The sequence below is a fragment of the Schistocerca serialis genome, chromosome 6 (assembly GCF_023864345.2).
Source record: "Schistocerca serialis cubense isolate TAMUIC-IGC-003099 chromosome 6, iqSchSeri2.2, whole genome shotgun sequence".
Lineage (NCBI taxonomy): Eukaryota > Metazoa > Arthropoda > Insecta > Orthoptera > Acrididae > Schistocerca > Schistocerca serialis.
The window spans coordinates 115,616,393-116,193,108 of NC_064643.1; the positions used below are offsets into that span (position 1 = coordinate 115,616,393).

The 576,716-nt window shown below is 43.2% G+C and overlaps 2 protein-coding genes and 1 non-coding gene across 3 annotated transcripts; all 3 read right to left on the bottom strand.

The window, feature by feature from the left end:
- Window positions 1-11,298: 11,298 nt before the first annotated feature.
- LOC126484673 (putative phosphatidate phosphatase) lies at window positions 11,299-369,664 on the bottom strand. The gene is made up of 7 exons (XM_050108266.1): window positions 369,540-369,664; window positions 308,270-308,401; window positions 194,811-194,962; window positions 140,970-141,295; window positions 118,637-118,694; window positions 75,105-75,281; window positions 11,299-11,479 (listed from the first exon to the last, which is right to left on the bottom strand). Exons 2-7 carry the CDS (start codon window positions 308,382-308,384, stop codon window positions 11,360-11,362), a joined length of 948 nt encoding a protein of 315 aa, XP_049964223.1. The 5' UTR covers window positions 308,385-308,401; window positions 369,540-369,664; the 3' UTR covers window positions 11,299-11,359.
- On the bottom strand, window positions 46,007-46,081 carry Trnas-cga (transfer RNA serine (anticodon CGA)). Its single transcript has one exon. It is a non-coding gene; the product is annotated as a tRNA-Ser (tRNA).
- A 145,629-nt stretch (window positions 369,665-515,293) lies between the features above and the next one.
- LOC126484674 (DNA-dependent metalloprotease dvc-1-like) lies at window positions 515,294-571,470 on the bottom strand. The gene is made up of 3 exons (XM_050108268.1): window positions 571,268-571,470; window positions 528,272-528,380; window positions 515,294-515,722 (listed from the first exon to the last, which is right to left on the bottom strand). The coding sequence occupies exons 1-3, from the start codon at window positions 571,468-571,470 to the stop codon at window positions 515,294-515,296; spliced, it is 741 nt and encodes a 246-aa protein (XP_049964225.1).
- Window positions 571,471-576,716: the final 5,246 nt, after the last annotated feature.

Below are 576,716 nucleotides of genomic sequence, written 5' to 3' on the forward strand. Positions count from 1 at the left end.
GAAAAATCCAAATGTAAAGAAAATGCACAAATTAAGAGTGCGGAAGTTTTATTTCTTTTACATATAGCTTAGAGCACATGGCTGTTTGTTTTGGTACGTATTCTAGTATTTAATTCTGTTCAAGTCAGTAAAAAGGGCTCAGCTGTTCAGACAATAATATGAAATCCAATTTGAAAATTAAGTAGCTGCAAAGTAAAAATTGCTTGCCTTTCTCTAAATTTATTTGATGACGTTATGTTGAGGCCTCTGAAAGTCATTGTTCACGTAACGAAGTTCAATACTAACATACATTTTAAATGGATCTTTTCAAATCATTACTCGACTGCCTTTTTCAAAATTTAATGACAAACTTAACGTAAAAGTGACTTCTCAGTTTTCTTTATCATTATATACTCACTTAAAATTAGTGTCAAGGCACGTGACAATCTTCAGTTGCCACGTCAGTGTTTAATAATAAATGTTTTTCTTTCCCATCATCTTGTACAGGATTTTGGATATAAATAGCCCTAGTGGGCTGGCGACCGTAATTATTTCCTTTTAGTTCATTAGTGTAACTCTTTTCTGTCCAGTGTTGTTCGTGAGTGAATGCACAAAATAACTTTCATTTTTCCAAATTTTAGCCCCATTCGATTTAATTACTTTTTTATTTTTAGTAGACTTTTCTGTCAGAAAGATCGGTTGTACACTTTCCCCCTATTTATCGGTATTACTTCTTCGGGAAAGATGGCCTTATCCATTTAGAAAAATTCCATTACGTATACACGCGATCCACGGTCATATTTTATATCGCAATCAGGATAGGTCGATTAGTACGGGGGTGGTTACAAACTGCTCGTGTCACAAGGCTACAATAGTACTACATTGGTTTGAGTATCATCATAGCTAACTCACGTTGATGTCTTGGCCACCAAATTCGCCTAATCTAAGCCCTGTCACTCCTGGGACGCTACCAGGTGTCAGCTCTGCACTCACAGAGTACCGGCCGGAATTTACAAGAACTTCTTGACCTGTGCCTAGTCGTCTGATGCCATATACCTATCAAGGACTTGTCGAATCCATGCCAGGAAGAATCGTTGCTGTGTTGCATTCCAAAAGGTGGATGTATACTAAGCAGGTATTCATAATGCTTTAGCTTGTTAGTGTATCCAGACACACTTACGAAATGCCGAGCTGACCACTAGATGTCACGAGAGGCGGCACCGCCGGTATAAAAGGAGGCTGGGAGTGTCGCGCTGTCAGTAGAGAAGTAGTGACAGCAGAAGGGGCCATCAGGAGAGCTCACTGGCTTCGAACCTGGACCACTGGGTGTCACCTGAGTGACAAATCCATCAGGGACGTTTCAACCCATTTAAAGCGCCCCAAGCTGACTGTTGGTGAGGTTACTGTGAAGTAGAGACGCGAAGGAGGAGCCACAGATAAAAAATGACCAGGCAGATCTCCTGAACTGATGAATAGTGATCATAGAGTACTGCAAAGGGTGGCTGCAAAGAATGGCATGAAATCACCAGAAGGAGCCACTCGTGGATTACAATGTGCTACCGGCAGTCTGGCTATTACAACGACTGTGCATAAGAAGTTAAAAAGAATAGGGTTCAATGGTGGAGAGCTCCTCATCAGCCACACATTTCGATAGTCAGTTCCTTGAATTGGGGTGCTGTAAAGAGCGACGTTACTCGACGTCGATTGACTGGAAATGGGTGGTTTGGAGTGCTGGATCACACTATATGCTGTACGAATTCGATAGAAGGGTTTGCGTTTGGAGAAAGCCTGGAGGATGTTACCTACCATCATGTGTTGTGTCAACAGTAGAGTACAGAGGAGATGATGTTATGCTGCAGGGGTGTTTTCCGTGGTTGGGGTGTGGTCCCTTTATTGCGATGAAGCAAACACTGACTGCGGAAGGGTGTGAACACGTTTTACTGTATTGTGTGTTGTGTACAGTAGAAGAGGAGTTTGGAGAGGACGCCTGTATTAGCCTGACAATGCACTCTGCCACAGAACAACATATGCGAGACAATAGCTTGTGAACACTATCATTTCTGAAGTGGAGTGCCTGCGCAAAGTCTCGACCTGAACGTAACAGAACACATTTGGAATGAGTTAGAACACCGACTTATCTCCAGAATCCAGAAACCGCTATCTTTTCTGGTAAATGGAAATGATCGTATGGCGTCAGTGGGCAGGAGTTCCCTGGCAGGAAGTTCGGCCTCCAAGTGCAAGTCCTATTGAGTGCGACGCCACATTGGGCGACTTGTGCATCGACAATGGGGATGAAATGATGATGAGGACAGCACAACACCCAGTCCCTGAGGGGAGAAAATCTCCCACCCCAGCCGGGAATCGAACCTTGGCCCCCGTGCATGGCATTCCAACGCGCTGACCATTTAGCTAATGGGGCAGACATATCTCTTCTGGTTTCGGGTTTTGAGAAAGGATGGGCCTGTCGTTCTCCACAGACAATCAGACACTCATTGAAAATGTCTCCAGCAGGGTTGGTGTTAAAGGCGAGGGGTGGGCACATTCCACATTTGTGTTCACTAATAGGAGTACTGATATTTTTGATCAGATAGTGCACAGACACGGTGTAATAAATACACTCAAAGTAAAAAAAATGACGCATCACGAAGGAATTATTCGAATGGAATAGAAATCGGCATATATGAATAGATGCACAGACAAACAAATGACTACAATTTCAGAAAAATTGGATGATTTATTCAAGGGAAAGAGTTTCACGGACTGCGGAAGTCAGTAACGCGTTGGTCCCCCTTTGGCCCTTATACAAGCAGTTGCTAGGCTTGCCGTTGATTGATACAATTCTTGGATGTCCTCCTGAGGGATATCGTGCCAAACCCTGTACAGCTGGCGCGTTAGATCGCAAAAATCCCGGGATTGTTGAAGGGCCTTGCCCATAATGCTCCAAACGTTCAACAATTGGGTAGGGATCAGGCGACCTTGCTAGCCACAGTATGGTTTGGCAAGTACGAAGCCAAGCAGTGGAAACGCTATTCGTGTGCGTGCGGGCATTATCTTGCTGAAATGTAACTCCAAGATGGTTTGCCATGAAGGACACCAAAATGTGGCATAGATTATCTTGGACGTACTGCAGTGCTGTAAGAGTGTCGCAGATGTCAACCAAAGGAGTCCCGCTATGGAAAAGAATGGCACCCTAGACCATCACTCCCGGTTGTCAGACTACGTATAGTTTGGTATCCAAGGCGTCCGAGACATGTCTGAGGCGTCTCCAGACACGTCTTTGGTGGCGATCAGGTCTCGGTTCGAAGACAATTGTACTCCATTCAATGAGACTCCAGAGCAACGACATGTCTGGAGACACTTCAGACAGAGGTGGGATACCAACCTGACTGTTGCCCGGCCATACAGCCCGACAACCATGAGTGATGACCCTGGTGCCATTTCTTTTCATAGCAGGACCCTTTTGATTGTCATCCGCGATACCATTACAACGTAGCGGTACGTCGAAGGTTCAATTTGTTGTCCATCATGGCAAGCCATCCTGGGGTTACATTTCAGCAAGATAATGCCTGGCCGCACACGACGAGCGTTTGCTACTGCTTGTCTTCGCACTTACCAAACCATACCTTGGCTAGCAAGGTCGTTGGAACTCTAACCAGTTGTTAACGTTTGGACCATTATGAGCAAGACTCTCCAATCATCTCGGGATTTTTACGATGTAACACGCCAACTGGACAGATTTTCGCATCGTATCCCCCAGGAGGACATACAATAATTCTATAAATCTACGCTAAGCCGAGTAACTGCTTGCATAAGGGTCAGAGATGGACCAAAGCGTTATTGACTTGCTCAATTTGTGAACCTCTTTCTCTTGAATAAAACCGCGTGGTGTAGCCGCGCGGTCTGAGGCGTCTTGTCACCGTTCGCGCGGCTCCCCCCGTCGGAGGTTCGAGTTCTCCCTCAGGCATGGGTGTGTGTATTGTCCTTAGCGTAAGTTAGCGTTAGTTAGATTAAGTAGGGACCGATGAGCTCAGCAATTTGGTCACATAGTCCTTGCCACATATTTCCAAATTTTCTTGGATAAAAAATCTAATTTTATCCAACTACAATCATTTGTTTGTTTCTACATGTACATCCCACCTACCGATTTCCGTCTCGCTCGCATAATTATTTCGTGGTGCATCGTTGCTTTTTTTTTTGTTAGAGTCTACCTAAAAAGGTCAATGCGATTGCAGAGGGTTTCGTGACAAGCAATTTGAATACAAAGACCTGCATCAGAAAAATGTCGTCAAATGCCGCTACACAGCGTCGAAGTTGCAGGGAAAAACACCTGCTGCTAGGCAAGATCTTCGGTAGCAAACCTGACGTCTCAGCCGTCGCTGGGTTTGTTGTTGTGACTGGCGTGGACGAGTAAGGCGCCATATGCCACCCTAAGAACTGCGGACTTTGCGAAGAGTACGGCTTGCTGTCCGTCACGTTTTCTGCCAATGGGGTGGCCTAGCTGCAGGCGTTTTCCATGGATCTACGATGGTCTGTAGCCTCGCTGGATCACGTTTCTCAGACATGTGTTCACATCCACAATTTATTCGTCAAGACACCATATACAACGCTTCGAAGTTTGAAGATATTTTTGCTACAATGGCTTTAAAAAATACTGTCATGATTATAGTTCGAGAAATGTGTTTTGAAAATTACATATTTCTGGACGTTGTGTAGATTGTAAACGAGGTCGAATATTCGACTAGATCAGGTTTTCACAAACTGTGTTCTGCAGAACAGTGATGTTCTGTGGGAAGCGCTTCTAATAACATGACGTTCTTTTACGACACTTTTTCTTATTTTTTAAAATTTTTATTATGATTTGTGTCTTATTAATCACGATTTAAAATTAATCACTGAATAAAACAAATTTTCTCGTTTTTTTAAAAAAAATTATTAATTCATTAACCTTGAAAATAAAAAAGCTGTTCTTTTGAGGTACCAAAATTCTCAGTGTGTTCCGGCAAGCCGGCCGTTGGTGGCCGAGCGGTTCTAGGCGCTTCAGTCCCGAACCGCGCTGCTGCTACGGTCGCAGGTTCGAATCCTGCCTCGGGCATGGATGTGTGTGATGTCCTTAGGTTAGTTAGGTTTAAGTAGTTCTAAGTTCTAGGGGACTGATGACCTGAGATGTTAAGTCCCATAGTGCTCAGAGCCATTTGAACCATTTTTTTGTTCCGTCAGAAAACTAATTTGAAACTGTTACTTTAAATGAATGAAGCAAATCTAAAACACTGAAACTGACCTGTAAAGTAGACTCTAACACTCTGTAGTGTTCATCTTGTTTCAGCTTTTGTTCTACAACTACAGCTGTGCATTGTAGAATTTATAATTATATTTCTTCATATTGAGCTGTGTAGCCACCAAATCGACAACGAGGCAGTGTAGTGTTTGTAAATAACTAATGTAATTAACAACCCCGAGCTGGATAGGTTAATAAAGCTATCAGCACATAAATGCCTTGCCCAAATTCATATAACCATGAACACTAAAATCTTACAAACAAGGCCTGGTGTAGTGCTTGGAATACAGGCATAAGGTCAAGGGACCAAAGAGAATGAAATAAAGTTTTCTTGTGATTAAAAAAAAAGTTGGTTACTGAATCTGCTGAAACTAGTTAACGTACTGCGTTGCTATGGTTGGAATGATGGCTATTGTTAAATAAAAAATTCAAAAACTGTGAATGTATTTGTTGAACATGCGTGGAACTGACATAACACATTCATTCGAGGAAATTTGCTGTTTGGCTTGATACAGCCTACTAAAAATCTCCACTGACTCTCAACCGAATAATTTCTACGCTTTTGTTCTTTCTCGAATTATCTGTGTACATGTTTGTATGGAACGTTTGTCATGTACACAACCATCGGTCTACTATATGTCATCCCCATGTGGACGAATTTTTTAACATTTCCATTAAAAAAAGGAACACTTTTGTGCAGTGAGAAACTGGATGTTAAATATCTATATGTTTTTTTCTCTAAAGGTTTTTGCGTTAGCCAGGTAGTTTGTTGTGTAAATTTTGGTTATTTGATCCTATAGACTCGTAGCAACTTAATGGGTAGTTGAAGCGTTTAATATCAGAGACATTATGTCTTTATTACGACGGCTCTGCACATATAACATGAACATAAAATTATTCAGTAAGTACTGTTGGAGATTAGGCACTCGTAATAGCGAAACAATCAGCACATACCCCAAAACTATCTCTGAGGAACTTTTAGAAGAGTCTGCATCCACTCTGTATGATCTTAAAAATAATTATAAATATGAAACAAATCCAAATGAATTGTTTCTTAGGAATTTACAGTTTCTTACCTTGGCCTTCACATCATTTTTATGACATTCAAATTTTCAGGTACATAGGGTATACAGCGGCATAGGAACAGATTTATAAGTTCAGGAAAAAAGGGAACCACTTTTTTTATTTATAACTCATCTTAATTTTGCTCACTGACACTATCAAACAATCTGCATGTACATCATAATGCTTTCAGCCCAAAACTACAGCCCTGTGACAGAGAGTTACATTCATGTACTTATAAATTATCTAATATGTTTTAGCAGTTAAGAAAGAAACTCAACCCTCTTATATCATTATTACATAACAATAATTGTAAATTGACAGTGCATGGCTCCTTGCAATATAATTTACGAAAAAGAGATGAAATGAAGTCTCGTATCACATTACAAACGCACAAACAGCTAGTAACTGAAACTTTCACAAGTCAGCCGATTGAAACTGAAATGATAACAGCACACAGAAAAGGTAATATTTATTAACTGAGCAAGAGATATACATTGTTATGTACTATGGGACGCATCACTTCTCCAACTGCTGTAACTAGAGTCACTTATGCAACATTACAAAGGTGTCTTTTCCAGACGACTTTTCTATAATCAGATTTTTCACTGGAAAACTACGTTTCTGTGAGACTCTTGCTAGTCATTGCTATGTTGACACACGCTCTTTGGACTTGAAGGACAATGCATGTTTCATGACAGAATGACGTTCCTCTGTTCATTTTATGGTTCTGTGTCTGCCGGCTTCCAGATAATAACAACACGTACAAGGACTTTTACTAATAATGTTATATTTACATCGATTACAACAAAAAATTATTTATCTGATGCCGAACACGGAATAATATCTATACTTAAGCAAGAAAATCTAACCTATTTCCCGTTTCCTGTCTTTAGTGACACTGAGATCTAAGTCAGTCAACAATTCCGCAGAAATGTCTTCAGCTTTTAATTCTGGACTGTGAATGGATTGCGTGTTGTACATTGCTGCTAGTTATCACGAATTTGTGACACTACTCAGTAAGATTATCGCTGAAGGCTCTTGTGTATTTGTTTATATTTAATTTATGACGTACATCAATTGTAAAACTATTTTTTGCTCCAAAGTACGGTAAAAACACAATCAGAGTAGAGACTTCTTCGAACGAGATGCTAAGAACACTTACAAATTACGTTAAAATAGGTTGAGTACTTCGTCTGTTGAAGTTTAAGACAGAGAATTGATACAATTATATTGTTTCTCGTTACCTATTCAGTAATTAAATAAAAGTTAGTCATTCTGGATGCTGAAACTGACGAATTTTCTGGATACTCTAGCAGTATTAAAATTTGCAATTTTAGTGTTGGTTGGTTACATTCGTGAGAGACCGAGTTACATGTTTCATTTTTTTCTTACTTTTAATCGTAATGATAAATAACAGATTTGCAAAACCTGTTCTATTGTTCTGTGTTTAAGGATTTTTTGGAAGCAGTGTTTCCTAAAAAAAAAAAAAAAAAAATACTGAAAAATGTGTGACGTAGTATACATACTTTAATGTATTATTCTATGATAAGCACAGGCAAAATGTATTTGGACATTAAGACTGGAAATAACTGCTGTTACCGGTTAGTGGAAGACCAACATATCACGTTGCTATTTACAGACCGTAAGCTGACGCATTTTTACTTTCGAGGCAAAATATATCACGACTAAAGAAACAGATATGGTTGAAGATTGTTCTAAATTCCTAATACGTCATACGTAAATGTAAGTAGTGATGCTTATTGACAAAGAATTTTCAAGTTTGCTGTGACGAGGCTGTTAGCTTCCGGGAAGGCATGAAAACTATGCAGATTTTGCAGCAACTGTTAAGCAGTTTTTTCTTGAGGTATAAACGATTTCTTCTAGCGCGAATAAGAAATGGTACAGAAAGAGGCTGAAAATAGTTTCGTGTGGCTCAATGGTCTATTTCAACTCTTTAAGACTGAAACTTTGGAAACTAGCAGTTTCTGGAAGGACAAGGTAGAAATGGAAGACTCTAGTGTGGAAATTTATTCATTAAGAGCAAAGAAGATTTTTATTCTATGCTTGTACGTTCATACTTTTCTGGGACTGTCTCTTATACGACTTACTGTTTTGCACATGGGAGTGCAAGTTGGTGGTCAGAATTAGATGAATCTACACAGTTCATTCACGTCATCATAAATTGCATCCTGACTTACCTCGGGATAACTGTAGAGCGCAACCTTCTTATTCACTGCTTTCGTGAAAGGTTTTAAAATTCTTTATATTGCCACGTAGCAATAATCCTATACATGTATGATAGCTTAAAATTAGCAGACGGACATGAAAGGAAGGGAAGATGACAGAAAGGACCAGTGCTTTATTTAATTCTACAGAACGAAAAGGGAAAAAAATGTTAGTTAATTACAGCATCGTTTTACCGTTACATCGAAAGACTGCAATTATTTTAAAGTTTCCTCCATACGCCTAATAATTATGGAGATGGAATTGGTAACAGAAAAAACTCTCAATTCCTCTTACTCTACAAATATTGTGGAACTTGCTTCTGTATTCCAAGGCGGGTGCAAAAATAAATACTCCAATAAATCAAAATGCTTCATGAGTTTTATAGTATCAGAATTGTAAAATAATAGACCAGTTTCTGAAATTATCGACGTTAGTTTAATATTTCGTTAATTATTCATTTTATTATACCCAGTCTGTATTTTTCAGTAGTAATTTAAGAAAGAACTGTAGATAGATAGACTTCGTTAGTGTAAAAACATTTCAAAGAAAGATAACGCTGATATTCTTCTTCTTTGGCGCGCAGAATACAGATGGTACCCTAAGTACACTTAAAAGTCTTTATATGATACCTTTTCTGGTTTTACATTTACGTCAGTCTTTTTACTAATATTTGTCAACTTCCGCAATAAATGCCCCACCACTACCAATACATAAACACACGAATAAGGGACTGGAGTTCCCGCTACACTAACCTGCCCACTAGGAACGTCGTCATTTATGTGAGTTTGAGAAAGTTTTTGTGTACGTGGCATCTGAAGAGGCTTCATTAGCGGCGGTAATGAGAAAAATTGTTACTCAGTAAGACATTGGTGCTAGTGACAAAATATTTCAGTATACAGTTTGCGACAGAACTACATTTATAAAGTACATAATCCATATTGCTGTAGCGCAATGGCAATGATAGCCGAAGTGTTCATACTTTAGAACAGTCTACTTTAGATAAGAAAGTATGGGTAGAAAATACATCGTTACTTCTCTCTTGAATGTTACTTTCACCTTATAGAAATGAAAGAGAGGAGGGCTAGAAGAGATCACCTCCAACGACCGGGCTCCAGCAAACATTAGATCACCGTAATGCAACTGGGGACATAATATTGTGCGAGATGGGTCGAAGGAGTTGTACCTTTCGGTCGGTTACCAAGATCTGTAAATCGGTGACTACTTTACGTGGAGCCATGAAAAACAAATTCTTCTGTTCCTGACCTGTTAAGACAGTGCAAAATGGTTCAAATGTCTCTAAGCACTATGGGACTTAACATCTGAGGTCACCAGTCCCCTAGACTTAGAAGTACTTAAACCTAACTAACATAAGGATATCACACATATCCATGCCCGAAGCAGGATTCGAACCTGCGACCGTAGCACCAGCGCGGTTCCGGACTGAAGCGCCTAGAACCGCTCGGCCACAGCGGCCGGCCGTGCAAAATCTCGTAGCTTTCATTTCAATAGATTTAGAAATAGGTATGAACAGGGAATGTTATGTTAAGGCTAACTCTTTGGTTTCAAAAGAGTCTCATCAGCTAGAATGGTGACGGTCGATGGGTGGGGGTTGGGGGGGGGGGGGGGACAAGGGGGGTGGAGGAAGGGGCGGAGAGCAAGCTATCAGTTTCCCTCTCTCACTTTCTTATCTAAGAAAGATGGTTATCATGCTCTATATCATCCGTCGAAAAATGTACAAGTAGTTTCCGCCGCACCCTGAATACATTGATATTTCAGCAAGTGCATAATACAACTCGAACCAGTGAAATGTGTGCCAGGAACAAAGGAGGTTCATTTCCTAACACAGGTTTTGAACGCGGTAAGTAGTCAGTTACGTTGAGCACTGCAATTGTTCATACTCAACCAAAATGGGCACGAGGTAAACAGTTTGAAAAGTCCATTTGTCTGTGTACCTTTTTCTCCACACACTACAGTCTTCAATATTCTGAGGCTGTCTGCGTTCCTTCTCTGTAAAGGATACGCATACTGACGACGAAATTTTACATTTACCAAGTGCTACAAACACATGCCAATTTGTGTGTAAATGTGTATTGCAATCTGTGCCTCGGGAAACTGAATATTATGAACACAGGGCAGTTTCACGTTGTCGTATATCTAATGGAAGTAGATGGTTTGTGGAGGTACCCAACAGAATGTGGCTCCTGCTGAGTTATTTTGAGCGTTCGACATATTCCTTTGGTTATGGTGAACATATGATCACAAAGTCAAATGGTATGTTTCGAAATCAGTCGTAGCCTAAGAAGCGCGTAAAGAAAGGAGTTGTTGGAGCGAATATTCTGCTTATTCGAGCCTTTTCATCTGTGAACCCAGCAAATGAGCTTTACCTGGGCGACGAAGCTCACTCATTGTTAGCAGTATTATGACGCAGCTCGTCCAGCACACACTTTCCTTGACTGCTCTGTACCCGCAGAGCGTCCTACCTTTACCGTCGCACTATTTTTGTGCCAACAGAAACCAGCATCGTCACTGCTCAGAGAAAGGATTCGTCAGACGCACTGTACTATTGTTCAGCCCGAACTTTTAGGCACTACATTGGGACGCAGCCACACGTGAGGTTGGGAGTTTCTTAAGAACATGGAAAGTCCGACGGCTGGGAAGAGGGGTACCAGCTGACGGCAATTCATCGGCTCCTCCACGGCTCCCTGCAGCAGTCGGTCATGTGTCTGGAGACGCCTGTGAGGCAGCAGGCCGGGGGCCGCTGGCGCCGCCCCCGCCGCCCCCGCCGCCCCCGCCGGCAGGCTGCGGGCTGTGACGTCACGCGGGCGGCACGCTGCCGTCGACGCTGCCGTACACGTTGCCCTCCGACAACGCCTCCGCCGCCCCCGCAGCCGGGCCTCCGGAAGCGCGCCGCCGCTGCGGCTGCACGAACACCATCTGCACAGAACACACGTTTTCCAGTTACCATCGAGGTGCCAGATGTGCGCGCTGCAGAACTGCCTGCCAGCACGAAAGTCTATAAGTAACAATTTTTGTAACACAGTACAACGTGTCCACGACATCTCAAACACAGGAAGTAATTCTGCGAAGAAAATGATGTGAAAAATAGATAAGTCTATGGACTTTTGTGACTGAACACACTTCGAAATGGCTACGTGTCGTGAAAAGGCTTATATGATCGTGCAGAAACGTCTTGTGAAGCTCCACATGTACACTGATGAGCCAAAACATTATGAGGAACTGCTTAATAGCACGTTTGTCCGTCTTTGGAGCGAAACACACCAGCTCCCTGACTCGTGTACTGCGGGTCGGAGAAAAGCTGGCGGCGGCTCCCTTATGCTCTGGGGAACGTTCAGGTGGGCATCCACGGGTCCAGCGGAGCGCGTCCAAAGCACCATGACGGCCAACGTGTGGTTGCATACCTCGTACACCCCTTTACGACGATCATGTTTTCCGACAGCAGTGACGTTTTTCAACAAGGCAACATGCCGCAGGCCAGGAGTGTGATGGAGTGGTTCGAGGAACACAGTGGCGAGCTTCAGCCTGTGTTTTGGCCCATCAATTCGATAGATCTGAACGCACTCAAACACATCTGCGTTGTGACTGAACGTGGTGTGAGAGATCATCACCCCCCTCCCCGGAATTTAAGGGAATTAGGTGTCGGGAAATGCGTGGAGGTAGTGCATTGAAGTTAGAGCTCACCATTGAACATATGTAGGTTGCCAATTTTTGCTGGTTTCCTTACAACTAAGGAGGAAATTTAAAAGCAGTGCATTAATTACTGACTGCCGACGTAATCTGAAGAAAGAGTAGTAATAACACTCTGGTTATTGGCAACTCGTTGTTTCGCATATATATGAGGTAGTTTGTGATGTTTGCAGTGACATACGCGGCGCGATTAAAGGATTTTATGTAACTTACGTATTAGGAAGATAATGTCAATAAAATATAATTAATGAAATGTGAAATTGACATACGACCTGTCACATAGGTTACTTGATAAAATCTGCTGTACAGTTTGAGGTCAGATAGCATGATTATGGGTAAACCATTTGTATTTGTCATCAAGAATCTCTAACATATCACTGACACATAAGCCTTGTAATTACAGGCAGCACGAACGTATGCAACGAGACTGATCAGGTCTTTCGCATATTTTTAATTGTAATCAGCATAATAGGTACATATTCGCACTTAATTTCACAAACATTTATTGTGCTTATCCTTTTTAATAAAGGCTTGTTCTTATGTACATCGTTTCTGCTTGGTTCAAGCCTCTGAAACGAAATTTATAGCCGTTCTTACATGATGAAGAAGGTATCAGATTTCATCAGACCACGCAGCGCTCTGCCAGCGTGCCAACATCCAGTGTGGATAGTCATGTGCCCATTTCAGTCGTAGTTGCCGATATCGTGCTGTTAGCTTTAGTACGCGCACGGATCTTCGGCTGCAGAGGCCCGTGTTAGCAGTGTTCGGTGCACTGTCTGTTGAGACACATTTATACCTGAGCAACATTAAAGTCTCATGTTAGATCCGCCACTGTTCGTCTCCTGTCCTGTTTTACCGCTCTGCACAGCCTACGGCGTCCGACATCTGTTGTAAGGGGTAGCTACCCAATCCCACAACGCCTGGACATGATTTCACCTTGGTTTTGCCACGTGTTATAGACACTCACCACAATACTCATCGAATACCCGAAAAGTTGTGCAGTTGCCGAAATGCTCGTGCTGAGCCTCCGGGCCATCGCACTCTGCATTCTGTCAGACTCAGATGAATCGCGCGCCTTCCCCGTTCCACACACGGACAGCACGCTCACTGATACTACAGGCACTGTGCGTGTGTCTGACTCGCAGTCATTCCTCGTCAGGTGACGCTGCTATCACCTGGCCGGGTTACATCGATAGCAGGTCGGTGGTGATAATGTTCTGTCTGATCAGTGTATATGTGGGACCACTGTGCAAACTCGACACTCCGCCGGGAGATGATGAGAGTGGCACTCGCCGAAACATCGCGAAATTTCAATGCATGCACCTGGATGGATGCCAGAGAAGATTTCATCAGCAGTACAAGCCGAGAAAGCCTACACTCAAGTTATTTATTTTATGTTCCATGGACCATAGCTGAGATGTCTAGCTATGATGAGGTCAGTTTTACAATCATAAATTAACTTCCTCTGTGAAAATGTGCAACATGCCGATCATTTATATGATTGCTTAAGCTATTCTTATATGGTGATTTTTATTGTGTTCAGTTGTGATCAGTCTCCTCCCTTTCCCATCCATCTCTCTCTCTCTCTCTCTCTCTCTCTCTCTCTCACACACACACACACACACACACACACACACACACACACGTACGATATTTTTATAAGTTCCGAAACACTTCTAGGGAGTAGGAGGTCAAGCGAAATGATTTCAGTTTGTTTTTGAAGTTAATTTTATAGTTTCCTTCTGGATGGGCCCCACAACTTCCATTAATTTCAGGATCATCGTGTTTCCACAGGGCTATAAGTTTACAGGTATGCTTTATTGAACACTAGTTGGTTTTGGGGGAAGCCAAGGCAAAATGGCTGTAGGAAAAATGTGAAGAAATCGTGGCAACATTGAGAGTCCAACGTTTCACTGTTGAACGCAGAGAAGAGAGTAGATACACTGAAGCCGTCTTCCGAACAAGAACTTGTTTGATTAGGTCATAGAAGCGCGAATGGAACTGTTTGTGGAAGACATAGAGGATCCGACATTAGAGTTTGAAACAGCTTTGGAATACTTCACTAGCGATCAAATAAGGCACTAGGTATAGATAACATTCCTTTGGAGTTTCTAAAATCATTGGCGGAAAAGATAACCAAACGATTAGTCAGGTTGTTTTGTAGAATCAATGAGAGAAGAGACATACCATCAGACTTTCAGAAAAATACCATCTCGAAGACAGTAAGCGGGGATAAGTGCGACAAGTGTAGCACAATCAGCTTAACAGCTCATTTATCCGAGTTGCTTACAAGAGTAATGTGTAGAAGAATGGAAGAGAAAATTGAGGATCTGTTAAACGACGTCAAGTTTAGCTGTCAGAAAGGTAGAGGCATCAAAGAGACAGTTTTAACGTTGTGCTTGATAAAGGAAGCAGGACTTAACACAAAAGGAGACACGTTTATAGGATTTGATGACCTAGAAAGAGCCTTCGACAATGTAAAATCATGCAAGCTGTTCGAAATTTGAGAAAGATACGAGAAAGCTGTAGGGAACGATGGATGATACATAACACGTACAAAAACAATAAGACTGGAAAACCAAGAACGAAGTGTCCGGTTTAAAACGAGTGTAAGAAGAGGATGCAGCCTTTCGTCCCTACAATTCGATCTATACATCGAAGAATCAATAACGGAAATAAAAGAAAGGTTCAAGAGTAGGATTAAAATTCAGTCTGAAGGGTATCAATTGTAAGATTTGCTGAAGACGTTGCTATCGACAGTGAAATTGAAGTATAAATATACGACGTGTTGAATGGAGTGAGCAACCTGATGAGTCCAAAATAGACTGAAGAAGGACGAAAGTTATGAGGTTCCGCAGAAATGGGAACAACAAGAAACTAAACATCAAAATTAGTGATTACGAAGTAGATGACTTGAAGGAATTCTGTTACGTTGGAAACAAAATAACACGTGACAGACGACGTAACGAGGACACACATTGAGGTGACAAAAGTCACGGGATAGCGATATGCACATACATAGACGGCAGTAGTAGTGCGCACACACGGTATAAAAGAGCAGTGCATTGGCGGAGCTGTCATTAGTACTCAGCTGATTCATGTGAAAAGGTGTTCGCCACAATATTACCTTACGACGGGAATTAACAGACTTTGAACGCGGAAATGTAGTTGGAGCTTGACGCACGGGACGTTCCATTTCGGAAAACGTTAGGGCGTTCGATATTCCGAGATCCACAGTCTCAAGAGAGTGTCAAGAATACAAAATTTCAGGCATTACCTCTCACGACGGACAACGCAGTGGCCGATAGCCTTCACTTAACGATCGAGAACAGTGCGTCTGCGTAGGGTTGTCAGTGCTAACAGGGAACCAACGCTGCGTAAAATAACGGCAGAAATCAATGTGGGGCGTACGACGAACTTATCTGTTAGGTCAGTGCGGCGAAATCTGGCGTCAATGGGCTACGGCAGCAAACGACCGAGGCGAGTGCCTGTGCTAACAGCACACCGCCTGCAGCACCTCTCCTGGGTTCGTGACCATATCGGTTGGATACTAGACGACTGGAAAACCGTGGTCTGGTCAGCTGAGTCCCGATTTCAACTGGCAAGGGCTGATGGTAGGATTCGAATGAGGCGCAGACCCCATGAAGCCGTGGATCCAGCTTGTCAACAAGGCACCGCGCGAGGTGGTGGTGGCTCTCCAGAAGCAGTCTGCGGTATCCGGAGCGTAAATCACACAGTTTCTTTACGAAAGCAGACGGATGAAGTAACTGCTTTAAATCTGTTAGCGACTGTCGTAGAAAAGCGGAGGAAACGAACATTATGGATTCGTCAGTGTCTTGAACAGGGAATAAAATGCTTTATAATGATCTGACATACGTACTAGTAGAAGCTATTCGCTAACTCAGTTGAATCTTCATCCAATTTTCGATCTCATGTTGAATACAGGCAAAGTACAGTGTCTAATGTCTTTGGACAAAAAATTAAACATGCATCTAACGGTGAACACAAAATAAGTAAAATAAAGTACCTCCAGTGGTCACAGGTCCCTTTCACTGTCGTAACACATCACATGTATACTGTCATATTTTGTAATATGACGTCGGAAACTATTGGGTGCATGGGTCGTATAGCAGAAAGGAAACATTATCACAAAGTACAAAGAATATACATCCTAATAACTTTATTGCACAATAAATTTTAAAGCATTTGGAGGTGTTGTTTGAGGCATCGAATACATTTGTTGGAATAAATACTTCAGGTGGTATATAAATCCGATTTCGAGAAGTCCGCACTCGTTTATACAATCAGGTGAAGTGTTACAAACTTTAAGTACAATAATCATATTGGCTACAGTGGTAAACTTCTACACAAATAACAATTTTGGTTAGGATTCATAAATAGATATGAAAGGCTCGAGGCAGAGGGGGAGGAAGTGAAAGAGAATGTCAGAGGGAGAGAGAGAGTACATGATCAACAGAGCTACACAACTACCACTCTCTGAAGACAAATGTGATCAAGCAACTGAAATGGTTATAACAGCTCCATAGTAGACACCCTAAAACACTCAATAATGGAAAAGCAATCACAATACAAAAAAACAAGAAGAAAATAACATCTTCCATACAATTCCCTTTCTAGGTAAGATTTCATATCAGATTACGAATGTCTTCAAACGAAAAGGCACAAGCATATCCTTTACTACAGACTACAAGATTGGACTGTGACTGCTTCTACATAGGCCAGACGGGCAGATCATTTGAGATTAAATTCAAAGAACACATGGCAGCACTAAAAACTAAAAATACCACACATAAGCTATAGCAACCCACCTGCATGAAACAAAACATCATACAAATATCAGCATCCTACATATCCAACCAATAGGCAGAAAACCAGACATTCTTGAAACACTCCAAATATACAAACACCAAGCAAAACAACCTGAATACATCTCAAATGACAAAAATGGCAATATTTACAATAGTATCATCTTTGTTTTCAGCAACTGCTTACATCATTAAAACTGCAAAGCGCGCTCGCACACCCACACACACAAACACACACACACACACACACACACACACACACACACACACACACACCATAATATTTACCACAAATAATTATGTTACCATGGCAGCTGCCAACTGTACGAGAGATTGATCTCATTTACAGATATATCATCACACCTACAGCTTGTACCCCTTGTCAGCTTGAAACTATATGTACATCAACTGCTTGCACAAATTGCACATACATCTGCATATTTTTAAGCATTAACCAATGTACTACCCCAGCCTTTAGAGAGTTATTACATGTAACAGATATAATCTTAAGACCCCTTGCTCTCATACAATCACTCTTTCCACCCTCTCTCTCTCCCCCTCTGCCTCCAGCCTTTCATATCTATCTATGAATTCCAACCAAAATTATTATTTGTGTATAATTTTACCACTGTAGCCAATATGATTATTGTATTTTAAAGTTTGTAACACTTCACCTGATTGTATAAACGAGAATGACGTTTAAGCTATCTTGTCAAATTTGGATTTATATACCACCTGAAGTATTTATTCCAACAAATGTATTCGACGCCTCAAAACAACACCTTTAAAATTTATTCTTTAATGCCGGCCGGTGTGGCCATGCGGTTCTAGGCGCTTCAATCCGGAGCTGCGCGACCACCACGGTCGCAGGTTCGAATCTTGCCTCGGGCATGGGTGCGTGTGTGATGTCATTAGGTTAGTTAGGTTTAAGTAGTTCTAAGTTCTAGGGGACTGATGACCTCAGATGTTAAGTCCCATAGAGCTCAGAGCCATTTTTATTCTTTAATAATGTTGTTAGGACGTGTATTCTTTGTACATTGTGATAATGCTTCTGCTATACGATCCATGCACCCAGTAGTTTCCGACGCCATATTTGTTTACAAAATATGACAGTATGTATATGATGTGTTACGACAGTGAAAGGAACCTGTGAGCACTGAAGGTACTGTATTTTACTTATTTTATGTTTACCGTTAGATACACATTTAATTTTTTGTCCAAAGAAACCCAAAACCAAGCTCTGAAATAGTGTTTAGTTTCGCCACTAGACAGTGCCACAAGTTCCTCAAAAAATAAAAAAAAGTCGTACGCAAGACACACAAATGTAAATGTCATGCTAACAAATGTAAATCCACCTGATGATGGAGATTTAAACCTTTGAAACGCGTCATGGAGATAAATATACAGAGCCTGGTAACAGTAAACTCGTTGTTTCATTAAATTTCAATAACAGTCACGGTAAAGCCTAACCTAAAATGTTCACATTTTTTGCAATAAATGACATCGACCACAGCAGGTCATACTTCTATTAAATTAATAAGCGATACCCAGAGTCTTTTAGAATACGAAACGTGGAAAAAATTAGAAGAAAATAGACGCGAACCAGCTACTTTTCTCTTACACAGCTCACTACAGTATCAACTGAGCTACTGCTTCAACAAGGTAGCCAGTATCGGTATAAGGTATACAGTGCACTGTCTAAAGACTGTATCTGCAGCTGTCATTATTTGATATTTAACTATGACCCACTGTATCAATGCGACTCCCTTTTGATGGACCAACATTGAGCCGTAGCACTTAAACGGTATACTTTCATAGCGCACACTGTACAACGCGAAAAAAAGAAAAATAAACAAAAAAAATCAAATACGGGAAGCCATTATCGACCGATGTGTGGTTTCGTGTCATTTTATTATTTCAAATCTTAGCTAAAATGACACGTTTTCGAGAAATCTTCAATTTGCTGATGATTTTAAACAGGTTATGTTTATACCACGTAATCTGTGATACAGAAACCCGCTGAAGATGTAGTTCAACAATATGGCGGCTCCTCAGTTCTTTGTGAGGTAAAAACGATGTCGCAACTCGCTGGCCTCGTTACTCTAGCATGTTATATTCTTCTTTAGACGCTCTGCAGTGTAGTGGAACGTGAAATTGCAGACTGTGAGGTCATTAACTCCTCCTTCACCTGCGTTTTTGCGTCCTGTGAGAGGACGGCTTTACTAGTGCATTGTTATCGTTCGCCCTTGGTTACTGTACGTATGATACACTGAGGTGACAAAAATCATCAGATACCTCCTAATACCGTGTCGGATCCCCTTTGTCCGGAGTAGTGGAGCAACTCTACATGCTGGAAGTCTCCTACAGAAATACTGAGCCATCCTGGCTGTATAGGCGTCTATAAATGCGATTGTGATACCCGTGCATGATTTTGTGCACAAATAGACCTCTCGATGTCCCATAAATGTTCGATGAGTTTCATGTAGCGCCATCTGGGTGGCCAAATCATTCCACCTTTGTCCAGAATGTTCTTTAAACCAACCGCGAACAATTGTGGCCCAGTGTCCGCAGCTCGTGGTCTTGCGCTCACGGGGTCCCGAGTTCGATTCCCGCCAGTGTCAGGGATTTTCCCTGCCTCAAGATGACTGACTGTTTGTGTGTTGTCCTCATGATCATCATTCATCCCCATTACGGTCGGAGGAAGGCAATGGCAAACCACCCCTGCTAGGACCTTGCCTAGTACGGCGGTGCGGGTCTCCCGCATCGTTCCCTACGCTCCTTGTAGTATGGGACCTCATCATCATCAACAACATGCTGCATATTCATCCATAAAAATTCCATCGTTGTTTGGGAATATGAAGCCCATGAATGGCTACAAAAGGTCTCAGTTGGTACAGTTGGATCCAGTCAATGCCATGTAAACAGAACCGTGTCACTGTGGATCTATGTCCGGCTGGCACAGTGTCTTTTTCAAAACTTGAGTCCACGGCTTCGTGGGATCTGCAGCACACTCGAGCTGTTACCAACTGAAATCGGGACTCATCTCACCAGGACACGGTTTTCCATTAGTCTAGGGTCGAATCGATACGGTCACCAGCCCAGGAAAGGTGCTGCAGGCGATATTGTGCTGCTAGCACGTCGGTCGTCTGCTGCCATAAGCCGTTAACGCCAAATTTCGACACACTGTCCTAATGGATACGTCCGTCGTACGTCCTACATTGATATCTGTGGTTATTTCACGCAGTGTTGCTTGTCTGTTGACACCGGCAACACTACGCTAACGCCGCTGTTCTCGGTCGTTCAGCGGAGATCGTCGGCCACTGCGTTGTCTGTGGTTGGAGGCAATGCCTGAAATCGGTGTTCTCGGCGCGCTCTGTAATATTTCTGGCTTAGTCAGCCATCATATTAGGCTCCAAGACGCTGTTCCCAGAGCAGTGGAGATGCAAGAAGTATATAGATGACGAAATGTGGTGTGAGGTACCTGTGACAGACGTTAGATTCGGCACCATTACCGCGAGAAAGACCGCTTGCATAATGCTACTGCTCTGTGATTGGCTGCTGTGTTCGGAGCAAGGGCGCCAAAACGTTAAGTGTAGTTATTAGTTAAACTACTCATTGGAATTACTTCACTCCTTAATATAAATATCTCTCAACAGCTGACTATCAATCAGTAATTTTAGAATTATTAAAAACAATTTAAATCAAAAACAAAAGACTGACGAAAATGCAGACGACGCACCTCGGAAGCGTTCGGGTCACGTCTTTTCTGGTATGGCGCTCGAAGTGGTTCGGGCTGTTCGTTACTCTGGATTAGGCAGTCGAGAAAAACAGACATGTTGAAAAGTCCCCCTAGAAAAATTATTGAATTACTGTGCTGATAAACCCCTTACGTTATTTGAACGTACTCAGACATTTCGCTCTTTACTTATTCTGATCAACACTAAACTGACACACAATATTTTTAGCGCAACGCAATCTGACTTTCAATAATCCCTGCAATAGAATGGCCCTGACTAACATTAACCTATACCTTTCACAAATCACTTACCTCACAAAAATCTTCGTTACTCGAACTACTGCAACGCAGCAAGCGCTACTACTACCAGCTAAATAAAACATTCAAACTACTAAAGGCACTAACTAGTGATAGGCATAATTAGCAAATGAAAGATTTTGATGGAGAACAAACAATGTATTTACCTTAATAGTGTTCAAAGGTCATAATATATATAGCAGTTCATGACATCCAGTCTTACAAATTTACTGTCTGTGTCCAGATCATCCGCTCTCAAAACTCCGCCATCTCTCTCCCCACATCCATCACTGCTGGCAGCTCACCTCCAACTGCGCAACGCTACGCGCTGTTAACATCCAACTGCCCAACACTACAATGGCGAACAACAATGCAAACCAGGCACAGACTGCACACAGCACAGCCAGTGATTTTCATACCGAGCGCTACGTAACGTTGCCAATATAAAAACCTAAACAGCCTACTTACAATGTTGTCTGTCGTAGGATGTGTTTTCAATTTTTATCCAAGTTTCTGTTCGTCACTCTGGATTAGGCAGTCGAGATGTACAGTCATGTTGTCTGTGGCAGGATGTGTTTGCCAGTATTCAGTATTAAAAGATTCACTCCAGTAGTCATGAGACACAGACATGTGCCACAAATAGTGTAAAGATACATTTTCGTAAACATTGTGTTTGATCATGTACTGTGCTGTATCGGAAGGTGTTGTGTTAAGATCATGTAGTCTTCTCGTATGGCTATATTAAAATACGCGAGTGGCATCCCAAAGAAGTGATACATTATTTCAGAACAGAACCTCGCTAAAAGTAAGTTTCAGCCTCAAGATAACAAGAACCTACGACCTGCGTGCTGTTTTCTGCGCTGGGGACATCAACTTGAAGACAGCAGGTTAGTGAACTATAACAGAATCTTCGTATTCCACACAGTGCAGTGGAAACAACTAGGCGTCTCACGTGTACTGCATGCACAGAACAAATGTGCTCAGTGACACGTCACCTGCAGTAATGCACAGGAGGTAAAGGAGGATGACAGTTATTAACACCAACAGTCAATTCATTCTTCCTTCCTTGCTGTAGCTATTGACACTGTGGATCTCCGAATATTAAATTCCCTAGCGATTTCCGAAGTGAATGTCCCATGCGTCTAGCTCCAAATGCTATTCCGTGTACAAAGTTTGTTAATTCGCGCCGTGTGGCCACAGTCACGTCGTAAACTTTTTCATATGAATCATCTGAGTCAAATGACAACTCCGGTAATGAACTGCCGTATTATAACTTGTGAACACGATACTACCGCCATCTGTACATATGAATATCGGTATCCTGTGCCTCTCGTCACGTCAGTGTAAAGAGAGTAAGTATGTATGGCAGAAACAATTTGCGTAATGGTCTACATGCCCTGCTGTAGTAGCTGGAACTGACTGCGAGAAAAAAAAAGCGGAACGGTACATTTTGATAGCGCAGCAGAGCATATTCTTTGTTGGAGTTGGTTTTAGCGCAAAAGCTGCACATCGTGGTTTACAAAATACGCAGAAGAGCCAAAGAAACTGGTACACCTGCCTAATATTGTGTAGGGCTCGCGCGAATACGCACAAGTACCGCAACACGACATGGTATGGACTCGATTATTGTCTGAAGTAGTGCTGGAGGGGTTTGACACCATGAATTCTGCAGGGCTGTCCATAAATCAGTAAGAGTTGAGGGGTGGAGACCTCTTTTGAAGAACACGTTGCATGGCATCCCGCGTATGCTCAATAATATTCTGGTCTGGAGAGTTTGGTCGGCAGCGGAAGTGTATAAACTAAGAAGAGTGTTCCTGGAGCCACTCTGTAGCAATTCTGGACGTGTGGGGTGTCGCATTGTCCTGCTGGAATTGCTCAAGTCCGTCGGAATGCACAATGGGCGTGAATGGATGCAGGTGATCAGACAGGATGCTTACATACGTGTTACCTGTTAGAGTCGTATCTAGACATTTCAGGAGTGCCATAAGACTCCAACTGCACACGCCCCACACCATTACAGAGTCTGCACCAGCTTGAGCAGTCCCCTGCTGACATGCAGGGACCATGGTTGTTCAAATGGCTCTGAGCGCTATGGCACTTAACTTCTAAGGTCATCAGTCCGCTAGAACTTAGAACTACTTAAACCTAACTAACCTAAGGACATCACACACACCAATTTCCGAGGCAGGATTCGAACCTGCGACCGTAGCGGTCCCGCGGTTCCAGACTGTAGCGCCTAGAACCGCTCGGCCACTCCGTCCGGCAGGGTCCATGGAGTCATGAGGTTGCCTCCATAACCGTACACGTCCATCCGCTCGACACAACTTGAAACGAGGCTCGTCCGAGGAGGCAACATGTTTCCATTCATCAACAGTCCAGTGTCGTTGTAGACGGGTCCAGGAGAAGCGTAAAGCTTTGTGTCGTGTCGTCAAGGGTACACGCGTGGGTCGTCGGCTCCGAAAGCCCATATCGATGATGTTTCGGTGAATGGTTGGCACGCTGACACTTGTTGATGGTCCAGCACTATCTGCAGCAATTTGCCGAAGTGTCGCCCTTCTGTCACATGGAACGATTCTCTTCAGTCGTCGTTGGTCCCGTTCTTGTAGGATATTTTCTCGGCCGCAGCGATGTCGCGGATTTGATGTTTTACCGGATTCCTGATATTCACGGTACACTGTGAAATGGTCGTACGTTAAAATCCCCACTTAATCGCTACCTCGGAGACGCTGTTCAAATGGTTCAAATGGCTCTGAGCTCTATGGGACTCAATTTCTGAGGTCATCAATCCCCTAGAACTTAGAACTACTTAAACCTAACTAACCTAAGGACATGTCACACATTCATGCCCGAGGCAGGATTCGAACCTGCGACCGTAGAGGCCTCGCGGTTCCAGACTGTAGCGCCTAGAACCGCACGTCCACTCCGGCCGGCGAGATGCTGTGTCCCGTCGCTCTTGCGCCGACTATAACACCACATTCAAACTCACTTAAATCTTGATAACCTGACATTGTAGCAGTAGTAACCGATCTAACAATTGCGCCAGACACTTGCTTTATATAGGCGCTGCCAACCGCAGTGCCGTATTCTACCTCTTTACATATCTCTGTATTTGAATACGTATACCTATACCAGTTTCTTTAGCGCTTCAGTGAATGTAGTCTATGTCCGCTTGATACTTGATGAGTGTATCGCGTAAAAATTTGATGTAAAGGGGTAAAGTACTTTTCGAGGTTTCTGGTAACAACATTAAACAACAACTTGTCTTTACATAGCAGTATATATTACCATCGTTTCCCATTGCGCGGATCCCCCCGTCGGAGATTCGAGTCCTCCCTCGGGCGGGGGTGTGTGTGTTGTCCTTAGCGTATGTTACTTTAAGTTAGATTAAGTAGTGTGTAAGCCTAGGGACCGATGACCTCAGCAGTTTGGTCCCAAAGCAACTTACCAGGAATTTCCAATTTTTCTTTCACTTAGCTTCCTCGTAGTTTTCTTGGAGCTTCAATAATTTTGCGTCATTGTACCTTGTCGAATGGTTTTTCCAACTCGACGAATCCTGCGAAAGTGTCCTGAATTGTGTTTCGTCTTACTTAGGTTGTCCGTCTCAAGTGGTCACTGATGTTGTAACAGTGGATCGTGTTCTGGTCAGTGCGGTGTTGTTGGGTTGAGTGCTCGCGAGACAGCAGGGCCAACGCGCAGCGGCGCATCGCTCCGCAGCGGCGGCGGGCGGTGTTGGCCAAGGCCGCAGGCTGCGCTGGAGTGGAGGGAAGAGTCCGTGGCGTCCCACGACCCTGCCGCATTCCAGCCGAGGCTGCCGCGGCGGGCGAGACAGCAGCCAGCAGGCGCCGGGCAGCAGCGGCGAGAACTCACTGTCCGAAACTGTGCTGCTTCAGCAAAAGAACAAGCCGTAAGGCACTGGTGACTGGGAGACCCTGAAGAACAGTTCAGCCGGCTAACAGGAAAGGTTATCTGTGTTTACGCTGAGTGGCACCCAGGGCCAGTTTAAAAGGCCGAAGCCACGATACAAGCGGCAGCTTGTGGCGCTAAGCTGACAGGGGCACGAGAGCCGCCGTCCAAGTGCAAAATTAGTTTACAGAATCCGAAATAATTAGCAGTGACGACTGACAGGTGAAAGTATACCATAGTATTCGTAGAAGGAACAGCGTCACGGGAAACATGCGTCGGCAAACGAACTGCTTGCGAAGACATTTCTAATGTGTTGTTACCAGCCGCCGCTGATTTCACTACGATATATTGTCACATTATAAATTTGCTTGATTTATTTGAAAAGTAAACTTTCCGATAAGTGCCCATCTAAGTGCACTCAAATCTTACCCAAGCCCTACTTCTGTTGTTCTTGTGGTCTTCAGTCCAGAGACTGGTTTGATGCAGCTCTCCATGCTACTCTATCCTGTGAAAACTTCATCTCCCCGTACCTACTACAACCTACATCATTCTGAGTCTGTTTAGTGTATCAATCTCTTGGTCTCCCTCTACGATTTTTACCCTCCTCGCTGATCCCTTGATGCGTCAGAATATGTCCAACCAACCGATCCCGTCTTCTAGTCAAGTTGTGCCACAAATTTCTCTACTCCCCAATTATATTCAATACCTCCTCATTAGTTATGTGATCTACCCATCTAATCTTCAGCATTCTTCTGTAGCACCACATTTCGAAAGCTTCTATTCTCTTCTTGTCCAAACTATTTATCGTCCATGTTTCACTCCCATACATGGCTACACTCCATACAAACACTTTCAGATACGACTTCCTGACGCTTAAATCTATACTCGATGTTAGCAAATTTCTCTTCTTCAGAAACGTTTTCCCTGTCATTGGCAGTCTATATTTTATATCCTGCCTACTTCGACCATCATCAGTTGTTTTGCTCCGAAAACAGCAAAACTCCTTTACTGCTTTAAGTGTGTCATTTCCTAATCTATTTCCCTCGTCATCACCCGACTTAATTCGACTACATTCCATTATTCTCGTTTTGCTTTTATTGATGATCATCGTATATCCTCCTTTCAAGACACTGTCCATTCCGTTCAACTGTTCTTCCTGGTCCTTTGCTGTCTGTGACAGAATTACAATGTCATCGGCGAACCACAAAGTTTTTATTTCTTCTCCATGGATTTTAATTCCTACTCCGAATTTTTCTTTTCTTTCCTTTACAGCTTGCTCAATATACAGATTGGGATAGGCTACAACCCTGTCTCACTTCCTTTCCAACCAGTGCTTCCCTTTCGTGCCCCTCGACTCTTATAACTGCCATCTGGTTTCTGTACAAATTGTAAATAGGCTTTCGCTCCCTGTATTTTACCCCTGCCACCTTCAGAATTTGGAAGAGAGTATTCCAGTCAACATTGTCAAAAGCTTTCTCTAGGTCTACAAATGCTAGAAACGTATGTTCGCCTTCCCTTAATCTATTTTCGGAGATAAGTCGTAGGGTCAGTATTTCCTCACGTGTTCCAATATTTCTACGGAATCCAAACTGATCTACCCCGAGTTCGGCTTCTACCAGTTTTTCCATTCGTCTGTAAAGAATTCGTGTTATTATTTTGCAGCCGTGGCTTATTAAACTGATAGTTCGGTAATTTTCACATCTGTCAACACCACCTTTCTTTGGGATTGGAATTATTATATTCTTCTTAAAGTCTGAGGGTATTTCGCCTGTCTCATACATCTTGCTCACCAGATGGTAGACTTTTGTCAGGGCTGGCTCTCCCAAGGCTATCAGAAGTTCTAATGGAATGTTGTCTCCTCCCGGGGCCTTGTTTCGACTGGCCTACTTCTATATGACTGTAATTCACCAAATAGCACGTTGTAAATTAATGTACACCCGAACTGTTAAAGGAGGTGTTAACAGGTGCCGTCCTCACATTTGGAGGCAATATGCAAACGCCCATCGCGATCCCAAACAGCGTTCAGGTTTCTCAGCTCAGTCGCGATTCCGTAAAAAGTGATACACGTGACGTACAGTATACTGGACAAGCCTTCACATTTGGAGACTGCGCAGTTATCTTATTGAACCGGCGCGCAGGATTTTCTCCCGCCTGTTCTATGTAAAGCTCTCATAGATGTCGTCCCTCAAAGCGGCTCTTGTTGTGCACTGGATTCTTCACATGATGCGACCTGTGGTTTTAATTGGCGGTGCGGGTAGCTAATTTATGTAAAATTACTCCCACGAAGCTATTACGATGCACTTATTTCTAAACACCCTGAAATAGTAACAGTTTATTATTATGAAACGATTCCTCTCGCAAATTTAATAAAATACGATAGCATGGGAAAGCCGACTCTCACATAAGAAAAGTCCCATTGCCGACTATCACACATGAACAGGCTCCAGGCATATCCTATCGCCGATTGGCAAGACTGTCACGCAGCCGAAATTTCAGCTTTCATCTTAAAGCTTCGCCGTCTTCCGCGCAGCTTTGTCAAGTTGAAAATTAATGGAAAATCCAGTATGGAATAATGACAATATCATGGAAAGGATAGTTGCAGCACACGATTTATCGGCGAAGCTGACTCACAGAGAGGCACAACAAGAAGAGTGTCAGGCAAATAAGCTTTCGGCCAAAAAGGCCTTCATCGGAATTAGACAACACACACACACACACACACACACACACACACACACACAGATTCCCCCATCCCCCCCCCCCCCCCCCCACACACACACACGAAAGCGCAACTCACACATACATGGACACAGTCTCTGGTTGTCCAGGCATACTTGCAGATTAATGATTACAGCTATTACAAGTCGTATGTTTTTACTCTGGTAGTACCTCCAAGTACATGTGACAAGGGCAAGCCACTAATGCTAATTTTCCCCTGGGCAGCAAGTCAAGTGTTGAAGTGTGTATATAAACGGTTATATATATATATATATATATATATATATATATATATATATATATATATATAGGGTGGTCCATTGATAGTGACCGGGCCACATATCTCACGAAATAAGAATCAAACGAAAAAACTACAAAGAACGAAACTTGTCTAGCTTGAAGGGGGAAACCAGATCGCGCTATGGTTGGCCCGCTAGATGGCATTGCCATAGGTCAAACGGATAAAATAGGAAACTCCATTTTTCGTTACATATTCGTGTAGTACGTAAAGAAATATGAATGTTTTAGTTGACAACTTTTTTCGGTTTGTGATAGATGGCGCTGCAATAGTCACAAACGTATAAGTACGTGGTATCTCGTAACATACCGCCAGTACGGCCGGTATTTGCTTCGTGATACATTGCCCGTGTTAAAATGGACCTTTTACCAATTGCGGAAAAGGTCGATATCGTGTTGATGTATGGCTATTGTGATCAAAATGCCCAACGGGAGTGTGCTTGTATGCTGCTCGGTATCATGGACGACATCATCCAAGTGTCCGGAGCGTTCGCCGGGTAGTTACGTTATTTGAGGAAGCAGGAAGTGTTCAGCCACATGTGAAACGTCAACCACGACCTGCAACAAATGATGATGCCCAAGTAGGTGTTTTAGCTGCTGTCGCGGCTAATCCTCAAGTCAGTAGCAGACAAATTGTGCGAGAATCGGGAATCTCAAAAACGTCGGTGTTGAGAATGCTACATCAACATCGATTGCACCCGTACCATATTTCTATGCGCCAGGAATTGCATGGCGACGACTCTGAACGTCGTGTACAGTTCTGCCACTGGCCACAAGAGACATTACGGGACGATGACAGATTTTTTACACCCTTTCTATTTAGTGACGAAGCGTCATTCACCAACAGCGGTATCGTAAACCGGCATAATATGCACTATTGGGCAACGGAAAATCCACGATAGCTGCAACAAGTGGAACATTAGCGACCTTGGCGGGTTAATGTATGGCGCGGCATTATGGGAGGAAGGATGATTGGCCCCCATTTTATCGATGGCAATCTAAATGGTGCAATGTATGCTGATTTCTTACGTAATGTTCTACCAATGTTACTACAAGATGTATCACTGCATGGTAGAAGAGTGATATACTTCCAACATGATGGATCACCGACACATATCTCGCGTGAGGTTGAAGCGGTATTGAATAGCATATTTCATGACAGGTGGATTGGTCGTCGAAGCACTATACCATGGCCCGCACGTTCACGGGGTCTGATGTCCCCGGATTTCTTTCTGTGGGGAAAGTTTCAGGATATTTGCTATGGTGATCCACCGACAACGCCTGACAACATGCGTCAGAGCATTGTCAATGCATGTGCGAACATTACGGAAGGCGAACCACTCGCTGTTGAGAGGAATGTCGTTACACGTATTGCCAAATGCATTGAGGTTGATGGACATCATTTTGAGCATTTATTGCATTAATGTGGTATTTACAAGTTATCACGCTGTAACAGCATGCGTTCTCAGAAATGATAAGTTCACAAAGGTACATGTATCACATTGGAACAACCGAAATAAAATGTTGAAACGCACCTACGTTCTGTATTTTAATTTAAAAAACCTACCTGTTAGCAACTGTTCGTCTTAAACTGTGAGCCATATGTTTGTGAGTATTACAGCGCCATCTATCACAAAGCGAAAAAGTGGTCCAACTAAAACATTCATATTTCTTTACGTACTACACGAATATGTAATAAAAAATGGGGGTTCCTATTTTTAAAAAACGCAGTTGATATCCGTTTGACGTACGGCAGCGCCATTTAACGGGCCAACCATAGAACCATCTGGTTTCCCCCTTCAAGCTAGACAAGTTTCGTTCTTTGTAGTTTTTTCGTTTGATGCTTATTTCATGAGATATTTTGAGATATTTGGCCCGGTCTCGATCAATGGACACCCTATATATATATCTGTGTGACACACACGCACACACACACACACATACACACACACACACACACACACACACACACACACACACACACACACACGTGTATACGTGGGTTATTGGGATAGTAACGAACGATCGATCGCGAAATGGAAACCACAGTGAAAATCCAATGAAGTTTTGCACAGGTGTGCTGGGCAGTGTCTCTAGTATGGCCGCCGATCGCGTTTGTGACTATTACAGTTCTGAGCACGCAGGCAGCACATAAAGATACCTAGAACTATAGTGTCTCCCGCCAAGTACGAGGGCCTGGTGAGAAATTTCGCCTGAAGCTATGCAGCCAACATTACATAACTGTCGTGCGTTTTCTTCTTCAAGACAATTCTCAGCCGCATTCTACTGGGGCAATGAATGTTCTCTTGCATCATTTTCAATTGGAAATGTTTGATTACCCACAATACAGCCCATAATTGTGTCCCTCTGAGTATCATCTCAGCTCACATGAACCGCTGGCTATGAAGACAACAAAAAATGGTTCAAATGGCTCTGAGCACTATGGGACTTAACTTCTGAGGCCATCAATCCCCTAGAACTTAGAACTACTTAAACCTAACTAACGTAAGGACAACACACACATCCATCCCCGAGGCAGGATTCGAACCTGCGACCGTAGCGGTCGCGCGGTTCCACACTGTAGCGCCTAGAACCGCTCGGTCGCCACGGCCGGATGAAGACAACATTTTGGCACAGACAGTGAGCTGTAGGCCAGTGTAGAGAATTTGCGGAAAGCACTGGCGGCTGCCTTCTATAGCGAGGGTATTAGAATGTTGGTACAACACTACGACAAACGTCTAAGTCCGATCGCCGACTATGATGATAAGTAGCTGGAAGTTGTAGCTAACTGTTGGAAATTAAACAGTTTTGATTTTAACTGTGGTTTCCATTTCGCGACCTATTGCTCCTTACTTTCCGAATAGCCCTCGTATATATATGTGTGTCACGCAACAATTATAGAAGCACTGTGCCATTTGTAGATGAGCCTTGTCCTATTGAAAAATGGCAGCACGATACTTCTATATGAAAGATAACACGTGAGCACACCGGATGTCTGTGACGTACCATTTTATCGTGACAGTTCCCTTACCATGATACCAGGAGTAACATGCAGCCTTTACGAATTGGAACTTTCTCAATGTCACCGCTATAATCACCGTCGATGGTCGTCTGGTGTAGTGCAGATCTGTGATTCTTTGCGAACACAACGTGACTTCATTATTAGTACTCCGTGCCTCCTGGTTACAGCACTGCATCAAACGTGACCGTTCATGACGTGATGTTAACAGCACCATATGCGTGACGACGGTAATTCCCGGATCTGGCAGCTGCTAAGCTCCGGCTAATGGTACTGGATGACACACAACACTGCAGGCAGTCCATTACGTGTTCTCGGATGTGCAGATGTGAAGGCGTTGCGATATACTTGGTGCACAATACGGCGACCCTTTCTTGTGGTGGTCAGACGATGTTGGCTGGAACCTTGGGGACGAGTGTGATTGCCCTCGCGGTCCCATGCAGTCGAACATCAGGCCACCGTCACATCCGAATGCTCCACAACTCTGGATATTGCACGATTCGACCAGCAGTCCAAATGAAGACCCAGAATGAAATCCCTTTCACACTCTGTCACGTGCTCATAACGCTGTCTCACACGACTACACGGCATCTTTGCGTCCTTCACAGTGTTCACTCAACAACCGACGCTGTTCACGACCCTCTCCCCAACCATGCCTGCTAACAGCACTAAATAGCAGCGCTAATGATTCACTTACCCGCTGATGATGTGTACATGCGCGAAGTTACATTGATATTCGACCATGTCTTCAGGCTGCTTCACATTTTTTTTGTCAGGCTGAGATGGAGGGAAGTGGAATGGAAATCCCGTGCGTTGTGGCCGTGCGGTTTGAGGCGCCATGTCAAGGATTGCGCGGCCGCTCCTGCCGGAGGTTCGAGACCTCCCTCGTGCATGGGTGTGTGTGTTGTTCTTAGCGTAAGTTAGTTTAAGCAGTGTGCAAGTCTGGGGACCGATGACCTCAGCAGTTTGGTCCCTTAGGAATTCACACACATTTGAACATTTTTGGGATGGAAATAAGTTATGATTTTTTCCACTCTGACGTCACTTTAATCACAGTGTCATCTCTTGCAGTGTATGGGTATGTTTCCAGTACCAAACAGCTAAAAAAATGCAGCAAATTAAACAGTACCAATTGTGATGCAAAGTCATTACAGACCATGGCTTCGAGTGAGCGTTGACTAAATCAGTGGGGAAGTTTAAAATTTTTACCAGACTGGGATTCGAACTCATGTCTCCTGCTTTCTAGGCAGACACGCTGACCACCGTTATCATGTGGCCACAGTGATCAGCACAGCTCCACAGACTGACCTAGCAGCCTCCCGCCAGACCCAAATCCTCAACTTATTCACACGCTACTAAGATAGCTCCTCTTGCCCATTATCCTCACTACTCCGCTGCATCTCGCCGATTTCCGTATGAGTTCGAGTCTGGTGTGATGAATTGAGACATGAAGGAATTACAGACATTAGCTGCGAGTCGGCATAGCTTAAATCAATGAGGAAAGCTGCAATTTTGGGCCGGCCTGGGATTCGAACCTGGGTCTCCTTCTCATTAGGTAGTTGTTTGACTAATGATCTCCTCAATGCGGATGCGTACCAGACTCGAACTCTTACAGGAATCGGCGAACAGCGCAAGTCATGAGGATAACGGGCAAGGGCCACTACAGTAGTAGTGTGCAGAATTTGGCTCAGGCGGAAGGCGCGCTAAGCTATTCCATAGATCTGTGGTGACCACTGTGTGTGGGTGTCGCACTGGTCAGCGCAACTGCCTTGTAAGCAGGAGACCAGGGTTCGAGTCCAGGTTTGGCACAAATTTGCAACTTTCCCCAGTCTCAGTCAATGCTTGTAATTTCTTTGTGTTTACATCCATACTGAATGGTGTCTGTTCTTTCGAACATGTTGAAAAGACCTTACACTACATATATACGAGGGCTGTTCGGAAAGTAACGAACGATAGGTCGCGAAATGGAAACCATAATAAAAATCAAAACTGTTTTATTTGCATCGATTAGCTACACCTTCCAGCTACTTCTCTATACAGTCGCCATTCAGACTTAGACATCTGTCGTAGCGTTGCACTAACTTTTCAGTTCTCTCGTTGTAGAAGACAGCCGCAAGTGCTTTTCGACAATTTTTTACTCTGGACTGCAGCTCGTGTCAAAATATTGTCTTCAAAGCCAGCGGTTGATTTGAGCAGAGATGAACCTCAGAGGTAGTCCATTACGGGATGTATTGTGGGTGATCAAACACTTGCCATCGAAAACGCTGCAGGAGCATCTTCATTGCCCCTGCAGAGTGCGGCCGAGAATTGTCTTGTAGAACGAACCGCATGGCAGTTATGTGGATTGCATAGCTTCGGGCGAAATCTTTCGCCAGGCCCTCATCATTGGGGGAGATGCTAATTTCTAGCCATCTTTACGTTATCACTGTGAGCTCAGAACTGAAAAGAGCGACATGATGTCATCGATGGGCATACCAGGCATAGTGCCCAACGCATCTGTGCAAAGCTTCATCAGATTTTCACTGTATTTTCCATCTCGCGACCGATCGTTCCTTACTTTGCGAATAACCCTCATATAAAACAAATTGTTATGGAATAGCACCGACACATTTCCAAACAGGCAAATAATGAAAGTAAGTTTTTCTCCAAGCAGCATCCCCGAAGAATTCCAATGCTACCAAAACACTGATGTAACTAGTGAACTCCTCAGTAGAGATGGCCAAACTCGTTCATCCTTGGGAACTAGTCCACTGCTGATCGTTCTTTTTTGGGAACCGTTCATTTTTACTCGTTCACCGTTCATTTGTGCTTGATATATGGTTCTTATGAAAAACTGAAAACTAGTAGTGTAGGTGACTGAAGGATGGAGGGCACCAAAAGGGGGCATTTGCCCCCTGGAGTATAGAGTTTTTATTCATTAAAGAATTCTTACAGACTTTTAGAAGTAATTTCTGTGATTCTGCAGAACCTCTCGTTTAGCCAACAGTAGCGTTGTGTGACTGATCGCAGGGAAATAATATTGGCTGGCGCATGGAAAACCGGCCCCGAGTACAGACTGCTCGCCAATTACGGACGATGTGTTGCTCGTAACGACCGGATACAACAAACAGACAAACATGTAATAATTAGGCAGTGAAGAAATAACAAGCTAATGCAAGCAACATTGGTATAACAATCGATGACTATGTGTAGAGAGCTGGAGAAGAGAACATGAAAATCTCACTCGACGCGCATGGGCTATAGTACATGTAGTCTTGTAAATCTGTTGGTGGCTGTTTCCCAACTTAATAGACCACAAGTGTCTTGTATAAAATTCTTCGTTTCGACATCCACTACATAGCTATGCTACGTTGTAAACAATAATCGTTTACGCCCTATATATACTTCACATTGTCTCTGAGTTCGTAGGCGACGTAGACTTTATGGAAGCATAAAATAAAATGTGGTTTTCTCATCATACTTGCGTCACATGCTTAGTAAAAATTAGGTTTTTATGTTGCATTACTAAAGTTAATGCAGCAATAATAATAATAATAATTAAGTTCGCAGTAATAAAGTTTTTTTCAAATGGAGAGGCGCCGCTTTTCCTACTGAGCCAAAATGATCCACAACCCACTTTCTTACTTTTCTTTCTTTTTTTTTTTTTTCAAAGAAACCAAACTAGCAGGTAAAGCAAATTGGAAACAACCAAACATAAAAAAAATTAGAGCCTTCCTAAATGTAATGTTTTGTATATGAAAGATACACGAAAATGGTTTTATATGAGTTTTCTTACACTAAAAATTAAGCAAATTATTGAAAGTTAGTTGCTAAATCAAGTCGATGAAACCAAAAAACATATGAATAACAAAAAAAACTTGCCTTGTTATAAGTATGTCTTCTGCTGTTCATCGATATAATGAAGTGAGCTGATATGCCCTTTTGTTACCTGAAAAGACGTACCTATTACATACAACGTAATTTTTATGTAATGTACGTAACTATAAAATACTTTTTGATTACCGGTCGTGGACGCTGAATAGCCAGACCCAAGTGCAAGAACAGTTTGGAACACATGTAAAATGGGCGAGCGCAGTGAACGAAACGAACAACTGGATACTGAACTAAGTAGGATCAGTCGGCAGTGGAACTGAGACAGGTGGTCATGCGAAGAACGACGAGGTGGCCGAAACTGAGACGAGCACGCGACCGAGGCTGGAACGAAAGCTACCGAAGTGACCGCCGCGACCGAAGTGAACTATGAACCGATCGTTCGTCGTTCCCGGGAACTATAAGTAGACCGCCGCGACCGAAGTGAACTGTAAACCGATCGTTCCTCGTTTCCGGGAGCTATAAGTAGACCGCCACGACCGAAGTGAACTATGAACCGATCGTTCCTTGGAATTCGTTCCTCGGTCCTGTCGTTCATCTTGGTGAACCGTTCCTTTGCACCCGTTCGTTCGCGAACTACCCATCTCTACTCCTCAGAATCACATGGTTACGTCAGTCCATTACTTGACATTTGGGCGTGTTCAGGGTCAGTAACCAGTCCTTGCCTCACCGTCCAAACTGACGGGATTGTCCTGCGTTTAGCAGACCCGCTACGAGTGGGCCTTAAACCGCAAGCGCGGAATAAGGAAGCGGCTTGCGGCAATCAATCGGTGTGTTTACCCGGCAGTTCAACGGGTGTGGTGGGCGCCGGGGAATGGCGCCCTTGAGCGGACGGCAAACATCCCACACGCGCTGGTGAGCGGTCGGCGGTAGGTCTCTCAGCTCGGCAGGTGGGCGGCCGCTGGGGCGTCCGGCGGTGCCGTTAGCCAAAGACCGCAGCAGGCAGCAGGGGACAGCGGGCGAAGACGTGTGCCACTCGACCGCTCGAGGCTTTCCACGGCTCTAGCTTAATGGTCCAGCGCCGTTTCACAACCACAGAACTGGTTCCGTCTCATTCCACACAGGTGAAACCGAGAGGGTACGGCACGTCGCAGTTGACTTTCGCATTCACTGGACTGTTTCTGAATACCGCGAAGTCACCAACGGTCTCCAACGCCGCAACTACAACTGGACTCCATGTCTGTTCAGGGATCCACAGGGAGTCTCAAACTGTTCCCTGATCTTTTGTAAGGTACACACCTCCTGTGGGGCAATCTGTGTCGCTGGAAATAAGAAAGCACTTCGTACGACGAAATTTCAGTATAGAAATTTTTATTTCTCCAAGACAGCCAGCTTCAAGTCTTGGTTCAAATGGCTCTGAGCACTATGGGAATTAACTTCTGAGCTCATCTGTCCCCTAGAATTTAGAACTGCTTAAACCTAACTAACCTAAGGACATCACACAGATCCATGCCTGAGGCAGAATTCGAACCTGCGACCGCAGCGGTCGCGCGGCTCCAGACTGTAGCGCCTAGACCCGCTCGGCCACCCCGGCCGGCGTTTCAAGTCTTATGCTGCAAACATCTGATCTTATGGAACTTGCTGTGAAAGTGCCACGTTACATTGCATGAAGTCAGTACACCAAAGGCACTCCACACACATATACATATCTTGTTAAAGAACCTAGAGTTGATAAAATGCACCTCCCAAGTTTGCCTAAAGCGTCGTGCGGCAAGCTTGGGACACCATGTCCAACGTCGATAAGCATGGACGGTACGCAGTAAGACCGCTGATATTTTTAAAAATACTGGGAATCTGATACATCGATACTTTCAAAAATATTATTACCGTTTCTCGATATATCGAGACATGCGTCGATATATCGCCGAAAAATATATCGAGTTTCTGCCATATAAAAATATTGGCCGCATATTGTATACATACTTCCTGTTTTAGAACTGTATTGGTTCATTGTTAAGTATTGCCGGCCGCTGTGGCTGAGTGGTTCCAGGCGCTTCAGTCCGGAACCGCGAGACTGCTACGGTCGCAGATTCGAATCCTGCCTCTGGCTTGGATATGTGTGATGTCCTTAGTTAGGTTTAAGTAGTTCTAAGTTCTAGGGTATTGATGACCTCAGATGTTAAGACCCATAGTGCTCAGAGCCATTTGAACTATTTTTTTTTTTTATATTCTGTACATCAACAAGCTAGCAGACTTCATATTATAACCCTTCGAGCAAGAACTGAAAGGAAAGCAAGGCGCTTTGACTCTTGGTGATAACCACATGGTTAACACGTTAAAAGCATCTACCTTCGGTTCTTCGCAGAACAACATTATAATAAATAAAAAGTACCACTTTGCTTTTGTTCTACTGTAGAACAAATGCAAACTGGTGCTTTTCAATTTGTTAACAATGAGAACTGCATGTAGGTGACACAATAAAAGGTGTCCAATGGACCGGTCGCTAGGTTTCGTCACATATCGGATTTGTCCGGAACACTTCATGTCGACTTCCCTATTTCGTCATTTCTGCCAACGCCAGTGACCTAGCAGCCGTAGTGTCAAAACTGTGTGGTGCAGTTAAACGTTGCAGTTTATGTTGGCAGCGCCGAGCGCCGATAATGTCAGAATTCCCCCTCAGCACGTCTTGGCTCACCGGAAAGACGAATCTTGTCATTTAGATTTCTGTTCATCATTTTCAGCAACTGTTTTGGAAGAACGCTAATGTCAAGCCATAGCACACTAATAGCGATAAAAGTTTTTTTCCTTTTTTTTTTTTAATGCAGATGGTGTGCTATTGCTTCACTTCGGAAATCATCTTGTTACTCCATTCGCACTGCCCTCTTCCTCGAACTGTACCCCCTCCCCCCCCCCCCCTCCCCATGCCATTTGACTACTTCTTTGTGCCAACTACAATTGCTTAAAGACTAGACATGACGAAAGCTAAAAAACTAGTAAAACTCCTTCACACAGTGAAAGTAAAATTATGCTCTACTACAATTTCAAAAGAATTTCAAACAGTTACCGAAACTGCGAAAAAAGTATAATGTAAAATAAAGTGTCGGCGCTCAATATTTCCTTTACCGATATCGATATATCGATGTACCAGTGAAGAAAATGTCGCCGGTTCATGCAGAGAACTTTCGGAATGTATGTCGACATATCAATATTTTATCAAAAGCCGTTGTATGAGTATGTTATCAACTGTATACATTTTACCAACTCTATGTCCTTTATCAAGATGTAGACATGTGTGGCGTGCGTTTGTTGTACTGACTTCGCGTAATGTAGTAAGACAGTCTTTCAACAAGTTCCATAAGATCCGATGTTGGCAGCATAAGATTGTTGAAACCGGTCATATTGGAACAGTCGCATCATATGAAGTGTTCCCTGATCGTGACCGTTGTTCTTGGCATCATTGTCAGTTTAGACATCATCTCCTCTCCATAAGGATGCCCACTTCTTCCGTAGTCGCGCCTCACGTCTTCTCTACTCTTACAAGAAAACATCAGCATCACCTTATATTTTTAAGTAGAAAAAAGCACACACAAGATATCAGTTCCAGAAATGGATCCCGTGTAGGATACGGTGGCCGCTGTGCAACGACTAATTTTCGTCCAAATCGCTGGCCGAGTTCATTCGTATGTTCAGAACGGGAGGCCGGTACTTTCTGCCACCTTTCGGCCGCTCGGCGACACACTGCGATGTCAGAATCGAGGTGCACGCCCTGCGGTCTTTCTCAAACGATTTTAAAGAAAGTATTCGGCAAAAAATTTCAGTTTTGCTTTACTTGTAGCTTTATATGTCAGGTTCATTATGATATGTCCATCATTTCGTTAATGGTCATAATTTATTTATGTGGAATTTGTAAGAGACTGAGCGAAATTTGAAAAAGTTTGCAATGAAAAATAGAGGTCGCTATGATTTTGCGTTTGGTGCATTTTACATAGAATATTGCTGAGTATGAAATTTAGCTAACGTATTGAATTTTTCTGTGGACTTGGGTAAAGGTCTCTGTCTATCACCTATCTCGAGAATACTGATCTGATGTAGCACACTCATTTGCGATCGCACCGCGCCAACGATAAAGACAGAGTGAAATATCCACAACATTCCTCATATTCCACAAACGGTCTGAGATATCACAATGAGATTTTGGCAAATGGTAGCATTCAGAGAGGAGAGTATTTTGCCATACGGTTATTATGCAAAACTTCATTACTTACAGTGTTATTCCACTGACTAGAGACTTTTTTGATGAAAGAATGTACTTTGTAAGTGCCATCGATAGATGGTGAAACGAAAAATTCTATTGATTTTGGAACAACGTAAGGTAAGACACTACCCGTTTATTTTGTACCGAGGATGAGCTTTCTCATAAGATATTGACCTTACTTTTCCTCAGTTCCTCACTTAATAAATTTAATAAACCACCATTTCTGAATTATCTCCCAACTGTGTCTGCACAACATGTTAGTGAGGTGAGTCTGTGCCATCTCCGCCGCGTTTTGGGAAAAAAAAAAAAAAATTTACATAATAACAATAGAAATATGCAGGTTTTACTCAAAATTCGCCACTCATGACACCTCTCTGAAAGTTACAAATGGTTAACAAGCCAGTCGATAATAAACCACAGCAATTTCGGCGGAATTCTTTTTAGATACTAACCAAAACAGAGGTCACAGATCTTTTTGAATGGTCACCATTGGCCACGATGTCCTGTGCAGACTCTATGCAGTTACGACGTTTTGAATGAACACCTTTTAAACATTCACTGTGTCCCACTGCATCCGCCCAATCCGCGAATTCGAAGTAACGAACAGTGGAATCAATAAGAAGTTCATGTTCGTAATATCAGTGAAGCAACCAGCGATTGTGCTTTGTCCAGTGTGACAGAGTGCGCGGTTTCTTGCCTGTAACTGGTGCCAGATATGTCTTTGCTTTGAACACTTTCATGCTGCGATTCACAAATGGATTGTTCAAATGGCTCTAAGCACTATGGGACTTAACATCTGAGGTCATCAGTACCCTAGACTTAGAACTACTTAAACCTAACTAACCCAAGGACATCACACACAGCCATGCCCGAGGCAGGATTCGAACCTGCGACCGTACCAGCAGCGCGGTTCCGGACTAAAGCGCCTAGAACCGCTCGGTCACAGCGGCCGCCCAAATGGAGTGTAAACTAATGAAATGAATGACGTATCGTTAAAGAAATAGCATAGCACTGTTTAATTATTAACATTGCTGTTGTGCGTTATTCTCTTTTCACTGGAAAAGTGAAGCTGTTAAAGTGGAATACAGTTGCAGGAGTTTCGCGTTCCTTGACGTGATTGGCATGATTAAATTGTAAATCGAAAATCATTAACTCCGTTTCATAAGAAATCTTCAGGTATTTTGTTTGAACGAGGTTGGCGTATTTTGTACTCTTTCTGCGTAAAATAAAATGTTTTCGAACAAGATTTCAAAACAATTTCTATAGACGCGTTAAATGTATTCACAATTGTGGGGAAAGCGGCTTTCAAGTACAATGTTTCGCCTGTACGGGAATACACAAAATGGATGTACGAGTACACGCGGTCGACACGTGGTTCATGACATGTGTGGAAGTTTGGGTCTGGCCGTGAGTCGGGGACGAATAACCAAATGGTCGGGTCTGAGGTTTTCTCCGATCGACGGCTGGGTGTTGTGTTGTTCTTAAGCTCGTATTGTCGTAACGGACATTCCAGTGTTGAGATGGCTGAATGCGCACGGCCCGAAAGCCAATAACTTGGAAAAAAAGAACCGTGAACAGGAGGGCTCTGTCTGCCACCTTGCGGTCAGAAGCATCTTGTCACGGTTCGCGTGGCTTTCCCCGTCGGAGGTTCGCGTCCTCCCTCGGGCATGAGTGTGTGTGTTGTCCTTAGCGTAAAAAGTTCAAGTTAGATTAAATAGTGTGTAAGCCTAGCGACCGATGACCTCAGCAGTTTTGTCCCACAGGAATTTAACACAAATTTCCAAAATTTGCTGAGAGCTTTTGGAACCCAACGAGCACAGAATTTGTGATACCATAACAGTGTTGCTCGTGGCCATGTGCATAATACTCCAAGAAAGCCGCAGAATTACGTCCGACAGTTGCGATATTGTGAAATGCTAGTTTTCATGTAGTTTGGCTCTGAGCACTATGGGACTTAACTGCTGAACTCATCAGTCCCCTAGAACTTAGAACTAATTAAACCTAACTAACCTAAGGACATCACACACATCCATGCCCGAGGCAGGATTCGAACCTGCGACCGTAGCGGTCGCGCGGCTCCAAGCTGTAGCGCCTAAAACCGCTCGGCCACTCCGGCCGGCTTTCATGTAGTTTGTTATCATTTTTCTGTACCAGGCAGACAGGGGGAGACTAAAAACAGAGTTTACTTTCCGAATAGTTCTCATATTACTAGTCACCTAATTAGGTGTAAATTACAAAATAGTCGCAGCCAGCAGTTTCTTTAGTTTACTTCAATTTTACAGCCACCATATTTCAGACAACATTTACATATTGAGTAGCGAGGAGAGTTAACGATTATTAAAGAAGTCTCGGAAGCACACTTCGACAGGAATGAGGCAGGAAATATCACTGTCTAGTTTAATGTAAATTACGGAATTCGTCGGCCATCTCATTAGGCGATGAAGAATACTGCAAACACGGAAAACAGATATCATCTACTCAATAAGAATTTATTCTGCTTATTGGATGACTGAGACGGATTTAACAGCTCTTGCGAACACTGAATAATCTCACACAGATTCAGCAACTTTTTATAGTTCCGTTTCTGGAGGATAACAGGCGTGCTTATCGTAGTTCGGATGCGCTCGAAATTGATCAGTCTTCACAGGGGAACCGGTGTATGGGCTTCGCTGTATCGTTGTTTTTGGGCTAAATTTATTTCTCGAAAATGTATTTTTTCCGTCAGTTTTGTGGGTTTGACGTGGCCTACCATGATTTCTTTATTTCTTTCCCTATGCCAATTCCTTCACTTCAATTTTGTGCAGTGCATATTCTAAACTCGGTCTTCTCCTGGATGTTAATTATAAAATCTTACCGATGTTCCCATTAAACGGGCTGATCCCAATATCTGAAGAACTAATTGGTGACTAGCAATACGGTTCTCGTAGTAGTGGATCCAAATTAGGTTATTTATTCAGTCTTAAAACAAATAACTAAGATATCAAAAAAGCCTATCATAGCATATTCGGACAGACACTCCGAAATATAATAAGGGAGTTTGAAATACCCTCAAAGCTAATCAGATTAATTAAAATGTGCGTAGCCAACCGCAGGAGAGACGCGCGGAATGGCCGGAGGTTCGAGTCCTCCCTCGGGCATGGGTGTATGTGTTGTTCTTAGCATAAGTGACTTTAAGCAGTGTGTAAGTCTAGGGACCGCTGACCTCAGCAGTTTCGTCCCTTAGGAATTCTCACACATTTGAACATTTTGAACTGCAGGAGAAACTAAAAATTGTCAGGTGTGCACTGGACTGAGAGACGTCATTTCACCTATTTTATTTTAAGTCGTCTTAGACAAGATCGACGCAGAATTTACTAAAAATAATCCACAAGGGACCAAATGCAGGAGGTGAACATTACTAGACTTACTACGCAGATGATGTAGCATTAATAAGTAGTTCTAAAACAGAATTAATGAGAATGATGCAAAATTATTACAAAATCGTTGAGAAAACAGGATTACGTGTCAATGACGAAAAGGCCGAATATCTGGTTCTAAGTGAGGATATCCAAAGTGATGCCGCTTTGGCTTTCAAGGCAGTTAGTCGCTTCAAGGTACTTTTTAGTAACAACAGCAGAACAGGTATAAAAAATAGATGTCCGCCCGAAAACAGCGAACAAAACACTTTTTGCCGCGCGGGATTAGCCGAGCGGTCTCAGGCGCTGCGGCTGATTCCGGCGGAGGTTCGAGTCCTCCCTCGGGCATGGGAGTGTTTGTTTGTCCTTAGGATAATTTAGGTTAAGTAGTGTGTAAGCTTAGGGACTGATGACCTTAGCAGTTAAGTCCTATAAGATTTCACACACCTTTTTGAACAAAACACTTTTTAGTCCGATAAAAATCTTAAAGGGAAGATCACTTAGTACTAACTTCAAAATCGACTGTTATACCGACGTTAAGCATCAATATTTGGCAAGAAAGATGAAGAAAAACTATTAACATTAGAAGGACTAATACAAAGTAAAATTTTTGAACGGTTATATGATGAAAATAACACGGAATGGAGGATAAGAAAAAATGAAGTATAAAGAAAGCTGTCAAACACCGGAACACCGACGAAGTGCTAAAGGAGAGAAGGTTTTAGGCTGGCCATACGGCAAGAAAGACGGCGAATACGTAAGGTGGGCATGTCATTTTGATTTATATAGGTTAATCAATGTGCATGTCAGAGAGAGAGAGAGAGAGAGAGAGAGAGAGAGAGAGAGAGAGAGAGCGCAAGTTAGGTTACTGTTAAACAATCTTTGGTCTTATTGTGGTACAGTCTCTGCGCAGTCTCATACATTCTTAGTTGAAGCGTGGTAGGTGGAGGTATTCAGTACCGCTGTGTTGACTTGTGATTGTACCTGTTGGGTGAAGATAGATTTACTGTAAAGGACACCAAGAATGAATGTGATATATGTACTGAAAGGCGAAAAGAATCTAAATTTTGAATAATGTTGTTTTTTATGGGAAGAAGTTTGAGGTAAGGCTGCAGCACTGCGCAGCTAGTATGTCGGAATGATTATTGTGAACTAGTTAACTTTATTCACTTACTCAGAGCTGAGAGAAAGACCACACCTCTTCCCTGAGTCATGCGTTAACATATAAACTTTAGTTTTCATAGAAATTCTCTATTAACAAGATACCATTTTTAAATCATTGTTCACTTTGTTAAACGTAGTATTGTTCAGACCAATGTTATGTGTGAAGATTGTGGTGTCATCGCCAGACACCACACTTGCTAGGTGGTAGCCTTTAAATCGGCCGCGGTCCGTTAGTATACGTCGGACCCGCGTGTCGCCACTGTCAGTGATTGCAGACCGAGCGCCGCCACACGGCAGGTCTAGAGAGACTTCCTAGCACTCGCCCAGTTGTACAGCCGACTTTGCTAGCGATGGTTCACTGACAAATTACGCTCTCATTTGCCGAGACGATAGTTAGCATAGCCTTCAGCTACGTCATTTGCTACGACCTAGCATGGCGCCATTACCATTTACTACTGATGCTGTAAAACATGTACCTTCAAGAGCGATGTTCACCAATTATGGATTAAAGTTAAGTATTCCAGCAGCTACGTACGTTTTTTGCTAGTCTAATTTCCTTGACCTTTTCCAGACCTCACGCCAGCCTGCGTGAGCTAAAACGCGTGCCTTTCGGCTTCCTCTCATAGTGGGTTGGCGCTCTTGCCAACCCACAACAAAGATCACGCGAAGTTTTACTTTGTCTCTTTGAATATATACTTCATTCTAAAATCGTTGTCTTGCAGTATCTCTTCATAGTAATAGTTGCTCTCCCAATCCTGCTGCTTAAAGAAGGTTTATTATTACCGATCACCACGTTGCACCACACGGTATACAACATTTTGAACACTGTCTGAAGTTTTTTTCGAAAAATATAAACCTAACTTAGCGGCTGCCTGCCTACTTTTGGTGTTGCGTTTTCGAGAAATCTGTAAAAATGTTATTGAGATGGGAGGTAAGTGGAAATTTTGATTAGGGCCAGATAATTACTGTACTTCAGTTGTGTATTTAATATAAAGACAAGTTGTATTCAGGCCAGTTACAGAGTTCAGTTCAAATTAGATTCTGTTTAGTCAAAGGCTAGAATACGAGTTGAAGTTGGATAACAGTTCTTGGATACACAGTTTTGATAATAATTAGACTTTTTATAAAGTGGGAGGTAAATTTGGGGTAAGTTTCATACAGAAAAGCCTAGTGGAGAACTTACAAACAGACTTTCTAGAACAGCATTCAGCAGGAGAGTAAGGGAACGAGAGGACGAGGAAGAGAGAATATCCAAGAGGACGTAGCTAGGATAAACATCTTCTCTAAATGGACACAGAGTGCAGTCGACAGAAATAAATGGAACAGGCTCTCAGAACATGCAATCCCTTTGAATATTAATGCGTATCCTTTTCCACATGTAAAAGTAGAAAGATTCCTTTTAGTTCCACAGATGTTTGTCCCTGATGTCTTAACACATATCCTGTGATACTGTCCCATCTCCTAGTCAGTGTTTCCCACATATTCCTTTCCTCGCCCATGCTGCGGCGGATTTCCTCATTTTCTATCAGTATAATTAATATACAGCATTCTTCTGTAACATCTCACATCAAACCGTACGATACTCTTTCATTTTCCAACAATACGAGACTCATTTCCATACAATGCTGTCTTACATACGTGCGCTCTCAGAAACTTCTTTCTCGTGCTTTGGCTAGGATTGGTCTCTTCGCCTGTGTTAGTCTACTACTTACAACCTCCTTGTTTCCTTGTTTTGCTTCCAAGATGATAGAACGGTTCACTGAGTCTGCTAAGTGGCCCTGCAAGCTTATCGCTAATGTTGTTTCAGCTGCTCCTCAATACTTTCGCTGTTCTTTGGCTTGCTCTCAAGCCGTATTCCATGCTCATTTGACTGTACATTACATTCAACGTATTCTGTAATTCTGCTTCGCAGTCGCAGAGGATAGCACTGTCATCGAAGAAACTGATAATTTACATCCTTCCTCCATGAGATTTGACCCCACTTGCGAATTTTCTCTAAGTAAAATGTAAACTTTCACTACCGGAAATGTCATACTTCTTGGAATATTCCAGGCTATTTCGCCGTGATAGAATGAGTTCCTTAGAGTAACCTACTGTTTCGTCGCCATCGGCGGAGGACATCTTCAAGAGGCGTTCAAAGCATCTCTGAGTGAGAGATTCACAGGCTACTCAGTAGTGACCCAGAACGCGAATCGGACATTCAGATAAGCTACTATCACCCTTGAGGGTGTCCACCGCACACGGGGACGAGATGTAGAGTTTCACCAAGGAATTCGTTTGATCACGGCATAACAACCAGGAATATTTTAGTGAAACTTCCTGGCAGATTAAAACTGTGTCCCCGACCGAGACTCGAACTCGGGACCTTTGCCTTTCGCGGGCAAGTGCTCTACCATCTGAGCTATCGGAGCACGACTCACGCCCGGTCCTCACAGCTTTACTTCTGCCAGTATCTCGTCTCCTACCTTCCAAACTTTACAGAAGCTCTCCTGCGAACCTTGCAGAACTAGCACTCCTGAAAGTGCGGGCACACAGTTTTAATCTGCCAGGAAGTTTCATATCAGCGCACACTCCGCTGCAGAGTGAAAATCTCATTCTGGAATATTTTAGTAATTGCGAATATTTCTTTCATTTTCTTGTTAATATTGAAGTACTTTGGGCATGAGTATGAAAGATGTTCCGTAGTGGATGTTAGGTTAACATTCAGATACGGTGATTCACTAATTAAATTCTATTCTGACGGTGGAACTAATTAGAAACTAAACTGAGGGCTTAATTTCCCGTCTACAAGAAAGTCGTTAGAGACGGCGCACGACATCGCATGTCACAGCGACGGAGAAGGAGTCATACAGGACATTCCCCTTAATCGATTTAGCGAAACCCATATTAATCAAAATCTGGGTATCCGGGCCAAGATTCGAACCTCGCTCCTCCCGCTTCCAGCGCCTTAACCATTGCTCCGCGTCGCTCGGTGTCAGGCTTAGCTATCTCACCAAAAGATCACGGAAATGTCTGCCCCGGTCCTCTGAGAAATTTATCCCCATACTCTCGCTGCAAACCCGTTCCGGAACTAGGTTAGAAAAAGTCGCAGCCGTGGCGATGATTTAGTGGTGTTTGCGCACGCGGTCAATATTTTTCGTGAATTCTGGGCGCGGCGCCGTTTCGGAAAATAGTCGCCGGCGGTGCCGGTGGCAGCGGAGGCAGGCGGCTTTTTGCGCAAAAGCTGTCCGTCCACAACGAGCCTTAATGGGCTGTTAGTCACGCTAATGGGCCCGTAACACGGCTGCACGGCTACAGTTCCGTGATACACGACGAGGCCGGCTCACGCTGGCGCCACGGCGCTGCAGCCATAGCCGAGCGTATTCCCACGGCGGTGGCGCCTTCCCAGCACAACGCTCTAACGTGGAATCTACAGTCGGGGTTATAAGAGTGGGAAATCGAGAGGGTCGCGTTCGAGTTGAGAAGGGTGTGAGTTAGGTTCCAACTTATCACTTTTTCTTCTTTTTGAGTCATAAAATCAATCTTCTGACTAGTATGATGCAACCGGCCACGAATTCCTTTGCTGTGTCAACCTCTTCATCTCAGAGAGTAGCACTTGCAACCTACGCCCTCAATTATTTGCTGCATGTATTCCAGTCTCTGTCTTTCTCTACAGTTTTTACCCTCTGCAGCCCCCTCTAGTACCATGGAAGTCATTCCCTGACGTCTTAAAACACGTCCTATCATCCTGTCCCTTCTTCTTGCCAATGTTTTCCACATATTCCTTTCCTCTCCGATTCTTGTGCAGAACCTCTTCATTTCTTACCTTATCAGTCTACCTAATTTTCATCCGTAGCGCCACATCTCAGATGGTTGGATTCTCTTTTGTTCCGGTTTTCCCATAGTCCATGTTTCACTACCAACGTACATTCTCAGAAATTTATTTCTCTAATTAAGTACTATGTTTGCTGCCATCAGACTTCTCTTGGCCAGGAATGCCCTTTTTGCCAGTGCTATTTTTTTATGTCCTCCCGGCTCCGTCTGTCATTGGTTATATTGCTGCCTAGACAGCAGAATTCCTTAGACTCATCTACTTTGTGAACATCAATCCAGATGTCAAGTTTCTCGCGGTTCTCATTTCTTTTGTTACCCACAGTTTCCTTGCAGTTACCGGGTGATCAAAAAGTCAGTATAAATTTGAAAACTGAATAAATCACGGAATAATATTGACAGAGAGGTACAAATTGACACACATGCTTGGAATCACATGGGGTTTTATTAGAACCAAAAAAATACAAAAGTTCAAAAATGTCCAACAGATGGCGCTTCATCTGATCAGAATAGCAATAATTAGCATAACAACGTAAGACAAAGCAAAGATGATGTTCTTTACAGGAAATGCTCAATATGTCCACCATCATTCCTCAACAATAGCTGTAGTCGAGGAATAATGTAGTGAACAGCCCTGTAAAGGATGCCCGGAGTTTTGGTGAGGCATTGGCTTCGGATGTTGTCTTTCAGCATCCCTAGAGATGTCGGTCGATCACGATACACTCGCGACTTCAGGTAACCTCAAAGCCAATAATCCCACGGACTGAGGTCTGGGGACGTGGGAGGCCAAGCATGACGAAAGTGGCGGCTGAGCACACGATCATCACCAAACGACGAGCGCAAGAGATCTTTCACGCGTCTAGCAATATGGGGTGGAGCGCCATCCTGCATGAACATCGTACGATCCAGCAGGTGTTTATCAGCCAGGCTGGGGATGATGTGATTCTGTAACATATCGTCGTACCTCCCATCACCTGTCACGGTAGCAGTTACTGACGTTTTGCTGTCCAGCGCCATCTGTCGGACATTTTGTGAACTTTGTTTTTCTTTTGTTCTAATAAAACCCCATGTCATTCCAAGCATGTGTGTCAAGCTTTACCTCTCTATCTACATTATTCTGTGGTTTATTAAGTTTTCAAATTTATACTGACTTTTTGATCTCCCGGTACTTTCTTTGCACCTAACTTCTTTACCAACTTCTGTGACTGCGTATCTCTTCATTCCTTAGTATTTTCGTATGCCACTTCTTTGCTCACTGATTCTTCCTGGCTAGTCTCTGAAACTTCAGCCTACTCTTCATCACTGCTAGATTGTGATCTGAGCCTATATCTGCTGCTGGATACGCCTTACATTTCAGTATCCGAGCCGGCCGGAGTGGCCGAGCGGTTCTAGGCGCTACAGTCTGGAACCGCGTGACCGCTCCGCTCGCAGGTTCGAATCCTCCCTCGGGCATGGATGAGTGTGATGTCCTTAGGTTAGTTAGGTTTAAGTAGTTCTAAGTTCTAGGGGACTGATGACCTCAGAAGTTAAGTCTCATAGTGCTTACAGCCATTCGAACTATTTTTCAGTATCCGATTTCGGATTCTCTGCCTGATCATGATGTAATCTAACTGAAATCTTCCCGTATCACCCGATCTTTTGAAAGTATACCTGCTCCGCTTGTGATTCTTGAACAGAGTATTCGCTGTTACTTGCTGAAATTTATTGCAGAACTCAATTAGTCTTTCTCCTCTGTCGTTCCTAGTACCAAACCCATATTCACCCGTAACCCTTTCTTCTTTTTCTTGTCCTAAAACTGCATTCCAGTCCACCGTGACTTAGATTTTCGTTTCCCTCTACGTAGTGAAATACCTGTTCAATATCGACATACGCTTTTTCTGACTCTTCATCTTCAGCTTGCAATATTGGCATGTATACCTGAACTATTGTTGTCGGTGTTGGTTTGCTGTTGATTCTGACAACCGTGTCACTGAACTGTTCACAGTAACACACGTCTTCCCCACCTTCCTACTCATAACGAATCCTACTTCCGCTATACTATTTTATACTGCTGTTGATATTACCCTATACTCATCTGACTAGAAGTGGTTGTGTTCTTACCATTTCATTTCGCTGACATCCACTATATCTTTATTGAACCGTTTCATTTCCCTTTCGAGATTTTATAGCTTCGCGATCACGCTCAAACTTCTAACATTCCATCCCCCACACCCAGACTCGCAGAACATCCTTTTGTCCGTTATTCAGCCTTCTCTCGGAGGTCCGAATGGGGGACTATTCCGGAATATTTTGCTAATGAAAAGACTATCATGACAGTTTTTCAATTACAGACAACATGTCCTATAGCTACACATTATGTGTCTTTAATGCAGTGGTTTCTTTTACCTTCTGCATCCTTATTCCGTTGATCATTGCTGATTCTTCCTCCTTTAGAGGCAGTTTACCAACCCATGGGCAAGAGAGTGCCTCTCCCCGCCCCCCTCTTTGACAAGGCTGTTGGCAGAATGAGGGTTACTTCCTATGCCGGAAGTCCTTGGCCGCCATTGCTGCTGATTTTTATTCAAAATTTAAGCGGTAGCGGGGTTCGAATCCTGGACTGAGGACGTTTTGGTTACTAATAAAAGACACTGCCCCCTTTTTTGCGTTGATCTCACTTTGTTCGTTATTGTTCGTTGTATTGGTTCGGAGCGTACGTCTCATGACACCCGTTCAAGTTCATCATCGATCCATTCAGTCAGTTGTTTATTACATATGGCAGCTAGTCCTCTGACCGAATTGTTTGTGTGTTTCATAATGAACTCACAATATTTACGTCTTTAATAGCGCAGATTGCGAACGAGTATCTATAACAGTGGCAAAAGAGTAATAGTGCACCACAAAAATAAAGGTAAACATGATGAACAGTGTCAAGAAAAAGTTCAGAATATAAAAATGTGCTTATGTTTCGGAAATGAAGTGGTAATGCGACGTACAGACCAGATGAGAGGAAACGCAGATACCATCAAACTGCCCTACTGAAGATGCCTTAGAGTGAAAAAAGGGGAAACGCGTCTGGGAGACATAAATTACAGTGCAGCAAGAATTTTTTTTTTTTTTTTTTTTTTTTAACGTAGCTAATGTTTCTGTGCTTGCTGCAGAGGATGGCCACGCAAACAAACTTGATATTCGGCTTTTCTTTCGCACTGTTCCTGTTCTGAATTATGTTCACTTTCAGTTTCATTGTCACTATCTAATCCAACATCACTTCCTAAACTGTCCTCAAATCATTTTAAATCAGTATGCGCAAAGTCAACAGACAAAGACCTGGCTCTGAATCCATAACGCAAAATCGCAGGTGCGGTCCCAGAGACGGCTTGCATGAAGGAAGCAGCAATACGTAGTATAGGTTCACGTCACATTCAACTGAATACTGACAAAGGAAACTACGGCAGCCTCGGGAAAGAACAACTGGACAACGCTGTAATCCCCTAACACTCCTCTGTGCACTGGAAATGGAGTAACAAAAACCGCACTTGGGTCGTTAAGGGTGACACATCCCTCACACAACACGAAGAAAAGATGTCATTGCGAAAAAGAAAAGCCGTTCCAATTAAAAATGCTATACGACCGTTTCTAGCTTTTTTCTTTCTATCCCAGTTTATGCTCTGTCTTAATACAACGTTAGCGGGGCCATTTGTATAAGCTTAAATTTTGAAATGTGTGTGAAATCTTATGGGACTTAAGTGCTAAGGTCATCAGTCCCTAAGCTTACACACTACTTAACCTAAATTATCCTAATGACAAAGACACACACCCATGCCCGAGGGAGGACTCGAACCTCCGCCGGGACCAGTCGCACAGTCCATGACTGTAGCGCCCTAGACCGCTCGGCCAATTCCGCGCGGCGTATAAGCTTAAGACAATTTTCTTCTGCACTTTGTTGAATATATGGGTTGTTTCCAAAATTTACTCAGAAATGAGTAACGAATGGTAATCATTCTAATCGCATTTTTCTCCTATCTTGTAATTCTTCTCGTCCACCTAAGCGTAACGTGTTTATTTCACTAATATCAGGAACAATTGTTGTATAAGCTGTAGCAATTGCAGCTTTCCACTTGGAAACGACCTAACAACAGTGCTGTGATATTTGTTATTGTGAATCTGGAGTTATTAGTTTTTTGCACATATTTACGGCCTAGATAACACTTTTGACCTATGTGGCTAACCACTTTTGGTATATAGGTGCCTTAGAAATCGGTGGCGTATTTTCACAACCGTGCCTATTGGTGAACTCATGTACAGACTAGTTTATTCAACCTTGGAGCTGTGAATTAGTCGGCTGTTTACACATCATGTATTTAGCTTGCGTAACACTGTAAGGGTATAAATTTAAACACATAAATGACGCAGGCCACACCAGACCCAATACTTTGCACTCATCATGTTTATTATATGAAAATCCCAGCCACAAAGATGCGGAGGATTGAGACCGTGTGACTTTAAGAGGCCGACGTACATACCCTGCTCGGTCTGTCCATCTTGGACCATATTGGCACTTTAGATGCCGTCTTACTTCAGCAGCAAGGGGTCAGTGCTTCATATTGCATATAGCACGTTCTCCAACTTAGAGGTGCTGCAGAAATTGGAGCCCGTTTCGATGGGCACTTAATGGAGAAGTTTACATTTGAAATACAGGATGGTTATAATTAAAGTGCAGCTTCTCACAGAGGTCCAGGCTATAATATGAAATTACAATGAAATCCAGACCATTAGCTATTTACAGGCGTTGATAAATAACGGGTGCAGTTGAAAATATGTGCCCCGACCGGGACTCGAACCCGGTTGGTTCAAATGGTTCAAATGGCTCTGAGCACTATGGGACTTAACATCTCTGGTCATCAGTCCCCTAGAACTTAGAACTACTTAAACCTAACTAACCTAAGGACATCACACACATCCATGCCCGAGGCAGGATTCGAACCTGCGACCGTAGCAGTCGCGCGGTTCCGGACTGAGCGCCTGAACCGCTAGACCACCGCGGCCGGCTCGAACCCGGGATCTCCTGCTTACATGGCAGACGCCATCTTAATATTGACTGTAATATCGTATGGCAGTGAAATAAAGTGTTAATGTGGAACCGATGTACGCTGTAAAAGAAATTAATTCCAATTTTCTATAGGTGGTGACGCTGTGAATGCAAGAAAGACGTATAGAAATGTTTCCATATGTAACGCATTAGCAACGGGACGTGGACAGAAAAGCTGAAACAAGTGAGAAAGGCATATTGTTCATTTTATTATTAACCGCCGCTAGCACAATGTGTTCAATATGAGCACTGAAGACGTCGACGAGATGTTGTACAGAGCCAGATTTGCAGCTGGTGGCCAAAATTGTAACTAATTTTTTTCCATTGTAAATCGGTTCTGTATTAACTCATTTAAGTATCTAGCAAGTTTCGCTGCCATACGATAATTACAGCCTAACAGGACCTTTGTGAGCAGCTGCACTATAACAAAAACCACTCAGTACGTTTGTACCAACTACGACAATAATAACTATTGATGTCAGTGACTGCCCATAACCACACATTCGCAACTGTGTTCCAGACAGCTCTTTTGCGGACTCATGTTTACCAGGACGTTTTTGCTTCTATTACTAACTAATTTCACCGGTGTCCTTTTTTGTTATTAATGATGATGCACCCTGTGTATTCCTAACCTTTCCTCATTTTAAAAGAAAAACCGTTCTTTTAACCTTAAATTTAGTTACGTAGTAACATTTTTAGGGGTACAAAAAGTGTTTTTGACAACGTTGACTCGAATTTACTTTTTCAAATTCTCGGAGTACGGGGGTTAAATACAAGGAGCAAAAAATATATCCACAACTTGCACGAAAAGCAGACGGCAGTTCTAAGAGTCGAAGTGCATTAAACAGAAGCAGTATTTTATAACAGAGGGAGGCGAGGTTGTAGCTTATCCCCGATGTTATTCGGTCTGTGCACTGAAATAGCGGTGAAGGAAACCTAGGAGAAAGATAGAAACGAAATTAAAGTTTTCGGAGGAGGAATAAATACTTTGAGCTTTGTCAGTGATATCGCAATTCTGTCAGAGTCCGCAAGGACTTCGAAGAGCAGCCGAACGGAATTGGATTAGGAAGTGAAACAGTAACAGTAGTCGATGTGTTTCGCTATTTGGGCAGCAAAATAACTAATGATCGACGAAGTGGAGAGGATATAAAATGCAGACTGCGAATAGCAAGAAAAACATTTCTGAAAAGAGGAATTTGTTAACATCGAAAATAAATTAAAGTGGCAGGAAGTCTTTTCTGAAGTGATTTGTCTGGAGTTTAGCCTTGTATTGCAGAGGATAGTGGACAGTAATTATTTCAGTCAAGAAAGGAAGGGAACCTTTTGAAATGTGGTGCTACAGAAGAAAGTCGAAAATCAGATGCGTACATAGAGTAACTAACTTAATCGAATTTGAGAAAGAAGAAATTTAACTAGACTAAAATAGGGGATCGGTCTGTAGGCCACATTCTGAGGTGTCAAGGAATCGCTGATTTGTTAATGGACGTAAGTGTGGAAGCTGTGGAAGGTTACTTACTTTACGTGTCCGGGTGTAGTCCTGAGCCATCGGGTGACAATCCTGGCAGTCTCATTTAAAGCGCCGTCCACTTTTTTGGAGTGGCAAGATGGGTTTCATGTTGTACGGCTATAAAACAGAGTCCCATTTCTGATTATCGAAGAACTTCATGCTGCGCTACCCATGTTGATGCAGTTAGTTTATGTGGAATATTGTTTCTTGCACATGTTTTTCTTCTAAGCTCAGTGCAACGTTTTTTGAATGACAGTGTACCGTCAGAGGTGACTTCCAAATATTTTGAGTTGGTGAAGTGATTTAGTCTGTCCCCTTTCCATTCTATTTCCAACGGTCTTGTCGCTTCTCTTTTACGTAGTTGGAAAGTGCATACTAGAGTTTTTCCTGAATTAGGTGGCAGATGATTTCCTTCATAGAAGTTTCCTACTGCTTCCAAAGCATCTGTCACTTTTCTTGCAGTAGCACGGGATAGCAGCCTGGGCAATGCGGCGGGCACTGGTTACTTTGCGCTGTAGAAACACCAAATGTAGCCTCGAGTTGAAAGTGAGGCCCTGGGATCAGACCTGTGTCTCTCTGGAATAGGCAGCTCACCAGGTCTATGCCATACACACATACGTCCAACGCTCGCATATATACAGAACCTACTCTCATCACTGAAGACAACAGAGGGCCATTTCGCTCTTCTCTTAACTCTTTCACGGCGTCAGAATAGCCATGCTTGGCGGTGTCGTGGTGTCGGTGGTAGCCTGCTCAGAGGCACACGTGATCTTAATCCTTCTGCAAGCCAACGGTACCATATGGTACCAAATGGCACAGCAGGTGTAACTGTAAGGTGACATGGTCTCCTGACCTTCATTTCTTACATATTCTGTCCTCACTATCGTATTCTGCACATAAAGACGCTTCATTCGAACCCAAACTCGATAAGGTAGAGTCAATTTTGTATGAGTTCATGTAAGCGATATGCAAATCTAATAAGTAAATCACAAGTGCGCACCGAGGTTGAAAAAGTCGAGGCTGGCGTACACAACATGACGGCCACAGGAATTTTCGTTCTAAAGAGGCAACCAGCCTGCTGGGAGGCCTGTCCATTCAGACGGGTGAATCAACACACACCTACTTCGGCCGGAGCAACCGTCCAGAGAGAGGACAGCTTTTGCCAGAGCAAGCAAATTCCGTTACATTGTGTGGGAGTGCCCAGAAGATGCATTTTTTGACGGACCGACTGCGTAGTTATGGAGTTCTCACAGGAGGATAGCATACGCCTGACAGAGATGCTACATCTTTCCGCACTGGTCGACTTAAACGAAATGTCATTCTCCCGTTTAAAAGAGCAACGCTGATTGGCGGAATATTTCTGACGCAAAAAGCCAGAGAAGTGAGAGAGACAACGAATGATATACCCTTGTAATTTTTCCAGAAAAAGGGGCCATTCCGTTGTCGCTCTTGGAGCGGGAACACATAATGAGAGTGAGTGTGTTCGTACATGTATGCAAAGAGCGAGGAACAAAATCTCTCCTCAGTACTTCACTGGGAGAGCACCTCTGTCGTTAGCGAATCGGAATGATACTCTATATTGAGTCGTTCGTGATTAAGTGTTGTTCACTGTGTTGGCCACCATACTTATTGTGCGGTGCGAACACGGACAGAGTACTAGTTAAATGCCTGCGAGCGAGTATTGAGTGGCATCACGGTGGACTGGTTATCTGACCGGTGTACCACGCCAATAATTGGACTAGGGGCAGTAGGAGTACTTGACTTCATCAAGGCGTAAGGAGAGTTTGATTGGCGAAGGTCAATCCAGATGGAAAGAGATGGTTGTGTTATTTGTCAGCAGCGAGTGACGCAGGCAACAGTTGTCGCAGCTCACGGTATTGTGCGCTACAGCGTATTTGAGCCCCATCTTTCCTCCCTAACACTACACTCCATAGCATTTCTCATGCGACAGCCTTGACCGTACCTAGAAAAGTTATTCAAGTTGTGTAGGTGCACCTCTCAGCCATTCTGCCGAGTAAATAACATTCTTAAAGAAAAGGGGGAAAAGAACCTTTCCATCCTGTGTAAAATAATAGCACTCCTATCCATAAGAGGCAATCTACTGTTCCGAAAAGAAACCGGAAATTTATTATTTTATAAGAAAAAGTTTCACTTGATTTCTCAGATCTTTTTGCAATATATAATATTTTTCTTTTCTTACACTAACTAGCAATACTCCAGTACCCAAATATTCCACTAGTTACGTAAGAATACAGAAATTTCTCAGATCTTTTTGCAATGAATAATATTTTTCGTTTGCTTAATGTTTTTCTTACGCTAACTAGCAATACTCCAGTACCCACGTATTCCTCTAGTTACGTAAGAATATAGAATATTTTTGTGTCTTTTCCTTACAGCGGACGACTCCAGAAGATATTTGTTGCTGAATGTTTTTCAAGCAGTTCTTGTTAGTACATTAGGAGCGTCTGTCTGACTTCTGTAGTAGTGTGAGGTGCAAATTGTTTCTTGCAGGAGGCAAAGGGTACTTGTTGGATCAATCCATTGCGCAACTTGACAAAATAAAACCCACACACTAACATAACATGTGTCCGGATTTCGTCCCTTGATGGGACGCTAGCGCTAAGCGTCAATCACGTGTGTCTGCTACGCGGACGTCCAGAATCTGGTCTACAGGTGTCTGTTCAACCGACAACTGCTGAAGCAGCAACACACCACGAGTGCATTGTGCCCCCTTTATGCTGCAGTCCATCGATACGTCGATCAAGGATACCGCAGGCCCACAATGCGATTCCAATCAGATAGTTCAAGCTGTTCCGCAAGGGAACGTATTTGTCGGTGGGACGCGTTTGCACCTTTGAATATTGAAAACAGTGTTCACCTCTAAAAGTCAGCACAGTTACTGCATGCAGAGTCAAACAAAGGGCCCACAGACAGCCCTCATGAGCGTCGTGTGATCGCCGATGACCGTGACACATGAATCACAAACACTGCGTTCTGTCAGTATATTATAGCATGGTGCACAGAACACAGTTCTTGAGGAATCTGCATGTTTATCCGGCAGTGTATTTCGTTGATGGGTACTGGTCTCAAAAGGTTCAGGGAGAACTGCGTCAGGAGATCCGTGAGGCGACAGCCGCAGTGAGTGAGAAGCGAGACGCCTCCAGAGTGTGTAACGACAACACGTTCGCCCCTGTGAGCTGTTGGGCGGGCAGGTCGCGTGTGGCCCGGTCGGCGAGCGTCCAACCGGCTCAGCGCGGCGCAGCGCAGCGCGCAACACTTTGCGCCGCCGCGTCGTGTCGTGCAGTGTCCGGGAGCCGCGGGCCGGATGTCCGTAATTGGCCCGCTCCGGGTCGCTCGGGTGGCGAATTCCTTCGTCTGGCCGTTGCCAGTCTGCGTCCTCCTAGCTAACGCTATACGCTCCAGAGGATTTTCAGCAAATTGTACACGGTCGGTCGTGATCTTACAGATCTGCGCGGATGAAAGAAATGTTACACGCGTGCGCACTGCTCCCGCAAGTCCGTTATTCGCGTTCACGAGTCTTTTATCCACTTCCTGCGCATTTAAAATTCTGAAAACCATTCTGAATACGTGCGGCACGCCGGAACTTTGAAGGTAGGCCTGAATTTTCGACTGCAGGATGGTTTCATTGACTATTAATAGGAAGTTTAAAGGTTTCCCGACGTACTGATTGTTCCATAAAAACACGGGAGAACTGCCGGTTGTCAGTAGCGTCCTGTCACGATATTTCGGCGCAGAGTCTTCTGGCCATCTTCAGGTGAGTGCCACTGTAGTAGTACTCGCGAGTACGCCCTTGAGCTCTATTATTTAAAGCCATACCGAGGCGACATTGCGCATGCGAAGTTTCTCTATAACATGATTCCAAGCAGAGTTTAGCTGATAACCACTATCTCGACTGATGAGAGTCTCGTTGTTAGACAATCTTATTTCCACAGATTCATTGATAATCGAGCTCCAAAAGTTTGATGTATGGGCCAAAATTTTTGTGTCGTTGTAATTCATGGAGTGGTCTGTGGAAATACAATGTTCGGCGATTGCGGACTTGGTGGGTTGGAGAAGGCGAGTATGCCGTTGGTGTTCCACAATACGTTCCTCCACAGTTCGTGTTGTTTGCCCTATATATGATTTACCGCGTTCACTCAGAATCTTGTAAACACCTGGTTTAAACAGGCCCAGGTCGTCTTTAACGGATCCCACCAGTGATCAAATTTTGGAAGGAGGGCGAAAGATGACTCTCACCTGATACTTTCTCAATATTCTGCCTATCTGTGAAGAAATATTCCCAATAAATAGTAGATAAGCAGTCGACCTGAAGGCCTCTTCCTCTTCCTTGTTCCGTCGTTTGTAGGTCTACATCACTCTGTTCACTTGCTTACTTGAAAAGCCATTCTTCAGAAATACTTTTTGCAGGTGTTCCAGTTCCGCTTGAAGACTGTCGCCGTCAGAGATGGTATGGGCACGGTGGATTAACGTTTTGAGAACACCCATTGTTTGTGCTAGATGGTGGCAACTAGTAGCTTGCGGATACAGGTCTGTATGAGTGGGCTTTCTGTACACCGAGTGATCAAGCGTGCCGTCACTCTTACGTCGCACCAAAGACGTCTAAAAATGGCAAGCAACTACCTTTCTCTATCTCCATGGTAAACTTTATGTTTTCATGTATGCAGTTCATGTGACGTAAAAACCATAAGGGCACACTATAAAAGTGTCGTCAACTTATCGCCAAAATACTGTCGGTTTAAAAGTCGTAGAGTCGAGTGGTCTCTCCTCAAAATCTTCCATAAAAAGATTGGCCAGCAGGGGGGACAAAGGACTCCCCATGGCGACACCGTCAGATTGTTCGTAAAATTCGTTGTTAAATATTAAATATGAAGAAGAGAGAGTATACAGAAACAACGCTGTAATGTCTGCACCAAACATATTGCCAATGAGGTGTAGCGAGTCCACAAGAGGCACCTTTGTGAAAAGAGAAACCACATCAAGACTGACCAATAAATCGTTACTTTGTAGCTGTTGTGACTCAAGTCGGCTGATAAAATCACTAAAATTCTTTATGTGATGTGCACACTTGCCTATCACTGGTTTGAGAAAAGATGCCAAGAATTTTGCTAGGTCGTACGTGGCTGCTGCAATGTTATTCACAATTGGACGTAACGGCACATTTTCCTTGTGATCTTAGGCAGTCCATGTAGCCTAGGTTGACCAGAGGTGCACCAATGAAGAGTAACATCTCGCCCATGGAAAGGATAGCCCGCCGTAACTTACGAGCAAATGTGGATACAGTAGTCTTAAAATCTGACAAAGGGGACGCTACTGTCCTCATACCAAGGGATGACTATATTAGTAAGATCAATGTTTTATTAAGTGACTCAACGTATCGCAAAATCGATAAGGATCCCACGAGCCGAGTGATGCGAAAAACAGCAGAACTTTTATCAAATAGTTGTCTACCGAAGGAGGTCATCAAGAGACTGAAACCAAACAGTTCAGCTCCACCTAGGCTATATGGGCTGCCTGCAATGTCACATCAGTGTGGCTTTAAATAGCAGAGCTCAGCGCGTACTCACCAGTACTATTACAGTGGTACTCACTTGGTAATGACCAGAAGACTCTGCGCCGAAATATGGTGGCAGGACGTTACTGACATCCGGCAGTTCTCCCGTGTTTTTATGGACTATTAATAGGAATATTCCAGTAAGGACTCAAGAATTAAAATGACTACAGTTGCACTTCCTGTACAAGGACTGCGACTTTTAAGATGATAGAGTTCACACTGACCTGTGCAGATGCAAGTATGCAAATGGACTTCAACACTTCCCCTGTCCTGCCCGCTTCTCCGATACGGAGCACAGAATCCAGCAGTTGGAAACCGTGTACAGTATCGACAGAATCAAGTGTACGCTGCACGACGAATGTTCCAGTATTGTTTGGGAAACAATTCACAACTTGCACGCACTTACAACGTGAACCGCAGGTACTCAAGCGAATACAGGTTTTTACTGTTTAAGTTCATATGCTTCATTTACTTCGGTAGCTAACTTTACGTAACTGTTAGCTTAATCTGCAGTGTCCGCCACGGGTAGCTGAGTGGTGCTGGCACGGTAGCTCAGCGTGTTCGGACAGAGGGCTGCGTGCTCTCTGTAATAAAAAAAAAACTGAGTCAAGGAATCAACGATCACCTTGAACGAATGTCTTGTGACGTCCGCCCAGACCAAACGCAACGAACTACATCGAACAAAAACAAAAAAAAAAAATAGAAATAAGTGGTCAGCGCGACAGAATGTCCGTCATAAGCGCCCCGGTTCGATTCCCGTCTGGGTCGGAGGTTTTCTCCGCTCAGGGACTGGGTGTTGTGTTGTCCTAATCATCGTCATTCATCCCCATCGACGCGCAATTCGCCAAAGTGGCGTCAAATCGAAAGACTTGCACCCGGCGAACGGTCTACCCGACGGGAGGCCCTGGTCACACGACATTTACATCTGCAGTTAGAGCTCCACAAGTAATAATTATTTTATATCACGTGTATTAAGTACTGTCGAGTGCCCTACCCCTCATAAACCTTCCGCTAGCTGTTGCTTTCGTTATCCTTTGTCATTTTACATGGTTGTTTGTCCAATACGCCTGAAGACGAGGGTAATGGTAGTACAAAAGGACGTGATAGATACAGTGACTGTAAAGGGAATGAACTATCGTAAGAAGGTCGTAGTTTCGTTAGTAAATGCTTTAAGAAGTTATTGTTGATTGTTGACCTTGCTACAAGCTTTACAACACATTCATGCAGCATATTTTGCTAAAAGAGATTGCACTGGATTGGAGTCTCGATTGCACTGAACGACAGATATTGAGCTATAATTGATATTAACTCATATTCTTAGAATATTATTCAAGTTATGCTATTCAAAACGAAACTACTTTACCTACTCATCTTTTGACAAAGCTCAATTAAATTGTTACATGCAGGGATAGGCACTTTTTTCTGGAAGCGTAAGCAAGTCGAACTAATCGATTTATGCAAGTGACACACGCTCTTGTCTTTTAGGCTCAATGTACCTCACGAGAACGGGTACACAGGACTACCAACGTATACAGGGTGAATCATCGAAAACTTACACAGTAAATACTGCAGAAATGGAAAGTGCTACTGATGTGCGGTTTTCACAGAATGGATTGTTAGACAGGAGCTCATATTGTTACCCAATAAACTGACTGTAATAATACTCAAAAAGTGTAGTTTTGTGCAACAAGTACACTTTTTTTAAACAGAAAAATGCCTATTCACTTCAACAGACTAAAATTAGAATTAATTACTTTTGAATACATTATGGGAGACGCAGTGGTCAACGTCTTACAAATATTTACTATTAAAAACAGTCTTGATCACGATTTATTTATCAAGGTGACCGGTTTCGACCACTACTGTGGTCATCTTCAGACCATTGAGTAAGAACCTCTTTCTGATGATAAATAAATCGTGACCAAGACTGTTTTTAATAGTAAATAAAATTAGAATGTCAGTGGTGTTTGTTGCAGGAGTATAGAGTGAGTCGTTTACGAGATATCGTATTCTGTAAAGCTTCTATACCGACATTTGTTAGTGTCATTCAACCATCGTAATTGCTAGGTGCGATGTTGCTATGTTCGCTTACAGTGCGCTTCTGTGTTCCTAGAATGCACTGCGAGTTGTTAGTCAGTGTGATAGTCCAAGTACTGGGTCGTCAGTGGGCGATGTGATTTACTAACGCAGAAATGGCGACATGCTCATAGTATGTGGAAAGTGTAGGAAGAATACAGCTCTTTCTTGTTCAGTGTACGCGGCAAGATATTTCAATGGAAAATTATTTATCAACATCTTCAACCAGTTACGTAAAAGTGGTAGTGCATCACCTACACAACTTAGCAGAAGGAAACAAGTGACAACAGAAGAGGGGAAAATTAATGTTCTTGCTGCTGTTGCAGGTGACCCGCACATTAGATCCCGCGCAATCGCACGAGGAAGTGGCATCAGGCAGGCAACTGTCCTACGCATTCCACACCCCTCCCCATGAAGAGCTGCACGGAACCATTACGAGAATCTTGTTAACTTCTGCACAAGCGCATTTCGACAGGATACTCCAGATGTATTATGTATCCTGCTTAGTGGTGAGCCTACATTTACCAATCATGGCCAGGTAAACCGCCGAACCATGCACTATTGGTCTGTTGACAATCTCCGTTGGCTTTGTCAGCTGGTACGTCAGCGTCCATGGTGTATAAACGCTGGTGTGGGATAGTGGACCATCAGCTCATAGGCTCGTTTTCCACGGACAGAACACCGAACGCGCACAACTACCGCAGCCTCCTAACAGACCATCTTCCACGTATGCTAGATGACGTTCCTGTGCAGACTAGGAGGACTCTGTGGTACCGACACGATGGCTGTCCATCCCACAGTGCACGAAGTACTCCAGTATGTCTTTACGAATTGTTTCCAAACCGCTGGATTGGACACAGAGGACCTGTACCTTGGCTGGCCCGTTCCCCAGTTTTGACGCCTGTGAACTTTTTTCTGCGTGGAAAGCTGGAAGAGGCTGTCTACAAGGACATACCAACTACATACGATGATGTGCAACGAGGTATGACTGCAGCCTGCTCGGACATCTGCACTGAAATGCTAGCACGTATGCAGTAGTCATTCCATACCACTCTGGAAGTGTGTATTGCCGCTGTCGGTGGTCATTTTGAACAGACGTGTGATGGTTAAGTGTCTCGATACAGGTCAGAACCCACATAACTAGTGAATGTACTCGTGTTATGCTTTAGTGTTTGCTACCCCAGGCATTGCACGAGTGTCGATGTGGGAACTTTTCAAGATATGCTATTTCGTAAACGACCCGGACTACAATCCTGCAAGAAACACCACTGATATTCTAACTTACTCTACTTTTAGTTTGTTAACGTCAATAGGCATTGTTCCATTTAAAAAAGTGTTTGCACAAAAAATACACTACCTAGGTATAATTATAATCTGTTTATCGGCTAAGAATACGAGCCTCTGCCCACCAGTCCAATCTGCGAAACCGCACGTCAATAGCACTTTCCATTTCCATAATATCTGCGGAGCAACTTTTAGGTGGTTCACCCAGTGTATCAGCGTAACAAATCGGGATAAGAAATCTAATGGTTAGGACCGAATCGGGCATGATTTGCTTGCAAGACAGAATATATGCGAACAGCAAAACATCGCAGGGGATATCAAATTGGTGCTCTGACTCTCATAGAATATCTGTTAGTCATGAATACATTTTATTTGCGAAGCCTTTCTTTCAGTTTAATGGTAGTCGCCACTTACAGGCGACAATAGCTCTATTGCAGTTACAATAGGCGAGCGAAAGCTGCTAGCTCTTTCCTCGCGCCAACTATTTGGCACATTGCTATCAGATTGGCTACAGCAAGGACTGCAAACGTATCCCATCGCAGAGAATTGCAATTCTAATCCCTGGCAACCGTGAAGGAAATCAACACGCAAGTTAATTTCTACTTGTGTTAAAGACTTACATATGCCATGTTTCTTTTAATGAGACCACTACTGGTACCATAAGACGTCGAATATTTACTTGATGATCTGAAAGAACGTGTTGGGCATAGGAAAATGAATCGGTCATGGAATCTTAGAACACATGTCAATGAATAAATTCCCAGTTCAAAAGTGTACTGAAGCAGGATTGCTGTCTTTGAGAAGTTTTAATTATATCGCTAAAGCTACTGTGTCAATTAATGTAATATTTAGTGGCAAAGAATGACGGAGCGTACAACGAAAAGGTCTCTTCTATTAATGGGAAAGAGATAAAAAAAAAGCAGAAGAAAATGCGGTGCCTACTTAAAAGCAGGGATAGAGTTTAATTTATGAGACATTAAATCCTTCTCTACATCACAGTGCGAAATCTTTCCCGTACCGTCTCCTGAAAAGAACGTTTCGATGCTATGGAAAATATCAATGAAACGGTAAAAGAGGATTTGAATATGTCGCTATATGAATCAGTTTCATGTGGTTATGCTTTGTATGAATAATCAGCTACTCTGATAAATGACACCAGTTGAAAAGAATTTTTAAATTTTTCCACAGGAGTGTCAAGTAATTAAACCGGTATGTGGTAACTTAGACGCTACGAGTAACCATTCCTCCGCTACGTATCGCATTTCTTTTAGGACTGAGAAGCTCATATTAAATGAAGAACTGTAGATAGAAGTTTCTATAAATGTCCACAAAAGAAATATGGAATGTAATTAATTCGAACACTGATCTCTTATAAAGTCAATACTGGAGACCAAACTGTAATTTTAAGTGTGCAGCATAAATAGAAACAAAAAAAGTCAGACTGAGCCCTCAGTTCTTCTCCTCGCTCTCACTACTACCTTTCCTTTTTCTTTACATTGTCCCATATTTGTAGTTGATTACAAATTACACTTTATAGAAATGGATCGCACGCCCCGCCCCTCTCATTTTGATTACGCTGGTTAAAATTAGAATATGTTTCTAAGCACTCATTTCAAATAAATGTACAGGCACTATAAATTTTTTACTAAATATTTTGGTCTTTTTGACTTTCTTTGTTTCTGTTTCTGTTGTACACTTAATATTACGATCTATTTTACAGGTGTGAGCCGGCCGTTGTGGCCGAGCGGTTCTAGGCGCTTCAGTCTGGAATCGCGCGACCGCTACGGTCGCAGGTTCGAATCCTGCCTCGGGCATGGATGTGTGTGATTTTCTTAGGTTAGTTAGGTTTAAGTAGATCTAAGTTCTAGGGGACTGATGACCTCAGATGTTAAGTCCCATAGTGCTCAGAGCCATTTGAACAATTTTTTTTGAACAGGTGTAAGTTTTTTACTTTCAACTAAAGATTACACTGTACTGCTTTGTTTATTAGGTTAAAGCTTCACTTGTTAGTATATGTTGCACTGTCTGTGTCTTTAACATAGTATTATCTTGCCTATTTTCGTCTGGTAGTTTGTTATTGACTTTCGGTCTGAATAAGACTTCTGGTGACAACTGCTCTGTACAATTATTATATTGCGTACAGTTGTGTTGAATACGGACGGCGTGCAACAGAAGCTTGTAATAGTTTACTTCGCTGTATAACATTCCTGTCAATGATGTCTGTAAGTGCGATGTTTAAAATTTTACACTACGTTGTCAAACTGCGCAGTCGTTAACGTTCTGTACTTCGTCGTTTAGGATAAGCTTGAAAATAGTTTATGACTGATATTAGTGGCACTGTGCAAAATAAAAGAGAGTGGAAAGTTTTACCATGAATTACAACGATTATCTAGCAGTTGATTTTCGTCACTTATATGAATACGTTTTCTCTATCTCCGAATATGGCAGTCAGATACGTTGGTCCTTCGACTGTTGCCATATGCCCGTTGCTATCTGCAATATGTCATACGTCAAGTTATTCAACATACTCTTCCTTGACAGATTCATGTTACTGAAAAACATTACAGTGTCAGATTCTCCAAATTCAGCTTGTCGCTATTCCTCGTTGTCTTGGACAGACCACTAATAGTTCGGCAAATATCTGTCCTTATAGATCGCAAATCGCAGGACGCCACTATGACGCAAATGTTGTAATATAACACATTACTGGGCAATAAAAACGGTCATGTTTAATAGCATATCGTATTGCGGGTCTCTTAGCCGCCGAATAGGATGACTTCCCTTATCCGCACACGAAGTGTGAGTGAGTTGTTGTAAGTGTACCTGTCCAGTGCGAGTGAATGAGATTATTGTGTGTATATTCTCACGTCTGTGATGATGACGACGACGACGATGATGATGATGATGTTAAGAGAGCAGAAATATGATGAAACCCATCGTCGGCACATAGCCTAATTCTCTCGAGTCGCACCAAACGGGCAGCCTTAGCTGCGTAAGACAGCGCAGAGGTACGGAATGTGTCCAGGCCATCGGCACGAAGTCCGGCAATCAGGAACCGTGCGCCACCATCTCTCCTCACCTTGCTAGCAAAATACAAAGTGTTTCTAAAAAATTCATCCGATTTCACATGATTGTATATTCTGCTTAAATGAGGACAGAAACATGGGATGGATCTTAACTTACGCATGTGATATGAGTTACGGGCGGTATGATTTTAAAGGGTATATCTTTTACATCCATATGCATACAAACTATCGCATGGGATCAAAGCTTTCATTTACCATACAGAAATGTTCAATGCGTTCTCCACCGAATGTGCAGTAAGCATCCAGATACCATAAACGACGCCAGAGAGACCCATGAGGAATGGCTAGGATGCAGATGGCATGATTTGTGTGGTCTAAGTGCAGATCTTCTAGCGTTCTGGCTAAAAGGAAGAGCAGAACAAAATGACGTCCCAAACATTATGACGGGCTGCCCAGCCTGAAAATGAACGCCGCCTTATTGGAGTTGCAGGCACGTGACGCGATGTTGAGTGACGCTGCTTTGTCGCCGGTGCTCCTGCACATTTCAGTCGGGAGGCAAATGGATGGTCGTGCACGACCAGTTGCTTGGCACGCCAGATCTCAAGATTGTAACCTCTCGACTTCTAACTTTGCGGCTGTCTGAAGGAGCTCGTGAGTGGTGTTTCAGCTGGGAACGTAGCTCAACTATCGCAGCGAACTGAAAACAGCTGTGCAGCTGTGCAGAATGAGATGAATGGAGCCTGCAGTATTCCGAGAGCAGTAAGACGTCGCCCACGTCGCCGCCGTCGTCTACGTGGGCATCACTTTGAACATCCTGGGATAACGTACAGTACGTCGTTGAGTTGAATTTCGGGTCCCTCCACTCTGAAATAAATTAATTTCAGAAAGAAACTTTATTTAACGTTTTGCTCTTATTTTGATACGTACATTACACCTACGAAGTGTGTACAGTTACTTTTGAATCACCTGTACGTGTAGACTGAAGAGATAAATGAAAATTGCTATCGAGGCCAGGATTCGAAATCAGGTCTCCTGCCCACTAGGCAGATAAGCTAACCACTACGCCACCATAGCACACTGGTTTTGCACAGCCGCATGAACAACCCTCGCTCGTGTCCCTCCTCAATCTCAATTTCCATTCACGAATCAGACCACTTGTATTCCCCGTAAACTCGAACAAGACTGCAGAGGCTCTCCAACTGTATTGGAATAGCACCTCAGCATCGAACTAAATGGATGATTTGAAGGGCCTCTGCAATGCTGTTCGAATTTAAGGGGAACACCGAGTGGCCTGAAGCGTCAACGGGAATTTGGATTGAGGAGGAGGGTGTGCAGTTGTGCAAAGCCACTATGCCAGGGTGGCGGAGTGCTTAGCGCCTAGTGAGCAGCAGACCTGGGTTCGAATCCCAGCCTTGGTACAAATTTTCTTTCGTCTCTTCAGTCTGCATGTATACATCATGCATGTTCGAGGCTTGAGAAGGTCTCTGGAACCACGTAGTTTCATTTGAATATGTAATGCCTCGATAAGCCAACCACTCTGCGACATGCTAAGAACTTTAACCTGTGAGCCTGCAATGGTGTCCTCCAGACGATTCACTAAAAGTTAAACGCTTTGACCCACTCGTCTCTTCTATACACATGTACAGGGTGACTCAACTGCCCCTACCGATCGGTTTTATGCAACCTGCAATGCCTTCAAATACCACGTGTACGATTTTCATATTCTCTTGCTTGCTACACACAAACAATTAGTACTAGAGAAAAAATGAAGTGGTCATGTTTGTAGGAAATTTAATGTTCTTAAATTTTTTACTGGCCTATGTTTTTTTGTGGAGGCCACGGTTGTCGAGTTATTTCAGAAAAAGGTATGATAGTGTTCACCAAACGCATTTTTCTTGAATAACTCGAGGACCGTGGCCCCCAGGGAAAACGTATCCCAGTATAAAATTTAAGTACATTAAATTTCCTACGAAAGGTTCCTCTTCACTTTTTCTGTAGGACTAACAGTCTGCAGGTAGCGAGCAAGAGAATAAAAAAACCGTGTGTGTGGTATATGAAGGTGTTCGGGTTGCATAAAACTGATTTGTAGGGGCAGCTCAATCACCCTACATAAGGAGCAGTCAAATGAAACCGACGCAGATGGAAAAAAAGTAAGCAAACTATTTATTATTTCAAAACTAACTGCTATGAGTATTAATAAATTTGCGCCACTGTTACACAAGACGGTCACTGCCTTCATGGAAAAAATGTTTGCGGCTGCCTACAGAACCATGACTGTATCTTCTTCCGAAACAAATCGACGGCCACAAATGTTTCCATCAGGGCTCCAATCAGGGCTCCAATGTTTTCCACGGAGCTGGCGTGATTGTTGTTTTCACTACGCTGCATAGCTTTCGCTGGGAAGGCGTTACACATGCTCCATACAGTCTCGTTCTCTTCACATGCGATTTCCAGATACTCGGAGCCCTGAAGAAAGACATTCGTGACCGACGATTTGCTTCGGACGAAGTGGTGCACGCGTGGTTACAACCGCAAACATTTTTCCATGAAGGCACTGACCATCTTGTATCACACTGGGATATATGTATTAACAATTATGACCTCTGCTTTAGAAATAAAGCCAGTTTACGTAATTTTTCCACCTGTCTCGTTTTCAAAATTGTTAAGGCTTTCGTGGCCACTTATTAACAAACTGCCTATTTGCTTCTGTCTCGGGTTCTTCGGCCGCGTCTGATGATTTTTGAGCCGTGCTCACTCTCAACCAAGCGTTTTCGTGAACTTGGCTGTCTATCTGTGTTTGGTTTCCCGCCCTTGTTGCGGTTATGCTGTGGTTCTTCTTCCTTCTACGTGTGGCAACAGCGATGTGTAACGATATTTGCGCTATGTACCATCTTCGGTTTTGTGCATATAGTTTCCGGCTAGGGGGTCTGTGGGCAGTCGGTCGGTTTCTGCGGGTTAGGGAAGATATCTCCGCGTGGTGCAGACGGCTGGATCCGCTGGCGGTCCCTGCACAGTGTCGGCCGTGTGTGGAGCTCTCCGATCGCTACGAGCTTCGTGGTTCACCGACCCAGGACGTCAAAGCTGAGTGGTGTTTTAAGTACCCAAGCCACGTCCATTAATGTTGTGTGTTTCGTTTGGGTGGTTTGCTGTTGGGGAGGTTTTCCTGTGAGCAACACCGAGTGCTTGTATTCCTGAAATTTAGCCACCATGTGGTGGAATTAACTATATTGGTTGACTGCAATTCAAGTGCACCAGCGGAATTTTCTGCCTTGTGGCCGTTAGTGTTCCGGTTACCTGCCCTGGCCACTAACGTAATTTCTGGCAGTGTCCTTTCCTCACCTGTTGTTGCTGTCCAACACGGTGTGTAGTTTCGACAGCTTAATACATATACATATTTGATTATGGATAATTACGCCCATAACATTTTGTGTTTGAATTCTCATGAACGGATTGGTGGTAAGCAAGTCGTTTGTCGGTCTGTCCATGGCTGTCCCTTGGTTGGGTTCCGACGGATCAAGTGTAGTTGGGCTCACTACCTGTCTCACCTAAATGAACGAGGGCAGACCGACCCGCTGGAGGCTTCTGAGTGCCGTTGTCTTTATTGTCTTTCTCACCAGTGTTTAATTGTCTGTTTATAATGTATCATAGCCAGTGATTTAAAAAATTCTTGGTCTTACTGTGTTTTATGTAAATTAAACGCCTTCAGCCGCGTATAAGTAAGTTCGAATTCTGAGAAGTGGATATTTGCTGAAAGGTTATTGTCGTTGTGTTGTCTTTTCTTTTAGTGCGGTTTCAGCCACTTAAAACTTGAGGCTTATGGTTATAGCTTTTTTTTTTTTTAATTTTGGAAAATTAATTGTGGGCCTTCAGCCGCTTGGAACCTTATTCTTAAAATTACCTTTCAAGCTTAAATATTGCGGTCTTCTGCTCTTAAAGGTTTATGGTATTTCTGAATTTTGGAAAATCAATTGTGGGCCCTCAGTCACTTAATGAAAGGTTATGGTAATTTATTTTAAAATGTTGAAAATTTTATTGTGGTGCTTCAGCCATTTGTATTGCATCTTGTTTATTTTTGTCTATCCACTTTTGCCTTGACGCTTTCAGCCTAGCTGTGAGATATATATATATATATATATATATATATATATATATATATATATATATATATATATATATATATATATATATACGCTCAAATTATTTCACGGCTGAAGGCATCCAAGCAAGGAATCTTAAAAGCAACAAAGTAAATTTCAAGTAAACGAATACACGCAGTTGTTTCGAGGCCTTCAGACGTGAAATAATTTGAGTTTGAAACTCTTAATTGTAAAGGTTCGGCTATGTGCCGCTTTGGTTTAAAGGTGTTATTAAATCACAATAGATTGCAATTTTAAGGTGAGGCTGACCCCAACCTTATTTGGCCGTTTCCTGTTCTGCCCAGCGGGTTTAGCGGGCGCCTCGATTTTTATGGCGTTTCGCCAGCACGAGTGGCTGGCATTGTCAAAGCTCCAGTTCGCCACCAGCAGTGGAGGATGACGCTTAGACAACGCCAGCCACTCGTGCTGCCGAAACGTCAGAAAAAATCATCAGACGCACATCGGCCGAAGAACCCGAGACAGAAGCCAATAGGCAGTTTGCCTCGTTTTCATTTGTCTGCCCCTTATGCACGGTCTAGTCATATTGATGTGATCACCACCTGTGGTAGACGACGGTGCAATAACCTCTCACAGAGGACAGGTGGCAGCAATAAGAGTGGAGGGTATATAAAGCTTGTCAAGGGGACGCGGTAAACTGTGCATTCGCTGCAGCAATGCGGAAAAGGAGCGATCTGCCTAACGTCCAGAATGGCATTGTGATTGGCTTTCGGGCCAAGGGTGGAAGAATTTCCGAAACGGCTAAGTTTGTAAACTATTCGCGTGCCGCCGCGGTTGAAAACGGCGCTACGCAAAACCGCAGCTGCGATGCATCATGGGCTGTAGACGACAGGGGTGGACGACGCCTGCCGAAATGTGTTCTGGGGAAGAGACGTGCACCTGTTGAGCAACTGGACGCCCAGATGCACCAACAGAGTCTCCTCAACGACGGTTCAGCGAAAGCTGCTGCGTATAGACCGCCGCAGCAGGTGCCTGGTTCATCCACACATGCAGACATGAAGGCTGGAATTTCCACGCCATTACTGCAACTGGACGTCCAGTGAGTGGGGACAGGTGGTATTTTCGGATGAATGACGTTTTATGCATCGGAGAGATGGTTATTGGCGCTTGCGTCGTGAAACGTCTGAAAGCAAAAACTGCAACAATCGTCGGAGGGGCCCAGGCCAGAGGGCATTCCCTGGGTGATCTCGGCATTCTGGAAGGGACAATGATTGAACACTAGTATGCATGTATGCCCGGGGACCACGTGCACCGCAACATGCAGTTTCTCTTTCCTCGGCACGACGGCACGTACCGCAGAACAACGCAACGTGTCGCCCAGCTCGCAATGTACGTGCGTTGTTGCAAGAGCACCATGATGAGTTTGCCCATTCGCCTGGCCACCAAACTCCACGGATTAAAATACAGTGGACAATCTATGTGACCACCTCGATCGGCCTATTCGCGCTACGGATCCTCAACTGAGAAACCTAGCGCAGCTAGACACGGCTCTGGAGTCGGCATGAATCCACATCCCTGTTGCTGTCTTCCAGAAGCTCACAGACTCTGATCGTGTATGTCTCGCAGCGGTCCACCCTGCAAAAGTTGGTTATTCAGGCTTTTGGCAGGTGGTCACATCAATGTGGCCGGCCGCTGTGACCGATCGGTCCTAGGTGCTTCAGTCAGGAACCGAACTGCTGCTACGGTCGCAGGTTCGAATCCTGCCTCGGGGATGGATATGTGTAATGTCCTTAGGTTAGTTAGGTTTAAGTCTAGGGGACTGATGACCTCAGATGATAAGTCCCATAGTGCTTAGAGCCATTTGAACCATTTTGAACATCAATGTGACTGGAGAGTGTATCTTCCACCCGTATTATAAATTAAAGTCAACCGCACCATTTAGTATTACCTATGTGAGCTACCATTGGTATTTCCATATGGTTTTCACTAACAGATAGGCTGATTCACGAGGAATATATAGTTAACTACTGCTATACGAGACGAATCGCCCGGCCGTGGATACTCCCCATCCCAACCCTCTCACTGTTAGTGGTAAGACTGCCAGCGGATAGTCCATCAAAAGCTGAACGTAGATCAAGCATGAAAACAGGAAGAAGATATGATGAACCCTGACAAACAGAAGCAAAATATAAACAGTGAACGACCAAATCCCAAAGTATGTAACACTGAACATGTGTGTAAGCTATGGCGTCGTGGTTATGTTGTCACGGCGTAGGGCTATGAAGGTGGAGATCCGTGTTCAAATCTCCCTCGTGCCGTATATATGTGTGTTATAAAATGTCCGTCCGGTCATTGACGTGCCTGTTCGCTGTATTCAAATTTGTGCCTGTGCGTCCCTTCGCAACAGCGAGGTGTAAGGAAGGGACCTCAAGACGTGCGCACCTCCTATTCGTTCTGCACAAGTACCACATGTTACCAGTCTTGCGTTCCGTTTTGGAAGTTTTGACTCTTGAGTTCCTTTGTTGTAATATAGTTCACACCCGTTTATTAGCTATTTTCGTTTCTGTGAGAGCTCTATGCGGCGTCTCGCATGCTCTCACTGTTCATCATATTTACTTCAGCGTAATATATTATTACCACGTGAGTCATATTCTAAAAGCAATGTATAGCATGACAGTTGCCAAGACTACAGAAGAAGAAAACACACTTCAAATGACCGTATGAAAAGTTTATAGTTTTTTTGAAGAAAAAAGAAAAGAAGGGACACGAGGGAGATTTGAACACGCAACTCCCACGCCACGGTCTGTCACCATGACCACACAACTACGACCCCATTATCCTTCTGATTTTTGTGTTGTTTATCATTTGCTTGGACCGTTCACTGATTAGATTTTGCTTCTTTTTTTCACGGTTCAGCACACCTCCTTTCTGTTTTAATGCTTGATGTGTGTTCAGTTTTTGACGAGCTGTCCACTGGACTACATCTGAGAGGGTAGGGATGGGGAGTTTCCCTTGTTAGTGCTATCCGTGCTCCGCAGGTTCCTAGTTCTTTTAACGAATTTGAAAGCAATATTTTATCTGCAGATTCTAAAAATAACCAAAAAATTTTGGTCGTCCGTAAAATCTATGAACGCTACAAATAATTCAATACCTTCTCTTGCTGACAGTACGGGTAAGGTAACTGATAATGATAAACACAAGGCCGAAATTCTAAACCTAGCTTTCAAAAACTAGTTTACGGTAGAGGACTGCAGCGCCATTCCCCCTTTCAATTATCAAACAAACGAAAGGATGGTTGACATAGTGTTTAGTGTATCCGGGACTGTAAAACAGTTAAGATCCTTAGACACCAAGAAGGCACCTGGCCCAGACGGTATCCCCGTAACATTTATGTTGACTACGCTACAAATATAGCACCGTTCTTATCCATCATCTATCAGAGATCATTGGAACAGCGGGAAGTTCCACGGGACTGGAAGAAGGCGCAGGTCATAGCAATCCATAAAAAGGGTAGAAAATCGGATGCACATAAATACCGGCCAAATTCACTGACATCGATTTGTTGTAGAATCATGGAACATATTTTGTGTTCAGACATAATGACCTTTCCAGACTCTGAGAAGCTCATCTGCAGAAACCAGCAAGGTTTTAGGAAACAGCGGTCATGCGAGACACAGCTGGCCCTCTTTGTGCATGATATACAACAGACTCTAGATACCGGCTCCCAGGTTGATGCCATATTTCTCGACTTTCGAAAGGCGTTCGACTCAGTTCCGCACTGTCGCTTGCTACAAAAAGTGAGCGCCTACGGTCTATCCGATGACATATGCGGTTGGATAGAAAGTTTTGTAACAGACAGGGAGCAGTATGTCGTCCTGAACGGGGTGACTTCAGCAGAAACAAGCGTAACTTCAGGTGTGCCCCAGGGCAACGTAATAGGTCCTCTGCTTTTTACGATTTACATAAACGATTTGGTTGATGGTATTGACAGCGGCCTGAGACTGTCTTCCGATGATGCTGTAGTCTACAGGAAAGTAGTATCACACGAAAGTTGTGAACAAATCAATGAGGATTTGCAGAAAATAAATGTGTGGTGTAATTATTGGCAATTATCTCTCAATATTAGTAAGTGTAACCTACTGCGTATAACAAGGCGAAAATCCCCATTAATGTATGAGTACAAAATAAATGCCCAGTCTTTGAAAGCGGTAGCGTCCATCAAGTATCTGGGTGTGACTATTCGAAATGATCTCAAATGGAAAGATCAGATTACACAAGTAACGGGTAAGACGAACTCTATGTTGCGGTTTATTGGTAGAATCCTGAAGCGATGCAGTCCTTCAACAAAGGAAATAACTTACATTACGTTAGTTCGTCCAGTCTTAGAGTATTGTTCGTCTGTGTGGGACCCTTTCCAGTTGGGGCTGATTCAAGAGATTGAGAAGGTCCAAAGAAGAGCGGCAAGATTCGTGACTGGTACATTTAGCCATCGCGAGAGCGTTATAAATCTGATAGAAAGGTTGAAGTGGGACACACGCCGAGCCAAACAGAAGGGGTGGCTCACTAAATTCGGAAATGCGATCTTCACCGAGGATGTAGAGCATATATTATTACCGCCAGCTTTCAAATCGCGCAATGGTTACCATTCAAGGATAAGGGAAATAAGAGCTCGTACTGAGGCGTTCAGACAGTCTTTTTTCCCTCGCGCGATCCGCGAGTGGAACAGAGGGGAGGGGGGGGGGGAGACTTTGGCGCGAATTGTACCCTCCGCCACACACTGCTTGGTGGCTAGCGCAGTATATATGTAGATGCAGATGTACCCAGCTAAAACGAGGGTAGGGTATCCACTTACATATGCTTCTGAGATCCCGTCAAGTTAGAAAATGCACTTAGTTCAAATCTGACGCAGAAAACACAATGCTCCGAACTTTAACTGAGGCACCGAGTGTTCGTGTAGTACAGTAGCGAGCTGGAAGCAGCAGTGAATATGAAGTGCTTACCGTGAGGATGGCGGTGGCGGTGCCTATGGAGGATCCGGCGAGGACGTCGCTCCAGTGGTGCATGTAGTCGGAGACCCTGGAGAGGGCGCAGCACCAGGCCGCCAGGAAGAGCACGAACTGCAGCAGGTGGCGCGGCAGCGTCGCCGCCCAGGGGCCGCCCGTGCGCCCGATGTAGATCTGCGGACACACCGGCGTCTGCGTCACTGAATGCCTAAACTCTCACCCAGTCCCAGCTGCAGGTCGTCTGTCTGACGGCTTCCAGGGGCGACAAACTTCATATAATGACTGGAAGAATTTAAAAACTTAAAATGTTATCATACTCTACTCATTAAGGCCTATAACCTTATGTCGGACGTTTAACACAATAAGACCAATATTTAAGTTACGTATTATGTGTATATCTTGAAGTAGCTTTAGAAAGCATCGCTCCTGCGAAACGCAACTCGCCCTTTTCTTCACATGATATCTTGCGAACCGTGGATGAAGTGCATCAGACGGATGTCATATTCCTTGACTTCCAGAAAGCGTTTGATTCGGTGCGCCACTGCAGACTCCTAACTAAGGTACAAGCATACGGGATTGGTTCCCAAATATGTGAGTGGCTCGAAGACTTGTTAAGTAATAGAACCCAGTACGTTGTCCTCGATGGTGAGTGTTCATCGGAGGTGAGGGTATCATCTGGAGTGCCCCAGGGAAGTGTGGTAGGTCCGCTGTTGCTTTCTATCTACATAAATGATCTTTTGGATAGGGTGGATAGCAATGTGCGGCTGTTTGCTGATGATGCTGTGGTGTACGGGAAGGTGTTGTCGTTGAGTGACTGTAGGAGGATACAAGATGACTTGGACAGGATTTGTGATTGATGTAAAGAATGGCAGCTAACTCTAAATATAGATAAATGTAAATTAATGCAGATGGATAGGAAAAAGAATCCCGTAATGTTTGAATACTCCATTAGTAGTGTAGCGCTTGGCCCAGTCACGTTGATTAAATATTTGGGCGTAACATTGCAGAGCGATATGAAGTGGGCCAAGCATGTAATGGCAGTTTGTGGGGAAGGCGGATAGTCGTCTTCGGTTCATTGGTAGAATTCTGGGAAGATGTGGTTCATCTGTAAAGGGGACCTCTTATAAAACACTTATATAACCTATTCTTGAGTACTGCTTGAGCGTTTGGGATCCCTATCAGGTTGGATTGAGGGAGGACATAGGAGCAATTCAGAGGCGGGTTGCTAGATTTGTTACTGGTAGGTTTCATCATCACGCGAGTGTTGCGGAAATGCTTCAGGAACTCGGGTGGGAGTCTCTGAACGGACAGGAGGCGTTCTTTTCGTGAGCCGCTACTGAGGAAATATAGAGAACCAGCATTTGAGGCTGACTGCCGTACAATTTTACTGCCGCCAATTTACATTTCGCGGAAAGACCACAAAAATAAGATAAGAGAGATTAGGGCTCGTACAGAGGCATCTAGGCAGTCATTTTTCCCTCGTTCTGTTTGGGAGTGGAACAGGGAGAGAAGATGCTAGTGTTGGTAAGAGGTACCCTCCGCCACGCACCGTATAGCGGAGTATGTATGTAGATGTAGACGTAGCATAGTTCATGGAGCGCAAATTATTCAGACTATATTCACGCAGTATTTGAGAATGCAAAGAGCACTTAGACATTTGCAACAAACTTTACACATTATTCCACATCCCTTGTAATTTTTTCCTCTCTGACAGCCCCACTCCCTTCCCAACAACGAAAAAAAATTATCGCTTATTCATTTCCGCTAAGTGTGTAGTAAAACCTGAATGGCAGGCATAACATTTTAATTGGTTACTTCTTTACTACTGACTCTATTCGCATTACGTTTTGCAGACAGTATACTAATATACCACTTAATGTCCCTTTAAAATTATATCATTGTACGACGCATACCTTGAAGCGCCAAAGGAACTGGTGGAGGCATGCGTATTCAAATACAGAGATATTTAAACAATGCTGGAGAAGGAAAGTTGCTAATCTTCTTTGTTGTGCGTATCTCAGACGTAGCAACTCCTCTATGTGGTGAGTAGCAGCTTTCCTTGTCTAATATTGTTACTTTCCATCCTCAGTTTTTCATTGTTTGAGATATTTAAAAAGACAGATTACGGCGCTGCGCTCGAAAACGTCCATATAAGACAACAAGGGTCTGGCGCAGTTGTTAGATCGGTTACTGCTGCTACAATGGCAGGCTATCAAGATTTAAGTGAATTTGAACGTGGTGTTTACAGTCGGCGCACGAGTGGTGGGACACAGCATCTCCGAGGCATCGATGAAGTGGGGGTTTTCCCGTACGACCATTTTACGAGAGTACCGCTAATATCAGGAATCCGGTAAAACGTCAAATCTCCGACATCGCTGCGGTTGGAAAAAGGTCCTGCAAGAACGGGACCAACGACGAATGAAGAGAATCGTTCAACGTGACAGAAGTGCAACCCTTCTTCAAATTGCTGCAGATTTCAATGCTCGTCCATCAACAACTGTCCGCGTGCTAACCACTCAACGAAACGTCATCGATATGGGCTTTCGGAGCCGAAGCCCCACTCATGTACCCTTGATGACTGCACGACACAAAGGTTTACGCCTCGCCTGGGCCCGTCAACAACGACATTGGACTGTTGAAGACTGCAAACATGTTGCCTGATCGGACGAGTCTCGTTTCAAATTGCATCGAGCGGATGGTCGTGTACAGGCATGGAAAAAACCTCATGAGTCCATGGACGCTCCAAATCAGCAGGGGACTGTTCAGGCTGGTGGAGGCTCTGTCATGGTGTGGGGCGTGTGCAGTTGCATTGATATGGGACCCCTGTTACATCTAGATACGCGTCCTTCCTGTCTGGTCACCTGCATCTATTCATGTCCATTGTGCATTCCGACGGACATGGGCAATTCCAGCAGGAGAATGCGACACCCTACACGTCCAGAATTGCTACGAGTGGCTCCAGGAGTTTCTGAGTTTAAACACTTCCGCTCGCAGCCAAACTCCCCACACATGAACATTATTGAGCATATCTGGGATGCCTTGCAACTTACTCCTCAGGAGAGATTTCCATCCCCTCGTACTCTTACGGATTTATGCACAACCCTGCAGAATTAAAGGGGTCAATTCCATCCAGCACTACTTCGTACATTAGTCGAGTCCATGCCACGTCATCTTGCGCGGTACCTCTGCTTGCTCGCGGGGGGGTCCTACACAGTATTAGGCAGGTGTACAGTTTCTCTGTCTGTTACTGTAGTTCAGGTGATACGACGTCATAAAAATTGAGATATGTGGAAAACTAGGGTTTTGCGTCTTCAGCCATAAAGTTTTTATGTGATTAACATCAACTCTTTAACATACTGACTCTTTCGCAAAGCAATCAGACGATGTTTGAAGCCGTTTTATCAACGGGAGCTAGATTCTTTGCAAACAGTGTTTTGTTGCGGTGTTGAGTATTCAATCAAAACTTTCTTTCCTTGTATTACAACTTTTCGTATCTTCTCCTGTGTTGTGTTCTTGGTAGAGACTAATGCTTTCTGTGAGGATGTTGTCAGTTTCAATATTATTTGGTTGGCGGTTTTCCATAAAACATAACAAATAGCTGTCCAAGCATGTTTGGGTAAATGGGAAACAAAGGAATACTTTATTTTTCGCGGAAACGGAGTTTTAAAACTCAAATTTAATTCTTAGGTACGTGCAAAACTGCGTGAACAGGGGCTTCGGATCCCAGTAGGAAGGCCAGCGGCCGAATGTGTCATGAAATGAGCGAAATACTTGTAGTCCAAACAAACATATAAACGATACGTATTACAGAAATGTATTTATGTAGGTTCCACATGTCCTCCTAAACCACTTGATAGATTTTAACGAAACTTCTCTTTCATATCATGTACTATGTCTAAAGAAGCACTGTGTGAGAGAGAACCACGTACCTTCAATGTGGAGGTGGTGGGGGTGTGAACGGTATGATATAGAAATGTAACTAGGGAATATCTGGAACAATTTCAACACAATTTTCTACACACGTGACCCACAACTTTTATTACAAAAATACTGTGTGGGTGATATGCTTCCACGTACTACCCCTTCGTGTAGGTGTGGGTGACGTGTAAAAATATCTGGTAACGAGCTATAATAGTGTAGGGATTTGGATAGGCGCTTTGGTGACAGCCATGATGACGTTTCGGCTCCACGTGTGTGTGTGTGTGTGTGTGTGTGTGTGTCTGTGTGTGTGTGAGAGAGAGAGAGAGAGAGAGAGAGAGAGAGAGAGAGAGAGAGAGAGAGGGAGAGAGAGAGGGAGAGGGAGAGAGAGAGAGAGAGAGAGAGAGAGAGTGGAGTGCAAATACAGTGACATAAAAGGTGATCTTTGTAACGCCAAAAGTAATTTCTGCCAGACTGGGCACACGCATCGCTTGCAATCTGGAAAAACTTACTGTAACTCTAAGACCTTCCCCCTGCCCCCCCTATCATAATCGATACGATATGCCATTGAACTTCTAAAGACTATTAGTCAAATGTATATGTAAAAGGGCAAAGAAATATCTCTCTACTTCATAAGCCATTAAAAGGCATTTAATAGAAAGCAGGCCGGCCGCGGTGGTCTCGCGGTTCTAGGCGCGCAGTCCGGAACCGTGCGACTGCTACGGTCGCAGGTTCGAATCCTGCCTCGGGCATGGATGTGTGTGATGTCCTTAGGTTAGTTAGGTTTAAGTAGTTCTAAGTTCTAGGGGACTGATGACCACAGCAGTTGAGTCCCATAGTGCTCAGAGCCAATAGAAAGCAGTGGGATAAGGTCATGGGCATCTAGAAGGGAAAGGGAGTGACGTGTACGGAGACAAGACCAAATGTGAATCTGCACTTGACCCAGAAGGGTTACACATAGGAAATGAGACCTCGAAAGACAGCAAGATCAGAAGAGTGGTCAGATAGGTATGTTGTCTCTCTCCCGTTTTTTAACATTTGTTTGGAGAAAATAGTGAAAAGTTTTTCCGATGGGAAAAGAGGCGTCGGGATAGGTGAACGGAAAACACAATGCATAAGACTCGTAGAAGACGTGGTGATTCCTGCAGAAAATGAAGAGACACTGATTCAGATGCTAAATGACCTGAACGAAGCATGTGTAGCACATGGTACGAAAGTGAAAAAAAAGAAAAAAAGAAAAAGAAAACGATAGGCATCGTTATAGGCTTAAAGAAGAGAAGAGCGAACTACAATTTAGGGATAGAAACCGTATAACAGGTGAGAGCTTTCAAGTACTAGGAAAGATTGATTAGGGAAGAAGTGCTGCGTGAACAGGACGTCAAAAGTCAGAATGGCTCTGGCGAAAGTGGTGTTTCAAAAACAGAAAAGAGTCTCAGCTAATGGTTTGAACACAGAATTAAGAAAGCGACTAGTGAAATGTCTAATATGGGGCGTGGCTCGATACGCAGCAGGGACGCCGACACTGAGAAAACGGGGCGAGAGGAGAATTGAAGCTTGTGAGATGTGGATACGACGCAGGACAGACATCAGCAAGGCTGATAAAGTCAGGAATAAGGAGATACTGAGATGAATTGGAGAACATCGGAGGACGTTGCTGGCAGTGATGAGTGGGAAGTTAAACTGCAGAGGACATAATCTGACACCTGATTCCCTCCTAGTAGAGGGAACTGCAGGTTTTATTCAAGAGAAGAGTGTAACGTGCAGGAAAAGATACCAGGTGGTCTCCCTACAGCACATTATTTTTTGTACTGTTTGTTGTGATAACGTGTAGGAAAACGTGACGTCAGCGCCTCAGTATGCTGCCTATATACATTATTTTGGAGTTAGAATTGGTGTTATTTAGTATTAGCCTTGGTATTATTTAGTACTTCATTACGAAAAAGAAAGGAAGTACAGCCCTTAAACTTAATAGAGAGACCTGCAACAACAGTTCCGAGCGGTAAATGTCGCAGCCTTTGCAGGAGCCGCTGCTGATCAAGAAGGACTACTAGCTCATAACTTCAGAATTGTTAACCACTTTTAAATACCTTCGACCCAGAGGGCTGTCGACCAACTACCGCGAGTTGGCAACAACTGCCTAAAATGTTTAAACATTCCTTCCTTTCTGTCACTCAGTCTTAAGAGCACGGTCTATGGCACTGCAGTGGACTGTGCGGCTGGTCCCGGCGGAGATCCGAGTCCTCCTTCGGGCATGGGTGTGTGTGTTTGTCCTTAGGATAATTTAGGTTAAGTAGCGTGTAAGCTTAGGGACTAATGATCTTAGCAGTTAAGTCCCGTAAGATTTCACACAATTTTTTTTTCGTTAGAGCAGAATGCAAACACTCTAATTACTCATCTCCTTCTCCGGTTAACAGCACTCTTCCCGAAAGTGCTGTTTCCCTTGTAGGTTTCTTTCGCTAGTTTAGTTCCAACACGTGCTGGAATGCAGACAGTCATAGCGTCGAAGCTAGCGTAGCTCGTTCCAACCAAAACCCATCTTAGGCAGGCTATTGAAAGACCTGTTAGTTAGCACCAGACTGGACACAGCTAAAATCTTGCGTCCCATCGGGCAAGAGGATGACTCTACTGAGTGTTCGGGAATAAAATGTTGCAGTACGCTGCAATACCCCTAGCAGCAACCGCATAAGCGCTGAGGATCGCAGCAGAAGCAATGCAAGTTGTGAATTTCTGGGGAATGACTATGCGAAAGTGCCGCATTATAGCCTGTCTTGTCTAAATACAGCGATAATGACGTCAGTACTGTTCGTAGTTTGACACTTGTGAATAATAAAATGTTTGTCAAGACAAACAATAAACCTCCGTGAGAGCAGACATCTTTCTAAAGACGCTGAATAGTATTCCGAAGCACTTGGGGTTCAAATCCCCGTACGTCAGAATAGTCTTCAGTTGTCTTTGCACTCTCAGTATGCCACTAAATATAGCTTTCACATAAGAATAAGAACTTCTCTAGAAATATAAATTTGTCCGTATCCAAATTATTATGTCAGTAGACCGCGAGGGGGATAACGAAGAACGAAGAATGAAGAGGAAATTGGAAATTTTGTGGTAAGGACTATGGGAGCAAACTGCTGAGATAATCGGTCCCTAGGCTTACGCACTACTTAATCTAACTTAAACTAACTTACGCAAAGGACAACACACACACCCATGCCCCAGGGAGGACTCGAACCTCCGACGGGGGGAGCCACACTAACCGTGACAAGACGCCTTAGACCCCACGGCTACCCCTCACGTCAGTGAAGAGGAAAGCAGGGGACAGCCTAGCATAGAAGGCTATAAAGTCCAAACCTTCCGCAAGGCAAATAACCACATGATGATGACGCAACAAATCACATAACTGCATAGAGCATAGTTGCCTAGAAATAAGCCTTTGTAATCAGGGAAAGAGTTTACGCACACCGTGCACCGTCACTCCCCTCACACCTTTTTCCAAAGCTGTTTCACAGAGGAAGACCGCACTGCAGTTCCTTCTCTAAATCCTCACACAAACGAAAAAATGGCTGACATCGAAATAAGTGTCCAAGGAATAGAAAAGCAACTGAAATCACTCAACAGAGGAAAGTCTACTGGACCTGACGGGATACCAATTCGATTCTACACGGAGTACGCCAAAGAACTTGCCCCCCTTCTAACAGCCGTGAACCGCAAGTCTCTAGAGGAACGGAAGGTTTCAAATGACTGGAAAAGAGCACAGGTAGTCCTAGTTTTCATGAATGGTCGTCGAGGAGATGCTCAAAACTATAGGCCTATATCTCTGACATCCATCTGTTGTAGAATTTTAGAACATGTTTCTTGCTCGCGTATCACGTCATTTGTGGAAACCCAGAATCTAATCTGTAGGAATCAACATGAATACCGGAAACAGCGATCTTGTGAGACCCAACTCGCTTTATTTGTTCATGAGGCCCAGAAAATATTAGATACAGGTTCCCAGGTGGATGCCATTTTCCTTGACTTCCGGAAGGCTTTCGATACAGTTCCGCACTGTCACCTGATAAACAAAGTAAGAGCCTACGGAATATCAGATCAGCTGTGTGGCTGGATTGAAGAGTTTTCAATGGAGAGACGTCTACAGACATTAAAGTAACTTCTGGTGTGCCACAGGTGAGTGTTATGTGACCATTGCTTTTCACAATTTATATATATATATATATGACCTAGTATATAGTGTCGGAAGTTCCATGCGGCTTTTAGCGGATGATGCTGTAGTATACAGAGAAGTTGCAGCATTAGAAAACTGCAGCGAAATGCAGGAATATCTGCAGCGGATAGGCACTTAGCGCAGGGAGTGGCAACTGACCCTTAACATAGACAAATGTAATGTGTTGCGAATACATAGAAAGAAGGATCCTTTATTGTACGATTATATGGTGGCGGAACAAATACTGGTAGCAATTACTTCTGTAAAATATCTGGGAGTATGCGTACGGAACGATTTGAAGTGGAATGATCGTATAAAATTAATTGTTGGTAAGGCGGGTGCCAGGTTGAGATTCATGTGGAGAGTGCTTAGAAAATGTAGTCCATCAACAAAGGAGGTGGCTTACAAAACACTCGTTCGACTTATACTTGAGTATTGCTCATCAGTGTGGGATCCGTACCACGTCGGGTTGACGGAGGAGATAGAGAAAATCCAAAGAAGAGCGGCGCGTTTCGTCACAGGGTTATTTGGTAAGCGTGATAGCGTTACAGGGATGTTTAGCAAACTCCAGCCGCAGACTCTGCAAGAGAGGCGCTCTGCATCGCGGTGTAGCTTGCTGTCCAGGTTTCGAGAGGGTGCGTTTCTGGATGAGGTATCGAATATATTGCTTCCCCCTACTTATACGTCCCGAGGAGATCACGAATGTAAAATTAAAGGGATTCGAGCGCGCACGGAGGCTTTCCGGCAGTCGTTCTTCCCGCGAACAATACGCGACTGGAACAGGAAATGGATCTAATGACAGTGGCACGTAAAGTGCCCTCCGCCACACACCGTTGGGTGGCTTGCGGAGTATAAATATAGATGTAGATGTTATTAAATTCGTCCCACTCACTCTGCTGGACTGGTTTGACGTAAGTCCCGGCACAGCTATTAGACCAGTGCGTCCACGGTGTTCCTGAAGGCTGGTGCCGGTGTCACGCCCACGCCCGAACAGCGGCCGTGCTTCAGATTCCCGCCACCAACGACACGCTACACGCTACAAGCTGGAGACGTGCCTGGCCCAATCGGAGCGTCCGTGCGTCTCGCCGGAATACAGATAGGCTGGCCGTGGCACGGCAAGTAGGCGGCCATTAGCATGCCGCAGCGGTGCCGCCGTCCAATCTGTTTCCGTGTGGCGGCCGTCGGCCCCACAGCTGGCTGGCACCTCATAACAATTCCGTGCTGCGCCCAGTTCGGCTACGGGACCGCTACCAACTTTCTCCGCCACATCTTGCTGTTGTCGAGAAATCTTATGGTCGTTCGCTTCGACTGTCGGATACACCTGTGCGACAGTTCGCTAACCTATTTGCGTGCGTGCGTCGTGGCCCACTCGCTGACGCTAAGAAAACACTGGTTACGACTAAAACTCAGTTGTTCACAGACCTCCAGTGTAGGCTGTAATTATCGTATGGCTGCAAAACTTGGTAGATATTCTAATGCATTAAGGCGCAACTTCCATAAGCTTGTTTTTGAGAGAAAAGTGCTTCGGAAGATCTTCGGTCCAGTTCTCTATGCAGATACAGGGGAATGGAGGATCAGATACAACCAAGAGCTTGAGGAACTATACCAGCAGCCCAACATAGCAGGAACTGTTAAAGCCAAACGAATGCAGTGGTCCGGCCGCGTAGCCCTGGTGGAGGATCACAGATGGCCTCGGAAGCTCCTGGATTTCACACCTACAGGAAAGAGACCGCCATGGAGACCCAAGAAGCGCTGGAGTGATGGGCTCCATGAAGATTTAAACCAAGTGTCAATATATGTGAACGGACGGCGGATAGCAGCAATGGACAGAATACAGTGGAGGAGGAAACTTGTAGATGCGTGCGGTCCACCGGGCCTCATCACGTAGTAGTAGTAGTAGTAGTAGTAGTAGTATTAAGGCGCAACCGATTTATTCTGAAGAAAAATGAGTTACATTTATGGCCACCAGGCGCAAATCTGGCGCTGTGCATGCAAGAAAGAAGTACAGAAATGTTTCCATAGGTAATGGATTAACAACGGGACGTGGGCGGAAAAGGTCACACAAGTGAGAAACTGCACAATGTTGATTTTGTTATTAACCACTAGTTACACAATTTGTTCATGCACACCACAGACGTTGACGAGATACTGCGTTCGTAAAACAATGTGATCAGCAGTTGCTCACAGTACTTCCGCTTGGTTCTGAGCAGCATATTACTGTATAGTGGCCTTCAGATCAAGAAGAGACCAAACGTGTCCCTGGTGAAGACGTTCTTTTAACATCTCCAGAGCCAAAAAGCACAAGGATTCAGATCAGGTGATTCTGCAGACCATGCGTCTGGAGGACCTCTGGGTGTGCCACGTTCGTGGAAGGTTGCATTAAACAAATCTTTCACTGGGCGAGAGGCATGAGGTGTTGCCCCATCTTGCATGAAAACAGCGTCTTCGACACGGCTGTGGTCTTCCAAAGCAAGTATCACATGTTGTACAGTGAGGTCTCGATAACGTGGAAACATCCGGTACGACTGACAGGCCCTCTGGGTGTATTCTCTTAAAGAAGAAAGGACCGAGAATAAAGGTGCTTGTGAATCCACACCACACAGCCACATACGGCGAGTGCAAAGGCTCTTCGTGCATAACTTGCTGTTTAACAGTACACCAAATTCGGCAGTTCTGTGTATTCACTGCCCCCTGTGGTGTAAAATGTGCCTCGTCACTCCATAGAACATCGCCCAGCCACATGTCATCAACTTCGATCCTTGACAGAAACTGAAGAGCAAATTCAGAACTTTGATGCGGCACATGAGGCTCCAGCTGCTGCTCCATCAGATCTTGTACGGATACTAGCGTAAAACAGACGGCGAAACTTGCGTACTCTTGACCATGAGATGGAAAGTTCTCGTGACAGGCCGGCCATGGTGGTCGAGCGGTTCTAGGCGCTTCAGTCCGGAACCGCGCGACTGCTACGGTCGGCCGGCCGGTGTGGCCGTGCGGTTAAAGGCGCTTCAGTCTGGAACCGCGTGACCGCTACGGTCGCAAGTTCGAATCCTGCCTCGGGCATGGATGTGTGTGTTGTCCTTAGGTTAGTTAGGTTTAATTAGTTCTAAGTTCTAGGCGACTGATGACCTCAGAAGTTAAGTCGCATAGTTCTCAGAGCCATTTGAACCATTTTTTTGCTACGGTCGCAGGTTCGAATCCTGCCTCGGGCATGGATGTGTGTGATGTCCTTAGGTTCGTTAGGTTTAAGTAGTTCTAAGTTCTAGGGGACTGATGACCTCAGATGTTAAGTCCCATAGCGCTCAGAGCCATTTGAACCAACCCGAAGGCGCAACCACAACGCAGAGATACCTGTTGAGAGGCCAGACAAACGTGTGGTTCCTGAAGATGGGCAGCAGCCTTTTCAGTAGTTACAGAGGCAACAGTCTGGACGATTGTCTGGATCTGGCTTTGTAACATTAACCAAAACGGCCTTGCTGTGCTGGTACTGCGAACGGCTGAAAGCAAGGGGAAACTACAGCCGTAATTTTTCCCGAGGGCAAGCAGCTTTACTGTATGGTTAAATGATGATGGCGTCCTCTTGGGTAAAATAATCCGGAGGTAAAATAGCCCCCCATTCGAATCTCCGGGAGTGAACTACTCAGGAGGACGTTGTTATCAGGAGAGAGAAAACTGGCGTTCTACAGATCGGAGCGTCGAATGTCAGATCCCTTAAACGAGCAGGTTGGTTAGAAAATTTAAAATGGATAGGTTAAAGTTAGGTATTGTGGGAATTAGTAGGAAAACGAAGAGAAGGAAAAGTAGTACGTGAATAAGGACTGGGATAAGGAATGAAATAGGAAGCCGCCTGGTAGAATTTTGCACAAAGCATAACTTAATTATAGCTATCACTTGATTTAAGAATCATGAAAGAATGTCATATACGTGGAAGAGGAGTGGAGACAATTGAAGGTTTCAGATGGATTATATAATGGTAAGACAGAGATTTAGGAACCAGGTTTTAAAGTGTAAGACACTTCCAGGGGCAGATGTTAACTCCGACCACAGTCCATTGGTTATGAACTATAGATTAAAACTGAAGAAAATGCAAAAAGGCGGGAATTTACGAAGATGGAACCTGGATAAAGTGAAAGAACCAGACGATGTAGAAAGTTCCAGAGAGAGCATTAGGGAACGATTGACAAGAACAGGGAAATGAAATACAGTAGAAGAAGAATGGGTACCTTTGAGAGATGAAAGAGTGAAGGCAGCAGAGGATCAAGTAGCAAAAAAGAAGAGGACTAGTATAAATCCTTGGGTAACAGAAGAGATATTGAATTTAACTGATGAAAGGAGAAAATATAAAAATGCAGTAAATGAAGCAGGCAAAAAGGAACACAAATGTCTCAAAAATGAGATCGACAGGAAGTGCAAAACGACTAAGCAGGGACGGCTAGAGGATAAATATAAGGATGTAGAGGCATATATCACTAGGTGTAAGATGGATACTGCCTACAGGAAAATAAATAAGACCTTTGGAGAAAAGAGAGCCGCTTGTATGAATATCAAGAGCTCAGATGGAAAACCAGTACTAAGCAAAGAAGGGAAAGCTGAAAGGTGGCAGGAGTGTATGGAGGGTCTATACAAGGACAATGTACTTGAGGCTAATATTGTGGAAATGGAAGAGGATGTAGATGAAGATGAAATGGGAGATATGATACTTGGTTCAAATGGCACTGAGCACTATGGGACTTAACTGCTGTGGTCATCAGTCCCCTAGAACTTAGAACTACCTAAACCTAACTAACCTAAGGACATCACGCACATCCATGCCCGAGGCAGGATTCCAACCAGCGACCGTAGCGGTCGCGCGGTTCCAGACTGTAGCGCCTAGAACCGCTCGGCCACTCCGGCCGGCAGATATGATACTGCGTGAAGATTTTGACAGAGGACTGAAAGACCTAAGTCGAAACAAGACCCCGGGAGTGGACAACATTCCATTAGTACTACTGATTGCCTCGGGACAGCCAGACATGACAAAACTCTATCATCTGGTGAGCAAGATGTATGAGACAGGCGAAATACCTCCAGACCTCAAGAAGAATATAATAATCCCAATCCCAAAGAAAGCAAGTGTTGACATATGTGAAAATTACCGAACTATCAGTTTAGTAAGTCACAGCGTAAGATCTGTGCCCTTCAGGTGCAGTTGAAAAACGCACAGGAGGAGCTAGATAGGATGAGGAGGGAGAAGGGGGTTGGGGAATGGGAGCTGGCTGTTGGCAAGAGATCTGCTAGGAGAAGGAGATTTTCAGATAGTTTTACTATTGGTGTTTGTAATAGATATGACCAACTGTCAGAGTCTAGTGGAGAGGAATCTCTAGTAGCTGTAGATGTAGGAAGTATGCAGCAGACCTCAGCAGTTACGGTGGCTAGGACAGTTGCAAAGTCTAAGAGAAAGAAGAAGGTTCTGCTGTTAGGTAGTTCTCATGGTAGAGGTGTAGGCCAGCAGTTGCAGGAAGTTTTGGGGAGTGAGTACCAGGTCACCAGCATTGTGAAGCGTAATGCAGGATTGGCTCAGGTGACTTTTAACATAGGGGGGTTATGTAGGGATTTTACTAAAGAGGATCAGGTAGTGATTGTGGGTGGGGCTGGTAATAGTACTGATAGGGATGGGGAGTATGACATAGATGGTGACCTGGAAAAGATAGCCACTCAGACTGGCAACACGAATGTGCATTTCGTGGAACTGTTTCAGCGTCACGATCGGCCTCATCTTAATACAGCCGTCAGGCGTAATAACATGAGACTTGGGGGTGCGCTGGTGACAGAAGGCATGAGTCACATTTCAGTGGTGTCGGTGGAGTCTATCAGTAGGACGGGTTTCACTAGACATGGCCTGCACCTCAACAGGTATGGGAAGGGGAGGTTGGCAAAACTTATAGGTGACAGCATAGGTGGGGGTGGTGGGATCACTCATGGGAAAATTCCGGTAGTTGTGGGTGTTAGAGCTGTACCTTTTTTAGATTGAAGTCAGCTGATAGGTATTCCTGCTTAAGGGAAGTCTCTCTAACAAAGAAACCACTTTCTACAAAGCTTGGGTATCCGATTAATGAGGGAATTAGTATATTTCATCAAAATATACAAGGTATTAGAGATAAAGTTAGTGAACTGCTTATAGATGTTGACTCTGAAATTATTGGTATATCTGAACACTTCTTAAATAGGGAGATAATTCAGAGGCTTCCTTTACCAGGATACAGGTTGGCTGGCAGCTTTTCTAGGAGCTCTTTGCGGTGTGGGGGAGTAGCCATGTATGTGAAAAACGGTATCCCATTTGAGTCAATTGATGTTTCAAAGTACTGCACTGAAAAGGTGTTTGAATGTTGTGCAGGTGTGGTTAAATTTAGTGGAGCTAAACTTCTTACTGTTGTTATTTATAGATCCCCAGACTCCGATTTCACAACATTTTTGCTAAAGCTAGAGGAGGTTCTTGGTTCACTTTATAGGAAATACAAAAAGTTAGTTATATGTGGTGACTTCAATGTTAATTGTATAAGTAATTGTGCAAGGAAAAGGATGCTGGTAGACCTCCTTAATTCATATAATCTTATGCAAACCGTATTCTTTCCAACGAGAGTGCAAGGGAACAGTAGAACAACCATAGACAATATTTTTGTTCACTCGTCATTATTAGAAGGGCATTCTGTTAGCAAAAAGGTGAATGGCCTTTCAGATCATGATGCACAAATTTTAAGTCTAAAAGTTTTTTGTGCTGCAACACATGTTAAATATAGTTACCAACGTTTTAGGAAAGCTGATCCAGTTGCTGTACAGACTTTTGTAAACCTTATCAAGGAACAAGAGTGGCAAGATGTTTATAGTGCTGATACAGTAGATGATAAATATAATGCTTTCCTCAAGACTTTTCTCGTGCTCTTTGAAAGTTGCTTTCCGTTAGAACGTTCAAAACAGGGTACTAGCACAAACAGGCAGCCTGGGTGGCTGACTAAAGGGATAAGAATATCTTGTAGAACAAAGTGGCAATTATATCAAAACGTTAGAAACAGTCAAAATCTAAATGCAGCAGCCCATTACAAACAGTATTGTAAGGTGCTTAAAAAAGTTATTAGGAAGGCAAAAAGTATGTGGTATGCAGATAGAATAGCTAAGTCTCAGGATAAAATTAAAACCATATGGTCAGTCGTAAAGGAAGTGGCTGGTCTGCAGAGACAGGTCGAGAATATAGAATCAGTGCGTAGTGGGGATGTCCGTGTTACTGATAAGTCGCATATATGTACAGTACTTAATAATCACTTTCTGAATATAGCAGGTGAACTAAATAGAAACCTAGTCCCAACAGGGAATCATATAGCGCTCTTAGAAAAAAGTGTTCCGAGACTGTTACCTGAAATGCTCCTCCATGATACTGACAAGAGGGAGATTGAGTTAATAATTAAATCACTAAAGACCAAGAACTCTCATGGATATGACGGGGTATCTAGCAGAATACTGAAGTATTGTTCCACGTATGTTAGCTCAGTACTTAGCCATATCTGTAACTTTTCCTTTAGGAGTGGTCGGTTTCCTGACCGATTAAAGTACTCGGTAGTGAAGCCACTTTATAAAAAGGGAGACAGGGATAATGTTGACAATTATAGACCTATTTCTATGCCATCGGTGTTTGCTAAAGTTATTGAGAGGGTTGTATATACAAGGTTACTGCAGCATTTAAATTCGCATAATTTTCTGTCAAATGTACAGTTTGGTTTTAGAAATGGCTTAACAACTGAAAATGCTATAGTCTCTTTTCTCTGTGAGGTTTTGGACGGATTAAATAAAAGGTTGCGAACGTTAGGTGTTTTCTTTGATTTAACGAAGGCTTTTGACTGTGTTGACCACAAAATATTACTGCAGAAGTTGGAACATTATGGAGTAAGGGGAGTAGCTTACAATTGGTTCGCCTCCTACTTTAAGAACAGAAAGCAGAAGGTAATCCTCCGCAATATTGAGAGTGGTAATGATGTTCAGTCCCAATGGGGCACTGTTAAATGGGGCGTTCCCCAAGGGTCGGTGCTGGGGCCACTGCTGTTCCTTATTTATGTAAATGATATGCCTTCTGGTATTACAGGTGATTCAAAAATATTTCTGTTTGCTGATGACACCACCTTGGTAGTGAAGGATCTTGTGTGTAATATTGAAACATTATCAAATAATGTAGTTCATGATATAAGTTCGTGGCTTGTGGAAAATAATTTGATGCTAAATCACAGTAAGTCTCAGTTTTTACAGTTTCTAACCCACAATTCAACAAGAACTGACATTTTAATCAGACAGGATGGGCATGTTATAAGCGAGACGGAACAGTTCAAGTTCCTAGGCGTACAGATATATAGTAAGCTGTTGTGGAAAGCCCATGTTCAGGATCTTGTTCAGAAACTAAATGCCGCTTTATTTACCATTAGAACAGTATCTGAAATAAGTGACATTTCAACACGAAAAGTAGTATACTTCGCATATTTTCATACGCTTATGTCATATGGTATTATTTTTTGGGGTAATTCTTCTGATTCAAAAAGGGTATTTTTGGCTCAAAAACGGGCTGTTCGAGCTATGTATGGTGTTAAGTTCGAAAACCTCTTGTCGACCCCTATTCAATAGTCTGGGAATTTTGACATTGCCCTCACAGTATGTATTTTCTTTAATGTCGTTTGTTGTTAGCAATATTAGCTTATTCCCAAGAGTTAGCAGCTTTCACTTAGTTAATACTAGGCAGAAATCAAATCTGCATGTGGAATGCACTTCCTTGACTCTTGTGCAGAAAGGAGTGCAGTATTCTGCTGCATCCATTTTCAATAAGCTACCACAAGAACTCAAAAATCTTAGCAGTAACCCAAACACTTTTAAGTCTAAACTGAAGAGTTTCCTCATGGCTCACTCCTTCTATTCTGTCGAGGAGCTCCTGGAAGAGATACAAAATTAAGCAAATTCCAGTGTACATTTTTGATTTTCTTTATTTAAACTAACGACTTGTCGCCTGAATATGTTTCTTATATTTCATTTTATCTGTTTCTACAATCGTGTTTTAATTTCATGTATTGACTCGTTCCATGGGCATGGAGACTTCTCCTAAATGTGGTCCCACGGAACAATAAATAAATAAATAAATAAATAAATTCTTTGCAGACGAATGGAAAAACTGGTACAGGCCCACCTCGGGGAAGATCAGTTTGGATTCTGTAAAAATGTTGGAACACGTGAGGCAATACTGACCCTACGACTTACCTTAGAAGATAGATTGACGAAAGACAAACCTACCTTTCTGGCATTTGTAGATTTAGAGAAAGCTTATGACAATGTTGACTGGAATACTCTCTTTCAAATTCCGAAGGTGGCAGGGGTAAAATACAGGGAGCGAATGGCTATTTACAATTTGTACAGAAACCAGATGGCAGTTATAAGAGTCGAGGGACATGAAAGGGAAGCAATGGTTGGGAAGGGAGTGAGACAGGGTTGTAGCCTATACCCGAAGTTATTCAATCTGTATATTGAGCAAGCAGTAAAAGAAACAAAAGAAAAATTTGGAGTACGAATTAAAATCCGTGGAGAAGAAATAAAAACTCTGAGGTTTGCCGATGACATTATAATTCTGTCAGACACAGCAAAGGACTTGGAAGAGCAGTTGAACGGAATGGACAGTGTCTTGAAAGGAGGATGTAAGATGAACATCAACAAAAGCAAAATGAGGATAATGGAATTTTGTCGAATTAAATCAGGAGATGCTGAGTTAGTTAGGTTAGGAAATGAGACACTTAAAGTAGAAATGAGTTTTGCACTTTGGGAACCAAAATAACTGATGATGGTCGACGTAGAGAGGATATGAAATGTAGACTGGCAATGGCAAGAAAAGCGTTTCTGAAGAAGAGAAGTTTGTTAACATCGGGTATAGATTTAAGTGTTAGGAAGTCTTTTCTGAAAGTAGTTGTATGGAGTGTAGCCATGTGTGGAAGTGAAACGTGGACGATAAATAGTTTAGACAAGAAGAGAATAGAAGCTTTCGAAATATGGTGTTACAGAAGAATGCTGAAGATTAGATGGGTAGATCCCGTAAGTAATGAGGAGGTATTGAATAGAATTGGGAAGAAGAGGAATTTGTGGCACAACTTGACTAGAAGAAGGGGTCGATTAGTAGGACATGTTCTGAGGCATCAAGGGATCACCAATTTAGTATTGGAGGGTACCGTAGAGGATAAAAATCGTAGAGGGAGACCAAGAGACGCATACACCAAGCAGATTCAAAAGTAGTTGCTTGGAGATGAAGAAGATTGCACAGGATAGAGTAGCATGGAAAGCTGCATCAAACCAGTCTCTGGACTGAAGACCGCAACAACAACATCACTTCTGGATAACGCATTAGCGTATGCACCAAATTTCGCTGCCATATGATAGCTATAGCCCACACTGGACTTCTGTTTAGTAGCTGCACTTTAATTGTAGCCAGCCGGTATCTTCCCTCAGTTTTTTAGGCCCTGGAGCCACATGTAGTTAATTGGAAAGTACATAAGATCGAAACATGCAGGAAAGTGTCAGGGTTTGTTCTACCGTCCTGGCGGACAAGTGGTTACAAAATCGAGACACAACTACAAATAACTTAGCAGTTTGAGCATAGATATCAGTGTGACGCATAACTCATGGACTAGATGCACTCTCTGGGTGGCTAGGAGACTGTGTCAGAAAGCCATTGTATTCTCGTCTGAGGCAAGTTGCTCAACGACTATTCCCAATGATCTTGGATATCCTGGATGCTAACACTGGGACAGAGTTGACATCTGAAATGGTCCCACATATGTTCTATCGAGGACAGATCTGGGGATCTTGCTGGCCACAGGAGTACCTCAACATCATGCAGACGGTTCGTACGGACGTGTGGATTGTCCGACTGAAAAATGGCTCCACGAAACTCTCATCTGAGAGGTAACACAGGACACAGAGTGTCCATGAGGTACCGAAATTCTATCCCTCAATCACTACCAGAACTGACCTGAAGCTATGCCCTATGATATAATTAAATTTTCCTCTAGACATTTGAGTCTCATCTTTGTCTACAATAATGATGGAAGCTGAAGAAATGAATTAACATTTGTGCCATGGCCGGGACCTGAACCCAGATATCCTTGCTTACTTTTTCTAATTTTTTTAATTCTTTGTTCATCTCATTTTGTTCTATATTGTTTTTTGTATTTGTTCGGGGTGACCGTCCCATGACACCAGTTCAGATTCTTCGTTGATCCGTTCAGTAGCTAACCCTCTGACCGAACACGCTGACTCACCATGCCGGCTTGCTTAATAGGCAGTTATGCTAGCCGTTGCACCACCGTAACAATATAGCTAACAGAGGTGCAGGAACTACCCTAGTCCAACGCCCTTCCTAACACAAACTTCAAAATATGGTGAATATGTGAACTGAAGCTTGTGTTAAGGTAGTCTGTGCAGCTCAAAAATAGTTCAAATGGCTCTGAGCACTATGGGGCTTAACATCTGAGGTCATCAGTCTCCTAGACTTAGAACTACTTAAACCTAACTAACTTAAGGACATCACACACATCCATGCCCGAGACAGGATTCTAACCTGCGACCGTAGCATCAGCGCGGTTCCGGACTGAAGCGCCTAGAACCGCTCGGCCAAAGAGGCCGGCGTCTGTGCAGCTATGTTTGCTGTAATGCTATGGTGGTGTAATGGGTAACAGACCTGTCTAGTAAGTAAGGAGTCCCAGGTTGAGGTCCTGGCTATGGCACAAATTTTAATTCGTTTCTTCAGCGTCCATCACCATACCCTATGGCTCCCCACACCATTACGCCAGTAGTGGTGTCCCTGTGCCTCTCCAAAATATCAGATGAGTGGGACCTCTCCACTGGTCACGGCCGTACTCGCCGACTATGATCATCCGGCATACTGCAGAACCAAGATTCTTTGACATCAGTTATCAGGAGTCTATGGTTCCCTTCAAAGGGGCCAAATGCAGCCGTTTGTGTTATGGATGCAGCCGCTTGCGTTACGGTGTCAAATGCAGCCTACACATGGGTTTGTATCTCTTTAGCCCAGCTGCTGCAATGGTGTGGGATCATACAGAATATTGCGGGCTGTCAGTTACTTGTTCTTAGTTGCCAGTCACATCTGTGAATGGATACGATGTTACTGATGCACAGTTGGGCCATCCTCCATTCTGGTGGCGAGACGTGGTCGACCAGAACCTTCACGAGGAGAATGCCAGCCCTCACGTCCACAGTCGGTCCACTATCGTGCTGCTATAACGGCCGAATGCCCCACACATCTGGATATTGCAGAATTCGACCATCTGCCCAAGTGAATATTCACATGATGTCACTTTCGAACTGTCAGGTGCCGATAACGCTGTATCATACGATTAAGCAGCGGGTCTGTAATCTGTACAGTGATCATTCGACATCCGCCGCTCTTCACGCCCTTTGTGCAGGGTGATTCCGTGATGACATCTACATCTACATCTACATCCATACTCCGCAAGCCACCTGACGGTGTGTGGCGGAGGGTACCTTGAATATCTCTATCGGTTCTCCCCTCTGTTCCAGTCTCGTATTGTTCGTGGAAAGAAGGATTGTCGGTATGCTTCTGTGTGGGCTCTAATCTCTCTGATTTTTTCCTCATGGTCTCTTCGCGAGATATACGTAGGAGGGAGCAATATACTGCTTGACTCCTCGGTGAACGTATGTTCTCGAAATTTCAACAAAAGCCCGTACCGAGCTACTGAGCGTCTCTCCTGCAGAGTCTTCCACTGCAGTTTATCTATCATCTCCGTAACGCTTTCACGATTACTAAATGATCCTGTAACGAAGCGTGCTGCTCTCCGTTGGATCTTCTCTACCTCTTCTATCAACCCTATCTGGTACGGATCCCACACTGCTGAGCAGTATTCAAGCAATGGGCGAAAAAGTGTACTGTAACTTAGTTCCTTTGTTTTCGGATTGCATTTCCTTAGGATTCTTCCAATGAATCTCAGTCTGGCATCTGCTTTACCAACGATCAACTTTATATGATCATTCCATTTTAAATCACTCCTAATGCGTAATCCCAGATAATTTATGGAATTAACTGCTTCCAGTTGCTGACCTGCTATTTTGTAGCTAAATGATAAGGGATCAATCTTTCTATGTTGCAAAGTGTGCCGGCCGCGGTGGCCGAGCGGTTCTAGGCGCGTCAGTCCGGAACCGCGCAACTGCTACGGTCGCAGGTTCGAATCCTGCCTTGGGCATGGATGTGTGTGATGTCCTTAGGTTAGTTAGGTTTAAGTAGTTCTAAGTTCTAGGGGACTGATGACCTAAGATGTTAAGTCCCATAGTGCTCAGAGCCATTTGAACCATTTTTTTTTTTTTTTTTTTTTTTGCAATGTGTCAGGGATAATGGAGGAGGGTAAACAAATCAAAAAATGTCTAGTAAAATTTCTTGCACTTCAAGCGCTTTGCTTTCCACATTTTACGACGAGATAGATTGCAACAAAATAAGAAAACTGTCTAGTACACGTGAGCTATAAAACAGATACCATAAGAGCTATAAGTACTCGGCCAGTAGAAGAGATTTGCTTCGCAGTAGCAAAGATGAAAAACTGTTCATAGCTCTTAAAGTATGCACATTAGATCCCATGTTATGGAACTTTTGTTCTTGTTTTGGTCCGTACCAGCACCTCTCAAAATATGGAAAGGGAGAGGCTTGCAGTGGAATAGATTTGTTTCACATAATGGAAGATGAAGCGCTCATAGCACTTTAGGTATGCATTTTAGAGCCCCTGTTTACTAGATTCCTTTGATACATTTACCTTTCTCCATCGTCCCTGAAATTTGAAACATAGTCACGGAATCACCCTATATGTACCACCAGGTCTCGCACCAGCGCTAAAAAGAAAAAAAGAACAACAGCAAAGCACTATGGCGGGCGCTCTACACTGAAGAGCCAAAGAGACTGATATACCTGCTTAATATCGCGTAGACCCCCGCGAGCACGCAGAAGTTCCGCAAGATGACGTGGCATGGACTCGTTTATAATGTCTGAAGGACTGCTGGACGGAATTGACACCATGAATCCTGCAGCGCTGTCCATAAATACCTAAGAATACGAGGGGGTGGAGATCTCATCTGAGCAACACGTTGCAAGGCATCCCAGATATGCTCAGTAAGGTTCATGTCTGGTGAGTTTGTAAGCTAGCGGAAGTGTTTTAATTCAGAAGTGTCCTGCCCAAGTCCGTCGGAATGCACAATCAACATGAATGGGTGCAGGTGATCAGGCAGGATACTTACTTACGTTTCACCTGTCAGAGTCCCATCTAGAAGTATCAGGGATCCCATATCACTCCAACGGCACATGTCCCACATCATTACAGAGCCTCCACCTGCTTGAACAGTCCTCTGCTGATATGCAGGGTCCATGAATTCATGAGGATGTCTCCATACGCGTACACGTCCATCCGCTCGATACATTTTGGAACGAGACTAGTCCGACCAGGCAGCATGTTTGCAGTCATCAACAGTCCAATGTCGGTGTTGACTGGCCCAGGCGAGGCGTAAAGCTGTGCGTCGTGCAGTCATCAAGGTTATAAGAGTGGGCCTTCGGCTCCGAAATCCCATATCGATGATGTTTTGTTGAATGGTTCGCACGCTGAGGCTTGTTGATGCCCGCATTGACATCTGCAGCAGTTTGCGGAAGGGTACACTTCTGTCACGCTGAACTATTATCTTCAGTCGTCGTTGGTCCCGTTCCGGCAGGTGTTTTTTTTTCCGGCCGCAGCGATGTCGGAGACTTGATGTTTTACCGGATTCCTGATATTCACGGGACCCTCGTGAAATGGTGTACGGAAAAATTCCTACTTCTTCACTACCTTGGAGGTGCTGTGTCCCATCCCTCGTGCGCCGACTATAACACCACGTTCAAACTCACTTAAGGGGGGTAGGACGTCAAACGGACCGACTTGGAGCAGGAGAGGCAACACAGGACATTTTAATTTTCAGTGTCTATACTTTTACAAATAAATTCATAAAACTTTGTCAGCATCACCAGGAAGGATTCAGAATTCACACTCATTGCAGTGGAAGTTCGAAAACATATCAAAATAATTTTTTTTAATCTGCGAAATTTTATCACATTTTCACTTACTAATGGCTGCATTTGTTGCTATAGGTACACTTTTCTTCATAAGTTAGAGAGATTCTTCGATGAATTTTGCACAGCATACATACAATACCTACAGGTGTATGAAACTCTAGAATTTATTTAATTTATGAAAAAAACGAATGAACTGTTATATTTTAAACTTCATGTTTAGAAGAAACACAAATTTTATAGTTAATTACCTCAATTTTTACCACAGTTGTTAATAGATTTCGAAAATTCTAGAGTATCATACACCTTTAAGTATGGTTTGTATGGTGTGCAAAATTCATCGAAGAATCTCTCATACTTATGAAAAGTGTACCTATAGCATCAAATACTGCCATTAGTAAGTGAAAAAAATGACGAAATTTCACATGTAAAAAAATCATTTCGTTATGTTTTTGATCTTCCACTACTATGAGTGTGAATTCTGAGTCCTTCCTGGTCATGCTGACAAGGTTTTATGAATTTATATGCAAAAGTGTAGACAGATCAAGTTAAAATGTCCTGTGGTGCCTCTCCTGCTCCAAGTCGGCCCGTTTGACGTCCTACCCCCCCTCCCCCCCTTAAACATTGATAACCTGCCCCTAAGGGGGTGAAGCGGGGGGTGCCGGTTTTCAGATTGAATTCTCCCTCAGTGTACGTAGCCGTTGTGTGATATCTGTAAAAGAGCATTTTTGGTGCAATCTTTTGTTTGATTTACAAATGCCTAAAACAAAATTATTTTTCAAGTAATACAGTGGTTCAAATGGTAAACGTCTTTTCCATTCTGCACTTTAAGGTTTTTTTTTATCTTGTGTACCCAGACGCATTTCGTCATAGCTACAGGGCATGTTCAGTGGTTGTCCTGAAATATTACACGATGTTTTCGTTTGCACATATAGGTTATATAACCCATATATAGCTAGATTAAAAAACTTGAAGTGTAGCACGGAAAATATTATAACCTACACGTGCAAACGAAAACATCGTGTAATATTTCAGTACAACCACTGAACATGCCCTGTAGCTATGACGAAACGCGTCTGGGTACACAAGATAAAAAAAAACCTTGAAGTGCAGAATGGAAAAGACGTTTACCATATATATATTTATTTTTAAGACAAACAGCTTTCTCGCATGTGACAAACTAGTTGAAAGTTTGCAGCTTTCGACTACCCCATAAACGAACTGTTTTAGAGATATAACCAATCCAAAACTGTAATGTTTGTGATTCTAGACCACTCATGATGTTTTAACCCAATAAAATGAGAGGTATGAAAAATTAGGAACGTTAATAGCTCCTAGACAGATTTAAGATGTTGTGGTCTTCAGTCCGACGATGCAGCTCTGAACGGTATTCTATTCTATGCAAAGCTTCTTCATCCCCGAATAGCTACTGCAGCTACATCCACTTCAAACTGCTTACAGTACTCGTCACTTGATCTCCCTCTGCAATTAAAACAGCTTCATTACTTATTCAGGAAGGACACAGTGGTCAGATAAATATTACAGAATCATAGCAGTAAACTGACCACAGAACGGATCTTAAAAAAGGCCTGAACCGGTTGTGGAAAATTTTGAACAAATGTATTTATGACCTACTTGTGACTGGTTACTGTTTTAAAGGTATGTATTATTCTCATAACTGTACTACAGCACGTTTTCTCAACTCGGCAGATAACATACATGCTTATTTTTTTCTTCTCAGCAGTTAACATCCGTAGGCGCTAATAGTAATGGGGCTCTTGATGCTGACATGCAAAGTTGAGGAACGACGCAATGACTAAGCTTCCTCGCCGGCGTATACTGCTGTCGCAAGTGCTGGCAGCAGTCTGACGCTCTCTCTTGTCTACAGGTTCTCTGAGCCTGTAGTCTTAACCGTCGCCTGCCTAGCGGCGCCGCTCCGCGGAAGCTTGCGAACTACTACGAGAAAGCTTCGCCGGCGTCTTGCAGATGGCGCAGCTGTAGAAGTAAGCGCAACTGTTTTACGATAGAGACCAACATGTTGATGAAATTGTTATCAAAGAGCGAGGAAGTAAAGCCGTATCGTCCTAATCTTCACGGGGAAACGTTGTTTTACAAGGATTATTCTGTTCTAGGAAATCCCGAATTACTCGTTGCGTGGAATCTTAAAGACTTTCTCTAAAGTTCTGAGCTCTATCAGCAGCATTCCAAGAAATGCTATCGTCAGAGCGACGTTAAGCCCTGAAACTGTTTTCCTTCTCTCGATGGACCTGACAAATCTATAAGATATTGCAATGCCTGCGTTATTCTAAATCGCTAGCATGCATGTCGAAACGAACTTTGCATCTTAATTCAGAATAACACAGGCACTGCAATTCATCAGCCGACACCGGGCGATCGACTTTCAAGTAAAATGTCTTACCTGTACGGGAATATACACAACTGATGCACGACTACAGGTTGCAGACGCATGGTAGACGAGGTATAGACGTGATATGCAAGTTTGGGTCCGGCCATGACTCATGCACGGAGAGCCAAATGGTAAGGCGACCGCTCAGGATGAGCGGGAAATCCAGGTTCAGGTGCCGGTCCGGCACAAATTTTCAGTTGTCGTTGCATTCTACAGCTGTTGGAACAGTCGTAACTTCGCGCAGTGATGTGCCTGAGGGAAATTCGGTTGGAATCGTATCGCTTGTGTTAAATGTGTAACTGCCGGAAGTTCTAATGTTGCATGTCTGTTAGTTATTTTTCAGTGCTGTATTGAGCAGAACGTTGTGTCGCACTGTTTGCGAATTTCGAGATGGCAATTTAGAGGGGCAACGCGTCTGCATTGAATTTTGTATGAAACTCAGGAAAACCTTTACAGAGACACACCAAATGACGTAGGAAGTCAACAGTAATGAGTACTTATGCTGTAATCGGTGTTAGGCCGGTATTACACTACAAAATTTCTTTGTCCAATATCTTTGTCAAATATCTTTGTCAAAGAAATCTGATGGTGTAATAGGGAACTTTGTCAAATGTCGTCAAATATTTGATCAAATCTAGGGCCTCGCTGTAGATTTGATCAAAGAAGTCGCTTGTCTTCTGTTCACTGCAATGTGACATGTTACCACGTGGAGCGCTAGCATCGCTGCAGCGTTCTGTCATCTGTAGTGTTTTTATAAACATTGCCAGTAAATACAATTGGTGTGCACCGACAACTACAAAATTAATAGAGATATGTGAAGCTGATGCGGCGCTTTACAACGTGAGACAACCTCAATACCAAAATAGATTAAGAAGATTCAGGAGCTGACCTAACCTAACCTAACCTAACTCTCTCCTATAGCAAGGAATCGGAGTGTTACAGTGAGCCTGTCTTCTGCAGATATAGCAGTTTTAAAGTGAGTATTGTGCATTGTGATATGAGGATACATTTCACTGAGCATATACAGAAATGTAAGCTCATCCATTCCTAAGTAATTGATGTACGATTTGACGTCCCCCACTATAAGCTCACGCAACAAGTTTTGTTGAATGCTTTTATCGTGTCGTCATAAAACCCACGGCTTCACCCAGGTATGTTTCATTTTTTTTCCCCCACCTCTCTTGCACATGTGCACAGAGTGCAATTGTGGTACATGCAACTGCTCCAGTTAATAAAAAGTTGTTGTTGTTAGCCATCTTGAACTTTGACGAAAAATATGATGACAGTGTAATACTCCTCTTTAGCGCCAGGTCAAAGATCTTTGTCAAATATATTTGACGAATATTTGATCACATCTTTGATCATATCTTTGACAAAGAAATTTGATAGTGTAATATCGGCCTTAGGAATGTTTTGCATTGTTTAAAAATGGCGGACAGAAGTTAAAAATGGCCGGACAGATGATAAAGATGGCCCTCGTTCAGGACGCCATTCGATGCGTACCGACGACGCTCACGTCAGGAACGTCAACGTGCACGCCAATCGAAGACTGACTGTCCGAGAGATTGCAGAAGAAAGTAACATTTCAGTGGGATCATGTCATGAAATCCAGCATCTTGGAATGCATCGTTTTGCCACCAAGTTCGTACGATGGCTCATGAGCCAGAAAGCCCTTCGCCCATGCAATCTGTGAAGAGCTTTTGGGTAGCGCAAGTGAGAACGAGATGTTCCTTAAAAGAATCATTACTGGTGATTGGACGTGGGCAAACGGTTATGATGTTGAGACCAAGGTTCAGTCTTCACAACGGGTCGGGAAAGGTTCTCCAACACCACAAAATGCTCATCAGGTCAGGTCAAATGTCAAAGCCATACTGGTAGTTTTCTTTGACTTTGAAGCATCAGTTCTTCATGAATTCGTGCCACAGGGACAATCTGTTAACCGATGATTCTAATCGGGACGTGTTGCGACGCCTGCGAGAAACTGTGTGAAGGAAACTGCCTCAAATGTGGCGATACAATACATGGCTCTTGCATCACGGTAACGCACGCGCACGTTCATCTCTGTTGGTGCGCGACTATCGCACAAAACACGAAATCTCTGTATTGCCTCATACTCCGTACTCTCCAGACCTGACCTCTGCTATTTTTTTTTTTTATTTCCGAAGTTGAAAACCCCGTTGTAGGAACGAAGATGTGCTACGACAGACGAGATAACTAAAATTCGCAGACGACGCTTCGCGCTATATAGCAAGAGGCGTACCAAGACTGCTTCCGGAAGTGGAAACGGTGTTGGGAGTGGGGTATCAGTTGTGGAGGAGAGTATTTCGAAGGAGACCATGCGCAAAAAGGAGAAGGTAAATGTAGAAAAATATTGTGGACAAAGTTCTGGAAATTTTTGAATAGGCCTCGTACATATTTTATGGATCAGAAAAACCTACCAGATACCTGTATTTTAGTTCCGAATAACCAGTATTTCTCAGTATTTGTTTGGTCGCTTATAACAGGTTTTTATCATTTTTTTACTAATACAATGTGTACAATTTTGCTTCCTCCGTTTGCCGATAGGTGGCGACAACGGTAAGTAGCGGTCGAAAGAAACAGATCAGGCAGTTAGCTTGGACCTCGGTCAACATAACCTCATTCAAAATTAGTCGATTTGTGTCTGCATCATAAAGCTGTTCTTGATTGTAAATGTCAGTTTACGAGCCTAATTCTCGCCATTTGTGGGAGGTGTTACTGTTTTGTTTCAGTATGAAGACATCAGCGGCTGAGTCTCATCGAATGCTCTCAAGTACATACGGTAAGGACTTTATTAGTGAAAGAATGTGTCGTGAGTGGTTCCAATGCATCAAGAATGGTGATTTTGCTGCCAGTGTGGCCGAGCGGTTCTAGGCGCTACAGTCTGTAACCGCGCGACCGCTACGGTCGCAGGTTCGAATCCTGCCTCGGGCATGGATGTGTGTGCTGTCCTTAGGTTAGTTAGGTTTAAGTAGTTCTAAGTTCTACGGGACAGATGACCTCAGATGTTAAGTCCCATAGTGCTCAGAACCATTTGAGTCAGTGGTGATTTTAACGTCGTAGACCGGCATAGAGGTGGAACAGAGAATGTTTTCGAAGATGCAGAATTGGAGACATAGCTGAGTGAAGACTTGCATCAAACTCAAGAAGAATTGGCATGATTAGTGGGAGTGACACAGCAAGCCATTTCAAAACATGCAAGGCTATGAGCATGATTCAGAAAGAAGGAACTTGCGTCCCATGTGAGCTGAAACCGAGAGACGTTGAACGGCGTTTGTGTGTTTGTGAACAGCTGTTTCAGAGGTAAAAACGGAAGGGATTTCTGCATCGCATTGTTACCGGGGACGAAAATTGGGTCCATTACGATAACCCTAAACGCATAAAATCATGGGGATAACCCGGCCATGCTTCCACATCGACGGCCAAACCGAATATTCACGGCTCCAAGATCATGCTCTGCATTTGGTGGGACCGGCTCGGCGTCGTGTACTATGAGGTGTTAAAACCAAGTGAAACAATCACAGGTGCTCGTTATCGAACGCAATTAATGCGTCTGAGCAGAGCATTAAAAGACAAAGGCCGGAATGCAGCGAGAGGCGCGATAAAATGATTTTCCAGCACGACAACGCTCGACCCCGCGCTGGAAAAGAGGTCAAAAGGTACTTGGAAACGTTAGAATGGGATGTCCTACTCCACCCGCCTTATTCTCCTGACATTGCTCCCTCTGACTATCGCCTGATTAGATCAATGACACATGGCCTGGCTGACCAACACTTCCGATCTCACGAAGTAGTCACAAATTGGATCGATTCGTGGATGCCTTCAAAAGATGAACAATTTTTCCGACGCGGGATTCGTACACTGCCTGACAGATGAGAGAAAGTAGTGGCCAGCGATTGAGAATACTTTGAATGATACATGTGTAACCAATTTGTTTCATTAAAGTCTCAAATGTTGGGTAAAAAACGGCGGAAGCAAAGTCGTACACCTTGTATCTGTCTAAAACTATTGGCATATAAATTTGCCATAGCAGCAGTGCTACAATTTTTGATTTCTCAATGAAATTTTTTTAAAAACGAGTAAAATTTCCCTTGCTTTGAAATAATGAGTTTTTACAGAAACTGGAGAAAGCAATCAGCACAATTTTAATAACAACGCTACAGTTAGAAACTATCACCAAACACATGACAAATGGAATCGGTAGAGCATTGCAGCGACAATAATGTACGTGTGTGTTGCCGTGTGGCGGGGCGTATTACACGATGTGCGTTCACGTGCAGTGTGCAACGTCTATCTAACAAAGGGAAGGCCTCAGACACGGCCAACCGATTCGGCTCACATTTGCAGGTCGCTTGTGTGCAACCTAAAACGAAGGAATCTAAGATATTTTGGGTCAACACCCCCGCAATTTTGAGAAAATCATCCCTTATGGTTATGATGAGCAATCGACTCAAAATTGGAGGGATCGATGGATAATTGTAAATAGAGCATTTGTCATCATCAGGTATGGGGTCCGCAAACGCAAACTTTTCCAGAAATCGAGGGAAGAAACTTTTACTTTTACAACTGTCGCTTGTGTACCTTCATGGTTAACGCTTTCCGGTGAGAGCGCCGGCGCGGTAGCTTAGCGTGCTCGGTCAGAGGGTTAGCTTCCCTCTGCAATAAAAAAAAACTGAGTGAATGGATCAATGAAGAACTTAAACGGACGTCATAAGACGTCCGCCCGAACAAAGAGAACACACTCTAACGAACAAAATGAGATCAACTAAAAAAAAAAAAAGAAAAGAAAAAAAGAGCGCAACGGCGAAGGTAACTGGCTGGGAATCGGAGGGTTAATAAGGTAAGTAAATCAATAAGGAATGATAATAATAAGGTAGGCAAACTAATTTCCCAAACGCCGTGAGTTAGTAAAGTATTAAACTGTTAAGCCTTGTAAACAGCTCCGAATAAGAGTGCTGCGCCGGCCGAAGTGGCCGTGCGGTTAAAGGCGCTGCAGTCTGGAACCGCAAGACCGCTACGGTCGCAGGTTCGAATCCTGCCTCGGGCATGGATGTTTGTGATGTCCTTAGGTTAGTTAGGTTTAACTAGTTCTAAGTTCTAGGGGACTAATGACCTCAGCAGTTGAGTCCCATAGTCCTCAGAGCCATTTGAACCATTTTTTTTAAAGAGTGCTGCGAATTCCTCACGAGGGATCACAGATAGCCAACTGCACGACGCTTGTTTACAACGAGGCACGGGACGGAATGCACGCGGGGAGAGTTATGTTGTCACAGTTGCCTCTTTGTCATATCATAGTTGTGAACCTGGAAGAGTGAAGGTGTCCAGCTCGATCCTTGTAGAAGTCAATCGGAAAGAGTTGTTTTCCGTCATTAGGCTGCCGCGAACCTCGTGGATACATGTAATGATTTTTCCATCGTTAATGTGCCGAATGAAATACGTTTTGTGAGTGAATACAGTGTTCTTCCGTAAGTAACATATAACGAGTACTGTATGTAGTTTGTAGTAATTAGCTCGTCTGTTTATGCCGTAGTAATTAGTTATTGTTTGTTGTGTCATATCTTTCAGGTGCATAATCTGAATAATGGAGGATGTACACCCTTCGAATAGCGCTGTAATATATATTTGGGAGCCTGTCACAGCATTACCGACACTGTGTTTTGGTTTGTAAAAGTGTTGCACGACAGATGCATTATCAATGCACTACCGGAAGCAGGCAGTTCTGTTTCTCGGCGTTCCAGATTGATAGGAGCGGCTATCGTCGAGCGATTTTTGGAGCTGACGAACGAAATGACTTTTGTTGATACTGAGTACTATATCATGAAGACGAAGCAGAAGGTGATTCATTGGAAGATATCCCGACTAGTGACTCGCAAAATGGTCATAACACTTTGGAAATCTCCACGTCACTGGGAATATGTGCTTCATCTGTTCCCGATGAGTATTACGAACCGGTTACTAAACGGTTGAACTACGGCGCTATATCCCTTGAAGTAAAAGTAAAGGCGGTAGCGCTAGCCAGGAATCATCCAAATTGGAACTTACAAACACTACAAAAGAGTGGAGAAACAACAGCCCTGGAAAGGGAGAAGGACTTGAAATTGTGGTAAAGTTATATTGTTAAAGGAGGGCCAAGATACGACAAATACCAGGCGATAAATACGTGGACATACGACAGATTTGTCGAATCTCGTCGTCGTAACGAGAATGTAACAACGAGAATACTTGAGGAGTGGGCTGCAGGTGCAGCGCTTCAATATACGGCCAACAAGGATTTTACGTTTGCTGCATCATTATCTTGGGCAAGAAATTTCAAATCGGAGTATAAAATCCGTCAACGGCACGTCACTAAATACGTCTTTCATAAGGAGGTGCAAAATATAGTATATATACAGAAAGTGGCCGCTCTTTTCAGCACGCAAACGGCGTCACTTATGACCGGTTTACGTGATCAACACCGATCAAACAGGATGCGAGTATCGGGCTAACATTCGACGCACGTTATCGCCTAAGAGAGAAAAACGAACCCTTGTCGCAGTTGGTAGTAAAAAGAAACTAATACATTCGTACACGGCGCAATATGCCATCACAGCCTCTGGAAAAGTGTTGCTTAAGGCTTTCCTGTGTTTACAAGAAACGAATGTTACATTTGGTCCTCGGGTTATTGAAGAGGTCAATCGTTTAACCGACTCGTTGAAAAATGTTTACATTACGTGCTCCAAATCCGGGAAACTGACGAATGTGATTTACAGAACATTTCTTGAGAATGTTTTAAAACAATACGTTTCTGATACCAAGTTTTGTCTAATATTGGATTCCTGGAGAGTACAAATTAATACTAGAATATATGACACAATGTTTATAGATGGCGAGGGTCAGCCGACGTGCACAGTAAAAGTAATACCGCCAAACTGCACACCTTTATGCCAACTGTGTGATGTTTATTTCTATCGCCAGGTTAAAAACTTTATTTCCAGGCTTCAGAATAGCAGTGTGTTTCTGGAAACCCAGCGGGAATTGCACAACCGCAAGGATTCAATAACTATTCACAGCATAATTCATAACCAACTTTCAGCACCGATTTTTCAGGCAATGATATCGTATGCGTGATACGCATCAAAATTAATTACCAAAAAAGACGTATTTTTAAATGTAAACCAAGTTTGTTTTCCGCCGACAGTGTAGCTGTCGAAAGATTGCATTCATTAGATATTCTTTGTCCCGTGAGTATATTTGTTTCGAATGTTTATATGACAAGTACCATCCATCTAGTTGTTCGAAGAAAAGTGAGGAAGACCCATTGTAAAGTGACCTGAAGTATCATTTTGGTTGTTTACTATCCCAAGAGGTTTGAGAAATTTATTTGCCTACCTTATTATTATCATTCCTTATTGATTTACTTACAATATTAACCCTCCTATCCCGATCAATTGAGATATGGAAAAATGCAAACGAAAAGAAAAACATCCGCGAGGTTTCTTTGAGATTCGAACCCTTGTTCTCCGATTCCCAGCCAGTTACCTTGGCCGTTGCGCCATAGCCCCTGTCGGTGGAAAGCGTTAACCATGAAGGTACACAAGCGACATTTGTAAAAGTTTCTTTCCTCGATTTCTGGAAAAGTTTGCGTTTGCGGACCCCATACCTGATGATGAGAAATGCTCTATTCACAATTATCCATCGATCCCTCTAATTTTGAGCCGATTGCTCGTCATAACCTTTAGGGGTGATTTTCTCAAAATTGCGGGGGTGTTGACCCAAAATATCTTACATTCCTTCGTTTTAGGTTGTACACAAGCGACCTGCCAAATCTGAGCCGAATCGGTTGGCCGTGTCTGAGGCCTTCCCCCTGTAAGCCGCGTCTATGTGGTAATTTCTCGCTGTCGCCCTCGGACATCGATTGTGTTGCTGAATGGCACCTTGCCTAATTTGGAAGTATTTTACAAAATGCGGTACCAGTGAGGTACACTACTCCATTTACTTTAAAAGATTAAACACGAGAGGAGGCACAACAAACTTACGACATCATATAAAGAGAAGAAACATACACAGCATTCCTTACAAGGGAAACACCCCATCGCACCCTCGTCAGATTTAGTGATAAAATAGACCAGTGGATAACCGGTCAACAGCTGAACAGGGATCAGGCATGAAAAGAAGGTGTACTGAACTGTGAAAAGAAAGCAAAATAAACAGTAAACCGTCCAAGCTCGAGATGTGTCAACATTATTGATACAGGAAAAAAGCATTTTCCTGTATATTTTCTCGTTTTATTTCACGCCTCTTTGGATATTTTGGGCTTGGTCATATGAAGACGTAATTTCAGATCACTAGACTAAAAACAAGGCATATTAATAATATCAAAAGATATATTTTTTTACGTAATAATACGTGTGGGGTTGCATACCAAAGTAATCTTCCTCAAAAATATTGAGTGAGGATCTCATTCAAAATGGTCGAAAATCCGATTTTTATTGCAATTTTTAACGGTATATGTGTTTAGAATGTTGGAATGAAATTTTTTTTTTAATCCGTGCCTTACAAAAGTTTCTAAAGCCCATTGTCGGGGGCAGTGTCACAGCAGCCGTGGGGCGCTCTGAGACGGAGATGGCCGGCTCATGTAGTAAACATGTCGCACCGTGACGCACGTTCACAAAATGATTTCTATTGCAATACACATGCAAACGTATTCACCCAAAAAGCTGACGAACACCGTGTGCAGCCTGCCGAACGCAGCATGTCCAGCTCAGCCAGATCGGCTTTTCTCGCCAAGAAGAACGAGGGAACTGCTCTCCAGAAACAATTCGTGTTAGAGGAACGGCTGATGTACGGTCCTGGAATTGCAGACTAAACTAAGTAACGAAATTCCTGTTTTTGGTCAACTTTTGGTCAAAACTGGTCAAAATATAATTTTTCATCCGTCATATTAGATTAGCCAATTTGAATTTTGAAAATCGGACTTCAGATTTGTGTTGAGCGACATCAGTAATATGTAATAACGTGTAGTTTTTATGCAAATTGAACAAATAATACATATGAAAGTTTTCCCTAACGTTTAAACACGAAATGATTTCTCGAAACTGCGTGCAACACAAACTAAAAGCTGTTCAACCTGTTAACTTATAACTTTGACTTCCGAAAAGTAAACACTTTTCTTGGGAGCTTGTACCTATAACATGTGCAATTTGTTAATATTACCTATTTTTCGTAAAGCTATAAAGAGTGACGCAATCCCCAAAATAACAGAACTTTAAGCTCGAGTTATCACCGGTCGTTAAATTCAAGGTTATTTCATTGAGATTAGGTATAACGTCCCCTAAATTTAATGTAGTATCAACTGATGTTACCCATTTTTGATTTCAGATAACTCCTGAGGGGCTACATTGCTCACATCTGCGAACTTCAAACTCTCTGGCCCTTGATCAAACTATGATACCGGGGCCAATTTTTTTTTTTTTTGCACTGAAAATCTAAAATGAAGTTCAAACCATGATCAATCATAATCCCCAAACAGATTCATTGTATATCTTTTCATCTTTTCGTTGACAAAAAATTTCCAAACTTTGCCTATTTTTTGCTTATATGAATGACAATCTGACCTTAAGATAACATAAGTTTTGCGTATTTCCTGTAAAATTTAGCTCTTTGGCCAACCAGTGTTACCAAATTTACCGACTGAGTTGTAACAAAAGTGGTAATTTTAGAATCTTGTCCCCTATTGAATAAATTTATGTGGACGCCTTGAGTTTTAGAGTGCCAGGCCTGAGAGGGTAACGGGGGGTTTATTTCCTCCCCCAACGTCCCACCACGCCGGTCGATCTGAGCTCCAGTTTGTTAACTTTCGCGACCGACTGCCGTGTTATAGTCTCTGCACTGTACTATTTCTCGTTTCTGTTGCTATCTTCAGTCTGAAGTCGGTGTCATGCAGCTTTCCTCGCCAGTCTATCCACTGAAATACTCTTCGTCTCTGCGTAGCTACTACAACAGTCATCCTCTGAAATCGGTTACTGCACTCAGTCACTGGTCTGTGTCTATCATTTTTACTCTCCACAATTCGGTCCATTCCGAAACTGTCGATTCCTCTATGGCTCAGCATGTGCCCTTGTAATCCCACAGTTACTATTACAGCTCCCTGATCTTAGAGCTGTTCTGTGACTTGTTTATGAAACGATTTTGCTTCATGAAGAATGCTAGTGGCTCAATACTGTGTTGAACTCTGTCTCTTCTGTTGTAACCGTCTCAACGAATGGATGTAATAAATGGTTGTGTCTTACGATGTTGATTTGGTTGAGCTGAATTGCAATAATATGTGCACTGAAGAGCCAAAGAAACTGGTACACCTGTCTAATATCGTGTAAGCCCCCTACGAGCACGCGAAGTGCCGCATTACGATGTGGCATGAACTCGACTGATGTCTGAAGTAGTGCTGGAGGGAATTGACGCCATGAAACCTGCAGGGCTGTCCATAAATCCGTAACAGTATGAGGGGGTGGAGATCTCTTCTGAACAACAAATTGCAAGGCATCCAAGATATGCTGAATAATGTTTATGTCGGGGTAGTTTTGTGGCCAGCGGAAGTTTTTAAACTCAGAAGAGTGTTCCTGGGGCCACTCTGATGCAATTGTGGACGTGTGGGGTGTCCCATTGTCGTGCTGGTATCCCCAAAGTCCATCGGAGTGCACAATGGACGTGAATGGACGCAGGTGATCAAACAGGATGTTTACGTATGTGTCACCTGTCAGAGTGGTCTAGACGTATCAGGGGTCAAATACCACTCCAGCTGCCCACAGAGCCTCCATGAGCTTGAACAGACCTCTGCTGACATACAGCATCCATCGATTCATGAGATTGACTCCATACCCGTACACGTCCATCCGTTCGATACAATTTGAAACGAGACTCGTCTGACCAGGTAACATGTTTCCACTCATCAACAGTCCAATATCCGTGCTGACGGGCACTGGGGAGGAGTAAAGCTTTGTGTCGTGCAGTCATCAAGGGTACACGACTGGGCCATCGGATCCGAAAGCCCATATCGATGATGTTTCATTGAATGATTCGCACGCTGACACTTGTTGATGGCCCAGCATTGCAATCTGCAGCAATTTGCGGAGGGATTGTACTTCTGTCTCGTTGAACGATTCTCTTCAGTCGTCGTTGGTCGCGTTCTTGCTTGATCTCTATCCAGCCGCATCCGGAAAAATAGTTGGAGATTTGATGTTTTAGCGGATTCCTAAGATTCATGGTACACTCGTGAAGTGGTCTTACGGGAAAATCCCCATTTCCTCGGTACCTCGGAGATGCTGTGTCCCACCTCTCGTGCGCCGACTGTAACACCACGTTGAAACTCACTTAAATCTTGATAAACCTCCGGCGCCAGACGATTGTTGTCTTTTATAGGCGTTGCCGACCGCAGCGTCGTATTCTGCCTGTATTTAAATACGCATGCCTATACCAGTTTCTTTGGCGCTTCAGTATATATTTATTGATTGGTATTATTTAATTTACTCCTTGTCCTCATGTAATAATTTTTCACGATTTGCAGCAAATATTCGTTGTTGTACGAAGGCGAATGCCTTGTCAATAAGCTGCCGATACGGTTGCACTATCGGTCGGAGGATGGAATTCACGATTCGTACAGCCGTTACGGCGCCTTCCATGACCACCAGCGGCGTACGTCGGCCCCACATAATGCCACCCCAAAACAGCAGGGAACATCCACCTAGCTGCACTCGCTGGACGGTGTGTCTGTGGCGTTCAGTCTGGCCGGGTTGTCTCCAAACACGTCTCCGACGATTGTCTGGTTGAAGGCATATGCGACACTCGTCAGCGAAGAGAACGTGATGCCAGTCCTGAGCAGTCCACTCGGCATTCTGTTGAGCTTATCTGTACCACTCTGCATGGTGTCGTGGTTGCAAAGATGGACCTCGCCATGGACGTCGGGAGTGAAGTTGCGGATGATGCAGCCTATTGCGCACAGTTTGAGTCGTAATACGACGTCCTGCGGCTGCATGAAAAGCATTATTCAACATCGTGGCGTTGCTGTCAGGGATCCTCCGAGCCATAATCCGTAGGTAGCGGTCATCCACTGCAGTAGTAGCCCTTGAGCGGTCTGAGCGAGGCATGTCATCAACGGTTCCTGTCTCTCTGTATCTCTTCCATGTTGGAACAACATCGCTTTGGTTCACTCCGAGACGCCTGGACACTTCCCTTGTTGAGAGCCCTTTCTGGTACAAAGTAACAATGCGGACGCGATCGGACCGCGGTATTGACCGTCTATGCATGGTTGAACTACAGACAACACAAGCCGTGTACCTCTTTCCTGGTGGAATGAGTGGAATTTATCGGATGTCGGACCTCCTCCGTCTAATAGGCTCATGCGTGGTTGTTTACATCTTTGGGCAGGTTTAGTGACATCTCTGAGCAGTCAAAGGGACTGTGTCTGTGATACAATATCCACAGTCGATGTCTATATTCAGGAGTTCTGAGAACCGGAGTGAAGCAAAACTTTTTTAATGTGTGTGTTAACAGCTTACTATACGCCAAGAGCATTTATATGCTATTAACTAACTCCTTACAACAATCAAGTTAAGACATACAGCTATTGTGACTTCAGTTACATTCAGTATCTATTCATTAGTTATTCAGTTTGCATATTTAATTTGCAGAAATCTTCGGTAGTGCCACAAAGCTTCCATACAGTGTGTAAACTTTTAGATGGCAGACCTCTCCCTAGTCCTGAATCGGTAGAAGTCGGCGAACGTCGGGAGGCTTCGGTAGGCACGCAGTTTCGACTGCTGCCAACATTACGTAGCTGACTGTGTTGTACAAGGTAGCCATTGTCGTCTGCTTCGTTATTGTTTTGCGCTGTACTGTTCTGCGTGTTTTTATTGTGCAGTTGTGCTGAACATTATCAAAATGAGTGAAGAGGCAGTTGCTGGCCCATCTCGGGAGTCGCCAAGAACCCCTACCGGCAGGCCTACGGTTAGAAGGAAACCAGTATCACTTAGCGTTCCTCGCAAAATTATATTGCGTGTGATTGAATGCTGCGAAAGGGAAACGGAGCAGAAAAAATTGCTTCACCGTATTTACAAATACGCTTTTTAACACGTTTGCGAAACGTGTTGCGAATAGTGTTAGTAGTGAAGAAATAATAGAACAAAACGTCATGTCTGACACGGCACTTTTTCACGCATCTCGATGTTTAGCACGTCATATCTCCTGAATCATATGTCGTAAAGAGACATAAATTTGCCGGCGCGTTTACTGATTATGTGGATACTGTATGCGAAATATGTTGCGATTAGAGTTAATAGTAACGAAATAATACATTAAAACGTCATGCCTACTGATGCAGATTTACGGTATGTACTGAGAAAATGTAGTAAGCGACAACCTTTTTGCCTTTCATTATTTTATGGGGGGTGTCATCCAGAAAAATTTTCGTGAAGGTTTGAAATTGTATGTAACGTTTGTTGCTAGTCGCTAAGTGCTCTCATTCTCAAATAGTGGATGCATAAATCTGAGTATTTTCCCACGGTGGCATCTCATTGTTTATGGCGTCCTTTGTGGGCGTACGGAGAACAAATCACCAAAATGTCATCGCAATCGGATGAATGATTTGGGAACGCACAGAGGGCAGACATACATACATTCATTTTGATATATACAGAGATTAACAGATACGATATACTATATGACCTGATTAAGTATATTTAAATTTTATAATTAGTAGTTTAACATTGCGGGGAATAAAATAAAATGAAAAAAAAATTGCGAGCAGTGGGAATCGAACCCGGGTCCACTTCAAGACAAGCCTGAACCTAATAAATTGCGCTACGCAGTGACCTAGCTGTAAAAAAAAAAAACATTGTTCATTACTCTTTCCCGGCGTTCGGAGAACAACTCACCAAAGTTTCATTGCAATCGGATGAATGGTTTGTGAGCGCATAGTAGACAAACATACATACATTCATTTATATATGTATAGATTTTAATGTACATGACGATTTCAGTTTCGTTTACGAACAACATTTAAAGCGAGTTTTACTCCAAGCCTTTCGTCTGCCTTCGTGTAAGCATGACGCGTAATTTGTAGTGCCAACACTGCAACTGGTAGGCGTGCCTTGTCCTCCCCCCCCCCCCAACCCCCAACGGCTCCTCACCCCTCGCCAGCCAATGCTTGCTTCCTCCTCTCCCCGCACTCCCCTCACAACTCAGCCATTTAAAAGCTTACACACTGTCACACTGTACTCGACTTGTGTGTACTGTTAATTGACCCTGCTTCACTTTCGTATGAGGGTACACTCGATATAAAAAGTTGAGAAAAGATGGCTCAAAAATGGTTCAAATGGCTCTGAGCACTATGGGACTTAACATCTGAGGTCATCAGTCCCCTAGAGCTTAGAACTACTTAAAACTAACTAACCTAAGGACATCACACATATCCATGCCCCAGGCAGGATTCGAACCTGCGACCGTAGCGGTCACGCGGTTCCAGACTGAAGCGCCTAGAACCGCACGGCCACCAAGGCCGGCGCAGTTGAGAAAAGACTTTGTATTTTTGTCGTTACCTGTCTACATCCTGTGTCCTCTCTACTTCGGCCATCATCAGTTATTTTTCTGCCCAAGTAGCAAACGCCATTTAGTACTTTTGGTGTCTCGTTTCCTAATCTAATTCCCTCAGCATTGCCTGATATAATTCGGCTACTTTCGAATACCCTCGTTTTACTTCTGGTGACTTTCACATTGTAATCTCTTTTCCAGACACTATCGCCGGCCGGAGTGGCCGATCGTTTCTAGGTGCTTCAGCCTGGAACCGCGCGACCGCAGGTTCGAATCCTGCCCCGGGCATGGATGTGTGTGATGTGCTTAGGTTAGTTAGGTTTAAGTAGTAAGTTCTAGGGGACTGATGACCTCAGAAGTTGTCCCTTAGTGCTCAGAGCCATTTGAATCATTTTGAACAACATCGGGGATAGACTACATCCCTGTCTCACTCCTATCTTGACTACTGGCTCTTTTTCATGTCATTCTATCAGGGACATACATCATAGTATTCACCATTGTATACGTCACTGATTGCGGTTGCTCCGTCGTAACCTTGACCGAACACTTGCTCACATTCGTTTTACATACTGGCTGGTGATATTTAACCTTCCGCCATTTGTGAATACCCCCATGGAAAATGACTGATCTTAGGTCAATGAAAATATGTAGAAACATTTTTAAGAACATGTGAAAGAGAAATAACTAATAAACCACTGAAAGAAACACATTTTAATTTACTCGTGGCAGGTTAATATCTGTTAACTGCGTACCATGTTTACGTTCCAGGTTACAAAGGTTGCTCAGCGTGACGACCATGTACATCCACGATAGCCTGGAACCGCACTAGAAATTGCTCTACTGCTGCCTGAAATATCTGTCGGAATATAGGCTACCTACCTCGCTATGCTCATCCTGAACCTCCAACGTGTGTTAGTGTCCTGTTGAAAGACCCCTTCCTTCAGGTAACCCCACAGCCAGAAATCAGAAGGGCTGAAATCTACTGCTCTTGGTGGGCACACAGTTTGATACGATCGGCAATTCGAACTTTCGAATTACGTCCTTCAGCCCGGTGCGGAAAGAGTTGGATTCCTTCAATGCGCCTATACTCAGGAAGAGTAGCAGCACTATTGGCGTTATTGTAAGAAAACAGCTTTACGCGTAAAGCCCTGCTCACCAGATCCATGTTGACTGTCTGCAGCTGTAATGCACACTGGTGCTTGTGTTTCATCCTTACGTCGCCGTGTCAGTAATGACTTCTAGCGACAAGTCATGACACTAATATCACTAACAACATAAATCCTGTAGCGCACAGTCTGAAAATAGTTTCTGTAAAGTTGGGTACACATGCAGTACACAGCTCTCCGTCTACACTGACTGAAGCAGCGAAAGTTAAATTACTGCCACCCTACGTTCAGTTAACTGATGTTCATACCCTAATGCTGACGACGCCTGTAACTGCTTATGAATGCCTGTGTTCGTTATAGCTATGATGTTCGACTCTTTGATCACATTTCACCATCATATGCACAGCTATACTGGCTGCGTGTAGACAGATTTGCATATCCTCCGTCTTCTTTACCGTCTGATCAATGAACACTGTCCCTCATATCTCTCGTCGACCTTAACGCATTTGCCTGAGCAACATGGCAGAAACACCCTTTCTCATCGGAGCAAAATCCCTTCTGACCGATTCAACCGTCCAGCCACCTTCTAGATGTACTTCTCAGTAGCAGAAATCCAACTCAGGAACAACCTCCCGCCTTACATTAGAGAACTGAATAAAATCTTCAGCTTCTGAAGACTGTTAATGACATATCTTCTAAATCAACAATAAGATTACCATTATCCCTGTACGCATTCGTTACCTTTGTACATCCCTCTTTCCATCCTGATCTCCCTCATTTCCCAGTATTCGTAGCCGATGCAGTCTACTTAAGTTTCCTTTCACTAGAACTCGCAATATCAGAAAACATCTATTTTGTAGACCTAAAAGTACTTCTTATATCTGCCACTATCATTATTCTTATTTATGTCACTAGTATTATTATTAATATTACTATTATTACTATTATCACTGTTAGTGGCTGCAGCTGCAGTAGTACAAGTAATGGCAGTATAAACTTTGTGAGTTCATGGACAGTATAATTTACCAACGCTGCCACTTCAAGGATTCAAATCAATTTAAAACTACATATTTGTCATATTGAAATTGTTATTTCTTAGGTAACTATGATGCAAACCCTGGTCCCATGTAAGAGATGGCATAATGGCCGTAATCTGTTCAGGCTACATATATAAATACATAACGCAGACTGATTTTTGACCTGCATAAACAGAGGCAAATGATTCGTGCATCTTTACGACAGAATAATTTGCAAAACAATCTTTCATTGTTTTAACATACCGAAAGACTTCACTTGACCGACTGATTTTACTAATATCTCCACTTTTCCTTCTCATTTATATTTTATCTCTTTCGTTTCTGTTTGTACTTTCCTGTGGTTCCTCGCCCTCGGAGGAAACAGCCCGGTGGTCCGGACCTAATTACGCCTGTACTATCATCGCTGGATAGTTTCCTTAATTGTGCGGTGATAGATTTCCAGATATCGTCTTCTTGGAGTAAACAAGATATCGCTACGTGACGCAGACCTCAACAATACAGTGGTCTCTGGAGCGGCAAATGCCGTTGCTTAGCATCAGTCTGACGCGAGGAAATTAACGAGCATCATGAATGTATCCAGCCCCAGTCAGCGAGATCTCATGAAAACCGTGAAATGCAGTGAGAGTACGGAGCAAGGACAGCAGTAAGTAGGTAAGTCATCAACATGCATCTGAGTTCCACCAATCCGTGGTACCTAAAGCACAGGCGTTAAATTGATCGCACCTTCCTGAGGATGTTAAGTATAAATTCTCACAGCCATGTATATTTAATGAATACATCGATATTCGGTACTAAAAGTTCTATTCAGGGTAATCTGATTTTGCGAACCAGTCATTCACACTGTTTATCAAGTTTTGCTTGAGGCAGTGTGTGTTGTGGAGCATAAATTTTATACAGCATGTAATTACAGCAAAATCAGAATACTACAGATTATACGTCCTCTTACGAAGATTCCATGCCAGGTGGTGTCTGTATTTTCCCGTTTAGCCATTGGTCGACAAATCGGGTGTGTCACCATGGTGTCTTTGAAACACGTGTTTTTCATGCACATATCGTACTGCAGACAGTATTGTTTGACACCAAAATTGGAAGTCGGCAGACATAAGTCTTCTGCCTTCCTCCGATTGAGAATTAGAAAGCACAACACTCAAGAGAAGGCTGGAGAATACTGGTTACTTACAATTGTAAAAACTGCGGCGTAGAACGACAGGGAAGAATGGCCAGACGGGAAGGAAAGCCTGCAAATAAAGAAGCACACTTATTACATATTGTTAAGTCAGAATGAAATACCATTCTACAATTAGATATCTGAAGTAATATGCAGCCTATAGCGTCAAAAGCGTACAGATGGTATAGAATTCTTAACTGAATGCTTTGAGACGAGGAACAGAAGGTGGGAAATTAATGCTTTTTTAATTGATACAAACGATTGGCACCTCATCGCAACAGCAACAGCAACGAAATTAGCAACTGTTCAGCGTCACGACTGCTATTACCAGTGCATTCATTACAACGAGTATAAAATTTTACTGAACTCTCTTAAATATTGCTGTAGTGTGCCTTGCAAAGAGGAGGCAGTTAGGACTCTACCGACCAGCCCTTCAATTTCCAGTGGGTTTCAAATACGATCGACTTCACATAGCTTAGAAAAAGAAGTAATAATAATAATAATAATAATAATAATAATTTTCGCCGACAGATCACACGCGACTGTGTATTGTTTTCATTGTACAATCTCCTAGGGCTTTATTCCGTTCCATTCGCGTGTGGAGAGAGGGAGGAGAGATTACTTAAACGCCTCATTGCGCTTCGCGATTACTATGTATTTAGAGGTATGTAGGGGGTTGGTACGTTTCTCAACTCCTCACTCTACACTGGTTCTTGAAACAGTGCAGTACCCTTCCTCGGCGTAGTTTGCGCCTATCTTTAAGCGTCTGCCTATTCAATTTCTTCAGCATCTCCGTGATACTCTCTCATGGGTCGAACAAACATGTGACTATTTGTGTTGTTATTCTCTGTATAGCTTCAGTATCTCCTTTTAGTCCTACGTGATATGGGTCCCACGCACTTGAGGAATGTTATAGGATGAGTTGCACAACAATTTTGTAAGAAATCTCCTTTCTCAACTAACTGCATTTCCCTGCTATTCTATCAGTTTCAGTTAAAAACTCGTCTTTACAGTATACGGCAATGCTCACGAGAAACGATTTTAGTTAAAGTTTCAGATTTGCTCTGCTACGTGCCAGAAGTCTATCAACTGCTTATCTAAAACTGAACCGATGCGAACATTTCATTTCATATCCCGACAAACTGGTACACCAAAGTATTTGTTTGGACTCACTGATATTGTAGTCTAGGACCCTACGCATTTTCATTTTGTGAAGTGCTTTTTTTAACACCTCAAGTAAGTTTCCACTCTCCGCGCCAATCTGAAACCTTATCAAGATCTGACTGAATGTTTTTGCAACTTTATTCAGGCAGTACTTTATTACAGGTGGCTCCATACTATTAATATTATATCCAAGGTCATTAATATACAACATGAACAGCATGGGTCCCAACACACTCCTCTTGGGCACGCATTATATCTACATCTGTCGATGACTCTGCATCCGACACAACATCCCGTTTCCTCCCTACCAAGAAATTCTAGATACCGTCATAAATTTCGGTTGACACCGCACACAATCTTAGTTTGGATAATGAGCATAGGTATGGTGCTGAGCTAAATCCTTTTCAGAAGAAAAATAGCAGTTTATAAACCTGTGATTTACCTGGCTTGTTCGATCTTAGCGTCTGATGTATTCATTTATCACCTTTAAGTGTTAAGATATCTATGATCAGCAAATTCGACGACTGGGAATAATTGAAACCGAAGGAACGAAATGTCGTAGATTATATTGTTATTTTTGTTGCTGTTGTTGGGCATAGAAGGTATTGGTAGACCAAGAGTCTGTCAGAGGACAGAAAGTGTTGGGTAATGACGTCTCACCAAACTCAGACTGATGGTTAAAAAAGTACATAACACACCCTAAACCACCCATACGATTAACTATTTACTGACTCGGTTATCTTTTCTCAACATCAATATAAGAACCGAAAGTGAAGTCATCATTTGTGTCTTTCAGCTGTTGCTGATGCGAGTTTGTACCTACGGAGTAGGAAACATTCGTACAGCTTCGTTCTTTTTTTAAAAAAATGACAAAAACTAGTTCTCATAAACCGCGAAAAGTGTCTGTGTATACCGTAACCATGATCAGATTAGCCTTTGCATTATTTACCCCTTCCAAGGAGTAGATACTTTGTGTTTTCAACACCTTGCTCCACTGTTATAGAAGGGAACATGGCTGGGAGTCATAAATACGAGCAGTTTCAACTGTACGCCGAAACCAGATGCTGATTTTTTATGCGTGCGGGCTGGGGTGGCCGAGCGGTTCTAGGAGCTTCAGTCTGGAACCGCACCACCGCTACGGTCGCAGGTTCGAATCCTGCCTCGGGCATGGATGTGTGTGATGTCCTTAGGTTAGTTAGGGTAAAGTAGTTCTAAGTTCTAGGGGACTGATGACCTCAGAAGTTACGTCCCATGTGCTCAGAGCCATTTGAACCAATTTTATGCGTAAATACTGCCCTTCAGGCGAGAACCTTCGATGGTTGATCTTCAGGAACAAAAACGGGCTGAACGATGACAATTCTGAAGGAAGTGCAGGGAGAACAGAGACGGGAATTATACGTAATTTCATACAGAGTTCCAGTGGGAAAGGGTGAACGGATACGGGAAGCAAAGCAGAGTGCGTGACGGCCAACAACGATGCAGGGACAGAGAGAGAGAGAGAGAGAGAGAGAGAGAGAGAGAGAGCGCTTTGGTGGGGTGTATATCCAGGCATAGCAGAGGATTAGAAAAGTCAGAGCTTTGGAGAATGTTGGGGGAACGCATTCCGTATGTTTGACCGCTTATTAGTTTCATTCTGTTGTGGGATTTCTGTTGTGCGATTTGTAAGTGCGGTTCCAAGTCAGTTTATGATATTTGAATCAGTCAGAGGTACTTCAGTGTGTTATTAATTGCAGAGAATAAAAAAAAGACATGTATAAACATTTAAGTATGTACAGTGTCCATAACTAAGTACCAGTGTGAAAGCGCTGTAGAAAGAAAACCGCTGCTGAAATAGACATCAAATTTGAACAGCATATTATTGACACAGGGGAAAGTGTCATGAAAGAAAAAAACTTTAACGAAAATCCTACCAATAGATGGCACTGTAAGCGTCTTAACGTAAATGGGGTCAGCTACAAATGACAGGTGAATCGTAATACGATGGCTAAAGTTTGAGTTGCACATTACACAATACGTACTGTTCAGTGTGCATGGCTGCACAAGTTCAGCGTGAACTGTCAGTTAAGTCTATTGACCACGGCAAGGTCGTACCACATCGGATGGGGAAAACCGGTTTTTAATTTTCCTGAGGCGAAAACCAGCGTAAATTCCAAATTACATAGGTTTCTAATTGTCGTTAGATCGCGCGAGACATGTTTATTATGTTGTCCACCGTCTTTTGCCACAAGCCGAAATCGAGAAAGAGCATGTTCCACAACAGATCGGAGTATCTCGGGGTTCACGTTCAGAATGCGTTGTGCAGTGCGTGTCTACAATTCAGCTACGTTCGTAATTCTAGCACTGAACACATCGTCTTTCAGATAACTCCACGGCCAGAAGTCGCACGGATTAATATCAGGTGATCTGGACGGACAGGGTGTAGGGAAATGCCGACGACTGATAATTTCAGCATTTCCGAATCGTCTCTGTATCAGCCGCTTCACCGGCTTTGGAATGTGCGGAGAAGCGGCATCTTGCATAGAAATGGCCCTATCACACATCCACACTGTTGAACGGTTGGAATGACGTTGGTGCGCAAAAGACGCTCATAGCGTTTGCCATTGACGGCATAGGTAACAGGACCCGCAGGACTCATCTCCTAGAAAATATACACCCCTACGATGAACATGCCGTTAACCCGTGCCACATTGTTACCTTTGCACGATGAAGCGCTACTGGTAGACGTGCGTGCGTATTTTCCGTAGCCCATATTCTGAATTTCTGCATACTGTCATATCGTTGGAGATGTAAATGGGCTTCGCCAGTCCACAGAATGTTCCATGGTCATTCGTTGTCCAATTCCACCCGAGCAAGAAATTCCAGGGGGAACCTTTGTCTTGCTGGTGGGTCAACAGGAAGCAACTCCTGAACATGGGTGATTTTGTATGGATAGCAACGCAGGATGTTTCGTAGGATTTCATGCACCATGCTCGCATGCATGACCACCGTTCGAGCAGCTGCCCTATCACGGCATGTTTGCACACCACTGCTCGGCCGCTCCTGCAATGTTGTGGCTACACCTTCGACAGACGTCGCATCTACTGCTTTCTTCCCTCTGCACCATTGCACTTCAAGAGAACCTGTCTTTTCGAATTTTGTAAACACTTTCTCCAGAGCCTTAGCAGACATTTCGTACCCTTCAGTGCCCCGAACTTCTGCTGGGATACTGGCACACAGTCACCGTTCTTGAAAAAGAGCTTTACCAGCAGCGCGCGATTCTTCATGCAGACATTCACGTTGGGCGTCTCGGACGCAAACTGAGGAACAGCCGTGTGGCGCGTGTCCGTTGGTGCGCATGTTCTGACGCTTACAGCGCCATCTATCGGCACAAGCCTGTTCTCCCATGACGTTTTCCCTGCATTAATAGTGTACTGTTCAAATTTGACGTCATTCTGTGCAGCGGTTCCCTTGCTACAGCGTTTTGAGACTGGAATATTAGCTATGGACATGTAATATCACATTTTATTTAGGAAATAACTGTATCAGGTACTCTGCTGTGTGTAGGAACCAAAGATGGTACTCCCTGCACGAGAAAAGCGAACACTATCATTACATTATCTCTGGTTTTTATTATATCTGTTATTCAATGTAATATTAATGGCTCTGGTTTTGTTCTTTCTCTGATAAAGACGAAAGGGAACTTATAACAGAGAATAGTGAAAGTTGTATTCAAGGAATGAATAAACGAGTGCTCATATCTGATAAGGAATTAAGTGAGACTCGAACATAAATATTACTCTTTCTAGTCATCCTAATTACCAAATAAAGTTTAATCTGCACAGCTGCAAAATACTAACGCGAATTCTTTACAGAGGAATGGAAAAACTGGTAGAAGCCGACCTCAGGGAAGATCAGCTTGGATTCCGTAGAAATGTTGGAACACGTGAGGCAATACTGACCCTACGACTTATCTTAGAAAAAATATTAAGGAAAGGCAAACCTACGTTTCTAGCATTTGTGGAGAAAGCTTTTAACATTGTTGACTGGAATACTCTCTTTCAAATTCTAAAGGTGGCAGGGATAAAATGCAGGGAGCGAAAGGCTATTTACAATTTGTACAGAAACCAGGTGGCAGTTATAAGAGTCGAGGGACACGAAAGGGAAGCAGTGGTTGGAAAGGGATTGAGACAGGGTTGTAGCCTCTCCCCGATGTTATTCAATCTGTATATTGAGCAAGCAGTGAAGGAAACAAAAGAAAAATCCGGAGTAGGTATTAAAATCCATGGAGAAAAAATAAAAACTTCAAGGTTCGCCGGTGACATTGTAATTCTGTCAGAGACAGCAAAGGACTTGGAAGAGCAGTTGAACGGAATGTACAGTGTCTTGAAAGGAGGGTAGAAGATGAACATCAACAAAAGAAAAACGAGGATAATGGAATGTAGTCGAATTAAGTCGGGTGATGCTGAGGGAATTAGATTAGGAAATGAGACACTTAAAGTAGTAAATGAGTTTTGCTATTTGGGGAGCAAAATAACTGATGATGGTCGAAGTAGAGAGGATGTAAAATGTAGACTGCCAATGGCAAGGAAAGCGTTTCTGAAGAAGAAAAATATGTTAATATCGAGTGTAGATTTAAATTTCAGGAAGTCGCTTCTGAAAGTATTTGTATGGAGTGTAGCCATGTATGGAAGTGAAACATGGACGATAAATACTTTGGGCCAGAAGAAAATAGAATATTTTGAAATGTGGTGCTACAGAAGAATTCTGAAGATTAGATGGGTAGATCACATAACCAATGAGGAGGTATTGAATAGAATTGGGGAGAAGAGGAGTTTGTGGCACAACTTGACTAGAAGAAGGGATCGGTTGGTAGGACATGTTCTAAGGCATCAAGGGATCACCAATTCAGTATTGGAGGGCAGCGTGGAGGGTAAAAATCGTAGAGGGAGCCCAAGAGATGAATACACTAAGCAGATTCAGAAGGATGTAGGCTGCGGTACGTACTGGGAGATGAAGCAACTTGCACAGGATGGAGTAGCATGGAGAGCTGCATCAAACCAGTCTGGAACCGCGAGACCGCTACGGCCGCAGGTTCGAATCCTGCCTCGGACATGGATGTGTGTGATGTCCTTAGGTTAGTTAGGTTTAACTAGTCCTAAGTTATAGGGGACTAATGACCTCAGAAGTTGAGTCCCATGGTGCTCAGAGCCATTTTTTGCATCAAACCAGTCTCAGGACTGAAGACCACCACCACAACAACAACAACAACATTTAGGGAATAACTGTATCAGGTACTGTGCTGTGTGTAGTGTAGTGGGACGAAATTAAACGTCACCCATCCACCAAGTCAGCCCAGTTTGCAGGTGACTATAAGTTTAATTTAGTTTTTGTTTATGTGTTTTCTTATTATTTGTAATAAATGTGAATTATCTAAAAGTTTTGTATTTTTTTTTATGTGTTTCATGTATGGAGAGATCGGCGCAACGAACGGGGACAGCATCTTCGTTGCCGCGACCAGAGAGGAAATTGCTGGCCGCTATACGTCGCGGGTCGACAGCCAAGGAGCAACAGAAGATCCTGGAACCGAGTTGTTGCGTCGTGTTTCTCTAAAAATTAAAAATGAAGTTTTATACTCTTTTTGTACAACAATGACCTCATAATGAGCTTAGTCTTATTGAAATGTTAGTCACTGTCTGTCAACGCTCAAGTTCACATCTGTATGTGTAGGAAGCTAATAAAATAGTGTATGCTACTAAAGTTTAAACACGTGTCTTGAAGATTTATTTATGAAGAGTTATGTGAACAGATTAATAATATATTTGACAAGATTATTGATTCAGACAGCGTTGGCCGAAACTTTGAATCTAAAAAGTTTATTTAATGTGTGATTCTGATATCGATTAGATCAAGATAATGTGTGTCGATATAATTTTCTGAGGAGAAACAAACGAACTTTAAATTCGAAAAAAGTTACAAAAAACCAGTTGGCCCAAGTGATGTAATTCTCTGCACACGACTCAACTGATGTTTTACAGTTTCGTTCAAGAACCATTCTATGACAATTTAAAAAGAATATAAATAATTTTGAAGTGAGTGTAACTGACGTAGGTGACGAAGTCTGCACATGGTCATATATCAAACGAAACCTAACGAGTCGTTACACCGCACCGTGGCGACCTTAGAAACAGGACTTGTGTGCAACTAAGGCACACAGGTACGAAACAAAACATCAAGAGTCCTTCGGAAGTCAACGCGAGTTTTCGTGGAGCCTTCACCAGCCAGCGGCGACTTCGTGGGTGTGGGCATCTGACGGAGCCGCAGCCAAGCAGTACGGTCACGCAGTTGTTCCACGAGAAGGCGCATCTGTTGGGCAGCAGCTGAACGCTGCAAACCCCGACAACCTTTTTTCTCCCTAAACTAATAGGCCCAGTACGTCAGCTGCGGGGCGTTCCTCCGGCTGGTATTAGAGGTGTTGCTGAGGGCTTCGCCTGTCTACGGCGGTGCCGGGCGTGGTTGCAGCTAGCGACGTTTCCGGTGTTCGACTCAGCGTCCTGCCGGTTGCGGAAGCGGGGTCGCAGCATCTCAGCGGCTGCATCGACGGCTGTTACATCTGCAGCCCCATAGCAGCACACTGATCATCGAGAACTACAAATTACAATATTAGTGTCCGGTGAGTTTGTTTCAAGTTGGAAGTGGAGTGTTGTACATAGGGAGTGTGCTTTTACAGGATTGTTGATTGCAAGTCTGCGTGTGTAAATAGTTAATATCTTACAATAATGTCGGGAAGTGAAATGTCAGACGAAGAGCAATCTATGTCCGATAGGAGCATGAGATCCCTTTTTAGGGCGATAGCTAAATTAAAACAATCTAACGGGGATTTCCTAGCTGAATTAAAACAGTATAACGAAGAATTTACTGCTGAATTAAAACAATCTAATGAAGAATTTATGGCTAGATTAAAACAGTCTAACGAGGAATATACTGCTAGATTGAAAGAGGAACTAAAACAGGAATTAAAACAGTCTAACGAGGAATCTACTGCTAGACTTAAAGGGGAGCTAACAGAATCGACAGACAGGTTACAGGAACATCTTAATGAAACCAGTCGAGAATTAAGTGGTAAAATAGAGTCTTCTAAAGTTGAAATGCAGGAAAAATTAGTAGGACTTAGTAATAAGATTGCTGATAATTGTAAAAGGTTAGAAGAATATATCCAGGAATCGCGCGAGGAAAAAGCTCGCATGCGAAACGATATCACTGACTTATCCGAGAGACTAGATAGTGTCAATATCTTAGTTGTAAAGGAAATACAGAAAAATAACAACATGTTACGAGATGAACCTTCTATGCAAACGGAGACGGTTCGTAGAGAATTATTGGAATCTATTAAAGAGGTCTCTACCAAACCTGGAGAGATTTCTTCAATAGATAATGTAGAATTAGAGACATTAACTCATCAAGTAGAAAAGGACCAAAGCCAAAATGTTATACCACCCAGTTTTCGATCAGGACTTTGGTATGTGTACGGATGCCTCTGATTATGGTGTGTCTTGTGTAATATTCCAAGGTGATCTGACCAATGAAGAGGGATTATATCGGCCTATTGGATTCGCTAGTCGAACTTTAAATAAACATGAAAGAAATTATTTTGTATCCGAGAAGGAAGCTCTCGCAGTGGTATGGAGTTTTCAACGATTTAGAGGATTATTAATGGGAAGAAAAACAATTGTATATACTGATCATCAGGCTTTAATCTTTTTGAACAATTGCCGGTTACTTCACCGTCGGCTATTACGTTGGGTATTATACTTGCAAGAATTTCAGTACGAGATTAGGTATATAAAAGGATCTCAGAATGTAGTTTCAGATGCTTTGTCAAGGCTTCCCGTAGGAATGGAGAATATTAATATTGCAGAAGAACCAGGAACAAATTATCATGTTTATTTCCTTTTGACTAAGGAGAGCGAACGTAAGGTTAAACGGATAGTAACTGCTGTTAGATGCAATCAAAGAAATGACGATCAATATAGGGACCTTATACAAAACCTTAATAATGGGAACGAAACAGTTAACACCCGGGGTGTGTGGTTATATTTTAACGACTTGTTGTATTGGAAAGCACAGAGGGAACACCAGAGATGGAAAATCTGCATTCCGAAAACTGTTGTGGACGAGTTAATTACTTATATTCATGAAGGTTACGGGCATTTTGGAATTCATAAATGTATTAAACATCTAATGAAGTATTATTATTTCAAAAATATGTCACGTATTGTGAGAAGTATTATTAGGGCTTGTGAAACCTGTCAAAAGGTTAAAGTTAATAACAAATCCAAGCGTTATAAATTATATGCTGTAATTCCTCGAGGTTTGTGGGATCTACTATCATTAGATTTTTTCGGCCCTCTGCCTCGGAGTTCAGGAGGATTAACATATGTGTTTGTTGTAATGGAATGTTGGTCCAAACATGTGAAGCTATATACTTTGAAACGAGCGAATACAGCAAGCGTTATACGCTGCCTCACCCGAAATTACTTTGTTAACTGGGGCATTCCTAAACGACTTATGTCTGACAACGGTAGTGCCTTTATTAGTCAAAGATTTCAAGATATGATAAGACAATATGGAATCAAACATATCTTAATTTCGAAATATCACCCTCAAAGTAATTTAGTAGAAAGAGTCATGAAAGAATTAGGACGATTATGTAGAACTTATTGTGCACATAAACATACTCGGTGGGCCAAACTAATGCCTGAATTCGAAAAGATATTAAATGAATTGCCTCACCTAACGACGGGATTATCACCTATAGAAATTTTAGGCAAACGAATTATAGGTGAGCCGTTACTAGCTGCTTTACCTTGGCCACCAGTAAATGAGATACAACAAGATATTCCAGACGAAAAAGTTTGCGAACAGATTGTAAAAAATGCCGAACGGAGAATTAAAAGTTATAATCAACAGGCTGTAGAACCCTCATTTCAGGTAGGAGATCTTGTGCTAGTACGATCTCATCCTAAAAGTTCTAAGATCGATAAGGAATGTAGAAAATTCTTCTTTATCTTTGAAGGTCCATATGTTGTACATAAGATTGTACATCCCAAAGCATTACTTCTTATGGAACCTTCATCAGGTGTAATTAAAGGATTATATAGTGTTGATCAAATGAAACCCTTCATTCCTAAATAAGTTAATATTTAGTATATGTTATACACGGAAGAGCGTTCATAGTTTATTCATGTGAAGTTTTTCGTGATAGTTACGTGTTATTTTAAATAAATGACAGAAAGCTTAAACATGTGTTCTACAATAATCTACTGGTACTTCAAAAAGAGAAAGATAACCAAAAGGGGGATTTATATGGAGGAAATTTTGCTCTTAGGTCTAAAGGAATTTTGCTTATTTTAAATTTACTCGGATAGTAGGAGCCAAAGGGGATGGTTAATAGTTTTAGGGACCATGGGCGTCCAGAGCTATATGGCTCACGAGAACATAGCAGAGTGCCTTTAATAGAGGTTTGTAATAGTGTTAATATAGAACACACCAAACGGGGCTCTCTCGCTTGTTTCTCCTAAATAAATGGCCATTACCCAACAAGGTGTCCGAAGGTAAAGAAAGCCGTGCCGAGATTCTAAAGAGAGTTTTGCTTGATTTCTTCTTGACCTCAGGCATAAATAAGGCATTAGGGAAGAGAATGATGTAAAGTAAATAGTACTATTAGTTATTGTGAGAAACTTATTAGTAATATACATTCTTGAAAAGAATAACTCTAGTAAATAAATGAAATTGGAACTAATCTATCACAATTTGAATGCTCTGTCCTAATGTACAACGTTAAAGAACGTACTAGATTGGTATTTATTAGCAACTATTAACTGAAGAGGAGCAATCTCCCTATATTCGGTTACGAATTACCATAATAGCACAATTAAGACTAAATGACAAATAGTCACAACAATATCGTATTAAAAGGATTAAATCTATCTAATAGCAAGGACTCTAGGTTACGTAAAATGTGAGGAAAATGTATTAACAGTTAAATATTGTATATTGAACAGTTTTAATTTCGGTTAAAACCTGACAAACTGAGCTTGTGGGTGGGGTATGTAGTGGGACGAAATTAAACGTCACCCATCCACCAAGTCAGCCCAGTTTGCAGGTGACTATAAGTTTAATTTAGTTTTTGTTTATGTGTTTTCTTATTATTTGTAATAAATGTGAATTATCTAAAAGTTTTGTATTTTTTTTATGTGTTTCATGTATGGAGAGATCGGCGCAACGAACGGGGACAGCATCTTCGTTGCCGCGACCAGAGAGGAAATTGCTGGCCGCTATACGTCGCGGGTCGACAGCCAAGGAGCAACAGAAGATCCTGGAACCGAGTTGTTGCGTCGTGTTTCTAAAAAAATTAAAAATGAAGTTTTATACTCTTTTTGTACAACAATGACCTCATAATGAGCTTAGTCTTATTGAAATGTTAGTCACTGTCTGTCAACGCTCAAGTTCACATCTGTATGTGTAGGAAGCTAATAAAATAGTGTATGCTACTAAAGTTTAAACACGTGTCTTGAAGATTTATTTATGAAGAGTTATGTGAACAGATTAATAATATATTTGACAAGATTATTGATTCAGACAGCGTTGGCCGAAACTTTGAATCTAAAAAGTTTATTTAATGTGTGATTCTGATATCGATTAGATCAAGATAATGTGTGTCGATATAATTTTCTGAGGAGAAACAAACGAACTTTAAATTCGAAAAAAGTTACAAAAAACCAGTTGGCCCAAGTGATGTAATTCTCTGCACACGACTCAACTGATGTTTTACAGTTTCGTTCAAGAACCATTCTATGACAATTTAAAAAGAATATAAATAATTTTGAAGTGAGTGTAACTGACGTAGGTGACGAAGTCTGCACATGGTCATATATCAAACGAAACCTAACGAGTCGTTACACCGCAGTAGGAACCAAAGATGTTACTTCTTGCATAAGAAAAGCGAACACTATCATTACATAATCTCTGATTTTTATTATCTCTGTTATTCAACGTAATATTAGTGACTCTGATTTTGTTCTTTCTCTGATAAAGACGAAAGTGAACTTATAACAGAGAATAGTGAAAGTTGTGTTCAAGGAATAAATAAACGGGTGCTCATCCCTGATAGGTAATTAAGTGAGACTCGAACATAAATATTACTCTTTCTAGTCGTGCTAATTACTAAAGAAAGTGTCATCTGCACTATGGACGCGGAGCTGAAGAGACCCTGGGGAGATTGGCGCACGAACCTGAAAATAAACACTGCTATTTTCAATCTACTCAAGAGCACGCAACAACAAAATGCCACAACTTTTTACCTACATTTTACCACACGACAAAACACACACAAGGCGACTTTAGTTTCAATGTACATTTCAATACACCACTTGGAAACAAAGAATATGTGCTAAACTTGCCCATAAAACCGTAAAATACAGTAAAAATTATAAAAAGTATGTTTTGTTTGTAACGTCATGAGTTGTCTGAATCAGAGCTTGGAAGGGCAAAATCTATAATTCCTTTTAGTAATATGGGAAAAGATTTATCAGGAAATAGCATAAACTATTCCGCAGGGATTGAAGATAAAAATGTAAACCTTGGACACAACAAATAGGAAATCGAAAGTGATTTAAGGAAGTAATCTGACACATGTATTGTGTGATCACAAGAATTACAGGTCTTGCAGCGCTGAAGAGTATCCTTATGCCATTGTCTTCCTGATTTGTGGTTTCGACGCTATCGACTGCGCGTCGTGTATTCCGTTTGAAGTCCGTAAACTGTCTGCTTGCACGATATGTCCGCCAAGTTTGTTTGGCTACAAGAAACTGACTATATTCTGTTGTTGTGGAATTGTTTTTGTATCTTACTTTATTTTTACCTCTATCGGTCGTTACCATTTTTTGTAACTGGGCAACACTAAATTCTTTCAGACTTACGTTCTACTTATTAAGTATTCAGATTAGTACGTGTACCACAGACGTGTAACAGCAACCAGCACGGGGTCGACAAAGTAAAACTGGCCTCGATAATGTTTATAAGACTAGCGTGGATCTGAACCTTGGTAATGAACAGAAGGACTACCCACAACAGAAAACACTGAAACCGTGATATCAGTGCACTAGTCGCTTGCTGTCACATTTATGCACATGCGTGTTTCCCAAGTTTTGCGTCCTGAGAACTTCGCTATGTCATTACAGCTGAGTGAGCGAGAGCAGCAGATTATGTTTATTGACCAGTTTAAAGTAACTCAAAACGCTGCTCTCTGTGAAATGTGGATGGGAAAAATCGACTGATTAAACCGGTGGCTGTATTTCAGTTATGAATAAGCGGTATTTCTCGGTATTTGCTTGGTCTCGTTTATAATAGGCATTTTTCTTTTTTACTGATAACCGATGTATCAATTTGCCATAGCAGTGGGACTCAATTTTTGTTTAAAAAAAAAAAACAGTTTGGTTGGGTGTTCTGTTACTTTTGAAAGGTTGATATCGTCTTTGAATGATATTGTTTCTGACGAAAGGAGTCAACTTATAGACCAACACATTATCGATCGACTATTTATGAACACATTTGGCAATAAATATTCACCATTGGGTTATTTCAAATAGCTCAAATAGCTCTGAGCACTATGGGACTTAAATTCTGAGGTCATCAGTCCCCTAGAACTTAGAACTACTTAAACCTAACTAACCTAAGGACATCACACGCATCCATGCACGAGGCAGCATTCGAACCTGCGACCGTAGCAGTCGCGCGGTTCCTGACGGTAGCGCCTAGAACCGCTCGGCCACCCCGGCCACCCCGGCACTCTCTAATGAAGAAGGAACTTGTTATTTATGACTTTAAACAAGATTCGCAATTAACTCAATCTAGTATGTTAAAGTGCATGATAAATGTCTTGACAAACGTTGGCAAAGCTAAAATAACATTTTGGCAAGCCTACTCAAGGGATCTGTGGTCTGATACTAATGAATACGCGTCCTTATAAAACAATCAAATTCATAACGCCGTAATGTAGCTGCTGAAAGGTTATTATTAAAAGGCAGATAGTGCTATAGAAGGATATGGGTTTGCATTTATGGCCGGACTTGAAAGCATGTTGAAAGTAAAACTGCCAGAAAATCTTCAGATGAAGCTTACAATTACTGAACTCGGCAAAACATGACTTGATTGACCATACAGTTCAACTCGCTGTCACGGCTGGATTTCACCACGTTAATCTGCAGGTGGAGGCTGAGGTGGCTGCAAAACGAGTCATTGGTTTCGTACTAACAACGTACGCCTGCAGCTAAGTTCATATCAGCCGGAAAAATTTCTAAGTCCGCAGCTCATCAAGTCTGCTTGAAGAGGTGCCTGGCTGCAGAAACGCTCGGCTGATGAGGGAGGCTGACGATATCTGCCGGAGAAGAACTCTCGCGGAGAGGGAGCCTGGCAGAAAAGGAATTTTGTGCCCTCTGCTTCCTAAATGAAGATTTGTGTCTCTGCGGTATTCATTCATCACATTATTTTGATTGGCTGAAGTATAGACATTCCTAGTGCTGACCAGTGAAAATAATTATTAAAAAATGCTGGCCTTTTAGTCTGAGTCTCATTTCAGGCTGTTAACCTGTAGCAAGCCACCTGACACTTGGCGCTGAAAAACTGTCTCCTTCTCTCTCTCTCTCTCTCTCTCTCTCTCTCTGTCTCTCTGTCTGCGGCCAATATGGGTGGAGTTCTGTAGCACAAACGTGTTTCTCTCTCGAACTTCTAAATTATTCATATTATCCAGTCCAGCAGTTTTCACATCGTCTTAAATATTTTCGTTTTGCAGATCCTGAGCTCAACGGTGTCCCACGTCTATAGCGGTCTGTGCATTTCAGGGAATGCCTGCTTTCTACTGTCCTGTTCCTGGCTAAAAATGGCACAACCCTCCTTCCACATACAGGTCGTTAAAAGCAGACACTGGTGATCGGCGCTACAGGGTTCTTGGTGTCCAGTGCCCACAGCGGTCCCTTCAGTGTTCTGATGAGTACGACCACTCTGGGAGGTTTCCCATCATTTACCTTTATGTGAATTGCTGCTGCGGGTTGCCTCTCTTCCTTGTTCTATGGCCAACCTACTCTCGCTCATTCACTGCCCACTGAAATATGCTTTCACATGGAGATCTCTTATTTAGGCGAATCATCAAATTCGGCATAAAAATGTAATATGCATCGGTTGAGTACTGGAAATTTCTTTTATCAGTGGAGGATAGTTATTCTGATCTGATTTGTCTCTTTAATTCTGGTTTTGTATCAATTACGGGGCAGATTGCGAAAAACGGTTGTGTGACACTACCCTTTATAAGGCAACACTTTTCAATAAAAATTTCGTCTAAACTATAATGGAAATATCCAGAAAATAGGATTTTGGTTTAAGTTTCAAATTTGCTTTGCTACGACGTTCCTTTGCTAATGATCAAAAGTTTTTTGTAGCTGAGTGTCGAAAACATTAGGAGGCACTGACAGTTTTAGTTATGAGTACTGAACTTAATTCGTTTCTAATGTTGTCTCCACATTGTGGCGACGTATTTGCAATGAATTTTATTAGCGAGTGGACATACTGTGAGTGTGAGATTACTGTGCCTAGCTCCTTCAAAAGGTGGTTATGATTGTGGATGAAACCATTTCCTATTCTCACTATTTAGTTTTGCACGACCAGTACAATGTTTCTAAGTGATGAATACCGTCTAATGCACTTAGTTCATAAATTCTGATGAAATATATTTCACAGCCTTGGGATACAATTTAAGTTCGAAATATATTTGCACACTAATACATCAACGCAGATACACTGATCGGAATGGGAAGTGGTGTACCATCGAGTTGCAGTCCGACATTTAACAAATTTCATGGAGGTGATCATCACAAAGCCGGTATTAAACGATTAAACTTATATAGAGACGCGATTTATTGCTTCAATGAATGTTCATTTCTTTACATAACTTTTATTAGCAAAAATCGCATATAGATAATTTGATAATTATTTCCACTATTACCAGTGATCTTCAGATCAAAGTACACTCTGCAATGTCCAAGGTAAGAGGACACTTTATCAATTGGCTGTTATCAACGAAATGAAATGTCAGATTTGAATTCATATTTGTAACATAAAAAATGCCTATACTTACGATTTACTCATGTTAGAAGTAGGAGCTCAAAGCTGACATTCCCTTGCGTTGTTTATAGCCAGTTGACGAAGTGTTCTCTTACCTTAGACAGTGCTGTGTATATTTTCATCTGAAGATGACGGGTAATGGTAGGAACTAGTTATCAGATTTCCAATATGTGATCTTGGCTAACAGAGTAAAAAGGACACCAACATTCATTGATTAAACTTTCATTCCATTTGTTCCATTTGTAACTGATGTCAATCATCAGCAACTGGAGATTGACCCCCACGGGCATGAATACAGTATTGTTTGCTTTGTGGCATGATAGCAAACAGCCTCCCAATGGCATCTTGAGGAATTTCTTGCCATTTCTGAAACATATGATGTGCCAATTCATGGAGACTGCTGACTGGAGCCTGATATTTACCGTCGCATCCCAGGTACGCTCTGTAGGTGGGAAATTAGGGGATCAGGCTAGCCAGTCAAGGATCTGTATACTTCTCAAAATGTTTATGGTGTGACCTTCAATTTGGGCTATTGCATTATACTGCTGGAATATTCCATTTGGAAACCTAGCCGTGGAGGCTGTGGCGAGAGGGTTAACCATTCTTGTCTTATGGTGGCGAGAATTAAGCCTCCTTTCTGCAATTGACAAATGATTTTTGTTGCCATGTACCTCCCGTCACAGTGATACTATGAGTTTGGGAGGTATAGGTCTCGAGAATTACTGTAAAAACACGTTGTCAACGATCTGATAGCCACAAACAGAAGAAAGACTCGTCTCTGACCGCCACACAATGAGACGAAATATCTCAATAGACTCTGGCACTGCACCATGCTTGTCTCTGCTGTTTGTGGTGTGGTATCAGCGCTAAATGATGTAAGGAGTAATCTGTTCCAGAGGGTTCGTGATGGAACTCGGCTGGATTTCAGCTGTTGTCATCTGTCTATTCGTCAGAGCCAGTCGAAGAATCCTACGACGTTTTCGTGGTGTAGTCTTTATGGAAGGACCTATGCCTACTAATCTTGCTAAGCTGTTGGTCAGGATTGATATCGTCACGACTCGCTCTTTAGTCATGGTAGAACAAGCAACTGTCTGCATGGTCTGTCGATATGGCGCTCCCGTGTCTCTCACATGAATGATTCGAGCTTTCTGAGAGTGTGAACGATGGTCATAAGCTGCATGTGCAGTCTCCATCTTAAAGCTCCAGTAATTCTGTAAAGCCGAAGTATCGTGATTACAGCTGTCCTAATTTGTGTTCCTGTTCTACGACAATGCCCAACCTCATACCGGAGGCAGTCACACATGCTACTTCTTTCTGCATCATACACTCCTGGAAATGGAAAAAAGAACACATTGACACCGGTGTGTCAGACCCACCATACTTGCTCCGGACACTGCGAGAGGGCTGTACAAGCAATGATCACACGCACGGCACAGCGGACACACCAGGAACCGCGGTGTTGGCCGTCGAATGGCGCTAGCTGCGCAGCATTTGTGCACCGCCACCGTCAGTGTCAACCAGTTTGCCGTGGCATACGGAGCTCCATCGCAGTCTTTAACACTGGTAGCATGCCGCGACAGCGTGGACGTGAACCGTATGTGCAGTTGACGGACTTTGAGCGAGGGCGTATAGTGGGCATGCGGGAGGCCGGGTGGACGTACCGCCGAATTGCTCAACACGTGGGGCGTGAGGTCTCCACAGTACATCGATGTTGTCGCCAGTGGTCGGCGGAAGGTGCACGTGCCCGTCGACCTGGGACCGGACCGCAGCGACGCACGGATGCACGCCAAGACCGTAGGATCCTACGCAGTGCCGTAGGGGACCGCACCGCCACTTCCCAGCAAATTAGGGACACTGTTGCTCCTGGAGTATCGGCGAGGACCATTCGCAACCGTCTCCATGAAGCTGGGCTACGGTCCCGCACACCGTTAGGCCGTCTTCCGCTCACGCCCCAACATCGTGCAGCCCGCCTCCAGTGGTGTCGCGACAGGCGTGAATGGAGGGACGAATGGAGACGTGTCGTCTTCAGCGATGAGAGTCGCTTCTGCCTTGGTGCCAATGATGGTCGTATGCGTGTTTGGCGCCGTGCAGGTGAGCGCCACAATCAGGACTGCATACGACAGAGGCACACAGGGCCAACACCCGGCATCATGGTGTGGGGAGCGATCTCCTACACTGGCCGTACACCACTGGTGATCGTCGAGGGGACACTGAATAGTGCACGGTACATCCAAACCGTCATCGAACCCATCGTTCTACCATTCCTAGACCGGCAAGGGAACTTGCTGTTCCAACAGGACAATGCACGTCCGCATGTATCCCGTGCCACCCAACGTGCTCTAGAAGGTGTAAGTCAACTACCCTGGCCAGCAAGATCTCCGGATCTGTCCCCCATTGAGCATGTTTGGGACTGGATGAAGCGTCGTCTCACGCGGTCTGCACGTCCAGCACGAACGCTGGTCCAACTGAGGCGCCAGGTGGAAATGGCATGGCAAGCCGTTCCACAGGACTACATCCAGCATCTCTACGATCGTCTCCATGGGAGAATAGCAGCATGCATTGCTGCGAAAGGTGGATATACACTGTACTAGTGCCGACATTGTGCATGCTCTGTTGCCTGTGTCTATGTGCCTGTGGTTCTGTCAGTGTGATCATGTGATGTATCTGACCCCAGGAATGTGTCAATAAAGTTTCCCCTTCCTGGGACAATGAATTCACGGTGTTCTTATTTCAATTTCCAGGAGTGTATTTTGCCTGGTACCCCCCGCCCCCCTCGCTTATAATCTCCGGGATCGAAAGGCATTCTTCAGTTTTTCATAAACAAACGTAAAAGGTCTGGAAATATACAGGACGGTCAGGAACAGTCTGAAAAGCTTGTAACGGTATTTCAGGGTAGGGTGTGCTGAAGAATAATTGTTAAGAAAACAGTTCGATACTTTGCGCCGTTTCAGAGTTAATTGCACTGAGATTAGCCAGTCAGACCGTTGAGCCAGCCAATTCAAGTGGCCTGCCGGAAACAATTAGTGTCAGTTGCTCTCATAGCGTAGAGTTGATAGCGCATGAGACTGCTCAGGTATTGTCTCGGGTTCGAGCCTCTTTTTGTATCCCCATTATGTCCCGCTGTCTTGTTCGGTTTTAGGAAAGCAAACGAAGCACAGGTTTGGCGGCGCCATTTCTGGCGGGTCGCTTGAAGTTGCATACACAACGGCCTGATTGGCTGACTACTATGCTAATATACTACGAAAAAGCACAAAGTATCGAAATTTTTTCTATCAATTATTTCTAAGCACCTATCCTGCAATATCCTTACAAGCTTTACAAACTGTTTCTTATCGTCCTGTAGATGGGTTCACGAGATTTGCTCTTTAAGGTAGCGCCCCTGGCTACATTTCTAAGACTAGAGGAAGAGGCCATGTCGGATCTGTTTGAAATTAATGAAATTCAACGTGAATTGAATCAGTAACTCATGATCTGTGACAAACGATGAACACAGGAGAGATGCATTGGAGCCACTAAGAAAGCATGGAACCTTTTGCGATCTTGAGTGGTACAGATGGCAACACAGCACCATAACCATAGAAATGTTTAGGAATCGCAGAGATGTATGAGGGGCGTTCAAAAGGAGATCTGTGTATGATGCACTGGTGACAGTGGTCCCTCTAGGCATGTAATGCTCCAAAATGACGCCATTTTTGTCCCAAAAGAGAGTCAGCATAACCTTACCTGCTGATGGCTCTGTTCGAAGCTTCTTTGGTTTTGGCGATGAGGAACGGCGCCATTCCTTGCTCGCTCGTTTCGTTTCCGGTTGGTGGAAGTGAACCCAGTAACGATCCTTGCAAGGAAGCCATCACCTCATTCAAAGCGCCGAAGAAGTTGTGCACAAGCATCAACACGTCGTTCTCTCATTTCAGGAATCAGCTGCCTTGGCACCCATCTTGCAGACACTTTGTGAAACTGGAGCACATCATGCACAATGTGGTGTGCTGACCCATGACTAATCTGTGAACGTGCTGCAGTGTCATTCAGTGTCACTCGGCAGCTTCCATTCACCATAGATTCAACTGCTGCAATGTTCTGTGGAGTCAAAACTCGTTGTGCCTGACCTGGACGAGGAGCGTCTTCCACTGAAGTCACACCGTTTGCGAACTTCCTACATACGTGACAAACATGCATCACTGTACTGAACCTTCATTCGTCGATGAATTACAATAGGTTTCATACCTTCACTACGCAAAAACCGAATAACACAACGATGTTCTTCCTTGGTGCAAGTTGCAAGTGGGGCGGCCATCTTTATACTGATACTGCGACGGTATGTGTGCATCTGAACTATGCTACCACCTACAAGCCACTCTGCACGCTGTTTGTAGCACGCTTACCAACTTATAGGATTGTTGTTGTTTTGGTCTTCAGTTCAGAGACTGGTTTGATGCAGCTCTCCATGCTACTCTACACTGTGCAGGCATCTTCACCTCCCAGTATCTACTGCAACCTACATCCTTCTGAATCTGTTTAGTGTATTCATCTCTTGGTCTCCCTCTACGATTTTTACCCTCCGCGCTTCCCTCGAATACTAAACTGGTGATCCTTTGATGCCCCAGAATATGCCCTACCAACCGATCCCTTCTTCTAGTGAAGTTGTGCCACAAACTCCTCTTCTCTCCAATTCTGTTCAATACCTGCTCATTAGTTATGTTATCTACCCATCTAATCTTCAGCATTCTTCTGTAGCACCACATTTCGAAAGCTTCTATTCTCTTCTTGTCTAAACCACTAATCGTCCACGTTTCACTTCCATACATGGCTTCACTCCATACAAATACTTTCAGATACGACTTCCTGGCACTTAAATCGATACTCCATGTTAACAAATTTCTCTTCTTCAGAAACGCTTTCCTTGCCATTGCCAGTCTACATTTTATATCCTCTCTACTTCGACCATCTTATTTTGCTCCGCAAATAGCAAAACTCCTTTACTGCTTTAAGTGTCTCATTTCCTAATCTAATTCCGGCAGCATCACCCGATTTAATTCGACTACATTCCATTATCCTCGTTTTGCTTTTGTTGATGTTCATGCTATACCCTCCTTTCAAGACACTGTCCATTCCGTTGAACTGCTCTTCCAAGTCCTTTGCTGTCTCTGACAGAATTACAATGTCATCAGCAAACCTCAAAGTTTTTATTTCTTCTCCATGGATTTTAATGCCTACTCCGAACTTTTCTTTGTTTCCTGTACTGCTTGCTCAATATACAGATTGAATAACATTGGGGATAGGCTACAACCCTGTCTCACTCCCTTCCCAATCACTGCTTCCCTTTCATACCCCTCGACTCTTATAACTGCCATCTGGTTTCTGTACAAACTGTAAATAGCCTTTCGGTTCCTGTATTTTACTCCTGCTATCTTCAGAATTTGAAAGAGAGTATTCCAGTCAACATTGTCAAAAGCTTTCTCTAAATCTACAAATGCTAGAAACGTAAGTTTGCCTTTCCTTAATCTCTCTTCTAATATAAGTCGTAGGGTCAAAATTTATTTTTAACACCCCTTATATTTGCCGCTGGAGTGTCACCTTGATATAAAGAGGTCCACATGTTTGAAGTGTCATGGCAGTTCTTTTACCGGCCGGAATATAAATACGCCTGTCTGCAAGAGAGCTGAGGGACATCACCGAGTGCCCGTATCCCATGGGGCAGCGTCACAACAGTCTGAGAACAAAGATTCCAATTCACTGGCCGATGACTCGGCCAACTTCGCCTACAGCCCCCCCCCCCCTCCAGTCTGCTGACTCCCCCCCTCCCCCCCCCCCTCCACACTCCACCACTGTGCGGGCCACCGACACACCTGACTGACTCCACGGTGGACCCTACTGGCACACAGTCTCTAGCATATACGAGCTGTGCGCTGGTGGAGCCGACGCACGCGGACCCTGGACCCGACTACAATAGAATCGTGTACCACAAAGGGTGTCGGGACGGGCCAGCCCGGCAGGGGTGGCCGGTCGCCTGTGAATGGGTAGCCTTACGTACCTGGCCTCCTCTATGACGTCCGGGTCGGTCCCGAGACAGGTGTAGTCGGTGATGTAGGTGTAGGGCGGCTGCAGCGCAGAGCAGTTGACGTCGGGCTGGCAGGCGGTGAAGAAATGTGGCCGCAGGCGGCCGACCACCAGCTTGGCCGAGTCGACGAGCAGCTGCTGCGCGCCGGCGCCCCACAGGAAGGCCAGCGCGGCCGCAGAGGCGCGCGACACCCAGCGGGGGACCGCCGCGCGCCGCGAGCACAATGATAACGACACGCCCCCGCCGCCGCCGCCACTGCGGGGCCGCGCGCCCCACACCACGCGCTCCGTGACCACCACCTGCGGAAGCACGGGGCTCGTCAGCCTCACTCCTCAGTCACGTGGCACTACCTCACCGGGTCGTCGCTCTACAATGCGACAAAGTCGTGGGATACCGCCTAATATCGTGTCGGGCCTCCCTTTTGCTTTTATTTTTTTTATTTTATTTACACAAGTAGGACCCAATTGAGGAGCAAATCTCCAAGGTCATGGAATGTGTCAGTACAGGAAATTACAACGTAAAAGTAATAACAGATAAAAATAAAATGTCTATGAACCCGAAGAAAGTTGAGAGGTAGCATGCCTTTACGACACACACAGTGACTTGCCCCCTCTCATATTTATATCTTACTCTGAGTAATACGATTTGGGGAAGTATGGCCGAGTATTGTCATTACAAGGCTAGTATTGAGAACTCAGAAGATATGAATATTTTCCTCTGTAATTGCATGTGGTGCAACGTTGCTATTGCTTCACACGCGGACTTCCCACGCAGCATCTCTCGTCACCCGGGTGCTCTGGTGACAGGCGGGTTCTACTGATCTTGAAAGGGTTATGCCGATGGGTGTGAGGGAGTCGAGTGGATGCTGTCCAGACGCTGACATTGTCATAAGAGCGGGCGCGACACTTCCACAACAGGCCTGAAGGAGCGGCTGGGGCTAGAGATTCCGTTAATTGGAAGAAACTTAGTGAAAAAACTTTCTGACGGGCTACCGGCGAGGCGTGGGAATGACTTGTGTTCCCAGGCAGTCTTGGCGGGCAAATCCCAGCGTTTTCTACAATATCATAACTGTGATTGCGTTGCTCTGGGGATAGCTCCGTGACGTAGCAAAATTGGGGCAGAAATTGGCGCCAAGTATCTCCATTGGCGAAATAGTAGTGCTTCGGCAATAGAGTGGAATTTCCCGCCGGTTTTCGCGTTGCTGATTTGCTCGTTTAACCACGGCCACTGTCGTGGGGGCGGGAATGTTCTGTGTTCGGCTCGTACGGGTACTCATGAGAGGGTCGGAGTAGGTTACAAGACTGAGCTCTCGCTGCTCTGGACAGCCTGCCTTCCGTTGGCTGTCTAATATACTTTCATTTAATTGTAACTGTTTGACAAAGTTGCTGAAGTTTCGACTTCAACGCAACTTTCCGAGTACAGTTGGCAATTGAGCGTTCTGCGTACAAGCGGCCTATGTTGTCCGTCTTGAGCAGTTTTGACTAAAGTTGACTGTATCGGAGTTACTGTGTGACTTCGCTTGTTAAAATCAAACACTGTACCATCAGTGACTGTGTGGCGAGCCTTCTTCGTCTCCCTCACAGGCGCACTTGTGTTGCTAGAAAGTCTTTAGTCTGGAACAACCAGACCAGGATAATTTGTTTCGGGCTATACTCGCGATATTATCATCACCACGACGCGACATCGAAGCAACCAGCCATCGCAGCCGGTACGCCAGATCGTTTCCTTCCTGTTAAGAAGACAGCTTGGCAAAGTATGTCTGCAGCACCAGCAGTTTAGGGAATTTAGTTATCTGACAACCAGAGCTCAGCAGAGCGCGCCTGTTCCCGTCTTTTCTAACGTGGTTCTGTCTTGGGTGTTCATTGTCTGAGTTATCACTACTGTAGCAGCAATTAATGTTGGGTTGGCTGGGTGTTTCTCTTAAGATTGAGTTGCAAGGAATTGGCTCCACATACCACTTGGTAATAAATGTCACAATCTAGTTTATGGACAACTTCACCTTAACAGCATTTATTTGAGTATCCAATTTGATGTATTGTAAATGTTTCATGTGTTCTGTTTATTATTTTGAGTTTAGTCATAATAAATCAAATTGTTATTTTGGACAGAACTTTCATTCTGTTGATCAGTAGAGTAACCCTTTCATTTCCCACTACGTCAATGAAACTTTCCTTTATCAAATTACTTTCTATCAAATTAAATTATTGCAGGTGCCAAACTCTTTTCTACTCCACTTGGCCGAAGTGGCCGTGCGGTTAAAGGCGCTGCAGTCTGGAACCGTAAGACCGCTACGGTCGCAGGTTCGAATCCTGCCTCGGGCATGGATGTTTGTCATGTCCTTAGGTTAGTTAGGTTTAACTTGTTCTAAGTTCTAGGGGACTAATGACCTCAGCAGTTGAGTCCCATAGTGCTCAGAGCCATTTTTGAACTCCACTTGCAGGGTCGATTACAGTCAGGTCGCGTTTCTTCTTAATCCATGTGCAACAGCAACAGTCGGAGTTAGAAAAGGAGGGGGGGGGGGGGCGGAGAGCATCATTTCCATATGAAGATTCTAGAAGAATTTAGTGTAAAATACACTGCTAGCCCCAGCACCTCGCAAAGTCAAGCCATAAGTTTATAGTTCAAATGGCTCTGAGCACTATCGGACTTAACATATGAGGTCATCAGTCCCCTAGAACTTAGAACTACTTAAACCTAACTAACCTAAGGACATCACACACATCCATGCACGAGGCAGGATTCGAACCTGCGACCGCTGCAGTTGCGCGGTTCCGGACTGAAGCGCCTAGATCCGCTCGGCCACCGCAGTCGGTCATAAGTTTAAGTAAACGCAATCAAAATACAACATGAATCAGCTTAATTTTTCAAGGAACTCCTCTTTCGATATGAAAGCGTGTGTATTACTGATAAGATCTTTTTATTCTAGTGGTAGATTATTGAAAATGGATGCAGCAGTACAAGTATACTGCACACCTTTCTGCACAAGAGTTATAGAAGTCCGATCCAAATGCAGGTTTGATTTCTGCCGATTATTAACTGAGTGGAAGCTGCTTATTCTTGGGAATAAGCTAATACTGTTAACAAAAAACGACAGTAAGGAATATATATATTGAGAGGCCAATGTCAAATTACCCAGACTCGTGAACAGGGGTCGACAAGAGGTTCGTGAAATTACACTACTTATTCCCCGAATGGCCCGTTTCTCGGCAAAAAAAAAAAAAAAAAAAAAAAAAAAAAAATCCTTTTAGAATGGGAAAGCTACCCCAAAATATAATACCATACGTCATAAGCGAATGAAAATAAGCAACGTAGACTAATTTTCGTGTCGAACCATCACTCACTTCTGATACCGTTCGAGTAGTAAAAATGGCAGCATTAAGTCTTTCCTGAACGTGGGCTTTCCACGACAGTTTACTATCGACCTGAGCCGGTTGGAGTGCTCTAGCGGTTCTAGGTGCTTCAGTCTGGAACCGCGCCACCGCTACGGTCGCAGGTTCGAATCCTACCTCGGGCATGTATGCGTGTTATGTCCTCAGGTTATCTAGGTTTACGTAGTTCTAAGTTCTAGGGGACTGATGACCTCAGATGTTAAGTCCCATAGTGCTCAGAGCCATTTGAACCACTATCGATCTGAACACCTTGAAATCTGAACTGTTCAGTTTCACTAATTATGTGCCCATTCTGTGAAATTAAAAGTCAGATATTGTTGAATTGTGAGTTAGAAACTGTAAAAACTGAGTCTTGTTGTGATTTAGCGGTAGTTTATTTTCTACTTACGTCATAAACTGCACTATTTGAAAACGAGCCGATGTTGCACACAACAACCTTTACTACCAAGCTAGTGTCATCAGCAAACAAATATTTTTGAGTTACCTGTAATACTAGAGGGCATATCATTTACATTAATAAGGAGCAGGAGCGGCACCAACACTGATCCGTGGGGCACCCCCCCCCCCCCACCACTTGACAGTACCCCACTCAGACGTACGATTGACTGCAGAACAATTCTGCAGCCGTCAATGTACATTTTGCGTAAGAGCCGTGAAGACAAGAGAATTTAGGGCTCCAATGGAGACATAAAGGGTGGTCAGAAAAAATCTGAAAAGCTTGTAAGGGCGCTGCTGCGGACGTAGTACTGACAAATAATTGTTTATAAAAAGATTCGATACGTTGCGCCGTTCCTGAATTATTTAGCATTGAAGTTAGCCACTCAGGTCGTTGTGCGCATCTGAAAAAGTGATGACTCATGTTTTACCGGATTTATGTATATGCAAGTGCTTCAATTTGCGCGCACAACGACCAGATTGCCTATCTTCAGTGCTAAATAACACGGAAACAGTGCAACGTATCGATTTTTTTTATTAAAAGTTATTTGTCAGCACAATCTCCCCCACAGCACCCATTCAAGCTTTTCAGACTGTTTCTGGCCACCCTGCATAAAGAGTTGTTTTCCACTCACTCAGTTTGTGAATGGACCAGGAAAGGGACTGACCGGTAGTGGTATGTTTCACCATGAGCAGTGTGGTAGATTGTGGACAGTGTTAAGTAGATGTACAAAGGGCGTTATAAAGGTTATGCACAGCCGTCCGTAATTCTTTTACTTTTTTGCCGGAGGAGAATGAAATTTTTTGGAACATTTAGCTATAAGTTGGTACATAAAAGCATTTTATTTGCAGGTGAGCCATAATGGACCGTGAAGTAGATGTCAGGTTGCGACAAAGGTCGGTGATGGAGTTCCTCTTCAAGACCGGCGATGATTCTGCCACATCGATTCACAGGAGGTTACTCTCTGTTTATGGGGAAGACACAGTGGATCGCAGCAGTACCCAGCGGTTGTTGCAGAGGTTTAAAGAAGGTGATGTCTCTCTACTGGACAATCCACTTTGCGGTAGACCATCGACGGCAGTGAGTGATGTGAATAAGGAGAGGATTGATCAAATCATCCAAAATGAGAGATGTGTGACGACACGACAGCTTGCTGAAATGACTCGTTTGTCATTGAGTAGTGTGGTATCAATGGTACAGTCACTAGGGTAGAGAAAAATCTGTGCACGTTGGTTGCCTAGATTATTGACGAGAGAAATGAAAGCGATGAGGAAGAATGTGTGCGAGGGTCTCATGAAGATCTTTACTGAAGACTGGAAACAGTGTTTTGACGGTGTTATTACCCAGGATGAAACATGGTAGTTTTTGTCCCAACCTGAGAGCAAAACCCAATCCATGGAGTGGCACCACCCGGGTTCCGTTCGGAAGAAGAAACCAAGACTTTCGCGAACAGCAGGCCTAAAGGTCATGGCCTCCTTCTTCTGTGATCAGTGTGGTGTCATTTTCATTGACTTTTTGGAACCTGGCTGCCCAATTAACCGGGACCGTTACTGTTTGTCATTGGACAAGCTGCGACGTGCCATCAAGACCCACAGACCACAGCTTCAGGTTCAGCTCATCAAACTATACCATGACAATGTCTAACTTCATGCAGCCTTTATGACGCAGGAGAAAATCAGGAAAATGGATTGAAAAATTGTTCCTCATCCTCCCTACAGTCCGCACTTGGCTCCATCTGATTTTTACCTCTTTGGTCGTCTGAAGACCCACCTGCGCGGTAAAGCATTTTATAGTGAGGAAAACCTTATTTCCTGCGTCAAGCGATGGTGTAGAAGACAATCACCAGAATTTTACCAAAGTGCATTTACACCTACATCTACATTTATACTCCGCAAGCCACCCAACGGTGAGTGGCGGAGAGCACTCTACGTGCCACTGTCATTACCTCCCTTTCCTGTTCCACTCGCCTGTGGTTCGCGGGAAGAACGACTGCCGGAAAGCCTCCGTGCACTCTCGAATCTCTCTAATTTTACATTCGTGATCTCCTCGGGAGGTATAAGTAGGAGGAAGCAATATATTCGATACCTCATGCAGAAACGCACCCTCTCGAAACCTGGACAGCGAGCTACACCGCGATGCAGAGCGCCTCTCTTGCAGAGTCTGCCACTTGAGTTTGCTAAATATCTCCGTAACGCTATCACGCTTACCAAATAACCCTGTGACGAAACACGCCGATCTTCTTTCGATCTTCTCTATCTCCTCTGTCAACCCGACCTGGTACGGATCCCACACTGATGAGCAATACTCAAGTATAGGTCGAACGAGTGCTTTGTAAGCCACCTGCTTTGTTGATGGACTACATTTTCTAAGGACTCTCCCAATGAATCTCAACCTGGCACCCGCTTTATCAACAATTAATTTTATATGATCATTCCACTTCAAATCGTTCCGTACCCAGACTCGCAGATATTTTACAGAAGTAACTGCTACCAGTGTTTGTTCCGCTATCATATAATCATACAGTAAGGGATCCTTCTTTCTATGTATTCGCAATACATTACATATGTCTATGTTAAGGGTCAGTTGCCTCTCCCTGCACCAAGTGCCTATCCGCTGCAGATCTTCCTGCATTTCGCTGCAATTTTCTAATGCTGCAACTTCTCTGTATACTACAGCATCATCCGCGAAAAGCCGCATGGAACTTCCGACACTATCTACTAGGTCATTTTTATATATTGTGAAAAGCATTGACAGAACGATGGGCCAGATGCATCAGAGCTGATGGAGGCTACATTGAGTAGGCTCAATGTATAGCTAAATGTTCCAAGTATGTTCACAAAAAATTTCATTCTCCTCCTGCAAAAAATAAAAAGAACTAGAGATGACTGTGCAAAAATTTTTGAACGCTCTTTCTAGATTGTGAGTTCTTGTTCGTCAGAGCGGCACCCTTACCGAGCAAGGTTAATGGAAGAGATGCAGAAGATCCAAAGACGAGCAGCGTGCTTTGTTTCAGGTACGAGTTCGTGACGAAGATCCTCATCCAAGTTCACTGGCAGAGCTACGAGAAAGCTGGGGAGATTCACTGTCGAATTGAGATGACATGCGAACCGAAAAGAGACAAGCGACATAGTGTTGCCTCAGTCGCATACTTCACGAAATGATCATCAGGGTAGTAAATTAAAGCTCTGGGTTATGGGCGTAGACGGACCACCGTGTCATCCCCCGTGTTGGATGCGGTATGGAGGAACATGTGCTCAGCACACCGCTCCGCCTGTCGTCATCGGGTTTCTTGACCCTGGAACCGCTGCTCATCAGTCGAGTGGCTCCTCAGCGGGCCTCGTGAGACCGAGTGAACCCCATACCAGTCCTTCGACCAAGGAAAAATCCCTCGCGATATGGGGAATCGAACCTGTCTGTGTGCTGCGAAGGTTGGCGATCATCACAGTAGTCAGAGAAATTCGAGATCCGTTAGTGAACTGAAGAAGAAACGGGGTTAAATGATAATGATGTCCATCATAACTCTGCCACACAGCGCGAGATGGCTTATAAAGTACAATAATTAGATGGAGTTTTAGTGGCCAGAAATGTGATTGGTATTTCATTTTCATTCATTTTATTTATTCGAGGAAAGAGATGTTAATGAAGAACCTGATGTTATTCATCGTCGTCGTCGTAGTCTTACGCACAGAGATTAGGCATATGGCTCACCATCTTCACAGTCTCTGTACGTCGTTCCGTGGCCGACCTGTGTCTCTCCTTTTCGGGTTGTGGTTCAGGATTTTCTTTGGTAGTCTCTAACCACTCATACTATTCACATGTTGTCTCCACCTCTCTCTGTATTCAGTTATTTCCTCGTTAGTAGCATGCATGCTGAATTCATTTCGAACGTCCTGTGGGCTTCAAATGTCGCTGGAGACGGAGCGCTGGCTCAGCAGAAGAGGGAAGGGAATGGTTGTGACTTTTGCGTTCTTGAAGAAATCACCACGCATTCGCCTCAGTTGATTTCGAAAACTGCGGAAACTGGATGTCCGAATGAGATTCGAATACGAATTAAACGCCTTAACCATTGAGACACTGCTCTTGGTAACCTTTAAAAGCTGTCATTGCACGCAAGCAACGAAAATCATACGGAAGGAGAAGAATCGAAAAATCAAATTGTACAACAATGTCTTGAGAAATATTACCGTAACGGGAAATGAAGGGTGATCAGAGAATATGTATTACGTTTCACTACGGCGTGATCCCATTATTACTGTTACCTCGCAGGTATTGTAGTAATGCTTCGTAGAACAGTATTATTTTATTCTTTTGAGAACTTTTCAAAGTTCATTTCACAAGAAGTGTATACGTTACACATCCGTTATCTTTGAGATGGCTCATTGAAAGTTTTCGGAGCAGACTTGTAGCCGTCGTAAAGGCGAATGGTCGACGCACCCCATATTAATGTCCAGTAACAGGCGTCCACATACTTTTCAAATAGTTCCAATGGCTCTAAGCACTATGGGACTTAATATCTGTGGTCATCAGTCCCCTAGATTTAGAACTACTTAAACCTAACTAACCTAAGGACATCGCACACATCCATGCCCGAGGCAGGATTCGAACCTGCGACCATAGCCACATACGTTTGATCATTTGATGTATGCGGGAGTGCTGGTCTGAAGTTTGGAAACTAGGAGCATGGTACTGGGGGAGACGAAGAGAGACGAGGAGGTGAGGGGAAGGGGGGGGGTGAGAAGATTCGAGCCTGGATAGCTCATTCGGTGAGGGAGCTACCCGCGATAGGGAAGTTTCTGGGTTTGTGTCCCGGTGCGGTGCCGTTTTAATCTGCCAGAGGGTTCCAAAATAGTCCAAATTCAGCTGTAGATCGAATTATAGACCTGAAACGTGTGTGAAGTCTTCAATATCTACAGCAACGGGAGACAGTGCATTAAAACCATCGCTAGTACTTCACAAGAATTATATGGTGAAAACATTAGTATTGTGTGAAACATTTTTGCACATTGCCATCAGTACACCACCAGAATCTCATACAGCACTCGGCACTGACAACAAAGATTGCGGATTTAATTCTTGAGCTGAGACTGATAAGAGTCAGTTGTAGTCAACAGTCCACTGGTAGAGACTGTTCGTGGCCCCTTGTGGTATAGTGTGCAGCTAACAAGTGTCGCCGGTATTCAGTCGGCGGCTTATCGTATTGAGGAGGAGGAGGAGGGGGGGGAGGGGGGGGTGGGAAAGGAACGAGATTCACTGTTTACGGAAAACGGGTTAGGCAATTCAGGCGACACGGTTGATTGGCATAACTCTGATAAAATATCGCGCCAGAGTTGTGGTCCCCGAGGGCGTCTGCCTCTGTCAACGGAACGTGCTCAGAGCCTCCTGCCTTTATCGAACATGTGTATCATTATCGTTTGGTAGAATAGCGTGTAATTTGTGGGCAAGATGAACTGTTACGAATCAGTATGTCTCTGTGTAAAAGTACTTTGCAGGTTATTGTCCTACAAACTAATGGTGTTGCGGTATTTTTAGTGTTGGTGATATACTCGTCATCTCTTACTTAACTTCTATCCCGTATAGCGGGCGGTTCGCTTTCGCAGGATTTGACAAATTTTGATTTCACTGTTTAACATCGTGACCAGACGGCCATCCTGACACGACAGTCGTGGAGGTAACCTAAGGAAGGGAAGTCGTGTACACCATCTGTCTGTGAAAACTTTGTTTTTCATCGTTTGTGATGTGTTATACCCTCTGAGGAGAAATCCGAAGGCCAGCCCAGGATTTGGCTAAACAAGCATGGCAAACTGCCTATAACCACAGGCTGGTCAGTGTACCGGCAATATACGAGTGGATTTTACATTCTTCGTACACGGCATTTTCGTTATACTATATTGACATTATATTTGAATTACATTTAGGTGTAATTCAGAGAAACGAAACTAGACGATTTAACAGTCTAGCTTAATTCGCTAAACATTCCAGAAAATTCACGTCTAACGTAATTAGGCATGTTTCACTGGATAGGCTGGATTGATTAAAGTATATGCTTCTCTGGGAAGTTCTGGTGCAGGTTAACAGTAGTTATTTGATTCTAAATTTTCAAATGCTTTCGACAGAAGCACTAATTGTGCATTTCGTTGCGCCACTAAGTACATACAGCAAAATGTTCAACAATTATGATATCATGAAAGTATGACTAACCCTTGAATTATCAATTGGTGAACCACCGTTTGTAAGAGGGTACGTTGATAATACAAGAAGAGGAGAAAAAGTACTCAGATTAAAAAGGCCATGAGGCAGGGATGCAGTGTTTCTTCCTTGTTGTTCAACCTGTAAGATGAAGAAGCATTGTTGAGAATGCAAGAAAGGTTAGGGAGCGAGATAGAGATCCAGGGTGAAAGTATATCAAGAATAAGATTAGGCGATTACAGTGCTACCTTTACTGAAACTGAAGTGAGAAATAATTACGGGATCTGTTCAATAGAGCGAACAGTCTAAAGACCAAAAATGTGAACTTAGAGTAAAACAAACAAACACGGAGACAATGAGGAACAGCAGAAATTATATTAATAATGAACGTATCAAAGTACCTTTTTCAAATTTCACCATGGCTTCCTTCTCTGCTCGCTCAGTGTACAGACTGAATAATATCTGTCTCAGTTCCTTCTCAACTGTTCCTACTCTCTCGCGTACACTGCTGAAAAAGTTCGTAACTTATTGCAATTTCTTCAGCTTTAGTCTGCATTTTCATATGTAATGAATTATGATCAGAGTCCACTTTTGCACCTGGAAATGTTCTATAGTTTAAAATCTGCCTTCTGAATCTTTACTTTGCCGTTTTATATCCTGTCTGAAACTTTTCAGTGTCCCCAGATCTTTTCCACATCTGCAACCTTCTTTCATGACACCTTAAGCCAAGTGTTTGCAATGATTATTGTACTCTGTGTAAAATTCTTCCAGGTGGCTTCTCCTTTCACTCATTCCCCAAGTGCATACCCTTGTGTTATATTTACTTATTTTACTTTTGCTACAATTGAATATCATTCCATAATCGCAGTTAAACTTTTGTGACCATTAATGTACTGAATAAGTTATTTTATCTTGTGATATGTTTTTTTAGTCACTGCATGATCTGCAAAGCCAGAGACATTTACACTTACGTTACTGTGCTGACTCGTAGCTTTGTGATTATCTTCGCTATTAAATCATGTGATGCAGAGCGAATTAGATTAGCAAACCATATACTAAAGCAGTAAACGAGTTTTGCTGTTTGGAGCAAAATAACTGATGACTGCCGAAGTAGAGAGGACATATAATGTAGACTGTCAACTGTAAGAGATGCGTTTCTGAACAAGGCAAATTTCTTAATATCTAATACAGATTTAGGTGCCAGGAAGTCTTTTCTGAAAGTATTTGTAAGGAGTGTAGCCAGGTACGTAAGTGATGCATGGAAGAAAAACAGTTTAGACAAGTACAGGACAGAAGCTTTTCAAATGTGGTACTACAGAAGAATGCTGAATATTAGGTGAATAGATCACGTAACTAATGAGGAGATGCTAAATAGAATTGGGGAGAAATGAAATTTGTGGCACAACCTGACTAGAAGAGGGGATCGGTCGGCAGAACACATTAGGGATCACCAATTTAGTACTGGAGGGACGTCTGGGGGTAAAAATCGTACAGGAAGACCAAGAGATGAAGACAGAAAGCGGGTTCCGAAGGATGTAGCTTGCAATAGTTATTTGGAGATGAAGAGATGTTGCATAGGATACAGTAGGTCGGAGAGCTGCACCAATACAGTCTTCGGATTGAAGACCACAACAAGAACAACAACAACAACATTATAATCATTTCGTTGCACTGTTCATGATGTACTTTTACAAGAGCTCCTCGTCTAGGCCTTGAAAGCTTAAGGCATGTTGACCAGCCGCCGCGTCATCCTCTGCCTTGCGGCGTAATGCAGATGAGACATGGAGAGGCATGTGACCAGCACACCACTCTCCCTGCCATTTATCCGACTTTCGAAACCGTGGAGCCGCTACTTCTCATTGAAGCAGCTCTTCAGTTGGCATCAAAAGGCTGAGTAAACCACGTGACAGTCCTCTCACCAAGAAAAAATCCCTGTTAGTACCGGGAACTGAACTAGGGCCCTCTGTATGGCAGCCTTCCACGCTGGCGACTCAGAGATATGGACGTTGTTCATAGCAGTTCACTAAAATTCCTATTTTCTTGTTCACTGTGAGTCTTATTCCTATATAGCCCCTATACGATTATGACATACTCCGTCATGGTGGTAGAACAATGCACCACCACAAAACTATTATCACGGGCGTACTGGTGCCACAAACATCAGTGCGTTGTAGTTAAGTCTGAGCATTTTTAGAAATGGAGAGCTCGTAAGAGGGTGTCAACATTATTTTGTTCAATCCTTGTATTTGTTGTGTAAATCTCGCACACGAGATATTGTTTCTGTTTATTCAATTTTTTGTAAATTGCATTCCGTTTTGAGGTCAACTCCGCGAGAAACAGACTGAATAGGATACGATTAACCCTTGGTAGTCCTCTCGCTGGTAACAGCGCCTTGCCTCACACTGTTTACACCTTAACGCGTGTGTCTTATCACCCACATTTCCTTGACATCAAGGTTCAGGTAGCGCCAGTGTTTCTGGGTGGCGCACGAGTGAATGGCATGTCACACCGGCCGTGAGTAATGCCTTCCGCTGCAACGTAAACATATTTTGTATGCAGTTAACTTATACCAGCTGTACACGTGGACTGCTCCCCGCCCTGTGTTAATCCGGCATTATCTGCCTAAAGCCAAGTAACGTGTGTGAGTCTCTGTGGACTCGGCTTATCTGCGACGTCGCAAAACAAACGTGGCGGTACCATCGCATTCCTCTCTTGTAACAACACCCAGCGCGCAGCACCCAAACAACGGTTGTAAAGTCATCTGTCTCTCTTTCACGACTTGATATCTCTCTCCGAAATTTTAAGTTAGTGTGACAAAGAAAAGAGTCGATGGCGTCTAACCAACACTAACTACTTCATATTCCTATAACTGGTGATTCAGTAGAAACGTACGAGGAAACATACAAGCGTATGACTCAATTAAGAATCAACACTAAATCTTACATAACTGAACCGCCCGCGTTAGCACGCCTCTTCCGGGATCGGGCAGACGTGCTGTTGGTGGATCGAATCCGTCAGGTTGATTATTGACGAAGGGTGCCAGGCAGTCTGGATGTGGTTTTTAGACGGTTTTCCACATCCGAGTAGGACAATAAAGGGCTGGTACCCACGTCTCTCGTCAGTCCCACGAGTCTCAAACATTTCCAAAACATTCTCGCTAATTCACATGGGATCACACTAGACGCAGACAGGTGGAGCAAACAAACTCAGTTCCGAGGGTGGGAGAAGGGTGACTTTCGGGGGGAGGGGTTGGGGGGAGGGGGTGTCACGAAGGATCACCCCCCATCGTTAGCATTGCCAAATCCAGATTAACATGCCGACGCTGTAAAGATATGTGATAATGCCAGGGATGCGTTTCACAGTAGCGAAGATTCACAAGTGCTAATAGCTCTTGAGTTTTTTTGAGTCATCAGTCTTCTGAATGATTTGATGCGGCCCGCCAGGAATTCTTCTCCTGTGTCAGCCTCTTCAGCACTTGCAACTTGTCCTCAATTATTTGCTGGATATGTTCCAATATTCCAATCTCTGTCTTCCTCTACTGTTTTTGCCCTCTACCATGGAAGTTTTTCCTGATGTCTTAACAGATGTCCTATCATCCCGTTCCTTCTTCTTGTCAATCTTTTCCATATATTCCTTACCTCTCCGATACTGAGCAGAACCTCCTCATTCCTTTCCTTATTATTCCACCTAATTTTCAACATTCGTCTGTAGCACCACATCTCAAATGCTTCGATTCTCTTCTGCTCCGGTTGTCCCACAGTCCATGTCACACTACCTTACAAAGCTGTGCTCCAAACGCACATTCTCACAAATTTCTTCCGCAAATTAAGGCCTATGTTTGATACTAGTACACTTCCCTTGCCCTTTTTGCCAGTGATAGTCTGCTTATGATGTCCTCCTTACTCTCGCCGTCAGTGATTATTTTGCTGCCTGGGCAGCAGAACACCTCAACTTCATCTGCTTCGTGAGCATCAGTCCTGATGTTGAGCTTCTCGCTGTTCTTATTTTGCTACTTTCGTCTGTCTGCGATTTACTCTCAGTCCATATTCTGTACTTATTAGACTTCTCCTTTAGTTTCACTCAGGACAGCAATATCATCACCAAATCGTGTCATTGTTATCCTTTCGCCTTGAACTTTTATTCTACGAGTGAAACTTTCTCTTATTTCCATCGTTGCGTCTTCGATGAACAGATGGAACAGTGGAGGCGAAAGATTGCTTCCCTGTCTTACACCCATTTTACTCCAAACACTTCATTCTTCGTCGTCCACTCTTATTATTCTCTCTTGGCTCTTGTACATGTTGTATATTACCCGTCTCTCCCTACAGCTTACCCCTACTTTTCTCAGAATTTCTAACATCTTGCACCATTTTACATCGTCGAACGCTTTTTCCAGGTCCACAGATCCTATGAACGTGTCTTGATTTGTCTTTAGTCGTGCTTCCATTATCGACCGCAATGTCATAATCGCCCCTCTGTTGCCTTTACCTTTCGTAAGCCAAAATGACCGTCATCTAACACTCTCAATTTTCTTTTCCATTCTTCTGAATATAATTCTTGTCAGCAATTTAGATGCAAGAGCTGTTAAACTGACCGTGCGATAACTCTCGCACTTGCCAGTTCTTGCTGTCTTCGGAATTGAATGGACGATATTTTTGCGAAAGTTAGACGATACGTCGCCAGATTCATACATTCTACAAACCAATGCGAATAGTCGTTTTGTTGCTATTTCCCCCAATGATTTGAGAAATTCTGGTAGAATGTTATCTATCCCTTTTGCCTTATTTAATCTTAAGTCGTCCAAAGCTCTCTTAAATTCTGATACTAATACTGGATTCCATGTCACTTCTAAATCGACTCCTGTTTCTTCTTCTTTCACATCAGACAAATCCTCCCCCTCACAGAGGCCTTCAATGTACTCTTTCCTCTTATCCGCTCTCTCCTCAGAATGTAACAGTAGAATTCCCGTTGTACCCATGCTTTTAATTTTACCGAAGGCTGTTTTGACTTTCCTATATGCTGTGGATCAATATTAATCTGCAGAAGGTAGACATGATACGTGATGCAGATGATACTGCTATAGTCACGGAAACAAAAGAAGATCTAGAGGAAGTCCCCAGAACAGTGGAAAAAATTCTATGCAAGCAGTATGGAATGAGAATAAACAAGAAAAAGACTAAAGTGATGGTATGCAGTACAGGTGCTCCTGAACCTCTGAGAATGAGAATTGGAAGAGAGGAGCTGGAAGTGATAGAGGAATTTACTTCCCTGGGAAGCAAAATCACAAAGGATGGTAGAAGCCGGAAAGAAACTGCGAGCAGAATACAAAAGGCCAAAAGTGCATTTAGTCGGAGAAGGAACTTACTCACCAGCAACAACATGTCTGAAAATAAGGAAACGTATCATGAAAGGTTTCGTTTGGAGTGTGGCCCTATACGGCTGTGAAATTTGGACAACTGGAAGAAAAGAGAGAAGACGGCTAGAGGCCCTGGAGATGTGGTGCTATAGAAAGATGACGAAGATCAGTTGGAGAGACAAAGTAGCAAATGAAGAGGTGCTTAGAAAAGTATGAGAAACCAGATCTCTGTGGAGGCACATACAAACGCGAAGAGACAAACTTGTAGGGCGCATCCTACGACACAACAACATGATTGGAACAATAGCAGGAGGAGCTAGTGAGGGAAGGAATCGGCGGGGGCGACCAAGGATATCATACATGCAACAGATCATGAATAACGTTGGATGTAACACATAACTATAAATGAAGAGGAAGGCAGACAGAAGGGAGAAACGGCGCTCTGCTGCGAACCAACCTCAGGGTTGAACACTAAAAGAAGAAGAGTCCGTCCTTCCGACAGTCATTGCTTTTTCGATTTCTTCACATTTTGCATGCAGCCATTCCGTCTTAGCTTCCCTGCACTTCCTGTTTATCTCATTCTTCAGAGACTTGTATTTCTGTATTGTTGAATTTCCCTGAACATTTTTGTACTTTCTTCTTCCATCGATCAACTGGAGTATTTCTTATGTTATACATGGTTTCTTAGCAGTTACCTTCTTTGTACCTAAGTTTTTCTTTCCAACTTCTGTGATGGCCCATTTTAGAGATGTCCATTCCTTTTCAACTGTACAGCCTACTGAGCTATTCCGTATTGCTGTATCTATGACAACTTCAAGCGTATTACCTCATAATTCTGTACTCCACTTCTTTGCGTATTGATTCTTCCTGACTAATCTCTTAAACTTCAACCTATTCTTTATTACTACTACATTTTGGTCTGAGTCTATGTCTGCTCCTGGGTACGCCTTACTATGCAGAATCTGATTTCGAGATCTCTGTCTGACTATGATGTAATCTCACGGAAATCTCGCCGTATCACCCGGCCTGTTCCAAGTAAACCACCTCCTCTTGTGATTTTTGAACAGAGTATTCGCTATTACTAGCCGAAATTTATTACAGAACTCAAATAGTCTTTCCCATCTCTCATTCCTTGTCCCAAGAACATCTTCTCCTGTAACCATTTCTTCTGCTCCTTCCCCTACAAATGCATTCAAGTCCCCCATGACTATTGGATTTTCAGTTCCCTTTACGTACTGTATTACGGTTTCAATATCATTATATACTTTCTCTACCTCTTCATCTTCAACTTGCGACGTCGGCATGTATGCCTGAACTGTCGTTGTCGGTGTTGGTATGCTGTCGATTCCGGTAAGAGCGACCCTATCACTGAACTGTTCACAGAAACACACTCTCTGCCCTATCTTCGTATTGAAACTTCTTAATAAAATATTTGCTTAAACTGCTGAATGAAATTCAATGGAAGTGTCACTTTGCTAGTCTCCAATCTTACGACACTGACCTACTGAATTTTCCCTGGCAAACAGAACTCACACTTTTCGTATTCATTAATTACTCTCAATATACAACGGTAACGCGATCTGACAGCTACCAAAAGAATGGCCCTGACTAAAAAGAAATCCTAACAATAACCTATACATTTCATTAAGCACTTACCTCACAAAAATCTTCATTACGCGAACTACTGCAATACAGCGAGCGTCAATACTGCCAGCTAAATAAAAGATTCTAACTGCTAAAGCCACTAACTACTAATAGGCACGTGGTTAACAAATGAAAGATTTTGTTGCAAACCAAATAATGTATTTATTTTTACCTCAATAATGTGAAATCCAGTTCAAACACGGATATAAATCGTCATTGACATCTAGTACAAAGATATATAATCATGAATAATATTCAGTTTCCAAGTCGAACATGAACAGATCGCTAGCCTACGCTAACACTTAAGACCTTTGCCCTCCATCAATACTAACTTCTCACATTTAACATCCATCACTGCTGGCTCTTCACCTCCAACTGCCCAACAGTACTTCCATCACTGTTGGCGACTAACTTCTAACTGCCCAACACTACTGGCGATTAGCTTCCAACAACGAGTCCAGCCAGCCACAGAGTCTCTTACAAAGAAAGCGCACTCAGGGATCCAATGCAAAGCGCTACACAGCGCTGACAACACAGAAGCAGCCCACTTACAATATTCATAACAAATCCTACTCCCGTTATATCATTTTCTACTGCCGTTGATATTACCTGTACTCATCTGACAAGACATCCTTATCTTCTTTCCATTTCACTATTACGTCTAGACTGAGTCTTTCTATTTAACTTTTAAGATTTTCCAGCTTCCCTACCACGTTCAAGATTGTGACGTTCCATGCCCCGACTCTTAAAACGTTATCACTTCATTGGCTATTCAATATTTTTCTTGAGGTAAGCACTTCTAAAGTTCTTACTAGACTTTTTCTTCTTGTTTCGAACCATGCTACCGCCTCTCAAAACATGGTAAGCAAAGATCTTGCAGTAGAAGAGATTTGATACTCGGCAACGAAGATGAAGAAGTGCTCATACTTCTTAAGGTATGCACTTCAGAGCCCATGTTTACTAGACTTTCGTTTCTTCGAATGAGCATTCCCCATGTGACTGAATATTGCCCATTCCTCCTTGCATACCCTACATACTTGTGCAGCGTTACATTTCGCACGATTCGGTGATGATTCTATTATATTACAGATGTTATTTCTTGGCAAAATCCACTTATTTTCACCGGGGGCGACTTCAGTGTTAACTTACCTGCCTCCGCAACGGAGAGGCTACACTGTAAGTTAGCTAACCTAATAACCTAACAGCCACTTAAGCTTTATGCATACCAAACCATTCCAGCAACAGAGGTTAGAGTCCACTGGAGTACATTCTCAGGAAAAATTAGCGCACTTGACGACATATCATACCAGAAGACGGATGGACTGCATCACTAGCTCTCCACAAAATAACACCGAAGGAAATGCAACCACGATACGAGCTTTTCCCATACGTTTTTGTTATGAAGCGAGTCGGCAGCCGTTATGTTCCTAGGAGTCCACGTTGCTAATGATGGCCAAAAGATCTGTCGCCGTAGAAACCTGTACAGGAAAGCAAAAGATTAGTTGACACAAGTCCACTTCAAATAAGTATATTGTACTCAGCTGCAATGTATACAAGTTGCGGCAGCCGTGGTTAGCTATGAGCAGAGGGCCGATATGGGCGAGCGCCTGTGTACACCGAATGTTTGCCGGTAGCTATCAAGAACTCGGTGTAACGTTCGGCACTAAACAGCGACACGGAAGTAATCTCGACTAGAAGACTGGTGCTCAGGTGCCCGCGCATATAACACCGTCTTGGATTCTTCATTGGCGGCCTGGAGGTTTCTCGCTGGTGGCGAAGTTTAAAGCTCGGCTCGATGTGCCCGCAGGAACCTTCGAGGCACCGGCTCCGACAATCTCGATAAGCTACAATACTACAGTTTTACGTTATTTCCATATTTACAAAAGTCTTATCGTGTTTTATGAAATACACTACTGGCCATTAAAATTGCTACACCAAGAAGAAATGCAGATGATAAACGGGTATTCATTGGACAAATACTTTATACCAGAACTGACATGTGATTACATTTTCACGCAATTTGGGTGCATAGATCCTGAGAAATCAGTACCAGCCGGCCGCGGTGGTCTCGCGGTTCTAGGCGCGCAGTCCGGAACCGTGAGACTGCTACGGTCGCAGGTTCGAATCCTGCCTCGGGCATGGATGTGTGTGATGTCCTTAGGTTCGTTAGGTTTAAGTAGTTCTAAGTTCTAGGGGACAGATAACCACAGCAGTTGAGTCCCATAGTGCTCAGAGCCATTTGAGCCAAATCAGTACCTAGAACAACCACCTCTGGCCGTAATAACGGCCTTGATACGCCTGGGCATTGAGTCAGAGCTTGGATGGCGTGTACAGGTACAGCTGCCCATGCAGTTTCAACACGATACCACAGTTCAAGAGTAGAGACTGGCGTATTGTGACGAGCAACTTGCTCGGCCATCATTGACCAGATGTTTTCGATTGGTTAGAGATCTGGAGAATGTGCTCGCCAGGGCAGCAGTCGAACATTTTCTGTATCCAGAAAGGCCCGTACATGACCTGCAACATGCGGTCGTGCATTATCCTGCTGAAATGTGGGGTTTCGCAGGGATCGAATGAAGGGTAGAGCCACGGGTCGTAACATATCTGAAACGTAACGTCCACTGTTCAAAGTGCCGTCAATGCGAACAAGAGGTGACCGAGACGTGTAACCAATGGCACCCCATACCATCACGCCGGGTGATACGCCAGTATGGCGATGACGAATACACCCTCCCAATGTGCGTTCACCGCGATGTCGCCAAACACGGATACGACCATCATGATGCTGTAAACAGAACCTGGATTCATCCGAAAAAATGACGTTTTGCCATTCGTGCACCCAGGATCGTCGTTGAGTACACCATCGCAGGCGCTCCTGTCTGTGATGCAGCGTCAAGTGTATCCGCAGCCATGGTCTCAGAGCTGATAGTCCATGCTGCTACAAACGTCGTCGAACTGTTCGTGCAGATGGATGTTGTCATGCAAACGTCCCCATCTGTTGACTCAGGGATCGAGACGTGGCTGCACGATCCGTTACAGCCATGCGGGCAAGATGCCTGTCATGCTAGCGATACGAGGCCGTTGGGATCCACCATGGCGTTCCGTATTACCCTCCTGAACCCACCGATTACATATTCTGCTAACAGTCATTGGATCTCGACCAACGCGAGCAGCAATGTCGCGATACGATAAACCGCAATCGCCATATGCTACAATCCGACCTTTATCAGAGTCGGAAACGTGATGGTACGCATTTCTCCTCCTTACACGAGGCATCACAATGTTTCACCAGGCAACGCCGGTCAACTGCTGTTTGCGTATGAGAAATCGGTTGGAAACTTTCCTCATGTCAGCACTTTGTAGGTGTTGCCACCGGCGCGAGCCACGTGTGAATGTTCTGAAAAGCTAATCATTTGCATATCACAGTACCTTCGTCCTGTCGGTTAAATTTCGCGTGTGTAGCCCGTTATCTTAGTGGTGTAGCATTTTCAATGGCCAGTAGTGTACTTGTGTTGCTAGACTATTCAGTGTAATGTATTATCCTTCTTCCTCGCTACATCTGCTCTGTTCAATGATCAGCCAGAACATTATGACCACCACCGACCTACTGTCGATATAAATCAGTACAGGCGACAGCAGCTTCTCCTGGCGGCGAATGGCTGCTAATCACACACGCATGGTACATGTAATATAAATGGGAGTGCAGTCCGCGTGTAGAATGGAAAGGTGCGCGACATATGACCGAGGGCAGATCGTGACGGCCCAGTCGCTCGGCACTAGCGTTTCGGAAACTGCACGACTTGTCGGGTACTCGAGAGGTGCCGCATCAGAGTTTATTGCTGGGCAGAGCAGCCGAAGGTGCCAATGTTAACACCACGACATCGTCAACTACTTCTGAAATGGGCACGTGACCACTGGCACTGGAAGTTGGCGCAATGGCAGACGTTACATGGTCTGACGAATCGCGATACCTTCACCATACCTTTGGGAGGGCGCGAATCCTTCGTCTTCCAGGGGAACTGCTCCTTAACCTCTGTACTGGTGGCGGCTTCATTGTGCTCTGGGCAACGCTCACGTGAGCATCGATGAGCCCAGGGGAGCTCGTAGAAGGCACCGTGACGGCCAAGAAGTATCATACACTGGTTGCGGACCACGTACACCCCTTCATGACGATCACGTTTCCCGACGTCAGTGGTGTTTTTCAACAAGATAATGCGCCATGTCACAAGGCCAGCAGTGTGTGGGGTGGTTCGAGGAACACAGTGGCGAGTGCCAGTTCATGTGATGGCCCCAAAATTCGCCAGATCTGAAGGCGATCAGACACATCTGGGATCCGATTGAACATGGCGTCAAAGCTCATCGCCCCTCTCCCCCAAATTTACGGAAATTAGGTTGCCTGGTTCCCTCCAGCTACCTTACAAGGCCTCATTGCTTCCATGTCACGACGCGTTGCCGCTGGTATCCGTGCCAAAGGTTGAAATACCGGCTATTAGGTAGTGGTCATAAGATACTGACTGATAGGTGTATCTACGTTAACACTACAGTGTGTGGCGGAGAGGACCTCTGGCACCAATATCTGTTCTTTCCTTTCCTGTTCTATTCACGAATGGTGCATGGGGACAATCATTGTCGGTAGAGGTTCGTGTGACATCTAATTCCTCTGATTTTCTCATCGTAGTCTTTTCGCGAGACATATGAGGGAGGAAGCAATAGCTTGCTCCACTATTAGCAGGACGTACACTCTAGAAATTTGTATAGTAAACTTCTCCGTGATGCACAACGCCTCTTTTGCAGTTTGTTGGGGACCTCCGTAGTGCCCTGAGTAAATGATTACGCTACGAAACGCACTGCTTTTAGTTGCATCTTCTCTAACCTCGTATGTTAATCCTATTTGGTAGTGTCCGAGACTGCCAGCCGGTGTGGCCGATCTGTTCTAGGCGCTTCAGTCTGGAACCGAGCGACCACTAGTCGCAGGTTCGAATCCTGCCTCGGGCATGGATGTGTGTGATGTCCTTAGGTCAGTTACATTTAAGTACTTCTAAGTTGTAGGGGACTGATGACCTCAGATGTTAAGTCCCATAGTGCTCAGAGCCATTTGAACCATTTAGTCCCAGACTGATGAACAACGTCCAAGAATCGGTGGAATGAGTCTTCTGAAATCAATTTCTTTAGTGGAAGAATTATATTTTCCTGCGTCTCTCCCAATGGATCTCACTCTTATACTTTTCCTACCATTTGTTTTATGTGGTCTTTCCATTCTAAGTTACTTCTAGGTATTTTACGACTTAGTGATTTGCCGCCTATAGCAGTGGTCCCCAACATTTCTGAGACCATTACCCCAGAATGCAATCAAATATTAGGTAGTATCTCCCATCCCTGCACCCCCCGGTCCCCTCAAAATCAACAACATTAGCACATAACTATGCTTTAGAATGAAATAAAAATTTCTTTCAACACGTTTATTTTTAAAGCGATCAAAGATAAATAATATTTTGTTTTTGTGGGATCTTTTAATTAAACTACAAACTGATGAGTGAACTGGTAGTGTATATTTCTAATAACTTTAAGTCTCTCCCCAGTTTTTTATTATTAACAGAATGATGAAGCAATGGTCAGTGCAATGCGAGCGTACAATTCCTCCTCAGCAAACAATGCTAACTGTCCGTGATGGGGTCAGGCACTTGTTACAAAACGAACGTACTCTGCACCTCTCCCCTCCCTAGCTACATTTGCTTGTCTCCATCCTGCACCTCAATATTCTTCGGAACTCCTAGAAACTGGAAGATTTCAGGCTGCCGGTGCTTTGTGTATGACCACTGACACAGTTCCATTATGGGTACTACATACAACTCGGAGAAGGGATTTTTATGAGATATTGAAGCATATGTGATGGATATGACTCAATTTTACTGTCGTAGATGCATAATACAAAGTATGTGAGTATTGACTGGACTGTGTGAGGAAGATGATGATCATACATTCTTTTACAAGTTGTAAATGTCACGAAACTGTGTCACATAGAACGCTATTATTTAAAAAAATTACTGGTAACATGTTTAATCATATCACAGTCCTACAGACTACTGATAATACATTAAGAAAAAAAGAATCCTCACCATGAAGGACTTCTCCAAATGGGAGGGAAATAAGTAGATGTGATGTACGTATGATTGGTTACAATTTCAGAAAAATTGGATGATTTATTCAAGAGAAGGAGCTTCACAAATCGATCAAGTCATGATTAAGACGTTGATCCTCTCCTGGTCCTTATGCAAGATGTTATTCGGCTTGACATATATTGAGAGAGTTGTTGAATGATCACCTGTGGGATATCATACCAGTTTCTGCCCAATTGGCGAGTTACATCGACAAAATCCAGAGCTGGTTGGTGGAACTTGCACATAATGCTCAAAATGTTCTCAGTTAGAAAGAGATCCGGCTACCTCGCCGGCCAAGGTAGAGGGTTTAGCATGCACGGAGATGAGGAGTAGAAACTATAGCCATGTGGCACCCCAGATCATGAGTCCTAGTTGTCGAAATGGGGCATAGAATATCACTGAATCACCACAGTGCTATAACGGTGCCATGGATGCCAAATAAAAGGGTTCTGATGTGAAAATAAATGGCACTTGAGGACATCAGTCCTTCTTAACTGAATGGGATGTAGAGTAGAGTATTATCGATGAACTGCTGCGCTGTAAGGGTGTCACCAATGACAAACAAAGGGGTCCTGCTTTGAATAACAACAGGACCCCAGACAATCAGTCCTGGCTGTTGGTATGGGACACAGAACATCATCAACATAGCACTGTGCCTTAAGGGTGACAAGGATGACAAAGAAAGTTGAACTGCATTGAAAAGATGTGGCACCAAAGACATCAGTCCCATTTATCAGAATGGGATATAGAGTACTGTCGAGAAACTGATGTGCTGTAAGGGTAACAAAGGACTTCTGCTATGAAAAGAAATGGCACCCCATTCCATCGGTCCTGATTGTCGGGCCGTATGGCAGGCTGGTATCCCGCCACTGTCCGTGCATCTCCAGACACGTCTTTCGCTTGGAATCTCATTGACTAGAGTAGAACTGTCTTCGAGGATGAGCTCCATTTTGAACTGAGCCCCGATGACCAACGATAATTCATGTCTCACCAAAAAGGTTTTCTACTGCCGTGCGCACAGCCACTACGAGTTCGATTGCCGCAATGAAAGAATACGTGCGCCGTGTCGACAGGAGTGGTTTATTTCGACCTTTGCCGTTGTCTCTAATCCAGTGTAGGCTGCTAAACCCATGTTGCTTAAAATACATTTTGTGTGTGAAAGTGGAAATAATGAAACACTGCCTGGATACCTCCATCTGATGTGGAGTTGGCCATTAATTGTCTTGAGAGGCCCGCCATTATAGCGGTGAGTATTGTGTTGTCATAGAGAAGCATCATCAGAATGTTTCTTTCAGAAAAGCTCAGTGACTTTGAACGCGGACTACTCATTGGACGTCACCTGAGTAACGAATCTACCAGTGGTATTTCAACCCTTCTGCAGCTGGCCATGTCGACTATTAGTGGTGTGATTGTAAAGTGGAAACTTAAAGGAACAATCACAACTAAACCGATACCAGGAAGACCTCATGTATGCACGTACAGGGACTGTTGAATTTTGCAGAAGGTGGTTACAGAAAATTGCATGAAATCAGCAAGAGGAATCACTCGTGAGTTCCAAAATGTTGTCAAAAATCCAGCAAGCACAATGACTGTGCACAGGGAGTTACAGAGAATCTGTGGTCAGTGCTAAGAAATGTTTGAGGTGGTGCAAAGAGCTGGGTGAGTGGCAACGAGTGATTTGGAGTGATGAACCGAACTATACCCAGTTGCAATCCGATGGAAAGGTTGGCGTTTGGTGAATCCCTGGAAAGCGTTACCTACTATCATATGTAGTGCACACAGTGAAGTATGGAGGAATTGCTGATATTATATGGTGGTGTTTCTTGTTGTCAGTGTGTGGTATCGTTATTGAGCTTAAGGAAACGATAAATGCGGAAGGATATGAACACATTTTACAGCAGTGAGCAACACGTACAATGGAGGAATCGTTCCGATACGATGAGTGTTTGTATCAGCGATGCCAATGCACCATGCGATAAAACAGCATCTGTGAGGAAGTGGCTGTAGACAGTAACATTCCTGAAATGGACTGGCCTTCCCAGAGTCACGACCTGAACCCAAAGCCACATCTTTAGGATGAGTTCGAATGTCGACTGCGCTCCAGATCACAGCGTCATCACGTTTCGGCTGCCTTTCATCCACAGACATTTTGACACCACGCTGAAAGGGCCCGCTGCAGAATTAAAGCCGTTATGAACGCGAAGGGTGGACACACCCCATATTAAAATCCACTAGTAGGTGTCCCCATGCTTTTGATCAAGTAGTGAATGCCTGAACTCTCGCACTGCGATGTAACGTACACTCTGTATGATACGTGGTCTAACAAGGATGGGCCCAACCACTGCACTACGGTGTTTTCAACACCGTCTGTAACTTCATTTGTTCTACACTGAAGTGCCAAGGAAACTGGTATACCAGGTGTACCGGTATAAAATGGGCGTTAAGATACAAATGTGTCGATAGGGAACATTTGTTGTGAACGAGCCTTAATTTTTTTGTTTGTTTGGTTGGTATGACATCTGTCAAAGATATTTAGTATACATCAAGTCATGGAACGAACAACATCATATGTTTTCATCGTGTTAACAATATCGAATTTTGTACCAGAAAGTGATGATTTGCGGAAAGCATTAATTTTTTGTTTTCATTTGAAAAAATGTGCTGCAGAGTCACATCGAATGCTTGTCGAGGCATATGGTGATCATGCTGTATCAGAAGCAACATGCAAAAGATGGTTTCAACGGTTCAGAAATAATGACTTTGATGTAAGAAATGAAGAACGTGGAAGACCTCCAAAAAAGTTCGAAGACGCCGAATTGCAAGCAATATTGGATGAAGATGATACTTTGAGTCAGAAGCAAATGGCAGCAATGCTAAATGTTGCACAACAAACAATTTCTGACCGTTTGAAAGCTATGGGAATGATCCAAAAGTGTGGAAAATGGGTGCCACATGAATTGAATGAAAGACAGATGGAAAACCGAAAAACCTTTTTTCAAATTTTGCTTCAAAGACATGAAATAAAATCAATTTTGCATCGAATTGTTACTGTCGATGAAAAATGGATTAATTTTAAGAATCCTAAACGGGAAAAATCATCGGTTAATCCGGGACAACCATCAACATCGACTGCAAAACCAGACCGATTCGGCAAGAAGGCAATGCTCTGTGTTTAGTGGGATCAGAAAGGTGTCGTGTATCATGAGCTTCTAAAACCCGGTGAAACTGTGAATATTGATCGCTACAGACAACAAATGATCAATTTGAACTATGCATTGATCGGAAAAAGGCCAGAATGGGCCAGAAGACATGGAAAAGTAATTTTTTTACACGACAATGCACCTGCACACAAAGCAAAACTGGTTCAGGATACAATCAAAACACTTGGCTGGGAGCTGCTACCCCACCCGCCGTATTTACCATACCTTGCCCCTTCCGACTACCATTTGTTTTCATCAATGGGACACGCATTGGCTGAGGAACACTTCGATTCCTACGAAGAAGTCGAAAATTTGGTGTCTGATTGGTTTGCTTCAAAAGACGAACATTTCTACTGGCGTGGTGTCCACAAATTGCTAGAAAGGTGGTCAAATTGTATAGAAAGCAATGGCCAGTACTTTGAATAAAATGTTTTTACTTTTCAATTCAAAATTAGTGTTTCATTTTCACAAAAAAACGCTCATTTCATACCAGTACACATGGTAGTCATGCTTATTCAAATACAGAGATATGGCAACAGTCAGAATACGGCTCTGCGATAGGCAAAGCCTATATAAGACAGCAAGAATCTGGAACAGTTGTTAAATCGGTTTCAGCTGCTACAATGGCAGGTTATCAAGATTTAAGCGAATCTGAACGTGGTGTTACAGTCGGCGCACTAGCGATGAGACACAGCATCTCAGAAGTTGCGATGAAGTGGGGATTTTCCCGTACGACCATTTTACGAGAGTACCGTAAATATCCGGAATCCGGTAAAACATCTAATCTCCGACATCGCTACGGTCGGAAAAGGTCCTGCAAGAACGGGACCAACTACGACTGAAAAGAATCGTTCAACGTGACAGAAGTGCAACCCTTCCACAAATTGCTAAAGATTTCAATGCTCCACCATCAACAAGTGTCCGCGTGCGAACCACTCAACGAAAAGTCATCGGTATGGTCTTTCGGAGCCGAAGGCCCACTCGTGTACCCTTGATGACTGTACGACACAAAGGTTTACGCCTCGTTTGGGCCCGTCAGCTACGACATTGGACTGTTGATGACTGGCAACATGTTGCCTGGTCGCATGAGTCTCGTTTCAAATTGTATCGAGCAGATGGGAGTGTACAGGTATGGAGACAACCTCATGAATCCATGGACACCTTGGGTGATATGAGACCCCTGGCACGTCTAGACCACTCTCACAGGTGACACGTACATAAGCACCCTGTCTGATCACCTGCATCCATTCATATCCAATGTGCATTCCGATGGACTTGGGGAATTCCAGCAGGACAATGCGACACCCCACACGTCCACAACTGCTACAAAGTGGCTCCAGGAACACTCTTCTGAGGTTAAATGTTTCCGCTGGACACCAAACTCTGCAGACATGAACATTACTGAGCTTATCTGGGATGCCTTGCAACGTGCTGTTCAGAAGAGATCCCCACTGCCTCGCACACTTACGGATTTATGGACAGCCCTGTAGGTTTCATGGCGTCAGTTCCCTCCAGCACTACTTAAGACATTAGTCGAGTGCATACCACGTCGTGTTGCGGTGCTTCTGCGTGCTCACGAGGGCCTTACGCGATATTAGGCAGGTGTATAGGTTCTTTGTTTCTTCAGTTTAGTAAATCTAATGATTGTCTCTAACTAGAAGTCTGTAAACGTATGTGTATACGAATTAGCTTATTTTAAATTGATCTAAATTTGTAAATACTTTGTCATATCCTATATCCTTCTAAAAAAGATCTACGGATGAATAAAGCTACTACTACTACTACTGCTACTACTACTCAATGTAAATGTACGTTCATCAACATCGATTTCCTAAAAGGAAATCTACAACCACAGAAAGTAGCTGGATGTACTATTTTTGCAATAACTGTGGCTCTAAAATAAAACATTTATTTCACAAATGAAATGAAAGTGAGCTCCATTATGGACATAATGGAATACGAATAAATGTCCAGATGAAGATATCAGAAAGGATTTCGCGGAAGCGATACCCATTAGACCATCTACCGGATGCTGTAATACCAACGAAAACAGTTTCTTCCTGCGCAGGATTCTTAGAACTGTTTAGACGTTCATTTTTTAGAACAGTCCTTTTGCCGTAATGACGCACCGGTGATACTTACGTAACTCCACGATAACGCTACACGATAGCATTGGCAAATACGGTGTGCACGTCCTAACCTTGAATAACTCCGAACCTGTTAGATACGTTGTGCTGTAAAATACGGTATTTCCTTCAAATGAAAATCGAAAGTTAATATTTTCTTTTTTCCAATTTTATAACAAAATGGCAGTTGTAATAGAAGACTCCCGTCTATTTACAACAAATTTTATTTTAACCTTATTTCGTCCATATTGAACTGTGCTTTGGAAACTACGGCTAATTATGATATAAATGGCAAAACAATTATCGAGTGTCATTGAGTTATTTTTTCATACAACACGTTTCGAGGCCTTACACCCTCATCTTCAAGGTGGATCACTCATTTTCATTCACATTTGTTTTCCTACATGTAGGGACTTGTCTGTCGTAGACTTCATTTTGCTTCAGATTAGTTATAATACTTCCAATCTTAATATAGCACTGTAGTTATACGTTATCAGCGATATCATAATTACTTTTGACATGTTCTAACAAAAAGCATATTGCAGAGCGTTACGTTTACACGTTGCGTCGGTGAATATCACACATATAAACAAAACAAAAACAGTCCAGAGGTTGGGGAGGCAGATACCATATTTTGTAAGTCAAAGAGCAAAGCTTTCCTTGCGAATCAAACTTACAAACCACATGAAAACAGGCATGTACATCTGTAGAACTTTCTCACATAAAAATAATCTTTAAAAAACTTACATACAAAAATTGTGAGCGTATTTATTTGGTAATTAATCAGTTTGATAATTTGGGCATTGCGTTCTGGTTTCTTCAGTTTTAGACGCTCAAGAGGTAGCAGTCAAAGTTATTCAGAATGAGATTTTCACTCTGCAGCGGAGTGTGCGCTGATATGAAACTTCCTGGCAGATTAAAACTGTGTGCCCGACCGAGACTCGAACTCGGGACCTTTGCCTTTCGCGGGCAAGTGCTCTACCAACTGAGCTACCGAAGCACGACTCACGCCCGGTACTCACAGCTTTACTTCTGCCAGTATCTCGTCTCCTACCTTCCAAACTCTACAGAAGCTCTTCTGCGAGTCTCGGTCGGGCACACAGTTTTAATCTGCCAGGAAGTTTCAGTCAAAGTTATTGTTTGTAATCTAGTAACAGTGAAAAACGTCTAAAATAATTCATTGGCACTGTCTACGTTTTCTCATTGAGTACATTCTTCCCATGGTTTCTGCTGCAAATAAATATTTCCAATACATCAAAGAGACGTACTTTGTCGCCTTTGTTTAGTTTGAGAGCATGTCCTATGTCGTTAATGTGGGAAGTTTCGTCCAGTCTGATCACTCATTGTACTGATTACTTATTGCGTCTTATTTTGTATCGGAAAGTTTGCTTTTGTTACTTTTTACATTGTGTGGCAGCCTATATGTAATTCATTGCTGCTGAAAAAAACTGCCTCATTGTATGTTCTCAATATGTTATGAATTATTTTCTGTGAAACGCCATCTAAATATGGATTCAACTCTGTTTGGTGTCTGTTTGTTACTCTTATTTTTGCTTTAATCTAACTTTTTATTACGTTCTTGGATCACTTTTCTATGATTGCAAGCTGGAAAAAATATGTACTGCTATTAGTTTAATTTAATGAATAAACTTGTCAAGATTACCTATGACGGTTTCGGGAGCTTTCAGCCATCTTGATAGTTATCATTAAAGTACACAAGTGTGCTTCGCGAGTTATAAAGTAGTGCTAAGTCGGAAAGATGATTCAATTCGGCTGGAACTGTAGATCTGTGCCTGTACTATCTATGAAAAGTTTTCGTATTGTGTTTGTGATATTTAGCGATACAAATCATAGAGTATGTATATCTATGGAGTGTGCATAGTCTATTGCGCATATTCTCAACATCAAACCCAGCTAGTCACGTGATTTTGGGATCACGATGCTCGTCTACAATTTACGGTAATAGTGAAGCTTCAATATTACACATTACACATTACACATATTCGCCTTGTTTATATACGTTTCTGCATGCTTGAGTTTTAGTAACAGCTGTGGAGCAGTATTGTCGTTGCTATGGATGTAAAAGATAAGTATGTGAAAGGAAGACCAGTTAGTTTTCAGAGGTGCGTACAACAAATGTGTAATTGTAAATGTAAAGTTGATGTGCAGCACTTTATATGTTGTAAAATATCGAGACACGGTACTATATTTTCTTGTATTGTAGAGATAACTTCTGCGGCTTTATGGCAGTTTGTTTACGAGACAAGTGCTCGATAAATTTTTAGGTGTGTTTGAGTAAACTGCAGTCAGTGTACATATATTGGTGCTACGTTCATACGCAGATAAAATTTATACATGACTGTCTGACTAATTTTCTCCAATTTATGCAGATTTTCAAACCCTTGTGTATATCTAAGTATTTCTGCGCGACACAGTTACCTATACAGTGTCACTGTAACGTAATTAATTAGAACAGATTCGACAGTATAAATCAGTGCCATAGAAAACATAAAAAAATATTGTTGGCTGTCACTTGTTTTACTAACATTTACTTTATTACTCCAAAATTCGAGCACTATTCTCGTATTCTTTTAATTTTCTTGTGCATAACGTTTCATTTTACTTTTTTGGTGAGTTGGCGAAAAAAGTTACAGATATTTTACTTGTTTATAAAAAGCAGGAGGGCAAATAAAGAAAAGTTGAAAAGAATAATGGACACGCAGGTGAAGCAAAGCTCTTACCGTATTTATTGTAACAGTTTCATAATTCCAGATGCGTTGTTTTTTCGAGAGATTAGGCGCTGTCTACGGTGTCACTATAGCGTAATTGATTAAAACAGAAGTTCGACAACATGAGTAAGTGCAACACAAAACGTAAAAAAAATGTTGTTGGCTGTCACTTCTTATTCAGCTATCGAAAAAACATACTTAAGGCGGGACCTGAGCTATGATACTGTGACGAGAAAGCGCGATAGTATTACTCTTCACATCTTTAAGTCATCTTCTGCAGCTGGTATCAAATTGTTAAGATGTCTGTAAAACACGTATACAAAGTTTCACGGTACCTCTGAAGGTGATATCAGTAGCAGCGATGTAATGACACTCAAAATACGCTAAGCACTCTATACAGGCTAAAATGCGCCGTCCCAAAACCACGTGACTTGAACTGCAGCAGATGCTGGGAACAGAATTCTCGTTCTGTGCATCTGCTTGCTCACCCCATAGATACTTATACTCTATGGGACAAATATGTGTATACAGTGTGTCACATATTCCTACAGGAGGCAGTATTGGTAAAAACTAGAAGGAAAGTTGGGGTAATGATAAATTCTCAAACCAATTCTTGTTGATATTAGGGTTAATCTGTCCACTCATTCCCATCTGTCTGTAGAGGTAGACACTATAGGCTGTTTTGCATGAGATTATCAAGCATACCAAAGCATCCTTCAGTCTTTTTCGCAGTGAATCACATACTGTTTCAAATTCACCCGGCTCCATTCAGATTGCATTTGCCCCCCCATCCCCGTATAGTATGCAGATTGTCGATGAGTTGAACACACTCGAGAGCCTTTAAGTATCCCCATAGCCAGAAATTCAACGGGTTCAGGCCTGGTGAATGGGAAGGCCATGGTACTGCATCGCCTCGACCAATCCACCGCCCAAGAAACTTTGCGGTGAGTCACTTTCGAACGATCCGTAGAAAACAGGTTGGTACCCCGTAGTACATAAAACACAGCCGTTTCCTTTCTTCAAGAATGTCATTCTCCAATAACAATGGAAACTCATGGCGTCATAATAGGTGGTACATAGCAACTGTTAATGTGTTTGGTAAAGTGTATGGTCCTATGACTACGTAACGGATAATTCCTTCCCATACACTGATACTTAAATAATCCTAATGCCTCACCTCCATGACTGCACGAGGATCTGGGTCTGCCATCACGTGCGTACGAGGTCTGTTCGAAAAATTCCGGCACTTTGTCCACAAAATTTTTCTACTCTCACCTGTTACTTATTGAGCAGTTGTGCATGGTCTCCTTCGAAATACTCTCCTCCATAACTGGTACACCGTTCCAAACGTCGTTTCCGCTTCCGAAAGCAGTCTTGGTACGCCTCTTGCTGGGTCCCGCTAAGCATCGTGTGCGAATTTTCTTTTATCTTGTCTATCAACGGGGTTTTCAACTTTGGAATTAAAAACAATCCGCAGCCGATGGGACAGCACAGTGATTTAGTTTTTTTGCAACAGTCACGCATCAACAGAGATGAATGTACGCGTGCGTTATCGTGATGCAAGAACAATGAACTGTCTCGTCGCCACATTTCAGGCCGTTTCCTTCTCACATTTTCTCGCGGGCGTCGCAACACGTTCCGTTAGTACCATCGATTAACAGTTTGTCCCTGTGACACGAATTCATTATGAACTAATCCATCAAAGTCAAAGGAAACTATTAGGAAGGCTCTGACATTTGATCTCAACTGACGAAATTTTTTTGATCTTCGAGGCCCTTTCGCGACCCATTGTGAAGATTGAACCTCGGTCTCAACATCATAACCGTAGACCCACGTCTCATCGCCTCTTAAGGAACACCTAGCCAGCGCCGTCTGAGGTGCCTTGCGCGGTCCATGTGGCTTCCTCCCGTCGGAGGTTCGAGTCCTCCGTCGGGCATGGGTGTGTATGTTGTCCATAGCGTAAGTTAGATTAAGTAGTGTGTAGGCTTAGGGACCGCTAACCTCAGCAGTTTGGTGCCATAAGACTTTACCACAAATTTCCGAATTTTCATTTGGGCGATCCGAAAGCTTTTCACAGAATGCGAGGCGGAGGTCCTTCTGGTCATGGCTCATGAGCCGTGGGACAAACTTGGCGGCAATACGATGCATTTTAAGACGCTGTCAGGATTTCATGACATGATCCAACTGAAACGTTACATTCTTCTGCAATTTCTCGGTCGGACCGTCAGTCTTTGATTGACACGCACAATTTCGTTGACCTTCGTGACATGACCGTCGTCGGTAGACGTCGAAGGGTATCTTGTTGCGACGCCTGCGAGAAAATGTGAGAAGGAAACTGCCTCCAATGTAGCGAGACAATTCATGGCTCTTCCACCACAATAACGCACCCGCACTTTCATCCTTGATGGTGTGCGTCTATTGCCACATCGTCCGTACTCTCCAAACCTGAATCTGTAACTTCCGTCCGGCGATATTTAAACCGTGTAAACCATTCATAAAACCAAGTACGGCTTAAGCACTCATCTCCGTAGGCTCCCTGAGTCATTTAGGAGTGACTTTAATGCAGACGCCTTGCTCCTCTAACTTTGCCGTTTCGAAATTTGCAGACTGTGTGTCACAAGTTCTACTCAACACAGCACTGGACAATAGCTAACAGACATACAACAATGAAACTTCCGGCAGTTACACATTAAACGCCGGTATGTGCCGGGATGGCAACCGCATTTCGCACCAACACGTCATTGGCGTGAAATTAGGAATGTTCCGGGATTTTTTGAACAGATCTCGTACAGCAGTGATTTACTACGCCATCTCTTGTGGATCCCGCCTCATCTGAGAATCTTCAATGTCCCATACCGCAACAGCTATTTATTTCCGGTCATAATACAGGGCCGGCCGGAGTGGTCGAGCGGTTCTAGGCGCTTCAGTCTGGAACCGCGCGACCGCTGCGGCGCAGGTTCGAATCCTGCCTTGGGCATGGATGTGAGTGCTGTCCTTAGGTTAGTTAGGTTTAAGTAGTTCTAAGTTCTAGGGGACTGATGACCTCAGATGTTAAGTCCCATAGCGCTCAGAGCCATTTGAACCATTTTTTAACCATAATACAGGATATCCGAGCTATAGGTATACACACAAACATCGTTATAAGGAAAGAAATAGACATTTTATGTTGCTGGATGAATACGCAAACGATAGAGATACTCCAGAATGCGCATGCGCGCCAGTGCCAGGACACACCTGTCTCGACATGTTGGCGAACTGTGCATTTCTTCAAATGCCTCCCGACGTCATTTTCCAGCAGGATGGTGCCTCCCCCCACCCTCCCGATATGATGAGGATGTTAGCACATTTCTCCATGAGACGTCTGCTGAGCGCTGGCTCAGAAGGGGGGGGGGGGGGGGGGCAATTATCTGATCCCCTCGGTCTCCCCACCAGACTCCGCTGGATTTCAGTGCATGGGGGTGTATGAAGAACTAGCTTAGCGCCCACTGCTTCGCTCGCAGAGACTGTATAGCTTGCAGAGAGTTTTGTTTTGTTTTTATTTAATCGAAATTTTATATTGTTCACAAACTGCAATATTTTCTAAGCTTTCCACAGTAATTAAAGCCATATGGTCTTTTCCGAATGTACTTCTGATCAAAAAGCAATTTTGGTAGGCAGAGTTACAAGTTTTTGTTAATTATGGCTTTTGCTTTATGTGGAAATATTTCCATAGCAACTTTCATGCCCAAACAAATATTTCTTTATATCTAACCGAGAAGTGAAATACCAGTTTTCATAAATATAGCTTTAAAATTTTTTTGATGTAACGAATAATTTTAAACATTTTCATCACTTATTGTACTCCTTAGGGGTTTAATTTCCAGAAATACTGAAACACGTATTTTTTTATTTCTAACCGAGAAGTCAAATACCAACTGTACGTAGCATTAAAATCCTTTAGTAGTTATTTATTTCGAAAAAACCTTTCACCCACTACTTCATCCCCCCCCCCCCCCCTTAGCGGTTGAATTTCCAAAAATGCTTGAACACTAATTTTTTATTTTCTGACTGAGAAACCAAATTCCTGTTTTCACAGTTCTAGTTTGAAAATTCCCTTAATAGCAACATACTTTCAGAAAGCCTTTCATCCCGTATTTCAGACCCGTAGGAGTGGAATTTCTGACACTCCCTTCTTAAGCGATGCCTACAGCGTAAGCTCCATACCCTCTCCAAACTTAGAGTTTAGCGGTTTGGGCTGGGCGGTGATGAGTCGATGAGTCAGTCTGACCCTATTTCACCCCCTCAGTGATTGGATTCCTGAAGCCAGTGACACACGTGTTTCTTCATCTCTAACCGAAAATCCGAACAGTAATTTTCAAAGATTTCGCTTTAAAAATAGTTTCATCAAACGTTCACGCCCTTAGGGGTTGAATTTCCAAAAATAATGAAATGTGTATGTTTCATTTCTAACAGAGAAGCCAAGTGCATATTTTCATAGATTTAGTTTGAGGAATACTTGCACAATGAAATATTTCCCTAAAAACTTTCATCCCCCGCTCCACCTGCAAAAACAGTGTAACACGTAGTCTTTTTATTTCTAACTGAGAAGCCAAATCTAAATTTTCATGGGTTTAGCTTTAAAAATGCTTTCATAATAAAATATTCTTATAAAAAATCTCATCCTCTATTTGAGCCCGTTAAGAGTTCAATTCCTAAAAATACTGAAACACGCATTCTATTATTTGTAACCGAGATGTCGAATATCAATGTTCATAGAAGTAGAATTAAAAGTACTTTAGTAGTTCTGTAATTATGATATATCTTGGAAACAATCTTTCACCTCCTACTTCATACCTCATAGCGTTAAATTTCTACAAATGCTGAAACACGTATTACTTTATTTCTGACCGAGAAACCAAATAGCAATTTTCGTAGGTCTAGCTTCAAAATTGCCAAACTAGAGACTTTTTCAAAGAGGCACTTCAATGCCTATTGCGCCCCTCAGGGTTGGAATTTCGAAAAATCCTTTCTTAAACGACGCCCACTGTATAAAATACATAAGTTTCCAAATTTCAAGTTTCTGACTTTAGCGGTTTGGGCTGGGCGATGTTGAGCCAGTCAGTCAATCAGGTCAGCGCATTTTATACATATGGATATTGTTTACAGAACAAAGGATCGAGATCTGCTGGATTTGTGACAACGGATGTACGCAGCAGTAGAGGCCGTAAGAACCTGTCATGTTTACGAATACGTGGCGAGAGATGGAGAGCCGTTTCGATATCTGTCGAGTTTCAAAGGATGCCCACACTCAAGAATGTTTGAGCTCCTGTGTACAATGTTGGACAGATAAAGTCATAAACTTTAATAAGTTCTGAAATACAAACACATGTTACTGTACACATCCAGATCGGAATCCCTGTATTGTCGGACTTCTTCTCTACTTTTTATAAGTACACCTCCTGTTGTAACATGATCAAAAATGGTTCAAATGGCTCTAATTACTGTAGGAACATCTGAGGTGATCAGCCCCCTAGAGCTTAGAACTACTTAAACCTAACTAACCTAATGACATCACACACATGCACTCCCGAGGCAGGATTCGAACCGGCGACCGTAGCAGCATTGTGGTTCCGGACTGAAGCGCCTAGAACCGCTCGGCCACAGCGGCCGGCTTGGAACATGTGATACTTCTTTTAACACCCTGTAGTGTCATTTCTGCTGGAACATCCTGTGAACAGCTTTATTATCGTGTATAATGTATGACTTCAGTGCCGTGACCAATAATAACTAATTTGTAGCCATATGAAGCATAAGGCGAGCAGGTAGCTACATTCAGGGAAATAAACAATGCTGGAAACTAGTAATCCACCTGAAGGTGAGGGTGTATATCCACGAAGCGCGCCCTGGAACGAAATATAACTGACTGACAGAGAAATTGTTTCAATTGCTATTTTATGGTTCAATTTAGATATAGAGTTGTTAGTGGACGGCGAAACGCTGTTGCTAGTGGTATATAAGAAGATCACCTCAACGCACTCCGAATAAACTAATTAGTAGGTCACACTTTGAAGACGTCAGGAACGGAATTAGTTAGACTTTGCTCGAATCTGAAGGGAAGAAGGTTAGGACTTAACGTCGCGTCGACGATTGGGTCATTAGAGCACGGGGGAAGGAAATAGGACAGTTTATTTTCAAAGGAGCTATCTTGCCATTTGTCTTTTGCGACTTCGAAAAACTTTTGCCTGGATGGCAGGACGGAGGTTTCAACACCGCTACTCCTGAATTCCAGTCCATCGTCTTAATCGCTGCCCCACTTTGACCAGTGTGTCGGTCCTAGCTGATGTGTGTACTGTTACTGAAAATTAACGAGACGTTAAACAGCTCTGTTTTTCTGTCTGCAGAGAGCGCCAAGTTACGAGATACGAACGACTCCAGCTTCACGCCTCCCCTCCTCATCACAGCCTCCCGCCACCTCCTCTCCTCGCTCCCATCGTCTTATCTGACAGGAAGTACTTGTGACATTGGAGGAAGGCCAATGTTCATCTTTTATTGGGGACAAACTTCACCAGAGAGTGTGCTTGTCTAGTCTGGAATGGTTTTCCTTCACGATCATTTTCTACTGACCGCCAAAAGCAATGAAATATTAGATACGCACACAAATCATGACATAATGTACCACTTATAGAGCTCTATGTGTATATCTGTTCAAATTCACGTAATCTTTTTGAGGAGTGTCAGTATCCGTGATGGATAGGAAAACATTTTAGAGCAATAAGAATATCGGTTAACGTGCTAGTTTGTTGTTAACGATTTTCATTTACACTAAAGGTCCGTTTTCATTTGGCTTGGCGTAGATTAGTGGCTTCACAGGAAAAACTGAAGAACGGCCAGTCGTAGATCAATGGTTAATAAGCATTCTTGCTAGTATGGCAGTAACCCAGGCGAAGGATGAACCGTTATTATGCAACGTTGCTACTCTGTACGGCTGTGCGCAAATGGGTAATGTCACCTTTCGAAAGATACCTCTTGACCACTTTCTCTTCACTATTCACGCATTTTTCTAGACACACAAAAATAGTTCCACCCTATCAAACTTTTGCATCACCCCGGATCGCGGAACTCCTCAAGATAAATGTTGACTGTGGGTATTGTCTCACAGCCACAGTCCCTTTGACTGTTCAGAAATGTCAGTAAACCCGCCCAAAGACGTAAAAAACCATGCATGAGCGGCGCCTATTAGACGGAGGGGGTCCGACAGCCCATCAGTTCCAGTCATTCCACCAGGAAGGAGATACACACCTCTCGCGTGTTGTCTGTAGTTCAACCATGCCTAAACGGTCAATACCGCGGTTCGATCGCGTCCGCATTGTTACTTTGCTCCAGGAAGGAAAGTGTCCAGGCGTCTCGGAGTGAACTGAAGCGATGTTGTTCGAACATGGAGGGGATACAGAGAGACAGGAAGTGTCGATGACATGCCTCGCTTAGGCCACCCACGGGCTACTACTGCAGTGGATGACCGCTACTTACGGATTATGGCTCGGAGGTACCCTGACAGCAACGCCACCGTGTTGAATAATGCTTTTCGTGCAGCCACAGGACGTCGTGTTACGACTCAAACTGTGCGCAATAGCCTGCATGATACGCAACTTCACTACCGACCTCCATGGCGAGGTCCATCTTTGCAGCCACGACACCATGCAGTGCGGTACAGACGGGCCCAACAACATACCGAATGGACCGCTCAGGATTGGCATTACTTTCTTTATACCGATGAGTGTCGCATATGCCTTCAACCAGAAAATCGTCGGAGACATGTTTGGAAGCAACCCGGTCAGGCTGAATGCCTTAGATACACTGTCCAGACAGTGCAGCAAGGTGGAGGTTCCCTGCTGTTTTGAGGTGGCATTATGTGGGGCCCACTTACACCGCTGGTGGTCATGGAAGGCCCTGTAACGGCTGCACGATACGTGAATGCCATCCTCCGACCGATAGTGCAACCATATCGGCAGCATATTGGCGAGGCATTCGTCTTCATGGACGACGGTTCGCGCCCTCATCGTTCATATCTTGTGAATGACTTCCTTCAGGATAACGACATCGCTCGACTAGAGTGGCCAGCATGTTCTCCATAAATGAACACCATCGAACATGCCTGGGATAGATTGAAAAGAGCTGTTTATGGACGCTGTGACCCACAAACCACTCTGAGGGATCTACGCTGAATCGCCGTTGAGGAGTGGGACAATCTGGAGCAACAGTGCCTTGTTGAACTAGTGGTCAGTATGCCACGACGAATACAGGCATGCACCAATGCAAGAGGACGTGCTACGGGGTATTAGAGGAAGTGCTGTGTAGAGCAATCTGGACCACCACTTATGAAGGTCTAGCTGTATGGTGGTACAACATGCAATGTGTGGTTTTCATAAGCAGCAAAAAGGACAGAAATGTGTTTATGTTGATTTCTGTTCCAGTTTTCTGTACATGATCCGAAACTCTCGGAACCGAGGCGATGCAAAACTTTTTTTGATGTGTGTAGCTTGCCTTGTGTCCTCATGAGAAAGCGTTGAAACTAAACAGACAAATAAAACGTCATTAAGTGTACTTCTAATGTGGCAGGCGCAACTGTTAAAGTCTATTTTGTAAAATGAAGGAACAACATAACACCACCTGCTTGATCAACAATCATTTATTGTTTTACAACTGGTTTAGGAACACTTGAAGTTCCACTATCTGGTGTAAACCGCAATGGTGAAAATACTGTGTTATACGACAATGGGAGGAATCCTCAAGTCTGAAATGTCAGGATGGAATCATGCGTCTAAAGCTTCTAAAATGAATTAAAATAAACTGATTCAATGATGTTCCCCTCACATCTGAGATATATGAAAGGGTGTTCGGATAATCAAGTCTAGTGGCGCGCGTAATTGGTATCCGGTGTGTATGATAGAGAAACTGAATAGAAGAATTGTAGTAAAGCGTGAGGGAGCGTGGAAGGGAATTATTTTAAACCCAGTAGAGAAAAAGGAAAATAACAAGTTTTGTAATATTCCATATCACTGATTCGAATCAGAGGGAACTGGAAAGAAACTGATGTCAGTCGACATAGCTCAGGCATTATTCATACCAAAATATTTGTGCAGCAGGTTAAGGAACCGTGAAGTCTTCAAAAATGATCCTTTCTCCTATCCCGTAGTGTATCGTATTGAGTGCGACACAACCCAGTTGTGTAAAAGCAGATACATTGGCCAGACAGTCAGGAATTTTTATACGAGTTTTAAAGAATACAAAGACCTTGTCAATTCCAGATCAGCTCTGACAATGCATTTAAATGACCGCACACTGCAGGGAAAGGTCGGTCACTCAGCTAATGAATGCACTGCCCTGTATCAAGAAAATATTTTAGTTAATTATGACATTATTCAGGCACGTTAAGGTGTGTATAGAACATAGCATTTCTACATTTTTTTAATGTGCAGGGCCTCTTCCTTCTTAATGTAGAGATGGTTCCGTCTTCTTTCTGCTGCTACTTCCCTTTTTTCCGGTTTAAACAGTTCAGGAATCACATATCTGCTTCATACCACGCTTGCGCTGTGGGTATGGGGCGGCTTCAGTATTCGCGGCTAGTATTCACTATTACATAGTTTTCCTGTTAGCGTTCCGGGTTGCGCAGTGCGGGGAACGGTTTATGGAATTTATGTAAGTACTTCCAACCAATATGTGGTTTCTCTTCGTCTTTTTATTGAATTTTACATGTTTCAAGATTCTGCTGAATTTTTCTGTCCGGTCGTGATGTCTGTTTTTTTTTCGTATTTTTCTAGGTCCTTTTTATCCTTTTGGCACGGAACATTTGGCTCCATGACAACGTTGACCTCAGATTCTAAGTGTTGCCGCATAGTTCCTTACCTGACATTTCAGACTTGAGGATTCCGCCAATTGTCGTGTACCACAACATTTTCATTATTAAAGTTTACACCAGGTCGTCGTGCGACTAGAGCCTCCCGTCGGGTTGACCGTTCGCCGCGTCTTTCGATTTGACGCTACTTCGGCGTCTTGCGCGTCGATGGGGATGAAATGATGATGATTACGGCAACACAACACCCAGCCAGCAGGAATCGAACCCGGGCCCTTAGGATTGACAGTCTGTCGCGCTGACCACTCAGCTACCGGGGGCGGACAGTTTACTCCAGGTGATGGAACTTTAAGTGTTACGAGACTGGTCGTGTACACAATGAAAGATTGTTGATTAAGCGACTGTTACACATTTTCCTTTTTTTACTTTTTATAAATGGTTACAATGGCTCTGAGCACTATGGGACTTAACACCTGAGGTCATCAGTCCCCTAAACCTTAGAACTGCTTAAACCTAACTAACCTAAGGACATCACACACATCCATGCCCGGGGCAGGATTAGAAGCTGCGACCGTAGCGGTAGCGCGGTTCCAGACTGTAGCGATTAGAACCGCTCGGACACTCCGGCCGGCCTCCTTTTTACAACTGAAGACATTGTTCTACAAATATTATCGTAATTTAATCAAAATAGCAATAGTATACAGGACACTGTAAGCTTGTCACTCGTTTATTATGGCACGGAACAGTAACGTTCTAGGACCGAGCGAGGTGACGCAGTGGTTAGACACTGGACTCGCATTCGGGAGGTCGACGGTTCAATCCCGCGTCCGGCCATCCTGATTTAGGTTTTCCGCGATTTCCCTAAATCGCTCCAGGCAAATGCCGGGATGGTTCCTTTGAAAGGGCACGGCCGACTTCCTTCCCCATCCTTCCCTAATCCGATGAGACCGATGACCTCGCTGTCTGGTCTCCTTCCCCAAACAACCAAACCAAACCAGTAACGTTCCAGTGGAGTTACGTATGGTAAACGGTACGAGTGACATACGGGAATAAGTGAAAGGTGCCAAGCATTGCCGAGCTCCTCACGGTGGCTGTGCAGACTGGCTCACATTTTTCCTGCAGCTGCAGCTGCCACGCTGCTGAATCGCCTGCTGTGCAACCAGAGGCCGCCTTCCGGTCGTCGTCAGCGAAACGCGACGCGACGCCCTCACCGCATGGCGGTGGACATCCTAGGAGTTGCGGGGGCGCGCTACATTCGTGTTAACATTGTTTAAAGTAATTTGTCCCTCTGTCTGTGTACAAATGCATAGCTGCGTCATCATTAAACATCACGTGAGAAGAGACAATTTTTCTTCAACACGACATTTGAATCCGGTGTACTCTTTTGGGTTTTGATTTCACACGGAGTTTCAGGTACAATGAATATGTGTGTAACGCAGAAACTTTCATTTCGTAATGCACTGAGGCTGCGAACCTCCATGCTATGTCAAATGTGAGCCGCATTAAATCTGCAAGACAGCAGATTGTTGTATGCAAGACCAGTGATCCAAAAGTACTTAAGTGCCATATACCGTATTTTACGGACTATAAGACGCTACGGACTACAAGACACACCTTAATTTTTAAGCAATTTTCTAAAAAAATACATTTTTACTATTTATGTTATTAGATTGCAAAGCCAGAATAAAAAATTCTTAGTTCATGAAACCGAATTGACCTTTAAAATACCTGTAAATCGTCGTCTGAAGTTCCTTCTTCTTCTTCATCCTCTTCGCCGTCATCGTTGTCCTCTTCATATATACGATGGCCATCACTACCATCGAGAGCGTTACTTATGCCGCACTTCTTGAAAGTTTTAACAATAATGTCCTCTGTCACTCTAGACTATGACTGTTATATCAACTGTCACACTTGTTTGATTGTAGGTCGTTTTAAAGCTCCCTTCGGCTTGAATTCATGTTGGGTTTCGACCATCATCCATTTGTTGATTCGAAAAACTTTACCAACAGCCGTATGTTTTGCTTTATTTTATTAATATCTCAAATGGTACCAGTTTCGGCGACTCAATATTGCCATCCTCAGGCCCCATACGCTATTATAGTATTAACAATCTTATCGAATAGTGCCATAAAACTGGAATCGTAAGTGCGGCCGAAGTGGCCGCGCGGTTCTGGCGCTGCAGTCTGGAACCGCGAGACCGCTACGGTCGCAGGTTCGAATCCTGCCTCGGGCATGGATGTATGTGATGTCCTTAGGTTAGTTAGGTTTAAGTAGTTCTAAGTTCTACGAGACTGATGACCTCCGATGTTTAAGTCCCATAGTGCTCGGAGCCATTTGAACCATTTTGAACCTTACCAGCCCGCCAATCACGAATGGTTTTTCTGTTGGTGGAGGGCCAAAATACCGCTCAGCTTCTCTGTTTCCTTGTTCTTCTGTGTATGGTATTACTTTCAACTTATAGCCCGCATCCTATGAATACATTTTATTTTTTCCGTTACAGAAAACGAAGAAAACAAATCATTTCCGATTCGAGTTAACTGGCATTGTTATGAGGCATCATAGGCTAGACAGTGTTCTCGGTTTGTGATACCGAGGCGGGAGGAAGACAGTATTAGCAAGCTTGCGAATCAACGTTACTTGCGTCCGTCCATTGGTTCACTTCTGCTGCCAGTTGAATCCAACGTTGCCAGATAGAGAAAGGTTTTTAGCAGCATCGCATACATGGTTATTTTTAAGGATGGCGGGAATTTTAAATCAAACACGACCATTATTATATTAATTTACAGTACAAGACCCACCTGGATTTTGGAGGCAATTTTTCGAAGGAAGAAGTACGTCTTATAGTCCGTAAGATGCGTTATGTACGTGGTGGTATCACAAAGTAAGTTACATGTACCGTTCCGCACTAAAACCATTACCCAACAACGGTGGCGCATTGTCAGAAGAGACCACACGTTCAGGGTGTCTTGCAGATCCAGTACTACTGTGGTACGGATAACAGGTGGATCACAATGCGCGAGCGAAGTAGTACAGAAAATGCGAACGTACTCCAAAGCTGAAGTCGGCGGGAGCGTACAATTGCCTTGGTCAAAAGATCCAAATTGCACACATATTCACCGCGAAATTGTGGTGATACGTAGACCAAATGTAATGTCACATCCAGTAACAGTCGAACAGTGCCAACAATTTGACCAAAGCCGCACAGACGTGGCTGGTACTGACCCGCCATACAGTCCGGGTCGTACACTATGCGATTTACATCTTTTCTGCAAGATGAAAAAAACATCCTGGGGAAAGAGATTTTCCAACGATGAGGATGTTCACGGGTCGTTTCTCGAATGGCTCCGTGACCAAAGGGCGGATTTCTGTCATCGAGGAACTGGGAGTAGAACCTTCCGACTTTTGTTTTCAGAGACTTGGTGACTTTGTTGCGCATCTGTGTTACTTTAAAGCGTAGCGCAGCAGGCAATAAAAGTTACTTGGCCTGCCATGATAAAATGTAAGTTACTTTCTGAAGTCCCCTCCTACAGCAAATAGATTACGCACCAAAAACTATGGGAATTCTCAAAGAGGAAGCCTTTAGAATTATAGGAAATGGATAATAATAGATAGTCTATGCAATTGTGGCGTTCCAGGTGACTAATGTACACAGGAGGGCCAAAAAACTGGTACACCTGCTCGTGTAGGTCCTCCGCGAGCACGCAGCAGTGCCGCAACACGACATGGCATGGACTCGACTAATGTCTGAAGTACTGCTGGAGGGAACTGACACCATGAATCCTGCAGGGCTGTCCATGAATCCGTAAGAATACGAGGGAGCGGAGGTCTCTTCTGAACAGCACTTTGCAAGGCATCCAGGATATGGTCAATAACGTTCATGTCTGGGGAGTTTTGTGGCCAGAGGAAGCGTTTAAACTCAGAAGTGTGTTCCTGAAGCCAGTCTGTAGAACTTCTGGACGTATGGGGTGCCGCATTGTCCTGCTGGAATTGCCCGAGTCCGTTGCAATGCACAATGGACTTGAATGGATGCAGGTGATCAGGCAGGAAGTTTACGTACGTGTCACCTGTCAGAGTCATATCTAGACGTATCGGGGGTCCCATATCACTCCAACTGAACACACCCCACACCATTACAAAGACTCCACCAGCTGAGCAGTCCCCTGCTGACATGCAGGGTCCATGGATTCATGTGGTTGTCTGCATCCCCGTACTCGTCCATCCGTTTGATACAATTTGAAACGAGACTCGTCCGACCAGAAAACGCGTTTCATGTCATCAACAGTCCGATGTGGTTATTGATGGGCCTAGGTCACGCATAAAGCTTTGTGTCGTCCAGTCATCAACAGTACACGACTGGGCCTTCGGCTCCGAAAGAACATATCGATGATGTTTCGTTGATTGGTTCGCATGCTGACACTTGTTGATGACCCAGCACTGAAATCTGCAGCAATTTGCGGAAGCGTTGCACTTCTGTCACGTTGAACGATTTTCTTCAGTCGTCGTTGGTCCCGTTCGTGCAGGATCTTTTTCCGGCAGCAGCTATGTCGGAGATTTGATGTTTTACTGGATTCCTGATATTTACGGTACACTAGAGAAATGATCGTACAGGAAAACCCACGCTTCATAGCTACCTCGGAGATGCAGTGTCCCATCGCTCGTGCTCCGACTGTAACACCACGTTCAAACTCACTTAAATCTTGATGACCCGCCATTGTAGCAGCTGAAACCAATCTAACAGACACTTGTTGTGTTATATATGCGTTTCCGATCGCAGCGCCGTATTCTCCCTGTGTAGATACCTCTGTATTTGAATACGCATGCCTACACCAGTTTCTTCCCGCACCAGCCCGTCAGACTTGTCAGACAACACTCAGTTCATCACTTATTCTGTCAGTGAGCAAAAACCTCACGCAAGTTTTTCAATACGTTATTCGTTAGCTTCTAAGAACTCTGAAAAATAGCAACAAATTATGATGTAACGGATAGCTCACTCCTTTTCTCGGTACGACAGCAGACGACAGACGAGGGAGAGATACGGAATAGGCGCGTCTGGGACTGGAAGTGGTGAGCCATGATGCCTGGGATCAAAACGCAGTAGCAAAATAGTAAAAAGACGGGAGTTTTGATGAGACAGTTAAAAAAATATTTATATGAATTCAGAAAACTACAGAGAATCATATAATAAAGTGACATTAAACTTTAAAATGGTCACTGCGGTTTGGTGTACTGAAAATAATATTGGTACAATAACAATCCCTGCAGCATGCTGCAGGTGAAAAATAGGACAGCAACTTGTCTTATAATTGAAATAAATGGTTGTAGCTTCGTCATAAGCTGCATTGAGAAGTATCTATTTTTTATTTCTCGATGGTGAATAGTTTCGGATACCTGTGTCCATTTTCAAACCATCCGTGCTGTGAGTGTGACAAATATAGGTGATAGCCCACGTACAGAAACTGTCCCTGCAGTAATCAAAACGGTATATGGCCGATTTCACAACAGCAAAACATACCTCATAGGACGGACATTAGAGTTCTATTTGATTATGCAGGGGCAGTTTCTATACATTGGTAATCACCTGTTTTTGTCACATTTGCAGCACGGATGGTTTGAAAATGGATACAGGTATCCCAAACTATTCACCATCAAGAAATAAAAAATAGATACTTCTCAATGCAGCTTGCCAGCCGGTGTGGCCGTGCGGTTCCAAGCGCGTCAGTTTGGAACCGCGTGACCGTTACGGTCGCAGGTTCGAATCCTGCCTCGGGCATGGATGTGTGTGATGTCCTTAGGTTAGTTAGGTTTAAGTAGTTCTACGTCTAGGGCACTGATGACCTCAGATGTTAAGTCCCATAGTGCTTAGAGCCATTTGAACCATCAATGCAGCTTCTGACGAAGCTAAAAACACTTATTTCAACAATAACAATCGATACGTCAATTTGTAGCCAGTTTCTGGCACAATCCTAAACTGTGTTTTTGTTCGTGGATCACAATTATTTTAAAGGCAGTAGCTAGTTATTGTTGATAATGAAAAATAATTAATAAATTTAAAGGAAGGAAGATTAGGGTTTGAAGTCCCGACCGCGACGGTTGCATTAGAGGCGAGAAGATAAGGCGAGCAGGAAAAAAGGGTTCAGAAAGATTCTTTAAGAATATTTCTTCAAGACTCGTCGGAAGATTAGCGTGAAATGATTCGAAAAGCTTTACAAAGTTAAAGTAGCCCATCAAATGGCTAATTACAGCTGTTTGTTGCTGCAGATGAAAAAGTAAGACTATGAAAACCACCGAGTAAAGCGTGAAGATAAATACGTTAATTTTTATTGCTTGATGCGGAATTTCTATAATTAAATGTAACATTGTTTCCTGAAAACCCCCGATGTAATTTCAGAAGGGATGGACTGCTTTCCATGTAGTTCAAAGAACCAAAACATCCACACCCCTAAACCACTTGTGACGCAGAATAAGACTCAATTTTCGGCTTAGGAAATGAACACATTTCGTACGCCGTGATGGCAGTATGGTAACTTTTATTGTTCCAAGGTGATAGGTTTCAACAGATTATACTGCCGTCATTTGATCATGGCGCTTTGACAAAAAACTGCATAACATCAGATAATGCCAGCATGAGACTGTTGAAGCCGGTCATCTTGGAACAATACAAGTTTTCACACCGTGACTGCGGCGTACGGAATGTGTTCTTCGTTTCCTATCTTATAGATCGCCACACAGTACAACATGTGTACTTTACAAACTTTTCAGCTTTGTTAAGCTACTGAAAACTCTGGAAATCTCTGGCGAAGGACGGAATCCTAAATATGAAAGCTAACCTTAGTCTCGCGCAGTATTATGGTGGACTAGATACTCATGTGCCCAGTCTGAGCAATAGACTGCCGATGTTGTTGTTGTGGTCTTCAGTCCTGAGACTGGTTTGATGCAGCTCTCCATGATACTCTATCCTGTGCAAGCTTCTTCATCTCCCAGTACCTACTGCAATCTACATCCTTCTGAATCTGCTTAGCGTATTCATCTCTTGGTCTCCCTCTACGATTTTTACCCTCCACGCTGCCCTCCAATACTAAATTGGCGATCCCTTGATGCCTCAGAACATGTCCTACCAACCAATCCCTTCTTCTAGCCAAGTTGTGCCACAAACTTCTCTCCTCCCCAATCCTATTCAATACTTCCTCATTAGTTATGTGATTTACCCATCTAATCTTCAGCATTCTTCTGTAGCACCACATTTCGAAAGCTTCTATTCTCTTCTTGTCCAAACTATTTATCGTCCATGTTTCACTTCCATACATGGCTACACTCCATACAAATACTTCCAGAAATGACTTCCTGACACTTAAATGTATACTCGATGTTAACAAATTTCTCTTCTTCAGAAATGCTTTCCTTGCCATTGCCAGTCTACATTTTATATCCTCTCTAATTCGACCATCATCAGTTATTTTGCTCCCCAAATGGCAAAACTCCTTTACAACTTTCAGTGTCTCATTTCCTAATCTAATTCCCTCAGCATCACCCGACTTAATTCCACTACATTCCATTATCCTCGTTTTGCTTTTGTTGATGTTCATCTTATATCCTCCCTTCAAGACACTATCCATTCCGTTCAACTGCTCTTCGAAGTCCTTTGCTGTCTCTGACAGAATTACAATGTCATCGGCGAACCTCAAAGTTTTTATTTCTTCTCCATGGATTTTAATACCTGCTCCGAATTTTTCTTTTGTTTCCTTCACTGCTTGCTCAATATACAGATTGAATAACATCGGGGAGAGACAACAACCCTGTCTCACTCCCTTCCCAACCACTGCTTCCCTTTCATGTCCCTCGACTCTTATAACTGCCATCTGGTTTCTGTACAAATTGTAAATAGCCTTTCTCTCCCTGTATTTTACCCCTGCCACCTTCAGAATTTGAAAGAGAGTATTCCAGTCAACATTGTCAAAAGCTTTCTCTAAGTGTACAAATGCTAGAAACGTAGGTTTGCCCTTCCTTAATCTAGCTTCTAAGATAAGTCGTAGGGTCAGTATTGCCTTACGTGTTCCAACATTTCTATGGAATCCAAGCTGATCTTCCCCGAGGTCGGCTTCTACTAGTTTTTCCATTCGTCTGTAAAGAATTCGCGTTAGTATTTTGCAGCTGTGACTTATTAAACTGATAGTTCGGTAATTTTCACATCTGTTAACTCCTGCTTTCTTTGTGATTGGAATTTACTGCCAAATTCCGTTGATTAAGCCGAACATGAAGCCAAGTCCCCTGTGACGCCTGGAGGATGCTTTTGAACGCCATGGATGCAACTTTAAACCTTTCGCAAACAGTGGTAATGTACAGGAGCTGGACAAAAATAAAGAAACAGTCTGGGAACTGGATGCTTGCACATACATCTACATCCACAGCGAAGTGATCACTCTGCTATTCACAATAAAGTTCCTGGCACAGAGTTCAATGAACCAACTTCAAGCTGTCTCTCTACCGTTCCACTCTCGAACGGTGTGCGGGGAAAAAGAGCACTTAAATTTTTACGTGAGAGCCCTGATTTCTCTTATTTTATCGTGATGATGATTTCTCCCTACGTAGATGGGTGCCAACAGAATGTTTTCGCAATCGCCAGAGAAAACTGGTGACTGAAATTTCATGAGAAGATCCTGCCACAGTGAAAAACGCCTTTGTTTTAATGAATGCCACTCCAATTCACGTATTACGTCTGTAGCACTATCTCCCCTACTTCGCGATAATGCAAAACGAGCTGCCCTTCTTTGTACTTCTTCGATGACATCCGTCAGTCCCATCTGATGCGTATCCCACAATGCACAGCAACACTCCAGAATAGGGCGGACAAGCGTGGTGTAAGCAGTCTCTTTAGTAGACCTGTTGCACCTTCTACGTGCTCTGCCAATGAATCGCAGTCTTTGGTTTGCTCTACCCACAATCTATGTGAACGTTCCAATTTAGGGTGTTTGTAATTGTAATCCCTAAGTAATTAGTTGAATTTACAGCTTTCAGATTTGTGTGACTTATCGCTTAATCGAAATTTAGCGGATTTCTTTTAGCACTCATGTGAATAACTTCACACTTCTCTTTATTAAGGGCCAATTGCCACTTTTCGCGTCATACAGATATCTTATCTAAATCATTTTGCAATTCGTTTTGGTCATCTGATGACTTTACTAGACGGTAACTGACAGTATCATCTGCAAACAATCTAAGACGGCTACTGAGATCTTCTCCTATGTCATTAATATAGATAAGGAACAATAGAGGGCCTATAACACTTCCTTGGGGAACGCCGGATATTACTTCCGTTTTACTCTATTACTTTCCGTCTATTACTACGAACTGTGACCTTTCTGACAGGAAATCAAGAATACAGTCGCACATCTGAGGCGACATTCCATAGGAACACAGTTTGGTTAGGAGACGCTTGGGAGGAACGGTGTCGAAAGCCTTCTGGAAATCGAAAAATATGGAATCAGTTTGACGTCCCCTGTCGATAGCACTCATTACTTCATGAGTATAAAGGGCTAGTTGTGTTTCACAAGAATGATATTTTCTGAATCCGTGCTGACTGTGTATCAATAAATCGTTTTCTTCGAGTTAATTAATAATGTTCTAACACAGTATGTTTCAGAGAACTACTGCAAATCGACGTTAGTGAAATGGGGCTGTGATTCAACGGATTACTCTTGCTTCCCTTTTTGGGTATTGGTGTGAGTTGAACCATTTTCCATTCTTTGGGTGCTGATCTTTGGCTCTGAGCACTATGCGACTTAACTGCTAAGGTCATCGGTCCCTTAGAACTTAGAACTACTTAAACCTAACTAACCTAAGGACATCACACACATCCATGCCCGAGGCAGGATTCGAACCTGCGACCGTAACGGTCGCGCGGTTCCAGACTGTAGCGCCTAGAACCGCTCGGCCGCTCAGGCCGGCTGCTGATCTTTCTGTGAGCGAACGGTTGTATATAATTGCTAAATATGGAGCTATTGTATCAGCATACTCTGGGAGGAACCTCACTGGTGTACGATCTGGACCGGAAGTCTTGCTTTTATTAAGTGCGTTAAGCTGCTTTGCGACACCAAGGATATCTATTTCTATGCTTCTCATCTTGGCAGTTGTCCTTGACTGGAATTCAGGAAAATTTACTTCGTCTTCTTTGGTGAACGAGTTTCGGAAAACCGTGTTTAATAACTCTCCTTTAGTGGCACTGTCATCAGTGACGTCACCGTTGTTATCGCGCAGTGAATGTATTGGTTGCGCGGTGCCAGTGACGTGCTTTACGTATGACCAGAATCTCTTTGGGTGTTCTACCAGATTTGGAGACAGAGTTTTGTTGTGGAAATTATTGAAAACATCTCGCATTGAAGTACGCGCTTTATTTCGAACTTCTGCAAAACTTTGGCAGTCTGGGGGATTTTGCGTTCTTTTAAATTTGGCATGCTTTTTTCGCTGCTTCTGCAACAGCGATCTGACCCGTTTTGTGTACCATGGGAGATCAGTACCATCGCTTATTAATTTATGTGGTATGTATCTCTCAATATCTTTGGATACTATCTCTTTGATATCATTCCACAACTTTTCTACGCTTGCGTGATCAGATCGGAAGGATTGTCGACTGTCTCTTAAAACGGTGTTAAGAGCTTTTTTATCAGCTTTTTTAAATTGATATACTTTGCGTTTCTTTTTGATGGTTGTAGGAGTTACGGTATTCAGATGACAGCCAAGTGTAGAGAACCACGGAGGCACCCGTGGAGTCTCCTCAACACGCTGAAACTATCAGTCGTGGTCAGAACAGTGTTCTGTGTAGCTGTGAATGTATTACGTTGAACTTAACTGAATTCGATCATAGGCAAATTATTGGTGCTCATTCCAAAGAAATCAGGTGCTGACAGGTGTGCAAAGAAGAAATAAAAACTTTGAGGTTTGCCGATGACATTATAATTCTGTCAGACACTGCAAAGGACCTGCAAGAGCAGTTGAACGGAATGGATAGTGTCTTGAAAGGAGGATGTAAGATTAACACCAACAGAAGCAAAACGAGGATAATGTAATGAAGTCGAATGAAATCCGTAGATGCTCAGGGAATTAGGTTAGGAAATTGGACACTTAAAGTAGTAAATGAGTTTGGCTATCTGGGGAGCAAAATAACTGATGATGGTCGAAGTGGAGAGGATTCAAAATGTAGACTGGCTACGGCAATGCAAGCGTTTCTGAAGAAGAGAAATTTGTTAACATCTAGTGTAGATTTAAGTGCCAGGAAGTCTTTTATGGAAGTAATTGCATGGAGTGTAGCCATGTATGGAAGTGAAACATGGACGATAAATAATTTGGACAGGAAGAGAATAGAAGTTTTGGAAATGTGGTGCTACAGAAGAATGCTGCAGATTAGATGGGTAGCTCACATAGCTAATGAGGAGGTACTGAGTAGAATTGGGGAGAAGAGAAATTTGTGGCACAACTTGACTAGAAGAAGGGATCGGTTGGTACGATACATTCTGAGGCATCAAGGGATCATGTGTTTAGTATTGGTGTGAAGCGCGAAGGGTAAAAATCGTAGAGGGAGACCAAGGCATGAATAGACTAAACAGGTACAGAAGGATGTATGTTGCAGTAGTTACTCGGAAATCAAAAAGCTTGCAGAGGATAGAGTAGCATGGAGAGCTGCATCAGACCAGTCTTTGGACTGAAGACCACAACAAGAACAAGGTGGGTGCTTCCATAAACAAGATAGCGGAAGTGTTCGGTGTTTCAAGACGCACCGTATGGAAACATTATCCCGCATACCTTGAAAGTGGAAAAACATCTGCCGCTAAGTCACAACGCGGAGGAAAGTATATCTCGAGTGATGGTGACGGACAGTCAGCGAAGGGGATTGTGACGAAAAATATGAGGACGACAGCTGCAAAAGTCACTGCGAAACTGAATGTGTCACTCGCGAGCGCTGTCAGCACCAAAACAACACGAAGGACGCTCAGTAAACAGGGAACGGAAGAGTGCTCTAGGGTTCCAAAACCATTCATCAGTGATAGAAGCATCCCTGACGGGAAAAGGTGGTTCCGAGACCATAAGTCTGGAGCACGGAGGAACGGCAGAAAGTCATTTCGGCGGACGAGTCTTGCTGCACACTGTTACCAACTTCTAGCCGAGTTTACGTCACAGGAGCGAAAAATAGTGGTGGTCTGGTGATGATATCGCAACCATATCGTGGTATTAAATGGGTCCCATGGTTACTCTTCAAGGTGGCCTTACTGCCAAGGATTACTTGACGATATTGGATGATCAGGTCCATTTCATGTTACAATGTTTGTTCCGCAATGGTGAAGTTGTGTTCCAAGACGACAGGGCCCTGTTCACGCAGCTCGAATCGTCCAGGACTGGTTTTGTGAACAGGAGGATGAATTGCCGCACCCTCGCCTCCCCATCCCACTCCCCCTTCCCCATCCCCCTGGCCATCACAATCACCATGTTAGTAAACTTATATATTTTGGAGAAACTATACAGCAGACCCTTGTGGTCTACATCCACCTCCATTATCGTTACCTATGCTTGCCACTATTTTGAAGGAAGAGTGGTGTAAGATTAGCCTTAGAACCACACAGGACTTGTATTTATACATTCCGAAACGGCTTTCCTGCATCGTATTAGGCGTGCCAACATGTTTTGTTTCGGATGTTTCCATATTTTCGTCCTCTACGTGCATAAAAGAGCGAGGTGGTTTCGCTGGAGGCTGGAGAACGGCTGGCTGGACTCACCACGAGCAGCGGCAGGCCCAGAGCGACGAGTGCGAGGGCGAGCGAGGGCACGGTGTCCGCCTTGACGGGGTGCCGGATGGACTCGTCGTCGCAGAAGAAGCCGCGCCGGAACGGCTTCCCGAACAGGAAGATGAACAGCACGGCCAGGCCCTCTGCAACACAGCGGGAGCCTGCTCCAGAAACCGTCCCTCCTCATAACAGCTACAGCAGATATTCTGAAACTACATTACTTAGGTTGCAATAGGTTCATAGATAGTATGAATGATAACATTTTACCGCGCTGCCTGTCAATGCGTGTCAATGCAGGCAATTTCCCTCTACTTTGATCCTATTATTGTAACACCTTCAACTGTGTTGGCTTTCTCTAATACATACGTAAGTAAGTAGAATACGTCAAAACGGCTGCACTTGTGCAAGAGCCCCTGAACGCGTTAACTCACACATGAAATAGCGTAATCTCAGGAGGCAGGCCACAATATCAGATTACAGAGTCACAAAACATTACAGGCATTATTAAAACGAACAGATAAAATAAAAAAATCGTAAAAAGAGCATGTTAGCAAATTTCAATATTTTGGAGAAACTCTATGAGAACAGAAAGAGACTTAACATTAGGATTGGTAAAGTTAAGGAATACTGCTGTCTACGGCACAAGGTAATAAATGACGGACGCAGCAAGGAGAGGACATCGAAAGCAGACTAGCGCTGGCAAAAAGGGCGTTTCTGGTCAAGAGAAGTCTACTAGATCCAACGTAGGCCTTCATTTGATGAAGAAACTTCTGAGAATGTACGTTTGGAGCACAGCATTGTTTGACAGTGAAACATGGACGGTGGCAAAAATCAGAACAGAGATGTTGTGCTACAGACGAATGTCGTAAATTAGGTGGACTGATTAGGTATGTGCAAAACACTGACAAGAGAAATGGACAGGATGATAAGACATCTGTTAGGACGTCAGGAAATGACTTTCGTGGTACTAGAGGGAGCTGTAGAAGGCAAAAACTGTAGAGGAAGACAGAGATTGGAATACATCCAGCAAAAAACTGAGGAAGTCGATTGCAAGTATTATTCTGAGGCACAGGACAGGAATTCGTGACGGGCCGCATAAAAAAAAAATGGCAGACTGGAGTAGAGAAATTAGCAAAACGTGTAAGTGTTAGTAAACAAAAACCAGAGAAGTTCAAGCAGGATTCCCTCTGAGAGAATTACGTGCATTCTTAATTATGTACGAGTATATATAATGTTCGCGTATCCTGGGAATCGAGAACCTGAGCGATTTTTGCCTGTTTTCGATATCAATACCGGCAAGATATCTGTCCTGGGAATTCCAAGACGTCCGAGAATGCTTTGATTTTAAGTTTAAATGTTTTCGTAATTTCACATTCGCTATTTTAGTTGTTTATTTACTTTACTAATTTTGGAGTTATATTAAAATGCTATGTTAGCTGGCAATTACAGGTGCGTTTACTTCGTCTGCTCTCGTCTGTGTTGCGATAACTAGTTAGACCTGTCGAAAGTTTACAGACAACAAACCGATACGAAAAACACATAGAGATATTGTTGCTCCACAAATAGCGAACTGACCCGTGGAATGCTTCGACGGATGTTTTATAGGATGTCAGGACCTCATCCCAAAATACGGAAGTGCAACCCTGTTTCATTTACCATAATTATCATTACAGACGCAGTATATGTTATAGGAATAGACTGTCAGGGGATGTTTGTACACTATGTGATCAAAAGTATCCAGACACCTGGCTGCAAATGACTTACAAGTTCGTGCCGCCCTCCATCGGTAATGTTTGAATTCAGTATGGTGTTAGCCCGCCCTTAGCCTTGACGACAGCTTCCACTCTCGCAGGCATACGTTCAGTCAAGTGCTGGAAGGTTTCTTGGGGACTGGCAGCTCATTCTTCACGGAGTGCTGCACTGAGGAGATGTATCGATGTCGGTCGGTGAGGCTTGGCACGAAGTCGGCGTTCCAAAACATCCTAAAGGTGTTCTATAGGATTCAGGTCAGGACTCTGTGCACGCCAGTCCATTACAGGGATGTTACTGTCGTGTAACCGCTTCGCCACAGGCTGTGCATTATGAACAGGTGCTCGATCGCGTTAAGATGCAATCGTCATCCCCGAATTGCTCTTCAACAGTGGGAAGCAAGAAGGTGCTTAAAACATCACTCTAGGCCTGTGCTGTGATAGTACCACGCAAAACAACGAGGGGTGCAAGTCCCCTCCATGAAAAATACGACCATACCATAACACCACCGCCTCCGAATGGTACTGTTAGCACTACACACGCTCGCAGACGACGTACAACGGGCATTCGCCATACGCACCCTGCCATCGGATCGCCACATTGTGTACCGTGATTTGTTACTCCACAAAACGTTTTTCCACTGTTGAATCGTCCAACGTTTACGCTCCTTACACCAAGCGAGGCGTCGTTTGGCATTTACCGGCGTGATGTGTGGCTTATGAGCAGACGCTCGGCCATGGAATCCAAGTTTTCTCACCTCCCGTCTAACTGCCATAGTACTTGCAATGGATCCTGATGCAGTTTAGAATTCCTGCGTGATGGTCTGGATAGATGTCTGTCTATTGCAGATTACGACCCTCTTCAACTAAAAACGGCTCTAAGCATTATGGGACTAAAAATCTTAGGTCATCAGTCCGCTAGAACTTAGAACTACTTAAACCTAACTAACCTAACAACATCACACACATCCATGCCCGTGCCAGGATTCAAACCTGCGACCGTAGTAGCAGCGCGGTTCCCGAGTGAAGCGTCTAGAACCGATCGGCCACAGCGGCCGGCCCCTCTTCAACTGTCGGCGGTCTCTGTCAGTCAACAGATGAGGCCGGCTTGTACGCTCTTGTGCTGTACGTGTCCCTTCACGTTTCCACTTCACTATCACACCGAAAACGGTGGACCTAGGGATGTTCAGGAGTGTGAAAATCTCGCGTACAGACGTATGACGCAAGTGACACCCAATCACCTGACCACATTCGAAATCTGTGAGTTCCGCGGAGCGCCCCATTCTGCCTCTCTCTACTACTGAGGCCGCTGACATGGATTTCCTGGCAGTAGGTGGCAGCACAATGAACCAAATACGAAAAAAGTACGTTGTTGGGGGTGTCCGGACACTTTTGATCACATAGTGTATCTACAAAAACCTTCTCCTGAATAACTGTAGCTGTTACTGAGAATCAGATGAAAATGCGTGCCGGGCGGTATGGCTGAGCGTTTCTAGGCGCTACAGTCTGGAACCGCGCGACTGCTACGGTCGCAGGTTCGAATCCTGGCTCGGGCATGGATGTTTGTGGTGTCTTTAGGTTAGTTAGGTTTAAGTAGTTCTAAGTTCTAGGGGACTGATGACCTCAGAAGTTAAGTCTCATAGTGCTCAGAGCCATTTTTTGAAAATACCTGTAGTAGTCCCTGAGAATTTGTGTTGATCACAATGTCAGTGAAAGGATCCTGTGACCACTGGAGGTACTTTATTTTTCTTATTTTATGTTTACCGTTAGATACACGTTTAATTTTTTGTCAAAAGAAACCCAAAACCATGTTCTGGAATAGTGTTTTGTTTCTCCACTAGACAGGGCCACAAGTTCCTCCAAAAAATCATAACACAACACACACACACATGTCATATTAACAAACGCAAATCCACCTGATGACGGGTGTTTAAACCTTTGAAACGCGTCGTGGAGATAAATAAACAGTGACAGTTAACAGTAAACTTGTTGCTTCATTTAATGTCAATAACAGTCACGGTAAACCCTAACCTAAAATGTTCGCATTTAAAGATGAATCGCTTTCCAAGCGAGCAGTCCATTACTCGACTCGTCGCGGCCCTGCACAAAATACAAGTGACGTGTTGGCCCGCACCCTGGCAGCGACTTGTAGACATGGTTTCCAGCGGACAACAATCCCCACGCTAAGGCCGCTTAATAAATCTGCTGTAAACAGATGTGATCCGGCAGTAGCGAATGCTACAAACCAAGCGCAGTTATCGCGCTATTAAACGGGTGCGAATAGCTCGGATCTGTTCTATTTCAGAATCTTGTTTGCGTCAGGCACTTTCCCCAAAGATGAGACCACCTGGTGATGTCTGTCGTAAACGTGATGTTTACTCTGAGGCGCACCACCGGTGCAAACGAAGAAGTTTTGATGTCAAATCCACAAAAGTAGAACAAACGACAAAGCTTTCAGACACTCACGTCTTATGATATAAGGCAGTCGTCATACCTGGCACGCCAGTAGTTGATTTTGTTCGTACCCCATGTAAATTTTCGTTAATATGACGTGTAAAATAATGTAGTTTTATTTTATGTTCATTTGTATGCCCCTAATGTATTCTATGGTCGCTGAGTATTTTTACACATGACGGCAACTAAGTCTGTCACGCCAGCAATATATGTGACAAGCCTTGATACGTGCTATCAAGAGTCTTCAAGTCATTGGATGAATATGAATCTGTGACAACAAATTACCAGCTGCTGTAAGTTACCATGTGGTTGCACATAGAGCAAAGTTCAGAATACGATTTAAAAGGTGTCAGTGTAGTGTGGATCCTTTCGTAAACGACGGAATGTGGCCACCTTTCACTTGTAATTAAGAGTGACTTGAAAACGACATGAAGTACAGATGTTACAAATGTAAGTAAGAAATTTGTGCAGTAATGTTTTATCTTAATGTGAGATGTGGAAGTGTTATTTATACACAGCTATGTATGCAGATAATGTAGTGCTTTTCCATGGTTTTACAGGTGCTTGATAATGACTCGTAGTCGGAATTGGCTAATCGCACGATTAAATAAAACTCGCCTTACAGCCTACTACGGACCATGTTTAAGTTTATTAAAATATAATGAGCAGACGGCACGTTGAAAACGGAGGGAAAACTACACGGTTATTGGTTTATTTATATGTTTGTGTACTCGTAGTTCAGGAGATGAATGAGAAACACTGCTAGTAATGAAAATAGTGATATACGGATCTAATGTCAGATGAGGTGATAAAAGCCACTTGGATTTGTGGGAAAAGAAAGATGCTTAGAGGTGTTCGTCATTCAATAGAAACGTCTAACGCCGGAGAAAAGGGTACATGAAACGGACTTGAATCATTTACAGAACGTCGCCAAAGAAACTGTAGAACAGAACAGATCAATGAGTACGAAATATCACTTTTACAGATACAGCATTACATGTTGTTTTATTGGAGTAAAAAAGAGAGTTCACAAAATCAAAAAGAATATTTACTGGCACAATTACAAAATTCATTGCCTGATAGGAAAATGTTAAGCACACAGAATAGGAGGAGTGAACGAAATGAAACTGCATGGACTGAGAGGGTATGTGATGTTAATTCAGTGATTATGAAATCGTGTCCACTTTACAGACAACTTGGCAGTACGAGTCCACTTATCAATATGGCGCTCTGACCTGTGTTAATGCACTGATTCGGTTCGGAAGTTACTCCTAAAGCCGTTCAATAGACTGGTATGATTCAACACCATGAAATATTATTCCATTAAAGAGCTATTGTTGTTTAGAATACAACCACAACCATTAATTTAAGAATTTCTGTGAAAATACTCTTTGTCGGCGCAGAAGAAGTTGCCGAAAGGGAATATACAGAACTCGATGTTAAATCCCACTTCATTATACATAAGATACTTTATTTACATTGACTCGTTGTTGAATATACGAGGGGGCGCTCAATAAGTAATGCAACACTTTTTTTTTTTTTTTTTTTTTTTTTTTTGTCCGCATCTCGTGGTTGTGTGGTAGCGTTCTCGCTTCCCACGCCCGGGTTCCCGGGTTCGATTCCCGGCGGGGTCAGGGATTTTCTCTGCCTCGTGATGGCTGGGTGTTGTGTGCTGTCCTTAGGTTAGTTAGGTTTAAGTAGTTCTAAGTTCTAGGGGACTTATGCCACAGCAGTTGAGTCCCATAGTGCTCAGAGCCATTTGAACCATTTGAACACTTTTTTTCGGATAGTTTCTGTGGAAAAATACAGAATTTGTTGTGGGACACCGTGGAACATTCCAGCTTCAGGCGCTATAGTTTCATGAAGTTCCGATAGGTAGCGGCGATATACGTACGCCTCAAATGACTGAAACGCATGTGCATCTACATCTACATGGATACTTTGCAAATAACATTTAAGTGGCTGGCAGAGGGTTCATCGAACGACCTGTACAATTCTCTATCATTCCAATCCCGTATAGCGCGGGGAAAGAATGAACACCTATATCTTTCCGTACGAGCTCTGATTTCGCTTATTTTATCGCGGTGATCGTTTCTCCCCCTATGTAGGTCGGTGTCAACAAAACATTTTCGCATTCGGAGGAGAAAGTTGGTGATTGGAACTTCGTGAGAAGATTCCGTCGCAACGAAAACCGCCTTTTTTTTAATGCTGTCGAGCCCAAATCCTATCTCGTTTCAGTGACACTCTCCCCCATATTTCGCGATAATACAAAACGTGCTGCCCTTCTTTGAACTTTTTTGGTGTACTCCGTCAGTCGTATCTGGTAACGATCCCACACAGCGCAGCAGTATTCTAAAAGAGGACGGACAAGCGTAGTGCAGGGAGTCTCCTTAGTAGACCTGTTACATTTTCTAAGTGTCATACCAATAAAACGCAGTCTTTGTTAGCCGTCCCTACAATATTTTCTGTGTGTTCCTTTCAGTTTAAGTAGTTCGTAATTGTACTACCTAGGTATTTAGTTGAATTTACGGGCTTCAGATTTGACTGATTTATCGTGTAACCTAAGTTAGCACTCATGTGGATGACATCACACTTATCGTTACTTAGGGTCAACTGCCAATTTTCGAACCATTCAGATATCTTTTCTAAATAGTTTCGTAATTTTTATTGATCTTCTAATGACTTTATTAGTCGATAAACAATTGCGTCGTCTGCAAACGACCTAAGACGGCTGCTTAGATTGTCTCCCAAATGGTTTATATAGATAAGGAACAGCAAAGGGCCTACAACATGACAATGGGGAACGCCAAAAATCACTTCTGCTTTACTCGATGAATTTCCGTCAATTACTACGAATTGTGGCCTCTCTGACAGGAAATCACCAATCCGGTCACATAATTGAGACGATATTCCATAAGCACGCAATTTCACTACAAGCCGCTTGTATGATACAGTGTCAAAAGCCTATCGCAAAACCAGAAATACGGAATCAAAAATGGTTCAAACGGCTCTGAGCACTATGCGACTAAACTTCTGAGGTCATCAGTCGCCTAGAACTTAGAACTAACTAAACCTAACTAACCTAAGGACACCACACACATCCATGCCCGAGGCAGGATTTGAACCTGCGACCGTAGCGGTCGCTCGGCTCCAGACTGTAGCGCCTAGAACCGCACGGCCACTGTGGCCAGCAAATACGGAATCGATTTGAAATACCTTGTCTATAGCACTCAACACTTCGTGCGAATAAAGAGCTAGTTCTGTTTCTGCATTCCAAGCAGAGAGGTGACATTGAGTTTCTTTTGGCGGAACACCAGAGCATCGCAGATATTCACAGGCGCTTGCAGGATGTGTACGGAGATCTAGCAGTGAACAAAAGCACAGTGAGTCGTTGTGCGAGGCGTCTGCCATCATCGCAACAAACCTGTGCGATCTCCCACGTGCCGACCGGCCGCACACAGCTGTGACTCCTGCGATGCTGGAACGTGTGGACACTCTCATTCGATCACAACCAAACACCACGATGCAAAACTGTACGTTTCCGTTGGTAACGCCGACACATTCTCCCCCAGTTGGGGTACTTATTGCTGCGCGACCACTGGATTCCTCGCCACCTAACAGAAGACCATAAAGACCAACAAAGGACAATCTGTGCGGAATTGTTTATTGTACGTTACGAAGCTGTTCGTGACAATTTACTGTCGAACATAACAGAGAATGAATCAAGGGTTTATCACTCTGAGCCAGAAAGAAAGCAGCAATCTATGGACTGGCGCCACACCACCACTTCTCCGAAGGAGAAGTTCAAAGGCGCACCCTCAGCCAGTAAAGTCATGGAGAAGGTCTTCTGTGACTCTGGATGGCTTATTCTGTTTGATGTCCTCCCTCATGAAGCGACGATCAACTCCAACGTGTATTGTGCTACCCTCAGGAAACTGAATAAAAGACTTCAACGTGTTCGTTGCCCAAAAAATGCAAACGAACGTCTCCTTCTCCATGACAAGGCCTCACACAGGTCTGAGCACAAGACAGAATGTCACAAAACATCATTGGACTGTTCTTCCTCATCCACCCTACAGCCTGGATCTCACATGTTCCGACTTGCATCTGTTTGGCCCACTGAATGATGCACTCCGCGGGAAGCAGAACGTGGATTTTAGGGAGGTCATTGATGCGCACCTCATCCCATGAACTATGGACCTTGCCGTTGGTGGGGAGGCTTGCGTGCCTCAGCGATACAGATAGCCATACCCTAGTTGCAACCACAACGGAGGGGTATCTCTTGGGAGGCCAGACAAACGTGTGGTTCCTGAAGAGGGACAGCAGCCTTTTCAGTTGTTGCAGGAGCAACAGTCAGGTTGATTGACTGATCTGGCCTTATAACACTAACCAAAACGGCTTTGCGGTGCTGGTACTGCGAATGGCTGAAAGCAAGGGGAAACTACAGCCGTAATTTTTCCTGAGGGGGTGCTTTGCTGTATGGTTAAATGATGATGATATCCTCTTGGATAAAATATTCCGGAGGTAAAATAGCACCCCATTCGGATTTCTGGGCGGGGACTACTCAGGAGGACTTATCAGGAGAAAGAAAACTGACATTCTACGGATCAGAACACGGAATGTCAGATCCCTTAATTAGACAGATTAGAAAATTTAAAAGTGGATAGGTTAAAGCTAGATGAAGTCGGGAGTAGCGAAGTTCGGTGGGAGGAGGGTGACTACTATATAGAAAATCAAATAGGTGTAAAGCAGGAGTAGGTTTAATAATGGATAAAAAAATAGGAGCGCGGGTAAGCTACTACGAACAGCATAATGAACGCATTATGTAGCAATGATAGACACGAAGCCCACGCCTACCACAGTAATACAAGTTTATATACCAACTAGCTCCGCAGATGACGAACAGATTGAAGAAATGTATGGCGAGACAAAAGAAAATCTTCAGATAGTGAAAGGAGACGAAAATTTAATAGTATCTGGGGACTGGAATTCGATAGTAGGAGAAGGAAGAGAAGGCAAAGTAGTAGGAGAATGTGGACTGGGGGTAAGGAATGAAAGAGGAAGCCATCTGTTAGAATTTTTCACAGAGAATAACTCAATCATAGCCGGCCAAAGTGGCCGTGCGGTTAAAGGCGCTGCAGTCTGGAACCGCAAGACCGCTACGGTCGCAGGTTCGAATCCTGTCTCGGGCATGGATGTTTGTGATGTCCTTAGGTTAGTTAGGTTTAACTAGTTCTAAGTTCTAGGGGACTAATGACCTCAGCAGTTGAGTCCCATAGTGCTCAGAGCCATTTGAACCATTTTTGAACTCAATCATAGCTAACATTTGGTTTAAGAATCATGAAAGAAGGTTGTGTACGTGGAAGAGGCCTGGAAAGACTGAAAGATTTCAGGTAGATTATATAATAGTAAGACAGAGATCTAGGAACCAGGTTCTAAATTGTAAGGCATTTCCATTGGGAGAAATAAACTCTCACCAAAATCTGTTGGATATGAACTGTAGATTAAAACGGAATTTAAGGAGATGAGACCTGGATAGACGAAAGAACCAGAGATAGTAGAGAGTTTCAGAGAGTTCATTGGGAACGATTGACAAGAACGGGGGAAAGAAATACAGTAGAAGGAGAATGGAAGCTTTGAGAGATGAAATAGTGAAAGCGGCAGAGAATCAAGTAGGTAAAAATACGAAGGCTGATAGAAATCCTTGGGTAACAGAAGAGATAGTGAATTTAGTGGATGAAAGGAGAAAATATAAAAAATACAGTAAATGACGCAAGCAAAAAAGAAAGCAAACGTCTCAAAAATGAGATCGACAGGAAGTGCAAAATGGCCAAGCAGGGATGGCTACAGGACACATGTAAGGTTGTAGAGGCATATATTGCTAGGGGTAAGGAAAATTAAAGAGACCTTTGGAGAAAAGAGAACCACATGCACGAAAATCAAGAGCTCAGGTGGAGAACCACTTCTACGCAGAGAAGGGGGACGCAGAAAGCTGGAAGGAGTATATAAAGGGTCTATACAAGGGCGATGTACTTGAGGGCAATATTATGGAAATGAAAGAGGACTTAGATGAAGATAAAGTGGGAGCTATGATACTGCGAGAAGAGTGTGACAGAGAACTGAAAGACCTGAGTCGAAACAAAGCCCCGGGAGTAGACAACATTCCATCAGAACTACTGATAGGCATGGGAGAGCGAGCCCTGAAAAAAGTCTACCATCAGGTGAGCAAGATATATGAGACGGGAAAAATACGCTCAGAATTCAAGAAGAGTATAAAAATTACAATCCCAAAGAAAGCAAGTGTTGACAGGTGTGAAAACTACCGAACTATCATTTTAATAAGTCACGGCTGCAAAATACTAACACGAGTTCTTTACCGACGAATGGAAAAACTGGTAGAAGTCATCCTCGGGAAAGAACAGTTTGGATTCCGTAGAAATGTTGGAACACGTGAGGCAATAGTGACCGTACGACTTCGAATATATATATATATATATATATATATAAATTAAGGAAAGGCAAACCTACATTTCCAGCATTTGTAGACCTAGAGAAAGTCTTTGAAATTGTTGACTGGAATGCTCTCTTTCAAATTCTGAAGATGGCAGGGGTAAAATAATAGAGCGAAAGGCTATTTACCATACATATTTTACAGAAACCAGATGGCAGTTATAAGAATCGAGGGGTATGAAAGGGAAGCAGTGTTGAGAAGGAAGTGAGACAGCGCTGTAACCTATGTCCGATGTTATTCAATCTGTATATTGAGCAAGTAGAAAAGGAAAGAAAAGGAAAACTTGCGAGCACGAATTAAAACCCATGGAGAAGAAATAAGAACTTTGAAGTTTGCCGAGGACATTGTAATTTTGTCAAAGACAGCAAAGGACTTGGAAGAGCAGTTGAACGGAATGGACAGTGTCTTGAAAGGAGGATAGAGGATGAACATCAACAAAAGCAAAACAAGGATAATGGAATGTAGTCGAATTAAATCAGGTGATGCTGAGGGAATTAGATTAGGAAATGAGACACTTAAAGTAGTAGAGGAGTTTTGCTATTTGGGGAGCAAAATAACTGATGATGGTCGAACTAGAGAGGATATAAAATGTAGACTGGCATTGGCAGGGAAAGCGTTTCTGAAGAACACAAATTTATTAACATCGAGTATAGATTTAAGTGTCAGGAAGTCGTTTCTGAAAGTATTTGTATGCAGTGTAGCCATGTATGGAAGTGAAACATGGACGATAAATAGTTTAGACAAGAAGAGAATAGAAGCTTTCGAAGTGTGGTGCTACAGAAGAATGCTGAAGATTAGATGGGTAGATCACCAAACTAATGAGGAGGTAATGAATAGAATTGGGGAGAAGAGGAGTTTATGGCACAACATGACTAGAAGAAGGGATCGGTTGGTAGGACATGTTCTAAGTCATCAAGAGATCATCAGTTTAGTACTGGAGGGTAAAAATCGTAGAGGGAGACCAATGCATGAATACGCTATACAGATTCAGAAGGATGTATGTTGCAGTAGTTATGTGGAGATCAAAAATCTTGCACAGGATAGAGTGGCATGGAGAACTGCATCAGACGAGTCTCTGGACTGAAGACCACAACAATAAACAACTGATGAGCAGACCAATAGAATGGTACCATACAGGTCCTCCCAGTATGGTGGCGTAAGGCCGTCGCATGGAGCGTAGATTATGTTGAAAAACAATGCGTGTAGCCAAAAGAGTGGGGAAGAACATGATGGATTGGAGTCTTGAGTAAAACCAAAGTCTATAGAGTTCGTTTTCAGTCCCAATATTACCTTCGTGGTTTGCACTATTTTTTGAAGAATATGATGTATTTGTAATGACAAAGGGCCTTAGTGTGTTCTTATATGGTGAAGCAGCAAAGTTTTGAAAATGTCTCTATTGGATGGTCCAGAACTATCGCTCGATGTAATTCTTATAATTCGCCATTGTGTTCTAAAAATACTGAACCCATAAATTAAGTCTCCACAAAATATGATACTGTAACCGATTAGTGGATGGAAAAATTCAGAATAAACTTGTTTCTCTATGTTTAAATCATTTATAGCAATAATCATTCGCACAGAACCTTAGCTTTGTTAATTTTGCTGTGTGGGTTTTCAAATTAAGGTTGTGATCTGTCTCTGGTACCAAAAGCGGAACATTATCTGCACTTTTTAAATAAGTGATTTTTACCGTCAGTGGAGTTATTTCAGAACTATTGAATTATGTTTTAAGTCCTGCCAACCCCCATCTAAGCAAAATAAAGTTTTCGTAAGTGTTGATGGTCCTGGTCACGTTAGTGAATATCCGTGGATACATACAGCGAGGACGATGTGAACACCCTCGCGTGCTAGATGCCTTCGAGCCACACCCAACCTGGTCGGACAGCGCGCTTCATTAACGGTTAAAGAGACGCGTTTCGGCGAAAGCCAGCCACAACGGCAGGCAGGACACGTTAACAAGTCATCTCGGAAAGCCACATGACAGGACGTAATGGTAGCGCACCGTCGCCCAGAGGTAGTTTCCCGGTATTTCTGCTCGCACAGGGGCCTTTCAGCTACTGTTTTAATAAAAAAAACCTGTGGTCACAGAACAGAGAGTACATTCTGCTCTCACAGACCGTGGGACGCGGTGAGAGACGGGAAACAAACAGCTCCGGGAGATTCCTAGATTTTCATAGATACGGTATGCGAATACGTTTTCAAGGTATACTGACCATATCTTTAACTAGTGCTGTAGTTGCAATGGCACTAATTTGCTTTAGAGAGGCTAACTGCATGTACGAAATACGATGAAACTTTCTAAAAAACTAGACTTAATTACAGGTAACAATGATGACTGAAAGTCACGCACCTGACTGAAACTAAATCTGTAATCAGGTGAATTGAAATGGGTGTCCATTATAAAACAACAAAAACCAGTAACACCAAAAGGACTGCAAAAAGTGTGAAATCGGATCTCTTATTTCCATTATAGGGGTACAGAGAAATGACAATAATACAGGACTAAGGGAAACAAATTTTATTTCGTAAAAATGTGTTATATGCTGCTGATATGTAGTCCACTTTGGAAATAGGAAACACAGGACCTAGTAGATGAATTACAGAAGCCATAATACAATTACAAGCCAAACCTCTCAGCCGGAAACGAAAAAGTAATGACTTACGGCAGGGTGGGGACATTCAGTAGGCTCAAAAACTGCCACAGAAATAAACTAGTTAAATGAGTCTCACACATCAAACCTTTACAAGGACTGAAGTATTACTACAAAAGAAAGCAATTTCCATTTTCTCACCTTGTCTGCAGTAAAAGCCTAAAAATTATAAAAAAATACTAAAATTTTATAAACTATGGCACTTCTAGCATTAGCTTCTGAAACATGGACCATTACAAACATTTGGGACTTAACATCTGTGGTCATCAGTCCCCTAGAACTTAGAACTACTTAAACCTAACTAACCTAAGGACATCACACACATCCATGCCCGATGCAGGATTCGAACCTGTGACCGTAGCGGTCGCGCGGTTCCAGACTGTAGCGCCTAGAACCGCTCGGACACCCCGGCCGACGAAGATGATGTGATGATATTGATATTGTTGATTACTGTAGTGCACACTACTGTTATCACAGAAGAGAAATTTTAGTACGAAGAATTAATGAAAGAGAATCTGGAGAAAGACTTCATGAAAACGCAGTCACCTCCAGTATTAACCCACATACCCATGATCAGCTTCTAGACGTGGCGACTGGCGAAGCAGATACAAAAAACGCAACTGACAGACCGGGTACCAAGCGTTCAGGACCGAGTCATCCAAGTTTCAAAAAAGGTATTTTCATCGCCTTTCGAGCCAAGGACGCTACATCCGATCGACGAGTTTCTGGAACTATTCGTGTCCCACTGAGGAATTATGCGTACCATGGCTAGAGAGTCAAATAGTGGTACCACAGTGAATTACCATCGTAAATCCAAGCACCATCGACATTGCAGCTGAGGGTAGACTACACCTATGTGTGTGCAACTGAAACACTACAATAAATCGTCCAGCTAAACCAAGAGCCAACCAAACTATAAGAATAGATCTGTGTATGACGTCTCGAAGCAGACACTTCGATGTCTTTAGTCGCACATCGACAGAAAACAATCGAATCGACATTATCTAAACTGGACTGTGGCTGATGTGCGTCCAGTAGCCTTTTCCGATAATATTCTTCCTGTTATACAGGACGCACAGAATAAAGCGTGTTTGTAGAAAACTTGGGAGCAAAGACGCTCCTGAAACGATTTCTGAAAGAACACGGCGCTGAAAAGGAAGCATTTATGTCACTCTACGTAATGTTTTCACGTCATTCTCAATCACTACAACTCTGTGTGGAAGACACTCCGGAACCTAGTTCGTTACCAATGCTTCCTCCAAGACCACGACCAACTATACACGACAAATGTCTTTCTTTCTCAGGATGCCCCTGTCACAAGCATAGAAATGTCCGTAAATTACTGAAAAAAAATCAAGGGAAATCACTGAGATACAGTCCCCACCTATGAAACGCTGTATTTTCATGATAATCGGAAAACTGTTTGCTACGTGATTCTTTCACAGTGGACCCTTCAGCAGCTGTGGGAAGTGTTGTTAATAATATGGCCACAGATATATGAGAAGACGTATTGGCACCGGATTCTGTCACTTCCAGCTTTTCCAGTCTCTGTTTGTGCACCAAATAGGTGTTGTTCTGCGTATGAATAGAACCTCAGAATAGCATGACTGGAAGGTACGTTCGCGTACTGTACGTCAGGTGTATTTTATTGTTTTTTTTCCCCAATGTCTGTATCTCGCTAAATATGTCTTTGGTTCTCTGGAGTACACATGATGTGCTTAATGTCTCTACTCCAGATTGGATTATTGTATTGCAGCAAAGATAACAACAAAAAATTTTTCAGGCTCGAACATTACTCCATTACTAAGTAATTTGAATTAGTTGTAGGCGTCCATAAACTGAACTGTAACAAAGAAGACAATGCTGAGAAACAGAACACGCGCCAGAAGGTTATCAGACGAATGACAAGTGCGTCCTCTCTTTTTTTCTTTTTAACGAATACCACATGGCCGACGTTACGTAAGTTTATCTCTGAATGGTCAGGCAAGGTCACATAACATCCTGTATGGAGTGAGATACAGTTCGGAGTGAGTGAACTGACTTTCGAAAATCAGGTTACGTGGTTATTGGTTCAAATGGATCTGAACACTGTGGGACTTAACATCAGAGGTCATCAGTCCCCTAGAACTAAGAACTACTTGAACCTAACTAACCTAAGGACATCACACACATCCATGCCCGAGACAGGATTCGAACCTGCGACCGTAGCAGCAGCAGCGCGGTTCCGGACTGAAGCGCCTAGAACCACTTGGCTACAACGGCCGGCTTACGTGGTTATTCAATAATGTTTGTTGGTCTGTGATACATCAATATTAGATTGTTTCTAATGATCTCGCCTGGCTTCCTCATCAATGTCGGACATTTCCTACAGAGGAGTATAAAGTCTGATGAAATTAATGCTCACAGGAAACTATATTTACACTGTCATTCCCAAAAGATAATTTGTCCCATACAATATGTTATCCAATGAATCCGTAATGAAACGTACCCAGGATATTACAGCTATATCTTTAGTATAAAAAATATATATCTGGAATTGCAATGAAGCACAGCTATTACCATGAATTTATAAAAGCTTCAGTAGGAAAATATTTTGAGGGCAGATATTTCTAAGTCTTTGCAACGTATATTAAAACCAAATGAAAGATGCGAGCTCTGATTAAATATTGTTACCATCACCGAGTAAAGAATTTTGACTGTGTGCAAATTTTTATACTTTTAAATAATTTACAGCGTTATTCAGTAGTGGAAACACATGCAGATGGCTTCGCTCATATTAATGTAGTAGAAGCGAAAATTCTTTTTACACCAACAGAAAATAAACGTTCATTTGATTACGGTACTGCAATGGAGTTGTTCCTCAGGGTTCCAAATGGTTCAAATGGCTGTGAGCACTTTGGGACTTAACATCTGAGGTCATCAATCCCCTAGAACCCAGAACTACTTAAACCTAACTAACCTAAAGACATCACGCACATCCATGCCCAAGACAGGATTCAAACCTGTGTCCGTAGCAGTCACGCGGTTCCAGACTGAAGAGCCCAGAACCGCTCGGCCACAGCGGCCGGCTTCAGGGTTCCACATTTCGACCACTTGTTTTCTTAGTATACCTGAATGACTTCCCATTTGTAGCACACAGAGGCACATTGTCGATGAACGAGGGTAAAAAATTATCTACACTGCACATGAACGCTTACAGTACCACAGCACGGTTCAGTTATTCGAACTCAACCAATTCAGTTACGTTCTGTCAGTGACGGCGTATATTTGTCGAATCCGCTAGTAATTTTCCTGTGCGGCTGGTTCCGGCGGAGGTTCGAGTCCTCATTCGGGCATGGGTGTGTGTGTTTGTCATAAGGATAATTTAGGTTAAGTAGCGTGTATGCTTAGGGACTGATAACGCTAGCAGTTCAGTCCTATAAGATTTCACACACATTTGAACTTTTAGTAATTTTCGCTGAGGGGGAAGAACGAACATTGATTCGACTTCTTTGGTCGAAAGGGCTGAAAAGGACTGAAATTCATTGTAGAGTTTCAGGACAATACGGCGACAATGCTATGTCACGCAAAAGTGTTTATTTGTGGACCAAGATATTAAAAGTGGCTGGATAAGTGTGATACCTAAAGAGGTAGTAGGCTGTCCTTCAGTGCGCACAGCTGTCCAAAAGATTCAGCAGTCTCAAGAGGTGGCTTTAGCGGATTAGTGATATGGTATCATTTTCTTCGGGCGTCAGTATGGTTCTAATCAAATCATACACGATGAATTTGGTTACCATCAAGTTTCTGTGCGATGGGCAAAGACAGCTTACTGAAAAAGTCAAGGTTAGGCGTGTTGACATCTGCCAGCTCTTACTTGATCGTAGCAAAACATAAGGCGTCTCATTCTGGACCAGGATAGTAGCCAATGATGAACCGTGTGTTGACCACCACCAGCCAGAAACAAAACGTCAAGGTATGGAGAGGAAATACCCCGAATCACCAAAGAAAAAATAGTTCTGGACTTAGCCATTGGCAGGAAAGGTTATTCTACCCATCTTTTGTTGCCAGTTGGAGCTTTACTGGAACAGTAGACGACAAAAGAAATATGAAAGGAGGAATGAGTCGACAGCGGGCCGGTGTGGCCGAGCGGTTCTAGGCGCTTCAGTCTGGAACCGCGCGACCGCTACGGTCGCAGGTTCGAATTCTGCATCGGACATCGATGTGTGTGATGTCCGTAGGTTAGTTAGGTTTTAATTCTAGGGGATGACCTCAGATATTAGGTCCCAGGGTGCCCAGCGCCATTTGAACAATTTTTTATTTTAGAGTCGACAGCGAGGTCACTAGGGACGGAGCACAACGAATTACAAAAGGATGGTGAAGAAAATCGGTCGCCCCCTTTCAAAGGAGTCATACCGGCTTTCTCATGGATCGATTTAGGAAAACACGGACCCTTAAATGTGGATGATCGGATGGAAATTTGAACCATTTCTTCGCGAATGCGAGCCCAGCGTACTAACCTTTGCACCAACTCGCTCGGTTACAAAAGGAACAGCCATCAACAGCAAGTCTTGCAGTGGGTTATTGGAAATCGAACTAAAGCGAGCACTTCGCAGCAAACGGAGAGGACTGTATTCGATGTGTGTGGTGTTGTCTCATGAAAACGCGTGCCCACAAACCAATGAAATCGTGAAGAAATTCGGTTTTAAGCTACTAGAACACCCTGCCTACAGCCCAGATCTTGGTACCACCGGCATTAATTTGTTTGAGCCACTCAAGGATTCTTTGCAAGGTCGTCGACTTTCCTCAGATATGGAGGTGCCATGCGGTGTTAAAATGGTTTCGCGATCAACCGGAAACCTTCTCCTTGGTACTGTTACGGAAGCTGATAGACCATTGGACCAAGTGCAATGAAAGAGGAGTACGTCTTGAAAAATAATGTACAATTCAAAACACCACTTTTTTTGGTAAATACACTACTGGCCATTAAAATTGCTGCACCACGAAGATGACGTGTTACAGACGCGATATTTAACCGACAGGAAGAAGATGCTGTGATATGCAAATGATTAGCTTTTCAGAGGATTCACACATGGTTGGTGCCGGTGGCGACACCTACAACGTGCTGACATGAGGAAAGTTTCCAACCGATTTCTCATACACAAACAGCAGTTGACCGGCGTAGCCTGGTGTAAGGAGGAGAAATGCGTACCATCACGTTTCCGACTCTGATAAAGGTCGGATTGTAGCCTATCGCGATTGCGGTTTATCGTATCGCGACATTGCTTCTCGCGTTGGTCGAAATCCAATGACTGTTAGCAGAATATGGAATCGGTGGGTTCAGGAGGGTAATACGGAACGCCGTGCTGAATCCCAACGGCCTCGCATCACTAGCAGTCGAGATGTTAGGCATCTTATCCGCATGGCTGTAACGGATCGTGCAGCCACGTCTCGATCCCTGAGTCAACAGATGGGAAAGCTTGCAAGACAACAACCATATGCACGAACAGTTCGACGACGTTTGCAGCAGCATGGACTTTCAGCTCACAGACCATGGCTGCAGTTACCCTTGACGCTGCATCACAGACAGGAGTACCTGCGATGGCGTATTCAACGACGAACGTGGGTGCACGAATGGCAAAACGTCATTTTTTCGGATGAATCCATATTCTGTTTTCAGAATCATGATGGTCGCATCCGTGTTTGGCGACATTGCGGTGAACGCACATCGGAAGCGTGTATTCGTTACCGCCATACTGGCGTATCATCCGGCGTGATGGTTTGGGGTGCCAATGGTTACACTTCTCGGTCACCACCTGTTCGCACTGACGGCTTTTGAACAGTGGACGTTACATTTCAGATGTGTTATGACCCGTTGCTCTACCCTTCATTCGATCCCTGAGAAACCCTACATTTCAGCAGGATAATACACGACCGCATGTTGCAGGTCCTGAACGTTCCTTTCTGAAAACAGAAAATGTTCGACTGCTGCCCTGGCGAGCACATTCTCAAAATGTCTCACCAATTGAAAACGCCTGGTCAATGGTGGCCGAGCAACTGGCTCTTTACAATACGCCAGTCACTACTCTTGATGAACTGTGGTATCGTGTTGAAGCTACTTGGGCAGCTGTACCTGTACACGCCATCTAAGCTCTGTTTGACTAAATGCCCAGGCGTATCAAGGCCGTTATTACGGCCAGAGGTGGTTGTTCTGGGTACTGATTTCTCAGGAGCTATGTACCCAAATTGCGTGAAATTGTAATCACATGTCAGTTCTAGTATAATATATTTGTCCAATTAATACCCGTTTATCGTCTGCATTTCTTCGTGGAGTAGCAATTTTAATGGCCAGTAATGTAGATACATTGCAGAACTAAAAGTGTAGATTAAATTTGACCTTCTATTGTATATACCAGGTGGCCCACGGAAGCCACCCTCTGTAGTTTTACGTTTACCGCATACGTTAGTGCAGGAAGGGTTGCTTCGTCACTGCTATGCAAAGCGGAGGTGCACGTACAAGCGAAACTCCTACGTGTTGTGACGCTGGCTGAATGTGTTTTCCACCTGGTCGCGTAACTGTCTGTAGTTCGAGTGACGTCTTAAAGTCGAACAGGTAACAACTGCAGTGTACTCCAACGAAGACCACACCGATATGATACTGATCTATGGGGAGACGCACCGCAATGCAGCTGAGACGCGATGGTTGCATTCACAATGTTTTCCAATGTGACTTCTACCTTCTGTGCGTGTTTTTAGACTACAGAGATGCGTTTAAGAACCGAGGGAGCTTTCCAGGCATAACGTGTCGTGGAATGACCAATTCGCAACGCATCTGATGTTCCCTGGAACGTTATTGAGTATTTTGAAGCACATCCCACGTACAGTAAGCACAGCTTAGATGAAAATATTGAGTACGTACACTGTAGCATAAACGAAAGTGTCATCGTACTGTTGCATTTAAGTTACAGTATTAGTTTTCCTATAATAATAATAATAATAATAAAATTGTTATGGGTGCTATTATTAATATTATGAAAGTCATTAAATCTTGCCCACTAATACCTATTTCTCATCGTAATTAGGACCAACAAGAGCTGCAGCGGACCTGGGCCTATCGAGGTCTTCGGTGGAAGACCGAAATTGACATCCCTTTAAGCTGCACCTACACCAACAGCTGTATGGAACCAATTTCCAAAATAGGTTATCGTTCTACAGGCCTGTTGTAAATAAAACAGCCGTAAATCTGGATTCCATTGGGCAGATTCTATGGGGAGATGAATGCTATTTCGACAATAATGCCACTGTCAACTGCTACAGTCTACATTATTGGGCTCCTGCAAATCCTTACTGGTTACGTCCGCATCACATGCAAGCGCACTGGCGTGTTATCGTATGGTGCGGCTTTCAAGGAGATCACATCACTGGACATGTTTATTTGGCTCCCAGCCTTACTGGTCGGTCCGCAGCTTGTGGTCTCGCGGTAGCGTTCTCGCTTCCCGAGCACAGGGTCCCGGGTTCGATTCCGTGCGTGGTCAGGGATTTTTCACCTGCGTCGAGATGACTGGATGTTGTTGTATCGTCTTCATCATCATCATTCATCCCCATTGCGGTCGGAGGAGAGCAGTGGCAAACCGCCTCCACTAGGACCTTTCCTAGTACGGCGGTGTGGGTCTCCCGCATCGTTCCCCTACGCTCTGTTAAGGAGTATGGGACTTCATCATCATCATCTAACTGGTCGGCTGTATTCGCAATTCCTACAGAATGAACTGAATCTTGGGCATCTCCCAGAAGACATCCCAACTCAGTTTGTTGAGACACTGGTTTCGGCACAATGGTGCACCATCCCATTCTTGCAGAGGGGTTAAGGAATATCTCAACAATGTGTACCACGGACGGGTGATAGGTCGTGGTGTTTGCATTCAATGGCCAGCGGGATGGCCTGCTTTAACGCCCGTGGATTATTTTATTATGAGGTTATATCAAAGCCAGGGTTGACGAAACGGAACCGGAAAATCCAGACATTCTAAAAGAACGAATACGTCATGCTTGGCTTCAGTATCTGCAGAAATGTTAAGAGGTGTCCAGGCAAATGATTTTCATATTCTGTCACTGGCAATATGCAAACTATTAGTCTTACAGAGAAAAATGAACAGGATATTTTATATAGGAAAACGTTTTCACTACGCCGTAGCTTTCAAATTATTCACGAAAAACTCACAGAAGTTACCTTAAAAAGCGTTTTTCTTAAGCCATGGCCTCCAGCATAAAGGTATCTCAGTTCAGAAATTGACTACGACTAATTGTCCTGTTCATGTTTTGTATAGGACTGATAGGCTACGCTTAGCATTCATGGAATATCAAGATCTATATATATATATGTGGGGGGGGGGGGGAGACAGAGAGAGAGAGAGAAATTTTATCAATATACAGGATGTCCCAGGAGCAATGGTCAGTATTCAGAGATGTGACAAACTGTTTATTCGAAGAGAAAACTCTAGTAAACATGGGATCTAAAATATATACCTTAAGAGCTCTCAGCACTTGTGCAGTAGACCAGATATGTTACACGGTACCGAGGACGGACAAGTGCTCTTAGCTCTTAAGGTACGCATTTTAGAGCCCATGTTTGGTGGAGATTTTTATTTCGAATGATTAGTCCTGTGATGTTCATGAATATTGACCAATCTTGCTCGTACACTCTGTACAGGGTAGCAAGGAAACAGGCTCTGCTAGAACTGCAGCACTGCATGGGGCCTGTGGCATTAATCGAAGATATATTTGAAGATGGTATCTGTTCTTTCGGACATGTCTGAAAGAACAGATACCATCTTCATATTTATATAGTTAAGGCTCCCCGGCCATTTGAGCATCTTCTTCTGTGCAGATGCACAGACAGTGGCCGAACTCTTACGAGAATCGGCAGTAAAGCCGCGAGTAATGGGTATAATGGGTAGCGGCACTATGAATATAATGCGGGACAATAAGCTGCGAATGTGGGTCTGACGGCAGGCGTGCCAGAGATGAGTCGCTGCAGCCGCACTATCCTGTGTGTCCTCAGTGGCGCAGCTGGATAGAGCGTCTGCCACGTAAGCAGGAGATCACGGGTTCGAGACCCGGTGGGGGAACACATTTTCAACTGTCCCCGTTGACTTATATCAACGCCTATATGCATCTAAGAGCATTTATTTCATTGAAATTTCATTAATCGAAGACTCGCTGACAGCTGCGAACCACCTGCATCCCTTCACTCTTGATGTCTTCCCCGACGGTGATATGGTCTTTGAACAGCATAATTGTCTGTGTCTCAAACCCAGAATCGCGCTTCAGTGGTTTGAGGAGGATCATAGTGAAACACATTCACGTCTCGGCGACCAAATTTGCATGATATGAATCTGATGGAAGACATCTCTGTCTCTATGAGGCGATATCACCGCGTACACAAATAATCGGCCATTATTTACGGAAATCACGTGATTTGTGTTTAGACATCCGCTGTCACGTATCTCCACGAGGCTACTAACGAACTGTAGAAGAGATGGTACGCAGAATCGGTGATGTATTGCGTCCCAAAGATGGCCCAACAAGCTATTAATCAGTTGGTCATACTGTTTTGGCTCCTCAGTGTAAACCTCGATGACAGGGCACAGCCACCGATATTAAAACGTCAGATATGTACCTACCTCTCTCTCTCTCTCTCTCTCTCTCTCTCTATTCGTTTAGTCGGTTCCGACTCTTCGTGACCCCATGAACCAAATCACGCCACTTTTTCCTGTCTTGCACTTTCTCCCGTAGACCTTCAAGGTTGGAACACATTGCTTCTGTGATGCCATCGATCCATCCCATCCTCTGGCGTCCTCTTCTTCTAGTTCCTTCAATCTTCCCCAGCATTAATGTTTTTTCCAGCGAGGCATGCCTTCGCATTGTGTGTCCAAAGTAGGTCAGCTTTTGTTTTAAGATGAGACCTTCCAGGGAGAAATCTGGTTTAATTTGCTCCAATATTGATCTGTTGGTCCTCTTTGCAGTCCATGGAACTCTAAGAAGTTTCCTCCTACACCACAATTCGAAGGAGTCAATTCTTCGCCGTTCAGCCTTTCTAATGGTCCAGGTCTCACATCCATACATCACAACTGGAAAGACCATAGCCCTCACAATACGGATCTTTGTTGCTAGTGTTATATCTCTGGACCTTATAACCTTGTCAAGGTTTGACATCGCCTGTCTACCGAGCAACAGGCGTCTCCGGATTTATTCACTTTCTGCCAACAGGATCGTATCATCCGCGTACCTGAGGTTGTTTACATTTATTCCAGCTATTTTAATTCCTGTTCCTCCTTCATCTAGCCTCGCATTCCTCATGACATGTTCTGCATACAGATTGAATAAGTACGGTGACAGTATGCAGCCTTGCCGGACCCCTTTCTGAATCTTTATCCATTTCGTTGTTCCATACATAGTTCTCAAAAAATGGTTCAAATGGCTCTGAGCACTATGGGACTAAACTGCTGAGGTCATCAGTCCCCTAGAACTTAGAACTACTTAAACCTAACTAACCTAAGGACATCACACACATCCATGCCCGAGGCAGGATTCGAACCTGCGACCGTAGTAGTCGCACGGTTCCGGACAGCATCCCTTTGTCTCGTAACTTTCCCTCTATTATATTTCGATCTCACCAGACTTGGCCGTTTTCAGTGCGTTGTATAATAGTGGTCATGCCGCAGACCCATCACTACCTATCACCAGGACACGGCGATTTTCATCTGTCGTCGTACAATACTGACGAATTGTGCAGGTTCTAGCACTTGACGAAAAAAATACATTTCGTGTATTTTAAAATCTTGAACATAGTTCAATATAGGAATTGTAGAATGTAATTTCGTGAGGCTGTATCCATAGCCTATAAAATCCACTACTGCAGAACTACATTGTTGATGACAAGTTGTTTAAAATACACTACTGGCCATTAAAATTGCTACACCACGAAGATGATGTGCTACAGAAACGAAATGTAACCGATAGGAAGAAGATGCTGTGATATGCAAATGTTTAGCTTTTCAGAGGATTCACACAAGGTTGGCGCCGGTGCCGACACGAGGAATGTTTACAACCGATTTCTCAAACATAAACAGTAGCTGACCGGCGTTGCCTGGTGAAACGTTGTTGCGATGCCTCGTTTAAGGAGGAGAAATACGTACCACCACGTTTACGACATTGATAAAGGTCGGATTGTATCCTATCGCGATTACGGTTTTTCGTATCGCGACATTGCTGCTCGCGTTGGTCGAGAACCAACGACTGTTCGCAGAACATGGAATCGGTGGGTTCAGGAGGGTAATACGGAACGCCGTGCTGAATCCCAACGGCCTCGCATCACTAGCAGTCGAGATGTTAGGTATCTTATCCGCATGGCTGTAACGGATCGTGCAGCCACGTCTCGATCCCTGAGTCAACAGATGGGGACGTTTCCAAGACAATAACCATCTGCACGAACAGTTCGACGACGTTTGCAGTAGCATGGACTATCAGCTCGGAGACCACGGCTGCGGTTACCATTGACGCTGCATCACTGACAGGAGCGCCTGCGGTGGTGTACTCAACGACGAACCTCGGTGCACGAATGGCCAAATGTCATTTTTTCGGATCGTCATCGCCATACTGGCGTATCACCCAACGTGATGGTATAGGATGCCATTGGTTGCAAGTCTCGGTAACCTCTTGTTCGCATTGACGGTACTTTGAACAGTGCACGTTACATTTGAGATATGTTACGATCCGTGGCTCTACCCTTCATTCGATCCCTGCGAAACTCTACATTTCAGCAGGATAATGACATTGTAATTCTGTCAGAGACAGCAAAGAACTTGGAAGAGCAGTTGAACGGAATGGACAGTGTCTTGAAAGGAGGATATAAGATGAACATCAACAAAAGTAAAACGAGGATAATGGAATGTAGTCGACTTAAGTCGGGTGATGCTGAGGGAATTAGATTAGGAAATGAGACACTTAAAGTAGTAAAGATGTTTTGCTATTTGGGGAGAAAAATAACTGATGATGGTCGAAGTAGAGAGGATATAAAATGTAGACTGTCAATGGCTAGGAAAGCGTTTCTGAAGATGAGAAATTTGTTAACATAGAGTATAGATTTAAGTGTCAGGAAGTCATTTCTGAAAGTATTTGTATGGAGTGTAGCCATGTATGGAAGTGAAACATCGACAATAAATAGTTTGGACAAGAAGAAAATAGAAGCTTTCCAAATGTGGTGCTACAGAAGAATGTTGAAGATTAGGCGGGTAGATCACGTAACTAATGAGGAGGTATTGAATAGGATTGGAGAGAGGAGAAGTTTGTGGCCCAACTTGACTAGAAGAAGGGATCGGTTGGTAGGACATGTCCTGAGGCATCAAGGGATCACAAATTTAGCATTGGAGGGCAGCGTGGAGGGTAAAAATCGTAGAGGAAGACCAAGAGATGAATACACTTAGCAGATTCAGAAGAAGTAGGTTGCAGTAGGTACTGGGAGATGAAGGAGCTTGCACAGGATAGATTAGCATGGAGAGCTGCATCAAACCAGTCTCAGGACTGAAGACCACAACAACAACAACAATGCACGACCGCATGTTGCAGGTCCTGTACGGGCCTTTATGGATACAGAAAATGTTCGACTGCTACCCTGGCCAGCACATTCTCCAGATCTCTCACCAATCGAAAACGTCTCGTCAATGGTGGCCGAGCAACTGGCTCATCACAATACGCCAGTCGCTACTCTTGATGAACTGTGGTATCGTGTTGAAGCTGCATGGACAGCTGTACCTGTACACGCCATCCAAGCTCTGTTTGACTCAATGCTCAAGCGTATCAAGGCCGTTATTACGGCCAGAGGTTGTTGTTCTAGGTACTGATTTCTCAGGATCTATGCACCCAAATTGCGTGAAAATGTAATCACATGTCAGTTCTGGTATAATATTTTGTCCAATGAATACCCGTTTATCATCTGCATTTCTTCTTGGTGTAGCAATTTTAATGGCCAGTAGTGTAGTATATAACATAATATATCTAGGATAACTACCCAGAGCGACCTTAAATTGAATGACTACGTAGAACAAATAGTAGGAAAAGCAGATGCCAGACCGAGAGATTCGTTGGGAGAATCTTAAGAAAACGTAACCCATCCACGAAGGAATTTGTTCACAAGGCGTTTGTTCGACCGATTCTTGAGTGTTGTTCATAAATCTGGGATCCTTACCAGGAAAGAGTAATAAAATAGAGACAGAAGATCCAGGGAAGAATGGCTCGATTCGTGCTGGGCTCGTTTAGTTCGCATGAGGGCATTACAGAGATGCACAACAAACTACAGTGGCAGACGTTACAAGACAGGAGTTTTACATTACGGAGAAATTTGCTACTGAAATTTCGAGTGAGTACTTTGCGGGACTAGTCGGACATTACTTCCTCTCCCATACATCCCACGAAAAAATTCGTGACGTTGAAGCTAATACAGAGAGGATTACTGGCAATCATTCTTCCCACATGCTCCTTCCCACGCGCCATTCGCGAGTGTAACGCCAGATGTAGATGTAAATGTCGATGCAATATCGCCGAACGGTAAACTGCATCGTCGATAGGTCACGACTCACGATCTTCAACTGTGAATTCCGGCACGTACTGTTATATATTATTCTATCTCTTTATTATTTTTTGCCATCAGTCATCTGACCGGGCCGGTTTGATGCGGCCAGCCACGAATTATTCTCGTATGCCAACATCTCCGAGTAGTACTGCATGCAAACGTCCTTAATTATTTGTTCGATATGTTAGAATCTCTGTTTTCTCCTATAGTTCTTATGCTCTATAGCTCCTTCAAGTACAAAGCAAGTTTTCCCTTGTTCTCTTACACATGTACTATCGTCCTTTCCCTTCTTCCTTATAAAAGTTATTTGCCGCTTTTTTGCGGACATTAAAGGTCGATACCTCGACTTTAACATCGATATTCCACTCTGTCACTGACTTCATTATCGGTATTTAAATATTGATGTTTAAACTCATAATTTCGACATTTTTTACATATCGATTATTATCGAACGTCCCTAGTTGGGAACCGCTGGGATGCGGGTCTAGCCGGCCGGAGTGGCCGAGCGGTTCTAGGCGCTACAGTCTGGTACCGTGCGACCCCTACTGTCGCAGGTTCGAATCTTGCCTCGGGCAGGATGTGTGTGATGTCCTTAGGCTAGTTAGGTTTAAGTAGTTCTAAGTTCTAGGGGACTGATAACCTCAGATGTTAAGTCCCATAGTGCTCAGAGCCATTTGAACCATTTTGATGCGGATCTGGCTATTTATCTCAGAGAATGTTATGCCCTTAGAATCCTATCATCAGTGTGTAACATGCAGTGTCTTTTAGTTACATATTATTCATAGGTATACTCAATTCTTAGCTATGGCATTCTTTTTTGGGGAACAAATGCACAAAATATGAACACAATTATCAAACTCTAGAAAAGAGCCATAAGAATAATAACCAAAAATACTAGTCGAGCACATTGTAAAGATCTGTTCAGAACACTGGGGATTTTAACTGCTCCATGTGAATACATCTACCAGTGAGTTGTGCACATCAAAAATAACATTGGTAATTACTGCACAAACACCTCAGTCCAAGACCATGCAACAAGAGATAATCTCAACTTACATTTACCAATAAAAAATAAACATAAAAGTCAAAACAGCATTTTCTACCAAGGAGTAAAACTGTACAACAAATTACCAAAAGAGATTACAGAAATTGCAAAAATACACTTATTTAAATAGGCAGCTAAAAAGAATCTGTTATGAAATACATTTTATACATTGAAGGATTACTTAGCTAAAACAGAATAGGGGTTTGATGAAAAATGTAATACAAATAAGTAATAATAATAATGATTATAAAATATCCAACTTTCCACATAACACCTTCACTTTATGTTTTTTTCCTTCTTTTTTTTCCTTTCTAGAAATACTTAACCCCAAGCTATGCATAGCACAATATTAACACCTCTTCCTCTTTCTGAGCTCAGCACCTCACTCATTATGGAGGGGTGCTCACTCAGCTTTTCAGGATAGGAAATGGGAAATTGCGGTACAGAGAATGGCCCAGAGAATACCAGTGTGCGTGTGTGTGTGTGTGTGTGTGTGTGTGTGTAGTGAGTGAAGTGTTATGAATCAATGTGCATATAGTGTGTGCAGTGACAGATAGTGAGATCTGAGTGAACAATGTGGCGTTACATAATTTAATAAGTTATTTGTAAAAAAAGTATTGTATACCAGGAGTAAGTCTGATGATTTTCTCTAACTAGAAGTCTGTAAATATATGTGTATACGAAGTAGCTTATTTTAAATTGATCTAAATTTGTAAATACTTTGACATGTCCTATATCCTTGTAAAAAGAGATCTACGGATGAATAAAACTACTACTACTACTACTACTACTATTGTGGGTTTGAACAGGCAGAGTCACGCTTGCATCGACCTGCGGTGCACGCCAGTTCGGCGTGAGCTGTCGGCCGTTATCTGTGACGTAGCGCCAGCTTGTCAGTCGCGGCCGTGTCGCTCCGGAGTGACCGCCTACGTCACCAGTCGATTACAGCGCGAGCCGCGGCTGCAGAGGTAAACACCAGCTGAGCGATACCAGCTGGCGGGCCCAAAGGTTCTCTCACTCGATGCTAACGTCTGTCTCTCAATGGACGGTGGGACGCTCTCGGTCGACAAAGGGCGCTATATGCGTCCTGTTGGCTCTTTAAAATAACGGTGGCTCGCAGACGACGTAGTCCGTCTGGCCGCACGGAAGGAAGACAACTGCTGAGCGAAAGACGCAGGGTACTTAGCTCAGATATTGGGCTCAGAAGAGACGTTACTGATGAGGAATAGTATCTCAACACGAAAGTAGCTTTCACATGATTGGTCACCGCCTAGTATCATAGCTCGATGAAACTTGGATCATTTACTGCTCAGTGCAGAAGATGACTGAAAGAAATACGCAGTGAGACTATCGGTAGTGATACTGTTATTCAAAGACACTTGTTAAACTGAAATTTTATGATGCGACTTATGATGGTTTCCTAGACATTGCAAAAGGCGGAATATAGTTCTTAATAGTGTCTACGATAATCACAGATCGAAACGCATGCTCTGCAACGTGCTTCCATGATGAGCACAAGGTTGGTAAGGAGTTCTTGTGGCAGGCTGTTGAATTCCTCCACCAGCTCGGTTGGAAAGAGTGGGTGGTCGCTGGTGCGTGTGGATGTGCAGCAGAATGTTTCCCCAAAGCCTCCCACACTGGCTGAAGGGTTTGAAGTTGGTGGAATGGGCAGGCCAGTCCATTTTTCGAATATTCTCTCGTTCCAAGAGCTTCTCCGCTGACCTGTTCGATCCATTGCTCAGTGTCATCCATGAAAATGAAGGCTGGGTGCAATGTATCACTGAAAACACGCACGAGTGGGTGGGGAATAGTGTGACAATTACATTGGCCAGTGAGTGTACCGTCTTCAGAGATATCGTGCTCCTTTTCAACTTTATGCCTCCCCACGCCATAACACCTTGGCCACCTAAAAGGATCATGATCGAGAATTCTTTTGTGTGCGTTCCGCTTTCCGTCCTGTCGCCATATGAGGTTACGTCCATCAGTGTCGACATGGTCGTTTTGGTGGTCCACGTGTTATGGCGTGAGGAGGCATAATGGCGCATTGGTTTACTGACCTCCAAATCTGTGAACACAGTAAACTCACTGGTCAGTTTTATTGTGGATCTGTACTCCTTCTCCATGTGCGTCTTTTCAAGTGTGCGTTCGGCACTAACTACATTTTTATGGGCGGCAATGTGCGACCACGTCGAACAGCTCAGGTGGAGAAGTTCTTGGATTTAAATCTTATCGGTCATGGGCGAGATGCATTTTGGAGACGTTCTGAAGCACATCCACATACACCAGTGGTTGTCAGCCGCGCCAGTGGAGGAATGGAGCGCCCCAAAGCAAGAACTCTTTACCAACCTTGTGGCCAGCATGGGAGCACGTGAGAGAGAAGATATATCCCTCCGTGGTGATCACATACCTTACTAAGAACCATGTCCTGCCTTTTGTAACGTCTATCGGACCATGATAAATCGGGATGACTTCAGTATAAGCACTGTCTTTGAACAAAAGTGTCTTTATGTTCGTTTCGTCACGTATGTCTTTCAGTTATCTTCTGTCATATACTGTAGCAGTTTATTCTATGTATGGTCCAAGTTTCATCGACGTCTATTGTTGACAGTTACACATGATGCGAAAGTTACTTTCGTTCTTACGTTTTCCACTTCACTGTAGAAAGGATAATGACAAATCGCTAACACTAAAACTGGGGAAAAACGCAGAAAGATGGATTTATGCTAACGCTGCATTGTTCACCTAATTTTTAAAAGGTACAAGGATGAGTCTTATGAAAAACTGAGTATACTAGGTGACAAACCAGTCGCGCCCTGGAGATGTAACGGTGATGCCGACTAACACGGTTTCTAGTTTGATAACGGATTCAATTTGGCGAACAAGAGAGTCGACAAGTATCTTCAGCTGCACCATATCCGACTGATACCAGTCATTGAGGTTTAGATCCTGCAGAGCTACCAAATTTCGGTGGTGCTGACTCTTCATTTCACCCTCAGTTCCAAATATCTCCTGGCATTTTCCGTGGCTTTAAGGTCTGGTGGTTTGGGACCAGCTGAAGTGGAACAGTGTATATTTTTGTAACGGCCATGGAATACTCGTCGTGAAGATATACAGAGTGGCGCACATAAAACCGGCCCGAACTGGAAAGCGAACGCGCGTGAGTAGCATTACTAGCTTGTCAGTTTCTTTGCCACCTTCCAACAGCAGTAGCGTGTGAGTAGTTCATACAGAAAGTAGTCGTTATCAATCGCGTACTTCATTGTCATGCCTTACTCCATTGAAGAACGTGGGTTCATTGTTGAAGAATATGTGCGGTCTGATTCCATTAAAGTTGTTCGTGACACTTTCATGAAAAGTTTCCTGAAAGTAATATTCCTGAAAAATCAACGATTCAGGACCTAGTCACTAGTGAAAAAGTGGCGTTCGACAGGCAGTGTTGTCAATTCAAAGAGAAATAAGGTATCGACTGTATGTACATCTGAAGTTGTGGCAAACGTGACGGCACACATTGAAAGAAGTCCCTACAAGTCAACACGACGATTATCACGGCAATTTGGGATATCTCGCAGGTCATGTCAACGAATCCTTCATGACTTAAAAATGAAACCTTACCGTGTGAGTGTTGTTCAGCAAACTAAAGAGGCGGACAAGGGTAAGCGTACACATTACTATAATTGGTTACTGCAAAATGTCGCTGGGGGACATTTTGATCCTTTCCTCCTTTTTCCGACTGATGAAGCTTGGTTTCATCTCTCGGGTTACGTTAATTCACAAAAGACAAGACACTGGGCTACAGGGAATCCCCATGGCATACTGGAAAAACCATTACACGATTTAAAAATTGGGTTATGGTGTGCTGTATCTGGTAACAGAACTATCGGGCCATTCTTCTCCAACGAAACTGTCAACACACATGTTTACTTGCAGCTCTACAATGAACTTTCGGCACTGTTAATACCAAACGAAAAATGCTGTGCATATTTCCAGCAAGATGGAGCAACTTCTCATAATACGTCGGATTTGTCCTTAGCTCGCATACATACTGATTTTACAGAAGAGAGGACCATTAGTAAGGGCTTGTAGCCACCCCACTCTCCCGAATTGTCACCGTGTGACTTTTACCGCTGGGAATTTCTAAAGCTAGAGTCTACTGCAAGAATCGCAGAACACGTGACACATTAAAAAACAACACATGTGAAGAAATTTCGAACATTCCTCAAAGAGTACTGGAAAGTGTTTTCCTTAATGTGCCTTGACGTGCACAATTTTGCTTGGATGTTGGTGGAGAACATTTTGGACACAGACTTTAAATTCCTTTCTGAAATATGCTTATTAAACTAGTATAAGTAAATCTGTTACTTAAACTGTTAGTTACATAGTTAATAATGAAACTGTACAATAAAAATGTAAGAAATCGATTATGTACGTTGTGTTTCTTCTTTCATATTCCTTTCAGCGCAGGGGCCGGTTTTACGTGCGCCACTGTGTAGATGTACTTGGTCACTGTGACTGTTGAAATAAACAATCTGGAACATGTTCACTGGAACCTGAATGAGGGAGCCCAGGTCACGGTATGAAAATAAAAAAAATCTCTCAAAAGACGACAGAACCATGTGCAGAATAAACTATACTCTCCACACATTGCGCAATAAAGTCTCATTGTGCTGTCGCCTCTCTGTACACCCTGGATCATTTGAAAAGACGCAAAGCAGAGACTCTTCAGGTTCCACTACACGGCTCCCGTCAGCTACTGTCAAGATTCCGTGCTTTTTGGCCCGGTGCAACGGGACAGCTTTATGTGCCGCTGCGAGCAATGGCATTTTGCGAGGTACCCGAATTCAAAGTAAAGTTAATTGTGCGCAGTTTCTCTCGGAATATTCGGCGGGCTACCGGCTGAGGTCAACCTCCATTCTTTTTGACAGCAACAATCCCTGTCGCTTTATGAAAGCGACTGTCAGTGAAAAATCGTGACACTATTCCCCGATCCCTGTCGATTAGGATGACAGTTCCTACGCCATGTTACATGGCTGCGAGTGGTACCAAAGTGGTTAGTACCTCCAAGTGAGTGAGGCGAGAGAAGACTTTAATGCTTATTTTCCCCTGGGCAGCAGGTAAAGTGTTGAAGTGTGGACGCGTATACGTAAAATGGTTAATCTATACGGACAGGCGTAATGCACCAATGTCGATTAAAACTTAACTACCGTTCTGTCGGCATTTGATGCTGGTCAACGCAAACTGCGACTGTGCCAATTCCAGTTAAAGTTAAACTCTGGGGATGATCACCGTTAAAGTTGACAGAGGTAAGAGACTTGTTTATCTTGGACTGATTGCGGTAAAAGTAATGTAAATACGTATCATATGAAGATGGTGGCGTCCTTTGACGTTTTAGAAAAAATGGTTCAAATGACTCTGATCACTATGGGACTTAACATCTGTGGTCATCAGTCCGTTAGAACTTAGAACTACTTAAACCTAACTAACCTAAGGACATCACAAACATCCATGCCCGAGGCAGGATTCGAACCTGCGACCGTAGCAGTCGCGCGGTTCCGGACTGAGAGCCTAGAACCGCTAGACCACCGCGGCCGGCTGACGTTTTAGAAGAAAAGAGTGATTGTTATTTCGTCAAATCAACTATAGCTTGGAATTTTCTACTTATCGGGGTAACCCTGTCTCGCAAATGAAGAGACTTCTAATGATATCAAGGGCATATGCGTCTGGTGCATTTCACGTAGTTAAATGACAGAGCTGATGTACGTAGTACAACAGTGCAAGAAATTATCATGATGTATCAGGTATCATAGCAGCAACCTCCCCACAATACATTAAGTTCCTTCTCGAGCAGATTAACATTCCGTGATGCATGTTTTCAGCTTACTGGACGGATTTCCTGGAGTCAGTGATACAGAGGACTTCAATGCTACAGCATAATGATGATCTATCAACAGCGCGTCCTTTTAATTCAGTTTCTCACAGTTATATATCATACAATGTTTATAGATACACTCTTTACACAGTGTATATCGATTTGGAGAGATAGCTAGTATGTTCAAGCCGTAGTCAAATTGACAGTGTCGTGAGCTGTGAAGTGAAAGGAAGTAGCTTTCGTGTCCACCTCCTTCCACACTTTTTTTTCATCCTTGGTTTCTAAAAGATTCTGGATCTTTCTTCCTAGTTAAATAGAAGTGTTACCTGCAGCAGTCGATGTTATTTATGATAAATAACGTATTTGCTGCAACTATTGTTGCAAAGACCAACGTCTGGAATGTTACCCCAGTGGCGAGAAACTTTAACGTAACTGTGAGCCTGTGTTAAACACAAGTCACACACTGGAAGTTTCTGTAATCATGAAACTTCGTGTAAAATAGGTATACCTATCTCTTGGTTTAATGGACTGCCTCATGTCTGTATGTTGTCGGTAAATGTCTTTTTCAGTGATGGTAACAGCTTTGAAAAAACTCTCGTCTTCTGTTCAAACGAATTTACGAAACGAATCTCGATCTTGAAATGTATTTGATGAAGTACGTTACTTCAGAGTGATGGTTGTCAATGCAACAATGGGAAAATGGATAATATGCATGTGCAAATTGACATTAGACACTAAAGTTTAATAATATTCAATTTAACGGAAAATGGGATAAAGACTCAATTGAGTTAACGAATAACTTCAACTAGTTTGTATGTTAGATAGCTGTTCAGCATTATTCGCTGGCGAGGTCTCGGCGACACCTATATCTTATTAACAATGCATAAGTTCTTTTTTCTTTTGTACTCTAAAATTGTCGAATTACAGGCCGACCAGCTCTGACAGAACATCAGTTTCAAATTTTGAGAAATTTAGCCTCCTTTTCTCGTTCTGCACGGCGCGGTAACAATACTCACGTTGCGATAACAAACTGAAAAGCATGCGTAAATACCACAGTCGGTGATTATCGTTATCATTGCATGTGTAACGCAGGCTTTCCTTTGTAACACACGGAGTTAACAGCGGTCAAAGTTCCGGTTAGCTGAACACATTTTGCTAACCAGCGTTTAAAGTTGGTACAGCGCAGATACAACTTAATCGTGACGACGCTTTAGCCGTGATCGCGGGATCCTCGGTGATCTTGCTTCTTAATCGACGTTGGTGCAGTCGACCATAAATGGTGCAGCTACTACCGTGCAGCAAACATCAGGTCATACAATTCGTGAAGTGCTCGTGAAAAGACTGTTCGACGCAGCGAAAAACTACCAGAACACCGATGTGTGCACATATTAAATAACTGCAATTATACCCATTTCCCTGTGTAGCCATACTGGGCAGTCCACGTTGATACATAAAAAAATCGGGGAACTTCAGTCACGGAGTGGTCACAGGTAAGTTCAAGCACGGTAGCACTTTTGTGTCATTTTGTCACGTCTCCTCGTTAACTGTCTTACTGCTCTTATTCCATACAACCGACTGGCATGTCCTCCACTGCCTTGACGTACGTCAGTTTTGGAGGATCCCATGACCATATGGTATCGGTACTGCACCTTCTACAACTCTTCAAAGCGTCCATGGTGTTATATTAAGGTGGAAACTTCTATTTGGTCTAAAGAACTGATTATTTTGTGCCAACATCTGCATACATTAGTGCCGGCCGCTGTGGCCGAGCGGTTCTAGGCGCTTCAGTCCGGAACCACGTGGCTGCTTCTGTCGCAGGTTCGAATCCTGCCTCGGGCATGGATGTATGTGATGTCCTTAGGTCAGTTAGGTTTACGTAGTTCTAAGTCTAGGGGACTGATGACCTCAGATGTTAAGTCCCATAGTGCTTACAGCCATTTGAACCATTTTTTGCATACATTAGCATATGTTCGAAAATTACCTCTCATTTGTGTTGCGTGTTGCAACTTGATATTGGAGACAACACAAGCATGTTTGTGAATGGAAAAAAAGAGAAGAAGAAAACCAGAGAGAGAGAGAAAGAATCGAAGCTACATAATGCGTCCTGTTCTCTGTAAGACACTGTTGTTAATTTTCTTAATTGTGACTGTGGAGTATAGCATGCGTATATCGCCCGAATAACTAATATTCCATGCAGTATATGAATTGCATCACATTGTCGGTTGTCGGTTGGTTGATTCGGCGGAGGGGACGAAACAGCGAGGTCATCGGTCCCACCATCGGGTTAGGGAAGGATGGGGAAGGAAACCGGCCGTGCCATTTCGAAGGAACCATCCCGGCATTTGCCTGAAGCGATTTAGGGAAATCACGAAAAACCTAAATCAGGATGGCCGGACGCGGGTTTGAACGGTCGTCCTCCCGAATGCGAGTGTAGTGCGCTCGGTGCATCATGTTGGGCAATGATCAGTTTTAGATCCACTCTCTTCTAAAAACGAAAATAATGCCCAGCAATAACATAGAACTCAGCGTTTCATTCGTTTACTAACGCAAATAACTTCAGAAGTAATTTCAGAATATGTGCAAAAGCAGTAAATGTGCTTTCGTTTCGATTCCGACCAAGCCAAACGCGATGGTTACCTAGGTGGTGAAAATTACGGCTGCCCTACACAATGTTAACAGTATCTATACCAAAATGTGTAAAAAAGTGTGTTGAATGTACATAGTACTGGAACATGGATCTAAATGAATGTAAGTGCTCCTCAGTTAGTCTTGTTGCCTAAAGGTATTGTTATATTGCACAAAACGCTGCAGAAATAAAAATGCAGTCGAGGAACTGTATTAATTCAGCTTAAAATGGTTAAAACCTGAAATGCATATCGGCCTGAACGAAGTTTATAAAAGTCCCCAATTGCTGTATTTTTTGAAGTGAGTTGTGTTAGAAGATTATGAAATGCCTGAAAGAATACTATCTTTGACACACAGCCAGCACCGATTCAGAAACTATTGTTCTTGTGAAACGCAACTGGCACTTTATTCACACGAAATAATGGGTGCTGCAGACGGGAGACCTCAAGTGGATTCCATGTTTCTAGATTTCCGGAAGGCTTTTAACGATGATCCTCAGAATGAGCTGCTAATGAAATTGCGTGAGTATGGAGTATAGTCGCAGTTGTGCGACTGGTTTCGTTATTTCCACTCAGAGACGACACAATTCGTGGTAACTGGCGGGAAGTCATGTAATGAAACAGATGTGATATCTGGAGTTCCCAAGAGAACAATAAAAACAATTTAGGAGATAATGTGAACAACCCTCTTAGACTGCTTGCAGATTGTGCTGTCGTTTAACATCTAGCAAAGTCTTCAGAATATCAAACCGGACTGCAAAATGATTTAGACAAGATACATGCATGGTGTTAAAAGTTTCAGTTGGCTGTGAACAATGGAAAGTGTGAGGCTCTCCGTATGAATACTAAAAAGAGTCTGTTAAATTTCGGTTACATGATAAGTAATACCTATTTACAGGCTGTCGAGTCAGCTAAACATCTAGGGATTACAACTGTGACCAATATTTGAACCATCACATAGCAAATGTTATGGGCAATGGAAACCAAAGACAGTGTTTTACTGCCAGGACACTTATAGGCGCAAAAATCTACTCAAGAGACTGTCTTCACTACGCTTGTCCGTCCTCTTTTGGAGTACTGCTGCGCGGTGTGGGATCCTAACCAGATAGGAGAACATTGAAAAAGTTCAAAGAAGGACAGCTCGTTCTGTATTATTGCGAAATACGACGGAGAGTATGACATTTTATGTAACCTTCCTCCAGGGGCCTGGCTGTTGTCGTGCCTACGCGACCAGCATCCCTTTGTCTCGTAACATTCCCTCTATTATATTTCGATCTCAGCAGACTTGGCCGTTTTCAGTGTGTTGTATAATAGTGGTCATGCCGCACACCCATCACTACCTATCACCAGGACACGGCGATCTTCATCTGTCGTCGTACATTACCATCCCACACATTAGACTACCTGATTCGTTCTGTCTCATACTTCGGAAGTCGTCGACCCTCGCGTATCAACATTTCTTCCAAGTAAACGTTATGTTTGAGTCTGCTCACATGATTTGTCATGAACGACAATGTCTTGTCACCGATGTTGAACACCAACGTCTTGTCATCGATGTTTGAAGCGGTATTTTCTAGACATAATGTTTTTGTGCATATGTTTCTATAAACGTTTTTTCCCCTCTCGGTCCTTTTTTTAAAAAAAAAAAAAAAGCAGACAAGTCTAGAAGAAGGAAGGATAGAAGATTAGAGTTTAACGTCCCGTCGACAGCGAGGTCAGTAGACAGAATACAAGCTGTGGTTAGGGAAGGATGGGGAAGGAAACCGGCCGTGCCCTTTCAAAGGACATCCCGGAATTTGCCTGGAGCGATTTAAAGAAATCAAGGGAAACCTAAATCTGGGTGTTCGGATGAGGGTTTGTACCGAATGCGTGTTCAGTGGGCTAAGCACTGCGCCACTTCCCTCGTCAACAAGTATAGTACTTACGCGGAGACCGAGATAAATATGAGTAAATATGGTATAAAAGTCTATCAAAATACGAGGAGTACTTACAAAGGTCCGCCAGCTCAGTCATAAAACATCTGGCGAGAGAGTGTACGGTCTGATTGTGGTGACGATCTACATTTATGACAAGCAAGCGGGACCTCTGAAGAGCAGTGGTCTATGAACAGCACGAAAGGGCAGCGACAATGCGCCAGTCACTCGACATTTGCGGAATGCTGCCGCGTAGAGGAACGTCTCGCAACTACCAGAGAGAAACGTTTAGGACACTCACTACAGGAAAACTATGTTTTAAGCGAGGAACAAACCGTCGATTACTTGGGTAGCTTAAATTATTGTAACTATCTTGTCCATCCTCCAGTTTAGTTTTATGCTTCTAACTTCTTAAATTAACTCCTGCTACTGTTCCAGCCACCATTCTTGGAAGAGTATGAATCCCGTCATCGTCTTTTGTAGGGGGACGAGAAGACGATGCCTCTTGAGTGTACCTAGAATTTTTCCAGCACCAGATTCTCGCAATAGTGTGTGAGCAGCACTCTCGCTGTGTGCCACCATTTGTTGACGTCACTGTCAGCACCCAGCAATGTCGTTGACAGTGTCGAATAATTCAAAAGTGACTCTTTTTCTTCTGCTGCTTGAGCAGTTCTGAAACACTTGTCATTAAAGTGACGTTCATAACTAGTAAAACTGGAGGAATATGTTTTAAAATTAATCTATTTAAATTACTGAATTTAATAAATGGCTCTGAGTACTATGGGACTTAACTTCTGAGGTCATCAGTCCCCTAGAACTTAGAACTACTTAAACCTAACTAACCTAAGGACATCACACACATCCATGACCGAGGCAGGATTCGAACCTGCGACCGTAGTAGCAGCGCGGTTCCAGACTGAGGCGCCTAGAAGCGCTCCGTCACCCCAGCCGGCACTGAATTTAATAATTTATTTTTCACTTTACCAGTTTATAACACTGTTTCAAAGTGTAATTTATAATTGACTGAATTTCAGTGCCAAAGTACACGATGAAAATAAATTAAACCACGATCTGTCCTCTCTTCAAGAGTACAGACATACAATAAAATAAAAGTACATGATAGAATGAGATTTGTTTGAATTTGGCCACCATGTCGGAGGTGTTTGTGGTGTCCGTTTCAAATTGCGTGGATAAATAGGTCCAAAGGTGATGTGACATTAACAAAAAATGGTTCAAATGGCTCTGAGCACTATGGGACTCAACTGCTGAGGTCATTAGTCCCCTAGAACTTAGAACTAGTTAAACCTAACGAACCTAAGGACATCACACACATCCATGCCCGAGGCAGGATTCGAACCTGCGACCGTAGCGGTCTCGCGGTTCCAGACTGCAGCGCCTAGAACCGCACGGCCACTTCAGCCGGCTGACATTAACAGAATGGCACGATGTCATCTTTGAAGTTCATCATTTCAGTGATTTTTATGGTTGTAATATGCCACTGGTAATGTTTGCCATGCAAACATTTTAATACATCACATGTTTACCAGGTTTCAGAAAACCTTATAATTTGTTCTTAAGAAAACTCTGCTGTTTAAGCTTCAATTCTGTTACAATTGAAAGAAGTTTATAACTTAGAATAAGTCATCGCCAGAACAACATCGTCCTGTATTGACAGAATCGGTCAACCACGATCCTGTTGAGACTGTTCTCTGAAGAGAGAGTTCACATAGGGCAATCGTTTCAAGCGACTTTATGGTACACGACGCAAGCTAACGTGCTTATCTGTAATAAGAATGATCAGGATTACTTTAAATACAGTAGTCATCGCATAAAACTAAAACTTACTATTATTTCCGTGTTGATCGAGCACCACTGTCGTCCATGCCTGACAACGAGTTTGCTTTCTATGAGGCTTTATGCCAAACTTTTCTTTTCTTTACGCGTTTCTTTTTGTTGCATCGTTACTTTCAACAATATGCAAGACAAAAGAAGTGCTCCAGTGTTAGTAATTCCTCTGCCTTATCTCTCGCTAATAATACGAAGCTAATTCCGTTGACAAACTGAAATATATATTATGAGATGCATTCAATAAGTAACGCAACACTTTTTTTCCTCTGCCAATTTCGATTGAAAAATCCGGAATTTGTTTTAGGACATCCTGGAATATTCCTTCTTCAACCCCTATAGTTTCATGAAGTTCCGATAGGTAGTGGCGCTGTACGTAGCCTTCGAAATGACGTCTGTAACGGAAGTGCAGTCCAAGTAGAGAGCTGTCATTGAGTTTCTTTTGGTGGAAAAACAGAGCATCGCAGATATTCAAAGGCGCTTACAGAATGTCTACGGAAGCGCCTGTCGTCATCGCAACAAGCTCTCGCAAACGTGTCCTGTGTCCCGCATGCTGGCGGGCTGCACACAGCCGTGAATCCTGCAATGTTGGAACGTGCGGACACTCTCACTCGAGGTTATCGACGGATCACAATCAAATACCTCGCTGCCCAACTGAACGTCTCTGTTGGTAGTGTTGACATAATCGTCCACCATTTGGGGTACTCAAAGGTGTTTGACCACTGGGTTCCTCGCCGCTTAACAGAAGACCATAAACAGCAACGAAGCACCTTCCGTGTGGAAGTTACGAGGCTGATCGTGACAATTTTTTTGTCGAACATCGTCACAAGCGATGAAAAATGGGTTCACCATTTCGAACCGGAAACAAAACGGTAGTCCATGAAGCGGTGCCACACCACCTGTCGTCCTAAAAAAAAGTTCAAACAGCACCTTCAGCCGGTGAAGTCATGGCGACGTTCTTTCGGAACTCTGAAGGGGTTACTCTGTTCGATGTCCTCCTCATGGTGCAACTATCAACTCTGAAGTGTATTCTGTTACCCTCAGAAAATTGAAGAAACAATTTCAACTTGTTCGTCGTCACAAAAATGCATCGCAAGGCGCCACACAAGTCTGCTCACCCAAAAGGAGCTCATGAACTTCACTGGGCCGTTCTTCCTCATCCACCCTACAGCCCGGATCTCGTAGCTTCCGACTTCATCTGTTTGACCCAATGAAGGATGCACTCCGCAGGAAGAAGTACGTGGGAGGTGGTGAGGTTATTGAGGCAGCATGACGTTGGTTCCGACGTGGTACCATTTGGGCGTGTAGGCCCTTCCAATAAGATTCCCTAAGGCTCTTGCATTGAACAAAGATTATGTTGAAGAACAGGGTTTTATAGTCAAATGACTGGGGAATAAAATGATGTCTTGGAATCCTGAATAAAACCAACCTGCTTTCAGAACAAAAGATATTGTATTACTGATTGAAGACCCCTCATAGTATATTTATTATATTACTACTCTCGCCACAGACGGGAACGATATAATACTACTTACTGTATTGACCGAATCTATCCATCAGTGTCCTGTTAAACCTTTCTCTGAACAGAGAGCGTACATGTGATGGGAGCCGACAGTATTGGAGAACCCTTTGGGTCTCATGATGAAGCTCCTATGCACTTTTCCCCTAAAATTGTCTATGGACCACCGATTACACTGAGAGTTACAGGTGTACACCAATGATCCCTACAATCAACATTTTCCTGCTATATTAACTGGTCCTTTGTAGCTCAACTTCCTGCGATACATTGCTTCCTTCTTGATGTTACCTTATGTGCTGCTGTCTACGACATCATTCAGGATCTGAAATAAATCTCCTCTCTCGCAGACTCTTCTCTTCGACAGATTCTCTAAGATAGTTCCTCCTTTTTTCTTAATATAAATTCAATCCAGTTTCTTTTCCTCCCTTTTATTATACTCAGTAGTTGTCTTTCCTCTCCTACGCTTCTTGGTAACTTTTCTTTTTTCACTCAATTCATCCAACTTATTTTTTCTGTCCTTCGCCATGTCCACATCTTAAAAGCTTTCTGCTTTACCTTTCTTTGTCATTGTCCACGTTTAAGCAGCACATTCGAGGGCACTCCACACAAAACATTTTTCTTCTTCTTTTCCTCAAAACATTGTCTACATTGCTGCAGAAAATTCTCCTCTTCTTACAGTATGCGTCTTTCGTTATTGCTATTCTCATTTTAACTACAGTGCTGCTCTTCCATTCGGTTACTGTCCTGCTTGCAGTGTACTTAAAGTTTTACACAGCTCTTGATATTTCTCCATTCAGCATTATATTTACCCTTTTATTTCCTCATAGGTCATTAATTTTGTGCTCTTTGTAGTGATTTTCATGCTATAAATCTTTCCTTTCCTTCAGTGGTATCCATGATACCCAGTAATTCTTTTTCATCTGTTGCTAGAAGGACCACATCGTCTGCAAACCTCAAGCACGATTTTCTCATTCCTCCAGTTTTTTATATTATCTAGTGGGCAGTGGTCAATCATATTTCTAAGTGTCGATTAAAAGTGTAGGCAGCGGCCTTGTATTACTCCTTTACCAAGTTCTATCCAGTTGATACTTTCTCCTTTCATTTTCACTGACTTTTTTGGATTTAAGTATAACTATTTTCTGAGTCAGCTTGTTTTCCAGTCCATTCCCTTTTCGCTCATTCCAGGCCACATTACCGAATGCTTTTTCCAGGTCTATAAAACACCCATACATTGTGCTATGGATACTGGTACAAATATTTCGATCATAAGTACTCTAATATGTACCCACTTCAGAGTGTTAGTTTTTTTTTCTCTGAGTCTAACCGTCTTCCCACAACGCATTACATAATTTACTGTCTGATGTTTTTTGCACGGTCATAACTGCTCCGTGAAGTAGACTACGCCTGCCAGTATAGACCACCAGTTTTGCGACCACGCATCCACACTTCAGCACCTCACCCGCTCTTCAACACCTGACCCGCTGCCGAAGGGAAAGTAACCATTAATGGCTTACTTGGGCCACTCATACTTGAAACACTAACCGATCCAAAAACATACTACTATGATTATATGTCTTCAAATGAAGTAAATACTGATGTAACGTTTTTCAGTGCACTGTCCTTAGTCAGCAAAAGGAAATATCTGCACTTATATTCCTAACACCTTGTATAGGTGCCTTCCCTTTTCAATAAACATGTCTCAAAAATTTCGCAAGAATCCTGTTGCATATCTAGTGCCTGTATTTCATCAAAAACTGAATTATTCCTCAGAAAGATTCTCCTCCATTGACTTTTCCAGTCTTTTCTTACTGGTTCTTTACATAACTTTGGCTACGCGTAAAATGAGGCTATCTCTCCTGTGCTCACTACGTTTCTCTATTTCTTGTTTCTTTGTTAGTGGACTCATTAATGTTGTCAGATGGTCCTCTCTATACTAGCTGGTGTCTGAACAGAGAACTGCAGTGCTGCGTGTACATTCCTGTCATCTGCGTCATCCACCACAGTGCTGTTTAGCAAACAGTTTCCATCGATCTGTAGGTGATTAAAGATTGCAGTGGGACCTCGTTTCCCCAGACTGGGCGAGACTGTAGGTCAACCAGATAATCGAAAATACGGTTAAACCGGAAAGTCAGGAGAAAGTGTTATGACATGTGTTAAATGCTGTATTTGTTTATTCGCACGCGCCGTCTACGCTTGTAGCCAACAGTATTTCAGAGCTTCAAATTTCATATGTGTTCATATGCGCTGACTATATTTTAAACAAAGAGTGCATCAAGAACGTAGTTACATTCCTGACTAAAGAATTATCTTAAGTTCATTTTTATTCTTACAAAGCTCCGTTACAAAATCTTGACCTTACGCAGTTCAAGTTGTAATGTTACATTATGATATGAACTGAGTAACAATGTGAAAAAACAGTAACAATGGCGTCATATTATATTAGAATCAGTCCAAGGTGCTGTCGTCCCTAACATTTTTACCAATCTTAGTAAAAGTAATATACTGGTAAACTGTTAAGGCGACAGCACCTTCGTCTGGTGCTAACATTATAAGGTACCGCTAGTGTTTTTTTTTCTTTTTTCATGGAGTAACATTACAACAATACCTGTGTAACGTTACAGTTTTGTAACATGGACGTGCTGGCCCTCTCCCCTACAACCCACACATGATCGACTGGATTTAAGTCCCGGGAACGGCCAGGCGAATCCATTCGCTGAATATCCTTTCGTTCCAAGAGCTCCTTCATCTGCGCACTTCGATGCGGTCGCGCATTGTCATCCATGAAAGTGAAGTCAGGGCCAAATGCATCCCTAAACAGATGCACAGTTGGAAGTGTGGTTAGTACATCTATGCAGCACTATACTTCCCCACACCGTAACAACTGCACCACCAAAACTATCATGTTCGACAACACTGGACGCACTCTTATATGGCGATAGGTGGGAACACGCAGTTCACGCAGTAACATTGTCGTACATGGCCGTTTTGATCGTCAAGGTGCTGCTGTGCGAGAAGGCATAATGTTCCGTGGGTGTGACCTACAAATCTTCGAACACGGTACATTAATCAGTCAATGTTATTGCGACAAAAAAAAAAAAAAAAAAAAAAATGGTTCTGAGCACTATGGGACTTAACTTCTAAGGTCATCAGTCCCCTAGAACTTAGAACTACTTAAACCTAACTAACCTAAGGACATCACACACATCCATGCCCGAGGCAGGATTCGAACCTGCGACCGTAGCGGTCGCGCAGTTCCAGACTGTAGCGCCTAGAACAGCTTTTTTTATTTTTTATTTTTTTTTATTTTATTTTATAGAAAGTCGTCGTGCGACTTGTAGTTAAATACCAGTTCTTACAGGAGCGCCTGAAGTGTCTCCGCCTACAGCTGGCCAGCTCGTTCAAACGTGTCTTCTCATTGCGTAGGCGTGGGTTCTGGGTAGCAGATCTATTCAGTTCGGTTCGGTTAATACAGTTTCAGCTTCTCAGGGCTTGGACGTTCCAGCTACGAGGTGGGTCATCGAAGGTGCTCCGTAAGAAATTGGAAAAATATTGCTTATAGCGTGGGTTACGGATCAGGACGCAGTGTCGTTCGTTGAGATAAGTCCAATATCCTAGCGTTGACTTGTCGCCAGACGTAAAAAGATAGCGGATCGTGTGGCCACAGATCCAATTCACAGAGTGAGTTTTGGCAGAGGGGTAGAAAGTCTTATCGGGGTACAAAAGCATGTGGACGTCGATCTGAGCCGGTGTCTGGCGAGTAAGAAACGCCAAAATTCGCCGCGCAAGTGTCTAGACGTCTAGCGCTGTGCCACAGTGGAACCGGTGGACATCCGTGTCATCCACTCCACAGTGGGTGCAGAGGGATGAATCGGCGAGATGGATGCGGTGCAGACGATCTCGGTTAACTTGTTTGCCATTCACGGTGATGTACCACTCTGATTGAACGTCTGATTGGAGAAAACGCGCATGGATCGCCTTCCACATGTGTCGCCACACGTATTGTGGATACTTACGTTCGATGGGGTTGGACGGGCGGCACTGTTGTAACAATTCGGAGACTGTTTTCGTGAGGTACAAACGTGTAAGTGGTAAGGACCGGTAGATATAACTGAACTCCAGGAAAAATCGTTGGATGCAATAAAAGGGGGTTGGAATGGTCGATACCAGTACTGGGGCGGACAAGGAGGCCGGCGCAAAGTTGTGAAGCAGGAGGCTAGTAAGGCTCTGCGGGCAACGATGCCAAAGTTTTTGTTGGGAGCTGACGTATAGTGCCTTGACACGAGTCGGCACGTGGATGAGTCCCACCCCGCCACGATCTCGTGGCAGTGCAAGGGATTCATACTGCACCTTGCATAACATCCCCGAGCTGACGAAGGAGCCGAAAGCCATCAACAGTCGTCGGGCCAGGAGATTTGGGACTGGTAGTACTTGAGCCACGTGTGGTATACAGGAAGCATGATACATGTTCACGTATTGCGCGCGTTGGATAACGTCGAGAGCTCGTAGCCGGTGATCTGCGAGATTTGCTCTGATTGTCTGTAGCAAGCGTCTACCATTGTTAGTCGCTGAGCGGCGCAGATCTGCTGCGAAATCAAGTCCAAGACATCGTATGGTGGCGGCGACACTAAGGGGGGCAACGCATCTCTCCGGCAAGCCCTCATCAGTGAGCAGGACCTTGGATTTTGACACGTTGAGGCAGCTCCCCGACGCTTCGCCGTAAGTCGCCACCCATGTCAGTGCTGCTCGTACTTCATCTTCACTGCGCAGATATAGTACTATGTCGTCTGCGTAGGCAGTACAACAAAAACGGTGGCCGTGCACAGCCATACCTTCCAAACGTTGGCGCATGCCCTGGAGCAGGGGTTCCAAGGCGAAAGCATACAAAATCGTGGAAAGGGGGCAGCCTTGTCGTACAGATCGTTCAATGACCAGGGGCGGTGTGAGGCGACCATTGTACATGATTTTAGAGGTTGCGCTACTCAAAAGGAGCATAACCACTGTGACAAAACCGCCAGGAAATGCCATATGCTGAAGAACTGTCCGTAAATAGAAGTGGTCAACACGGTCGAAAGCCTGGCTAAAGTCCAGTGAAGCCAAGGCGCCAGGGAGACGCTGATAATGCGCCAATGCTATCATGTCTCTGTTACGGCAAAGGGCCGTACGGATGTTGTTGTCGCCTCCTAGGGAAGTCTGGTCGCAGGATGTGACGTAACGTGCGACCTTCTTGAGTCGCGATGCCAATAGCCGTGTGAATATTTTCATGTCGCTGTTGAGCAAAGTAATTGGTCGATAGTCCTGGACCCTCGACAACCCGTGCGGTTTATGTACGGGGATAATAATGCCATCTAGAAAGGCGCTCGGGACCACTGTCATCGGTGACATCAGCTCTTGTGCGATTGCAGTCCACGTGGAAGCCAACAAATAGTGAAAACTTTTATAAAATTCGATGGGTATACCGTCAGGTCCAGGAGATCTGTTATCGGAACCCGCCTTGATAGCGTCTACCACTTCATCCGTGGTTACGTCGTCTTGGAGGTCATGCACTGCATCCTCCGGAAGAGTGTTCGCAGTAAGCTGAGCGACCTCTGTGACCAGTGCTGCAGAATGTGGTACGGCTGCGTATAGCCCGGCGAAATGAGCATGGAGAGCACGACCGATGCTTTGTTGGGTGTCGTGCCGGCGCCCTTCCACATCAGTGAGGACTTGGATCAGAGCTCGTCGTCGTCGTTGTCATTCCTTAAGGAGGTGGTACATCGACGGACGTTCTTGAGGGATACGATTAGAAGCTCGAGAACGGACTACGGTTCCTTCCAAGTAACGCCGCATGATCAAGGACATCTGCGCCTTCGTGCGATGGATCATCGACTGCCGGGCTGGCGAGATAGGCATCGTCGCACAGTCACGTAGTATGGTGTAGTAGAAGTGCAGGGTATGAGTTTGCCACGCCTTAAATTCCTTCCCGTAACTCATCAGTGTCTTCCTGAGGGTCGGCTTTGCGCAAGGGAGCCACCATGATAAGGTGGAGTCATAGGCTTCTCGACGATGGCGGCAGCGTGCCCACGCTGCTTCGACCATACGACGACAGTCTGAGGAGGTCAGGTGAGCGACATTGAGTTTCCACAAACCACGACTATGCGACACTCGCTGTCGGGCGAGAGTGACGTCGCAGAGGTACGCATCATGGTCTGAAAAGACCAAGGGCCAGACTTCCGCATGACGTGTGCCATCAGCAAGGGAGCGGTTAACGTAGATGCGATTTATGAGGCTTGACGAGTGAGAGGTGTGGAATGTATAGCCCGGTCGAATTCCTTGGAGCTTCTTCCAAGTGTCAACAAGTCGTAGACGGTCGATGACCACTGAGAGAGATGCACAAGGTGAATGTCGCGGGAGTTGCTCCGCGGGCTCTTGTGTCGAGTTAAAATCCCCACCGAGTACCAAATCGTCTTGCGGACCTGTGAAGAGGGGTGTGACGCTTTCGGCAAAAAAAGTTTGTCGGTCATGACGGCGGCCAGTTCCGCACGGAGCGTAGACATTAATAATACGCACGCCGAACAGTGTGAGGGCCATACCTCGCGCAGTGGGGCGGTAGATGACGTCCTCTGCAGGGAGTCCGTCGCGTAGCAGGATGGCGACGCCGCTACCGGTGTCGGGTGCGGGGGAAACATGGGCGTTGTATCCGGTGGGAACTAGAAAGTCAGCCAGAAACACCTCTTGTAAGAGTGCTATATCAACACCTGCAGAGTAAATAGTGTCTCTGAACATGGCCAGATTGTGGGGGGCACGAATGGTGGCAAGATTCATCGCGGCGATACGATATTGCTGTGTGCGGCCATACTCAGTATTTGCTGAACGTGCGGTAGAAGTAGCCAGCAGGTGGAGACCCGCCGGTGGTCCCGCAGTGGTGATAATTACTGGCGGGGCGCCAGCCCCAGTGTCGCCAGGTGGACTCCTGTGCAGACACGCTGGCAACCTGTTCCACTTCTTCTTCAACGTCATCGGCCCAGGAAGCTGACGACGTGGACATGTGACGGTCACGTACTTCCGGAACGGGTGTTGTGGATTCCGCGACATGAGTGGCAGGGGGACCGCCGTCATCATTCGTTGACAACGGCGAGGACACGTCCCTGGCTGGGAGAGGAGGCGTCACAGGAGGGGCGCCTGTTGCTGCCGCATCGCGCGACTGGACGCAATGTGAGAGATCACCGTCAGACATCAGGTCGACATCTCGCGGGGCCGTCTGAGAAAGGGCGTCATGGGAAGGCGTTCGTCGTCGTTTCCTGTGTTTGCGAGGCGACCGCTGTTTTCTGACGTGGCCTTCTGAATCAGAATGTGGTCGCCTGTCACCTGGCGCCGAACCTGTCTGGACAAAGGCAGACGTCGGCACGACACCGAGGTCGACGTCCACTGTTCCAATATGAACATCGGTTTCGGTCCGCAACCCGGACGGTCCTGAAGCGAGCACTGTAGGCGACGCCGTGCTTGTGTCGTCGGCGCGTTGTGCTGCGGCGGGTGGCGTTGGCGATGCTGCTGGCGCCATCGGGAGTGGCACGACGGGGTCCTGTGCAACTTTGGCGTAGGTGGTGGGTAAGGACGTGACCGTCGAAGCCTGGGTCTCTTCGCGTAACGGCGTCTGTATTAAACGGCGGTGTAAGCATTCGGAACGTACATGTCCCTCCTGGTCACATCCTGCGCACGTTCGTGGCTGTCCATCGTACATGACGATGGCCCTCACACTGCCAATCAGCAGGTACGGTGGCACATGTTTCGTCAGCTCAATTTTTATTTGCCGGACGCCATTTAGTACGGGGTAGGTGGTAAATGTTTGCCACTTCTCCGCGACGTGACCCAAGACGGTGCCATATGGTTGGAAAGCGGCAATGACCACATCCTGGGGCACCTCGAACGGGAGCTCAAACACCCGCAATGTCCGGAGACCAAATCCAGCATGGGCGACTGTCACAGCACCCATGTGTCCATCAGAGTGTTTAAATTTCAGTCCGGTGGCATGACGGTGAATTAGGTCATTGCCAATTTCCTCCGCCGTCATCTTGATGTAGACAACACTTCCAGTGATGGAAAAGTGTATGCCGATTATGTCCTGGGGGTTCAAGCGTAGATCCTCTCGGATGAACTGTTCGAAAGCTCTGGGTCGTGGATGTTCGGCCTGAAACGTTACTTTGATCGTTGCACGGCGGTACGAGTGCGCCATGGTGTACGTTAGTACTGGACTCGATAGACACAAACACCGCGACGCGGAAGTAAACACCGCCGAGAGCGGAGCGTCGGACGGCGCGCGGAGCAGCTCCGCACACTAGCACGGCTGTCAGCCGACGTGCCGCTCGGCCACTTCGGCCGGCTTATTGCGACACTATATTCCTTCCCAACGTGCATCTTTTCATGGTGCGTACTGACTTCAGTATAAGCTAGTCTCTTGAATGTACCCACATCTCTATTACTTAGAAGAGAACGGTCTATTGACACACAGTCAACACGGACGTAGAAAACATCGTTCTTGTGAAACACAACAAGCTCTTCACACACACACACGAACTGCGAGTGTTGTTGGTAAGGCATTTCAAATTGATTCCGTATTTCTAGATTTCCGAAAGGCATTTGACATTGTACCAAACAAGCGGCTTGTAGTAGAATTGCGTGCTTATGGAATATCGTCCCGGTTATGTGACTGGATTCGTGACTTCCTGTCAGAGAGGTCACAGTTCGTAGTAATTAACGGAAAGTCATCGAGTAAAACATAAGTTATTTCTGGCGTTCCCCCAGTTAGTGTTATAAGCCCTCCGCTGTTCCTTATATAAACTATTTTGAAGAGAATCTGAGCAGCCGTCTTACGCTTTTTGCAAATGATGCTGTTGTTTATCGTCGAGAAAAGTCATCAGAACATCAAAACAAATCGAAAAACGATTTACAAAAGATATCTGTATGCTGCGAAAATTGGCAGTTAACTAAATAATGAAAAGTGTGAGGTCATCCACATTAGTGTTAAAAGGAACCCGTTCAGTTTGGGTTACACGAAAAATCAGTCTAATCTAAAGGCCGTAAATTGAACTAAATGCCTCGGAACTCCAATTATGAGCAATTTCAATAGGGAATTGAACTCCAATTATGAGCAATTTCAATAGGGAAGAACACATTGAAAATGTTGTGGGGAAGGCAAACCAAGATTGCGTTTTATTGGCAGAACATTTAGAAAATGTAACAGATCTACTAAAGGGACTGCCTATATTAGGCTTGTCCGTCCTCTGTTGCAGTAATGCTGCGCAATCTGGGATCCTTAACAGACAGGATTGACGGAGTACATCGAAAAAGTTCAAAGAAGAGCAGCGCGTTTTGTACTATCACGAAAGAGGGCAGAGAGTGTCACGGATATGTTACAGGATTTGGGATGGACTCCATTAAAACAAAGGCGTTTTTCGTTGCGGCGGAATCTTCTCAGGAAATTTCAGTCGCCAGTTTCCTCCTCCGAACGCGAAAATACACTACTGGCCATTAAAATTGCTGCACCAAGAAGAAATGCAGATGATAAACGGGTATTCATTGGTCACGTATATTATACTAGTACTAACATTTGATTACATTTTCAAGCAATTTGGGTGCATAGATCCTGAGAAATCAGTACCCAGAATATCCACCTATGGCCGGAATAACGGCCTTGATACGCCTGGGCATTCAGTCAAACAGAGCTTGGATGGCGTGTACAGGCAGCTGCCCATGCAGCTTCAACACGATACCACAGTTCATCAAGAGTAGTGACTGGCGTATTGTGACGAGCCAGTTGCTCGGCCACCATTGACCAGACGTTTTCAATTGGTGAGAGACCTGGCGAATGTGCTGGCCACGGCAGCAGTCGAACATTTTCTGTATCCAGAAAGGCCCGTACAGGACCTGCAACATGTGGTCGTGAATTATCCTGCTGAAATGTAGGGTTTCGCAGGGATCGAATGAAGCGTAGAGCCACGGGTCGTAACACATATGAAATGTAACGTCCACTGTTCAAAGTGCCGTCAATACGAACAAGAGGTGACCGAGACGTGTAACCAATGGCACACCATACCATCCCGCCAGGTGATACGCCAGTATGGCGATGACGGATCGACGCTTCCAATGTGCGTTCGCCGCGATGTCGCCAAACACGGATTCGACCATCATGATGCTGTAAGAAGAACCTGGATTCATACGAAAAAATGACGTTTTGCCATTCGTGCACGCAGGTTCGTCGTTGAGTACACCATCGCAGGCGCTCCCGTCTGTGATGCAGCGTCAAGGGTAACCGCAGCCGTGGTCTCCGAGCTGATAGTCCATGCTGCTGCAAACGTCGTCGAACTGTTCGTGCAGATGGTTGTTGTCTTGGAAACGTGCCCATCTGTTGACTCAGGGATCGAGACGTGGCTGCACGATCCGTTACAGCCATGCGTATAAGATGCCTGTCATCTCGACTGCTAGTGATACGAGGCCGTTGGGATCCAGCACGGTGTTCCGTATTACCCTCGTGAACCCACCGATTCCATATTCTGCTAACAGTCAGTGGATCTCGACCAACGCGTGCAACAATGACGCGATACGATAAACCGCAATCGCAATAGGCTACAATCCGACCTTTATCAAAGTCGGAAACGTGATGGCACGCATTTCTCCTCCTTACACGAGGCATTACAACAGCGTTTCACCAGGCAACGCCGGCCAACTGCTGTTTGTGTACGAGAAATCGGTTGGAATCTTTCCTCATGTCAGCACGTTGTAGGTGTCGCCACCGGCGCCAATCTTGTGTGATTGCTCTGAAAAGCTAAACATTTGCGTATCACAGCATCTTCTTCCTGTCGCTTAAATTTCGCGTCTTAAGCACGTCATCTTCGTGGTGTAGCAATTTTAATGGCCAGTAGAGTATTTTCGTTGTTCCCGTCCTTTGTGGTAAGGACTATGGGATCAAACTGCTTAGGTCATCGGTCCCTAGGCTTACGCACTACTTAACTGCACTTAAACTAACTTATTCTAAGGTCAACACACACACCCATGCCCGAGGGAGGACTCGAACCTCCGACGAGGGAGCCCCGCGAACCGTGACAAGACGACCAAGACCGCACGGCTATCCCGCGTGGTTCAGCATTTATGCTCAAACATGCATTTCTCAAGCTGTTTCCGTTTCTTGCGCAATCTCTGTATTGCTTAACAAGTTTTCATAGTGACGTTTTCAGCATGAGTCATAAAAGTGATGGAATAAATCCTGTAGTACCGTGCATCTGACTGTTGTTGTCGACCGAAGCAAAATGTAAGCCTCATCAGAATCAGTACTGCTGAACGTTTCCTTACAAACAACAGGTTCGAAGTAAGTGTTCTGGACAATACTAGCCTTACATTTTCATTGCAATGTGGTCCATAGCCGAGAAAATTTTTTTCCGAATGACAACAATCCGATGCACATTCCAACCAGAGACTGTATTTTAACGTTCTGTGAATAGATGTACGTGTTGGCTGTAAGTCAAATAGGTCCATTGTCGGGTTACGTTATTATTATTGTTATTTTTACTGTTTATTATGACAATAACATATTTTTCAAAGATTACTTTACGATATATGGCTTATAATAGTCTAAACCAAGTTTTAGACTGCATTCTGTTATTACGTTAATAACTTTTCAATAAAATGTAGTTTTCTGTACGTAGTGTGCTAAATGTGTCTGTTATCCAGTCCCACCACCTTCTGGTTCTCAGGAAGCAATCCTCAGTGGTCCGGAGAGTTTTGGTACGGCATCAGTGTGCAAAATACAGATTATTGACATTCAGAAAATAAGTCTCACGTTGGTGCATGAAATTTTTCTGCCTGCTTGATGTCTCTTTTAGACTCCAAGCAATATTGGTGTCGTTCCTTGGTGTGTATGTTAAAACGTGCCAGTCATTTATTACTTAACCGAATGGTGATTGTTTAAGGTTTTGATGACGAATAAAACATTTTTGTGTTTTAATCTCACCATTTTTCTTATTTCTGATCCCTTGGGCTTGGGAATTTGCCTGCGACCTTAGAACCCAATCTCAAGGTTTTGTATAATTTTAGTTATTTGCTATAATTCACAAAATATCGATTACCTGTAGAAGGTCAATAACAGACCAACGTCTTCAGACTGGAATGTCTTTGGTTCAAAATATAAATTTGTACAGCATTTCAGTTAAATTTAGACTTTTCCTAACACACAGTGTTAAGGTTTTGCTTGTAATTTGCTGAGTTATTGAATAACACATAAGCTAAATTCATTTGTATCTGTGAGTATATGTGAGTGGATTAAATGCACAGATTTAAAGTATTCTGTCTTGTTTAGATGTCAAACCATAAGAACTTTTATTGAAAGACGCATTATTCCTGGCCGGATAAAATGTTTTGTGGGGGACTACTTCACTAAGCTGCCCCATCACACTTGGTAAGTGGTGATTTGTATACATCATATCGTATAACTATGAGTACATCGTATGCCAAGTGATTTGGGCATTGCAAACGACGGAGGCTGTCGAACTATTTCAGTATAGGGAGTCGGATGGAAGGGAAAGGCAGTATTTTAATCAGTACTGAATTAACATTAAACCTTCATGTACATTCAACACAGGAAAATTTAACATCGAAACAGTTACTACACACTTAATGAAAGGGAGTTATGTCCTTTCAAACAGTATTTCGTAACCCATTAATTTGCGTGAAAGGTAGTCATTTTTTAGTGTGCCTCGAATCTAATCCAGTTACTTAATTCTGTACCAAAAGTACTGGCATTCATTCGATACCAAAAATATTGACATTTTACGAAGGACACTATTTGAAATTGTAAGTTATTTATTAGGGACTGAATCTGATTTCCAGCGAACAGTAACATTTGAAACGTCTTCTGGCTTGCAGAGTTATGAAGCAGGTAATGTACATAACAAATAGTTGAGTTACGGATGATGACTCACGCCGGTTGTGAAAGAACTTGTTTGGTAATCTCAAATTCATAATATACATTCAGCCACGTTGATTCAGCTGTAGTGACGTGGTTGTTTGTATACTAAAGACGCAACAGCAGAAACCTATAGTTTTTTAATTATGAGTCGCAAATTGTCAACTGAAAACATCAATATCAAAAAAGTTAACCTGTGAATTTGCTTCTGTGGACTATGCAAACAAGCAACAAGAAAAAAGTGTATCTAATCTGTTGTGAAGATTGACGTTCCTGAACTTGTGGTGTTTATCATATTTATCGCGTCATTTGATTTAAACTTGTGAGGAATGCCACTGGGTAGATAAGATGCTCTTATCAATTCCTTCGTTCCGAAGTTGGCTGAACACGATTAACACACCGCCATAAGTAGAAAGAAGTCGACGAAGAAGAAGAAAAGAGGAAAAGAAAGAAGATGAAGGAAGTAACAGGAGGCAGCAGCAGTGGTCGTTTAACACTGAAATGTTCCAAAATGTTGAGCTTTAATTCACAGTATGGAAGAAACTACAAACACATCACAAGGCAAAATTTGTATTATGCTTTTAATTGTTAATTTTGTGTTGCAGTCTGTAAAGTTATTAATGATAAATGTCGTTAAAAAAAGGATAGGGAGAAGTTGCTACGAAGAAAGGTTAGGGGTAAACATCCCCTCGTCATGGAGATTATAAATGGTTCAAGTGGCTCTGAGTAATATGGGTCTTAACATCTGAGGTCATCAGTCCAATTGCAGCATCGCGGTTCCGGACTGCAGTGGCTAGAACAGCTCGGCCACATCGGCCGGCTGGACATTATAAGAGACTACTTCGGGTAATACAAAATGAGGAAATAAACAAGTGTGATCTTACTTAAAGGAAACACTTGATCATTCGTCTCAAGTTATTTACGAAAACAGCGGAAAACTCATCATGGCTTCACGGGGATTCGAACTGAATGCCCTCAGCGTTTTTGTGTATCGTTGTATTGAATAACTGTGGCATTTTTTTCTAAATATAGCGCTACTGTTTTTAAGGGCATTCTAGGATCTTTTAAAATGTGTGCGGTACGTGTTTTGACAGCTCTACACGGCCGACAATAGGAAACCTAACAATTGACAACAGTCGCATTTACCAAAATGAAGAAGTAAAGTTTCATTACTTTCTAGTAAATGATCATGATGAAAGAGTTGAGTTGCAATATTTTCTTTTACTTAACATTCAGCTTCAAAGAAATGGACACTCGCGCCATTAAAAACTTATCTCCCCCGTTGTGACAGACCGCAAGACTCAATAAATATCTGAAGAGTGGTACTGACTTCTTCAAAGTTACGGCGGCGTCCGTCTCTGACACTAACGTACACTATTGTGACTTGTTTTTAAAATTATTATTGAAACGCTGTGCTCGGTGGCTTCGTAAATAAGTGCCAGTCCCCAAATATTTAGATCCATGACTGGATCCTGGGCTTCTTTTTTCCTGTCACTTATCGCTTCTTTCAGAGATATAACGATTTTTCACTGTCAAAAATGCCGTGGTTTGCAGTCCCCGTTGTAAGTCAGTTCAAAGGGGGCAGGAAGGCAATTGGATCGTGCTTAATAAAGCACTGTTGTATTCAAACCAGCATTTGGAGTGAGGATATCTTTACTTTTACTTTAGTTACTGAACAATGTTGATATCAAAAATCACTGGTCCGTATGCACCAGAGGGACATTTGCAATAATCATTTCAATGAAGTCGATGCTCTCATGATCTTTCGCGAGCTAATTTGCGCGTCCGTCCGTTGCTTGACACTGGATTATTTGTTGGTTACCGGCCAAGGTGAAGAGGAAAAGATTGCAGCATTTGACGTCACAGGCATATGATCTGAACGAGGACCTCAATCATCCCTGTTGCTGGTCCCGGGGCCGTGACATGGGGCAACATTATTCGGCGCTAATAGTACAGGGCGTACTACTTGTTTATGTTTGCAGTTGAAATTTTTGGTAAAAACAATAAAATGTGCAAAATCTAAGAATTGAGACCGACAGGACGAAGTAGGTTTACGATTTCCGATAACTGTTACCCGATGATCACGTGAAATAACACTGAGACATCTACTCTCGAACATTTAATACATTTCCAAACCATTTTCTGAGAAAAAAGGATCTGCAGATGTTAACAAGCGCTCAATTTCACTCTTTGTGGTCTCGAATGTGCTGAAAAGATGCGTCGTTTGCCAAAAGTTAGTAGTTCTTCAGATCTCTGAATACAAATCTCCGAACGTGAATCATCACGTACTAAAATTTGTCTAAATCCGAACCAGAAGTGTATTACAAATGAACAACGGGAAATGTCAACATTGTTCGAGTGCTTATCATAGCAGTGTGTTTAAACAGGAACAGAGAGGAGATCTGTACAGAGCCCTGCTACTATGTCTTGGGGCCGATTGCGAGTGGCGAAGATTCTTCCCAATTGACCCGTATTGAGGAACAATAGACCAGGTCACCACTGACGAGTTCAACATCCCAGGCAGAGTGCGCGATCGAATGCGTTGTTTTAAATATTCAATTGTGGCCGATGTGGTCTCGCGGGTAGTGTTCTAGACACCGGCCCAGGAAGTGTTGTGTTCAATCATGGGTAAAGGTGGGGAATTTCCCTCGTTGCAGTCCTTCCAGGACTGCCCCACATGCTCTCAGCCTGCTGTCAGACTGAGTACCGGGGATCTTTCTCGGGGTTAAAAAGCGGACAGGACGATGGCGTCGCCAGCCTTCCCCTACTAGCGCCACGGCGAACGTAAGGCTGCACTCTGCCTGCCGTCAGGGCAAAATTCCGTTCATATCAGCCCTACAGACTTAAGCTATGTTTTTACCTTTAATCTGCGTACTTCTTTTCATTTTGTTCGTGTTGCTCAATATAACTAGTTACGATTATCACGATCTTTATAATGACGAGACGTTCGAATAATCATTCTGAAGAGGAAAAAATGGTCATTTAGTTTACTGATGAGAGCCACTCGGAAACAAATATTACAGCAAAAATATTTTTTAATATACTTCTAATATTTTGAAGGTAACAGGAGCAAAAACTCAAATGTAATTATTATTTATTAAAGTTTCTGTCACAGTTGCGTGTTGGTGGTGACAAATTTCGACCGATGACGTCAATTCTCAAACCATTGCCTACAGAAGTTACAGTACTATTAACGACAAAGAATACGAAAAATTGCAACAACTATTAACATAACAGAGTGCAAAGCTCTCTGTAGTGGAAATATGGAATAAGACATACCTGCATTTCAGGTGTTTGCTAGAGCATAATTTGATTGATACACTTGCACACCTATTTCTTTCCGTGCGTGTTCTGATTTCCATTATTTTATGATGATGATCGTTTCTTCTAGGACAAATATACTATACTAGAACTGACATGTGATTACATTTTCACGCAATTTGGGTGCATAGATCCTGAGAAATCAGTACCCAGAACAACCACCTCTGGCCGTAATAACGGCCTTGATACGCCTGGGTATTGAGTCAAATAGAGCTTGGATGGCGTGTACAGGTACAGCTGCCCATGCAGCTTCAACACGACGCCACAATTCATCAAGAGTAGTGACTGGCGTGTTGTAACGAGCCAGTTGCTCGGCCACCGTTGACCAGACGTTTGCAGTTGGTGACAGAGCTAGAGAATGTGCTGGCCAGGGCAGCAGTCGAACATTTTCTGTATCCAGAAAGGCCCGTACAGGACCTGCAACATGCGGTAGTGCATTATCCTGCTGAAATGTAGGGTTTCGCAGGGATCGATTGAAGGGTAGAGCCACGGCTCGTAACACATCTGAAATTTAACGTCCACTGTTCGAAGTGCCGTCAATGCGAACAAAAGGTGACCGAGACGTGTAACCAATGGCACCCCATACCATCCCGCCAGGTGATACGCCAGTATGGCGATGACGGATCCACGCTTCCAATGTGCGTTCACCGCGATGTCGCCAAACACGGATTCGACCATCATGATGCTGTAAAAAGAACCTGGATTCATACGAAAAAATGACGTTTTGCCATTCTTGCACCCAGGTCCGCCGTTGAGTACACCATCGCAGGCGCTCCTGTCTGTGATGCAGCGTCAAGGGAAACCGCAACCATGGCCTCCGAGCTGATAGTTCATGTTGCTGCAAACGTCGTCGAACTGTTCGTGCAGATGATTGTTGTCTTGCGAACGTCCCCATCTGTTGACTCAGGGATCGAGATGTGGCTGCACGATCCGTTACAGCCATTCGGATAAGATGCCTGTCATCTCGACTGCTAGTGATACGAGGCCGTTGGGATCCAGCACGGTGTTCCGTATTACCCTCCTGAACCCACCGATTCTGCTAACAGTGATTGGATCTCGACCAACGCGAGCGGTAATGTCGCGATACGATAAACCGCAACCGCGATAGGCTACAATCCGACATTTATCGAAGTCGGAAACGTGATGGTACGCATTTCTCCTTGTTACACGAGGCATCACAACGTTTCACCAGGCAACGCCTGTTTGTGTATGAGAAATCGGATGGAAACTTTCCTCACGTCAGCACGATGTAGGTGTCGCCACCGGCGCCATCCTTGTGTGAATGCTCTGAAAAGCTAATCATTTGCATATCACAGCATCTTCTTCCTGTCGGTTAAATTTCGCGCCTGTAGCACGTCATCTTCGTGGTGTAGCAGTTTTAATGGCCAGTAGTGTATGTTAGTTACATTTATAGTCTTTTGATGTTAACCATCTAGAAATTTGGGAAATATTAGAAAACTGCACGTTGTATCCACCTGATGGCAATGTATTCTATCTTTAGCTGTAACAAGGGTAACGCTGTCACTCTTCGTCGGCAGCGATATTCCAGGTAAAAACAGAAAAGGGTTTCAACGTACAACACTTGTTTCCGATAGCTATCTCGTCAGAAAGACACAAGGTTGCCGTTGCGTGCGTTTCTCAGTGTGCCAGTACAAGTTGGCGGCCTGTACGCGGCTGTCACAGCATACATCAGCCGCGCTGGCACGGTCGGTATCTCTCCTGGCGCGGACGCAGAGATAAGGAGCGAGGTGCCGCACTTGCAGCAGGCGTAATGGAATGGCAAGGCCGCTGCGATAGCGCGAGTGCGAAGTACAGTAAAAAGGCAGGGGCAAACGACCGACCAACGCGACACGGTCACGAATTATTGATCTGCGAAAGCCGCTTCGCTGCGCACTGAGAGAGACCGTCTTTGTGCTTTGATAGGCAGTTCTGACCATCTACGTTTCACGCCAGATACACTCCAGCTTCTCCGACCTAACTTTTCAACAGCGGGACTGGTGATGTTTGGTTGTGACTATCACGACAGATCCATTTGTTATATTATTAGTATAGTGCTTAAACACCAGATCATAACGACACACTTTAATCACAAGAGGATGCCATTTAGCAAAGGACCGCAGTGGCAAGATCACGGACTGGTCTTCAGGAGATTGGGGTTTCAAACTCCCATCAGATCGTCCCGATTTAACTCTGCTGTTGGTCCCTTACGAAATGTTCCCTTATAAAACTTATAAATTACTGTGCTCGTAAACTTCTACGTTATTTGATACAGACAGCTGAACAAAAAATTATAAATTACTGTGCTGGTAAACTTCTACGTTATTTGATACAGACAGCTGAGTAAAACTAAACGGACTCAGACATTTCTCTCTTTACTTATTCTGATCATCAGTAAACTGACACACAATATTTTTAGCGCAACGCAATCTGACTTTCAATAATCCCCACAAAAGAATGGCCCTGACTAACAATAATCTATACCTTTCATGAATGACTCATCTCACAAAAATTTTCGTTACTCGAACTACTGCAATACAGCGAGCGCCAATATTGCCAGCTAAATAAAAGATTATAACTACGGAAGGCACTAACTACTGACAGGCATAGTTAGCAAATGAAAGATTTTGATAGAGAACAAACAATGTATTTACCTCAATAATGTTCAAAAGTCATCATATATATATATATATATATATATATATATATATATATATATATATATATATATATATATATATATATCAGTTCATGATATCCAGTCTTACAAATTTCCTCTCTCTGACGGACACACGTCTATATCGTCCGCTCTCAAAACTCCGCCATCTCTTTCCCCACATCCACCACTGCTGGCGGCTCACCTCCAACTGCGCAACGCTACGCGCTGTACACATCCAACTGCCCAACACTACAATTGCGAATATTCCAACAATCCCAATCAGCCACAGACTGCACACAGCACAGTCAGTGATTTTCATACAGAGCGCTCCGTGGCGTTACCAACATAAAAACCTAAACAGCCTACTTACACCCCGAATCACTGAAGGCAATGTCAGGTGCCAGGATGGTTCCTTTAAAAAACACGCGACTTATTTCCTTCCCCATTCTCTGACTGATATTTTTCCTTCTCTTGCAGAAAGGCGCAGTCGTTGACTATCTGATACACAAAACTTAAGGACGAAATCAATCTTCGTACGATGTGCGACTGCCAAGCAACAAAGCACGACGAAACTTCATAGAAAAAACTACTACAGTACAGCGCAGTACACTACGGTATAGTACAGAAGGTAACTGAAAGAAATACGCAACCACACGAACACAAATGACACTTTTATTCAAAGACAAAAATTACATTGACGTCGCTGCGATTTATGACGGTCCTCTGGACATTACAAAAGATGGGACATGCTTGCTAATACTGTGATCACCATGGACGACAATGGATGTTTTGAACGTGCTCCATGGCTGGCGACAAGCCCGATAACGAGCTCTTGTGGTGGGCGTTTCCTTACTCCACCAGCGAGTTTTACAAGTGCTGGATGATCGATGGTGCGTGTGCACGTGCACGTGCTCGTCTCGACGTTCCATCCGACACGTGCCCGAGGGGACTGAAGTTGCAGGAACGGGCCGGCCGATCCATTTGCCGAATATCCATTCTTTTCAAAGTTCCTCCACCTGCCCTGATCGATGCGGTAGCGCACTTTCATCCGTAAAAATGAAACCAGGTCCGAATGCACCTTGAAAAGACACAAATGCGGAAGGAGTACAGTGTCAGAATGTCGTTGATCCGTCGGTGTGCCGTGTTCAAAGATCTGGAGGTCAGTACGCTCAAGCAACATTAGGCTTCCCCACACCGTGACACCTGGGTCACCAAAGCGATCATGTTCGGCAATGTTCCTTGGAGCATTATCTGCTCCCATCTCTTGTCAACATTGTCGAACATGATCGTTTGGGTGATACGTGTGTTATGGCATCTGAAGGCAATATTTTTCTTGGGCGTACTGACCTCCGAAGTTTTGATCGTTTTGCACTCAGCTGTCAACATTATTGTGGCACTATACTCCCTCACCATTTGCGTCTTTTCGGGGATGCTTTCGGCTCTGACTTTACTTTTATGCATGACACTGCACGTCCGCATCGAATAGCGAAGGAGGAGGAGGACATTTGCGAATGGACTGACCTCCCCGTTCCTCCGACCTAAAACCCATCCAGCACAAGGGGGATGCGTTGGGAAGACGTATTACGGCACGTCCGCATACATCTAGCAGTCGTCAACCGCACTGGTAGAGGAATGGACTGCCGAGATACAAGAACTCCTTATCAACCTTGTCGACAGTATGGGAGCTGGAGAGGAGGCATTGGCGTCCGTGGCGCTCACACACCTGATCAAGGACCATGTCCCGCCTTTTGCAACGTCCAGGGTACCTTCATAAATAGTCGTGACTTCAGCGTAAGTATTGCCTTTGATTAGAAGTGTCATTTCTGTTCGTCTTGTTGCTTATTTCTTTCCGTTACCTTCCTGTAGTATATTTTAACATTTTTTCCTGTGTACGGTCCAAGATTCATCGAGCTATGTTACCCGGCTTGGCAGTTACACATCATTCATGCGAAAGTTACTTTCGTCTTTAATTTTTGTACACCAGTGTATGATGAACACAGTTTTGGTACGTGTTTATCTAAGGTATTCATCGCGTTTATCCCAATTTATACTTTGTGTGGCGCGACCGACTTACTTCAGAGGAATTTCGAGATGAGTTCTTATGGGATGCATTTCTATTTGGCTTTTCTGCTGACTTCCTTAATGGGGCCTGCATGATTTCATTCCTTGTGTCAGTCTTTTCATTTCAGAGTACCACTTCCACCAAACTTCCTCAAATATTTGTTGTATATACTGCAAATCAGTCCTCTTCTACAATTATTTTCCTTATATTGCTCCTCCAAGAACCGCTGAAGTTTTTCCCTGATGTCTTATCTCCTTTCGTCGTGTCTCTTCTTCTAGTCTCTCTCTCTCTCTCTTTCTCTGTCTATCTGTCTATCTCTGTTTCTTTCCAAGTGTACCTTTCCACGTCGATTCCGCGGAGAAACTCTTAATATCATCAGTGTACTCCATTTTGAGCACCCTTCTGTAACGTCGCATCTCAAACGCTTCAATTATCCTTCTTTCGCTTGTTTTCCGGTTTTCGCACAGTTTTTTTAGATCAGCTGAGTTCGTAGATGGGGCTTCTGTGACACCACAGGTAGTATTGGTACTGTACCACTGGGGACATTCACCTGGGCTTCCTTGGGAACTGTAGTACGGTATTGATCGAAGGTGCCATGGCTTAACTGCCAGTGTCACAAGGCCAGAATCATGCTACGGTAGATTGAGGAGCACGGTAGCGAAGTGACGTTGATTTCTTAGCCGCCAAATTCGCCTGCTCTGAGCCCGATGGAACATGTTTGGGAAGCTACTGGACGCCAGCTCCGCGACCCATGAACCACCGACCGGTAACGTACAGGAATTCCATGATCCTTACGCGGACATCTGGCGCCACTAATCTCCAAAACCTACCAAAGACTTACTGAACCCATACCATGGAGAATCGCTATTGCACTGCATTCGAAAGGTTATTAAGAAGGTGACCATAATATATTGGCTCATCACTGTCTTTTAGTTTTTAATTTTGTAATGAATTTCTTTGGTCTCATCCATTTCATGTTTTCTGTACAATAGTAATAATATAAGGGGCAATCACTGAAAACAAGACACATGGAAAAAGTAAGTAAACTGTTTATTGTTTCAAAATTAGTCGCCATATTGATAACACATTTATCCCACTGTGAGAAAAGAACCATGACTGTACACAGGCGCGCACATCTTCGGCCGAAGCAAATCGATGGCCACGAACGTCTTTCTTCAGTGCTCCAAAAATGCAATAAATAGCATGGAGAGAGATCAGAATGGTATCGAGGACGTGAGGGCTTCCAGCGAAACTTCTACCTCGTAGTCGAAACAACCTGCCGACAAAGTGCCCGCCCGCGTGTTGTCAACGTTGATTCTAGTACGCTGCAGAAGTTTCGCTGGAAAGCCCTTACACATCCTCCTTGCATTCCCGATCTCTCCCCATCCGAACTCCATATTTTCGGAGCACTAAAGAAAAACATTCGACGCCATCGATTTGCTTCGGGTGAAGATGAGCACTCCTGGATTTAATAATGGTTCCGTAGACAATCGTAAACGTTTTTCCACGGACGCACTGCCCGCCTTGTCTCACAGTGAGATAAATGTATTAACAGTTATTGAGATTACTTTTGAAATAATGAATAGGTTACCTACTTTTTTTTCATCCATCTCTTTTTCATTTGACAGCCCCTCTTTATAAAAGCTGTAATACTTTGTCTGTTATACTATACAAAAAAAGTACACGATTCCTAAATAATTTTGAAAAAAAAGGTTTATGTTTAATACTACATGTGGGAACTTGTAATTCATTTAAGATCAAGAAGGTGGTTTTCAAAATCATCAGTGGATAGCATTGTTTCGGGACAATTGCATCTTTCTTGTAAAACTAACAGATTTCGCAGACAATATCTCTATCCTTCCCAGTCATTTTTTTTATCTCCATACAAGAGCCACTGTCAGTATGTGGCACTTCAGCCTATGGTACGGGAAGATTCGCAAAGAAATACGGATGAATCAAAATGTCAAAGTAGATAGAGACAGATAATAAAAGAAGGACGATTACGGTTTAATGTCCCATCGACGACTGGGTCATTAGGGACGAAGTAGGAGGTCGGATTGGGGAAGGGTGTGGGAGGTAGCCGGCTTGTCCTTTCCAGAGGGACTATCCCAGCATTTTATTAAGCGATTTAAGGAAAACAAGAGAGTTAAAGTCTGTATGGTCGAACTAGGGTTTGAGCCTCGTTCCTTCCACGTGCAAACCCAGTATTTTATTACAGCGCCACCTCACTCAGCAAATGATGTTCATCAGCGCTTTTCGTCTGTCTTCCATTGCGCGGACGATAGAAGCTCTCCTGCACGTGCTGTCTAGTCAGCCCTGCTCGCAGATGGGCTATCGCACTGTATGGCCGAACGATTGCTCGTTTACCAGTTTGTAGCAGCAATAGTTGGTTTCTTAAACACGAGCGCGTTTCAATCCCTCCAATATTATCTGATTTTTCTCCACGTATTCAAAGTTTCCCGTTGTTTATTTTGTGGCATTTGTCTTTGTACCTTGCTACTTCTTCTCTTTTGGGATTCTCCCTACATTCTACGTTAGCTGTTACATTTTTGCTTGTTTATTTAAACTGATCAGATGGGATCACGGGTTTGCACATACAGTATTTTTTACATCATAATCAATGAATAAATTACAGTAATTCTACTACGATAAATAGTAATACAATGGCAGCAATATATCTAAAAAGGATCTGAAACAAGGTTTTTATGTACCTAATGACAATATGAATGATAATACTGGCTAATAACTAATAGCATTAGTATTAGCGATCTTATTAATACTACTGCTGCTGATGATAACAATAATAACAGTGGTATTAACAGATAGAAAATGCATTTATGGGGGTACAAAAGTGACAATTCCGCCATTGAAAGTTCTGAGATAGAAAAATTAAGATAGGCTGCAGCAGCTGGGGACTTCGTGGAATGAGAAAGATCGAAAACGGGTGAGTACTTGCCTAATGCAGACATTATTGTTGTTTTGGTGGATATAGAATTAGTTGTCTCTTGTAACTGGTGATGTTATTTAGTTGTGATATTGTGGGCCAGGTCAGATTTGTGAAACTGGAAGGGGCTTAAAAAAGGCGTCTGAGTGATGGAGTGGGACAGAAAGGATCTTGCTCCAATGGGAACGAGTGATTCTACTGTTTGTTCAGCAAGAGCTCGAAGATAACGAGAGAGACAGAAGGTGTAGAAATCTCTATTCTAGTCTATACGTACCCAGGATAACAGTACATAGGATGGTGAAATATGGTCAAAAAGTCTAACGTCGCAGGTACATCGAACGCAGATGTCCATCACCACATCCAAACGCCATGAGTTTTCCGGAGAAAGACCTTACAACATAACATCGTTGTAATCAGCAATACAACAATGCTGACAGACACAATTTAGTATTTTTCTCTTATTGGTAACTAATGTTTTGCATACTCCGAGTTCAAAAAATAATCTATTTGAACTCCACAGCTGGTTGACACGAACATTAAAGATTAATTAGCACCACCACAATTGTAGTGATACACATTTGTTATGTCACGACCGGTCTCGTTCGTTAGAACATCAGGTGGCCTGCTGTTAAACAAAATAAGAAATTATACTAAAAGCTGTAGTCAAGTCAAAGTAGTGCCGCACTCAGGGAATGACAGCAGGGGAACAGATGCAGCAATCCTGCATCGCCGTTCCAGCCAAGATCGTAGCGGATGCTGTTTACCATCCTCCCCTCCGATCTGTTACGAAGTGTCAAGTACATGTCTATATTGGGCGGTTGAGTGAGATGAGTGCTTCTACAGTACAGTGTTGGGTTTGTGTTGTTATGGATGAGAGGAAGGGAGAGGGTGAAACTCGCTGCCAGCTCACAGGCTGCTCCTCTCGAATACCACCAAAGGGGACGCCGAGCTTAAGGCCACCACGCAACGCACCATTAACAGTGCCACATATCCACACTTTATGAAACACTGTGGTGAAGTTGGGTGTCTAATCCAGGATCATGGTGCAAAGTCTGGTGATCAGGAACTTTGCACCACCACCTCTCCTTCCCTCACAGGCCGAATACAGGAAGAGACCATTTTCCACCCCTAGGATTCGAACCGGCGTACCTCCGAATCGAGCACCACCACAAAGACGTGCGTAGGCGACGCAGACTACGGAGCGAGAAGAAAAGAAACCTGATGTCTGACCAGGCTGCAAACTTACACTCGCATCATTTACCCTCAGCATTAGAGCCAAAATTCAGGAAATGTTCTATTAAATATTCTACATCGACATCTACATCAGTAATCAGGAAGCCACCTGACGGTATGTGGCAGATGGTACTTCTTGTACCACTAACTGATCCCCCATTTCCTGTTCCACTAACGAATGCCGCGTGGGAAGAATTATTGTCGGTAAGCCTCTGTATTAGCTCTGATTTCTCGAATTGTTTCGTCGTTGTCATTTCGCGAGATGTACGTGGTAGGATGTGATTTGCTGTCCGACCCTTCCCGGGGAGTATTCTCTCGAAATTTCAGCAGCAAACATCTCCATAATGCACGACACATCCCTTGTAACCTCTACCACTTGAGTTTGTTGAGCATCACTGTAACGCCCTCACTCCGACCAAACAATCCCGTGATGAAACGGGTCGGTCACGTCGAATCTCTCTCTCTCTCTTCTGTCAGTCCTATCTGGTAAGGGTACGAGACTGACGAACAGTACTCACGAATAGGTCGAACAAGATGCTTGCAAACAACTTCTGTCGTGTATGAGTTACATTTCCTTAAGATTCTTCCTGTGAATCTCAGCCTGGCATCTGCTTTTCCTGCTATTGTTTTATGTGATCATTCCATTTAAGGTCACTCTCGTCAGTTGCTCCTACGTATTTTACGGTAGAACTGTTTCCAGCAGTTTCTCATCAATAGTGTAGTTTTACAGCAGTCAATTTCTTTTTCCTTTGCATGCGCAATATGTCACATTCATTAACGTTCAGGTTCAAATGCCATTCGTCAATCCTCTGTCGCTCATTTTGCAAATCGATACTGTCTTCTGGTCTTGCTACTTTCTTATAGACAACCGCACCATCTGGGAACAGCCTTAAAGAGCTTCCGACGCTTTCTACTACATCATTTATGTAATTTGTAAACATTAATGGTCCCATCACACTCCCTTGGGGAACTCCGGAAATTATCTTTACACCTGTCGATTTTGTTCCGTTAAGAGCGACTTGTTGAGTTCTGTCTCCAAGGATGTCCTGAATCCAGTCCCAGATCAGGTCCGATACTCGATGTTGTTGTTGTTGTTGCCTTCAGTTCTGAGACTGGTTTGATGCAGCTCTCCATGCTACTCTATCCTGTGCAAGCTTCTTCATCTCCCAGTTCTTACTGCAACCTACATCCTTCTGAATCTGCTTAGTATATTCATCTCTTGGTCTCCCTCTACGATTTTTACCCACCACGCTGCCCTCAAATGCTAAATTTGTGATCCCTTGATGCCTCAGAACATGTCCTACCAACCGGTCCCTTCTTCTAGTCAAGTTGTGCCACAAACTCCTCTTCTCCCCAATTCTATTCAATACCTCCTCATTAGTTACGTGATCTACCCATCTAATCTTCATAAGCTCGTACTTTTTTCACGGCAGTTCGGGACGGTATGAAATGCCTTCATCAAGTCAAGGAATACGGCATCGACCTGAGCGCCGTTGTCTAAGGCACTGAAGATCTCATGGAGGAACTGTGGAGCGAGCTGAGTTTCGCAGGATCTCTGTTTGCAGAATCAGCAAAGCATGTTCCACAATTCTACAACAGCTTCACGTCAGTGATATAGGCCTATAATTAAGTGCATCCTGAAAACGGGAATCACCTGCGCCTTTATCCAGTCGCTGGATACCCTTCGTCGTTCGAGCGGACTACGATAAATTGGTATAGAAGGGAAGAAAATTCTTTCGCATAATGTCACAAGTATCTTATCTAGCGCTGATGTCTTTTCAATACCAAGCGACTGTAGTTACTTTTGTATTTCGCGATCGGTTATCTCAATATCTGCCATTTCAGCGTTCGTACCATGATTTAAAGAAGGGACAGTGTTACGATTTTCTGCACTGATACAGTTTCAGAAGACCGAATTCATTGTTTCGGCCGATCGCCTGGCGAAGGCATGGCGAGCAGTAAGTGAACGAGACACGGCACGCAGTGTACGCCACTTGACTATCCAGACAGGTGCGAAATGGCAGTAGATGCATGTCAGAAGGAATATTCCACCGTACTTCTTAATAACACAGGCACTGCTATTTCGTATTTATTCACCGATACCAGGCCCTCGAGTCTCAATAAGTACGTCCTTTCTGGACAGGAATATACGTAAAGTACAATTGCAGGTTGTGCCACACGGGCGATGACATACGGAAACTCGTTTCTGGCCGTGATTCGTGCACGGATACCCGAAGCTGTTAAGGCGACCGCTCTCGTAAATCAGGAAATCCATGTTCGAATCTCGGTCTGCCACAAATTTTCATTGTGGTCGTTCTAATATACATTCGAATGTGGTTCATACACACAACTGTGAATACATTTCCTGTATAACCAGACAGGGTCGCTCGACGGGAGAGGCGAACACTTAAACATACTGCTTGGTCTCTGTCGAGTGCAATATATCGATTGAGGATCGTAATTGTTACAAGTAAAGACAGAACCTTAAATACATAAATGATATTAAAGAGTAAAAAACTTCATAATTATTAAAAATAACCGCAAAATAGATACAAACAAAGATTAAAAAATCAATTATGCCCAATAACTAGGGGACAGTGTCAGTTCTTACACAAAGCTGCATCGTCGTTCGATATATATGACAGCAAGTGACTGACTACAGAAAACTGTTGTTACATAATTGTATAGAATATAACAGAAACAGTAATTACGATCTCATAGAACTATCACAACTCATGAATAAAGTGGTTACATTGAAAATGTGAAAGAGTTAAAATAATTAATCCTGGTGGTTTCTGTGGTATGTTATTACCAAAATTAAACCTGAACTGTGTTAAACTCGCTACAATTATGCACAGAAACAAATGTCATGTTTCTGCCAGGCAGTCAGTGAAATTTTTATATAATCGTAATTTACAGATTTTTCCTGTAACATGACACAAGATAGGTACACCTCTTAGAACATGATATTAGCGCAACTCGTTCAGGATTTGTTTTAAGACAGTTGGCAGAGTGAGTTGCCTATTTTATTCGTTAAGATACTGTAGCTTTTAGCCCAATTTCTTGTTTTGTTTAATTGCAATAACATGTTGACCTTCTGACTAACGAAACCGGCCATGATACAACATACGTATAATAATCAGCTGCGTTGGTTCTCATTAATCACAATATTACTTCAAAACTAAGCCGTCTACGACTGGTACCCTTGTCCGCAGCTCGTGGTCGTGCGGCAGCGTTCTCGCTTCCCACGCCGGGGTTCCCGGGTTCGATTCCCGGCGGGGTCAGGGATTTTCTCTGTCTCGTGATGACTGGGTGTTGTGTGCTGTCCTTAGGTTAGTTAGGTTTAAGTAGTTCTAAGTTCTAGGGGACTGATGACCATAGATGTTAAGTCCCATAGTGCTCAGAGCCATTTGAACTGGTACCCTTGCGTCGACTTGTCCTTACTTGTAGCGCCGCAAGAATCACTTCTCTTCACTAATATCCTCACCCACTGCATTTCAAACTTCTAGCTAGATTTTTCAGACACTTTTCCTTGACGGAGCGCACGCGCAGTCTCAGCTTGGAATCAGAGGCCACAAAAGCGCCCTCCAATGAGAGTTTCCGCAGTAGGCGCGTCACGCCGTATGCTTCGGCGCGTCTTTCGTCACTAGACCGAGGAGGCCTATCTCCGCCGGACTTGGACCGTAATGCGAGGCCTTCAGCAGAGAACCGTGTTCAGCGGACCTCCCACTATTTCACAGTATGCACTCCAATCCACTCACTCTGACAGCGGAAAACTCTAAAGACGGTACTGGGCGCTCTTAAATGTACCTGCCATTCTAATTTCATCGGGGCATACCATGAGATTACATGCTGCACACGGGTGCAGTATATAGATCTACGAACGCGCCAGTTTTCTGTGGACACGATGAAATATCCTCCCGTGCCCCCTGCCCCGTCAAAGTATTCAAATTCCACGATCTTTCTGGTGAATGCCCTCAAACCACCACAAGTGGTGGTCATTGCTCGTCCCTACGTAACCTACAGATGAGCAACCCGGGAACCCAGAATTTCTCGATTCCAACGAGCTCTCTGTGTTCTCCGAAGTCTGAGAATACGACCTTCCGTTTAACCGTATCCAATCCTTTCGTGACTCCATATCGACAACTTTTGACGGGCGTTCCGGTAACCTTTTCGGTTCTCGGATGTGTTTTCGCCTCGGCTTGTCTCCTGCTGGGCCTTAAGATTCAAATTTTGGCAACGAATTTCACTCGTTATATGGACTAGAACGTTTGGATCGAGTGAAGAGTGGCAGTGACGAGATATTGGTCTCGAGTTCGGGAGAGCGGAGGCCAATGAGATTTATTTTTCCTGTGATTTCTCGAAATCGGTTACGGGCGAGTGCTGGAAAGGTTCCTTTGAAATGCCACAGTCGATATCCCTTCCCAATCTGATCCTATGCTTCGTTCCTAATAGGAAGACATTAACCCAAATGTCGCTTCCTACTTTTTAGAACACTGGATATAAATATGTGCTCAAAGAAGTTACGGTAAGTAATGAACAATTTATTTTTGACCTAACAGAACCCCTTGCAACTTCACAATGTAAGAGGTCTGTTCAAAACTTTCCGGAATATTCGTAATTTCGCACTAATGATGTGCTGGAGCGAAATGTGGTTGGCATCCCTACATACCTCTGTGTTTAATGTGTAACTGCTGGATGTTGCATTGTTGTATGCCAGTTAGTTATTGTTCAGTGATATATTGAGTAGAACGTTGTATCGCACAGTTCGCGAATTTCGAGATGGCAGAGTTAGACGAACGAGTCCGCATTAAATTTTTCGTGAAACTCAAGAAAACCTTTACAGAGACACACAAAGTGATGGAGGAATCCTACGGTGATGAGGGCTTAAGCCGTGTTCGGTGTTGGAAATGGTTCACATGGTGTAAAAACGGCCGGACGGAAGTTAAAGATAACCCTCGTTCAGGGTGCCATACGACGACTACCGACGACCCTCATGTCACTGACGACAACGAAATTGTGCGTGCCAATCGAAGACTTACTATCGAGGGATTAGAGAAGAATGTGCCATTTCAGTTGGATCATGTCATGAAATCCTGGAACAGCATCTGGAAATGCATCGCGTTGCCGGCGAGTTCGCCCCACGGCTCATGAATTAAGACCAGAAAGATTTTCGCCTCGCAATCTGCGAAGAGATTTTAGTTTGCGCAAATGACAACCAGATGTTCCTGAAGAGAATCATAAGTAGTGTGAGACATGGGCCTACGGTTATGATATTGAGACCACGCTTCAATCTTCACAGTGGGTAGGGAAAGGTTCTCCAAGACTAAAAACAGCTCGTCAGGTCAGGTCAAATGTCAAAGCCATGCTGATAGGTTTCTTTGACTCTGAAGGATTAGTTCATCATGAATCCGAGCCACAGGGACAAACTGTTAATCGACGATACTATCAGGACATGTTCCGATGTCTGTGAGGAAATGTGGGAAGGAAACGGCCTGAAATGTGGTGAAACAATTCGTGGCTCTTTCATCACGATAACGCAACCGCTCATTCATTCCTATTGGTGCGTGCCTATTGCACAAGAAACGACAACACCGCGCTGTCTCATCATTCGTACTCCCCAGACTTGACGCTGCGAACTTTCTTTTAATTTCCAACACTAAAAGCCCCGTTGAAAGTACGAAAATTTGCAACGATAGACGAAATAAAAGGAAATTCGCAAATGGCGCTTCGTGCGATCCAGGAAGAGGGGTACCAAGGTTGCTACCGTAAGTGGAAGCTGCGTTGGCAGCAGTGTACGAGGGCTATTCGGCAAGTAAGGTCCGATTGACGCGTAATGGAAACCAGTGTGAAGTTCAAAAATGTTTTATTTGAAACAGTTAGCTAGACCTTCCATCTACTTCTCTGCACAGTCGTCGCTCAGACTTAGACATTTTTCGTAGCGTTGTACCAAATTTCCAACGCCCTCGTCATAGAAGACAGCCGTCTGTGCTTTCTGTCAAATATCTACACTGGTCTATAGTTCGTTGCTGTGCCAAAATGTTGTCTACATAGCCATGTGAGCAGAAACGAAACTCAGTGGGAGCCAGTTACGGGCTGTGTTGTTGGTAATCAAACACTTCCCATCGAAAACGTTGCAGGAGCATCTTCATAGCCCCTGCAGAGTGCGGGCGAGAATTGTCTTGAAGAAGGAAACGCGTGACAGTCATGTTTTGTGGGTTGAATAGCTCCAGGCGAAATCTTTCACCAGACCCTCACACTTGGCGGGAGACACTTCTTTCTACCCATCTTCTTGTGCTCACTGTGCGCTCAAAACTGAAATGAGTGACTTGAAGCGATCGACTGCCATACTAGAGACGCTGGCCAACACATCTGTGCAAAGTTTCAGCGTATTTTCACTGTCGTTTACATTTCGTGATCGATCGGACCTTACTTTCCGAGTGGCCCTTGTATCAGTTGTGGATGAGAGTATTTCGAAAGAGATCACGCACAATAAGTAAAAGGTAATAGTAGAAAAATTTTGTGGACAACGTTCCGGAATTTTTTGAACAGACCTCCCATTGTATTCAGGACTGGTATGAGGCCCAGGTATCACAAGCCGCCACTTCGAGCGCCAGAGTCGCCACATCTGAAACATTTCTAGACTGGACGTATTACAATTATCAGTGATCACTCGGGGCGCCAAGCTGAGAACGGTATCCAAGTGCGACATTTGTTTACAGTGGGCGTTACAAATCGTAACAAAAACTGGCAAGGACGAAAGCGCTGAAGGAAAGGGGGAAACGAGAAAGAGGAGGGGGAGAGGGCAAATTATAAGTCGCCTGTGTGGAAAAATGTTATCGAACCGCTCCCAATTATATAGTTAACTTAAAAATTATTGTAAAAAATAAAAGAGAATTAAACATTGTGTCAATAATTTCCGGCGAAAACGTTTAAGATTTTAATGTTTGAGTACAGTAGTAGATCTAAATTTTCGAAAATTTCTTACCCTTAATTCCAGAAGATAAACCAATGTATTAAAAAACAAACATCGACGAAACTGTAAATTCCAAACAAACATCAACTGTGGTGCCGTCAACTACTGAGAGCATTCTTTTCTATTTTGCTCTGTCCTGTTTATTATTATTTTTTTATTGTTTTGACAGATTGTGCCCTCCAATAAAACTACTACCACACTGGTGTATAAAATTTAACGACGAAACTAACTTTCCAGTTATGTCTCACTGCCAAGTAACTCAGCTCGATTAAACTTGCATCGTGCACAGAAAAAGCTCCTGCAGTATACAACAGAAGGCAACTGAATGAAATACGCAGTGAGACGAACAGAAATGGCACTTCTGTTCAAAAGCAGTAATTAGGCTGAAAACACCACCGTTTATGATGCTCTGCAACAAGCTCCCATGCTGGCCACTGGGTTGGTACGGAATTCCTGTGGTAGGGCGTTCCAATCATTCAACAAATGGTTCAAATGGCTCTGAGCACTATGACACGTAACATCTGAGGTCATCAGTCCCCTAGAACTTAGAACTACTTAAACCTAACTAACCTAAGGACATCACACACATCCATGCCCGAGGCAGGATTCGCACCTGCGACTGTAGCGGTCGCGGGGTTCCAGACTGAAGCGCCTAGAACCGCTCGGTCACACCGGCCGGCAATCATTTAACAGAGGTGTTGACACCTGCTGGATGGTCGTTGGTGCACATACGCTTGCTGTAATGATCAGCGGACCATCATAAATGTCGCCGTCTTTAGTGTAATTATTGTCTTTGAATAAAAGTGTCTTTTACGTTCATCTAATAGGGCATTTATTTCACTTATGATCTGTACTTTACCGTAGCAGTTTTTCGAGTTCAATAGAAGCTATATGTGTTTCTAAACAGAATTCTCGACGTTTCTCTAGAATTCTTTCTATAGTAAATGTATTATTACTGCATGAGAGGCCTTTCCGGAATCCACATCGTTGTTCTAATAGAGGAGTCGCTGTTATGGTTCGATTATTGATTATTTTTGCAAGTATTTTATTGGCTGAGTTTAGGAAGTTGAATCCTGTGTAATTTTCACAATTGTCTGTTTGACCTTTTTTAAGAATTGATATCGCTTCTGATAATTTCCAAAAGTGTGAAACTTTACACCAGTGCCAATATTCATTAAATAAATGTAATAATCTAAAATTATAAAGAGACCAGTATACTTGAAAAGTTCCATGTTAATACATTCTGGCCCATGTGATTTCCTGTTTCTCATACTTTTTAAAACTACCTGCAGTTATTCTATTGCGACTGAATCCACTGTACTATTATGTGATATGATTCCCTCCTCGACCATCAATTCTGTATCTTCTGTTTGTCACTTTCTTTAATATCATCCTTTCCACCTATCTTCGCTAGTTATATCTAGATCTGCAGTATTGTTCTCCGTTCTATTTGAGCTTTTCATTAGTTTGTAGGCAAAAGTTTGCCTCCCGTGTATATCTTGTTCTACTTTAGTTATAAAATGATTCCATGACTCTTGGTAGGTTATCCTAGTTATTTTATACATAACGACCTCCTTCACATTTTTCAGCCTCGGATGAAGAAGGATGAAAATTGTACTTTGTCTAGCACGAAGACGTTATAAAATAGTATCCGTGTTGCTTTTTCTAGTTAAAAAAGATCAAGAATCATGTCGGTAAAGGAGACTGTTTGACTCCTTGAAGCATTATGACTTTTGGATCACTAAAAACAAGTTTTATAGTAGTCATGACAAACCAGTTCCTTTGTTGGGGCCGATTTACATCTGGTTAAGTGCGTTGTTTCTTTCAGAATGCACGGCTTTTCGACGTAAGTGAACAATAGCTTATAACGAGCACTGCAGAAAGAATGGCCTACCTTTATAGGTTAATTCTATGTAACCAATCATTACCGAAGAATAATACTCGTACTGCTTCAACGGTCAGGAGCTACAACTTAAAATGTTATTAGAATGTCTTTACTAGTGCCCTGCAAGTGTTCTGTTTCTCCCGCCAGTGTTTATAGTCAGTCACTTTCTGAAAGACCACTTCCAAAATTTTAGTATTCCTTTAGATTACGCAGATAACTATAGGCTAATGACACGTTACGCCGAGGCCATCCATCCGACTATACACTTACAAATTCCCGGCACTCGAATTTACATTCGATTCTTTTGGTTCTAGAGAACAGAGCTGTCGTGAATTGGTGAATGGCACAGCCAGCCACAAACGCTTTTTAAATGTTTTATTTTAGTGCCATAGGCTGTTTGGCTACCATGCACACCTGCAGTTATTTTTGTTCACGATGCCGTGATGACTGGGTGTTGTGCGCTGTCCTTAGGTTAGTTAGGTTTAAGTAGTTCTAAGTTCTAGGGGACTGATGACCATAGATGTTAAGTCCCATAGTGCTCAGAGCCATTTGTTCACGATGCAATGATTATCATTAAGAAAGATACAGAGATACCTTTCATTTCCCTTTGGATAAAGGACGTAAAAAGAGGAAGGATGACGTATGGGGTGTGCAAAATGCAACATGTTAATAACAGAAAAATGGTTGCACTCTAAGAGTAAACTTATTATTAACAGGCAATACGCCAAATTGTTTTCATACGTCTCTTTTTTAAAAAAATGTAACTGTCAGCAAAAATTTTGACGAATTACTTCAAAGCTAATTGATTGCGTACTGTGTATTAGACATATATGTACATACGTTTATATGTACAACATTTGATTACCATTAAAGTTTATAAGCTAGATGCAAAAAATGCAAAATTAAAAAGCTAGAGTGTGGAATGAGAGCAACACATTTGTTCATTTTGATGCTAATATCTTCAACAGGTTTTCTTGCTTTTGTGCACTGTTGTGAGTGGTAGCCCAATTTGTGTTTGATTTCGGTAAACAGCCCAACGAAATTATTTAGAAACTGTTTATTGGCTAGCTCTAGCTGCTCATTTAGAAGTTTCATAAAACTGAGGGTGTGAATATATGTTTCTAGTTCGTTTAAGAGGTCCATTTATTGCCTTTTGTTAGTGGTACGTAACATCTAAGTTGCCATTAATGTTAGAAACGGAGTGTCTGTACTGATTCACGTGAGTGGCTATTGCAAATTCATTTAAATGTTTTCGTCTAAAGACAACCGTGTGTTCACGATATTCTACAGCCTCTGGCGATCTATCTGAGACAATTATGTTGCACATTGTTATTGGTGCGGGAACGTATTTCAGCTCCTGTCCTTCGGAATAGATGTATCGATTTCTTTCTGTTTGGAAGATGAACTGAGGGAAATTTTACGCATTCATCTGCCAAGGAGAAAGAAGTCATATTATCAAAACTGTAGCTAAAAAGAATCGCTATAAGCCACAAATAATTGACCGTCTACACCATAACACTAAAGACGGTACATTTCCTACAGTAAATTCACAACCTGCAGCAGAGGTGGAACTATTTGCATACATTCTCGTCCTTGGCAAATCCCGTATCAAGTGGCCAATCTGTGCAAAGGAAAGGATAAAAAAGTTGTCGTTGTTGTTGTTCTTACACTTGCAGTTATTTGTATTAAGGGTAGACGACCTCGTCATTAGCGTCTGCACTGTGGGATTAAATAGGAAAGAGTAAAACAGAAAAATAAAACAACTATTAGTGAAAAAGTGACAAACAAAAGTTACAGTAAATTGGAAAGATCTTATAAATGGGAAGGTTTGGTGCTGAGAGCCAGCTTAATGATCCAGCTAATACGTAAGTTTTAATTCCCGACACTCTGTGTTGGAGCTGAGAAGAGAAACAAAAAATTACTACTCGCATGGCACTCAAAGTGTCGCCAGATTAAACAGACAGCAACCTTTCATCCATACTATGGAAATGCCTTTCATTAATAATTTGCGACCATTGTTACAAAATACGATGTACAGCTTGTTTCACATAACACATTTCAAGTTTCCATGTAGTAAAATAATATTTTCCATCTCGCAGTGAAAATTCAGGTCAATATATAGCGAATAAGGATGAGAAAGATATGACTCCAGGCCTCGTGCATTTCTAGGATCAGTAAAACTGTCAAACAATTTTAATGTCGCCCGGAATTGTTGGGTGAATTCAGCTGCCTGTTGGAAAGGATGTTCTTCCTCCATGCACACTGGCCCCTTTCCTTGCAGACAGCCGGCCGGTGTGGTCGAGTGGTTCTAGGCGCTTCAGTCCGGGACCGCGCGACTGCTACGGCTATCTGCAAGGAAAGGGGCCAGTGTGCATGGTGGAAGAACATCCTTTCCAACAGGCAGCTGAATTCACTCAACAATTCCGGATGACATTTACATTGTTTGATAGTTTTACTGATCCTAGAAATGCACGAGGTCTGGAGTCACATCTTTCTCATCCTGTCTCGGGCATGGATGTGTGTGAATCCTTAGGTTAAGTAGTTCTAAGTTATAGGGGACTCATGACCTCAGATGTTAAGTCTCATAGTGCTGAGAGCCATTTGAACCATTTTTGGGAGGCCAATAGTGTTTTTCCATCTTTCAGCCGGTCGGCGAAGACAGAATCAAGGTGCACGCCATGCAACCTTTCTCAACTGATTTTACTGAAACTATTTGGTGAAAAAATCATTTTTGCTTTACCTATAGCTGTTTGGTGAAAAAACATCACTTTTCTTTACCCGTAGGTCTGTCAGCTTCCTGATGATGTGCCCATCATTTCGTTAATGGTGATAGTTATTGTGATATTTACATCAAAGTAAGGCACTGTGAAAATTCAGAAAAGTATGTAATGAAAAATAGAGGTTGCTGTGATTTTGCGTTTGGTGCATAGTACATAAAATGTCATTGCTTAGCCGGCCGCGGTGGTCTAGCGGTTCTAGGCGCGCAGTCTGGAACCGCGTGACTGCTACGGTCGCAGGTTCGAATCCTGCCTCGGGCATGGATGTGTGTGATGTCCTTAGGTTAGTTAGGTTTAAGTAGTTCTAAGTTCTAGGGGACTGATGACCACAGATGTTAAGTCCCATAGTGCTCAGAGCCATTTGAACCATTTTGTCATTGCTTATGAAATTTAGCTAACGTATTGAATTTTTATTTAGACTTGGGTAGAGGTATCTAACTGTCACCGATCCCGAGAAAATTGATCTGATGTAGCACTCTCATTTGCGATCGCGCTATGCCAGCCATAACGCCTGACTGAAATATCCGCAACATTCCTAATATTTCATAAACGGTTTCAGATATCGAAATGAGATTTTGGCAAATGATAGCACGCAAAGAGAAGAGTATTTTACCACATTGTTATTATGTAAATCTTCATTATCTACCATGTTATTCCAACTTCTACAGAATTTTTCGTTGAAAGAATGTAATTTTTAAGGGCCATCGATAGCTGGTGAAACGAGAAATGCTACGGGTTCGGAACAACATATGTGTAGGTATTACACGTTTTTTTTGTACCAAGGATATAGTTTTTCATAATCTACCAAATAGCATAGCTGCATTGTCAGCGGAATTCTTTTTAGATACTAACGAAAGAGGAAGTGACAGTAGATCTTTCTGAACAGTAAACACGCAAGTCTGTATGTGGAGGGGCCCCACAAAAATGAGAGTGTAGGCTTCAGTTTAGAACGGCACTTTCCCCTCCAGTGCTCGGCATTTCTCCTACAGTGCTCTGAGCCTTCCCCCACCACTTCCACTCTCCCCACACTTCTCCAGCCGACTGTGCATCTAGCAGCCACAGCATTCTGCACACACTATGTTCTTAATGCGCCTCTGGATAGGGCACTGTCCACTGACATGTGGATTCCTCCACTGGCAGTGCTCCCGGTGTACAAGTATCTGTGCACCATAATTTAAAGGAATTCATTTGATACCAAACTGTGATGGCCTCAACCAACTTGCCAGCTGACCTGCATTCCAGTTTAGGGGACAGTGAATCGAATGTGCACCATGTTTAAAGAGTCTGCGTGATGTCTGATATTCTCAGTAGTTTGTTAGAAGATTTTAATGTGTTTCCAGGGTGACTGCTTCATCTATGATCTTAACACTGATCAACGATGACAGTTCTCTGTTATACCATTTTAGATGTCGTGTAGTTATGGTCATGCATTTAGATCACAAATCACATCTTGACCCATACATCTTTTTGTCTTCTGTGTGAGAGTGTGTACAAGGGTGGCTAAAGTATACAGTCCATATTTTACATTTTGGTACATACTTTTCACAAAACAAAACCATATTCACATCCAGTTAGTTAGGTAAGGGGACTGATGACCTTGGTGTTGAGCACCCTATACATAACACCATCCCTCAATGACCCAAAACTGACAGTGAAATTTTCAACATCGCTAAGATTCGAACCCACATACTTCCAACTCGAGCGCTACTGCACGTGCCTGCATTAGCAACGCCGACTACGTAGGCGAGCAATAAAACTCGAAATTGACATGTCCGGACCATTACAAATCCTCTTGCAACCACTAACACTAGACTGAAAGTACATCACAACGAAGACATCGTCTTATGCACCATTAAAACTCCACTGACATACTCTAATGCAAGCTTCATGTTGCGTACAGTATTGTGTATTGTTGTTTACAGTATTGTGTATTGTTTTATACAGTATTGTGTTGCATTGATCTAGACTTGTAGCCAAATTATTTGCATACAAGTGCTAGAGAAGGTAGTATAGGGGATTAGTTAACAATAATTGCTACAATCACACAGCTAAGCCTCTGGACAGATTTGTTATTAACCAGACACGTATTTTAACGAGAGCTTTGACTATCTGGAAAATCACCTTTAGTAAACAACGAAACGTACATTAATACACTACTGGCCATTAAAACTGCTACACCACGAAGATGATGTGCTACAGACCCGAAATTTAACCGATAGCAAGAAGATGCTGTGCTGACATGAGGAAAGTTTCCAATCGATTTCTCATACACAAACAGCAGTTGACCGGCGTTGCCTGGTGAAACGTTGTTGTGATGCCTCGTGTAAGGAGGAGAAATGCGAACCATCACGTTTCCGACTTTGATAAAGGTCGAATTGTAGCCAATCACGATTGCGGTTTGTCGTATCGCGACTTCGCTGCTCGCGTTGGTCGAGATCCAATGACTGTTAGCAGAATATGGAATCGGTGGGTTCAGGAGGGTAACACGGAACGCCGTACTCGATCCCAACGGCCTCGTATCACTAGCAGTCGAGATGACAGGCATCTTATCCGCATGGCTGTAACGGATCGAGCAGCCACGTCTCGATCCCTGAGTCAACAGATGGGGACGTTTTTTCGTATGAATCCAGGTTCTGTTTACAGCATTATGATAGTCACATCCGTGTTTGGCGACATCGTGGTGAACGCACATTGGAAGCGTGTATGCGTATCACCCGGCGTGATGGAATGGGGTGCCATTGGTTACAAGTCTCGGTCACCTCTTGTTCGCATTGACGGCACTCTGAACAGTGGACGTTACATTTCAGATGTGTTACGACCCGTGGCTCTACCCTTCATCCGATCCCTGGGAAACCCTACATTTCAGCAGGATAATGCACTACCGCATATTGCAGGTCCTATACGGGCCTTTCTGGATACAGAAAATGTTCGACTGCTGCCCTGGCCAGCACATTCTCCAGATCTCTCACCAACTGAAAACGTCTGGTCAATGGTGGCCGAGTAACTGGCTCGTCACAATACGCCAGTCACTACTCTTGATGAACTGTGTTATCGTGTTGAAGCTGCATGGGCAGCTGTACCTGTACACGCCATCCAAGCTCTATTTGACTCAATGCCCAGGCGTATCAAGGCCGTTATTACGGCCAGAGTTGGTTCAAATGGTTCAAATGGCTCTGAGCACTATGGGACTCAACTGCTGAGGTCATTAGTCCCCTAGAACTTAGAACTAGTTAAACCTAACTAACCTAAGGACATCACAAACATCCATGCCCGAGACAGGATTCGAACCTGCGACCGTAGCGGTCTTGCGGTTCCAGACTGCAGCGCCTTTAACCGCACGGCCACTTCGGCCGGCTCGCCAGAGTTGGTTGTTCTGGGTACCGATATCTTAGGATTTATGCCCCCAAATTGCGTGAAAATGTAATCACATGTCAGATCTAGTCTAATACATTTGTCCAATGAGTACCCGTTTATCATCGGCATTTCTTCTTGGTGTAGCAATTTTAATGGCCAGTAGTGCAACGTTTCAGCATAAAAGCAATTTAAACTGGATTCAGTTTGTTTTCCGGTGGGAGGGTTCCTCTACGCACAACAGCAGCTGTTTGTAACAGTGCCTTGGGCAGTAGCAGGAATTTGTAGGCATGTCCACTGGTTGAACTGCCAACATTGCTCTGCTTACCACGCTAACAGTGAGACCGCTGATGTTTGCCGCCTGGACTTGGGTACTCGTGTTGCACATGCGCACATGGCACTTTATTCTTACCATGGCCCCCCAAAGCCTCTGATAGCACACATTTCGTGGTGCGACATACCATCCGTTGCCCAGTATGCAAGCTGCTGAACGTTGTGTAATAGATTGCAACGTTGCGAACGGTTATCGATAACCACTGCTGCTAGCAATCCAGCAGAGGGCGCGTGCACAACCTAAATGACTCGTCTGCACAGGTGTTTCGTTGCACACCATTGCCTTATGCCCTTACACAAGCGATTAATGGTTACCAATGTGCACTATGAAGTCAGTCAGTGAAACACTGATATATAAGAGTAAATTGAGCAATGATATCGGGAATTGAGGATAATGCACGTTTAGCACACGTTAGAATTGTATCGTTGGTTCATTCATAAAAACTGCTTTGCTATGAATGAAGGTCCTACACACAATGGTCCAATCAAATCTAAAATAGTTTTAGCACAGTAGTTGCACGCAATAAACACTTCACTAAGTCACAGTCACTGTAAATTCCGCTATGTTCGCAGTTCACAAACTTATAAACCGAAGACTAGCTTCTGAACAATCCTATAGGCATGATCCAACTTCGGAACTAAAACACGTGAGGCCCCAGGCCGTTCTAGTCTACCTTAACCACACGGCTCCCAGCACACAAAAGACCTCGATTTCGCCGGCCGCTGTGGCCGGGCGGTTCTAGGCGCTTCAGTCCGGAACCGCGCTACCGCTCTGCTGCTACGGTCGCAGGTTCGAATCCTGCCTCGGGCATGGATGTGTGTGATGTCCGTAGGTTAGTTAGGTTTAAGTAGTTCTACGTTCTAGGGGACTGATGACCTCAGATGTTAAGTCCCATAGTGCTTAGAGCCATTTCGACCTCGATTTCTGCCTTGCGTCTCCCTCCTGCATTTTGTCACATGCCACACCGCTGTAGTCAGATTTACATCCATATCCCGGACCAACCTTCATTTAGAAAGACATTTCAGAATACACAAACATTTGAACCAAATACATTGCATAGTTCTCTACACACTTATTCCATCATATACTGTTACCTTTCTCTTTAAAGTTATTTTTATTTCACTATAATGCACAAACGGCAACAGCAATCACTCGTTAAAACAGTTACTTTATTCTTTCTTGCCCGTCTTGGATTATGATGTTCAAATGTTTCTACAATTATTAATACATAAAATTTTTATTAAATGAACATAGAAAATGAAATATAGGTACACATTATCCACGCAGAGCCTAATAGCTTTGTGCATATGTGTACGACTCCGTTTTAGGTGCATGGTTTCACCCGTTATGTTACAAGATCAGGCTGAAAAGACGAGGCTACGTGACATCATTCTTGACATTTGAATTTTTTGCAGTTTTTATGAACGGTTCTATGATCTCGTTGCCCACCATTATTGTCACGGATAATATTCGAGAACTTGTGTTTGGTAAACTACTGCAACATGGAGCACAGACAGAGTGTACCGTTTCATACGTACTTTATTGAGAATCTTGTTCACAACAAATAAAACGGCTTTCTCAATGTGGTGTCTGATCATGCTTTACCCTAGTGGAGAAAAACGCAAGATGTTAGCCGATAAAGCACTTTACGAAAATGGTTAATACTTTTGAAGATTTTAATGCTGACAAAGTTATTACCTAGAGTGAATTTTCACTCTGCAGCTGAATGTGCGCTGATATGAAACCGCCTGGCAGGTAAAAGCTGTGTGTCGGACCACTGTCTTTCTCAGGCAATTGCTCTACCAACAGAGCTATCCAAGGACGACTAACGAACCATCCACACTGATTTACTTCCGCCAGTACCTTATCAAAAAAAAATGGTTCAAATGGCTCTGAGCACTATGGGACTCAACTGCTGTGGTCTCTCAGTCCCCTAGAACTTAGAACTACTTAAACCTAACTAACCTAAGGACATCACACACACCCATGCCCGAGGCAGGATTCGAACCTGCGACCGTAGCAGCAGTGCGGCTCCGGACTGGAACGCCTAGAACCGCACGGCCACCGCGGCCGGCTAGTACCTCATCAGCGAAAGTCAAAGATCCCAGATTCGAGTCCCGGTCGTTCACACAGTTTCAATCCGCCATGAAGTTTCAAATCAACGCTCATTTCGTTCCAGAGTGAAAATTCATTCTGGAAACTTCCCCTAGGTTTTGGCTAACTCAAGTCTCCGTGATTTCCCTTTTTCTTGGGGTGCTAGTCCCGTAAGGTATGCAGGAGAATGTGAAACACGGGAGGTAAGAGATGAGGTGCTGGCGGAAGGAATTCTGTGAGTACTGGTTGTGAGTCCTGTCTGGATAGCTGAGTCTCTGGAGTAACTGCCAGCAAAAGACAAAGGTCACAAAAGACCCAGTCCGGCGCACAGTACGTTTCAAAATGAGTACCAGGTACAGAAAGCATACCAGCAATGTATAGCATACAGTCTCAACCGATCTGCGCATGGTACAAATGAAACCACGGGGTGTTTTACAATATTTTGATGATTTCAAATCTGAATAACACATGAACTAATAGCGAAGCAAACTTGAACTTTTTACACAACGTACAACATTTATTCAAGTTTACTTATGAAATACTGCATCGGACAAATGACGACCATTCGCGGCTACTCATTACTCGAGGCGTTTCACGCAGTTTTTGAACACATTTTTCGTAACTGCTGGAGGAACTCTGGAAGTTTCATCGTGAATTCGGTCTTATAACTGGTGAAAGGTTCTCGGCAGACCGTTTGGGTACGTTTTCGTGATGAACGGCGAGGGCTTGCTTGTAAATTGCTACGCACATGTTCGATGTTCTCGGGAGTTCGGTAGGTTTTCCACGGTTCGGTGGACTTATGATCCGATGCACGGAAGTTTCGCACCCAGTTCAGTATTGTTCCAAGAGCAGGAATTGGATATCGCGGATGAATCTTGAAATGTTTACGATGGCACGTTGCACGTGCACGAGAGACTTGCCATCCGAAAATTGCGCTCCACCACGACCGCACGATTCGAGCAGTACGACATGAATACTGACGTCCATATGGGATGAAACGTCACACTTGGCACTACTAACAGACGGCGCCACTGCCGCTGTATCTTACTTTTAGAGCGTGTTGTTCAAATTTGAAATCGTCAAAGCATTGTGAAACATCGCGTATATCTGGAACACAAGTGGTAGCGATAACGGTCGAAGCACTTGAGTATAGGTTTCCCATCAAAAGAAGAGTTCTTTATAACAAGACGAGTTGCTTGGTTGGTTGATTTGGGAGAGAGGACAAAACAGCGAGGTCATCGGTCCTATCGGATTAGGGAAGGTCGCGAAAGGAAGTCGGCCGTAGTCTTTCAAAGGACCCATCCCTGCATTTGACTGAAGGGAATTTAGATAAATCACGGAAAACCTAAATCTGGATGGCCGGACGCTGGTTTGAACCGTCGTCCTCCAGAATACGAGTCCAGTGTGCTAACCACTGCACCACCTCGGTCGGTAACGAGTCCATAGCGTACTATCGACATACTCCGTTCGGGAAGCTAAGGCAGGTACAGTTGAAACTTTGTTCTGACGCTTATTGATCAGCGGCGTGGATACGTCGCCGACTCTACGTGTTACTTCAGAATGACTCCCTGCGATTACGCAACACATATCATATAGCGTGATATCAAAGTTTGTGTGCGGCTATTTCTGTCTCCTCATACATGGAAACTCTACGAACACTGCTTCAGTCCTGTTCGTTGCGGCTTTACAAACGCTAATGAACAGTTAAATTAGATACAGCGGCCATACTGAAGAGAGAAATACCCTCTCATTACGGCGAATGTAGTAGTTCGGCGAATCATGAGTCGAGGATATCATCGGTCCTTGAACTGGCCGTCGTAGCGATCAAACACCTGAGGTCATCAGTCCCCTAGAACTTAAAACTACTTAAGGACATCACACACATCCATGCCCGAGGCAGGATTCTAACCTGCGACCGTAGTGCTCACGCGGTTCCGGACTGAAGCGTCTAGAATCGCTCGAACACTACGGAAGGCTTGCATCCGGACCTGAGATGGAGCAATGCGTTATTGACTTGCTCAATTTGTGAAGCTCTTTCTCTTGAATAAATCATCCACTTTTTCTAAAACTGCAATCATCTGTTTGTCTGTACTTGTACACGACATTTACCAATTTCCGTACAACTCGGATAATTCCCTACGTCGTTTGTGTGTGTGTGTGTGTGTGTGTGTGTGTGTGTGTGTGTGTGTGTGTGTGTCTGTGTGTGTGTGTGTGTGCGTGCGTGTGTCTTTCCGCACTTTTAGGACAGAGATGGTGACTGAAATTTCGTGGAAAGATCTCTCCACAGCGAAAACCACCTTTGCTTACCATTCCAACTCGCTTATTATATCTGTGACACTCTCTCCCCTATTTCGTGACTGCCATTCTTTGAGCTTTTCGCTGTCTCCGTCAATCCTATCTGTTAAGGATCCCATACCGGGCAGCAATACTGACAGTTCTGCCCACAAAATACAGTCTTTGGTTCTCCGCCCACGCAACATTTCCTGTGTGGTGGTTCCATTTAATTTGTTCGTATTTACTATGTCCAGAAGTTTACGTAAGTGGACAGTCTTTAAACTCACTACCCTCTCGTCGTCAGTGGATTGCTAAACCATAAACTTCCTTGTTTTAATAGTTTCTTAAACATATCCAACAGTGGATGATTACTGCCCCGTGGTGGCAGAACCCACATGGGTCTGGGTGGTTACTGAAGGGGCTTGCGGTTGCAGGCTTCACCAGATTTATCACAGATGATTTATATCGCTTCATAGGTTATGTCATTGGTATTGGAGTACAAATGCGCCGAATGCGCCCTATTTGTTTGGTGTGGTTAGAGAAGCGTTATGATGGATTCCAGGTGATCCATTGCCTCCGAATTCTTCGGGTGTTAGTCTGGCTGAACAAGTCTAAGATATAATCGAGATCCATTCCGGATCTCATTAAAAGTTACCGGCTGGTTAATTTCCAATCACCTGCACGGTTCCAGTGTCTAACAGTTTCGAATTTTCACAACAGAACATATACTTTTACGAGCTATTTTTCTGTGTGCCATGGTTCATAGTATCACATCACCACATATCACGTTCTGTAACATGCTGTATGGAATGAAATGTACTCACTGCGTTAATGGAACGTCTGTTTGGTTATGATGCGTTACATAATTTTACAGAATACACAGATAGCGCTAATCATGGTAGAAATGTTTAACTACAACCGTTGCATGGCGAACGTTGGAAGTGTTTTTCTTCCTTCTTATTAATGTAGATCTAGAGGCCTTTATTTTTTTCTGAAGAGAAATCAACTATGACAGTAACAGTACACCTGCTTCTTGAGCCAGTCGGCAGAGCGATTGGTTCAAGAAGCAGGCGCAACAGCTTATCAGCAAAAAACTTTTTATGCACTTCATTCCATCCTTATATGTTGGCAAGAATTAATTAGAAAACCTTTCCTGCAATTTTTCCACTGTCATAACAGAAAGTCTGATTTACAGTTCATGGTTGTCCTTTGATCATAAAAGGATGTCGTCTGCAGAAAATGAATCTCTTTGACGCAAAAAAAAACTTGCTTGTAAAATTATGTGCCTAATAGTGCAACAGCTGAATCAGAACGCTGTTTTAACAGCTCGTGTTGAAGTTGTTAACAGTCTTGAGTTCTTTCTCTCTTGGCAGAAAGTTCTATTGTTAAACAGAGAATATTTGAGTACCTTCCTTGGTAGTGTTCGATAGTTATTAAACAGGGCTTCCCTCCTCCTCCCTCGCATCATGCCAACTTTGCTAAATTATATTTGTTGCCGAATGAATTGCTAAAAGTTTTGTCAATTTGTAACGGCTCAGCAGCACTATTTCGTACCCACTGTGGTTGCGCTGTAGGTGTACATTGTCCACATTTAATGCGAACGTATATGAAAAGCGTTTCACTCTGTTGCTTGGGAGGTGAAATGTAACAGGCTATCTTTATGCATACAGTATGTCGTGACCTCACCGCATTGTGCTCCCAATTGTTAGCATTTTTGCTGGCGAATGTACATAATGGGACTCTTCCACTTGGAGTAACGTAATAACACAGGCCGAAACAAGCAGCACACTCATTAGTTACACTACCGTTGAACGCGTACGTTCTCCTTCGTGGCGAACTATCAGTTTGCTAACCGGTAGGCAATCTCACCACCTACTCAGCGGAAGTGAACACCGTATAGTCTCAGATCGCGTTCGTTCTGTCATCCACTGAGGACCTCTCACACAGACAGCAAGATCATCGTCCCGGTATTATTACACTGGGTTTTCTCACCGTACGTTTCTCTTTCTCTCATCACTGGTCCCTTGTTAAAACTATCGTAAGAATTTAGGAAACAAGTTCGAATCTAAAAGGCCAAGATATCACAACAGGAAAAATATATGTAAAAGAAATGCACTGTGCAATCAAAAGTATTCACGCACCTCTTGATGGACATTAATATGAGGTGTGTCCAACCTTCGCTTTATGACGCCTTCACCTCTGCTGGTAACACCCCAATGAGGCGTTGGAATGTCCGTGAAGGAATGGCAGCCATTTCTTTCTGAAGAGCCGGAATCACAGAAGGTAGTGATGTTGGAATGTAGAGTGTGGGCAGACGTCGACGTTCAGGTTCACCCAGAAATGTTCCATAGGGTCCAGGTCGGGACACTGGGCAGGCCACACCGTTTCAGGAATGTTATTGTCCACAGACCACTGCCTCACAAATGAAATGTGTATTGTCCAACTGATCTACCGTAGGCAGTACACGATGATGTGAAAAATGTTCGTATCATTCCCCATTTAACGTTTTCTCAGGCACCATAAGTTGAATACACCCGTATCACGAAAAACATTCCAATACCGTAACGCCTGTGTTAGACATGATGGCAGAAAACGTTCTACAGTCATTCGCCAATGTTATACCCTTCCATCGGATTTCCACAGAGTGTAGCGTGACTCAGATCACTCGTTTCCACTGCTGTCTCTCTTTACATCTCCTCAAGCATCGCTTAGCATTGACTGCAGAAATGTATGCTTTTGATGAGTTGCTCGACCATTTTTGTAACTCATTCTTTAACAGCTTCCTGTGCATAGTCTTTGTGCTAGTTAGGACTGCTGGCAGCACTTTGGCAGTTAAGAGTGATTTCTGCCACTGATTTCATGCGATTTTTTGACAACCAGCTTCGGCAGTGCTCGATGGCCCCTATACGTCAGTATATGAGGTTCATCTGGCCTTAGTTTAGCTCTGGATGTTCGTTCACTTTTCCGCTTCCTCAGACATTTTTCCTGTTGTGATTTCTTGGCATCGAAGCTTCGAACTTGTTTCCTTCATTTTTACGATAGTATTAACAAGGGGCCAGAATGAGAGAAATAGAAACGTAGGTTGAGGAAACCCAGTGTAATAAGACCGGGATCCTCGGTGAATGATAGAACGAAAGCGACCTGAGACAATACGGTGCTCATTTCCGTTGGGTAGATGGTGGAGCTGTCACGAAGGGGTAGCGTAAATAACAAGTGTGCTAGTTGTTTCGGTCAGTGTCATTACGTTACTCCACGTCTCATGCTGTACCTTCGTCAGCAAAAATCCTAGCGATTTGGAGCACAGTGCGTGAGATCACTACCTACATATGGTATGTATAAAGTAGCCTGTTACATGTCATCGGTCAGGATAACAGAGTGAAAGGCTTTTAGCGTAAAATGTGGACAATATTTGCCGACAGAATTGCGACTGACTACAAGCACAGTGGATGCGGAACAGTGCTGTTGCGGAGTTACAAGTACACAAAAGTTTTAACATCACCAATGCTTGACTCGGGCAGCTTTAGGAAGTTTGAGGCCGGCCGCTGTGGCCGAGCGGTCCCAGGCGCTTCAGTCCGGAACCACGCTGCTGCTACGATCGCAGGTTCGAATCCTGCCTCGGGCACGGATGTGTGTGATGCCCTTCGGTTAGTTGGGTTTAAGTAGTTCTTAGTCTAGAGGAGTGATGGCCTCAGATGTTAAGTCCCATAGTGCTTAGAGCAATTTGAACCATTTTGAGAAAGTTTCAAATGTTCCTGTTGGATTCGCTACACGGGTGCCAACCAGTGACGAATCAACGTTCGAACTGACGGAGCTCTGCCGACCTATCCATTCTGTTTGTCTACTGACAACACAGTACTCCTCGCTTCCTTTTAAAGTGGCGTATCTGCCTCTCATGACACCTGTAGTCAGTTCCGCACTGCATAGGGCTGTCCAGATACTTTTGATCGGGTAGTGTACATTCACCTTCATAAGACAAGAGATCCACGAACAGACACTGCTTCACGGAAACCAAGTGAGGACTTAACTGTGACTGAATAATATGGGAACACGAGACATACAGACTTTTTTTAGGTCTCCAATATTCTTACAGCAGATACTAAGGGTGAAAAGTAGAAAGTTCCTTCTAAATAGGTGTCCAGAAACAAATACTTGGTGAAATATGGACAGCTAGCTGTTACGTGTTGCTTCGCCCGCGTATCAGTAGTTTTGTTATGATGTGTGATGGTGAGTAAGCAAGCTAGTAATTGCGCGCAGTCCGGAACCGCGCGACTGCTACGGTCGCAGGTTCGAATCCTGCCTCGGGCATGGATGTGTGTGATGTCCTTAGGTTAGTTAGGTTTAAGTAGTTCTAAGTTCTAGGGGACTGATGACCACAGATGTTAAGTCCCACAGTGCTCAGAGCCATTTGAACCATTTTTTTGTGATATTTTTCCACTACAGCAACGTATACCAGCGTATACCAACCCTTCCATTTTAACTCATTATGGTGCCTACATTTTTGATCCCCCCTTCTGTGATGGTTAATTTATGATTAACGTAATCAGTTAATAGATCATTATCAAATCCAGCCGCACCAAAAGCCTCCCACGTTCCATAAGTAAAGGTACCACCCTCTCTTTGTCGTGACGCCGTCGTTGTGAGTTTTCAAGCGCGTTAGAAACTTTAAGAGACAGATGACGCTCAGCCTCTAAAGTGCGACGGACTTGTGACTGTTCTAATGTCTCTGTAGAGCTTAAGACCGCCTGACGTTCTGCGTTCAAGTTCTGGAGGACATGAGATTGCTCTGAGGTTTGTTGAATTCGAGTAACTTTCGCTGCTTGATCTTTCTTAGAACTATGCGCTAAACCAGATTTAGGTTTGCGAGGCTTGTAGCAACAGTTTTGAATATGGTTCTCGGGATTACCGTCCGATTTTTTTGTTCTATCTCTACCAAAACTCTCCAGCTGTGGCAGTCTGTGTAGGAACTCAACATCATAAACCACGAGCACAATGACGTTGGATTTGCACTGTCACGGAATAATCACAGACACCAAGAGTCGCCGAACATCGCGCCAGCGTCATCTGCATGCCACTCACCTATACCATGTTTAAAAATGTTAGTAATACCCAAAAAGAAACAGCTTTCTGGAGTAGCCTATGGTCTTCCTCATGGTTCAAGCTGTCTCCATACGAATCAAATACTATCGGAATCGGTTCAGCTGCAGAGCCGCGGAAACGTAACTTACTACGTTAGTTTCGTAATTAATAACCCTGGAGTTACTGTGGAAGTGTGGATTAAATACGTAGAGGATTGTATAAGCATTGTGTTCATTATGTTGAATCGTATTATGTAGAACATATCAAACAACAACAGCATTTTCACAAAAACGATAAACTTCAAAAGTCAAAGAGTAAATAGCTTTTTCAAAGAGTAATTATTGTTCCATATTTGGCGTTATATGTTTCAACTCAGTAAATATGTTGTACTATAGACTTTCTAAAGTCACCTATGTTTTTCCTCGGCGTTCAAACTATCTCCATACCAAATGTTATCAAAATCGGTTCAGTGCTTTAGTCGTGAAAACGTAACACACAGAGTTACTTTCGCATTTGTAATATCGGTGTGGATCTAGTTCTATTACAGCCATCTATTCACACTACAGGAAGTGCTTGATATCGTTATCGCTCTTTGTTACACATTCTTCATCCCTCGTTATCAAAGAATCACAAAACTCATAAGAACCCACCTGCTTACCCAAAAACTGAAGAGCTTACAATCATGCGAACAGCAAGGCCACGGTTCTGGAGCCCATTGATCACTAATCGTCTGTCAGAGGACTACATACAGACGCAACAGATTCAACAAGGAATAAGCAGTGAACGACTGCACAAAGACATGCTACACCGCTGAGTACTGTCCATTTTCGACAAAAGCGAAATAGCTCATATCTCTGCAATTGCTCAGCACGTTTTCTAGTTTTCACCAGTACATTTTCTTGTAAAAATATTGTAGGTGTTTCCACGACATACCGTCACGGCAGCGGTCATACGGATGACCTCCTGCGACGCTGTGTGCCATCTAATGGTCTGGCAGACAATATTAATAGCAAAATCAATTTTTCTGCTGATAATGCAGTTATATGCATATACCGACGAACTACCTGATTAAAACTGCACGAATGTCCACTCATATCTTCCAAAGATATAAACCAGTGCAAATTTTTGCAACTTGCTTTAACTTTTCAGAAATGTAAAATTGTGCATTTCAACAAAAGCAAAAGTGTAGTATCGCCACAACTAGCGTCAGCCAACTCATACTTATACCCTGGTGTAGAAATTTGTGAGGATACGAAATGGAGTGATTATATAGGTGGTAGACCGGTTCATTTGCAGAAGATGTGGGTAATGCATTCAGTCTACAAAGAAGATTTCTTACAAAACATGTACCACACATCCTACAATATTGCTTAAATGTGTGGTACGCATACCAGATAGGACTAACAGGGGACGCATACAAAGAAGGGCAACACAAATGGACCCAGATTTGTCTGACGCAGGACAACGTCATGGAAACACCGAAAATCTGGAGAGCGAACGTCTAAAGTTGTACCAACATGTGAAGCATTAGGAAATTCACCAGGGCCTGCTGAAAAGTAATGCCTGCGAACGTTTTATATGAAAAGTCTTCAAGCCTTCGAAATCAATCTTTATTAACATTCTACAGCTTTATTCTTGATGTCTACATATTTTTGTGTCAACATAGCCACCAAGGCGACTAAAACATCTCTGTCACCTCTGCTTGCACTGCTTCATCACTAACAACATGAAGTCCTCGAAGGTGTTGTTTAAGCCTCGCAGATACATGACAATCGCATGGGGTTAAGACGGGGATTTGTGGAGGATGATCGGTGGCAGTAAACCCAGGCGTCGGATCGTTTCAGATAGCGCAATGCTCGTGGGTGGTCTGGCGATGTCATGCTGAGGAAGACGATGTTCCGCGTGTGGGTGAACTCTTCGAATTCTAAACTCGACTACAGCACGCTGCTCCCGATGCAGCGACATAGTTACATTACACGCTGCAATGTTACACGCTACAATTCAGAGCCTTCTAGCGGCAGAGGGCTGAAAATATCGAAATGTGAAGAATAAAAATATAGAATGCTAATAACGTTTGTTTCATTTAAAAATCTGTAAGAGTTTTTACGTAAAAAAATTCGGAGGCATTAATTTTCAGCTCTCCCTCGCGTAACCTCCGATATTCTAGTTGACCTTTACGCAGTATACAACTAGAGGTCAAAAAAGTGGAAAATGCTTGAAACGCAACTGAACATTCCAAATATCAATAGCAGACCCAGGATAAACTGCATATCAGACTCACATGGCAGCACACAAAGAAAGAAGGTTAATAATTGGCTCCTTTTACCGACCTCCCGACTCAGCAGCATTAGTGGCAGAGCAACTGAGAGAAAATTTGGAATACATTTCACATAAATTTTCTCAGCATGTTATAGTCTTAGGTGGAGATTTCAATTTACCAGATATAGACTGGGACACTCAGATGTTTAGGAAGGGTGGTAGGGACAGAGCATCGAGTGACATTATACTGAGTGCACTATCCTAAAATTACCTCGAGCAATTAAACTGAGAACCGACTCGTGCAGATAACATCTTGGACCTACTGATAACAAACAGACCCGAACTTTTCGACTCTTTAAGTGCAGAACAGGGAATCAGTGATCATAAGGCCGTTGCAGCATCCCGGAATATGGAAGTTAGTAGGAATATAAAAAAAGGGAGGAAGGTTTATCTGTTTAGCAAGAGTAATAGAAGGCAGATTTCAGACTACCTAACAGATCAAAACGAAAATATCTGTTCCGACACTGACAATGTTGAGTGCTTATGGAAAAAGTTCAAGGCAATCGTAAAATGCTTTTTAGACAGGTACGTGCCGAGTAAAACTGTGAGGGACGGGAAAAACCCACCGTGGTTCAACAACAAAGTTAGGAAACTACTGCGAAAGCAAAGAGAGCTTCACTCCAAGTTTAAACGCAGCCAAAACCTCTCAGACAAACAGAAGCTAAACGATGTCAAAGTTAGCGTAAGGAGGGCTATGCGCGAAGCGTCAGTGAATTCGAAAGTAAAGTTCTATGTACCGACTTGACAGAAAATCCTAGGAAGTTCTGGTCTTACGTTAAATCAGTATGTGGCTCGAAACAGCATATCGAGACACTCCGGGATGATGATGGCACTGAAACGGAGGATGACACGCGTAAAGCTGAAATACTAAACACCTTTTTCCAAAGCTGTTTCACAGAGGAAGACCGCACTGCAGTTCCTTCTCTAAATCCTCGCACAAACGAAAAAATGGCTGACATCGAAATAAGTGTCCAAGGAATAGAAAAGCAACTGGAATCACTCAACAGAGGAAAGTCCACTGGACCTGACGGGATACCAATTCGATTCTACACAGAGTACGCGAAAGAACTTGCCCCCCTTCTAACAGCCGTGTACCGCAAGTCTCTAGAGGAACGGAAGGTTCCAAATGACTGGAAAAGAGCACAGGTAGTCCCAGTCTTCAAGAAGGGTCGTCGAGCAGATGCGCAAAACTATAGACCTATATCTCTAACGTCGATCTGTTGCAGAATTTTAGAACATGTTTTTTGCTCGAGTATCATGTCGTTTTTGGAAACCCAGAATCTACTATGTAGGAATCAACATGGATTCCGGAAACAGCGATCGTGTGAGACCCAACTCGCTTTATTTGTTCATGAGACCCAGAAAATATTAGATACAGGCTCCCAGGTAGATGCTATTTTTCTTGACTTCCGGAAGGCGTTCGATACAGTTCCGCACTGTCGCCTGATAAACAAAGTAAGAGCCTACGGAATATCAGACCAGCTGTGTGGCTGGATTGAAGAGTTTTTAGCAAACAGAACACAGCATGTTGTTATCAATGGAGAGACGTCTACAGACGTTAAAGTAACCTCTGGCGTGCCACAGGGGAGTGTTATGGGACCATTGCTTTTCACAATATATATAAATGACCTAGTAGATAGTGTCGGAAGTCCCATGCGGCTTTTCGCGAATGATGCTGTAGTATACAGAGAAGTTGCAGCATTATAAAATTGTAGCGAAATGCAGGAAGATCTGCAGCGGATAGGCACTTGGTGCAGGGAGTGGCAACTGACCCTTAACATAGACAAATGTAATGTATTGCGAATACATAGAAAGAAGGATACTTTATTGTATGATTATATGATAGCGGAACAAACACTGGTAGCAGTTACTTCTGTAAAATATCTGGGAGTATGCGTGCGGAACGATTTGAAGTGGAATGGTCATATAAAATTAATTGCTGGTAAGGCGGGTGCCAGGTTGAGATTCTTTGGGAGAGTCCTTAGAAAATGCAGTCCATCAACAAAGGAGGTGGCTTACAAAACACTCGTTCGACCTATACTTGAGTATTGCTCATCAGTGTGGGATCCGTACCAGATCGGTTTGACGGAGGAGATAGAGAAGATCCAAAGAAGAGCGGCGCGTTTCGTCACAGGGTTATTTGGTAACCGTGATAGCGTTACGGAGATGTTAAACAAACTCAAGTGGCAAACTCTGCAAGATAGGCGCTCTGCATCGCGGTGTAGCTTGCTCGCCAGGTTTCGAGAGGGTGCGTTTCTGGATGAGGTATCGAATATATTGCTTCCCCCTACTTACACCTCCCGAGGAGATCACGAATGTAAAATTAGAGAGATTCGAGCACGCACGGAGGCTTTCAGACAGTCGTTCTTCACGCGAACCATACGCGACTGGAACAGGAAAGGGAGGTAATGACAGTGGCGCGTATAGTGCCCTCCGCCACACACCGTTGGGTGGCTTGCGGAGTATAAATGTAGATGTAGATGTAGATCTTAGAGCGAGGACACGACGGAAGTGAAACTGTGGTAAAACTGATAAAGGGAGTCCAGTATGAAATTTATTCTGATTTGGAGCGAATTAAAATAGTCAGGATACTTTCAGAAACACGGATGGCCATTTATGGCGTAGATATGACCCACAGACAGGTTGAAAGAAACCTTCAGCCTCGGCAAGAAGGTCAGTTGTAAAGACGATGGTGATTGTGACTAAAATAAACATTTCGAATGGGTTATTCCTTCAAGGAAAAAATAGCTTATAACATCACAAACAGACAAGTAATACCCTACGGCATGCTGCGAATGTTAGAAGTGAAGGAAATGGTAAGAATCGTAAAAGACAGGAAAATTTCGCATCTGGTGGAAATGAGGAGTAACATCAAACTACATTTAAGACTGCGTTTTGCTAAGCTCAGTATTTCATGTTGAAAAAAAAAACAAAAAAAAAAAAACGAGTAGGCTGTTGCGAGATAAAAAATATAGCAAAGGATCTCGAAAATGAAGAAAAAATAAAGTGGAGATTCGTTAACATCCAGAGTGGTCCACTTTTAGGATGCACACTTTAGTGTATTATTTATTTTAGGCTGGGACATGTCTCTTACGAGTGTTAGGAGTTATAGCTTTTGATAAGGATTTTATGAGAGAAGCACTTCTTCGGTAGTGGTGTTGCGTTACCTTATATTGAGGAAAGGAGAAGAAGGAGATTGGTGTTTAATGTCCCTTTGACAACGAGGTCATTAGAGAAGGAGCACAAGCTCGGATTAGGAAAGGATGGAGACGGAGAGCGGTGGTTTCGTTTCGAAGGAACCATCCCCGCGTTTGCCCCAAGCGATGTAAGGAAATCATGGAGAACCTAAATCAGGGTGGCCGGACGCGGGTCCGATCTGTGGTCCTCTCGAGTGCGAGTCCAGTGTGCTAACCACTACGCTATTCCTCTCGGTCTCATGTTGAGGGAATGGAAGGAAAGGGGCAACGTCTTCCCAAGTAGTGCACATATTACGTTTCTATATTTGTCTATTAATGTTTGTCGTACTGAGAATCTGCGGCGTAATAACGGAATAAATTGAAAAAGCTCTGAAAATATATTTGATTATTACATCAGGAAGCCACAGTACGTGAAACTTCCAACTGTCACTAACTGCGGAAGTGTTGTCAAATTTGAATCGTCCCAGAATACAATCTTATCAGCCAGGTCAGCTACAAGAGGGCGCCTATCATACTTAAAAAGAAGGGACTGTAAAGCATAAAAAGAGTAATACCGAAAGTGTAAAAATACACCTCAGGCACTCCACTTTTTAACTCACAGATTAAGAATGATAAAAGTAAGATAAAATTGTCCTCAAACATTGGTTTTGTAAACTGTAGTACTTTTGTAGGCATGGTTCTGATGGACACGTTATGCCCTTGTGTTCCTTTGTCCTTCGAACTGATTTACCCAGCTATTTATAAAACTACAGGTTTCACTGGACTCCAAGCCACAGTCTTGGCTTTTCATTTTCCATTTACACGAGGTAGCACACTCTTCTTTATGCCTTCCTCGAAGAATTCTACCGCCAGCTCCTTCTCCCACGTCATAACCTCTTTCTGCACCTGCTCTTCAGTTGAAAATTTAATTCTACTTATGTGTGCCTTCAGGGAGGTGAGAAGATGATAAACTGGAGGCGACAAGTCCGGGGAACCCGATGGGAGGGGGGGGGGGGGGGAGGATCCAAGAGCGCTTTGGTGGCTAAGGCTGTGTAAAGACGGGCCTTGTCATGCAACAAGCACACTTCTTTCGTCAGTATTCCCCTCCTTTTGTTCTGACTGCTCCTTTTTGAATTTTTTTGGAGTCTCATGATATCGTTTTGCACTGATAGTCTCCACCTGAGGCAGAAATTCACGAAAATGATGCCTTTTCGGTCCCGAAACACTGAGGCCATGATTTTCTGCCCGAAATGGTGGCTTTGAAATTGACATGCAGTTTCCGGTACCCCAGCGGTAATGTGAGTGTCTCGTACAAAGGAGTTCTGGAGAGCTGTGAAAACATGGCATATATTTCAAGACAATCTTACTCGATTTTTTGTACCAACTCATCAGTCGAAATGGAAGGTATTCCACTCCTCTATTCGACACGAACATTTGTTCTGCCTCCATTAAACTCTCTTGACCATTTCAATAAACCCGTTCCGTTCATAACACCGTCATTTCACTCGCGAAAAAATTTAAGGAGGTGTCATCCCTTCCCCGAGTAATAAGCAGATCTCAGCATATGGGTCGCACTTGGCGAGATTTCTTACTGAAATCTTTCACGCAACTGGACACTGTAGCGTGATGGTCGTTCAGGTCAGGGGCTTCCCCTCTACTATTCACTGTTGCTAACTCTAAGAGAAAGAAAAAAATTCGGAGCCAATTATGGTTAAGTACGATTACTTTCTAAGCATGCCTCGTACAAATCATAGCCAAAAAGATGAAAGAAGCGATGTATAAATAAATATACACAATACGTAAATATATGTACTATATATAATTAAATAAATATGGTATGACTACTACTTTAATTAAAGTCATCTAACAGGCCAAACAACAGAAGCACTGAGAATGTTAGAAATTTCTCCTGGAGCCTACGCTGCAGAGATTAAAGATAAAAACAAAGAAAAGCAACTGTTGAGTATAGAACCACATTCTTAACTGCCTACCGAACAATACGAAAGTAGGTTATCCGTGTTGACGCCTGATATCATCAATTAGAGACATCAGGAGAGAGAACCAAGAGAAAGTTTTATCTGTTGCTATTGGCATTAAAGCTGTAGCTACCAGAAGCTCCTGAAAGAGCAGTTCACTCGCATACTTTTGTTTGGGAATTTGTTTAAAAAATCCGATGAACTGGGTTACTAACATTTTCCGAAGGCCAAACGTAACAGCTGCGTATGGTTGGCCGGACAATTTGTATATTTTTTGATCACCGCTGCCAACCTATACATCCAAGATTATCTGATGTACCTCTCAGTACAACATTGCGAAATCATGAATCGGCTTCACTATAACAGTCAAGACTTTTTTTAGAAACATTTAAGTATTGTTTTACTCAAGGCACAAACGTAAGGGTTTCTAGGTAAAGTGCTCAGAAGTCTGAAGTGGAAGAAGACGAAAAAAGTATCATCCTAGTACCATTTAAATCAATATTTATCCTATTTCATCTCCAAAGGAGGAGTAATTCAGGTCATTATATTTTAACTGAGTTTATATTTTCAGTATAAAGAAATGAAAAAAGAAAAAGTAATTTAATTTATCAGCTTATTTGTTACGTCATCCTCCAAATATTTCAGTAAGAGCAAATGCAATTAATAAAAGTAGATATCTACATAGTATTGCATTTTAAAAGGTCAATGAAATCAGGCCGAGAATAGAAATACATAACGGACGAAACGCAGGGCTGAAGGGGAGACAGCAAAACCTCTTTTTTATGTGTGCCGTGGTTAAGTATGAGAGGCGTTCAATAAGTAACACAACAATTTTTTTTTTCTGAAAGCAGGTTGGTTTTAATCAGGATTCCAATACACCATATTATTCCTCACCCTTTGGTTACAAAACCCTATTTTTCAACACAATCTTCGTTCAATGCGACCGCCTTACGCCACCTTGCTGGGAGTCATGTCTACTGGTCGACATCGCAGCCAACATCTCGCTGCATCACTAACCTCCCCACCATCAAAGTACTGCTTCCTGCGGAGTTCATCTTTCTTTGGTCCAAACAGATGGAAATCGGAGGATGCGAGATCTGGGCTGGACGGTGGATGAGGAAGAACGTCCCAGTGAAGTTTTGTGAGCTCCTATTAGGTACGCAGACTTGACTGTGGCCATGCGTTGCCATGGAGAAGGAGAAGTTCGTTTGTATTTTTGCGGCGACGAACCCGCTGAAGTCGTTACTTCAGTTTCCTGAAGGTAGCTTGAAACACTTTGGAGTTGATCGTTTGACCATGAAGTCGGCATCAAACAGAATAACTCCTTCAGAGCCCCAGAAGACCGTCGCCTGACTTTACCGGCTGAAGATGCCGCTTCGTACTTCTTTTTTCAGAGGAGAAGTGGCATGGCGCCACTCCATGGATTGCCGTTTTACTTCCGGTGCGAAATGATGAATCCATGTTTCATTGCCTGCAATGATGTTCGACAAAGAATTGTCACCATCAGCATCATAACGCGCAAGCAATTCGGCAGAGATGGTCCTTCGTTGCTCCTTATGGTCTTCTGTCAGGAGGCACACAGCTTTGAGTACCCCAGCTGGTGTACGAGTTTGTCAGCGCCACTGACAGAGACGTCCAGTTGAGTAGCGATGTGTCTGATGTGATGCGTCGCTCACCTCGAAAGAGAGTGTCAGCCCGTACCAACACTGCAGAAGTCATATCCGTGTGCGGCGAGCCGCCACGCGGCAGATCGCACACGTTTGCGCGACCTTGTTACTGTGATGACAGACGCTTCGCCCAACGACTCACCGTGCTTTTGTTCACTGCCAGGTCTCAGCAGACATTCAGCAAGCGTCTATGAATATCTACGATGCTCTCGTTTTCCGCCAAAATAAACTCAATGACAGATCTCTCCTTTGAACGCACTTCCGTTACAACGTCATTTTGAAGGCTACGTGTAGCATTGTCACCTATCGGAACTTCATGAAACTAGAGGAGATCAAGCGGTAATATTCCACTATGTCCCACAACAAATTCTGCATTTTTTCAACAGAAATTAGCCGAGAAAAAATGCGTTGCATTACTCTTATTGAAAGCCCCTAGTATATTACACCCTTGCTAAGCCAAATTTGCATTTTCCAACTTCTCTGTATTTTACGTCCAATTGCTACTATTTTGTTGAGGACTCGGTGAAACGAGCCGTATCTGTGCAAGATCGACATGTTGAAGCTATACCTTCCAGTCTGTACAGTTCCTCCTCCGTTAGTGGGTTACTCATTTTGGTTTTAGGGTTCCTCAATTTCAATAATTTCCCTTTCAAAGAAATGTAAACATCTGCTGTTGACATATTTTCTTTACACAAGTCAGTGTGTTATGAACTATCTTGCTATTACCTTCTAATTTCATTGCTGGTCGTCCAGCTACTATTCTTAGAAAATCATCTGCTATAGCCATACAACCTGATGCTCCTTATATTCTGAAGCCGGCTCGGTATTGCCTCTGACTTTCAGCCACTTACGGAAACCTCTCCTGATTTCAGTTTCTCTTATCATTGCAGTAATGTCGAAGAACGTAATAAAAACACCTATAATAATCTATCTTCTTGTCTATTAAAGGGATATGTCCGTTAGAAATTTTCAAATGCTGCAGCTAACTCAAAATTACGCCATTTACGCATTTGTTGATTTCTTGTCTAAAGTGACGCCTGATTCATCACATTCCCCATCGTGATACCGTACTGCACAGGACTCATGCCAGTCATGTACTTATAACGCTTGAAGGGACTTTAGAGGGACATTTTCTGTACATTGGATCGAGTATCTACCATGCAAATTGGCCTGTAAAATTTTGGGTGGTTTTCGTCTTTGCCTTCACGGTGAGTTATTGAATCTTGTGTACTACAAGTTTCTGAACAGCTACCTTTCCCTCCAGTCGTCTATTGTCATTTGGGTTTTATAACATGCCTTCTATTTTTACACTCGTCCGTGGGGCAATAGCTCTTTATCTTCTTGTTTCACCTGGGCTCCTTTGTCGCTCTATTTATCCTTATCGAGCACAAATAATGACTTCTCGTCTGTCCTGTTCTCCGTATTAGAAACTACAGGAGTTAAATAATCAAATGAAAGCTGATCCCTAATTCAGCCCCTGTAAAATAATCACACGTGAGAAAGCGATCGAACTTTGTTTGGAAGCTACTGAAGAGACACGTGTTGAGGAAGTGGAACTGCAGCGGCAATAGACGGTAGAGGAAGCGGATGCTTCGATTTCAGCTGTTGCGGCAGCCGCAACAGGAAGACAAGCGTTCAGCTGGAGGCGCCTCTACGGTGTTACCACACGGCGTCACTGAGTTTCAGAAATCCCACCTTCTTTACCGTAGGCGGTAACGCAGACTTCCACGCAGAACAAATACCAGTGTCCTCGGTTGAATCCTGAACACCGCTGCGTGTCATGGAAAGGGAATATGTTCACTGTTGTTGTTGATTGGACTATCGGATGAGGACTTTGAGCTCGCGGCCAGACATTACACTTTTCAGAAAGGAAGGAAGATTGAGTCCGGAACCACGCGGCTGCTACGGTCGCAGGTTCGAATCCTGCCTCGGGCATGGATGAGTGTGATGCCCTTAGGTTAGTTAGGTTTAAGTTGTTCTAAGTCTATGGTACTGATGACCTCAGATGTTAAGTCCCATAGTGCTTAGAGCCATTTGAAGATTAGAGTTTGTCCTGTCGTCATCGAGGTTATTGAAGTACAAGCTCGGATTGGCGAAGCATTAGAAAAGGAAGAGTCGATGTCGTTTTCATAGGAACCGCCCCTGCATTTGCCGTAAGTGTTTTAAGCAAAGGAGGGAGGACATGGATCTAGTGGGTCTAAGGCTTCTATCAAGGCACTCGTTAACCAATCTTCTGACAAAATAGCAATTGCGAAGTGCCAAATTTTGCATTTCGAAATAGATCACGCAGAAGAATCGTACAAACATACTGTCATTTGACCATCGCACTGTCTCCCATAAAGAGAACTTAGTAATAAGCATCCCTGGTCCACAGGAGACACTGAAAGAGTTGAAAGCAGTTAAGTCGCCAGGTCCTGATGGAATCCCAATTCGGTTTAGCAAAGAGTAGTCTACAAATGATTCAAATGGCTCGGAGCACTAGGGGACTTAACTTCCGAGGTCATCAGTCCCCTAGAACGTAGAACTACTTAAACCTATCTAGCCTAAGGACATCACACACATCCATGCCCGAGGTAGGATTCGAAACTGCGACCGTAGCGGTCGCGCGGTTCCAGACTGTAGCGCCTAGAACCGCTCGGTCACTCCGGCCGGCAGTACTCTACAGCAATGGCTGCTTACTTAGCTTGCATTTGACGGGCGTCTCTCGCCCAGCGCAAAGCTACTGGAAAAAAGTGCTGGTGACTCCTATATATATAGAAGAAGGGTAAAAGAACGGTCCCACAAAATTACAGACCAATATCCTTAACATTAGTTCGTTGCAAATACTCTCAGGTCGAATACAATAAATTTCCTTGAAAGAGAGAAGCTTATATCTACGAATCAGCACGGTTTTAGAAAGCATCGCTCGTGTGAAACCCAGCTTGTCCATTTCTCACATGATATACTGCGAACTATGGATAGAGCGCAACAGGCACATTCCATTTTCCTAGATTTCCGTAAAGCGTATGAACGGTTCCACACTGCCGACTTTTAACCAAGGTTCAAGCATACGGAATAGGTTCCCAGACATGTGAGTGCCTCGACGACTTCTCGTGTAATAGAACCCAGTATGTCGTCCTCGACGGCGAGTGTTCATCAGACAAGACTATCGTGGAGAGCGCCCCACGGAAGTGTGATAGGACTGCTGTTGGTCTCTGTATACTCGTACATAAATGATCTGGCCGTCAGAGTAAACAGCAGGCTGCGGCTGTCCGCCGATGGTGTTGTGGTGTATGGAAAGATGGCGAAGTTGAGTGACTGTAGGAGGAAACAAGATAACTTACACATAATTTATAGTTGGTATAATGAATGGCAGCTAGCTCTAAATGGAGAAAAATGTAAGGTAATGCAGATGAATTCTAGTACAGAATTAATAATGTTGCTGCTTGACACAGACACATCGATTAAATATCTAGACGTAACGCTGGGGATCGATATGAAATGTAATGAGCATTTCAGGAAATGGAACATTTAAGGACCGTAATAGGAAGGGGAATGGTTGACTCCTGTTTACTTGTAGAATTTGTAGGAAAGTGTGGTTAGTCTGTAAAGGAGACCGTATACAGGATACCAGTGCGACAGACATTGTTGAGTACTGTTCGAATGTTCGGGTTCCACATCAGGCCCGATTAAAGGAAGACAGTGAAGTGAGCAGAGGCGGGCTGCTAGATTTGTTGCCGGTAGTTTCGAACGACACGCAAGTCTTACGGAGACGCTTCTTGCGCTCGGTTTGGAATCAGTGGAGGGAAGACAACTTTCTTTTCGAACGGTAATACTGAGAAAATTTAGAGAACCGGCATTTGAGGCTGAATGCAGAACGGGTCTACTGACGCCAACGTAGATTTCAGGTAAGGACCACGAGGATAAGGTTAGAGAGGTTAGGGCTCGTAGGAAGGCATATAGACAACTATTTTGCCCTCGCTCTATTTGCGAGTGGAACAGGAAATGAAATGTCAGCGCCCTCTCCGTCACATACCATACGGTAGCTTGCGGAGTATGTACGTAGTTGTAGATGTAGATGGATGGACGAGGACTTGAACTGGCGTCTTCCCGAATACGAGTGCACCCTGCCAATGCGGTCAGTGTTTTCAAGAGGAGCAGGCTCTGTGTTAGCACCTGGTCTCACCCCTCTTTCCTCCCCATCTGTGATAGAAACTTGACACACACGCTCGATGCACACGCCGTATAAACTTAACCAATCACACGTCACGAGCGAAAGTCAGTCACGAATCTCGAAACCGCCATGCGTGCGAAGAAATCCTTTCCGTTTAGGCAGCTGAATATCTCATCGGGCACTCGTGGAAGAAAAAAAAAAAAAAAAAGACGTCGCGGCTTTTGTTTTCTAGCGAAAGAAGTAGTGCAGTGATTAGGGTACTGGACTCTGATTACAGAACAGGAGGGTTCAAACCCCCGTCAGAACTACCAGATGTATACCTGTACGTTTTCCCTGGTTTCCCTAATACGAATACAGGAACACTTCCTTTGAAAACGAAGGATGAAAAATTACGGTTTCACGGCCACTTGATTTCGAAGTCATTAGAAATGCAGCACAAGATCGACTGTGATTAAGGACGTGTAAGTGCCCTTTCAAAGGAACCATTCCCCTTCGAAAAGGCTGCGAACGCTTTCCCGCTCCATCTTCGCCACTTCGATGTTGTGCTCCGCCTTTAAAATATTTCTCAAATGAAAACTTGTCCCCTAGGAGTTGTACAGTTATCGTATTTATTTGCTATTGGCCAATTTAGGCATATTAGTCCTTATTCGGCAGCATTCAAATAATCTCTAAGTAACATCTTGCAACACAGGGATCAATTCATCACCCCATTTGTTCCCTGATGCAAATCCAGTATGTGCAAATAACACATAAGTATAGAAGAGAACAATGTGATTAGATGTAGAACAACTTCGGTACCGAAGTTACATTGAGAGTGTGTGTGTGTGGGTGGGAAGGGGGTGAGGTGAGGGGGGGGGGGAGAGGGGGGAGGGGGGGAGTTACCGCACTCATATACGCGTGTCCCTGTTTAAATAAGCAAGTTAAGTTCATTTTAAGTGCTAGGCAGAACGCCCTCTGATGTGGTGTGAGAAGTGATGTGGCACATGGCGTAGCAAGTACTTGGCAGTGGCGTGGCAAGCAAGTGACTCGACACCAACAGAAGTAAGGTAGCACCATGTCTTCTTCGAATGCTAAAGGTGTTCTGTCTTTAGTAGGTTTAATGAATGTTTTGTGTAAATGAAGCACAGCTACATGTGCGTCTGTAGTTTTTTTTCTCAGTAAACCTTTGCTTTTCACATACAAAATTAAAAACCATTGTCGTGTGTTTCACATGTGTTCTCCAGGGCGCAACATTTCTCATTCGATTTTGAATAAATTATTCGAGTGAAAATTTGAACAGAAAATTTTTTCAAACTTTATAGTCTCATTTTCTAGCTCGATGTCCACCTGGGTAGCTGCGGGGTCAGCGTGGCTGATGCTAACAGAAAGGACCCCGGTTCGATTCCCGGGCGGGTCGGATATTTTCTCCGATCTACTTGTTGAGCCACTTATAAACACTAACGTGATCACTGAGACTCCACATCACTTCATGAGCCAACATAGAATTTATTCTCGTGATATCTATACATACAGTCTCTGTAGCGCTGTACCAATGCAATCGCTTTCATAAGTCTCTCATATGCGACCCCTGGAGTGGAAAACCAGCTGCGTAAATAGTCACTACACTATCTCCAACTCGTTCCTAGCGTCTCCTCCCTATACAAAACAGGACACCAGTCTGCAGTTAAAAGGGAGGAGGATACACACAAGTTTTCCACGGAACAAATGGAATTTATTGTCTTTTGTAAGATCTCCCCATGTTCGCCTTGTTGCTGTCAAAGACTACATCCAAGTGAATGACGCCTCCACGCTCTGATGTGAAACTTCTGTGCCCAGAGCACCTTCCAGTCGAAAATCGAGTTTTAACGCCGTACTTGACAAACTGGCACTAGGAGCAAGATGGAATAACATTATACATGACCTGTAGTTAACATACCATCCAGATGATGGCAACTTGCAACAGGATCGAAATGTTAGACTATACAGAAAACAAAATGACGTGTGGAGGCATGCCAAGAAAAACTTCATTCAAGACGTTTGTTTTGTGGTTTTCAGTCCAAAAACTGCTTTGATGCAGCTCTCCACTTTAGTCTATCCTGTGCAGGTATATCGATCTGAAAATAACTACTGCAGCCTACACCATTTGAACATTAGTACTATAGTCATTCCTTGGTCTCCCTCTACAATTTTTAGCTCTCTTATTTCCCTTACCAAAGTCACGTTTCGTTGATGCCACACGGAATGTCCTATCAACTGATCGCTTCTTTTAGTCAAACTGAGAGATAAATTTCTTTTCTGCCCAATTCGATTCAGAAACTCTTAATCAGCTACTCGATCTAGGAGATGGACAGAGACAGGAAAGAGCGGTTTTCTATAACACAGCATTACAGAAACTTTTGTTCTCTTGTCGTCTGAACTACTTCAGGCACGTTTCACTTCTGCACAAGGCTATACTCATGACAAATACCTTCAGAAAAGGCTTCCTAACATTTAAACTATTATTAGACCAACTAAGTATGCGCGCTGCGCAGGTATTAATTTACTGCAATCTTCTTCTAGTCCATCTCCTACTGCCCCTCTTCCTGTCCATCACTTAATGCCCCCTTCCTCTGTCCATCCCCTCCTCTTTCCTTTCTATGTCCAACTTCTCTTCCCCACTCCATCTGTACATCTCGACCTTTTACCTTTCTTTGTCCATTTCCTCCTCCCCATCTCTCTGTCCATTTCCTCCGTCTGACTGGTGTTTATCACCTCCTCTTCTTTCCTCTGTCCATCTCTTTCCCGTCTCTGTCCATCTCCTGCCCCCCTCCCTCTCTCTGTTAATTTCCTCCTCTTCCCTTTCTCTGTCCACATCTCCTTCCCCCTCTCTAAGTCTGTATCCCCCTCCCCTCATTTGTGTTCATGTCCTTCTTTGCCCTGTCTGTCTGTCCATCTCCTAGTCCCCCCTTCTCTCAACCAATTATTACCCTTACCCAATAGGAGGTCGCTACTTCTTACCCCCGCAGTAATTCTTTCCTGAAGTAAGTAATATGCGTACGACGTTTGGTTGAAATCGGTTCAGGGCTTTAGGAAGAATTCTTTACTCGTGGCCCTGGCAGCATTCGCAGACGCCACATATATTTAAAATATTTCACACAAATTTGTACACATACTTCACCTCTATGTATCTCTAGCCCTGAAATTTCGTTTTCACGTAACCCAGTGTTTATGGCGTCGAATTTCTTGAACTATGTGTCGTGCAATGATATAATCTTGTAGGTACATAGTGGTACATGTGCATACTGTATGCGAAATGTGTTGGGAGTAGAGTTAGTAGTTAAGAAGTAATAGGTTAAAACCTGATGCCTGATGCGGCAGTTTTACTGTATGGACAGCGAAAATATAGCAAACAATAACTTTTTCCCTTCATGATTTTGGGGGGTGCATCAGAGAGAAAAAGTTTCAAAAGGTTTGAAATTAGATGAAAAGTTTGTTGGACGCTGCTAAGTGTTCTCATTCTCAAGTACTGGATAAATATAGAGTGGCTAATTCCGCATAATGAACTTTGGTACTTCTTCACCGCCCACTCCTTTAAGAGGAAGATCGTTCTTACCGTTACAGTAATTCTTTCCAGACAGAAAGTGATATGTGTACAACGTGAGTGGTTGAGTAGGAGTTGTCCGGTATACATACATACATACATACACTTTCAGAATATGTATGGATGTTAACACAGTTCTGTTATTCACAAAGATTTTCTTATTATAGCCAGTCCTCATTTCATATCCTCTCTACGTAGCCCATCATCAGTTATTTTGCTACCAAATCAACAAAACGCATCTACTATATTTTAGTGCTTCATTTCCTTATCTAATTGTCTCAGCATCGTCTGATTTAATTGGACTGCATTCTAGTACCCTTGTTTTACTGTTGTTGATGTCCGTCTCATAACATCGGGGATAGGCTACAGCCCACACTTCCTTCCTTCTCAACTACTGCTTCCCTTCCATGCACTTCGACTATTAGACGCCAGTCTGGTTTTTGTACGAGTTGTAAGTAACCTCTCGCTCCCTGTATTTTATCCTCGCTACTATAAATGTAGGTTTGCTTTTTTCAAGTTTTCTTCTACCAAAAGCCGTAGGGTCAGCATTGCCTCACGTGTTCCTATATTCCTGCAGAACCTACGATGATCTTCTCCAAGATCGTCTTCTACCTGTTTTTCCATTCATCTGTTATTCGTGTCAGTATGTTGCGACCATGGCCTATTATCCTTCATGCTACCAGTATTTTTTGGCTCACTATCACTGGGGTTACGTAGTCTCCCAGTAATTTACATCGCATATATTGGCAGCATTTTAATGAGAAATAACATAAAAACGTACATTACAGTAGTTGAGTGTAACAGTAATATACATATACATTATCTTCCAGAACAAAACAAAGCAATTTGTTTGGGATCATATTGATGGTTCAAATGGTTCAAATGGCTCTGAGCACTATGGGACTCAACATCTTAGGTCATAAGTCCCCTAGAACTTAGAACTACTTAAACCTAACTAACCTAAGGACATCACACACACCCATGCCCGAGGCAGGATTCGAACCTGCGACCGTAGCAGTCCCGCGGTTCCGGACTGCAGCGCCAGAACCGCACGGCCACCGCGGCCGGCGATCATATTCATCCCAGTGGTACTCAGTGCAAGAAACCATGAATAAATTTTAATGTGTTCCAAATATAAAAATGGACAAAACATCATTGGATACAATTGAATCAAAGAGAGAAAGACACATGTTTTGAAAATAATAGTTTTGAAAACAAGGGAGATACATATTTCCAATGTGATTATGGGGTTATATTGACCTCAGTGGTACTAAGAGGATTAAACTGATCGTTTGGTGATATTCACAATTGTCAGCAACTGTCTTCTTTCTAATTACTGCACTTTTCTTAAGACATGGGTGTATTGCGCCTGTGTCACATGACTTCCTTACAAGTTGGAATAGTTTTGTCGTGGCTGTCTCTCTCAAGAATCTCAGTAATTCTGAGAGAATGTTGTCTATTCCTGGGAACTGTTTCCACTTGTGTTTCTCAATGCTCTTCCGAATTCTACTGGCACTGTCATACCTATCATCTCATCTTAAATTAATACCTGTTCTCTTTCCATAATGCGCGGGATTAGCCGAGCGGTCTACGGCGCTGCAGTCACAGACTGTGCGGCTGGTCCCGGTGGAGGTTCGAGTCCTCCCTCGGGCATGGGTGTGTGTGTTTGTCCTTAGGATAATTTAGGTTAAGTAGTGTGTAAGCTTAGGGACTGATGACCTTATCAGTTAAGTCCCATAAGATTTCACACACATTTGAACATTTTTGATCTTTCCATAATACTGTCTTCAGGATTGTTTCCCTTATACACTCAGGTGACAAATGTCATGGTATAGCAATATGTACATATACAGATGGCGGTACGGTAGCGTATACAAGGTATAAAAGGGCAGTGCATTGGTGGAGGTGTCATTTTAATTAAGGTTATTCATGTGAAAAGGTTTCCGACGTGATTATGGCCGCTAGACGGGAAATAGCAGGCTTTGAACGCGGAATGGTAATTGGAGCTAGACGCATTGGACATTTCGTTTCGAAAATGGTTAGTGAATTCAATATTCCGAGTTCCACGGTGTCCAGAGCGTGCCGAGAATAACAAACTTCAGGCAATACCTTTCACCACGGACAATGCACTTGCCGACGGCCTTACTTGACGACTGAGGGTTGTGGCGTTTGCGTAGAGTTGTCAGTGTTGACAGACAAGCAACACTGCGTGAAATATGGGACGTACGACGAACGTAGAACAGTGTGGCAAAATTTGGCATTAATGGGGTACGGCAGCAGAGCACCAAAGCAGTGTCTTTACTAACAGCCCGACATCGCCTGCAGTGCCTGCCATGGGCTCGTGACCGCATCAGTTGGACCCTAGATGACTGGAAGACCTTGGCCTTGTCAGATGAGTCCCGATTTTAGTTGGTGAGAGATGACAGTGGGATTCGAGTGTGGCGTAGACCCCATGAAGCCATCGACACAAGTTGTCACCAAGGCACTGTGGAAGCTGGTGGTGGCTTCATGATGGTGTGGACTGGGTTTACGTGCATCAGTGACTGCAAATGGCTATGTTTGGCTACTTGGAGACAATTTGCATCCATTTATGGACTTCATGTTCACAAAGAAAGATGGAATTTTTGTGGATGAGGTGCGCCCTGTCATCGGGCCCCAATTGTTCGCAATTGGTTTGGTGAACATTCTGGACAGTTCGAGCAGATGATTTGGCCACCAGATCATCCGACACGAATCGCAACGAACATTTATGGGACATAATCGAGAGGTTAGACAGTGCACAAAATCCTGCACTGGCAACACTTCCGCATTTACCGACGACTATAGGGCCAGCACGGCTCAATATTTCAGTAGGAGACTTAGAACGACTTGTTTGTTGTACGATGCCAGGTCGACTTGCTGCGCTATTCAGGGCGAAAGGGGGTCCCACACGATACTAGGAGGTATCCCACGACTTGTCACCTCAGTGTATAGAATCTCTATTTATTTAATATCAATTTATCCATTTTACTGGTTACTATTTCGTCAAAAACTGACATTTCGCGTCCGTGGCTGTGTGCAAAACCGGTTTTGAACCGACAGGTTCACCTTCAGACATCTAGTCCACGTTTTACATTCGATTCCGCCTTTTGTTTCCCCATCCGACGAAAGTTCCTTGGGGTGGTGGTGCCGATGAGAAATCCGCGCCATTATATTCAAGTGCAGGCTGCTTATCATCTTGCAGCAGCGAAAACAGTATAATGCACTTTTTTGTGTATAAAAATGCACGTAGTGTAGAGCACCACTCACACAGTAAGAAGTTTCACCACATGGAATAATGTGTACATAATGGCACGGATTCTTCAATGGCATCACCACCCCATGGAAATTTCGTCAGATGGGGAAACAAAAGGCGAAATCTAATGCAAAACGTGAACTAGCCGTCTGAAGATGAATCTGTGGGTTAGAAACCGGTAATGGTGCTGTTTAAATAAGTAAATAGCATTGTAAAAAGTGGCTGGTTGCTGTAACATTCTATGTAAGAATCAACCTATATTTTACTGGTTGTTCAACACCATGGCTGTGAATTATATAAGTTTAAGAAATACGCCAACCATCCACTTTTTTAAATAGGTTTTGTTAATATGAATACGCGTTTCGACCTTTCACCCATCTTCAATTTGCGTGATAGACATGTAATTCTTCAGTTAGGACATCGTTAAAAATCATCGTCATCATTTAAGACTAATTAAGCCTTTCAGCGTTCAGTCTGGAGCATAGTCCCCCTTATAAAATTCCTCCACGATCCCCTATTCAGTGTTAACATTGGTACCTCTTCTGGTGCTAAGCCTCTTACTTCAAAATCACTATTAACCGAATCCAGGTACCTTCTCCTTGGTCTATCCCGACTCCTCCTACCCTCTACTGCTGAACCCGTGAGTCTCTTGGGTAACCTTGCTTCTACCTTGCGTGTAACATGACCCCACCATCTAATCCTGTTCGCCCTGACTGCTACATCTATAGAGTTCATTCCCAGAGTTCACTGTGGAGACCCTTCTGCGACTGTTTCCATCTACTAGTACCTGCAATCATCCTAGCTACTTTCATATGCGTAACCTCAACCTTATTGATAAGGTAACCTGAATCCACCCATCTTTCGCTCCCATACAACAAAGCTGGTCGAAAGATTGAACGGTGCACAGCTAACGTAGTCTTGGTACTGACTTCCTTCTTGCAGAAGAGAGTAGATTCCAGCTCTTTCACTATGTTGCCATCCTGTGAGAATAGCCCGCATCTCGTGGTTGTGCGGTAGCGTTCTCGCTTCCCACGCCCGGGTTCCCGGGTTCGATTCCCGGCGGGGTCAGGGATTTTCTCTGCCTCGTGATGGCTGGGTGTTGTGTGCTGTCCTTAGGTTAGTTAGGTTTAAGTAGTTCTAAGTTCTAGGGGACTGATGACCATAGAAGTTAAGTCCCATAGTGCTCAGAGCCATTTGAACCTGTGAGAATATGCATCCTAAGCACTTGAAACTGTCCACCTGTTCTAACTTTGTTCCTCCTATTTGGCATTCAATCCGTTTATATCTCTTTCCCACTGACATTACTTTCGTTTTGGAGATGCTAATCTTCATACCATAGTCCTTACATTTTTGATCTAGCTCTGAAATATTATCGTTAAAAATATCGAGCGCAATTTGGATGCTGCAGCTACCCTGCGCAAATACATTTTTTAATCTTTAAATAATTTATTCCTTCCGCCTTCCAGCCTCCGCTAGTTTGATTACTACTGGTTTGCCATCTAAATTGTTGATATTCATACAGTTGCTTCTCTATTCTCCAAAAGTCTCTTTTAAATTTTGTGTACGCTGCCTCTCCTGTATTCGTGCAATTTAAAGTATGTATGCCGTATATTGACTAGCGGCTGGTACTCACCTAGCAGTATGACGGTGACCTCGAGGGTGACCCTGAGCAGGGAGAGCCTGACCACGGCCATGGCGTCTGCGGGTGGCGCCGGGCAGGGCTGCTTCTGCGGCGGCTCGCTGCGCATGCGCGGGCCGGCCCAGCCTGGAACACGCGTCGTGACGTCACCGAGGGCTCTCTCCATTAACGAGATCGCTGTTTAGGCAGCCGCACGATCCGCGGGCCCTGCTGCTGAGAGCGCGGCGCATTCTCGAGTCTGGCCCTTCACAGGGCCCGCCCTCCATTGATCAACGCCGCTGTTGGGGGCCGTGGTCCGCGTTCGGTCGCTAGGGTGGGTGTTTTCCATTGACCGTCGGGTGCTTCAGAAAAGGACGCACTGGCCGTCAACTGTGTGAATGATGCTTCTAGCGAACTGAAAGCCGGCGAACAGCGACTGGAGGGTACGTTCTTTTTACGCTGTTTCGTTTTGCCTATTGACACAGGGACCCCGCTCCCATTTCCAGCTAACATACCGGGTGATCAAAAAGTCAGTATAAATTTGAAAACTTAATAAACCACGGAATAATGTAGATAGAGTGGTAAAAATTGGCACACATGCTTGGAAAGACATGGGGTTTTATTAGAACAAAAAAAAAGAAAGTTCACAAAATGTCTCACAGATGGCGCTGGGCAGCTAAATGTCAGTGACTGCGCATGACAATCGTGTATGAAAGGAGCTGTAATGTGAGAGAGAATCAGATGCGCCAGCAGACGCAGCATGTTGACGTTACCTGAAAAGGCGCTTTTAGTGAAGCTGTATTATCAGAATGGGGAATGTGCTAGTTCAGCGTTACGATCCTATCGCCATAGGAAGGGGATTCGAACGGGTAAAGGTCCGTTGACAAATGCAGCTGTGGCGAGAATGATTTCGAAGTCCGAAGCCACGGGTTGTTTAGACGATAGACCCCGTAGTGGCCGACCGAGCACAAGACGTAATGCTGCTGAGACAGTTCAGGAAGAAATGGAGACTGTAGCGGGTTCGTCTATGCACGGGGAAGTCAGCGCTCGTGCAGTCGCACGTCGCACCGTTCCATACACTACTGTTTGTTGGCACTTAGGCGTACCCTCCGATGTTATCCGTACAAAATCCATCGGCATCATGAACTGTTACCTGGCGATTTAGTGAAGCGGAGGGCAATTGCGGTGTGGGCGTTTCAAAAGATGACGGAAGATCACGATTGGTTGAGTAACGTGTTGTGGACCGACGAAACTTATTTCACACTCCGAGGGTCTGTCAACGCCCACAACTGCAGAATTTGGGCTACCGAAAATCCTAGAACTATCGTGGAAACTCCATTGCACGACGAGAAAATCAAGGTATGGGCTGGATTTACCACATCTACCATTATCGGGCCTTTTTTCTGCGCCGGCCGAAGTGGCCGTGCGGTTAAAGGCGCTGCAGTCTGGAACCGCAAGACCGCTACGGTCGCAGGTTCGAATCCTGCCTCGGGCACGGATGTTTGTGATGTCCTTAGGTTAGTTAGGTTTAACTAGTTCTAAGTTCTAGGGGACTAATGACCTCCGCAGTTGAGTCCCATAGTGCTCAGAGCCATTTGCACCAACCTTTTTTCTGCGAGGAAATGCGTGATTCTGGTTTTGTAACTGCTACCGTGACGGGTGAGAGGTACGCCGATATGTTACAGAATCGCATCATCCTCAGCCTGGCTGACAAACACCTGCTGGAACGTACGATGTTTATGCAGGATGGCGCTCCATCCCATATTGCTAGATGCGTGAAAGATCTCCTGCTCGCGTCGTTTGGTGTTGATCGTGTGCTCAGCCGCCACTTCCGTCATGCTTGGTCTCCCAGGTCCCCAGACCTCAGTCCGTGCGATTATTGTCTTTGGGGTTACCTGAAGTCGCAAGTGTATCGTGATCGACCGACATCTCTAGGGATGCTGAAAGACAACATCCGACGCCAATGCCTCACCAGAACTCCGGACATGCTTTACAGTGCTGTTCACAACATTATTCCTCGACTACAGCTATGGTTGAAGAATGATGGTCGACATATTGAGCATTTCCTGTAAAGAACATCATCTTTGCTTTGTCTTACTTTGTTATGATAATTATTGCTATTCTGATCAGATATATTGCTATTCTGATCAGATGAAGCGCCATCTGTCGGATATTTTTTGAACTTTTGTATTTTTTTGGTTCTAATAAAACCCCATGTCATTCCAAGCATGTGTGTCAGTTTGTACCTCTCTATCCACATTATTCCGTGATTTATTCAGTTTTCAAATTTATACTGACTTTTTGATCACCCGGTTTGCCCTATTAAGGTCGAATCCTGATGCTATTTCGACGTTACAGATTTTTGTTTGATGGTCGGTTCCTCTGAATTGTTAGGGCGCATTCCTCTTTAAACTTCTTGACTACTCATTGTTTTGACCTCATCAGGATTATGCTGGTATCCCCAGATGCCTGAAAACTGCCGAAACACAATGTCGTTATCACTTATAGAATGCTGTTTTCACGCGCTTTTCCGAAAAAGTGGAGTTACTGGGTGAAAATCTTCTTCCTGATATTGATGCATTGTCGTCGTTGAGTGAGTACTGAAAGCATATACTGAAAGAGAGTCGGAATCAAAAATATTATTTATATGTGATGTCTGTTCTTTCAGACATATCGGAAAGAAGAGGCACCACATGTATGTAATTAAGGCGATGGCGGTGCAGATGCACACCAAGCTCTCATGGGAATCGGCGAGATGCCGGGACCAATGCGGCTAATGAGCAGGGACAGTACATCAGAAGTATGTAGTATAAGCTGAGAATTTGGGTTTCATGGGGGCATGCTAGGGTAGTTCGTGCGATGGTCGTGGCCACTGTGTCCGGATGGTGTAGTGGTTGCAGGCACGGGAGCTCAGCGTGTTCGGTCAGAAAGTTAGCCGCCCTCTGTCATTAAAAAAAAAAAAAAAAAAAGAAAAAGAAAAAGAAAAGAAACCTGAGTAAATGGATAAGCTTTAACAGGTGTCATGGGACTTCCGCCGTGAACATAGGCAACGAACAAAATGAGATCAGAAAAAAAGTGGTCAGCGCATCTGCCTAGTAAGCAGGAGACCCGGGTTCGAATCCTGGTTCGGCATGAATTTTCAACTTGCCCCACTGATATACATCAGTGTCTATTGACAGCTAATGTCTTTAAATCTTTTGTTTCTGGAAAAATGTTATTGACGTTGTACCGCCTGGCAGCTCTTTATGTTCCTCCCTCGCCGTAGCTAGATGTTTATTTCCATGAAAGTGGACAGACATGAAGGTGGAGCCATTTAACCATCACCTCTACTGAAATTGTACTGATCCTTCGGCGTTTCAGTTACTGCATGGGCTTTACTTACATAAATATTACTCTGTCTGGCTGTCACTCGTATCTTCCTAAAATACAGAATCTGGTCTCATTTTTCCCGGTGTTCTGCTGCCACCAATTTTACACGCTCTCTTAACAGTCTATGGCGTTCGCGATCCTCAACGCGTTCTTTTATTGTAACTCTTCAGGCTTTCCCGGCGAGATCTTGACATGTGGAATAATCGGGTCTACTGCCGGATGTTTGTGTCGCTCTGGCACAATATTTCGGCCACGTAACTCGTTGCCTTCTTCAGGTGCTGTCTCAGTCTCAGGTAGCACCTGAAGAAGGCAACGAGTTACGTGGCCGAAATATTGTGCCAGAGCGGCACAAACATTCGGCAGTAGACCCGATTATTCCACATGTCGTTCTTTTATTGAGCTTCCAGTTTCTTGATAGATACGCTATCTGATCAAAACTGTCTGGACACCACTATGTAATGCAGATTGGCCACTAGATGTCGCAAGAGTTGCACCTGCCAGCATGGAAGCAGCCAGGGAGAATTTTGTTGTCAGTAGAGAAGCGTAACAGCAGAGTGAGTCGTTCAGGGACAGCTGTCACTTCAAACATGGACTAGTTATTGGATGTCACCTGAGTGACAGATCCTTCAGGGATATTTCAGCCCTCTTAAAGCTGTCCACCTCGACAGCTGGTAATGAGACTGTGAAGTAGAAACGCGAAGGAACAACGACAGATAAACCAAGAGCCCCAGGAGGGACTGTCGAGCTTTGCGGACGGTGGTTGTACAAAATTGGATGAAATCAGCGGAAGGAATCGTTTGTGAAGTTCCAAGGGGCTGTCTGTAGCCAAGTTAGCCTAATGAGTTGCGTAGGAACTTGAAAAGAATGAAGTACAATGGTCGACCACTTCCTTGTAAACTACACATTTCTGATGGTTAGTGCTAAGTGAAGCTTGAAGCGGTGTGAAGAGCAGCGTCAGTGGACAGTCGATGTCTGGAAACGAATAATTTGCAGTGACGAATCACATTACACACAATGGCAACCCGATGGGAGTATTTGGGTTTGCCGAATGCCATCATGTGTAGTGCCAAGAATGAAATAGTGGGGAGGTGCTCTTAAGGATGTTTTTCGCGGTTAGGTTGTTATATCATATCCTCATTGCGTCTGACAAAACTCTAAATGCAGAGAGATATGAACACATTTTACAGTATTGTGTACTGCCTACGGTATTGGAACAGTCGAAGACGATCCCTGTATGACAATGCACCCTCTCACAAAGCAGCATCTGTGTTGCAAGCCTTTGTGGACAATAACAATTGTGACATTTATTGGGCTTCCCTCAGGCCTGATCTAAACCCAATGGAACACCTTTGGGATGAGTTAAACTTGTCCCGGACCCCAGCTTCCAACCTCTCTACCACCTCTGGTCTCGACTCTTGAACAAAAATGGGCTGCCATTCCTTCACAGACATTCAGATGCCTCATTGGGAGTGTCCCCAACAAGGTTAATCATGTCACACAAAGTGTGACCAGTGAATAAAACCCATATTAATGTTCACTAATAGGTGTCCAGGTATTTCTGATCATACAGTGTACTTTGCCATAAAGAAGCGTCATTTCACATACTCTCGCAGTGTGGAGCGGTCAGGCACGTCCGCTGTGGGCCGGAAGGAGTCTTTTAGCTTAGGCTGATTGAAAAACATAGTCGTTATATAATTCTCCCGAAAGAGCCTGCCTGTGTGGTCGGTTAATCTAGTAACAAACGGTAATGTTCGAGTTTCCTCGGTCTGCTAATTTACATGATTATTATTACCGCTTCGTTACAGAGCTCTGTCTGTGGAAACGGTCGTCATAGCCGTTGGCGACCTACGTTTCTATAAGGAAATAGGGCCCTGATAGCAAGGTCTCATTGTCAGTGATGCACTCAGAGCGAGTCGATTCTGGCCGGGGTCAACACGACAGTCTCTCAGCATTGTTCAGCTATTCAGAGAGCCGGCCTGGGTGACCGAGCGGTTCTAGGCCTTACAGTCTGGAACCGCGCGACCGCTACGGTCGCAGGTTCGAATCCTTCCTCGGGCTTGGATCTGTGTGATGTCCTTAGGTTAGTTAGGTTTGAGTAGTTCAAAGTTCTAGGGGACTGGTGACCTCAGAAGTTAAGTCCCATAGTGGTTAGAACCATTTGAACCATTCAGAGACACCAGTGGGACTCTGAAGGAGATCGCAGCAGTGAGATCGAAACGTCGAGTATTGACGAATTATGATTAGGAATATAACTCAGTAGATTTTACCACCAGTGACAACGGAAACGAAAACCTGCTAACTTGCATAAATTTGGGGTTCTGTGTCTTCTCGCGTAATACGTGTTCTCGTCATATACTTTTTTTACCAATACATCGTTTCGTTACAACATACACTCTAAAAAAGCACGAAGGAATTATCCGAATGGGACGGACATCGATAGATGTGAAGTACGTGTAAAGACAAAGAAGTGATAACAGTTTCAGAGAAATTCGGTGTTTGTTCAAGAGAAACAGCTTCACAAATTGAGCGAGCCAATAAGGGGTTGATCCACTTCTGGCCATTATACAAGCAGTTACTCGGCTTGACATTGATAGAATTGTTGGATGACCTCCTGAGGGATATCGTTCCAGAATCTTTCCAACTGGCGCGCTGGATCGTCAAAATCCTGAGCTGGTTGGAGGGTCGTGCCCATAATGCTACTAAACGTTGTCAACTGGGGAGAGACCCGGTGACCTTACTGGCCAAGGTAAGTTATGGCAAGCGTGAAGACAAGCAGCAGAAACTCACGCCGTGTGTGGAAGGACATTCTCTTGCTCAAATGTAAGCTCAGGATGGCTGGCCATGAAGGGCAACAAAATGAGTTGTAGAATATCGTCGACGTACCGCTGTGCCGTAAGGTTACCGCGTGTGACAACCAAACGGGGCCTACTATGAAACGGCACCCCAGACCATCACTCTTGGTTGTTGGTCAGTATGGCGGATGACATTCGGTTTGGTATCCCACCACTGTCTTGGGCGTCTCCAAATACATCGTCGCTGATCTTGGGGGCTCAGTTCGAAGTGGGATTAGTCACTGAAGACAGTTCTACTCGAGTCCATGAGATTGTAGGCCGAAGACGTGTCTGGTGACGCCCCGATAGCTGTGGGGTACCAACCTGACGGTAGGCAGCCGTAAGGCCCGATAGCCGAGAGTGATAGTCTGTGGTGACGTTTCTTTTCATAGCAGGACCCCTTTGGCTGTCATATGCGGTACCCTTACGCACAGTTTTGTCGCCCTTCATGGCAAGCCATCTGGGATTACATTTAACAAGGTAACGCCCGGAGAGAGTTTCTATTACTTCACTTCGTGCTTACCGAACCATAGCTTCTTCAGCAAGTTCACCGGATCTCTCCCCAGTTGAGAATGTTTGATGCATTATGGGCAGGTCCCTCCAACCAGCTCGGGAAATTGACAATATAACGCGCCAATTGGACAGAATTTGGCATCATATCCCTCAGGCGGATATCCAACAATTCTATTAGTCAATGCCAAACCGAATAACAGCTTGCATAAGGGCTAGAGTTGGACCAATGCTTTATTGAACGGGACAGTTTGTGAAGCTCTTTCTCCTGAATGAATTATCCATTAAAAAAAATGCAAATATTTGTTTGTCTGTACATGTACGCCACATCTACCGATATCCTTTCCATTTGGTTAATTACTTCATGGTGCGTGTTTTTTCTTCTTTTTTTTCTCGTGGTACATTCATTTCCTTCAAGTAACTAACTGTTTATTATTTGGTGTTTTTCCAAGAACACCATCCTCAGTTTTGTATCATTACCTATCTCTCATCCTATGCAATAGCGCTAGTACTAGCCTAAAAATTGAGATACATTTCTTTCTACCACATACTTTTCAGAAAGTGGAACTTGGATAGAGAGAAACGCGGAAATGAAGAAACTGAAGGCTCTGAATGTTAACAATTAACTTGGGGTGCTCGCGTTCAAGACGAAGCGGCATTAGGGAGTATGAAGAGGGAAGGCGTCCGTGGGAGATTCTTTTAATGAGACAGGATTGTTTGATGTTACCTATGTTGAGTAACTGGGGAGCTGAGGAAACAGTGGAAAGAAAATGTTGTACGGGGCAACAAAAACTGTAAAGTATCTCATATCACTGTTTAACACATATGAACAGATTAAAAACCTGTAAAATCATATGAAGTCAGTCGAAAGCCGACAAAGCTTCACCAAATGTTTTGAATCACTCGTTTCCTATGGCATTTAAAGTAAGTCCACATTACTCTTGCACATAATGTCATCTGCATCGAAAGCTTGTGAGCCGTCGTTGTATACTTTACTTTAACTGTGCTAGCTTCAATCACATCATTTAAATTGGCCAAAGTGATGCGATGTGTTCAAGTTAAAAAATATTAGTTTATGTTCGTGGACGTATACACACTCACACAACACGATAGCCGTAAGTGGCTTCATTCAAGGATGTGTATTCGGCGGTTTCCGGCTTCTGAGGGCGTTTGGATGCACACAAGTTACGTCATGCCAAAATGTAATTTTCCATGTACAACAACGTCATGTAAATACAAAGTGCCTGTGCACTAAGTTCTCCACACATCCTGTCTCTGGTGACGCGTTACGTCGCGGAGATAACGAGCGACTAGAAAAGACTTCTGCATATTTATCTGGTGACTCCGTATGATGTGGCATAACGGGCGATGTGACTGTTCTCACTTGCAAGACAGCAAGCACGTCATTCAGCCTTGCGCCGCGTAGTGGCACATCTCTGCTTATTAGCCACAAGTATTCGGTGAAACATATTTCAAGTTTAAAGGACAGCACTTAAAACACTTTTGCTTCTTCAATTCACTACAGTCTTCATCTATTTTTGCAAAAATTAAAAACAACAATTTAATTCGATTACATGTCTCTCTTTAACCTCATCAAATTCTATCATACGACTCCCGTTTGTACTTTTTCGTTTCTTTGCTTTCATATAATGCAAAGCAATTTTATTCTTACTCGCTGTTTAATACAGATTTTGAAGAATACTGTTCTCACAGAAGGTTGAACGTAATTATTAAAGCGAGAGAAAGAAACGATTTCAATAAAGAAGAAACAGTGAAACATTTAAAAATAGAGTATTTAAATTGTAGCGTAAGTTAATTAACAATTTTATTCAAGAAGCTGAAAACTTGGTAAAGAGCGCTGGTTTTAATGCTTTGATGGTCGACAAACAGAATTTCAGTAGTAGAATGATAGGTAGTGCTTCGTAGGCGGTGCATTTCGTTCTATTAAATCTGAAATCAAAACAGTTACATTAACTTTTATGTGATAACTGGCCAGCTTGTGTGGCCGAGCGGTTCTAGGCTCTTCAGTCTGGAACCGCGCTACCGCTACGGTCACAGGTTCGAATCCTGCCTCGGGCATGCATGTGTGTGATGTCCTTAGGTTAGTTCGGTTTAAGTAGTTCTAAGTTCTAGAGGACTGATGACCTCCGATGTTAAGTCCCATAGTTCTCAGAGCCATTTGAACTATTTTTGTGATAACTAAATTTTTTTTGTTTTCTGTAATGAGGACATCAGACAGTTGAGTTGACCTATTAGCCGGCCGGAGTGTCCGTGCGGTTCTAGGCGCTACAGTCTGGAGCTGAGCGACCGCTACGGTCGCAGGTTCGAATCCTGCCTCGGGCATGGATGTGTGTGATGTCCTTAGGTTAGTTAGGTTTAATTAGTTCTAAGTTCTAGGCGACTGATGACCTCAGAAGTTAAGTCGCATAGTGCTCAGAGCCATTTGTTAACCTATTAAAAACAATTTTCCTGAAAATTTTGTACTGAATTGTGATTATTTATTAAGCGAAATCCTGATACTTTAAAAACGACTGAATTGATGAAGTCAACAATGGAAAAACACCAAGAAATCATGGTAAAATTCAATCCCATAGTGAGAATGGGCAAAGCCTCGTCTTACAGCAGCTTCTCGGTGAAGTTCATGATTGAAAATCAAGGCATGGAAGTCGTTCAAATGTCTCTTTTTGCCAAGCACTCACACAAGCATATTTCCCACGACATCATTCAGTTAGTTCAAAGGAAACACCGAGGTTTTAGCACGAATCTCGATATGAAATCTCTTCTCTCCAGATCGAGTCAGTCTACAGCGGGTGTGGTGAAACTATTCCCAGCTGGTGACTGCTAAGGGAGAATTACTTTGGTGCACGATTCTGGTAACCGCTGCAACAACAGCATGAGTTTGATAAAGAAAGAACGAGGTGTGTGGCATTCTTGGAAAGGAGATGCAGAGGGGTAAGTTCAGTCTCCAATCCGAAAGGGTTTTCTTCCCCCATGGACAACAATTTCACTCTATATAACTAACGAGAGTTGTGTGTTAGGGTCCATTTTACATTTGTCCGGCAACCACCTAAACCAGGGCTGCCCATGGCCTGCCCAACTTCACGCAGGCTGCGTGTAGGACGAGGCTCAACCTGTCTCGCCTTTTCTCGTTCCTGCCCTGAAGTACTCGGAACAGGGCGAAATTTCATTTAGTACTGGAAATGCGGAATTTTTCGATCGGCACAACTCTTCAGTTCGGCAGAATCCCGGTGTCAGCGCTGTGTGCCCTTGGCTACAAGTTCGTGGTATGAAGGACGGTGACAGATTCAGTGGATGTTTGCACAAAAAGCGGCACTCTAGCAATCTTCACAAGGTTTTAGAGAGATAGGGATGACAATTTTCCGTATGTAGTATGCAGTGGCATAACTGACAGATACTGCAAATTTTCCACGAAATGATATTACAATACGATACAGAAGGAATGGAAGAGAATGTACATGAAGATGAAATACGAGACATGATACTGCGTGAAGAGTTTGACAGAGCACTGAAAGGCCTAAGTCGAAACAAGGCCCCGGGAATAGACAATATTCCATTAGAAATACTGACAGCCTTGGGAGACCCAGGTCTCACAAAACTCTACCATCAGGTGAGCTAAATCTATGAGACAGGCGAAATACCCTCAGACTTCAAGAAGAATATAATAGTTCCAATACCAAAGAAAGCAGGTGTTGACAGATGTGAAAATTACCGAACTATCAGTTTAATAAGCCATGGCTGCAAAATACTAAAACGAATTCTTTACACACGAATGGAAAAACTGGTAGAAGCCGACCTCGGAGAAGATCAGTTTGGATTCCGTAGAAATGTTGCAACACGTGGTGAGGCAATACTGACCCTACGACTTATCTTAGAAAATAGATTAAGGAAACACAAACCAACGTTTCTAGCATTTGTAGACTTAGAGAAAGATTTGACAACGTTGACTGGAATACTCTCTTTCAAATTCAGAAGGTGGCAAGGGTAAAATACAGGGAACGGAAGGCTACTTACAATTTGTACAGAAACCAGATGGCAGTTATAAGAATCGAGGGGCATGAAGGGGCATGGGAAGGGAGTGAGACAGGGTTGTAGCCTATCCCCGATGTTATTCAATATCTATATTGAGCAAGCAGTAAAGGAAACAAAAGAAAAATTCGCAGTAGGAATTAAAATCCATGGAGAAGAAATATAAACTTTGAGGTTCGCCGATGACATTGTAATTCTGTCAGAGGCAGCAAAGGACCTGGAAGGGCAGCTGAACGGAATGGACAGTGTGTTGAAAGGAGGATATAAGATGAACATCAACAAAAGCAAAACGAGGATAATGTAATGTAGTCGAATTAAATCGGGTAATGCTGAGGGTATTAGATTAGGAAATGAGACGCTTAAAGTAGTAAAGGAGCTTTGCTATTTGGGGAGCAAAATAACTGATGATGGTCGAAGTAGAGAGGATAATGTAGACTGGCAATGTCAAGGAAAGCGTTTCTGAAGAAGAGAAATTTGTTAACATCGAGTATAGATTTAACTGTCAATAAGTCGTTTCTGAAAGTATGTGTATGGAGTGTAGCCTTGTATTGAAGTGAAACGTGGACGATAAATAGTTTGGACAAGAAGAGAATAGAAGCTTTCGAAATGTGGTGTTACAGAAGAATGTTGAAGATTAGATGGGTAGATAACATAACTAATGAGGAGGTATTGAATAGAATTTGAGAGAAGAGGAGTTTGTGGCACAACTTGACTAGAAGAAAGGATAGGTTGGTAGGGCACATTCTGAGACATCAAGGGATCACCAATTTAGTATTGGAGGGAAGCGTGGAGGGTAACAATCGTAGAGGGAGACCAAGAGATGAATACACTAAACAAATTCAGAAGGATGTAGGTTGCAGAAGGTACTGAGAGATGAAGAAGCTTGCACAGGATAGAGTAGCATGGAGAGCTGCATCAAACCAAGTCTCTGGACTGAAGACCACAACAACAACAACAGAAGGAATTTAAAGATTTAGTTGACAACGAAAAAGCAAAACATTGCAACAATTGCTAGACGGAATTCATTGTTCACAACATGAAGAAGCACGTTGTGATAAATTTGGAGGTATGCAGCACATGAAGAAATTGGTGGAACGAGTATTAAAATTTCTGAAGTCGCACGCATTATTCCACTATTAGTTGCAACAGTTTCAGTCGTAATCGAACGAAAAGTATGGAGACTTTATATATTACTGCAAAGTACGTTGCTTTAGTGAAGAGGCTTGCCTGAAACGATTTTTCGAATTAAATTTGGGTACTGTTGAATTTCTGAAGGAAAACGAGTGCATAAACGAAAATTAGAGCATTCGGAATGAATTGCACGCCTCGCGTTTTCGGTGTACTTCACTGGACAGTGCCGACAGTAAGACACTGCAAGGTTAGAAGCAACTGATTTCTGATTTAATGTGGATGCAATTAAAAAGAAGATCATGTCATAGGAAAGACACATATAGTCTCACAAAAGTCAAGTTCCATAAGGTCACTCCCAAAAAATGGTTCAAAAGGCTCTGAGCACTATGGGACTTAACTTCTGGGGTCATCAGTCCCCTAGACTTAGAACTACTTAAACCTAACTAACCTAAGGACAGCACACACATCCATGTTCGAGGCAGGATTCGAACCTGTGACCGTAACAGCAGCGCGGTTACGGACTGACGCGCCTAGAACCGCTCGGCCACAACGGCAGGCAAGGTCACTCCCGTCAAAGAAAACGCGATGTTTGAAGGACTCGTTGTGGCCTTGAAATAATTACAAGGATAGTTTCCTAAACGTTTTGAGGTCACTGTCGATCTTACATCTGTTTTAGAACTGTTTTCGAGGCCGTTTGCCTATTCACTTGAAAGCGTCCGTTGCACGTACAGATATAAATGATTTACCTACAAGGTAATTCCCGGTTTAATGACGAGTCCTTTTGCATTAAAACCGCTCAGTATGCCTACATTGCTTTCCTCAGGTAGAGTTTCCACGTCTCCTCAACGAGGTTGCGAAAATGCTACAATATTTCGATCGACATGTTTGCATAAAGATCTTTTTTCGATTACCAAAGTAAATAAGGGACGATTACGTGGCAACCTAAGTGCGAAAATCTTTAAAATTGTCTGTGTCTGTCCGGCTATGCCGACAGTTTGTAAGAGATTTTAAAAAATTATATTGTGTCTTCAACGTGATATAAGTAGTAAAATAATTTGAAAATTTGTTTTGTTTGTGGTATATGTTCTTGAGAAACGTGAAATATAAAACTAAGTCTTATGCAGTCATTTAAATGTGGCGCGTTCGCCGTTTCTCCTTCTCCCCCTCTATCCCACACTCAGACAACATAGCGTGGTGGTGGGGGAAGTTTGCGGTGCAGCTGGGCGCCGCGCTCTCCTGTCAGGGCACGGCGAGAAAGCCGAATTGCCGGCAACTGTGGCCGAGCGGTTCTAGGCGCTACAGTCTGGAACCGCGCGACCGCTACGGGCGCATGTTCGAATCCTGCCTCGGGCATGGATGAGTGTGATGTCCTTAGGTTAGTTAAGTGTAAGTAGTTCTAAGTCTAGGGGACTGATGACCCCAGAAGTTAAGTCCCATAGTGCTCAGAGCTATTTGAACCATTTTTGGAAGCCGAATTATTGGACACCCCTGCTGTAAACGGCACCTTCGATGTGTTACATAATTGTCTGTGACAGAGATGGCTTTCAAGCTGAAGATACACTACTGGCCATTAAAATTGCTACACCAAGAATAAATGCAGATGATAAACGGGTATAGATTGGACAAATATATTATACTAGAACTGACATGTGATTGCATTTTCACGCAATTTGGGTGCATAGATCCTGAGAAATCAGTACCCAGAACAACCACCTCTGGCCGTAATAACGGCCTTGATACATCTGGGCATTGAGTCAAACAGAGCTTGGATGGCGTGTACAGGTACAGCTGCCCATTCAGCTTCAACACGATACCACAGTTCATCAAGAGTAGTGACTGGCGTATTGTAACGAGCCAGTTGTTCGGCCACCATTGACCAGACGTTTTCAATTGGTGGGAGATCTGGAGAATGTGCTGGCCAGGGCAGCAGTCGGACATTTTCTGTATCCAGAAAGGTCCGTTCAGGACCTGCAACATGCGGTCGTGCATTATCCTGCTGAAATGTAGCGTTTCGCAGTGATCGAATTGAGGGTAGAGCCACGGGTCGTAACACATCTGAAATGTAACGTCCACTGTTCAAAGTGCTGTCAATCCGAACGAGAGGTGACCGAGACGTGTATCCAGTGGCACCCCATACCATCACGCAGGTGATACGCCAGTATGGCGATCACGAACACATGTTTCCAATGTGCGTTCACCGCGATGTCGCCAAACACGGATGCGGCCATCATGATGCTGTAAACAGAACCCGGATTAATCCGAAAAAATGACGTTTTGCCATTTGTGGACCCAGGTTCGTCGTTGAGTATACCATTGCAGGCGCTCCCGTATGTGATGCAGCGTCAAGGGTAACCGCAGCCATGGTCTCCGAGCTGATAGTCCATACTGCTGCAAACGTCGTCGAACTGTTCGTGCAGATGGTTGTTGTCATGCAAACGTCCCCATCTGTTGTCTCAGGGATCGAGACATGGCTGCACGATCCCTTACAGCCATGCGGATAAGATGCCTGTCATCTCGACTGCTAGTGATACGAGGCCGTTGGGATCTAGCATGGCGTTCCGCATTACCCTCGTGAAACCACCGATTCCATATTCTGCTAACAGTCATTGGATCTCAACCAACGCGAGCAGCAATGTCGCGATACGATAAACCGCAATCGCGATAGGCTACAACCCGACCTTTATCAAAGTCGGAAACGTGATTGTACGCATTTCTTCTCCTTACACGGGGCATCACAACAACGTTTCACCAGGCAACGCCGGTCAACTGCTGTTTGTGTATGAAAAATCGATTGGAAACTTTCCTCATGTCAGCACGTTGTAGGTGTCTCCATCGGCGCCCACCTTGTGTGGATGTTCTGAAAATCTAATCATTTACATATCACAGCATCTTCTTCCTGTCGGTTAAATTTCGCGTCTGTAGCACGTTATCTTCGTGGTGTAGCAATTTTAATGGTCAGTAGTGTATATTATTAGTCATTGGAGTTGAAGGAGAGCAGGCGGGTAGACAGCCACGTAGAGAAATTTCCGTAAGTAATGTGAGAAACGTAATAACCGGTTACTTTCTAACTTCAGCTGGGCCTGCGAACTGGTATTCTTCTAAAACATGATTTTTGATGAGGCTGTTATTACCACATTTAATGTAAACACATTTTAATTGGCACAATAAAACATATTCAAGTGGTTGAGCAGCTTACTTACCATATCAGTTTCTTTCCGTGGCATTTATGTTTTGAAATGGTCCACTCAGTCCCTTGAATACATCGATCCACGCATTTTTTGTATGGATCCTGTCCTTGCAATTTTTTTTAGAGTTTTATTCCATAAAACTGGCGAATCTTACACTAAATTAATTAATAGCTCGTCTATATCCAAAACCATGGGGAGACCTCCGAGAAGTTACGAAAACAAAAAGAAAGGCAAATAACAGTAGAACGAATGACATGACATGCCTCGAACGCTTCCGTGACGTGCCATGCCTGAAATACACTCCTGGAAATGGAAAAAAGAACACATTGACACCGGTGTGTCAGACCCACCATACTTGCTCCGGACACTGCGAGAGGGCTGTACAAGCAATGATCACACGCACGGCACAGCGGACACACCAGGAACCGCGGTGTTGGCCGTCGAATGGCGCTAGCTGCGCAGCATTTGTGCACCGCCGCCGTCAGTGTCAGCCAGTTTGCCGTGGCATACGGAGCTCCATCGCAGTCTTTAACACTGGTAGCATGCCGCGACAGCGTGGACGTGAACCGTATGTGCAGTTGACGGACTTTGAGCGAGGGCGTATAGTGGGCATGCGGGAGGCCGGGTGGACGTACCGCCGAATTGCTCAACACGTGGGGCGTGAGGTCTCCACAGTACATCGATGTTGTCGCCAGTGGTCGGCGGAAGGTGCACGTGCCCGTCGACCTGGGACCGGACCGCAGCGACGCACGGATGCACGCCAAGACCGTAGGATCCTACGCAGTGCCGTAGGGGACCGCACCGCCACTTCCCAGCAAATTAGGGACACTGTTGCTCCTGGGGTATCGGCGAGGACCATTCGCAACCGTCTCCATGAAGCTGGGCTACGGTCCCGCACACCGTTAGGCCGTCTTCCGCTCACGCCCCAACATCGTGCAGCCCGCCTCCAGTGGTGTCGCGACAGGCGTGAATGGAGGGACGAATGGAGACGTGTCGTCTTCAGCGATGAGAGTCGCTTCTGCCTTGGTGCCAATGATGGTCGTATGCGTGTTTGGCGCCGTGCAGGTGAGCGCCACAATCAGGACTGCATACGACCGAGGCACACAGGGCCAACACCCGGCATCATGGTGTGGGGAGCGATCTCCTACACTGGCCGTACACCACTGGTGATCGTCGAGGGGACACTGAATAGTGCACGGTACATCCAAACCGTCATCGAACCCATCGTTCTACCATTCCTAGACCGGCAAGGGAACTTGCTGTTCCAATAGGACAATGCACGTCCGCATGTATCCCGTGCCACCCAACGTGCTCTAGAAGGTGTAAGTCAACTACCCTGGCCAGCAAGATCTCCGGATCTGTCCCCCATTGAGCATGTTTGGGACTGGATGAAGCGTCGTCTCACGTGGTCTGCACGTCCAGCACGAACGCTGGTCCAAGTGAGGCGCCAGGTGGAAATGGCATGGCAAGCCGTTCCACAGGACTACATCCAGCATCTCTACGATCGTCTCCATGGGAGAATAGCAGCCTGCATTGCTGCGAAAGGTGGATATACACTGTACTAGTGCCGACATTGTGCATGCTCTGTTGCCTGTGTGTATGTGCCTGTGGTTCTGTCAGTGTGATCATGTGATGTATCTGACCCCAGGAATGTGTCAATAAAGTTTCCCCTTCCTGGGACAATGAATTCACGGTGTTCTTATTTCAATTTCCAGGAGTGTATTTGAAGACGCTAGTGTTTATCAAGCCAGTGCCACCCCGTACGTCACGGGCTAACTGCACGGCAGTCGTCCGCTGCAGACGGAATGCCCGGTTGCTCCAGAACTGCCGTGTGCCGTTCGGACGGCAACGCACGTGCCGCGTATCTCGGACATCCGCCGCATGGATTCCCATATGAAAGCCGTATGCACGGTTGCTACAGATACGGCTGCGAGACAAGTGTCAAATGGGCGTAAGTTTAAGAAACTGATTGGTGGTCTGCTTCAATGTACTGACGTCAGGTGTTTGCGAGACATAAAAATGTGTGCCGGACGGCGTCTCAAACACGGACTTCCAGATTATCGCGAGCGGTCGCCTTACCCGCTTCGTCTCCAGAACCATCCAAACTTCAATATACTGTATAACGTAGTCATAGCCCTTAAGCTCACACAATTCATGATTTCCGCACAGGGGGAGAAATATTACGAGTATATCGTCGTTTCAGAAGAAGAGAAATGTGATAACGTCGAGTATAGATTTAAGTATTTATATGGAGTGTAGCCATGTATGGAAGTGAGACATGGACGATAAATAGACTGGACAAGAAGAGAATAGAAGCTTTCGAAATGTGGTGCTACAGAAGAATGCTGAAGATTAGGTGGGTAGATCACATAACTAATGAGGAGGTACTGAATAGGATTGGGGAGAAGACGAGTTTGTGGCACAACTGGACCAGAAGAAGGGATCGGTTGGTAGGACATGTTCTGAGGCATCAAGGGATCACCAATTTATGGTGGTATTGGAGGGCAGCGTGGAGGGTAAAAATCGGAGACCAAGAGATGAATACACTAAGCAGATTCAAAAGGATGTAGGTTGCAGTAGGTACGGAGAGATGAAGAAGCTTGCACAGGATAGAGTAGCATGGAGAACTGCATCAATCCAGTCCCAGGACTGAAGACCACAACAACAACAACATCGTCGTTTTAGCTCGTCGAGCGATGGATATATCACAGAAGGTTATAACGTCTGAGTCCGGACAGTGTCTGTTTCTTCACAATACAATGTCCTTCAAATATTCATCCATAACTGAAGGAACAGACATTGTCACTGACGATTACAGCTATGGTAAGCGTTGCGAAACAAACTCGCATTCTGCAACTATGCATTGACCAACTGTTTGCGATACATCAAAATCTGTACCGGACTGGGATTCGAACCTCGATTTACCGCTTATCGCGAGCGGTCGTCTTAACCACTTCGTCTAGTCGAGCACGTCTCCGCATGTCACGCAGTCACAACCCTTTAGCTCGCACGATTCGTAATCCCCGCACGTGCATTTCTGAAGGCACTGTATTTTGAAGATACATTCACTGTATAAACATAGGCATCGTGACCATCCGTGATATAATTGCACCTATTGAGTGTAAGTGACTATAACGGATGTGTCTACTGTGGGGTCATTTTTCGAAATTTGTGGTAAGATCCTATGGGACCAAACTGCAGACGTCATCAGTCCCTAGGCCTACACACTACTTAATTTAACTTAAAGTAACTTACGCCAAGGCAACACACACACACACACACACACACACACACACACACACATACACCCATGGCAGAGGGAGGACTCGGACCTCCGACGGGAGGGGGGAGGCAGGGGCGGTTTGGGGGGGTGGTGCGCGAACCGTGGGAACGCGCCCTAGATCGCGCGGCTACCACGCGCACGGCTGTGGTGTCATGTTCGTATTGTGTGATGACAGAATGGGGAGTGAACATCTATCCCTGCCCTTTCCTATCTTTCTTGCTATTTTGACATCTACGTCTACACGTATTCTCTGCGAATCACTGTGAAGTGCATGGCTGAGGATACATCCCACTGTACCAGTTATTGGGATTTCTTACTATTCCATTAACGTACGGACTGCGAGAAGAAAGATTGTTCAAATCCTTCTGTGCTTGCTGTAATTAATTAATCTTTCCCTCGCGACCACTACGGAAGCTGTATGTATGGCGTTGTCGTACGTCATCGTATATTCCTAGAGTCATCATTTCTAGTCGGTTCTCGAAATTTTGGTAGCAGACTTTCTCGGTGCACTTTCCGCCTTTCTTCAAGAGTCTGCCGGTTCAGTTCTTTCACCATCTCTTTGACACTCTTCCACGGGTCAAACAAACCTGAGAACATTCAAGCTGCTCTTCTCTGTACGCGTTCAATACCCCTGCTAGCCCTTTTTGTTTCCGATCCCACACATTTGAACACTTTCCTAGGATGGGTCGCACGAGTCATTTTCAAGCAGTCTTCTTTGCAGATTGATTCTATTTCCCCAGTATTCTACTACTAAAGTCTGCCACCTGCTTTACCCATTGAACCATTTCATGCCCCTACTACGTGTTACACCAAGTTATTTGTATGAGTTTACAGAATTCAACTGGGACTCACTGACGTTATGTTCGTAGGATACTGTTTTTTTCTTCTTTTTGTGAAGCACACAATTTTGCATTTCTGAACATTTCAAGCAAGTTGCCAATCATTGCACCACTTTGAAATCTTATCAGTGTCTGAGTGAATATTTCGTTCGTACTGTACTGCCTTGTAGATAAATGCATCATCTCCCAGAAGTCTGAGTTTCGCCTTAATATTTTCCGCAAGATGAATAGTACACAGCAGGAGCAACACGGGACCCAACGCACTTTCCTGGGGTTACACCACGAAGATGTGCTACAGACGCGAAATTTAACCGACAGGAAGAAGATGCTGTGATATACAAATGATTAGCTTTTCAGAGCATTCACACAAGGTTGGCACCGGTGGCGACACCTACAACGCGCTGACATGAGGAAAGTTTCCAACCGATTTCTCATACACAAACAGCAGTTGACCGGCGTCGCCTGGTGAAATGTTGTTGTGATGCCTAGTGTAAGGAGGAGAAATGCGTACCATCACGTTTCCGACTTTGGTAAAGATTGGATTGTAGCCTATCGCGATTGCGGTTTATCGTATCGCGACATTGCTGCTCGCGTTGGTTCAAATGGCTCTGAGCACTATGCGACTTAACATCTGAGGTCATCAGTCCCCTAGAACTTAGAACTACTTAAACCTAACTAACCTAAGGACATCACACACATCCAAACCCCAGGCAGGATTCGAACCTGCGAACGTAGCGGTCGCGTGGTTCCAGACTGAAGCGCCTAGAACCTCTCGGCCACAACGACTGCTCGGGTTGGTCGAGATCCAATGACTGTTAGCAGAATATGGAATCGGTGGGTTCAGGAGGGTAATGCGGAACGCCGTGCTGGATCCCAACGGCCTCGTATCACTAGCAGTCGAGATGACAGGCATCTTATCCGCATGGCTGTAACGCATCGTGCAGCCACGTCCCGATCCCTGAGTCAACACATGGGGATGTTTGCAAGACAACAACCATCTGCACGAACAGTTCGACGACGTTTGCAGCAGCATGGACTGTCAACTCGGAGACCATGGCTGCGGTTACCCTTGACGCTGCATCACAGACAGGAGCGCCTGTGATGGTGTACTCAACGACGAACATGGGTGCACGAATGGCAAAACGTCATATTTTCGAATGAATCCAGGGTCTGTTTACAGCATCATGATGGTCGCATCCGTGTTTGGCGACATCGCGGTGAACGCACATTGGAAGCGTGTATTCGTCATCGCCGTACTGGCGTATCACCCTTCGTGATGGTATGGGGTGGCATTGGTTACACGTCTCGGTCACCTCTTGTTCGCATTGACGGCACTTTGAACAGTGGACGTTACATCTCAGATGTGTTACGGCCCGTGGCTCTACCCTTCATTCGACCCCTGCGAAAACCTACATTTCAGCAGGACAATTCACGACCGCATGTTGCAGGTCCTGTACTGGCCTTTCTGGATATAGAAAATGTTCGACTGCTGCCCTGGCCAACACATTCTCCAGATCTCTCACCTTCTGAAACGTCTGGTCAATGGTGGCCGAGCAACTGGCTGGTCAGCCGGCCGCTGTGGACGAGCGGTTCTACGCGCTTCAGTCTGGAAGTGTGCGACACTACGGTCGCAGGTTCGAATCCTGTCTCGCGCATGGATGTGTGTGATGTCCTTAGTTTAGTTAGGTTTAATTAGTTCTAAGTTCTAGGCGACTGATGACCTCAATAGTTAAGTCGCATAGAGCTCAGAGCCATTTGAACCATTTTTTTTTTTTTTTTTTTTTTTTTGAACTGGCTCGTCTCAATACGCCAGTCACAACTCTTGATGAACTGTGGTATCGTGTTGAAGCTGCATGGGCAGCTGTACCTGTACACGCCATTCAAGCTCTGTTTGACTCAATGCCCAGGCGTATCAAGGCCGTTATTGCGGCCAGAGGTGGTTGTTCTGTGTACTGATTTCTGAGGATCTATGCACCCAAATTGGGTGAAAATGTAACCGCATGTTAGTTCTAGTATAATATATTTGTCCAATGAATACCCGTTTATCATCTGCATTTATTCTTGGTGTAGCAATTTTAATGGCCAGTAGTTTACTTTTTCGAGAGGTGTTTGATAAATAAAGCAAGACATAATTTTTCTAGGCCAATTTGGGTTGAAAAAATGAGGAATTTGTTTTGGGACGACGTTGAATATTGCCGCTTCTGTCCCTACAGTTCTGTGGAGTTCCGATAGTTTGCGGCGCTATACGGATCCTACAAAGTGGTGTCTATAAAGGAGGTGCGCTCCAAGCACTGCTACATCGCAACTCGGTCGCGCAAACATGTCCGATCTCCCGCGTGCCGGCCGACCGCAAACAGCTACTATATTGCAACGTGCAGACACTCTCATGCAATGCAAAAACATACATAATGTCTGATGGGATAACGGCAATCAGTGATTTTATAATGTTACTTATAATCCGTCTTGATTGCAAATTTTTTATTCATATGACCGGTTTCGGTTCATTCAGAACCATCTTCAGATCTGATATTTCAGTTACAGGAGCAACCCGTCCAAATGCAGCAAATTTCACATGCTGGGTCACACATGTGCAATCAAGACGGATTATAAGTAACATTTTACTCTCATGCAAGGTGGTCGACGGATCGCAATCAAACACCTCGCTGACCAGCTGGATTTCTCAAGGATGTGTGCTGCTGCGTTACTCTCCACCTACCAAAGGGCCATAAACACCAACGAAGGACCATCTGTGGGGAGTTGCTTGGCGTTGATCGCGCCAATTTTTTGTCGAACATCATCACAGGCGACGTATATCTCTGACATAGATCTGTTATAGAATTTTAGGGCATGTTTTATGCTCGCTTATCATGTAATTTCTGGAAACCTGGAATCTACTTTGTAGGAATCAACATGGATTCCGGAAACAGCGATCGTGTGAGACGAAACTCGCTTTATTTGTTCGTGAGACCCAGAAAATATTAGATACAGGCTCCCAGGTAGATGCCATTTTCCTTGACTTCCGGAAGCCGTTAGATACAGTTCCGCACTGTCGCCTGATAAAGAAAGTAAGAGCATAAGGAATATCATACCAGCTGTATGGTGGATTGAAGAGTTTTTAGCAAACAGAACACAGCATATTGTTCCCATGGAGAGACGTCTACAGACGTTTTAGTAACCTCTGGCGTGTCACAGGGGAGTGTTATGGGACCATTGCTTTTTACAATATATATAAATGACCTAGTAGATAGTGTCGGAAGTTCCATGCGGCTTTTCACGGATGATGCAGTAGTATACAGAGAAGTTGCAGCATTAGAAAACTACAGCGAAATGCAGGAAGATCTGCAGCGGACAGGCACTTGGTGCAGGGAGTGCCAACTGACCCTTAACATAGACAAATGTAATGTATTGCGACTACATACAAAGAACGATCCTTTATTGTATGATTACATGATAGCGGAAAAAACAATGGTAGCAATTACTTCGATAAAATATCTAGGGGTATGCGTACGGAACGATTTGAAGTGGAATGATCATATAAAATTAATTGTTGGTAAGGCAGGTGCTAGGTTGAGATTCATTGGGAGAGTCCTTAGAAAATGTAGTCCATCAACAAAGGAGGTGGATTACAAAACACTCGTTCGGCCTATACTTGAGTATTGCTCATCAGTGTGGGATCCGTACCAGATCGGTCTGACGGAGGAGATAGAGAAGATCCAAAGAAGAGCGGCGCGCTTCGTCACTGGGTTATTTGGTAAGCGTGATAGCGTTACGGAGATGTTTAGCAAACTCAGGTGGCAGACTCTTCAAGAGAAGCGCTCTGCATCGCGGTGTAACTTGCTGTCCAGGTTTTGGTAGGGTGTGTTTCTGGATGAGGTATCGAATATATTGCTTCCCCCTACTTATACCTCCCGAGGAGATAACGAATGTAAAATCAGAAAGATTCGAGCGCGCACGGAGGCTTTCCGGTAGTCGTTCTTCCCGCGAACCGTACGCGACTGGAACAGGAAAAGGAGGTAATGACAGTGGCATGTAAAATTCCCTCTGCCACAGAACGTTGGCTGGCTTGCGGAGTATAAATGTAGAAGTAGATGTTCATCACTTCGAACTGGCAGTCCATGGAGTGACACCACACCACGTCTCCTCCGAAGAATACGTCAATGCCACACTGTCACGAGGTAAAGTCATGGGGACGATCTTCTGGGACTATGAAGGAGTTTTCCTGTTTGATGTTCTCCGTGATGGCGCTACGATCACCTCTGAAGTCTATTGTGCTACCTACAGGAGACTGAAGAAACGATTTCAGCGTGTTCTTCCCCACAAAGTGCAAACGAATTTCTTCACGACAACGCACGACATCATACAACTGGGCGCACCCGAGAGGAGCTCTCGAAACATTATTGGACTGTTTTTCCTCATTCAGCCTGCAGCTCGGATCTCGCGCTTTCCGACTTCCAGCTGTTGGGCCCAGAGAAGGACGCACTCCGCGGAAAACATTACGTGGGTGAGGTGTGGGTTACTGATGCAGCAAGATGTTGGCTCAAACGTCGACCAGTAGAGTGGTACCATGCGGGCAGCTACATCTACATCTACATTTATACTCCGCAAGCCACCCAACGGTGTGTGGCGGAGGGCACTTTACGTGCTACTGTCATTACCTCCCTTTCCTGTTCCACTCGCGTGTGGTTCGCGGGAAGAACGACTGCCGGAAAGCCTCCGTACGCGTTCGAATCTCTCTAATTTTACATTCGTGATCTCCTCGGGAGGTATAAGTAGGGGAAGCAATATATTCGATACCTCATCCAGAAACACACCCTCTCGAAACCTGGGCAGCAAGCTACACCGCGATGCAGAGCGCCTATTGCAGAGTCTGCCACCTGAGTTTGCTAAACATCTCCGTAACATTATCACGCTTACCAAATAACCCTGTGACGAAACGCGCCGCCCTTCTTTGGATCTTCTCTATCTCCCCTGTCAACCCGACCTGGCACGGATCCCACACTGATGAGCAATACTCAAGTATAGGCCGAACGAGTGTTTTGTAAGCCACCTCCTTTGTTGATGGACTACATTTTCTAAGGACTCTCCCAAAAGAATCTCAACCTAGCATCCGCCTTACCAGCAATTAATTTTATATGACCATCCCACTTCAAATCGTTCCGTGCGCATACTCCCAGATATTTTACAGAAGTAACTGCTACCAGTGTTTATTCCGCTATCATATAATCATACAATAAAGGATCCTTCTTTCTATGAATTCGCAATACATTACATTTGTCTATGTTTAGGGTCAGTTGCCACTCCCTGCACCAAGTGACTATCCGGTGCAGATCTTCCTACATTTCGCTGCAGTTTTCTAATGCTGCAACTTCTCTGTATACTACAGCATTATCCGCGAAAAGCCGCATGGAACTTCCGACACTATCTACTAGGTCATTGACATATATTGTGAAAAGCAATGGTTCCATAACACTCCCCTGTGGCACGGGCCCTCCCAGTGAGGTGGCGTTAGGTCGTCACACTGAACGGAGTTTATATTGAAAAATTTGGTTTTGCACCCGAAACTGTGGGAAATAATGTGGTGTATTGGAATCCTGAATAAAACCAACGTGCTTGGAGAGAAAAAAGGGGTTGCATTACTTATGGAAAGCCCCTCGTACATCTGTCAATGACTCGCCATCCAGGATTAGTTGCTGTATTCTCCATGCAAAGAAATCCTCAGTCCAGTGACAAATTACGTCTGATATCCCATACGATCGTACGTTCTTCAATAAATTTAGCTTTGGCAGAGAATCAAATGCTCTTCGGAAATCGAGAAAATAGTGCATCTATCTGACTGTCTTCTTTCGAGGCTTTCAGAGTGCCATGCGAGAAAAGTCTGAGTTGTGTTTCACATGATCTACGTTCTAGGAATGCATGGTGGTTGGCATGGAGGAGGTTATTCTGTTCGATAAACCTCATTACGTTTGAACTCAGAATACGATCAAAGATCCTACACCAAACAGATGTGAAAGTTGTTGGGTGGTGGATTTTTTTTTTTGATCACTTCTGCTACTTTTTTTGTAGACAGGTGTGATCTGGGCTTTCTTCCAGCTACTGGGGACAGTTTTCTGCTGAAGTGATCTACGAGTGAATTGTAACTAACAGAGGGGCTAGCTCAGCCGCGAGTCGGGTGTAGAATTCAATAGGGTTTCCATTGGCCCTGAGCCTTGGTTCAATTTTAATATTTCACCTGTTTGTCAACGCCACTGACACTAATAGCTATTTCATTCAGCTATTCATTGGTGCGAGAATTGAACTGCGTCAATTCTTCTTTTTTTTGTGGAGGAATGTTTGATAAGAGACTTGAGAATTTCAGCTTTTGCTTTGCTGTATTCAGTTCCGTTTCCTGTCGCATTCACAAGCGACTGGGCACTAACTTTGGCGCCACTAACAACGTTTGCATACGACCGGAATTTCCTTGGTTTTTGTGAAAGATCATTGGACAATAGTCTGCTGAAGTGTCACTGACAGCTTCACGCATTGCTGTCTTGAAAGCAAAACTCGTTTCATTCAGCATTTCTCCATCTATGTTTTATTTTGTACCTGTTAAGCAGTAGTTTCTTTACCGTGACTGTATACGATGGAGGACCTCTCCCATTATAAACTGTTCTACTGGGTACATATCTATCCAGTGCATGGTCAGCTATCCTTTTAAACTTCAGTCATAGTTGCTCGACATGCTACTGCCCTAAGCTAAAACTTTCAAGTTTTCCCATTGAGTTATGACACTACTGCTTCTCTACCTAGTTTGTTGATGAACAAATACATCTTTCTGCTTGTTTTAGTTGATCTTTTTGATTTGGTATTCATTGTTGCTATAACTGCCTCAGGGTCAGCGTTACCAGTCTGGATGTGGACTTCCTGCGCATGATTAGCCGAGAGGTCTAAGGCGCTGCAGTCATGGACTGTGCGGCTGGTCCCAGCGGAGGTTCGAGTCCTCCCTCGGGCATCGGTGTGTGTGTTTGTCCTTGGTATAATTTAGGTTAAGTAGTGTGTAAGCTTAGGGACTGATGACCTTAGCAGTTAAGTCCCATAAGATTTCACACACATTTGAACATTTTTTTTGTGGACTTCCTCAAGACTACAGGTCTGTTTGCTGCCATTAGACCTATTATTGAGGCTGGTCAGAAAAAGTATGCCAAGCTCGTAAGGGTGCTGCTTGACTAATTTAAAAAAAAAAACTCGGAAACGGCGCAACGTATCGAACTGTTTTCTTAACTGTTATTTCCCGGCACAGCCTCGTCTGCAACAACCTTACAAGTTTTTCAGACCGTTTCTGACCACACTGTATTTCCACCACGAGTCGGTTTCTGATTTATCTGTCGTAGGTAGTTTTCAGAAAAGGATGTCTTGTCACGCCCCTCGTTAAGAAAACTGTAATTATCCTAATCGAGTGTTGGATTATTAAAGTCTCGTCCAATGATTACAGTATGATTAGGACACTTTTGTACAAGCGAACTGACTGAGTTTTTTTTTTCTCAAGATTGTGATCACATCAGGAGGGGAGTCTGGTTGTCGATAGAACTGTTTAAGAGCTCTCAGTAAACCTTGGGGTATATGTGCTATTACTTTACAGTCTGGCCGGCCGAAGTGGCCGTGCGGTTAAAGGCGCTGCAGTCTGGAACCGCAAGACCGCTACGGTCGCAGGTTCGAATCCTGCCTCGGGCATGGATGTTTGTGATGTCCTTAGGTTAGTTAGGTTTAACTAGTTCTAAGTTCTAGGGGAGTAATGACCTCAGCAGTTGAGTCCCATAGTGCTCAGAGCCATTTACAGTCTGTGCGGTTCATTCGCACACTTGGGAAGCCTATTTGCCTTTTGCTCATTCATACACAAATCTGTCAGTGATGGCTCGAGAATTACTCAACAAAATAAATGTCCCGCAACGGATAACGTCTTTAAATGAAAGTAATTTACATGAGTGGCATGGGGGGGGGGGGGACTCCCCAAATTAGCATCTTTCCCAGTGTAAAAAAATTAATTTAATATTTTTGGAAGGCCCTAGACTATTCTCGTAATTACTAAAGGTCAAAAACCTTGTAATTAAAGCAGTTTCAAAGACGAATAAGCGCTGGTATTGGTAGGTGTATGAATTATTTTAGTGCATTTCATCTATATTTCTATTTCATTATAATTTCTAGATAATCCTTCTTTCTTAACACGAGACAAAGTTCACATCAAAGGCTGTTTAAGTGACATTATACTGTGCGCCATCGAGGGACAATCGAACGGCAGTCTTGTTTGACGTGGTCCGCAGTCACATTGGGAGGGGGGGAATAATCAGTTCCATTCGCACACGCTACAAAGATGCAAGAAACTATTTTTGCTGGTCTATGAATACAAACTGCGCTCTGATGAGGTTGAGAGAGATTTAGCGAGTGCTTTGCGGATATCTGCTGGCTGTACCAAGTTTCCGTCACATACAGGGATAGCACATACGTTTGAATTATATTTTTAATCACTGATATTAAATGGGCGGATAATTTGGGTTCTACTATCACTTGATAAATTTAGTGAATTTAACAGCAGGACTACTATTCGTAGGGTCACCTGAGCTAGTACAATTCCCGGCATTCTAACAGCAGTAGCATGAACAAAGCCAAATTAAGAACTGCCCTCCCTCGTGAAATTTACACCACGATAGATCGGAAATTGGATTCAACAAATCTGCACTTCATCACGGAACAGTTGTGTGTAATTACTTTAGAAAATGATCCTGATTTCGAATTACAAACGGTCTATTCAATTGCATATAGTGGAGCTTGCCAACAGCGTTCGTTATTCACCAAGTCCAGGGTCCTAGTGCCGCTCGTGTCTTTAGGGGTCTAAACTTCGTGGGAAAGGGAGAGAGAAAGCAGTGTCTACTACTACCTGCGCTTTACACGACGGTAGGTGACCGTTCTCTACCTCAAAGCAACCTCTCTAAGTCTCCCTTAATATTAAAAGAATTTAAGTTGGTACCCCAAGCCTACGGTCTTAAAGTATTCTCTGGCTCAGGTGGACCGTACTTGAAACATAGTTGCAAACGTGGTTATCCGGTTCGCCCTCACGCAGGAGAGATGTAAGGAAGGACTATGCACTGCATTGGGCAAAGAAATAGAGATACAAGTGAACATTTTCCTGCAACATTGTCTGTGTGATCAAGTTGCACCGATAAAAATTTTAAAAGCAGGTAATTGCTGCCAACAAATCGTCGCACAATTTCCACACCAACACCATGAAAGTGGGACACACAGTTCCCTTTCAGGAAAGTGAAACAATTTGCTGGAACATACCACGAAGGGGGTCGTCGAACCTAAGGTCCCAATCCGACCTAAGGACCACCGTCGAAAGTATCACTCCACGTGACACTGCGTCGGAGCTGGGAATTTAACCGAGGACGTCAGCACAAAGTCTGGTGGTCAGGAATCGTGCACCATCATCTCTCCTCATCTTACCTTCCAAATACTGGCTGCGAACGTTATCTCCAACAGTGGGGTTTGAACCATGTACCGAGGCGAACACCAGGGTTCTATTAGCAGCCTCGGATACGGAGGCGGTATACGAATAACAATAAAAGAGCACTTTCCTGTTATGAAGCTCCCGTGAGTTGCTCATGCACTGATCAATTTATTCCCCATTGAGATGGAATTTGAGCTTTTCCATGCCTGTTCCAAGTTGGATTATCTTCTTTTATCAGTTATACAGGGTGTTCATAAAGCCCAGCTGTCATTTAAAAAAATCGGACAAGTGCGAGTAGAATCGCGCTCTGAGGATTGACAACCATAATAGTTTCGTATTGCTCAATGGTATGGTGCAAGGCTTTCCAACGGACTCCACCTCGGCCACTTGCGTGTCCCTAACCGACAAATTGTCCAACTGGGGAACCTGGCCTACAGCTTTATGTGAAATCCGAACCACGCATTGTTTCTGGCGACTCCACATCGCTGAGTGGGGTAAAGGTTTGGTTAAAACTAAGACTGAAAGTCTGTGGCCCGACCGACATTCGATCTCGCGACCTCTCGGTTTCCAGCCACGTGCAAGACCACCCGACCCAATGTGTTTACAGATAGTTCACATGTAGATTTTGATGACTCAGTTTACCAATGTCACCGTAAGTGATATATATCCTTATATTTTTGCTTGCATTGACGTGGAACCTTTAATTATTTTCGCCATTAAGAGACGGTAGACCTTAGAACTTGACATAAATTTCAACTTGATACCTCCATTCATTCCTGAGAGAAAGAGGTCTCTACAGATGGACGTAACATTCGATTGCATTGAGCCATGCGCTGGGACCATCACGATCCATTTGCCTCACAGGAGATGTGGCAATTTAGCACATCCCGCACCTTCAAACATCAATGTGAGCGTGCTCCGTCTTGCTTGAAGTTGGTGGACGTCTGTTTGAGGCACTTTGAGAAAGATCTTTGATACTACCTGTCTCTTTAAAACTTTTGAACCATCTCATCATGCTTGTTCTCCCGATTCTGCCCTCCCATACTGACGCCGTTAATTCCGCAGTACCGTTGTCATAAGTTTAGATTTTGTATACCAGGTAACACATTGCGCCTTCTCCGGACATGTCGTCATTCTAATGCCAAGTTCACTCTACAACAAAGAACAAAGGAAAAGCATTTTGAGAGCTGCTGAACGCTTTACAACGAACCACGATGCTTTGTCTCTAGTAGTTTCCTAGAAATGACTTTCTTGGAGAGGTAACGGGACTTTACGGACACCCTGTATATTGTAGGATCGACACATGATTCATGTAAGATCGTCCGTTCAGTAATCCATATTGTCCCTCAGTTATCGTGGCTAATTGCTCCGAGTCCATTGTTTGAGATTATGGCATTTCTTCCCTTCGAGCAGGCGATTTCATTTCGCGATCAGTGTCCTTCCTGCCCGTCTCTGTCAGGAGGTGTAGGGGGGTAACAATTTGCAGCATCTGGGAGCTACTGATTTACTCGATCCATCAAAATACTCCCGGAACTTGGGGAAACAGCTCGCTGCGACAACACTGGAAATGAAGCAACTAGTCAAAGCGCACAAGATCCACCTGGGAATCTTTTATAGGCCTTCAAATTCACTGTCAGAGAGGCGTGGACCGCAGAACGGCAAGAGTCATGCAGTATAAAGGCAGAGGCTATGGTAAAATTAACCCGACACTGAGTTCAGGCAGGAGCAACAATAATGCTCCAGAAGATTCAAGAACACTACAACACACCTCACGTTCTACCACGGTTGTTAAAGGAAACAACTTCATCATGCTGACCTGGGGTCGTCACCATAATGTCATTTCGTCAGAGAAGAGGATCACACATATTTAAATATTTCGGGCTATTGCGCTGTGGATGAATGAGTTTTTTCGAGAAAACCAACAGGGGTGTTGGCAACAGGCGTTAGCAACAGGCAACCATTGTCTTCGAGTTTTGTAAAAGTGATTTCACATCTTGCCGGGGAGGCACGCGGAAACGAAATTTGACTTAAGTCAGTAGCGGGCCGTGGAGTGACTCGGACATTCCACTTTCATAGAAGCTACCGGACCCCCCCCCTCCCCCCCCCCGCCCCCCTCCCCCGCCCCACCACCAATACCCGAAGATGACGTTTGCAGATGGGGGGACGAAAAGTTGGACTTCTCCAAGATATGCATTCGACCATGGTACTATAGCCCGAAATATTTTGATAAGCGTGATATTTACGCTCTTGGAAATTTACATTGCACAAACAAGAAGATGACAACTATGTCTTCTTTGGCTATCCAAACAGATACTGTACAACAAATCAACTGCACCAACGTAAATTCAACTTGGGCTGCCTACAGCCGACTTCTGTAATCGTGCTGTTATGCCTAAAAGTCTTCCCCAGTATACGGCCTATTATACTCATTATTGAATTAAATGTTAATCACCTCTTAATGCAACACAAGGTGGTCGGCAGTGTAAATGTGTGCATTTGCATTATGTGTATTGGTTGTAGTATTTTTATGCTGATGGTTGTATCAATTACTACTCAAAAAAAGAGCGTACGATTGTGGTGCCAAATTTGCTACAGTTTCAAACAAACTTGTTGCAAGAAGTAACGTTCAGCGATCGTCAAGACGTATCTATTTCATCAACATCGCCATCGTCATCATCATCACCATCATCAATTATTGCGTTAACGAGCCTTTAAGAGGAGTAGGACTAAAATATTTGAGAAAATTTGATTTTCAAAAATATCCTGTTTTGTAACGCACATCTTTCTGGATAGTTTGATATATGAAACATATACATTTGAGAGATTATGAGGCACGTTATTTGGTATTAAGTGTACCAATATGCAGCGCCACACCCCTTTGCACAGGGTTCTTCTGTCATACATAAGTGTATCTCGCTCTGTAGAATACGAATGTTTATATTTGCGCCAGAGATTTGTCATACGTGAAACAAAAGACAATTGATAACTTCTCTGCTGCTATCGACGTGCGTTGCTTTGATCGCTGATTTTGTTTGTTCTCTGTTTTGAAAGGCTTGCAGCGTGGTGTTGTGTGTTTAGAAACGATTTTCATTTGACTGTGCTATTTTGTGTTCGTTTGTGGCATATTATCGCACAAGATGCCTAGAATTCGTTGCTTCAACCGTAAAGAATGTCACCAGGGCAACAGATACACAGTAAAGGGTGCTACAACGAATGTTACACCAGTGGCTCAAGACTGAAAACTCTCAGAGACGAAAACAATCCAAAGGTCAGTTGCTGGTGGTGAAGAATACCATCACAGGAATTCTCTACCAACTGCTGTAATGGAAGTCACCAGACCTACATTCAGGGGTACCAAAAACCTAAATGAAAGTTTTAACCAACGTGTCTGGGAAAGATTGCCAAAAACCATTTTTGTGAGAAGAAATGCTGTTGCTATTGGTGTTTATGATGCAGTTTCACGTTTTACTGAACGTGTGCAAAGCAGGAATATGTTTAGAGAAAATAGGAACTAAGCCCGGAGTGAAGTACGTCAAAGCTTTGTGTGCAATGGACAGAGAGCGTGTAGTGAACGCAGATAAATCATTTTTGGAGGTGAAAAAAATCAAGAAGAGTGTATCATAGCGATGTAAAAAGGAAGAAAACTGATTTACAAAATGAAAAAGGACCTGCTTATGGCGCTGGACAGTTCTGAAAGAATGCCAAATACAAGTAGAAATTTTAACGGCCCTTTTTCCGCAAAACACACATTTCTGTACTTAGGTACATGTAATATCCAAAATAAATGTCATGTTACTTTCAAACTTGGGATGCTTATTAAACACAAACTCCTTCATTCAAAACTTTAGAATTTTCCAAATCTATTAGAAACTATGGTAAAAATTGAGATAATTAACTATAAAATTTGAGATTTTGCTAAACATGAAGTTTAAAATGTAACAGCTCATTCATTTTTCATAAATTAAATAAATTGTAGAGTTTGAAACATCTGTAAATATAGTTTGTATGCTGTGCAAAATTCATCTTAGAATCTCTCTTACTTATGAAGAAAAATGCATCCATAGCAACAAATGCACCCACTAGCAAGTGAAAAGATGATGAAATTTCACATGTTAAAAAAATTCATTTTTTTTATGTATTTGAACTTCCACTGCTATGAGTGTGAATCCTGAATCCTTCCTGGTCATGCTGACAAAGTTTTATGAATTTATTTGTGAACGTATAGACAGTGGAAATTAAAATGTCCTGTGGTGCCTCTCCTGCTCCAAGTCGGCCCGTTTGACGTCCTATGCCCCTTAAGGCAGGCAGCAAAAAAACGAAAGAAAACACCACATTATACAAGGAAAATAAAAGACTATACATCATATAAAATCATAAAGGAACACATTACAAAAACGCGCAATAAAAATGCAAGTCAGCCAGTTAGTCACATTGGATATCTAGTGCAGGTGGTAGTCCGTCGATGCCGGTCCCTAACTTCATCTTCTAACGCTGTTGGCTCCACTTGTTTCAGGATTGTTGGTACTCGACCCTTTCATCGCGTAGTTGGGCGTCCCTTGGCAGTTTTCCAGCAGGGACAGAAAGCGAGACTCTATTAGGGAGGGATCCATGAGATGGAAAGATGTGGCTAAATCGCTGTAGCATCTTATGCCCAAATAGTCTAACAATGCGTGGCTTTCCAAAGCGCTGAAGTAGGTCTACTTTCCAATTTACCTTCCATGGTCTTCTAGAAGGGCTCACAGCTTTTTGGAAGTGCCAGAAGGCATAGATTGCTTCTTCAGTTGTTACTAACGTCGCCCAGCTTTCACAACCGCATAAAAGTCGCGGCCGTGATAGACATGTACAGTTGAATCTTAATCTTCTATGATATTAAATATGACTTGAAGAAACTGTTCAGCCTAAATAACATCCGATTAACGTTGGTTATTCGTTGATTCAGTTCTTTCATCCTTTCATTTATGTCTGTAATAATTTAAATCCTCGGAGTCGGACCTGACCTTGAAACTGTCGCCACACCTGTAATCAGAAAGTTGTTTCGCTACTGCGCCACTGGTGGCATAATGTCGTGGAAGATATGACTCAATGTCATCTTGTATAATCTGATTTCCCCTAAGAACAATGGCAGTGTGATTGTACTACTGACTACTGACACAGTGTTTATCTGTGTGTCAGGTGACAAGCTATCACTCAAACGTATCTGCGTTCATATCCTATGTAATACCACGTGATGTTTTGTGTCAAGCACGACAGAAACTTCATTTCTCTGATCTCATCGGAGACGACAGCGACCGTACACGAAAACTGAAAACACTTAATGCGAAGAGTGTTGCCAGGAACTCTAAGCACTCACTACAGAAAACCACAGAAAGAGAGGGACTTAAAAATATTCATGTACTTATGTACTACCGGAAGTCACATTTTCACCAAGGAGTGGCGTCTCAAATCAGCCAGAAGTTGTTACAAGAACTCATTGCAGTTCACAGTTGATTCACACCTCCCAAGGCGTCTTGTATACCCAGGAAAATCAATAGCCGGTCCGTCTTTTTTCCATTTGTACCAACCAGCAAATCAGTTGAAATTAATTTTATTTCTTTATTTAGTTCCGTAGGACCAAATTGAAGAGCAAATCTCCAAGGTCACGGAACGCGTCAATACATGAAATTACAACAAAAAGTAATAATAGATAAAATAAAATGTTTATGGAGGCTAAAAATACGACAAGCTATAAGTTTATGTACACGCAATCAACAACGAAACACCGGAATTAGCTTTCTTTTTCAAGGAACTCCTCAACAGAACAGAAGGAATCACCCACGAGCAAACTCTTCAGTTTGGATTTGAAATCGCATGCATTACTGCCAAGATTTTTAAATTCTTTTGGTAGTTTATTGAAAAAGCATGCAGCAGAATACTGCATCCCTTTCTGCACAAGAGTCAAGGTGCTGGAATCCAGATTCAGATGGGATTTCTGCCTAGTATTAATTGAATGAAAGCTGCTGATTCTTGGGAATGTGATGTGGTGGTACAATGAAGAATATATATATTGAGAAGCAAATGTCAGAATACCCAGACTAATGAACAGCGGTGGACGAGAGCTTCGCAAACTTACACCGTTTACTGCCCGAACCGCCCGTTTCAGAGCCAAAACTACCCTATGAGAACGGGAAGAGTTACCCCAAACTATAAAACCATACGTTATAAGTGACTGAAAATAAACAAAGTAGACTGTTTTCGTGTCGAACTATCAGTTACTTCAGATGATGTTCTAATAGTGGAATTGGCAGTATTAAGCCTTTGAATAAGATTCTGAACATGGGCTTTCCACGACAGTTTACTCCCTATCTGAACACCTAGAAATCTGAACTGTTCAGTCTCATTAGTCATATGCTCATTCTGTGTAATTATAACGTCAGATTTTGTTGAGTTGTGTTTCAGAAAATGTGAAAACTGTGATTTAGCGATAGTTTATTTCCTACAAGCCATGAACCTATGTCTAGAGCTGCACTATTTGAAACAGTGACGATGTTGCACACTGTATCTTTTACTACCAAGCTAGTGTCATCAGTGAACAGAAATATTTTAAAATCACTTTTAGTACTAGAAGGCATATCATTTATATAAAAAGGAGGTTCGACTCCTCCCTTGCGCATAGGTGTGTCTATTGATTGTTCTTAGCATAAGTTAGTTGAATTAGTGTGTAATAGGGACCGAAGACATCAGCAGTTTCGTTCCTTAGGAATTCACACATTTGAACATTCGAACATAAATAGGGAACAGGAGTGGCTCCAGCACTGATCCCTGGAGGCACCCTGTGGTGTCACCGCCAGACACCACACTTGCTAGGTGGTAGCCTTTAAATCGGCCGCGGTGTGTTAGTATACGTCGGACCAGCGTGTTGTCACTGTCAGTGATTGCAGACCGAGCGCCGCCATACGGCAGGTCTAGTCGAGATTCCCTAGCACTCGCCCCAGTTGTACAGCCGAATTTGCTAGCGATGGTTCACTGATTACATACGCTCTCATTTGCCGAGACGACAGTTTAGCATAGCCTTCAGCTACGTCATTTGCTACGACCTAGCAAGGCGCCATATTCAGTTACTAATCTGAACAGATAATATTGTGAATCATGTACCATCAAGAGCGACGTTCATCATTAATGGATTAACGTTAAGTATGAAACTAGCTGCGTCCGCTTTCTGAATTCCAATTCCTTGTCATGTTCCAGACCTCACGTCAGTATAGTTCTTCCCTCCTCACGCCAGCCTGCGTGAGCTAAAACGCGTGCATTTCGGCCTCCTCCAGTAACACGGTGTTGGCTCTTCTGCCAACCCAACACACCGCACTTGGACCCTTCATCATAGCCATTCGCAACACTGTGGATAATAATCTTTTGCTGCTTGTTCTTAAATTAAGAGCTGAACCAACTGAGAGTTGTTCCCGTATTCTATAATGGTCCAACTTCTGGAGCAATATTTTGTGATCAACACAATCAAACGCGTTAGTTAAATAAAAAAATGCCTAGCGTTCAAAGCTTTTTGTTTAAGCCATCCAGCACCTTACAGGGAAAAGAGAATGTAACGTTTCTAGCTGTTAAACCACATCTAAAACCAAACTGTACATTTGGCAGCAAATTATACGAAATGAAATGATCAGTGATCCTTACATACACAGCCTTTTCAAGAACTTTCGCAAACACTGATGACATAGAAATAGGTTTAAAATTGTCTACATTAGCCCTTTCTGCCTTTTTATAAAGCGGCTTTACTGCTGAGTACTTTAATCGCTCAGAAACTGACCATTTCTAAAGGAAAAATTACTTAGGAACAGGGCTAACATGTGCAGTATAGCACTTCAATATTCTTCTAAATACGCCATCACATCCATAATAGTCCTTAGTCTCCAGTGATTTAATTATTGACTCCATCTCCTCCTTATCATTATCAAGGAGGAGTATTTCACCTATCAGTCTCGGAAAGTCATTTTCCAAGAGAGTCATATGATTTCCTGCAGAAACTGCAGACAATCAGATAGTGACTGTTAAAAATTGTACATATATCTGACTTAACAAGAACAGAACATTTTTGTTACGTACCCACTTTATACCCTCGATCTTGTACTGCTGACCTGACACATCCATCACCACTGACCATATGGTTTTAATTTTATCCTGTGAATTACCTGTTCTATTTGCGTACCATATACTATTTGCCTAATATTTTTAAGCACCTTACAATACTGTTTGTAATGGGCTACTGCAGCTCGATTGTGACTACTTTCAACTTTTATATATGCTTCCCACTTCATTCTACATGAAATACTTATTCCACTAGTCCCCCATCCAAGCTGCGTTTTGCTGCTAGTGTCCTGTTATGAACTTTCTAACGGAAATCAGTTTTCAAGTAGCATGAGAAATATGTTACAGAAAGCATTATATTTGTCATCTGTGCCATCAATACTACAACACCCTGCCACTCTTATTCCTTAACGAGATTTAAAAAACTCTCTATTGCCGTTCGATTAGCTTTCCTACATATTTTGTAATTATATACAACACGCATTTGAGTAAAGAAAATCTTTTAATGTTTGTCTATCGTGGTCTGAAAGGCCATTACCATTTTATTAACAGAATGGTCATCTACTAATGAAGAATGAATAAAAATATTTTATATGGTTGTACTACTGTTCCCTTACACCCTAAATGGAAAAAAATACAATCTGCATCATATCATATGAATTTAGAAGATCTTCCAAGATCCTTTTTCTTGCACAGTCACGTACAAAATTAATATTGAAGTCACCACATACAACTAATTTTTGGTACTTTCTGTAAAGTGAACCAAGAACCCTCTCTAGCTTGAGCAGAAATGCTCTGAAGTCAGAGTTAGGGGACTACAGAGAACATTGGCACGAAATCTGGTGATCAGATCATCCCTCCTCACCTCTCTAGACAAATACTACCCGTGAAGAATATTTCATTACCAGCACTCGTACCGCCTATCTCTGAGAGGAACGGCATCGCACAAGAGTGTGATAGTGACTTATGTTACGGCAACTATTTTCTGTTTCTGTAATAGAATTTCATACCCAGAACACACTAGCGTGGAAAGTTGCATCAGGAAGGGTCCTTGGACTGGAGAAAGCAACAACTGAATTTCTCAATTGGTCATACTTATCGAATTATTGAGTTGTAGATTTTTCTCAGTAGAGGGAGTTCACAAATTCAAAGCTAATGAAGTGTTTTCCATTCCGCAATATCTGATAACGAGTGTGTGGTGAAAGGTAATGCCTCCGAATTTTTATGTGAACATTCTTACAGCTTTCTGAATAAAACGAACTTTATTAACATTCCAGATCTTTATTCTTTATGCCTAGACTACTTACTTGTTTCTCAACATGGTCATCCTAGCGACGTGATACTATTTTGCTGGTACTGTCAGAATAGAATGTTTGAAACTTTACTGACGGACCCACAACCTCTAGTGTGCTTTCACAGCTTCACCAATACCAAAGTGAAGGTCTCGAAGTTACTCTTTAAGTTTTGGAAACAGATGAAAATCGGATGGTGCCAAGTTGAGACTGTATGGAGGATGGTCGATGACAGTAGGTCATGTGAGATGCAGAATTATGCTGAAATCATAAACATAACTTCTAACCAGCATCGCGGCTTATGACCAGGAAAATAACAAGTACAGTTCTTAGTTATAAATGTAACATCGGGATTGTACACAGACAGACTTGGGAGGGCGGACTATACCAATTTACATGTTTGTTTTTACTGCAGACTCTACGTTTATGAACATTAGTCCTTAGTAAAAATGTTACCCACCCAGTTCTTGCTTCAAGTATTCAAAGGTTACTGTGGAAAGTTATTATACTGCTTGACAATTGCTAAAGAACAGAGACGCTGCTGGACAGAAATAATTACAGTCGATGATGGACGACATGAAACACAGTACATACGTAATAGAGGCAAAGTGGTGTATTTATAACGACGAATTGCGCAGATTTCACTACACAACAAAAATGGTTCTGAGCACTGTGGGACTTAACATCTGAGGTCATCAGTCACTACACAACAAAGCCATTTTCGTACATTTTCATACGAATTGGAGTTTTGTTCGGAGAGTGTGTCCCAGTGATGCAAATAGACGACAATCGGACGGAGCCAAGTCTTGAGAACATGCCGCATGCTCTAGTATTTCTCAACTGAACGTCTCGACCATTTCCCTGACCCATTTTGCTGTGGGTGAGGAGGCGTTGTCATGGAGCAGTTGACTTTGTATTGCCTTTTTCCGTATTCCGGACGTTTCTCACGTGATGCTCGATTTAAATCGATCATTTGCTGTTGAAATCGATCAGTGTTAACGGTTTCACGAGGTTTTAACAGATCATAATAGGTGACACCCTTCTGATCCCACCGAACACAGAGCATTGTCTTCTTTCCAAAGCGATTTGGTTTTGAAGTGGATGCCGATGGTTTGCCTGGATTCAGCCATGATTTACGACGCTTAGGTTTCTCAAAATACGTATATCCATTTCTCATCACCTGTCACTATTCGAGGGAGAAACGACTTTCTTGTGTGTCTGGTGGGCATCATTACACAAATGATCTTTCGATTTGTTTGCTGTCTTTCATTCAGTTCATGCGGAACCCATTTTTCCCACTTTCTGCACCTTTCCCATAGCTTTCAACCGAAGAGAAACGGCTTTCTGCGTCACATTCAATTGCTCTGCGAGTTCCTGATTTATCATCTTCATCCAATAAGGCATGCAGTTCGATGTCTTCGAACTTTTTAGATGGTTTCCCACTCTCGTCGTTTCTCATGTAAAAATCACTACTTCTGAATTTTTTTTGAACCAGTCGAAACGCTGTGTTTTCCCAAGAACATGTTCGCCTAAAGCTTCGACAAGCGTTCGATGCGATTTGCAGCAGTTTCCTTCATATGGTAACAGAAAACCAATGCTGCCCGCAAATCGTAGTTCGTATGCACAAAACTCGACCTCTTTATGGGTTTGAAACAGATGCCGATGTATAGAACTTGGGATACTGTGTGTTGACATTCGTGGTCAGCCGTTACACGAAGCAGATGGCGCTGCAGACGCTGTCTGTCGATATGGAAATTCCGGTTTCATACTTCCACATCTGGTAAGTAACTTTCATGTAGAACGCAGTTCTCACTCCCAACATAATGGTCGATACCGGACGCTCAGTAAGGAATATGCCCTTCTCAGGAACTAATGCACATTTTGCACCTGTTATTCATACTGGCTACCAAACTGTTGAGAAGTCCGTGGGGGATATTGTGCTACTCCTCTCTCAAGACTGTTTTCAGTTCTTCCACGGTTCAGGGAGGGGGTGTTCGTTGAAAAACACGTCTTCCAAGAGCTTTCCAGCCATGCTCTATAGGTTTTAGGTTCGGGGAGTACGCAGATCATTCCATACGATTAGAATCAACACTTTCCAGTGTGTCCGACGCCTCAGCGTTCATGTGTGGGCAGACAGTGTCGTCCATAAACGGAAAGTCGGGAGATACAACACACCTAAACAGACGGACACAATCCAGAATAATCTCCCTGGAGCAACGGTATCTCACGCAAAGATATGCAACGGTTTTCAGCCATTGTGCATAATGCTTGCCCACATCTTAACGCCTAGGCCATACCGATGACTTCATGAACATTCTGTGGCGTGTGAAGTGTTCCCCTCTCTCTCCACACCAAGTGGTGGGCACAATCACTTGCCACAGTGAGGCGGGATTGATCGGAGGAGATCATTCTGGACCACCGTTGCTAACCCCAACCAACATGCTCCTACACCAATGAACATTTTCTCGACGATGGCGTGGTTGAAATGGGATGCATTTAACATTCTCCCGAACGTACAAACAAGCCTGATTTAATCGCCGCGAAATGGTTTTGGTAGAGAAACGTGTAGCGGTAGCGGTTGCGAAGTCTACATTGATCTGCCTAGGAGTGAGATGTCGTTTCTTTTTCGCCACTAGCTCTACTAATCTCTCCTCTTGCGGGGTAGTGGTCCGTCTACAAACACCGGTATCCTTTCGCATAGAATTTCCGCCTTCAGTGGACTTTTTTAATCGTGATATGATACTTTGGACACACCCACTACTGGCCACAGGAGTGACGCTTTGACCAGTTTCGAACCGTCCAGCCGGCCAGAATGGCCGAGCGGTCCTAGGCGCTACAGTCTGAAGCTGCGCGACTGTTACGGTCGCAGGTTCGAATCCTGCCTCGGGCATGGATGTGTGTGATGTCCTTAGCTTAGTTAGGTTTAAATAGTTCTAAGTTCTAGGGGACTGATGACCTCAGAAGTTAGGTCCCATAGGTCTCAGAGTCGTTTCAACCATTTTTGAACCGTCCAGCTATTCGTCCACGATAGTAAGCACTCAAAAGTTGACTTGGAGTCATATTGCCGTACCAAACGGAATGTCGCACTAATCAATTCCACAACAACCCTCGTCAAACACGGTGTTGCATGATCTGTCGAATGTACACAGCTTGTTCGTGTACTAGCTTCACTGTAGTTAGCACGTCCCGCCCTCTACATTTCGTTTTACTGTCATTGGTCGGGCGTTCCGTGCCAATGGGCACCTGTTCCTTAGCAAGTGCCAGTTAATCCTTAGCAGTGAAATATTCTGTATTTCTGTCCACCCGACTGGATTGCCGTGGGCCATGTGTTAGCCTTACTGGAAAAAGCGCACGTCGGACATTTGTTCCAGTACTTAGGCGATATGTAAAGTTTTCTATGCGCGTGGCCTTACAACAATCGATATGTAAACAGTTCTTAATTAATATGGGGTACCCTGTAAGAAGCCTTTTCTGCTGAACGAATGCTTATGTGAAGCGCAGTCTTGTCGTAAGTAGACACGTTGAGAACCGTGGTTGTAGTGCAGTTATAACGTTTACAACTTAAACAACAACCAGCAACAAGGTCGGTTTCAAACGTTTATTCAAACCGAACCATTGCTGGATTACTGGTTTCAGGTTTATTACAATCTCATCCTCATATGCCTCTTGCAGATATCCGTGCTTTCCTGTGTTTTGTATTGTTTACTGGTTTGCGCAGTAGGTGTAGCTAGTACTAATGAGGCCACACCAGGAAATCCGGGAGATCTGAAAGAACCTCGGAAGGTGAATTTGTAGCAAACACGAAACCGGCAATAAAAGTTTTTAGATCAGCCTTCTGGCTGGTTGCTCTGTGAATTATAAAACTTCTACTAAAGAATTTAAGGAGTTACTGTGAATGGAGAGTTTTGAGCGAGACTCTGACAGCAGCGTTACACAACCGTTACATATGCTCATCTTCGAAGCTAACCTGCTCTTTGCTCACCCAATGCTGACGTGACGTCGACTAATTTGTATCGACGTGATAATTACAATGGGGAAGCGTTCTCACGCAGTTGTTACGACCTACTCTTAATTTACATTCGTGACGACCACTACACTTTCTGCCATGGACAACGGCAGCCCTTGAAACGTTGCATCGATTCTTGTGGTTCACACAAATAGCCAGTCAGTAGAGCGATTCATATGCCGGTGGAAGCGAACTTCGCAGGCGATGCTTTAGTCACGCTACAGAAAGTAACAAGTTCTGAACAGCACACGTTTAAAAGGCGTCGAGAGCATTCGAAAACTCCCTCAAAATCAATATCTTCATCGCTTTTTATTAACTCCTGTGGTGTCAATACGTTCTTCTAACGTATAACAAGATTAAGATTGAGTCAACGATTGATATTACCACGCAGAAGCGATGATTTACGCGTGTACAAAGTGGTCATGCTGAAATAGAACTACTGATAGAGGAAGTTGAGAAATTGGTAGAATATATCAACTGCAAAAAACGTAGTCTTATGTGATTAGACCACTAGGATACAAAACAGAGAAAGGCTGGGTAAATACTTTCATTCGTCACTTCAGTCTGCATCTATACCTCATACATGTTTGAGACTTGAGAAGGTCTCTGGAACCATATAGTTTCAGCTGAATGACATGCTTTGCTGTGTCGATGTTGTACTTTGCATACAGTGGGCAGATTAGACGATGCGTTATTGATGTTTCACATTCTGTAACAGCGAGCAGACTCATCACACACGATACACGTCACTAAAGACGAGCCATATTCAAAGTCTAGGAACTAAATTTAAGACGACAAGAATTGTCAGGTTTCGGTTTTTTAATCTGAAAAGAATACAATCGATGCATTTGAGATTCGAACCTGCGGAAAAATGTGGAAAATAAAGTGGACAGATAACGTACGAAATGAGGAGCTTCTCCACAGAGTCGTCTACTGACTGGAGTGGACGAGATGATGGGGGCGTGTGTAATAGAACAAGGAATACGGGGAATACCTTGTCTTACTAGAGGGAGCCACAGAGGGCTAGTCTGAGAAGATGGGTTTGCCGCAGGAGAGCAAATCGCTGCGAGCTGCATCAGACCACACAGAAGGCTGATGACCCGCCTGCACCTCCCTCCTCTCCCCCCCCCTCCCCCTGCCCCCGATTAAAAGAGAAATGTTGGAAGAAAACAAATTAGTCTGTGTTGAAGAGCCATAGGATCGTTTCTTAAAATGACGCATGAGCACTGGACTCTCTGCCCCGCTGCGGACGCTGAACGAAGATAACAAGCATACGAAATAGGTTCCCAGATATGTAAGTTCTTAAGTAATAGAACCCAGTACCTTGTCCTCGACGACTAGTGTTCGTCAGATATAAGTGTATCGTGAGGAGTGCAGCAGAGAAGTGTCATGGAATCACTGTTACTGTCTATGTAGATTAATTATCTTACAGACAGGCTTAGGAGCAATCCGCGGATGTCTGATGATGACGAGGTACGTGTCGTCGTTGAGTGACTGTAGGAGCACACCAGACGACTCGCGAAAATTTTCTGGTCGGTCTGATGAATGGCAGCTTACTCTAAATGTAGAAAAATGTAAGTTATTAGTGAAGACTAGGTGAAACAATCCCGTATTGTTCGAATATAGCATTAGCAGTGTGCTGCTTCACAGAGTCACTTCGATTAAACATGCAGGCGTGAAGTTGCAAAGCGATACGAAATGGAACGAGCGCGTAAGGACGGTGGTAGGGAAGGTGAATGGTCGATTTCGGTGTATTGGGAGAATCGCCGGTAAGTGTAGCTCTTCTGCAAAGGAGTCTATGCACTGGAAAATTTGTGCGACCCATTCTTGAGTCCTGCTCGAGTCTTTGGGATCCCCACCAGGTCCGACTGAATGGATTCATCGAAGCAGTTCAGAGTTAGGCTGTTAGATTTCTTACGGTTAAGGTTCGATCAACATGCGAGTATTACATAGATGCTTCGGTAACTCAAATGGGAATCCCTGGAGAGAAGACGACGTTCTTTTCAGGAAACACTGTTGGGAAAATTTGGAGAATCAGCACTAGCGACTGACTGCAGAAAGGTTCTACTGCCTTCGACATGCATTTCGTGTAAGGACCGCCAAGAAAATATAAGAGAAATTGGGGCTTGTACGGAGGCATATAGACAGTCCATTTTCCCTCGTACTGCTGGCATGTAGAACAGGAAAGGAAATGAGTAGTAGTAGTAGTAGTAGTCGTGGTAGTAGTAGTAGTAGTAGTAGTAGTAGTAGTAGTACAAGGTATCCTCCGCTGCACACCATACGGTGGCCTCCATTTATGTAGATGTAGATGCAACGGGTATGAAACGGTTTCACCTTGAGTTACTCATGAAATTATAAAAATAACTCTTTCATACGACAGAAACAAGTAAGAAGGATTTTGCTTCTGGAGGGACATTTGCAGCAGTATAATGGGTGAGCTGTTTAGCAATAGCCCGTGTCAGTGCATGTACGTGCATAGTGCTAACTCGTACATATTCATGATATTCGCCCACAGGTGGGACAAGAGGAATGTGTACGTAACATAATAGTCAGTACACAGTACCAACATACTGAAAATTTTGCGGACATTTGCATAACTGATTTCCTTGTCCTCTGAGAACAACAAAGCCGACAGTGCCCGATTGCATTATGCATACATATCGTCCAGCACACGATTCAGTTTCAATATATACGTTGCTTGTGCCTTTTGATATTCCTCCAGTTTTTGGTGTGCAGGACTGAAGACTCTGGAACATCTTTTGCTGTTTTCTTTGAATTAGGAATACGCTAATCGAAATCACTTAAATTGATCTCTTGTCTTGCAACCTCAGAAACTGGTGAGTTCACAAACGAAACAGTTATGTGCTAAGATATTGTCTTAAGGAATATCTTCGCAGATACGTATCTGGATGAATATTTGACTAATAGAACCAAGGGAGTCGCCGTGGTTAGGAGCAATGTCTTTAACAAGTAATCAAAACGTCCTGAGCCCTCGGTTCAATCACAACCAATGCTTAAATTCTGAATAAAAACCGTAAGCAATGGTGATCGAAGACTTCTAATACAAACACCCATCCGCGATCTACCAACGAAATTGTCAAAGTGGATGAAGGAGAGGACAACGAAAAGATAACATTCCATTCGTTCGAGCGGGGAATATTAGAAATCTGAATGTGGTACGGAAGCTAGAATAACTAAAACAGGAGATGCAAAAGTTCTACTTAGATTTAAGGGGTCAGAGAAGTAAAATGCAAATAACATAAGGATTTTTCGTCAAACGATTAGAGTGTAATACCAACAGCAGCAGCAAATGGTATAACGGGAAAAGGATGCGTGATGAATAGAAATGTAGGGCAGAGAGTGAGTTACTATGAACAGTCATAGGATTATTCCCATTATAATTAACAGGAAACCGACACCAACAATAATAAATTAGGTGTACACGCCGTCACGCAAGCACAAGCTGAAGAGACAGAGAAACTGTATGAAGATATTGGACGTGTCCGTTCGGTATGTTAAGGGAAATGAAAAACTAATAACAATGAGTGATTGGAAACTGTAGTCGGGGAAAGAATAGAAGAGAGAGTCTCGTGTTATAATTGGTTCAGTATTCGTAGTGACGGAGTTCTGCAATACTCGGCTAGTAATGTTCAAAAATCAGAACAGGAAGAGCTACACATGGAAAATGTCTGGAGACACACGAAGGTTCCAGCTGGATTTCATCATAGTCAGGCAAAGGTTTTGAAATCAGATACTGGAATGTAAGACGTACTCAGGACCAGATATAGTCACAGATCACAATTTAGTAACAATGAAGAGTAGGTTGAAATTAAGAGAGTTGTCCGGAAGAATCTGTGTATGAATAAGTGCGAAGCTGAAATACTGAGGAATGATGAAGTGTCTTTTAAATTTGTATAAGACTATAGATACTATGGTGATAATAAATAATACAATTTTAAAAAAGGCAGTCACGGAACTTGGACTTACAAATATAAGAACGAGTAAGGTAATTGCGAAGAAATCTTGAGTAACAGAAGAATCATTTCTACTGATCCACGAAGGAAGGAAGCACAAAAATGTTCATAAAGAGATAGGAATAAAGTAATAAATTTTAAGTCAGTTGGGAGTGAAAGAAACAGAAACTGCATGTGGCCAAAGCGAAACGGCTACAGGTAAAATGCGAAGAAATCGAGAAAGAGGTGTCGGACAGACTTATTCAGCATACAAAAAAATCAAAACATCCTTGGGTGAAACTAAAACCAAAGGCATAAACATTAAGCCTACAAAATTAATTACACTGTTAAACGTAGAGGAGGGAGCGGATAGGGGGAAAAAGTATGTTGAAGGCCTTTATAAGAGGCAAAACCCGTCTGATGACGTGTAGAATCAGGAATAAGGATGTGTATAAGAGACAAACGGGATACAGTGTTAGTCATAGTTTAACAGAGATAAAATAGTGCGGAAGACAGAGATTACATTCCATCGTAATTTCTCAAATCATTGGGGGAAATGGCCATCAAACGACTAAATCAAGTTGATTTGTAGCATGTGTGAGTGTAAAGACAAACCACCAGATTTTCGGAAAAAAATATAATCCGCACGATCTCAAAGACAGCAAAGGCAGGTAAGTGCGACAATCGGCTTAACGTCTTCTGTATCCGAGTTGGTGACAAGAATACTATACAGTTCCTTCGCCAGCGAACTACTTCATATGAAGGAACTTTTTGAATAATTTTTACATCCACTGTGTCTATTTTCCAGCCTTCTTTTTGGTGCGGGATTTGGACTGGGCACTGACGAAATTAAAAGTAGCTTATTAAAATGTCTTTTAGCTTACATTTTTGTGTTTCTTGTTTATCTTCCTTTTTTAAAATGATTTATTTAGAACTGTCAAACAATTTGAACTATCAGTTTCAGTTCCCGATCATTAATAATGCTTCTTTGTGTGATCAGTCTCGAAACGGGGCGCAACACATAACGGTGCGTTGCAAGTTTTGAGTTGGTCTCCAGTTTCCTGGCGCACTTTCTGTTTCGTGGAAACCAAACATCTGCTCATTAGTGAGTTTTTCCTTGAATGTTAGATCACAATAACATCGCAAAATACCTCTCTGTAAATTCCACGTCCGCAGCTCGTGGTCGTGCGGTAGCGTTCTCGCTTCCCACGCCCGGGTTCCCGCGTTCGATTCCCGGCGGGGTCAGGGATTTTCTCTGCCTCGTGATGACTGGGTGTTGTGTGCTGTCCTTAGGTTAGTTAGGTTTAAGTAGTTCTAAGTTCTAGGGGACTGATGACCATAGATGTTAAGTCCCATAGTGCTCAGAGCCATTTTTTGGAAATTCCAGTCTTTTCGTCATCGAAACGCCTTCCTCTGTCAGTTTTTCTCCGTTTGGTTCCACATTTTTCTGCGTTTTTCCTAACTAGAGGGCGAAAAATGGCACTCACAGAGTTTCATCAACTGTCTGAGTGCCATTTTTCGCCCTGTAAGTGACCTGTGGAGAGCGTGAGCATTTAAAATGAACTAATCCAGAAAAAGAAAAAATGTATCTTATACCATTTTAGAGTCTTATGCACTAATCTTACTGAGCTCAATAGCATGTCATGATGGCAAACTGCAGTCATACTTGATTTGCAATTTACAATACATTGGGGTTTATTGATTTTTTCGCCAGTATTTCTGTCAATCCTTTATGTTCCAGCCGTTTGGCTTGTGTTACATGTGATCAACATCCACACTTCTCTTTTATCCCACCATATGATAGCAACCATTTTGTTTCAAGATACAACGCACTAATTTGATGTTTCTACAAGAGGTGCAGTCGGCAAGTATTCAGAACGCGAGGAATCAGAATATGACACTGAAATACTCTGGGAAAGCGCACACCTTATTGACGCTTTTGACGCTTTTGATCAGAAACAAACCAATTTCTAGCCATTAAAACAAGTGTTTTATAAGTTGACTTCAAGGTGCAAATTGAACTCGTTGAAGACACACATTTTGTCATTTTTTATGATATTCCTGACAGAACGCGTTTCATTGACCTCTGCGGTTCTGGCATATTGAGCCTCTGCTACTGAGAAGCCAGAGGAATAAGGCTGGGTCGAATACCATGGTCAACTTACAGGGTATGTCCCCGTTCCAAATATGTTCTCGTAAGTGTTGGCAATATGTCGCCACTTGTCTCTAAATTGTGGAACCAGTTTCTGTTGTTGCGCCGGTATATACAATGAATTTCTAAATTTACCATGCAGACACTCACACTTCACAGATGTCTTCATTACGATTCTACTTCGCTTCGATGGAATAAATTGTTTAAAAGATAATCGACTTTTGAGTAGCAAGACACTATCGTCGATGCCGAGCTTCTGATTTGGGCTAAATGTGCTGCGCAACGCCGCACGTACTTTATCAACAAAATTCATAATCTTAAATAAACTGTCCCATCCAGTACCCGCACAATTGTTACTAATGTGTAGCATTTTAGAAAGTAAAGTAAAACGGCTTCTGGACATAGTTTCGAACAAAACTGGAGTGTTAAAAGTGTATCTCTAAATCAGTAATGACTTATTTTCAACTTTTGAACCAATAAGAAGACAAATAACAACAAAAAATAAAGTTCCTCCATTTCAGTAGCATTCCACCTTGACAGTCGAGACTGAACAGATTCACGAGTACTTGCCTAGGTGTATACGTAAAACCGCTCCGTTTCGTCTGTTGTAAAATAAAACACGTCTTCTGATAGGAATATCATAAAAATGACAAAATGCTTGAGTCATTAATGAATTGACATTTACACCCTGAAATCAACTCACGGAACGAGTGTTGTAATGGCTAGAAATCGGTTTGTTTCTGATCAAAAGTGTCACTAAGGTGTGTGCTTTTCCAAAGTATTTCGCTATCATGTCTGGATTCTTCAGATTCTAAATACCTGTCGACAGCACCTGTTGTAGAAACAACAAAATAGTGTGCTTATCAACTGATGTTCTGAGGACTATTTATTCGAGACTGCACTGAAGACTCGACACAGCTACCGACATCAGAGAATTCACACCCACTGTCGCTCATAGGGAGCATCTCTAGGATCTCTGTATCTGTGCAACTACATGACGTGACATTTCTCTCAAAGGGAACTAGAAGTTAATCATGACAAAAAACATACAAAGGAAAGGTGAAATCTGCAGTGAGGGACCACAGCAGCAAACGTAGACGCACCACACTCGAACTATTCAGCTGGAACTGTGAAAATCTCTGGAAGAACGGAGCAGAAATTCAGCTCTGCGTGTTAACACGTCTAGAGCACACAGGTAGCTGTGGCTCAGTACTCCTAAAGTCGTCCGCAGCAGTGAGAGGGCCTGCGAAACTGGAAGCATAAACACGTAAACTGTGCTGCAGGGTATTCCAAAGGCCACCCTTAAACCCTTGCCCGCATCTCGTGGTCGTGCGGTAGCGTTCTCGCTTCCCACGCCCGGGTTCCCGGGTTCGATTCCCGGCGGGGTCAGGGATTTTCTCTGCCTCGTGATGGCTGGGTGTTGTGTGCTGTCCTTAGGTTAGTTAGGTTTAAGTAGTTCTAAGTTCTAGGGGACTTATGACCACAGCAGTTGAGTCCCATAGTGCTCAGAGCCATTTTAAATAAAAAAAAAACCTTCCACAGCACATGGGGAGCGGCAGAGCATGACGAATTAACTTGTTCACAGCAATCAGAGGGCTGGACGGTGCGTGGTCCTTACGTCAAACAGTAGAATTCCAAGTGCCATGAGTCAAGGTCACCCTCATGTGGTGACTTACGTGGTAAGAAGATTGCATGGAAACTTTTGTTTGTATCAATAAAACATCATAGTAATGAAAGTAGAAAATCTGGGTTTATAAATAGTAAAAAAGTTGTTGAAGTAAACAGACAAGCCAACTACTAAAGCTGTGAACCCATTCCATGTAATTCCAAGGCATACAACCGACACCTTTGAGTTTAAAGATGTTGCTGAAACATTACTGTCAATGCTGGCATGTAAGATCACCAAATGCAGTGTGATGAAAGTGTCTCATGCTCGTAAGTCTCAAACAGATACTAAAAAATAGAAAAATGTCAATTTATTCAGGAGAGGAAAGATCACGGCTGACGGATGCCATGCTGCAACTGATGTGAGAGCCCAGCCATGTGTATTAGTTGCAAAACAGGAAGACCTGTCGACGATGTTGTCATTTCTTCCTCGACAGTATAGAGAGTTCTACTTTGAATTTTGTAACATCTGACCCCAAGAATGGATAGTGCAAGAAATACAGCAGTGTGGTCTTATGTGGAAATGAAATGGAAGGTAGAAGCACAGAAAAGAAGAGAATAACCTTTGAAATGTGGTGCTACAGAAGAAAAATGAAGATTAAATAGGTGGATCGAGTAACGAATGAGGGGGGCTGATCCAAAAAGGGCATAACTTGACTAAAAGAAAGGATAGCTTGACAGGACACGTCCTGGGGCACCAAGGTGTAATTTATTAACTAACGACGGTGTAGAGGATTAAAAATGAAGAGCGCAACCACGGCCTGAATACAGGTGCAGATGAATGTAGGGTTCAGTACTTGTGTAGAATAGTATGGAGAGTGAAGTAAACAAGCCTTTGGACTGATGACAACAGCAGAAACAACCTCGCTCAGCGGCATACGAAAAAGTGAATTATTAAAGGGGAGAAAATAACATCATGAAAGTCAAAAATGTCTGTATAAGTGACCATTGAGCAAGGTAAAACACTTAACGGTCGTTTACTGGAATATGTATGAATGTGACAAACAAGTAAGTAATTAAGGTCTTTGAGTCCACCCGAGGGCCAACCGAATCGGAGGAGAAACAGCCATGGATAGCTGAAGAAACACATCACATTACTAATGAGAGCACGAAATACATCAATGCAAACGACGTGAAATGAAGCCAGCAGTGGATAGCTTAAGAAATACTCCACATTACGAATGAGAGAAGGCACTACATCTATGCAAACGATACAAGCGGTAGCCAGTAATAGGGGCCGCTTAGAAATGAAGCAAACAGAAAGTGGAAGAAAGTAGAAACGAAATGTCTGATACCTAAAATTAGAAATAAACCTGTTATGGGAAGAACAGACGTGGAATATGGGGCAAAGGACAAAAAATATTACACTTAAAGCAGCGTGGAAGTCATTAGAGAATTTCGTTTGAATGATCACTTATCTTTTATTATACTGAGTAACATCAATAGCAGTCCAGCTTAGATACACTAACAAATTCGATGGTATTAACTGAATAACATGAAATAAAAATTTAATTCACGAACTAGAATTGAAACAAAAATGATCTGGCGATATTTTGGGGAAAGCACAAAAAATCATAGTTACGTAACATATTGAACATTTCTCTACAAATTATTAGTCCTCATTTGTGTAATACACTGAAGCGCGAAAGAAACTGGTACAGGCATGTGTATTCAAATGAAGATAAATGTAAACGGGCAGAATACTCCGCTGCGGTCGGCTAAGTCTATGTAAGGCTACAAGTGTCTGGCGCACTTATTGGATCTGTTACTGCTGCTAAAAAGGCAGGTTATCAAGATGTAAGTGAGTTTCAACTTGGTGTCATAGACGGCGCACTAGCGATGGTACACAGCATCTACGAGGTAACGAGGAAGTGCGGATTTTCCCGTACGACTATTTCTCGAATGTACCATGAATATCAGGAATCCGGTACAACATCAAATCTCTGACACAGCTGCGGCTGGAAAGAGGTCTTGCAAGAATGGGACCAACGATGACCGACTAGAATCGTTCAGCATGACAGATGTGCAACCCTATCGCAAATTGCTGCAGGTGTCAATGCTGGGACATCAACAAGTGTCAGCGTGCGAACCATTCAACGGAACATCATCGATATGGGCTTTCGGAACCGAGGGCCCACTCTTGTGCCTTTGATGACTGACGACACAAAACATTACGCCTCCCCTAGGAGCGTCAACACCGACATAGAACTGCTAATGACTGAAAAGATGTTGCCTGGTTGGACGAGTCTCGTTTCAAATTGTATCGAGCGGATGGACGCGTACGGGTATGGAGACAACCTCATGAATCCACGGACTGTGCATGTCAGCAGGGGACTGTTCAAGCAGGTGGAGGCTCTGTAATGGTGTGTGGCGTTTGCAGTTGGAGTGATATGGGATCCCTGATACGTCTAGATACGACTGTGACAGGTTCAAATGGTTCAAATGGCTCTGAGCACCATGGAGGTCAAGAGACCCCTAGAACGTAGAACTACTTAAACCTAACTAACCGTCCGCAACTCGTGGCCGTGCGGTAGCGTTCTCGTTTCCCACGCCCGGGTTCCCGGGTTCGATTCCCGGCGGGGTCAGGGATTTTCTCTGCCTCGTGATGACTGGGTGTTGTGTGATGTCCTTAGGTTAGTTAGGTTTAAGTAGTTCTAAGTTCTAGGGGACTGATGACCATAGCTGTTAAGTCCCATAATGCTCAAAGCCATTTGAACCATTTGAACCTAACTAACCTAAGGACATCACACACATCCATGCCCGAGGCAGGATTCGAACCTGCGACCGTAGCGGTCGCGCGGTTCCAGACTGTAGCGCCTAGAACCGCTCTGCCACTGCGGCAGGCACTCTGACAGGTGACACGCACCTAAGCATCCTGTCTGATCACCTGCATCCATTCATGTCCATTGTGCATTCCATCGAACTTGAGCAAATCCAGCAGGACAATACGACTCCCCACACCTCCAGAATTGCTAGAGTGTGGCTCCAGGAACACTCTTCTGAGTTTATACACTTCCGCCGGCCACAAAACCCGACATGAACATTATTGAGCATATCTGGAATGCCTTGCAACGTACTGTTCGGAAGAGATCTCCACCTCCTCGTACTCTTACGGATTTATGGACAGCCCTGCAGGATTCATGGTGTCAATTCCCTCCAGCACTACTTCAGACATTAGTGGAGTCCATGCCTAGATGTGTTGCGGCACTTTTGCGTGATCGCGGGGGTCCTACACGATATTAGTCAGGTGTACCAGTTTCTTTGACTCTACAGTTTACATGAACATTCTTCTGTGGCGTATTGGTAATTACGGCAGCAGTAGCAAATGGATCAATGAATGGATTAATGAAAAAGTCTGGCTTTCTAACTGATGCAACTCTGGTGGATTACGCTTCAGTTTCCTTAAGTTCAACTGTCTGTGGTTCTATAAGTGAGTTGCGTATAGCGTCGTGCTGCGTTGTTGAAACCGGTGCTGGGACGTAGCTTACTTGTCTCAAATAGAATCAAGGGATCTGCGGTGCTTAGCGTCCCGTTCCCAAGGGCGGATCGCCTTCAGCGATTGAACTCAGGACATTAGTGCCAAGTGTTGGTGATCGGCAACTTTACAGCATCACCTCCCCTCGCCACTGAAGCAGTTTCTGATTTAATCACGAAAACACCGCCATAACAGTGGGTAAAATACGTTTTCTGACAGAATAAATTTTCCAGAACGAATTTTACACTCTGCAGAGGACTGTTCGCTGTTCGAGCTCCGGCCCGACACACGGCAACAGTCGGTGAAGAAGTTAAATTTTCCGGCAATTTAGCGGCGAAGGATACTCCTATTTCGTCTTTAGTTAATCTTCCGGTTTCTCTCTCTCCACTTCTCATTGTAGCACATTTTCTTTCTTTCCTGAAAATTACGTCACTTACGTCCTTATATCTTGCCTTTCCGTTCAGCCTGCTCTCATCTGCTCTGATTCTACTTTCCATGTTTTCCGGCCTTATACTAATCTTTGCCTGCCCTAACTGTTTTTTTTTCACTTCTTCTACCCCTCCCATCACGAGGTTCAACGAAGTCATAGAACCTTTACCTTTCCCTCGAAAGGATCTTCGTCAGACTTCTTACCTCACATATTATTTTTAGCGCATCGACATTTTGTACCACATCTGTCCACCCGTTCTTACATTCTCCGATAGCACCACATTTGTGGTCCTATTATTTCTATACGGTGGTATGCCACAGATGTACGCTTTCAGGAACTTCTTCCTCATTTTCACATCAATAGTTGATGTTAGTAGAGCTCTTTCAGCTAAGAAATCTTTCTTCGCTTCACCAATTTGTGCCGGCCGATGTGGCCGAGCGGTTCTAGGCGCTACAGCCTGGAACCGCGCGACCGCTACGGTCGCAGGTTCGAATCCTGCCTCGAGCATGGATGTGTGTGATGTCCTTAGGTTATTTAGGTTTAAGTAGTTCTAAGTTCTAGGGGACTAATGACCTCAGACGTTAAGTCTCATAGTGCTCAAAGCCATTCGAACCATTTCAACTTATTTGCTAATGAAAACTTCCTTTTGTCGTGTTTCCTCTGTAATCTAGCCACTAGTTCTAGATACTTTTATTATTACGATTATTTACTATTCGTTAAACTATATCTAAATAGTGTTTAAAATCACCAAAAGACTACTGTCATCGTTTGTATTTATTTTCCGTAACATTACCACTAATAATGCTGTGATATAATTTACACAAACTGTTGCTTTAAGTTTATTTGTCAATCAATATTCGGTATAATACACTGAAGAGCCAAAGAAACTGGTACACGTGCCTAATAACGTGTAGGGCCCCCGCGAGCACGCAGAAGTGCCCCAGCACGACGTGGCATGGACTTGACTAATGTCTGAAGTAGTACGGGAGGGAACTGACACCATGAATCCTGCAAGGCTGTCCATAAATCCGTATGAGTACGCGGGGTTGGAGATCTCTTCTGAACAGCATCTTGCAAGCATCCTACATAAGCCCAATAAAATTCATGTCTGGGGAGTATGGTGACCAGCGGAAGTGTTTAAACTCAGAAGAGTGTTCCTGGAGCCACTCTGCAGCAATTACGAACATGTGGGGTGTCGCATTGTCCAGCTGGAATTGCCCAAGTCCGTCGGAATGCACAATGGACATGAATGGATGCAGGTGACCAGACGGCATGCTTACGTACGTGTAGCCTGTCAGTCGTATCTAGACGTAACTGCACCCGCCTCACACCATTACAGAGCCCCCACCAGCTTCAACAGTCCCCTGATGACATGCAGGATCCATGGATTGATGAGGTTGTCTCCATACCCGTACACGTCCATCCGCTCGATACAATTTGAAACGAGACTCGTCCGACCAGGCAACATGTTTCCAGTCATCAACAGTCCAATGTCGGTGTTGACGGGCCCAGGAGAGGCGTAAAGCTTTGTGTCGTGCAGTCATCAAGGGTACACGAGTGGGCCTTCGGCTCTGAAAGCCCATATCGATGGTGTTTCGTTGAATGGTTCGAACGCTGACGCTTATTGATGGCCCAGCATTGAAACCTGCAGCAATTTGGGGAAGTATTGCACTTTTGTCATATTGAATTATTCTCTTCAGTTGTCTTTGGTCCCGTTCTTGCATGATCTTTTTCCGGTCGCAGCGATGTAGGAGATTTGATGTTTTATTGGATTCCTGATATTCACGCTACACTCGTGAAATGGTCGTACGGGAAAGTCCTCACTTCATCGCTACATCGGATTTGCTGCGTCCCATCGGTCGTGCGCCGACTATAACACCACGTTCAAACTCACTTAAGTCTTGATAGCCTGCCATTGTAGCAGCAGTAACCGATCAATGGACTGCACCAGACATTTCTTGTCTTATATAGTCGTTACCGACTGCAGTGCTGTATTCTACCTGTTTACATGTCTCTTTATTTTAATACGCATGCCTGTACCAGAGTGTTTGGCGCTTCAATGTATCATACGTTATCGGAATTTAAGAATGGTGCTAAGGCAGCATTCTTAAAAACCAATTACACGAAAATGACTTTTGATATCGCTTTATAGATTAGATAGATCTATATCCACATCTGTGCTCCGCAAACCATCTGACGGTGTGTAGTGGAGGAGACTTCTGGTAGCCTATCATAAATTACCCTGAACGTTCCATACATTTTCACACTGTCGCTAAATGAACAAAACACATGCGTACGAAATTTCGGACCAACTTTGTTATTGGATTGAGGAGTTCCCAGCATAAACAACACTTGGTGACACGATCTTCTACTTCAGACCTGAAAGTAACTGCGTACGTAATCCAAGGGAGTGTCACAGGACAATTACGTTTCACAATGTGTACAGAAAACCTAGTGGAATACGTCGGAAGAAGTACGAGGAAACTACCGGAAAATGATATGGTACATAGAGAAGTCGCAACGCCAGAAAACTGTACAGGAAGGCGTGCGGAGATCCACGCTTGACGCAGAGATTGGCAGTGCTGACCGTAAACAAATGCAACGTATTGCGAATAAACATGCGGAACTACGGGATTACAGAGCAGGGCTTTTGATAAAATATCGATATGTCGACACAAACGCTATTTCTACAGGTAACATCGACACCTGCTGTATCTTAGAATCGATATTCAATATGTCAATATCGGGATGGCGATATCGAGTGCCGATATTTTTATTTCATATTATATTTTTTCGCTATTTTTGGTAAATATTTGAAGTTGTTCTTTTGAAATTGTAGGAGAACGTAGTTTTACTTTCACTGTGTGAAGGAGTCTTATTACTTATTGAGCTTTAATCACGTCCAAACGTTCTCTTTGACCGTGTGAAGGAAATATATGTGGCACAAAAGATGTCCGATTGCAGCAGGGAGGTGGCGGTGTGAATGTTATAGTAAGATTTCCGATGTGAAGAAATAGCAATGTGATATTTTTCACATCGACATTCTTCGAAAATAGTGGCTGAAAATGATGAATAAAAATCTAAATGGGAAGGCTGCTCTTTAAGGTGAACGGAGACGTGTGAGGGGAAATGCTGAGGCAATCGGCGCTAGGTGATACCTACGGAAACGGCAACGTCCATCTTCACTACGCTATATTGACAGAACAACTGCTACTGATAGGTCGCTGGCATTGGCGGAAATGAGAAAAACAGGGAAGTCGGCGTGAAGTGTTCCGGACGAATCCGACATGTGGCGGAACCCACCCGACACCTCTTATTGTACGACTTATGTGCATTTACCATCGTTAGCAAAGTGATTATCGCGAAGGCTGAACTTAGATCGTTTTCCTTTCAGTCCTTGCTCTAAGGGGGATAAACAGGCTGCTAGCTTGTTGATGTACAAAATATCTAATAATGAATCAATATGTAAATACACAGCTCTAAAATAGGCAGTATATTTACAATGAGCAACCAATGTTTCTATCCGTCGATATATCGATGTATCTATACTTATTTAGATATATCAAGTACCGATACGATATTTATTAATATCGATATATCAGACACCGGGTGTTTTTAAAAGTAACACACAGGCACTGGAGGCAGTCACACCCATTAGAAATCTGAGACTCTGAGTATGTAGCGATTCAAAGTTGAACGACCATAGAGAACTAATAGTAGGAAATGCAGATGCCAGACTGAGATTCATTGCAAGAATCTTCGTGATATGTAGTCTAGCCACGAAGGAGGTGGCTTACTGAGCCCTCGTTCGACCGAAAGTAGAGTATTCCTGTAAGTCTGGGATCCTTACCATATAATAGGTAGGTGAGAAAAGTAATGAGACCGACAACACTGCCAGCAATCTCTCAACTCTCTGCTGTTCCACTTGTGCAGACCGGTGTGTTCATCATGCCTTCTAGATGCTCAGTCCGAGTTTCAACTCCGTACAGCCATCAAGTGATTTTTGAAAGTGCCAACAGTGAATTTATGTTTTTGTTGTGTGTTACTAAAATGGAATAGGGGAATTTAGAGCAATCTTATGCAAAACGAATTTTTTGTTTAACTTATAGAGTCCGTTGGTACGACCTTAGAAAAGTTGAAACAGGCCTTTGGGAACATTCCTTATCAAGAACAGAATCTTTTGGAAGGCCGAATCTCGCTCACGGAACTTTCAACTCCAAAAACCGACGACAACGTCGAACGAGTCCTTGCTCTTGTGAGATCAGACCTCCAGGACAAACTGTCAACTAAGTGTTTTACGAAGATGTCCTTGAGAGATTCAGGAAAAGGATGAATCGAGTGAGACCGGATGTTGCAGACAAGTCGCTGCTGCATCATGGCAACGCACCATATCACACGGGGACTTCCATTACGGAATTTTTGACCTCAAAAGGCATTCCTGTTGTTCCAGTCCCCCTATTCACCTGATGCGAGTCGTTCTGACTTTTTTCTTTTCCTAAAACGGAAAAATTTGTGAAACGAACATCATTCTGGGACTCTGGAGAACATTCAAAAGAATTTGACCGACATGTTAAATGCTCTACCGGTTGACGCCTTTCATCGCTACTACCAAGGCTGGAAACAACGACTCCGCCGGTGTACAGCTGCAGAAGGCAACTACTTCGAAGGGAACAATATTGTTGTTTGAAAAAATAAAAAAATGAAAACTGTAGTGGATATAGATCAGCCTCATTACTTTTTCTCACACACGTCGAAGGTTTGACCGATGGAATAGAAGAGATCGGAAGAAGAGCAGCGCGATTCGTCAAATTTTCATTTAGAAGGTGCGAAAGAGTCACAGAAATGTTTAGCCAACTCCGGAGACAAACGGTAGCAGAAAAGCGTTGCACATCAGGAAATGGTTTACTCCGATAAACCTCCGTGAGTGTACGTTTCTAGTAATATTAACTACTATATTACTTCCTGCTACGTATATGAGGAGAACAATAATAAAACCGACAAACTGCGGATTGTTGACTGGAAGTGGAGAAAAAAGGTCCTTTGAAGATGTTTCCGTAAATGAGACGTGTGCGTGCAACAACAACAAATGGTCCAGGAGTAGAGTAGAAAGCTGAATCGCATGCATCCATGCCATAACAGATATCCAAAGTGGCCTCCATGGGATGCAATGTACGCATTCACACGTTGCATCATGTGGGATAGTAACTGTTTCAAGTACGTGCTCGCCACGACTCCCAGACCACACACTGATGCTGAACCGATGCTGATGAGACGCTTCAACCGTTCTCCGAGGATGGTCTGTAGCCTATAGATGACGATTATGCAGACTGATGATGCCAGTTCTGGTAAAGGTTGCTTCGTCGCTAAAGAGGGCAGATGACAGAAATTGTGATGGTCTGGTGCGAGAGCCATTGACAAAATCCTAACCGCAGTGGGAAATCCGCAGCTGATAGTCCTTGCACTCGTTGCAGGTAATAGAGATAGCAGCGGTTATCATGTAGGATACACATAATCGTATTCTGGCTCACACCATGTTGGCGGGCCATTTGGCTGGAGCTTGTACTAGGGTTCATCTCAACATCCTGTACAACCCTCTGCACTTTCGTCTCACTGGAACGGCCAATGACGACACATATGCGCAAAAAGGGCTTGCAATGTTGTATAATGTACACTACTGGCCATTATAATTGCTACACCTCGAAGATGACGTGCTACAGATGCGAAATTTAACCGACAGGGACAAGATTCTGTGATATGCAACTGATCAGCTTTTCAGAACATTCACACGAGGTTGGTGCCGGTGGTGACACCTACAACGTGCTGACATGAGGAAAGTTTCCCATCGATTTATCATACGCAAACAACAGTTGACCGGCGTTGCTGGTGAAACATTGTTGTGACGCCTCGTGTAAGGAGGAGAACTGCGTACCATCACGCTTCCGACTTTGTTAAAGGTCGGATTGTAGCCTATCGTGATTGTGGTTTATCGTATCGCGACATTGCTGCTCGCGTTGGTCGAGATCCAATGACTGTTAGCAGAATGTGGAATCGGTGGGTTCAGGAGGAAAATACGGAACGCCGTGCTGGATCCCAACGGCCTCGTATCACTAGCAGTCGAGATGACAGGCATCTTATCCGCACGGCTGTAACGGATCGTACAGCCACGTGTCGATCCCTGAGTCAACAGATGGGGACGTTTGCAAGACAACAACCATCTGCACGAACAGTTCGACGACGTTTGCAGCAACGTACACTATCAGCTCGGAGACGGTGGCTGCGGTTACCCTTGACGCTGCATCACAGACAGGAGCGCCTGCGATGGTGTACTCAACGACGAACCTGGGTGGACGAATGGGAAAGAGTCATTTATTCGGATGAATCCAGGTTCCGTTTACAGCATCATGATGGTCGGATCCGTGATTGGCGACATAGCGGTGAACGCACATTGGAAGCGTGTATTCGTCATCGCCATACTGGCGTATGACCCGACGTGATGGTATGGGGTGCAACTGATTACACGTCTCGGTCACCTCTTGTTCGCAATGACGGCACTTTGAACAGTGGACGTTACATTTCAGATGTGTTACGACCCGTGGCTCTACCCTTCATTCGATCCCTGCGAAACCCTACATTTTAGCATGATAATGCACGGCCGCATGTTGCAGGTCCTGTACGGTCCTTCCTGGATGCAGAAAATGTTCGACTGCTGCCCTGGCCAGCACATTCTCCAGATGTGTCACCAATTGAAAACGTCCGGTGAATGGTGGCCGAGCAGCTGGCTCGTCACAATACGCCAGTCACTACGCTTGATGAACTGTGGTATCGTATTGAAGATGCATGGGCAGTTGTACCTGTACACGCCATCCAAGCTCTGTTTGACTCAATGCCCAGGCGTATCAAGGCCGTTATTACGGCCAGAAGTGGTTGTTCTGGGTACTGATTTCTCAGGATCTATGCACCCAAATTGCGTGAAAATGTGATCACATGTCAGTTCTAGCACAATGTATTTGTCCAATGAATACCCGTTTATCATCTGCATTTCTTCTTGCTGTAGCATTTTTAATGGCCAATAGTGTAGTTGGTGTCTGTGAGGCTACTTGTTTCCGTATAGCCGTGCTGCCACTGGTCGGCCGTCAACAAACACCATCTCGGCTTGTTCCCGGCACGAATACCTGGTCATTCTGCTGATTACAGTACTCTGTGTCAGTCACACAGACTGCAACACACAATGAACACCCGGCACGTGATAAGAGGAACTTTAATTCGTCAGCGCCATCCACTGTGTCAAGGATGCTTTACGTGTACATGTTCATAGGATCTTTCTTCCTCCATTTCCAGTAACGGATCCGTCCCTGCAGTTCGTCGGTTTTATTAAAGTTCACCCTGTATTTCGCGATAAAATTATGAAGGCAAGACTAGAAAGACTGAATCTCGCGCGGATGTTTACCAACAATCGTTCTGCCGGTGCACCACTAGATAATGGAACAGGAAGGGGTGGAAGTGACAGTGGAACACAAAGTGCCCTCCGCCACCCGCCGTGAGCAGTGCGACCCAGCGCCTTACCTCTGTCTCCGGGAGGTGGCAGCAAGGAGGCCGCTGCCGGTGTCGGTGCACCAGTCGCCGTCCGCGGAGGGGTGTGTGCGGCGCGGGCCGGTGGTCTCTGGCTGCTGGCTACTGGCTGCTGGCTGCTGTCGCGGCGCGCAGCGGCGAGGAACGCCTACTGACGGCCGGCACCGCTGAGGGCGCGGGCCGCTGGACATGCGCCGCTGCGCATGCGCCGGAGCACCGGTCTTATCACAAGTCGCGCGTCGGACAGGGGATGTGATGTAAAGGGGGGGGGGGGGGGGGAGTGCAGCCGTGACGTCGCACGCACCCAGCTGATCTGCCGCCAACGCGAGCCCGTGCGGCGCCCCTTTCATGTGTGCGCGTGGGCCGCCTCCGATGCCGTTTCCGTCACCGGCGACGGGCGGCGCTACCTGCATTAAGCGACGCGGGGGCGGACGTGACGCGGGCACCACCGCTGACGCAAGTCTGTCCTTGTCAAGGGACACCCATTTTTGACCGACAATTTCTCATGTACGGATTGAAACGTTTAAACTTTTATAGCCTCAAGTGTCTCTTGAAACGTTAAACACAAGTCAATTATTCAAAACCAGTCTTAATCGCATTTATTATTATTATACCGCCAACCGGTTTCAACCCGACGTAGGGTTGGCATAGTTTCCTGCCGTTATGTAGACAGGAGTGACGCCACCAGCAGTCGACCAGTGGTGTAAACGCCCAGAAGATGACCCCTACGTCGGGCTGAAACCGGTTGGCGGCATTGCAATAATAAATGCGATTAACACTGTTTTTGAATAAGTGATTAATCATACTAATCGCTGCTTCATCTCCACAACAATGTTGTCCAAAAATCTGTTAAATACAAGGTTTTTTTTTAAAAAAAAGTAAACCATATTTTGAGAGGAGGTAGTACGGACCAAAACAAAAACAGTGTCCAGTAAACATGGGCTCTAAAATTCACACAAGACCAATGAGCACTTGTTCGTCTTTAATACTGTGGAAATGCTCTATTCTTCTATTGCAATCTCTTTGCTATTACGAACGACCTACACAATGCAGTAATGCAATGAATAAAGAAGTGAGAACACATTATTTTGTAACTGTGCATCTAAACCAGGGGTCACCAAGTTTTTTTCTTCAAGAGCCAACACTACGTTGTGGGGCGGCATCTCGGGACGTAGTTATTCCTGTCTTATTTTCATTGGTAACATTCATAAGTTACTGTGATGGGCCCCCAATGGACTAGCCGTAGTGAGGGTGCCGTAAGTCAGCTACCACCCACAAGTGCTGATCGTTCGAAGACGGCACCATTCGTAACACTTCGTGTCGACTGTTCTTCGTTGCTGAATACTGCCACCCTAAAACATCCCAAAGCTGTGACGCTTTCGTTGTCTGACAAAGTGTTGTGTTGTGTGAGTACATTATTAATTAATTAATAACAGTAACTTTACTTATATATAAATGCATTGTGCAATACGCAACACGATCGCAAATATTTACGAAATGTTTTAATTGGTTTGTTGGCTGGTTTCGTGGAGGCGACCAAACAGCGAGGTCATCGGTCCCATCGTCTTAGGGAAGGATGGGGAAGGATGACGGCCGTGCCCTTTCAAAGGAACCATCCCGGCATTTTCCTGAAGCGATTTAGGCAAATCACGGAAAACCTGAATCAGGATGGCCGGAAGCGGGTTTGAACCGCCGTCCTCCAGAATGCGAGTTCGGTGCTAATCACTGCGCCACCTCGCTCGATAAATGTTTTCAATAAAGTTTTTTTCTGCATATTGTGTTGTACTTCAACAGCCTCAGTTAAGTTACATATTCCTTACTACATGTACTACTGGCCATTAAAATTGCTACACCAAGAAAAGATGTAGATGATAAACGGGTATTCATTGGAAATATACTTTATACCAGAACTGACACGTGATTACATTTTCACACAATTTGGGTGCATAGATCCTGAGACATCAGTACCTAGAACAACTACCTCCAGCCGTAATAACGGTCTTGAAACGCCTAGGCATTGACTCAAAGAGAACACAAAGTACAGGTACACGTAGCTCCAACACGATACCACAGTTCAAGAGTAGTGACTGGCGTATTGTGACGAGCCAGTTGCTCGGCCACCATTGACCAGACGTTTTCAATTGGTGAGAGATCTGGAGAATGAGCTGGCGAGGGCAACAGGCGAACATTTTCTGTATCCAGAAAGGCCTGTACAGGACCTGCAACATGCGGTCGTGCATTATCCTGCTGAAATGTAGGGTTTCGCAGGGATCGAATGAAGGGTAGAGCCACGGGTCGTAACACATCTGAAATCTAACGTCCACTTTTCAAAGTGCCGTCAATGCGAACAAGAGGTGACCGAGACGTGTGACCAATGGCACCCCATACCATCACGCCGGGTGATACGCCAGTATGGCGATGACGAATACACGATTCCAATGTGCGTTCACCGCGATGTCGCCAAACACGGATGCGACCATCACGATGCTGTACACAGAACCGGGATTCATCCAAAAAAAAATGACGTTTTCCCATTCGTCCACCCAGGTTCGTCACTGAGTACACCATCGCAGGCGCTCCTCTCTGTGATGCAGCGTCAAGGGTAACCGCAGCCATGGTCTCCGAGGTGATAGTCCATGCTGCTGCAAACGTCGTCAAACTGTTCGTGCACAACCCGTTACAGCCATGCGGATAAGATGCCTGTCATCTCGATTGCTAGTGATACGAGGCCGTTGGGAACCAGCACGCCGTTTCGTATTACCCTCATGAACCCACCGATTCCATATTCTGCTAACAGTCATTGGATTTCGCCCAACACGAGCAGCAATGTCGCGATACGATAAACCGCAATCGCGCTAGGCTACAATCCGACCTTTATCGAAGTCGGAAACGTGATGGTTCGCATTTCTCCTCCTTACTCGAGGCATCACAACAACGTTTCACCAGGCAACGCCGGTCAACTGCTGTTTGTGTATGAGAAATCGGTTGGAAGCTTTCCTCGTGTCAGCACGTTGTAGGTGTCGCCACCGGCGCCAACCTTGTGTGAATGCTCTGAAAAGCTAATCATTTGCATGTCACAGCATCTTCTTCCTGTCGGTTAAATTTCGTGTCTGTAGCACGTCATCTTCGTGGTGTAGCAATTGTAATGGCCAGTAGTGTAGTAAACCATATTTTGAGAGGTGATTGTACGGACCAAAACAAAAACAGTGTCCAGTAAACATGGGCTCTAAAATTTACACAAGACCAATGAGCACTTGTTCGTCTTTACTACTGTGGAAACGCACCTCTCTTCTATTGCAATCTCTTTGCTATTACGAACGACCTACACATTGCAGTTAGCCAATGAATAAAGAAGTGAGAACACATTATTTTCTTAATGTGAAACGCAGGAGCTTCTAACGCAGGGGCCGCCAAGTTTATTTCTTCCAGAACCAAGACTGACGTTGTGGGGCGGCATCTCGGGCCGTAGATATTCCTGTCTTATTTTCATTGGTAACCTTCATAAATTAGTGTGTTATGAGCCCCCCAATGGACTAGCTACGGTGACGGTGCCGTAAGCCAGCTGCCAGCCCACAAGTACTGATCGTTCGTAACACTGCATGTCGACTGTACTTTGTTGCAGAATGCTGTCGCCACCCTCAAAGAACCCAAAGCTGTGACACATTCGTTGCCTGACAAAGCGTTGTGTTGTGTGAGTAAACGATTAATTAATTAATAACAATAATTTTACTTATATATAAATGGATTGTGCAAAATGCAATACGATCGCAAATATTTACTAAATGTTTTGATTGGTTGGTTGGTTTCGTGGAGGCCACCAAACAGCGAGGTCATCGGTTCCATCGTCTTAGGGAAGGATGGGGAAGGAAGTAGGCCGTGCCCTTTCAAAGGAACCATCCTGGCATTTTTCTGAACCGATTTAGGCATATCACGGAAAACCTAAAACAGGAAGGCCGAACGCAGGTTTGAACCGTCGTTCTCCCGAATGCGAGTCCAGTGCTAATCACTGCGCCACCTCACTCGGTAAATGTTTTGAATATTTTTTTTCTTCTGCATATTGTGTTCTACTACAACAGCCTCAATTTACTTACATATTCCTTACTACAAATATAGGGTGTTACAAAAAGGTACGGCCAAACTTTCAGGAAACATTCCTCACACACAAATAAAGAAAAGATGTTATGTGGACATGTGTCCAGAAACGCTTAATTTCCATGTTAGAGCACATTTTAGTTTCGTCAGTATGAACTGTACTCCCTCGATTCTGATGATCAAACTGTAAATTTTCTCAATCAACATGTGTGGGCTGACGAGAATATGCACGCAGTTGTGCAATCACGTCATCAACACAGATTTTCTGTGAACGTTTGGGAAGGCATTGTTGGTGATGTCTTGTTTGGGCCCCATGTTCTTCCACCTACGCTCAATGGAGCACGTTATCATGATTTCATACGGGATACTCTACCTGTGCTGCTAGAACATGTGCCTTTACAAGTACGACACAACATGTGGTTCATGTACGATGGAGCTCCTGCACATTTCAGTCGAAGTGTTCGTACGCTTCTCAACAACAGATTCGGTGACCGATGAATTGGTAGAGGCGGACCAGTTCTATGGCCTCCACGCTCTCCTGACCTCAACCCTCTTGACTTTCATTTATGGGGGCATTTGAAAGCTCTTGTCTACGCAACCCCGGTACCAAATGTAGAGACTCTTCGTGCTCGTATTGTGGACGGCTGTGATACAATACGCCATTCTCCAGGGCTGCATCAGCGCATCAGGGATTCCATGCGACGGAGGGTGGATGCATGTATCCTCGCTAACGGAGGATATTTTGAACATTTCCTGTAACAAAGTGTTTGAAGTCACGCTGGTACGTTCTGTTGCTGTGTGTTTCCATTCCATGATTAATGTGATTTGAAGAGAAGTAATAAAATGAGCTCTAACATGGAAAGTAAGCGTTTTCGGACACATGTCCACATAACATATTTTCTTTCTATGTGTGTGAGGAAGTTTGGCCGTGCCTTTTTCTAACACCCTATATGTATCGCGTTTGAAGAAGACCGTCTCTGTCATGCGCTTTCACAATTTCATATTACGTCCGTCTGAAATACTCCACCGTTTGTGGAAATTGCAACACCAACAAGGAAACGCATGAATTCAATTAATTTATTACCACAGGTGAGGTACATGACAAGCAACAGATGATTACCTTTTCAAATCTGTACATGCCCTTTGAGCTCTATTATTCAGTATGTCGTGTTGTCACCATGCGCTGCAATTAGAGCTACTATATGCCGTGGCATTCAATCAATAAGGGTTTTACCTCCACGCAGTTTGCATCCGAGCTCACAAAACTGTGACACCATTTACTGGAGGACCGTGGCACACCAGGTGCCGACCAACCATATCCCAGACATGTTCGATGGGCGACATGCCTAGCAAATGTGCAAATCAGGGAAGCAATGGTACCCGTCGCTCTTCGAAGGAGGCCTGTACGTTGCTCGCAATATTTGGCTGGGCATTGTCCTGTTGAAATGTGGCCTGTGGAGATGCCTGAAGCAGGGGGGAGTACCTCAGGCTCCACAACCTCCGTTAGAAACGGGTTGCTGTTCAAAGTGCCCGCAATACGTATGAAGCGAGATCGGTTGTTGTAACCAATGGCACCCCAAACCATCACACCAGGTGTTTGTCCGCTCTGCCGCTCCACAATGCAGCCCTCCAGGTTGCGCTCACCACGGTACCGCCGGACCCGTATGTGGCCATCACTGTAGGACACGTTGAAGCGAATCCGAAAAGATTACATCTTGCCACTCCAGTGACTGTGTTCACGTGCGCATTGCAGTCGGAGGAGCTTGTGGTTTCTGGACGATGGAAGCCGATGTAATGGCATTCGTGCAACCAGTCCAACCCGCAGCACACGGCGACGAACCGTCGATGCAGACAAGTTCACACCTATTGCAGTGCTCCAGCGACGAGCCAACACTGTGGATGACGATGTACGGACCGCAATGGCCATGCGCATCCAAATTACCGTTTCCTTTTCCCGCCCTCGGCGGTTCATCTTCCTCATCGGTGGCCCAGGTCAGAGATTGCAATTGCAGTTCGTGTGCGATGCCTTCTCTCCGAACTGGAGTCCTTGCCTTTACCACCTATACTTGAGGTTCCTTTTCGAACGCCTCCGTGGTGTACACCTAGGCCGCGGCTTCGCCTGGACCTTTCACATGGCCCTAAGGACTCAGTTAACTCTGCGACTCTCCACTGTCACTTCCTCTCGATTATCGACATGTACTGGGGCCATGAAGTACGAGGGCAGTTCAATAAGTAATGCAACACTTTTTTTTCTGAAACAGGGGTTGTTTTATTCAGCATTGAAATACACCAGGTTATTCCCCAATCTTTTAGCTACACAACATTATTTTTCAACGTAATCTCCTTTCAATGCTACGGCCTTACGCCACCTTGAAATGAGGGCCTGTATGCCTGCACGGTACCATTCCACTGGTCGATGTCGGAGCCAACGTCGTACTGCATCAGTAACTTCTTCATCATCCGCGTAGTGCTTCCCACGGATTGCGTCCTTCATTGGGACAAACATATGGAAGTCCGACGGTGCGAGATCGGGGCTGTAGGGTGCATGAGGAAGAACAGTCCACTGAAGTTTTGTGAGCTCCTCTCGGGTGCGAAGACTTGTGTGAGGTCTTGCGTTGTCATGAAGAAGGAGAAGTTCGTTCAGATTTTTGTGCCTACGAACACGCTGAAGTCGTTTCTTCAATTTCTGAAGAGTAGCACAATACACTTCAGAGTTGATCGTTTGACCATGGGGAAGGACATCGAACAGAATAACCCCTTCACCGTCCCAGAAGACTGTAACCATGACTTTACCGGCTGAGGGTATGGCTTTAAACTTTTTCTTGGTAGGGGAGTGGGTGTGGCGCCACTCCATTGATTGCCGTTTTGTTTCAGGTTCGAAGTGATGAACCCATGTTTCATCGCCTGTAACAATCTTTGACAAGAAATTGTCATCCTCAGCCACATGACGAGCAAGCAATTCCTCACAGATGGTTCTCCTTTGCTCTTTATGGTGTTCGGTTAGACAACGAGGGACCCAGCGGGAACAAACCTTTGAATATCCCAACTGGTGAACAACTGTGACAGCACTACCAACAGAGATGTCAAGTTGAGCACTGAGTTGTTTGATGGTGATCCGTCGATCATCTCGAACGAGTCTGTTCGCACGCTCCGCCATTGCAGGAGACACAGCTGTGCACGGCCGGCCCGCACGCGGGAGATCAGACAGTCTTGCTTGACCTTGCGGCGATGATGACACACGCTTTGCCCAACGACTCACCGTGCTTTTGTCCACTGACAGATCACCGTAGACATTCTGCAAGCGCCTATGAATATCTGAGATGCCCTGGTTTTCCGCCAAAAGAAACTCGATCACTGCCCGTTGTTTGCAACGCACATCCGTTACAGACGCCATTTTAACAGCTCCGTACAGCGCTGCCACCTGTCGGAAGTCAATGAAACTACACGAGACGAAGCGGGAATGTTTGAAAATATTCCACAAGAAATTTACGGTTTTTTCAACCAAAATTGGCCGAGAAAAAAAAATGTGTTGCATTACTTATTGAACTGCCCTCGTAGTTTACACCGAAGGCTGGATGGCTGATGGTCACGTTGGCTTTGCTTATGTTCATGGAGGACAATAGAACAGCACTCCTTACCAGGTGGCTGCAGTGTTTTCACTGCAAAGCTGGCGGCCATATCTCGTGCTCTTGAGCACATCCGCTCATGCCCAGGCGGGTCATTTCTCCTGTGTACTGACTCATTGAGCAGCCTACAAGCTATCGACCAGTGCTACCTTCGTCATCCTTTGGTAGCGACCATTCAGGAGTCCATCAATGCCTTGGAACGGTCCAGTCGTTCAGTGGCGTTTGTCTGGACCCCAGGGCACGCCGGAATCCCAGGCAGCGAACTAGCCGACGGCTGTCCAAGCAGGCTACGCGCAAACCGCTTATCTGAAACTGACCTGCGTTCAGTATTACGCAGCAAGGTTTTGCGGCTTTGGGAGACGGAATGGCATAATCTCAGTACGCACAACAAGCTGCGTACCATTAAGGAGACTACAAATATGTGGAAGACCTCCGTGCGCACCTGTCGCAGGGACTCTGTGGTTCTCTGTCGGCTCCGCATTCGCCATACGTGGTTGACTCATGGTTACCTCCACCGTCGCGAGTACCCACATCGGTGTCACTGTGGCTCACGAATGACGGTTGTTGTTGTTATTGTGGTCTTCAGTCCTGAGACTGGTTTGATGCAGCTCTCCATGCTACCCTATCCCGTGCAAGGTTCTTCATCTCCCAGTACCTACTGCAACCTACATCCTTCTCAATCTGTTAAGTGTATTCATCTCTTGATCTCCTTCTACGATTTTTACCCTCAAGCGGCCCTCCAATGCTAAATTTGTGATCCCTTGATGCCTCAGAACATGTCCTACTAACCGGTCCCTTCTTCTTGTCAAGTTGTGCCATAAATTCCTCTTCTCCCCAATTCTATTCAATACCTCCTCATTAGTTATGTAATCTACCCATCTAATCTTCAACATTCTTCTGTAGCACCACATTTCGAAATCTTCTATTCTCTTCTTGTCCAAACTATTTATCATCCATGTTTCACTTCCATACGTGGCTACACTCCATACAAATACTTTCAGAAACGACTTCCTGACACTTAAATCTATACTAGATGTTAACAAATTTCTCTTCTTCCGAAACGCTTTCCTTTCCATTGCCAATCTACATTTTATATCTTCTCTACTTCGACCATCATCAGTTATTTTGTTCCGCAAATAGCAAAACTCCTTTACTACTTTAAGTGCCTCATTTCCTAATCTAATTCCCTCAGCATCACCCGATTCAATTCGACTGCATTCCATTATCCTCGTTTTGGTTTTGTTGATGCTCAGCTTATATCCTCCTTTCAAGACACTGTCCATTCCGTTCAACTGGTCTTCCATGTCCTTTGCTGTCTCTGATAGAATTACAATGTCATCGGCGAACCTCAAAGTTCTTATTTCTTCTCCATGGATTTTAATACCTACTCCAATTTTTTCTTTTGTTTCCTTTACTGCTCGCTCAATATACAGATTTAATAACATCGGGGAGAGGCTACAACCCTGTCTCACTCCCTTCCCAACCACTGCTTCCCTTTCATCCCCTTCGACTCTTATAACTGGTTGGTTGGTTGGTGGTTTCGGGGATGGAGACCAGACAGCGAGGTCATCGGTCTCATCGGATTAGGGAAGGACGGGGAAGGAAGTCGGCCGTGCCCTTTGAAAGAAACCATCCCGGAGTTTGCCTGGAGCGATTTAGGGAAATCACGGAAAACCTAAATCAGGACGGCCGGACGCGGGATTGAACCGTCGTCCTCCCGAATGCGAGTCCAGTGTCTAACCACTGCGCCACCTCGCTCGGTATTATAACTGGCTTCTGGTTTCTGTACAAATTGTAAATAGCCTTCCGCTCCCTGTATTTGATCCCTGCACCTTTAGAATTGGAAAGAGGGTATTCCAGTCAACATTGTCAAAAGCTTTCTCTAAGTCTACAAATGCTAGAAACGTAGGTTATCCATCTCTTAATAGAGTGCCCACTTTTAGCCGCTCTGCGGCGGATTTCTAACTTTCCCAGCACCCTACCTTCGGTGTTGGGTGACAACGCCTCAACAGCAGCTTTAGTTTTACGTTTTATTCGTGAGGGTGAGTTTTATCATTTGCTCTAAGTTTTAGCACATGTCGTTCGCCCCCGTGTGTCCTCCACCCTAGTGCTTTCAAGGTGGAGGTTTTAATGTGTTTCAGAGTGGCTGGCTTTTCCTTTTTATCCTCATGGTCAGCCAGCCATGGTAACACGCCTTCTTGTTTTAACCTCTTCTACCTGTTTCTTGCATCTTTGTGGTTTTCTTGTCCACTTTTGTCCATTTAACTGTTTGTTGCCCTTCAGTCGTTGATGTGGTTTTTCCTTTCATTCTGTTTTGTGTTGTAAGCCTCATTGTCTTATTCTGACCCTTGTGTCATTGCTTCCTTGGGAACAAGGGACCGATGACCTCGTAATTTGGTCCCTTGCCCCTCTTTTAAACAAATCAACCAACCAACCAAACTGGTTCCGTTGGAAATAATGTATCCGCTGCACTTACCCAGAGATGTGAGTACAATTTCCAGTGACGACAGTAAGAGACGTTTCTGGCATGCTGTACCAAGAGCAATAATAGAGGCACGTGTCGTCATCGTAGTAGCTAAGAGCTTGCAGTAGAAGAGATGTGATTCATGTAAGACCATGTTTACTGGAAGATGAACAAGAGATCATAGCTTTTGGGGCATGTATTTGGAACTATGTGTACTGGACTTTTCTGTCTGGTCTGGTTCATACTACCACTTCTCAGGATAGATAACACATTTTTAACACCCTGTGTACTGGATGATTTAGTCCCCCTTTGTAACTACACTCACGTTCAGAAAAACACAGCATCTTGAACTATTAGAGATACGACGTTCATATTCACAGGACATGTACATTAGTGAAACGATTAGCATTTGAACCATGTCACTCCGCGGGTTCGAGGTCAACATGGATATCGCGGCTCAGCAGCACCTACCAGTAAAATGTGTCTCTGGCTCTCGTTTTCGCTACAAACCGAAGGTAATGGGTAAGTTTGACTTGAGCAGATGTGCAGAAAGCCTCGCAGATGTATGCGCGAATCGTACTGTCAAATCAGTGAGTTTGAAAGACGGTGCATTATTGGCATGAGAGAAGGGGATGCATCCATCTGGGAAATTGCTGCTCGTGTGGGATGAAGTGTTTCGGCAGTGCGACGGGTGTGCGCAGAATGGTTCAAGGAAGGCCGTAAAACACGACGAGAATGGTCAGGTCGCACCACCCAGACCACCCCACCAGAAGATTGACACCGCATCCGAATGCCACTGCAGGACAGACCTACGTCCTCCTCTGTTCTGGCGCAACAGTGAAATGGTCTAACACACCGCACGCTGTTAGGGCAGTCCTTCGCCATTTATTATGGCATGGCTTACGTGCGCGTCGTCCACTTCTCCTCCTGCTTTTGACGAATGCTAGGCGGCAATGGGGTATTGAACGCGGTCACTGGCAGCAGGAATGGCATCAGATAGTATTTTCGGACGAATCCAGATTCTGTTCGTTTGGAAATGATGGCCGCATTTTGGTTAGCCACAGTCAGGGGGAGCGTCATCATAATGACTGCATCCGCCCAAGACATACAGCACCAACTCAAGGCCTTATGGTGTTGGTGCTATTGGGTACGACAACAGTTGGTGCGTGTCCAGGGCTCTGCGACCAGTGTTGCCTGCGACCTGCAGCCATATCCTTTCTGCACAACACCCCAGGTGCCATTTTTCAACAAGACAATGCGTCATCACGTGTCTCTGCACGAACACATGCCTTCTTGGTTTCATAGGATGTCACACTCTCGCCCTGGCTCGCTAGAGCACCAGACATGTCGCCAATCGAAAATGTGTGGGATGTGACGGAACGATGGGTGCAGTGCTGTGACCCAGTGCCAACCACCACAGGTTAACTTTGTAACCAGATGAGTCCAGCATGCATGACTATACCACAAGACGCAATTCGCGCCTTATACGCGTCGATGGCATCACGAGTGGAACAAATCATCAGGGCCCTTCCCTCCTAGGCAACAGGACACATGCTGAACCGATGTGATGCTGAAATGCTAACCGTTTATGCAGAACATCCTAACATACTTGTCCCGTGAATATGAACATCCTGTCTCTAGTGGTTCAAGGTGTTCTCTTTTTCTGAACGTGAGTGTAAATGGTCACAGTACGGCCCACTGCCATATTGGGCGATCCGGCTTCGATTCCCCCAGTAATGTCAGTGATTTTCCCTCAGTGGGTGGACTGCAACGGTGTGCACCCAGCCTCGTGCGGCCAACTGAGGAGCTACTCGGCGCATTAGTAGCGGTTCTAATGTCAAGAAAGCCGACAACGAACACAACGAGCGGGAGAGTGGTGCGTTGACCACATGCCCCTCCATACCGCACCCAATGACACGGCGGTTGGGCGGACCCGATTGCCTCGTCTCGAACCAGATGGCCCAACTTTACTTATGTCGGATAATTTGTTTTCATTCAGACAAAAGTCATAAGACTTTCAATCAACACATTTTCTTAATCGTCTTAAGCTATGATATAATCTCTTGAGTCCCGAGCACACATTAAAAGTGCAAATGAACTACATTTTCTGTTATTGCTTTTGGTAATGCTAATGAAGAATTTAAATGAAACTCAAAATTTTTTAAGGCCATAGTGAATTTTTTGTAGATGTTACCGTACACGATACCTTGGGACTGAAGCAGCAGAGTTACACACTCAACTATCCAGCTTCATACTGCTTTATTACAAAGAAAAAGAATCATAAACATTGCACATTTTGTTCATATTTGCTGTAGATTTAAAGATTGGACAAACTAGAAACTTGGTATGTAAAATTTCAACAACTGTAAGTAAAAAATTCAAAACGATTTAGACAAAAGTTTTCTAAATAAACTGTCTGAAAAGAAACAGTATTCATTTTCATAACACACTTACTCTTATTCACTTTTATGTTTCCAGAATTCGTTTCTTTCTCGAATTTGAGCAAGAGACACTGTTTCTTCTTCTGATTCATCGCATCAAAGCGTACGTTCATCATCAGCTTAATCAATTTCTATGTCATACTTACCTGGATTAATTCTGTTGGCCATCTGAATCATCTCTTCACCGGTCAAGTCTGGGGATCAAGTGGAAGAAAATATCACCAAACCTCAGCTGTTATAAGTAAAGCCGGCATTGAGTCCCGAGGTATCATATGTGGTAAGTTTAAAGCTTACGTTATAACGTTAATTCATAGTTCGCTACTAACTGAGGGATGTCTGTACAGTTTTTATACGCTATTAAAGCATTTGGAAACTCATGTAGTCAGAAAAAGATACCTCTTTACCTTTATTTCGCCGATACATGCTCTGCAGTCGCAGGATCCAAAGTTTCTAATCAGTGCTGGCACATCAAGATGTTCAGCAGAAGGACAAATAATTGACCTGACGCCAGCGCGATTTCTATTGTACTTGATATCATGGACCAGAAAACGTTCAGCTGCGTACGCGAGTGAGAAGAAAATAAAATCTGGTCGTATTATGTATGATTTATCGAGACTGAAGAGGATAACACCATCAATATTCCAGAATGAGATTTTCAATCTGCAGCGGAGTGTGCGCTGATGTGAAACTTCCTGGCAGATTAAAACTGTGTGCCGGACCGAGATTCGAAGTCGGAACCTTTGACTTTCGCGGGCAAGTGCTCTACCATCTGAGATACCCAAGCACGACTCACGCCCCGTCCTCACAGCTGTACTTCTGCCAGTATCTCGTCTCCTACCTTCCAAACTTTACAGAAGCTCTCCTGAAAACCTTGCAGAACTAGCACTCCTGAAAGAAAGGATATTGCGGAGACATGGCTTAGCCACAGTTTGGGGGATGTTTCCAGAATGAGATTTTCACTCTGCAGCGGAGTGTGCGCTGATATGAAACTTCCTGGAAAATTAAAACTTTGTGCCGGGCCGACACTCGAACTCAGGATCTTTGCCTTTCGCTGGCAAGTGTGCAAGTGCACACAGTTTTAATCTGTCAGGAAATTTCACCATCAACATTTTTTTACAGCTGGAATCCACTGTATTCTGGCTGCAGAATATCCTTAGTCAGACTATAATATTTCTGGCTTTACAGCCATCATATTCGTGTACAAGAAGCTCTTCTTAGAGCAGTTGAGAAGGCAGCAGTGGTGAGATGACGTAATGTGGCGTGAGGTACCGATGACAGATGGTTTGCTATCGTCAGAAAGACCGCCTATACTGTGGTCCTCCTCCGCGATTGGTTGCTGCGTTCGGAAGCTGTGCGCCAAAATGATAATCTTCTGTTATTAATATTAGACATGCTAAACAGCGTATTTACTTACACTTCAACTTAAAACATCTCTCAATAGCGTGCCATCATTCCATTATTTCACAAATATTATCAACCAGCAGAATGATAAACAATGAAAAGGCAGACGAAGCACTTCGTCGATCTTCGGTTCGCACCTAACTTGGATGGCGGGCGAAGTGGTTCGGCTATAAGATCATAACTAGTTCGGCAGTGTCGGAGGACAGACACGTTGTCTGCCGTTGTCGGTATCAGTTAAGACTTTATTAGTAATCTGGTTTGTAGGTATGAGAGCTGGTGCGCCAGTGTCGGGAGACAGATATGTTGTCTGCGGCGGTGTCAGTTAAGACTTAATTTGCAATATCTAATCTGTGAATAGTGCTGGTTCGACAGCCTCGGAGGACAGGCATGTTGTCTGCCGCAATCGGTGTTAAGTCTTTACTAGCAAACTCCGGTTATTTGCACATACAGTTGAGAAAAGTGTGATACTAATCACGGAAATAGGCAGTTCATTAATCCCGTATAAACGAACTGATTGGAAATTTAATCATTTCTAAAATAACAGTTCCTTGCTAAGAGTTTCTTGCAGCCTCAAGATAACGGATTTACGACCTACGCGCTATTTTCTGAGCATGGGACAGCTGTAGAAGACTGCAGGTTTGTAAACATTTGTTAGAACTTACGCAATCCACTCATGGCGGTGGAAACAAATAGGCACCTCACGTGTACTGCAATATTAGTACATATGAGATCAGTGACACGTCATCTGTGGTAACACAGAAGAGGTATGAAGGAGAGGTATATTTTTGAGGGAAGGGGTTTATCAAATGGTTCAAATGGCTCTGAGCACTATGGGACTTAACATCTGTGGTCATCAGTCCCCCAGAACTTAGAACTACTTAAACCTAACTAACCTAAGGACATCACGCTTCGTCTCTTTTCTATTTGTTTTGTTTTACTATTACTCGCGTAACAACTAATGTATGATGTAAAATATGTTACTACGAAAAGAGACCCGAAATACCTTTTAGTGATGCTGTACTATGCCTTTCTTTGGATCATTAATTTTCAACAAAACAAAATATATTATGTTCTTATTGTTCTGGATCTGGCTTTCTATTAAAGGAACATTTTTCCGTTACTGTAACTCGCCATAAAGTTCAACATATCTTCCTTACTTTATAGTTATTGAAAAGGTTAATGAAAATTACTTCGTTATCAATACTGATGTTACAGTACGCAATGATTGTTCAATATCATAATTTTTCAGTGGATTTTTGTTAACAGTAAAACAACAATAAGTACCACGACTAACACGAGAACATGAGACTATTAACGGAGAAAAAAGATGTTTTTACTATAAGGTTGCCAGACCAGAACTACGCACAGGAAGATTTCTTTTATGTTATGAAAGTAAATTATCTTTTTGCACTGTTAGTAATATATTATCAGCAGCCCGCGTCAACCTGTAAAACACATCATAAAATCTGCTGCTCTGCTCTGCAATTCCGAAAGCTGAAAGAAATAATTTTACTTCACTATTACCTGCCCGCTTCTTTGCGGTATGATAGATTTCATTTAATGCAATTTGAATGCGCCGCGGCAACGGCTCGTTCGTTCGTAGCGCAGCTCTGCACCACGAATAATATTTAAATAACTGAGAATGTCTTAAAGGGATGGGATAAAATACCAGGCAAGCTTATTACAAATCATAATGCAAGGTTTCACTAAGTAACTCTATTCAAAACATTTAAACAATTTGATTAATTACACACCTTTCCAAAACCTTACTCAATGGCGTCCCTCTTACAAACTTGACAAAAGAATGCTACGCTAGCGTACAATATAACGTCACAGGCTATTCTACTCACGTAACTCCAAGAAGACGACAGAGAAATTAATGTTCGTTCTGTATCATTTATACTAGTCACATATTCTCATCTTTGTTTGATATTTATCGTCTGTGGCGGTTTCAGTACTCGCCGAAACAGATATTACCTAAAGTAAATAAAAAAACAGTACATAATTTTATACAAGAACAAAACATGACCCACAATGTTTTCTCTTTATTACATAATATGTCTTTTGCTAAGAGACGTTACAGCACTATGGGACTTAACATCTGTGGTCATCAGTCCCCCAGAACTTAGAACTACTTCAACCTAACTAACCTAAGGACGTCACACACATCCATGCCCGAGGCAGGATTCGAACCTGCGACCGTAGCGGTCACGCGGTTCCAGACTGAAGCGCCTAGAACCGCACGGCCACACAGGCCGGCGAAAGGGTTTATCGCACGCACGTTTATATACCCCTCTCTCTCTCTCTCTCTCTCTCTCTCTCTCTCTCTCTCTTTCTCGCCTTCTCTCTCTTTTTCTACTTTCCGTAGGACAAAATCTATTATAAAGCTTTAAAAATCACCTCAAAGAAATCTAGCTACGTCCATGAAGTGATAGGGACATTTCTTGTCTCTTAATTCACTCTTAGATACATCTCAATTTTCCCAACGACGGATGACTTGGTGCAGAAAATGGGGGCGGGGGGGGGGGGGTTGAAGTTTATGCTTTGACTGCTCAAGAAGCGTTTGACCCTGACGATCAGCTCGTTGTAATTCTGTAAAAGTCTGCCATGCAACTTTTTCTTTATTCGAGGGAAGAGGACGAAGTCACAATAGTCCGGTCAAAATTGCTTCATAGTTGACGTCCGTCAACTGCCTCTACAGCGTTGCGACATCCGCTGCCGGCTACTGCTCGGTTATAGGGGACACAGAAACATGACCGATCACTTCACATAAGTTGTTAATGTGTAACACGGAGCAATGTTGGAAGCGACCGCCGCGAGGTGTGACACAAATGGGAGATGCTTTGTCGATAGCTGGTTTTGATTGACCAATGAACGAACTGCGGCAGACTACGGCTATTGTAGCCCTAAACTTAAACTCACGTCCTAACTTAACCACAACCTCGTGACGTAAAATGCATCTGAGAAAACGGCGATCAGCAATCTGCAGTAGAAATAAAATACGACCACTTTTTTCAGGGCGTTTAGGGCTAACCTTTACGAGCGAAACGAAGACAGAAAAATTTCGTAATAAGTTCCACAGTCATTTTCCGCGCAAAATTTCAGTTTTAGCGGAGAAACAAAATAATTTATCGCTGTCATTCGTTACCTGACACTGAGTGTACGTCACAAGACAACCGTTCAAGTTGATCGTTGATTCCTTTACTCATTTTTTTTATTACAGAGGGCGAGCAGCTCTCTGACCGAACACGACCTTCGATACGTCAGGTTTATACGCTATCCACAAAGCTGTGCCATTACTCTGCTACAGACGCTTGAATTTGTAAATCTGACGTTACATTCCCAACGATTTACAGCCAGCCTTCAAAAATTCGGCTTCATGCAATGTCGTGCGAAGCTTATCTGATACACGGAAGAGCGAAACAAACCGGTACACCTACATAATATCTTGTATGACTTCCGCGAGTACGCAGACGTGCCGCAACACGACGTGGCATGGACTCGACTAATGTCTGAAGTAGTACTGGTGGGAACTGACACCATGAATACTGCAGGGCTGTCCACGAATCCGTAGCGTACGAGGGGGTGGATATCTCTTCTGAACAGCACGTTGCAAGGCATCCCAGATATGCTCAATAATGTTCATATCTGGGGAGTTTGGTGGCTAGCGAAGGTGTTTAAACTCAAAGGAGTGTTCCTGTAGCCACCCTGTAGCAGTTATGGACGTGTGAGGTGGCCCATTGTCCTCCAGGAATTGCCTAAGTCCGTCGGAATGCACAGTGGACGTGAATGGATGCAGGTGATCAGACAGGATGCTTACGTACGTGTCACTTGTCAGAGTCGTATCTAGACGTCTCAGGGGTCCCATATCACTGCAACTGCACACGACCCACGAGACTCGTCCGACCAGGCAACGTGTTTCCAGTCATCAACAGTCCAATGTCGGTGTTGACGGGCCCAAGGGAGGCGTAAAGCTTTGTGTCGTGCGCTCGTCAAGGGTACACGATTGGGCCTTAGGCTCCGAAAGCCCATATAGATCGCGTTTCAATGAATGGTTCGCACGCTGGCACTTTTTACTGGCCCAGCATTGATATATGTAGCAATTTGAGGAAGGGTAGCACTTACATCACACTGAACGATTATCTTCAGTCGTCGTTGGTCCCGTTCTTGCAGGGTCTTTTTCCGGCGGCAGCGATGTCGGAGATTTGATGTTTTTGCCGGATTTCTGACATTCACGGTACACATTTGATGTGGCCGTAGGGGAAAATTCCCACTTCATCGCTACCTCGGAGATTCTGTGTTCCATCGCTCGTACACCGTCTATATATCACCACGTTCAAACTCACTTAAATCTTGAAAACCTGCCACTGAAGCAGCAGTAACAGACCTAACAACTGCTCCAGACACTTGTTCTCTTATATAGGCGTTGCCGTCGGCAGCGCCGTATTTTGCCTGTTGAGATATCTCTGTATTTGACTACAACTGCCTATACCAGTTTCTTTGGCGCTCCACTGCGTAATCCGATCTCTGTGATTATAATAACTGTGTAAATGACGTGCGAATCGCATATTCTACGGAAGCATCCAGTAGTGTGTGTGTGCGTGTGTGTGTGTGTTAATTGATTTTGATATGGTTATCATATGTGATGAAATACGAAATAAGTGCCATAACCAGAAAGAGCGCTGCACAAGACGTCGGAAGTGAACTAACTGTTGTGGCGGTGTGACAACTGCGAAACGTTAGGGTGTGACGTTGAGAGTTCCGCAGGAAACCAGCTACAGCACATGAAGTACCGAGTATCAGGTAGTTTTAATCGGACTAAAGATGCCATTTAGGTGAGGCAAAATCCGCTAGCCCAAAGAAACAGCACATGTGACTTGTGTCCTGTTTCCACTGTTTGCATTGGTCCTTGGTCCCGGGGCCCTAGTGACACGTCCAGCACCCGCCCACGGTGGTTAGGTGGATAAGAAAGTCATGTGGAGCGACCTGACACAACTGAAACATTTCCGTTGTGCCACGGTTCGGCGGCCGCGGGAGTTTGCGGGCGACGACCTTCCTCATGTTCAGACTATTGTGCAGAATGTACTGATTTTCCCTTTTTTCACTCGCCTCGACTGTGACACACCGGAGCGCCATAGGCTCCACTTCTCTCTCGTCACTGCCGGTTCTTCACCGAGTGATAGTCTACCGCTTCGTAGTTCATCATTCAGACTTGTTACAGCACACTGGAAGCGCCTATGATACCTAACCACTGTGGCATGTGACGGTCAATTGTTTGCGTACACTTCCACCAACTCTGTGTGTGTTGTTGTTACGTCTACAACTTTGTTTCGTACGTTTTTTTCTCGAATTCTGATGCTTTATTGTGAAAAAGTTACAAAACATTTACCTGTCAAAGTAACGACCGTCGCTGGCCATTACTTTCTCATCTTACGAATCTCGCGGCGGAAAAACTGGGCGTCTTCTGAGGAGTTCCATGAATCGACCCAGTTTTGCACTTGTTCATATGATCGGAGGTGCTGGTCACACTGGCCGTGTGCCACTAATCAAAAGAAGTTGGTAGCCACAGGGATCCATGTGTGGAGAAAACGACTTGTGGGGTAGCTCTTCGCATTTCAACGTTTCATTCTTGATTGGTTTTGCGATATGGGGTCCAGCACTGTTATGCTGCATAATCGCCTTTTCATACCTATTGCTGTATTGTGGCCGGCTCAAAAGCATCAATTGTTTTTGATAACATCTCCTGTGATTATTTCCGTCGGTTTCGGTAGCTTCGAAAACTTTCGCTCTTCCACCGCCATGCCTGTTTTCAACGTCGATATCACCATCCTTGAAGCGTTGAATCCATTCTCTGCGCATTCTTTCACTCATAGGCGCCTCGCCATAGGTTAATCAACATTATATGAACCTCAGCTGCAGATTTCTTCGAGTTGAAGCAGGAAATAAAAACTTCGCGCATTTTACGAGTCTTGATCTCCTAAGCTGGCATATTCAAACGAAAATAACTTTATGATGCTATCCTAAATCTACTAATACACTCTTAGCCAAAAATATTGAACATTCTAGGTATCTTTGAGTGTTGCGAAAAATAAGAAAAATAAATAGAAACAATTTGTTCCAGTGTGTAATCTTTATTAGTAACACAAAATCAATATTTCATGGGCCCACCTTTTGCCTTTATTACATCATAAATTCTTTTTGGTAGAGAGGACACTAGCTTTTTACGATCTTTGGCACTTGTGGCGTTCCACTCAAGGTGCAGGCGGCCTTTTAACTCTCGACTTAATTGTGTGTCACCTGACTTTGCGCTCTAAATACTCTTTGGGGTTGAGGTTCCGTCGTTGGGCAGGCCAGTCCAGAAGCTCGGTGTTATTTTCCCGAATTAAAGAGATGGTGCGGGTAGATTTATGACAGGTTGCGTTGTCGTGCCGGAAATAAACGCCGCCCGCGATCGTATCGCCAAAAAGCGTTATAAAAGAGGGCAGTAAAGCAGATTCGAGGATGTCTCTGTATTTTGTGGAGTCCTTGCTGCCTTCACATAAGACCATTTGTCCCACTTCTGCAGCGCTCATGCAGCCCCAGAATATGATGTTCCCTAAGCCGTGTTTTAGGTTAGGCACCACACACTCTGAGTTTTATTCCTCTCTTACTATTTATTATTCGGTCCTCACAGTGATTCGATTGCGCCCGGATCTGGGCCCATTAACATGCGACCCGGTCAGGGCGACTCGCACAATAGAATATTGTACAGATCGGCGTGAACATTGCACAGTTTTCGAAATCTCCACCAGCGATTTGCCTTGCTCATGCAAAAGCTTTATCTGTCCTCACTTTTCTAAACGAAGTTTGTTTATTTTAGTCATAATGCAACAGTATCACCGATGTCACAGATCTTAAGGGGCTCCGGAAAGGCTCAAAATCATGAAAAGTTCAATTTTTTACTTTTTTGCGTTTTCTGAATCTGCAGACTATTACCTTTTAATAGATATATAATTTATTCAATTGCGAAGACTACAACTATTTTTAAATTTTTTTGAAATGTGTTCTACATGGGCGTGACCCACTGTGGCGCTGTTAAACTGCTGTCAAATGGTGTTATTATTAACGTCCGTGTTCATCAGGTACATTTTAGTGATGTGAGATAAAGTATGTGTTGTGGCTAACCTGTGATGGTTCAATATATATCGCTGGTGTGATTGTCGATTGTTTCATGTTTATTTACTCTGTCGTTATCTCGAAAATATTCGTAATTAATTCTGTTTCTTGAGTCTCTGTTTTGTTGAAGTTTAATAATGAGTAAAAGTAAAGTTATTAGAAATCCTCTGAAGGCTTTTAAGAAAAGGAGAAATGTTGGAAAGCCAAAGGTATGCCGGCCGACGTGGCCGTGCGGTTAAAGGCGCTGCAGTCTGGAACCGCAAGACCGCTACGGTCGCAGGTTCGAATCCTGCCTGGGGCATGGATGTTTGTGATGTCCTTAGGTTAGTTAGGTTTAACTAGTTCTAAGTTCTAGGGGACTAATGACCTCAGCAGTTGAGTCCCATAGTACTCAGAGCCAGAGCCAAAGGTATGTGTTATTACTGTAAACAATCAAGACGATAACCAAGTGAGTGAACCTAACCTCTCAAGTACACCTGCCCATAGCAGTCAAAGTGGGAAAGAAAATACTTCACAGAAGAAGCTTGGTTCAATGAGTAAAAACTATGAATGTTTTATGGGCGAATCGGATGTGAATGAAATATTTGATATGTCGGTTCTCAAAGGAATTTTTTCAAACTGTGTAAGATGTATTCAAAGTAGTGACGTTGGTCTGGAACTCTCCATAATAAAGCACGTAGGACTTGCTAGTGAAATACAACTGAAATGTGATAAGTGTTCATACATGACCACCTTTTGGAACAGTGTTGCAGTAACTGCAACTGTAGAAAATGGTAGCAAAATCTACGAACACAACAACGAGCGATGCTTGCTTTAGACAAGGAACGCCTTCGGGCTGTAGACAGGGCTGTAAAGAGTCTAGAAATACAAGCAAGAGTAAACAGGAGGAGGAACAAGAGGAAGCTGGAGGAGGAGTTTGCAGAGGATGAAGATAATCCATCCTATGGACCTGGAATGCACTAAAAAGTTAATCCAATCTTTGTCGCTCGATTCCCAAAACTTTTATTTTCTCATACTAATTACATGTTTTCTAAGGATCTTCCAAACATATTTGTTTCAAACTTTCAGTAAATGTTACACAGTACCTTCTGCATAATTTAACATAGCCTTTTTCCAAAAAACTGTATATTTTTGAATATATAAATAAAAAATTGCAAAAAAATGTTGTGAATTTTCATTACAATTGAAAAAAAATCATCTTTAATAACTGAACTAAAATTTTGTAAAATCCCTGTGTTAAGTTGTAGCCCATATTCCAATAAATAATCTGTAAAAAGTTCAACTTCCTACCTCAAATACTTTGTGAGGAAAGATGTAATTTATAAGCGTTATTTTAACATTGCAAGTATAGGGCGCTCCGGAGCCCCTTAAAAGGAAACGAGCACTATGTTAGCGATATGTGATCACAACAAGCGAATGTAGCGAACTGATCAGTACACAGAAAAACATTAAGATGACAAATTTTACTGTACCAGGTGTTTCATTGATGGCCTTTAGGTGGATCATTATTTTTGGCCGTTTTCGATGCCGACAAACTACTTTTAAATCCAAAGGGTTTCTTTACAGTTACGTATAATTTCTGGGACGCTCAACACTTTTGGCCAAGGGTGTATTTTGAAGCCGTTGTGTCTGCACATGCCTTAGCTCACTGTACGACGGTTGGACCTACTGCCTGCACCACCACTTGCTCCTACTGCCGTCTATTGTACAACGGCGGAAGCAAAGTTGTAGACCTCGTATCTTGAAATATTTTGAAGTAATTCAATTCAATGTTACTGACCTAGCGCAAAGAACAAAGAAGATCAAGAACACGCACTAAGGACTGCCTATACATAACTAGGTCTTTAAGTTCTCTGTTCAGCAGCAGTGGCGTCCCAACGTTATTTGGGTACAGGTGCGGTCATACAGTTGTCGTTATTCATGCAGCAGATAACATGATAACGTCATCTTCTGCAGCAATTCCGGATACAGCATGACTCGTTACAATACCTACCTTTTCGCAACAGTTTTTTTTTATTTTTATTTTTTTTTTAACTTTGGCACTTGAGATTTGCCACACTTGCAGTTTCGGTTGGCCGCTCTGCGGCAGTGACAGACAAAATCTATTTTTATGCTATACAGTAGGATTAAAATTACGAATCGTCCCCAGCGCTTATGTATGTCGAGAGATGCTTGTATATTTCCGGTGTGTTTACGTTCTAGCGCTAACTTCTACCCGCCGTCTGGTCGTTACTGTTGTTTTGGATTCATTACAGTGCTTTACATAATTCGCTGACAGTGTCTATCGAAAAATATTGCTAGAAAATACTCGCTCTTTTAATGGCTCTGAGCACTATGGGACTTAGCTTCTGAGGTCATCAGTCCCCTAGAACTTAGAACTACTTAAACCTAACTGACATAAGGACATCACACACATCCATGCCCGAGGCAGGATTCGAACCTGCGACCGTAGCGGTCACACGGTTCCAAACTGACGCGCTTAGAACCGCACGGCCACACCGGCCGGCCTCGCTCTTTTACGTCCACCTGCTGCCTGGAAGTTAGCTGCGCACTCCACCGAAGAATAAGTTTTTGCTAATTTCTACTTTACTGCAGTTTAAATGCATTGTAGTGATTTTCAGTAAACTGTAAAAGTAGCTTCATGTGTGACATGTGGTTCCTGCTATAGGTTATGTTTGGGAAAACATTATCACGACTGTGGGTTTGTGTTTCACTAAGGTTGATTGTCGCGAGGATTCAGTAAACTGTGAGATAAGGCTCTTCCATGGATTTGTATATTATATGGTCCGGACAAGAAAATGGTGGAACAGGGAAGAAGATTTGTGCCCTATAGGCAGAATTATAAATGGCGTAGTTTGAGTTAGATAGGTCGAAATCGGAAAGACAGTGATAGCTGCCAGAAGAAGAAAACCTCATAAATCACGTTTCAAATAGCGGTTAGCAATTAGTTTGACTCATTATCTGAAATAGCGGAAGAGCCTCAATCAGTTTTCGAGTAAAGCAGAGTGCAGTAGTCTCGTAGAAATGATTTGAGGCTAGGTCGGTAGGAAAATCAAGTGGAAAGAAAAGATTATAGTCGTAGGGGAGGTGCAGGCCAAAGCCAAATGCTGCAGGAAATGCTAAGCGTAGATGGCAAGGTCACAAGCATCGTGAAAGCTAGTGCCAAGTTTAGCCTTATGATAGAGGACATAGAGGCCTTGTGCAGCGATTTTGATGGAGAGGACCACGTACTTACCCTGACGCGAAAAAAAAAAATCATCGGATAGCGATAAGTACGTTTAGAGATGGACGTAGTACGGCGTACACAAGGCACAAAAGGGTAGGACATTGGCGGAACGGTCATTTTTACTCAGATGATTCTTGTGAAATTGCTGCCGACGTGATTATGGCCGCACGACGAGAACTGATTAATTCTGAACGCGGAAGGGTTGTTGGAGCTAGACGCACTGGACGTTCTGTTTCGGAAATCGTTAACGAATTCAGTATTCCGCTATCCACAATGTCAAAAGTGTGCCGAGAATACCATATTTCATGCATCACCTCTCACAAGGGCCAACGCAGCGGCGTACAGCCTTCACTGAACGAACCGAGCGAGGTGGCGCAGTGGTTAGCACACTGGACTCGCATTCGGGAGGACGACGGTTCAATCCCGTCTCCGGCCATCCTGATTTAGGTTTTCCGTGATTTCCCTAAATCGTTTCAGGCGAATGCCGGGATGGTTCCTTTGGAAGGGCACGGCCGATATCCTTCCCAATCCTTCCCTAACGCGAGCTTGCGCTCCGTCTCTAATGACCTCGTTGTCGACGGGACGTTAAACACTAACCACCACCACCACCACCTTCACTGAACGACCGAGAGCATCGGTGTTGGCTTAGGGTTGTCAGTGCTCACAGACAAGCAACACTGCGAGAAATAACCACAGAAACCAATGTGGGACGTACGACGAACGTATGCGTTAGAACAGTGGTTTTAGATGGTTTTCGACATCCCACTAGGTGAATACTGGGCTGCTACCCAAGCCCTGCCTCAGTTACACGATTCGCAAACATTTCGAAAATTTTCACCCATTTTCACATTAACAATACCGCACACAGACAGTTGGGGTACACGTATTCCATCCGGACGGGGTGGGGGTGGGGAGGAGGGAGTGGGGATATGGGAGGATAACGGTATAGCAACAGAAAGGGTATCCAGCCACCACTGAAACCAACCATGCCAAAGCAATTAATAGCCTTGTGCTGATGGGGGACAAAGACACAAGACAAAGAAGAAGACTATTGAGCTACCTGAGAGATAAAAAGCAACAGTTAGTAGTAGTTTGCGGAGTTTTAGTGCTAATTTCTTAAAAGATATGGACGGAAAAAATTAACTAGACTCATTATTAGGGTGTTTCAATCTAAGTACTCAATTTTCCAATTCATGTGCACCAAGACAATAAAACTAATTCATAACATTTTTATAGATAGTGGTCAGGCTGAAATAATGTTCACCTAACTGTTAATGGACTATCTGATAATGATGGACAATTAATGGAGGTAAATAATGCAACACCTCGCAGCCCTGAGGCAAGTTCATACAAAACAGTGAGGCTTATTAAGGAGAACAGGATACTATGTCTCAAGAGTAAGTTAAAAGCAGTGACGAGTTCTTACTTACAAACTGGTAGACAGTTACAGAAAAAAACACGGGTTTTTAAGTGTAGTGACATGAGTAGAAATAAAGTGGTGATGTGTTCATTAATTAACACTAATCATATATACATATCCTGTAAAACAATTAAGTTCAGCTACTTTTGGTCTTGAATAATATTCTGGGGTAGCTCATCACTTAGAAAGAAAGCACTGACTGCACAAAAACGAGCAGTAAGAGTAAAGGGTGGTGTTCACCCACAGACGCCATGTAAGTAACTCTTCAAGAAGATTGTCACTTTAATTGCAACATCACAAAACATATATTTGCTAATAAAATTCGTCATAAATAATCCATCACAATTTCAGAAGAACATTACTGTGTATACCTACAACACTAGACGAAAAATGAGCTTTCTTAACCATTATTCAAGCTGTCAGTTGCTCAGAAAGGAGTTCAATATGCAGCAACAAAATTTTTAGATCATTTGCCCAATAACATAGAAACTCTGTCGTGTAGGAAAGACAGTACTGAATCTAACCTAAAATCATTTCTCTTGACGATTCCTTCTATTCCACGGACAGATTTCTGTTTAAACAATATATTTGATCCTGGATGTGTGAGGCAAACAAATATACCTGTCTTTCTTCGAATAAAGAGTTTGTATTCCTCCCCACTCATGGTCGGTCTTTATTTTTCTGGGTCAGCAGTCCTCAGTCTGGTTTGATGTAGCTGGACACGACTACCACTCCAATCCAAATCTCCTCAATTATTTGTTACAAGTATTTCAATCCTTATCTCTTTTTACTGTTTTTACCCTCTATAGCTTTCTCTAGCCCTGTGGATGTTATTCTCTGAAGTCTTAGCAAATAAGTAGTAGAACAAGTTGCAAACAAATGCAATTTATGGTTTTTAATGATCTTCATTAGCTGTCACCCACTCTCTTCCCCACCCACCCCCATTCAGGCAGTAAGGTGGTTGGGAAAACTTTGTACAGTATATGATGTTACTGAAGATAACAGCCAAGATGATTGATTATGACATCATTATCAAATATGGCGGCAGAAAAAAACTGGCCACAGGAAAATTAGGGACTATGGCAGACAGTTGGTGGCACTGCAATCACTTGCTCACCAGCATAACCCCTTGTTTTACAGGCTATCTGGCAGGTTTAACATCAGCAGGATTAGGTAAAGTATTAACGATTTATAGCCCCTAAAATGACTGTTTCCCTTCATAAATGGCTGGAAATTAAAAATTAGAGTTGATGCATTGTACTATCCTTTCGAGGAAAGAACTTAGTTTGTATGGTTGGCCTGGACATTGGCGCCTAGTGAGACCACCACCACATCCCTCGGAAAGGGCTGAGTTTTCTCATTTTCTGGTGCAGAAGCTCAACTACCCACACGTATCTCCTTTTCCAGTTAGGGAGGGCCGACTACCACTAACACATATATGTTCACACATCCCCAGTTAATATTGTGGGACACTGCAAAATCCCTTCCACAAGGTGCAGGGGGACCTGTCTGTACCAGAGGGAGATGCGAAGAAGCACAGACCTTGATTCGATTAACATTATCTGTCACTTAAAGCAAAGGGGCAGAGATGCAAACACATGGGTAAGAGCCTGCCAACAGCAGCTGTAGTCCAAGTGTTCAGTATTCCAATAACAGCCACACCATCCCATCTGACTGTGGACTGCAACGTGTCACCCACATGCAGTTAACAGTCAACACATGGGGCTTCTGCCACTAACACACAGCGATCAGACTCCCCCGCACTGACAGAAAAAAACTTCCTTCACGATTAGTAGCACTCTGGAAACATGCACCATAAATTTCAATAACATAATTCAGAAGTAGCACTCCTAGTAACAATAAATTATTTTTAAAAACTCTTAGAGCATCTGTGTTTCCATCTTGGCTGTTGCTCAGTAGCATTTATTTTATTTAAAATCGCACAATCGGCGAATTTAGGCCTTACACCTCATTTTCAATGTTGCTTGTAGATGACTCCCAACTTCCTCCAATTAGAGCCAGCCTAGCCACAATAAATTATTATTAAAGGCAATCCATAGATATCAATCACATAGTTTTCCAGGCATCTATACGCCTGCATCTTGTTGGGATATACCTATAGCAAAAATTGTCAATAAACAAATCTGTAAGTATTAATTCACGTTCAGGTGTTTTTACAATAATTTACACAGCCATATAATACTCATACAGTTGTTATTGTTTCTGGGGCATTTAGATGTGATACCATATTTAGGAAAATCTAATGTGTCATAAAATGCGGCGCGCACCCCAAATTTAAAAAATAAAATCATAAAAAAGCGTCTGTTGGCGTATCGCTGGTTGGCTAAATTTATTTTACACAGCAGTTGATGTATACATGAATTACCAAAACAACAACAATTTTTAAGTGACCGGTTGTTAAGGGACACAGCCATTATTTATAAAGAACGCCTGTCTTGTTTCTCTACGTGACACGCAGACAAACATACCACAAATTACAGGCGTTACTCATCATTATTCACTAATGCCATCATTACTGGTATCCTCGGAGGATCTACATCAGAAACAGATTAATTTTCTCCTTCCCCATCATCCTTGGTGTCCTTCCAGAACACGTCGTCTTCTCTGCCATCCACAGCATTTCTTGAATGAATTTACGATCAATGCTTTTCCAGGCAGCTGATCATGGTTTGGTGCACAAGACCATTTTTCGTACTGTTCCTGAACGTAACCTTTGAAAGGTTTATTTACCCTAGCCTTCTGGGTTTGTAATACAGAAGTCATTCCTCCAGGAATAGTAACAAAGTTACTGCCTAGGCTGTCGATCTTTTTTTTCACGTCTTAAGTGAGACGACCACGAAATGCATCAAAAAAATGGTTCAAATGGCTCTGAGCACTATGGGACTTAACATCTGAGGTCATCAGTCCCCTAGAACTTAGAACTTCTTAAACCTAACTAACCTAAGGACATCACACACATCCATGCCCAAAGCAGGATTCGAACCTGCGGCCGTAGCGGTCGCGCGGTTCCAAACTGAAGCGCCTAGAACCGCTCGGTTACTCGGCCGGCCCGAAATGCATCAAGGCAAAGTATTGATGATATAGTTTTAAAAGCCCACCAGGACGAATTTTCCATATGTTTCAGAGCTAGTCAAGCGTTAAAGCTTCAGTCCTCCATCCGTTCTCTCGATTTCGAACAATGACGTGTTTTTCACAACCTGATGTTTGAATGGTAACTTGTTTTGACTTTTTCTTATCAATCACGTAATTACACGGTATATCAGGCCAAACTGGCAGCCCATTAGTGTTGCCTATTAGGGGTATCGAAAAATTCTTCAGTTTCCAAAGTGTGATGACAAACCGATGAAATTCTTGAAGTTTTTTCTCAAAATCAATTGGAAGCTTTTGGCAAACTGTTCTATGATTACATAGAGATAACCACATCTGTGTCAGAAAGTGATCTACCCATCCATGGTTAGCATTAAATTCTTCCTCATCATATTTAGAATTGCAGCCACCTCTTTTGCTTTGTTTCTTATGGTGTCAGCAGTCACAGGTTGCCCATACTTCCTTCAATCACGAACGAATTCCAAAAGTTTTGCTTCACTGTCGGGATGTCTTCCTTTGCGAAGGTCAGTGAATTCTTTTCTAGTAGCGGTAGTTAAAAATAATGCCAATTTTGATTCTTCCATAAGCGAACGTTACTCTGAGCTATACTGAACTTTCTTCCCATCCTGCTGTTACCATATTTTTCAGCATACAGAATTACTTTACACTTGAAAGTAGCATAATACGATGTTCTTCTGTATTTTCCTTCGCATTTTGTGACTACCTAATGTAAATAAACTATCCAGTAATAGGCCGACAATAGTGTAATGAAAATGAGAATTAAAACACTGCATTGTGACGTGAGAAAAAATATCTAAATTTCAAGTATGTTGCCAGTAAATGATGGATTCAAATTTGTACTCAAATGTCATAAACCATAAAATTTTATGTTCACTCCAGTTTTGAATATTGCTTATAGTAAAAAAAAAAAAAAGGTGGCGAACCTGATAACGCAGAGTTTCAGCTTGGGATGAAGAAGGGTGCCTTCCAATGTGAATATATTGTAGGAGACGCCAGTTGCAGGCTCCTGCGTTGGTGTAGGATAGTCGAGCAGAGATGCAGAAGTGTGGTCCTGTGCTGTGCCAAGGTGCTAATAAAACACTATCCAATTAACTGTCATTTATTTCCTAAAGTTGTACAATCACTTTGTCTTCTTCCCAGTGTGGTCTGGCAACAGCCGTGCTGTGCCCACATCACAGGAAGGCACAAGGTAGCGTGTCAGCAACCAGCGAGGAATCTGCTGGTGCAGCCCTTGGCATAGTCGGAAGTCAGCGCCATGGCCCCATCACAGAAGGGTGTGCAGCCGGTATGTCTCTGCAGCCTGCCGTAGCTGTGGACGCTTGTCAGAGCCTCAGTACTCTTCCAGAAATCTGCATGCTCATGTTACTGGTTGTCATGATGGCGTGTAGCACGAATACCCAACAGCGACATGAAGGGCAGCCTGACAAGTAATCCCAGCAGAAAGCCATCAAGGCACTGCTTGTGCTGCCAGGAGAGGCAGCGCAGATGCCCTGCTCCAAAGTTCAACAGCTCACAGATGGGTAGGCCATTTCGTCATTCGCGGAAGATCAGCAAGATCAGATGAGATCTTTGGGTAGTCTGGCGCAAATGTAGCTCACAGAACTGAAGTTACTTCCACATCTGGACGGCTATGAACTCCAAGCTGGTGGCGCTAGTAACAGTTCATCGTAGTCACTGGATCATCCCGCAATTAGTAGATCTGGCCATTTATAGGTATCAATAACGAAAATAAAGTGATCAGGCTATGAGAATAAGTGGAAGAAAGGGGAGGATTTTTTAGCAGTTGATGACATGACTTCCGTGTACTGGTGAGCAAACGTGATCCTGTTTTCTGAGCCTGTCAGCGTTCCTATCTGACCTAATGTTCAGTTTCTGAGCGTTCTTTCATGCAAAGTCTGGAACCTGAAAGGCCTTCTCATGTCGTCCCTAGATGTAGTTACTACACGTAGCTCTATTGTCTGGTCTGCCAGGCCAAGATACTGGATCAGGTGTTGGTGACGCTCTCTCTCGTACAATCTGAGGCAATGATCTCCCTGCTTGTTTGCACTTAAACTCCTTTGAATGTTGACATTGGATATATCATCACTGCATACTCGACAGGTGTGCTCCACTTAGTGTCATCCCAGTCAGTGTCAACAAAATTTTATTCCTCACTTAATTACTATTCCTCTGCGCAGCAATATGGATTCTACGGGGAGTCACTACGAAACCACACTGACTGACAAGGCCGCATTCACCAGCAAATTACAAGAAATGTCATTAAATTGAACGTGATGAATGCTTGGTAGGAATTCAACATCTCTGTTTTACGGAAGTATGCATGGACCTGCACCTGCGTGCTGACGTTCTTGACAAATTCAGAGTGTCTGCATGACCGCATCTACTCTGGAGCGTGGCTTCCATTACGCTGCAGCAGGGCTTTTATGCACAGGACAGAGTAGCATGGAGAGCTGCATCAAACCAGTCTCAGGACTGAAGACCACAACAACAACAACAACAGGGCTTTTATTGGACGTCATATATCAGCTTTAAAATATTGACAGACGTTGACATGTTGGTCTGTTCCAAATGCGAGACACACAGGATACTTTGCCATTGTATCCATAGGCATACCAAGACCAAGGCAAAAAAAAAAAAAAAAAAAAAAACCTCGTGGATTAGTGATAAAAATTAACGCATCCAACGATTTGACCTACACGCATAAAAAGCTAATATGGGCATGCTACGCAACAGTCTCTGCCGACTGGAGGGTTTCAAAGGCTGTATGATAGAGGAAATGTTGGTTTAGGTCAATTCATCGATTTGACTGTGGATTCTAGTGTATGATATGTCTTGGACGCAGAACTGGCGTATCCTAATAGTTCACATGATGCGCACAGTGACTGGCTGCTACGTCCAGAGCTACTAGTTCCTTGAGACGGTTCACTCCTATAGCGTAACTTTTAATCACAAACGAAATTATGTGACAGATTCTTTTTCTGCAGACACGGTATTTAAAGTCAAAAGAACAATCGATCTCTAAGTATCAATGTATTTTATTAATAAGATGAGCCTCAGAGGCGACCCATCTTCCATTTTATCTTTTTTGACAAGCTGATGTTTTAGCTTCAATTGTCTTTTCTTTGCTTACTTGCCTTTCTCTGTCTGATTGTTGTGGAAGCAATATGTAAGTCTTGGATACTGCCTGCTTATGGAATAATAAATTAAAATTTAGTTATCTAACTGTGTTCACTTCGGAGTACCATATGAAATAGCTCATCTGAATGGCATTTTTAAGATTATATATATTATCCATGATTTTCAGAGGTCGTGTCCATAAGGCCGGAGCTGGACTGTTCAATGAGCAAACTATTCGAGCATCATTTGTGGTCTTTCATTAATGATTCTTCTAATAGATAAAGAACCTATCTTCGTCATTATCAAAGCCCGATTGTCTTAATTCCTACGTTTTTCATTGTAAGAATGTTATTAAACTTTCGATAGTGGCTGAACAATGACGGCAGAAAACCAAAACGCGCTGCCCCCATACAATCATTTTTTTAGCGATGGGAATGATTAATGATACCTTTTATTTTTTCAGATCACGAATGGTTGCCTATAATAGGTATTAATGCAGTTTGGAAGCCAGAAATATAATCCCCTTAAAGCTGGAGTGTACCTTATTCACGCAAAAAAATAAGCATGTGAAACTTTGAATCATTCGCATTTTTTCATTGTAATTTAGCTGGCGAATTGTTCTTCTGTAGAACTTTCTCTATTGACAGGGCACATTGAAACTGGCGACTGTTTTTTGTGACTTTTTTGTGAGACATTTATTGCATGTCATTACAGTTGCACTTCGTTGTTGCATGCTCATCAGTTGCTATCTGAGTGTAATGCATCTATGAATGGAATCAGAACTGTAAAAAACAGCAGCAGTAGTAGTCGAAGCAACGAAAAGAAAACCTTGAAAAAGTATTTGAAACTATCAGTTTAAAAAGCTGCAAATGATGAGAAAATCCATTGAAAGAGTTATGGGTAAGGGCATCATCGTTGAACTGCTTGTATTTGTGTCACGACTCTTAAAATACATAGTATGTGGGTCACGGCCTATCCTAAAATTTCTTCAGAGATTTTTAATTTTGGCAGTTTTTATTGTGTTAAAAATTCAGGGAAAAGAGGGCCAACGTCACTAGCATGTAGCTAATACGGAACTCCGCTGATAATACCATCACAGACGATCGAGCGTACCCTGGGCAACTCTAGCAGTTCACCTAGAGATAGAACCTACCACCACCAGGACAACAATAATGCTGAGAAGAACTGGCTAGGCAAGTAGAAAATGTGGAACCCGCCCCAGGGAAGTATGATCAGTTTGTCAACCTAGTGAAAACCATCCCTACGGAAACATATCCCCAGAGGCTGTAGAACTACCTATATCCCAGGAATTTGAATTATTCAATGAAGATCCTTTCTGTGAAGAAACAATTCAGACAGGTGAAAAACTGATGTTTACCATATCTGCCTCTATCAGCGAAAAGTGAAGTAACGCAGTAACACAGTTAGACATGAAGCATCGCCATCATAAACTCCTGAAAAATCTTAGTGATGACCACACTAGAGTTTCTGCTGAAATGTTCAATGTAACCCCTGATCAGAAGGCTCATCAAATGGTAGTAAATGGCAAACCAAAAGACAATCTGAGAGGACAAAGTTACAAAGATGTGCTGAAGGAAATGACTTTATTAATTGTCCTTTCACTTTAGAAGAACTAGAGGACGTCATATGCTTCATGAAGAACAACAGAGCTCCAGGCCTAGATGAGCTATGGGTTGAACAAATAAAGAGATTCAGACCAGGCACTAAAATGTGAATTTTAATTCTAACTAACAACTGCATCTCTAAGTTACAAATACCCAAAATATGAAGTAAAGCTAAAGTTGAAGCCTGGGAAAGATCCGACAGACCCCAAGAATTTTTGACCAGTCTCGCTTCACAAACTGTTGGAAAGAATGACTATGTATCGCATTTGTGGATATGTAGACCAGACTGTTATTAAACGTCAGGCAGGAATCCGCCCTGGAAAATCATGTTGTGGCCAGATCCTCAACGTAACTCAGCATATTGAGAATGGACACAAAAGAAAGCGTATTACAGGCGTGGCATTTGTGACCTAACAGTAGCATATGACATAGTAAAGCTTAACAAACTGGTAAGGAAGATTTATACAATTACCAAGGGCTACCGATTAACCCATTTCATCTTAAATCTTCTACAAAACAGGTGGTTCTTTGTCACTATTAACAACAAGAATAGCCGATGGGGAATCCAGAAGAATGGTCTTCCTCAAGGCAGTGTCTTGGTACTGCTGTTGTACAGCATCTACACCACTACCCAACCTGTCAGAACAGAAACATCATCTTTCGTATAAGCGGACGACACAACGGTTGCAGCTCAAGGAAGATCGTTGGAGGAAGTGGAAATGAAACCGACTGCAGCCCTCGAAGATCTGGCAGAATACTGTGACAAAAACCACGTAAGGTCCTGTCCATACAAAAGACAGGTCTGTGCGTTTCACTTGAGAAATAAACAAGCTAGGAGAACACTGGAAATAACTTGGAGGGGAAAGCAACTACAACACTGGGACACCCCTACAAAAGTCAGAGTAACGCTCAACCACACACTTACTTTCAAGGATCAATGCGAGAACATGAAGCTCAAAGTCTGCGGCATCAATAATACTGTGCACAAGCTCATTAGGAGCACATGGGGGGCTCAACCAAATTTTCTAGGTACGTCTCCCCTACCTCTATGTTCCTCTGAGGCAGAATAGTTTGCACCAGTCTGTCAGAACTCCACACACAACAGCACGTTGCCACCGCTCTTAAGGAGACAGCCCGCATTTATAAACGGGTTATCTAAGACCAACAGCAGTTGACAAAATCTGCCATCTTACAGGCATAGCACCTCCGGATATCAGACGAAGAGCAGCGACAGAGATTGAGAAAAAGAAACAGGAAAATGATTACAGACATCCAGGTTTAGGAAGCGAAACTTCTTGTCCTAGGCTCAATTCGAGACAGACCTTCCTTCAGACAACTGAAGCGATTACGGCATTACCTTCTGCTCGCCGAATAGAACTGTGGCGAAACAAGACAATGCAGATAACAACCAAAACATAGAGGAAGAATGAGCTGCTGGTTTCAAACTACCCTCCCACACGTGGAAGACTTTGAAGAGACTGCTAACTCGAGTGACGCAGTGCAAACAAAACTTAAAATTTTGGGGCTGAATTACTGAAATTCAACCCGCGGATCTGGAGAACTTCAAGACAGTGAACACATCTTGGTCCGCCTGAAGTTGCCTGAAGTCTGCACGCTTGAGGACCTGGTTTCAACAAATGTCCCAAGAATTAAGACTTCCGAATTTTTTGCAGCAAAATCAATTTGACATTTACAAAGTCTAATGTACATGTTGTAGGTATTATATTGCATTATTATGAATTTATAAATAACTGTACTGCACTGTCCTGGATACGAAATTAATAATAATACCGCTCAATATTCGTGAAAACTTAGTTCATATGGCGGAAACCAACCTATAACACTTCCCATCACTATTAGATCCTGTAGATTCGATACAGGAAGATCCTACAAGTAATGGTAGCAACAGCAGCGTACAGTCTGTGCGTTACAGTACTCTCACGAACCATCGTGGCCGAAACGCTGGCTATTGTAGCAAAAGTGCAGCGCTGCAGGGCAGATCTGTGGATCAAAACAAACAACAAAATGCACAGACTTAGTTGAATTTTCATAGGCTGCAGAGAAAAAACAACATGTTTAGTGCAGGATATAATGTGAACCACAGTGGTTATCAAGAAAGTCAGTGGCAAAATCAGAAATTAATAACACCTGAATTTCATAAACCATCCACAGCCTACTATAAATACCTCAAACCCGGGCAACAGACTAGCTCTGAGCCTCTGACTGCCTCCAAATTCGCAACAGCAGCAACAGGATCATATACTGCCTATACCTGGAGGAGAGGTCCGTTTAACCCTAGATGCTAGAGACATAAATAAAATCATTGTTACCACAAGAACTAGCCCGAAGTACTAGAAAAATAGTTGCACAATTTGTATGGGCTACAGTATTTAACCAGTATAGATCAGCGACTACCTACTGGCAGGTGCAACTTGTAGTAAACTCAAGAAAGTAAACGGCCTCTTTTTTTATAGTAGAAATTGTATATTGAAAGCGTTGTCTCTTTGATTGAGGGTGAGTTCTGGCATCTTTATAACATCTCTCAATATAGTGCTCGGAAATGAGCTGTTGAACAAGGTCACATTGTATGTAGATGATATGTTAATAATTATTCCCACTTGGAAGGTATGTAGGATATTTTTGGACTCACTCAGGGACAACTATTAGTCTCTAAAAACATAAATTTAGGAAAGACATGATCATATTTTCAGGCCACATCATTCCACCAACTGATAGTTTACCTGATACACATAAGGTAAAGAAATCAATAATTTTCCCTCTCCTATCACTAAAAAAGCAGTTAAAGGCATTTCTACGGCTAGCTTCATTCTTAAGGCGTTTTATGTCTAATCAGCTGTTGAACAGAGCTGTACTGTTAAATTTGTTACATAAGAATACCACCTGGTTCTGGTCAGTAGAACGTCAGGCAGCCTTTGATCAAATTAAGCATTCTTTGGTTTCAGTAAAAAACTTACACCACCTGGACATGACCAAAGACTTTTGTACTGTAACTGCTGCAACCTGTTCTGCACGCAGTGCACACATATTACAAGTCATAAAAGATTATGGTAAAACCGAATTCAATGTTATAAGTTTTGCATGTCGCGTGCTTATAGACTGTGAGTGACCTCATTCAGTAAGAGAGCTGGAAAACCAAGCAGTGGTGTGGGCAATCAAAAAATATCATTTTATTCATGGAAAATGAGTCAAGGTTCAAAGTGACCATCAATAATTACGTTACTTACTAAGTTGTAAACTAACTTCATCGACGATTTCTACAATGATCACTGTCTTTGCAGGAATACTATTTTGAGACCCTGCATGTGAATTACAAGGACAATGTATCATCATATTTACTGCAGGGACAGCCCAGGTTCTCACAACTAGTTGGGCAAGAGTCAGACTTCAAAGCATTGTTAATGAAGTACCAAAATATAGGCAGTATTAATCATTATTTAGAGATGTGTTGCAATATGGTGGTATTGCAAGATGCAGACCAAAGATAGAAGAAGGTGAAACAACTCCTATCCTTGTAACTACCTCATAAATTATCACTATGTTATAAGTTGCATGATAAGGCATACTACAGATTCCAATATGTGGTGTGTACACATACTATCTGCATGTCAAGATAGTTTCAGTTGTTATATGCATTACAAATGGCGACACTTTGGTGTCGATAAGTGCAAAGGAAAATTACTGTTGCATTACTACTTTCCCAATAGGAACCAGAGGGTGCACGAACTATTATGTACCTGTTGTATCTGCCAAAATGCCAAGACTTTAAATCAGTCTAGTAAAATAGTAGTACACCCCATTTTACCCACAAAACCACAAGAAAATATGAGTTGACATATCAGGATTATTATCTCAAGTTAGAGGAGATTTGAAGTATCTAATTGCTCTTTTGACCACAAAATCGATTTTCTGGTACTAAAAATTATAGTGAGTTATTATATAACAAGGTCTGGTAACCAGAGGTGATACCATCTGACAACCCATCAAATTTCGCGGATAAAGCATTGGAATCATTTCTACAGGAACAGGAAACGGAAATTAGACAGATCTTAAAATTGAAATTTCATCCCAAATCAGATCCCACTCTAAGAGGTTTTAGAGAATTTAACCAGTTTATCAGAAAATATGCAGCTAAGCAACATACTAAAAGAGTTGAATTTTTAGCTCCCTTTGAACGAATAGTCAAGAAGTTAATTCAGACATCTGCACATCATACACCACCCGAGAACATGCTTAGAGAAAGAGAAAAAATGGGTAGAGAATAAATGTGTAGATCCTCTTCCTCTCACACCTGCAATGAAGAAACATGGGAAGAAAAGGTCAGGCAAACTCTTGTTCCACTAATAGACAGTGCACATATAAGAAAGTTAGTCTGTGACAAGGACTTGAAACGTATAAAGAGATTTTATGTGGGTGACAAAATATTGCTTAGGACACATCCAAAGCCGCCTTTTCTTCAAAATAAAAAGTGGTAACTCCTGTACCCTGAGTCACAAGAGATAATTAAGATTCCTCACAAGGCAAGGTATGTCCAACTACATCCAGAATCTGAGAAAAAAAAGGGTTTATACCAACATGAAGATATGAAACAGCATATTCAGTGACAATAAGAGCTTGAATCTAATTTTTATTTTCATTATCATTTCACCTTTTACATATTTAAATTTTTATGTTGTATTTTTATGCAATGAGCTAACATGTGTAGGTCATAATGTATGAAACTTGCCTACAGTATCTATGTGGTCAAAACAAGAAAACAGAACCACAAACCACTCATTGTATGGGATATATATACACTACTGGCCATTAAAATTGCTACACCACGAAGATGACGTGCTACAGACGCAAATTTAACCGACAGGAAGAAGATGAAGTGACATAAAAATGATTAGCTTTTCAGAGCATTCACACAAGGTTGGCGCCGGTGGCGACACGTACAACGTGCTGACATGCGGAAAGTTTCCAACTGATTTCTAATACACAAACAGCAGTTGACCAGCGTTGCCTGGTGAAAGGTTGTTCTGATGCCTCGTGTAAGGAGAAGAAATGTGTACCATCACGTTTCCGACTTTGATAAAAGTCAGATTGTAGCCTATCGCGATAGCGGTTTATCGTATCGCGACATTGCTGCTCGCGTTGGTCGAGATCCAACGACTGTTGGCAGAATATGGAACTGGTGGGTTCAGGAAGGTAATACGGAACGCCGTGCTTGATCCCAACGGCCTCGTATCTTATCCGCATGGGTGTAACGGATCGTGCAGCCACGTCTCGATCCCTGAGTCAACAGACTGGGACGTTTGCAAGACAACAACCATCTGCACGAACAGTTCGACGACGTTTGCAGCAGCATGGACTATCAGCTCGGAGACTATGGCTGCGGTTATCCTTGACGCTACATCACCGACAGGAGCGCCTGCGATGGTGTACTCAACGACGAATCTTGTTGCACGAATGGCAACACGTCATTTTTTCGGATGAATCCAGGTTCTGTTTTACAGCATTATGATGGTCGCATCCGTGTTTGGCGAAATTGCGGTGAACGCACATTGGAAGCGTGTATTCGTCATCGCCATACTGACGTATCACCCGGCGTGATGGTATGGGGTGCCATTGGTTACACGTCTCGGTCACCTCTTGTTCGCACTGACGGCACTTTGAACAGGGGACGTTACATTTCAGATACATTACGACCCGTGGCTCTACTCTTCATTCGATCCCTGCGAAACCCTACATTTCAGCAGGATAATGCACGACCGCATGTTGCAGGTCCCGTACGGGCCTTTCTGGATACAGAAAATGTTTGACTGCTGCCCTGGGCAGCACATTCTCCGGATCTCTCACCAACCGAAAACGTCTGGTCAATGGTGACCGAGCAACTCGCTCGTCACAATATGCCAGTCACTATTCTTGGTGAACTGCGGTATCGTGTTGAAGCTGCATGGGTAGCTGTACCTGTACACGCCATCCAAGCTCTGTTCGACTCAATGCCCAGGCGTATCAAGGCCGTTATTACGGGTACTGATTTCTCGGGATCTATGCACCCAAATTGCGTGAAAATGTAATCACATGTCAGTCCTCGTATAATAAATTTGTCCAATGAATACCCGTTTATATATATATGTAGCTGAATAACTCATGATCGCATAGTTGATACATGAATGGCCATTAACCTTTGCTCATTACTATGGTCAACTTATTTACACTACTCGATATAGAATGCCATCGTTGTGAGAACTTTTCATTGCTGCCTATGCTGATAAGTGGAGAACACTGATTCGAGACGTCAACAAAATGGTTTGTCACACTGACTGTACTAGTAGTTACTGAACATTGTGCACTAGAAACAAATGTACACAGTGAACATAAAACAACAGATTATTAACATTTCTAGTGGAGTATATGATACTCAGTGCTTTTGTAATGCTCAGTGTTCAATGGACTATACCATGTAATCATGGAACAGAAATATTGTAAAGGTCTTGTGTCCATGGAACTCTTAACTCAATATTTATTAAGGCAATATTTATTATATTGTTAAGAAAGTGCACAAACTCTTCCACTTATAATTGTACATAGGCTTATGCTTTTCTATTTAGTATAAGTTAATAATGACGACTTCAACCATACATAGTTACTAAATGATTATTCATTCTTCTTTATTTTGATGATTCAGTATTGTCATACTATATTCATTATGGTTCATGAATTATCTAGTGTATGTTTAGCTACAGCTGGGTCAGGCATTTTTTTCTTGCACCCTCAGATGCTTCTCTTTTTCACGTATGTGGTGTTTTTTCCTGATCGTGCTCTGTTTGGCTTAGAGGTATGCTAAGAATCGTTGTCCTCAAGATCAAAAGAAATACTCTTATTTCTGAGTGATAGACCAATGCGTGAAATACATAGTCTGACACAGCCATGCAGATAACAACAAAAAGCTTTGTACATGATTGAATTTTGTAAAAGTCAGAAATGTTACTGAAATCATTTGTAAACAAATATTTACGATCCCTGAGGTAAATAGAGACCATTTTCAATACCATATGGGACTAAATGATAAATAAATACACGTGTGAAAATGAGTGCAAAATCAATGCTTCGACTCAAAAGTAAATGCAAAGTAAACGCTCCAGTGAACTTGGTGCTACAGAAAAAGTGCTCATGCTTACCGAAGCTCGTTATGTAAGACGCTCGTGCGAGTTTCTCATGCGGGTTGCTCATGCGAGTGGGCTCAGTGAGTCGAACTGGACAACAAAACTTAGAAAACAAAGTGCAACTACACTTATTTCAGACTTAGAAGTGTAGTTTTGTCGTGAAGTTAATCTGTGGACAGTCATTGTCTGGTGAAAACTGTGGGTAACTGACACTTCAGAGCACTTAAGCAAGGACGCGATTACTGCAGTTACAAACTTGTGACTGTTACGGCAGTGTACAAGAAAACCACTGCAGTATATCTGATTGTTACCTCACGTAACTACACTCTCTGTTCAACTGACGATTGCACAATGACGTCACAAAAGTGCCTCACAGGGACTCTCATTCAGTGCTCATAGTGGTCGTTTATGTAAACAAACTCTTATCTGGCATCTGTATAGTAGCTTACAAACTAAAAGAGATTGTTGAACTTTTGAAATAATGTGGCAGATTAGCATCCATAGGTAGGCTAACTTACTAAAAATAAAAATGAAACGGAAGTCCCCAACCCAGCATATGAAACCAAGATAACGTTCTGTACATAACAATCATTATGATGTTATGACCACATTAACAAAAACTTTATTTCAGGGGCTGCCTAGAATAGTCTGTTCTTATGTAACGCTGATACTGCCTACTTGATGCTTAATATTCGCTCTTGATGAACTACCTGACAACTTCCTGAAAAGATGTGCATATCCAACTGATGCAGCCAGCCATTGTCTGTTCTGCTTGCTTCAACGTCAGTGTTCCTGCTCATTCAAAAGGGGTAGTGAGGTCGATGACCGATGTCCTTCCCTAACGCTGGTGCATCGTACCTCACCTCTCCTGACGCCACAGAATCATGTCAACGACATATCTTTGTCAAAGAAATTGTAAACGAACTAAAAATCAACCTTTTGTTACGCAAGAAAGACAATATTGCACTTATTCCTTAATTCAAGATTAATTCCAAGTACAACATATGAAACAAACATTTTAAAAGAAATACTTTTAACAGTGATCGCCTGAAAATGAAAAACTGAACTAAAAATATGCATCCATCCTAAATATTCAAAGTCCTAAAAATTTGCAAAATAAAATTCATATCAATTAAAGTAATTCATTTACGTTTATTAACCATATGAACACTTCATGTATCTAAGCCTGCTAAAAAATTCATTTTGACATGGATAAATGACTGAATTTGGAGGCCTTGGTCTCATTTTTGGCGTGGTTTCCCGTAACACATGCATGTACGGGGAGACAAAACTTGCAGTATTAGTTTGCTGTTTTATTCCCAATTCCCATCATGTGCTAAAATATTTTAATGTATCGGAAAATAAACTGTATACGACAGGCTAGCGATAAACAAAACGTATCTAGGTGATTGAATGCTCGAAGTGAGTGCTTTTAACGCTCATAACTTTCAGCATTCAAGAGGGCGATATACCATTACTTTTAATCAGAAACAAAAGACGAAATTTGACACAATTTGTTCTGCAGACACGGTATTTAAGGTCAGAAGAATAAGAAATTTCAATCTATGGATCTCTAAATACCACTGTACATTATTAACAAGACGAGCCTGAGAGGCTACTTATCTTCTACTTCGTTTTTTTTTTATCAAGTTGGTATTTTTGCTTCAATTCTCTTCTCTGTTCTGCCTCGACTTTCTCTGTCTGATCGTTGTAGAAGCAACACATATCATGTATTGCCAACTTATGGAATAAAAAGTTAAAATTTAACTAAATAACTGTATTTAGTTTCGTAATAACATACGAAATACCTCCTTTGAATGACATTTTTTGATCATATCTACACACATCAAAAAAAGTTTTGCCTCACCTCGGTTCCGAGAGTTCAGGAACCTGTACAAAATATTGGAATAGAGATCAACATAAACATCATTTCCGCCTTTTTTATTGCTCATGAAAACCACACATTGCATGTTGTACCACCATACAGCGAGACCTTCAGAGGTGGTAATCCAGATTGCTGTGCACACCGGTACCTCTAATACCCAGTAGCCCGTCCTCTTGCAGTGATGCAAGCCTGTATTCGTCGTGGCATACTATCCACGAGTTCATCAAGGCACTCTTGGTCCAGATTGTCCCGCCCCTCAACGGCGTTTTGAGATCCCTCAGAGTGGTTGGTGGGTCACGTCGTCCATAAACAGCGCTTTTCAATCTATCCCAGGTATGTTCTATAGGATTCATGTCTGGAGAACATGCTGGCCACTAGTTTAGTGATGTCATTAACCTGAAGGAAGTCCTTCACAATATATGCACGATGGGGACGCGAAATGTCGTCCTCGAAGACGAATGCCTCGCCAATATGCTGCGGATATGGTTGCACTATTGGTCGGAAGATGGCATTCAAGTTTCGTACAGCCCTTACGGCGCCTTCCATGACCACCAGCGGCGTACATCGGCCCCACACAATGCCACCCCAAAACAGCAGGGAACCTCCACCTTGCTGCACTCACTGGACGGTGTGTCCAAGGCGTTCAGCCTGACCAGGTTGCCTCCAAACACGTCTCCGACGATTGTCTGGTTGAAGGCATATGAGACACTCATCGGTGAAGAGAACGTGTTGCAAATCCTGAGCGGTTCATTCGGTATGTTGTTGGGCCCATCTGTAGCGCGCTGCGTGGTGGAGAGGATGCAGAGATGGACCTCGCCAAGAACGTCGGGAGTGAAGTTGCGCATCATGCAACCTATTGCGCACAGTTTGCGTCATAATACTACGTCCTGTGGCTGCACGAAAAGCATTATTCAACATGGTGGCGTTGCTATCAGGGTTCCTCCGAGCCATAATCCGTAGTTAGCGGTCATCCACTGCAGTAGTAGCCCTTGGGCGGCCTGAGCGAGGCATGTAGTTGACAGTTCCTGTACCTCCATGTCCGAACAACATCGCTTTGGTTCACTCCGAGATACCTTGACACTTACCTTGTTGAGAGCCCTTCCTAGCCCAAAGTAAGAATGCGGACCCGATCGAACCGTGGTATTGACCGTCTAGGCATAGTTGAACTACAGACAACACGAGCCAAGTACCTCCTTCCTGGTGGAATGACTGGAACTGATTTGCTGACGGGCATCCTCAGTCTAATAGGCGCTGCTCATGCATGGTTGTTTACATCTTTGGGAACATTAAGTGACATCTCTAAACAATCAAAGGGACTGTGTCTGTGATACAGGAGTTTTCAGGAGTTCTGGGAACCTGGATGATGCAAAACTTTTTTCGATGTGTGTATTATTTATGATTTTTAGAAGTTGTCTCCGAAGAGATGGACTCGGATTACTCGATGACCAAATGATTCGAGTTTCATTTGAGCTCTTTCGTCAGTCATTCTCTTAACATACACTCCTGGAAATTGAAATAAGAACACCGTGAATTCATTGTCCCAGGAAGGGGAAACTTTATTGACACATTCCTGGGGTCAGATACATCACATGATCACACTGACAGAACCACAGGCACATAGACACAGGCAACAGAGCATGCACAATGTCGGCACTAGTACAGTGTATATCCACCTTTCGCAGCAATGCAGGCTGCTATTCTCCCATGGAGACGATCGTAGAGATGCTGGATGTAGTCCTGTGGAACGACTTGCCATGCCATTTCCACCTGGCGCCTCAGTTGGACCAGCGTTCGTGCTGGACGTGCAGACCGCGTGAGACGACGCTTCATCCAGTCCCAAACATGCTCAATGGAGGACAGATCCGGAGATCTTGCTGGCCAGGGTAGTTGACTTACACCTTCTAGAGCACGTTGGGTGGCACGGGATACATGCGGACGTGCATTGTCCTGTTGGAACAGCAAGTTCCCTTGCCGGTCTAGAAATGGTAGAACGATGGGTTCGATGACGGTTTGGATGTACCGTGCACTATTCAGTGTCCCCTCGACGATCACCAGTGGTGTACGGCCAGTGTAGGAGATCGCTCCCCACACCATGATGCCGGGTGTTGGCCCTGTGTGCCTCGGTCGTATGCAGTCCTGATTGTGGCGCTCACCTGCACGGCGCCAAACACGCATACGACCATCATTGGCACCAACGCAGAAGCGACTCTCATCGCTGAAGACGACACGTCTCCATTCGTCCCTCCACTCACGCCTGTCGCGACACCACTGGAGGCGGGCTGCACGATGTTGGGGCGTGAGCGGAAGACGGCCTAACGGTGTGCGGGACCGTAGCCCAGCTTCATGGAGACGGTTGCGAATGGTCCTCGCCGATACCCCAGGAGCAACAGTGTCCCTAATTTGCTGGGAAGTGGCGGTGCGGTCCCCTACGGCACTGCGTAGGATCCTACGGTCTTGGCGTGCATCCGTGCGTCGCTGCGGTCCGGTCCTAGGTCGACGGGCACGTGCACCTTCCGCCGATCACTGGCGACAATATCGATGTACTGTGGAGACCTCACGCCGCACGTGTTGAGCAATTCGGCGGTACGTCCACCCGGCCTCCCGCATGCCCACTATACGCCCTCGCTCAAAGTCCGTCAACTGCACATACGGTTCACGTCCACGCTGTCGCGGCATGCTACCAGTGTTAAAGACTGTGATGGGGCTCCGTATGCCACGGCAAACTGGCTGACACTGACGGCGGCGGTGCACAAATGTTGCGCAGCTAGCGCCATTCGACGGCCAACACCGCGGTTCCTGGTGTGTCCGCTGTGCCGTGCATGTGATCATTGCTTGTACAGCCCTCTCGCAGTGTCCGGAGCAAGTATGGTGGGTCTGACACACCGGTGTCAATGTGTTCTTTTTTCTATTTCCAGGAGTGTATAAAGAACTTATCTGCATCATTATCAAAGTCAGATTATCTTAATTCCTACATTTTTCAGAGTAAGAACTTTATTAAACTTACACAGACACTAAACAGTGATGGCAGACAACAAAAACACGTTGGCCAGAAACTGTTCTTTTCTTTTTTGTTTCTTAACAATTGGAATGATTACAGATAACTCTTATGTTTGAGACTACAATTGGTTACTTATAAAAGTTAGTAATGCAATGTATAAGGGAGAAATATAGTCCTACCGCTGTTGGACTGTGGCTTGTTGACACAACAAAATATGTACCTGAAACTTAGAATCGTTCTCATTTTTTCAATATCGTTTAGCTGGAGGATTATTTCTTTGTAGAACTTTCTCTGTAGAAAAGACATATTTCTCCCACCAAGCTGATGACTACAATTGATGATAAGCAGAGACACATCTTTTATTATAGAATCGCCCAGCAATGTCTCAGTTAGGAAATGGATATGATTAGAGTCAACCACTCTACTATATTTGATTAGCATCTCCGATTGAAGGAATACCATGATGTTACGAAGAACATGAGGCCCTCTGCGACATGTGATTTGAAAACGACTTTTTTAAATTAAGTTAATGAATAAAGCAGTTTTCTGCAGGATAATGGTGAATTTGAGAAACCACCACGAAATTTATTTAAGAATGATGTGGATGGTCTTATGACCCAATGAATTATACTGCCAGGCCAAATTTGAAGCAAGCCACGGTCTTCAACAAAGGTAACATGATTCTGTAGGCAGCTAACGTTTCAGTAGAGTTCACGAAGCTTATTTGTGTTGGTATGTGTAGATTGGACCTAGGAACTCCACATGTACCATTTTCATTTTGCGTTTGCAAAAACTCGTTTTACAGACCCAAAACACCTTTATAAGGATTCACACAGCTTCATCTATTGGGTGAAGGTTTGCGATCCATAAGAAGTAATAAGTTGCAACCCCAGTAGATGCTACACATCTGGATATGCCACCGATAATCCTTACGGCGTAACACCTGCCAACAGCAAGGTTACCGGCATTATGGAAAATGAGGCTAATAGGTCTCACACTGAGGACTTAGTAAGTTGTAGATGGAAAATTTATGCATATTGTACAGTGAGAGGTGACACCTGAAGGTTAGCAAAGGTTGTGTACTGTCCAGTACCAATGGCTCTCGAGGCTTAAGACACCTTGGAGTGTCTTGCGGTGGCGTTGGTGGTACTCCATCTCAACCACCACAACAAGCTAGCGTTCGATTACAGAACGATGTGGTGCACACTGTATTGAGCTGAAAATTAGCCTGTCACCTCATGATGATAAGCAAGTCATTCCTGAGGGTGGAATCATAGCTCTCCCATAGTTACACTATACACTTGAGTAATAGTAAGAAGTTGAATTTGTTAATTTGAAAATAGTATGTGTGTGTGTGTTTATGTGAAATAGTAGTGTTATCTATTTATCATAGCGTAAATAGTTGTGTGTATGATTTTCCATTTTGACAACTGTTAATTACATGTTGACAATGCTAAGGACTTTCATGGAAAATATATTCTGTACTCGTTTCATACTGTAGATATTGGTTTTTTCATGTTACTAGGCGTTACTATTACTGTAAAAATACATCTCTGTACAAAAAGCATTACATATATTCTGCGTAATTTTTAAGGAACTTATGCTACTAATCATTATTAGTGTAAAAAAGTATCTCACTACAAGAAGTATTATATATTGAATAGTTTTTGAAAGAACAAATGCACTAGTCAGTATTATTAGTGGTGAAAACAATGCAACCAAAGAAAACATCGTACAAAATACTGACAAAGAAAATATCCTGAATAAATGATGAAAATTTGTTACCTTGTATCCTTCTTATTATTTACAAAACCCAGTCACAAAGGTGCACTTTAAAGATGATGGTAATACGGTACATAACCTGATAATTTGGGGTTTTGTATACTGCTCAGGTCATCTAGATTTCTGGGAAAAGGCAATACACTATCACAGTCATTTCCAAAGCCATATAGGAGCCATACCTGAAATTATATCACCGGTGCTTGAAGAAGACAATAGTCATTCTACCTGGATAAAGTTGTATGCTGAATAATTTGTACTTGCCTTCTGTATTCGTTTCCATACATGAAGTCATTGTCCATATTGCTCCCTGTCTTTTCAAAACACGGTAATACCAGCTTGGTAAAAGAGACACTGGCACGGTTTCATACTTCTCAACACATTATCCAGGGACCTCTGAAACGTTACACGTGCATTTTTCCATCAAAATGTCGTTCAGTTTTGCACTGAAAGTGCCAACTTGGTTCCAAAAAACGTTGTCTTCAACTGGTCTTGAAGAACAACTACTCCTTAAATTCATGGTTGAAAACTGCCGACATTGTCCCAAGTTTTCGATGGTCTCGGTTATGTTGGGGATGGGGTGTGCATCCATTGGGGTAATCACAGCAGAAACTGTATTGTTTAGTACCATCTGTAGATGAATCCTGCATCCCCCATATCTCCTCTGTTATTCTGTAAGCTAACTGCTGGTTAGTGAAATGTTTCATAATTATCTGCAAATACGTGTCTGACATGGTTTCTGTACACCAGTGCTTAATTCCCTGATGGTATTCAGTGCTAAGGCACAAGCATTGCTGGCAATGGACCACATGGAAAAAATAAATCCCCAATTTCGAATAGCAATTCTTCCATCTACTCTCTCTATTCCCTTTACATGCTAGCTCCACTTTCACACTTAATACAGTCTTAAAGGTGGCTTGCAGTTGCTCATGGTTCACACTCCTTATACACCACTCATCATCCAGAATGTCCAGACTTGCTATTAACATCCCCTTCCTTAACTGCAATTCCTTGGTGCCAATATTATCTATGCATGTGAATACCAATCCCCCACCATACATCTCTTGTACAACAACATGCTGAAATCAGTATATTGTTCACATCCAGACATTCTACAACATACAACATATCCACAGGCAGCTCTGACTCCACACACATAGAAAGTACTTCCTGGTGCCACCTGGCACAGTCATGTGAACTATGCATCAGTGCAACTGTAAGTGGTTCAGCTGGTTTGTCAAGGCACTAGACGGTCATCATGACAGTTCTACATCGGCACCAGCTTCCCCTCGCTCGAGTGTCATTCCACTAAGTTCTACAGTTCACTCACAAAGATCAGCTTTAGCACAATGTTGATACAAAACGTGGAACACTTATATGAGATACCACCTCCACACACTGCAGAAACCAAACCACCACTATAAAAGAGCTATATCCACCAATTCCAGTGCCCCTACACGTTAAGCCCGACCCCATGTAAGCTATATAGTTCTGTGTTCTGTTGCCTCTGACTCACTACGTCTCTACTGGCGACAGACACATGCGCCCTGTGTCCAAGAAAAACTTGTACTCCTTACCTCTTACAGCACGAATTACTGTACCCTCCACCTCTGCATCCATATTCGTTGCACCTAATTATTATGGAAACGACGTTAGACTGGTTTCTGGTTCGCACTTGCGCTTAGAGGTTGCTTACCACCTCCTTCTCCATCTCTATCTCCATTGCCAAAGCTGTGCTACTGATACCTTCCGTTTCCTCTATTGCCCTGATGCTGGAGACACTGCCTCTGGAAATGCCCCATCCACCCACACGTGTAACACTAAATTCTCACAGAAAATACCCCATGTCTATCCCAAACAACTGCTGATATGCCAATTTGTTCACATTCTTTCGCTAACATAAAAGCAGATTGCACATCCTTTGTTGCACATGTACACACCCTTCTTGACAGGACCAGTGGCAACCCCCTCAGAAAAGCATTGAGCACCTTCTGCTGAGCTTCTTGTGATGAATCTTCGTTTGATGATAACTCTACCCCAACTTGTACATGTTGTTCATTAACTCTCCTTATTCTGTCTGCAAAATCTTCCACAGTTTCCCCATTCCCCTTCACAACAATGCTAAACTGCTCCCAAACATACTTTACAGTATTCTGTTTTACATATCTTTGCAAAGGCCCCTTCTCCAACTGCTCAAGCTTTGGTGCATTCTTTGATGCTTCTGCACACCTCGATTACTCAGCCTTGCAATATGATCTTACCAGTGAAACATACAGCATGTTAGTGGCATAGACTATATGCATGCTGTAGTGTGCCCAAGCAAGTTTCATTGTGTATACCTCACAGACACCAAACGCTGCTTTCTACAATTACTCTTAAACTCTGATAAGGCAGACCGCTTCCCCCCACTACTCGTAGTTTTTCTACCCAGAGCAACTGACTGTGAGTCCCACCACCCATCTCCACTGATGTCTTGAGGCCCTGTAAGAATGACCTGCCACCCACAGACGATGTTACCAAAAAGGGAATAATTAATGCTGTGGCAGCTGGATCTACTTCATATTGTCGTGCTTGAGACAATGCTAACTGTTCATCCATAAGTTTCAACTGCCCATGTAACTATGTATTATCCACTAACAGTTGCACTAGCTTCTCTAACAATGTCTGTATTATCCAATGTCAGTTGCAGTACCTTCTCTAACAATGCCTATACTGCTTTTGACTCTAGCGAACCTTACATTCCTCAGATTGTCATTGTGATACTCTTACTCTTCATCACATACAATGATACAAAAAACCACAACTCCAAGAAATCATCACAAATTAGTCTTTGCGTTGTACCACAAGCCTTCTGGACTCTCTACACTGCCTTGCATTATGATATTCCCAATGAATCATATATCATGTTAGAGGCATAGACTCTGTGCATGGAGCAGTATGCTCAAGCAGGTTACATTGTGCACACCTTACAAACACCAAAAACTGCTTTCTACAATTGCTCCTTAATTCTGGTAAGTCAGTCAGCTCCTCCAGCCTAAACAAGATAACTTTCGAGTTACTATGACAGTCATGTCTCGATCCCACGTTCACTACACTCTTCAAAAAATAGCCAAATAGTTCATCACTTGCTACACTTTGTTCATGGCTATACGTCAGGATGCTGTCAGCACCTGGTAGAGGCGAGGCTGGAGCGCAGGAGGCTCCAGAGAAAGGCAATTGCAAAATTAACACGTCCTATGTTGAAGCATCTGCATTGTGTAGAACACAAGTTCAGTGGTTGCCTCGCAACTCAAGCTGACAGCTCAGTTTCACATCAGTGGGATGTGCACTAGACCGTGCTGTATCTGCTGTGGCTCCATGCGGCACTTCAACTGTGTCACAGTGGGTTGAACCCCACTGTAATGAGGCTCGTCGTTTTGATGATTTAAACAAGGATTATAAATCATCTTCGCAAGTACTGAGTTATGGGCAAACTTCAGTACGCTTAAATTAGAAATAAGGACAGCAAAAAAAGAAGTAATAGACTTTAGCTAGGAAGGTTCAACAGGACCGCTACTAGGTCTCTTAAGGAGTCAATTTTTGGAGAAGAATCTTAATAATTTTACGAGACAGACAAAACTGTAGACAATACTGCCTGTCAGTACAATTAGAGTCGAGTGTAGTATCGCAACAAACTCATCTCAATAACAGATTGATTCACACAGTCTACAGTTCCTTCCCTATATTTGGGCCAAAATATAAGGTGGTTGAAGCTCCTACCTTCCAGTGACTCTCCAGGCATTATACCATCTAGAGCTGTGTACTGTGCACCAAGATAACTGTCATGGCGATTTCTGTGGTGAGAAAATCATGATACATGTGTAACTAAGGCAGGATAGGTGTAAGATGTAGTACTAGCGCACACAGTCTTCCACACACTACTTCCCAGAGGAAATACTGCATGATGACGCTTAAGAACTACCAGTTCCTTAAATCATTGGGCTTGAAAACTTGCAATGAGAACACTCCACATAACAGCTCCCATAAAGTATGATGACAGCATTATACATCAGTAATAAAATTCGCACAAGCTATATGCCGCAGCAGTGTTTAACAAAAATGATGAAATCAGTATTCTCATCCAGCATTAGAAAGCTTTAACCACTGTATGCAATAGTTTCCTATACTCGGATGAGAAATTTCGGATAAGTGATGGTAGTGCAGTGCAGCAACCACATGTGGGTAAATTAGTGCGAGCCTGAGCGGTGTATTGCAGTACACTGATGGCAGGTGAGCATGGGATTTTGTTAGTGTAATTATTCAACAAGGCCATCACAATTCTGCGAGGCAAGTTAGCTTTCTGAAGCAGTGGGCTCAGCGGTACTGCATAGATTCATGCAGTAAGGGGCAAGGCAGTTTGCCACACTGACAGCGGCACTGGTGTTTTACAATATATGACTGATTGTAGCATGTATGTACAACAACCAATCGGCCGGCCTGAGTGGCCGAGTGGTTCTGGGCGCTACAGTGTGCAGCCACGCGACCGCTACGGTCGCAGGTTCGAATCCTGCCTCGGGCGTGGATGTGTGTGATGTCCTTAGGTTAGTTAGGTTTAAATAGTTCTAAGTTCTAGGGGACTGATGACCTCAGAAGTTAAGTCCCATAGTGCTCAGAGCCATTTGAACAACCGATCCACTGCAAATTATAAGTGCTGGACATTTTGTAGGGAAATAATGCTCAATCTCGCACCTCAACTAGGATGAGAGAGCTGTGCTAGCTGAGATTGCCGCATGGATCTGCCAGTAATAAAAATCAAGAGTCCAAGGCGTCTGTGGGGCAACAACTCTTTGCATGACTTTGTACCATTGAGCAGCAGGCTATCTCAGGTCTATTCTTGCAGCACATCTGACAGCTATCCAGTTGACAGCAGGTAGCTTCTCATGCACATCAGCAGTTTTCTCCCATGGAGGACTAGTGCTTCGTCATAGAGGGATTTCCCCACTGTGAAGCTGCCGAGGCGCTGCTGGGGGCTGTAGTAGATATGGCATCGTTGTGTGTACACGCCACTACCGTTGAATCCTTGTTGCCAGATTACATAACAAGGCTGCTGGTGTATGGCAGAGACTCAAGGTTAGGAATCTGCCATGTGAATGCAACCAGCTCAGTAGAACTATGTGCCTGCCGGCCACTGCCACAGTGTACTATGCAGTGCATATGCCTCAATAAAGTACTTGTTAACTTTGCAGCCATCTTTCTCTCGAGCCTCCTGGGCTCCCCTCTCGCCTCCACCACCTGCTCGCACCCTCCTGGCTTATAGCTGCCCCTCTCTGCAACGGGGGGTGCTATAGTTTGGTGTCAGAATTAGAAGCGGCGTCTTCACTCAGCACTGTTGACCACGACCTATGGTGTCAACAAGGTGTGGTGAGTGACGAACTATTTGGTTATTTTTTGAAGGGAGTAGTGGAGATGGAAGCCAGGTGTGGATATTGTTACTTGGAGTACACTTTGTTTAGGCCGGAGGATCAACTTGACTTATCTCGAGTTTAGAGTTAATTGTGAAGAGTAGTGTTTGGTGTCTATAGGGTTTATGCAATACAGCTTGCTTGAGAATACAGCCCATGCATGGCGTAAGAGCCTCTAATCTGTTGTATGTATTATCGGTATTATCATACTGCAAGACAGAGTAGAGAATCTAGGTGGCTTATCATGTGCCATAAAGGCTACTTGTGATGATTATTTGTATTATTATGTGCAATGAAGAATAAGACTGTCGCAACGGCAGAGTCAGGAACGCAGGGTTTGCTAGAGCCGAAACCGGTACGGTCTTGTTAGAGAAGGTAGCATAGTAATGGTGGATAATACTCAATTACACAGGCAGGCGACACATAGGTAAGAACAGGCAGCACTGCTTCAGTCACTGCAATTCATGTAGATTCAGATGCCGAAGGATTAATTATTCCGTTTTGTGGAAAATGATCTGATATTGTGTGGTCGTTCTTTTAATGCCTTAAGACATCAGCAGGAATGAGTGCGGACCGACAGTCGGTTGTTGCAGGTAGCAAAGGAAACATATGTAAGGTGTACTGAGGTGTTAAGGAATGCACCAAAGTTTGGACAGTTGGAGAAGGGACTTTTGCAATAATACATAAATCCGAGTAGTGCAAGGTGGTTTCGTAAGCAGTTGAGCACTATTGTACAGAGACGTTGGTAAACTATGGAACCTTTCACGGACAGGACGAGGAAAGTTAACGGATATATGTGTGAGCTGCGGCAGAGTGATCATCGAATGCAGATTCGTTGCAAGAAGCTGAACAAAGGGTGCTCGAAGTTTTTCTAAGGGGGTCGCCATCGGACACTGAAAGGTAAATGCACAGGATTAATTAATTTTGTAAGAAAATATTATATTGAACCAGAGATGGGCAACTGTATTATCGATTGTGTAGCAGCGCCACTGCTCAACAGCGTTCACTGATTCAAGGTGTTACAGGTAACGTGATAGAGTAACTTTAGATTGAGAGATATGTGGAGGACTCTCAAGTGTAAAGACGTGTTGTATCTGATATGTGCTGGATATATACTTACTCGCTGCGGGCAGTAATGATTTTTTTTATTTGCAAGATATATGATGTTTGCTAACTGTAAAAAGAATCTTGACAGAAGTTAGAAATAATTAAGGTACAGAAAGTTGTTTTGCTACTAATGCAATGCGTGTGTTCATAAGTGATGACTGAGACAACGTATAGCACTCACATCCAATGATTTTGTAAAGCTAATTGTTAATGTATAATCAGTTTATTGGGTGTGTTAATTGTGAGCATTATTAATTTTCAAAGAGTCAAAATACAAATTTTAAGGTTAGTCCCGTATTATTTTTACCCATGTTAAGACTAGTTCCCAGATCCATGTCATTTTTGATTAACTATTTTTCTCAAGAACTTATTGTCTCAGTCAAATTCAATTTAATTAAAATGTATGCTAAGCAGCAGCCTTGCACAATAGCTGTTTGCTAACTACACAATTTAAATTGCTAACAGAGAGCAGTGCGAAGAGCGTTACCATTGTGCAGATAAAGGTAAGAAATTTTATTGTTTCGGGGATAGCTTTCATTTCACAGGGACCTTTACTTTCAAATTGATCAAGTATTGTTTTATTGCCAGGGCCAGTTTCAAATCAATAGTGTTGCACCGGATTCCGTTTTTGTGTTACATAAATTCACGCAGTTTTGGTTTGGTTTAAATTTGTTGACAGTTTTTATTCTCACAGCTAAATTAAATTTACATTCTTGCAGTCAGAAAAGTTCAGTAAAGGGCAAAGAACATAAATGACGAGATTAAATGCACGTTCACATACCATTCCCGTTCTAACAGTAGGGTTTCATACTATTGTCAGTTATGTAATTTGATAGTTTCAGTCGTATTTCAAACGTACATGTTTCAACATGTCAAGAAGAGTGCGTGCAGGTGCACTAAACTATCTGCATTTTGCTGTTAGGTTAGTGACAGAAAGAGAAGAAAGTGACATATCAACAGGAGCACAGGCTAGACGTGGGGTATTTTTTGTGAACATTAAGTGTTACATGCGTGAGTGGATGGGGCATTTACGGAGGCAGTGTCCTCAGCCTCATGAAAATAAAGGAAATGGAAGGTTTCAGCAGCAGAGTTTTGCTAAAGGAGATAGGGATGAGTGAGAAGGTGGTAAACAGTTGTGAAACGAAAACGCAGACCTGAAGTCCACCTGAAGGAGTTCCTGATAAAATTAGATGCAGCGAATACATATGCAGGAGTGGTGTGTGCCGTGATGTGTGCGTGCTGTAAGAGGTAAATAGTACAAGTTTTTGTTGGACGCAGTGCGCATGTGTCTGTTGCCAGTAGTGAACTAGTGGGTCTAAGGCAACAGAAACCGCCATGCTGTAGGTTACGTTGAGTTGGGGATAATGACGAGAGGCATTCCGGATAGGTGGACGCATATTTGCGTACAAAGGCGGATCGAATTAAGCATTCATTGTGTAGAGGTGAAACCTCACGTAAACGTGTGCTACAGTGTGATCCTGGAGTTAGACTTTTTGTATCAACACTGTGCTTAAAATCTACCTTCTTCAGGAACACACAGCAGAACTTCGTGGAATGAGATTGCGGCTAGCGGAAACTGCTCGCGAGGGGCGTTTACCGTAGTGACAAGCCGGTTGAATTGCTTCCAACTGCAGTAAGGCTTGTTTCGCATGATTCTGTGCCAGATGATGGGCATTTTCTTTCTCAGGTAAGGGAACTCTTGCTTTTCATTAATTCCATTGGCAGTATTCAGTCCTCTAACAGTCACAAAAATTCGCACAGCTGTTCTTTTGCATTGTTACTAGTATTCTTTAATAACTCAGCAGGGATGTTATTAGTCCAGTCGCTTTTTTATTGTTCAAGTTATTTAAAGTATTGTTGAATTCTGACTAAGTAATTGGTGATTCTATGACTTCAGTTTCCACTTCTTCCATTTTTATTTTGTGATCTGAATCATATCTGACGTCATTTTCGTCATATAGTTCCCTGATGCTTCTTTCCTCGTATCTGCTACATTTTAACTTTAAATACAATGTTACCACTTTTATCTTCAACTATGTTGGTACGAGAGTATATTTGGTCTGTGTCTGCTCTTGCTAGGCTTTCTTCTGTCTCGCCCCTTATTGGTCTCAGTCATTTATGTTTTTCTACACAGCACATTGTTGCCATGTTGCAGTTTTATTTTTTGTATTGGTGTAAGTCTATTTTTGTAAACACATTTCTTTCTTTTATGAGATATAGTATTTCTTGTATCATCCATGGTTTTCGTGGCTCCATTTTCTTCTTGCCTAGTATATTCTGTGCTTCTTCAATGATAAATTTTTTATCTGTCCAGCTTACCGTTTCCTGCTGCATCTCGTCCGTCTCCAGTTTTTTAAACTCTGTCTACATTTTTAGTCATTCCTTACACAACTTAGTCGCAACTAAGTTTTTTCTTTTGTTTTTTAAAGAGATTAATAAATTAATATTGGACAGGGCTGTAATATTGTAAACGTTAAAATCAGGGTCTGAATGACTAGGGTTTATTTGCTTTCTGTCTCTTTGTTTGACTATAATATGGTATCCAGAACTATCGACTGGTGCTTTTCACGAGTGTTTGTTTTCTGTTAGCATCTGTGAACCATGTGTTTGTTAGGAACATTTCACAATGATCACAGAATACTAACAGCCTTCCGCATCTACAATTCATGTTTGCAGTGCAAAGTAGCCAACCCATTTTGAATTGTGGTGGATGCCCGCACAGGTATTAACACTCGAGCAGGCGTACAAATGCATAAAGTGCGCCAATCACAAATAACATTTTTACCGTTATATTGTTGTTTTACAATTGCGAGCTCACTTCATTCATTATTGCTTCAGCTAACGCATTGTTATACGCCCAAATTGCGCAGCAGTGACATAAAATAAACAGCAAGCCAGCTGAGAAAAATTTACGATCCATGCAAGAAAAGGGTCCAGATTCCGAGCTAGAAGCACGACCCCTAATGAGGTAGTTGCTTACGAGATAATTAGTAATGTAATAAGTATTTGGCGGGGATCTGATGCAGCTGCGCTCTTTAATGTTACGAATGGGACATTACTGCGCGGTAACACTTGAACACGGCAACAGAGTGATACAATCAAAGTTTATTTTGTTGTTGTTCATTTAAACAGTGATTTAGCTCACATATTATAAGTTTATTTTATCGATGTTTAATTAAGCGAAGATTAAACTGTGATTTTGCTCATACACGTTTACCTTGGCAACATAAAGACAGCTCTCCATGCGCATAAGCTACGCCGCGCGCCCACTCTTATTATGAAAATCAGTGCGCCCACTCAAGGTTTTGTCGTAAGATTGTCGGCCGTGATGGCGTAGTGGTAATGCACGTGCCTAGAAACTAAAACGTCGTTAGATGGCATTTTAGTCGGACCACGGAATTTTCACTCTGCCATTAACACGACCTTCACCTCTTAACGATCTTTAGATTCACCAGAAACGACACGTTATTTGGATTCCACATGCGTCCCCTTTCCCCTAGGGACACGCAAATCACAGACGTGGCGTCCAATTGAAAGAGTTGTCATTAGGTCGTAGAGTCGCACAAAATTATTATTTTTATAATGTTATCACCACCCACATGAACGATGGACCTTGCCGCTGGTGGGGAGGCTTTCGTGTCTCAGCGATACAGATGGCCGTACCGTAGGTGCAACCATAATTGAGGGGTATCTGTTGAGAGGCCAGACAAACGTGTGGTCCCTGCAGAGGGGCAGCAGCCTTTTCAGTAGTTGCAGAGGCTTTCGTGTCTCAGCGATACAGATGGCCGTACCGTAGGTGCAACCATAATTGAGGGGTATCTGTTGAGAGGCCAGACAAACGTGTGGTCCCTGCAGAGGGGCAGCAGCCTTTTCAGTAGTTGCAGGGGCAACAGTCTGGATGATTGACTTCACAGTCAGAACAGCAGTAAACATTATTTTCCACCTTCGTTGGGCAAATGCAAAATTTATCGAGACACACCAATCAAAGAAATAAGAACAAGTATTAAGCAGTTACAAGGTATAAAAGTGTCAAAGATGCTGTGATACATAGGTCTGGTACAAAGGATCGGCACTTCATGAAAAGGAGCTATATATAACTGCCAATTTAGATTCAAACGTAGTGTTAAGAATAAAAGCCTGGCATTTTAGGTAAAACAACATAAAATTTAAGATTTATATTTAGGGATTTATAACATAGCTAAAATACTTTACAAAACTGAATTAAATAAAAGTCTGCAATAATGATAGAATCTGAAGAAATGAATTAAAAGTTTTTCATGGCCATGACTTGAACCCGGGTCTCTTTGCTTACTATGCAGGTGTGCTAGCCATTATACCACCACAAAATTATTGCAAACAGAGCTGCATGGCTTTCCTAGTCCAATTCCCTTCCTAACACGAACTTCAACTCACATCTTCTGCTTATTTTATCGTTCTTAGATCGTCATTATTGCCGAGGCTCTCTGATATTGGAATAGCACCCTAGCGATCGACGATATAAGAGGGAGAAAATAACCTGAAGATGTGAATTGAAGTCTGTAACAGGGAGGCACTGAATGTGGGTAGCCCACGCAGCTGTCGTACATGTAATTCTGTGCCAGTGTAATGGCTAACACACCTGCCTGCCAAGCAACGAGACCTGCATTCAAGTTCAGGCCATTGCACAAATTTAAATTCATTTCTACAGCATTTTTCATTATGAAAGATTAAGATGATACTAAATGTCCCAAGATAAATTAAGTTATGTGAAATAAAAGTGTTTCACGAGACCATGTAGAAAACGTTTGCCGTTTTAATGATGCTGTTAATGGTACATTACAAACTGATTATATAGTTATTGCCATAAATCTGAATATAACAAGGATATTCAGTGCTGTATGATCAGTAACAGTCTATAGATAAGTTGAGGAGCTTTACTTGCATTGAAATGGGAAGAGCACTATTTGGTAGGTTTCTTTCCTACAAAAGATTTATTGGTCAACTTGTTACTCATTGAGGTCATGGAAAAGGAAAATAGCTCTTGAGTGTGTATCTCACAACGATGATAATGAATTCACATTATTCTAAAAAAAACTTTAGTTATTGGTGTTCTACTGTGAATGAATGGGGACAAATTTTGTAAGAAGGGTTCTTGTAAATATACGAGTGCCATTTTAATAATACAGAATTGCATTGCACAAAAGAGTTTAGTAATAAAAGGTGAGCTATTTTTTGGTGTCACCTTTTTAATTCGAATTTAAAGTTAAATCCTCCATGCAATAAGGTGATCTCGGCGACTTAACAATCGTTGGAGAAAGTAATTTCATCTTTCTGTCGTTACAAGGACAGTTTCGGTTTGTATTCACAGCAATAAGGACGAAGTTGAAAATGGCGAGGGATGTGAAATCTCGCGGCGCGTGTTCACAGGACTGACATCCATGCAACTGTAGGATTATGTTTATTTTTTAATTATGTTTATATTAGTTGTGCTATGGATTATGAACGCTTCTTAATTGTGCACTAGCAATGTGACATTTTACGTTGCGTACAAATAGCTCTGGAAAGGGACACTATTAAGAGTAAAAAGAGGATAAAAAAAAGGAAAACAGAAGGGTGGGAGGGATCGAGTGGAACAAAGCAGGCGCAGAAATACAACAGGTGCAGAATGCAGTAACCACGGAAGGGAATCAATTAAGTGTACAGTAATATATATATAAACAACTGAATAAATTTCTCATCCCTATGCAACTGAGTGACTTGAATCACTACTTGACAATCATCTGTCAAATGACAGTTGTACATGTAGTAGCGAAAGAAATTGGAATAAAAGCAAAATAACCACAGTTATTTGACAGATCAAGAAACAACAAAAAAGTAAAAACAAGTGTAAGTTTATTTTAATTTAGGGTGGAATGTTCTTTTCTGGATTTTTCCCCAGATCTTCCAGCCTTTTTTTTCTCGACTGAAAGCATTCAGTTAATTCCATCCTGGGAGCATAACAAACAAAACAAAAAAACAATCAATCAAATACGTCATTCCCATCGTAAGTTACGTTAAAAAAGTATACAAAAATTTTGATTTTTGTGATTTGTGCGAATTTTCCGAGTTTTCTTTGTAATTGGCCCGAATCTTTTTTCCTGAAAATTTTTCCAGAACAATAATGAATACAACTTAAAAAAGAAATACGCATATCCATCTTTCGAATCGTGAGTTATTGTCTTGAGTTCATACGGCATAGAAAAAAGTACTTTCAAGTTTTCCGAATTTCCCAATTTCCCGGGCAACTTTTCCAGTTTTTCTTTTCCTAGAAACCTTAATCGGGCTATCACGATTTTTTTTTATAAAAAGAATACCTAGATCTGTCCAGCCGTTCTTAATTGATGTGCTTTCCAACGAACAGCATTTACTTTTTACTTATATACATACTTTTTCGCACCTTTATCTGAACCTTGAGCTGAGCTCTCTGAGTTGTGAGCCTTGAGGAAGGTCGGCACTCGAGGGGGAGGACTCGTGGCGGGCGGACGCTGTACTGCCGGTCGCTGTTCTTCGAGCGCGCTACGCTTGCCGTAGGGAAGACAAAGTTGTCGTGTGCGTTGTGTGTACACAGCGCAGCAGAATTGTCGTGTGCGGAAGCGCACGCTTTGCATGTGCGCGGAAAATTTGTTGTGGTAAGACCTAGGCGTGGTGCCTTTGTGGCGCAGCTGCTGCCGGGCTACCAGCAGCGCGGTGGCCGCGGGGCTCGGAGTGTTTTCGTTCTGAGCCGTCTGATCTGTCACCAACGTGTCCCAGTCAGAAACTGCCGCAGGGCATACTCCCATCTCCTCCGAGAGTAGGGAAATTCCTATACCAGAGCCTGTAGTGCTACCTGGATACCCGCGCATAGTCTACACCAGGGCTGGCTCTGAACAACCAGCGCCCCTTGACAGGGTCGGTATGACTTAGGAAACCGCTTCTGCAAGCACACTGGCTAAACCCAAAGCCCCACTCCGCTGTAGTGCCCAGTCTCTGGACTCCCGCAGCCATCCCTCCACAAACATCACCGAGGGTAAAATACGGAAACAAGCAGACGCAGACGTGATGCAAGCGACGAAGCGTCCGGCTCGCTTCGGAGTGTTCCACTACCGGAGATGACATCGAGTTGGATGAGGAGCTGTAGTCGCCAACATTCGACCCACAACAGCTGCACCCCGATTTCATCCCCAGAAGCGGACGAAATTGTGGCGAAAAGGGATCAACTCTCTAATCAGGATCCCAGCCAAAACAGAAGAGAGAAGATTCCCCCTCCCCCCTCCCCCATCATTGCCACGATCCAAAATGGCACCATAAAAATCATCAAAGAAATTGCGCCGATGTTAAAAGGTGGCCTCAGCACCTCATGTAGGGGTACATCGGTAAACTTATAGGCTTCCACACCTCCCAATTGTAGGACGTTAAAAGAATATTTCCAGAGGAGCAACATCTCGCATCAAACTTATCCAACAAAAGAGCGTGACTCGTTCAATGCGGTGATTAAAGGCCTCGCTCACGACACCGTCCCAGCAGAAACTACAGTGGACCTCATCTTCCACAGTCCGCAGCTCGTGGTCTCGCGTCAGCGTTCTCGCTTTCCGCGCACGGGGAACCGGGTTCGACTCCCGGCGTGGTCAGGGATTTTTTTCTGCCTCGAGGTGAGTGGGTGTTGTGTCGTCTCCATCATCATAATTCATCCCATTATGGTCGGGGAAAGGCAATGGCAAACCACCTCCGCTAGGACCTTGCCTAGTACGGCGGTGCGGGTCTCCTGAATCGTCCCTTACGCTCCTCGGAGTATGGGACCTCAACATCATCATCATCTTCCGCAAGTGTAAAGTCATCGAGATGAAGCAAGAAACAGCCGCCTCTCACCCGCCAAAACCAGGTGAAGGTCGCAAAAAGCTCGCCTCCTTCAAAGCCATACTACATCCTGACCAAAAGAAGCGTCAACTATACGCGATCAGACACACGCTGCATCGAATTATATCGGCAGCCTGTGGGTCCTGTACAGCGCCACCAGTGCCAGCAGCTCACTAACACGTGTACCAAGAAATGGGACACGTCGGCAAAATGCGCTCTCTGCGGCGACAGCCATCCGGCAAACCACAGCCGCTGTCCTACCACACTAACGCTGATGGCGATTCGTCCCCAGCTGTCGTCCTCCCCGCGAACTGCTACCGCAGCCGCGACAGTGACGGCGGGCTCTGCTCCCGCAGCCACAGCCACAGGTTCAAGCTCTGCTGCCGTCAAAAGCCGCAGATGGAATGTGCCAGGGTCTGAATTGTACCCTGCCCTTACCCCACCACAGCCGCTGCCGCGCTCCCCACTCCAGGGTGTGGAGGCCGCTGCCACACACCGCAGTCTTCCCACAGCGCTCAAATGGATACATTTCTGGACGAGCTAAGACAGCTGCGACAACTGTTTTCAGGAATCAGTCTTATTACCCTTTTTACTCACCATACTTACAGGTGTACGAAACTCTAGAATTTATTTAATTTGTGAAAAAACGAATGAACTGTTATATTTTAAACTTCATGTTCACAAAAAACACAAATTTTATAGTTAATTACCTCAATTTCTACCACAGTTTATAATATATTTGGAAAATTCTAGAGTTTCATATACCTTTAAGTATGGTTTGTACGCTGTGCAAAAATTCATCGAAGAATCTCTCTTACTTCTGAAGAAAAGTGTACCTACAGCAACAAATACTGCCATTAGTAAGTGAAAAAAAATAATGAAATTTCACATGCAAAAAAAAATCATTTCGTTATGTTTTCGAACTTCCACTGCTATGAGGGTGAATTGTGAACCCTTCCTGGTCATGCTGGTAAAGTTTTATGAATTTATTTGTAAAAGTATAGACAGTGGAAATTAAAATGTCCTGTGGTGCCTCTCCTGCTCCAAGTCGGCCCGTTTGACGTCCTACCCCCTTAAGGGCAGAAGGTGCTTCCGCTCCTTTGAACATCCGCAAACTATCGAGGCTGCCGGTGTAGAAATCAAAATTGGCCAAAACCTTTGGCAAATTTTTCAGCCTACCACCCCCTCTCCCCCCACCCCGCCCCCCCCCCCCCCCCCCAACTTCACGTATCTGAGTACAGGACCTTCAGGCTGTGCTTAGCTCTGGCAATCGTGTATTGGTGGGAGGGGAACCAAATTCGAAACATAGAGCCTGAGGCGGTCGAGCCGAGAACGCAAGTGGCAAAACTTTGTGGGGGTTCATCGAGGGACGCGCCACCCTTAGTGTCATCAGCCCAGACGGGCCCACGCACATTCCCGGCAACGCGGACATAAATTCTCAGTTTTTTAGATATTTCTGTCGCGAGAAACTTGGATCTCGATGCGTCGGTCACAGAGCGCTACATGATGGACTCTGACCACAGTCCTATCGTACTGGATATCGCCAATGTCGAAGACGATGCACGGAGGATGGCAAACACACAAGTGATTACAAACTGGAACAGATATACCGACCTGATGCGAGTACATGGAGGAAATTCTCCTGCTTCAGACGGAAGGAGACTTGGAAGAAGCCATTGAGGATTTCCCCGGCACCCTCCACGCCTGTGCTCGTGTAACTAGCGCCTGGATAACCACTGACCCTGACGCCAGGGACCTGCACCCTGACATTTGGAACCTCTTGGTCGCCAAACGCAGGAGCCGTGGGCTGTGCCAGCGCTATCGCGAACCAGCCGACCGCAGCATGTTGCCGAGTCTAGAGGACCACGTGAGACGAAGATTACAAGCGCACTGGAGCCACTGCTGGGAGGGGAAACTAAGATCCGCCGAAGCAGACGTATCCAGACGCAAAATCTGGAAAATAACCTGGCAGCGGAAAACTCTCACCAGAGAAAACAAGCCACTCCACGTCGAGAACGGTATTGCATACGACGAGCAAGAAAAGGCGGAAATAATGGAAAAATAATTGGAATCACAATCCCGAACTCACGTCGTCCACGATGACGATAGCGACAGGCTGGGGAGAATAGTTACCGGACCAGTGACAGATAAAAAATATGCGCCCAATGACTGAATTCGTGCCCATTAACGAGCCAACAGTATGTCCACTCATCAAGGGGCAGAGTAGTCACAAAGCTCCTGGCCCCGACCGAGTCCGCACCCCATCCCTAAAACACCTTGCCCCCTCGCCATATCCTACCTGGCAAGGGTTTATAATGATTGCTTCAAATTCACATACTCTCCCTCAGCATGGAAAATTGCGAAGGTCATGACCATACCTAAATCTAATAAAAACCTGCTCCTTCCCTAAAGCCCGTTTCTGTCCTAAGTGGTCTGAGTAAAACCCTAGAATCAACAATCCTTTCACCCTCCCCCCCCCCCCTCCCCCGTCAGTTCCTGAGTGAAAACAATATCCTAATGCCTCAACAGTTTGGATTCCACGCTGAGAATTCCACTAACCAAAACTCCGTTTCGTTCGCTTGGTACAACACATTTGTCTGGCCAGGGGAAGGAGAGAAGCAACAGGAGCAGTGTTCCTGGACACAGAAAAAACATTTGACCGAGTCTGGCACGATGGCGTTGGTTCAAATGGCTCTGAGCACAATGGGACTTAACTCCTGAGGTCATCAGTCCCCTAGAACTTAGAACTACGTAAACCTAACTAACCTAAGGACGTCACACACATCAATGCCCGAGGCAGGATTCGTACCTGCGACCGCAGCGGTCACGTGGTTCCAAACTGTAGCGTCTAGAACCGCTCGGCCATCCGGCCGGCACTATGGCGTAATCCACAAACTACATCAGACAGGATGCCCAGTTCACGTAATCTTGATCATTGACTCCTTCATTACAGGACGTCAGTTCGTTGTAAGAAACGGAGACAAGTCCAGCCAGACAGGGCAGATTGCAGCAGGAGTCACGTAAGGTTCGGTTTTAGGTTCCGTCGTCTATACCATATACACGAATCAGATTGGCGGAGAGATAACTCTATACGTGGATGACACCGCCATATGCAGAAGAACAGAAGATAACGCAGCGGTGTAATTGCTAGAAAATAAAGATCAATCCTACCAAGTGCCAGACGATCTATTTCATCCCTACGATCAATCTGCCTGATCGTCAACTTGCCATTGACGGCAGAGTGTTAACTCGGAGAAATTCAGTTATGTACCTGGGCCTGGAAACAGATCGACACCTAACACGGAACAGGCCCCTCACCACTTCAGCAAAGGCTGCGCTCTATCCTGTAGGTTAAATCCCCTCATGAAGGGCGACGGAATAACCATTCAGCGCAAACTTCTCCTCTGGTGCCAGCTAACACTTCCAGTCATCGTGTATGGCTCGGAGGTATGGTCTATGGCGTCAGACACAGCACTAACCCATCTGCAACGTCTCCAGAACAAAGTTTTACGTGTCATCTCAGGCGCTGGCAGATACGTCCCCAACGCACACATAAAAGACTTCTTAGACCAACCCACCATTTACACACTTACTCATGACTAATCCACAACATTTTACGCAACAACACAAACTTCGTCCCACTTAGAAACGGACTACCAGCAGCTTCTTACAAACGCCAAAAATTAACCCTTGCACGCCTCTTTAGGGGCAAATAATACATACATAAAACACCAAACACAAGTCAATGGCCATGTGTAGAAGAACCCACCAGAGCTCCGCACTCCACCCAGAAAACTGGCTCTGACAAATTATCTTAGTGAAGAGTTTGGTTTTTTTTTAAAACTAGCGCTTATAGCCATAGCTCTGGTCAACACACGTACATAGAACTTGCCAGCACATTCTTATAACGAATATGAATCCATGTATGTATGTCAGGAATGTAAGGGAAAGATGAAAGAAAATTAAGGTTTAACGTCGGTCGGTGGAAACTTCATTGGGGTATCCGTTTTACTTATCACCTGACCCGGATCACAGTTCATGGTTCAAGGTGCATTTGCAGTTTGCCTACTCATATCTAACAGCTTCCCGGGCAACAAAATTTTTATTTTGAATATTTCTTATAATTATTGACTGAATTTTAAAATTAAAAATACTGCAGAAATCTACTCATTAAGAGCCATAATCTTATGTTAAAGGTTAGTTGGTTCGTTGTTTGGTTGGTTGGAGAGAAAGGTACCAAACTACAGTGTCACCAGTCCCCGTATGTTAAAGGCGCAGCACAGTAAGACAAGTGTTGCAGTTTGACACTGGATGTCTTGAGCCAATGCAAACCACGGCGTGAAAATTACCCACACTATTTTTATCCAGTATTTGAGAATGAGAGCTCTTACAAGGGGACCACCCAGCCAATCGGATTTCTGTGATATATATATAAGACCTCAGTCTTCCGAAGCAGTTCTATGCAACTCTCAAAAATCATCTAGAAAATCGAATTTTAAGCTTTCCGACCGTCTTTAATATCCTAAAGTGAAATTGATTTACTCGAAAGACAGTGTAGCTTTATGGTCGTATGATCGCCTGACCTAAGGTGGTCATGTGTTGGATTCCCAGCCACTGCTAATTTTTAGACTGAGATGCACGTTCTACCAGAATTTCCGTGAAGCGTAAAATACATAAAGATGGAAAAAGACGGTAGCGCTCGAAATAGGTAGTCGCTAGTTCGAGTCTCGATTTGGTCTTTCATTATGTCATTTTTCCAGTCACCTAAATATAAAATTCATCAAATATATGGCAATTAACCGGTACATGATTGGAGGTGGTGGTAAGTTCCTATGGGGCCAAACTGCTCAGGTTATCGGTCCCTAGGCTTACACACTACTTAATCTAACTTAAACTAATTGACACTAAGGACAAAGCTCACACTCATGCCCGAGGGAGGACTCGAACCTCGGACGGGGGGATACGCGCGAACCGTGGAAAAGCGCCACAGGCCGTGCGGCTACCCTGCACAGGTAATACATGATTGTCACTTTTATCTATCTTGTTTCTAATTACGTACCGCATATAAAATTCCAGTTGTAATTGCAAATATAATTTTTTAGTTATCGATCTTTTATAAAAGATTTTACATATCTGAGTCCAAAGAACACTAAAATACATTAAAATAAAAACTGCAATCTAATATTGATTACAGAGAATTACAGACTTTACGATTCCAGCTTTCAGCAGTCAGAATAGCATGGTTATTTGCTGCAAAAATAAATAAATAAATCCTCGCTCAAGCTACTGCAGACCAACACGAGACTAGAGCTCTGCCTTGCCCCACAATCACAACATTGATCATCTTCAGATCAGTCTTACACTTTTTTACCCTTTTCTCATCCTGTTGAGGATTTTCCAGGTTCCATATTGCAGATGGCATTCCGTTGGTAGCTTTTCTTTTGCTGTTCACAATCTTCCAGGAGGCTGTATTTCTCACAGCTCAGTTCAGCCGGCTTCTACTGAAGTTGTAATTGCTGCATTAGTGAGTAGGAAACTACTTCTGGATTTCAGTTGTGATGGATAGTTACAGACAATGGATGCTTCGGATCTGTTTCTTGTATTTTGTAAAAGATTATTAACGAAAATTGTTAAAAATAGAAAATTACAAATTACTATCATTTTGACTCTTATGTATTTTAGACTTCGCGGAAATGCTCATGTAACATAGAGCTTTGTTTAAAATTTTATCACTACAGGAATCGAACCAAATGGACCCACGGGATAGACAAACAGTTTACCGCAGAGCCACGCAGCCCATTAGGAAGAGAATATCACTTTCAGTATTAAAGTCGCACAGACAACTCTGAAGTCGGCCGGCCGCGGTGGTCTAGCGGTTCTAGGCGCTCAGTCCGGAACCGCGCGAGTGCTACGGTCGCAGGTTCGAATCCTGCCTCGGGCATGGATGTGTGTGATGTTAGGTTAGTTAGGTTTAAGTAGTTCTAAGTTCTAGGGGACTGATGACCTACAACGACGAGCTCAGTCTGCTTTCGGCCGGTGAGCGGCGAGGACGTCTTGTTTACGTCCCGTCCGCAGAGTCGCGAGCGCGCGTAGTTAGTTTACTTCCTCGCCGCAGCTAATACTCGCGTCCGTTAACACTGAGTCGCCATGGCTCATTCGTACAGAAAAGCTTCCATCAAGATCAGCTTCCAGCCCGACTACGCACGACCACGAGCCTTTGAAGTCGAACGATTCATCCGTGACGAAGTTCAAATACCAACACAGCACATCATCGGTATCCACCTATCCATCACAAGTAGCGTCGTTTACGTCAAGATGGTCGATGGCGAGTTATGTCACACAGTTGTGAACAGATGCGCGAACACTCTCAAGTTGGAACACTCCGATGGTCACATCGGAGAGGTTACTGTTGACCATGCTGGACTAGGATTACGCACACTAAGAGTCTTCGAACTCCCTTTCGAAGTACCACCGGACGTCGTTACCTCAGCTTTCCGCCCTTATGGGACGGTAATTAGCCACGTGGCCGAAAAATGGAACACCTTCGAGACTAAGGACATCACACACACCCATGCCCGAGGCAGGATTCGAACCTGCGACCGTAGCAGTCGCGCGGTTCCGGACTGCGCGCCTAGAACCGCTAGACCACAGCGGCCGGCGATTGACCAACACCATTACGGTGTCTGCAGAGGTTGAAGACCGCCGCCCACCGACTCCACATGAAGATTCGGACGAGAGAATGGAACTCGACGCTAGGGTTGTACCGACCTCTGCCTTTCTACCTGAGGGGGATGCGATACGGGAACCACAAACTCTTTCGGACACAGAAACGCACGTCCGCAAACAAAGGTCACCGAGAAAACATAAAAAGCGACGTCGCACACCCTCAGACGATTGCCTCCAGCCGACGTCTTCTCCTGTTGACGACCGGACGGCCGACGAAACGACGAGGAAAATGGATGACACGAGATCGCCCTCACCTGTCACTTTGTCTGATTTTGACAAACCCGATTCCGCTCTCTCGGACAAACGGATGGCCAGCACAGCGCCCGCCGTTGGTACACAACCGGAAACAACTGCGGATTCACCCTTAGTCACTCAGCCCACAAGCGTTCTACCGCAGCCACCGTTGTCCCACAGGATTTACAAACTGAATTATTGAACGACATTACGGCGGATGACACTGAAGACGATTGTACGGCCGCTGTGCTGGATGAGGAGAGGGGTCTCTCCTCCCACACCTCGGCCCCTCCCGAGTAACAACAGATGACGGCGCGGACGCGGCCAGCAGATCACAGGCCCCACCTTTTACGGCGACACTGACGGGGGCCCCCACCGCACGAGACGATCTACAGACCTATCGCTTAACGACCATCAACGTTGCTCAATGCAGCAGACGTTGAGATTGTCTTCCTCCAAGAAGTCTTCGTCGCCGATTTCCCGGGTATGTATGGTTATACGGCTCATGTGTCCCACGCCTCGCCAACTAACAGTGGAGTCGCCATTCTCCTCAGAGAGGGCCTCGAGGCGGACGAGGTCCGTTATCTCCCCGACGCTAGAGGAATGGCCGTAACGGTGCAAGGCGTCCGGTTTATCAATGTGTACGCCCCTTCCGGAACGAATCGCCGTCGTGACCGATCGCTCTTCTACGCAGAAGGAATAGCACCGCTTTTTCAGGGCAGGCGCGATGACTTGATATTAGGGGGCGATTTCAATTGCACCCAAGCACCTAAAGATCAGCTGCCACGCCATTCACCGTGCCCCGAACTTGGGACACTCATCGGCGATCTCCAGCTGGTAGATACATGGGAACATGCCCGAGGAAATAGACCGGGATACACCCATTTCACGAGTCACTCGTCTAGTCGCATCGATAGGATTTACGTCTCCCGTTTTCTCGCGGCAACAGTGAGTGACGCGGAGGTGTGGCCAGTAACCTTTTCTGATCACGAGGCCTATATATGTACCGTCACCCTTCGTCGCCAACGGGTGTGGCGCAGCCGACATCCCTGGAAATTAAACCTTGCTCATATCGCTTCTCCGGATTGTCGACGCGCCATCAAAGACACGTGGAGTTTGTGCGTCCGCCGCCTCACGACGTATCCTACATCGATTAGTTGGTGGTTAAACTGCGCCAAGCCGGCCCTACGGCAAACCTTTATTACGTATGGTCGTGAGACTGCTGCGTGGAGGCGGCAGATGCTTGATTTTTATTTCACCGTCCTTCGCGAATGCGCCTCCTTGCCACCCACACCGGAACGACAGTTGACAGTTCAGCTTGCGAAAGCACAGATCGTAGCCCATATGCGCCGACACCTCGAAGGGACGATCGTCCGAGCGCGAACACAAGACAGACTCGCAACGGAACGACCCACCATGTACCACGTCATCCGAGAACGTACACTGCGAAGACGGGCGCTGATACATGCCATCACCACTGAGGACGGCAGTCATCACACCACACAACGCGATATTGCTGCAGCCTTCTTCGACCATTACGCACGACTTTATTCTGCTCAATGTTCCGACCCGACGACGGTGACAGCAGTCTCACAACTGGTTTACGGCATTGTCCCACAGGATTTACAAACTGAGTTATTGAACGACATTACGGAAGACGAAGTTATCGACGCCATCGGTAAAGGAGCGGCGAATAAGTCTCCTGGCCCCGACGGGCTCCCTCTGGAGTTTTATAGAACTTTCCAGTATTTACTGGCTCCCTAGTTAACAGTCATCTGTCGGGAGCTTATGTCCCCCGCGGTGCCGCTCCCTGCGACCTTCGTAGAAGGAATAATTATACCGGTTCACAAACCTAAAGGTGGGGCTCGAATACGAGATTACCGCCCGCTAACACTCGTCAGCTGCGACATGAAGATATTCACCAGACTATTAGCAAACCGTCTCCGACCGACCCTACCTTACGTCATCTCGCCAGATCAGACTTCCCTAGGGGGTATCAACAGCATCCACACAGCACTGTGTCGATACCGTGACTTAATAGCCCTAGCCAGGGCACGCCGCGTCCCGGGAGCGCTGGCATCACTAGATTTTAGCCAAGCGTTTGATCGAGTGGATCACGCATACCTAACGTCCGTTCTCCAGCACATGCAGTACCCACAGCAATTCACAGACGTCGTGATGCGCCTCCTCCGAGGGGCGACTTCCAAAGTGCTCCTTAACGGGCGTCTCTCGCAGTCCCTCCCGATTTTCCGCTCCGTGCGTCAAGGCTGCCCCTTGTCGACGTTACTGTATGCTCTGGCACTGGAACCGCTCCTCTGTGGCCTCCGTCAACGCCTCACCGGTCTTACCCTACGTGACGTCACATGTCGCTGTACAGCATATGCAGACGACCTGGTTCTCGTGTTCCGCAATCGCGACGATGTCAACAGAGCACTCGACTGGATTACCACGTACGGTGTGGCTTCCGGTAGCTGTCTCAACGTCGCCAAATCGGTCGACATGGCCATAGGAGACGGGTTGACCCCAGCGTGTGTCGAACCCCTACAGCTTCGTGGCACTATCAAATGGCTCGGAATAGAGTTTCACGACGACAGACGGTGCACTGCGGCTCTTAACTACCGCCGCTTATTACAACAAATTCGGGTCCAGATCTTCAACCTTCGTCTGCGGACCCTCGACATTCTTCAAAGGACACACTTCGTCAATGTTTACCTCGCATCGCGCCTTCCACACATAGCACGTGTTCTTCCAATACCGTTACTGATGGCTCGACGTCTATTAGCGGCGTTCGGAGCCTACGTCAGTACAGGCATGCTCTTCAAAGTCAGTTATGAGTCACTGACCCTTCCCCCAGAAAGGGGAGGTCTTGGTCTAGTCCATGTCCACGACAGAGCTGTGGCCCTGTATGTCAGCTCACACTTCAAGCTGTGGCGCCACCACCCGGAAAGTTCGATAAGTTTGCTGTTGGAGTCCTTAGCTACCCTCCCTTATGCCCCCACTGACGACGCAAGACATACCCCCACCCTTCTACTAGTTCGGGAACTTTTACATTGAACACAGCTATGACCGTATCGCAGTACCACCGACGCAACAGGCGTCGGCGCGGGATATATATCATGTCCTACAGCAGAGGCGCCCACCGAACATCGTGGAGACCAAAAGCCCTCAGGTTAATTGGAAGGTGGTGTGGAAGACTATTCACGCGGTTACACTGCACACAGCCGTCCGATCCACATGGCACATCACAGTCAATGGTAAACAGATCACCCGATCACGCCTCCACAAGATAACCATGGCGGAATCGCCTCTCTGCGTAGACTGCGGGATACCAGACACGGACGAACACCGTCTCACATGTGGCGCGGCAGAAGACGTATGGCGCTTGGTGCGACAAATTTTGTCGTATTTTCTACGAGTGACTCCGGAACACATTACACCTCGGTTTCTACTATTTCCGGATCAACAGTATTTCCCGCGCGCCAAGACCAACGCGGTCACGTGGATCCGTGCGCATCCAGTACACTACTTATTTCACGAAGGACCTAAAGATGTATTCGACTTTTGGAACTACCTACAAGAACGTCATTGCAAGATCGTACGGAACCCAAAATACAGACAGTATTTTTCTAATTACTTAGGGAGTGCCCTACGCGACCCTCCACGCAGCTGGATCATCAACAGGTAGGAGAAGATACCCATTGAGTGAGCTGACAAGACTAAGTTCGATTCTCGGTGGAATAACACGATATACGTGAAGACGTACCTGGATGATGAAGTGTAAGGAGAGTAGCGACACACACTTCTGCACCCTGTATGAAGCACTTTTTTTTCGTTTTCCCCATATACTTTACCTCGGTGTAGGAACGTGCCAAGATATTGTTTTCTTTTTCTCAGAGCACGATGCGGTGCTAGATACATTTATTTTTGTTGTGGCATAAAGTAAAACCACATTAAGAATGTATTAAAAACAGTAAATAACAATAAAAAAATAAATAATAATTCCCACAAAAGATTTCCCCTTCCCATCCCTGATTCCTTGATTCCTTGACGGACGAGGGGGACACTGTGACCAGGCCTCGGGTTATGACCCCTGATCGCTCTGCCTTCCCCGCCCTCCCCCACCACGTTTAAAAGAAAAGCTGAGTTAGCGTCATGGTTAAAGGCAAAGCGTTTGGTTGCAAAAGATAAAAAAAAAGAAAAAAAGTAGGTCTAAGTTCTAGGGGACTGATGACCACAGATGTTAAGTCCCATAGTGCTCAGAGCCATTTTGAACTCTGAAGTCGAGGTTTGAGATTCGTATCAGACTGCTTTGCATAACTGAAATTCCGGCTCTGAACTTCACGTACCATAAATGTAAAAGAATACAGAAATCCATTTGCCGTATGGTCTCATTGTTAGCGACTTTCAACACATTTTATTCACAATTTCGCACCTCCTCTAAACTTTTTCTCACTTAGATGCTTAACACGAATTATTTAAAATATTATCTCATATGTAAAGCAATATGACGTTTGAAGCTATTTTATACTTCGGAGACTGATTCTGCAGAATATGAGGGTGGGGTGTTTACTAGTAATTTCGAACTGCGGGAGAATGGAGAATGCAACTGGCAGTGCTCCAGGAAACTTTCGCGGTACTTGCTTCAAGCGGTTTAGAGAAATCACAGAAAACCTAAATCTGGACGGCGTGGTGGGGACTCCCAGAGATAAGTCCAGTGTCTCATCTTTGCGATCGGTTAGGCAGTGTGTGGATGTTTGTGAGTCCAGTGTTCATATATCTCTATCAACATTGTAGCGGCGTCTAATTTCTGTCTGTGGCATGGCTTTAACGGGCTACCATACAAAACAAAATACTTACCAGGAGTGTTTCAGTCACGTCTCTCGTCGGTCGAGACTTCAGCAGTGGCTCACTCAGTCTGATGCAGCACGATCCGTTCTCTCCCTCGTAATTAGTGACACAGGCGCTCCTAATGCAGGTTTTTCGTAAGTAGTTACACTTTATAAACACTAAATGAGATTTAGTAAAGATACCTTGTAAAAATACGAGGGGCGCTCAGCAAGTACGAGATGGCGGGCACACTCATTTGAGGCGATCGACGGATCGCAATCAAACGCCTCTCTGCACAACTGTACTCCTCTGCTGGCAGTGCTGCCACACTAGTCCAGCAGTTAGCGTACTCAAAGGATGTGTGCCCTCTGAGTTCCTCTCCGCCTAACAGAAGACCGTAAAGATCGACGAGGCATCGTCTGTGCGATGTTGCTTGAGCATTAAGAAGCTGATCGTAACAATTTTTTGTCGAACATCGACGCAGATTATGAAACGTGGGTTCATCTCTTCGAACCGGAAACAAAACAGCAATCCATGCAGTGTCGCCGCACATCCTCTCCTCCGAAGAAATAGTTCAAAGCCGCAATTTCATCGTGACTTTGGTGGTACACTGAAGGGACTATTCTGTTTGATGTCGTTCTTCGTGATGCAACGATTAACTCTTAAGTGCATTGTGCTACCCTCAGAGAATTAAAAAAACTATCTCAGCGCGGTGTCGCCACAAATATGCAGACCAACTTCTCCTTCGCGACAACACAAGGCTTCACATAAGTCCGCACACTCTAGAGGAGCTCACGAAACCTCACTGGCCTGCTCTTCCTCATTCACCCTACAGCGCGGATGTCGCACTTTCCAATTTTCATCTGACTGGCCCGGTGAATGACGCACTCCGCAGGAAGCGATACAGGATAATGTGAATCTTATTCATACAGCAAGACGTTGGCTCCGACATCGCTACCAGGGGGGCAAATAGGGCTTCCCAGTAAGTTGGCGCAAGGCCGTCGCATTGAACGCAGATTATGTTGAAAAATAGAGTTTCGTAGCTAAAAGTGTGGGGAATAATATGGTCTACTGGGATCCTGAATAAAACCAAACTGACATCTTGGGTTGTCGGGTGTTCTGCCGGATATCAGCGTCGTACTTGCACGATATTTCGGTCACGTAGCTCCTAACCTTCATCAGGTGTGACCTGAGACTGCTCCTCGAGTGGACCTGGTCCAGTATTTATGCCTATGGCCCTCCCCCTCCACCAACGGCTGCAGGCGCTTCCTCTGTGGTCCGCGCCCTTTCCCTGCGACCTGCTGGAGCGTTGCTGCTCCGTTTTCCGTCCGCTGCGGTTCTAGGTGTTCCCTCTGCGGTCCGCGCCCACCAAACCCGCTCCTGGGGGTTTCATCTACGGTCTGGGTTACCAAGCGTTCCCCCTGCGGCCCGCGCCCGCTCACCACGACCTGTTGGAGTGTTGCCGCTCCGTTTTTCGTCCGCTGCGGCTCTGGATGATCCCTCTGCAGTCCGCGCCCACCAGTCCCACTTCTGGGTGTTCCATCTTCGGTCTGGTGCGCCTGGCAGTCCGTCAGGGGCTCGTTTTCCATCTCCATGTCTCTGGTTCTTCTGTTTGTGTAGTGTTGCAGCTGGCCCTGTTGCTCCTTTAACAATTCCAGAGTCGGATCCCAGGCTCTGCTTAGTTGGTACCCTGTGTCACGGTTCATAAGATCGTCAGCCATTTTAATTTCTATCGATTCTCTTATAACACTGTCCCAAAATCTGGGTGTTTGTGCTAGAATCTTGGTATCCTCATACTTCATGGCATGATCTAGTTTTAGACTGTGTTCAGCAATGGCTGACTTAGTCACCTGTCTTAATCTAGTGTGCCTCTGATGTTCTTTGCACCTGATCTCCACAGTTCTTGTCGTCTGGCCAATGTAGAACATGCCACATTGACAAGGTATATTGTAAATCCCTGGTTTTCGTAACCCCAGGTCGTCTTTGACACTCCCCAGCAGTCCCCCGATCTTGTTGGATGGACAGAAAACAAACTTGATATTGTGTTTACGGAGGATCCTATTGATTCTGGCAGAAATAGAGCCAGCATGGGGCAGATATGCCACCTTCTTTGCTTCATCTTGGTGCTCTTCAGGAACCTGTGGTATAGTGGCTGGTTGGAGTGTCCTCTCAATTTGTCTGTCCGTGTATCCATTCTGCTTTCAGAAAAAAAATCTATTGCATTATTTATCTCGCATGTGAGGAATTCTGATAACTAGAACTGGATACAGACATTTTTACAAATCTTGTTGTTGTGAACTTCAGTACAGAGACTGGTTTGATGCAGCTCTCCATGCTACTCTATCCATCTCCCAGTACCTACTGCAACCTATATTCTTCTGAATCTGCTTTGTGTATTCATCTCTTGGTCTGCCTCTATGACTTTTACCCTCAACTCTGCCCTCCAATACGAAGTTGATGCCTCAGAATGTGTCCTACCAACCGATCTCTTCTTTTAGTCAGGTGCGTCACAAATTCCTGTTTTCTCCGATTCTATTTAGTACCTCATTAGTTAGGTGATCTACCCATCTAATCTTCAGCATTATTCTGTAGCACCACATTCCGAAAGATTCTTTTCCCTTCTTGTCTAAACTAGTTATCGCCCATGTTTCACTTCCATACATGGCTGCGCTTCATACAACTGCTTCCAGAAAAGACTTCCCGATACTTATACTCGATGTTAATAAATTTCTCTTCTTCAGAAACGCTTTCCTTGCCATAGCCAATCTACATTTTACATCCTATCTACTTCGACCATCATCAGTTATTTGGTCCCCAAATAAAAAAAATCATCTACTACTTTAAGAGTCTCATTTCCTATTCTGATGCCGGCCGCTGTGGACTAGCGGATCTAGGCGCTACAGTCTGGAACCGCGCGACCTCTACGGTCGCAGGTTCGAATCCTGTCTCGGGCATGGATGTGTGTCATGTCTTAGGTTAGTTAGGTTGAAGTAGTTCTAAGTTCTAGGGGACTGATGACCTCAGATGTTAACTCCCATAGTGCTCAGAGCCATCTGAACCATTTTGAACCTGATCTGATTCCCTGAGCATCACCTGGTTTAAATAGACTACATTCCGTTACGCGTCGTTTTGCTTTTGTTGATATTCATCTTATATCCACCTTTCAAGACACTGTACATTCTATTCAACTGCTTTTCCAGGTCCTTTGCTGTCTCTGACAATGTTATCGGCAAACATCAAAGTGTTTATTTCTTCTCCATGGGTTTTAACTCCTCTCAAAATTTTTCTTTTGTTTCCTTTAGTGCTTGCTCAAGCTACAGATTGAATAACATCGGGGATAGGCTACAACCATATCTCACTCCCTTCTCAACAACTGCTTCCCTTTCATGTCCCTCGACTCTTATAACTGCCATTTGGTTATTGTACAAATTGTAAATAACCTTTCGCTCCCTGTATTTTACCCCTTCCACCTTCAGAATCTGAAAGAGAGTATTCCAGTCAACATTGTCAAAAGCTTTGTCTAAGTCTACAAATGCTAGAAACTTGGTTTTGCCTTTCCTTAATCTATCTCCTAAGAGAAGTCGTAGGGTCAGTATTGGCTCGCGTGTTCTGATGTGTTGGTAAATGTTCCAACACCTTGTAGATAGAGGCGGCCTAAATGCACGCTATCTAACGCAGACGGGAGTGAATTCTGGAACAGGATAAGTATTGAATGCTAATAAGAAAAGTCTGCAGCTCCTCGAATACTTAACTTTTATTTATCCTTTGTTGTTTACAGCATTCTTGATGAGACATTTCATACGATAACTTTCAAACTATGTAAGGCTAATGGCGCCTTGCTAGGTCGTAGCCATGGACTTAGCTGAAGGCTATTCTAACTGTCTCTCGGCAAATGAGAGAAAGGCTTCGTCAGTATAGTCGCTAGCAAAGTCGTCGTACAACTGGGGCGAGTCCTATTCCGTATCTCGAGACCTGCCTTGTGGTGGCGCTCGGTCTGCGATCACACAGTGGCGACACGCGGGTCCGACATGTACTAAATGGACCGCGGCCGATTTAAGCTACCACCTAGCAAGTGTGGTGTCTGGCGGTGACACCACAGGTTCCACCATTTCTACGGAATCCAAACTGATCTTCTCCGAGGTCGGCTTCGACCAGTTTTTCCATTCGTCTGTAAGGAATTCGTGTTACCATTTTTCAGCTGTGAGTTACTAAACAGATACTTCAGTAATTTTCACACCTGTCGACAACTGCTTTCTTTGGGATTTGAATTATTACATTCTTCTTGAAGTCTGAGGGCATTTTGCCCGTCTCATTCATCTTGCTCACCAGATGGTAAAGTTTTGTCATGACTGGCTCTCCCAAGGCTATTAACAGTTCTAATGGACAAATAGACTGACTTTAAATAGCTTATAATAAATTTTATTTCATTGCTCGACTCAAGTTGGCGTGATTTTTACCATATCTCAGGACCACAGATTTTCGTCTAACACTGCTGTTCCTAATTTAACGCTTGACTTAAACATACAGATTTTGAGTAGTGAGTCATCTCAATGATAAATATTCTCTATCGACATTTCGTATCAGTTATATGATATATTCGATCAAATTACATTTAGTTGTAAAAGTGTGCTGTTTTTAGCATGACCTTCGACTGTATCTTAACGGATACGCCGCGCAGAGCGACTACGTCAGTTGGTCCTCATTGTCGCAAAAGCCGGTATGTGTCAGGAGAAGACAGTAAAATGGGATTTTACAGGCAGTCGAGGGAGGTTTCAAGAACGAAATGTTAATATTATCGATTTATCACCATATCCGCCTGAAACACTGCTGAAATAATTTTAACCCTTCCCCGATTCGAATTCTGTCAAGAGAAAGATAAACGTTATTTCAGTTGATCATAATTTCGTTTACTTAAATATATGATAATTCATACGTTCTCATCTGCAATTACGTTTTATGCAGCTACAAATAACAGGCAGTCGGCATCGTTTTCATCTCTCTAGTAGGCCTAAGAATATTTTTTTTTTTTTGTGCTTTGGATGTTTACATCAGCTTTAATAACTGTAATCTTCAGTTTTCCTATATTCAGATTTGTTGGGGACGCAGATACTTTTGTTCATTATATTATTGTTTTTATTTAGATCGCCACTGCTCAATCATGTTTAGTGTAAGAATGCTGTAGTTGAAGAGAAATGGCATACAAAAATAAGTAATGTTATTTCCTCAAGACGGATGTCGCCGAAAATTTGATCTACAATAAGACAAACAGAAAAGTGAAACAGCAAATCAAGAAACAGGGGAAATGGAAGGTGAAGAGAATGAGAGACCAAAAGAAAGAGAGAAATCCATTCAACCACTACCCCGAAGGCAAACATCAATGTATGTTTGTTGCACATATCAAAAATACGCTAGTGAAGAAAAAGCAGATCCACATGTAGGAGAATGGGTTGTTCTACACCACAGAAGCTGCTTTCGTGGGATACGACTCTCTGATAATTCAAGCAGTTGTCAAATGTAACAAAATAGCTTTCGTAATACGCTAAACTATGACATTGAAAACTGACCGAGTATTCGGGAGGACGACGGTTCAAACCCGCGTCCGGCCATGCTGATTTAGGTTTCCCGTGATAAAGGAAATGCCGGAATGGTTCCTTTGAAAGGGCATGGCCGACTTCCTTCCTCATCATTCCCTAATCGGGCGGCACCGAGGACCTCGCTGTTTGGTCCCATTCCCCAAACAAACTAATCATCCAACTCAAAACCGAGTAATAAAAATACTAAACTGCCTGTTCAAGGTGTCCATTCAGAGCACGCTGACCTCTTTACCCTACCACTTTAGGGATGGGACACGACGTTTCACAAACTTTCAAAGCCTGTCTCACACCGATGTGAGCGTCGGCGACGATGGTGAGTGGATCTCCAGCCAAACCAAGGACTGCCCTTACGTGAGTATTAAAACACACATAGCTAATAAATATTGAACATAAAGTGGCACACCACAATCTTCAGATTGCTGGGTCCTCCACCGTGTGTTAACGGGCTGCCTTCATAAAGTGAAAAGTTTAGGATCCTATAACATCCGTATAATGTTGACGTTAAACGTCGTCTACGTCCTGCATATTACTGATGAAAATGCGAAACGATTAGACCACGTTAGATTAGACATACTGTCCGTTCTGCAGACCCATGTTAAAGAGATCATCAACTTGTTCGGAAAACAAAAATCCGTAATGGATATTTACATAAGGACTGATATACTGATGTTACTTCGAGGTATCCTGAGTGAGATGGTCCTCTGGAATGTGGAAAGTAGTCAAAAACACACAAATTGGAGTATTGTTTACAGGGTGTTTGTATTAACTTCAGACAACTAAGTGTCTCGAAAATTACGTACTAAAAAAAAACGTTCTACGTGAAAAGTTGATATTGGTATAGAGCAGATCTGTCTGTGCTACAACTGGCTACCTCCTAACCACACCTCTTGCGTGGACGGGGTCAACTTTGTATTTTCAAGTGGGAATCACACATTTTTATTGTAGATCTGGATTCTACGTCCTAAAATAGGTATGGTTTACTCAAGCCATTGATTCCCATTCGTGGTAGATGGCACTATAAGCGACAGATATCAAGTGTACCTGTTTTCGAAATTGAGAACCGACGAATTTATTTCTGAATTTGATTTACGGTGTAAATGTAATTTTCTCTGCCTCGTGATGACTGGGTGTTGTGTGATGTCCTTAGGTTGGTTAGGTTGAAGTAGTTCTAAGTTCTAGGGGACTGATGACCATGGATGTTAAGTCCCATAGTGCTCGGAGCCATTTGAACCATTTTTTGTAAATGTAAATGTCTGTGTCTACCGTTGATATCTATGTTCTAAATTTACTTAAGAGTTCCAGTGTTGTTTGCACAGTACAGTATAGTTAACCATTGCAATGTATGTTTAAAAACTACGTTCAGCGTGATCCAGGAACAACGACGTGGATGTAATAGTTTACTGTTGCCAACGGATGCTTCATTTCGGTGAGTCCTCTTGCCTCTCATCACTGGGGTTCTTGATTTCGCTGAGTATCCATGGAAGGTGCGCCTGTCACTATCACTTGATGGACGTGTTACTGTATTACAATGGTTGTGGTTTTTATTCCGCCGTTTTTCACATAGTGGCTAGGGCGAGAGTTCGGCGGTTGGATTGGAACACACAACGAAATCAGTCACCCTGATGGCGAGGTTTGAGGGTGGCACCGAAATCAACCATTCCGATGGTTTGTGGACCCATCAGAACCAACCCCATGGAGGATCAGAAATTCGGTTACCATACAAGCAGTTTATTTGCCAAAAATGTCAATGTCTAGCCATATTATTTGCACCGTACAATCACATTTTCAGCCCTCAAGTAACGTTTGAACATAAACGTCAACCGTTAAAACACAGAGGTTTACATTAACGTTGTAAATGAAATGTAGAATCCGATGCATGTGTTCTTAATTGCAAAACAGTTTGTCGATTACAGCGCCATCTGCCGCGAGTGGTAAATAACAGTTTCAGTAAACCGTTTATATTTTTTTACGCAGAATCCGAATATGTAATAAAAATGGGGATTTCACGTTTGAAAATATCAAGCTGATCCGCCCACCCAGGAGTGATGGTCAGGAGGTGGCCATTTGTAGCACAGTTGTCCACTTTACTAACATTAACTTTTCATCTAAAGCATCTTTCTCGTACGATGTCCTTTTCGAGATATACGGATATTTCAAGTTAGAGCAAACATCCTGTACATTCATGTAAACATTGTACAACAATATGCAACAGACATTTAAATGTGTACATACTGAAATGTGTTAACATAACTGCAAAGCTATTCTAGTCAAGCTCTGTCAAAACGAACAGATTGCAAAGCTGTCCTCCACAGGCTGCATTACTGCACTGAAACTGTGCTGAAGTCAGGTAACACATACCATTCTAGTAGTGAAGTAATTGATATTCTGTATATCAATTGGTTCCTTTGAAAAATTCAGTGGAGTTGGAGTTGGCCATCAATAATATCTTCAGGTCCCTCTTAAACTGTATTCCACTAGCTCCTAAACGTGACGAGGTTGCTGGCAAGCTGTTGGATATGTCTGTTCCTGAATAATAAACATATTTACGGACTAAAGTGGTTGGTTTAAGCATTATTCCTTGTATTGATTATGTAAATTGTGCTATGGTTTTTGAGGACTTTTTATTGATGACAAATTTCATTAAGAAAAAAGTATTGAAACCAGTAGTTTATTACTCAGGCGAAACATTAAATTTATGCCACAAATAATTCGTGTCATACACTTTTGGACAAAGAATTCCATAATCTGTGTTTTTAAGGTACCCCAAAATGACATTCTGGAGTGAAAATAAAAGGATGTCAGGTTTCCTCATTTTTATATCACCTATTCTGACTAAATACACAGAGAGAATAAACATTTGTCTAGGCGTTTCAAAAGTTATCCTCCACCGAGCTGAATTCATTATCAAGAAATAATCCCAAGAATTAAGCGCTGTCGTACTCTTCTATCTGCTTGTAATATTTAAGTCTAATTAAGGAATGGAAAAGTTATTAGGTCATGACAGCATATAGCGTGCCCTTCCGCAGTTCGGTGACAAAAGACTGGAAAAGGTTTATTAATATTGTGGGATTCGGACAGGAGAGTTAAAAGTTTTCCTACCGACGAGACTAGTAAGGAGAAAGTAATAAATAGTTTCTGTGAAAGGAATAGCTTTTTCTTACAAAATCCATGTAAAATATCATTAACAACACTTTCTAACACTATACTTTATTTTCTATTTATTGCACCGTTTTCGTCATCTTCAAGCAAAACATGCCCATGGGAATGTTTGCCGCGCGGGATTAGCCGAGCGGTCTCAGGCACTGCAGTCATAGACTGTGCGGCTGATCCCAGCGGAGGTTCGAGTCCTCCCTTGGGCATGGGTGTGTGTGTTTGTCCTTAGGATACTTTAGGTTAAGTAGTGTGTAAGCTTAGGGACTGATAACCTTAGCAGTTAAGTCCCATAGGATTTCACACACATTTGAACATTTTTGGGAATGTTTCTGACAAAATTTCAACACAGATGAGAAAAAGTAAGGGGTCTAATACGGAAGCTTTTTTGGACAGCACAGCTAACTAGGCAACATTTGGATGAAGACTGGTGGCTGCATAACAAATCTACTTCCTACTGATACTTTCGCCGCAGATGTGACTTGCAGGAATTCCTGAGAATCCTATTCCTCCTCCTTCTCCTCCTCCTCCTCATCATCATCATCTTCTTCTTCTTCATCATTACAAAGAGTAGTTCCGATCACAGTGTAGCCAGCTCTTCCGTAACCTAGTTTCCCATGTGTTTCGTAGCTCAATTCTTGTTATCTTCCTTGTATACATTTTGCTCTGCTTTATTAATTCGTTAATTGCGTGAATTCCCAAATCTCTGATGGCTTCTTTCCTCGTCTAATCTCTCAGACTGCAACCATTCACGCATCTCAAATTTTATTTCAGTGACACCTTAAATACTCTAAGTATGTAAATAACGCAGAAAAATGTGTAACAGATTACATTATACTCGTATACTGATAGCTTAGTTTTTTATTTTCTAATTTTTCTGTATATTATGCAGTGACTGATCAAACTATCGACTACGAACAGATGAGACCGTCCCGCGGAACGTGACGAATCAAATTACTCAATCGTTCTCGAGCGATAGCAGTAAAATATCCTGCAATATACATCCAATGTCAACTAAAGGGAGACGACCACAGAACGCCGTTTCAAGACACATGTTCCAGACAGTCATGACAAAAGTCCGAAGCAAAAGGATCTTACTGATGGTAACTCCAAATGGAAATGTTACGTCATTCTGGAGCTCCACTTCACCCTAACTGCGCTGAGGCGCTCCCTGAAGAAGCAGTCGTTGAGCTGCAGGAAGACTGTGTGGATATCCGGGGTGGGGTCCGTGTACTCTATGGACGGGCCCACGGGTGAAGGGAGCAGACACAGAGCAAGTCCAACAACTGAGTAGTCTCTCGCCATCATAGTTCATATGTGCAGGGAGTTCCAACTTAAATAGCCTATATCGTCAGAGTGCCCAATCCACCACACACACACACAATATATAGGGGGCCTTCAACGCTTTTTTTGTATCACTAGGCACTGCATCCCCAATGACACACCCTAAGACCGGAGCAATTCGGCTTTAGGAATCACCACTCGACAACACAACAACTCCTCCGTGTAGTCGAACATATAACACACGGCTACAACAACAACATGAACAAAGCCACAGGGGCCGTGTTCCTGGACATCGAAAAAGCTTTCGACCGTCTCTGACACAACGGCCTCATATGCAAACTAAGCGAAGCTGGTTTCCCGGACAGACTCGTACGTCTCATACACTCATATCTCACGAACAGGTGTTTCAACACTAACGTGCAGGATAAACAATCAATACAACATGGTATCCAAGCTGGAGTACCCAAAGAAAGCATCCTAGGGCCCATATTGTTTAACCTGTACATTAACGACTTCCCAGCAACACAAAACAGCGTCATCCTTGCGCAAGATTGGAAATCGTCCAACATTAATTCACGAATACAGACAGCACTCAGAACAGCTGAGCCTTGGCTGGAGCGATGGCGTATTAAAGTAAACGTCGACAAGTGCGAAGCAGTTCTGTTCACACGCAGACCGAAACTACTGCGCAAACACCAACATTGTAGACCAATAACACTACATACACGCCCAATACGTTTCCGAGAGAAAGTCAGGTACCTTGGTGTCTGGCTGGACCGGAAACTTACATGGGGGGACCACATCGAATACGTTGCCAAGCACGCGAGGCTCAAACAGCTCTACCCAATGCTCAACAGGGAAAGCACACTGAATAGGAGGGTGTCGAGGTCCATATACATGACACTGATTAGACCTCTGATGACGTACGCAGCTCCCGTCTGGGGATATGCAGCTCCTACACGACTGCGCCACCTGTGGATCATACAGAACAAAGTGCTACGAATCATTAGCAACGCTCCATGCTACACACGCATCGTCGATCTTCACCAAGAGTACCGCCTTGAAACCTTCAAAGAAGTATCCAAAAAAAACATGCCACACGACTATACAGGAACTCGAGACACTCGAACAATCCTTTCATCCTCACTCTGGGAAACTACGATCGCAACCATAGGTGGAAGCACAAGCGGCCAAAGACACTACTGTCTGGGGCATAGCCGCCTATGGTAAACTAACTCACACAAACAAGCGACAAGCGTCGGCAAGCCCCTGCATATCAGCAACACAGACTGGTAATTACCAGCTGTTATTAGAGCCGACCAACAGGCCACAGCAGGGACACCGACGAGCTCGCCCACTGACGCACAAAGAATTCGCCAACATCACCCTACACTGTCGATCCGATATATGACCTATCGGACACAAAAACGATGATAAACCTAACTGTTGCAAGTTGCTGACGCTGAACGAGAGCTTTACACCGGCACCCAGCGGCAGCCTCCGAGCAACACCACCGCACAACGTCAAAAGTATCGACATGCACGATACCCACTACCAACAAAGCCTACCCTTGCACGACCTATCGCAGGCAGCAAGACATCCGCTACTGCCCTTACCACCCGACCTAACTATTGCAGAGGATTTTTTCCCTTGGCTCTTGCCTTGGCACATTTTTTCCTCTGCCCTTCAAACCGCTACCTTTCATTCGACTTCGTCCCAATCTACTTCCAGATGAGCACGTATTAATGGTTAACCTTAACGTACGCAAACATCGCAGTGCCCACATGCTGCGACATCTCACTTTAGTGAAAACTAACCCTTATGCAGAGATGGCAGTAGACCTATTGAGTTGGCCATCATGCCAGTGTGGGCTTGGAGGGGCTCCACTTCTTTATAAGACTTTTTTGTTTTTTGCGAATTTAGATTGAAAAAACGTGGAATTCGTTGTGAGGCGTCGTGGAATATTGCCGATTCCTCCCCTATAGTTTCATGAAGTTGCGATAGGTGGAGGCGAGATAAGCAGCGGTCTTTATGGTGTCTGTAGCGGAGGTGCGTTCCAAGCAGAGTGCTGTCATCGAGTTTCTTTTGGCGGAAAACGCAGATATTTATAGGCGCTTGCAGAATGGCTATGGAGATCTGGAGGTGAACAAAAGCACGATGAGTCGTTGGGCGAGACATCTGTGATCGTCGCAACAAGGTCGTATTAACCTGTCCGATGTCACACGAGCCGGCCAGCCACCACACACAGGAGTGACTCCTCGCGTGGGGCCATCATTCGAGGTGAACGACGGATCATAATGAAAGACCTCACTGCTCAACTGGAGATTTCCATTGGTAGTACTGACACACTCGTCCACCAGTCGGGGTACTCAAAGGTGTATATCCACTGGATTCCTCGCCGCGTAACAAAAGACCATAAGGAAGAACTATCTGCGTGGAATGGCTTGCGCATAACGAGGTTGATCGTGAGAATTTTGTGTCGAAAATCGGCACAGATGGTGAGACATGGGTTGATCACTTCAAACCGATAACAAAGTGGCAATCCACATAGTGGCGCCTCGCCACCTCTTCTTTGAAGAAAGAGTTCAAAACCACATCCTCATCAGGTAAAGTCATGGCGACGGTGTTCTGGGATCCTGGGGTGGTGGTTTTGTTTGATGTCCTCCCTCAAGGTGCGACGATCAACTCTGAAGTGTTTGTGCTACTCGGAGGAAATTGAAGAAACGACTTCAGAGTGTCAGTAGCCTCAGAGATGCTAATGAACCTCTGCTTCTCCATGACAGCACACAGCCTAACACAAGTCTGCGCACCCGAGAGGAGCCCACACAACTTCACTGGACTGTCCTTCCTCATCCACCCTACGGCCAGGATCTCATACCTTCTGATTGTCATCTGTCAGGCCCAATGAAGGATGGACTCCTCGGGAAGCACTACGTGGATTATGAGGAGGCTATTGACGCAGCAACACGACGGCTCAGACAGCGACCATACGGGCATACAGGCCCTCTCAGTAACGTGGCGTAAGGCCATCGCATTGAATGCAGATTATGTTGAAAAATAGGATTTTATAACGAATGACTGGCGAATAAGATATGTACTGGAATTCTGAATAAAACCAAACTGATTTTAGAAATAAATGTGAATGTATCTCGCAAATAATTTTATTTCCTTCTGGAAAAATCGATTATACCGCCCCAGAAGTGAAGTATTCCCATTTCGCTGCTAGCAATGAAGGTTTTCCGAAAGTTTCCCCTGGTTATGGGGCGAATACCCTAACGGGAAGTCCCATACCAAACAGTCTCAACTGGGATTCCCTCTACCCCATTCCCAGTCTGCTTGGCTCAACATAACAGCGACTCTAAATGTATCACATCTGAGACACTCCTCTTTGCTTCTTGTGTTAGAGGAAGGGAAAAATTAGCCGGTCTCCACCGCGTTTTTTGCCGTACGGCAACTGCTATTTACTATTGCGTAGTGTCAAAAGCGGAAATCCAGTTACGTACCCTGGACTTCGTAAGTGACACGAAAGTAACGCTTCTGTTATTTCATAACAGTTTAAAGTAAGCGCCATTAATACATGGCTAAATATGCAAGGTGTTTCACAATTCGTTTTACAGATTTCTACAAGTTGCAGCGAGGACTTGGTAGATAAGGGTTGGGTTGGGTTGTTTTGGGGAAGGAGACCAGACAGCGAGGTCATCGGTCTCATCGGATTAGGGAAGGACGGGAAAGGAAGTCGGCCGTGCCCTTTGAAAGGAACCATCCCGGCATTTACCTGGAGCGATTTAGGGAAATCACGGAAAACCTAAATCAGGATGGCCGGACGCGGGATTGAACCGTCGTCCTCCCGTGGTAGATAAGGTTTTGATAGCAAATCCTTATCCGGAAATGTACCGTTTGGATATAAGGTAAATTGGAAGAGTGAATTTGTTACAAATACTCCGCGTCAGAGTACGCTCACAAACGGAGAAGAGGACACTGCCGTCTGTCCGTGTACAGCAAAGGGAAAAACTTGAAAGAGATCCGATCTTGAAGTTTATTTTACATCCAAGCGGCACATTTTCAGAGAATGATTCCTCATCAAAGCTTTATACACTGAATCCCCTCCAGAGCCGGCCGGTGTGGCCGAGCGGTTCTAGGAGTTTCAGTTTGGAACCGCGAGAACGTTACGGTCGCAGGTTCGAATCCTGCCTCGGGCATGGATGTGTGTGCTGTCCTTAGATTAGTTAGGTTTAAGTAGTTCTAAATTCTAAGGGACTATTGGCCTCAGATGTTAAGTCCCATACTGCTCAGAGCCATTTGAACCATTTTTTTCCCTCCACAGCCCTTAGAATCCTATAATAGGATTGTGAAGTACCCTGCATAACTAAGGGATTGAATGAAACTGCGTCGTTCAAATGGCTCTAAGCACTATGGGACTTAACATCTGAGGCTATCAGTCCCCTAGACTTAGAACTACTTAAACCTAACCAACCTAAGGACATCAGACACATCCATGCCCGAGGCACGATTCGAACCTGCGAGGGTAGCAGCAGCGCGGTTCGGGACTGAAGCGCCTAGAACCGCTCGGCCACAGCGGCCGGCAAACTGCGTCGTGAAACAACATACACACAAGACGAACGACAGAATTAGTGAAAGATTAGTGACGTCATTCCATGTTTTATGTTTTGGAAACAAGGACAATGTCAAAAAAAAAAATTAAAACGTTCATTAGCTTCATTGCAGAGGGACTCAAGCGATTTCAGTCAACACTGAGTCCTGTAGGCACTATGCTTCAAAATCTTAAGTTGCTTTCTGTGTGTCACTGCTGCTCTAACTTCATGTGCTGCTCCTCTCCAGAAAAGATCTTCCTGTGTTTTTCGAATCATTAAAATCATGACGCACATATTTTACATGGACGCATCTCGCCAAAGGTGAAAAAAGGAACAAATCAATAGGAATCAAATTCAACAGTTTCTGTCTTTATGTCCACGGAAACACGAAAGAAAGTCAGTTTAAGAATATATTACAACATAGCATTAGTTACCTCTTAACTCCACTGTGGTAACTAGTAAATGAGAAACGATTTTAATAGTCTTGAGCCCACTGAAATTACAGGATGGCAGCTCTTTTGGCAAGGTATGAATCTACATTCTCGTGTTTACAACGTAAAAATTCTACACTGCAAGATTAACAAGCTGTTTTACAGTACATAATTAGTACTTTATTAGTTCAACAATGCTAAAGAAATATCAGAGAAACATTTGTGCCATGCAGAAAAGCGTAACTCGTAGATTTTCAGAATCTGACTTCCACGTCCTCGATTAACAACCATTGTCCACTGTTTTTATTTTTAAGTGCTGGTATTACTTGCATCATAAAGCATTTGTCGCTTCCACTAAAAAGTGAACAGTGAAATAATGTCACATGGTTCCCGAAAGTCGTACACAGCCATACAGGTCGCACGAACTACAATCAGGAAGTCACCATCAAAATTTACCCTACAAAAACTTCTGCAAAAATGAAATTCTCAAACTGCAACCACATCGATACAGATGTTAATTTACGTAAGACTGAATGACATGCTTGTCGCGTATATGTATACGCGTATATGTAGTTTTAACTTGTCTAGCTTGAAGGGGGAAACCAGATGGCGCTATGGTTGGCCCGCTAGATGGCGCTGTCATAGGTCAAACGGATGTCAACTGCGTTTTTTTAACTAGGAACCCCCATTTTTATTACATATTCGTGTAGTACGTAAAGAAATATGAATGTTTTAGTTGGACCACTTTTTTGCTTTGTCATAGATGGCGCTGTAATAGTCACAAACACATGGCTCAGAATTTTAAAGGAACAGTTGGTAACAGGTAGGTTGTTAAATTAAAATACAGAACGTAGGTACGTTTGAACATTTTATTTCGGTTGCTCCAATGTGATACATGTAACTTTGTGAAATTATCATTTCTGAGAACGCATTCTGTTACAGTGTGATTACCTCTAAATACCACATTAATGCAATAAATGCTCAAAATGATGTCTGTCAACCTCAATGCATTTGGCAGTACATGTAACGACATTCCTCTCAACAGCGAGTAGTTCGCCTTCCGTAATGCTGGCACATGCATTGACAATGCGCTGGCATGTTGTCAGGCGTTGTCGGTGGATCACGATAGCAAATATCCTTCAACTTTCCCCACAGAAAGAAATCAGGGGACGTCAGATCCGGTGAACGTGCGGGCCATGGTATGGTGCTTCGACGACCAATCCACCTGTCATGAAATATGCCATTCAACACAGGTTCAACCGCACGCGAGCTATGTGCCGGACATCCATAATGTTGGAAGTACATCGCCATTCTGTCATGCAGTGAAACATCTTGTAGTAACATCGGTAGAACATTACGCAGGAAATCAGCATACATTGCACCATTTAGATTGCCACTGATAAAATGGGGCCAATTATCCTTCCTCCCATAATGCCGTACCATACATTAACCCGCCAAGGTCGCTGATGTTCCACTTGTCGCAGCCATGGTGGATTTTCCGTTGCCCAATAGTGCATATTAGGCCGGTTTACGTTACCGCTGTTGGTGAATGACGCTTCGTCGCTAAATAGAACGCGTGCAGAAAATCTGCCATCGTCCCGTAATTTCTCTTGTGCCCAGTGGCAGAACTGTAAACGACGTTCAAAGTCGTCCTGGTGCATAGAAATATGGTACGGATGCAATCGATGTTGACGTAGCATTTCAACACCGACGTTTTTGAGATTCCCGATTCTCGCGCAATTTGTCTGCTACTGACGTGCGGATTAGCCGCGACAGCAGCTAAAACACATACTTGGGCATCATTTGTTGCAGGTCGTGGCTGACGTTTCACACGTGGCTGAACACTTCCTGTTTCATTAACGTAACTATCCGGCGAACGGTCCGGACACTTGGATGATTTCTAGCCCGTTGGGCATTTTGATCACAATGGCCATACATCAACACGATATCGACCTTTTCCGCAATTGGTAAACGGTCCATTTTAACACGAGTAAGGTATCACGAAGCAAATACCGTCCACACTAGCGGAATGTTACGTGATACCACGTACTTATACTTTTGTGACTATTACAGCGCCATCTATCCCAAAGCGAAAAAAGTGGTCCAACTAAAACATTCATATTTCTTTACGTAGTACACGAATATGTAATAAAAATGGGGGGGTCCCTGCTAAAAAAAACGCAGTTGATATCCGTTAGACCTATAGCAGCGCTTTCTAGCGGGCCAACCATAACGCCATCTGGTTTCCCCCTTCAAGCTAGACGAGTTTAGTTCTTTGTGGTTTTTTCGTTTGACGCTTATTTCGTGAGATATTTGGCCCGGTCACTATCAATGGACCACCCTGTATAGAGGATAACCGTGAACTGCGGTTTGCGTCTCACTGCGAGGAAGCAACAAATGCTGTAATGGTACGGAAATGTTATGTTGGAAGGAACAAGCGGAAGTTATCCGTTTGTTGTTACCTTAGACGTAGTCCTGTAGTCGCGTCGGCGTAAGACGAATGCGGACAGCTGCAGGAGGTAGGGCGCCCCTGCTCCGCGCGCCTGCCTCGTGTCATCAGCTAAGACGAATTTGTGAACGTTTCCATGGAAACGTCTCACTGTTGCTGGTGCTGTGTTGACGCCTGTTCTTCTGCGTTCGTAGTCGGCTGCGCATCGCAGCTGTCTGCCAACCACGAGGAATTTTGTCACGATGAGTAGCGACTACGGGGGTGTCACCGCTACAGTATATGTAACCATGGTCTATTATAAACGTACCACGTGTCTCTTCCTGCCTCGTTTCTCTCTCCATTTCCTCCTTCCCTGTCTCTCTGTTCATCTCCCCTCCACCGCCTCTCTGTCAATATAGTCCTCCCCACCTCTCTCCCTGGAAATATAGAAAAGAAATTCAGACGATGCAAATATATGACGAAATACAATCACCTTCAACTAGTAGTTCTCGGGTAACAAAGGCGATGAGAAGAAATTTATCTATGTGGAAGTAAACCATTCATTTTACACACGTGAGAAACTGATTATTTGAAGATTTAATTGAGAAACTGTGTATAAACAAGAGTCAAGAGAACCATTCCTTCAAGGGACAATAAAAAATGAAATGTCTTCGACCGATAATTAAAGCGTCAGAGGCAATGAGTGGTGACTGAAAATATTTTTAAATGGAAAGTAGAAACGCGTCTGTGTTAGAAGTATGTACACTGTATCACATAATAATATTACTAACATTAAAATATTATATTACGATTTTCTGGAGGCGGGGAAGTTAACTTGAAATGTTGAGTTTAATATTAGCCCTGGAAGTGAATTTCTGATATCTGCTTTAAATATTCCTGATTGAAATTAATTCAACTCCCCAAAAGACATTTACTGTCTGTTAAACAGTTAGTAAGTACTCTTATAAATCATTTAATCACGTGTGTTGGTGACAAAACTTCCGTGAAGGTAGAACAGTGCACAGAAAATTTTTACTTCTTTATAAATTGATTTGCATTCCACCATCCAGCATTAGATTTCCATCAGACCGATGAGAACGTTGACCGAAGGCGTTGTTCAGAGGCTAGTGACCGATCTCAAAATTACGCAGCTTGCGTAATTACATTGCCCAGCTACTCATAGAAACGGTCGGTAAAAGTGATCTCAGGTACTTTGAAATAAAAGTTTAATAAAGTAAAGACCGATTTAATACTAGTAGCGTTCGGCTGTGGCCACCAAACAATTTGCCGGCAACTCTCCTTCGCTGCAGCCTGAAAAAGTTCTAAAATGCAACATGAGAAGTGGCATTAATGTAAAAGCAAAGTAGGTTTCTTGATTCAAACACAGTTGTCACTATTAAATTAACGTAATTATTTAACCAAATGTTACAGATACGAGAGCAACACTTACATTTTATGAACAATAACAAGAAGAGGAGCGCAGATCGTGCTTTTATATAGTCAAAACAAATTACTGCAACATTCTTTATATGAACAGTAAAAAATAGATTTTTATATTAAATTATGGTCTTTTTCCTTAATTTACAGATTTATTTACACAGAGAAAATAATTCTTAATGTCTTTTAGCATTAATTAAACGTTTGGGGCATATTTTATTAATTATTCAAAAAGCAACATTTCATCACCTAAGAACTTTATGTTTAGCGTGAACTAAAACACAGTTTAAGGTAATAGGTGGCTGGTCATTAAATACATTACAATTTACCATTAATTCAAGAGACTACCAAATGAAACACATACGTCACAGTGAAGTGTGCCCAAACAGTCACATCACTAAAAAGTGTACACCCCCGCTCCCAGGTAGCAACTCAGTCGTGTATTCTCACATGCAAACGACCATAATGGTGTCCCAAGCGTCTTTCGTCTTTTGTTACAATTCGGCAATGGTTCTTTCCCTTCCGCCGCTAGAGAACGTAAAAGTTCCCACTTCATCACTTCCCATACTTGTTCAAATGGCGAGATATATAGTGATGTTGCCCTCAGGGACTCAGCATTCGTTTGGTGAGTACGGGTCTGTCGACCGCGTGGTTCCTGAGTTGAGGACTAGAAAGTGCCGCCAGTCCCCTGTCACCATAAGCGCCGGGAATGCTTCAGCGACCACCGTGCGATGCGACAGTGGATCGTTGTATGTCACGGGAATGGGGATCTCGGCTTGATCGGCCGAATCGCGAGGATGGAATAAACCTCTACAACAGAAGAAAAAGACCTCAGTCTCAAGGTATGCTGCGCACTGATGAGGTGCGTGGCTGTTCAAGTGCAACAGTCATTAGCGCATAATCTCTGGAAAACCTGCCGGACGTCAGTGGTATAAGACTTGTCTGAGTGGACCCTTATTTCCCTGGCTGCTCGTGGGGCCTAAATGGATCCTCCGGAATTATCTTTTCCTTCTACCAGCGGAAAGGGTGGGCCGCTGGTAGGCAGTAACATCCAGTCTAACAAGACGGATCACGTAACCAGTCCTCCTAACTCAGGTGTTACACAAAGTTTTTCAGTACATTGTAACAGGACGCATGCTGCTGGTCAGAATGTGCTTTTGATTGTGAAGCGAAAATAGCGCAGCTTTGAGAAGGTCTCGCCTTTTTATATTCAAAAAGATGCAGGTGCTCTGAAATCCGTCTGGCGATTGCTTAACGGAAAGCTATTGGTTGAAACTACTAGTTCCCAACAAGTCATCAACCTCCGGAAAGCTAATTGCCTTGGGGCATATGCCGCAGAAACTATAGCAAAGGTGTTGTGACCTGTAAAGATTTCGTCGACATACTCAAGGACGAATTGAAGGATGAGTGGGGTCACGAAGGCATAGCTGACATGCAAAATATATATGGGGGCCTCATAATATCTGACTCCTCCTCTTTACGGTATCGTCAATAGCCTCTCTAACGTCTTTCGCAAATGCTGAAAGCGGATTTTTATCAACCTGTATTATTTCATTCTCTTCGAGGACTTTTCAGTTTTGGAAATGTAATCAGCATCATTAATAAGAACCAATGAGGAACTTTTGCCGGCTTTAGTAACCAACACGTTGTAGTCTGTCAGTTTAACATTGGGTAATTTCATCATCTCACAACTACTTTTAACCTGTGCAGTAATTCATTTAAAAACTTTATACTCAAATTTCAGAGGAACATTATAGCTGGGGTCCCTACTGAGCAGTGTTAACTCTTCACTGGAGACGGGAATACCGATCACATTCACTACTATTGCAGCAAAACAATGTCTGCTTACTTGGTTAGCGGTAGAAGTACAGTGCCCCGTACTATTCGTAATCAGCAGTTGCAGTTTCCGCCAGTTTCGCTGTTGGATAACTCTGTTTCTAACACGCATACTCATCAATTACACTAGCCAAAAAATGAAACTGCTTGGGAGTTATTAAAGTGGGAAGGCGAGTATGTGAAGAATTAGCCGTAATGGCAGCCAAAGCCTTTACCTTAAGCGCTACTTTAATTTCACTTTTTACTAATGCCACTTCACAGTTAGCCGCAATATGTACAGCACTGTATTCTTACTTTGGGGTACGTCGGTGTTACTTCGTTTTCCAAGAACGCTTTATTAAACATAATTTTCAGCTGGGTGTGCATAACAAATCTTTTTGCACGCTAATGTACTGTAGCCTACTTGTTTGCCAGCTTGGCACCGTAATTTTTAGATCAGACATAAGGTCCTGATGGACATATGAAGCCATAATCACAATTAATAAAATATGACTCTAAAATGCTGATAGGCTGTTGAAATGAAGTATATCAAGATGGTAGCCAATCCTTTAGTGTGCTGACGTCTTTCGGCAAACCCCAGCATTAGAGTGAAAAGTAGAAATACAAAAGGCAATAACAGTTCAAATGGCTCTGAGCGCTATGCGACTTAACTTCTGAGGTCATCAGTCGCCTAGAACTTAGAACTAATTAAACCTAACTAACCTAAGGACATCACACACATCCATGCCCGAGGCAGGATTCGAACCTACGACCGTAGCGGTCGCTCGGTTCCAGACTGTAGCGCCCAGAACCGCACGGCCACTCCGGCCGGCGCAATAACAGTAGTAGGACATACAGTGACAAAGCACTTCAAACAATTTTTAAGGAAGTTGGAAAGAAATCTGAGGTTAGTGGGGAGCTGATGATGAAAGAATATATCTTACTCGCTTACCATGGTCCTCTGCCAGATGAAATAGCTAATGCGTCCCGCAAAGAAAACGTTGCAGTGTATTTCTCGAAAATAAGAAATTGGACAAAATACAGGTTGGAGACAGCGAGTAATAAGTTTGGCAGAGCAGAGGCCTACTAGATCAACTGTGCCTCGTGTGCGAAACATTACACTGGACAGACTGGGGGGGATTTTGAGATCATGTATCGTAAGCGTGGATGTGGTAATAGCGGTCGTGCATTAGGGGACCATCTAAAAGAACTGAACCATTGCTTAAGAAGAATTAACGATGACTTGTCTATGCTGATATTTTTGAGGAGATTGAAATTTACGCGAGTGGAATATGTGTTCTTATAGGACAACTATCCAAGGGTTTCCACCCAATAATATCCAAACAGCAGACTCTGTACACAATTTATTAAATTGCCAATACTAAACTCTTTTAAATAACAACAAATTAATATAACTTACAGAACTTAACAAATGGTTAAAAGAATGAGTTTTAAAAACAATAACGGTGGCTTGGCACCATAAAATCAAAGAACCTTTCACAGTAGTGCTTTTAGAGATTACCCAAGAGACAAAATCCAATAATAAGTTAACTTGGCAATACAACTTAAGATCATTTACATGGCCACGACATCTTGGTAGATGATTGTTGCAGTGTCTGTGTGTTCATGAGTTGCATTTTTTCATACGACTTGTCAAGCCAGTGGCAGCACGGCATCTCTTGCCGCAATTGTCACAAGTGTATCTGGCTGCTGAGGCAGGAGCAGCGGTAGCATTACGAAACTTTTTGTGCCTTAATTTGTCTAACAAGCCTTCATCGTGCTTCGACGTTCCAGATGATATATCATCACGCCACTCTGGTCTCATGCTAGCCCGTGCCTCCCATCTGTTTGTGTCGATTCCAAAGCTCTCGATATCTCGTTTACAGGAGTCCTTGAACCTCAATTAAGGTCGTCCTACAGGTCTTTTGGCTGTAGAGATCTCCCTAGGCATCACCTCACGTGGTAATCTGTCAGGATCCATACGGTGGACGTGTCCCAGCCAGCGGAGTCGTCTCTGCTTCAAGATAGCTGAAACAGTGTTGCAGTTTTAGATTGCACTGCTTCGTTGGACACTCGGTCCTTCCACGTTACTCCGAGGATGGATCTCAGGCACCACATGTGGAAACATGCATCGGAAACGTGGAATACCTATGCCAAACAAGAATATAATAAAATAATAATTCGATATAACCAAAGGGCAAGGGCAACTCCCAACGCAATCACAGACGAGCGAGCTCTCAACACTTCGGAGCCTTCCCACTAGAAACGGTCCCCGAAATAAACCGCTGAGAGCTCCCCGACATGCCTCCCACAACTGCCCATCACTTACGCACCTTGGTTATGTTCTGTAACACACGACAGATAATATCAACACAGGATAAAATTCAAAAATGCAGTATAACATCCCGACAACACGTGATAACCACGGTGCCGTTAACTCGGGCGCTCTTAACAAGTGTCGGAAGCTAACACACACAAATCTTAATAAACAATTATCGCTTCTTAAAATAAAACAATAAAAGCCAAGCGATCAAGTGCCTTAACGACACCAAACGCGACTATTCCACCAAGTTAAAAATAACACAGTGAGATAAAAATACAGAACGTACCACTAAACGCTGTTACACAAACCAAGTTGACGAGATCGTGTTGTTCAGGTCCCAGAAGATCACATGTACCAAGCAGCAGTAATTCACTATGCATATACTGTCCAAAACAGCCATTCTTCAGTAGACTTTACCTAATACATAAAATGCCAAATATACCACACATGAACGGAACTCCGGGCGGGTAACAGGAACCACCTACGTGAATTCCTTCAAAAAGGAACAAACAGGCGCCACCAAAGGCAACGCTGAGCAGATCGGGCTGGCAACGACCCACTCAGCGAGATAACCAAAAGATACTCCAGTTGAGCAAATAAATTAGTACCGAAAAATATCGTAACGTGCCACACACACAGCAAAAACTTCCAACAACGCCGCCCCACATCAGAATGAAGTTCAGAATCCGCTGCTGGAGCTTCCAGTAGAAAATCTGACGAGCCAACCTAGCCCCCACCCTAACCTGGCAGACGACTCCAAAATTCAGCAACTAGTTCAAAAATGGTTCAAATGGCTCTGAGCACTATGGGACTTAACTTCTGTGGTCATCAGTCCCCTAGAACTTAGAACTACTTAAACCTAACTAACCTAAGGACATCACACACATCCTTGCCCGAGGCAGGATTCGAACTTGCGACCGTAGCAGTCGCGCGGTTCCGGACTGAGCGCCTTAACCGCGAGACCACCGCGGCCGGCAGCAACTAGTTGTCTCCGGGCCAGAGTATCACAGGACCCCACCGGACCTCCAAATCAGACAGACAGGCAGAACAAGTACGCCGACTCCAACTAATCACCACCGCATGGCCAGCACAACGGCGAGTAGCCTCCTCCCCAGACCACTCTGCTCATAGCGCTAGTCACCAGCAGGTCACGCAGAGCGAACTTCACGTTCCGTGCCATACCCGGAAACCGACTACCCTCTCGCTTTCCGCCGGCCACCGCAAACACATTCCAGCGACGTAATAGCAAATCACCACCGGAGCGCCACCCGCACCAGAATAGAGAACTATAATCGATTATAGCGCGCGCTCTAAACAAGATCAAAGGATAGCGTCGCGCGCCATATGAATGAGCCATCAGGAGGATATGAATCTTTTGATAAATGAGCAGGTAGCGAGTTGTTGTAAATGGTTTCTCGATTTCTTCGACGATGTAATAGGAGATAAAAATGAAAAAAAAAACCTTTTTTTAGCTATGTATTAACCTTCAGCTGCTTTATTATGTACTGTTCTGTATTATACTTCCTGCATTTAAGGCTATAGTCAATCGTGAGGTCCTCTAATAGGAGAAGCTTAAGTTTGAAATCTGTGGCGTATTTGGTTCAAGAGATACTGGAAGGTTCCAGGTGCCTCCTTTCACATGTTGACATTTTCATAATTTTAACGAAAAATTACGAAATATAAAAATTGTTTTTATTGATTTCATTTCGTAAACTTGCAACACATTATATGATGTAGAGGGCGCTCATTTATGTATTCCGTGCCTACATTACGGCTCGTAGTGAACCAGTCTCACTTCAAATTTTGGTTTTGACTGATCTACGTCACTTACTGTATTCGACAACAAATGTCGTTTGTCAGTTTCGCATGGTCGTCATTATGCGTCCACTTCAACTTCTTTTGTATTTGTTTGAAGTGGTATGTACTTATATTTCTTCTTGTTTAGTTGTTGTGCTCGTTTTCAACCAGTTGAAATGCTATGTCACTGTAATGAATTACTTTTCGTAGTTTTTACTGGGCCCGAAACGCGCCAGCACACTAAAGGATTTACTACCGTCTTGATCTCTTTCATTTCAGCAACCTATCAACATATTTAACACATTTACACAATTGTGATTATGGCTGCATACCTTCGTCGGGAATTTAAGTCTGATATATGAAAAACCTCGCTGCTCAACTGGACGTCCCTGTTGATAGTGCTGAGCCCGCATCTCGTGGTCGTGCGGTAGCGTTCTCGCTTCCCACGCCCGGGTTCCCGGGTTCGATTCCCGGCGGGGTCAGGGATTTTCTCTGCCTCGTGATGGCTGGGTGTTGTGTGATGTCTTTAGGTTAGTTAGGTTTAAGTAGTTCTAAGTTCTAGGGGACTGATGACCACAGATGTTAAGTCCCATAGTGCTCAGAGCCATTTGATAGTGCTGACAAACTGGTCCACCAGTTCAGGTACTCGAAGATGTGTGCTCGCTTGGTTCGTCGCTGCCTAACAGAAATCAATAAAGATCTTCCATCTGTTTGCCCTAACGAAGGATACACTCAGCGATAAGCAACACGTGCACGATGGGTAGGTTACTGATGCAGCAAGACACTGTGTATGTCGTCAAAATATCCACGGGTGTGCTGCCGGTCTATAGTGTCCAACGGGCACAATATTTCGGCGATCATACATGTCGCCATCATCAGGTGAACTGACGGACTGAGCTCCGGTGAACGTGCCGGCACGGAATCCGTACGCTATGGCTGTTCAGAGGGAACTGGGTTCGATCGCGGCGGCGGCCGATTTAAATACCCTCCGCCCGCGGCGCGTTCCCTCCGCCGTCCGCGCCCCGCGCCACGGTCGCGCGGTGGAACAGATTGCGACGGCGTCTGAGATGACGTCGGAGTGATGGCTCTGTCCGCCGTGGTCGTCACAACTATACGTTTGTTCTATTTACTCTTGATTAACCCGATCGCTGGTTCCCAAGCCTTGCTAAGATTATAGCCACAGTCACGGTTTATGAGGTCGTCATTGGTGCGAATTTCGATGGCCTCTCTAACAACGCTGTCCCAGTATCTCGACGTCTGTACCAGAATCCTCTTGCGGTCATATTCCATGGCGTGATTTTCCGACAAACAATGTTCAGCGACCGCCGACTTGCTCGGATACATCAGACGAGTGTGCCTCTGGTGTTCACGGCATCGATCCTCGACGGTACGCATCGTCTGACCAATATACGACTTGCCACATTGACACGGAATCTGGTACACGCCGGCCTTCCTCAAACCGAGGTCATCTTTTGCGCTCCCCACCAGTGCACGAGTTTTATTTGGAGGACAAAACACAGTTCCGACCCGGTGTTTCTTCAGAATGCGAGCGATTTTCCCCGAGAGTGCGCCTGTGTATGGAATAAATGCAGTGCCTACCTACTCCCTCGTGACTTCATCCATCTCAAGAGGTTGTACTGCAGTGGTTGGGCGGAGAGCACGTTGAATCTGCCACTCTGAGTACCCATTTTTTCGAAATACAGTTCTCAGATGTTCCAATTCCTGGGGTAGACTCTCTGCGTCAGAGATAGTGCGCGCCCTATGTACTAGAGTTTTAAGTACCCCATTCCTCTGTGAAGGGTGGTGGCAGCTGTCTGCGTGCAAGTACAGATCAGTGTGCGTAGTCTTCCGGTACACCCCATGACCTAGGGTGCCGTCAGCCCTTCTCTTGACCAAGACGTCAAGGAAAGGTAATTTACCCTCCGTTTCAGTCTCCATAGTGAATTTGATGTTGGGGTGTACGGAGTTTAGATGTGTAAGGAAGTCAAGGAGTTTATCCATACCATGCGGCCAGATGACGAACGTGTCGTCCACGTAACGGAAAAAGCAAGTAGGTTTCCATACGGATGACGACAGGGCTTCCTCCTCGAAGTTCTCCATGTACAAATTCGCTACCACCGGTGAGAGTGGGCTACCCATGGCGACTCCCTCCGGGTCGGAACTGTGTTTTGTCCTACAAATAAAACTCGTGCACTGGTGGGGAGCGCAAAAGATGACCTCGGTTTGAGGAAGGCCGGCGTGTACCAGATTCCGTGTCAATGTGGCAAGTCGTATATTGGTCAGACGATGCGTACCGTCGAGGATCGATGCCGTGAACACCAGAGGCACACTCGTCTGATGTATCCGAGCAAGTCGGCGGTCGCTGAACATTGTTTGTCGGAAAATCACGCCATGGAATATGACCGCAAGAGGATTCTGGTACAGACGTCGAGATACTGGGACAGCGTTGTTAGAGAGGCCATCGAAATTCGCACCAATGACGATCTCATAAACCGTGACTGTGGCTATAATCTTAGCAAGGCTTGGGAACCAGCGATCGGGTTAATCAAGAGTAAATCGAACAAACGTATAGTTGTGACGACCACGGCGGACAGAGCCATCACTCCGACGTCATCTCAGACGCCGTCGCAATCTGTTCCACCACGCGACCGTGGCGCGGGGCGCGGACGGCGGAGGGAGCGCGCCGCGGGCGGAGGGTATTTAAATCGGCCGCCGCCGCGACCGAACCCAGTTCCCTCTGAACAGCCATAGCGTACGGATCTCCGTGCCGGCACGTTCACCGGAGCTCAGTCCGTCAGTTCACCTGATGATGGCGACATGTATGATCGCCGAAATATTGTGCCCGTTGGACACTATAGCCCGGCAGCACACCCGTGGATATTTTGACTATCAAATACGCCGGGAGAAACTCAAGAATCACACTGTGTATGTCGTCCATGAGCAAAGCGGGCATACAGGACCTCTCAGTAAGGTGGCGTAAGGCCGTCGCACTGAACGGAGATTATGTTGAAAAATAGGGTTTTGTAGACAAAAGAGTGGGGAACAGTATGGTGTAATGGAATCCTGAATAAAAGCAATCTGCCTGCAGGAAAAATGTGTTGCTTTATTTATTGAAAGCCCCTCGTATTTTCGAAAAATATTGTGGATTGCTTTTGCGGTGATCCTCGTACATCAACGGGTCATCGGATATTATCAGCAACACTACCAGGTTACCGTTGGCGATACTGTTGTCCACAGGAAAGTGTCATCGCTGGATGCAGAAAGACTTGGACAAATTTTCGAATAGGTGTTTATTCATTCACACACAAACGTCGTTTTCCACGAGTCCCATTATGCTGTGTAACTAGTCAAAGCAAACGTTAAGAGCCGTGTCTGCTACTGCATTCTTCTTCTGTAAAGTATGGAGAGGACGAAATTTCTGTTGAGCTTGAGACAAAAGTGCTGATTATCGTGAAAATAATTTTTAATCAGACAAAATCACATTTATTTATAACGGAATGTCTTTTTCGTCTGGCATCGACCATTCTCAGATCATGAGATACTGGCCGTGGGTGAATCCCACCATGCGGAAAGCACGTTGCTAAGCAACAACGCTGTGTTGAAACTGAACGGCGGTGGCATACATCAATGCAGTGTTGTTACTGACGCGTGACTCGTATTTTGTGATCTGAGGATGGCCGATACCGGCTCAAACCAGCCATTTAATTAGAAATAAATGCCACTGAACTGGACTATTAGTTATTTTCTTAAACATAGTGACAAATAATTGTTGATGTTGTTGTTGTCGTTGTGCTCTTCAGTCCAGAGACTGGTTTCATGCAGCTCTCCATGCTACTCTATCCTGTGCAAGCATCTTCATCTCCGAGTAACTACTGCAGCCTACATCCTTCTGAATCTGCTTAGTGTGTCCATCTCTTGGTCTCCCTCTACTATTTTTGCGCTCCACACTTCGCTGCAGTGCTAAATTGGTGATCGCTTGATGCCTCAGAACATGCCCTACTGACCGATCCCTTCTTCCAGTCAAGGTGTACCACAAATTGCTCGTCTCCCCATTTCTGTTCAGGACCTCCTCATTAGTTACGTGATCTGCCCATCTAATCTTCAACATTCTTCTGTAGCACCACATTTCGAAAGCTTCTATTCCCTTCTTGTCTAAACAATATATCGTCCGTGTTTCACTTCCGTATATGGCCACACTCCAAACAAATATTTTCAGAAATGACTTCCTGACACTTAAATCTACACTCGATGTTAACAAATTTCTCTTCTTCAGAATCGCTTTCCTTTTACATCGCTTTCCTCTACATTTTATATCCTCTCTACCTCGACCATCATCAGTTCCTTTGCTTCCCAAATAGCAAAACTCATCTACTACTTTAAGTGCCTCATTTCCTAATCTAATTCCCTCAGCATCAGCCGATTTAATTCGACTACATTCAATTATCCTCGTATCGCTTCTGTTGATGTTCATCTTACATCCTCCTGGCAAGAAACTGTCCACTCCTTTCAATTGCTCTAGCAAGTGCTTTGCCGTCTCTGACAGAATTACAATGTTATCGGCAAACCTCAAAGTTTTTATTTCTTCTCCATGGGTTTTAATTCCTACTCCAAATTTTTCTTATTTTTTCCTTTACTGCTTGCTCAATGTACAGACTGAACAACATCAGGGATAGGCTACAACCCTGTGTCGCTCCCTTCCCAACCACTGCTTCCCTTTCATGCCCCTCCACTCTTATAACCGCCATCTGTTTTCTGTACAAATTGTAAATGGCCTTTCACTCCCCGTATTTGAACCCAGCCACTTTCAGGATTTGAAAGAGAGGATTCTAGTCAACATTGGCAAAAGCTTACTCTAAGTCTATAAATGTTAGAAACGTAGGTTTGCCTTTCCTTAATATATCTTCTAAAATTAGTCGTAGGGTCAGTATTGCCTCGCGTGTTCCAGGATTTCTACGGAATCCGAACTGATCTTCCCCGAGGTCAGCTTTTATTAGTTTTTTCATTCGTCTATAAGGAATTCGTGTCAGTATTTGGCAGCCGTGACTTATTAAACTGATAGTTCTGTATTTTTCACCCCTGTCAACACCTGCTTTCTTTTTGATTGGAATTACTATATTCTTCTTGAAGTCGGAGGGGATTACGTTTGTCTCATACATCTTTCTCACCAGATGGTAAGAGTTTTGTCATGGCTGGCTCTCTCAAGGCTATCATTAGTTCTAATGGAATATTCTCTACTCCTAGGGCCTTGTTGCGACTCAGGTCTTTGAGTGCTCTGTCAAATTCTTCACGCAGTATCATATTTCTCATTTCATCTTCATCTGCCTCGTCTTCTGTTTGCATAATGCTGCTCTCAAGTATATTGCCCTTGTATAGACCCTCTATGTACTTCTTCCACGTTTCTGTTTCCCCTTCTTTGGTTAGAACTGGTTTTCCATCTGAGCTCTTGATAACCATACAGGTGGTTCCTTCTCTCCAAAGGTCTCTATAGTTTTCCTGACATAATAATTGTGAGACCCTAATTCTCGTACACTCACAGTTATGAGAATTACTTATAGATCAGTTTACAAACACAGCTTGAGAAAAAAAGTGAAGCACCCAGACGACACATTCTGATGTCAATGTATCTTGGAATATGTACATGTACAAGCTATCGGCGAGTAGATAACGTTTGCAGTTGCAGTGCTCTGTGAAAGGCAGATAGCCCTGCAGAGAGCATTACTACTGTCCGTGTTTAGTGTTGTCACCTGGCCCTGTAAGTACATAAGGGGCTTGAACAGTGACAGCGATCACCGGGAAGGACACGGAGATGCAGCATAATCGTTTGAGTCATCATTATCAGGCACCTGATAGAGATTTCAAACGGCCTCTCTGTGGGCCTCCATTTAACCGGCTGGTCGAGTCATTGAATATCTAGATTTTTTTTTTTTTTTTTTTTTTTTTTTTTTTTTTTTTTTTTTTTTTTTTTTTTTTTTTGCTGTCAAATTAGCCCAATGTTGGGCTGCATGGGAAGGACAGAGGAGGCATAGTCGTCGTCAAGGTCCCAGTCGACCACCACAAAGTAGCATCGCTGTATTGTGCAGCAAGCACTTCGTAACTCCTTCGCATCTTTCACATCTGTGCCTGTCATCTGAGAACAAGTAATGGACTCGCTGCAACATTCTGTGTCATCCTGCATCATTGGCTAAGGAACTGCAGAGCTGGACTATTGAATTACTGTCTCATGTGTAGGCTGCCACTAACACTACAACACAAATGGCCCCATTGGGGTGGTGCCCTGAATGGAAAGCATGGATTCTTAGCGAGTGATGTCGCACTGAGTTCAACGATGAATCGCTCTTCTGCACTACACTGATTGAACATGGCGGCGATGTGCGGAAGGGTCGCATTTTGGAGGTGCTCAGAGGTGTTACGCCTCGCAGCATCACGTGGGAAGCCACCGTGTATGACTTCAGGCAACGACTGACAGTGATTGACGGACCTCTAACAGCACAACAGTACGTCATGGATATCCATCATCCTCATGTATCACTTCTTATGTGCCAGTATCTTGGTGCCATTTTTCAGCAGGACAACTATCGTTCACACCTGACAATCGTGTCTATACTGTCTGCGTGACGTTAAGGTTCTCCTGTGGCCAGTAAGACTCCCAGGTCTGCCCCCAATAGAACGCATGTATGACCATCTCGTATGCCAAGTCCCCCTCAGCTTTAGTATTAAGGATATTAAGGATCAGTTGTGGGCCGGCTTGCCTCAGGAGAGGATACAGCGCCTTATGACACACTTCCCACTTCCCAACAGGATCAGTGTGTACACCGAGGCTAGACGCTGTGCAACGCCATAGTGATCAGTGAGCTTGTGCTGCCATTTCCTTTGTAAATTTGACTGGTTCTGTAATCATTGGTCTGGTACCGCGCGCCGTGGAATTTGAATCCGCGCCAGACGTCATGGACGTCGAAGACCCATAGAGGTCTCTGCACCATCGAGCTGTGGCCCGCTTTTAGTGTGAGGGCGCCACAGTGGAACACGTGGTCCCAGCGGAAAATAGCGGCGCCCCCGATAGCGTACTTAAGCGCCTGCCTCTTGCCAAGCCAGCTCCCCCTCCTACTCCCCCTCCCTCTCTTGTGCCCCCTTTCAGTGTCTCTGCACTCCCTCCTGCCCTGTCTTCCCTCTTCATTTCGCCGGCTGCTGTGACCGAGCGGTTCTAGGCGCTCAGTCCGGAACCGTGCGACTGCTACGGTCACATGTTCGAATCCTGCCTCGGGCATGGATGTGTGTGACCTCGTTAGGTTAGTTAGGTTTAAGTAGTTCTAAGTTCTAGGGGACTGATGACCACAGATGTTAAGTCCCATAGTGCTCAGAGCCATTTGAACCCATTTGAACCCTCTTCATCTCCCACCCCACGTGTCTCCTGCCTCTTCGTGTACCCGCTGACGCCCCTCCTCTCTTCATCCTGCTGCTTCCCCTGCTGCCCCTTGCTCTACCCTCCTTTTCCATCCTCTCTCACCTTTGCCTCGGCAGGTCCCACCTGGCAGTTTTATTCTTCGTCGTGTGTGCTACAAGTGGGTTTTAAGTGTGTTGTTCTGGAGTGTTTATAATACTGTGGCCGACTTTTAACCTGTGCATGTCCATTCAGTGTCTTCTCTGTGTTTTAAGAATCGCGAACTGTGTTTTTTAACTTTCTGGTGACTTTTTTAACTGTTCCCCATGAACGTCTCCATGTCAGTCTATTTTTACCTCCATTTTCTCCCTTTACTCTGTTTTATGTTCCCCTTTTTTATCGCCTTATGTATGTAACATTTTATTCTTATTTTAGTTGCCATGTCACATGGCTGAAGAGCGGCGGATTGTGCCGCTGACAGCCCTCCTCTGCCCATATGGGGCAGGGGAATGAAATCACAATAAAGAAAAAAAAAAAAACCTCAGCCAGCCAGTCTAATCTTGCGTACATCTGTTGACACATCGCCTCTCGTTAGACCGCTTACTTACTTGTTCTGTGTACGAGTGCACGTGTTTGTTAGGGTTCCTTGTGACTCCGATGTTCGAACTTGTTGTTGTTCGTTCTTTGCTTCGTTGGTCGTGTCCGTTCTCTACCGTTGTGTTGTTGTTCGTGGGCCTCTCCGTGGGTCCCACCGTGCTTTCCGTCTTTTCAACCCCACGACCGTCCCGGTCGCGGTTGCAGCAATTGGAATAACAACACTCACACTCTCAATCAGTGAGGTTTCATTTCTCTCCTTCCTTCCCTTCTGGATACTTGACTTTTTTGGTCGAATAGTGAACCAGCTTCAATTTCCCTTTCTCATGTCGTTAAAGCGTCTCCTCTGAATTGCTCGTTGCTTTAGCAGACCTGGACCTGCTACTACTCGGTAAGCAGCTCCTCAATTGGCATCACGAGGCTGAGTACACCCTGTTCATAACCACCAAAGACAAACCCATGGCAGTACCCAGAATCGAACCTGGATCCCTTGCGTGATGTGACCGACAACATTCCCCGATCGTACTAGTGTTCCAGTGGCCCTTATACCTTCCACACTGTGATATTTTGATGAAGTACTTGCCACGTTCCTCACCGAAATACTACAAATCTTCAGGTGCAGGTGGCTTTTCATAGAGTGGATTCTGAGGCTCATCAAAATCGTTTTCAAGCTATCTGTCTGAAAACATAAATATGAGCTCTTTTTGTTGTCTAGAACATGGCACCAACCTCCTTAACAGATTCCAGACCTCCTCTACCTAACACAAATTGGAAATGACATTATTAGAACGTCATGTTCAACGAACAATCGGCTTCCGTAGCAGAGCGGTCCTCCTGGCTGAATGCTATGTGAGGAACCCGGGCTCGATTATCGGTACCGCCAGGGATTTATCACTGGTAGTTACAAACGGGGTGTACCCAGTCTCGTGATGCCAGTTGAGGAGTTACTTGATCGAGTGGTAGCGGCATCAGGTCTTTTAAACTAACAGCAGGGGGAGTGGTCTGCTGACACTTGCCCCTGCGTATCGCATCCAAACGAAGCCATTGGCGAAGGTGGACATGACGGCCGGTCGGCCTCGATTGTGCCGTCTACGGTCAGACAGCTTCCAATTTCGTTTCTTAGATGACGGAACTTCTCGTAAACATTCTTCTTCTTTGGATATGGTTTTCGAAACTGTTTTATTTCGCCAACTAACAGAGTACAGGTGATAACAAAAATCATTACAGATCCACTAGGTTTTTGGGTAAAAGAAAAGCCGAAGAGCTTGTCATAGCAGTTATGATAAATGCTAACCAGTGCAACCAGTCCTACTGAAATGTTAATTTGGTATCATTATTCATCAAAACAGTATATGAAAAGTGTGTTGTTAAACACGCTAAAAATTCAAGTTTTAAATATTGAGTGTTAACTCTAAAACTGGTAAACGATATGGTTTTTCGTGTCATATTATGATTCGGCCATCTAAAATCCACAAGAGCAAGCGAAGTTCATTTTAGAAAAGTTTTTGCATAATTGGTCTTCATTATTTAATGAGTAATTCAGTTGACTGAAGAGCGTGGCGCTATTGGCCAACGATACACGATAACATCAAGTCAGAAAGAGGAAGGAAAAATCAGTGTATGATGTCCACCGACATCTATATCTACACAGACGGAGCACAAGTTCGGATTAAAGAAGGACGCGGAAGGAAATCGGCCGTGTACTGTGAAAGGAGTCACCCTGGCCGACCGAAGTGGCCGTGCGGTTAAAGGCGCTGCAGTCTGGAACCGCAAGACCGCTGCGGTCGCAGGTTCGAATCCTGCCTCGGGCATGGATGTTTGTGATGCTCTTAGGTTAGTTAGGTTTAACTAGTTCTAAGTTCTAGGGGACTAATGACCTCAGCAGTTGAGTCCCATAGTGCTCAGAGCCATTTGAGTCACCCTGGCATTTGCATAAAGAGATTTGGGGAAATCACTGAAAACCTAAATCGGGATGACCAGACGCGGACTTGAATTAGCATCCTCGCGAATGTGTGCTAACCACGTTGCTCCATATCACTCGGTCATCCTAAGTGGCCATTCAGTCTACAGTGGTCAAAATAAATATTGCATATTGCCGAAACTGAATACCGAACGTTGTGATCCTGAAATACGATATCAAATACGATATCAATACATTTATTTGTTTGTAATGTAATTCTCGCGGAAACAGTCCATGTATCTACAGTGAGGAGGTAGTATGCACAGTCTATGGCAACCGCGTCACCGGTAAACATTGCAGTACCCGTGATGTGTGTCATTACGAGAGTTGTGTTGCTTCAGGATGGTTAGGACAACAATACCATACGATCGGAGGCTCCTTATAGTCACTCTAATGGAGGATGGACAGAGACATGTGGACGTCGCAGCGAATGTTGCTTTGAGTCAAAGTGATGTATCTATCTATCTATATCCGAATCCCGCTCCAGCTACTGCCGGGTCTGGGTGCTGACGAGTCCTCTCCATTTGGCTCGGTCCTCCCACCACTTTTCTTCCTCCACTTGCTGCCAGATCACACCTCTCCTTTCTACAGATATTCTCACTCCCATTTTCCACCGTGTTCTTGGGCGCCCTCTAGGTCTTTTCCCATCCATCTTTATTTCTTCCATAAGCCTCTGCCCATGCATCCTTTTAACATGCCCATACCATCTTAATCTCTTTTTTTTCAATTTCTTTTCTCATACTTTCTTGTTTAAGGCCCTTTCTAATCTCTACATTCCTTATCTGTCCATTCTTGTTTATCCCTTAACTGATCTGAGAAATTTCATTTCCCCTGCTTGCAGTCTGCTCCAGTCCCTTTCTGTCATTGTCCATGTTTCTCCTCCATAGGTGACAATAGGGAAGTAATAATTCTTATACATAAGGAGTTTTGCTTTTTCTGAAACTTCCGTATTCCAAATCAGGTGTTTCATTGTTTGGTAGAAATTGCCTCCCTTCTGTAACATCCTATTAATTTCGTTAGTTATTCTTCCATCCCTAGATATTTCACTCCCTAAATAAGTGAAACTTTCTACCACTTTGAGGGGTTCTCCATTCAAGGTAATATTTCCGTTGATCCCTTTCTCTCTTCCAAATACCATTACTTCACTCTTACCTTTATTTATTTTTAATCCATACCTTTTCATTAGCCGGCTGGAGTGGCCAAGCGGTTCTAGGCGCTTCAGTCTGGAACCGCGCGACCGCTGCGGTCGCAGGTTCGAATCCTGCCTCGGGCATGGATGTGTGTGATGTCTTTAAGTTAGTTAGGTTTAAGTAGTTCTAAGTTCTAGGGGACTGATGACCTCAGCAGTTAAGTCCCCTAGTGCTCAGAGCCATTTGAACCATTTGAACCTTTTCATTATTTCCTTCCACGCATCAAGCTGTAACTGTACATCTACCTATTTATCACCCCATATTACCATATCGTCTGCAAAAATCATCTTTTTGTCTTTTTCTTTTACTGTATCTTTAACTGCCCGGTTCATGCCCTCCATCACAACATTAAAAAGTGCAGGAGATAGAATACTTCCTTGCTTAAGTCCTTGTCTTGTTTCGAAGCATTCAGAGTTCCCCAATGGTGTTCTAACTTTACAATTGTGTCCTCTGTACATTGTCTTTATTACATTAATGTAACCATCTTCTATATCTATCTTCTTCATTTCTTCCCAGAGTCTTTCCCTGGTAACTGAATCATATGCCTTTTCTATGTCTATAAAAACCATTATCACCCTTTTGTTATACTCTCAACTTTTTTCCTTCTGTTGACGGATAGAAAACATCAGGTCGATCGTGCTTCTTCGTTTCCTAAATCCATGCTGCTCTTCACTCAGCTTCTTTTCTATCTTTTCACTTATTCGATTTAGTAAAATTCTTTCAAAAATCTTGGCTGTATGACTCATAAGGGTTATTCCTCTGTAGTTTTTACAAAGTCTTTTATTGTCTTTCTTGAAGGTGGGAACAATGTTTCCTGTTCTCCAATCGTCAGGTATTGTACTATTTCTCCATACGCTTGATAGTACTCTATACAGCCACTGCATTCCCACTGGACCTGCTGCTCTTATCATGTCCACTGATACTTCATCAGGTCCTGGGGCTTTCCCGCCATTCATCTTCTTCACAGCTTTCTCCATTTCTTCCCGTGTAATTTGTCCTAATTCCGCTTCCCAACTTCTCTGTTTTCTATTTTTCACACACTGATTCATTTTCCATTGCCCCACCAGTAATCAATGGTCTCCATTTGGACACACACTTGGAATTACCTTCGCATTTGTTACTTTCTCTCCCCATTCCCTATCTACTAGAATATAATCAATTACACTCTTGGTTCTTCCATCCCAACTGTATCTGGTGATAACATGACTTTCTCTCTTCATAAACCAGCTGTTTGCTATTTTCATTCCATTCCTCTGGCACAAATTCAGGAGTCTTTCCCCTACTTGATTTCTGCCTTCATATCCAAAACATACCAATACTTGCTCAAATCCCTTTCTGTCTTTGACTATCTGTGCATTAAAATCTCCCATCACTATACTAGCACTCTCGATATGGTTTTCTAACACATTTTCAAAGTCTATCTTCTCTTTTTCGCTACATTCCACTTGAGGTGCATAAATCTGGATTATTTTTAGTGTTTCTTTTTGGAATCTCAGGTTTAAGATTATGATCCTTTCTGATATATATCTCACACTTTCAATACAGCTTTGTACGTTCTTATTCACCATCACTGCCACACCATTTCCTCCAGGCCTGTAATTCCCACTCCAGTACAGTTTTCCTCCTCCTCTCAAATTCTCCTTACCTTTTCACTTCCACTTTGTTTCGCTTAATCGTAATATATCTAACTTTCTCTCTGTTAGTACATCTGTCATTCCTTCCATTTTCCCATTGAGGGTTAATATATTAAGGGTGCCAATATTTAGGTTACTTTTCAGTCCAGTTGTTTTCATCTTCTTGTATGATGAATATCGTCAGGTCTCCCATCATTCACGCCTGTTCTTGAAGAAGTAGTGAGGTCAAATCCTGAGTGGTTCGTTCTGAGGCTCGTCTGTAATTTTGAAAGCAATATATGAAGGCTACTGGCTTGCTAGGCCTAACGCAAGAAAGGATCTTCTGTTGGGGTTGTCTCCCTTAGCCTTTGGAGTTTCTCCTCCACCACAAGGCAGTGGTTCCCTTCTCATTTAGTCCCCAGAAAGGAGGGTTGCCTCATCTGCCAGCTACGCCATTCTGAAGCCTTCCTCCTCCGCCGTTGCTGCCATTAAGGTCTTCACCCGTAACCCTGGGCATTGGTTCCGTGTTATACCCCACGGGATTGGGTCCCTGCCTGAACTCAGCCATCCTAGCACTCCGGCCTACTGAAGTGTAGGATGCCCACTCCCGCGACGTGGAAGCGCCAGACAGGAATTGCCCCAGTGGAGGAATAGGGAAGGGCACCCTACCTCCCTGAGGCTAAGTTAATGACTGTGTATGGTGCCACAATCAAAGATGTATCTAGTACATGGAAAAAGTTTCTAGTGAGAGGATTGGTTGGAGATTGTCACAGAAGTTGCCGCGGAAGAAAAACAGCAGGCTTCAGGACCAATACCTGATTAAGCATCAACCATAAACCCTGAAAACATTGCTACACGTCCACTGAGGCAGTTCCAAACAACTAGACGAGTGCAAGTGTCAACACAGACGATACGAAATAGGTTCGATGGACAGGGATTACTTGGCAGAAGACCTCTCAATCGGGCTCAGAGATGAGTTTGTGCCGTATGGGCTCGAAGCCACTTTTTGTTGTCTAGGGAACAATGGGAGAAGACAACAATGAGAAGAAATTGTAGTGTTTGCAGTCGAATCTTTTGTAAGGATTTTTTTGTTATCAAGTGGAAATGTGTTTATCTTATTCCCTTTTTTTACTTATTATTGTAGCTGACAGAACAAAATAAGTTTTGTTTCCTATATATTCAATATTCACAATGAAGCAATATGTAACATTTATTTTGATCATTGTAAGTGACTGCCGTCAAGGAGGTAAATTTCCCTTCGCCCTCACGGTCTTCTTCGACACCCCTTCGCTCATGTATCCCCCTCCCCCTCCCCTCTCCCCCCGCCCCGACAGTTAGGCTTGAAACTATTCAATCCACTGTTTTAGCGTGAAACTACTTTTTGGCTCTATTCTTGTTATTCCACTGGTGTAAAGTGCTGGAGTACTAAATCAATTTCAGAAATGAAGTAATGATGTGTTGTGGTCAATATGAAGGCGTCGATAGTATGTTACGTATACTGGCAGAAGTGAGAGACACTGTGGCTGTATTTCAGAGAGACGCTTTGGAGTTTTCACGTTCATCCAATGTTTTTAATGGATTTTAAGGGACTTACTTCGACCACCTGACACGACCGTACTTCGGATTTGTAAGGCCCGGCAGCTCGGACGTCCGTCGTTTCGGCGACGCAGGCAGTAGGTCAGCAGTGAACGTGAACTTGGCCATGCATCCGGCCCAGGTTGCGTACAACTGAGCTTCCGTCTGTGGGTGGCTGGCTGGCTTCCTGCGAACATTCCTGACAAACACCAACAGCCGTGGGCGACCTTCCTCTCTTCCGCTCCATTTCCTGAAACGTTGTTAGGCATCCTCCCTCAATTGAGCAATATCGATTCCACGAGTCGAATTCCCCAGTTTCTACGCTACCACAATACGCAGAAAACCGTAGTAATGCTTCTGCGCACTCCTGAACAGCGTGTCCAAAACATTGAGATTCAAAACTGTGTTATTATTATTACTGGAAATGAATGAGCGTATGGCGTTGTTGGCCGGGAGGCCCCACACGGGGAAATTCGGCCGCCAAGTCCAAGTCTTATTTCAGCCCACGCCACATTGGGTGACTTGCTCGCCGGTAATGAGGATGAAAATGATGATGAGGACAACACAACACCCAGTCCCTGAGTGGAGAAAATCTCCAACCCGGTCGGAAATCGAACCCGGGCCCCCTTGCATGGGAGGGGAGCACGTTAACACCCAGCTAAGGAGGCGAGCACTGTTATTATTATTATTATTATAGCATTAATTAATTCAGAGATCAATTAATAACAACATTTTGTTGTACTTCTGTTATCTTCTACCAAGTCTATCTCTTCCTTGCCTCCTCCTTGCGTATCATGCAATGCTCCATTTACTGTCACTACTCACCATCTCATACTCGGTTTCTTTCAGACTCATCTGCAGGTCCCCATTTATCATCTTTCTGATATAAACGGCGTATCATGAACTCAAGATCGAATTCAAGTTGCTCTCGAACAGCTTGACCATCAGTAAAACTTAACGATAAAACAGCTGTACATCGTTAATAATAATTCCCATTCCTCCACAGCTGTTCTTCCACCTTCGGAGAGCCACTTCTACATATAAAATGAATAAGATGTAGTTGGCATACTGCAACCTTGTCTTAGTTCTTTTGTACATTAATAGGTTACGGTAATTTTGACCCTCTTTAATCTGTACCTTATTATCTCTGCACATTTCAATTGTAAACTGAAGAGCAAAAGAAACTGATACACCTGCCTAATATCGTGTAGGGCCTCCACGAGCACGCAGAAGTGTCGCAACACTTTGTGGCATGGACTTGACTAATCTATGAAGTAGTGCTGGAGGGAAATGACACCATGAAACTTGCAGGGCTGTCCATAGATCCATAAGAGAACGACGGGGTGGAGATCTCTTCTGAACAGCACGTTGCAAGGCATCCCAGATATGATGAATAGTGTTCATGTCTGGGGAGTTCGTTGGATACCGGAAGTATTGGAACTCAGAAGAGTGCTCCTGGAGCCACTCTGTAACAATTCTGGACGTGTGCGGTGTCGCATTATCCTGCTGGAATTGCCCATCCGTCGAAATTCATAATGGACATGAATGCAGATGGATGCAGATGATCAGACAGGGTGTGTACGTACGTGGCACCTGTCAGAGTCGTATCTAGATGTATCAGGGGTCCCATATCACTCCAACTTCACACTCCCCACACCATGACATAGCCTGCACCAGCCTGAACAGTCCACTGCTGCCACCCAGGGTCCATGGATTTCTTTAATTCCATTTTCTTAAAAAACTGCATTGTCTTATCCACATAATATTTTTCGTAAATCAGAACTTATGGTCCACTCAAAAAAGATAATGTAAATGTAATTTCTTGAAAAACTGTCATATTATTAAAAAGTATATTCGCCATTAATATGTATAGTGATAAAATAACATCTTAGTACATATGCACAATTCTTACAGATAGAGGGCACTTTTTACTTTTGCCAATCAGGTTTCTTCAAACTGTGGTAAGGTTTTAACAGATCGTAAATTACTTTAGTTATGATAGCGAACAAGTAGTTCTGTACTGACAGCTTACTTCGTAACTGCAATATGTGGTATGTTTGCATTTTAATTCGTTCCAAAGATTTTTTTATAAACTAAGATATTTCTATCAGTAGCTATATAATCTCTCTTATTAATTATATTTTAACATTATCTAACAGATCTGAAGATAGGCAGCTGGCCTGAAACGGGTTACTGAAAATAAAAAATAGCGATCAAAGACTGAAATGCCATATTTTTATGTGGAGCTTTTTGTCTTGCAGTCATCAAGGGCACACGAGTGGGCCTTCGGGTCCGAAAGCCCATATCTATGATGTTTCGGTGAATGGTTTGTACGCTGGCACTTGTTGATGGCCCAGCATTGAAATTTCCAGAAATTAGCGGAAGGGTTGCACTTCTGTCACGCTAAACGATTCTCTTCAGTCGCCGTCGTCCCCGTTCTTGTAGAATCTTTTTCCGGCCGCAGCGATGTCGGAGATTAGATGTTTTACCGTATTCCTGATATTCACTGTATACTCGTGAAATGGTCGTACGGGAAAATCCGCAATTGATCCCGTTACTCGTGCGCCGACTATAACACCACTTTCAAACTCACTTAAATCTTAATAACCAACCATTGTAGCAGCGGTAACCGATCAAACAAGTTTTATACAGGGTGTACATTAAGACCGGGAACACTTTCAATTATTTATTGCACAAGAACTTAATATTGTACAGATGTATACATATTGCACTTTGTAGAGAAACTCAGAAAGTTTTTTTACAAACATTTGATATGCGAACCATGAGTGACCCGGCAGACGTCAATAAGGTAATCGAATTCTTGCCATACCCGTCCCTGCATGGCATCGTAGACTGTGGCAGTCTCTTCCCGTATTCTCTAGCTCCAATTTGAATGGTTTCATAGACAGCTTCTGTCGCAGGACTTTCCACACTGTCATTGGAGCCATTTCGAGTTCACAGGATGTACGACGCACCGATTTCTTTGGACTCCTTATGAATGTTTCTCGTACGCACTCCACACTCACTTCAATCACACTGGGACATCCGCTTCTCTTTGCCTGGCACAAGCAACCAGACGTCACGAATTTGTTGTGCCAGTGGTAAATGGCCTTCCTTGTTGGTGGCTTCTTACCGTATTTCGTTGCAAACGTGCGTTGAACAGCTGCAGCACACTTGTTTTTGTCGAACTCCAATACACAGAAAACTCGCTCCACACCTGAAGTCGCCATGTTTGCATCTAGCGCTGACTATCAACAAGTTACCAAACTATGCTGCGGCCGTATACATGAAAAAAAAACTCTTACGGTTTCTCTTCAAAATGACGTATGTATGATATCTGTACAATGTCTGGTTCTTGTGCAATAAATAATTGAAAGTGTTCCCGGACTTTATGTACACCCTGCATATGTGTTGCCGACCGCAGCGCTGTATTCTGCCTGTTTAAATATCTCTGTATTCGAATACGCATGCCTATACCAGTTTCTTTGGCGCTTCAGATTATATCTGTGAATCACTTAGAAAGCAAAGATGATGTTTGGTCTGTTGGCCGCTCAACTGGTGGTCATCAACTCCCGTACAAAGTCTCAACTTTTACACAGTCTAATTTTTACACAACCCAACCTTGCCACTGTCACGAATAATGATGATGAAATGATGAAAACAACACAAACACCCATACCTCGGACAGTGAAAATCCCCAACCCGGTCGGGAATCGAACCCGGGACCCCGCGATCCAGAGGCAGCAACGCTAGCCACCAGACCATGAGCTTCGGACAAAAGCTAAGATAATTTTAATTTCTGTACAAGTTTAAAGAAATGTCTTTTATAGTTGCAGTTTTTATGTATGAAACATACATTAATTATGCAGAAAGTATCCTACTGTGTAATTTATTGTGGAATGGTGATTTTCTAACCATCATTTCCTATAGTCATGTGTTGCTTCGAAGGTAATTTTATGTAGTATTTGAACATTAAAGTAATTACTGTGTAACCTAACTGTTACATAAGTATACCCTACATAACTGTGGCCTGTTGACTTTCTACTGCTTATTATCATTTGATTCATCGAGTAAAAGCTGAATATGCCACACAGTTACTAGATATGGTTACAAAGAGGGTAGTAATGTTAATGTTTTCACTGCTAATTCGCTTTTAATGTGTTCGGAAAATAACCTGAGACAAACTGAAATTTCCACTGTGTTATTAAAAGATTCAGTAATTTTGATTGCAAATTGTGTTGAAATTGGGCTTCAAGAGTTATCTCAGTTTCCACTAAAGTAAACGTATGATGTGTCATGGCAGGTTGTGTCAATGACTTTCTAGTCAATATCCAAATATGGTTATGAGGGCGACCGTTTTCTTCATTATGTAATGCTTTTACAGAAGGATTTTCGTAAGGTCAGTTTGTCCTGATGCCTGTCGCAGTTGTGTAGACTAGCACTGTTGTTTTTTAAGTAGCAAAAGCTATCGAAAGGATGACTAATTTAAGCAGTGAAGAGTTAGTTAAAATATTTTGACTCCGGCCTCGATAGTATCCTGTGGACGCTTCGGAAATTACGATAGCCTTTGCAATAGTTTGGACAGGTGTTTGAAGACAGATCTTAAACCAGTAACAGCTTCGTTAAAAGTAATCATTAACTCTGTTGAAGTATAATATGGCTAGCTTATTGACGTACGTTGCTCACTCGTTTGTAGCTACTCAAGTTTGTAGAAATGAAACGTCGATAACTACACGTCCCGGAGGTAAGGGTTTAACACTCAAACAATAACAAATAGAAATGAGGTGTAATTACACAGTGGTCTGAGAACAATGTGGAAAACATCACTAGCTCCGACAAATTTCACTCTCGAAATTTTCACGTTTTTTTAAAAATTATTATTAAAATGTTCTCTAGGGCGTCTGCTTTATGATAGTGATCATCCCAAGCTCGCTAGAAACTCCGTAATCGAGTTACAATGCTATTTGTGAAAAAGTGTCTGAAAATAATTCACGGAAGGGAAAAAATAGTCGACATGTAATTTTATCGGCGGCCCAACAGGCATTACAGAAATTATATACTTTAAACGTGTTTTCCTCGAAACCATGTTTTTGAAACTAGCGGGAAACAAAACTTCAGAACGTTGCATACGATTCTGATCTTAACTTGACCCAGATATTTTAAATTAAATTCTGTATTAGTTTAAGTAGCCGTTTTGCAATCTGTCTAAAGGTCTGTTTTCGGTGCACGCTTTGGTCTCGATTTTGTGGGCGAAGAACATTGCATTTCTTTCAACACGGCACCGTTTTGTTGGCACATAATATTTTTCAGTTGTTGTATGGATGCTGGAAGAAGATATACTGAAAATGGCTTGTACACATTCATTTTGTTGCAGATCCAATATGAGGGATTCGGGAATTTCCGCGGATTACCAATGTTCTGGCTGCAAGAGGTCCTTCCACCTGGTACTGCGTTTAGAGGGGACACATACAATATTTTTCAAGGACAAAAGTGTAAGAAATAAAACGTTTTAGCAGATTTAGCATTATTTCTTATTGTACTTGAAAAAGCATCACGAAAATCATCTATTTTCCTTGCGTTTAAAGAGGGATACCCCCTTAAGAAAACATTTGGCAACAACCAGCAGTAAATCCACAAAGACGAAGAAAGCAGGGCCAGGGGTAGAGACACAGTCGTAGGGACAGAGACTGTTGTCGGTCTGTCATACTGGAGACCCCAATATGATGGGGGTAGACAGAATGTTACACTTAATAAACAAAGTGTCAGAGGACGTCCCTCAATCACTTCTTTCGAAGAGTCCCATCACAGCAGTGGACTTCATCAGATGGGACCAGCACATTGAGGCAAGGCACCAAAGAAGAATGCGCCAAAACAGCTTCGACACACTTTTGAATGTGGTACGCATGTCAGTCACAGAAGACCAATTCGCATTGCTGATGTGGTAAGTATTAACACGAAGGGATACGTGGTTTTATGACACGTTAATGTCGAACACAGGCGGCAGCTGGTAGAAGCGTTGAATACCGAATGCGAGTAGGAGATAGCATAGCTAATTCTAGAAAATCGATCATTAGAAACAACCTGTCCAGCACAAACGTACCCCACAACACACACTTATTCCACCATCATCAACGATGAGAAGGGCACTGGTCAATGGTCAAGACCAGTGGTTCCCAACAGGTGGTCCACGGACCCCCAGGGATCCGCGAGCTATGCCAGAGGGGTCCGCAAGATGCTACTAGAATAAAAAATAAATATTAAATATATTTGGTACGATAACAAATATTTTGTTTTGGCTGCTTCCTGCATGATCAGAGCTTTAGCGAACGCTAACTTCTGACGCTTAATTTTGCTTTTTTAGGCTCTTGATACTGTGATATGACAAGGTACCAATCATGAGAGGATCCTCGAGAAAATTTTGTTGGGAACCCCTGGTCTAGACGTTCAGCTAAGCAGCTAAGCCATAGTCGAGTGGAGAAGCGTACTCAAGCTCACAAGAGAGACCTATACGCCAAAGACAGTCATAAATATCACAACTGGGCTTTTTGGGTAATTAACTGGCACCAAGAGCCACAAGTCGTTCCTAAATGTATATTCTTGGGGATAGCCAAACCACTCCGGGAACGTTAATTCAGTGCCATAGGGAATAATGCTGCTCTACGATTATTGACTACTCATCATGGGAATCTGTTATCCAGTCCCCAACGAGTCCCAAACTGCCAAACTGACCGACGAATAGTACCTTTGAGTATCACAGTTTACAGGAAAATTCAGGTCCAGAGAGGATATAAGGCAATCCAAATGATCCAGTGTGAAGCATATCAAATCTGGGTCTCATTCCAGTCCCCATCTATAGTCCAGTGACACTGCGCATTTTCATCCATAAAAATTCCATCGTTGTTTGGTAACGATAAGTATATGAATGCCTGCAAATGGTCTCAGTTGATTCACCTGGACCGGGAACCCAGTCTAGTCCACGTAAACACAGCCCACATTATTATTGAACCATCACCAGCTTGCCCAGTGCCTTGGTGACAAGCTGGGTCTATTGGTTCGTAGGGTCTGGGCCACACTGGAACCCTGCTACTACCAACTGCAGTCTGGACTCATCGGACCAGGCCACTGTTTTCCAGTCTTCTGGTGTCCAATCTATATGCTCACGAGTCCAGGAGAGTCGCTGCAGGCGACGTCATGCTGTTAGCAACGACACTCGCACCGGTCGTCTGCTGTCGTAACCCATTAATGCCAAATTTCGTCGCACTGTCCTAACACATGCGATCGTCGTACGTCCTACATTGGTTTCTGCGGTGTTTCACGCAGTGTTGCTTGTCTATTATCACTGACAACTCTACGCAAACGCCGTAAGTGAAGGCCGTCGGCCACTCTGTAGACCGTGGTGAGAGTTAACGCCTGGAACCTGCTATTCTCGACACACTCTTACTGTGGACCCTGTAGTATTGAAATTCCTAACGATTTCCGAAACAGATGTCCCATGTATCTAGTAGCTTCAACTAACATTTCGCATTCAGAGACTGTCAACTCTCACCATGTGGGCATAATCACGTCGGAAACGTTTTCACATGAATCACCTGAGTACAAATGATATCTCAGGCAATGCACTACCTTTTTATACCTTGTGTACGCGATAGCACCGCGATCCTTGGATGTGCATACGCTATCCCACGACTTGTCACCTCAGTGGAAAGCCGTTTGGCCTCTACGAGTTCACAGTAAAGGCGTTTGATCCGCGCAACACTCCAGCCAACTTTGAACACATGGCGGATTATATCCTCCGACATATTAAATGTGCGATATGACTTTGCTACTTGAATGGAAGGAACGTCCTGCGCTGTACGAACCCGCCATTGTGTGATGGTTGTAGTTGGCAGATGTGGATCTATGGTTCGACTGTCAGCTCCAGCAATCAATCATTTACGATTTGCAATTCTTGGAAAGTTCTGTCTTTTACATAATATTTTAATTTTCTTGAACATTTTATGTATGTACAAATAGGACAGACTACTTAGACAGGCATTTCTGCTCTGCATATATTTAGTGTGGTCTCTTTAAAGATACTTCCCGTGAAGGCGTTACTTCTTTTTAACCCTCTTAACTGGTACTTCAGTTCTGCGTGACAATGTAGCTATATAACCAATTCCCAGCAATGGGGGTTCGCAGTATTGACGATGTTGCCAGTAAGACTTAATAAATTTTTACCTCTAAAGCTTGTTGTGGCACGCTTATTCTGAACTATTTTTTCAAACAAAAATAGTTGTTTTTGAAACAAATTTTAAAGATGAGCTATTTGTAGCAAATATGGCAGTCAACTAAAACCCGATAGGTGACAAAGGCCAACAAAACACTATAAAACAGTTGTCTGGAATCTGTAATCGTGTCGACAATGCCACCCGAAATAGGAAAGCAGTTTGTGAATTGGTATACTCAAAGATGGGCAGCTTGAAGGGCTATCAAAGTCTCCACTGAGGACGGGCCCCAAGGCAATGCGTAAATTAGACACTGCAAAGCACAATTGTTAGAAAATGATAATTAGTCGCAATATAAGAAGATACGTGCAAATTCCAAGTGAGTCACAATTGATGACGAAAAGGCTTCCTTTACTATTTGCTGTCGATTGAAAGGATACTGAATACTCATCCATCACCTTTGGTAGACATTTTGGCAGTAATTACCTGTTTTTTTCATATTTCCCATCCAACTATTGGCAGATCTATTAATGCAAATCATCGCTCCTCAATGAAGGGTCGTTGGTTGCCAGCGTTTGGTGTCGGCTGTGTTCGTAGTCGTTCGTTGCAGTCGCTTCCACTGACTCATGAAAACGACTGCGCATCAGTGCGCTCTTTTTGGGCTGCTTATGGTTCTGTGTATGTTTCATTCGATATACTTTAGAGATCAGATCGAATGGATCCATAGGTTCAGTGTGGAAGGTCCGCTTTTGACTGTAGTCACATGGATTAAAGTCATTTGCAGTTTTTGACGATTGATTCTTTGACAAAGATGTTGGTAACAAAATCAGAAATCTGTTACAGTGCGTAACATTTTTACTATGTTTACATCAACCACAAGTCTCTGTAAGGGGCAGCTTACGTTTAAATGAGCCAATTCCGTTCGATAATTCTCTCTGTTTATGACCTTTTTACAATGCCCATGGCTATATTCGCAATTAGTAATATAGGAAGTCACAATGTGCCAGACCACATCAGTAATCCACGATTACTTGTCGGACGCGCTCTCGGCATCACACGTTGCAGGGTGGTAGTTGTCGTACAGACATCGAAAACAAACGGAGACGTCATGCAAATAGACGTGGCTTTCTTCGTTGTATTACCTCTCAAATGTCATATAAATTAAATAATATTACCAGTGAAGAAAAATAGATTAGTAATCAAGTTTGAGCGGGAGTCGAACCGTCGCCTCATACACGTTCGTCTTGCGAAGCTCGAACGCAGATAATTTTTTTTAACACATATTGTTCGTTACTGTTCGTTGCGTTTGTTCTAGGCGGATGCCCCATAACATCCGTTAAAGTACATTGTTGAACCATTCACTCAGTTTTTGTTTTGTTTTTTTTTTAACTACGGAGGGCAGCTAACCCTCTGACCGAAACACGCTGAGCTACTGTGCGGCTGATCCCATGACCACCACGAGCTCTAACGTCCAGCATCTACGCACAGATGTATAAGTCACATATTAGACGCGTAAAACTTATCTTGCGATTTTCGCGGAATTGCCAGAGTAGTGAACCTTACTTCTTGCAAATTGTTTTAATAGCCTGCTAAAGGTCTACAAAGTTTGAAGTAAATCAGTGATACCAACGTCGCCGCCGCCCCTTGTTAGTGGCCGGCCGAAGTGGCCGTGCGGTTAAAGGCGCTGCAGTCTGGAACCGCAAGACCGCTACGGTCGCGGGTTCGAATCCTGCCTCGGGCATGGATGTTTGTGATGTCCTTAGGTTAGTTAGGTTTAACTAGTTCTAAGTTCTAGGGGACTAATGACCTCAGCAGTTGAGTCCCATAGTGCTCAGAGCCATTTGAACCTTGTTAGTGCGACAAATGTAAAGCATTTTGACAAAAATTAACTGGCGTTGTACATATGGGATAATGCTGTTTTGTACCGAATAGCAATTTCCTGTGTAGGCTTACTTAAACTTATTGCGAGCTTAAAAACATCTAAAACGCAGAGTTTGTTTGTTGTACAGCTGTAGTGGAAATTATTTATGATATTTTTTAAGCCAGACGTTTGGTACCGACATAGACCGATGAAGTATTTTAGCAAAGGATGTTTTTCATATGAGCTATTGGTTTAAATGCGTGGGCTAGAGCAGCCTACTACAAATATTCTGTCTAATTGTTCTTCCTGCCACCCTTAATATGTTCTAGCAGTAGTGCCATATGCTTTGTTTCAGCGTAATTTGTGGCAATGAAATGGTTTATGTCTAGCTTCCAGTCGCACCTCTGTGTTTAAACTGTTATCACGAAACAAACCTTTCCACCTGTTATGTTGCAAGATTTGTGGGCTTACTCATTGATAAGTCGTAACGTCATGTCTGATTATCAAGCAGGAGGAGGAAATTAGTGTTTAACGTCCCATCGACAACGTGGTCATTAGCGACGGAGCATCCCGGCATTTGCCTGAGACGGTTTAGGGAAATCACGAAAAACCTAAATCAGAATGGCCGGAGACGGGTTAGAACCGTCGTCCTCCCGAATGCGAATCCAGTGTGATTATCAAGCAGCTAGTCCCCTATGTAACGGGATGTGTCGTCAGTGCTAAAGGCACCCGTTAATGCTACTTTTCATGCGCTCTGTCGGTCGAGCCCTATGTTGAGGATGTCTTGGTAGACTATTAGCTTCATTAGTGCTTTGGATTGAAACTGCCAAGCACCTGTCATTGCTTTTTAAAATAGTTAATCTGTTTAGTTTCTTGGTGGTTAGGGCTGTGAAATTGTTTTAAACATTTTTTTCGTGTTGTGTAGCCAAGGACCGCATTTGAAAAATTTTTGGTGCGTTAGTGAAGTTAAAACGGCTAATGTCGATTTGGTTTGGCAAATTCATTGGAAGTGATACTTAAAGCATCCGTAGCTGTTTGTTGTACGCCCAAATACATATAATTTTCCGGGGAGTGTAGTGATACCTCAGCTATTGACTGTGAGTTACAAAGTGCCAGAGAAGGTGAACATAGCTGTCGCTATATAACTACTAGCAACAGAGCTTTATTGAGCACTGTTCTCCACTCTTCTCCGTAGTGGCCTGCTCCATATCACCGTTCCATACTGTCATCAAGGGCGTACTGGCCATACTTTTATAAAATTTACTCTTATGACTGTGCTAAAGTCCTTTGACGCTAAGAAAGTATTACTCTTTTTCACAGAGTAAAATGTTCTGATGATCCTGTAAGAGGACGAAATTTGTCACCAAATGAAATAAATAACTTACATGTGATCCATAGCACTGTCATTAAAATAATATTAAGGACAGAAGGTGGAGCAATCAGGCAGAGCAGCGACGGAAGCAAGCAAGAAAGAAAGTCAGTTATGGTTTTGGGAAACCATGGAGTACGTAATTGGGATGTCTAGTATGATAAAAAAAATTATTTAGGTTAAATATATTTCATTTCTTTCAATTTAAATCTGTATTTCATACTAGAATGCCGTGTTCCCAGGTTGGCACAGCTTTGCCACAGGAGACACGAAAGCGGTCGAAGACGTCCGTCTTCTGGTCGGCTCCTGATCGTTGTCAAAAGGAGGCTAGTTTCTGATTACGCAAAGACTTCTATTACTTGGAAAAGAACAACCCGGATTTCTTTACGTAATCAGTATGAATTTTATAATTACCTGAGGGACCTTTAACAATGAATAGTAAAAAAAATTGCATTTGCAAATGAAATCATTAATAATGGGGCAGCTATGAGTTGTATAGAAGACAAGGGGCGACCTTCTGTCTACGACCAGGATGCCGCAGCATTCTCTGCTGTTGTTAAGGCTGTTTGACATTTATATAAATAATGTGGCATGGAGGATAAAAAAGTATAAAGGAAAAGAACAGAATAAGAAGTCTGGTAAACACTAAATATATTCAAACAATTCTCACTAGCAAATTAGGGCTTATTTATAAACAATATAACTTACGTAAGTACTTTTATAAATGTATGGTGCGATCAGATTTCAGCCTGTCCTGTGCTTCGTTAAAGACAATTCTTGCACTGTTCAACACCTTCATAACAATAACTTGCCGATTTACAGTTTCGAACATAAATTACTTGAATTTTATTAATTAATAGTGTTGTCTGCACGCTGGCAAGACCGCTCACTTTTCTATCTTAAAGTCGACCACCTTCACGTTTTCACATAACAAGCAGAAGTACATTAAAATCTGAAGACCTACAAAAGTTTTTTTTTTACTGTCATCTTTTATTTAGATCGAAGCGGAACGACAGTTCGGCTTCTGTTAAAATGTTTCTTTGACTGCGCAATCGATGTATTAGCGTCCGCGCTAGATGCGCATCTTTACAGTTCGTAAATTATATAAAACAAATGTCTTTCAAAGAATAGATCTCATCTCAGAAGTTGATCACTTTTCTATTTTAAAGTCGACCACCTTCACGTTTTCACATAACAAGCAGAAGTACATTAAAATCTGAAGACCTACAAAAGTTTTTTTTTACTGTCATCTTTTATTTAGATCGAAGCGGAACGACAGTTCAGCTTCTGTTAAAATGTTTCTTTGACTGCGCAATCGATGTATTAGCGTCCGCGCTAGATGCGCATCTTTACAGTTCGTAAATTATATAAAACAAATGTCTTTCAAAGAATAGATCTCATCTCAGAAGTTGATCATTTAATATACAGATAGGTGAATGCCTTTCCAAGGGTACTCACAGCTTTCATACGACGGAAATCCCAATAATATTACATCGCTTCCCGCGTGAGGAGTAATGATTCTGAAAGATCGTTACGACTCACGCGCAGTCGTAATATTATTGGATTCACGTACTTAGTGAATGAAGTATTTAAGGATCTCTCCTTGTAGGGAGCAAAACAAACATAACGTAAGGCATATAGAATTATATACGTTTCACACTAAGTCGTCAAAGCTACTCACAGTGGTTTGATCATTAACAAACTTGGTTCTGGCATGATGCCATCATAACTGTTCAAGGATTTAACATAGGTTCCTTTTTTCCGTGCTTTCTAGAATTACTCTCATTCAATCAATAGAAACAATGAAATACTAACATAGATACAAGTACAAATCAAATACACATACAGATAATTATATACATAAATATTGACAAGAAGAAAAAAATTCGATTACAGTATTGGTGCATTTCCACCAATTTTGAACAGAACATAAAAATTTATCAGTCTTTCTCGTAGCGACGTCACTCTTCACTTTGTAGTTGGGAGTATTTCCCATGAACTCGGGTCATTTTCACAGGGGAATTCTTTCATCACCTTTCACTTTTCACTGCACTAAAACTGGGGATCACCTTTTCACATTCTGGTGGAAAACACTGGGAATTTCACTATGTGAAGGGGGAAGTGATATTTCTTGACTCGACGATCCATCGGGTCATGTCGGGAATCAGGAAAGTTGATGACTGGTTCAATGACGAATGAGTCAGTTTGGTGGCTGTCTTAACCTCATTCCAATTCATGTTTCAGCACATGAAAATACAGGAAAAAAATCTGTATTAGGACTTGCTCATTAACTAGCGTCTTAATATAAGGGAATATAGAGTAAAAATTTAAGACAATAAAAATTACTACATAGACTATGTACATATACATTATATATTATTCATATTTTGTGTCTAGGTTTTATATTCTTTCGTTAGCAAATATTGGCAAAACACGTTTCGTCTTGTACAGGTCTTTCTTAAGCAATGTATTTAGCAATATTGCCGTAGCAATTTTCATAGTTAAGGTAAATTCATCATTAGTGTCCTTTTAATGTAAATATAGTAAAATCTTGCGTAGTTTATCAACGTTTTATTATTTTTATGTCCATTTTCATCCCAAATCTGGAGCACGCTCGCGCCCGTTATAGAGAGGAATGCTTATTGTTGAGTACGGGCCGGCGAGCAGTCATTGAATGTTGCCACAGTGCTTCACAGTCACGTGGTACCGAACTGGCGGTTTAACAGCGTTGGCAGTCCGCGTCCTGCACGAGGCAGATAGTTCAGTGGCTACCAATCGTTTTATAACTTGTGCATTTTGTTGAATCATGGGTACTGGAGCAGCTCGTCAAGGTAACATGGTCAACCTGGACGGTAAATTGACTGCACCAGCGACGAAGAACAGTCATCGATGAAAATGACTACTGTCATCTATTGCAGTGAGCACAATAGCTTGTCTACCCTTTGACTGATAGTCACTGTATCGTCGTTACAACGTGAGAATACTTGTAATGCTACTTCACACGCGGAACATCACACGTGCCCATAAGTTTATTACAGTTTTGATTCACACAAGAGATAACTAGTTTTTCGTGTCCATACATGTGTCAAATTACGATTTTACACACATGTCCATCATTTTGTCACTGAGTCACACACACCAATCCATACGTGCCCATTTAGGTGTCTTTATACCACAGAGTAGTACAGGTAATGCTAAAATTACTTATCATTAAAGGATCATTTACAAAATATACATAGTTTTTTTTTATTACTGTCCAAGACGTAACGAGAAAACGTGTTTGCTATTCTGAATGGTGCTTCTGAAGCATGTTAGATTTCATATGTATTTTAAATCTGATTCTTTTCTTTTTCTTATTGTTCTGTAACAGCCTTTTTTTTGTTTCTTTGTTCATTTATTCGGTTACATCAATAATCAGTAAAATATACCCACTTTAGCGTGCCGAACTGTTCACGTTCAAAACTTCATCTAACAGAAATCGGGAAAATTATTCCTATTTCCTAGGATGCTTTTGCTCACAGCAAATCAGATTTGCATCACATTTCGATAAGTAACTACAGATACGCATTAACGAACGAGCATCGATCGTCAATACACACAATATACACACGTCAAGTCTTTTGAACCAATTTCCAAATTTCTTCCCCTACCGGGTAGGGTAGAAAGGTAAGAATGCTAAAGAAGAAAACTACAATAGGATAGTGAAAGGAAATGGAAGATACGAAGATAGATAATAGGTGAAATAATCAGTTGAGCAAATTCATTCTTCGGCTCCACCGTTTTTAGTGTCATCTACACGGCATAACTTGACTTCAGTATTAAAATGTCGCACAAATCCGCTTCCAAAGCATCTTCAAATATATCTCAAAATCACGGCATGCGGACATAGCAGAAGAATATAAGCAGATTATCTCAGTCCTCAACTAGGTATCTTAATATCGAAGGTTTCTGTATAATACTCGTGACATAGGAATCGTCTCTCTAAGTTTCTCCAATACAGGACCTAATTATCATTATAAACGCATATTTCTTAACTGGTTGACTCATAGTAATAAATAAATTAAAGTTGTTCTCCAGTTGCGAGTACCATTATTGATTTCTTTGTACACTAACTATATATTGCTGCTTATACTCGGTGTAATCTACAGATTACAATGTATCAGTTTTGCATCGTACATGGTTCTAGCGACTTAAAATATCAATCCTTTGAAAGCTTAACTTAGGTTAATACTTCACATATACGGACATTCTGGTCTGAATGAGGGATTTAAAGAAAACCTTTAGTACTTGGTAAAAAAAAAAGAAGATTTGCCGTAACTTAAAACTAAAGTAGCAGGTGGCACTTTGGCACATCCCTTACTCAATTCAACGACTGCAGTCTTCTCTTGCTCAAGAAACTTATAACTACCTTAAAACTAAAGCAAATCTTATTTTCCAAATACGTAGAGTACCTTCTTCAATCAGTTCATATCTTTCAAGGTCCATCATTTTGTCACTGAATCCTGCTATTATGGCATCCATCTTGTGTTCTTAACCGTAGCAACAATGAAGATGCTCATAATACTAAAAAATAAACTTTGCATGAAGAGATGATCAGAAATGAATTCTAACTACGTAAATAAGCAACTCTGCAAGAAAATAACAGCGATAGGATAAAATGAAGCAGTAAGGAAAGAAATTCCGGAAATCAGTTTTTTTTATACAAGACGCGAGATTTTATGCGTAATGAAAACCGTACTTACATCAGTCGTTTTGCGCACTGCTGTTATTTTTCGAATTTTTTTTTAATACTTCTACGGTTTCGTTCAGTACTTCCTTTACGGCTTTGCGATGTCCACCGGATGATGTCATGAAACAATAACAGAACAGATTAAATTTTTTTTATCAGGTCCCTGTTCGGGCGCCACATCTAGTATGATAAAAAAAATTATTTAGGTTAAATATATTTCAATTCTTTCAATTTAAATCTGTATTTCATACTAGAATGCCGTGTTCCCAGGTTGGCACAGCTTTGCCACAGGAGACACGAAAGCGGTCGAAGACGTCCGTCTTCTGGTCGTCTCCTGATCGTTGTCAGAAGGAGGCTAGTTTCTGATTACGCAAAGACTTCTATTATTTGGAAAAGAACAACCCGGATTTCTTTTCGTAATCAGTTTGAATTTTATAATTACCTAAGGGACCTTTAACAATGAATAGTAAAAAAAAATTGCATTTGCAAATGAAGTCATTAATAAATGGGGCAGCTATGAGTTGTATAGAAGACAAGGGGCGACCTTCTGTCTACGACCAGGATGCCGCAGTATTCTCTGCTGTAGTAAAGGCTGTTTGACATTTATAAAAATAATATGGCATGGAGGATAAAAAAGTATAAAGGAAAAGAACAGAATAAGAAGTCTGGTATACACTAAATATATTCAAACAATTCTCACTAGCAAATTAGGGCTTATTTATAAACAATATAACTTACATAAGTACTTTTCTAACTGTATGGTGCGATCAGATTCCAGCCTGTCCTGTGCTGTCGCCTTGGTTCACGTTTTTGTCAAAAATTACAGTCATTACTTTTCTCCTTCGTTAAAGACAATTCTTGCACTGTTCAACACCTTCATAACAATAACTTGCCGATTTACAGTTTCGAACATAAATTACTTGAATTTTATTAATTAATAGTGTTGTCTGCACGCTGGCAAGATCGCTCACTTTTCTAGCTTAAAGTCGACCACCTTTACGTTTTCACATAACAAGCAGAAGTACATTAAAATCTGAAGATCTACAAAAGTTTTTTTTTTTTTTTTTTTATTTAGATCGAAGCGGAACGACAGTTCAGCTTCTGTTAAAATGTTTCTTTGACTGCGCAATCAATGTATTAGCGTCCGCGCTAGATGTGCATCTTTACAGTTCGTAAATTATATAAAACAAATGTCTTTCAAAGAATAGATCTCATCTCAGAAGTTGATCATTTAATATACAGATAGGTGAATGCCTTTCCAAGGGTACCCACAGCTTTCATACGACGGAAATCCCAATAATATTACAGATGGCAAGAAGTGTCTGAACTGCCAGCCACTGAAATGCGACTACAGTGCTAATTATTATGGCATCACTGTCAGCGATCGCTGAAAATTTTATGCACACCAGTGGGAAGTTGGGTTCTCAGGGCTTCTGCTATCACAGTTTTAATAAATCGTTTCTACATTTTTAAAAGTACATTTTTATTTCCAGCAACTCAATATCTTTGAAGCCAGGTAAAATATAATTATTTCTTCTTCGATATCCTGCTCCGGATAAAAATTTTTACCACCACGGTGTCTTCCAGTTTTCATTGTGATTTCATGTTTCCAGATCCTGACCCTGCAAATAAACACATGAAATTGAGAATTTGCTACTCTTTGATATGGGTGAGTTTTGTCAGTCAAATTACTCTCCAAGATTTTCTTTGCAGCTTAGAGAAATTGCTGCTTATTGCAAAAATACTTCTAAGCAGATTCATATTTTAACAAAATTTGAAGTAAGGGAATGCTGAGAACACTGAAATGCAGCCATGTTTCGGTTACAGAAAAATGTTCAAATGTGTGTGAAATCTTATGGGACTTTACTACTAAGGTCATCAGTCCATAAACGTACACACTACTTAACCTAAATTATCCTAAGGACAAACACACACCCATGCCCGAGGGAGGACTCGAACCTCCGCCGTTTCGGTTACCTTCTAGCAAAATCTTTAGTGACTATTTTCGAAATCATACTGTTTCAGCTTCATGATACATACGGTAACAATATATAGTGAGTACAATGTTTTTGTTTGGCTTCCTGCAGAGAAAAATTACGACACTTTTAAAAGCGAATTCTCCGTCTGTGCTTGGCAAAAGGCAGCAATAGTAAAACGAAATACTGCGTTCATCTGTTATAATACATGTACTTACAAACCTGTTTCCGACTTCTGCCGTAATATGTGGCAGCTAAATGTAGCACAGAGAAAATAATGTGCAACAGGTTAGTGATACAGATTGTGTTCTTACAAAGAATCACATGAACTTTTTAAAAAAATTGCAAAGAAAGTCTTATGTAACAAGCCAATAACAAATCACATTTTAATACTGCAGTGTCGTTTTCTCTGATACGCAGAATCAAAATTTAACAGAGGAAAAGGGAAACTTTATATGTTCATATAAAACTCTTTCTTATTGATTTCAAGTCTGTCCAGTAGGGCACCTATTTTTCTTAACGAAATGTGGAACGTAGCAGTGTACATTGTATAAATGGATTTCTGTTAAAAGATGTTACACACAACCTGAATCTGTCTTTCCCAGTCCCCAGTTTCTTTCACGTCCAGACACGTAACTACCACAGCTCTGTCTGATCAACATGAGTATTTCCATATTGCTTGAAGGTGGTGTTGCACCAGTTTCTGCCAGTAGTATGGTTGCAACTACTACTGAATAGTTCTTAAGCCATGTTGTTATAAAACACAGTTCTGTAGTTAAAATCCTTTTAACTTTTTCGTAAGGCTACCTAAAATTTTGCCACCAAATGGGATAGTGCACCAGATTTTGTCTGTGATTGGTTCCTGTAAGCCGGAGTAAAGGTGTGGTAGAATTTGTTGATGGTGAATATACGTTTAAAGGGATTGGGTCATCAGTCCCTCCATTTCATGGAAAACACGTGAAAAGTGCAAAAACAGGGGGCTTTGCTGCTCCAACTACATTATAAGATCAAAAGTATTTGGACACCCCCCCAAAATATTCGGTTCTCATATCAGGTGCATTGTGCTGCCACCTACTGCCAGGTACTCCATATCAACGCCCTCAATAGTCGTTGGACATCGTGAGAGAGCAGAATGGGGCGCTCTGCGGAACTCACGGACTTCGGACGTCGTCAGGTGATTGGGTGTCACTTGTGTCATACTTGCGTCATACTTGTTTCACACTTGTGCCACACTCCCTAGGTCCACTGTTTCCGACGTGGTAGTGAAGTGGAAACGTGCAGGGACACGTACAGCACAAAAGCGTGCAGGCCGACCTCGTCTGTTGACTGACAGAGATCGCCGACAGTTGAAGACGGTCGTAATGTGTAGTAGCTTCTAATGGCTCTAAGCACTATGGGACTTAACATCTGAGGTCATCAGTCCCCTAGACTTAGAACTACTTAAACCTAACTAATCTAAGGATATCACACACAACCATGTACGAGGCAGGACTCGAACCTGCGACCGTAGCAGCAGCGTGGTTCCGGACTGAAGCGGCTAGAACCACTCGGCAACGTGTAGTAGGCAGACATCTATCCAGACCATCACACAGGAATTCCAAACTGCATCAGTATCGCATCTTTCAACACGACTGGGCACCTGTTCATAATGCACGGCCTATGGCGGTTACACAACGATAGCATCCCTGTAATGGACTGGCCTGACCTGAATCCTATAGAAAACTTCGTTCCAGACCTCACCGACCGACATCGATGACTCTCCTCAGTGCAGCACTCCGTGAAGAATGGGCTGCCATTCCCCAAGAAACCTTCCAGCACCTGATTGAACGTATGCCTGCGAGAGTGGAAGTTGTCATCAAGGCTAAGGGTGGGCCAACACCATATTGAATTCCAGCTTTAACGAGGGAGGGCGCCACGAACTTGTAAGTCATTTTCAGCCAGGTGTCCGGATATTTTTGATTACATAGTGTATATAAGCAAGTCAAGAGTTTGAGAAAGGGGGCGACAGTTGTTTTAACACGATAGGTAAAAGAAAATAGAGATAGCCCAGGAAGCATGTTGCGCAAGAGGGTCTAAAGGCACAACGAGGGAGGGAAGAAAGTAACCACAACCACAACTAAAACTGAAAGTCGATTGTTATAGTTTAGTGTAGAGTTTACTCGATTGTTATAGTTTACTGTAAAATCGGCTCTCCCTCAGGAAATGTAACACTTTGGCAGTGGCTGTCTCGTCATTCGAAAGCATCTGAGGTAGGGAGGTAGCCAAGCTGAGACTGTGCCACAGATCGGACAGCAAGGCGCAGTCAACAAGAACAAGTAATATTGTCATTGGCCTACCGCAGCGAGGAGCATTCCCCGACGCAGAAGGAACTCCTGCGCGAGTCTCGCGTGGCCGATGCGTTGTCAGCACAAAACAATGGCATCTTCTTAAGATGCCTGAAGAGATGTATGCCACAATTTAGTGGATCCTTTAATCGCTCACTACTTGTTTTGGGTTACAGCAGGCTACCCATCTAACTCCCAAAGCCTCAAAATGTTGCGTCCAAATTGCAATCGTAAGTCGGTGCCCGGTATTCCGACGTCAAGTTGATCTGTAGTGGTGTCTTTAGCTCGATGGTTGGCGAGTTCATTTCCCGGAATGCCTATGTGGTTCAGAGAACAGATGGTCACTTTTCCCAGAGCTTTAGAGGCCAACCAGTAGGTCCTGGATGTTGGTGACCAAATGTATTTTTGGATAGCACAGCGACATAACTTTTAAGCAACTCGTGGAATCGCTACAGATCAAAGCTGGTCGTGGCCAGTGATTTGACGTACAGCAAAGCCTCAGGTATGGCACCCAACTGTGCAGTGCATAAACTGCAGCCACTTGCAGAGAGCCTTTACGTGTCCCCTTGCATGTGCAAAAGCGTAAACACCAACCCTGTCGTTGACTTTAGATCTGTCAATGAAGATGCGTACTGAATTAGGATAATCGTGGAGAATCGAACGAAACAGGCGTCTTAGAAGGGCAGGATCAGCATCCTCCTTGATGCCACAAAAGAGTCCATCCACATCACAGGACGTATTACACAACACGGGGGGTGTCTAGAGGAAGCTCTAGGAACACAAACTAAAGAAGACTTTGGAGGTCCTTCAGTAGAGTATCGAGTCGGATCCTATCTAGTCTATCCAGTTTCGGGTGATGTGCAAAATGTGGTGTCACCGCCAGACACCACACTTGCTAGGTGGTAGCCTTTAAACCGGCCGCGGTCCGTTAGTATAGGTCAGACCCGCGTGTCGCCACTATCAGTGATTGCTGACCGAGCGCCGCCACACGGCAGGTCTAGTCTAGAGAGACTCCCTAGCACTCGCCCCAGTTGTACAGCCGACTTTGCTAGAGATGGTTCACTGTATACATACGCTCTCATTTGCAGAGACAACAGTTTAGCATGTTTAGCATAGCCTTCAGCTAGGTCATTTGCTACGACCTAGCAAGGGGCCATATTCAGTTACTATTGATATTGATATTGTGAATCATGTACCATCAAGAGCGACGTTCATCATTAATGGATTAAAGTTAAGTATCTAACTAATTACGTCCGCTTTTTGAATTCTAATTCCTTGTCATGTTCCAGACCTCACGTCAGTATAGTCCTTCCCTCCTCACGCCAACCTGCGTGAGCTAAAACGCGTGCATTTCGGCCTCCTCTAGTACCTCCTACAGAAACCAGATGGCAGTTATAAGAGTCGAGGGATATGAAAGGGAAGCAGTGGTTGGGAAGGGAGTGAGACAGGGTTGTAGCCTCTTCCCAATGTTATTCAATCTGTATATTGAGCAAGCAGTGAAGGAAACAAAAGAAAAATTCGTAGTAGGAATTAAAATCCATGGAGAAGAAATAAAAACTTTGAGGTTCGCCGATGACATTGTAATTCTGTCAGAGACAGCAAAGGACTTGGAAGAGCAGTTGAACGGAATGGATAGTGTCTTGAAGGGAGGATATAAGATGAACATCAACAAAAGCAAAACGTGGATAATGGAATGTAGTCGAATTAAGTCGGGTGATGCTGAGGGAGTTAGATTAGGAAATCAGACACTTAAAGTAGTAAAGGAGTTTTGCTATTTGGGGAGCAAAATAACTGATGATGGTCGAAGTAGAGAGGATATAAAATGTAGACTGGCAATGGTAAGGAAAGCGTTTCTGAAGGAGAGAAATTTGTTAACATCGAGGATAGATTTAGGTGTCAGGAAGTAGTTTCTGAAAGTATTTGTATGGAGTGTAGCCATGTATGGAAGTGAAACGTGGACAATAAATAGTTTGGACAAGAAGAGAATAGAAGCTTTCGAAATGTGGTGCTACAGATGATTGTTGAAGATTAGGTGGGTAGATCACGTAGCTAATGAGGAAGTATTGAATAGGATTGGGGAGAAGAGAAGTTTGTGGCACAACTTGACTAGAAGAAGGGATCGGTTGGTAGGACATGTTCTGAGACATCGAGGGATCACCAATTTAGTATTGGAGGGCAGCGTGGAGGGTAAAAATCGTTGAGGGAGACCAAGAGATAAATACACTAAGCAGATTCAGAAGGATGTAGGTTGCAGTAGGTACTGGGAGATGAAGGACCTTGCACAGGATAGATTAGCATGGAGAGCTGCATCAAACCAGTCTCAGGACTGAAGACCACAACAACAACAATAGTAACACGGTGTTGGCTCTTCTGCCAACACAACACAAACAGTCTGAGCTTGTGAGGAACGGTGTCGAAAGCCTTCTGGAAATCTAAAAATATGGAATCAATTTGACATCCCCTGTCGACAGCACTCATTACTTCATGAGTATAAAGAGCTAGTTTTTTCACAAGAATGGTGTTTTCTGAATCTGTTTTCTTCGAGGTAATTAATAATGTTCGAACACAAATGGTTCAAATGCTGTAAGCACTATGGGAGTTAACATCTGAGGTCATCAGTCCGCTAGACTTAGAACTACTTAAACCTAAGGACATCACAAACATCCATGCCCGAGAAAGGATTCGAACCTGCGACCGTAGCAGCAGCGCAGTTCCATACTGTTCGCCTAGAACCTCTCGGCCACCGCGGCCGGCTGTTCGAACATAGTATACGTTCCAAAACCCTACTGCAAATCATTGTTAGTGATATGGGCCTGTAATTCAGCGGACTACTCCTATTTCCCTTTTTGGGTATTGGTGTGACCTCTGCAATTTCCCAGTCTTTAGGTACGGAACTTTCTGTGAGCGAGCGGTTGTATATGAGTGCTAAATATGGAGCTATTGTATCAGCATACTCTGAAAGGAACCTGATTGGTATACAATCTGGACCGGAGGCCTTGCCTTTATTAAGTGATTTAAGCTGCTTTGCTGCACCGATGATATCTACTTCTATGTTTCTCACCTCGGCAGTTGTTCTTGATTGAAATTCAGGAATATTTACTTCGTCTTCTTTGGTGTAGGAGTTTCGGAAAATCGTGTTTAATCTTTGCTTTAGTGGCACTGTCATCAGAGACTTCCTCGTTGTTATCGCGCAGGGAAGGTGTTGTTGCGTCTCGCCACTGGTGTGCTTTATGTATGACCAGAATCTCTTTGGGTTTTCTGCCAGATTCCGAGACAGAGTAAAGTTGTGGAAATTGTTAAAAGCATCTCGCATTGAAGTACGCGCTATATTTGAACTTCTGAAAATCTTTGCCTGTCTTGGGGGTTTGCGTTCTTTCAAATTTGGCATTCTTTTTTCTTTGCTTCTTCAACATCGATCTGACCCGTTTTGTGTACCGTGTGGGATCAGTACCACCACTTATTAATTTAAGTGGTATGTATCTTTCAAGTGCCATTAATACTATATCTTTGAAATCATTCCACATCTTTCCTACGCTTACGTGATCAAATCGGAAGGAGTGGAGACCGTCTCTTAAAAAGGTGTTAAGAGCATTTTATCAGCTTTTTTAAATAGATGTACTTTGCGTTTCTTTTTGATGGTTTTTGGTGATACGGTATTCAGCCTAGCAGCATCTGCCTTGTGATCGCTAATCCCTGTATTCGTCATGATACTCCCTATTTGTCCAGGATTATTTGTTGCTGAGAGGTTAAGTATGCTTTCGTAACCATTTACGCTTCGAGTGGGCTCATGAACTAATTGTTCAAAATAATTTTCTGAAAATGCACTGATGGTGATAGCAAACTACGTTACACTCAGAACAGGGAGTCCAGTCTCCTGTATATATTGCTTGGTGAGAGTCGAAACTATCCAGACCCAATACAGTAGGAGGAGATTCTGGATAAAAATTGGTAAACTCCCCCAGAAACCCTGCTCGTGCTATGTAGACAGTATGTGATGTCTCCAGATGGTAATGTATGCCTTCTGAAAGTCAAAGAACACAGCAGTCAGATGTTGGCAATGCGCGGAAGCTTTGTGCCGTGCAGATTCCAAACTAACTAGACTACCTGTTTTGGACCAAAAAGCCCAAAAGCTACTTTGGGATCATGATATATACCCTCTGGCTTCAAGGCACCGACGAAGACGGCAGTTGTCCGTCCGTTCGAACAGATTACACAGTCCTTTCGTCAGAGAGACTGGCCACTAGTTAATTAAAATATGTGGGTCATTTCCCAGTTTCCTGATAGGAATAATTATACCTTCCCACCAAATTCGATAAGGAAGTCCGAGGATATATTTCATGCTGTTAGCACGAAGATGTCTGAACATTCGGTTGTGGAATTTGTCAGGTCTAGGGCCGTAACTCGACACACTGCCAAAGTGCTGCGACGCTCCCATTCAATAAAGCCGATGTTGTATGACAGGGAGCCGTGTGCGTGGAAGAATAGCGGTCAGCACTCAGTGTTTCCGGGTCAGGAAATTTCGTTGATAATACTGCAAGCGTAAACTTCAGCGAAGTGTGCCGCAAAACATTCGGCAAGTACAACTGATCAGTGCAGATGTTACCATGGACAAGGATGCCAGGCACCACTGTACGTGGCGACGGGCCGCAAATATGGGGGATTTTAGTCCACATTTCCAACGATGGGGTGTAGGATTGCAGAGATGATATATATTACTCCCAACTTTCTTGTTTCCTTTTCTTTATTAAAAACCTCGCTTTCACCTGGAGCCTCTTGAATGCTATCAGGTTATCCTGATGGACGGCGCTTGTGCCATTGAAGCTGCCTGCGCCTTTCCCTGATAGCTGATAGCTTGGTCTGTATCTTCAGACCACCATGGCACCGGCGATCGTCTGTATGAACTGGAGGAGTAGGATATCGTTGCTGCTGCTGCATGAGTAACAGTATGAATTGCATCCTGTACCACTTTGTTGGTATCCGTCGCATGACTGGCCACAAAAGTGGCTGCAGAGAGAAAGCCTGCCAGTTACCGTCCCGAAACGATAAACCTGGAGCATGTTCCAGATGTCTGAGTGGAGAGGGAGACCGATAGGAAAATGGTCGATTTCACAAATATCACCATGGACGCACCATTGAATCAGGGATAAGATACTCCGGCTGCAGACTGTGAGATCAATAGTTTAGTACATTCCGTTGGCCGCACTGAAAGGTGTTGCAGTTCCAGTGCTACGTAGGCAGACGTCCAATTTTGAAAGAATGTGTTCTAGTACTCGGCGATACCGAGAGTGTCGCCGCCCCACAAAGGATTATGGGTATTAAAGTCCTCTAATAAGAGGAAGAGGGCAGGTAGCAGTTGCACTGACTAAGAACTCGTGGTAATGGAAAGGTCCATCTGGGAGTAGATAAACATTACATATTGTCATCTGAATTGACAGGTAGATACTAACGGCCACGGCCTCTACTGCAGTGGTAAGGGGCACCTGCTCACTAGAAATATCAAAGCGTATGACTGTGGAGACCCCACCGAACGCTCTCTTGACGTCAACGCGATTGGTACAGCAGGGTATATAGTTTTTCAGAGCAGGAGGTGTGTTGCTGTAAACAGTGTTTCATGTAGTGCTATTCCAATTGCGGAGTAAGCAGCCATTAAATGAGTAAGTTCGGTCGGATGGTAGTCGTTACAGTTCCATTGAAGGAGCTTTGGAGTCAGGTTTGAGAAAGTCGCAAATGGGAAATATAGGTGTAATAACTTCGCTACCAGGTCTTAGTTTACTCGATTGTACGATCTGTCTTCAGTGCGTATAGGCTCGACCTCTGCAAGGTTAGGGAGCGGAATTTCCAAAGCCTCAGAAAGTAGTTTACCTTTCTGCTTATCCCTCTTATCCTTGTGAAACTTCGATTTCTGTAAATATTTCCCCTTTTTATCTTCTGGGAGTGAAGAGGAGCGTACTTTCTTTCTTCGGCGTGCAGCCTGTGGCCGTTGGTCCCTTTTTTGAGAGGCGAACACCTTGACAGGTGTCCTCGTTCCCGACGACGCCAGAGGCTGACTAGACATCTCTGGCCGTACCTATGATGTGGGAGCCACCAGTGCCATTGATGCAGGTGGCGAGGGAGCTCATATTCCCTCCCCCAACTCCAGGGCAGGCCCTGGAGTATGACCAGGGCCAGGAGCTGTCGTGTGAGACCTTGTCAGTGTGAGGTATGGACTGTGACAATCGCAGAATTTGAGACCATATCAATCGGACGAAGTATTTCAAACTTTTTCTTTGCTTCTTGATAAGAAAGGCGGTTAAGCGTTTTATACTTTTGAATTTTCTTCTCCCTTTTGAACACTGAGCATTGCGGTGAGCGAGGTGGGTGCAGTTCTGGACAGTTGACACATTGTGGGGGTTGGTCGCAAGGGCTGCCCTCATCAGGAGGACGATATGTGCCCAAACCTTTTCCACCCGAAACATTTCATCAGAGGAGGAAAATAAGGCCTGACATCACACCTCTAAACCATAACCATAACATTCTCAGGCAAAATGTTGCCTTCGAAGGCTGGGATAACTTCGCAAGTGTCCACTCTATTATCCTTCGGTCCCCTGTGGATGGAGTAGTGTTAGACCCCGACGGAAGATAACACCTTGAGTTATATTGAGCTTTTCATTAGGAGAAATGGTGACTGTTATATCTCCTATCCTTATACAAGTCTGAGGTGCCCGCGATTGATTGACATGCGATGTTTGGATCAGCAAAGATCCGCTTTTTATCCTCTCTATTGCAGCAACCTCTCCAAACCGATCTTCAATATCTTCAACAAAAAACAGTGGCTTCATTGTAGCGGAAGATTCGCCATTAGTTCGGGAACAAACCAAGAACTCGGCAAACAGTCCACTTCCATTTCTCCTTGCCTGGCTCTCGTCTTGAGCTATGGTCAAATACGGAAATGCCATAGGATTGTAAACCTCTGCATTAAATTCACTGTTCCTAACGGTTGAGAAGGCCGTATTGGCACGGCCAACGATAAGTTTGATCCATTTCATTGCAAATCATCCACCCCGAAGCCACTCCGATTGGAGGCTTCCCCCGTGGGCACCACCCTGCGAAGGAAAAGGCCACCTTGCACAGTAGCCGTTGCCTGGAATCCTGGTACCCCTAAATGGATTGATACCTACTCCTTGGCTGACGCAATGAGGTTACGGCTCAAGCACCGGCAGTGCGACCTCTGCGTTGTCAGGGAGCTACCAGCGAGAGACCATACGGCAACCCTACCACGACAGACTGGTTACCGCGTTGTATTTAACGTGCAAAGATACATCCACTTGATTGATAGTTGCAAACGATAACAGTGCACAGTGTAGAGTTAATGTACGACAGTAAGGCGTCCTCCCTCACTTAGCCCGCACTTCTGTAAAATTTGGAAAGTGGAGGTAAAACCCAAAATGGGGACCAGAATTTAGAAACTAAAAAAGGTGAAGGAAAAAGCGTTGAAAAAGTGGAAAGAGCGGTAACCTTCAGAAGTCCAAAGAATAGTCAAAATACCAAGGTAAAAGCCATAGGTAAGGAATGACTACAGGTCAATTCTAGCCTCCGACACCACAGGGGGTAGAGTGGTAGAATTTCATGGATTTTCTGTTTTAGCAGATTATTAGTACTGAGATCATAGCTATAGCCATTATTGAATGAAATGGATTTGATCGTAACTTTGTTTGAAATGCTGGAACATACGAGGCGATGATATATGAAATTGGAAGCCTGTTTTGGGAACTTTCAAAGAATACATATTGGATTTGTAAATGCTATGTAAGTGTTTCTTTGTACTAATATCTAGGTTCATATCCCGGGAATTTATAGTGGAGCCTCGCAGTCCCGTTGATCATGAAATACCTTGGGACAATGTAAATAGTGTCAAAGTGCAAACATAAGAGTGTTGGTAAGCAAAGGTCGCAGAACATCATAAGGGCTTACGTTTGTCATTAACATCTTTTCGTATTTTAGTTTATCAATAAGCGTACATGGAAGCATATGCCATGCAACGTAACATTTTCACAATCGTCCCATTAATGTGTGAGGAATATCTACGTATACAGGCACACACAAAATAGCTTAACTGCATGGCAGAGAGTACTGAACAAGCTACCACATGTTGGGGTATCGTCCCTTTCTAAAAATGTATTTAGATTGGAATGAATGACAGCTTACGTGCTGTAATTAGTGTGTATTCACAGCCTCTACTTAATAGTGGTTCTTGAAACCTTGTTAATAGGCTTTCGCTGGATAATTTGCGTCTGTCTTCTAGCATCTGCCAATTCAATTTTTTTCAACAATTCTGTGACGCTTTCTCATGAGATAAACGTGTGTCACCATTCGTGTTATCTTTCTTTGCGTATTTTTAGTATCTCCTGTTAGTCCTGTCTGGTATGGGTCCAACACACTTGAGCATTTTATAAAATGGAATGCCGAAGAGATTTGTTAGCAGTTTCCTTTGTACCTGACTGCATTTTCGCAGCATCTCTTCTCTGTGTCCGATCGAATGTCATCACTCCATCGTATATACCTATTAATCTTTACTCCCACGTTCTTGTATGAGATGACCGATTTCAATTATCAGTCACTTCTAACAAAGCAAGACTTATGAGCTTCTAGATCAACTAAAACCTACGGCACAACTCTGGGTCAGCTGAAAGGTACGTTTTCACCTTCATTAGGGTAACAGTTATTCCAATTTTGATAACATAGTATGAGAGTTATGACGTAAGGAAAGTGCATTATACTCTCAAACGTTTACGAAATTATTTTCCGTTTCAAAATTATCTAGAATGTAACAAAACACTTTTTGCGTGTAACTATCTGAACGCGTAATATTACGAAAAATGTTCGGGTATAGATTTAAACGTACAGAAATCTGTATTCAGGAGCAGTTATCTATAAAAACCGTAATTAAATTTCATTTCATTTACACAGTTTGTAACAAACGTCTCAGTATTCACTAAAATTCCGAATTTCAAATTTTCTATGGGAAGGCTTAATTTATTAATCATCACGCAAATAGCCTACACTACACTCAAGACCACGTAATTACTTTCACCAGAAATATGAGGGGCGCTCAGTAAGCATAGCAATACATTTTTTCTCAGTCAGCTTCGGGTCAAAAATTGTGGAATTTGCTGTGGGACGTCGTGGAATACTCCTGCTTCAGCCCCTACAGTTCTGACAGGTGGCGGGGCTATCAGTAGCCTTCAACATGGCGTCTGTAACAGAGGTGCGTTCCAAACAGAGAGCTGTCATTCAGTATCGTTTATCGGGAAACCACAGCTTTGCACATATTCATAGGCACTTGCAGAATACCTACGGAGACATAGCAGTGAACAAAAACACGGTGAGTTGGTGGGCGACGCGACTGTAATCATCACAGCATGGCCGAACAAACGTGTCCGATCTCCCGCTTACCAGCAAGCCACACACAGCTGTGACTCCTGAAATGTTGGAACGTGCGGACACACTCATTCGAGGAGATCGACGGATCACAAACACCTCGTTGCTCAGCTGGACGTCTGTTGGTCTTACTTGTCCACCAGTTGGAGTACTCAGAGGTATGCGCCCGCTGGGTACGTCGCTGCCTAACAGAAGACTACAAAGAGCAACGAAGTACCATCTGTACGTAACTGCTTGCTCGTTACGAGACTGATCGCGACAATTTTCTGTCGAACACAGCAACAGACGATGAAAGATGGGTTTCATCACTTTCGATCCGGAAACAAAACGGCAGGCCATGGGGTGGCGCCTCACCACCTCTCCTCCGGAAAAAAAGTTTCAAAGCCGCACCGTCAGCCGGTAGAGCCATGGTGACGGCGTTCTGGCCTCTGAAGGGATCATTGCTTGATCTCCCCCCTCACGTTGCAACGGTCTACTGAAGTGTATTGGCCACCCTTAGTAAATTGAAGAAACAACTTCAGCGTGTTCGTCGCCACGGAAATGCAAATGAACTAGTGCTCCATGACAATGCAATGCCTCCCACAAGACTGCACGCCCGAGAGGAGCTCACGAAACGTCACCGGACTGTTCTTTCCACATCCACCCTACAGCCGGGATGTCGCAACTTTCCAACTTTCATGTGTTTCGGGCCAATGAAGGATGCATTTCCGCGAGAAGCATTACGTGGATGATGGGGAAGTTTATTGATGCAGCCAGACTTCGGCTCTGACGTCAGCCGGTAAGAGTGGTTACTTTCCCAGTAACGTGGCTTAGGGCCGTCTTACTGAACGGACATGTTTGAAAAATATGGTTTTTTAGCCCTAAAATGTGGGGGATAATATGGTGTATTGGAATCCCCAAGAAAAACAAATGTTGTTGTTTGTTGTGGGGTCTAAGACTGGTTTGATGCAGCTCTCAATGCTACTCTATCCTGTGCAAGCTTCTTCATCTCCCAGTAGCTACTGCAACCCACATCCCTTTTTGAATCTGCTTAGTGTATTCGTCTCTTTGGTCTCCCTCTACGATTTTTACCCTCCACGCTGCCCATCAACACTAAATTGGTGATCCCTTGATGCCTCAGAACATGTCCTACCAACCGACCCCTTCTTCTAGTCAAGTTGTGCCACAAACTCCTCCCCAATTCTATTCAATACCTCCTTATTAGTTATGTGATCTATCCATCTAATCTTCAGCATTCTTCTGTAGCACCACATTTCGAAAGCTTCTATTCTCTTCTTGTCCAAACTATTTGTCGTCCATGTTTCACTTCCATACATGGCTACACTCCATACAAATACTTTCAGAAACGACTTCCTGACACTTAAATCTGTACTCGAAGTTAACAAATTTCTCTTCTTCAGAAACGCTTTCCTTGCAATTGCCAGTCTACATTTTATATCCTCTCTACTTCGACCATCATCAGTTATTTTGCTCCCCAAATAGCAAAACTCCTTTACTACTTTAAGTATCTCATTTTCTAATCTAATTCCCTCAGCGTCACCCGAGTTAACTCGACTATATTCCATTATCCTCGTTTTGCTTTTGTTGATGTTCATCTTACATCTTCCTTTCAAGACACTGTCCATTCCGTTTCTTCCAAATCCTTTGCAGTCTCTGACAGAATTACAATGCCATCGACGAACCTTAAAGTTTTTATTTCTTCTCCATGGATTTTAATACCCATATGCTTTCAAAAAAAAGTATGCTGCGTTACTTTATCTCGGTCTAAAAATTTACTATTACAATATGTTAACGAGTCTTGTGACGTTCCATATTTTCAAAATTCTTAATTTTATTTTAGAGCTACATAAAGTATCCTTTATACTGTTTTGATTATCAGTTTTTTGTAACTATAGAAAGGTAATATCTGCCTTAATCTCTCCTGTGTTGCATAAACCACGTCTTATTGTAACATTCGACAAGTTCTAGTACATCGTGCAAAATGCTGTTTTACATACACACAAACGTTATAAAAAATTGTGAGCAAACAGGTCTCTCTCCTATTAGAAACCATATGTAGCGCTTTAGTATGTATGACATGCCAAATATGAAATGAATCATGAAGAAATATTAAGAAATATACATACTAAGATGGTATCTGTTCTTTCGGACATGTCCGAAAGAACAGATACCATCTTAGTAAATATATAGTTAAGGCTCACCGGCCACTTGACCATCTTCTTCTTCTGTGCGAATGCACAAACAGTGCCCGAACTCTTACGGGAATCGGCAACGCGCCGCGAGTAATGAGTATAATGGGCGGGGGACACTACGAATGTAGTGCGGGACAATACGTTGGGAGGACGACGGTTCAATCCCGCGTCCGGCCATCCTGATTTAGGTTTTCCGTGATTTCCCTAAATCGCTCCAGGTAAATGCCGGGATGGTTCCTTTGAAAGGACACGGCCGACTTCCTTCCCCATCCTTCCCTAATCCGATGAGACCGATAACCTCGCTGTCTAGCCTCCTTCCCCAAACAATCCAACCCAACCCCAACAATACGTTGAGAATGTGGGTTTCGCGGGAGGCGTGCCAGAGATAAATTCCTGCAGTCGCACTGTCCTCTGTGTCCTCGGTGGCACAGATGGATAGAGCGTCTGCGATGTAAGCAGGAGATCCTGGATTCGAGTCCCGGTCGGGGCACACATTTTCATCTGTCCCCGTTGACGTATGTCAATGCCTGTAAGAAGCTAAGGGTGTTCATTTCATTGTAATTAAGAAATATTGTCGTGACTGGCAAGTAAACAACTTGTCGACGTATTCAACCCCTAATTCGACGACAACCGCCGCAGATTCAATGAAGGAAAGATGAAAATCATTCGCGATGAATATTCATCAGATTTAATTCCGAATGGCTTTTATTTCCTTGATTTCTACATATCTTTGCGCCACAAAGATGCTTCCGACGCCCTCCCTGTCAATTTAGCTCCTATATTCCACGGGTACATAACCAACTTAGACGAGAACGTGGGCACTGACACTGAAGCCCTGAAGGCCAGTGCTGTATAGAGAAGTATTTTTTAGAACCGTAAGATTTTCTGCACCTTTTTTTGGACCTTTGGTGTATCCCATGGGGCCGCGGACCTTGCGGAAGGTCCCCCCACAGAGTTGTTTGTGCTGCTGGCAGTTCAGGTCCCGGGGCCAGGGCGGGCAGCGTTTGTGGCGCTTGGTGGCGAAGCAGGGCCTCCACTGTCGGCAGGGGCCGTCACACTGGTACCAGTGCTGCCTGTAGAGGTGCACCTCCTCGTGGAACCGGTGGAACTCCTCGATGTCCGTGCCCGCCTCCCGGTTGATTCGCCGCGCGTGCTTCTGGAACTCCGGCCCGTGCCCGTACACGTTGCAGTCTCTTTTGTAGACCATAAGGTACGCGTGGATCATCTCGTGCTGCAACACGACAGAAATGCACCTGGAGGCCAAAGGGTCTCTGGACTCACGTTAAGTTGCTCCATCAGTAGTAATATCACAAATTGAGTCCGCCTTGATGCAAACACCATGTTATTTATTTCTTTATTATCCCAAACTAGTTTCGGCGACAAGTATCACCATCATCAGTGGGATTCTTTTTTAAATTTTATTTATTGTATGCTACAGCATGTTTCTAGCTATTATTGGCGCTGTTTATGACATATTTTCTATGCTCTTCTTCTGTTGTCGTCTTTTTATACTTAGCGAGCTATCATGTCATGTTCGTTGGATGGTGTGTGGCTGCTTTTTACACAGAAAAACAAAACTTTTACACTTTGTTTCTGATCCATAATCTTGCGCCATCTTGCTGTTCGCAACAGAAGAAGAGCACAGAAAATACGTCACAAACAGCGCCAATAATAGCTTAAAACATGCTGCAGCATACAATAAATAAGATTTTAAAAAAACCACTGATGATGGTGATATTTGTCGCCGAAACTTGTTTGGTATAATAAAGAAATAAACAAATAACGGTGTTTGCATCAAGGCGGACTCAATTTGTGATATTATTATTTTTCTACGCAAACAGGGACCAAATGGAAGAGTTCCAAGATAATATTATTGTTGCTCCATCAAAAAGTTTAAGGTTTCATTGCCTTAGATTATCTGACATTCACCGAGCGAGGTGGCGCAGTGGTTAGCACACTGGACTCGCATTCGGGAGGACGACGGTTCAATCCCGTCTCCGGCCATCCTGATTTAGGTTTTCCGTGATTTTCCTAAATCGCTTCAGCCAAATGCCGGGATGGTTCCTTTGAAAGGGCACGGCCGATTTCATTCCCCATCCTTCCCTCACCCGAGCTTGCGCTCCGTCTCTAATGACCTCGTTGTCGACGGGACGTTAAACACTAATCTCCTCCTCCTCCTGACATTCATAGATCTCTGTCAAACAGTCGCCTATCAGAAGGCAGGTAGAAGTATCCACCATACAACACAGCACCTTTAAAATCAGATTTCACAAATGACTTCAGTGAGTAGTTTGAATCCTCTGAAAAGTAGCGACTGTAGCCAGATGTCCCAGTTAACATAAATACAACCATCTACGAGTATGTCCAGTGGATGTGAACCTAAGAATGTGGCAGGGCTGAAAAGAAAATGGTTGTAAAGGGAGGAAAGGATGGAAATTAAGGTATAATGCACCGATGGTGACAAGATCATTTAAGTGTCTGAAGTCCCGTAGCCTCCCAGGTCGAAATATTTATTGTTTCGTGACAACTTTTGTAAGTTTATAGCCAACAGCCTTGCCGCAGTGGTAACACCACTTCGCATAAGATAGCCAAAGTTAAGTGTTCTCACACTTGGCTAGCACTTGGATGGATTGCTCTCTGGGTCTGCCAAGCGCTGTGGCAAGTGGGGTGCACTCACTCCTTGTGAGGCCAATTGAGGAGTTACTTAGCTGAGGTATAACGACACCGATCGCGAAAACCCTACAACGGCTGGGAGAGCTGTGTGCTCACCACGTGCCCCTCCATATCCGTATCCGGTGACGCCTAAGGACTGAGGATAACATGGCGGCCGTACTGTTGGGCCTCCAAGGCTCGTATGGATAGTGTTTATTTGAACTTTATCTATAAGCTTCATTGTAGATGAACTGTTGTGTTACTACAGCTATCATTGGTTATGCCAAGTCCAGCATTATAGAGCAATCTTGGTCCACCTCCATTGCATTCCTGACGTTGTGGTTGTTCTTGCTGTGGGTGCCCGCTTGGCATTGCAGACCGGCAGTTCCGTACAGACAGTAGTTGCAATATGTTATTGGTCTTGCTTACTAATGTGTCTTCAAACTAGTTATCCCCTCAGTACTCTGATGGTCAGAGTTTCAGTGTGAAGTTATTAATGTTGTACTGTGGTTCAGAAGGCACTGCCAAAACAGGAAGTAATTGAATTCTTTGAAATCAGTAACAACTTTTGCAATAAACGTGCAGATATGATTCACTAATTACTGTTCTCAATAGACTATGCCGCTGTACACTTTCTAAAATTACCAGCCAAAGAAAATATCGTTAACTCCTTGGAGTGGAGAGACGTAAGGCTGTTGTCGTCTAACATTATGTATGTATTACGAGACGTCAGCTTAAATATGGAGACTGCTCACAAGGAAATCACGTCCTACAGTCTTTGGGTCCAGAGCCCAACAGCCAAGTGCGAGATTTTGGTGGGTAATGTTGAGATTTTCAGTAGTGTCCTTTTTCTTTTTTCAAGCAATGTTAAATAGCAAAAAAGATATAGACTAGTGGTAAACTGGATATCCACTGTATGTATTTGAATAAAAATGTTGAGTCATACCAAGAATGATTATTTATTTAATGGAGAGGACAGTGTTAAGAAACGGGTTGATATAGACCTCATTAAGGGATTAGGATTGATTAATAATATTCAAATTTCAAAGACAACTGGAAATGCTAATTCAAATATCAGTATAAACACTGAATCACGAAACGCAGTGACAGACAACTTTCGTGTTGCCCATGTATGAAATGAGTGTATGGAAACTCAATTTTGACAAAATCTGTAAGCACATTTCATGGCAAGTGTTCAGAGTATGTGAACTGAAGGTGGATGGAGAAGAAACAAATGCAATTACTGATGTCACGTGCATTGGGACAGTACACGGAAACAATAACACGAGTGAAAATGTGTACCGGAGAGGGATTAGAACCCACGATCTCCTGCACTGGCAAGTGTGTTAACCATTGCGACATCTACGACACAGTGTTACCGCAACCGCACACACTCGGCACACCTCACGGCTGACCCACACTCCCACTGAGCACCACCTACCTGCAGCCCCTGTCCATTTCCTCCAGGCTCGCTACACGGACTCCTGCTGGAGGTCGGACGTACTTGTGCATCTGCACTGAAGAAGCTGGATCCATCACTCATCTATGTGTATCATTTACATGAATGAGTGGTAGTGCATGAGTAGTGGGACAGGGGTGGGGGGCATCAGCGTGTTTTGTTAGTGTGGGTTGCCTACATTCAGGGGAAAGTATTCTTTCAGGGCCAAACCTGTTCTTCGATTGACAGGTCCTTAACCTGTTGTCCTGCTAGTAGATTATTCACCCTGGTGGATAATCTGTCCTCCTGAGAAACTATCCCGCCCCCACCCCCCACCCCTCCACCTCATTTAATACGTTGTTCTGTTTCTGCTGTAACACGTCCAAGCACTGTATGACTACAGCTTTGTACACTGCGATACATTTTGTTTTCTCCACAGTGACTTCGAGGTCTGTGTCAGGTTCTACATTGACATTAACACGTTTCGATCCATTGGCTCTGACAAAGTTGGACAGGGTACAGTGTAAACCGTGTTGCTGCTGGTCCCACAACACACACATTGGATGATTGAAATAAAACACAGTCACAACATAAGAAAACTGGAATAGTTTTGTGGCATTGTGAAGCGTTTCCAAACAGCTGTCCGAAGATGACTAATGACCTCTACATTTAAAGTCACCTTTCACAGTGGTAGCAGATGGCTTGGTGTTCAGTTTCGACTGATATACTGTGATCACGTATGTGATCTCTGTTCAATGCTGACCATCCGCAGAAGGTGTTGCCCCTCCACCAAGCCTCTTTCTCCATCTTAAATAAGTGATGTTAGTCAAAAAGAGATCTTCGATGTACTGTAATAAGCATCATATTTGATAGTCTGATCAACCCTGTCTGTGATTGCTATTCCACACCAATCTTCCTTACGTCACCCAACCAAGTCCACAAGATCTCTCCAGATGCACGTATGTCGAGGAGATAAGGATCCCTTATCGGTGTATAGTTTATATTAAAGTGTTGTGATGATACAACAAACTGTTATTAAGAAAGATGTGGTTTATGCTTGATGGAGTTTAAAGAATTTTACGTAAATCTCCTGTGCTATCAATTCAGAAGTATTGTTCTAGTGTCTGAGGTCAGTACCAAGAAGGTATTGTCAAGAGAGAACATAAACACATTATTCCTAAGTCTACACAGTTCTGCACTTCAAGCATGCTACAACGCTGCAGCAGTGTGGCTTCTGATCTATTAGCAGTGTAGAATGCAGTGCTGTAGAATGCAGTGTAGAATGCAGTAGAATGCAGTGTAGAATGCGATACCTCACAAGGGGTGAGTGCACCCTACTTGCCAGAGCGCTTGGAAGACCCAGAGAGCAATCCATCCAAGTGCTAACCAGGTGTGACAGCACTTAACTTTGGCTATCTTATGAGAACTGGTGTAACCTCCAGTGTAAGAAATATACCCTCAGGACATGACATACATTCTCCATGCAAGTTTCTCTACGATAAACTACCTTGCACACCAAAGAAAACATTTATTCTTTGAGACACAAACACTAAATAGGTTTCCAGAGGTGCACGACTTGCCCTCTACCCAGTGATCCACTTGCATGCATTTAGGATAGGACGAACATGAAAAGCATAGTAACAGTCGTCTCGTACCTATATGGAACTGAAGACTCGATTTACGTCCAAGGTTTGGCAAATAAATGGGATACTTTACATACCTCTTCGTTCGTCTAGAGGAGTGTACCGAAACAGATTCCTCGTCGATGGACCTGTTTCATCACACATGAGTTGGAAGTCCTCTGATGACTGTGGTTTGGAGTGGTTTGCTGTTAACGATCCCAGGTAGATAGTGCTCTAAGTCACATACAAACACACAGTTGTATACGAGTCGGTTGTAGGCTATACCACACAACTGATGCACCCCAAGAGAACAACGAAAAGAAATGGTTAAACGTGTGATAAATGACCTGTAGCAACATCTCCCTCTCTCCCTCTCAACCGATCACTCCATCTACTTCCTATCGTCCTTTAACGCAGATCCCTGTAAGTTTAGAGGCAGATGGGTCTCTTTTCCAGGAACGCATCAAAGAAACAGTTGACTTGCATGTATCACTATTACCTCAATAGACGTACAGTAGAACATTGCCACACAGCAGCTGTTTGTTAGCTGACGCTGTTAAGGTTGTGATTGGGGGAGAGTACAGACAAGCATATTGTAAATGCTATTTGTTAGGGTTTAAAACATCTAAATGATTCTGCACAGGGTCAAACACGCGATACATTCTTTAGCTGTATACTGCAGCCGGTAATAAAACGCCCTTTAGCTAAGAACATTTTATAAAAATTTATAAGGCAATTGCCGATAACTTTAGGGTCACACCTGGACTTGTGATCTGACATACACAACTTTATTACTCTACTCTTGGCAGTCATTCACGTTAAGGATTCGATTCCAACCGTCTTATCGCTGTAGACGGAGAATGACTGTTTCTCTGGTTCCTGGGGCTTCCGTGTCAACGTTTTCTCGTATCCTCTTGCTGTTGCATATCGTTCTCATGTACAAGACAGCAAGCAGAACACATGGAAGTACTTCCTCAGTACTCCCACATTTCAGAGTATTTTACCTTAATTGATACGTATTTTTCGTAATTTTATCCATTTTATGTCACTTCTATCCATCCCATACGATCACGACATCACTTCTCGTTCCATATTCTAAAATTGCTTGTAAATGTAGGACAGTTGCCAAGACCTAGCGCAAATACATTTTTTTTCTGGTCGGATAGAATAGCATAGCACTGTACTGGAATGCATCCAGTCACCTGCAGCCACATATTCTACAGTTGCAGTGTGTGTGCGCTCTGTTTTCTGCATGTCTGTTCTGTGAATGTGTCGCAGATGCAGACAGGATGCAGAAGGTGGTAGATACAGCATTCTCCGGTTTATGCTCAGTTCAGACTTAAACTGGGACGATCACACTGACTAAGTTACAGGGAGGGCGGGTAAGGGACAGTTTCAAAATGCAGAACGATTGTCTAAAGCTGTAGCAGATAGGTTCGAAAAAGGTGACACATTTCAGGATATGAGAGTGACATGAATATGATTCACCAGTGGATGTAATCATTAAAAGACAGCCGCGCGGGATTAGCCGAGCGGTCTGGGGCGCTGCAGTCATGGACTGTGCGGCTGGTCCCGGCGGCGGTTCGAGTCCTCCCTCGGGCATGGTTGCTTGTGTGTTTGTCCTTACGATAATTTAGCTTAAGTAGTGTGTAAGCTTAGGAACGATGACCTTAGCAGTTAAGTCCCATAAGATTGCACACACATTTGAACATTGAAAGACATCTCCATAGGATCCAATGTAAGTACGTGGTTGAATCAAGAAACTTGATTCCAAATCTAAGACAGTATCCCCATCAGAAAGCATAACGCTATCAGTGACTCTTGTGGGTGCCTGGAGAGCCAAGACCACTTTTTATGCAGAGTGACAGTAACAGTCTTTGTGATCATGTTTTTAATAGCGTGGTCCTTATGCGAAATGTATATTGCCAGCGGTAGAATACTTCTTTGGTCAGTTTCAGATGTCAGTTGTCCACAGTGCTCCTCGAAAAGAACATCTTCTTCCCTCCAGGGGTTCCCATTTGAACTATGTGGTGAGTGTAATCCATTGACAAAGAAAAATTTATGGCCATGCGATGTGACTCATGATAAATGTAACTGATCAGTCTATTAATTTGTTATCAGTGACATGCCGTCTGGCGGGTTGAGATGATGGCTAGGGCATCATGCATATGATTCCAGACTTGGTGTTTTTTTCGTTAGGACGATATCAAGATATCTTTTAACGATATTTGAATCTCTCGTCTACACAGGGAGAGACGACCATCAGATGTATTACCGAATTTATAAAGTCATGAAACTTATATTTACAACTTCTCTGTGATGTTACATTAAGAGAGTCAAAGTGAGGACCCGTCCTGTGAGAGTGGTAGATCTTAGCACTCCGTCATGAGCCAAAAATGAATTTAATATTCTAGTTCTGTGATGCACGTCAAGACAGATAGGAGAAGATATTTTTTTGCCTGCTTAGAGAATGGATAGAGGGAATATAGCCCATGCCATAGTCCTGTACAGGACTTCAACAACGAGTAACGATAAGACCCCGGGAGTAGACAACATTCCATTAGAACTACTGAAGGCCTTGGGAGAGCCAGTCCTGACAAAACTCTACCAACTGGTGAGCAAGATGTATGAGACAGGCGAAATACCCTCAGACTTAAAGAAGAACATAGTAATTCCAATCCCAAAGAAAGCTGGTGTTGACAGATGTGAAAATTACCGAACTATCAGTTTAATAAGTCACAGCTGAAAAATACTAACGCGAATTCTTTACAGATAAATGGAAAAACTGTTAGAATCCGTCCTTGGGGAAGATCAGTTTGGATTCCGTAGAAATGTTGGAACACGTGAGGCAATACTGACCTTACGACTTATTTTAGAAGAAAGATTAAGGAAAGGCAAACCTACATTTCCAGCATTTGTAGACTTAGAGAAAGCTTTTGACAATGTTGACTGGAATATTCTCTTTCAAATTCTAAAGGTGACAGGGGTAGGATACAGGGAGCGAAAGGCTATTTACAATTTGTGCAGAAACCAGATGGCAGTTATAAGAGTCGAGGGGCACGAAAGGGAAGCAGTGGTTGGGAAGGGAGTGAGACAGGGTTGTAGCCTCTCCCCGATGTTATTGAATCTGTATATTGAGCAAGCAGTGAAGGAAACAAAAGAAAAATTCTGAATAGGTATTAAAATCCATGGAGAAGAAATAAAAACTTCGAGGTTCGCCGACGACGTTGTAATTCTGTCAGAGACAGCAAAGGACTTGGAAGAGCAGTTGAACGGAATGGACAGTGTCTTGAAAGGAGGATATAAGATGAACATGAACAAAAGCAAAACGAGGATAATGGAATGTAATCGAATTAAGTCGGGTGATGCTGAGGGAATTAGATTAGGAAATGAGTCACTTAAAGTAGTAAAGGAGTTTTGCTCTTTGGGGAGCAAAATAACTGATGATGGCCGAAGTAGAGAGGATATAAAATGTAGACTGACAATGGCAAGGAAAGCGTTTCTGAAGAAGGGAAATTTGTTAACATCGAGTATAGATTTAAGTGTCAGGAAGTCATTTCTGAAAGTATTCGTATGGAGTGTAGCCATGTATGGAATTGAAACATGGACGATAAATAGTCTAGGCCAGAAGACAATAGAAGCTTTCGAATTGTGGTGCTACAGAAGAATGCTGAAGATTCGATGGGTAAATCACATAACTAATGAGGAGGTATTGAATAGGATTGGGGAGAAGAGGAGTTTGTGGCACAACTTGACAAGAAGAAGGGACCGGTTGGTAGGGCATGTTCTGAGGCATCAGGGGATCACAAATTTAGCATTGAAGGGCAGCGTGGAGGGTAAAAATCGTAAAGGGAGACCAAGAGATGAATACACTAAGCAGATTCAGAAGGATGTAGATTGCAGTAGGTACTGGGAGATGAAGCAGCTTGCACAGGATAGAGTAGCATGGAGAGCTGCATCAAACCAGTCTCAGGACTGAAGACCACAACAACAACAACGATAACGACGTATAAACGAGTGTATTGTTCGAAAATAACTCGTATAATAGAAAGGAATCTACAGTTCACGTGAGAAATTCGGTGTGTATTGTCAACAACATCGCTGTGTCAGATTGGGAAAAGTAGATTTTTCAAACTGGCGGGTCCATGTCAGCGTGGAATTGTCTAGAACAGTGGTTCCCAACAGGTGGTCCGCGGACCCCCAGCCGTCCGCGAGCTATGCCACAAGGGTCCGCAAGCTGGTATTAGAGTAAAAAATATATTAAATATATTTCGTATGATAACAAATTTTTTGCGTTGGCCGCTTGCTGCATGAGCAGAGCTTTAGCGAACGCTAACTTCTGCGTCTACCATCTTCCTAGAGCCGACTGACACTAGCACACTCTAGCGCAAAACTAGAATTAGATAGAGGCAAACAGTTCTGCTGTATGCCATTAGACTGCACGCGCTGCCTCTTTGCAGCTGACAACTGACAGTCACTTTACACAGAATATCGCATTTTAGACGACAATCGGCCATTGTTAATTTATCATAGACCGTGTTGTTTACATATTCAGTATTCAGTATTAAAACAGTAGTGTTTGCAAAGCATTCATGAAAAACAAATATAGAAATCGGCTCGGTATGCGGTCGGATTTCAGAGTGAAAGTTTCAAGCTTGGAACCTAATATTTCAGAAATAATGGACTCAAAGTTCAGACTGAACTCATCTCATTAAGAACTGAAAATCAAAACTAACTGTATACTGATGAATTACTCTGTTGTAACTGTATTTTTTTCAAATAAATAATACTTTGTATGAAATGTGTTTTCTTATTTTTCACACGTCTACTCAATGCAATCTCAAGTATAGTACACTTGAAAGACCAATACAATCAGTTTTAATTTTTTCCTGTAATTTTCAGTTCATACTCAATTTTTATTTTTTTAAGGAGTTTGTTACACTAAACACCCAGATTTGAAGACAAAGATTTTGAGCTATAATAAAAAATTTAAGAATAACAAGAATGGCTGAATTGAAAAAGTTTTAAGCTCAATATATTTTCAATAATGAATATGTCAATATTTTTTCTAAATATCAAAAATAGGAAACGTATAAAAAGACTCTTAATTGGGCTTTTTTAGGTACTTGATACTGTGATATGACAAGGTACCAATCATGCTCGATGAGGGGGTCCTCGAGAAAATTTTGTTGAGAACCCCTGGTGTAGAACTACTGTACACGTCCAGGCTGCAGTTGCTTGTTTCACAGTGCACTGCAGCTGGCTGCAGCGGCAGTCACGAGGAGTCGGGAACCGGAAGTAACGGATTACCTTAGCCTGGGCCGTGTACAAAGAATGTGTCAACCTGTCCGATCCCTCCCGCGGCAGCGACGGCTGGCGAAGTGACCAGTGTGCAGGGTGAGCGCGACAGAGGCGCACGTGTGTGTGTGCTGCGTGAGGGAAGATTCAAAATAATGGATGTTTGTGCTGGTCGTATTGATAACATCCGAATTCCTACCACTTCAATCATTCCCGGATGCCCTCCCTGGCCTGGGGTAGTGCACTCTTGCATACACGCACGTCGACGACTTCGGCAGTGGCTACAGTTTCCTCCGATCCCTGAACGTCGCTGCTGGCGGTGAACGAGAGGATAGGCGCCCTGTGTGTGAACGTCTGGGAGGTGAGCGTGCTGGATGTTCGACTGTTTCAGCAGTCACCAACACCTACCCACGGCAACTACTGCTACAGACTGGCTCGTGGTTTACGTGTGTCGTGTTTAGCGCTTCTCCGTACATCACAGTGGACTCTTGTCTTGCAGTGGTATTTGCTGTTGTCTCTATTCTATCACGCAGTAGAACCTTCCTCCCTCCTTCCAAATATAGTGGAGAGAACCGATTTAGGAAGTCTGTAGCACTTTTAAATCCCAATCGCGACGTCAAAGTCCCTATTGATCAATTTATTGTTTCCAACAGTTGTATTGCGTGCACACATTCGTTTGGTACGAATGTATGGCCGCATGGCCGGCGGGGGTGTGTGTCTCTCTCTCTCAGCCAGCACCCTGCAGTAGGTAGATGACGCCCTTCATCATCGCGAATTGTGTGATTGTCAGAATTTTTTTTTTCACCACATATGTTTAGTGGAGGAGGGTGTTTGTGCTCTCAAACGTGGATGCATATAAGATCTTGGATATATTTAGCACTACAATCTTTGCAGATACTTGTATGTTGTTCAATTAATGTGGTGCATTGTTATTAATATTCTTGTTTTGTTTTACATGATAATTCTATGAGGAAGCCTATTTTTGAACTCACCATGTCTGGTGTCTTAAATCATTTATGTATATTTTGATATTACTTGTATGCTCTCTTACCATTAGTGTTAGGTATTTATCTCTCTGTCTTGAGTTTTACAGAACAATCACTTTACAATACATGTGCATATTGGTGAACATACAATACTGATACACATATCGCTTATTGCTATTTGATGTTTTCAGCATGTTAAACGCCATTTCTACTTTATTTTCATAATTTGAAATGAAGTTACATGTACATTGGAAGGCTTTTATGTTGACACTACTTTTTGATATTTTCAAAAAACTGATTAATGAAAAGCACATTGGGTATCATTCTCAATTTGAAATACCAGAGTACTTACAGAAATGTATTTAAAGAAAAAATAATCCTAATATTAGCTAAACAACCTCTGGATTTTTCTTTCCCTGAGGCAGAGGGTGATAAAAGTTGGCCAGGTGGGATAGGTCCAGAGACATAGCACCAGACGTGAACGCTCTGTTCTGAAGCAAGTATTGGCAAGAAGTGCCTCCTTCCCCAACTAACCACTGGGGCAGGGGCGCACTGGGAGACAAAGCTTTTGGCTCACTGTTCATTCATGGATTGATTAATAATGACTGCACTCTGCTTAGTCTGCTCTGAGGTTGTGAACACATAATTTTGTAAATATATACCAGCCTGGCATTTCAGTTTAAATCAGTTGCTTATTACAACACTGTAGTGTTTGTATGTCTTGACTGTTATGTATCTTGATGTAAGAACTTTATTTATCTTGCTTCATTCTGGGAAATGACCGTTAGGTCTGGTACTCTGTGCAAAATCTGCAGTTTAAAAATGAGGTGAATAGCTTGTCAAGAAATCCAGTATTCCTTGTAGCAGCAAACTGAATTTTATCTATTCGTGTGGTCTAAGTTCTGAAGGTGTTCCCACAGTGTTAAACTTTTCAGTCATCACCCACACAGCCTCCAAATTGAAGCTAGTATATTTTAATTATGAACTCCTTCCAAGTTCAATGAATCCTTCTGTAACTGTCTGATTTGAATAATTTTACCTTAGAAAACCTACATTTTGACCACTAGCCACCATGTGTTCAGTCATGAATGTGCACAACCCCATAATCCTAATCACAGTCTATAGCAAGGTAGAGCTAATGAGGTTCCATGGTCACCTACATATATGGAAGGTTTCTTCCTGTGTGTGACTTCAATACTTTTGTACCTTTGTATGTGATAGTCACATACTCGCAGGGCACACCAACGTTTACCTACCTGCAACTTCACAATGCTCTCCAAGCCCTATCGAACGCCCAGTTTAGTCAAATCACTCTAGACGAATTGCTGCATGTATCCATGAGTGTGACTGATGACATTTTTAGATCCACAGACCATGGTAAATCAAGCTGCATCTGCTTAAACCATAACTAAGTTTTTTTCACTGCTATGTAATTATCCACTTTCTAAAATTACCATCCAAAGAAAATGTAACATCAGCTTCTTGGACTTAGCATGAAGGATTAATTTCGCAAGGAATGACATCGACCACACTCTAGGAAACCCTTCCAGTATTTTCCTTAAGTGGTTTAAGGAAATCACGGTAAACCTAGATTGGATGCCTAGGTGGGTACTCGCACCACTCTCCTCCCAAAGATACGTTCACTGTCGTATCGGTGTGCTGGATTAGGCAGTGTGTGGAGGGATGTGTGTCCAGTGCTTCCACATGTATGTTAACATTGTAACAGTGTCTAATTTGTCTATGACATGGTTTTTATGGGCTAGCATATAAAACAAACTACTTACCAGGAGTGTTTCAACCAGGTCTCTCCTCGGACGCAGCTTCAGCAATGGTTCACTCAGTCTGATAGTGCACAGTCCATCCCCTCCTTCAAATTTGCAGAAACCGGCATTCCTAAGGCAGATGTTTCCTAATAGTTATATATTCTGAACACTGAATGACATTTAGTAATAATAACGTTAGAGGGATTCTGATAACTAAGCTGGATGGGCGCACAAACAGGCTTTACAGAACTTATAAAAGGAGTTTTGACGCCACACTATTCGAGATGTCAGAGAAGAGTTTTCTACCAACATCCCAGCACCAGAGATTTTCAGTCAACACTAGTATTCCTAATTTAACTCGTGACTTATTTCATACAAATTTCTGCATAATGGGTAATCTTGCCAATGAATATCCTATAGCGGCCCCTCAGGTCAATTGTACGATACATCCGTTGAAATAACATTTGTTTGCAAAGTGTACTGTATTTCGCATAATCATCGAACGACTGCGCCAACTATTTTTCATGTTCATAATAACCGTTGTGTTTCAAAAGCAACCGATGAAATGGGGTTTTACAAGTGGTCGATTGTGACTCCATAACCGAAAAAATATTATAGCAGCATTTCCTTCCAAAAGAACTGCTAAAATAATGCTAACAGTTCTGCGATTCCAAATCTGCCACAATTTCAATTATTCAAAATCTCGTTTATTTAAATGTATCGTATCTTATCTTCCTCGACATGGATACTTCGCAGATCACACTTAAGTTCCTGGCAGAGCATTCATCGAACCCATAGCTATGTCATGTCGATGACAGTATCTCCCCTATTTCGTGATAATACAAAACGAGCTCCTCTTCTTTGAACTTTCTCGACATACTCCGGTAATCCTACATGGTAAGGATCCCAGACCGTGCAGCCGTACTCCAAGCGAGGACGAAACCCGTAGTGTAGGGAGTCTCTTTAGTAGACCTGTTACATTTTCTGAATGTTCTGCCAATAAAACGTAGCCTTTGGTTTCTCTTCCCCACAATATCTTCTGTGTGTTCTTTCCAATTTAAGTTGTTAATAATTACAATTTCTAGGTATTTACTTGAATTTGCGCCCTTTAGATTTGACTGATTTATCGTGTAATCACAGTTTAACGGATACTTTTTAGCACTCATGTGGATGACCTCACACTTTTCATTACTTAGGGTCAATTGCCACTTTTCGCCCCCTACAGATATCATTTCTAAATCGTTTTGCAGTTTTTTATCTTAGTTTACTAAAAGATAAACAACAGCGTCATTTGCAAACAACCTAAGACGGCTGCTCAGATTGTATCGTAAATAATTTATACAGGGTGTTACGAAAGGTACGGCCAAACTTTCAGGAAACATTCCTCACACACAAATAAAGAAAAGATGTTATGTGGACATGTGTCCGGAAACGCTTATTTCCATGTTAGAGCTCATTTTAGTTTCGTCAGTATGTTCTTCCGCCTACGCTCAATGGAGCACGTTATCACGATTTCATACGGGATACTCTACCTGTGCTGCTAGAACATGTGCCTTTACAAGTACGACACAACATGTGGTTCATGCACGATGGAGCTCCTGCACATTTCAGTCGAAGTGTTCGTACGCTTCTCAACAACAGATTCAGTGACCGATGGATTGGTAGAGGCGGACCAATTCCATGGCCTCCATGCTCTCCTGACCTCAACCCTCTTGACTTTCATTTATGGGGGCATTTGAAAGCTCTTGTCTACGCAACCCCGATGCCAAATGTAGAGACTCTTCGTGCTCGTATTGTGGACGGCTGTGATACAATACGCCATTCTCCAGGGCTGCATCTGCGCATCAGGGATTCCATGCGACGGAGGGTGGATGCATGTATCCTCACTAACGGAGGATATTTTGAACATTTCATGTAACAAAGTGTTTGAAGTTACGCTGGTACGTTCTGTTGCTGTGTGTTTGCATTCCATGATTAATGTGATTTGAAGAGAAGTAATAAAATGAGCTCTAACATGGAAAGTAAGCGTTTCTGGACACATGTCCACATAACATATTTTCTTTCTTTGTGTGTGAGGAATGTTTCCTGAAAGTTTGGCCGTACCTTTTTGTAACACCCTGTATAGATAAGAAGCAGCAGAGGGCCTATAACACTACCTTGGGGAACACCTGAAACCACTTCTGTATTACTCGATGACTTTCCGTCAATTACTACTAACTGTGACTTCTGATAGGAAATCACAAATCCAGTCACATAACTGAGACGATATTCCATAAGCACGCAATTTCACTACAAGCCGGTTGTGTGGTATCTACAGTGTGGAAAGCCTTCTGGAAATGTAGAGATACGGAATCAATTTGAAATACTTTGTCAACAGCACTGAACACTTCGTGTGTGTAAAGAGCTAGTTGTGTTTCATAAGACCGTTATTTTCTAACTTCCTGTTGACTGTGCGTCAATAGACCGTTCCCTTCGAGGTAATTCATAATGTTTGAACACAATATATGCTCCAAAATCCTGCTGCATATCGACGTTATTGGAATGGGACTGTAATTTAGTGGATTACTCCCAGGGTGCAATTTGTGCTTTTACCAGTGGGGGGGGGGGGGGGGGATGTCTTAGGGGGTTAGTAGAATTAAATATGTTACTAGCTTGGACCGTGGCGTTACGCATGGTTAAACAGCTATTTATAAATAGATGTTAATGCCGAAACTCACTATTGACGCGTATGCACTATCAGAAAAGCCATCCCTTGTTATATCTTTAAAAGTACATTATAGGTAAAGCTTATTTACAAAATCATCTACATACAGGTACACATATACGAGGGGAATTGAAAAAGTAGAGGCACATTTGTGAAAAGTTGTACTTATTCTGATGATAGATAACTGTAACATATTAATAATACTAATAGTAAGACTTATTAAAAACTTTCAGTGTTCGGCTCCACAAATTTAAATTATATGTAAAGTTGTACTCCAGTGCTTGGGAAATAAACATCCCAGGTTGGGATGCATAAAACCAGAGGAGGGGATGGTCTGATGCAGAGGGGGGGGAAATCCCCCCCATCCCCCCCCCCCCCCCCTGCAAATCGCACACTGATTACTCCTACTTTTCTTGAATAATTTTGTGACTTTCAAGTCTTCGGGTTTAGATCTTTCGTCAAGCGAGCGGTTGTATATGGTACGTATAGAGCTATTGCATCAGCGTACACCGAAAGGACTTTAATTGGTATACAGTATGGACTTGCTTTTAATAAGTAATTTAAATTGCTTCACTGCTCCGAGGATATCTACTCCTAAGTTACTCATGTTGGCAGCTGTTCTTGATTCAAATTCTGGAATTTACTTGTCTTCTTTGGTGAAGGAATTTCGGAAGGCTGTGTTTAATAACTCTCCTTTGGCAGCACTATCGTCGATAGTATTTCTATTGTTATCGCACAGAGAAGGCACTGATTGTGTCTAGCCGCTAGCATATGACCAGAATCTCTTTGGATTTTCTGCCAGGTTTCGAGACAAAGTTTCGTTGTGGAAACTATTGTAAGCACCTCGCATTGTAATACGCGTTAAATTTCGAGCTTCTGTAAAACATCGCCAATCTTGGAGCTTTTGCGTTCGTTTAAATTTGGCATGCCTTTTTCATTGTTTCTGTAACAGTGTTCTGACCCATTTTGTGTTCCATGGGGTATCAGCTTCATAGTTTGTTAAATTATTTTGTATAGATCTCTCAATTGCGGTCGATATTATTTCTTTGAATTCAAACCACACCTGGTCTACACTTACATTGTTAATCTGAAAAGAGTGGAAATTGTCTCTCAGGAAGCCGTCAAGCGAATTTTTATCTGATTTTTTAATAGTTATATTTTTATTTTCGGATTATTTGGGGATTACAATATTCAGTCTCGTAACGACAACCCTGTGGTCAATAATCCCTGTATCCGTTTTGATGCTGATTACGAGCTAAGGATTATTTGTTGCTAAGAGGTCATGTGTGTTTTCACAACCGGTTACTATTCGCGTGGCTTCATGAATTTACTGCTCGAATTGACTTTCAGAGAATGCGTTTAGCAGAATTTCAGTTGATGTTTTATGCATACCTCCGGATTTAAACACGTATTTTCGCCAACATATCGAGGATAAATTGAAGTCAGCATCAACGATACCTGTAGAAGTCGGGTATGTGTCTGAAATTAGACTCAAGTTTCCTTTGAACCTTTTAGTGACTGTATCATACGAGTTGGGAGATCGGTAAAAGGACCCAAGTATTTTATTTCGGTTGTCAGCAATGAGCTCTGCCCATACTAAATCACAGGAAATGTCTATCAGTAACAAATACACCCCCGCCAGCTGTGTTTAGCCCATCCTTTCGAAATACCATTAGGTTCTTCGCAAAAATTTCGGCTGAGCTTATCAGCAGACGTAGCCAGCTTTCAGTGCCTGCAACGTTTCTATTAGGACTTGGAGCTCTGGTACTTTCCCAACACAGGTGTGACCATTTCCCTTCTACCGATGGTTCCTGGATCTAAGTTCTTCCTGTGTTCGACCTGCACCCTTTCAAACTGATGCCCTTTTTTGTGTTCCGCCGAGAACCTCTAACCTAAAGAAACCGCCCAGTCCACGCCACAGAGCCCCTGCTACACGTGTAGCCGTCTCCTGCGTGTAGTGGACTCCTAACCTACTCAGCAGAACCCGAAACCCAACCACCATAAGGCATAAGTCGAGGAATCTGCGGTCTGTACGGTCGCAGAACCGGCTGAGCCTCGGATTCAGACCCTCCACTCGGCTCTGTACCAGAGGTCCGTAATCGGTTCTGTCAACTATGATGCCAAGTAAGACTGGAGCGTTTACCAGTTCTGTTAGCCGCTCAAAACCACAGAGAATCCCTTCTGAGCCAAAGCAATCGGTACCGACGGTTGCCAACACCTGCAGTTGACTGAACCCTGTGCTCCTCATGGCATCTGGAAGGACATGTTCCACATCTGGAATGACTCCATCCAGTCTGCACACGAAGTGCACATTGGCTTTCTTCCTCTCCTTGACAGGCATGTCTGTAACAGGCCCCACAATGCACACAACATTCGAGCACCCAATTACCAAGAATCCCATCCTCTGATTTCCTGGACCTGAGAAGTTTCCTCTGAAAGAGGAGAAGCGACTGCATCTGGCTGAGGGACACTATCAGTCACAGACAGCACCTGCAACCTGTTTGTCAGATTAACTGGGGAGATCCTATGTGCTGCCTCCTGGAAGTCTTTCGCCACCTGCAACGCCCTGAGGCGACCTACCACTCGACTACAGGTGAGGGGTCAACTTCAGTGCGAGAAGTTAAGCACTGCTGTGGACCAATCAGTATACTCAGACGTGCTGCAAGTCCTTTGGACCCCCACGGCCGGCCCCCAACAGTGATACCGTTCAACAACTGCTTCAAGCTGTGTAACCGAAGCCATCACGGCCTGGAGCTGAGAGCGAATTGTAAAACCAACTCGTTTGTATGTCTGTGTTGTTTTAGGGCGCAAAAACAACTAGGGTCATACGTGCCCATGACAAAACTGTTGAACACGAAGATAAAGACGAGATAAAAACGGCTACATGTTAATATTAATTGACGGAAGAGAAGACAGCTGAAAACAGGTACTGTGGAGAAAGGTCTATAAAATATGCCGTAGACAAATATAGATCTTGAACTACAAGTAAATGGCCTTTGCCATATTGCTATGACGGATAAAAAGTAAAATGCAGTCGACAGCCTGTGCATCATTTGCTAAAAAAAAGGGCATTCCATCAGGAAATGGCGGCCTGTCAAAGGTTGAGTGCAGTGAGTACTAAGTGGTGGAGGAGCATCACTTAACAAACGGCGAGAGCTAAAACAACAGTGCCCAAAGCACAATATAGCAAAAATTATTGATCTCATGGCGAGAGAACCGAGAGGAGGTTGTCCAAGCCTCTCAGAGAGGCTGAATAACCCGTAGATTTTTCCCGCAGAGGAAAAGGACACCACCTGCTGACAAGCAGCAACATAGAGATCAACGAAGGGAATGTAAGAAATTTGTAAATTTGTGGTAAGATCCTAAGGGGCCAAACTGCTGAGGTCATCGCTCCCTAGGCTTACACACTACCTGATCTAACTTACGCTAAGTTCAACACACACACCTCACACACCCGTGTCCAACAGAGGATTCCAACTTCCGAAAGGGGGAGGCACTCGAACTGTGGGAAGGGCCTGAGACCATGCGGCTACCCTGTGCGATAGGAATGTGTAAACTAATGGGCTGAGATACTACGACTGTGGCCTTGGAAGCAGCATCAGCAGCCGCCTTTCCTGTCAGACCGATGTGACCAGGAACCCACATAAACATCAGAGTAGCTCCATCAAGAGTGAACAAGTGACAGCCTTCCTGGACCCGTTGCACTAAGGGATGGACGGTGTGCAGCACACAGAGGCTTTGAACGGCACTGAGAGAGTCGTAGCAGATGACGCAATTGAAAAGCATCTATCGCTGTATGTACTGGATGGCCTGATACAGGGCGAAAAGCTCTGCTGTAAATACTGAGCAATGTTCCAGAAGCCAAGACCGAAAAACATCGATGCCAATGCCGAAGGCGCGCCTGACACCACGGTCAGTCCGAGGGCCTTCAGTGTGTACAAACGTCTTTCAGCATTGCAGCGCGTCAGCAATCGTAAGTATCGAAATAATTATGAAAAATCCGCCTCGATTGCGCAAACTACCTGGTGTTTACCTTGGTTTCATGGAGGGTAACCACGCCTTCTTTAGAACAAATATAAAACATCTTCCCTAAATAGGCGTAGTCAAAGGCTAAAATCAACACCTACAGCGGCAAGATCCCATGGACACTTTTACAAATACATGGTACATATGTACCAAGTCAATAATGTAACTTATCTCAGCCCTGTGTGTGCTGCCTCGCCCCTGGCACCGTACGATGGTCACAGGCTCTCCACCGAACTGAGTCACCGCAGGCTGTTCATATGCGTGGCTATTGAAATCACTGCGCATGCGCGCGGCCAGGAAACGTTCTTCTTATTCATGGGAGCGGGATTACAAAGTTAACACGGATCGGGACCTAACTGATTGCCAAAAGTTGTCGCACAAATAGCAAATTGAGCAAATGATGAAAGCGATGATGCGGGAATTAAGACAAATTTAATAGCAACGCAAGACAAACTTTATGCACGGATGGTAAATCAGCCACAAGCTAATATGGAGGCCCTAGAATTTGGTAGAAATTACAACTAAACTAAAAAGATAGCTATGCTAAGGACGTTATTGTGAACGGATAAAATCGCACTAATAATATCTGCAGCAAAAACAACCATAGTCGCTACTCGCCATAATACTAAGCGGCCGACCAGGCCGTAATCAGAAGACGTTAAAGATTTATTATGGTGATGTAGCGACTATCGTTGTTTTTGCTGCAGATATTATTAGTGCGATTTTATCCGTTCACAATAACATCCTTAGCATAGCTATCTTTTTAGTTTAGTTGTAATTTCTACCAAATTCTAGGGCCTCCATATTAGCTTGTGGCTGATTTACCATCCGTGCACAAAGTTTGTCGTGCGTTGCTATTAAATTTGTCTTAATTCCCGCATCATTGCTTTCATCATTTGCTCAATTTGCTATTTGTGCGACAACTTTTGGCAATCAGTTAGGTCCCGATCCGTGTTAACTTTGTAATCCCGCTCCCATGCATAAGAAGAACGTTTCCTGGCCGCGCGCATGCGCAGTGATTTCAATAGCCACGCATATGAACAGCCTGCGGTGACTCAGTTCGGTGGAGAGCCTGTGACCATCGTACGGTGCCAGGGGCGAGGCAGCACACACAGGGCTGGGGTAAGTAACATTATTGACTTGGTACATATGTACCATGTATTTGTAAAAGTGTCCATGGGGTCTTGCCGCTGTAGGTGTTGATTTTAGCCTTTGACTATGCCTATTTAGGGAAGCTGTTTTATATTTGTTCTAAAGAAGGCGTGGTTACCCTCGATGAAACCAAGGTAAACACCAGGTAGTTTGTGCAATTGAGGTGGATTTTTCATAGGGTACTATCGTGAAATTCCGTGCGAAGGCCGTGAAACTGAAGACGATAGAGCGAGGCTGGATTAGTGTCCTTCGGAAACGAATGAAGGCCAAGGTGAACAAGGGCCGCAGCCTGAAGCCAAGGTGGTGAAGGGTTCACACCCTCCAGGGAAGTGGCCGGTAGTGTGAAGATGAGATGCCAGAAAAAGAGCAGAAAGCGAACTCACAGAAGTAACAGAGAAGAGGGACGCGCCCTATACTGGTGATCAAAAGAGTCATCGAAGAAGAAGGCACAGAATGGATGGTCACGCTTGTCAGACAAACGGCATGCATAGCTGCTGAGGGGAAAGTCACGACGGTAGGACAGCGGTAGTTCGCCAGCTAGTGTAAAAGACCACCGTGGCCAAATGGATGGCGCAGTGGTGGACAGTACTAGCAGGTGTAGATGTATGAAACAGGAATTTGGTTGCAATAATTACACGTCTGTTATTTTAAACTGATAAACAAGATTTATTCAAAATAATCTCCATTGCTATTTATACATTTCTACCACTTCTCTGGCAAGCAGTTCTTTTGAAGCAAACGAGTCAATGAGCCATTTTCGCACATTTTCGTACGAATTCAAGCGTTGTGCAACGAGAGCGTCTCCCAGCGATGCAAACAGATGATAATCGGACGGAACCAAGTCTAGAGAATAAGGCGCATGCCCTAGCATTTCCCTACTGAACACCTCGATCGTTTCCCTGACCAGTTTGGTGTGTTTCATGGGGCGTTACCCTGGTGCAATATGACTGTATTGCCTTTTCCCGTATTATGGCCGTTTTTCACGTAATGCTCGATGTAAATTGAACTTTAGCTGTTGGTAGTGATCAGTGTTAAAGATTTTACCAGGTTTTAGCAGCTCATAATAGATGACACCTTTCTGATCCCACAAAACACAGAACTTTGTCTTCTTTCCATAGCGATTTGGTCTTGCAATGGATGTCGATGGATGGATGGCCTGCATTCACGCGTGATTTACAATGCTTAGAATTCTCAAAATATACCAATTTGCCGTCACCTGTCACTATTCTTTTGTGTCCGGAAAGCAGCATTTCACAAGAGGTCTTTCGATTTGCTTGCCGTCTTTCATTCAGTTCACGCAGAACGCATTTTCCCACTTTCTACAACTTTCCAACAGCTTTCAACAGAAGAGAAATGGCTTTCTCCGTCACATTCAATTGTTCCGCGAGTTCCAGTTAAGTCTCAGTATCATCTTCATCCAATAAGGCCTGCAATCCGATGTCCTACAACTTTTTCGGTGGTTTCCCGCGCTCGTCGTTTCTCACGACAAAATCATCACTTTTGAATTTTTTGAACCACTCGAAACACTGCGTTTTCCCAGGAGCATGTTCGCCGAAAGCTTGGAGAAGCATTCGATGCGATTCTGCAACAGCTTTCTTCAAATGATAACAGAAAACGAATGCTGTCTGCAAATCGTAGTTCGTAGGCACAAGACTCGACATGTTCACAGGTTTGAAACACATACCGATGTATGCAACTTGGGTACTGTGTGTTGACATTCGTCGTGAGCCGTTACAGCAGCCAGATGGCGGTGCAGACGCGGTCTCACGGGCCCTACACTGACAGCTAGCACCATATACAGAGAAATTTCGGTTTCATACTTCTACAAGTGATAAGACGGTGTAAGAGCGAGGGACGTGCAGATGCGTAAACGAAACACCCACTGTCTAGTTTCGGACGGACAAGGGACCGGTAGAAACGGAAGAGGGTGGTACTATCTGCAAGCTAGGAAGTACCACTGAGGACTCGAAGGACATTCAGGGACTGCATACAGCGGCCCAACAAAGTTTCCTATCGAGCATGAGCTCCAGAAATTTCGTAGTTTTAACGAACGGAAGAGCAACAGGACCAAGATATGAAAACAGTGGAAGAAACCAACTGCGCCCCCCCAGAAATTAATACGAACGGTTTTGTCAGTGGAAGAGCGAAAGCTATTGTCAATGCTCCATGAGTGAAGGAGATCGAGGCATCGCTGAAGTTGCCGCTCAATGAGATAAGTCCATGGAGTACAGCAATAGATGGCAAAATCACTAACGAAAAGGGAGCCAGAGATGCCCTGCGGCAGACAGGCCATGATATGGTTAGAGGCGATAGCAAAGGGGATGACGCTCAGGACAGAACCCTGAGGCACATCGTTTTCCTGGATAAAGGAGTCCGACAAGAGAGGACCCACACGTACCTTGAAAACACTATCTTTTTAAAAATTTCTGAAGGAAACGGGGTATGCGCCCACGGAAGCCCCACTTGTAGAGAGTACGAAGGACACCAGCCCTCTAGCACGTGTCATAGGCTTTCTCCAAATCGAAAAATACGCCAACAGTCTGGAATTTCCGTAGAAGACCATTCATGACATGGGTGGACAAAGTGATGAGATGGTCAACTGCAGAACGGCATGAACGAAATCCACACCGTGCAGTGGTTAGTAAATTGCCAGACTCGAGCCACCATGCCAGCCGGATATGTATCATACGTTCCACCACCTTGCAAACGCAGCTGGTGAGAGAAATGGGGAGGAAGCTAGAAGGAAGGTGTTTGCCTTTACCAGGCTTAGCTGTGGGTATGACAGTGGCTTCACGCCAGCGCCTGCCCAGATGCAGTTGTACATATGAATCAGAAAGTGCTTGCCTACAAGAAAAAGGTGCTGAAACATCTTGCCCTGGGGTGGAGGATCGGGATGTAGTGAGGGCATGATCTAAAGGCACCATTGTAGCACGATTCGGAGAAGCGACGGGTATGGCCCGAGCCTCTTCCGCTCGTTTCTGATGGAGGAAGGCAGTGTGATAGTGGAAGGAGTTCGAAACTTCGGCAAAATGGTGGCCCAAGATGTTGGAGATAGGGATAGGTTCCATGATGACATCGTCTGTTACTGTCAGGCCGGAAATCGGGGAATGGATCTGTCCCAGAGAGCTGTCGAAAATTGGCCCACACGACAGAGGAACAGGTGGAACTGTTAAAAGAACTAGTGAATGAAATTCATCTAGCTTTTTTGCTATCCTGAAGAGCGGGAAGACACTGTGCACACATCTGTTTATAATGAATGCAATTAAGCATCATAGGATGATGGTTAAAAATGCAGAGAGCAATTCTCCACGCGCGAATTGCGTCACAGCATGCCTCAGTTCACCAAGGGATCGGGACAAGGTGTGCTATAAAGGAAATGGAACATTTTGCGGCGGTAAGGATAACTTTTGTAAGATATTCCACCCAGTCATAACTACTGGGGAAATGTTGTTTGTTGAAGGTCTCCAAAAGCCTCCAGTCGTCCTTAGTAAGCTGCCATTAGGTGGGGTAGGAGCCAGCAAACGAATAGCACATTGGAAATGGTCGCATGAGTATGCATCAGACAGAATGGACCACTTGTGCCGATGGGCAAGTTGGACAGATAGAATACATGTGCAACGAGTCTGAAAGGAACATGGTTGCCCCTGTATTACGGCAGGAGGAGGTCAGGTTTATTGAGGAGGTCTTGGACAGGTTCTGGGAGCACCCCAAAGGGGATGGTGTGCTTTAAAGTCACCGAGCAGCAGAAAGGTGTGAGGTAGGTGCCCAATAAGCTGCACTGGTGGCACTGAACGATTGAGGGATGTAAGTGATAGAAAGTGAAAAGGTCAAGTGAGTAAGGAAAAGGTGAATTGCAACAGCTTGAAGGTGGACAGTCAGTGAGATGGGTTGACTACGAACGTCATCCAATATGAGCCATGAAATGGAATATCGTCCTCATGGGGAAGGTCAAAGCAAACTGGTAAGAAATGCGAGAACTTAAAGCGGTCGTATGGGCGCAATTTTCTTTCCTGGAAGCAAAGAATAAGTGGACGCTGGAATTCAAAGAGCTGCAGCACATCCTGTTTGTGGGACTGAAGGCCACGAACGTTACACTGAAAGAGAACCATAACGAAAAAGGAGGGCGTGGGAAGGGGAGGGAAAAAATAAAGAATAGTCACCTCAGTGGCTGCTGAGTGCCAGTCTTCAAAGACTCCTTGCTATAGGGCGCAGAGGCTGGACGACCCTGTTCCATGAGATCTACAGAGGCTCCACACTCTGCCGATCTGGGGAATCCAGGGAAGAAAAACGGTTGGCAGCGCGCACTGGCTACATTAAGGTTGGCCAGGCGAAAGTATTGTATGGAGACACCATCGAAGAGGACCTCAGAGTCGCCACAGGAGACGGACGTTTGTCTTTGTTTGACTTCTTGGAGCCTTTACAGTTGGCAGAGGACAACTCAGATATTTGTTGGCTGAAGGTACATAGGAAGTCCTCATGGGAGTATTCCTTCTGCTCTTTCCGACCTGCTGGTTGTGTATCAGGTGACTTCGCCTCAGGAGGCGAATGTTTGTGGCTTGTTGCACAACTCAACGAGGAGGTGGTGATGCTACAATGAAAGTGGTCAATTTCATGTCAGCACTGAATTTGAGGTCACATCTCTGCGTGGCCATGTTCTTCATGGAGCGAGATGTAGCAAGAAAAATACTATAAGTGCCAGATGACATAACACAGAGATTGCGACTAGCCAATAACTTGCGAGCGACCGGGTAGTGCACTTTTTCATTTACCCGAATCTCCTAGAGAGCCCTTCATCGAGATACATGGGACCATCTCGAGCGCCGGCGGCATGGTTGCCATTGCAGTTGATACAGCGGAAGGACGAGGCAGACAATCACCCTCGTGGACAACTCTACCTCAGGTTACACGGTTGGCTGTGTGGCGACAAGACATTCGAGTGTGGCTGAAACAATGACAGTGTAGCAGCGCATTGGGTTTGGAAGGAGGCATCTATCTTTTTCATCACCCAATGGACGCCAATGGCACACTGATCAGAGAGGAACACTAGGATTTCTGCCTCGGTCAGACAATCGAGAAGCTTAATGTAAATAACACCATGGAAAGAATTCAGAGTTCTATGGGCCTCGACATGATGTCGACCTGGGGCTGGGAATTACGCGATACCCAGTGACCTATGACACGTCTGACGCATGGGCCCGCCTACAGGAGTGCACAGAGAGAAAGAGAAAAAAGAGAAACCCCAAACGACAAAGCAGAGGAAGGACATGAGAATGTGAACGAAGCAAGGAAAGAAAGAAACGAAAAACAGTGGTGAGACTGTTCTTGTCAGCTACATAAGAAAATGCAGAACATTCCAAGAAACACCCCAGCATGTTCCCCGAGGGAGGAGAAAAATAATGGCGAAAGAACAGACATCCAGCATAGAAGGAAAAAGATGCTGCAAAGACTGGGGCCCCTGTGGTAGCCAAGTAAGAACCCACTAAAGACACGTGAGCCCCTTGGGTGGTAACCAACTTGTCTCTCATCCACACACAGCAATCAATCCAATTATGTATCATGGAGCTATGAATGACTAGCACTCGCTGTCACTTATCTCCATTCATTAGTAGCAGATATGTTTTGTAGATTCTGGTGCACTAACGCAATTTTAAACTAAATTCTGTATTTTATAAGTAACACAACTGATTTTTAAAAATTCAGTATATTTTAATTAACTCAACCGATTTTAGTACATTAACTAAATACCTAATTTTTACAATAACTCAACTAATTACATCATTATACTTAATAAAAAATTGATTTCTAACTTCATTATTTCATTTGCAACATGATTGTAAGATAATAACATGTATCAGTTAACAAAAGTAAGTTATTTTTTAAAAAATTACATTCTGAACAAAAGTGTATTTGATAATCAAAATATTCACGGGTGTACTGCCGATCTACAGTGTCCAACGGGCACAATATTTCGGTGATCATACATGTCGCCATCATCAGGTGAACTGATGGACTGAGGTCCTGTGAACGCCGCGACCGAACCCAGTTCCCTCTGAGCAGCCATAGCATACGGATCTCCGTGCCGGCACGTTCACAGGAGCCCAGTCTGTCAGTTCACCTGATGATGGCGACATGCATAATCGCCAAAATATTGTGCCTGTTGGACACTGTAGACCGGCAGTACACCCATGGATATTTTGATTAAATAAAAATATATTAGTTAACAAAAGTAAATTAAAAATGTTGCAATGTGATTGTAAGTAATGAAATGTATTAGTTAAAACTAAAGTAGATTATTTTAAAAATTGTAGAGTGTGAACGTAAGTAAATAAATAAAATAAATTAGTTAACAAAGTTTAATTATTTTAAAAAATTTATTTTTTATTTTTTCTATCTTTCTTGAAATTTTTCAGAAATGCATATAACCATGAAGTTAACACTTTTATAATTTTTTAAGTTTTTCATTCATCTATATACAAGCAACTATCATAATTAATAATTTTCAGTAAGTAATCTCTGTTGTGCAATGTATGTAAGATTCTTTATAATTACATAAGTGTCATATTGATTACATAAATTCGATAATTAGTTATAAAACTAAATGGATTAGTATCAATATCTGATTTTGGTAAAGTAATTCTTTTAAAATCTAGAAATGCATCATATGCTTTGAGAAAATTATTTGGTGGGTTAATATTCCACATTTCTTGAGGAAACACTTAATTTCTACCATTTTTAAATATATATTCTGTAGTTTAATATTATCAAATAATGATGAATAAACTAATTGATTATTTTTACGATTTTTCTCAAATACAACAAAAACAAAAATTGGCATATCAAATACTGTAGAGTTACACTAATTTATTACATCTAGTTAAAAACTGTTTTTACTAGATAAACCAGCAACTTCTTCTGTTTGATGTTGATAAAAAGAAATAGGAATTTTAGGATTTTTAAAAATATTTTTAAGTCTTCAAGTTTGTAATTGGCTTCATATTTAACAACTGGTACATGTATTTCCATAGTTTCCACAACTATTTTACATTCTTTAGGAAGTGTATTTTTTAATTCAACACCTTCATCATTTGGTTCAAACCAACATAGAATTGCATCTCCAAAAGATGAACTATGTGTAAAAACTACAGTTAAGTCTCCTTCAATCATTATTTCTTTATAACCTTTAAAAAATTCACCAAGTGGATAAAGTACTTAATTTTTTTTACTATTTATTTTCCCTGTATAAAGAATATCTCCTTCTAAACTTATTTTGTCAGTAACAGATGAAGTTAGATATAGTAAAACTGTTGATTAAATAAAAGTATGTTCAATTCTATTTAATATATTATTTCTTTTTTTTATTGTTACAGAGTCAAACAGTTTTGTTACATAATTATCAATTAATTTTTTGTTTGATTTCCCACCATAAGTTGGATAATCTGTACCATCATTTCCAATGAGACTAAAATTCATGTACAATTGTGCATGATTTGGATGAAACCAACCATTTCCAATATTTATTTCAATTTCTGTAACTTTGTTAGTAACATTTAAATTATTTTTGATTTTTTTTCATTAACAAGAAATGAACAAAACTGATAACTTATTTTTTTATTCATCATTGTTTTAGCAATTACTTATTTATTAAGGAAAAAAATTTTTAAGATATTTCTAAGACAACTGTTACAGTAGCACCATTAAAGTCAATTAAATTATCACTTTCATCAGTTATAGTAGCTTCTAAATCTTGAATTGTATTAAAAATAGGAATATTCACAAGACAATTTGGTTCATGAATTATTGGTCCACCAAACTCTGCATTATGTTTGAATGAAGCAATAATATTAGTTTCTTTATGAAAATGATCATTATGTTTTAAATACATTCCATCAGCAAGATTGAAATTTATATTGATTAATTCAAAAGGAATTACTTTAGGAACATCTTGTTTTCATTAGCTTGAACAACTTGATTACTAAATCCAAGTAAGCCTCTAATACTATCTGCTATATTCATATACAATTTTACATTGCTTTCAATAGTTACTCTGTTTTAAATTTCATATGCTTTAATGTGTAGTTTAGATTATTTCAAATATATAATTTTTTAAAATTTTTTAAACGATATTGACCTATATATTCGTAGATTCTTACTTAAATTGCGTTTGAGTTTCGTATAGGAGGTGTAATTTCGAGTTTTAGTTACTGTAGTCGTAAATTCAGGCAGGTTGTAGCGCAGTCGTTAGGCATTTGTTTTGTTTTGGTACGTCAGTGGCACTTGTCTGTGTAGTAGGCTCTCAGAGACCGGTGTGGCCTGAGCTCCCAGTTGGTGCACATCGACAGGGCAGAAAGATATGTCATTAGCTTCTTTTCTGTGTTTACTTCGTAGATTCTTACTCAAATTGCGTGTGAGTTTCGTATAGGAGGTGTAATTTCGAGTTTTAGTTACTGTAATCGTAAATTCAGGCAGATTGTAGTGCTGTCGTTAGGCATTTGTACAGGTTAGTTCATATATTCTTTGCGTGTTTTGCTTGTGTTATCTAGGCACGGCCTCGTGTTTTAGTAACTGTTGTTCAACATCGATTAGAATGGACATAGACTGTGATTGCTGTGTTTGGATGAGGGCTGAGTTGGCATCCCTTCGCTCACAGCTGCAGGCAGAGCTGACTTTGGTCGCGCAGCTTGAGGCTGTTGCCAATGGGCATCACTGTTGGGAGCCGAACTTGGGTATCACAGGGATGTCAACCTCGTCCTGTCTGTCCCCAGATCGATCTGCCGCTGTGGTTGCCCCGGTTGCTGCCCGCAGAAGGGCTGAACCCTCGCCTGTGGTTGATTGGGAGGTCATTCCAAGGCGTGGCAGGCAGAGAAAGACGTCCCAGGAGGCTGATCAGAAAGCCTCCCCAGTGCATCTGACAAACAGGTTTCAGGTACAGTCTCTGGCTGAGCCAGATGAAGCTGCCTGCCCTGTTTCAGAGGATGATTCTCAGCCTTCAAGGTCCAGGCAATCGCAGAAGGAGCGCTTATTGGTAGTTGGGAGCTCCAATGTTAGGTGCATAATGGGGCCCCATAGGGATATGGCGGCTAAGGAGGGGAAGAAATCCAGAGTGCACTCCGTGTGCATTCCAGGTCGAGTCATTCCTGATGTGGAAAGGGTCCTTCCGGGTGCCATGAAGAGCACAGGGTGCAGCCAGCTGCAGGTGGTGGTACATGTCGGCACTAATGATGTGTGTCGCTTTGGATCTGAGGAAATTCTCTCTCGATTCCAGCGGCTATCTGATTTGGTGAAGGCTGCCGGTCTTGCTTACGAGATGACGGCAGAGCTCACCATCTGCAGCATCGTTGACATAACTGACTGCGGACCTTTGGTGCAGAGCTGGGTCGAGGGTCTGTATCAGAGGCTCAGACGGTTTTGCGACCATGTTGGCTGCAGATTCCTTGACTTGCGCCATAGGGTGGTGGGGTTTCGGGTACTGCTGAATAGGTCAGGAGTTCACTACACGCACCTGGCGGCTACACAGGTAGCGGAGGCTATGTGGCGTGGACTGGACGGTTTTTTAAGTTAGAAGGCCTCAGGAAAGTACGGGGTGGGCTGCAATCTCAAAGGGTGCATGGCAAATACAGGACGTGCTTGGATCAAGGAACAGGCGGAATTGTAGTTGTAAATTGTTGTAGTTGTGCTGGGAAAGTCCCTGAGCTTCAAGCGCTAATAGAAAGCACAGAAGCTAAAATCGTTATAGGTACAGAAAGCTGGCTAAAGCCTGAAATAATTTCTGCAGAAATTTTTATGAAGTCTCAGACGGTGTTCAGGAAAGATAGATCAGGCAGAATTGGTGGTGGAGTGTTTGTGTCTGTCAGTAGTGGTTTATCTTGTAGTGAAGTCGAAGTAGATACTCTGTGCGAATTGGTATAAGTGGAGGTTATACTTAACAGCTGAACTAAGTTAATAATTGGCTCCTTCTACCGACCCCCAGACTCCGACGATATAGTTGCTGAACAGTTCAGAGAAAATTTGAGTCTCGTAACAAACAAATACCCCACTCATACAGTTATGGGGACTTCAACCTTCCCTCGATATGTTGGCAAAAATACTTGTTCAAAACCGGTGGTAGGCAGAAAACATCTTCCGAGATTGTGCTAAATGCTTTCTCCGAAAATTTTTTCTAGCAGTTAGTCCACGAACCCACGCGAATTGTAAATGGTTGCGAAAACACACTTGACCTCTTAGCCACAAACAATCCAGAACTAATAGAGAGCATCATAACTGATACAGGGATTAGCGATCACAAGGTCGTTGTAGCTAGGCTCAATACTGTTTCTTCCAGATCCACCAGAAACAAACGCAAAATAATTTTATTTAAAGAAGCGGATAAAGTGTCACTAGAAGCCTTCCTAAGAGACAACCTCCATTCCTTCCGAACTGGCTATGCAAATGTAGACGAGATGTGGCTCAAATTCAAAGGTATAGTAGCAACAGCAATTGACAGATTCACACCTCATAAATTGGTAAGAGGTCGAACTGATCCCCCATGGTACACAAAACTGGTCCGAACGCTGTTGCAGAGGCAACGGAAAGAAAATCCGAAGAAATTCTGGTTGTACGTAAAGTACACAAGGGGCAGGACGCAGTCAATACCTTCGCTGCGCAGTGCTGATGGCACTGTTACCGACGACTGTGCCGCTAAAGCGGAGTTATTGAACGCAGTTTTCCGAAATTCCTTCACCAGGGAAGACGAATGGAATATTCCAGAATTTGAAACACTAACAGCTGCTAGCATGAGTTTCTTAGAAGTAGATACCTCAGGGGTTGCGAAGCAACTCAAATCACTTGATATGGGCAAGTCTTCAGGTCCAGATTGTATACCGATTATGTTCCTTTCAGAATACACTGATACAATAGCTCCCTACTTAGCAGTCATATACAACCACTCGCTCATCGATAGATCTGTACCTACAGATTGGAAAATTGCGCAGGTCGCACCAGTGTTTAAGAAGGGTAGTAGGAGTAATCCATTGAACTACAGACCTATATGATTGATGTCGGTTTGCAGTAGGGTTTTGGACCATATACTGTTTTCAAACATTATGAATCACATCGAAGGGAACAAGCTATTGATACGCAATCAGCATGGTTTCAGAAAACATCGTTCTTGTGCAACGCAGCTAACTCTTTATTCTCATGAAGTAATGGCCACTATCGACAGGGGATCTCAAGTTGATTCAGTATTTCTAGATTTCCGGAAAGCTTTTGACACTGTTCCTCTTAAGTGACTTCTAATCAGGCTGTGGACCTATGGGGTATCGTCTCAGTTGTACGACTGAATTCGTGATTTCCTGTCAGGAAGGTCGCAGTTCGTAGTAATAGATGGTAAATCATCGAGTAAAACTGATGTGATATCAGGTGTTCCCCAGGGAAGCGTCCTGGGACCTCTGCTGTTCCTGATCTATATAAATGACCTGGGTGACAATCTGAGCAGTTCTCTTAGGTTGTCCGCAGATGATGCTGTAATTTACTGTCTAGTAAGGTCATCCAAAGACCAGTATCAGATGCAAAGCGATTTACAAATGATTGCTGTATGGTGTGACAGGTGGCAGTTGACGATAAATAACGAAAAATGTGAGGTGATCCACACGGGTTCCAAAAGAAATCCGTTGGAATTCGATTACTCCATAAATAGCACAATTCTCAAGGCTGTCAATTCAATTATGTACCTGGTTGTTAAAATTACAAACAACTCCAGTTGGAAAGACCACATAGATAGTATTGTGGGGAAGACGAGCCAAAGGTTGCGTTTCATAGGCAGGACACTTAGAAGATGCAGCAAGTCCACTAAAGAGACAGCTTACACTACACTCGTATGTCCTCTGTTAGAATATTGCTGTGCAGTGTGGGATCCTTACCATGTAGGATTGACAGAGGACATCGAAAGGGTGCGAAAAAGGACAGCTAGTTTTGTATTATCATGTAATAGGGGAGAGAATGTGGCAAATATGATATGCGAGTTGGGGTGGAAGTCATTAAAGCAGAGACGTTTTTCGTCGCGGCAAGATCTATTTACGAAATTTCAGTCAACAACTTTCTCTTCTGAATGAGAAAATATATTGTTGAGCACAACCTACATAGGTAGGAATGATCATCAAAATAAAATAAGAGAAATCAGAGCTCAAACGGAAAGGTTTAGGTGTTCGTTTTTCCCGCGCATTGTTTAGGAGTGGAATGGTAGAGAGATAGTGTCATTGTGGTTCGATAAACCCTCAGCCAAACACTTAAATGTGAATTGCAGAATAATCATGTAGATGCAGGTATTTCTATAGTTTCTCCATCACAATAAAGTTTATTATTTTTTGTTGTAATATTTGGTGTTAGGAATGTTGAATAAAAAGCAACTAGTGAAACATTAGTATAACTATCACATATTGGAACAGTTAATCGTTTTCTAAGTATAGATAGTTTATCACTAAGTTGAAGCAGGCGAATCATTTACTACTGAACAAATGAAAGTAATTATTAATCAACGAAAAAATTATTAACAAATGAACAAAATAGATTGGGTAACCTAAAGTAAGAATTCCAGAAAATAAGTTAAAGAACAAACATGGTAAACTTTTACCAAATTCTATTAGATGTGCAACAATTGGACCAAGTGGTTTCGGGAAACAACATTAATGATTGCTAATTATTTTTCAGCTACAGAATGATTGAATTGGAACAAAATTAAACATTTGTAAGTTTATTCAAAAAGTTTAGAACAACCAAAGTATCAAGAATTTATAAAACAATGTAAAAAATTGAAGATAAAATTAATAAACATATTGTTAGTTTTATCGAAAATAATGAAGAAATTATTCCATTCGATGAATGTAAAGATAATTCAGTTGTTGTATTTGATGACTTCATTCTAGAAAATCAAGATATTGTTAGAAATTATTTACTTGATGTACATACAAAGGTATAGATTGATTATACTTAGATCAAACTTATTCAAAAATATCGAAACTGTCAGTTAGACACAATTTAAATTTTTAACTATTTTTAAACAAGATGATACAAATCTGAATCATATTTATCATATTTTTCTTGGTGGAGATTTAAAGTTTGATAATTTTAAAGAAATGTGTAGTAAATAATGGAATTGATGAATTTGGTTTTTCAACAATAGAAATGTCTTGAAAACCAAGTGAAGGTAAATTTAGAAATGAAACTAACATTTCTTAACGACATAAACATTAAACAAAAACATTAAACATTGCCTTTAACATTAAAATAAACTTTAACATTAAATATAAACATAAACATAAAGATAAATATAAACATTAAACACAAATATTAAACATTAACATAAACACAATTAATGTTTTTTCTTCATTGATAAATGTCTTCAAAACATGATGCAGTTGTTAAACATGCTAAACAAAATAGAAAGAAAGCTGAAGAACTAAAAGAACAATTTAAGCTTTAGAAAAAGCATCCCAGAACAGAATATGAGAAATATAAATAGGAAGATAAACCTGTTATTGATGCTATTGAAAAAGTAAAACATTGTATTGAAGGTTTATGTGATAATGTTTTAAAAGCAGTTGAAGAAAATAGAGAAATTGAAGAACAAATGATTCCATATAGTCATCATATACAACATTTTGGAGATATAACACCAATTAAACCATTGAAAGACTGGTCTGATGATTTTCCTGGAAATTATGATTACATATTAAGTGAAACAGAAACTCAAGATATATTAAATAAATACCAAGAAGAAGGAAAAATCAAGTATTCATAAAAATGAAAGTAAAAAGACATATGAAACTAAAAAGGTAAATGTTAGTGAAGGAATGTTGAAGGATATTAATCATTGTGAAGATAAAGTATTTGGTTTAAAACCTGTTGGTATTATTAAATAAGTGGGTAGTTTACCTGTTGAGTTCAATGGTGACAAATAAACAATTGTTAAAAAACATATGACAGTACAGATGGATTAATGAGACTTTTAACTGAACAACAAATTATTATAGATGATATAAATGAAAAGATCGATGTTGTAGATTTATCAAATTATGCAGATATATTACATAATACAGGACAATTGTACTCTGTAAATAATCCAAATATAAATATTTAATAAAACAAAGTGTTGATGATTATTTTCCAAAGTTAAGGAGATCTACTATAGATGATACAGATATTAGTTCACCTGAACAAAAAAAAGAGGGGGTGATTTAGTAAAAAAAATATACAGACAAAGAAACTGAATATGTTTGCATGATTGATGTTAGACAATTAAATGATAGATTAGCAGTAATTAATGGTGAAGAACTAGCTGGAAATAAGAATTATTATAATGAAAAAGTTAGTATTGCACAAATCTTAACAAATAAATTTAATGATTTATTAACTGATAATCCAAAACGAATTCCATATTTAATTAGATTTTTAATAATCTTCCATATACATTATGGAAAAGTGGTAAATACGGACACTTTAATTAACAAATTACCATTTGAAATTCATCTTACAGGTTATAGATTTTGAGGTCCAGGTACGGAATTAGAAGAAAGATTACATAAAGGTATAAATCGATTACATGGAGCTTGTAAACAACATGATATTGCTTACAGAGATAACAAAGATTTAGAAAAAAGACATATAGCAGCTGCAAAAGAAAGAACGTATGCAAGTGATGCATCATTGGTGAAGAAATTGCAGCAACAGCTGTTAGAGGAATAATGAAATGAAAACGGAAATTAGCTATAGGATGCAGTTTAACTCTTGATGAAAATGGTTGGAGATTACAAAAATCTTTAATTTTTAAGCTGTGTTGGAAATTTTTGCTGTGTGTGTGGCTCGTTACGATATTTGTTGGTACTAATTTATTTGCTCAACTGGAGTCCTGCCCGAAGTTGCTTTCATGTATGGTACATTTGGCAGCCGATGTGTTAGGTAAAGTCTGCCTAAGAAGGGCGGTTTTGTACAATATATACATGGTGAATTACTGCTACTTCGTATTGTGGTCTTCTGGGACCTGAACAACAGGATCTAGTCAATTTGATTGTGTAAAAGAATTTAGTGGTATGTTCTGTATTTTTTTTATTGTGTTATTATTAACTAGGTGGAATAGCCACATTTAGTGTCGTTAAGGCACTTATAAGACTGTGGTTCGACTATTCATGTGCACTTGGCTTTTATTGTTTCGTTTTAGGAAGCGAGAATTGTGTGAGATTTGTGTGTTGGCTTCCGGTACTTAAGAGCGCCCGAGTTAATGGCGCTGTGGTTATCATGTGCTGTCGGGATGTTATACTGTATTTTGAATTTTATCTTGTGTTGATATTTTCTGCCGTGTGATACAGAACATAACCAAGGTGTGTACGAGATGGCCAGTTGTGGGAGGCATGTTGGGGAGCTCTCAGCAGTTTATTTCGGGGACTGTTTCTAGTGGGAAGGCTCCGAAGTGTTGAGAGCTCGCTCTTCTGCGATTGCGTTGGGAGTTGCCCGTGCCCTTTGGTTGCATCAAATTATATTGTTATTATATTTATTGGTTGTGTGTTGGGCTTCTTTCATTTTATGGTGACAAGCGCCATTATCGCAAAGTTTTTTATATAAATCAGTTTAAATTGTAAAGCCAAGTTAACTTATTATTGGATTTTGTCTTTTGGATAAACTGTAAAAGCACTGTTGTAAAAGGTTCCTGATTTTATGGTGGCAAGCTGCCGTTATTATTTTTTAAAGCTCACTATATAACAATTTGTTAACTTATGTAAGTTACATGAATCTGTTGTTATTTAAAGGAGTTTAGTATTGGTAATTTAATAAATTGTGTACAGAGTCTTCTGTTTGGATATTATTGGGTGGAACTCCTTGGATATTTGTCCTATAAGAATGCACATTTCAAATGGTAGCAGAGCGTGATTTCGATCCACGGACCTCTGGATTATGGATTGATATGGTGCACGCTGCTAACCTGTGATCTTGTTCAGAGCGCGCACTGTAATCGATTATAGTTCGCTGTCCGGGCATGGGTGGTGTTCCTGTGGCGATTTGCTGTGATGTCGCTGGCGTGTGTTTGCGGTGGCTGGCAGAAAGTGAGAGGGTAGTTGGTTTTCTGGGGGCTGCAAGAAACCATTTAAAATATGCATTCTTATAGGACAACTATCCAAGGAGTTCCACCCAATAATATCCAAACAGCAGACTCTGTTCACAGTTTATTAAATTACCAATACAAAACTCATTTCAATAACAACAAATTCATATAACTTACAAAACTTAACAAATGCTTTAATAAATGGACGTTTTTGGAATTAAGATACATCTAACTAAAATAAACTGCTGAATGCAGTTCTGAACCTGCTGCAGTCAGTGCTGAAGCACTTAGTGCACCTACATTCTATCTAGAAAAAATTGAAAATGTGATTAAAAAATTTCAATCATCAATAGATCCAAAGATAACTAATGCAATTAAATAATTTCAAAAGAATTTAATGCTATTTTTAAAGTAACTAAAGCATATATTGGTTTTAAAGTTGAAGACTTGTTAATGTAAATGATCCAGTTGATGCAAAGGATGCTGTTACTAAACAGTACTTAGAAAACGAATATGTCACCAAAAGTGTATTATATTATTGCAAAAGACTTTGATGAACAAATAAAGCAGAATAATGGAAGTTTCAAACAAAATTTAACAATGACACAATTCCATAATTAATTTTACAAAAAAGAAATAGTAATGCTTTTTTAAAGTAACACAGATTACATAGTTAAAAACATTAAAGAGATAAATAATCTTAAAGATAAAGTATTCGATAAACAAATAATTGAATTTACAGGTGGTGAAAAAAGATGAACAATTTTGAATATAGTTTAATACTTAAAAGGATTATTGTTGTTGGTAAAAATATAAATAGAGATTTAAATTTTAATGATTTTAATATTACAGTGGGTGTGGCTAATAAGCTGTATCAAATAAATAATAATCAATCAATTATGGTACACAAATCAAATTTTATAACTGTAACATTGAAAGATTCTTTTAAAACTGTTTTGGTAGATGTAAATATAATTTTATATAGTGAAATAATTTAAAATATATAGATTTTTTAATCTATATAAATTTTTTATGTATATAAATGGAAAATCGTGCATTGCACACAGCTCTTCAGAGAAATCATGCTTCGAATTTAGTTCTTAAATACGATCACATTTATTGTTTAAAGTTTAAAAAGTTTACTGAAACACATAAGCCACATAGAGTAACAGCTAAACTGGAAGACAAAGACTTGAAGGTATTTGTACAATATGTAAAACTAAAATGAGTAAATTTGTTAAAAAATTGTAAATGGTGAAGGTTTAAATAATTTTCATGGTAATATAATTAATGAATTACATTAGCCAATTAAAAAGAGTTTTTAAAAAAGACATGTTGTTTATCTTTGTATACATGATTTATGGCAAGCTGCTCTACCTGAAATGGATTTAGGTAATTTAAAAGGAATTTCAAAAATAAACAAAGCTTATAAATTTTTATTAACAATAATTGATATTTTTCATAATATGCATTGACTGTTCCTATTAAAGGTAAAACAAGCAAAAATGTAGTTGATGCTTTCCAAACAATTTTCACAGTTTGAAAGCCAAATAATTTACAAACAGATAAAGGTAAAGAAATCTATAACAAAGATTCTCAAGAATTAATGAAGAAATATAACTTAACTCATTATTCCCATTTTTCAGTATTAAAAGCATCTGTTATTAAACAATTTAACAAAACACGTAAAAAATGTGGCTGGAATTTGGTTTACAAGGAAATTATAAATGGTTAAATTTAGTTAAAGATCTAATTGAGGAATACCGTAACAAAAAATTCTACAATAAGAATGAAACCAATTGAAGTTACTGGAAAAAATTTAAAAATGAGGAACATTGTATCTAATGTAACAGCTAAAGTTAGAAAAGGTGATAAAGTGAGAATTAGAAAAACTGGGGAGGACGACGGTTCAAACCCGTGTCCGGCCATCCTGATTTAGTTTTTCTGTGATTTCCCTAGATCATTTCAGGCAAATGCCGGGATGGTTCGTTTGCAAAGGCACAGCCGATTTCCTTCCCCATCCTTCCCTAATCCGAGCTTGTGCTGCGTCTCTAATGACCTCGTTGTCGACAGAATGTTAAACACCAATCTCCTCCTCCTCCTAGAAAAACTGGAAGGTCTTTTTGAAAAAGGATACACAGATAATTGGTCAACAGAAATATTTGAAACTGGAGATGTTATCATTCTGATACAATAACATATAAAGTCAATGATATAAAAGGAAATTTTTATGAACAAGAACTATCGAAAACGAAATATCCAGATGTATACTTAGTCGAAAAAGCTTTAAGAAAGAAAGATAATCAAGTTTATGTTAAATGGTTAGGTTTTGATAATTCATACAACAGCTGGATAAATAAAGATAAAGTAATTTTATAAAGAATTGGTTTACTATTTAGTTTTAAACTCAATTAGTTTTATATAAGTATCAACTATTTGCATTACATTTTTGATTTGAACATTTTGTACAATAATTATTTAATCTTTTAATTTAATTCTTTCCTCTTTTAGTTTAATACTTTCGTCTTTCATTTTAATTCTACCATCTTTTATTTTAACTATTTCTATGTTTGATTTATTCAATGTCTGTAGATTTTTTATACAAAAATCTTTGTGTTTTATTTGATCTTTGTAAAAAGTTTCCATTTACATAGAAAGAAATTTATATATAAAATTTTTTTCTTAATTTTATATAGAAATAGTTTTATTAATTTTATATATAACAATTTTATTACACTTTTAATAACTTATTATGACCATATGGTAATGTATCTATTTTATTTTCCAAGACATATCTTTTTTGTTATGGGGACTTAGTGCTTTTTTGTTTACTTGAATTGTATATATTTCATATTATGCACTTTTAATTAAACTAGTTTTTTCTGTATTGTTCTATATTGTTAAACAAACAATCTTTGTAATCTTCTAAACTTATTTTGTTTTTAACAACACATTTCTTAATTCCTTTAGTTGCTTTTCTAAATTGTCACCAACTTTAGAAGCATACATCTTTGCTCTTAAACCACAAAATTGTTTAATTACTTGTCTATACTTAGGTTTCATAACTCAATAGAGAAAATCATACATTAATTCTTTTCAAATATCAAATATAATGATTCCTACATAAATTGATTTATCAAATGTATTTTAGTTTTACACATATGGATAGCAATAGATTTTTATTAATTACCTTCTACATTGAAAAGTTTGGACTAGCTACAAGTTTATCACATACTTTAGTAACTGAAACTAATTTTATATCTTGTCTGCTTCTTATATTCTCCATTGTTTAACCAAATACAGAATTATTCATTAATTTATAGAAATCATTTTCAAAATTGTTTGTAGCTTTAGTTCTTAACTGTGTGTTTAGGTCTATATACTTCTTTAACCAATTAGTTTGTTTAAATTTTAAAACTTTTTGTATTTTTGTAAGTTGCATTCCAATAGATAGATTTTTTTAAGATTTCTATAATGTGCTACATAATTACACTCTTTATCTAAAGTAGTTATTAATTCACTTTCATTTGCATGTGGAACAAGTTTTGCTACATGAGATAATGGTAAATCTTTATGTAAATTATCAAATTATTTTAGATATTCTATACCTACTTCAAATAGATAACCATTTTAAAAACTTTTGACAATCCACATATTTCTGTACAATTAAAGGTATGTGGTTCATCTCATTGAAATCCACCAAATGGTAATATTGAATCATAGAATCGCCATATAAGATGTTTGCATCTAGATATATTATATAATTTATTTTATATATTATTTAAGTCTTTTAAATATTTATTATTTTCTTTTACATACCTTTTGCAACATTGTGATATACCTCCTCTTATTCATTTTCCAACTATTAGAAGTATATCAAAATCATATAACAACTCAAGTTGTCGTTCAGTCATCTGAAACATTGCATCCCAAGATAAACCTGGTGCTATAAAATACCAAGAAGGATCTAGATCATATACTTGAATAAAGGTATTTCTAAAATTTTCAAAAACATCAATTAACAATACTACATCAGTTATAAGATGAAAATCATGATATTCATCAAGATTCTTCATATTCAATTTTCCCAAACTAATTTTGCATGTTTCTAATCTTTATCACTTACGTTAGAATCATTTACTTTATTCTAAAATTTTCCAATTCTTGGTAGTTGTGTTTCTTCAATTTTTTTCAAGAATCCATGTAATCATATGGATAATCATCTTTTATAATTACTAGATTAAATAATTCTGGGGAAAAAAGTTTTTCATATTTTTAATTTTTTTTATTTGTTGAAAGTTTGTTAAGTGAAGAAGCCATAAATTTAAATGTATCAACACATCTCACTCTTAATTTTGTTGTATGTTTACCAAAACTAATGTATTTATTTTCATTGTGTTCTATCTGTTTATTATCATAACAAAGTTCTTTTACAAAAAGATGAAACCATAACAAGATAAATTATGTAAATAAATAGATACATTATCAGGCTGTTGTAGTTTTAAATTAATATTATTGCACAATGGAGCAATGTATTTACCAGTCACATACCAAGATTATACACCTTTCTATTACTTTTTTATTATGACATTTACACAATGTACAAACCATACAATTATTATATATTCTGTATTCTTCAGGTGTAAGTGGTTTCATTTCTTCAATTTCAGAATACATTCTTCCAATTTCTTCAATTTCTTGTTTTATACATTCAATAAATTTTTTATGACACTTTGGTCCTCAATAAACAACAGAATCCATATCATTTCCAAATATGTATTTGATGTAGTAGCAACATCCACTTGGTTCATGTTTTTGATGTTTCATTGTATATGGTGTTTCTGGATTTGCTTGGCAATTGTCCATCTTTAAAAGTGAACTTTCAAAATCAGCATAACTTACAAATGGAACCTCTTATGTATGTTGATAATTTTTGAAATACATACTTTTTCCTTCACTTGACATTTCAACCTACAATGGCTTTTTAGTTAAACAATTTGGTGTATGATTATCTAATTAGTCTTAACTATTGAAATGTAGCAAACACAAAACACAAAAAAGTTTCCTTTTTCATGTTTGGTGATTTGACTTGAGAGAAGTCTAGATAAATTTTTTATGTAACAATAGTGAGAATTACCATTTTTCTTGAATTAAAGTAGATTTACATGTTTCACCTCTTTACATTTCGTAATTTTTAATGGATACACTTGATATTCTTCATTATCAAATGAATAAACATTGATAGATACATTAATTATATTTTCTGTTTTTGGAATACGATCAACTAATACAAGACATTCAATGTTTTCAAGTCTTTTTTATCAAGATCAAGACCAACATTTTTATATTTTGTTATTCTTTCAGCATCTTTATCTACAGCAAACAAAGCTGCTTTTACAGACCATAGAAAACATCTTTCATCATTATTTTTTAGATTAATACAAGCTTCCTTTAGGTAAAACAATGTAAGATGATCTTTTTAGTGGAACATATTTGTTAATTGCTAGATGTAAACCAATAGTTCTATTTAATGACCATCCTGTTTCTTGTGCCTGAAATTTAAAATATCACTTTAACTTGTTCATATTTTTTACTAAAGTCTCTTTTGTCATAATAGTATACTTTCATGTTTGTTGTCTAAGTTCCAGAACTTTTTCAGAACTGTTTCAGTTGTTTCTAGTTTATATTCACAAAATAAGTTTAAATTTATCTGTAAACCATGATGTACTTTCAAATAGTGATTAACAATTTTCAAAATTTTTGTTTTTACTTAAGTTGAGAAATAATCGGGTTCAAGTGTAACTATACTATTTTCAAAATTTATTGTTTGTCATCAGTTTGCAAATGTTTTTTCAACTAAGTAATCTTTAATTCTATATCTATCTGTTGATTTCCCAAATAAATCATTATAAAAAGGAAATAATACTTCTTTAATGGTTCTAGTTTTTGATTTTGCAAATACATCTGTAGAAAATGGAAATCTTCATTTTAATGGTTTATCTTCTCCAGTTAGGAAAACATCAATATTACGATATGGTGACTGTTTCCAAGAATTGTCACGTACTTCAGTGACCACTGTAGCAGTCTTAGAACTGTATTCAGGTGTATAGTTTATAACAATAATTGGACGATTTCTAATAATGAATGTATTTAAATCAGCTTTACATAAATTTGAATACACTTGTAAATTTCTTATTTTACAAAATTCATGAAGTATAGCAACTGTGAATTGTTGTAGTTCAGTAGCATTGTATCTTTCCATTTTGCTCTTTTATTTATTACAAAAAAAATCATTAGATTTGTGACAAATATTTTTAACAAAATGATAATTATTTAATACGTGGATAAGGATAATTACTCAATAGATAGTTAATCAAAAAGAGAATTAGTTTATTATTTAGTTTAACAATTAGTTTTTAAACACTGGTTAATCATCTTTAAAAATAAAAAAAGGATTTAGATTGCTATTTAGTTTAACAATGAATTAGTTTGTAAAAGAATTAGTTTTAATGATTTATTCAATTACTCAAGAAGGTTTATTTTTTAAGAAAGAATAAATCATACAGTTACAGCTTTCGTATTCTTAATATAATCTAAAGTACACTTCTTACATTTATTATTATGTTAACTTTATGAGAAGGACTTACATAATAACAATTTAAATCTTTAATCTCTTGACAACTTTTACATTTTTTTGTAGATATAGATGTTTCTTCTGTTCCAACATCTACTTTATTCATTGAAGATATATACGTTCTTCAGTTCCAACTTCTTTGTTATTTATTGTTAATAATATCTTTGAATGTTCTTCACTTGGATTTCATCATAAATGTTCCTTGAAATTTCCACAAACACAAGGAATTTGATTCTTATTATAATTTGTACACGATATTTGTTTATACATGGTCTACATATAGTTCAATAACCATCTTTTGTATATTTCTGTAAAGTAAAATTATCAATTGATTTCTCTGTATTACAATATTTATAAAATTTACATTTCACAGAAGACTTGTTGAACTTGTTCCATTTACATATAAAAAATTTATTAGATTTTTGAAAAAGTAAATTTTTATAATTATTATAATTTTTATAATTGTTACAATTTAAATATATAATTAATCAGCAGCATAATATGTTGCTTCACCATAATTTGTTGCTTCACCATAATTTGCTGCTTCATCTTGAACATCAAACAAATCAAAAGCATTAATTATTTTAACTTTTTCTGGTACTTTATTTTTTATAATAATTCTAGAAAGTGAACAATTTTCTTTTTCCTTAACCATTAATCAATACATTCATTATGAAAAATATGATTGCAGCTTGTTTTAACAAACTGTGTACTATTTTAATTACTTAAATGAATAGGACAATCAATGTTTTCAGCTTGCTCAGTTGGTTCATAAGAAACTTCAGCTGTAGCTTGCACTTCATTTAGATTCTCCATTTATAAGAAATAAATTTAATTAGATTTATAAAAAATAAAATAATAAATTTCAATGAATCATTTAACTATTAGTTCAAAATCACAGTTTTTAAAAAATATGGAAAATAGAAACTACAATTTTTTTTTGTAAAACTAGTAAAAATTTTTCTACATAAATGGAAACTATGTTAATCAAGAAGCTTAACAATGTGTGTCTAAGGGACTTAAAAAAGTAGGTTAGCTAGAGATAAATATTTTATATAATATTACAAACTGTGAAGATTTAAATACTAGATATGGAGAGCAACTTTGTCTAGAGCTCAATAATGATTTTAAGATTATTTTTCCATATTGATTTTCTAAATTAATTAATGATTTTGATTATGAAATAATTAAAACAGGGCAAATGAAACTGAAATACAAAGGAATGAAGAAACGTAAAAATATAAATAATGATTATCATTATATAGGGTTCACAATGTAAAATTTTTAAAATAATGTACTTTTGGTTTAACAAATGAATTTTGTTATCTTACAATCACATTGCAAAATTTCTATAATTTACTTTTGTTATTTAATATATTTTTATTTATTTACTTTTGTTCATAATGTAATTTTTTTTAAATAACTTACTTTTGTTAACTAATACATGTTATTATCTTACAATCATGTAAATGAAGTAATGAAGTTAGAAATCAATTTTTTATTAAGTATAATGATGTAATTAGTTGAGTTATTGTAAAAATTAGGTATTTAGTTAATGTACTAAAATCGGTTGAGTTAATTAAAATATACTGAATTTTTAAAAATCAGTTGTGTTTCTTATAAAATACTGAATTTAGTTTAAAATTGCATTAGTGTGCCAGAACCTACAAAATATATCTAATATTAGTAGTCTGAAGATCATTATTTTGTTGTTTGGATGTGTGCATTATCTTCAAGAAATGCCATATTTGATTTTACTAAGCTCAGAACAAGCTGGTGACATGCTGACTTTTTTCTTCTATCGTCATTGTTGAATCAGGTACAGTGCAAGTGTGTGGTAGTAGAAAAGATGTTACTTCATCAAAGTGGATAAGGCCAAAAATGCTTTGAGGAATAAAAAGTAAAACGCGGTTGACAGCATGCATGTCGTTTGCTAAAACGGCTGATGACGCTGACAGCAAACCCAAATGGGAATGTAAACGGTTACAAAATGGGCAGTCCATCAGGAACTGGAGGATAGTTAAAATCTGGGCGCCACTTATTAAATGACGATGACTAAAAAGGCAGTGCCCAATACGCAGCATAGTTAAAATTACCTCCTCCTGGCAGGAGGGCCGAAAGATGATGATGATGATGTTTGGTTTGTGGGATGCTCAACTGCATGGTTATCAGTGCCCATACAAATTCCCAAGCTTTGATCAGCCCAAACTCGCCACACTCATGAATGACGATGAAATGATGAGGACAACATCACCCAGTCATCTCGAGGCAGGTGAAAATCCCAGACCCCGCCGGGAATTGAATCCGGGACACCATGCTCTGGAAGCGAGAACGCGACCGCGAGACCACAAGCTGTATACGAGGGCCAAAAGAAAGTCATCCAAGCCACTGAGAGAGACTTTATTCCAGTGAAGCGAGGACCATTGGCGATGCCAAAGGGCCACCACCTTTTGACAGTTGGCAACACAGATGTCATTGGAGGGAACATTAGAGCTCGCAGGGGAGGTATGAGAACTGCAGTCTTGGCAGCAGTGTCAGTGGCCTCGTTTCCTGGCAGGCCAATATGACCAGGAATCCAGAGAAACACCAAGAGTGAGCAAGTGGCAGTTTTCCTGGACCCACTACACCAAGAGATGGATGGTGTACAGTGCACATAGACTTTGAAGGGCTCTTAGTGAGTCTTAGTAGACGACACAATCAAAAAGGATGTGTCGCCAGATGTACCCCGGGCCTAATACAGGGCGAAGGACTCGGCTATAAATACTGAGTAGTGTGCCAGGAGCCGACATCGAAAGACATGGGTTCCAACGACCCCACAGTCAGTCCGAGAGCCATCAGTGTATACAAAAGTACTATCACGAATTACCATGCGAAGGTCATGAAACGGAAGGCGATAGAGCGAGGCTGGATTAGTGTCCTTCGGAAATGAATGCCACTATGGTGGATAATGTTGAGATGGGATAAGATGGATCAACATGCAGATGCATAAACAAAGCACCCATAGTCGAGTTTCGAGCGGACAAGGGACTGGTACAAATGGAGGAGGGTGGTTCGATCGACACACCAGGAAGCAATATTGAGGTCACATAGGACATTGAGGAACCACATACAACGTGCTGCCAGGTAAGACACATGGGAGGACCAATAGAGTTTCCTATCGAGCATGAGCCACAGAAATTCCTTAGTTTCAATGAATGGAAGGACAACAGTCCCAAGATGTAAAGATGGTAGGAGAAACCAATTGCGTCGCCAGACGTTCATACAGATGCTTTGTCAGTGGAAAAGTGAAAGCAAGTGTCAATGGCCCAGGAGTAAGGCGATTGCCGGTCAGTGAGACAGGTCCATGGAGAACTGCAATAGATGGCGAAATCGTCAACAAAAAGGAGAGCCAGAGATCCTGGCAGTGGGCAGGCCATTATAGGGCTAATGACGATAGCAAAGACGACGACACTTGAGGCACACCTTGCTCCTGGATAATGGTGTCCGACAAGGCAGAACCCACACACACCTTGAAAACTCGGTCTTTTAAAAATGATTGAAGGAAACAGGATAGGTGGCCACAGAACACCCATGTGTAAAGAGTACCAGGGATACCAGTCCTTCAGGAGGTGTCGTAGGCATTCTCCAAATCGAAAAACACGCCCACATTCTGCGATTTCAGCAGAAAACCATTCATGACATGGGAGGACAAACCAACGAGATGGTCAACTGCAGAACGCCACACTCCAAATCCCCACTGTGCATTCGTCAGTAAATTGTGAGACTCGAGCCACCATATCAGTTGGGCATGAATCATATGTTCCATTACCTTGGTAAACACAGCTGGTAAAAGAAATTGGGCGGCAGCTAGATGGAAGGTTTTTGTCCTTACCAGGCTTAGGTATGGGTATGACAGTGACTTCACTCCAGCATCCGAGAAATATGCCCTCTGCCCAGATGCAGTTGTAAATGTTAAGCAGAAAGCGCTTGCCCGCAAGGGAAAGGTACTGCAACATTTGAATGTGGATAGCGTCTAACCTTGGGACGGAGGATGAAGTGAGAGGATGATCCAGCTCCCTCATAGTAAAGGCGGCATTGTAGCACTCACGATTCGGAGAAGAGAAGGGTATCACCTCAGCCTCCTCCGCTCGTTTACGATGGTGGAAGGTGGGGTGATAGTGGGAAGAGCTCGAGACTTCCGCAAGATGATGGCCCAAGGTGTTGGAGGTAGCAATAGGGTCTACGAGGACAATGTCTGTTACTGTCAAGCTGGAAATTGGGAAATGGATCTTAGTCCCAGAGAGCCATCGGAGGTTGGCCTACACGACAGAGGAGGGGGTGGAACTGTTAAAACAACTAGTAGATGTTATCCAGCTAGCTTTTTTCTGTCTCGAAGAACACTATGACATTTTTCAGGCATCTGTTTATAATGAATGCTGTTCGTCATCGTAGGACGATGGTTAAAAACGCGGAGAGCATATCTCTGCGGGTGCATTGCGTCACGGCATGCCTCTGTCCACCAAGGGACCAGGACACGATGTAGAAAAGAGGAAGTGCGAGGAATGAAACGTTCTGCAGCAGTAAGAATAACATTTGAGAGATATTCCCCCTGGTCGTCACAACTGGGGAAATCTCGTTCCTTGAAGGTTGCCAGGGAGGAGTAAAGTTGCCAGTCAGCCTTAGTAAGCTGCAATTTTGGTGTGCACGTGGATGGGGTAGAAGTCTGCGAACGGATAGCACACAGGAAATGGTCGCTCGAGTAGGTGTCAGAAAGAACAAACCACTCAAGACGATGGGCAAGCTGGGCAGTGCGAAATGATAGGTCCAAATGGGAATAGGTGTGTGGGGAGTTGGAAAGGAAAGTGGGTGCTCCAGTGTTAAGACAGAAGAGGTTAAGTTGGTTAAGAAGGTCAGCCAAGACGCCACGTCTCTGAGAGGTCCTAGGAGATCCCCAAAGGGGATGATGCACGTTCCAGTCACTGAGTAGTGGAAATGGGGCAGGTAGCTGCCCAATAAGCTGAAGGAAATCTGCCCACCTGACATTAAATGATGGAGAGACATAAATGGTACAGAGGGAAAAAGTCAGGTGGGGAAGGAAAAGGCGAACTGTAAAAGCTTGAAGATGGGTAATGGAGATGGACTGACTGTGAATGTCATCCTGTATGAGCAGCATGGCGCACCCACGAGATGGAATGCCGACCTCATGGGGAAGGTCAAAACGAATTGGTAGGAAATGTGAAAGCTCAAAGTGGTTGTGAGACCGCAATTTAGTTTCCTGAAAGCAGAGTACAAGGGGAAACTGCAATGCTGAAAGCATCAGTAAATCCTCTTTGTGAGACTGAAGGCCATGAACATTCCATTGGAGGAGAGACAGGATTAGGAAGAGATGTAGGGGTGTCACCTCGGTGGCTGCCAAGTAGCAGACGGTGAAGAGTCATTACTACATGGCACATAAGCAGGAGGATCATGCTCCATGGCGTACACAGAGGCATTGGCTTTCTTGTATGGTCGGTCTGTGGAGCCCAACACTGAAAAACATTTGGTGGTGTGCACCAGTGACATGGAGGCTGGCTATGCTAAGGTATCACGTGGCGACACCATCTAAGAGGATCTTCGAGTTGGCAAAGGAGAAGACTGTTTGCGTTTGGTGGACTTCTTCAAGCCTTTCTGTTTAGAGGAAGACTCGAGTGTTGTTTGGCTGGAGGGATGGAGGAAGTCTTCACGGGAATACCCGTTCTGACCCTTCTGGCCTACTGGTTGTGTAGCTGGTGGCTTCACCCCTTGAGGCAACAGTTTGGCGGTTTGTTGCACAGCTTGACGGGGAGGGTATGGCGATGGTACCTTGACACTGGGCGATTTCACAATCTCAGAGGTGAATTGGAGGTCGCACATCTGTGTGGCCATGTCCTTCGTGGAGTGGGGGGTAACAAGGACAGTAGGTGCGAGACAGGAGAATGCAGGGTGTGCAATTAGCAAGTAACTTGCAAGCTACTGGATAAGGCACTTTTTCCTTTACCCCAGACCTTGGACAGCCCACTTATTAAGATACACGGCACAATCCCGTTGAGGAGGCAGTTGATACAGCAGGGAGAAGGTGCTAGTACATTGGGTTCACAATACACGGCCAGACTGGATTAATTTCATAGCCTGCTTTGATCTTGGACGGAAGCAGCACTCTACCAAAGGTAGGAAGAAGAGTGTGGGTGGGCACTAAGGCTTTTTCATTACACGATGGACGGCAATGATGCCCTGATCAGAGAGGTGAGACTGGAATACAGCCATCAGTTAGACCGCCAAGCAACCTGATGTAAATTACACCACGGGAAGAATTCAAAGTTCTATGGGCTTCGACACAAACAAGTTAGCTGTGGAGGGGCAAGGCAGCAAGAAGTTGTGCTTGACAATCAGAAGAAGTCTCAAAAATCAAAGTGCCATTCCGTAAACGAGAGTGAGATTTCACAGGGCTGACAATTGCATCAACACTTTTCTGAATAATAAACAGATTTACTATGACTGACTATCTTCAGTATGTGAGATTGGGAAGATTATTGACTCACTATGAGAAACTCCCCCATGATTGCCAGCATCTCTGATGGCGCGCTCCTTCCAACTGGAGCTTCCCTTCATGATGGTGTGCACCCGCCTTAGATGATGATTCACACCTTAGGTGACACCTCCCAAACACCTGACAGAGGGACCAATGGGCAATTTGGGAAGGTTGCAGCACAGGCCATCATGCCTCCCTGACCTGACCTGTAGCAGGGGGTACGTGCAAATCCTACCTGTCGACCCAAGGCTGGAAATTACGCGTTACCCAATCATCTGTTACGCCTCAGACGCGTGGAGCGCACAGGGAGGTAGAAGAACAAGAGGAACCTCAAACGCCGAAGCGGAAGAACGAGAGGAGAAGAGAAACAAATACAGGGAAAGGGAGCGAGAGACAAAGGTGAAACTATTCTTATGTCAGCGACAGACAATGCAGAACATTCCCAATAACATCCAAGACATGTTCCCCAAGTGAGGGGAAAAGAATAGCAAGAGGACATGCAGCACAGAACGGAAAAAAATGCTGCAAAGGCTGGGGCCCTTGGTAGTCAAGTATGAACCCGCCAAAGGCTGCTGAGCCAGCTTGGGAGAAAGACGTGTGTGATGGATGCCATATTTGTTGATTTCAAATCAATAAAAACCTTAACATCGGTCTCCAACTATTAAACCCATCTCTGGGATACTATGACATCTGTATGTTTACCAAAAAGGTTTCCGACATACTGCTTATAACTGATGTTAACAGTAGACAATTAGATGAAGCTATAGTAGATCTCCAGCCCATTCTGCAGAGCCATAGTAAAGACTTATTCGAGGATATGGAACATGTTCAAAGAACAAAAATACACTCCTGGAAATGGAAAAAAGAACACATTGACACCGGTGTGTCAGACCCACCATACTTGCTCCGGACACTGCGAGAGGGCTGTACAAGCAATGATCACACGCACGGCACAGCGGACACACCAGTAACCGCGGTGTTGGCCGTCGAATGGCGCTAGCTGCGCAGCATTTGTGCACCGCCGCCGTCAGTGTCAGCCAGTTTGCCGTGGCATACGGAGCTCCATCGCAGTCTTTAACACTGGTAGCATGCCGCGACAGCGTGGACGTGAACCGTATGTGCAGTTGACGGACTTTGAGCGAGGGCGTATAGTGGGCATGCGGGAGGCCGAGTGGACGTACCGCCGAATTGCTCAACACGTGGGGCGTGAGGTCTCCACAGTACATCGATGTTGTCGCCAGTGGTCGGCGGAAGGTGCACGTGCCCGTCGACCTGGGACCGGACCGCAGCGCCGCACGGATGCACGCCAAGACCATAGGAGCCTACGCAGTGCCGTAGGGGACCGCACCGCCACTTCCCAGCAAATTAGGGACACTGTTGCTCCTGGGGTATCGGCGAGGACCATTCGCACCCGTCTCCATGAAGCTGGGCTACGGTCCCGCACACCGTTAGGCCGTCTTCCGCTCACGCCCCAACATCGTGCAGCCCGCCTCCAGTGGTGTCGCGACAGGCGTGAATGGAGGGACGAATGGAGACGTGTCGTCTTCAGCGATGAGAGTCGCTTCTGCCTTGGTGCCAATGATGGTCGTATGCGTGTTTGGCGCCGTGCAGGTGAGCGCCACAATCAGGACTGCATACGACCGAGGCACGCAGGGCCAACACCCGGCATCATGGTGTGGGGAGCGATCTCCTACACTGGCCGTACACCACTGGTGATCGTCGAGGGGACACTGAATAGTGCACAGTACATCCAAACCGTCATCGAACCCATCGTTCTACCATTCCTAGACCGGCAAGGGAACTTGCTGTTCCAACAGGACAATGCACGTCCGCATGTATCCCGTGCCACCCAACGTGCTCTAGAAGGTGTAAGTCAACTACCCTGGCCAGCAAGATCTCCGGATCTGTCCCCCATTGAGCATGTTTGGGACTGGATGAAGCGTCGTCTCACGCGGTCTGCACGTCCAGCTCGAACGCTGGTCCAACTGAGGCGCCAGGTGGAAATGGCATGGCAAGCCGTTCCACAGGACTACATCCAGCATCTCTACGATCGTCTCCATGGGAGAATAGGAGCCTGCATTGCCGCGAAAGGTGGATATACACTGTACTAGTGCCGACATTGTGCATGCTCTGTTGCCTGTGTCTATGTGCCTGTGGTTCTGTCAGTGTGATCATGTGATGTATCGGACCCCAGGAATGTGTCAATAAAGTTTCCCCTTCCTCGGACAATGGATTCACGGTGTTCTTATTTCAATTTCCAGGAGTGTATTTAATTCGAATTTACAGATGGGCTGAAATTCTGATGTTTCTTTTAGGGATCCTTTGTGAAATGGTTTTCTAGGGTGTGTAGAAAGTCAAAATATATGATTTTAATTCATATCTGCAATACTAGCTTACACAATATTACTGCACTGGAATTACGTCCAGGTCAGGTATTACATAGCATTCTCGTTATGGAGCAATTAATAATGTGTCTATCAGTTGGTTGTGCTAATAAATTCAGTAGAGTAAGAGATTGTCATCACTAAATCCTGTAGTTATGTCTTCATTAGTTCCTCAATATGATGTAATTGTCAAGCTACTGGAAATGTCTGTTCCTGAATAACATCTGTACCAAAGTAAGTGGGAGAAGGCCTATACTTGGTATGATTATATAAACTGTGGTAGCGCGATATTTTGCTGGAAAATAAATTCTGTGCCCATATCCTGTTGCTATTGAGGCATAGATAATGTTCAAAAGAATGTCATGGTGCAGTACGCCAGTTACAGCTGACTTGGCAAAAAAAGAAAAGGATTATAAATCTGGCTACAGTTTACAGTGCAATAAAAATATACCTTAGACGAGACCCATATACGTTCGATTACATAACATTTGTTCTGAGCACCCCATAGCCGAACATTAAGCCTATTCAGTTTACAGCAGGTATGGAAGGCAGCTTAGTCACTACACATAATTTTGTTAAGAAAACCATCTCCAGTCTGCATTTTGTTAAACCTTTTTACCTAAAACTTACCTCATTTTTGTCATTCTTAAAGTTTGCACCTTGTAGTTTGTGGGGTCTGCATGAAAGGCGTTCCTCTAATAAATACTATCTCAGGGCCACAGGGTCACTGCCATAGCTACAGATACACAACATGGGGGATCCGGTGGCATGGGGGTCGCCAGAAATTTGTTCATCTTGGAAGATTTCTTTTTGTCTTTCTTTTCTTTAGGGGGTTTGGATGACTTAGAGCTTCTCTGAATTATTTTCAGAGACTGACAGTCTGTGGCTCCATTAGCCTCTGGCTGGTATCCAGTTTCAGACCAGCAGGAAGTCAGGAGTGGGAATGTCCCACAGGACCCCTTCCTGGCTTGACAAGCTGGACGAGGGTGATGTGTGCCTGCCTATGGGATGGGGATTTGTGTCCCTGGTGGGTGGGGAGCCATTGCTCCCAAAGCGAGTGTGGGGGAAGAAGCAGGACGTGAGTCCTAACTATCAGGGGGGCAGACAATCAGTGAAACTGAGGGCTTGTTGTAGGAGTCATAACAGCTTTGAGAGGGTGACGTCATACCTGTAGCATATGACATTGTCATGCATGCAGAATGTAGATGCTCATACTTTTTTTGGTCTCTTGGTATGTAAGTCAGATCCTTGTATTCTTGTATTTTTTTCTCTCTGAAAGACAGTATAGTTTGGTAATCAGAGAGAATGGTGCTCTCCACAGTTGATGCAAATGGAGGGGCAGGCGGAGGGGGAGGCAGCACAAGGAACATTCGAGTGCTACAGTCATCCTCAATCCCCACATAGTGGACTGTCATCACAACATGAAGACACATGTCCGAATTTCATAGACATGAAGCACCAACATGGGGGGACAAACAATATCACATTACATCGGTATACCATCACCTTAATCTTTTCAGGCAATGAATCGCCATAAACACAAAGATGAAGGCCCCATTAGCATCCATATTGTCCTTTGGCCCCCTTTAGACACAACCCTACAAAGTGTACAACCCATTGCTCCAAGGCGGCATGTAGTTCATTGTCAGACTGCAAGAGGAAGTCACAACGGAAAAAGATGTCTTGAACATGTTTAGAGTATTATGAGTAGAAATAGTCATCAGAATGTCACCCAGCTTGTCACGAACAAGCAACGCCCATGAGTGGACAGTGAATGCTGTTTTAATCAAATTTGACTCATTCTTCATTCTGGAGATGTCTGTAACTTCCCCAAATTTTTTCTCTACAATCTTTACAAAGAATAAAGTCTTCATAGCCAAAAAGGAATCCCGATTTGTCTGTACAGATCAGTTATTGGGAGTAGTACTTTTCTGCTAGTTGCTTCACCCAACGCTCCTCCCAGGTTTTAGCCAGGGAAGGAAACTTTTGGGGTTTTATTTCTCTGCATTGAAAGTGTTCTTTCCTTCTGAAGAGATTGCTGGGGCCATATGACCACCTGTGGGAGAAAGCTTCATCCACTTTATATACAAGTCATAAGCTATGGTGCCACCCACTCTGAATAGGGGCTCTCTCCATGGGCACTATCGAACCTCAGCAACAGATTCCTGGCCAGTAATCTTCCTCTTAGTCCCTGTGCCCCATTCACGATAGGCACACACTCATTAGTACACACAAGGAGGTTTCAGCTCAGGCACCAATAGTGCAAAACCTGTATTCGCTATGGGCCTAGAACCGTCCAGTTACTTGACAACCACCCCTCTTAACAGGATGGGTACTGTGCTGTGTTTTTGGAGTATTATCTTACTGGAAAGGAAGGGTGCTAAAATGGAAAGGCACAAAGGTGGAACAAGGACCGCACTGGGTGACCTTGCCTCTACGATTTGCAGTTCTGAAAAATTTGGAAAAGTGGTAGAAAGTCAAACCCAAAAGTGGAGACCATGTATTTATTTATGGAAAGATGTAGAATGCCAGAAGTGAAATGGAGAACTACAGCCCCGCATTATGTACCAACTGCAAACCAGAAAGACCATCTGATGGAAAGACAGAGAGGTAAAGAGATAGTGGCAGTATAGACTTGGAATACAGGAAGAGAAGTCATGCTGCAAAGGCTGGGGTCCCATTGTAGGCAGGCATGTACTCACAAAAAGAGTTGTGACCCCATGGAGGGTGTTTTGTTTTGTTCATTATTATAGATTGTAACAGTGAAAGGAATAAATGTTTATGTGAGAGTGAACAGTTTTCACCTAAAACACTCATGTGAAATACCATTATCAAGTCTTTCCAAAACCGTGCTTTATTTGCTGTTTACTGCATTGTTTTCTTCATCAGCAAGCAAATTAAGCCCACAGTACAGTATCTACTGAAGTATTATTAATATGGTTAAGAACAAATAAGAGGCTTAAGACTGTATCTTTCTGGACACCAAAATTTACTTCTGGACGAAGGTTAGTTGAATAATACAGATCTACTGCCTACTGACACTTTCGTTGTAGATAACACAAAACTTCTGCCACCACCACCACCACCACCACCACAAGAAGAATACGTTCTGATCACTGCCTAGTCAATTCTTATCCTGCTCTTCATGCTTCTAGTTCTGGTATACAAACATTAATTACTCTAATATTTTCATTTTGCTTCTGAGCTCTCAACTTTCACCCTTACGTGTGTCTCAAATTTAATTTCAGTGACACCTTAATATTCTGATTTACTGGAAAGGATATGGACAACACACTAATGTTCCTGTCATTGTTACATTATTCACTGGTAGCTTTATTTTTTTAATTTTCTAATTTTTCTGTACATTATGCAGTGCCATGGACAAAGTACACAGAGAAATGCATCCAAAGCAACAGAAAGTGGGACAACCATGCAACACTGGTTCGAGACGCATGTGCGTGACAGTCACGACAAGAATTCTAAGGCAAAGCATTCCACTCTGACATCTCCATTCGTCATACTTACTTTGTCATTCTGGAACTCCACTCTACCACCACTGCGCCGAGGCGCCCCTTAAAGAAACGGTCGTTAAACTGAAGGAAGAGTGCGTGGATATCTGGGGTAGGGTCCGTGTACTCCAGGGATGGGTCCACCAGTGATAAATGTTTTCCACATTCAGCTGCTGTGCGTTTCCTGGCTGGATGTGGCCTGTCTGCCCGCTGACTCATCACTGCTCACTGAAATGAAATGAGACCCATTATTATGTACTGGTCATAATATCTCGCATATACAGGGTATTCGTGAGATTCATGCACTGAATGTAATTCATTTTATGTCTGCTTGTAAATTGATAATATTGTCTCAGAAATGTTGCAAGATACCAACCGAGCTACCACTCTGTGTACGATGGAAAGAGTCTGCTCCACCTGTACCTTCATGAGACAGTCAGCTCCCTCGAACCTATCTGTCTACTGAGTGTGTACACAATATAAATAGCAATAATTTTCATTAAGATTGTTTAAATGATACCAAGCTAGGTCCAAGTACAAGGGTTATTGTGTTGGTCCCTGCATTTAAAATGCCTAACATGAAGTGGGACTGATATTTTCTAACACTGAATTCAAGGTCCAGTGTTATTTAAGTTTTACATGACAACAGGGTACAATGATTCGATATTATGAAATACAGCAGAATTTTGAGTTTCTATCACTAACAAACATTTATACAATTGTTTGGCATACAATTAGAATAGAAAGACTGTACTGGTTGCAACTGAACACAGATGAAAACAAGTTGGACTAAAATGACAATCACAGAATTTACCTTTTGAGACTCTCTGCTTGAGCAATTACAGGATTCTGACCACTATGTTATACATAGTCCCTGGCACCATCAATCAGTGGATCGCTGGTGAGCCACACAAATACTTACACATACTGACAGAAAAAAAAAATCACAATAGCAAAAAATGCTCCCCCCCCATGAACTATGGACCTTATGTTTGGTAGGGAGGGGGGAGGGGGGGGGGAGGCTTGCGTGCCTCAGCGATACAGCTATCCGTACCCTAGGTGCAACCACAATGGAGGGGTATCTGTTGAGAGGCCAGACAAACGTGTGGTACCTGAATAAGGGCGGCAACCTTTTCAGTAGTTGCAGGGGCAACAGTCTGGATGATTGACTGGTCTGGCCTTGTAATATTAACCAAAACGGCCTTGCTGTGCTGGTACTGCGAATGGCTGAAAGCAAGGGGAAACTACAGCCGTAATTTTTCCCGAGGGCCTGCAGCTTTACTGTGTCGTTAAATGATGATGGTGTCCTCTTGGATAAAATATTCTGGAGGTAAAATAGCCCCCATTCGGACCTCCAGGTGGGGACTACTCAGACGTATGTCGATATCAGGAGAAAGAAAACTGGCGTTGTATGTATCGGAGCGTTGAATGTTAGATCCCTTAATCGGGCAGGCAGGTTAGAAAATTTAAAAAGGGAAATGGATAGGTTAAAACTAGATATAATGGGAATTAGTGAAATTGGGTGGCAGGAGTAACACGACTTCTGGTCAGGTGAATACAGTGTTATAAATACTAAATCAAATAGGGGTACTGCAGGAGTAGATTTAATAATGAATAAAAAAAATAGGAGCACGGGTAAGCTACTACAAACATCATAGTGATCGCATTGTTGTAGCAAAAATAGACATGAAGCCCAGGCCTACCACAGTAGTACAAGTTAATATGCCAATTAGCTCCACAAATGACGAAGTGATTAATAAAATATATGATGAGATAAAATAAATTATTCAGATAGTGAAGGGAGACGAAATTTAATAGTCGTGGGTGACTGGAATTCGATAGTATGAAAAGGAAGGGAAGGAAAAATAGTAGGTGATTATGGAATGGGGTTAAGGAATGAAAGAGGAAGCCACCTGTTAGAATTTTGCACAGAGCATAACTTAATCATAGCTAACACTTGGTGCAAGAATCATGAAAGAAGGCTGAATAAATGGAAGAGGCCTGGAGATACTGGAAGGATTCAGACAGATTATATAACGGTAAGACAGAGATTTAGGAACGAAATTTTAAATTGTAAGACATTTCCAGGGGCAGGTGTGGACTCTGACCACAATGTATTGGTCATGAACTGTAGATTAAAACTGTAGAAACTGCAAAAAGGTGGGAATTTAAGGAGATGGGACCTGGATAAACAGACTAAACCAGAGGTTGTAGAGAGTTTCAGAGAGACCATTAGGGAACGACTGACAAGAATGGGGGAAAGAAATACAGTAGAAGAAGAATGGGTAGGTTTGAGAGATGAAATAGTGAAGGCAGCAGAGGATCAAGTAGGTAAAAAGACGAGGGCTAGTAGAAATCCTTGGGTAACAGGATGTATAGTGAATTTAACTGATGAAAGGAGAAAATATAAAAACGCTGTAAATGAAGTAGCCAAAAGAAATATAAACGTCTCAAAAATGAGATCAACAGGAAGTGCAAAATGGCTAAGCTGGGATGGTTCGAGGACCAATGTAAGGATTTAGAGGCATATATCACTAGGGGTAAGATATATCACTAGGGGTAAGACAGATACTGTCTGCAGGAAAATTAAAGAGACCTTTGGAGAAAACAGAACCACTTGTATGACTATCAAGAGCTCAGCAAAGAAGGGAAAGCAGAAAGGTGGAAGGAGGATATAGAGGGTCTACACAAGGGCGGTGTACTTGAGGACAATATTATGGAAATGGAAGAGGACGTAGATGAAGATGAAATGGACTATATGATACTCAGCGACAGAGCACTGAAAGACCTAAGCCAAAACAAGGCCCCAGCAGCAGACAACATTCCATTAGAAATACTGATAGCCTTGGGAGAGCCAGCCCTGACAAAACTCTACAATCTGGTGAGCAAGATGTATGAGACAGGCGAAATACCCTCAGACTTCAAGAAGAATATAATAATTCCAATCCCAAAGAAAGCAGGTGTTGACAGATGTGAAAATTACCGAACTATCAGTTCAGTAAGTCACGGCTGCAAAGTACTAACACGAATTCTTTACAGGTGAATGGAAAAACTTGTAGAAGCCGACCTCGGGGAAGATCAGTTTGGATTCCTTAGAAATATTGGAACACGTGAGGCAATACTGACCCTACGACCTATCTTAGAAGATACATTACGGAAAAACAAACCTACGTTTCTAGCATTTGTAGACTTAGAGAAAACTTTTGACAACGTTGACTGGAATACTCACTTTCAAATTCTGAAGGTGGCCGGGGTCAAATATAGCGTTCGCAAGGCTATTTATAATTTGTACAGAAAGCAGATGGCAGTTATAAGAGTCGAGGGACATGAAAGGGAAGCAGTGGTTGGGAAGGGAGTGAGACAGGGTTGTAGCCTATCCCCGATGTTACTCAATCTGTATAGTGAGCAGGCAGTAAAAGAAACAAAAGAAAAATTCGGAATAGGAATTAAAACCCATGGAGAAGGAATAAAACCTATGAGGTTTGCCGATGACATTGTAATTCTGTCAGAGACAGCAAAGGACTTGGAAGAGCAGTTGAACGGAGGATATAAGATGAACATCGACAAAAGCAAGACGAGGATAATGGAACGAAGTCGAATTAAATCGGGTGATGCTGAGGAATTAGAGTAGGAAATGAGACACTTAAAGTAGTAAATGAGTTTTGCTATTTGGGGAGCAATATAAATGACGACGGTCGAAGTAGAGAGGATACAAAACGTAGACTGGCAATGACAAGGAAAGCCTTTCTGAGAAAGAGAAATTTGTTAACATCGAGTATAGATTTAAGTGTCAGGAAGTCGTTTCTGAAAGTATTTTTTAGAGTGTAGCCATGTATGGAAGTGAAACATGGACGATAAATAGTTTAGACAAGGAGATAATAGACGCTTTCGAAATGTGGTGCTACAGAAGAATGCTGAAGATTAGATGGGCAGATCATGTAACTAATGAGGAGGAATTGAACAGAATTGGGAAGAAGAGAAATTTGTGGCACAACTTGACTAGAAGAAGGGATCAGTTGGTAGGTTCTGAGGCATCAAGGGATCATCAATTTAGTATTATAGGGCAGCGTGAAGAGTAAAAATCGTAGAGGGAGACCAAGAGACGAATACACTAAGCAGATTCAGAAGTATGTAGGTTGCAGTAGGTACTGGGAGATGAAGAAGCTTGCACAGGATAGAGTAGCATGAAGAGCTGCATCAAACCGATCCCTGGACTGAAGATCACAACAATAACATAAGCAGCAAAAAAATAGTATAATGAAATTTTGGGAATACATTTGTCTAGATAAAATATTGAATTTACTAACTCCCTGCCGCCGTTGGATAAGCAGCTGCAGCAGCAAGTCGTATACTCCTAGCTCACCCATTTGTTACATAGTTTAATTCTTAACTTCTTTGCGTGTTTTTGGTACTTGCATTGTTTAATTCATAAATTTCGGGCGTATTATAGAATTCGAGAGTTGTAGCATCGCGTTTTAGTACCTGAATAGTGTAAAATCGCGTAGTCTCCTTCCGCCGCCGAGCAGTGTCAGCAGTTCGCAAGTAGCAGCATTACTGCATTTACTAGGCAATCTTGTACTTTAATAACAGTTTAAATTTTGTCGATTTGTTTGCGCTCTCTGTAAATTAGCTCAGACGTTCTTTGCAAAACAGTTTTTAGCATGGATAGGGACTGCAACTGCTGTGTTCGGATGCAGGCTGAGTTGGCATCCCTTCGCTCCCAGCTTCAGGCAATGTTGGCTTCGGTCACACAGCTTGAGACTGTTGCCAATGGGCATCACTGTGAGGTCCGGATGGGGGTTTGTCGGGGACGGCCAGCTCGTCCCACGCATCCCCCGATTGGACTACGACTGTGGTTGCCCGGGATACTGCCCGCACTGAGGCTGATCCCTCACCTGTGGTAGAGTGGGAGGTCGTCTCAAGGTGTGGCTGGGGGTGAAAGACATTCCGGTGGGCTGAACGGAAGGCCTCTCCAGTTTGTCTGACGAACCGGTTTCAGGCTCTGTCTCAGGCTGATACTGATCTTCGGCCTGACATGGCTGCTTGTCCTGTTCCAGAGGTTGCCCCTCAGTCTGCAAGATCCGGGCGGTCGCAGAGGGTGGACTTACTGGTAGTTGGGAGCTCCAACGTCAGGCGCGTAATGGGGCCCCTTAGGGAAATGGCTGCAAGAGAGGGGAAGAAAACCAGTGTGCACTCCATGTGCATACCGGGGAAAGATGTGGAAAGGGTCCTTCCGGATGCCATGAAGGGTACAGGGTGCACCCATCTGCAGGTGGTCGCTCATGTCGGCACCAATGATGTGTGTCGCTATTGATCGGAGGAAATCCTCTCTGGCTTCCGGCGGCTATCTGATTTGGTGAAGACTGCCAGTCTCGCTAGCGGGATGAAAGCAGAGCTCACCATCTGCAGCATCGTCGACAGGACTGACTGCGGACCTTTGGTACAGAGCCGAGTGGAGGGTCTGA

Bases quoted from the DNA above. Each gene is read 5' to 3' on its own strand.
- LOC126484673 (XM_050108266.1), bottom strand. From the start codon at position 308,384: ATGCGCAGCGAGCCGCCGCAGAAGCAGCCCTGCCCGGCGCCACCCGCA. The intron at 194,963-308,269 runs GTGAGTACCAGC...GCTGTGTTGCAG, and splicing joins GGTCACCGTCATACTGCTAG to AGGGCCTGGCCGTGCTGTTC. The intron at 141,296-194,810 runs GTGAGTCCAGCC...GTGCTTCCGCAG, and splicing joins TGGGCCTGCCGCTGCTCGTG to GTGGTGGTCACGGAGCGCGT.
- LOC126484674 (XM_050108268.1), bottom strand. From the start codon at position 571,470: ATGAGTCAGCGGGCAGACAGGCCACATCCAGCCAGGAAACGCACAGCA. The intron at 528,381-571,267 runs GTAAGTATGACG...CATCTGCCTTAG, and splicing joins TGGAGTTCCAGAATGACAAA to GAATGCCGGTTTCTGCAAAT. The intron at 515,723-528,271 runs GTAAGTAGTTTG...GTCGTGTTGCAG, and splicing joins ACCTGGTTGAAACACTCCTG to CACGAGATGATCCACGCGTA.